The sequence below is a fragment of the Acanthochromis polyacanthus genome, chromosome 17 (genome assembly GCF_021347895.1).
Source record: "Acanthochromis polyacanthus isolate Apoly-LR-REF ecotype Palm Island chromosome 17, KAUST_Apoly_ChrSc, whole genome shotgun sequence".
Lineage (NCBI taxonomy): Eukaryota > Metazoa > Chordata > Actinopteri > Pomacentridae > Acanthochromis > Acanthochromis polyacanthus.
Genome location: NC_067129.1, coordinates 4,976,629 through 5,553,344, shown reverse-complemented (window position 1 = coordinate 5,553,344; position 576,716 = coordinate 4,976,629). Strand labels below are relative to the sequence as shown.

Here is a 576,716-nt window from a genome sequence, read left to right as displayed (position 1 = left end):
TCTGATGACCATATGTGCATAAAATCAATGCACATGTGCTTCTTGTGATATGAATGCTGAAGAAAAAACAACACAGACACATTGTCATGCTAAATATGCTACACGAGGATCAACCCTCTTTTTTTGCAACCAAACTGTCATGTTGCAAACAGTTTCATTTCCATCTGATAGAGGAGTTCATTCACACACAGCACAGTGCTACAGAGTGTGACTCTTCAGCATACACATCAGTTCACATAAGTCAGCTTCCCTATGGACGTGAACATAAACACACGCAGCTTTTTCTAAATGTGCAAGAGTACACAAACACCATCCACTTCCAGAAACCTTTTGTGGGTATGTAAACGCTGTGCTCGCGTAAATATTTAACAGAAAACATACAAATTTTTTAATCCAGGCATTTAAACTGCACTGGTTAGATAAACAGATATAACCAGGACAGTGGCTAAACTTTATGTTAGGAAAAGAAGGCAGATGTGGAGACATAGAGGTCAACAGACTGAGATACTGAGGGATTTTCTTACAGTATTTCATGCAACCTAATAACTCTGTTCTATTTCCATGCTGCAGCTAGCAAGAAATCATCTCTGAGCGGGCACGTCACCTGCCTTTCAGCTTAATTACTGCTGACAGATTCATGGCATCACTCTATTTGCTGCCTTCCATGTAGACACACTCTGATGGCTGCCACGGCCAATTACGGCCATCGTGCTGTGTATAAATCACTGCAGGGGATCTCTTACCTGGCGGGCATCCTTTTATACCGTGGCTGTATGTTCAGAGAGATTACGTGCCATTCACTGAAGGCAGACAAAGCCAAGAGCTTTTGTTTTGGAGCTTTTTATCTCCTATCTAACCCTTTGAGCTCGATGAGCAGCTGGCTGTTGATCAGCCACCGTGAACTGTCTCAGTTTCAGAGTGGAAATAAATCGAACCATTGGCTATTCAGCAAAAAAATAATCTGCAGCTATTTTGATGATTAACTGTTACTAGCTTCTGGTTCCAGCTATACTAATTGAAGGATCTATTGCTTTCTTTGTCTTATTATGACAGTTAACTGGTTATTTGGGGGTTTTAGACAGTTGTTGTTTCACCTTTTTTTTTTGACATTTTAAAGAACAAAAAAATGGGAAATTAGTCAGCAGGTTAGTTGCTAATTGAAATAATCATTTAAAATAATGCAATAAGAAAATAGCAATGGCTGTAATTTAGGATATACATTATGAAATGTGTCTGACCCGACGATGCCCTGTGGTGTCAAATTCCTGCCGCTCTCCTTGTGTGGCGTTTAAGCTTTTGATGGTATCTCATGAGGTAATGTTCCATAACATGTTATCTATTCACTGTGAGTACTGATCTGAGGCTTGGCTTTTAAAAACTGCTCTGCAAATCATCTGTGTACATTATCCCTCATCCAGGTCATCCTAGGAGCTTCTTTTTTTAAAGTTTGTTTTACTATGATTCACCCCTCTTCTTCTATTCTCAACAAGAAGCCTCTGAAGAAGCTTCTTGGATTAGAGCTGAAATGTCTTCAAGAACCAAAAACATATGTTAATTTGTTCTCTACTGAAGCTCTTAGAATTACTGCAAATCATGTTGCAATCGTATCTGTCAGAAAAAAATGCAGCTAGATATTTTCCCCAAATTGTTCAGCCCAAGCACAATGACAAACATTTGATGGTTACAGGTTCTCAAATTGTCATAAAATGAGCTTTTTCTTGGTGTAACCTTGTAGTAAACTAAATATGTTTGTTGTTTTATTTTGAGCTGCTGATGCGTTTGTGTGTGTTTTCTAATTCACTCTTAACTCAGCCAGTCTAAACAAACTAAGTGCACAAACATTTGCTTGGACTTTTACTTACACTAAACAACACAGCAAGTGAATGAAGTAAATTTACATAGTGCATTTGCATTGTTTTCTCTACTCTGAAACAACTGCAGTGAATATTCCCAACCAAGCTGACCAAACCCTGCAAACTGGAAAAATATCACCAAGGAGTTTTGCAAAGGGTCAAATAAAGTTAAATCCATGATTTCTGCTGAACATATGTGCTTAAAATCAGTGCTCACGCGCTTCTCATGACATAAATGTTGAAGATAAAAACACAAGCATGTTGTCACACTTTTAAAAATATGTTATATAAACAGCTGTTCTCTGAGAGTCGACCATGTTTACTTGGCAGCTAGACAGTAGTAGCATCAGGAATCCATAACCAAACTATTCTGTTGGAAATGGTTTCATCTCCAGCTGGTAGAGGAGCTCTCTCACACACATGTACAGGTAAGTTACAAGTTGCCTGCCATTGAGGAGCCGTCATCATCAGGACAGACCGCTCTCACCCCCAATCACCCCCTGTTCACCTCCCTCCTCTCAGGCCGACTGAGAACCGTCCGTACAGCTCAAACGGACTGAGAAGAGACTGAGGCTGGAGTCTATCCTAGCTGACTTAGGGCAAAGGCAGGGGACATTCTGGACAAGTCACCAGTCTATCACAGGGCTACATATACAGACAGACAATTACACTCACACCTACAGACAATTTTGCATGTTTTTGGACTGTGGGAGGAAGCCGGAGTACCTTGAGAAAACCCACACATGCACAGGAGAACATGCAAACTCCACACAGAAAGATCCCAGGCTGGGATGTGAACTTGGGATCTTCCAGCTGCAAGACGACAGTTCTAACCACTGAGACACTGTACAAACCTCGTCTTAATATGTGTCGGTGTCGAGTTGTTCTGAGCCGTTGGTGCATTTTAGGGTGTTTTCTGGTGCATTTTGGGTCTTTCTTCTTTATATAAGTCTTGAAAATGATGAGCAGAATCATCAGTAATGGAAGTGAGACGAACCTGATTCCTCATTAATGCAAACATTTGCACAGTTTACATGAAGGTCACTTAAGCCCTAATAAAAACAAATGCTGTTTTTTAGCCTGTTTGAGGTGAATGAGTCCACTATAATCCAAGCTGGAGGCAGCAGCAGCAGCAGCACACTGAGGCTGGATGTGGAAGGTTCTCCTCCTCCTCCTGACCTGCTGCTCATCATCTCCAGCTGGGTCCAGGACGTCCCCCTGACGTCAACTCAGACAGTCTTTTCTAGAAATCCCCGACACTCCAGCCCCTTCTGGTCCGGTGAGCTGAATGTGGGCTACAGTGTCTACATGTGGACACGTTTTACATTCACAGTACCAACTCTGTTGTAAAACATGGGCTTTACAGCAAATGAGAATAAAGAAAAACGCTTGAGATGCTCGGTCACGAAGTTCGCGCAAAGTTTCAAAAGTTTCCGTTGGAGAAACATTGTAAACCTGCCTGGTTCTGTGTCGCGTTATAATTAAACAAACATGCCTGAAATAAACACAAAGTTTAAGAAAAATAGTCGTTTAGCACCTCTTTTTTGCTGCTGAAGCGTCTCTGGTGTGGAATAAAGACAGAAATAACAACAGAAGCCAGTCGGAGCCGCTGACAACCATCCCAGCATGTTCAGGAGACGCACGGGCTCCTCGGCTCAACACCGATGTAAATAAGGCCTCGTGCGTCCGCCGCTCAGATGTTAGATTTAATGCCAGCTTACCTTTATCCTCACCGGGTCTTCGGAGAACCGTCACACGTCGGTATGTGAACACAAATCCACTTGGCACCCCGAGGTGACGACTAGTACAGAGAGGGGTTGTAGGCGCTGCCACGTACAGAACCTCCTAGAGCTCTGGCCGTAATACGCAGAGTAGAGGCGCAGCGACATTCCTCACTGAACTTTATCGCGTTGCCTTCAAGCTCAACTCGTAAACTGGAGATTCAGTGTTTCAGGATGAATATGCTACTCTTTTTCTAATAAAATACAAAAATTGTGTCCTTCTTCTAATTGTAACAGCAAAAAGGTACAATTCCACAAGTAAATTCTGCTCCTAAAGTTGGGTATGCAGGTTTTTTATTTTGTCATCATCTAACCAGAAATGCAAAAGCAGCAGCTTCAGCATGGGTATTCTGTTTTTTATACTATTAAAAGAAAAGAACTGTGCCTTTTTTTAAAAAGAAATGTATGCATTGGCCCAAAATATAATCAAGCTGCAAATTTTCTTCTGATTCAACGAGAAGTGAAATATGTACAACTGCAGAAGTAAATTCTGTATTTAAAGGCATTATGGAGGATGTTTTTTTTGTTGTTGTTTAATTTGTCTGATTCACATAAAATGAATAGACTGACCTTTAGTGGACTTGTATGTATGGTTTCTAAAAAAATAAAAAATAAAAAATAATAACTGTGGACATGGCAGGACCTGAAAAACATCAGCCAATCAATGCACGCGGACCGAGGCGTTTGGTTTGCTCCCTTTCCTGTCAATCAAAAATCTTCCGGCTCAGGCCTAGTTACGTAGATTACGTACGCCTTGGACTTACGTGTTTTCTGTATGTGTTGCTTTGGTATAGCTTCGCAGTTAGCTGGCGACTTGTTTTGCTCATCTTTTTTTACATAATGGCAGATGAAGATCCAGGGGGACCCAGCCGTAAAAGACAACTTCACGAGTCCTACACAAGTTTCTGGAGGGGGGCGTTTCTTCGTAAATGTTAAAAGGGGGGAGGTTAGAGGGGGGTGAGGGAGAGGTTGTATGTGCGCATGCGCATGCTACGTTCAAAGTCGTAGGAAATTAAATCTCCTCTAATGCCTTTAAAGCTAGTGTAGGCAGTTTTTTTTAGGGGGGAGGCATAATTGGACAGAAGATTAGATTAGATTAGATTAGATTAGATTAGATTAGATTAGATTAGATTAGATTGGATTGGATTGGATTCTGTACTTAAAGCTTGTGTAGGCAGTTTTTTGGGTAGCCAAACATTAGATTACATTACATTAGATCCAAAGCGACGTACATCTGACAGTAGTTACTACACACACAAGGATCTAGTCAGGAGAAAAAAACAACCCTAAGTGCCATAAAACATTTCTTTCTTCAACTGAAGGTGAAATAAATGCAATTGTATAAGTCCTTTCTGTGCTTAAAGCTGGAGTTGGCAGCATTTTTTGGCACAGGAGAAACATTGTTCTTGCATCATTTTTCATCACAGTCTCATTTAACTTCAATGCACTTGGGTTTCCGATGTTAAAGTTTCACGATCCTTTTGCAGAAGAAGGCCACAACAGCATGCATGACCTTCTCATCATTCTGAAAATGGCAAGCTCAAAAGGGAGATTTCACTTTGGGAAACAGACGGAAGTCAGCTTATACACTAAACTGTCTGTTAGCGTATAACAGACAGTTATGTGCTGATTAGAATTTGCTGATTTTGAAGGTGTCTGTTTCATTTTGGTGCCCCTTTGTAACTTGGATTTGGATAACTTGGACAATATAAGTCACAGCAGTGTTCGTCAGTGTAACAAATTCTTTATTTTTCTAATAAAACATACTTAAGTAAGTATAACAGGGTGTTTTTACAATTGTATTTTAGCTTTACCTACGTAAAAGAGTTGGATAGTTGCCAAATTTTGCCACTGAATTCAACATAATTATATTATAAAAAGTTATGAGCAGTTTTAGAGTTATGAGTTGAGAATACCAAGACACTCTAAAATACTTCACAACCCAAGGGTGGTGTATGCTTTTAGGATGCGAAAAATGTTATAAACCTACAAACCATCCAGCAATCTGCAGCTATTAATTCTGTACCTCCAAATGAGAGAAATGAATTTAATGCATGAAAGACTCGATGTAATTCACACCTCATGTACAGTTACATCTATTCCACACACAAATTTCATATTTAAGTTAATATTTGCAGTAGAAAGCCTTGAAAAGATGTAGATGATATTCCTGTTGGAGCCGACAGTTCAGTCTTTTAGGGTGTTTACGGTAATGAAATCCATGCAGTCCGTCACGTTTACAGTTTGGATGTGTGTTTCCAGAGCTTGTTCTCTGGATGAACTGAAGACCATCTGGAGAAATAAAATCTTCTACATGGCTTTTCCATTATCCGCTGTTCTTCAGGTTTCTGTTCTCTGTGTGGATTCAGGCTATCCCTGTTTCTGATGTCCGTGTATTATCTGCAAAAGCGTGCAACGTGAGAAAAAGGTCACTGTAAACAAGATCCAAGACAAAGCCATCAAAACGAGTCTGATTACAAGGCAGCAAAAGCGTTTTCTCTGGTGGTGTAATTTACTGTAACACGTGGAAGGCTGAGGCACATCTTATGAAACACTCCATGTAACTGCATGGGACACTTACATCAGCTCTGCAGTGAAAAAGATTCTGTTTGAGCTGGAAATGTTAGAAAAACACAGTTAAAACTAACTAAAACTTCCTCTGTTTTGATTATCACGTCAGCCAATGAGATATATTAACATTCGTATTAGATTATTCAAGTCTATTGATGCATTTACTTTTTAATTTGACATTGGACACACTCAATTTATTGTATTCTGACTTTGTAGATGTGATGTAGGTCAACACAATATGCATATATTTAAATTCTGATTAGAGTGAATGTAATCCAAAGATTTAAGTTGTAGAAAATATTGTACATGTTGACCTTTTCCTGGGTTTTGAACAGCAGGTGTCACTGTGGGTGAACCAGGCGTTCACTAACCGTGACGTCACTGTTGGTTTCAATGCAGAGAAAATGAAACCCGGATTTAACTACTTCCTAAAAATAAATAAATAAATAAATAAAAATAAAAAATATTGGATTTGGATTTTTTGGAGCCAGTGACGTAAAAAGCGTCATCAAACAGGCTGGACCGGAGAGCAACTAGGGGCAGAACCAGTCTATGGGCGGGCCAGACTGAAGCCAAACTGCTGAAAGCCTCGCCCTAAAAGATCTGTCAATCATTCCAGACAAGACTGTCTATCAAGTATAGCCACGCCCCCTGGCTCTGCCAACTTTAATGATTTTTTTAAAATTCAGTATTGATTTATTTTATATTGCAAGTTTTTGACACTTCCGGGTGGGCTTCATTTTTGGAGCCAGATGCTACGTCCATCTTTATATACAGTCTATGGGGTGAACGCAATAATGCAACCCCAAAACTATTTAATGCAACTGGATAGTATTGACTCAATGGTCTTCACGAAAAGGCAAACTAAAGAATGCTAAAAACTTAAATGCAAAGGGAAAACTATGTTAATCTGACATGGAACTCTGTTTGCCTTCACTTTATATCTCGTTGATGTTCAGTCTTTATATTTTTGGCTTTAAATTGATTATTTAAACTGTAAAATTACCATCATTTTCCTACAGTTCCTGACCCATTTCCCTCAGGGGCTAAATGTTCTTTCTGTTGCACATCATGAGTCACCACTACTCACAAGGAAAGGAATCATTTTTCATTTAATGGAAGAAGAAGACACTGATAACATGCAGTACATGTGCAAATGCATTAGTTAAAGTACACACTTTCATCTAATTCTTGCCTTTATTCAAGCAGTCTTAGTAATACCCTCCAATATATATCCACATCTATACACAAAACTGTAAATTTAAGCTGTTTAAATGTGCTTTTACATTGAAATGCAATAGAGTTACAGGATAGTGACTGCAATCAGTTAAATTCCCCTATTATTTTCTCACATCAGGGAATCACTTTTTATCCTCAGATAAAAACAAGATGACTAGACAAGAAGCAATACTGCTGCACAATCCATAAATGTCCACTAAGTGTCAGCAGCAGTCAGTGGATAAGAAACAAACCTACTGTCAGCTTCTTAAAGCAACACAACTTTGTGTTTTCTTTGCCAATAAAATGACGTAAACTCTCAGTGAGACACAGAAATCCCCTGCAGACCAAATATCATATTGATTTTGACATATTTTACCTTGGTCAGTCCTTCCTTTTTATTGAAATATCTGACTCCTTCTTCCTAACAAATGGCAGGTTTTTCATGTAGTAACATGTGAGATAACATGTTCTAGATGTTAGCTATAGTATTATCTGTCTTTTGTATGAATATGCTGCTGTGGGCATGAGTTGGTAGATGACATTCTAATTTAAAAGAAGTGCAAAAACAATACATTTACAGACTTTTTTATTATGTGTTTTTGTGGAGAAATGTAGTTATTTTACAGATAATTCCCTGAGTCACTGCAGTCAAACACCTCATCGGTGCAATAACTGATACCTCATCCTCCTGTATATAGTCTTCTACATGGTATTTAAAAAAATCTGTATATAATGTTATGTTCAATTTTTGCACTGTCTTTCTTTTTCTTAGTTATTTCTGTACTGCCTTTATATTTTTATACTTTTTCTCTGGAGCTCCTGTAATGGTGAACTTTCCCCACTGTGGGATCAATAAAGTGTATCCTTATCCTTATCCTTATCCTTATGTATAATGTTTGTATTTTCGCAGACTTTTCAAACATTTTTTGAAAATAAACAGTTATTTTCCATAAAATTAGGATATTTTTTTACAGTGAAGAGAAAAAACGAATCTCTAGTACACAAACCTGCTTTTAATTCTTCATACTTTCTTTGATTAAATGAATTGCAGTCGAATTTCACTTCTTTAGCCAAGATGAATTAGTCATATGCTGAGAGAATCACAACCAGTAGACTGACACAATCTTTTGGCAGAGCTTATAAGACGAGAGTTTTGTCAGATTGTTGAGGAATGCCTGGTTCCCAAGATGAGAAAGTGACCCAGAAATTGTTTATATGCCATTTATGTTTCGGTCAACAGGTGTCACTCTTTGCACATCACATATTTCACATTTACAATGATTTTGCACCACACTGAATGTTATTGCTGTCTAATATTATCTATTTTCCCAATTAAACACACATGAAACTGCTTATTGGTTTGTTTCGAGCACATCTGCCGTCATGGCGAGCGATCTTTCCCACGAATCCCACAATAAACCAGAATGAATGAATCGTAAATCTGGTGAGAAGCTGTTGACACGACAGGGCTTCCTTCTCCTTAGCTAAACACTAAGGTATTTTGCTTTCCATGCTGTCACGGCTGAACAATAACTCACAAACCATCAGGTAATTTTCACACCTGAGCTGACGCTTTGTGCTAAAAAACAAAACAAAAGAAGGCTGTGATTTAGTGATTACATGAGGAGAAGTGAATGTTTGGTATGTCAGACATCCGGACGCACAGAAACTCATCAGAGACCAATAAACAAATAGCAAAGGAAGGTTGGGGAATATGTCATCCCTTTTTTTTGTTTTCTTTTTTTGATATATGCTCTTGGAAACCTTGTTGTGTGAAAGTGACGTCAGTGAGCGAAAAATGTTTTCTGTCTCTGTGTGGAATGGGTGCCATCATGTTTCGAGTGTCACATGATGACAAAATGACTACAGAAAACCGGTCATCCACTTCCACCCATTCATTTAGCAGAGGTTAAGGTTTTCCAGATGTTTCGAGTGCGAGCTCATCCTGTACTTGGCCCAGGCTGGTAAGCCGTGCACTGGAGAGGTCACGGGGTGAAAGATGCTCCCTTGTTTTGCAGAGATGATTTAAGGAGGACACACACATGGAGAGACAGTGCTGCACATGTGGATGTAGCTGCTTTGCATGTCTTCCCTCTGCTGCGCCACTATCTGTGACTGAAAGTGAACACACACGAAGCCAGTTTTGGGTTTCAGCCGCTTTAATCAAACCTCATCAGCTGAGTTCAGGGGCCTGACAGTGTCTCCGGCCATTTATTTAACCCTGGTGGGAGCTTAAACAACACTGTAAGACACTGAGAAAACAAGTCAGTGTGTGTGTGTCCGGTCCAATGACGCTACACAGGTAATGAGGCAGAAAAAAGACGTTTAAAGCACAAAGGAGGGATCATGGAGTCGAGCTGGGTGAGACGGAGTGTCACAGTTCCGTTCCTCTGCCCTGTCTGTCTAGTTGTCTGTCTGTCTAGTTGTCTCCCATCCGCTTCTCTACCCTGTCTTTCCCCTGCAGCTCGGTGCCTGAGTGGAGTCTAGCTTCTCCAGCTGACTCCACTCAGGCAATCAACTATCTCCATGGCTCCCGGGCAGCTGACAATCATCATGCTAACGACTCACCTCTACAATAAGTACCGGCTCAGCCTTCCACTCCCTGCCAGAGTATTGAACCTGAAACCACGCAGTTCGGTTTGCTCTCTTGCCTTTGACGTTTTCTGTTTGAGTTCCTGCTTAATTCTGACCTTGTTTTTCTCCTGCCTTCACGCAGCCAGCTGTCCGGGAACCCCTACTCCTGCCTGGAACCCCTACTCCTGCCTGGACCCCCACTCCTGCCTGGAACCCCCCGCTCCTACACCCTGGCTTTCCCCATCCGCCATTATTCATCCCCTCCAATAAATCATTCTACATCTCCTCAGGTCTTGGATGTGTGGCTCTCTGCTCGGGTCCACCAGCTCAGATTCGTGACATGGAGCATTTCTATGAGAGTTTTTTCTGTTCTGTCTTTGTTTCTGTTCTCACTTTTGGTCCTTTAAATCATTAGTAAACTCAAATAAAGCATACATTTTCTTACATGGCACATTTTGTTGTGATATATATACAGTCAGGGAAAAAAAATCATAGGTCACCCTTGTTTTCTTCAATTTCTTGTTCATTTTAACCTGGTACAACTAAAGGTACATTTGTTTGGACAAATATAATGATAACAACAAAAATTGCTCATAAGAGTTTCATTTAAGAGCTGATATCTAGACATTTTCCATGCTTTTCTTGAATATAACCAAAATCACTTGTTACATCAGTTGTTACATCAATAACTGTCATTTTACTGCCAAAAACAGCTTTTAGACATTCCATGTCTTTTCTGTCTGTTTTAGTCACATGATCCACACAGGAGTTAGTACTGATTCATAACCACTGTTTCTGATGACTGCAGCCATGCGTCTCTTCATGCTCTCCATCAGCTTCTGACATTGTTCTGCTGTCACAGCAGCCAATTCCTGTTGCACAAATTCAAACAAATTTGCTTTGTTTTTGGTTTCTGGTTCTCCATTTTGCGTTTGATGATTTTCCGGAGGTTTCAACTGCATTTTGATCTGGTGACTGAGCAGATCAAGGCATGGTTCCAATGTTCTGGTTCTCCATCCAGGCTTTAACTGACCTTGCCGTGTGGTAAGGGGCGTTGTCTTGTTGGAAAATCCAGTCATTGGAGGAAGGAAAGAGTTTTCCAGCTGATGGAAGAAGACTGTTTTCAAGAGTAGCCCCAAACATGACCTGGTTCATTGGCTCTTCACACAGCTGCATTTGCCCTGTTCCACACATACTGAAAAAAACCCAGATGGTCACTAATCCACCCCCATGTTTTACTGCAGGGGCAGACAGTCTGGTTTGTAGCTTATCCAGGCTTCCTCCTAACCAGTAAGTTGGCTGAAGTGGGCATCAACTGAAAACTGGATTCATCCCTGAAGAGAACCTTAGCCCAGTCATCAACATGTGGGGTAGAAAGACGTTTCCTGCTGCTTCCAGCGAGCAGTTTGATAAAACTATGTTGGGCTTGTTTTTTCTTGGTGTAATGAACAGCTCTCTTGGAGATCTTCCATATTTTCGCTCCTTGTCTCTCACTCATGCCAATTTCCAGCAGTGCCAAGATGGCTGCCTTTGTGGTTCACATAATTCTTTTGTTTTCGGCATTATGTGAGAGATGAGAACTCATCGGTTCAAGACTATTTATTCATTCTATCTACCTCCTTCTTTATGTTTGTTTTTATCTCTATAAATGTTTTTTTAATCTTCTTGTATGGTTTTTATCTGTTCTAATTTTTTTTCCTGAAAAGTGACCTTGGTTGTCCAGAAAGGCGTTCACAAATAAAATGTATTATTATTATTATTATTATTATGATTATTAGCTGACTACTTCTGAGTTGTGCTACAGTTTGAATGTCAGCAGGAAACCACTCTAGGCCTTTGCATGCGCAGTGCTGCTTATGACATGAGATGGCCTCTTATATAGCCTGGGAATACAATTAAGCTGAAGCAAGTCGAATTGGACATGAAGTTTGATGTAATCACCCGGTTTTTTTTGTCGTAGTCATTGTATTCTTCAGGTAATACCAGGCATAAAACGAACAAGAAATTGAAGAAAACAAGGGTGGTCTAATAATTTTTTCCATGACTATATGTGTGTGTGTGTGTGTGTGTGTGTGTGTGTGTGTGTGTGTGTGTGTGTGTGTGTGTGTGTGTGTGTGTGTGTGTGTGTGTGTGTGTGTGTGTGTGTGTGTGTGTGTGTAGCTCCAGTGCCAAATAATGAGTCAGGACTGGCTGCAGAACCCCAGGATTGGGTTACATGAGCTGTCTGTCAGCACAGACAAAATGAGCCCCCTCGGGACAGCGGCGACAAAGTGTCGTCTGCACCACACTCATGTCAAATACTATTTGGAGGTAATTTGCAACATTTGTTTTAGGGAGTTAGGAGTCCCAGATGGGTGGCATTCGACACCAGATACCTTCAGAAATCACAGGAATGCACTCCAGACTGAACCTGATCAGCGTGTTATTGACAGCTTTACTGACAGAAACTGAATCCAACCACTTTCTGTTCCCACTTATCATGTTCAGGGTCACAAATGTCTCGCCTGTGTGGAGGTTACACCCAGGACAGGTCACAAGCTATCACAGGCCCGACACAGACAAACAGACAAGCATTCACAACCGCTTTCATCCAGATTTCACCTTTCTGTGTGGAGTTTACACTCAGTCCCAGTATGTGAAAAATGCAAATTAGAACCAGAAGCAGCTTCAAAGTTTGGCTATTAAAAAAAAAAAAAAAAATGCCCCAAAGAAATACACATTAAGGTTCACAGACTAAGCATAAATCTGAAGTAACACTGTTTGTAAATGGTCCGGCATAAACATAGAACATTAGAAACTAGATTGGAAATTAAGCCCAGAAATGTGATGTAACCATAAAATGAATAAACAAACAATAACGGTTGGAAATAGCAACAACAGGAACAACAAAATAAACACCCAAAATAAATACACGTTAACCTTCAGGAATCAAGCATGAAAAAAGTGAAGTAACACTGTTTAAATATGGTCCAGCATAAACATCCCAAATTAGAGAATAATTTGGAAATTAAGCCCAGAAATGTGATGTAACCATAAAAATGAATGACTGAACAACCAGTAACATTCAGAAATAACAGGAAAATTGTAGAAAATCCACAAAAGCTGGGACTGACAGTGATAAGCTGTTGGGAAAGTCGAGGAAGATAACTCAGAAATAAACTTGACAATTCAGAGATAACCCAAAAGTGAAGATACAAACTGATGACTCCCAACTTTATGGGTCCAAACTTTCAGAAAAGCCACAAACCTTAAATCTTGCTGTACATTTACTGTTTCTTCTCTGCGTTTTCTTTCTTCCTTCCTCCCTCCTTTATTGTGTGTGCCGTACAAGCATGTAAGTGCATGTGTGTTTGTGAGTGATTGCGCGGAAGTGCGCGTGTTTGCACACACCTCGTTTGGCTGAAGGCTGCTGTCGCTGAAGCATTATCTAACCATTCAACGTATCAGTGAGTTACTGCTCCACCAATATTGACACAGCTCTTTTTGGTCAAAGAACAGGCAGCTCGAGCAGATGCACAAACAGGTCGCTGGCCTGCTATGGTTGTGAAATACAGAAGGAAGGGCAGGAAGGTGAGAACAGCCTCCGAACCTCCTAAAAAGCATAAAACAGTAACAAGAATATTTGGCACAAACTTGGCTCACATTGTGTTTGTTCAGATGAGTAAAAAGCAGCATTTTTTAGATTGTGTAAGTAGAACAAGTAATGTGTTGTGCTTATTTTAACAATTTAATGTAAGTTGTAAATGTTTTGATGGGTTATGAGATATGAGGTTATATTTTTAACCTTTCACAAAATGAGGGTTGTGATCAATTGTTCTGAGAGTGCATTTTGATTCGTGGAGAGAGGCCACTATTTTGTTTTTCTTCAAACTCTTCATTCTTCACATTTACAGTCAATTATTTTAGAGAAACTGAGAAGTGTTTATGTAAAATATATACGCATGCACGCACATACATTCAAATGTAAATAAGTAATTAATGGTGATAATATTTTTTTAAAGTGAAATACTAATAATAGTAGGAATATAATGCTAATAATGAGAATGAGTTTAAAAGGAAAACAAAAGGAGGGAAAAAGAAGAAAATTAAGGAGAAGTGTGAAAATAAAAACAGATAAATCAAAAATCAATAAAAAATGTAAAGCAATAATAAAAAAGAAGAAAAAAGAAGAAGTTTATATGTATATGTAACATTATAAAAAGAAGGAAAAAGAGAAAAAGTTTATATATTCAGATTCAGAATATATATATACACACACACAAAAACATACATACACACACATGCTCATTTATACAGTCAAATTAATGAGAAAAAAGTATATAAGTAAATAAAAAGTCAACAGAATGTCAATCACAAATGCAGTTAAAAAGTGTATGTGAAGTAAATCTTTTGACCACATATTTCATGCATTAGTGAACTAAATATCTTTAGTTTGATACAATAAGACATATGAAGACATGACATGGGGCTTTAAGAAACTGCGGTTGATATTTTCACATTTTATTTTTAATTTTTTGGGCCATAGAATTAAGAATAATTACAATATTAATCAATATTAAAGAAATTGTTGCAGCCTCAGGTGTTTTTAAAACATAAAATGGAAATGGGTAAAATAGATGACGTCTGCAACTTCAGCTGTCAGAGTTTATTTTCACCTGAAGCACTGCAAACGGAGTTCTCAGTCCAGGATCACTGACGGGGTCGCCTCCACCTATACATCACGTATCATTGATCTGACGACACTGAAACCAACACGCCCCTCTCTCTGCCAGAACTGGCCTCTGAGTTAGTTTATAACACAAACAAGACGGAGCGAGCACAAGAACCTTTGCAAACACGACCTTGGAGGTTGCGTCTCTGGAGAGATTCGCTCCGCAGAGGGCCCTGGTGGTTGTGGACTTCATACCGCACAAGGATTGGAAACCTCCCTCCTGTCTGCTGTTTCAGTAGTTCCCACAGCAATAAAAGATACAAATGAGAAAGGCAGATTAACAGGCGCTGGCTGGCTCAGTCCTTCACTCTCCTTCCTTTACTGGCCGTGATGGCGCTCCATGACCCAGTTGGCTGCGTCGCTTCACTCATGTTTGAGTGTTTTAGCAATGCACCACTAATACATTTATTCAGTTTAATTGGGTTTTTAATTTCCATTCGATATTTTTATTTCATAATATTACAACAGTGAAGTCCTATGAGATCACCTTTTCAGTTCAAGGCTACACAACTGACTCACAGCTTGGCAGTGGAAAAGTGAGGAAGGAGGTCAAATCGTCTTCGCTGTGTTAATTATGAACCCACTAAATCCACAAAAACATCGCTTTGCATGACCTTGGGTTTGTAGCGTTGCTGCTCCCTGTCAAATTACACTGACATCCAGAGCACTTTGTTCTCATTTGGAAAGAGCGGCTGAACGGTAACAGCACAGGGAGGCAGAGAAAAACACACTCCTCCAGACATGTGCTGAAGCAATCAGGGAGCGCATGGAGGATGGCAACCTTTCAAAGAGGAGCTTAGACAGAGCGCAGGAGTTCAGGCCCTCAGGTCTCCTTTGCATTTTGTGCAGAAAACAAACTGATCCCTTCAGGCTCAAAAACCGCATGCATCCCAAAACCCACACTGTTTAAGGAAGCGAGGCCTCAGACAGTGACAGGCAGGCAGAAAGAGAAAAACCCAGTCAGCTGTATTCAACACACTCTGTGCTTATCTCTTCCTCTACATCTGAATCCTTCAAAGCAAAACTGAAATTATTCTGTTTATCTGCAGCTCTCGCTTTTTCCTGGCAAGCGTTTGAAACTTATTCAGACCAGACATGGCGTCACAGACATCAGCAGAACCATCAGGAGTAGCAAGAAAATATCGCAAAAAGGGCAGACTTTCATGCACCTGCGACTGGATGAGGGTTCAGGGTAGAAGGAGCAGAGATTCAATGCAGATTTTACCCCTGTAGAAGGCAGCAATGGGCCCCTCAGTGGTCCAGTTTTAGCTGCTGACAGGTGTCCTTACTATTCCCAGTTTGCATGGGTGTTTTTTGGTTGCAATTAACCTATTTTGGAAAATTTTCTTTGGGAAATAAATCTGACTTGACTGGAGTTGACCTAAATTTGAGAAGTTTCATCTCCACTGGGGACTGGTGCAATGAAAACATGCTGCTACTCTTGGCAGGTGTGGATCCACCACAAAGCCCAGCTGACTCATTTGAGCTGCTGACCATGACTGACAAAACGCTGACAATCGTTATTTAACCAAAAGGAAACAAAGCATGCACACTTTGCATGCAAGGAAAAGGGAAAAGATCATTATAATATGAACTTAACAACGCTGAAAATCCAAAAAAAAAAAAAAAAAAGATCAGATTGGAATATCTTAAACTGAAAATCATCAATCTTTGGCTTAAATTTATCTTTTGTGATGTCAAAATAGGGCTGGGGATAAGTTGAGCTCACAAATACAGAGAATGTGTGCACAACCTATGTAAAATATGTTATAAATGCAGCTACATTTGAATTCCATACAGTAGCAATTGCATTTCACAAATTCAAATCCTCACAGCTTTAACTTCAAACTCCATCCCTGCTGTCTGCTTTGTTGATCCACCGTGAAACTATCAGCGATTATAGATGTGTAAATGTGTCTGTATGCCCTCACTTTCCTATGAAACCCAACGGCCTCTTCTGAGCTATAAATCAGTCAAACCCTAAATCTGTGCCATAAAAAGTTTGTCTCACACAGGGATAAAGCCGATGATGGACCCTGACAGGGGTATGCGGCATAAAGGGGAAGCAACACGCGATAGTCTGGAAGTCATTACGCAAAGGAGGTTAAACTCTCCATCTTTTTTAGTCTCCCTAAAGCCACTGAAGTCCCTGAAGCCCCCAGAAAGGTTGTAAACAGGTTCTAAGAGCATTCTTTGGGCATGTCTCAGAAATGTTCGACTCCCCTCATCCAAACAACACACATCCTGCGGACATGTGAAGAGCACACACTCTTGGGCCTTTAAAGCGGCGCGTCAGCGAAGTGACGGCTGGTAAAAGTGAAAAGATAAGACGGTGGAGTCTGGTTTTCATTGTGTTTGAATGCTTTTGTGTTAAAGACCTTCACGGCTCTTTTCTTTTTGTAATAATCACACAATAATTGCAGCTCAAACACACATTGTTCTGCACGATGAAAGGAACAATTGAGATGGTGATTTTCCCAAAATGGATTTATTCCAAACCCATCTTGTGGTAAACACTTGACTAGACGAACAATGGTTGGAGTTTTGTATTTTTTGGTTTGTTTTTCATGTAAAATGACACTTTCTGAGATTTCTGAATGTGTTTGTGGCGAGTTAATGATGATGCTGTGCAAATTAAACCAAATATTACAAATATTGCAGAATGTATGTACAATTCTCCCTGGTAGAAATAAGTCTATTAGCACTCAAACTGATTTTTTTTTTCCAGTAAATGATTGACTCCAAAGTGAGGACGACATCTTGACTTTGACATTCTTGGCAAAACCTACGTTCGTTCAGCTAATGTTTTAGGTGCAGAGACAGGAAGGCAGGTAAACAAGTTCTCAAGAAATAAAGTGAAACAAAAGCCAGGCTCAGGGTAATTTCCTGAGGGTGTGTGGCTGTAGATGTTTGTGCGAGTAGGTGGGGGTTCGTGTACCATTTGGTCGTCCCTTTCATGTTTCTTTCTCACAACTGCTGTTTGACATTCCTGCTCAGGGCTACACCGAAGTATTTAAAAAGGACGAAGGGAGGAACGGTCGCGAGGTTGGAGATAGAACTGTTTATGCGATCATATTTATACAAACCTTGAGTTTTCATCTTCCAAAACCTCACAAATGCTTTTTTTTGTGGTCTGAATGGGAAAACCAAAACTTCTTATCTAAACAAGAACTCCCTCGGTGGTTTTAATTGCTCTGTTTGTCAGCATGTGTTGTCTCCTTGTTAGTGTGTTTGTGTGGTGAAAGGTGGGTTTTAAAAACAGCTGCTGACCAGTAGCTGTAATTCATCCCATACTGCAGCGCTCTTCGCAAAGCAACAAGGCCGCCTTCTGATTTGGAAGCTGCCCTCTGCTAAACTGTTGACGGTACATGTTTTTAAATCTGAGTTATTTAGGAGTCTGGAGGGAAATGTGTGTACTTTAGCCCGATTTCCACATCAGGACCAAAAAAGGTGAAGCTAGTTACAGACTGTAGCAACACAGAACAACAACTACAAAAAAGGAAATAGTTTTATTTTGAAGTGTAGGGCAAGAATCCAGTCAAAAGTCTACTCTTCTTCAGATTTTTTTTACTGCTTAAAATTAATTTACTGACATACCTTTTTTACAGTTTTAACATTAATTGTGCAAAGGCAAACCAATATACATCTAAATGTAAAATTCATTTGTCTATCAAATTTAATTCAGATCTAATTCTGCAGTTTTCAGTCCTGATCTGTTTGCTGACAGATTACCTAAAAGGTGAAAGATATGGAAGATATGATCACCTTGGCTACCAAACAAACACAAAAATATTTAACTTTCATCCAAAACCAGAAGGGCAAAGAAGGAGTTTCACCTCTCATGTTTATTTCCAAAGATCTCAAGCTTTTAAACTGAATTCAAGGACAGTTTAGATTCAGTTTTACAGGAAAAGACAGCACATGTCTTTATTATTCGAGTTTCATTGATACACAGTGCTTATCTGTGCTCAAAATCTTAATGGCAGAACCTTGAAGGAAGATTTGCGTAAAGTAACTGGACATTGCTGTTATGCCAGTGCCTCAGGGGAAATGCAAACCATGTGTGTGTGTGTGTGTGCGTGAGTGTGCTTGTGTGGACAATAGCTTCTTATTGTAGGCCTGTTTTCTGTGAAAGTCTCTCTCCTCCCCCGTAGTCCTGCTGTTAAGTGTACCATATAATTGCTTGTCTCAGATTCGAGACCGGACTTGTCCAACAACACCCTTGATCCTGATGCCCCGCTTTGTATTGTGTGTGCATTTGGCTAAGTGTTGTGGGCGGTCATGTGTCTCCACAGGTTGAGTTGTACCTGTGTTGTGTTGAAATCTCACAGTAGCTTAAATTGAGAAAAAGTGCTGAGTTCGCTGGGCGGGCCAACGAACTACCGAGTTCACATCAAAAGCATGAACAAATATGGTCATAAAGTGAGAATAAATGATCTTTTCATTTCTCAGGTACAAGGACTCATGTTATTCTGTCGATGACTCATATGTTAGCATCCGCTGGCTGAACGCTGACCCAACCACTCAAAACAGCCCTGATAAGAATTTGCAAATCATAGACAAATAAAGCAAGCAAAACTAGCCCGTATTTGGCTGGATCACACAGTGACACAGTCCGAGAACGCTCTACAGCATTGTTTTCACATTGCAATGAACTCAGAAGGACTTCCAGAACACCTGTTCCACTTGTGAGGCCTCAGAGTCGAAGATAGCAAGGTCTGTTGCTCATTCTTCAAAGCAAAGCAAAGCAAAACAATATGATATCTTTATAAAAAAAAACACAGCACAGAAGTAAATATTTCAGAAACATGGTAATATTATTCAGAATTCATTGTCCGTGTTACAAGCCTAGCAGCTTACAGGCAAACAAGAATCCCTAGAATACAGTACAAAGCTAACGAGGGAAATTCCTGCAACCAACAAAGAAGTTTCCAATTACTTACCACAATTAACATAGAACTGGATCACAGAACATCGAGCTAGTAAAACCCCTTAAGACCCATTTACAACCAGGGATTGTAGTGAAATACAGCTACTGGTAAAAGCCTCATGCAATGACACTTTTACAGTATGGCATTGTAGAAAATGTAAAATGTAAGTACAAATCCTGAATTTTAATCAAAGCTCCAACACATCTACATGACTACATAATACTAGAGATAGAGAAAGAAAACAAATGTTGTTGGTACTGGGGATGGGCAAGCCCTAGATGTAAAGAAGAGAATGAAAGCATTACCATTGCTGGGTTCTGCCTAAGGTACTGCATAGTTTATTGTTCCATTTTAAATGTATTAGAGGAGAATTACAAAGTTCCATATGTAGTTTCCACAGGCTACATCAAAGCAGCTCAAGATTTTATTTCCACTATGCACTTCCTTTGCTTAAACCACACAAAAGAAAATGTACTTGTATTTATTGACATGCTAACTTTCTATCAAAACTCATTCAAATGTTGTGCCAGTGTTTTGTTTTCTTATATCATGTTGTAGCAGTAGATTATTTGATTAATTGCCATCATGCTGTATGTTATATTTCCATTACATGAGTACATAAAGTGCATGTATCAACATTCGAAGTTGTGCCAAATACGGCAAAAACACAGGCATGCGGTGAGAGAGGCAGGCCGGCCAGCTGGCTTCAGTACTGGTGGCCTTCAGCTCACACTGTGGTATTGTACGACTGTAAATACAAACAAAGCGGCGAATGTGCTGAAGTCGGTTGTCAACAACTGGCATGTGCACACGTGGGAAACATTTGTGTGTCTTTCCCAGGTCAGAAACATCCAGCCCAGGACAAAGAAGGCATTGTTGTGCTGTTGATCTGGTGTAATATCCGTGTGTGTCTGTGTGGGCATTTGGTAAAGATTCAGTTAGATCAGAATCAAGATCAGATGATTCCAGAGCCAAACTCAAGGCCTGGAGGATGATTTGCTTTTATTTTGAATATCTTTATCTCAGACGGCAGGGGTTCAGTTCCTGGTATTGATTGGATCTTCTCTCAAATGATTTGTTCCTGAGGCTTCCAGATGGAGCCACGACTGCGTTCAACCATTTGTCGAACAGATAAAATCTGTCTTGAAGATGCCAAGAGTCACCATGTGTGTGGGGAGTTTCTTACCTCGATGCCATATCAGGACAACTGAGCTATATTTAATCACATTTAAAATGGAGCTGGTTGCATAAACAAAGCATTTTACTCTAGTTCAGATCTAACAACCTGCAAATGGAGTGATGATCTGTGGCACGAAGAGGCATATTGTTGTCTGTGTATAATTTACTATGTGTAGAAGCAGATCAAATTAAGAAAAATAAATGTATTTCAGTCAAAGATCCTGTAGAAGGATGCAGTGTCAGTGACATTTATTGTCACAACAAACAGTATGACCTAGTTTTGACCTTATAAATTATGTTTATATCCAACTATTTTACAATATAAGATACATCAATCACTCACAACTTTAACCTCATCTGCCTATTAGTGTTTAGTTCCATCAACGAACCATTGGTCCATGGACACTGGACCTTTAGGGTTGTCCTGTGTTTTCTGGAGCCAGGCGTTTGGCAGTAGATCCTTTGGGTCCTGTGGGTTTGGGCCTTGGCTCATACTTGTTCTGGTGCATTCCAACGATGCTCAATCAGAGATGTGTAAAGAATGGAAGTCGGGTCTACACCCACAGCTCTTGGTCGTGTTCCTTGAGCTGTTCCTGAATAGTTTTTGTGTGTGGGTGGTTTGGTATATGTCATAGTAATGTCTACAATAATACCAAGATTAAAAAACCTTCAGCAGAACCTTGACACTTTAAAAAATGATCAATGTCATACACGTCACCTCTCAGTTGTTTCGAAATTGTCGCTGATCCATGTGCATTTTGAGTGAAATGCAATAACATCTGGATTCCATTTTGTCCCAACATGAGGAAGACATTTTGCTAATTAACATCTGGTTGTTAATATCAGGCAGGAATGCACCAGTAAAATGTTCAGTGAAAATGTATTTCATTTGTGGTCCGCCAGAATATCCAATCTTGCAGTGCTACTGCCCATAGCAACCAAAGTATGATTAAAGTGTTTGTGTTAAGGCTTTGTCTGTGCTTGTTTAAAGTTAGGGAAAGATCATGGGCTAATTTATTTGAGAAATGTCTGCAGTGACTAATAGAAATGTGGTAACTAATATGACAATTAACCCAAACTGCAATTTGTTCCTGACCTTAACAAAAGTACACTATACCTAATTACAGGATGTGAACCTTTGACACAGTGGACTTTATGCATCCATCATCCTACCTTCCCATCCCTGATCACCTCAGCACTTTATGCACTTTGAAAAAAAGTGTTCCTGTGAATATAATAAGGAATGTACTAATAGATCGAAGTAGAAAAAAGGTTGGCTGCATTCAAACCCAACCAACTCCCTCACATAGGCACAGTAAATGTGTAAGATAATGTGCATTGTATTTCCTTTCATGTCTCTGTTTGAGGCATTTTAAATCTTCCATCTATGTGTATTCTGAGTCCTGAGGAATGTTGGGTATCCTAACAACAATTTCACATGGTTCTTTGCACATCTGGATCCTTCATACATGCTTTATTGTAAAGTGAGCATCCTTGAGTCTTCAACCAGCCACTTGATTTACTTCATGTCATGCCAATTTAAATTCCTAATGCCACTCCTGTTGCTGCGTCCAGTGATTGTCCTGAATATGGGACATGGATTGTATAGAAGCGACTATAGCAAAGCCTAAGAACTGCTTTAAAACTCCAGTCACAGCATGAGTTTGGCTCTCTCTGGTATAATGAGGGGGCTTCGTATCAAATTAGGGTTTTTGTTTGTGACACTGGGAGGAAGTCATCTAAAGCTCGTTTAGGTTTCAGTGGATGGTTCGGTTAGAAAAGTTTGATGATTCAATCTGGTGAGCTTAATGAGAAACTCTGTGTAGAAGAAAGTGAAACCTAAAAGGAAAGGGAGTGAGGCAGAAAAATATGGAAGAAGGCTAGCTAAGTAATTAGCTCCTAAAGATGAAATAAAATGAGAGTAGTGAAGGAAAAATGATTCCAAGCGCCACTCAGGTTTGCATTTCTACATTTCAGAGTCTTTGAAATGACACAAAGAAGATTTTTTTCTGCCCTTTCAAAGAGCTTTTCTGCCCCCAGTACAGCTTAACATATAATTTATGGTTAGGTTTAGTCACAAACACAACTTGGTTACGTTTGGGTCAAAGTTATCTTCTGTCAAACCATTGAAACTTTTGATGTCATGCTGACAGTAGTAACCATCTGGCTGGTTAGGAGAAACAAATAGGAAACCAGAAACACCCAGTGGTTTGCTATTTTTGTTTATAGCATGATAAAAAAGTAACTCTTCTTCCTCTTTCTTACTCTAGACAAGAGTCATAACTCTACTGCTGCTGCTAGAGAGCATTAGAAGAGTTGTGGCACTACACGATTATTGTGTAAATTCTTATTCAGTAAATGAATGCATCATGTCTTGCTGAGTAAACTACAAAGACATCTGTGCCTCCAGGCCATAATCCAAACCTGTACACCACTTTGTGCTCTATACTCAACCACAACTGACCTCTAACTGCACTCAAAACCCATATTTTCTATTTTACAAAGCCCCTTTGTGCTTTTATAGTGAATTCAAGCATGGTGCACTCATCATAAGTCACTCACTGTGTTAAATCTAGCTATATAAAATGTAAACAAGTCATCCACCTCTCCAAACAGGAATGCAGTAAGCTACATAATAGCATAGTTTAATACATGCAAACACCGTAAGAGCACATGTGTCCATGTACCACCTACAACCCATATTTATGCTTCTAATGCTTTTATGGCAAGCTTGTGTCTGGAAAATGTTTTTATTTTGCAGTGTTGTGGGAAAAATCTGTTAACCAAAATTAATGAGCTCGTCCAGTTCCTGCTCTTATCGTGTAAGTATAGTTATTTTACAGTTTACAGGTGACCTTACTTGTGACTCCCAATTATGCCCACTGCTTTCAGGAATAATAACGCATAAAAATTGCAGTTGTTTACATTTTACAAGTGTCAGCTGCTGGTAAATTCAACACTAAACAAAATAACCACTTTATAAATCAGCAGCAAACATGGCAACATCCATCCATCCATCCTCTATACACCGCTTTATCCTCATTAGGGTCGCGGGGGGTGCTGGAGCCTATCCCAGCTGACTCGGGCGAAGGCAGGGGACACCCAGGACAGGTCGCCAGTCTGTCACAGGGCTACATACACAGACGAACAATCACACTCGCATTCACACCTACGGACAATTTAGAGTACTCAATTAACCTCAGCATGTTTTTGGACTGTGGGAGGAAGCCGGAGTACCCGGAGAAAACCCACGCATGCTCAGGGAGAACATGCAAACTCCATGCAGAAAGATCCCAGGCCCACCCCAGGAGTCGAACCAGGGATCTTCTTGCTGCAAGGCGAAAGTGCTAACCACTACGCCACTGAGCAGCCCCAACATGGCAACAGTGATATTTTATATAATTTGATATTTTATAGTTTATATATGGGTGATTTGACTAAATTATCTTCTCCTGCTTTCATGTTAACACACATTTACTGAATGTATCATTCTTGTTCCATTGTATCTCATCTTAATGAAAGATCCACTCACATCTGTTTGTTATTCCGACACCAGTAATGCTGCAGCACCACATTAAATATTCATTGCTAGCATCTGTTCAGTGTGTACATGTGTGGTCAGGAAATTTATCCAATCTGATGATGGATAACTGTGTAAAGTAGGACTTCTAATCTATTAACAGTTTAATCTTTTGGTCCATTTTGTTATTTAAGGAGCATCCTGAAACACTTCGGCCACAGTTCTGCAAGTTTATACACAGAAACAACCACCTGGTCACCATTCAGCGGCCAGACTGGAAGATTTAGGGATTAATATTTGAATTTATAGGAATGTCTGAAAGAAGTGGACACACATTCTTCAAGGAAAGGTAAATATTTCCTCTGGTATTAAGTGTTCTTCTCTATTATTTAGAGTTGCGTCGACTTGCCGGTGGTAAGTGTGTAAGTCTGAGGGATTCTGATGAGATAGCTTAGGCCTTATGTTATGAAATCATCTGTTTTTCATTTCTGATTCAGCAATATTGAAGCCACATGAATTAAGCTTCATGACTTCCCTACAACTAGCTGCCTCCCCGTGGGGCGTTCCAGGCCCAGCGGTTTAAGTGGCACCATTGTTTCCAGCCTGTGTCATTACAGAGAACTACCCATTTTCGATGCAGCTACCAAATGTTGAATGAGCTTGAAAACAGAGTAAAGAAAGTTTGTTTGTTTTTTCCAGTTAATGCAGCAAAGCTCTTAACAATCCAATGATTACCTCTAACAAAACAGTGCAAAATCCTTTAAATTATTTCTAAGCTTTAGTCACCTAATGAGATTGCTGCAATAAAATTATAAACGTAGGCTTCACTTTATTTAATTGGCATAAAGTACAGTGAGTTTTGGCCATGTGGAGGTAGCAATAAAAACAAGCATTACACATTAAAGACATTATTAGCTTGGATATTAATTAGTTTTGGGCTACCCGGCAAAATCCAACATTTTTTTTAAAAATTTATTGCTCAGTTTTGGTTTCCACCAGCTCCTAAGGGAAATTTCTAGCTCTTTAGCTGCAAAAAGGCTCCAGTATTAACTTGAGCTACTTGTTAACGGTGTCTGTCTTCTGTCTGGTGTCTGTCAGGCTGTGTACAGAGGGTCTTTAAATGCTTTCTATGATGAAAACAGCTTTATCTTGCTGCTGGAAACGCGTTTGATGAGAAAAAGATTGAGCTGAAAGACTAAAAAGTTGATAAATTGTCTCTATTGGCAATATTTTTATATTAGAGTCTTTTGCAGCTTTAATATTTGTTGCAGGACATTTTTCTTAGGACTTAAAGTTGTTTAATTTTTTATCGCACCAATAGGGCCAATTATGCACTAAATAATATATTTATATGATATGTTCACCAGTAAGGACCTTTGAACCAAAAAGAAATGGTAAAATCTTACGATATTCCATTAAAATGATCTCTCTCAGTAAATTTCCTTTTATTTCATGAGAGTAAGCTCATTGGACATTCCTGGTTACTGTCTGACAGCATTAATAATTATTGGTCTCAGTGTTCAACAACCAAAGACGCTCTAGAATTAAAGTTTGTGCAACAGCTTGGTTGACGTCATTCTCCCAGACAGCGGAGAGAAAACCAGGCAGAAGCAGACAGCTCATGATTACAACACTGCTTATCCTACCTGCTTGCCCTCAGGTTCTTCTAGGCTCCAAAACGCACAATCAGAGAGTCAATAGATTTGCAGTGATTTAAAAGGACTTCTTAGACTCCGCCGAGGGTAGTTCGAATGATGACCAACCGGGGGGAAACAGAGAACAGAGACATGGAAGCTCTCTGTAGTTTGACTCAGATTTATTACGGACACGCTTTGAAGAAGATGTCAGACTGTTGAATCTTCAGTGCAGGCTCCAGTCGACTAAACCTTTCTTGTTCTTTGGTTAGTCATCCTTTGATGTGTACTTGGGTAGCAAGTAGAGGAACCATCTGTAAATACTGTTTTGTGACACCTTTTGAAACAAGATTGTTGGTTTTGTTTACATGTCTGTACAAAGGACGCGTTGGGTCTTTTTTTTAACTCTGACATGTATTTTTGTCAAATATAGAAACAAGAAAGTGAGGAATTTGCAACAACTAATCTTGAAGAACGTGCATATAACGGCATAATTATATGTGGGTCACTATATAATTGAGGATTTTTGAAGTCCATTGGATATATTTTGCATATATTTTAATTAAAAGTAAAAAAAACAAGTGTTTTTAATGTTCATTATGATCATGTCTTTACAAATTCCATAATTACTTATTATGGAAACAATCATTTATTAATAAAAAAATAGTGGATATCACTAAGATGTCAACTAAATAACCGTTCGAATTTAATAACAACCAATTTTTACTTAGCTAAACAGTAATAAAGTGAGCATATTCAAAAATAGTTTTGATTGTGTTCTTTTTATTAAGCTGAGATAATCATGGCAGATATTTCTTTTTTGGCAATATATCAAATTTTATACGGAAAATAACAAATTGTGTCTGAGAAACCACTTTCCACTAAGTTACCCATTATAAAAACACCTCTTAAGGAAGTGTGTTGATTCCAGATCACATGACCTGCTCCACATGATGTCATTTCCTCCTGAAGAAAAGACTGGCAAGACTCCAAGGCTTTCTGACTTAGTAGTGTGTGAGTCAAGTGTGGATTTATGGCATGTCAACAGGTTTACTACAGTATCTTTATAAATAGTAATTGTATGTACACTGACAGTCATTAAAAACTTTGAGACCATATTTTTCAACATAATTTTTATTTTGAAGCCCGAAACTGGATTTTCTTCATATGAATCATTTGTTTAGCATGTTGGCATACAGAAACAAAAATCTAAAGTTTCAAGAATGATTTCAAAATAAAGAATTTCACAAAAGAAAACGGCACCTGCCAAACACAAAGTCACAACAGTCAATACCGAGTATGGCCTCCATTTGCTTCGATGCAGGCAGCAATCCGTCGGCGCATGCTTTGGACCAGGCTTCTGATTGTGGGTTGGGAACAGCCCATACACCTGGATACATCACTGTAGCTCAAAGCGGCCTCCACCATACCCAGTGCCCGGAGACGTTGTTCATGTGATAGACGCGGCATGATGCTGTTCACTGGACTAACAATGGTGGCCTTTTTTTGGGCCTTCATATAGGCCTTCAAAACCCATTCTCAAATTGTGCAGATACTCACTGAGTATTGCTTGGTGTGTATTTGGTTCACTTTTGCAAAGTGACCAACCCATGTGCAATGAATCATGACAAAATGACAACTCATCATTATCTCAACTACCAGGGCACCAGATCATCAGTAAATCCACAATGAATCATTACAACCCCCCTACAAGTAGAATTCTGCCTACATTTCTACCTCAAAGTTTCTATTGACTGTCAGTATATAATCTTTAGAAGAATCTTTCTCTAAAAATACCATGTGGTGTTTGGTTATTGGTCGCCATGATGATTTTAGGCCTGAAAGCAGCAAAAATGTCAACCATGATACCTGACAATTATGTTACAAAAAGTCCAGCAATTATATATTGGCCCATGTAAAGCTTATCTCAAGTTTAATATCTGATGTTGAGTGCCAATCATTCCAGCACAAATCTGACTTTTTATCAGTGAATTTGCTTCTCTGAAAAGTTGTGAGGAGATTTTAGGATTTATGGACTGATCTGACTGTACCTCGGTGACCATATAGGAAAATCATCTGACTCATGTTCTTTCTCTTTTGTTGTTTTGCTCAGTAAAGCAATCACACAGCTTGCATCACCACCATGTGCATTCATTCTCACTTTCTCAACCTGTTCTGTGGCGTCACAGCAGCTAGTTGTAAAAGTTTATACACGAAAATGGCGTCACTCGCGCGACATCAATATACCTGGTGTTGAGTTGGTGTTGGCATCTTTCACAGTAACAGGGAAAAGTCGGGGTCTGATTCACACTGACTCAGATTTTCAGACAGAGCTTCACATGTCTACAGTTGTTTCAAAGACACGTTCCCAGGAATGTCTATGAGATCATCCCCCTCCGCTGTAGAAAAATCGTACTCGAGCTGGGTGACTCACTCGGTAATTGGCTGGGGAAATGAAGGAATCAAGAAATGGGGCAGAGAGGACACTAGAATATCCACTGACAAATGGGAGAGGTCTTTTCTGCCAGTGAGGCATCTAAAACACGGCACAACATCTTTATTTTTGCTCTTTACTGAGGCTTTACAGCTATTTTCTTAAGACCTTGATCAGTGAGTTATTGACTGGCCTTAGTTTAAAGCACATGGTAAGATTATCCTCGAAAAGAACCTAAAGGCAAGCATTTTGAGAGTCCTTGTCTGTATTCTTGTTTCTTTTTTGTCACGCTAGCAGAAAGCTGCAGGCAGTGTTTCTACTTTTATGAAATATCTCAACAACTGTTGGATGGATTGCCATGAAACTTGGTCAGATGGCACCTGAACAGAATAAACTGTTACTTTGACCATCATCAGGTGACGGTTTTACTCTGTTTAGTAACTTGGTTATGACCAGCAACATACCACACATTCACATTCCTGTCATATTCAGCTGTAATTTGGGATTAATGTCAAACATGTTTCAATTGTAGACTAAATGTGTAAGCATGCAACTACATGCTCACAGTTGAGACACGACACTTCATCAGATTTAAGCATTTATTCCAGGATTACATACATTTGTGTTTGGTTTGCAAAGAAACAATGTCAACAAACAACACAGACACTTAAATAAACACAATATGAACACAGAAACAAGCAAACCAACTTAAAATTGGCATGTTATCTCGTTAAAGTACGCCGGCCCGCGGGCGGGCCGTTTTTTTTTATCGGTATACGCTTTTTTTAAATAGAAGGACACTGCAAACACGATTATACAAACACTATACACACATAGAAAGCTGAGATTCTCATGAATCCGCCGGTATAAACCACTTTCAGATGTGATTACCACAGCGGGTAATATAAACACATTTATCCAACAAACAACAAGTCATGTAAACGTGCACAGCTCACCTGTCGACGCAGTTTGGACGCTCGTTTCTGGTCATAAAAGAAGATAATCCACAAAAACCGGCCAGAACCCAAGCTTAGCCATCCAGAGGAAACAATCCAGTATAATACTTTGGCCAAAACATGTCTCGAAATAGGTAAAAAATCCAGAAAACGATCGGCTCCGTGCGCGTGCACGCGGCGCGTGGTGGCGCTGTGCGTTTCATATTCACTGCATCTTTCTATTATAACTTTATCATACACGGTCCTATTTTCTTTGTTCGCGATTCAAAATGGATACTGGAGGCTTCTCGACCGCTTCAAACCGGACTTCAACCAATCAGGTGACTCGTTTCCGCCTACTTCGGCAATATAGCCAACCATGGCCGAGTCTGACAGATATCGATTACATCACTTGATTGACTTGTTTCTCAGCAAATCACGCCGGAGGAAACGTTAGATTGACAGGCCTAGTAGCCAATGAGCTTGCTGAATGGCTTGAATATAAATCCCGCCTCTGCCAGCGGCTTTATATGATATTTCATTCGTGAGCTCCGGGCTCCACCTGCTGTTTCTCTGTATTCCTCTCAATCTGTGTGTGTGATCGACACTGAAGCCTATCTGAAGTGATTTTTTGAGTTCTTTATGAGTTTTTGGAATGAAAATGAAGTGGAAAATTAAGTGAAAATGAATTTATACCATTCTGTAGAGAGTGTGCACAGTGTATAAAGAGTGTATCCAACATTGACAGGGGCGGAGCATATCAGTACAAATACATGTGTGAAACACTCATTTCTTGTAGTATTGCTCTGAAATTTTGACCTGAACTATGTAAGACCCCAGGCTTTTGCAATATTGTGTTTTCAAGCTCTTACAGTGCTGCCACACTGATTTTCAGGTGTTTTATTAGGGAAAAAATGTAGGCGAGAAAAAAATTCATCCTAATTCAGTGTGTGCCAACATGAAATACTCTGTGCCAGTAGCACCTAGAGTAATTCTGACTGCACTGGGTGAAAATTCAGGTTGTCAGCTTTCAAATGAGACCCCAACCATGCATGTACTTCAAACAGTTCAAGAACAGCATTCAATTTACTTTCTGTAAATCTCAGTAGAAATTTCGGGCGGAAATTGCCCAAACAAAACAACTTTTCCTTATTTTTCCAACTTAATCTTTGCAATTGCTCGTGACTGCAGCTTATACAAACTGAACACTTAGAAAACATACTGAGACAAAAGGCCCTGATAAGAACTAATAAATAAAAACAGTGATGACAAATGGCCTTACCTTATGTTCACTGATGGCACAGCAAGAGGTTAAATGTCTGAGAAGGAGGAGCTGAAGAGGAATGAATGAATGACAAGGTCTCAAAATAAAGAAAAAGAAAAATATCACACGTATTCAGCTGCTGATGGGCATTGAGACCACCTTTCCACCTGTGCTCCTGAACAATAAATTGATTTTTGCGTCTCCTTTTCCCCTCACAGCGGCCATGTGAGCGTACCGTCCCCTCCCACTCCACGCAGAGCGGCTGAAGGCGGGCTGTCCTCCCACGTCAGAGGCGGCTTCGTTATTTAAACTTGAATCAAGAGAGGAGGAAAGTTTTCCGAGCCGGGACAGCGTTGCCTAGCAGCTAGGCAGAGGACTCTTCCTTCAGTTTTTTCGCTTGTGTATCGAGGAAGCGCGGACGTTTCCCCCCTCTCGGTCTACCTGTCATCTGTGCGTTTGTCTCTCGCAGTCTTAAATGCCAAACATGTCTCAGACCGTGACGCTTAAGGGACCCTCTCCGTGGGGCTTTCGGCTGGTGGGAGGACGGGATTTCAGCACGCCGTTAACCATCTCCAGGGTAAGGTTTGTTTTTTTATCCATTCATTGACCCGTGCGTAAAAGTCGGAGGAGGCGCTTCAAAGTTTGGCACTTTGGACTTGCGTAAAGAAGGAAAGTTTGGATTGAGTCATTACGGAAATCTGAGTTAATTCATCTTAAACACGAGGTCACACAGGTCTGCTATCCCAAACTGAAATAGCTGCGACTGTATAAACAGGAGCTTTACTGTAAAAGCAGACAGATGGTGCCGTCTAATTTCTGGCAGCTGAATTTGCATTTGATCCACCATCTGTTGCAGGTTTCAGTATCACGAGCAACTTCAGAATAGGCAGGAAAACACAACACTGGGATATTTTTATATATATTTTTGAGTGCTAGAAGATGGATCATCCCAAGAAGTTTTTTTTCTTAAAGATGAATGAATTAATAAAACCTAATGAATAAATAACGTAATTGTGATGTCACATTTGTACCATGTATTAAATATCAAACGCCATATCTGATAGTGGTATTAGAATCTATTATGAGGCTATATGTTTTTATTAATAATTGTTTATGATATTAGTAGTTGTAAATGTTGTGATAGTGGTGGTTCTCACGAAACTTCTTGAACTTCCTTGACCCTCAAAATATGGGTCAAGAGTCAGTGTGCTGGCAGCGGATCTGGCAGTAGCCAATACTTCATCTTGTCCAGGGTAAACACAGCCTGGTCTTTGCTGCAGGGCTTACAGAAGGGACAGAGAGGAGGTGGAGGAGGAGGGGGGAGGCGCTGACATTTGTTTTTCATCAGAGCTCGCCGGTTGCTGCTGAGGGATTCCAGGTGTTGTGCTCAGCTGTATCACCGGCCCCAAACCGACCCTTTAACTACAGGGCTCCAGCACTTCAAACTGGAGGTGTAATTTTTAGATTTACAGCGGCCGATTAACGACTGTGAGACAAGCAGACGAGCCACCGAGGGTCACCTGAAGTGCTCTCTCTGTTGTCCCATCACTAGATGCTGTGATGCAATGAGGTGGCATGCTTCGACTCATGCTGTGGGCGCAGCAGTCTTGACAGATATACGCCTGTGGTTTTATGGTGTCTTCATTCTCGCATTAGCGCGACTCACTTGCTAACTTGGCACCTTTTGACTCTCCAAATCACAGTGAGAGGCATCTGAATTTTACAGCTTTCAAAACTCAGAACATGACATCAGTAAACTCCGCACTCTTGGAAGGATCCAGCTTTCTGTGGGCAGAGCTGTGTGTTTGTGCTTGATCTTCATGTTTTAGTTGGACTCTTTCTGTGCAAGGAGTGGAGATTCTAGCAGAGATCGTGCCCAAAACCAGAATTTATTTGGAAAAGAAGAGCGTCTGTGCAGCTTTCTTGTATATTGTGCAGATTTTGAACTCAAAATCTTACATTGTACAGATCAAATGCACCTCATGCTTTCATGAAGAACACCTAAATCCTTCAATAATTTGCTCAGCATGCAAGTTACAATTTCTCACCAGCTTCATCTGTGCATCTTTGCCTATTAAAAGCATGGCATGCACAGGGAAGTTCTTTTGCATTGTGAAAGTTGCATAACTCAGCGATGATGGCATCAGTAAAAATTGATTAAAGGTTACTTTGTACAGATAGTTACATAGCAAAGATAGCAATAAAAAAGCCAGAGCTCACATGGAAGCACTGCTTGCAGGAGCAAACGGGGGATTTTCTTTGACTAATTCCAAAATCTTGGCTTGAAAATTAGGCAAGGAAGCAGCTGTTGAGATGCAAGCACATTTAGCAAAATGTGTCATGTCAGAGGCATAAGTACACAGTTTTTTTGGCAGCAAGTCTCAGCATTACACTGCCTCTTAAAGGCTAACGTAATGGCTGCTTTCTGCCGAGCAGTTCAATGTCCACTTGACGTCAGCTGCTCTGAAACATCAGCTGACAAGACAAAATGTGTTTTACTGCCTGAACTTGATAACTGTTTATTCTGGGTGTCTGTTAGTCAGATTAATGGCAGTGAATAAATCAAGATCAAATTCAAGAAGATGTGTTGGGGGTGGAAAAAAAGGTAGAAATGTGGGAAAGGAATCCTCTCACTTCAGCTCATGGGAGCTGGTCGAGTTCTGAGTTTGGTGCGTGATGTGATTCATTGCTGCTGATATGCTGGAGTATCTCCTCAGCTCACAATTTATCACATGCTTCTTGCATTCTTGCTGCACAGTGCATGCCCAAGACGGCAATTAGAATGTGTTGAATAGCGACGCAGAAAAAGATACATAGAGCGAGAGGAAGAGTGGATTTGTGAGAGGGTTTCAGAGAAGGATAGTTTATGTCTTACTCACTCCTGAATGCCTCTCTGGGGGTATTTTAGCATCATGTAAGCCTTGCACAAGCCAAAAACTGTCTAAATGGTAGTGGTGTGTCTGCTGGATCTGCAAAGCTGGTCAAGAGAACAAGAGGAGGCTTAGGACGAGACCAAAATGGTAGTTGTTATTGAATTTTATGGGATTTTACACAATCCTTCCAGTAATACCTCTCCTTTGCATGCCTGGAAGATCTCCTCCCCTCCTCTCTCTGCACATATAAAACTGAATGCCATGAAACACCTGCACCCAGAGACAGTGACAGTTGTAAATACCCAAAGACAAGTTGTGATGGCAGCAGCTGGTTCTTTGCTTAAGGTGATAATGTTCCAGGATAAGCCCATTAGTCCCCTGCCAGCGCATTAGGGCTTAAGCTCGTTAATGGTGTGTCTGTTTGACTCTGGAAACATTTGGCCTGATAGTGTGTCTGTATGTTAACTGGCTGCGGGTGAATGAGATGGATTGAGTGGCTGATAAACAGAAACGTATAAAATCGCTGATATAGCTGCAGAAGTATTCAGAGGGAATGTGTTGAATGTGGCAGCTGTGGTATAAGCCGTCTTGTAAATGGATGTCAAACTGACTTCCAGACAGAAGGTGACGCAGGACACTTGTCAGTCCTGCCAACTGGCAAACAGTGGAAGGGGATTCTCAACCGAGCGTTGGGTAAATAATGATTGGAGCAGTGCACACAATCACCGTCCATCCTCTGACACCTTTATGTTCGTTGTGCTGTGCAGAGTCTGCAAGGCCTGAGATGGAAAATGGTCTGTGTCGCTTTCAGACAATTTCGAAATTTGGTTTTGCAGCTTTCCAAACCTCAAGTTGCTGTCTTCAAATAGTCTGAAGTCATCCCACCAACCAGCTGTCCAATATCTGAAGATGTTCTGTTTACAATGAGCTAAAACCCAGAAAAGCAACAAATCTTGACATTTAAAGGGTTTATTTGCTCGTGGAAGATTCAAAATTAAATAGTTTTCTGTCATTTAATGATATAATCTGTTTTTAAGACGGGATCTGCAATTTATTGTTTCATGCACACTAAATTACTCTTGGCAAATCCCAAACACTTGTGTTTCAGCCCCAAACAGAAAGTCTTTTTATGAGCTTCATGAGGATAAAATATTGTCATTGATAGAATAATTGGTGAATTTATTAAATGTAAGAAACTTGCGAAAAAAAGCAGATTCTCATTTTCCAAAACCCAAATCCCAAGTCTTCAGAGAACTTCCCTTTTATTGGTTAACAGAATCAAAAAAAATCTATAGTTTCTGTAATAGAACAGTAAATCAGCACATAATCGTAATTTAAAAACCACAGTTAGCAGAAGCAGTTGATCAACGAATTCTACACGATCAACACCCGAGGGCCAAGTCTTCATAAAGGTCCATTAAGCAACTGTTTATCTGCACCATCTGCAGCTCATTGTGTACAGTGTACATTTAGGAATCTAGTTACATCCACTGTATGGTTTTCTTTTTTGTTTCCATCTGAATGGGATCAAAGTCCAGCCTCTGGCAGAATGATGCATTATGAGAGCAAACCTTAGCTGGTCACTCTCTGTGCTTGTGGTTAATGTTTGTGTGTTTAAGTCTGAGACGCAGAGAGGGAAGTCATATCTATACATCTCTTTTATGCTATACACATTCCACTAATTAATATTTCTTCCTGGTATTTGTGGAATTTGACAGAGCATGGCCTCATATTGTTCCACGATTCCTACGCCGATTTTGCGAGGACGCTGGATTCACAGAACATACATTAAGAGTTTTACTGCATTAGCAGTTCTGCATCCAGTGAACTCGATGTCCTTTGTACCCTTTAATCTCTCCGTCCCTCCTACATACCAGAGACAGGACATGTGACCTAAAGCTACACGGGTTGTTTCTCGGACACCGCTGGTTATAATAGTCGGCTTTAGGCCGCTCTCTGCCTGCTTTTTACTCCTGGCTGGAATTATAGATGTTGCATCTCCACAACAAACTCGGCGAAGGATAACAGATGGTACTCTCTCCAAGAATTTCCTGTTGTCAGAGAAGCTGCAGAGTTTTTGAATCTGTAGAGCAAGCGGGACAATGCAAGTCCTTTAGTTGTTGCTGAGCTTTTCCTGTTCATCTCATGCATAAAAGTGACAATCTGTGTGACAGTTGTGTGAGCAGAGATGAGGAGATGAGCGGTTCTTGTTTTTTAACACCAGAAAACATCCTTAGACAGTGCAGTAATTACAGCTCTGCAGAACCGGCTTCCATATGAAGACCATGAGGAAAACATCAATTTGTTTCGCTTGCGTTCATAAACAGCCTCTCGGTTTGACTCGCAATCTTCTCTGGAATGAGTGTTTTTTTTCATCCATGAGATTTCATGTTCTCAAGCGTCTAATATGGGATTCTTCTCATGTTGAAGCATCACAAGGTGAATAAGACCTACAGAAAGTCCATGGAAGTCACACACCATGTGTAAAAGCCTGTCAGAATTATTACTAATCTCCTTACAAATCTGAATTACAGGCACTGCTTCACACTTACTGATGACTCATACTGATGTGTAGGATCTTGTTCATCCTGGATGTACTTGAACACATTACAGGCTGCAATGAAGCCCAAGTGACTCTCCCATTTCCTCGTGTTCTCATTAAAATCTAAGCCCTCATGTTTAATCATCAGCACGTCGCTTATTGGTCTTGGCAGATTCAGTCTCTTTGTTTGAGTGTGATTAATGCACACCAGTCGGAACCTCACGCCCCAGGCTATGTATTGGCTCTCCAAAGCGTCGCCAAGGTCATAACCATGGTTCCTATCGCAGGTCCAACAAGAAAACAAAGACGTCTGACACGGTGCCAGGGCTTAGTCTGTCTGTTCCTGAGACGTGCGACTCGGCGCTCCCACCCGGCAGAAATAGTCACTGTGGGATTCCTGCATGAGAACATTTAGAAGTGTCGCGTTCTTCTTGCATAAAGCTTAGAAATAATCAAGCTGTAAGTGCTGATTTGGTGATTTGGAAGCCAGGAGACATTTATACAAACAGCTTAGGTTGAGAGTTTTAGGTGTTTAGATGAAACATAACTGCTGTTTTAGGATAATTTAAGCTGCCGTTTATCAGCGAATCAGCTCTGAAACACACAATTTGGTGTCTTGTATGAGCCTGGTCTCTAATTTTAAAATGCAGTCTAAGATGGCAGCTACATACATGTGTGTGTGTGTCCATTCAAGAAAGAGGATAATCTTAAATTCCCTTAATTAAATAGTGCTGACTCATTCTACTGTTGGCATTTCTGCATGATTTTTAAGCGTCCTTACATAACTGTATGTGCAGATCTGAGACTGTTCCCAATCATATGGGTGAATATATCATTGCAGAACTTTTTGTAACATAGATGACAGGTGTCATAGTCAACATTTTTGCTGTTTTCAGGCCTAAAATTAATATGGCCGCCAGTAACCAAACACCACGACATTTTTATAAAAAGTTTCTTCACAAATAATTGAGTAAATAATTGAGTAAAATTGAAATTGAAAGTTATTCATAAAGATATTGTAATAAACCTGTTGACATGCCATAAGTCCACACTTGACTCACACACTACTTTATGTTAAATAACTCAGAAAGCCTTGGAGTCTTGCCAGTCTTTTAGTGATATCCAGTATTTTTTTTTAAAATGAGTGATTGTTTTGTTTTCATAGTAAATAATTATGGAATTTTTAAAGACATGATCATAAAAACCTAAAATACTTTTTTTTTTTTTTTTTACTTTTAATAAAAAAGTTTGCAAGATATATCCCACAGACTTCAAAAGGCCCTCAATTATATAATGACCCGCATGGTTTATGGTTTAGGTCTTGATCTAGATAAATGAGACGGTTTTCAAAAACAATACTGATGTGTCATCATACTTTGCCCTGAGGCCGATGTCATGCTCCAGTGAAAGTGCTCATCCAGCTACAGCACGTAGTGTATCCACATACACAAACAGTCACACGCTTCCATTCGTTTCTTCGCCGGGTTCCCAGCCTCTCTGTTCCTCAGTGAAACCACACTTCAGCACATATTCACCAAGCCTCAGTGTGCCACATGATGACTCTGTGTGACACGAGGCTGTCATTTGCTAACCGCTCTATCTGTTAGCGTTTAACTGTGTCACTGTTTGTGGAGCAGTCCCATATGGAAATGAAGTAACTGTTTAGATTGCCTAATAACCAGTTTCGGGAGTTGTTTTGGCTGCCAGTCTGATGCCTGCACACATTAGGTGACCTTGCCGCTATGAAAAATGTCTTTATCACTGCTTTGACATACGTTATATCAACACATGTCAGAGCAATTGCCTGAGGTCGTAACAGTCTTTAATGGTGATACTTCTGTGTCATGTTCTTCTTAACACAGTGAGCAGTTTGTGTGGAATTAATGAAAAACTGGGTATATCAGCAGTTACAACAACGATATGATAGCTGAATGATGGTTAATAAAGTTATCTTACCCAAGTTATAGAAACTAAACACTAGTAGGTAACAAAAAAATCACTTTTGTTGGGTTTCCTTTAACAAATTACTGACATATCTGCTGGCATTGAAAGTAAAATGAGATCCAAATTCATACCACATGATCCTAAGTTACTAAAGTTGGACAATTTTGTTGAATTATTGACTTCTATCCTCTTCCACAGTGGTCTAGAAACCACTTGTCATTCACAACAACTCTGGTTTCGTTCATAGACTGTATTTGGGTCAGAAAAGAGAAACAAATGCAGAAGTCCCTTAAACCTGCATTCTTTCTAATAGCCAGCAGAGGGCAACTCATCTGGTTGCAATAACAAGTCTGATCGTATGGAAGTCTATGAGAAAATGATCCCACTTCTGCTTTGATTTGTTATCTCAGTTAACATTTTTCTAATCAATTTATGGTCTCGGTTACTATTTTTTAAGACTTTCGGATTACAGCGTGATGTTTATTTTAAAAATTATGGCTATATTTAGAGTTAAATAGATGATAAAGCAGGGTATGTTTTAGGGCGAGGCTACCTTGTGATTAAAAGGCCGCTCACATATCCTCATATCAAATGCTAAGCTCAAAACTGTAGTCCACAAACCACCAGATGACATCAAGGCCACTGCGTTCATCTCATTTATGTACAGTGTAATGACACTTTTTTCTCATTTCGACCAACAAATACAGCAAATGGAACTGGATTGTTTGGCTTTTGTTACTACCAGAGGGTTTCATGTGAGAAAGGAGGTAAGAAATAAAATGCTAAGGGTACACAAATTGCTGTTGTGGTATTTAAAGCTGCTTGCTGAGGCCATAGAGTAAAAAGCTAATTAGAAAATTACATTCATCCTTAAAGCTCTATAGATTTATGCCATGACGTCACACTACATGCTCAGTGTAAATATAGCAGATTATAATTAAGTCTGAGCTGCATAGCTCTGCATCATCCTTACATTTCCTAACAGATGGGAATGTTTGTCCTCCAGTGACGACCTCAGTCATGCCATTGTGGTACTTGGCATACCACTGTGTGCATGTGTGTGTGTGTTTGTGTGTGTGGTTCGTGCACTACTCTACATGACTTGACCCTTAGGTGTTATTACTCAGTCTGTGTGTGTGTTGGGGGAGCATGAACTTTGTTCCGCTATGACACAACCCAGGCACAAAACCGAGACACACACAGACATTCAGAATGCATTCTCACCGGGGAGGTCGTGCTAAATCATGGGGGTAAAGCACAACCTCCAGTTAGTGTCTGTCAACAGATACGCTCCCCACCCCCGGAAAAAGCTTCATTTATGCCTCTTTAAGCGGCTCCATCTTTAATTTATGGAACTTAAATGATACCTGCCGAGTTGTTTATGTGGGATTTCTGCAAGTGCAGCTGATTAATGCAGAGAGTTTCGGAGGCTTCTCCCAGAGACTCGCACACAAAAACAGACACACAAACTCAGGCGTACTCCCCACAGTGACCTCTCAGTTTACCGGAACTGAGTCAGGGACATTGGGGCGGTCAGAGGCTGTAAATTAGGAATTCCACATCTGAACCACACGACTCAGCTATTAGTGCTTCATGGAGCGTGAACTTGTGTTCCTTTGCTCTTAAAGCGCTGTTCCCAGTTAGTGAGGCTGCTTCTCTCGCTTCTCTTTTTGGGTTCCAGACCTTTAACCAGTAATATCTTAATTTAGGTAGAATGAGATTACTAATATGTGTGTGTGTGAAGTAAGGTTTTACTGTTCGAAATGCAATATATCTTAAGATGCAGGGTTGTGGAGGCAGTAGGTCTAAGTGGGTGGCTCAAAAGTGGTAAAGAACTTGGATGATGGGGCAAAGATTAATCACACACTTGTCATGCAAGGGGTTAATTAGCTTTAAAATCATCCTAAATTTTGTGCTCCCTGTGTATTCATAGATACAAATACTCATTTTAGCTCTGAGACTTGTGACAAAGGGTGTGGGGGCGGCATAGCTCAGTGGGTAGAGTGGCCGTCTCGCAACCGGAGGGTTGCAGTTAGATCCCCCAGCCCGTCGTGCTCATATCGAGGTGTCCCTGAGCAAGACACCTAACCCCTAATTGCTCCTAATGGGTCGTGGTTAGCACCTTGCATGGTACCTCCCGCCATCAATGGGTGAATGTGATGTATCATGTAAAGCGCTTTGGATAAAAGCGCTATATAAATACAATCATTTACAAAGTCCTGGAATCTACTTGGTTCAGATTTATTTAAAAAACATTCTTTTTTTTCCTCATTTCTTAAACCTGACAACGATCTATACATTTATGAACAGAAAATGAATCTGCAATTATGATAACTGGGCATTTAGGTCTCTTTTTTTGCTCTAGTTTCAACCTTCAAAATGAGATGAATGATTGAAAATGGAGTGTCTTTCGGTTTGGACCTCTAGTTGGACAAAACGAGCACTTTAAAGACGTCGCTTTGGGTTGTGGGCATTTTTTTCCACCATTCATCATCATTAGAGTTTGTTGAGGAAACCTTTAGCAGATAGTGAAAATGATATTTTCTCACCAACAATGTGGTGCTCGTTTCTGCTCACAAACATCTAGTTGCTATCGCTGGTTATGCTTCTGTTTATGGAAGCTGAGAGACGTAGACCTCAGTTTAGACTTTTTGTTTAGACTGGGAACTAAATATTGTATCATAAATCTGAAACTAAAAGGAACAAGTCCTGCTTTTTAGATGATAGCCAGAGATTATTGCTCAGTATTTCCCCTAAAAACAACTGTGTGACTAAAGAAATGGCCTCCAGCTGCAGAAAGTCTCTTCACTTTTAATGGATGGAAAAATACAGACAACTAATAGTCATAAATGTCATTACTTGATAGTGCACAGAGCACACAAACAAGACCGGAGACATGATGACAGCTGCTCAGATTTTTTGCTTTATTGCTATCAAAGAGTATTTTGCTCCTTAGTTTCCCATGTGACAGCGACTGTTTCCTTTGTGGGGGAAATAATTGGCAGTTTCTTCTTATTCGTATCAGCCAAAACCATAAGATCAGTCAGAGGCAGGCCTGGAAATAGCAGGGACATCCAGGACGTGTGTGCGCAATAATGGAAAATTGATATCGTATGTTGCTTGGTATGTATGTGAAGGTGAAACATACCCCCTGGGACACTCGCCCTCCCCCTTTACTCCTCATCACCTCACCCCTGCTGCCTCCCAGAGGGGCTCAAATGTCCACAGTGTTTCAAGAATGAAAGATCACAGAGAGAAACTTGCTCCGTCTAACCGCTCAAAGGAGGTCTCCCAAATGAAAGCGATGTGGACATGTGTTTTACAAGACCGAAAGAGATCAGACACTAATCAAAAAATTCTTCTGTTTATTGAGCAGATGCTTGCAGATGAACCAAACATTACGCAGATATGGTTGTGAATGTTCAAGGTTCATATGTAGCTCAACTCGTGGGCTAGAACTCGTTCTATAAGGGTTTCGAATGATGTAATTGCTGAGCGATCATAAAATTGCACATTTTTCGTTTTTTAACGGCTTTCAAAAGGCCAGACGTACAATAATGTTTCTGTTCTTTCGAGATATTTCACCACCTCCGAAGCTGAGTGGCCTCCTACTTCCCAGTGTCATTGTTGCTGGCTTTTGAAAGTGTAAACCCAGAGCGCTGCCTAAGGCAACATCGCATAAATCAAAAGAGAGGTGCTTTTGTTGAATTTGGCCTCTGTGTTGACACTCCCACGCTAGTAGCCTTTTTCTTTTTCCTTCTTTTTTTGTCTTTCTTCCACACAGACAGTTTGACACCACTTATAAGAGCTCTTTCTTTTCTTTTCCTGGGTGTGCTTGGATCGGTATGTGTCTGTGTGTGAATGTTACCTTTAGGTCACACCTGGCAGCAAGGCCGCCCAAGGTGACCTGTGTCCGGGTGACACCATCCTGGCGATCAACGGCGACAGCACAGAGCACATGACACACATGGAGGCTCAGAACAGGATCAAAAACTGCACTCAGCAGCTCGCACTCAGCATCACCAGGTATGGAAGCATGATGCCGTCCACTTTAGAGAGATAACAGCTTTGCTAATCAAACCATTTACCTGATGTACATTATGATTACGTTTTCCTGCTAAGTAGACCTGCAACTCATGATTGCTTTCATTGTTTCGTGAACTTCTGAACCCGCTAGCTTTAAAATAAGATTATTTTATGCTAGTTTTTATTTCATTGAGTTGGGTTTGGGCTTCAAGTTGGATAAAACAATCAGTCTGAAGATGCTGCTTTGGGCTGTAGGCATTTTTATTCACCGTTCACCATCATTTTATTGACTGGTTCATTGGCAGAGGCAATATTTACTGGATCAGTTCATTGTGAAAATAATCATTTCTGTCCTAAAATATGGTGCTCTTTTTTTTATCACTTGTTCTGCTTCTGTTTATGCATATTTAGACTTTAAGACCTCAGTTTAGACCTTCTTGTTTAGACTAGGAACTAAATACTGCGTCACTAATCTGCAGCTGAAAGAAGCAACGCCTGCTCTGCGGATGGTATGACAATACCAGAGATTATTGCTCAGCATTTCTCTAAAAACCAATGTGACGAAAGGAATTGCATCCAGCTGCCGGAAATCTCTTCACATTTAATGGATGGAAAAATATTAATAACCAACTAACAGTCGTAAATGTCGTTACTTGATAGTGCACAGAGCACACAAAGAAGACCGGAGACATGATGACAGCTGTTCAGATTTTTGTTTAATTGCTATTTAAGAATATTTTGCCCGTGTGACTGTTTTGCTGTGGAGAAAATAATAGGCAGTTTCTTCTTATCTATGCCTGCAAAACCCACTAGCAAGTTAAAATGGGATGTCATCTGTTAAAAAATGGCAAAATTGCACAATTTTTTCAAGCCAGAAACTGTCAAAACAGACAAAATTGTCAGATTTTTTTACTTTCCAGCTGTCCTTGAGCATGTTAGGAGTGTTGTATCGTTCCATCAGGGAAAATGACCAAATACTTGGCAAAACTGAGAAATTATGACATAAGACTTGAAACAAATTCTAAATATAAGCAGAAAAATGTCTATAACATGCAATATGTCACAATTCTTTTTCAGTTTTGGTAACGCAACTGGACATTTGGAAAATATTGCACATGTTGATTCCAGTTAGATGGATAATGAAGGACATTAAACTTTTGCCTTTTATATGATTTCTTGCATTTTTACTTTTTTATTACACATTAGTTTTGAGTTCCTTCCATGTCTAGTCATGATTGTGCTGTTTCCATTAAAGTGCAGGATTTTATATAGTAGTAGAAATGTTCATTAATTTCTTTATTTACTGAGTAGTTGTTTGGTCTAAAAAAATGGACAAAAACCACAAAATATTCAACTCTAAGAAGCTGTTTTCTGTCTAAATACTTATTATTAATGGTTGAGTGTAACCACAACTAGAAGCTTTCTAAAGTCCTGACCAAGTAGTTTTGGTTGCTTAACTTTAATCACAGATATTGCAAATCAAAAAACGCTGATACTAAACCATCTTTGTCCGTCGCTGTAAAAATGAGGATCAATCATATTTGGACTACGTTGGAAGGCCCTGACACAAACACCCGTTAGTCGCACGGTAAGGCTCAGAATATGTGACATGCCAAACGTTCAGCAAAGTTTCCGTGGAGGATGACCTGATGGGAATTTTAACGTTCGGAATAAGTGGATATCAGGAAATGTTGAGCATTAGTCATTTTCTAATCAGACATCACGGCTTTGACCCTCAGCAGAGGCTGGTTTTTGCCCTGAGGCTCATTAAGTGAATTGAGTTGAAAGACTTGACAGGTTATTTTTTTTATGACTAAGGTCATTTACTGCCTCTCGTCCAGGAACACATATTGTTTCTATTTCTGGTGGGTCTGTTCAGCCTGGCACAGTCGAGTCATGGTGACAGATGACAGGTTTACGGCGGTTTAAATGATCGACTCACTGCTCCCACAGAGCGCCGTCAAAATCAATGAGCCTTGTTCATACAGTGAGTCAGAGAGTGACCTTTTCAAATGGACTTCACAGGTCGATATTGTGCGTTTTAACAGTTCATGAGCTGGAAAATTGTCTTCCAGCCCCTTCAGACCGGTGCACCATTTCAGTATGTGAGGATGTATGATGTGACCTCAAGTGGAGGACAGGAGCAGCGTGTTTCTGTCAACATAGCAGAGCAGAAGTCATCCATCTAAACGGTTAATGACGGAGGGGGGTGGAGGTGGGATGAGGAGCTAAGCAAGGAAAAACTGAAATGTCAGTTGCTTCCCGCATTTCTATTAGATGGTTACTTGGGTTGCCAGAGTGCTGGAAAGTGCAGAGCAAATCTGGCAACCTCTGAATCCCGTCCTCTCAGATGAAGAACGCTGTGTGGTTTCAGGCCTCGGTTACAAGTGAAAACTGCCAACGGGTGTTTCAGCTCTCTCCTTTTAGGGCAGCACAGGCTCTCTCAATTTCTCTCTCTGTCTTACCCTCCTTTAATGATTCGGAGCATGAAGTTGACTAACAGATGCGGTGTGAGTAAGAATCACTCCTGGATTAATACGATATGCCAGATAATACAGAATTCTTACAGGTTTTTCCTCCTTCTCCTGAGCAATATTTATGTTTCATCGTACACTACTGGCAACCCCTCCAACCCCACAAGCCTGAAGTCTGAACCATCCATCCATCCATATATCAAGCTGAGCGCTTGAGCGTTAAGTGGTTTGTCCACATTGGGATTGTAAATTTATTTAGGGATGCATGAAGTAGCAGGAGCTCCTCTACAGCTGCAGGAGCACAAAAAACAGGGCACTCCTACACTTAGCCACTTGCATCCTAATGTTCCCAAGTTCAGCTTAAGTTCCCACTGACGTAGTCGACACTGCTGAACACATTAGAGGATGAAAGAGGTGTGTTTGTGTGATTAAAACGGGTGCTCTTTACAGTGATGGATATGCTGTATAGATGTTCTTTCTTTATCTGCTTGTTTAATCACATTACTGGAGATCTTTTATGGTGACTGACAGATTCAAACCTTAAATGCCACTTTTTTTTTTTTTTTGGTTACACGAAAGTGGAAAATGGAATCTTGATCATTTCAGTTGATATAATGTGGGATTGATTGATGATTGTCTGCAAGATAATGTATACATTACAAAAATAAAATAAAATCCTACAAAAAAAACAGTAATACTCAGGAAGGGTGCCGAGAAAAAGATATTAAAATGGTAGAATACTGCAAACTTCAAAAAAGTTGTGGATTTTTAGCGGATTTAAATGTCGAACGAAATGGAAAAACATATTACCATTTGTAAAAATACAAAATTTCTATGTGATTGTTCTTTAGAGTTTCTTTTTGAGGGTAAATTAATGTGGTTTTTTTTGTAGTTTTGCTAGCTATTATTGTTTATTATTATCATTTTATTTAAAAAAAGGGACCATGTACAATATTTAACATTAATGTTGCCATTTGATGTATTGCACCAGAGTTAGCTTTAAGCTCTTTTCCATCTGCAGTCCCTTGGCAGATCACAATGAAAACATTACAAAATTAAAATGTCACACAAAAGCTGAACTATAAAATACAAGTCAAAATCACTCTTAAAAGCACACAAGTACACACACTCACACACAAATGCAAATTATAAAGACAGTAGTGGTTGCAGTTCTGAGTGTCCTTATGCAGGCTTTTCAGTTTGTTTTTAAAACTTGTAGTATCTGTAATTGGACATAACAGGAAAAATCTGTAAAATAACGGTTAATTATTCTTTTTAAAAAATTCAGTTCAAATTGTACTTCCAATTTTTACATTTCCAGGTTGAGGAGGTTTTCATTATTTGTGTGTGGTGTCCTTGTTTGAGTAAGGCGTTTTTCTCAATAAAAATCTAATTCAGTAACTTTTTAAAACCTCTACTGTAAAGATACATGAAGGTAAAATGGAAAACAGTTACTTGGCTTTAGGTTATATTTAAAACTTTCCTGCCTAACCTCACATGCTTCCAAATAATTCTTCGAAATTACAACCACAACTGAGCCAGCGTCAGTCCTCCTTTATTTTCCATTTAAGCTGATAACATAGCAGTTGGCTGTGGGGTCGTATAACAAGAGGCTGGACAAGGCTTGCTGCTGGAATGTGACCTTTCTGCAATATATTTGCTGAATAATTACAGCATGAACTGCTGCCGGACAGGAGGAGGGAAAGGCATGTCTGAGAGATAGGCATGCACCTTTGGCTCCTGAGCTGAAATGAAGTGGTTGTGAAGAGGAGGGCAGATAGAAGAAGCAGAAGACACCAAACATTGGAAAGAGGAGAAGGTTTATTGGGAATGATGCAGGGAATTATGAGGAAAAGGAAAAAGAAGAACAATGATGAGAGGGAGAGAATAAAAGCGACACGAGGAGGACGTTAAAGCCAAGTAGATTAGCAGGGAATCAGAGAGAGCAAGTGAGAAATCCACATGGGCTCTTCTCTGCCTAGAGTGCTATTTTACAGCCAGCATTTTCTGCTTAGTGCATGGCTGGAAATTCAATTAAACAGACAGTGTGGTAAGGCTAAGCTTTCCTCGCTCACATAGAGGTCATTATTCTGGAATACTCTTTGCGTATTCCCGCTGTGTATAATGAAGAAAAGGGATCAAGGACTATGGCTTTTTAAAACAAAGCTGGCTATAATTTAAGGTAGGGTGTTGATAACACCTATAATATACAGTGCAGCTTTTTTTGTGATTTAAACATTGCCTTCAGTGCCTTAAAACGACCGGTACACTGTAACCTCTTCCCAGGAAAAAGAAGTCATGCAGGATGTCCTGTGTTAATAAACAGCAACAGTCACTATGACATATCGGACAAACAAAATACAACCACCTACGGAATTCCACATTCATCAGCAGGACTAAAGATCACGGTTTTGACTAGCAAGAAATCCACAGAAGGCACGATGCTAAACCAAATATTTGACACATTTCAACCTTGAAGAAGTTTTCCCAGAAATAAGCAGCAAAAAATACACCGCATGGCAGTCTGTTCAAACCCTTTGTTATTATTTATCCTGACGACAGGGATGTCATGTCTACATGTAGAAGATGAGTGTGTGTGTTGTTCACTGAAGGACATGTAAAATATGGGGTTTTAATTTATTGGAGACACTCTTTGGTTGTGGCTTACAGAAATAACTGGATTATTTAATTGCAACCATTGATTCTGTATTAAAAAACCCAATGGGAGTGACTGGAGGAACCCATGCTGACTCACTAGAAAATAATATTTCAGAGGACAGCAGTTCTCAGCCCTCATTAAAAGACTATGCCATAAAATACTCCCAACAGTCACAAGAAACGGGAGACCTGTAATTTGGTGCTGCTGCCGATGGACAAATATATGAGTCTACACGTCTGCTGTGAACCAAAATTACAGTACACTGGATGCATCTGAGCTTGAAGTCTTGTGTAACACAAGAATGTTTCTTTGTAAAGTGTGCGCATTTATAACTTTAACAACCCGCATTTTTCATAATTTCTGCGATGGAGCATTTTAAAGGGGCGCTCAGCGTCAGAGGGGGTTTCTGGTTAGGTGCCCCGGGAAAGTCATGAAAGCTGAATAAGACGTAAAGAGGCATCGTGAAACATGAGCCAGCATCTCCAGTCGTTTGTGTGGATTTTTTTATACTGTCGTTAAAGGAAAAATTCCATGTTTCAATCTGTAAAATCCAGAATTGCTGCTATTTCTTGTCTACCTTTACTACGGGTTTTCCAAAATATCTTTCGATGAACTGATGATAATCTGTCTGTAAAGTTTGATGCAGACATTTGTTTGTCTCTCTAGATTATTTGTGGTAGCTTTGTTGATCCTTTGACTCAAAAAACTTTCATTCCATCGTCCTCAGCTGCAAATATTAGCATGTCAAGACATTAAAAGATGCAGATCTTGGTTTATTTTGTGTTGGCCACATAAAGCCTCCAAAGCTACAGTGCTACTTATTATGGATTCCCCAAGTCTCTGAAACTCAAGTGGAGCAACACTGTTATTCCAAATGCTTTTCTCTCCACGATCTGCAATAACTTCTGTGGTGACCGTGAAGGTATGGCAATGCTTGCCAAAGAACACATGTCCTGGAGATGTTCTCATTTGTTACATTTCTTTGACTTACTGAGACGTTTTAATGAATTTTTAATCCATCTACATTCCACCACTAAAGAAAACTGATGCAGAAATGAAAAATACAGTACAATCTCAATCGACACGTGTTCGCCTGTGTATTTATGGTTTCACGTTCGTACAAATGGAGGTAAGACGAGAGATTGAATGAAGCAGATGGTTGGAGGAGAAAGAACAGTAGAAAAGCTTAGAAAAAGTAAAAGCGAAAGAAGGGAAGACGGAGGGTAAAACAAAAGTGCTCTGAGGTCAACACTTAAACACGGTTTTCCATTTTCCATCAGGCCTCCCCGCTGATGCAGGCCTGTCAACGCTGCTCTGTGAGGTGAAACAACCTCGCTCGTTTCTTTTAGTTCCTGGCATCAGTTTTAAACTGGAGCTGCGTCGTCTCACCGAGGAGGAAAAATGGCTGACACCCGCTCCACATGTCCAAGTTTACTGTAATGTCAGAAAACCTGGACCGACACACGGGGCCCATATTGCACTGTGTCATGTCTGCTTTGCCTGGTCTGTATATCCTCAGACCTAAACAGAGTCTTTGAACACATGAACCAGCTGTGGAGGAAACTTTCTCATTGCTCTTCTATTTTCTCCTGCTTGTTGGGATCTTCATCTCTTACCTCCCTCAGCTCTGACCTCCGTGTACCCTGTTGCTTCCCTCCAAACCTTAAATCCCACTCTACTAATCCACTTTTCTTTTTATATCTCCTCTTCATCTTTTTCTCCTCCGTCCCGTCCATGCCGGCGCCTTCACCTCCCTGCAGTTTCCCTCCTTCTGCCAGAGCTTATTGGAGAAAGTCATGTGGCTGCAGAAGCCTGAGAGACAGATGATGGCGGTTGGGGTGTGTGTGTGTTTCCAGTGCTGGTCGGGCCGTTCGGAAAGAGTCGTGCTGGGGTGGCAAGTTAAATGTGCTGAAAAATGAGTCATGATGCCTACGCTGTGTGTGTTACGCCGTCTTGTTCTTGGATACTAAAAAAAATCTTGTGAAATATGGACACCCTGTTGTCCTTATGTCAATTTTACTTAATGTAGGAAAGAAAATGTAGGATCAGGTTCAGTGTGGGAGGAAAACTGCTGATGGTTGAGAACTTTAAAGGTCACTTCACCCAAATAATACAATGTTAAAAGTAAGAGAAACATGGCAAATGCAGCCTTAGAAATAGGTCATCGTTGGGGCACAGATGGCAGGAGCTTCAGTCATAAAGGCAGTGATTGAAGTGACATCTATGGGAGACGCATCAGTAAATGGGGTTGGAATTTGTGGTCAACGGTGCACATTTGATGATGTTCTCCTCAGGTAACCAACTGTCAAAGCAAGACGTGATTAGATTGTGTCAGCACAAACATTCCATCAACAATCGCACAGAAGGAGCTATTATAGCAGGGTCGCACTGCATAACCCCTTATTAGAAAATAATGAAAGCACATTTGGGAGTTCAGTGGTGCTAAAACCATAGACATTAGTGTAGAAAAGTGGTCAGATGAGTCATTTTGACCATACTCTCAACAAATGAGTGGATGCTTGATGGGATCTGGTGGCTCTGTTCTACGGTTGGAGGCATTTTGCTTCCATTATTTGTTCCCTTTTCAGGAAAAGGTCACTGCAAAATTGTTCTGGTAAGACTTTTCTATGCCAGTGGAAGTGGACTCTTACAGGACAGTGCTTCTATCCATGGGGCACAAGGGTTCACTGAATGGTTTGATGAGCATAAAAATGATATGCTATGGCTTTCACCAGACCTCGACCGAATTTAAAACCTTTGGGAGATTTTGGATCGCTTTATTGGACAGCAGACTCTCCACTACCATCATCAAAACATCAAATTATGTTAATATCTTTTGGAAGAATGGAGTTCCATCCCTCCAGTAGAGTCCAAGAGACTTGCAGCATCAATGCCAATGCTCATTGAAGCTTTTCTGGCAGCACATGGTGGCCCAACACCTTACTGAGACACTTCCCATTGATTTTTCCTGTAATTTGTCAATCAAGTAAGCATGCATATAATTTCAGTTTTGGCATCTCTTGGACTTGGCTACAACTTCAGTTCAATGAGGCTGAATGGAATTTAATTTGCTTTTCAAAACAATGAAAATGGACATATCCAAAACAGCAGCTTTCAGAGTTGTGGTTATGCAGAGTAATCCACAGACCTCGCTATAAAGAGTTTTCATTGGAACTGCTTTATACAGAAGTAATTGAGCATCACAAATGAAACTCTGTTCATCTCCATTTTATTCGTATGGCAGCAGAAAGTTTCAGTGGAAGAACATTAAAGCAAAGCTACAAATGTTTTTCATGTTGTATTTCAATACTTATGTTTTCCTTAAGAGTTTCAAAATAAAAAATAGATGCAACAACAGCAGCGGTTGATTAAAGTAGCAAATGGGTCCAAAAGTTGCTTACTGGTATCACAGAGCTTCCAGACACAAATCATGTTCTTCATCAGTGTCTTTATGGTGTTTTACACTCTGATTACATGAAAGTAAGGTTAGCTATGCAGCAGTTAGGGATAAGGCTGGGATCAGGGCTTTAGGGAATATGTAATGCGTGCAATATGAGTGCATATCCAGCCCAGCAGAGAGAAAAATATAAATCTGATCATCTGCAGAGTCGAACCAAAACAAGAAACAGGGCCGAGGGTTTGGATGGAATCGGAGAAAACTGGCAGAGAAAAGACACAGAGTTAGATCCTTTCGCGGAGGATTTGCCCCTGCTGTCTCGCTTTGACTCGGCGACCCGTGACTCACGGCTGAGGAATTATGAACGAGGCTGCATGGGACCAAAGGAGCACAGGAATTCCAGCTGGGACAAAAACAAAAAAGAAACTTCCAAAGGAACCGACTCTTTTACACGCCCCTCCACTACGAGCAGCGATGCCTCCCCTCATCTCGTCATTCCTCTCACGCTCTCTCAAGGTCTCTTTTTTGTGGTTACAAATGCAACATCAGTGGTGTTTGAGAGGATGTGTTGCTGAAAGAAGGGATTGAGGGTACAGAGGACCGTCTTTCCACTCTTTCCCCCTCTTCCATTGATCTAGTCAGCACCCAGATGTGGATTTTTTCCAAATGACCCTCTGAGGTCTGCTGCTATGACCTCCATAACTGCTCTTTAAAAGGTGATCATCTCCTCTTACTCCCTAAGGAGAAAGCATTTCAACTCTCATGTTGCAAAATAACACAGGAGCAGCTCTGGTAATGTCTGATGTATGAGAGAGCTGAAAGTCGGCCTTCTTTGAATGAGTCTGATAGAGTGAGGCAATGAGGCAAGACTCTTAAGTGAACCTTGACGTGATCAGTGATCACCCACATCTTAATTTGAGGGCGCTTGGTTTTTCTTGTCTCGTGCTCCTCCTTGAAACATGGTGATCCCGTGCAGCCAAAGTAAACTGATCTACCGCTGCTAAAACCAGATCTCCACAATCAGGAAATTAAACCTGGCAGGAGCAGGTCAAGCAAAGGAAAATATGACCAAAGGAAAGAATGGGAGAAATCATTGTGTTGACCTGAGACTTTATTTATTCTGCTCTACTTTCTGTATATGTATATTTCCTTTTGTTTTGTTTTGTTGTGTTTACTTTTAGGTCTTCTTGACATGAACCCATTTTTATTGGTTATTTTGTGTCAAAATTTTATGGGAGATTTTGAGATCTTTCTTTTATTGTTCTGTTTTGCTTACCAAAATGAGATTTTAGGATTGGATCCCCATGTATGGTCTCGTCACTATTTGTCTTTTTGTTGTATTTTCATTAGTTTGAATTCAAGCTTGTTTGACATTGGTGTATACAATTATTATATATGAAGAAACTCGGTGCATCAATTTGCCGCCACAATCTGTCCTGTCTGAGTATTCTGTGGCAATAGTTGGAGTAGGTGGAAGTAAAGGCACTCAATCTGACACTAGATCCTCATAGAAAACGTCTAGTTTCCTATAGCCTTGCAGATCATGGTGATCTCATTATCAGCAAACTTGAAATGGTATTTCCAGGCGGGTTTTACTAGCTGTACTTTATCATTTGACAGACACCGAGGTAGTGGAAAGAATAACTGGGTTGCAGAGACAATCAGCAGGTTAATGAATGTTTAGTGGCAGCAAAATGATGATCATCTTTCCCGTACACCCTTTAGTGATCTCTCACAGATGGAGTCAATGCTGGAAGTGAAACAGAAAATAACAATACAATCTATTGTCCTTGATCAAACTTGTGTGCAACAGACTGTTTCTTTCTGCTATGGTTATTTATGTTTCATTTCAGACACGCCAAAACAGTTTCCAATCTGGCATGAAGTAGATTTGGTCCCTGTTTTTTTTTTCTTTTTTAGCAATATTTAGAGTAAGAGATAACATTCAGTTCAAGGATAAAGCCTACAAACTGAAATAACAGCCAAAAGTTCAGCAGTGGAGCAGTTGTGTTTCAAGTGGAATATTCCATTTCAAATCAGAAAAAGAAAAATTCCTATTTTTCTATTTTTGATTTTAAAGACATAAATGACGCACTTCTTCAGACTGACCATCATTTTAATGAGCGCTAACGTAGCGTAACACTGTAAATCCCAAACTGATCTGTCTCACAGTTTCCACCCACGCCTCTGCCTTCAGAATTGCATTATTATGGATGAACTGGACGGTAAATTCCGTGTTTCTGTCTTGCACTTCTAAAATGTCAATGCAAATGGGCCTCTTCACGCTGAACTTTCAATGGGCTGTTTGTGCGGTAACCATTGCAACCAAACAATCTGAAAACATGAAGGCTGTCTGTAACTGAATGGTGAAGGGGAAGGGAAGAAAAGGGAGGGGGGGTTATCGTCCTACGCAGTAGCTGCTGCTCATCCGCCAGACACTCGGCGCCTCATAAGAGCTTCCTTGATAGCAACACCTCCATGGTTCATATCTGAAGCGTTGCCTCAGCTCAGCCAGCACTGTGCCAGCTGCAGCTCAATGACCTCACTTCTTCAGACATCGGCTTTCCCCTCTGTGGGGTCAACTCATGCATGCAGCCGCGTTTAATAGCTTTCATGTCTGTGTGGATGGAGGTGTGGATGAATGGAGGGTAGGAGGGTGAAGAAAAGCTCACACACACACACACACACACACACACACACACACACACACACACACACACACACACACACACACACACACACACACACACACACACACACACACACACACACACACACACACGTTGCTCTTCTGTATGGTGTCCTGGTGTTACCCTTTTTGAAGCTGGATGCTTTCCCATTTAACAGCCAACGCCGTGGCAACAAAAGCCAGATGAACCAGAGAATTCCCCTTTCCATCTTTTATATGACACTACTCCAGTGTGTAAACTTGAAAGTGAAATAGTAATGCAAGCGAGCATGCCAATGGGAATGAATCATGCTGTTTTATCAGCCTGAGAAATGAGTAGCCGTGGTTTCACCAAAGCCTTTATTTTCTTCCTTTTAAAAAGAGTAAATAAATAATGTGAAACCCTGCCAATGAGTACACAGTAGGATCATTCAGCCGTGCGGTAAATAATGTATTTTATCATTGCAGTGAGTCAATAAGTCATGTATTTTTCTATAGGTACATGCAACTGGAGTCAATTACTGGTGATCTAAACAGGAGGGGGAAAGCCTCCAATATCAGTAATTCAGTTATTACGACTTGAATAATCCGTGACCCAAAATGCAGTTCAAACAGTGGAGTAATGATGTGTTGAGGACTTTATCTTTGTAAAAATGGGAGGAGTACGGAAAGTAGCTTTATCCTATTCCAAACGTGAAACCCGCCAAACGTAGAAATCCACATGCATACGAAGGTAACAGCAGCGTGTGTGATTTTTTTTTTTTTTTTAACTGCAGCACTGTGAGTGTTTTGGCACATAGAGTGGACCTGCACTGCTAATATTAGACAACAGCTTTGGGACATCATTTGAAGCTAAAGTTGACATCTTTCCCAGCTTACAGCAAGTTCAAGAGGATTACAGTGGACAGTGTTTCACTTTTTTCTTTCAGATATTCACATAAAGAAGTAGCTTCGCTTTTGCAGACAGTCTGGAAAAACCTGTCAGAAAAGAAAAATCCATAGTTCTCAGCAGAAATGATGACATGCTTGACTGCTCGGTTGTTGGATGGCATGTGATTTATCTAACTTTCGGTCTCGTTCTCTCATGGGTGTTGTCTTTCAGGTCGGGAACGGGAGAGAGAGTGTGGTCGCCAACAGTTAGTGAAGATGGGAAGACAAGCCCTTACATGGAGCCTGACTCACAGGTAAACACTGTTTACTCTGGATTTCCCTAAGAACAAGCCAAAGTCATTTCTTTAGAAACTCACATAGCATTCTGCCGACATTATTCTACCAACACAAAGTTCCATTAATCAGAATTCAGTCAGGCTGTTCTGGCACAACTGCTCTTAGCATGGTACGCCAACCCATACTTAAGGGGAAGAACTCATCGGTGAAATGTATGCTCTTGTGCCATCTCTTTCTATTGTTCCACCACCCTAAAAGACAAAGTGACTGACGATGGTGTTTCATCAGCACATTTCTCGTGACTGATTTCATTTCAACTCGGTTTAGACTTTACTGCTACGGATTAGTCTTTTGCAACCTACCACATTAGCCACGAGAGAGGCTACATCACATCTGGGGACATAACTTTTAAACTCCAGTTTGCTGGGTGTGAGACTTGAGGCGCTTTGCTCTGTTTATTGGTAAACAGAATCTATGGAAACGGACACAACACTGGATCAGTAATTTGCATGTACACTATCATTCGCATGATTATAAATGAGATAATGCATCCCACTGTGCACTGGAACCCTTTCGAAATAGTATCTTGATTGTTCTCCAAATGCACGAGCTGCCAAAAGGATATTCGAGGCATGATGAACTCTAGCAGATGATCTTTTTCCAAGTTTTTCAGTGCTGGAAGGCTTGCAGGTTTCCAAGCACGGAGAGAATAGGAGGTGTGTTGTGTGTGTGTGTGTGTGTGTGTGTGTGTGTGTGTGTGTGTGTGTGTGTGTGTGTGTGTGTGTGTGTGTGTGTGTGTGTGTGTGTGTGTGTGTGTGTGTGTGTGTGTGTGTGTGTGTGTGTGTGTGTGTGTGTGTGTGTGTGTGTGTGTGTGTGTGTGTGTGTGTGTGTGCGCACATATGCTGTGAGGATGGAGATTGTGTGACTGAAACAGATAGACAATGAGCATATTGTGCCTGAGACATGTGAGAGATGTCCATTTGTCAAGTACTGTGTGGTAAATGTGAGGTCAGGACTGATCTGTGTGTCTTTGAGCCCTCATATCCTTTTCTAAAAGGGTGGCACACAAAGAGCTGAGGGGAAATCTATCCGTCCATTCATCAATGAGAGGCTGACATCTTACAAGAAAGTATTGTTTTGAGCTACAGAACAAAAAGCAAAAGAAGCTTTAGCACTGATAATTTTATATCGTGAATGATGGCAGAGGATCTACGTCATCATTTAGGGTTTGTGAGTATCAGTGCTAACCAGCCAGCCCCAGTCTGTCCAATGCCATGTTTCCCTACCGAGGCTCGATGGGTTGCTGTTGTGTTGGTTCTCGATGTCCTTCATCATCCTCTCCAGTGAATCTCACCCCACGGATGGATCCAACTCCACTGACAACAATAGTCTTTGCTCTGTTCTGTGGGAGATTCGCTGTGAACTGGAGAGCATCTACTACCAGAACCTGAACACAGTGAAGTCTCCCAGCGATGAGATCATCAACTACTGTTGCCAGCTGCTTTGTAAGGCTTTGGAGTTGGAGAGGCAGATGAATGACATGTTCATTGGAGACACTAAGCATCTGAAAGGTGTAGGTTTTTTATAGAAAGAAGAAAAAGAATACCTGTGACTGACCAACATCCTGAACGAAGCATGAAAGCAGCAGAAATATGAATCACCATTTTACATCAGAACTTTGGGAATAGGTTAAATGTGGAGATTTGTGAGTTGACCTCTGGCCTCAAGTCAAAATGACACGTTCTTGAGATCAAATGCATTAAACTAAACATGTGTGGAGAATTGAGGTTCTGCCCCCAAAAACACTGGCCTGAACTCCCATTCAGTGGGATTCATTGGGCATTAATTTGTCCTCAATGCTGCAGTGCCAAAAATCAATTTCCTTGGTAGTAAAATGTCAGAAAATAAATGTTTTAATTTACTAGCTAACCATAAAAACCAGACCAAAATTGTCAATTGTGTCCACATCAAAGGTCAGAATTTTTACAAATGGAAATTTGTTCTTATGTGACGTTTGTCCGGAAAATTACACTTGTTTAAATCTGGAAAAAAAAAATTAAATATATATATATATATATGTATGTATATATATATATATATATATATATATATATATATATATATAATATTTTAAAATAAAGGATTAAAAATGAGGATTGAAATTGGAAAATTGGAAATATTTTTTTGTTAAACTGTTATTTGACTGATTTTTATTGCTAATCTTATGGATAATATCAGAAAATGAGTATTAATTTGTTGATTATGAAAGAAAACTGTCCAAATCTGTAATTAATGTCTACATCAAGACGCTATTTTTACAAAAAATAATTAACACAGTGACACAGCTTAGCTATATTTAAAGAGCAAATATTTATACTTCAGTGGGTTTGTTTGATGTAAGGACATTTTATTCATAATTTTTTAATGTATTTTTTTCTGGTGTCTTTGCTGCTTGTTTTCACGGTGTAGCCTGAAGATGAGCAAGTCTTCATATCGGGCAAATAAGCAAAACTCTGCTGTGGCCTTCATACCACAATCTCTCAGCACCAGCTCAGGTCTTGCTTTGATTAACACAAGGAAATACCAAACCTGAGAGGAACCATCAGCTACAACAGTTTATACAAATACAGACGTGCATGACAGCAGGGCTTTGCATGTGGGTAACGCGAGAGTCTTATGTTCTCTTTTTAAATCTCTTCTCATACCTCCCTGTGTATCACTGTCACATCTTATCCAGTCCTTCCTTTCTCCCTCACTGAAGTCTAAAAATGTTCTCTGGCATCTCATTTAATGAAGTGAACCTGGACAGCTGGAAACCACCAAGTCAGTGCCACTCTAGCGTCACGCTCAGGTGGATTCTTCTGAGGATGAAAGGAGGAAACATCCGCTCCCTGGGGCCACATAAAAAACCAAAGCTCGCTCTTTTCTTTGTTTTCTGATACAGCTTGAACACATAACAATGCCGATTGTTCCTCGGAAACACTGGAAGCGATACATGCACCACGACCTGTCTCCTGTCGACTGAAGTAAACTGTGTGATGTGATGATGTTGGCTCTCGGTTACTCAGTGATTAGCCAGGTTCAGAGTCAAATTGCTGGATCAGGATGACAACACAGCTTGTGATTTTGCTGGCAAAGATGTGAAGCAATGTGTTCTACAGAACTTACCTTCCACTGTGTAACTTGACCTGCAGTTTGAGGATAAATGCTATACACTGTGGCTAGTAGAGCGAGAACTGAAAGCAATGAGGCATACCAGGGAAGAGAATCATTTCTCTGAAACATAACCACACATTTTTATTTGTGTTTTTACCACAGAGATTGACTCGTTAACAAAGAAAATTGCAAAAGGAGCATCAGAAGACATTGTTTTCTTGCAGCCGTGCAACCACTTTAGCACAATAAAGAGTCCACTGACTGCATCCTTCAGGACATTCCGTATTTAACATTTTCCTTTGTGTTCATGACTGCTTGACCAACTGGCAACGTTGGAAATTCCAGTCTCACTTGTGGGAATTTGCTACTGAGTAGGAAGTGACACATGGAAGCTATGAGGTGTTTCCTTTCACCTTGGGAACACGGGAGATTCTCATAAAGTTCGATGAGAAAATGCAGTATTTTTGGACATGCGCTATGTGTGACTGGATACTGCTGGGTGATGTGACCGTTTTTATGGTTTCTTTCACTAGTTTGGGTAAGTCAGTGGAACTGTGTGATGCCTTTCCAAAGAACTGTGCTCATGTCTTGGCAAGGCTATACATAGACTACCGGATGTCATACACAACTTCCTGAAACAGAAATAATTGTGAAAAAGCGAGGTGACAGGGGGATGATGTAATGGTGAGGTGTCACAAATGGAACTGTATAAAATGCATGTGTAGCTGTGGGGGCCAAATTCTGACTTAAGAAGTGCTGCATCGCTCTTGGAAGGCAAATGAGTTGTGATCGGATGCTTCGACAGCTTCCAAATTTCATGCAAAAGAATGAGGTGGACGAGAGCGAAGGGATTGTAAAGAAAAGTGTTGGAACGTTCACAGAGGCAGTAGCTTTTCACTATTTAAGAAACTAGGAAGAAAAACCTTCAACTTTATTGAAATAAGATGCAGCTTTTTTTCCTTTCCATTTGTTGTTTGCTATCTTGAACCTTGAAATCCTTGGCTGCATCAGAGCAGGTTTTTTTAATTATCCTTTCCTAATGAATCTCAAAGTTCTCCATGTGTTTTGTCATGGTCATTTGTATGTTCTTGGACTCTGAAGTGAGACTGCTGCTTATTTTCAGCGTCAAACTCCAAACCCACCTTCACTTTTACTCCAAACTTGAACTGAAGACAACCAGAAGTGACAGCACGGTGTAGTGCCCCACTCAAGTGCGAGAAAATAAATCATAAAGGCAAATTAAAGTATTTCAGTGGATTTATTCGATGTATGGAGAGTGCAGTGACATTTCTGAGTGCACTAGCAGGCACAAAAATCCAAATCCCCCTTTTTTTTTCCAATGAGAAAGACATGTCTCTCGGTCTTGTAAATGATCATCTTACATCTGTATTTCAGCGCTGGGTTGTCAGTCTGACCCGTGGAACAGTTTTATGCGCCCGTAAAGCAATACCATCAGCTACTGATATTTCAGGTTTTCAAAATTCCTTCCCTTAAATTACACAGTGGCAGCTTCAAGTAGGTGGGAATGGCCTCCAGTCAATGTTAGAGTCCAACAGTAATTTTTGGCAAGCGGTATCAGGATGCCATTCATGGCAGCAAGCCTATTATTATAGTGATAGCTATTGTGGCCGAGCACTCTGGCCCCTGTGGAAAGAATGAGGTTTCACAATGCGGAAGCTGAGAGCTCTGGATCACACGTCACTTTGAGGCTTCCAGTCTCGGCCCAGGAGCTGGCAGCTGGAACCGAATTCTCCAAGCAAGCATTAATGGGAGCTGACAGATAGAGTTCTTGCATGACTTACAGACCATAAATTCTTTCTCTGCTTGGAATTGAATTTTACTTTTAAAACAAAAGAGTGTACGTGAATTTGTTTTATGAATGGAACAAGGCAGTCGCTTTCCAATATGTGCCATTAGGGACAATTTGCCTTTTAAAAACACAAGGTAGAGGTCAAAAGTCATAAAACATACATATTTATGCCAAGCAATGATATAAATGAACTATTGCAATCATGCATTTTGCGAAAAAGTAGGTTATCGTTTACAATACAAAGACTCTGTAACAATATGGGGTTATTAACGGTTAGCCAAAACCTGTTTACTAGGCCCATTGCTACTTAATCCCCTGTCAGGAAATCTCAGAGCAGTGAAGCATTGGTGGAAGGCCTTTTTAGCAGGTCATTCACACAGCAGGCCTTTCAGATCACAGACCTGTGACCCCACGTATTTGATTGTTTGTGTTAGCTAATCAGCCAGTAATCCCCAGAAATGTCCAAATCAGTCTCTGGGTTTTCTTAATGGGGCTTTCCCTGCTCCTGCTTGGCAGTCACTCGCTAAAAGTACTCATTGCTAAAGGTCCAAAGAACCTGCACCTGCCCAGACTCACTCAAAATAGAAGATTTAACTGTCTCTCTGGGTTTTTTTTTCTTCCAAGGATAGGATCAAAAGAATGTTTTTGTTATTTTTATCGATTTGTAATCCATTTTTGTTGCTTCTATTCTCCATGATAGCATGGAGAGTGATCCTTAAACAACCCACTCCTACATGTAAAATGAATCGTATTTTTATAGTTTTGGTCGATTTTATTAGTTAAGTAAATCAAACTATTTGGTTTGGGCTTTATGTTGCAGCCTGGATTGAGCAAAAAGACTAAACTTTGAATTTATGAAAAAGTTGGGTTATTAGACAGGCAACCTAAAGCCTTCATCATGGACCAACAGAAATCATCCTGACAATACTCAACTCTGAAGAAATGAAGGGGCGGAAAATCCAAACCTACTGTGTTTTGGTTTTTTTTTGGGCTCCATCTACTTTCATTTAACTGAGAGAAAATATTGACCTCGAAGCAATCTAGCTAGTTTTATCCATTCAACATAATTTAGAGAGAAGCCTTAATATGCCATTTTTACAGCACTGTGAAATGTTGTTTTCACATATCCCTTTTGGGGTCAGAGCACAGGGTCAACCATGGTACAGCACCCCTTGAAGCAGGAAGGGTTTAGGGTCTTGGGTCTTGATCAAGGGCCCAACAGTGGCCACGTTGGCGTTTGATCCTCTGACTGTCTGATCAGGTGCCCAGAAACTTAACTGTTGCGCCATCACTCTCTCATTGTCAGAAGTGGGATTTGAGCCTGGTGCCTTTGACCAGCCTTTGTCCTGACAACTCTGAAGATATACATTTTTCCACTCAGTTTTAAACTGGGGACCTTTTGCATGTTAGGCCAATGTGATAACCACTACACCACAGAAATCCACATTCATGCCTGATAGCAACCAACCCTCACAGCTAAGTTTTTCTATTTGGCTTACTTAAACCAGGTGGAACAAGGCTGCAGCATAAAGTCTAAACCAAATAGTTTTGTTGCCTTAATTGCCCACATTTGATATTAATTTGCTAGTTTCCACGCTGCGTTGCTCTAATTGGCCTCCCCACAACAAATTGAATTTCAACCCACTGGGTGGTTGCAACAATCAGTGTGAAAGTTTTATCAAGATTTAATAGAGAAAACACATCACATTTGCAAACATTTGAACCCAACATTCCTCTCTTTTGTTAATTCCCCCCCTACTTAGCCTCTCTGCTACCTCCTCTCCAACCTGTCTGTCTCTCCTCCCAGCGAGGCACCCAAGGCCAGGCCCAGGGAGCCATAAAGGGCTGGTTTGTGTTTGGTTAGTGGTGCAGAGCGCCATGTGAAAAGCTTAATTTTGAATGTCCAGGGGGATTAAAACCAGGCAGGAGGCAGCAGAGAAGGGTGTGTGTGTGTGTGTGTGTTATCATGAAGTTGTGCATCTGGTGAGACAAACAGAGCTGAGGTCTTGATCCTCAGTTAAAGACGGACATATGATTTCAATTAAGGTCCTCCACCTTTCCCCCCCTCCTCCACCTCATCTGTTTGACCAAACTGTAGTTGTGGACTGAGACATTGGAGCTCAAACTCACCCATTACAGCTCTTATTAATCAGAGTAACTTTTAGTCAGGTTAATTAATGTATGAACTCAGTGCCTCTTGGCTCGAAGCACCTTCGTTAAGCCCCAAATTAACTACATGCAGAGGTAAATGTGCATGCATGAAAACAAAAATTCTCGTTCCTTTCTCGTCTTTCCTCTTTTCTGTCTCTCTTTATGGCTTTCAATTCTCCTGGCCGATCTTCTTGAACCATTAGCCACGCTTGATTACCAATGAAAAACAGGTCAGTGAAATCAGATGGTTGCCTGCATTTATGAGCACACAGCGGTAGACAGTGCTGGTTCTCATAAATAGTTACAGCTATCAGTTCCTTTCCCTCATCTTTCTCCATATTTTAGCTCATTTCCCTCTGAGCCAGAAGGAAAGCAGGCAGGATTTGAGAGAAAATGAAAGTGCAGCAATTCTCAAGAGAGAGCAAGTGGGATTATTTCAACCTTGTTATGTTAAGTTTCTGTTGGAGTTTATTGAAGCTGCTCAAATTCATTTTAAGCACTTTTGATTTATTGGGAAAACAGCCGAAGGTCAGCAGTGGACTTAGGGTGATAAGGCATTCTCATGATTAATGCGGTTGTCCCATTCAGCCAAAATCTCTATTAAAGCTATATGTAGTCCAGTCACAAAAAAAAGAATAAATCTTTTTAATGAGACCGTCGGCTCACAGCTGATTTTTTTGTAATAAAAATAAACCAGGCTGCTATACTGTTAGAGCAACTTCAATGCACTTACAGGTCCTGAATGTTACCAAACTGGCATTTTTATAAGGCGAGCACCAGATGTGCTGCCTTATAAATCTACCATCCACCTGAAGCAAATACCTGTGGAGCAGACGTGTACGGCGAGAGAGGAAAGAGGGCTGTGAGAAAGGAAAGAAAAGAGACAAAAGGAATGGTCGGGGAGGGGGTTCACACCATCTCAGATGAGGGTGAAAATGGGTGACCATGTACTTGCTTCTGACAACAGGGAAATCTACCTAAACAAGACTTTATAAGGACACAGGCATTTATCATTTTTATGAAATGTTGGACTGAACTGGCAGAAAGTTTTATCACAGAATATTTGACCAGTTATTGGTGGATTTGGAAGTTGGAATAGGGATTGCTTAATAGTTTATTTTTTCAGGGCTGATATGGACACTGATTAGTTATCAAGAAGAATGTAAGGCAATATTTGGAACCGATTTGTAGTAAAAATGAAACTCTTGGTGTCTAGATAGAAAGGTAGATAGATCCAGCAGCTCCAGAGCCAAAGCAGTGCATTTTTTTTATTGGAAATCTGTTTTCACAAAAACAGCAATACTGGTTGTCTACAAAATACAGAAAATCAAATCATCTGCCAGGCCGGTAATCCGTAGATCACTAATTTGAACATGCTTCTATTGAGGAAAATTTTACACAATATATTCAACTATGTTCATTTTTATTTTTGTAGACACCATTTTGTTATATTACCAACAAATAAGCAAAGCAAATTATTAGATTATTTTGCCCAGTAGTGTTTAAAATAGTCTAAATTTTCTTTTTTTTCTTTTATTAGCTGCAACATTGAAGTGACACTCACATATTAAGATATCACTTATTTTATATTCTGTCTCTGAAGAACACCTTCTTCTGGTTTAGATAAGTTTGATGCCAATAATTTTACCTAATAAAATCAATCTACAATCAATTGTTGATGCAGCAGAACCGCCGATACCTTTTTTGGTTTCACATATTCTTCTTTTTCTGTCCAAACCTGGTGCCTACAGTACCCACAATGCAACTTAGATTAGAGCACAGACTGTAGCCATGAGCCACTAGCATCAAACAGAAATGATGAACAGGCCACAGAGGTCTGGTAACTTCACTACTCTCTGAATCCACATCCACAGATTTTTTATTTTTATTGGATAAAATTTTCAAAAAAGCCTTGTAGAACTTTCATCACATATGCAGGAGAACTCCTGAAGACCCGTTAGGAAACTTGAACATGTGAAATTAGTAAAGTTCCCCTTTCTGCACCTCAATAGTGCTTAACCTAAAAGATCAGAGGGCTTCTTCCACCACTTCTTTTGCTTTGTTCTTTGGGTTCTTCTTTTTTTCTGTTAAACTGCCTGGTCTGTTTGGCTTTTCTCTTCCCAGAAGTGAAGGCGAAAGGGTGTCATGTGTTGCTCAGATTGCTCATCTGTGACAAATTTGTAATCAGGAAGCTGCACATGTAACTTGTTTACTGCTTCCAGTCCCTTCTCTCTCTCATAAACATATCACTACATATGCTAACGTGTGATTACCTGTCCTTCCCATCTTGTGTTTGTGCAGATTAGCGCAGCAAACGTAATGTCTTCACAGTCGCGTTGCTGCAGGAGCCTGTAACGTAATACACTCTCTGGGATTTTCCTCCACTTGCTTCCTTTTATTCTCAGGCATGAATGAGCTCGCCTGCTGGTGCTACACTTATTGTTCTGATTGTTATCTACAGATATAGCCTTTGTCTCAGTATGAGAAGTGAATAATGAAGGCTAGAAAGACATGTTAGGACAGTGGTTTGTTCTGAAGAGCTTTACCTTTTTAAAGTCTGGGTATTTTCCCCGGAAACTGCAGGATCGAGAATGAATCAAGGAGGTGAAATAAAGGGGCGCTTTAAAGAAAGGAGGCAGCTAAGAATCTCATGTGAACTTAAAATGCATTGGTAAATTACAAAAAATGTCCTTGTTGCATGAAGGAGGGAGGTGTTTTGAGCATCAGAAACTCTCACTACAGCCTCATTTTCAGTTGATCTCTTCCGATACCGTTTACAGAAAAAGTAACGTATCAATGTTATTAATACGACGACTTTAAATCACATTTTGTTTTAATTTTCAACTTGAGTTCCCTGACAATCTCTACAGTCCTCATTTCTTAAAGTAAATCATCCCTCACTGCAAATTCAGAATGTTTCACAAAACGTGGAGGTTGAGGGAAACTTTGATTAAATTCCCATGAAGTCCACCATCTGTGCAAATAGGGCTAAAGATAACGAGTGGAATCTGGTTTGGCCCGTTTGGCTGTGTGGTGGGAATCAGGCTTCAGCGTGTCTGGTTTACTTGGGGAGGGAGCCGCAGAGAGCTGGGTGTTTCTGACATCCTGCCCAAACAGGGTTTGGCTCTCAGGGTGAAGTTGCACTGAGTTCCTCACCCTCCTGCCTCTCTCTCTCTCTCTCTCTGAACTTTCACCATTTATTGCTGTCTGGTAGCATTTTGAATGTTTCTGAATTCATCCATCTTTATTGTGCGAGGTTTCAAGGGAGCGAGTAGGAAGAGGTGGTTTTACATTTCTCGAAAGTCATCCGTCTTAACTTGAGGAGGCAACGCAATGACAGAGCGCTTTTCCAAATTCAAGATGTGGGCTTGTTGGTGAAGAGGAGAGAAGGTCCGGCATGCTGAAAAGTGCTGATTACAAAGACCTCTGTGTGTGTGTGTGTGTGTGTGTGTGTGTGTGGTCCAGGCGAGGGCCGAGGACAGGATGACATCCAGCAGACCCATCTGTTGAAATGACAGGGGTCCTGTCTGGAGAGGCGGTGAAACCTCCACCACCTGTGGCTAAGGCGCTTTAAACTAGCTGAAAACACACAACCACACACACGCATGCACACACATTCATTCCAGTGGCTCGTTGTTACAACAGTCTGACCGTCTCCCATCCTTTGCTGCATTGCCTAACTTGTAAACAAGTCACTCCGTTACAGCTGAAGTGTTTATAGTCTTGAGTTATGATAACGTGCAGCCCTGTTTGGTGATTCAAAACTGCTGGCTATCTCTGAAATTCAAAGCACTGTCAGAGGTGGTGACATCATCCTGAGCGCTGCAATAAAACTTTATCTGTGACATCCAGCCTCTGAGAGAGACAAATCCGTCCGGCGGTGAGCGTTATCGCTGAAGTGGCTCAATGAATTCACTGTGCAAATGCACGAGAGGCCGTTGACCCCAGCACAAAAGCGCTAACCGAGCTTGCAGTGGTGTAACTGTAGGTGTACGTGCATCCGCCCTGCTTCAGTCCTCCTAAACAGCTCCAGCCGAACAGTTTATGTGGCACGAATCTTTCAAAAAGAGAATCATGTAATAATCATTTGCAGCATCCATAAATTCTGCATTTCATGCTAAAAGTAGCCCGAGGGAAAAAGAAAACGTATTTACATCACACAAGTTAGTTTGTTTTGACAGAAACATCTGCAATAAATCGACTGCAAGCTCCTTCTTAATCAGCTTTCATATTAGAGATGAAAAGCAGAAATGAGGTGGAAAAAAGCATTCTTTTCTCACAAACCTCACAGCTGCGAAGCCTCACTCGGGACAGCCGCTCTGAAGAATTGTGGTTTCCTCGTCAGGCCACCACCAGGCTTGTTTTCTCATTCGTGTTCCCAAACATAATGATGCATTCTGTAATAGGTAAATTACCCATTTATCTTCCTAGTTAGATTAGCAATTCTTCCTCTAAATCTCATTTTCAGCCATTAAAATCGGATATTTTCCTGTGTTTACTCGTCCCCTGTTTTTTTCTAAACATGTCCCTATTTTCTTTCTTCCCTCTTTTTTTTTTAGAATTTCCGTCCCATCACCAGCGGATACGGCAGCTACAGCCGTAAGCCTTCATACACCCCTGAACCTCAGTCTCCTCAGCCCTCTCCTCAGCCCACTCCCCAGCCCACTCACCTGAATAATGGACACTCCAGACCCACCAACAACAATGGCCACAGCTATGGCTACGGGAACGGAACCGGCCACGCTCAGTACAACAACCCTGCTGGCCTTTATGCTCAAAATGGCAGCAACGGAGACAGATCTCTGCCGAGCAAGATGGGAGGTCTCAGTCTCAGCGCCACACACAGGTGAGACAATCAGAGCGTTGTACAACAGAAATCCAACTTACAGTTTTAACAGGATAAGTAGATTAGTCTAGAATGGGGCTTATTGTGTTCAAGGTTTCTCTCTCATCCAAAAGCAAATCTGGAGATAATATCACTGTTTATATTGATTACTAGAAAGTCCAGTGAAACAGGACAAATCAAATTTGCAAAATCTAATTTGAGGCTCATCTTTTATGGACTTGACAGCAAAAGAAGCTCTCCTCTACTGTGATCAAAAACAGTTATCTAAAACTGTGGAGGCATATAACTTCTTTTAAATCACTTCTTGAAAGCCACTTTTTTTTACACTCTCTTTAATGTGAAGTTTACTTTTACTTTAATTAGGGTCCGAGCACCAAACCCATGGATTTCAAGACCCTCCTTTCTTCCGTTTTTGAATTTTGAAGGCTTAAAGATACTTGAAAACACATAAAAGTTTGCACCCACATCAAGAATGGCAAAAAAATTGATATTTTATGGAACCTGCATAGCTATGAGAGAAAATGGCTCTATAGCGCCACCCTGGAAAATTCCAAACAGTAACTATGGCCAGTACATGTCATCTACAGCTATTAAATTTGGGACACATATGTAACTCGTCAGGACACACACAAATGTAATTAACAACCATACCTAAAACACAACAGGAAGTCGGCCATTTCAAATTATGTGTCATATTTTAGACGATTTTGGAACAAATTTTTGCACATTTTCAAAAGCTAGAAACTCAAACAGGGCAACCCCTACAGAGCTCAAATTTGACCAGAATGTGCACCAGGTTTGGGAGATCAAAGGTTACCAAAATGCTCCACAAAAGTCTGATGGTGTGGAAATGGCAGCTAGTAGAATTTTGACAATCGCCATGAAATGGGAAATGCTGTGCAACTATCCTGTACGGGCTCCAGTCTGCCTCAAACTTTACATGTGTGATCACAGTCCGGCCCTGATAGCGTACTCAGCTGATATACAGTCACAGTGATAGCGCCACCTGGCAGACATGCTTGAATTCGTTGACCAGCGAGGATGCGAGGACCCAACCAATGCTGCTTGCAGCTTTAATTAGTTTTATTGTTCTATATTATGTCCTGTTTATTTTATATGTTCTCCTTTGTTTTGTTGTAATTGTACCTGCCTCGTTCTTTGTGATGCCATCTTTAATTCTCCATGTTTTTGATTGTTCAATTTTAACACTGTTTCTTTGTTCCTTTGTTTGATGTGCATGCTAATTATTCATTTAACTTACTGTCATTTTCTTTGCTAGCTCTGCCTTGTCTTCTTATGTCTTGCTTGATTTTCTCTCTGTTTGCATGTTTTGACTGTCAAAGCACCTTGTGAACGTTGTTCTTAAGGATTCTATAGATAGAGTGTTGTTATATCAGCCTTTTTCTCAGTTTTCCCAGCCTCTTTGCACACTACTGCAGTGAGTAAATCGCATTAGGAAGTGGCAGTAAGCCTCCAGTGGCTGCCTCTAAAATCCATCAGTCGTCCTATTGTTAAAGCCTCAGCAGGTATAAGATAGACCAGTGGTATATTAGAATAGTTACATATTTGTGTAAATGTGCTGACTGCTATAATAACAGATGCACACACAGAAACACTTTGGATGTGTCCCTACACACCTGCACAGATAGTAGACGTGGACTGGAAAAGCCATTTATTGTTGCACATCCCCTCAAGCGGGCAATAAATGTGTGTGTTTAGTCTCCCGGTGAACATCCTCTCCAGCACTTCCCAGGATGGGACTGTTAATCCTTACAAGGCCCACACACACACACACACACACACACACACACACACACACACACACACACACACACACACACACACACACACACAAACACACACACACACAAACACACACGCACACACACACACACACACACACACACACACACACACACACACACACATACAAGCAAAGACATATTTGAACATCTGTTGCTTGCTGTCACTCACATTTCTTCTACATCTTCCTATCTGACTTTCACTACATCACAGGCTTTTCTTCTCTCACACACACACACACACACACTCATTCTCCTGGAAAGTGAGTCTGGAGACAAACAAGCATTTAAGTGTGTCAGGATTTGCACACATCTGTCAGCAGCCCAGCTCGTCTCCCACAAGCTCCAGTGTTTAAAACGGATCAAATGAAGGGGATCCTTGCTGCAAGGTTTGGGACTGACTTGATGGATGGGTGAACATGCAAAGCTGTTGTGATTAAGACTTCATGCCAGCACATACAGTGTAAAGTATACACCCCGGTGTGTTTCCCCCCTCTGTGTGTCCATCTCTGCTGTTTTAGTGAAAAAAGCAAGCTATGGGATGTGCTTTTGACGTTTAAACATCTGTTTAAAGGAAGAGAAATGCTGTAGTTCTTCTATATTTTGTTTTTTCAGCTGCTTTTCTATCAAATTTTCTTCCTTCAGTAACCCGACCTATAGTCATCTGGTCCTTTTATCTGTTTGTTTAAGATGCTTCAGTTCCTTTCATTCCTCCTTTGGTCGCAACACATCATGACACCAGCTGATAAAAGTGTAACACTAGGAAAAAACACACAAAATTGAGAAGTTTCTTGGTGAAATAGCAATTAAGGTTTTCTTTTGTTGTCTTGACTGACAGAAATGTGTCTTTTTCATCACCTGCCCACTAGTCATCATCAATCAGATCACACTGCAATAAGCTTACACTGAATATTGCTTCCATTTTTCCCCTCAGCCCAGAGCCTCCCATGCACTCCCCTGTGAGCCGTAATGGTTTCGACACACAGTCAGACGTCTACAAGATGCTGCAGGACTACGAGGAGCCCGTCTCTGAACCCAAACAGTCTGGCTCCTTCAAATACCTCCAGGGAATCCTGGAGGCCGAGGATGGAGGTAGGGATTAATGTGTTTATGTGCATGTGTGTGTGTGTGTGTGTGTGTGTGTGATGGAGTGAAAAAACAAAGCGTGAAGGAAGTGCATTTGGAGAGATGACACATTTTACTGCTGTGGTGTCATGTTTTACTGCAGTTGACTTGATTGTTACAGTAGAAATGGCAAATCTAATGCTACAGGGCTGCAACTAGTCGATTAATCTGCCAGTTAAATATTTTTAATAAAAGATAATAGTGAAAAATGACCCACAGGAGTCAAATTTTGTTCAAAACACAAAGAGAGAGTATTTATTACTGTCCAGAATGCTTAAAAACCAGCAGATATTATCATTTTAGAGGGAGAAAGCTGTGAATCTTGAGCATTTTTGCACAAAATGGATGAACTGATTATGAAATGTCGTGTTTCAAGAATTACATTTTTAGTGTAAGAACTTTACGGTGTGAACCCTTAAACTGAGGTGACTTTAAAGATAGATGATTGAGTTTTGAGTACTTCAGTTTATTTTATTTTTTGCGTTATGGAAGCTCCATAGACTGGCATCTGAGACTTAACTACATTTAACTGATTCGCTGTTGTAGCAGCTGTATTTTATGCTTTTTTGGGGGGCTTTTTTATTTACTTTCTTTTCTTTCAAGTCATTTAAAATCAGAATTAGAATCAGAATCAGAATCACTTTATTCATCCCCCGAAGGAAAATTCAGTATTCATTATTTGTGATATTAAATGTTTCAGTAACTTGTTGCCTAAAAAATCCATATTGATATCATCCAAAACTATATTATAGAGAAATATTTTAGATTTATTGCAGCCAAATACATCTTGGACTCTGAGAAACTGAGCATATTTTCTTAATTTTTCTCTTTGCATGCCCCTTTTACTTGCCCTCCTCCTTTACACTCTTAAAAATGGTTTCATTGATGCTTTTCTCACACTCACAAAGATGTTCTGGCATTTCAGTCAAGATATATTTTAGTCTTTTCTTGTGTAAAAGAACATACACATGCATTTTACCGTCATGAAATTATGTATTCGCACTCCTGAACCACTGACATTGTCAAAAGCGTCTTACTTGGCTTTTTTGGATTTTTTATTTTTATTTTTTTGGTGAATGTTCTGAAGAAACATTTTTCACATTTCTTTTTTTCCACCAAAAAATGTTCAAAGATTTCCCAAAAATGTTGAAAATGTGAACATCAGAAGTTTCACTGTGAAAATATATTTTTTCCACATTTTTACATTTTAAAACGGGTCAATTTTGACCCGCAGGACGACACGAGGGTTAAGTAGTTTTATATAAACTGACTAATTATGCAGAGCACTTTATTTTTCAAACATGCATTGCTGCATCTTACCAGAAAGTGCTTGTTTCCTAGTGAACAGGTCAATCTAGACAAGAAAACAGGAAGAAAAGTCCTTTTGCAAACTACCAGCCAAGATTCTATTTATGTTTTCCAGCAGTGACATAATATCGGCTGTTGTGATCCACTTGGCTGCTCCAAGTACACAGCAGGTATAAAGCAAGCATCTGGTTCTGCCCATGTGCAATTATCATGGACTTTTATGCAATATCAAGTTCACTGCATATGTAAACGGTGGAAATTTCTGCGTAAATATTCCCTCTTATGCAGATGAGGCTGGCGATTGGAGCCAAAGGAACATGTTGCTCAGGCTCTGACTGTTCTGAGCTCCTCTGTCTAAGTGGCATAGTTTTCCTTTTATAGAAAAAAACACAGACAGCAAGGTTAGGGGACAGATAGGAGCAGAAAGAAAGAGAGGGAGGGGAGGAAGACAGAAAGAGAGAAAAACAGAGACGAAGGAAGCAGCAGGGAGAGGAGGGGCTTTAAATAGCTTCGGATGAACAGGGGAGGGAAGTTTTGGTAAGACAATTTACTGCAAAAACAACTTCACAGAGGACAATAAAGTGAGAAATATGGTTTTCCTGTCTGCCTCTTGACCGCTCGGCATTCCAGCTTTTGAAGGAGGAGTCATGTGATGCTGACAGCAGCAGAGGAAGGCTAATCTCTGGAACTAAAACCTTCTCTTCAGGTTCTGTGTTTACCAGTAGAGCAGATCTGAAGTTAAGAAAGTGGCAATTACAGGGCGAGGGTTGGTGTGTTTAATGGGAAACAGCATGGACGTAAGAAAAATGGACCTATAATTTTATTCTATTTTATTTTTTTTTATCCTATTCTTCTGTGAATACCCTGTCTATTTTTTGTAACGTCCTGCTGCTCATATGCACCTTAATTGCCCCTCGGGGATAAATAAAGTTTATCTGAATCTGAATCTGAATCGATGACCTGTGAAGGCAACTCTACAATGATTAATGTCTTTCTCAACCTCAGCCACTGACTCCAAGTTGTCCTTGAGGAAAGTCCTTTAACCCCAGATAGAATTACTTGAGTTTTCCCAGCTGTGAATGCAGAAATCTGCAGTGTTTGTCTTTCCAATTGCAATTAAATGCAATACATGAATATTTCCTCATAATCATCTGTAAAATTCTTAATTCTCACTTTAATATGAGAACACAAATCCCTTCCAAAGTTTTACTCTGAAAGGATTCACAGCTCTGATTTTGGTTCATCATCGTTTTGCTAGTGATGATTTATTTGGAGGTTCTATTTATTGCTAATATTTGGTTGCAGTTTGAATAATTTCGTGCAACAAAACCAAAGCTTGTAGCTACGATATTCTCTACATTTAACAAGATTTTTCACATGCAAGTTACACTTTTTTTTTTGCTTAAAATGTATTTGAGTCCTGATATTTACAACCTTTAAAGCAGAAAATAATTAAACATTGTCAACAAAATAAATCAGTGCCACTGCTCTGACACCCAAAACAATAGCAGCATTGAGATATGCTTTATATTACATCTTAGTACAGTTTTTCTATCAAAACTCTGCCTATTTTGGTGGATTTTAGAGGATATATGTGTCTATTTAAAGAAAATCTGATTCATATAATGGAGCCGTCAAATGTAAAAGTCTTAGGTCCTCGTATCACTGATTGTCTTTTCCTGTAGAATATTATTATTATTATTCTTGCTTATCACATCTCCTGCTCTGCGTTTGAAGTGCTGACAGGACAATTCACAGCGCGAGGGAAAATGCAAACGGCTCCTGCAGTGAAGCCTGGAGCTGAGCCAAACCAGACTGTTTCCTTAATTCATCACTTCTTATAACGCTCAAAGCAATAAGAAAGAAAGTAAGAAGGAGCCAAAGAAAGGCACACGAGCTACCGACAGATGAAGGAGGCCGGATGGGGAGAGAATGTAACACTGCTGATGGATCAAAGAGCTTTAAAGGGACCCCTCATGTCCACTGATGGTTGTCTTTCAGTTTGGGGATACTGACGAGTTGACTGACAGGTTAAGCCCTCGATGAAACACACAGATGCCGCAAATTTACACTGGGATCCTTTAAAAAGCTACCTGTGCCTTTTGTTGATGTTTGAAGGTGTCATTCCATCAGTGTGAGAGTGTGAAACCCTGCTGCTGATGTTGCTCGTGTCTTTACCTTCCTTGTTGTTTTCTAATGGCTCCGTAAAGAAGTCAGACAACCGACTGAACATGTTTGACACTCAGGTTCAGGTCAAATCATCCTGCTTTCTGATGCATGCCTTGCTGTCAGGCTTTTAAATCACCACAGTTGGTCCCCTTTTGAAGGCAAAAGCCCCTGCAGAGGCCGTGTTGACTTTCAGGGGCTTTTAAAGTTAAAGCAAACAAGAGTGTCAGTTTACCCAGAATTCCACAGGCTCGACCACGACTGGGGAGCAATGTGGACGGAAGACGGGTGGAGTGACTGTTAAACAGGGCGTCTGAGGTGTTACTACAACAACATTTCACTTTCCTACAGGAGGAGTTTCTTTTTAAAGCAGGCTAAGATAAAAACACAGAAACAAGGATGGGTTAATATGAGGAATAAAGCAAATATGAAATATTTAAAAGAAAATAATCCAATGCTACGCTGAGTGAAAACTATATGTGATTAATTAAAATTTTTAACCTGTTGTATCTAATTTTTTTTTTAAATTCCTTATCTCCAACCAAAGGGAAAGATTGTCTTGATTTAATATGATGGATTTTGCCTTCTGTTAAATGTTAGACCGACAAAGTGAATAGATTAAAGGAAGTCGTATCTATTTTAACAAAATAAGAGTCCATTTTTTCCAGTCATTTATATGTTAACGTCTTCGTCAAATGCTTACAAATAGGCCTTTACACACAATCAGAACTGTTTCTGTTAGTTTTAAAGAAATGCAGAGAAATTAAAATGTTTTATTAAAGAATATGAAGACTTGGAATTTCAATAATGACATTTTGAGAGAAATTTAGTGGCGGGAATACACAGAAGACGGCATGCCGGGGGAATATGTGGGGGAAAGGAAATAAACACGATGTCAGTGACCTTTATAAAACCGCTTCGTTCTCTGGACTCCAGTGTAATTTGTTTAAAGAAATGTCTGAAGTAGGCATAATTTGTTCTGTACATTACATTGCAAAATCTAGTTTCACGCTGTGTACTTTCTCAGAAATTAACTCTGTAAATGAAGGCATCCATCAGCAATCCAGTGTTTAACTAACAAAGTATAACACTAGAAAAGCATAATAATTTCCCCATAATACCTCAGAGTAACTGTCTTCAATGACATCATGATTCGTTTTGCCATAGATTCTGTGAAGCTTTAACAGTGTGTGTGTGTGTGTGTGTGTGTTGATATTAGTGACAGAGTAGGACACACATTGTACTGTGAATGTCACATGAGAATATGTGTGCAAACGGCCGACGTGTCGCTGTTTGTCATATAATTCAACGTGTCAGTCTGCTTCTGGTAATGAAATCTAAAAGGCTTATTTGACTATTTAAAAACCCAGAGTGTCAGTGAGACTAAACAGGCGCTCATTCATGCAGCTTTCTGCACTTATGCCTTACTGTGGTCTGAAAATGTGTATTAGTCAACCTTCCCCTCTGTTAAAAAGTCACAAGAGTCCTGCAAATAAAAGGTTTTCCATTAGAGTTCATTATTGGGTAATAGAGACATTAATCTCTGAAATAACATGCCTAGCTGATGTCAGCTCTTAAACGCACCACGGAGCAGTCAGAGGCTAACTGTTCCTGAAGGGCAGAAAGAGCTTTGAGGCAGGTGCCAAATGTAGAGTAATTATACTGTGGTTAGAATCAGTGATAGGCGGCCCGTTGGCCTCAATAGCCTCTGTTGGCATGTCATCAGTAAAGGAAAGTCACATAGTGCAGTTCCTGGCTGTACTCCACTGATCTTGGAACCACTGGAGGGGCTCCAGATATCCAGTATAAAATATGCTCCTTTCATGTATTCCAGTGGGGCATAACTAAGCACTCGATGGTCTGAGCTGATCGCCCCTAATAAAAAAAAAAAGCCAACCGTGGGAAGCCAGTAACCCGCATTAACCAGCACCATGTTAACAGCCTGTTTCTCATACCGTATGTGTGTTTACATTAACAGTCGTTTGGAAAGTGTCACAACATTATGCTGTATTGCAAAAAAAGGAGGCATTTTACCAGACTTTTAAATTTAACAAAAATTTAAAGAACACGTGTCTAACTGTAATTGGCAGGTCACACTTGTGCTGTTCCCATGTAGCGTATCGGTGCGACGGTTAAATCTGGACTCCGTAAGCGTGGAATGTTTACCCTACCTGGTGTCTTGACAGGTTGACTGATGAATTCCTACGAGGAAATGCCACCACAGAATGTGACACTTGAATGGAGCACACGGGAAGGTGCCAGAGTCTCAGAGAAGTCATAGAGGGTGGAAAGCAATAAGACAAATATGATGTAAAGAAAAGAGAAAGTAGAATTTAACACTGACAGTTTATTTTTTGGCAAAAAAAAACACAAAGAGACCTCTTATTTAGCATGTTCTCATCAAAGAATCTTTGTCAAATTGATGAAAGAAACGTGCTGAACACTGCTGGTCTGTGATGCTTTACAGTTTCTGAAAGCAAAAGCAGAAACCTCTACAAAACAACATTGTGTAGAGAAAAGCAACAGAGACGCTGAGGAAGAGGACAAGTGGCAACATCCTGTTTGTGAAAGCAAGAAGCTTGACAATGATTAATTTGATATTAGCTTTCAGAAACATAAACACGGCAATGATGATTAAGATTTACCAAGAGTTTTCTTAAGCGTGACAGAGCATTGATGTCCTTACTGTAAATAATATGTCAAGCTACCTATTATTAGTGCTGCTGGAAGTGTTTACTACATCATGCTGATGCTAGCTGATGTTGTGCTTGGTTGGAAGGGGGTTTTCATGGCGTTGTCCGGGTATTAGGAAATACTGTTTTTCTGAAATGATTGCTGTTGAGCAGGTGCTCTGCAAGAGTGTTTAGTGCTCTGCATGCTGGACAAAAAATAGAAGAAGCACCTGTCAGTGTGACACGTTACATTTATCACACAGGCTGTCAACACCGGCTATCCTCAATGAGCTGCATGCTTTGATTTGTTCTACTGTTGTGCCAGAAGCAATCAAGCAAAAAGCAAAGAAAAGATGAATAGCAACATGCAAGATAACAGTAGTGGATGCTGCCTAGAAACCACGTTAATTACATGGAACTATATCTCTTATCTAAAGCTCTACCACGCCCTTGTGCAATCAAGTTAACATACAGCCATGGCCATAAGTTTGGACACAGCATGACTTACTATGTCTGTTTTGATGTCTATTACAGAACATAACTAATATTTTTTGACAGCACCAGTTTAATTAGTCAACAAATCAACAAGGGATATAATATTATCAATAAATTCCAACAATTGGAACAACTTTGTTCCCAAAACATAATATTAGAAGAAAATAACAAAAAATGCAGTACTTTCACAACCGAATTTGGTAAGAATAACAAAATGACACCAAACTCTTTTGATGTTTTTTTTAAATATGAAACTTAATATAGTTCTCAGGAGTTGTGTACTGTATTGTAAGTGACAATTTTGTGGTATTTTCTAAGATTCACAAGCGTCATGGTACTTGTGTCCAAACTTATGGCCATGGCTGTACATCTATTGGGAGGGTCAGAAGGAGTAGAAATAGCTCAGTATGGGGCAGAAGCTGATCTATAATGCCTCGTTTGAGGGTAATATGGGAAATAATAATTTTTTTTTGTTTCACTTATAAGAAAACTTGTTCTATTTTTACTCACTATAAGTCAAAGGGAATTTCCTGCAGAGTGCAAACAAACACAAATGCACCCTGATGAACCTGTATGGCTTTTCCCCTTCAGTTGCCAGATCAGCAGTAACTGGAATTTACTGGCCCCAGAACACGTACACACAAACATACCTATAAAAAATGGCTCCACAGACGAGGTGTTCGTGTTGTGTCAGGGCCTCCAACTCTAGGAGCACATTGTACATTTATAGTTTGTATGTTTATTTTCAAGGGCCTCTCAAAAAAGTTTATGGTGCACTTTCCAACGATCCTTTATTTATTTTGTTCTGTTATTCACAGGCGTGTCACCGACAGAGAGGATGAGGAGCTTAAAGTCTCCAGTCAGGTCTCCGATCCCCAAGCTGGGAAGCCCCATTCCCAGCCCCATGTCCGGTCTGCAGAAGCTGCCCCAGTGCACACGCTGCTGTAACGGCATTGTGTGAGTATTTAACACATTCTAGTTTCAGTTGATACAAAGAAGGAAATAACACAAATGAGTAGAGTCATATTAGGGAGAGACTGCTGTACAAAACCTGTAATGCAAAACTTAAAAGCAGGACTTTTTATATATTTATTTTTTAATTTAACACTAAGATATAAGGTTATTTCTTCAGTTAAGGTACCTCAGCATTAAACTCATAACATATGGTTACTCTGCTTTAAGATTACAGTCTATGGAAGATAAAGTAAAGATACAATAAATTTGATCCTGGAGGTGAGAATGATTTGCTGTGAAAACACTTTGGAGGGGCATCTGGAAAGTATGTCCTCACACCTATTTTATCACTCTGCCTGTGATCATAAAGTTTAAGAGGTGAACTACGTGAGGTGAGTCAAGGTTCTCTGAAACAAAGAGGTTAACTCGCACAGGTCGACCTGCACAGGCCTTTCACAAGCGCTCCGAAAACTGATCCCATTTGTCATTTTAATGATTAAACCAAACCATCCTCTGCTCTCTTTCTCATGCATACACACTCCCTAGATATATTCTGACCTGCACACAGGTGCACAACCTCACACATACACACACCTTTTTGCCAAAGTGGCCGTATGCACCGGTAATCCCCCCTCTGTAAAAGCAGCTGCAGGTGAGCAGTGATGTCACTTTGCTTGTTAACAAGAGAGCATTGTGGGAGCATAATAGGCCTGCTATGACCTAAGAGCATTTTACAGCTTTTGCAAACATGTATGGAGCACTGTGTCAGGAGTTTATCCTCCAAGTGCTGTGGTTACATGGAGGAAAACGGTTAAAAAAAGAAGCGGGCTTATGACTGAATGGTCTCTGGCCCGAGTCCCCTGTCCAGAAAGGAAAATCTAATTGAGAACAGTGAATGAACAGTGAACGCCCTGAACTACTGCTGTCACTGTGTGACTGAGTGAACTTCTGCATTCACTGGTGCTGATCAGTAGTCAGCCACCAAATTAAATATGTGTGCATGTGATCTTCCTTCCACCTGAAACTCCTCTCAGCATGAAAACATTGCTGATATATGACATATGATGAGATATACCCACACGCTTACTGATTTGCAATGGAAAGTTCAATAAAAATTAAAACAGTGAGTCAGCCATACGCGATTTATCATCACTTACTTTCCTTGGAAGCATCCTGCTTGACGTTTTGTAATTTGCAATGATGGCATCTCACTGAAACCTGCTGTCTAGGTCCGTCAGCCTTTGAAGGAAATTAGCATTTAACAGTTTGCTTATCGTCACATCATTTTCCACATCACCCGCTTTTGTGCTTCTTGCTAGCACAGCCCTATAATGTTGTCTGTCCTCTTTCTTCCTGCACGCTGCTAATAAAAAGACTTTTAAGGCTCAGAGCCAGGGTTCAGATGAGCACATGCTCAAACGAAACCACAAGAAGAGGAAATAAAAGCCAGTGAACGCTGAACATAATCTGCGCCCTCAGCATTTCTTAACCCTTAGAAACGTCTGTAACAGAGTCCTGTAGCAACATAAGCAGACAGGCACTGTAATAGTTACTGTCTGCTAGAAGTTAGAATAAAAAGTCAGTCCACACAGTACATGGAAGATTTTCAAGTTTAAGGTTAGTTTTGAGTCACAGAGGAGCATTTAGTGTTCTAAGCACTAAATATTTGAAACCAGGGGAGTGCACTGGATATTTGAGTTGGTTAATGCTGTGTCTCTAGCTTGTGAGCAATGCCAAATAAAACTGGGATGAAAGTGGAAAAGCAGCACAAGGAACATGTTGCATATATCATTACAAGACTGACATGCACTCGCATCAAAACATCTGTCTGTTTCATGAATTTCTCTTTCCATTGCTTGGCGTTTTTTTTTTTTTTTGTTCCATTGTCTCCAGGATTTCTACATTTGTTGCATTCATGTCCCATAATATTGAGTCTAACCTTTCTTCCATGTCTCCGTCCAGTGGCACCATTGTGAAGGCCAGGGACAAGCTCTACCATCCCGAGTGCTTCATGTGTGACGACTGCGGCATCAACCTGAAGCAGCGGGGCTACTTCTTTATCGAGGACAATCTGTACTGTGAGACCCACGCTAAGGCTCGTGTCCAACCCCCAGAGGGCTACGATGTCGTCGCCGTGTACCCCAACTCCAAGGTGGAGCTGGTCTGAGATGGAGAGGCCGGCCATACTGTAATATAACTGGGAAACTAAGATGTAGTAGAAATGGGGCTGCTGAGTATCCTCACCTACACTGATCAGGCTCTGTCAAACCGGACTGCTGATCTTGGGTCAGTTTTTACCTTTGGGAGAGTGTGTTATGACATGCGTGTTTCAGTGATCCCAGATCAGTACTTCTGCAATGACGGGCTTCATAAATTCTTTGTATATTGAGCAGATTGGAATATGTTGACAGAAGAAGGCTCAGATCTGATGAATATCTCAAAACTCTAATCCATAAATATGCTCACAGTGTTGCTCAATCCGACCTCCCTCATCTCTCAATCAGTGTGTTTACATGAAATTGTAGATCCAGGAAAGCATGCATATGCACATTCACCACTATGCTGAGTAGTAGCAGAATATTCCAGGAAATAATCAAGAAATGAGACTAAATGAGATGCTGTTTGAAATGATTACACCAGCTATCTGCTCCTCTCACAATCAGTTTACCAGCATAAGGTCTAAGGCCTCACTCAAGCCTTACAAATAACTTCAAGACACTAATGTGTTATGTGCATTATGACAAGAGATTTGGTGTGTTTGCTGTGCAGAGAAGTTGGTTATATTTTCAGATTTATTTTCAATTTAGCTATTTTAACAGCAGTTTCCCACAGAGCATAAAATATCACTCTTTTTCTGACACATCATGTGAGTTATAGTGATATTGTGTTTAATACTTGGTTAAGGGCTGAAGTTAGCAGTTTTACAGTTAAACATTATACTCATGTTGGATGCATCTCTAGTTTACATATATACAGTTTCATTTTCAGACTTTCTATGTTACAGACCTGGGAACAGCTCTCTTTAATTCTCATTATTTCTGTTCATTTTTCAGTTACGTGAAATGATAAGCAAAAAATTCACTATAAGCAGGTTTCTAGCAGGTATATTTGTGGGTATCTGGAATGTATGCCATTTGCTGACTGTGTTACTGGGCTATAACCTGTAGTAAATGCCTCCGTATGCAGCTTTGCAAGCACCGCCTCCCTAGAATGTAAACAAATCCCAGCAGGAGACATCCTCAAAGCACTGTGAGAAACTCTAGAACTCGGTAAGAATCGTCTTACAAGAGTTTCTCACTCATGTGATCACAGCAACCTCAATTTATAAAGACATAATAGCAAGAAATAAGACTTTCATGATTAAGTAACTTGGCTTAATGCAGCATTTTGAACAGCCGTGACACACAGGGGATTGTAGCTAGAGGTGCTTCTGGCTCGTGCACCTGACTGAGCGAGGAATTTCAACTCTCACACAGAAGAATTCTTCCTCATAAAAAAAAAAACAAGAGCACAGAGTTCAGTGAAAACTCTCATGGTTGACTTCAATATGCTCTCCACCTTTCGTGACAGCTGTTAAAAATGGCAGTGTGCATTTCAGGCAGGAGACGCGGCCATAGAAAACTGTTAGAAATGTTTAAAGCGGGACTCCACGGCCTGCAACATGTGGGAGTAATACTGGCTTTGTTTTTTGGACTCACTACACAGATACATTATGGCTCCTCTTTGCAAGAGAGAATAAGACAGAAGTGTGCATAGCTGCATTCCCTTCCTACTATGAATTCAGATTTGTGCTCACAGTTGAGCCCATGAAGCAAATGAAATATATTTCTACATTTCCTCTGAGAGAAGGGGGAGCAGAAAGGGAGGGAGCAAGAAGGGGTGAGGAAGAGAAATGAGGCACGTATTTTCTTTTTTCTTCACAGAAAATCTCTCTGTAAGAAGAAAAAAAGTAGTATGTAGCCATCAGTCTTAGCTTATTGTGAATTGTGGGGAGTGAACTGAGTGGAGAAGAGTGATGTTCTTAATTTTAGAAATATTTCTAACAAAATTGCCTTGGTAGTTTGAAATGAGCTTGAAATTTTTGCAGTGCTGATATCCACCTTTTATTTTCAAGGTATCAACAGTGTTGTGTAGCCGCTGGTGTGCCATCTATCTTAGTGATCTTGTAAATTATGTGAAAATTCTATTGCTACCACATTGACTCTTTGGTATTGTACATATTTGTTTCATTGTGATTGCTCTTAACATACAGTATATAACATGTCACTCACGTGCCTTCGCATACTCTGTGTCTTTAAATGATTTCTTTGACACAAAATCCTGTTCTTGTATTTAACTTATTGTTCTACCAGCACATTTTTTTTTTTGCTCTGGATCTTCTTATTTGCTCCTTTTTATTCTAGGTTCTAAATAAAATGAAAAATGCATTACCATGACACAACTGTTCACATTCTTCGCTCGTCGTAACTGCAGGATTTCCCACAAAAATGTTTGAAAACTCAAGGGACTCGATATGTCTTAGTTTTTACACCCTCGTTCTGACATGCCACTTTCTCCACACCGCACACTTTAAGACCACCAGACTGCAATATGTGTGTCTTGCAACCAAACTCCGCAGACATACAAATCACAGAGGCCTTAAATCTCTTTGTAAAATTGAGCAACAGCATGCCTTGTTTTAGAATAGTTAATCCTAGTTTTTAAAGTGGCTTTCTGAAACACATCTTTCATTGTTGTAAGAGTAGCGACTTCTTAACCATGGAGTCTTGGACAATTTAAATCAGAGTAATTTTAACAACATATTTCACTCCTTATTTATGAGTGTACGTGCAGACAGTAATGGCCCACTGATGAATTGGAGTAGTAAAACTAGACAAAACTAAATGACTAAAGAACGCGGAAGGACTTGGAGAAAAGAGTGCATGTTTTTCCATGCTTGTTCAGGGCAGGGGTGAGCTACAGTAGTGAAAAGACCACTGCATTTTCTTTCTTTGTGCAACAGTTGCTACAGAAACATATTGAATCTAATTGGAACTTGGACTTGAATCGATTTTTCCTGTCATTGTCCAGTTAGTGGTTCCTCTACGTGTCCATGAAATGCTGCAGTTGACAGAAACAGTCAAATCGTCATGTCACGACAATGGCAAGAAGTTGGATGTGTTTGGCAGCAAGTGAATAGTCAGTTCATGAATTTTATGTGTTGGAAGCAGGAAAAAATGAGCAACCATAAGGATCTTAGTGACAAGAGTTGAATTGTGATGGCGAGACAACTGCATCAGAGTGTTCCTGTTATCCAGTGGTTAGAACCTACCAAAAGTGGTCCAAGGAAGACCAACTCTAAAACCAGCAACAGGATCATGGGCGCCCAAGGCTCACTGATGCATGATGTGAGTGAGGACTGAAGTTTGTGGTCCAATCCCACAGAAGAGATGCTTATGGAGTTGCCTTAGCAGCATGCTAATTGTCCATGCTCACCCCTGTTCACCACTGAAAGCAACTACAATGGGAACCTGTGTCAGAACTGAACCATGTGGACGTCTTGGTGCATTTACTTAGTTTTTCTAAGAAAGACACAGCAGCAGAATGCAAAATACTGGCAGAAGACAAGCTGGAAGAGGATGTTGTAGAAAATATTCTGCTGGGAAACCTCACATGGGTGTTACTTTGACATGCTCCACCTGCCTTATCATTGTTGCAGGCTGCATACACCCCTTCATGGAAATGATATTCTGTTATGGTGGTGTTCTCTTTCAGTGCCCTGTCAAACTGCAAAAAAAAAAAAAAAAATGCTCAGGAGTGATTTGAGAAACATGACAAAGAGTTCAAGGTGTTGATTGAACCCTGAAATTCCCCAAAGCTTAGCCCAATTAAACATCTGAGGGATGTGTTGAAACTAGTCCGATCCATGGAGGCGCCAGACTTGAGGACTTAACAGATCATCTGCTAATGTCTTGGTGTTTAACACCACAGGATGCTGACAAAGGTCTTTTGGAATCTGTACCTTGACAAATCACAGCTGATTTGGTGGCGCGAAGACGCCCTACACAATATTAGGAATGTGGTTTAAAGTTTGTGTACATCTGTGCTGACTGATATTCACTAAACCATCATTGTGGCAGGTTTAACGGAGCCGTCACTTTGGCCTATAGACGCTATAATGTCAGAAAACTGGTGTGTCAATTCGTTAACAAGTTATTATTAGCTGTATCTACAAATATGTGTTTGATCTAATCTTGTGTACATGTAAAAGTGCTCTTTAGCCTGTAAATAAGCTTAATTCCAGTCTCAGAAATGGTCAAATAATCACGAGAAAAACAGAATGTAAAATCTAGTTGCAATGCATGAAGCAGGCCAAAAAGAATGAATGAGGTCAAAACCAGAATGGCTAAGGCCACCTCATGTCCCACTAAATGACGTGGCTCCTTCAGCATGAGCTCATTTAAGACAAGTGAGTTACAGGATAAGATAAATGAGGATGAGAAAGTTCAAGGTTTGCGAAAATGAATGAAAGGAAGATGAAAAAATAAACAAAGTGCTTATGTGTGGACCAGCAGCCTCTAAGGAGTTTTGTACATTCAGCATTATTCCCATTTGCTAATGTTTCCCACATGCAATGACAGTCGTATTGTGCTGTCACTCCCATAGCTGATCCTCTAACCTCTGCTTGACTCTGAACATTTACATTTACTCTTGACATGTCCATTTTTTAAAATATAAAGGACCATTTAATTAGCTCAAAATAATTATTTGTGTCTGTGCTAGGGCTTTAGAAACTCACACTGGCATAAGATTCATTGCAGCTAAGTTTACATTTGTGAAAGAAATATGAAAATAACCTCAAATTTGGTGTGGAAGCACTTCACACAGGCTTGACAGACCCACAGGGTGAAGCGTAAGCAAAACAAAGGCAATGTGACATACAGAGGAAGAAAGTGAGTCTCTGCTATGTGGAAAGAATCCTGCTTCTCTCCCATCTATAAACATTTAGTGCACTTTCGAGATAAACACTTCAAGTTGCTCAGAAACAGAGCTCGACTCGCTCTGCAGACAGCAACATCACCTCTTAACCAACTAGTGCAGCGTCCGTCACGCTGCGAGCGCTGACGTTCAACAACCAGGGTCAAATTCTTCCCGTTGACCTCTATGGAAAAATGAAGAGGTTAACCATTTAACTTGTTTTTTCTCATGCACACTGCTCAGAATAAGTTGTAGATAAACCAGATTAGATGTCAGAGCTTTTTCAAATGCAAAAATACTTCTTCTGTCTTTTGCCCCACTTATTGTTGCAATTTTTTTTTGTATTTATCAATGAGTTTGTATCACAATGTTTCACCAGAAAACTATCCTTTATGAAAAACCTGCTTTCAAATCATAGCTACAATAATTCCTTACCTCCTTTGTGTTTAATGACAATACCTGATCTCTTCATTTTGCCATTTTTATCTGAGCCTCTATACCCTCTTTATGAAGCATAGCATTCATTTCAGGCTCCATAAGGCACCAATCTGTTGCCTATGACAGCGAAGATTTGTAGAGTCTTTCTGGCTGAGTGCTTATATCCAGGCTCTACCTGAGTATAAGACACAACAGAGCAGCATTCTAGCCATTCCTTCTCAGATATAAATTGAACACATGTACCATAATTCAAAAACCCATATAAGCAGCACACGAAACCCCAATTTATTACAGTAAAGTTTCTTACAGGGTATAATATGGAGCTCTGTTGGTAGAGTGTTTGGTCATGATGAAGGAGTCAGGAGATAATCCTACGTTTAGCTTTACAATGGCACTGGCAGTTTGGTGTATATTAAAGGACTCGCAGCTCTGTAACTATGTTTCATTCTAATGGCTGTGGTCTAGCTGAAGCAGTAATACAAGCAATTTTGTTTTGATGACCTCACACGTTACAAAAGAATTGCTGTGCATGGAGCGCACACCAGAGCAGGGGGGAAAAATGGTAGGCTGTGAACAATAGACAGTTTCTCCATGTCTGTGTGTGTAGCTCCTCTCAAATATGTGTGTGGCTTTACTAGGCTTGCCTATGTGTCAATAAAGGGTCTTTAAGGTCCCATGTTGTGCCAGTTTTCAGTAAATAATGGCAATTTTACTTGTGTCCAGAATGTGTCTTTGAGTTTTTTGTTCACCATAACTGCGCAGCTTGTACTTTAACCCTCTTCTAAATGGGCTGTTTCAGTCTCTGTAATTCTCACTCTGCATCTACAGATTAAATATATGGACCATACAGGAGCTGACAGACGTGAATGAGTGTGTGGGACTTTCTATCGCCTCTAACATTCTCTCTGAGAGGTCATTTTATATTGTTTTAACTCATGTGTATGCTGAGTTTGTCAGACATTGCTCCACTTATAAAATGAATAGTTTAATGTTGCAGAGCTGCAGCTTAGAAATGATGATATCATGACTGCTGGTTAACGCGTCATAATGGGCTTAATGTGGTATGCTTCAGTCACTGTTTCATACTTGTTTCATTGTCTGACAACAGAAAATATGTGAATGAGTACAGTTGCATTGGGATTTGGCTGTATTGAATGTAAATCACTGCATTGATCCATATCAGGAAATTACTATGAGAACAATATTCCACCAATGGGCAATCAGGATGTTTAAAGCCACAGAATGTAACGCTGTGAGCAGGATTTGAACCTGCGCAGGGAAACCCTATTAGATTTCAAATCCAACACCTTAACCACTCAGCCATCACAGCTCTGAAGTCACTCTGAAGTGAAAACACTTGAGCACTAAGAGCAGGAAAGAAGCAAACAGTGAAACATGGCAGAGTTTAGACCACACTGATAGAATAAAACACAGCAACCCATCCAGTCCTTGTTTCTTGGTTTCATATCAGTTTTCCAGTTTTCACTATTTCTGACTGTCCCTCAACTTTGACATCAACACATAGCTCTCACCTGTGGGTATTTAATGGTAATTTTAGGCATGCTAGCTGCATAATCTGCATTTTCTTTTTAAAGGGTAGACAGTGCCATTGAAAATAAAAGTTAAAATAATCCTCTGACTCTTTAGGTCCCCAGATGCTGGAGGTGCATGGAAACTCTTGAGTTCACTCCTGCAGCTAACAGCAGAACATTTGGTGTGCTTCCCTTGTGTTTGAGGCATTTTAGAAGTATCAGAAGGAGCTCTAATAAGTAGGCTTCAAGGAATCTACTCATTCTGAATGGCTCAACTTGGAAGCAGCAGCAGCAACAGGAATGAATATGCAAATTGTTGGCTTGATGTCTACTGGTTCCTTAACTCCTACTTATTGGCTACCATTGATTTTCCACCTTCAAGAACAGATAGAAAAACCAAAACGTTGGTTTCCACACTGCTATGGAAAAGTTACATGTTGACTCCCTTCGAACATGAAGAGCATTTTACAAACAGAACTCATCCATTACAACATTTACCTTTATTTTTTTTAATTTTCAGACAGTTTTTCCCCCTATTTTACAAATGCAGTGTATTTGTGTAACTTGCAGAAGTTTATTGAAATTAAATTCTGCTACTTTGAATTTAAAACAGAGTTTCCTTATATTTTTTTGTGCACTATTTGCCAAGAAAAAAAAAAAACACACAAGCAGTCTTGTAATTGCTGGAATGTTGCTTAACTTAAACCATGGAGGCAATTCTTATGGAAATGTTACTCAGCTCTTCACAGGCAGATTCCGAGAATAGCTCTTGGCAGAGGTTTCGTGACTCAAGTACAAGTCTGAAAGCGGCTGTGGTTTGTCTTTAGTTATGGATGCACACGTGTGTGTATTTTTGTATTTCTTCAATGAGGACAAAATCCACACACAAGTATAAAAAGGCACAGAGTTTGTGCAGCCCCATGGTTTCTTTGAAAGGATTTGTTGCGTCTATCACTGGAAGCCCCCTGATCATCTTAATGTTTTGGTTGTCCTTGTGAGGGATGAAGCTCGGTTTGAGCTTTGCTTTGCTTTCTCATTAAAAGGGGATTTAGGAAGAGACAGTCACTGCTCTTGAGACACCAACAGGATGACCTCACAGTTGCTCAGCTCTCAGATCAGCAATAAATCCATGCGAGGGGAATCAGAAGGTGGTCCTGAAAAAGTTGGTGAAAACAAAATGGCATTTGCAACTCCTGGGGAGATGTAAAAGTGAACAAAATTAGTGAACTTTCAAGAAATTTCCAGGAGATATGTGGATGCAACTGTGGGACTGAGTGGCGCATACTTTATGCTGTCATCTGCTGTAACCTAAATTGACTTCTCACCCATTTGAGAATGTTTTACCACAGAGCAACCTGCACCAAGCCTCAACTATGTTTACAGACGAGGTTATTTTTCAGTCCCATTTGTTTGTCAGACTTAGCAAGATATCTTAAAATTATGCTGACAGATTTCAATGAGATGTGGTGGAATGTGAGCTCACGAGCCAAATAACAAGTCATCCGCATTCGAACACTTATTTTCTCATGAGCTCACTCAAATAAAAAGCAATTTGCCACACATATTTTATGGATGTCTAACGCTATTTTGGTGCAGATTAAATATATCAGAATATTTATGTCTTTTGTGCAGCCTTGACAGAAGTATGTGTTCCTAAGCTTATCTGACCCCACCCTGAACCTAAACAGCTTACATTGAACTGTGAGCACACATGAAAACAAAACAGAATGACAAGTCCATTATGCCATGAAGAAATATAATGTGCTTGGAAATTGTGTAGACAGCGGGCCATTTGTGTTTCCAGGTTTGGTCCAATTTGATCAGACCGTGACAGAATCCACACTGCTAAAGATGCACAAACGAATGACTTAAGTAACCTGACATTGTCGAAGAGTTACAGAATCGGTCTGTCACAGGATTTATTTTATTTTGCAATCAATATTTATTCACAATGACAAAGCTAAAGACATACGTAACACATATCATATGTAAGGAATAGTGTCTGAGGTCTTTTGTTTACTCTAAGGATTATAAATACCAGGAGTGGCCCCCACCCAATTGCCGAGAAGACCTTGCTACAGTAACTATTGGTCTTCAGACATGTGCAACATATCTCTACCCTCTCAAGTCTGTTTAAATAAAAGTGAATATAAAAACCTAACAGATGGCTCATGTTTTAGAGACATGTCTGCTCTCAACAAAACCTGGCTCTGGATGAGGCAAGTTTAAACTGAAAGTGATGACAGCTTGAAGCAATGGCTTGATTTCTGACATAAACTGCATAACAAGAGCGTTTCTGAAATAAAAGAGGCAATTTCATTTTTGATCAAATGTCAGATATCTGGATCACTTCATGAATCTGATTTTGTGAATGTTTTACTCCTTGTATAACTTAATAAGCGACAACAGTTTATTTCTGAAACCAGAATTGTAAATACCAAAGAATACAACTCAATGGATAATTAGAAATAAAAAATTATGATATGTAAACTCAGTGAAATATATCAATAATCTAAGAAAAATCTGAGTTAGGAGCTTTGTCAACTCATATTTTCAGAATTTTGCAACGAATATTAAAGGTTGTGAAATACTGGCCTGCAGATTTGATGTGGATTTAAACTTTCAGCAGCTTCACAACAGATTGAATGACTCGATTTCCGTAACTTCTGAATCCCTTCTGAGAAAAAACACATTCCCGGTCAGGGCTCTTTATTCATGACATTAAGACTAAGCTAGAGAGATAAGGACAGGAAACAGGAAAACCCAATTAAGATAAATCAATAACAACTAGCCAAGCAAAACAGTAAATGTAAGCAGATGTCATCAACTTGAAAGAAATCTCCTGTCCTGCCCTTTCTTCTCTCCTTGCCTGCCTGTCTTTTCTTTTTACCCATTCTCCTTTATCCTTCCTTTGCTGCTTTTCATTTCTTCCTGTCTTTTAACAGTCTTTTTTAATGACACCCACATTCCCTTTCACTTTTCTTTACATACGTCCCTCTCTCTGTCCCACCCTAACAAGAAGCAGCTACGTGTTTCAGCGGATACCATAGTGACTATATGAAAAGCACTTGGCACTATAATAAAAACTCTGCAAGATACAAGTGCCAGCTCTCTCACACATTCCCTTTTTTTTCTCCTGCTCTCTCCCCTTCGTGTCTTTCATCCTTCCCAGACAGCCTTAACTCAGTGAAAAAGGTCTTTATTTCCCACCAAACAATTCAGTCTGGACCTCCTGAATCAAATGGACTCCAAGTACAATCGTCTGAGGGCTAAGTATAGAGCACGGAGAGTCGTAATTCTATCAGGGAGACAGAGAGAGGTGTGTCCTGGCTGTCTACTGGAGTTATTTGTACTGCTGGCTTTGCCCATGCAGTATGAATCACACAGACACCAGCAGACAGGATGATATCCATCTTTTAACTTCAATAGTTAAAAGTAACAATAAATAGTAAAATCCTGCTTAACTGTTGAGTCGCTTCAGAAACTATTCGTCTAACGATTGGATCAATTCCATCACCATCCTGCAGTGGTGATGCCTTTTTAGTTTCTTTCCAGTCTTCTGAGGCACATAGACGGAGGCAAAAGGTCAGAGCATAAATGCAGCCAGACCCCTGAGACCTTTGGATCATGAATTGGTGTCTTAACCCAACATGCCGCCAAAACAAAAACAGGTTTTTGACTGAGTGAGGCACTGTGGTCGCTTTATGAAAACATACTCATGTCGTGAATGTAACTACTTCTTATTATAGTGCACTTTGGCCTTTCATGCGGTGCACATCCATCTATGTTCTGTTTTTTCTGCACAGCATGAAGCGTACTGGTCTGGCCAAGGTAAGTGTTTGTGAGGCCAGATGAGGCAAGAAAAAAGGACCACTGGTGCAGCTGCTCATTTGGACAGAACAGTTTTATACTAGAAAAACATAGACTCTTATTTTTTTTAGGTTTTCACTAAAGAAGTTCACTGATATGAACAACAGGAGCAGAATTATTACAGTGTTTCTATGTTTATATAATTGGTTAGTTTAGAGAATGGTCTGCCTCCATTAAACTGAATGTATTCTGAACTAGTATTAGTTTCACCAGGCTAGCTAACAAATAGAGGCCTTCATTTGTGCTACACATCAATTCAAGCAATTACACCAATGTGAAATGACTAAGCACATGCTGTAAATGTACATGTTCTCATCCTCGAAGTTGTTCTTTACAATATGTTCTTGGTGTTTTATGCCTAAAGATGCATTCATTGTTTTCACTTAAATCCTGAAAATTTAAAGGTACTCTGGCTAATCCTAGGGTTGTTGTTGAAGTCCACATAAGACAGTCATTGAGGTCTTTGTATGACTGCATAAAACAAGAGGTCTCAATAAGAAATGCACTCATATTTTGCTGCTAAAGAGTCTTAAATCATGTTTTCGGTCAGCTTTGATCTACCTTATTCTACACTAGAGACAAGAGGCTGAGGGAAATATGGCCGTAAAACCTTATTTCTAAAAGAAAGAAGTCAAGAAAACCGCTGAGAACTCCAAAAGCATCTGCTGTCACACACTGAGTTTACACTAATCCATCCCTATGTAAATGACAGGGACAGTGAAATTAAAGTTGTGTTAATATGACTTAATGTTTGATGCATTCACAGATGTTTCTACAGACCGTCTGTATGAAACCATGGAGCTGCGCAACGTCACCAGCAAACATGAGCTCATCTCCATGTTCAGACTCATGACTCAAACTTGCAGCTTAAAATTTGATTTATGTGCATTCAAGAGAGATTTCATGTTGGTCTTCGATTTCAGCACATTAAGTTGAAGTTTGCAGCTGGACCACTCTGGGAATCTGCTTGGAGTGAAGAGCATCTGAGGCTCAGTCTACCATGAAGGCCCAGACTGTGTCACAGAAGCTGCCAAATGCGAAGAAGTAGGACAAATTTGCTTTAAAGTGCTTTCTCATTGCATTGTAACATAAAACAAATACGCAGAGTTGTTTGATTTACCTTACGATAATGAGTCACTGGGTTTTCCAGCAGTCACTGAGTTGCCATTGGGGGTGATACCCTGAGGAGCTGGCAGGCCCCCCAACCAAAAGGAATGTCATTAATATTGATTAGTTTCAGGGTAGAGGTTTAATATTACCTCATCTAAATGTTATTTCAGAGGCCATCCCACACAACCAAGAAAAATATCTCAAAGGAAACACGCCCTAATGTCATAATAATGTTCTCGGGAAAAGTTGCTCACAGCTACCAACGGCTCAGTTAAACTTCAGTGGCAGCCAAATGTGACAATATTGTCAAAACGAGGTGTGATACGAGATAAGATAAAGATGAAAACAACAGGTTAGAGATTAACTAAAAGTTACTGGGCCAAGAGCTCGCATGTAGTGTGGTCAGTACACAATTAAGTTTTATTTTCCTTATCTTTATGTGAAACAGCTTGAAAGAAAAAAAAAAAAAACTCAGAACAAACCTCAGATAAGGACAAAGATTGTAAAAGGCATTACGTAACAAAAAGACTGTGAATGGGAAATGCTACATGTGGGGTAAATGTAGCCTTCTATACAATTTACATGATAGTACTGACAGCATACACGGTACAGTATTCCCATCACAGCGGTGCACTTTCAGCCAGCTATCCTTGGCTATAAAAGTAGGTGAATGGGAGCAAGATCTGCGGTCCAGATGCACAGACTCACTCTGCCGCTGATTGATGCCCTGAATAAGAACACAAAGTCTCAGTGTATTTTTATCTTCACTTCAAAAGGTGATTTATATTTAAAATGCAACAAATTACATCACCAAGAGGAAATTGATATCAATCTTGAACTAATTAGAGTTATTAAATCAAGTACTATCCATTAAAGCAAGGAGATGAGCAGCACTTTCATGTAAAGAGTATATCTACACACTCAGAAACCACAGAAGCCTTTCCTGCATTTCCACATGTACCCAGACTGGTATTCAGCCTGAAAGAGGCCCCTATTCACCGACTGCTGCAGGTGTGCTACTCTATCTCATATTTATACATTTTGTTTTCTCTCAGCCTGCTTCTCTGCCACATGGATGTTCTGTATCTGGTGCTAATCTGAGCCCTGTTCATGACAAAATGTGTGTCTGAAAGAACTGAAAACATTTTTTAAGCTAAACTTTTATTAATAACAGTTACATATGAAATTAAACCAAAACAATGAAGCAAAAAAAAAAAAGGATTTAATGCCAGAAAAGTTCAATATTTTAAACTTACATTGTGGTTTCTGCTATGCTTTTATCCATAGGATCATTGCAAACTGTTCTTAACCATCTTGAATGGACAAAGACTGATTCAAACTTTGGCTTTTTAATCAACCACATAGGCCTTCAGGTGTAGAGTAACAATTGTGACTATATTTTAACAGCCTATAATTCTGAAAAGCTTACAAGACAGATTAAAAAAAATTATACTGCTTAGTGCTAATATGCTGTTCTTGAATGAACCCTTTGAACTCTGTCTGGTGTAACCGTAGAGCTTGAAATTCAAATCTTCGCATCCTATTTTTCACAAGGACTGCAATGCTGTTAATATGAGTGATGTCAAACCACCTAAATATTTTCATACAAACAGCTTTAAATAGAGAAAAGTAGTAAAAAGTAGTAATGTCCAGACAGTGTAAGATACCATTTTGTTTACTAAAAGCCACTAAAATTGGTCCCATTACTGAGAATTAGAGCCTAATTGTTATACCATCGCATTTTTCATCCACAATCATCAAGTCAGGCTTTGCCTCAACTATGTGAGAAAATAAATAACTCATCTTCTGCATCCAAAACCAAGTAATCAGAGCAACAACCTGAGACCCATAATAGGCAGAAAAAATGCTTCAACAGACCCAAAAATGAATGTTGGGATCCTGTAACACAAAAACAAAAGTATCATAGTCGGCATTGTTATGCACAATGTGAGCACACTAAAATTAGATAACACATCATGAAAAAGCCCTGTTAAAATCTGCGGCTGTTGGAGGCAACATCTGAGTGATCATCTCCATCCAACACAGAAATGTAGTTAATTCTAATCACAGACATTCCTATTTAACACCCCCACTGCAAAGTATTATGAGGAAAATCTTTGAAGCCAAAAACCTTTAAATTCTATTCTTGACTTTGGTTCTCCACTTATTTTGGCCAAAATACAAAGCTCACATGAACACCTTTATCTTGAATTAAAGCAGGCAGCTTGCTGCTGAAACTTGTTTTACTCATATTTTAATCTGAGCGGCATTAATCTTTTACTTTTCAAACAAGCACATAAAGTAAATCTAGGGCAAGTGTATCCATGTCAGTGACCTCACCACCAACACTGATGTTAAAGGGTTGAGCCAAGCCAGCATGGTGTCCCATCATGCATCTGACACAGCAGTTGCTCTCATAGACGGAAGCCAATGAGCTGCCTGCCGCCTAAATCAGAGCACTTGTTTGCTTGGCATTTCCATGGTTTCCACGAGCCGGGGCGTAAAACAGGCACGTTTGTGTGCATGAGTGTATGACTGAGTGAGAGTGATAGCGTGAAACAGAACATGTTTTGTGGTTTGTATGTATATCCTCCTACTTTAATGAACATGTTGTGCACACATTAGGGCATGTGCATGTCGGGTTTTCTTGCATGAATGCTTGTATGTGTTTTTGGGCTTGTGCGGCCTTGTTTAAATGACGGTCCAATTTGGCCCAGTGAGCTACATAGCGTCTCATTCCTTTCCCCCATTCAGACCATTTGGGCCATGAATTCATTCACTGGCTCATTACTGCGAAATCCCAAATGACACAATACTTTCCAGCAGGTTCGGCTTGTGCACCAAAGTAGTTCCCTTTTTTGGAAAGTGATCACACTGGATTTATTGTGTTCCATGCTGGCATGAATGCTTACTTGACCAATTTATTCATGTGGCATTCAGGCTGGGTAGTGACCATGAAAAGTTATAGTGGAGCTGTGTAGCAATGAGGCTGGTTGTGTAATCATTTATAAAGTAAATGAGATAATAAAGCAGAGTTTTTGGCAAACTTCAGCAACTGAATTTCAGGATTAATGTCCTTTTATTTCACTCAAGGTCAACTGCATGGCTGTTTTTGTGATTCATTTTATTAAATAAAGCACTTATATTTTCCCTTCAACTGGCTCTTAGCTGGGTGTGTTATTGTGTTTACCTACTTCACTGACCAAGAAGCCTTTGTTGGGAGATAAGAGCCTTCATTGTCTCAGTGGCCCTGAGAATTTGACTGAGATCAAGCCGGCTACTGCTCATTCCAAAAGTGCACAAGGTCACATTAATAACGATGTTCACAGACCCTGACCCTCCGTTATCTTATTTCCAGCTGAGACGAAACCAACAGCTTCTGCGTTTCCAAGTCAAAAACAGGAGAAGTGTTGGGAGAGGTTTGGCCTTTCTGGATTGGTGGAAAGGTTTCTGATAAGGAAGACAGACTGCATGAGGAAACTTTTTGCCACAACCTTGGCACAGGAAGAACACATTGTTGGAAGAGACGTGCAGAAAATATGTGATGGTATCTGCTGACCAATTGCTACACCTTGACCTCTGATGTCATTAATGTGGGGTGGGCCGTCCGGCAGACAGGGCGTGTAGACTGGTTGCCATGAAAACAAAACAACAAAGATGACCATGAGAAGAAACATCTTTTGCCCTAATGCCCTGTGAGGAAGGTGAACCAATGCATCAACTGTTGTTTTTTAACAGCAGCCAGGAAACATTTCTGGCTAACATTTCTCTGTTAGTCATAAAAGACATTTAATAGGCTAAATATACTTGTTTCCAGGACCACCACTGCAGACATGTTATCATGACAGACCTGTGGGAATTACTTTACAATCCTGTTCACCAGGCTTCAGTGCAGTGCCACATCACAGATACAGTTACTGTTCTGTTCTTTGCATGTCTCTGTCTACCATATTATTCAGATGCAGAGGATTTGCAGTTTCCTTAAAAACTGCAACACACATGCACATTAAACTATTTCTATTGTTATTGCAATAAAGGAGTGTGGTTGTTGCTCATATAAAACCTGTGACTGCATACCATGATACAATCAGTGTAGTAACTTTTGTTATTGGCATTGAAAATGGACTGAACATCTGTGAATCGCTTAGTAAGGCATTCTGGGAGTCCAGGTGACCTAAGACTAGACCGGAAAGTAAAAATGTTGTTTTGCAATTGAGAGCAACATTTGCCTGGTGTGTAAGCAGGGTTTTAAAACTGATGAATGAAGCTATGCAGCCAGTAAAATTATGTCTGGTGTGTTTAATATCTGTGGAGAAGAAGGTATCTTTTTTGGGTCATCTTTTTTCTAAGTTTTTGACCTCCAAAATTACAGACAACATAAAAAAAAGTGCTGCTTCACATAACTGGACATATTCTACTAAATCACATGGGCTCTTTTTTGTGTTACTTGAGCCTTTCCTGCGAAGTTTTTGTGGCACAACAAGGTGACTTGCCCTGCTGTTGGAGGCTGCTGCTGTTCCGTGCTCGGTCTAGTATTCTGTTTGAGTGATGTACCAAGTTCACTGTGGATCAAAGCACAAGAGAACTGAAGGAACAGATGAACCAGAAATAATATGTAAACTGTGTTTATAATGATGCATATTATAATAAAGCTGGAACTGCACAGTGAGTCAGTGGTTAGCACTGTCGCCTCGCAGCGAGAAGAGCCCTGGTTCACGCCCTGGCCTGGATTTGGGATCCTTCTGCATGGAGAATGCATGTTCTCTCTGTGCATACGTGGGTTTTCTCCAGGTATTGGAGCTTGTTTGTCTCTGTGTGTAGCCCGATAGACTAGTGACCTGTCCAGGTTGTCCTCTGCCTTTGCCCCAAATCTACGGTGGCCGAGACCCGCCATCGCTGCAAATAAAACAAACGTTGCAAACAAAAACAAACGCTGCTGCAAATAAAAGAAACGCTGCAAATAAAAAGAAACGCCGCTGCAAATAAAAAAAGAAACGCTGCAAATAAAAAGAAACACCGCTGCAAATAAAAGAAACACTGCAAACAAAAAGAAACGCCGCTGCAAATAAAAAAGAAACGCTGCAAATAAAAAGCCACAACGGAAGTAGATTACTGGGGATTATTTTTGCCGATACACCGGTGTGAGAAGAAGAAGAAGAAGAAACAAGAACAGGAGTACGACTTGGAAAACGAACGAGAAAGTAAGTGAAAATGTTAGTGTTTAATGTCACTACGTCTAATTTTTAATGTGTTATCTGGTTAGGCCATGTAGCCCCAGGTTTGAAGGTTTGAAGTTGAACTGGAGGATGCCGGTGTGTTGTTAGCCGTCAGTTGTTTCCACCCGGATGTGTTTTCGTTCCGGACTCATTCATTCTGTCCGCTCGGGCGGACGGGCGCCGGCGGCAAAGAATGGTTCGCCCGGGGCGCAAATCTAGCCATGACCGAATCTGTATGTTTTTCTGGGGTAGACACTGCTTTGGAGTGAGAGCGTGCAGTGGAACATGTTACTGTGTTTTGCTGCATATTGGAGTAAAGTTACCAAACTCGATTGTCCTCTCGTTAGCCGAAGCTAACAACACACCGGCATCCTCCAGTTCAACTTCAAACCTTGGGCTACATGGCCTAACCAGATAACACATTAAAAACTAGAAAAGCACTCGGAGAGCGCAGACCTCCGCCAGGCCATCTGTCTGTCTGTCTGTTTACAGCATAACTCAAAAAGTTATGGATGGATTTTCACCCATTTTTTACAGAATGCCCGGAAGAGCAAAAGTAACAATCGATTAGATTTTGGAGGTGATCCGGATCACCGTCTGGATCCAGAAAAAAAATCCTGGATGCAGGATCCTGGATCTAGATGTTTTTTTTTTTTTCAAAAAAATCCTGGATCCAGACGTGTGGAGGTGTGGATCCAGGTGTGTTGTTAGCTTCGGCTAACGAGAGGACAATCGAGTTTGGTAACTTTACTCCAATATGCAGCAAAACACAGTAACATGTTCCACTGCACGCTCTCACTCCAAAGCAGTGTCTACCCCAGAAAAACACACAGATTCGGTCATGGCTAGATTTGCGCCCCGGGCGAACCATCCTTTGTCGCCGGCGCCCGTCCGCCCGAGCGGACAGAATGAATGAGTCCGGAACGAAAACACATCCGGGTGGAAACAACTGACGGCTAACAACACACCGGCATCCTCCAGTTCAACTTCAAACCTTCAAACCTGGGGCTACATGGCCTAACCAGATAACACATTAAAAATTAGACGTAGTGACATTAAACACTAACATTTTCACTTACTTTCTCGTTCGTTTTCCAAGTCGTACTCCTGTTCTTGTTTCTACTTCTTCTTCTTCTCACACTGGTGTATCGGCAAAAATAATCCCCAGTAATCCACTTTCATTGTGGCTTTTTTATTTGCAGCGTTTCTTTTTTATTTGCAGCGGCGTTTCTTTTTGTTTGCAGTGTTTCTTTTATTTGCAGCGGTGTTTCTTTTTATTTGCAGCGGTGTTTCTTTTTATTTGCAGCGTTTCTTTTTTATTTGCAGCGGTGTTTCTTTTTATTTGCAACGTTTGTTTTATTTGCAGCGATGGCGGGTCTCGACCACCGTACAAATCAGCTGGGAAACTGCATTGTAGAAAGTCACATAAACTACAAAAACACATCTAGCAAAACCACATAATGAGGGAGATAGATATCATACAAAGTACAAGTGCAAAAATAATATACTAAGCAGTCTACTAATATTTCAAGTTCAGTCTTTAGTTAAGCTGAGGCACAATAAAGTGTAGAAACAAAGTTCTTCAGTTTCCCATCAGATTCGTGAATGCGTAATTTTACGACGCATCAACATTAGCGCATGTGCAACAGACATCAGATAACGACAGTTGACATTTGGCGTCCTAGCGCTATGTTTCTGGTAAGGCAAGTAACAGTTGTTGAAGAATGCTGAGTGTAACGGCCGGAATGTGGCTTGTAAACTGTTTTGAAATTCTAATTATGCTGTGCTCCTTGTTGCTGTAAATGTCGATTGCTTGAAGTGAGACTGCTGTAATATGTTGCGGACTAAGTTTAGTGTTGAACTAGTGTAACTAACTAGTTAGCTAGCTAACTAGTTACGTCTCAATACGAACTCTTATAATTTCTAAATTTCACTTATATACTTAGATAACTTCTTTTTTTAGTGTACTATCAATGAAAAGTTTGATACAATACGGAAAGCACAGGTGCAATTAATTAACATTAATTAAAATAGAGGTAGGCCCTTGAAGTGTACCTGGCTGAATTGTCCGTCGTTAACGTTACTGGAAACACCTGTGCAGCCATGCATGTCTTTGGGACAGTGAGGGGAAGCCGAAGCACACGCAGAAAAATCATGTCAACACCAACCAGCCAGCAGGTTCGACCTCAGACAGGTGAGACACTGAATTGGTTTACGTTAAAGGAACCAAATCCACAATGAAAGTTAAGATGTGTATGACTGTCAACCGAATCTAGACTGCATTACATTTCAAAAAAATTGAATGAGTTAATTTTTAGGACGTGTTGCCTTTGCAAAGCTTTCAGATCAGCAGTAGTGTTCCATGGTTCCAGATGCTGTCAATGCAACAAAAAGTATTAATTTATTGTGTTCTCACGGTTAAGAAATCATCCTATATGGTATTTTCATGCTTACAAATCTGTAGTTGCTCTTATATATGCTGTAATTCAGTGTGCCATAATGTCGTCACTGTTTTTCCTGCCAAAGCATTTCTACATGTCTACTCTGTGTTGTTTACACTGTGTAATTGAGACTCAGGACATGGTGTTTTTTGACAGTGAACAAAGAAATCTGCCATGGTTTTTCATAAGAGTGAAATTTAAATAAAAGCTTTTCCCGAGACGGAGTTTCTGAAATCAAGCAGTACCTTATTAAAAAAAGAGGTTCATGCTATTCTGTCATGTTACTCAGTGAATGTGGGTTAGTATATTAATGCTTAGACTGTATTCCACTCTCTCATCTGGCTGTCTGCCAGGCCCATACTGTAAAATCCAGAGCCTGAATGGAGGATAAAAGCTGCAGCTGTGGAATCAGCAGGCAGTCAGACAAAAGTAAATGGAGTCATTCTCCAAATCAAGGCCAACTCACTGGACTGCTGCAATTGTTACCCAATTACTCCCAGGCCACATGTTTTCAAAGCAGGGGTGTCAGGCAGAGGGGGAAGCCCTCCTTCTTTCTCCTGCAGTCACCCCATAAAAAACATTATGGGGGAGAGAGGGAGGGTGGCAGCGAGAGAAAGTTGGAAAAGTCTTAAACGTTCTTCCATATGACCTAAGAATAAAGTCAGTTTCAAATATTGTGGCTGAACGCTGGTATGTATTCTTATGGAAAGATGATGAGCTGAAGATCGTTGTATGCATGGGAATCCCCTCTGGAAACGCATAGTCACAGTGAAGGAGGTGTGAATTAAAGAGACTCAGCCAAGCCTTTCAGTTGATATTGTTTTATGTTTTATTTTACATGAGGATTTAAATACGTTAAAGATTTCAAAATGTAAGTAAAGCACTGTTTGACCAAAATACACTTAAAAAGGTAAAGCTTTGGATTCTAAAAGTACAGATGAATGATGAGATATGCATATGCAGCAGCTCCTGATGAGAAGAGTAATGTGGTTTGTTCTACAGTGCATTGCATGGAATTACTAATGATTTGAGTTAGTAGTAGTTCTAAAGAACTGTGCACAGGATTAACACTCATTAAATTCTTTTAAACCCTCTGTGTTCTCCCCTCATCGTCTTCCTCGCTCCTCAGCTTCTCCTTGAACCCAAAGAGTGACAGACGTGTTCGACTAGGGCGCTCCATGAAAAATAGGATGTCCTCACAGTACAAATGTGGTGAGTTATTTATTTACGGGATAAATAATTGATGACTTGTCATTACCTGACATGACCAGGAAATTGACCAAAGAAGTGATGCAGAGAATTAATTGCAGCTGATTATTTTAATTTCACATAACAGTCAGCAGTTATTCTGAGTCTGAAAATCCAATGTTTAGCAAATGAACGATTCATCTGAATGTATTGAGGACCATGCCATTGTGTCAATCATTAAATAATCATTGAAATACATAATCGGCAAGAATTTATCAGTAGGCTCTGTCATTTCATCGCTCATATATGTGTTTACTTTGACAAAGTGCAAATTAGATGACCACTTACTCTGAAAGAGTTTTTAATGTCCAAAGGCTCATTTGTTGTACATTTTTTACAATGTATGGCCGATTATATGATCTGTAATTTAATACAATCAGGGTGGTTAAAATGTTCTAACAGGATTTGTCTGTGCTCTGCATCAAATACAGATTAAATCAACAGCAATAATACAATGAATAAGTCGTTACTGAAATTGTCTTCATAATGACAGTTTCCTTTCTTCACTGTCTGGCTGCCTGTGTTGGCCTTTGGCTCCATCCTGTGGTCAGAGATGGTTACTGCCATAGTTGCAACTCTGACTTCCTCTGGTAAAATGCTCACTGCTAAACTACAGAACAATTATAATCTAAATGAAAAATGAAAAATAAAATATAACACAAAAACAGTAGATAAGTAAAAATAACCGCTCTTTTTAGTTGTGTTGGAAGCTTACAACAGTGTAGAACAGTTGGGTTTTTTTTGAAGTTACTAAGCCTGTCCTTTAAAATGTCAAGGAAATGATCACCTTTGACTTGAAACCTAATGAGCGTGTGTTAAAACCACAGCTTTTTCCATTCTCAGTGCTGCCACTTCACCCACACTTAATGGTGTGTGTGTCTTATTTTTAACTGCTTAAATGAGGTCAAACAAGCGAAAGAGAAATGGTTTTAGTACCTTCAGGTTGACTGAAATACCTGTGAGGGAGAAGTTGCACATCAAAAGGCTAAGTTGTTCAGACTATAAATGTATGCATGCAGGGTTACGGTTTCTCTCTCACCCTTTATAGCATAAAATTGTACTTTTATTTGTTCAGGATTTGGATTGTGAAATTAGGCAGCTTTGATGGTGGATTATCCATTTTAATGACAATGCTTGCCTCCCCACATGCATCTTTTCTACCAAAACAATTCCACCTGTCACTATTTTTTTTAAAAACACAGAAGCTGCATCCTTTGCTTAGTGCTGCCCAAGATGATTACGATTGGTTTAATGAATTACAAACAAGCCAGAGTGTTTTTTTTTTCTTCCTATAGCAGACTGTTAATGACGTGCAGCCAAACCATTATCTACTACAGAGCGGACTTAGTAACTGCAAGGACATCATGCATACTAAGATTGTCACCACAAGTTAGACTTTTTTTAGTTACATTTTTAACTAATTATCTGTTACAGACCAAAGTTAGGTTCAGCATACTTTGCTTGTTCTAACAGTTGCATTGAAACCTTTAGAGCAGATTAATCATCTTTTTATTCTGTTTGACCTTGGTAGTACTGGATATTTCGTATCAAAAAAGAGAAAATTACTATTATTATTACTTTATTGATTTTAAAAAGACAAAACACTTGTTAAAATTTTAAAAAAAAAATTATTTTCACTCCTACGTATCATAAATTAGCTGACATAAAATCAATCCCACTAAAGCATGGTTGCTTTTGAGAAGCATACGCAAAACTATTACACAGTACAAGTATTCTATTTATTTAACAAAAACATATTCTACTTTGTTTCAAGCTATGAAGCCAATGAGCCATGATAACAAGCCATTTATGTTTTGAGGGAAACAATTATGTTGTATTGGGATTGTCGGTTCTGGTTTTTCTTGTCTTTTGTTTCACTTGAACACTTGTGTAAATTACTTCTGCTTCATCGTTGCCTAAAAAAATATGAAAACAGATGTCATTAGGTGTGATATTCCAGAATAAATCCATTAAAAATAAAAGTCTTTTGAAGCGAGTTTGTATTTGCTTACCCTCAGTAACACTTGTGGGGCTTGTTGTGGGGATTTGTGGTGTTTTTTTAAAAGAAAATATAGCAAGACTCAAAACCAGAAGAACGAAGAGAGCGATAACAGTAGCGATCACAGCCACAGTCACAACTGGAAAGGTTGTAGCAACACCTAGAAAACACAAACATCAAATAACACAAACAATTTCAAAGATACTGTACCAGGATGTCTATTAAATATTTCTTGTTTTGCCTTTGATCAATTTTTAGGTTATGTGACTGAAAATATGTATGTAATCTTAAATAGAATTCTAAGTCTTTAAAGAAAGCAACAACCCTTACCTACAGTAACCCCACAGCTTGACAGGTGAAGAACTGTTTCATCGCTGCTGACATTGTTCCAAACTCTACACATCACGCTTCCTGTCAGCTGCCCGTATAAGCTGATGGTAACATTGAGTTTTTCAGCTGCCCAGCTGTTCAGGGACTGGCAGCAGTCACTGTTTTGTATCAGTAAATGACCATCCAAAGTCATAGTAAATGTTACATTATCTCCCTCGGCGGAACAGCTGACCTGCATCTGTGTTGCTGACAAACACGTCTGAGACAGAGCTGGCTTTGACACTGGACCTGAAAGACATCATACAACACAAAGTAAGTTTTTTTTTTTTAAGATTTAAATATAATTGCAGCATGCAAATCGTCTTATTTTTTTAACTAGGAAAAACAGTTAAGTTTGATTTTTTTTTTTTTTTTTTTTTTTTTTTTTTTTTTTATTGTTAGACCAGAGACTGTAAAAATGCAGCTTTTTTCAAATGACGTGAAACCACAGAACACGAGACACAGACGAGAAAAAAAACACTGGCATGGCTGATGCTGGCATGTCAGTGAGGACCATAGCAGACACCCAAAACTTATTCCTCTGCACCTCAGACTTGCAATGTTCCCCAAAAACTCACCAAATTGCCAAGGTGAGGCGATCTTGTTGAAGAACTAAATGTGTACAAACTTGTAAACTGTGTAACTCTTGAATATTTGATGTAGCCCTTAATGTCACAACGTTGAGACATGACAGTTGCGTAAATTGGTGAAATTATGTTTTGAGGAGAGAAGTCTTCAATACACTGACATCACGATGGTGTGGAGTTTAGCGCTATCACCTCACTGCAAGTAGGCTCTGGGTTAGAACCTGCTCATCGACTGGAGACTTTTTGTGTAAAGTTTTAATGTTGTCCCTGTCCTTGTGTCAGCTGGTACTTCTAAATTGGTTGTAGGTCTGAGCGTAGATATTTATCTCTTTCTGATCGTCCTTCAAGGGGATGGTGAGCTGTGTAGCATGTAATCCATGTCTCACCCACTATCAGCTGGAATACCCTCTAGCTCCCTGCAGCCCTGTATAAGATAAAGCCAATGACTGGATAGATGGATTATATGAAAATAAATCACAGGCGGCTGTCAAATTCCATTGAGAAGAGTTTCTGAAAGGTTTCCAGGTGCCTGCCTGATAACCAAGTAGTTAAAGTGCCTACAGCACGGGCACAAATTTCATCAGCAGTGAGTCCCTGGTTAAATTTCCAGCCAGACCTTTACAGCATATTCCTGTATGCTCTTTCTCCACATTTCACATCACTGTCTAATGCTTTCTAATAAAGGCAAAATGCTAACAAAAAAAAGTCAAATTCAGTGTAGAACACATATGAGGGATTATGAATCCATGTGATGCATTCACGGAGTAATGATTTAAAAATAACTGTTTTTCTATTTATATACAAGTGTTCATTTGATGTTGGGATACTTTGGTTGAGGATTTAGTGAAATTCCAGTCATAATAAATATGCATAGCATGCAAAGATACTGAGCAAAACATTAGCTTGTGTCACTTTTGACCAAAGTTGTACATCAGAGAGTTAGTAGACGGGTGACATTTGTAGGAAGAAGAACATGACCATCGTTGTTTTTTGTTTTTAAAGCAACCTTGCATTACCTACCTCGTATTTCTAGATGAACTTTGACTTTTTTCAGTAACTTTCCATCAGAACTGAATTCTTCCAACTCGTAGTCTCCAGAGTGTATCTTCATGGTGTTAAGTATTTTCAATGTTCCATGTTCATAGGTGAGTTCATAGTCTCCATAGTGCGTCACCTTGCCAAATTTGTCTATTTTTAGAATCCTCTTGTTGCCATCCTTGGTCAACATAAACTCAGTATTGGCTTTATCTGACAGATGGAAAATCAGTGGCTCTCCGACTGCTCCAAAACACTGACGAGGTTCAGAAGAATTTAAAAAATTGCATTCAATTGATCCTAAAAGAAACCAAAAATCTAAATGTTAATGTAAATACAGACTGAAATATAAATCAGAAAAAGAAAACAAAAGAAGAAACAACAATATTGAGTTAATATTTCAACAGTACACCATTCTGTAACACTGAAGTATACCTTTCGCCAGAGCTGTTGTTGCCAGAACTGCAGTGATTATGTAGCTGGCAATCATGATTTCTGTAACACATACATATGTAGACATTTACATAAAATCACATTTTGTTTTTTATGATGAAAACCAGTGGATAGAGAACTGCTTTAGGTTTAGGCTGATGGTTTGGATGAAGCCAGAAAGTCACTGAAATATATTAAAGTTGTTCAATGTGATTAGCAAAATCAGAGAGTTTTAGTAAAGGTAACACATTTCTACCAATCATGAGACCATTAAAAGTGCAGTACAACACTGCAGTGTTTTTCTACACTGTCTGCGTACATAGTTACAAAATCAAATTCATCACTTACCTCAGTCGCAGCGGTGTGATGTTCTCTTGCTATCCGATACTGACCTGTGAATGTTCAGTAGAAGGCTGGTTTATGCTCTTCTTCCTTTTGCTGTCTCATTGTGTGATGAGAATCAAGGAAGCAGCTACTGAGATGTTCCTCTCAACTTGAGAAAGACTGAAGTACAAGGTTCTGCTACTTTTATAGTCACAGACTGAATCTTTAATGATACGCTACTCAGATAAAGGCTGCTGACAAACAATAGTGTATCAGAGTAAAACAATGTCCAGTGACAGACTTTGTGGCTTAAAGTGGATTTATTTTCTTCTGCCCTAGAATTTAGGCACCTGCAAAAATGTATAGATCTGTGTGCACCTTCCAAGGGCCTTTATACAGTCGTGTAAATTACTTTATGTAATTTTCCACATTGTTGCTGTTTGTACATTGGCTTCTTACTCTTGTTATTTTCAAACAAGTTTTCTAAATCCACTGTAAGACTTTAAAATATCCTCAGGAAAACAGAGTACCATAGTACAAATTACTTTTAAACAGATCTGTAGTAATAGTCTAACAGTTTTGCAGAACAATGAAAACTGTAACAGTTGCAGAGTTGTGAAAAAGGTGGTTGTTGTTACTGAGGTGTGAGTTTCAGTTTCTGCATGCAGAAATAAATAATGCACAAAACACACAGGTGTGAGTAGTTGAGTTCAAAGGTGACAAACTGACAATTTTATAACTATTTTGTTTAAATTTTAAGGGGGCCCACTTCCTTTTTAGCACACAAACGGTTTCCCTGGAAAATGCCATTTGAAGGACATTTCACTTTTATGTGGGTGTGCAAAGAGGAGGAAATGGATACTTCCTATTTCTTAACTTAGTGTATGTAGCTTTTTTTTCATTCAATAAAAGCATTTATGCACTTGTAAGAAACCTCTGCACAAAACCAAACTTTCTCACTGACTGCTGATGATACAACAAACCACCCTGCTTCCCCCCCCCCCCCCCCCCCCCCCTTCTCTGTCCCTGACTAATGACGGTACCTAATTTTAAACTTGTTCAGGCCTAGCAGTGTGTCACTGACAAAACTGTTTTGACTTGTCTAGCTGTCTGACGTTACATTCCACTTGGTCTGCATTGAACATTTCAATGTAGCAGACTGGTAACCATCTGATATTTAGAACTGTATTGACTTCACTGAATAAGGAACATCAACTGCAAAGACAATGACGTTTCCCACAGATGAAAAATAATATAAAATTATGACGTGGTGACATTTTACATCCCAAAGCTGAAAGGTCAGGTTCACTGTTGCATCGTAATGTTTTCTGGGCATTATGACAATTTTCTGGCCATTATACGGCATTTTAATTTAAGAACAATAGAGTGACAATGTTTTACATTTGGTTGGATAAAGAATTAATAACACTAAGCTTGAGAGCCACGTTTGAACTGGTAATTGTATAAATCTTCCATGCTGCTGACTTAAAGATGTGTGAAACATTAAAATTTTAAAACTTTGTAGCTTTTTTTTTTTTGTAACATCATCTGTATTTAAAATGTTGTCTACTGTCATGGCTACAACTTTGTGTTTTGTCAGAATCCGCTTTATTGGCATGTATGTCAACACATACAAGGAGTTTGACTTTTTTGTTTCTCTCAATGAGGTTAACACACATCAGTCTTGACTACTTAAAAATTGATGAGCTTTTTGTAAGTAGTTGTAATCCCTACCTGGGTGTTTGACAGAGTATGGATCCATCCAGAGCATCCAGTGAGAATGTTGCTGATGTGGAATTATACAAAACAGGATATGGGATGGACAGAAGGCAGCTAGTGATTTCTTGGATGTGTCGGATGCTATAGACCAAGTGAAAATCAGTATTCACTACAAATACCTGAAACTGTTGCTTTTGAAAGCTGCTCTGTACAATATGAAGAATGAGTTTCATCTCATTTCAAATATGATATTGTTGTCTTGCTGGACTGCAGTGGTGATCAATTCCTGTTAACTTCCCTCAGTCTTTAACATTATAAGATTACATGTAGTTTATTCACAGTCAGAACAACTTCTTCCTTTCTTTGCAAAGAAATTTTTCCTCTCACACCTGTTACAGAAAAGCAGATGGTCTGCTAGTGAGGTATTCTGGTTACAGTTTCATTTAGAGTTTTCCTCTCGGAGATGCACCGAATTCAGTTGAAGACAAATCTTTAAGTGTGTAAAATTGCGTAGATCTCCCTCCATGCCACCAAAACAGCTCTGACACCCAGCTTTGTGAAACTGTTAAGGTAGTTTCAGGTTGTCATTATCACATCCCCTTTAACAAAACATCCTACTTACAATGGACAGTTAGATGATTATTTGAGAAAATAATCATCATCACGCTTTCTTTTCAAACATTAAAGAGCTAAAGATCTTTACTCTAAGAGGAGTCTGACAGGATTTCCTGTCTACTCCAAATGCGCACAGTGTAATTTTTTTTCGCATTTCGTGCAGCCTTTGCATTTGAAAGTGGTCACCATGTTGTTCTTGGATGGTTAACAAGGAAGCTGCATAAAAACTATTAAACATGTTAAGTTTACAGAATCATGAAAATAATTGAATGTTCTTTTTTCCCAATGCATCCTGCAACTAAGCATGAAAATGTGCTAATTATTCACTTAATGTCTTTCTGTGAAGAATAGACAGAGAAGTTTAAACTTCCTGCCACATATCTGCACCACTTAACATTCTCACAGGCTGCAAAGTTAATACAAAATTACCCACGTCTAGCTGTCTGTCAGAAACCACAGCTTTTTTTCATGTTCTGTCATAGCCTTAGCCTTGATATCCTACCTGAAACTCACAGGCCCAAGGAAGACACACTTCATTGCTTCTGTAACCACAGGTCGATGTGCCTTTCACCTTGTAACAAAGCTTGATAAAAACTGTTTAAAGGTACATTAGTGCCACCAGAAATGCCCATCCATTTTAGCCAGCACACAAAGAAGGTTGCTCCTGATCTTTTCTGATAAGCCTGCAATCTTCTGGGATCGACTGCACATATTATTGACAGCAGAGGACAGGTTTCTTCAGTGTTTCTTTTCATGTTTACTTTGAAAAACATGCATCGAAAACCAAAAAATTAAAAATACAATGCCATAAAACCATATGTTCATACAACTTTTTAAATCGTATCAGTATTTTATTTAATATTTCTGTTACTGCCATACCAAGACAGTGTTCTTTCTTTTTCTGTATTTTATATTTGAATAAGGTTCTTGTTTTGGGTTTACTAGTTCATAGCTTGCTTGTGCAGCTACTGCAGAAATGAGTACATACCACAGTTACCGCAGTTAGCATTCACACACTCCTCGTACATCAGCAGTGTTAAAGTGAAGCTTGACTGTTAATTATTGTCTGTGTGGATCGTGGGAAGAAACCAATGTGCCATATATTAGCTATTCATATCCTATTCTAAAACTGTTTGATTTGAATGTAAAATAGGTTTCCCCAATTCAGTGGCCAGGTGTCAGACCAACTGACAGGTTGACAGTTTAGAAAATGTGATAGAAAATTTGTTAGTTTCTTTTTTTCTTTCTTTTTTTAAAATATAAATGCAAACCATAAATACAATAATTTAATTTTCATTTGTTTGTGAATAGACTGACCAGAACATTTACTGAGCAGGGAATTTTACAATACACAAAAAATAAGCTTATCTGTGTTGTCTTTTGGGCACAGCATTCACAGCACAAAATGCATTTTGTACTGTCAGTCAATATCTGTCTACAATGATATCAGAAAGCTAGCAAGAGGCTATACACAGATCAGGCATAACATTATGACCACTGACAGGTGAAATGATTAACGCAGATTATGTCTTCATAGTGGCACCTGCTCATGAGTTTGATATAGTGGGCAATAAATTAACATTTTGTCCTCAAAGTTGATGTGTTGGAAGCAGGAAAAATGGACAAGCATAAGGATTTGTGTGAGTTTGACAAAGGCCAAATTGTGGTGGCTAGATGACTGGATCAGAGCATCTCCAAAACTGCAGCTGTTGTGAGGTGTTCCTGATCCGCAGCGATCATTACCTATCAAAAGTGGTCTAAGGAAGGAATGGTGGTGAACCGGTGAGAGGGTCCTGGTGGGGTCACATGGGAAACGACTGATGCAACAGATGAGCTACTGTTGCTCAGACTGTTGAAGAAGTTAATGCTGGTTCTGATAGAAAGGTGTCAGAACACACAATGCATTGCAGTTTGTTGCATATGAGGCTGCATAGCTGCAGGTGATGATGACCCCTGTGCGCCACTGAAAGCGCCAGCAATGGGCACGTGAACATCAGAAATGGACCACAGAGCAATAGAAGGTGGCATGGTCTGATGAATCACGCTATCTTTTACATCATGTGGAAAGCTGGGTGCATGTGGAACACATAGTTACTTGGGGAACACATGGCACTAGGATGCACTATGGGAAGAAGACAAGCTGACGGAGACAGTCTGATGCTTTGGGCAATGTTCTGCTGGGAAAACGTGGGTCCTGCCATCCATGTGGATGTTATTCTGACACATACCACCGACCTAAGCATTGTTGTAGGCCATGTACATCCTTTAATGGAAACGGTATTCTGTGATGACTGTGGCTTCTTTCAGCAGGATAATGCGCCGAGCCACAGAGTAAATGGTTCAGGAACAGTTTGAGGATCAAAACAAGGCGTTTGAGATGTTAATTTTGCCTCCAAATGCCCCAGATCTCTATCCAATCGAGCATCTGTGGGTTGTGCTGGACAAACAAGTTCAACCCATGGGGGTCCCACCTTGCATCTTCCAGGACTTAAAGGATCTGCTGCTAACATCTTGATGCCAGACACCAGAGCACACCTTCAGAGGTCTAGTGGAGTCCATGCCTCAACAGTTTAGGGCTGTTTTAGGAGTGACAGGATGACCAGCATAATATTAGGCAGGTGGTCACAATGTTATGCCTGATCGGTGTATAACATCGGCTGATTTATTAGTTGAACTCCAGACCTTCTCTGTAATAAATAAGTTATAAATATTTTCAGAAATGATTACACAGCTGGTTTTGCATGCACATCTGATCTTTTTGGCGTTGTGTGTAGATGTATACTGCTACTGTATGTCCTGCCATGGGAAATGTGCTCTGCTGTGCTCTTATGCACTTGTGGTTGTTTGGAGTGGTTGCAGTTTGCTGTTTTGGTATGAGCGTTTGGGTTTTTCCGCAGTTGTTGTTTACACAAGTTTTGAAACACTTTGGTTTAAGATGTGCCAGACAGCACTACAAGTGAGTGCTCTGCAGTTGAGAGCTGTCATTGTTTGACTTTATCTCTTTCTTTGTGCAGTGATACATTTTGTTTTCTGTCGACGTGTTGCTAGCTTTGATATTTGTATAAATGTCATGAAACTGTTGTAAATCACAGCATCTATGGCGGTCCAGTCCTCTTTGTTTCATCCAGTTCTCATCAGTCTGCTGCTTGTCCACATTCTGCTGCCACTTCTCCCTTACACTTCTCTCATTAATGACAGTAATGGCCTCCACTGATGTGACTGGACTGTCACCTCTCCTGAAGCACCAACCTTCAAGCGAAAACAACAGAGAGGATGCAATGTAGAAAAAACAATGAAAAAGATAAATTAGAGCCACAGTGCCTGACATTATAAAAAAACAAGTCAATTTCTGTTATAACAGCAGAGATATTTACCCTTTCCTTGCCTGCTCCACAGGGTCACCCTAGTGATGACATCATCCAAGGGCTGCAATGAGGTCATCCAACCAGGAAGAAAGTCCCAGTTCTGTAGCTTCAGTGGCAAACAGTCAGGTCTTTTCACCTGGAGGATGTTTACTGTTGCAACAGATATAATCACCGTAATGACCGGCACGCCAATCCCAGTCATCACCTTCCAGCCAGCCATGGAGAGACCAAATATGAGGGATGGGAGTAGCAGAAAACAGAGGAGCAGGTACAAGACAGCAAACCAGCGATACCTAAAAATGTGTTTTACATGTGTTGATTAATTTTTCTCTTTTTATTCCTTGTCAGAATATTTAGATTTGCATTGCAATCAGGTACCATCTTGAGATATTATGCAGAAATTATTTTTCACATACCTGGCAGTGCGATTGCCGAGAGCACAGGCCATGCGTATGGGTAAGCGTGTAGCTGGTATGGGATACCACAGCAGGATACCAAGGAGGTTAAAGAAAAAATGACACAAAGCAACCTGAAACGAAAGAGGTGAGGATGAAAGATGCTGGCAAGATGGCGTGACAGACAAAGCTAGAGAAGAGCAAGTACGCATGACAAAGGTACAACAGAAGTCTTTCCCTTGCAGTTAAAGAAGCTTCCTCGCTTTCAGACAGATCTTCAAAGGGCAGCTTGAGGGTCATGGCTGTGTATGCACCTGTGTAGCAGCAGCTAGCTTATCTCCTGGACTAGCTAGGGCTGCTAGTGTAGCTGTAGTTGTGGTTCCAAGATTGGATCCGAGGGTTAAAGGGTAGGCTCGTTCAATACTGATCACACCGATCCCTGAGGGGTCACAGTATAAACGGTAAGTAGTATAGCTCTTATTCTGCGTTCAGTAAAATCCACAAGTTCAAGTTAATTTAGTTGAAATCACCAAACACTTTGAGCTCTATACAAATTAAAACAACCACAAACCAAGGTGAATGTTAAAAGGTCAAAAACAGTACAGCACTTTAAGTCAGAATGGTACTTGTTACTGATTGACCAAAATAAAAAGTCATCCTTCAGGTTGAGCACAAACAAATGGAGCTTTTTTTTCATAAACATGCCTAACTGTGATCTCTTACAGTCCTGTTAATGGTGTACCATGGCAAGCAAGAGTGCAAACACTGAGGTGGTCATTTAACTGCTGAAGTGAACAGCAAAAGAGATGAGAATGCAGATACACACTGGTACAAATAGCTTGTTTCTTATATAATCTTTTTGTAAATTATGTGGTAGCAAACACATTTTGCAAGTACAAACATTTAGCATATTGCAATCTAAAAAAAATCTCTAAGTTCTTAGGTAGGTGTAACTTGCATGATAGTTTTATGGTTTTTGTGTTCTTCTTACCTATGAGTGGAGTGATGGCAGACGTAAAGACAGAACTGCTCTGAACCAAAAAGGTCATGCCTGCTCCCACCAATATAGCCAGATAACCTGCCAGCCAGGTGAAAGGATAGGGGAAGTCTGCAGGGCAACACAGTAAGAAAGAGAGACTTTAATATTTCCAAAATCAGTTATGAAGTGTCTCTGTTTATACTTACTAGATTTAAGCCCACTTAAAAAGTGAGGAATGCGGTTAAATGGGAGTTCAGCTGTGATTCATTTAGCATTTGCACTTATTTTTATATTACCTGTGTTAACTACATTGTTAATAGCATTGGCCACCTGGCCCTTCAGCAGGGAGTTGAGCAGTTTAACCAGAATTATCAGGCAGCTACACAGGACCAACAGAGAACAAGCCAGGAGAATCAGACCTATGGCCAAGTCTGACAAAGAGCAGTCCACAAAGAGATGCCTACCTGAGTCGAAAAACAGACGCATAATGTTTTAATGATAATTATACACAGAGCAAGTAACAGACCAAATGTTACTACCAAGATCTGAAAGAAAGAATTACCACATTTTTTTCAGAACTACTGACAAAGTTGTAACTTATTCATCAGTTTAATTTGAAGTGGAAGTCGATGCTTGATTATTGATGCAGTCAAATTTAGTGATTTAAACACACAAGTAGAAGGAAAAAATGTATGAAAGGAGATGAGTTTTTCGATAGACAGCTGATCACAGACTTAATGACAAACTGACGAAATTGCATACATTTCTGTGTTTGTTCTGAAAGGTTGTGTGTTCCCCAGGATGTATCATTGTCCTGTTAACAATAACAAACAAGTAGACCGAAGCAAAGAGATGAGGAGAACTGCAATAGTTTACTTTATTGAACATTGCTATAAAGTAATTGAAGCATGTATCTAGTTCTACACATATTTGAAATGAGTAATATCTTTTAGCTTGCTAAAATTGTGACTGATGTTTCACCTAAAGTCAGTGAGAAGAAACGTGCATTCACCTACCATTACCATAGCATATACGCACGTGGACAAAATTGTTGGTACCCCTCAGTTAAAGAAGGAAAAACCCACAATTCTCACTGAAATCACTTGAAAGTGATTGCAGTGATTGCCTCAAAAGGTTGTACAACAAAATATTAAGTTATGGGTACCATCATTTTTGTCCAGCCCTATTTCATTAGTTTGTTTTTTTAAATAATTATGTTAATCAACAATTCAAAAGTAATGGCTGTTTTTGATTATTTAATTTTCAATAAATTTTTATTTATTGTTACTTTTGTAAGTTTCAAGTGATTTCAGTGAGAATTGTGGGTTTTTTCCTTCTTTAACTGAGGGGTACCAACAATTTTGTCCACGTGTGTATTGTCTTGTGCGAGTACCTTCAAGGTTGTGGTCTGACACCATTTTTTCACCAAGCTCTTGTTCCTCATGCTTTGATCTCCTGTAGCGATGGCTGTAATGACTGAATGATCCAGCTATACGTAGAAAACAACGTTATGTCATTGTTATTACACTGGAGTAGAGTTACATTTTACTGCTACTAGTTGTCTATAGGAGAGAGGCTACAAATAAGTTTAGTGATGGAAATATTACCTGCCACCTTTTTGCAAAAGATTTTTTTGTTTGGTAGCCAACTTTTTAGTGTAGGCTGAGGTGGCATGTTCTCACCATAAACTGGACCATGTTACATCTTCGTGTCTTTTAATGAGGTGTACACAATGTTTTATGCAATTTTTGTGAAAGTTTTTTTTTTTGAAGGCTACTTGTTAGTTTGTACTTTGTTTTGCTTAAGAGCCCAAGCATTTTCCCTGCAGCTAGTTGCAATTACACTGCTGTAAAATAACAATGGGAAATTAGTTTAATAGTCAATGTAAAATAATGTGGTTTTTTTTCTTCTAAATGAATGATGCAGTGTTTACTAAAGCTAACTAATCATTTTTAGCAATTCAAGAGCTGCAGTGTTATGTGCTGTGGTACCTGTTTTACATGTATCTGCTCCTAACTAAAGGCCAATTCAAACACAATTTAAAAATTCAAAGTTCTCCAGAAATCCTATGCAGTTTCTGCCCACTCGGCACACTTCAGGAATAATCACTGACACAGTACTATTGCCCAGTTTGAGGAGCTGCGATATCCTCTTAAAGTCACAGACCGCTTTTCAGAAACATCCAGGAGAATAGTATAGAGTCAAAGTCTGCGTTTGTCATTGGCAAATTAGATTTGCTTCTGTATGCGTCTTGAATTGTAAAATATGTTTCTTTTGTGCTGAATGAATTTTGCAGCCACAGTACCTGGATAATCATTTTAGTCAGTGGTTCAGTGATGACTTTAAGAAGTTCAGGAGCTTCATCTCCACTACTAAGTTGTAGTGTGTCGACTACAGCCTGTGACAGTCTCCTCAACAGCCCACTAACAGCCTCCAGAGGGAGAAGCACCAAGACAGACAACCAGTTAAAGCAGTCATGGACTGTAGCTCCAGCAAATGCCCTGGAATACAAATAAGTACAATTTATTTTTATTTTTTTAAAAGATAGATAGGATAAACCTATGCAGTACAGATACACACACAGCTGTACCTCTCAAACTCCTCTCTCTCTCCGGCCTGCATTAGAGCAACAATGGTATTAGTGACTGACGTTCCAATGTTGGAGCCCATGATGATAGGAATGGCTGACCGCACGTCCAGTACTATACAGAAAGACATGATTAGACAAAATTTGAGATCTAAAATGGATAACAGAGACATGCGGTGGTCAATGGTGTGTCTTTTTTCTAGTGATGTATAAATATACTATTATTTAAGGTACAGTCTTGTTAATACTTTAACTCACAACCAGAAGAAACCAGGCTGACTATAATGGAGGTGGAGGTGGAGGAACTCTGAACTAAGACTGTCACCAGTATCCCAACCACCAGGCCTGCCACTGGGTTAGACAGGATAGCATTCTTCTGGAAAATGTCCCCTGCTACCCTCCCTGGAAGGAGAAAGGAGGCCAGCCTTAAAAGTTAACATCAAACGTTACATATTACAGTTGAAAATTAAATCAGTCACCTGCTTGTGCTTACCTCCAGCAAGTTGAAAGGCAGAACTTAAAATATCGAGGGAGCACACAAAGAAGTACAGAAGCAGTAAAAGGAGGGGGATTTTGCAGACAGTAGATGCCACCATTCTCACTCGCTGTGGTTTTGACAGAGTTTCCATGGTCAGATCTTGGGCTTTAGTGATGGGTAATTAAAGCGGAAAAAGTACTGGTTAGTACCTCTACCAATGGTACTGGTAGCATTTAAACAGCAGAAGTTCTGTAGCACAATTAGTGGTAATAGCAGTGGTGGAAGTTCTTATATGTAACTTAATAGAGACTACAACTTAAAAAAAATTGAAGCAACAGCTTATGGCAATAATATATTACAATATATGTTAAACTAATACAGGCTGGCAATTGCTATGTATTTATATATAAATCTCAAACTTTGTCTAATTATGTCTGTATAGTGCTGGAGGTTTTTTAACGTACCATGGGTTTTGATGAAATGGTCCCTCTGCTATACCAGTAACCCAGAATGGAAAGAGTTATACTTCCACTTTAAACAAATCTGGACAAAATGTGTGACTCTTGTTTCTGCTAGTAAATATAATATTTATACTTAGTTTATATTTAATTTTTTTAACATACCTTGGGTTTTGATGAAATGGTCCCCTCTGCAGAAAGTCAATGTTTTAAGAAAAAATAAACAAAAACAAAGAAGATTTCTTTGATGAAAAACAAAGATCTACACTATACATTATATGTAATTAAAGCAAAAAACGAGTCACAAAATGAAACATGAGAAAATGAGCAAGAAGGAAGAGCAGAAAAGAACAGGGAGGTGCTACTGTGTGGTGTAGATTAACTACTAGAGTTAAAGTATGGATGACTGGTTAATGGACATCTCAGAACTGTTTCCTCAGGTTTTTCTTCATGTTTTTATTTGTAAGCCATCTACTATTGTCTCACTTTGAAGTTCCCCTGCAAGAATTTCAACTACTATGCAAATAAAAAATGTATGGAAAATCCTTGGGGAATAAGTTAAAGTTTCGAATTTGCTTGCAGGTTTTAATGGAAAAGTATCAAAAGTCAAACTGGTCACAAATCAGCAAGGCCATATCAATGTATTATTAAAAATACAGGCAACTACTTTAGAGACAACAGCTACATCTAGTGGTAGACCATAGCTGCTTTAAGCGATATGAGAAAGAGGTGGTAATGTCTTAAATAACAATGGTTACGACATTAGCACTGCTTTCTCATACTGCATCCCTAAAATGATATACTTTAAATAAATGCCTGTCCTGTCTGCTGACAACCCTATTTAAGGCTTTAACAGATGTCATTTTGAGTTTGGTGCTTTGAGCTTTTATCTGTGCTGAACAACCTGATTGACACACATGTTCAAAATAACACTGAACTAACTGGCTTCCCTAGGTAGTGCTTTTGGATATGTGCCAAAGTCTTTGCTACTGACTACTTTTGAGGTTGGACATGCATTTCTAAAGAGAGTTTTGAATATTGTTTTTAGTTCAACATTTAAAATGCCGCAGAGTGCAAATATTTGCTATAGTAGTTTCCCAGTTGTGCATCACAACTCAACAGCTTTGAGTTTTGAAATTGTGGTCATTCAATGAAACAATCCGAGTTATTTGTCAGAAACAGAGAATAAGAAATGACTGCCAGATGTACTGATGATGAAAATAAGAATTATAAGCTGGAGGCTTTGTGTGTTAATTACACACAAAAGAGCAATATCGTGCAATTTTTTAATTTAATTAAATAATGCCAAATATTAATGTATGAGTAAATATTGTCTGTTGAGGCCCCGTGGGGCTCTGGAACATTGCGGACTTTGCTGAACTGGTAACCAAACCCTCACACAGGTTTTCCTGGGTAGGCAGGTTTAAACAAGCATTATAAGGAAGAAGAGACACGTGTGTTGTGTGGGGCGGGCTAACCTGTAAACAGGTATAGCTTTATAGAGATACGTCTGCAGTAGGAACATCGGAACACCACGGGATACAGTTTTAGGCGTGTAGAACAGGTTACCAAGATAGAAAGGGAATACCTGACTATGAAGGATTATGATACCACTGTTGCTTTCCTGGGTCAGTGGGGACGCTTCCAGCTGATTTTTTTCTTCCTGCTCTGTTCTACCATCGTGCCCAATGGATTAGGTGCTTTCACACTTATTTTCCTGACTGATGTACCAAGTCACCAGTGCCTCGTGTCTGACACCAACATCACAGAAGACTGGCGTAAAAGTATCATCCCCGTAGAGGTGAGTCCCTGCAGGAACTTTTTTTCTGAAAATTTTGAGAAATCACTAACTAACTTTGGGGACTAACTTTCCTTCTTGTAAGGCAAGACTAAGAATCCTGAAATAATATAGTATTTCATTCTGAATTTAATATGATTCTATAGAAGAGCAAAGTACTACATTCTGGTAATAAAATCCACAATTTGGTATGTTTACTGTTTTCTGAATGCCGTGCTGTTCTTGTGGTTTGACTGCATTACAAGATTATCTGTGAAGGTTTAAAACAGTACAGTTTGACATGCAGTTGTCATCTCCTCTGTTCTCAGAGTATTACATTTCTTTAAATAGTATGCTGTAATGGAAATTTTATTATTTGAAGCCTTATTATTCAAAACTGCTTTGATATTTTAAGATACATGAATTTGTTTACTGCTTGACATATATAAATGAGGAAGTAAGATTCCTAAACCTCTTGCTATGTGACAAGTACAGCTGAACCTTTGATACTGTTGAACTGTCTGTGACCTAGCCAAGATGCTCTATCTGTGTTTGTTCCTCAAGACACCCCAAATGGTAAATGTCACCCTCCATTGAACCCATCTCTTGGTATCACTTAACGCTTCCCCATTTTATGCTTACACTTCTGGTTTTCTGACGGTTGATAAACCACAAGAAGTTTCTCACCTAAGGGGGGTGACTGTCTGTACATTCTGAGATTTGCAATGTTTTAGGAAAAAACAACGTCTGTGATCTTCAGATAGGGAACTCTCCATAGGTGTGTATGTGATGCTGAAGGTATAAGAATGGTTGTTCCCCCTCTTGAAGGCGCATTTGCCATTGCTCTGGGTTGAATGCCATCTGTGTTCCTGATGCTTTAAATAAAAAAGACAAAGACACTTCGAGACTCATCAGATTTTATTTTTACATCGATCGATCAAGGCTGAACTTAGAATAGATAGAGATTTTTTCCACAGCAATGCCATCATAAATAATGCAAGGATCAGTATGTTTGCAAATACCTGCTCTAAGCAAAAAAGTACTGGCTCTGTCAACGTCAGGTGGTGAATGGAAAACCAGAGCTGAGCAGTTGCAGCAGATACCGGCTGGATGTGGTCAGAAATCTCTCCGCTCTGGGATACATTCCTGGCAGGGACGTGAACCTCACTGACCTGGAGCAGGAGGGCTGTGTGGACGGGTGGAGCTACAGCAAAGACATTTATCAGTCTACCATCGTGTCTGAGGTATGTCAAATTGTTATTCTGCGTATCTCTTTTCTGTATTTGTATTTAGTTTGTGTTATTGATTGGTTTGTGGTGGTGGTTTTGTACAAGTCTCTGTGCGAACATACTGTCTCTGCCTCAGGATAATGTCCTTTTTTTAATTATATTGCCTCTACAGTTTAGTTAGGGTAGGGCATTACCCTGCAGCATTTTTGGCATGTCTAAAAGTTCATTCAGTACTTGGAACTATCATTAAAATTAAGTCACTAATGACCATACTTGTCGAAGTATGCCCTTCACAAACAAATGGAGGCATTGTTACCCTTTTACTTTAACAGTGGTTTTCTCATCCGTTTTTAACAAAACATACCTAGCTCAAAAGAGAGATTGAGTGTTGTTGTTTTGATGTTAGCATAGGCATTTTGTCTGATGCCTTATAATTGCTTCATTCACTTTGACGAACTTGACGCTCTGTTGGACTGTTTAGGGATGATCTTTCACTACACTGTAACAGACACACCCTGTCTTTTCAATTCAGCCTGCACTGCAGCTCCGGTCTGGCGAGTGTGGGGATTTTGTTTCCATTTTTGCCTAAGAAATCAAAGCGCTCAGTGATGCACCTGAGTCCACAACACAGGCCATCACAATTTGCATGTGTGATTATTGAGCTTCCAGAGTGCACCATGTAAGACATACAGTACAACACAAAAGAAGTCCAGTAAATGTCAAAACATTGCTTTATATTTGTATATAGGTGCTTTAAGCCTAATATTCTGTTGTCAAGTTCCTTTAGCAGTTAAAGGAGAGTTTTATTCATTCATCTCAACATGCCGGTTGCAATGCCTTATGTTAAACACCGTCATACAGACTATGCTGCCCCTAGCACTGTAGGCTAGTTGATAAAGCAGGTATGATGATGATGCATGTAGTATTGGTATATAAGCAAAGAGCTTGCACATCCCAGATGCACTTCAGATAATGTATTAATGTTGAGTGGAGTAACACAGTGTGAGATTTGGTCATTTCAAGAGGCAGTAAAAAGAATAGAGACTTTATTTCGCCTCTTTCTTTAATTGTACTTTATCCAGATATGCCTGAAAACAACCAACATTTGAACAAAACCAGTAGTGGAGTGCACATTGGAAATGCGTTAAATCAGTAACATTAACACAGATATTATTTTGCCCTCATATTTTGTAGTTTAACAGTTCACATTTTGATTTTCAGTTTGACTTGGTGTGCACTGATCAATGGAAGCGGCCGTTCACCACCTTAGTTTTCTTTCTGGGAGTTCTTTTTGGATCAGTCTTCTCAGGACAGCTGTCTGACAGGTACTGAAAACACGCACATGCATGTAGCTTTTTAAAAGATGTTAATTTGGTGCTGACGGCATGATTTTGTACAAAAGTATTCTTTAACAAAAAAAAATGCTAAGCTCTGTACAGTATATGTTAATATGACTCAAGAATGTAAGATATTACTGTTACTTTTTATTGACATGGTAGCTTTATGTGTCAGTTTTTAGCACCAAACATACTGCCTTTTGTGATTTTGTGCCCGTTTCTTGTGCAGATTATGTGATGGGCCTATTTCCCAATGTGAGGTTACTGTTCATAGTTTTGTGCTGCAATTTGGGCCTCACTATACAATGCAATACACAGCAAATCCAGTACATTTAAGAGACAATATTGGCCTTGAATGTAAAGGCTTTGCATATCCACAAGTTTTTGCAGGTTTTGTAACTGATTAGATGCACTTAGGCTGAGGTTATGTGTTTCAACTTTTTAAGAAAACGTCTAATCAATAAAGAAAATTGTGTCAACACTGTGGCAGTGGCAATTCTCAGGGTTTCTGCAGGGAATAAAAAAGCATTAATAGCCATTACATTGATTTTTAAAAATTAAGGCCTTAAATGGTATTACAAATCGCTACATTTTATTCTCAGTGGCATTAAAAATTCTTTTCAAGAAAAATATTTTATAATAATATATAATTAGACTGTGATTCGTCAGATATGTGCATCTGCATAAACATACCGAAGCGTTGCGATAATTGCTCCGGCCAGTCAGGTACAATTGCCAAAAACTACATCTTTGGCAGGTGGAGGAGAACAGGGAAATGGGGAAATGCAAAAATAGCTAGAAAACGTGGAATTCAGAGAATGATTGCAGCCCATGGGTTGTCAGAGGGGGGTTCCGGTTTCAGAAATAGTGAAATGAAGGGACAGTTTTCATATAAAAATCATCTTTTACAAAAAACAGACCTGTGTAATTTGTTGAGTTCACGGTCACGGCATTAAAATTTTTTTACAGTATAGCATTAAAAAGCATTAAATTTGATTTGCTGATTTCTGCAGAAGCCCTGATTCTGCATTTGCTTTTACTACTTAAATGTATATTTGCAAATAATACTTCTTGTGAGTTATTCAGTCATGTAAAATTTTGAATGAGGACTTGTAGCAGAATATTTGTGGCATTGCTACTTTTAATTAAGTGAAGAATTGAAGTACATTTGAATAACATTTGTGAGCCATTTTTATCTAAATCCTTTAAAGTGTAATTTTCGCTTGCTCCTTTTAATGGCTTGTTTTTTTTTTCTGTAGATATGGAAGGAAACCCGTTCTTTTTGCAACCATGGCAGTGCAGACAGTTTTTGTCTTTGTTCAAGCCTTTGCGACTTCGTGGGTTGTGTTCATCGTCTTGCTCTTCTTCAATGGTTTGGCACAGATAAACTATCTATCTGCTTTAGTGCTGGGTACGTCTAAACATTTAATCCTAAAAATACTACCACAATACACATTTACACTCTTTCTTATATATTTAGTAAGTAAAGATAGTGAAAATAACTGTTAAAAGAACTGTACATATCTATTATTTCTTCCTATTTGCAGGTGCTGAGGTTTTGACTGGAAATGAACGTGTCCTTTTCTCATCTTTGGGTTCATGTTTATCCTTTGCCATTGGCTACATGACGCTCCCTCTCTTTGCTTACTTTTTGAGGGACTGGAAATCTCTGCTGTATGCTTTGTCTGTGCCTAGTGTGGTGTTTATCCCCCTCTGGTGGTAGGTTGTACTCACTACAAGACACTTTCTATTGTATCAACATTACCTTAATTTTTTTTGCCTTTCTCCAGGTACTTAGTTCATTTGTCAATATTAAAGATAATCTCAAAACTGAAAGCAGACTTCAATTTTGGAAATGGCATTCATTTCCAAATCTCTACTCTTTAAGCAGTGTTTTATTACCCATTTTACAATTTATAATGCAGTCACATGCTATTTAAAAACCCAGATGACCAGATAACATTTCGTCCTATCTTGTTAGCTTTCAGATCAAACAAATTCTAGCAAATCAAAGACTATATTTCTTTTGCATCTTTTTATCCTCTATCAGGGTTTTTTAAATCCCTTAATATTAAACTTTATAGAATGCTGTTTAATCTGTATTCAAATTATAAGTCATTTTAAGACTTGGTTGATGTTTGGCTCAAACATTTGACAAGAATGCACATTGTGGTCGTTATCCGTCATTGATCTGTTTCCCATGAGAGAGGTGTTACAACCTTCGTTGACTGTCTTTGTTGTTTTGTCTTCTGCGTCCCTCATATCCAGCCTGAACTTTTCTTTCTCTGTGTTGAATAATGAGTTAGGTTCATCCCAGAATCTCCTCGGTGGTTGATCTCTCAAGGAAGAGTGGAGGAAGCTGAGGCCATATTGAGGAAGGCCGCTAAGTGGAATAAAGTTCAAGTTCCAAAGACCATCTTTGAAGATTGCAATGTAAGTTGACTTTTACTTAAATCTTACATGACTAACCAGAAGAGCCCCTGAAAGACACACTTGATCGTATGGGGGTATGGCTGTTCTATACAAATACAAAGTTAAAAAAAAAAAAAATGCAGTGTCCAATTTTATTAATTTTTTTAAAAAGGCACATTAACAAGGGGCAACTTTAAGTTCATATTTGAAAAGGAGCCTCCCTGTAAATTGTGTTCATGCTGATGCTAGCTGTCGACATGCACTGCAAAGCAGTATAATTTTATTTCTAGAGGTGACTGAATTAATGTGTTCACAAAAGCAAGTCCCTGTAGCTTTGTCTGACCATTCACACAAAATGCATTAAGCTAGTCATTTGAATACTAAGAACATACAGATAAACTGAATGCAGTCGACTACCGAGAATGATTAACACGCTCTGCAGTGCATTAATTCATTGCTTTTTAAATTATTATTTGCATTTAACGTCTAAACGGAGTACTGTAAACAATTACACATTTCCAGTTTAGTTCAGTTCCTAGAGGCCAAATAATAATATTGCATTAATTTGTGTCAGTGTTCAGTGATCTTGTCTGGTGTGTCCTCAGATAAAACAGCTGAGCGGTTTGACGCTGAGCAGGGTAAACAACGAAATGTTTGTATTTCAGGGGTTTGTGTAATTTACCCATTAATGGACGATATTGTTTTTTCTACCATGTATATTTTAAGCATAAAAACAACCAAATAATGAGAGCTGGAGTTAAAATGACTAATTTGTATTAATGTCGAAGAAAGGATTTTTGTACTTAAATTTTTTTTTTGTAACAACTTCTACCTTTTAAACTCTACCGGGCTTACGACAAAGGACACAACAAATAGGGAGACGGACGTTTTTGTGTCTTGCAGGTCACCAAGACAAGGACACACTCGAAGGAACAGTACACCGTCTTAGACCTGCTGAGGCTAAGGAGCGTCAGAGCCACAACTCTCATCGTCTGCTTGTTGTCGTGAGTAAACAGCCTTTAATCACTGTAAACTAACAGTTAGACTTTCTAGGTTATTAACACTTACCAAGGTAGCCGAGACGGCTCAACACACAGCAACTTAGAAAACATGCGAGTGATTAAAAAAAAAAACAATTAGATGGAGTGAAGGCCATCAATACATGTCGCATTTAAAGTAAAGAATGTTTAATGAAATAAACACAAGTAAAATTGAGAAATACATTTGTCAAAATGACATCACATATTTAATGTTGCACACAGAAATTTGTAATGTCCAAACATTCCTCCTTGAGTGTTTCAAAATCAGCTTTTTCTTCTCTGTCTAACTCTGGAGTTGTTCTGTGTTTGTCCCTTTTATCAATTCCATAAATGGCATAAATTGTGCAAATGCTGAAAATATCTGTGACTTGTTGCTTGTTCATTGCACCAACACATTGGTTCAATTATCTGCATGTGTTTGCAGTTCCAGTATGTGTCATGAAATGCTATTTTTTAAGAGGTTTTCTACTCAAAATTCAGTTCAAACATTGCTGCCATTTATCTTTGATGTGGCCAGGTTCAGCCTTTGTGTAGGCTACTTTGGCCTGTCCTTCAATGCGGCCCAGCTCCATGGTGACCCCTACATCAGCTGTTTTCTCGCCGCTGTCGTGGAGATTCCAGCCTACATTTCCAGCTGGGTGGCTTTGCGATACTTTCCACGACGGCTTTCTTTAGTAGGTTGCTTCCTGCTTGGAGCAATGCCACTATTCTTTATTCAACTGGTGCCAGAAGGTAAGCAGAAAGTGAAATATGGTAAATGCCTGTTCCTTTTCCTTAAATATACAAAGATTGATGCAAATGTGGTGCCACCAAAGTGGTAGTTCATGTTGTGGAATTCAAAAACACTGTCTAGAGTTGATTTAGTTTTTAGAAAATTAAACATGTCTTTGTAAAAATGTCACAAATGATAGAATGTCTTGGGTGAAGGAATTTTTATGATTATAAAATGAACCTAAAGTAGTTTGATTTCTCTTCAAGTGTTGGCAAGAGAAATATAATTCCTCAGTTCTGGATTATTTCTTCCTGAAGCATCTGTTTTATGGCCTCAATGTTACTAGAGGGGAAGCATGATTCAGATGCACTGATAATACTCTTGTGCACACAAACGCAACAGAGTTGGAGTTTGTGTTGTTTCTGTTCTGTTGTATTAAATGCAAGCGGAATAATAAGAATGTATTGTCCTTTAGATCTACCAAATCTGTCTCTTACTCTGGAGTTGGTGGGCAAATATGCATTTACCACTGGTATCTCCTTGATATTTGCCTACGTCGCAGAGCTGTACCCAACAGTGTTAAGGAACACAGCGACGGGGATATGCATGGCTGTTTCCAGAATGGGAAGTTGCATTTCCCCTTTTGTGTTAAATTTGCGTGAGTGAACTTGTTTGTTAATCACAATGTTCAGACTGTTATACCTGATTTCAAGCACATACCTTAACTTATGTTTACTTTAAATGCACACTTACAAAGGACATTTCTCATCCAAACCTTTCTTCTCCTTTTTAAGGTGTGTACTTTACATTCCTGCCCTATATAATATTGGGAGCTCTGGCTGTGTTGTCTGCCTTTGCCACTCTGTTCCTCTCAGAGAGTTTTAAACAACCTCTACCTGAAACTATCCAACAAGTGGAAGAAAGAGAGAGGTAAACTACTTGAGAAATACACCTTTTTATGTAGTTGCTCAAACCCAATGTGATACATTGACTTTAAATTACTGCAGGAAGTGACATCTTTATTTTACAAAATTGAGCAATCTTAATGTCACCTTCTTTAATAGTGCTGAAGGTTTTCCACGTCACACAAAATGTCAGTAATACGCGTATTTAACTGATGTGCCACAGTGTGCCATAAAATATGTTCAGTTTAGTCCAATACTCCCCCTTCACGGATATTAATTTCATATAGCATTTAGTGTGCCCCGGGGCTGCTCAGTGGCGTAGTGATTAGCACTTTCGCCTTGCAGCAAGAAGATCCCTGGTTCAAATCCCGGTCTGGGCCTGGGATCTTTCTGCATGGAGTTTGCATGTTCTCCCTGAGCATGCGTGGGTTTTCTCCGGGCACTCCGGCTTCCTCCCACAGTCCAAAAACATGCTGAGGTTAATTGAGTACTCTAAATTGTCCGTAGGTGTGAATGCGAGTGTGAGTGTTCGTCTGTATATGTAGCCCTGCGACAGACTGGCGACCTGTCCTGGGTGTCCCCTGCCTTCGCCCGTGTCAGCTGGGATAGGCTCCAGCACCCCCCGCGACCCTAGTGAGGATAAAGCGGTGTATAGAGGATGGATGGATTTAGTGTGCCCCATTAGTTTAATGTTTAAATGAATGACATTAACTTGGCAAATTTTCCATCTTAGTAATTAAGAAAAACAGAATTTAAATGTTAACAGATGTGCAATTTAATTTAATAAGCTGTAAAATTGTGACATTAAATGGTCATGACATCTAATTACTTCACAGAGTAGATAGGATGGTTTTTTAGTCATGCTGGTGTCTGTTACCCGAAAGACATAATTTATCGTAATGATATCTCGGGTACTTTTCATACAACAGATGAAAATATGTTCCTGCATTACAGGCCAGTATAAGAGGTACTGAGGTTACAAGGAGTAAATATTCTGACTAGTTTTTAAGCAAGTAGAGTTTACATATGTAATAAAGATCACCATTTTCTGAAGGGTTTCTGTAAAACCGAATACGTGAACTAGTTGTAAACTATTTTTCCTGGGAATAAAACAACTACACAGATAAAAATACATTTCAGAAATCCCATGATTGATCTATATGAAGTCGGTGATCTGATTAGATGTATGTGTGACTTGCATTATAGATGTGGGGTAAAATCACATTTTTAAATGATCTGTTGGCGTTCTTGAGCTTAACTGACTCGTACTGTGAAGTTTCATCTCTCTCTCTTCTGGCAGGACAAAATACAGTCCAAATACCTCTTATTTTATCCTGGTTTTAACTGCAGTATTCATTTAATGTTAGGCTTTAATCTTAACATATTTACAAGGTATCAAATAACAGTTTGAAAGAAGTTGCTCATCTGTCATACCTGCTGATTTTTTGTAAATAAACATGCTTGCTACCAAGTCAAATCTCTTTAAAGGTTATGTTCACAACATATATATATATATATATATATATATCTGCTGCCCTCAAGTGGTCAAACATTTTATGGCAGGCTCAAGGATTATTTTTGAAGCTTTACTGTTCAGTACAATATTTATTCAAAGTGATGAACATTTACCTCACATCATTAAGGTCCCGAATTTAATCACAGACATTATCCTTTCATTTTCTTGCCTTAGCCCACATTAAAATCTATTCTAGCCATGTTCTAAATGTGACACCAGTGACTTGAGGAAATGTATTTGTTTGTGGTAATTCTGAATTTAATAGTGACCACAAAAAAAAACAATTTTATGCTCTTGCTTCTCCCAATTTGTAAACAGAACACTACAACCACTAACGTTTTTGTTTGCTCGTTTGTCTTGTCTCTTCAAAACAGGATGAAATGTCCATGCAAAAGTAGAAAAAAGACTCCACTATCAGTGAGACAACAGGACAGTCCACTGTGACTAGATAACAACCTCCACAATCATGGAGTTTGAGGCGCCTTGCTGCTTGGTGTGTGAGGGATTTGGGCTGTCTCACTGTCAAATAAAGTTTAAACTCTGGACTTTCCAACACAACTATCTGTCCTTTCTGTGAGGCAAGAGGCTTGTTCAAAATTGACTTGGTGACACGTGTGTGGTTGTCCTGCCCCTCAAATAATGTACACATGGATGGCATAAGGAAGAAGTCCACCAGAAAGAATATCTGTAAGTGACAGCATATGATGCGGTCTTTTATTGCATATTTGTATGCCATAATCTACAGGTGTTCACAGATTATCTGACTTTTGGTAGGTTGCTAAAGTGTATAGAAACTGTCAGGAACAGGGAGGATTACCTACACAGCTGATCTAACTACAAATGACACGAGAGTCCAAACTTCCCCCACCCACCCTTTTTTCCCTTTTATTTTTTTATGGCGGTGCATTTCCAAGCAAAGTGTGTTATCACAATAGCATGTCCCATTCCTCTTTTCTTACCCGTCTGAACCCACATGAAGGCGCACACTCTAGCACTGCAGCTGTCTGTGAAGGTTCAGAGCTCAGACTGGGACTGACCCTGTGATTATCTTTTTCTGCTGGAGGTGAGATGTTGATAGTGCCATTGCTATTGTTTACAATTCTAAATATTTGATTTTTTAAAAAGAAATTTAAGTATTAAATTATTTAAGATACGCCTGTTTTCACTTTTATATCTGAGAGGTTTAATGTAATGTCATTTCAACATTTGCATATCTGTGTTGTTTTACACTGCAAAAGTGAATGTTTTTAAGTGTCCTGCAAGTCTCTCATCAAATAGCCATGTTACAAATGTTCTTATTGCATAAATAAAACATGTTACTCCTTACATAAATATATTTGGATCTCATGTATTGACTCATATTCTGTACACACTATAAATATCTTGGTTTTAATGTAAAAACACAAGAAATGCTCACTAGATGGCTGTTAATAAATGTTTCGGTAGTTAAGCAAAACTTGCAAGGTTGGTGCATTTGTTGGAAGCCTGACATTAAGTTACTGGTCAAAGAATGTCTATCAGCATTTATCTTTTAATCAATAACTGGACAATGACAATAAAAACCTGAATTTGGCATTGAGGACTTTAAACACATGTTGCATTAACGCCCTGCAGAGTTTCTGAAATCTTCTGTGAGCGTCAGACATTTGTTAAGAAATGTAAAACTCCTGCTTAACTCTTGCATCAAAGGTAGACTATTCTGTTTTTTCTTTTTCAGTAGAAAGTATACTTCTACAGGATAAATACTGGAAAGCACGGGTAGTTTTCTGAGACTATGCAGGATTATGACGAAGCCACTGCATTCCTGGGCCACTGGGGACCTTTCCAGCGAAGTGTCTTCTTTCTCCTCAGTGCCAGCATCCTACCAAATGGATTTGGGGCTTTTTCTCTCGTCTTCCTGACTGACGTGCCCAGTCATCATTGCCTGGTTCCTGAGGTTAACTTGACCCAAGAATGGAATGAAGCGATCATCCCGATAAAGGTAATAAAGTTTAGTACTTTGATAAAGGTATGACTTGCCTAATTGTTCCATTGCTTTGTGTTGTTTTGACACATCACCGCACTAAGTCAAGTAAACAATAAATCACAACCTCTCCAAACTCTAATAGACCTACATGTATTCTATACTTTCTCTTGGACCCAGTAATCTAAAGTATTTCCTCAGTATTGCTATGTTTACATGTGCTATGCTGGCTATACACAGTAATTCCCCGCCCCCAGAGGCCACATTGAAAAAGAATGCTTTGCCAACTGTTAATGAATATTTGGTTCAGGTTTGTACGACAGTCAGTGGTACAGGAAACGCATAGGGAAGAATGGTTTGCACTAAATGTTAATAAATGTTGCTCATTCTATGAAATAGTTTATATGAAAATGACTAGAAACTGGCTATTACAAGTGATCCAAGTCATACCTCACAATCTATGTTAAAATACTTCTGGAAACATAAGCTGAAGATTTTAGAATGGCTCCCTGACAGCCGCCTGACTGGACCAATAAGCACGAAGCGTTGAGTCATGATCAAGTAGCACGTGCTTACACAGGTTATAAGGTTTGATATTATAGCTTTAGTGCTTTGATGACCAAATTTGTAGCCACTTCCTGATGGACTGGCACAGTATTATTTGTGTAGCCACGTGTCGGATATATATTTACAATGAACATCACAGTTACCTTATTTAAAGTACATAATTCCATTATATAATTTAGTTTTAACTCATGTCCTTGCACAGCATGGTATCATACACAATACAAGGACAGGTTTGTCCAAAAAGAAATGTTACTATTAACACAAGTAAAGTCTGTGCTGCTGTCACTTTTGAGGTGGTGAATGGGAAACAGGAGCTGAGCCGTTGCAGCAGATACCGGCTGGATGTGGTCAGAAATCTCTCTGCTCAGGGATATATTCCTGGCAGAGATGTCAACCTCACTGACCTGGAGCAGGAGGGCTGTGTGGACGGATGGAGCTACAGCAAAGACATCTACTGGTCTACCATGGTGTCTGAAGTGAGTTGTGTTGATCATAGTTTAAGTTGCAGTGCAGGAGTATCACCAGCAACTTTAGAGTCATCATTGACTAAATAAAGTTAAAGCAATGTCAACTGTCAGATGATCATAATATAGACATGGGATCCCTCTGTTTAATGTCTTTAATTGTCTAATCGTTCATGGTTGGATGTTCCAGTTTGACTTGGTGTGTGACGAGCAGTGGAAGCAGCCATTCACGTCCACAATTTACTTCCTGGGAGTTTTAGCTGGATCCTTCATTTCAGGACAGGTGTCAGACAGGTGATGTTAAAAGAAAGCTTTTACTTTTTTTTTTTTTTTTTTAGTCCTTAATTACCACTGTTTTGTTGCACATTTCTTTGAAACTTTCCCCCATGGTGTCCTTTACTCTACTTTTGCCTAAAAATGTTGCTTGTAATTGATTTAGTTTTTGTTTCTATATTATATACTGTCAATTTTATTTCTCTGACAGCTGTGAAGCATCTGTTCTAGAGTACACAACAGGCATTCATACATATTGGATTACTTTTATTATCATGTCTGAACCCAAGACACATACAGCAGATAAATAATGAATAAAAATCAGTCCTTGTTCTGTGTCCTTTTGCCTGTTCTTCTCTTTTTTTAAAAAAAATTAATAAATTGCTTTAATTTCATTGTTCGACTTTTCACTCTAGATTTGGAAGAAAGCCTGTTCTCTTTGCAACCCTGGCAATTCAAACAATTTTCAGTTTTGTTGGAGTCTTCGCACCATCTTGGACGGTGCTCTCCATCATCCTTTTCATCAGTGGTTTGGGGCAAATCTCCAACTATGTGTCTGCTTTTGTACTAGGTAAATGTGAGCATTTCCTCCAACAGATAATACAACAATTTTATACATTAGTTGGTGATTTTGAATAGAAGACCTCTATCTAATTGTTCTTAGTTGCCTCTGCATTTCTTTTCTCAAAATTATTCTCTGTTTCTGTTCAGGCACTGAAATCTTGGCTGGAAATGTGCGTGTCCTGTTCTCATCTTTGGGTGTATGTATGGGTTTTGCCTTGGGCTACATGATGTTGCCTCTCATTGCTTACTTTTTAAGGGACTGGAAATACCTCCTGGTGGCTTTGTCTGTCCCTGGCATAATATACCTGCCTACCTGGTGGTAGGTTATAATCATTAAAACATTCATTGTAAGGTTACCTTAACTTTTTGCTATGGTTCAAAAACACTGAACCTTTTTTGTGTCCGACAGGTTCATCCCAGAGTCTCCTCGATGGCTGCTCACTCAGGGAAGATCGGAAGAAGCTAAAGCCATATTGAGGCGTGCTGCTAAGAAGAACAAAGTTGAGGTTCCACAGAACCTCTTTGAAGATTACAATTATGCTGGACCAGAAACAGAGACCAAGGTGTGTGAGAAACATAAATATCTCTTTTAGTTTTCTCTGATATTTAACCTTGCTGTCATCACAAAATGTCAATATTACCAAAACTGGGATCACCAAAATCATCAGGGTTTATTCTCTGTGTAGCAACCAACTCACATAGCTGTCCTGCTGCTGAGAATGAGTCTTTTTTTTTTCTTGCAGACTGACAACACACAAACTAAGGAGCGTTACAATGTCTTCTACCTGCTGCGCAGCACCAACATCAGAAACACAACTGTTACTCTGTGCCTGGTGTGGTGAGTATTAATAATGCTAGCGGTTAATCAGTTGGGTTTTCGCCATTACTAGCTGCAGCTAATTTACAGCCGTGATTTCCCCTGACTGGTCAGAGGGCTGGAAATACCCACTGAGTGAAGAGGTCTTCACAGTGTGGGTGTTTTTCTGCTCACTGGTATAATTCAGTCCAATACAACATCACCGCCACACACTACAGCCTCAAAATTACTAGAGAGCTGGCTACAAGGGTCTGGCAGGGGAAGAATTCTTGCTGAAACTGGAACATTGAATCCTTGTTGTGCATTCGGTGAATACAACAGGTGTTATTCGTCACTGGGAAGCAAATGAAGGACTCGTGTCCTTTTCACTGCACTTTCAAGTCCCACTAATTGATCCTAAATCTACCCGCAAGGCTTCTTACGGGTAAGTCAAAAGGAGCAGTTGGAAAGTGTTGGTCAGTAATGCATTACTACACAACACATTACAGTACTATGTTGCTCTGTAGGGTAATGTATTTGCTTTGTGTTTCCAGGTTCACTGTGAGTATTGGCTACTTTGGCCTGTCCCTCAACACGTCCCGACTTCATGCTAACCCATTTTTAAGCTGTTTCATCGCAGCAGCTATAGAGGTGCCGTCCTACATCTCTAGCTGGCTGGCTCTGCGATATCTTCCACGCCAAGTTTCCGTCATTTTCGTTTTGCTCCTTGGAGGAGTGTCACTGTATCTCGTACAAGTGGTGCCTCAAGGTGAGCAGAAAGCATGTCTAAAATAATCAAAATCTGTGGTTTCAAAGGCGCGATGAGCCAGAATAATCTCAAGTAATGGCAACAGAAATTTGTCACACAAAGCACCCCATGATGGACTAGCACTGAATTAGTACATGCTACCGATGACAATTTGTACTTTTGGGCTGATGGTTAAAAGCATGTACATCTCTTCATATTAAATATTTGGTAGCACAAATGTTCTTTAAGACTAGTACGGTAATAAGGAAAAAATAGTTTTAGCGCTTAGTAGCTTCCTTAAGTCAAAACAGGTTGAAAAAGAAAACCCAAACCCTGACATTCATGCAATTAATCTTGTACAGAGAGAATAGTACACAGATGGACTTTTTGTTCCTATTTTGTTCTTAAACAAGCCATTTCTTTTCTTTCAGGTTTATCATCTCTGGCTATTGCTCTGGAGATGCTGGGTAAATATGGTCTTACGGCTTGTACAGCCCTGATGTTTGTCTACACAGCAGAGCTTTACCCCACAGCGCTCAGAAACACCGCAACTGGAGTATGTGCTACTCTGTCAAGAGTGGGAAGCTGTATTGCACCTTTTGTGTTCGAGCTGAGTGAGTAAACTAATACAATAATTACTACCACTGTTCAAATTTAATTTCGCACAACATAAATTTTCGTAAATAAGAATCTGATGTTGAACTCACATGCTGTATCCTACACAGAGACACAAACCCAGACCTCTCTCTCACCAATTTCTCCCTATTCTTGTGCAGGTGTGTACCTTCAGTACCTGCCCTATATTCTACTGGGGACTCTGGCCGTTGTGTCTGCCTTTGCCACTTTCTTCCTACCAGAGAGTTTTGGACGACCTCTGCCTCAAACAATTGAACAGATGCATAAGAGAGAAAGGTGAGATGCTTAGGGAACGCATATATTGTGCCATGCTTGTTTTATGTCAATCTTTAAATGACATGCAAATTAATTGTTGACGCTTTTAAAGTCCTTGTGCAATGATTTCAAACCTTTTTGACTGATGGCTCCTAGAGGCAGTTAAAAATGATTCACTCTTGAATGAAGCATATTATAGCCACTAGTGGAAAGTCTGTTTTTATTCAGTTTTCATGACGTAGATTGAAAATTTAGATGTAGTATTTCATTAACCTAAACGCAGGGGCCAATTCTGCACCGTATGGCATAGTATTGATGCTACTGCTGAGGAAGAAATAAAATGAATTTAATGTCATACAAGTTCAAGAAAAAAAGATATTTAAAAATACAGTAATAACTCTAAATGGGGCAAAAACCCAAAGTGGTTCTCATGGATCCACACTATTCTGGCAAGTCCTGTGCACACTCATGCGTCGAGGAAAGGAAAGGGAGAAAGAACGAAAAGGTATAGTGGATTTGTAAGCGACTAAAATTCTGCCACGCTATTTAAATGCAGTAACTAGCAAAATAGCATAGTTAGAGGCTCCACATTTAAGTCATTTCAGTGAAGTATGTTTGGACAATGAAAGGACTAAATTGTTTAAGATTTATAAAACTTGATTAAGCATTTGTGTGCCAGGTTATGTCTGTATGAACAGTTAAAGTCACCATGGCTGCAAAAAAACATCACATTTTTTTTACTTAAGAGTCCCATTTCTGCTGAAAAACACATAAATGAATTTTTGATGTGAGCTTATTCTGGACAAGAAAATAGCAACATAAACCGCAACAGGTCAATGTATTCCTTTAGTATAACCATAGACTGTTGGCATCCTCATTATAACTCAGAGGATTTAATACTGGCAACAAGTATTTGCAGCGAACAAACCATGATGGTAATACTGAAGATGGTAGAATTAAAAAATACTGTCAGCTTTTGCAGTCATACTCTCTGCGGAACACGAAACCAAATAACATTTCTTTTGTTTTTTTGTCCCAACAGGATGAAGTGCCCATTCATCACTAGAAAAGAACTTTCAAAATCTGTGGTACTTCATGAAAGTCAATTCTGATTGTTTGCAGTATTAGAAGAATCAAAACTTCAATTATTTCTAATTGAAACATATGATTTTGGGAGAAATTAAGTTGTCTTCTTCATTAAGACAGCGACACTGGCACATGTAAAACATTACAAGAAGTGTTTATTAGAAGACCGTTTTCTACATTTCACGTCACTCTATGTGCGTTATTTTGAATCACAAAGATGTATATAAAATATTCACTTGGAACTGTACTGTAAAAAAAATACATATTAAATCTGAAGTAAAAGATGGCAGTGTACCATAAAACTCTAAGCAAAACTAGTCTACTGGTTTTGATTTACCAGGTATAATATTAAAAACTTTCTATGATGTATTGGTATTCTGTTTTTACAAAAGTTGCACTATTTTTATTTTTCACAGTGAACAGTGGATTTATGTAATTATGGTAACAGCAATTGGTGGTGAAGATGTATAATGCGCAGAGAAGGATAGTTACACTCTCTTTTTATTGTATTCTGATGCTCTGGCAGAGAAAATATTGCTCTTATGAGGAGGTATTGCATTTAAAAGCTCCTTGGTCCCATTGAAGTCACATAATTTTGCGTATCCAGTGACAACATAGCAATCCTTTTCATGTGACGTGTTCACTTAACACAGACTCTGTCCAGTTATTTGCTTCAAGTCAGTTTTGACCACTGTTTTTTGTGTGCCAAGTCTTCTTTCAGACGCCTTTTCCTCTTCTTCAGTGTTACTTAGCGCGTAAGGTGTCCTCCGACATCTAAAGAGGAAAAAAAAAACACAGACATTAATGATTCACCAGTCCTTAACTATGCACATGAGAGCCTTTTGACTGGATACATGCAGGTAAAAGTTCAACACTGGCATTGTTACTGCATGACAAAGCAAAAAACTGCAATATAGCAGATTAAATTAAACAGATAAAATGCTCAAACATTTATGTACAACATGCAGTATACTCAGCATGATCAGTTAAATATTTATATTCAAATCATGTGCAGCTTTTTTATTGAACTGTGTGTGTTTATCACCAAAATTGAAGACTGAAAGGTCTGTATTTTTTAAAATCTGTTAAAAGAATAGATTGGCATTTGGACAAATATGCTGGCTTATTTCATGGCAGATGACAATGCTGATACTTCTCACAGGTCTGTTCAGTAAATATTAAGCTACAGCTAACAGCCAGGTAGCTAAGCTTAACGCAGAGACTACAAATGGGCTCTGTGGGAAAATTAGCTGTCGTCTCATAACTTCACTAATTGTTATGGTATTTCTTGTTTGGTGAATCTGTACAAAAACTGACAGAGGTTCACAAAAAATGGGCCCAGTTGTATCAGGAAAACAAAGAGGATATTTCCTAAAACACCAAGCAATCCATCCAAAAATAAACATGTAGTAGTAGTTGAATTAAGCGGCCCTAGTGGATGCTTGAATGTGGAGATATGCCAGAGGAGATGATTGTGCATTTTAGATGACAGAGTAGATAGATAGATTTGCCCTTTGACTGTAGAAGAGAAAAAGTTACTTATTAAACGTGTGAGAAACTTCTCATCATTATAAAGTAATTTGAGAAGGACTGTATTGTAAAAGAAAAAAAAAAGAAGCTAAAGGACAAATGTGTATAAACAGAGGAAGGAGAGCAATAGAACATCTGACAACCATGGAATAAAATGAACACGTGAGAAAAATAATATTTAGCCCAAAAATATCATCCTGTATTTTACCCTGAAATGTGGGGTTGTCTATTTATGTATTCTTAAAACTAGGGGAAAAATACAATAAAAGCAAGAACTGATTCCAAACAGAAATAGTGTAAAACTAAGTAAAGAATTTTAAAAAAAAGGAAAATTTCAATTGGAAGATGAAACAGCCAAAACCCAGTCTGGCATTAAGTTCAAACTAAACCCTAAATGAAAATCAAATACTTGGAAAATATAAACTTAAGAACAATCCCAGTCTAACAGTCACGCTGGTGTCTAGGAAGCATGGTGAGGTGTAGTTTTACCCGGGGAAGTGCTGCATGTGAGTGATGGTGTCAGGCAAAGGCATTCCATAGCTCTCCGGCAGCAGGAGACTCAGCAACCCTGACAGAACTGTAAGGCTTCCCATGAGGATGTAAGGCAGTGAAATGGAATAGCTTCCTGTGGCAACACATCAGAGGAGGGGGAACAGTAAACAGCCTTTCCTACAATGGTGCTTAAGAGCAGTTAAATGCAAAAGGTAGCGAGTCTTTCAAAAAAAATACGTTTGGTGTTGCAGGTGTTGAGTTTTAAATCAGTCCTTTAAATTTTAGAAGACTGTCTGCATTGTGATGGTTAATCTGGCTTGCCATAATGTTTTTGTTGTGCAAGTTGTTTATTTCGTGTTGAGGCTTTTCATGCTCGCTCTTTGGGTTCTCTGGTTTGCTCCCAGACTACAAAAGCAGGTTAGATCAACTAGAAACTCCTTACTGCCGACAAGGATGACTGTCAATGTGCAAATGTGTAAGCCCTGTCACAGAGCAGCTGGTCCTATACAACCCAGGATAAGTAGTTTAGATAATGGATGAACATAAATGCACACTTATTTGGTGTTTTGAGAGGGTAAGAATGTGCCAGAAATTGTGGCTGGATGCTTGGCATGAGTAAGATTAAGATGTTTTTTTTTAATTTGTTCCTTTTTGTTTGTCCCAGCGCTGACCAACACATTGAGATAAGTGCAGCGGCATGGATGCGGTGTACCTCAGAAGAAAATAGAGCATTCTTACTTAAGTAAATGAAGAACGGAGCAGTGATGCTGCCGATTCTGGAGGCCATGGAACACGTGCCTACAGCGGTATTCCTCAGTACAGTCGGATAGACTTCTGCTGTGTAGGCGTACACGATTGCAAATGCCGTCGTTATTGCAAACTTCCCAATCATCTCGAGTGTTATGGCGAAGTAAATCAGATCTACAGGCAATAAAATATGAAGATTAAAGGTCAGGTATTAGTGCAATAAACATTCAAACTGATTCTGCTAACTGTGTTGATGTGAGACTGACAAAAAGTGAGCATCTGAACATAGTAGACATAGAAGAGAATGTCAGAAATTAAGGCTATGTTTGTCCAATCTTAAAAGGTTGTCGTACGTGCTGGTATGAGCTGTATGAGGAGTAGAAACAATCCTCCCGTGAAGAGAGTTGAGAAGAGACTCAGTCGTCTGGAACACCAGCGAAACATAATCCATGACACAATGTAGGCCGGCATCTCTACCAGGGCTGACAGGAAGCAGTTGAAGTACACGTTTCCATGGAGGTTTGATGTGTTCAGGGAAAGAGCGAAGTAGGCAATGGTCACAGTGTTCCTGTGGAATAATTAAAGCATTATTTTGTGCATCATGAAACTTGGTTGCCTGGGCCTGGGATCTTTCTGCATGGAGTTTGCATGTTCTCCCTGTGCATGCGTGGGTTTTCTCCAAGTACTCCAGCTCCCTCCCACAGTCCAAAAATATGCTGAGGTTAATTGATGACTCTAAACTGCCTGTAGGTGCGAATGTGAGTGTGATTGTGTGTCTGTATATGTAGCCCTGCGACAGACTGGTGACCTGTCCAGGGTGTCCCCTGCCTTCGCCCGAGTCAGCTGAGATAGGCTCCAGCACCCCCCGCGACCCTAGTGAGGATAAAGCGGTGTATAGAGAATGGATGGATGGATGGATGAAACTTGGTTGCATCCACACTAGTTTTATCAGTATTTCTTGTCCTGAAAGTATGTGGCTCACTTTACTAGAACAGAGGAACAGATTTTCACACCATGTTGACACTGAAGTAGCTGAATAAAGCTGATCAGACCAGCTTTGCCTGACTTCTCCCAGTAAATCCAAAACTGAACAAACAGTGCAAACATCTGTGGGTCATGGACTGACCTGAGACAGTGATCGGCTGTTGCTAAAGCTTCCTTAATTATGCAAAACTTGAAACCTTTATACAATTTAAAAGGGTAGTTATATAAAAGTTCACAGTCTGTACAGATATCATGAACAGGACAACTAACTACAGACAAAAACTTTTATTTGTACCAGGCTGCAAACGTTCTGCTGTGAAGTTAGCCATTTTAACATTAACATCTCCTGGGACTGACTATGTTATCCATGTTAGAGAACTGAATGTTTGCACTCATCTTTATGCAGACATTTAAGCTGTACTGTCAAAGGGCAAATGTGTTTGTGAGTGTTAATGCACATATATATTCATATTTAGGAAGGTTAACCATTGAAAATCTGGTAAATGTACAACAAAGAGACCAGATCTGGGTAAGAGAATAATTTGCAAGAAGTCTTCACACTACAATGTTGGGATGTCTGTGTAGGTTTAAAACTAGGGCAAAAACATGGTGTACATAAAAATAAGAAGTGATCTGAAACAAATTAAACTTTACAAATTAAACACAGTTTGTGGGGACTGACTCATTTTTGGAGGCAACCTGAAGAGACAGTCTGAGGAAATGCAGTATTTGGCTTCAGTTCTCAGCTCAGGAGGTTGTCAATTATGAGCCTCATAATCACAAGACCAAGGGGAAGGTTGTGCACCCTGCTTCAACTCGTATTTCCACTGCCAACTATACTGAATATAGTGTTGATATAATACAAAACTGCTCAAGGAATTAAAGTTTATGGCACTTGTGCACTGACTTTGTTTTTCAGCCCTGCTGCAGCCAAATAGCAATGTTCAAAAGACCAAGGAATTCACATTTACAGCTCAGCAATCTCAATCTGTTTAGGACTTCTTCACATCACCATTTCTATGATGAGAATCTGATAGCAATGTCTTTATAAGCACTACTTTTTCTCTTAAATAGATAAAGTTTTTAGTAAAGAAGTAAAGAAGGCAGAAATGACAATTTTTACAAAGCAGGTACTTGTATCTTATAAATGTAAAAAGGTGTGATGTATTCTAAATGTGAATATCCCAATATCCCCCCCCCCCCTTTTTTTTTTTTTTTTTTACTGTATAGAGTTTATAGGTTCTTAAACTGGGAAAAAAAGTGGGGAGTTGATCCCGGTGCTCTGATGAACGTAACACCAAATTGAACTGCTTCTCAATCAAACAAAAATCAAGCTCCATCTGTTTTCAGACTCAGCACGGCTGCAGCAGGCTCAGGAATAGTACAGGCATACTGTGCAGTTACGTAAAACCTGATTTTGATCTTAGTTGCAGGCTTCACAGCACCCGACAGGTCATTATTTGTTGTTAGTGAAACGGGCTGACATGTGGTCGAGACGGCGCATGAACAGGCGTGTGTGTATGTATGCGTGTAGCCATGTGCATTCAAGTCTGCATGTGACGTCTAAGGTGTGTGTAGTTTCCAGGGTCACTGTACTGTATTTGGAGGTTAGGAGGGACAGCGGGGACTCACCAGACCAGCCACAGCGTGATCGAGATCCAGCGGATGTTTGGGACACGGAGCAGGTCACAGATGTTGTGGGCCCTCGTCTTCTCAGAGGCAAGTTCTTTCTGTGGGGCAGCAGAGCATGTGGAACAAAAACACATAACAAGCAGAACCATCAGTGTGGAATAAATGGAATTTGAGCAAAGCTAGTGAATGCATAGCCACCTGCTGAGTGAACCCCACGCACGTGTTCATACATACTGTACCCAAACGTGAGGATCGGAATTGAAGGAGGTAAAAGGTCATTGTTGTACGAAAAAAACTGAATGCTGACAGTAATTTAGAACGTTCACCAAAACCACATTTTATAGTGATATTAAGTTGTTTTTCAGTGCCACAATGGCCTTGCTTCCATATATGTAAGATATTTGTGCATCACTTTACCGTAGACAGCTTGTAGCAGATTCTAAATAGAAAACAATTCATCATGTGTTGCTGCCAAAAACAGAAAAAATACAATCCCACGCAACCCACTACATTCGGCTGCCAGTTTGGAGCTTTGAGCAAAAGGTGAAATAAATGTTAACTGTACAAATTAAAATGTTTATATGGCCCTGTGTTTCCTGAATGTGCCTAGCAGCATTTGGGACATGCATGTACAAACAGAGAGCTGAAATGTTTGTGTTGTTCTTCAGCTACTAGCATGCATATCTTTGTGAGTTCTATTGATTGAACAACCAGCACTCCCTGACTAGAGCTGAGAGTTGTTTCTTAAGGAGTACAGTGCAGAACAGCATGCGTCTGCACAGCGTTTAGGTCATGCATGTGACAGCTTGGTTTCTAGAATAAAGTTCACAGGTTGAAAGTCACATGACACAGAGACCAGCTGGATGGAAAAATGAAGAACGAGGGAAACACATTTTCTACTCTGTTCCCTTAAATATGTACTATAGCTGCTTTGTAGACACTAATTATATCTCCTACATTTCCACTGTACAAGCACAAGACCTTATTTTGAGAGACAAACACTATAACTGCGATAAAGAGTATGATGGTTACATTCTAAAAAGCAGATTTTCCATGGACAGTAACTACATTTTTGATACTTCTGCATACAGTTCACAACAAAACTGAGTCCATTCCTGTGCAATATTGTTAACATTAAGTTCTTAAAAACTAAATAATCTTTAAATATTTGTATATTTTGAAAATTAGGGTGTCTGAACCAAACAGTTAAAAAAAAAACTAAGTTAGACTACAAGGCCTCTTTTCTTGTTACTTGGCGATGGTTTTCTGCTTTGAATAACATCCGTGTTGCCAAATCAGAAGCACTCATCAGTCCGTTTTTCAATACAGGGTTGCTGACGAACAACATTGTGCACGTTTTTCAAGAATAGCTAATGCACCTTCTGTATTCTGCTGCAGATGTTCAGTAGTCTACTGATGCTCTTGTTTATAGTCACATCTTTCAAGTCTCTTTGTTTTCTGACCATGTTGCATTAGGTACAACTCGGTATAAAATTGAGAAAGCTTTGTCTTGCTTAGCAGATTGTTGATATTTTGATAACCTTCCTGCAGTTGACCTTCATTGGAACTTTTTTACAGTGGTCACAGATTAACTGTCTTTCATGGCAGTGGTTAGAGGTGTATGAACTGTTGCTGTCCTTGAGTTGTAGTTAACACCTGTATTTTCCATTTATGCAACTAATCGGTTATTAATTAAAAGATCAAATGTCAGTTTAAAAATAATGCAGTTATTCTAAGATGTTACGTTACTGAGTCACTTAGCTTTGTCGTGATATTGCACAGGGATGCACTCAGTTTTGCTAAAGTTCTTGGTTAACATAAATATCATTTGCACAACAATATGACTACCATTCTGAGAAACCAAGAGCTCAGCATTCATTACACATAATTGAATGCGATTTCATTTCGTACTAAAAAAAAACAAAAAACTGGCACACTCGTCCAGAAACAGCGGGAGAACGTGTTGCATAAATCTTGACAGCTTGTCTATCCATTGGCGTCCAGATTAGGCTTAACTCATGTGGAAAACTTAAAAACAGTAAATGATTACATCATTGTGAGCAGTGAACCCTAAAAAAGTCCGTCCTCTTTCACCCTTTGTTGCATTTCATCTCGGATGTGGTTTCACAGAAAACCAAAAACCTGTGTGAGCGGGGAAAATGGATGTTAATGGCCAAAGCATAAGTTAGTTACAGAATAGTGTTTTCTGTAGAAGAGAATGTACTACCTGTGGTTCAACCCTTACTAGTCCATCAGTGATTACCAGAAATGCGTGTTTGAGTAACGTAATAGACGGATGTAACAGCCATTTTCTTTTTGCTTTATTTGTGTAGTGATACTTTTGACTCGACTGTCAGAGCATTTATCGTGTTGATCTTTCAAACTTTGTCAGTAAGTCTATCAGAATTTTGATCTTGCTAGAAAACTGTAACATCATTATTTGCAATCAGGTGTAACTGCACTTATATTTACGTAGGAACTTAAAAGCAAGAAACTCGCCAACAGAGGCAAATTTGCCTCAAATACATAAGCTAAAAGAACAATATGTCAGAAATTTGCACATATTAATCCCACTATGATCAACAAAACCTTCTAAAATGTGTTGGCAGGAAGATCTCACCTGCAAAGGACTAAAGATGACCGGTGGAGCCTCGATCTTGTTCTTCTTAGCAGCAGCTCTGATTATGGCCTCAGCATCTCGTACTCGTCCCCTAGAGAGCAGCCAGCGAGGAGACTCTGGGATGAACCTACCTCATTACACAGCAGAGGAGACAGAGAAACAGGTTCAGTCCACAGGAACACAAGAAAACATTACACATTTTGTTTTACATGGGACGATGCAAAAGTACAGGCCTCTGTGAAAGTAAAACACTATCAGTATGCATTTATATAAAACACAATTCCTTTCTCTAGATTAATTAAATAATGGTTTATTCCAGCTTTATTGAAAACTTCAATTACTTCCAATAACTTTTTGTTTGCCCATCAGTTTAACACCCTAAAATCTTCAGTTTACTGGCAAAAGAAAGAAGAAAACTATCCACATTTAAATGCCCTAACTCTTTCATTTCATTTTTGGCATTTATATGATGAAAATACTGAATAGAAATACTATATTGATCCCCAAAGGGAAATTATGCATTTATTTATCAAATAGCTTTCAATTAATTGACTCAACAAAACTAGTGCACAACAGTCTAGTTAATTTGTAGAAGAACTGCAATTGAGAATTAATAAACATGTTATAAAGCACCTCAGAATGAGCATTAATCAACACACTGCAGGACTCTCTTTTCACTAGAACAGCAAACACACACACACACACTACACAGCTGGCATCATTACAGAAAAGTATCATTAGATCAAAACGTAAAATAAATATGTATGTTTAAAAAAAAGTCAACTAAAGCTGCCACAAATTCACACACAAACACACACCTACCTACCACCAGAGAGGCACAAAGAGCAACACAGACAGGGAGAAGCCTAACGTCAGCTTCCTCCAGTCTCTGATGAAGAAACCCAGCAGCGGCAGAAACATGTAGCCCACACCGAAGAACATGCACATACCGGCAGTGGAGAAAATAGTCCTCATTCGCGGATTCAATAGCTCCGTTCCTTAAAGAAGCAGATTCAAAACAAAAGTTGAATTATGCAGATTTTGTCAATGAAATCAACTTTTTATGTCTAAGAATTGATGAATACAGGTGAATTGTAGTAGCTACCTAAGACAAATGCAGACACATAATAGGAAATCTGTGCCAGACCGACGACAAAGAACAGAGCGCAGAACACTGTCCAGGACAGCGCGAAGACCTGACCGAATGAGAAGACTGCCTGGACCCCCATGGTAAAAAACAACACTATTTTTCTCCCATATCTGAAATGAATATAAAGCACAGGTAAATGAAAAAGTGAGTATGTTGTATAGATGGACAGGTCATTCAAATTAATACCACCATTGTTGTTCCATGGCAGAACATGAGAGGACACCGTGTGGAGGGGGTCAGAGGTCATTTTCTAGTATCGGTAATTTCTCCTTTTCAACTTGCATTGCTTGGAAGTGTTGTTTCACGGTATTGTGTACAACTCTCTTACACCTTTCGTCAGCTTTTATCTTGTCAAAAAAGGAAAAAGACACAGGTGTTTTCTAAGGAGAATAATTTTAAGCTTTCGTCTGTGTTCTGTCTCCAGTTAGTTTGTGGTTCTCATGTATTCATTCATTTAGGCCACAGATACAATCAGCAGTTTCACTAAAAGATAATTAACCAGCATGGTTTTACTCCCCAAGACTGTGCAAATCAGGTGGAGTTCCCCCAAGGTTATGTGGAGTAGTCCTTCATTACTGCTTTTCTTTTAGACACCTCACAAATTTGATCTCTTTCCACTTAAAGCAGAGTGACGCTGTCTACGTTCATTGTGTGATGTAGTTCTTGTTGCCAAGACTTGTTCATGATAATGCTGGGAACTGTGGGTTTTTTTTGGTTGTTGTTACTGATAAATCATTAAGCTTCGAGTTTTGCTTCTAACCTGTCAGAGAGCTGTCCTGTGATGAAGGAACCGGTGAGAACTCCACAGAAGTAGACAGAGGAAGTCAATGGTTTCTTCCAGCTGTCATCACACACCAGGTCCCACTGTACACACACAAACATATATACACACACACACACACACACACACACACACACACATACATATGCGTGAGCTACAGCAAAGATAAAACAAAAAGTGCAGAATTCTTAAGATTTCTCAGCAAGAAAAACAAAACAACACAGATATGAGTCTAAACTTAATGCAAAACACTATATAAAAACAAGAACAACTAGAAAAGCACTCAGAGAGTGCAGACATCCGCCAAGGACAGAGAGGAAAACAGGAAACCCATGCAGTAAAGGATCATGAGCTGGAATCAAACCTGCATCTCTGACACAGTTCTATTTAAGAATCACCTTCTTAACCAGTTGAGCTATCTTGACACTTTGCTCCTATTTGTTGGATGACATACTAACCTATGATGTTTTTGTCATATTTTGGACCACATACTAAACCACATACTACAAAATTCAAAGTGATCCAGAATCCAGGATCCTTTCTGGATTGCCACCAAAATTAAATCAGCTCTTCCTCTTACCATAGTCTACATCCCCTCAAAATTTCATCTGAATCTGTCCAGGCGTTTTTGAGTTATCTTGCTAACAGACAGACAGACAGACAGACACACACACGCTGGGTGTCACATAACCTCCTTGGCGGAGGTAATAATAAATCTGGAATACATCATCACTATTATAATACAATATAGCCTACTGCCTACTGCAAGTTCTCCATGCAACTTTCTACTGAAAGTGACTACAAATATATCATTTTTTATTTTGATTTGGGGAGAAAATACCCCCAATTTTACCTTCAAAACATGCACTTTTAACCCTTCAAACCAGCACACTTTCTCTATGTGATAATACCACACACAGGGTAACTTCATTCTAACTCAGCATGAAGCAGCAGCAGCGTCCACTAAGCTGAGGAACAGGTGGCCACACAGACCTCTGTTACGATGGTGGAGATGTAGTTGCTCCGGTCGTACTCCCATCCATCCAGGCAGCCTTCTTTGGGCACATGAGACAGATTGACATCCACGCCGGGCAGCAAGCCTAACTCCGAGTAACCGAGCATCGCATCAACTTTGTATCTGCTGCACTTGCTCGGCACCAGAGCTCCGTGACTCCGGTCTTCCTCTAGCGGGATGCTGCTGTTCATCCACGCCGCGCTGAGGTTGAGGTGCGCGGGGACGAGGCAGCGGTGCGCCGGTGTGTCGGCGACGAACACGATGGACAGAATGGTGAAGCCGTTGGGGACGGCGGTCAGACAGAGCAGGTAAAATACCTGCTGCTGGAAACGTCCCCATTCGCCCAGGAAGGCAGTTTCGGCGTCGTAGTCGGTCATATCGCCAGGTTGCGTCTCCAACAGCGTCAAAATGTATATAAAAAAAAGTCGGGCAGCGTTAGGAAACACGCAGGGATGACTTTGGTGTGGGCATCTGTGAAGCGGTGGTTTTGTTTCAGCTACAACCCCATCCCACCCACCACCCGCTGTATTAATTTTTGGCTGTGGTTCACACAATTAACCAGCCTTTAAAGGAGCAATCCGTGAGCTAAATGTCTGCTCAGCCAAAACACTGGAAGAAAACCTGCTGTCTGTCCCAAAACCACCCGCTAAGAAATGTCCCATAACAATTAGAAAAAACATGTTATATGATATATTAAGGGTTCATTAAATTAGTGCAGTAAAGCCACACTTTAGAAAGAACAGGATATAATAAGCACAATAAGTTATTGTCCTTATTGTAGCACATTTCTTATATATTTATGTGGCAATAAAGGTCTATTTACTGTTAATCTGGTTATCTATGCACTACAAATTTTCCTTTTAAACACACACTGACAATATTTCACAGTAAATAAATATCCAGTAGTTCTTCCACATTATTCGTTTTGTACATTGCCACACAAGACCTAGATGCACTCTGGACTCTTATCTGCAGTGACAACTGTGACAAATGATCTTTGGTCAAATGTCACAATACAAAGTACTATACTCACCTTGCTTATGACAGCTTAAAGTCTTTCCTCCCAGAAAAACAAACACTTTTGTTGGACCAGAGTCTCTCTACCCCCACATTTATGAGAATACAGTGCCTATAAAAAATATTCATCCCCCTTGGAAGTTTTTCCTTTTTATAGAATTACAACATTGAGTTGTCATCAATTTTATTTGTTTTTGGCAAAACAAAAGGGACAGAAATACTTAAATGCAAAAGTGAAAACAGATTTCTAGAAACCATTGTCAGTTGTTTTTATATTAAACATAAAATAAGTGATTGCCAGAGTACTCCTCCCCTTTAAGGCAGTATTAAGTAGAATTACCTTTGGCTGTGATTACTGTATTGAGCCTGAGTGAATAGGTCTCAGTCAGTCTTGCACATCTGGACACAATTTGATGAAGAATTAGCTCATCCCATGTGATTCTGATAATCAGGTAATGTTTGGATCCATCCCCTTGCGTCACCTCTTGACTCTATCATCTTTACTTATTGATGACTTTCTACCAGTCCCCTTGATTCATTCACCTTTTGTTACCCCTTGTTGATTTATTTAGTCATTGATGAGCACCTGTATGCAAACCAAGCACTGATAGCTTCTGTGTGTACATACTGTCCCTTCCCTCCTACCATAAAAAGTTGCAGTCTGCCAATGTTCTGGGTGGACTTAGAAGGGGAGTCCTTTAGAAGAGTCATAGGTGTCTTTGTGGCCTCTTTCTCTAGTCTCCTTGCTCAGTCACTCAGTTTCTGAGGATGATCAACTCTTGTCAGATTTACATGTGCCATATTCCTTCAATTTCTTAATGGTGGATTTAACTGTCCTCCAAGGAATATTCAGTGACTTCGAAATTTTGTTGATTTATCCCCTGACTTATGCTTTTCAGTAGCATTTTCACAAAGTTCCTCGTAGTATTCTTTTGTTTCACAGCGTAGTTACAGCCCAGAGTACTGATTCGCAAGTGACTGGACCTTCCAGATACAGCTGGCTTTATACCACAATCACTTGAGACACATTCACTGCACCCAGGTGACTTTTAACACCAATTGACTGCTCCTGTGTTGAATTGGATGAGTGTTTTTTCTTTATATAAGGGGTCAATACTTATGCAATCTCTTATTACACCTTTTATTTAATTGACAATACTTTTAAAAAATAGTTTCAGTTTGACATTAAAGACTCTTTTTTGTAAGTTCTTGTCAAAAAAGCCCCCTTTTTTTTTTAACACAACCAAGTGTTGAAAAAGCAATAAAAAAGGGAAAGCTTCCCAGGAGGGTAAATGTTTTTTTTTCTCCAATCAACAATGTACATTTTCTGTCGTAACATTTAACTGTTGCTGAGGAATCTTCCACTTCCAATGATCTGAATACTGAAAATGACTCCAGCACTGCTGCAATACACACTCAGAGAGCTGGAAGGTGACCTAATTCATATCAAGCGTTTGTGTTAAATATAATCAAAACCCTGTTTAACTCTGATACTTCAGCAAACAGGAGTTTCCTGTTTTCCAAAAAGCCAACGATACACACCAGCATTCGTGTGCACACGTAGGTGAGTAGGAGCGGGTGTTTATTATAGACATGGGTGATTCACTAATGACTGACCCTCCAGATGCTGATGTCTTTGTACTACATGCACTTGAGACACATTCACTACACTCCAAATGATCTGTATTGAATTAGGTCACTTTAAAGGATGTGAATATTAACGCAGATACTTATTCTATTTGCTATATTTTTAATTAATTTACATTACTTTGGAAAAAATCTGTTTCCATTTTGACAGGAGGGATTTTTTTTGGTAATCATGATTCAGTGTTAAAAAGCAAAGGAAAACTTCCAAGCAGGGTAAATACTTTGTATAACCACTGTAATTCAGCAATTTGGGAAATAAAGCTTATGTGCTTTGTGGCAGTGAGCAGTAAAATGAGGAGATCGATGCAACACTGTCCAGTAAATAAAGTTGGGCCCAGCAGCTACTTAGTTTAGGTTGGCACAAAGAATGGACAGGTAACCTTGATCCATAATGATCCATAAAATCCTTCTGCCAACACCTCTAAAGCACCCAGAGAACATTAACATGTTACATCTAATCTGTTTAATCTATGAAAAAAGAAAGAAGAAAAACAATGCATCACTTTACAAGTGGGTTACTGTATGTGCCAGACTGTTTCATGACTCGAATCAGCTGCCAAGAAACCAGTAGAAAACTCCAAGCAGTTACAGCCCCCACCCATAGGACAGTGTGGTATATAGCTGCCATAAAATGACAAATTGTCCTTTTAACACTTCTCTTGAACCAAACAGTTGAGCTGTAACATGTTGACTCGTAAGCTTTAAAGTAGAGAAACAAAGCAATAGTTGTTTCTCCGTATTTGTAAATCTTTAATTTAAGACAAGCCATAAAATTCTTATCTTCTTCTAGTCTGGCTTTCAACCAGAACGAAATTTGGAACTGTTCTTTGGTAAAACATCCACACAAAAGAGGCATAAAATGGGGTTTTCCAGATGAGACCCACTTGCTTTTTAAACACAGAGGTTATGCTGTGAAATTTCTACATATTTGCTACAGGTTCGTGTGAGTATCACAGCCGCAGACTGAGTGTTTGCAGCATGCCCTACAATCAACAAGTAGAATAACATCTACCAGTGCTAATCTTATCAACAAACGAGTGATGAATTAAAACCAATCAAAGCCATGATAAAGCATGTTATTCAGGTGTTGTGTTACCACACGGCTGAACACTTTATTGCTCCTTGGCATTGATTTTGCAAGTTGCAAGGGTTGAGATCATGACACTGTGAAGGCCATAGCATATGATTCTCATCATTTTCATACTCATTCAACCAGTCATAGACCCCTTGTGTCCCTTAGATGAAGGCTTGGCCATCCTGGAAAAGACCACTCCTATTAGCATAACAATGTTTCAAAAGAGGACAAGTTTGGATTGATTTGAAGTGACCAGAAGTTACACAAACTGTTAATTTTTATGCAAGTCAAAATGAGCTTGTGTGTAAATCACATCTGTGTGAAACAATAGTTTATTACTTCAAATCATTCCAGTTTCATTCCCATTTTTTTAGAGAATGAGCTGGATCCATCTTAAGTTAAATTGTTGCTTTTTTATTGTAAATTACTATAATCTGAGGCAAAATTTAGATAAGATTTTAATTACAAGACAAAACATTTTTAAATGCACTAAAGTACCACATATATCCAAAATGGTAGCCTTAAATATTTAAATACAGTAAAGGCTGATTGCATCAATGTGCTCCTCTGTCATGTCACAATGAGGTAGATGTTAATGATTTCATCGACTGCTTTCCACTTTTGTTTTGAAATTGAGGGATGTTCTGTTTCACATATGGATTACAAAAGAAATTGTGCAAGCTGATATTGGAGACAGATGTTTTTCATCATCCACAGCTTCAGTCAGAAAAAAAGAAAACCACTTGGAAACAGATGGATAATTTATGCACCATGTTTTTTCAACTATAGTCACATATAGAGGACTTGTCATACAAGTATCCCTATTTTTTCTGGACATTTCTAGAAGAAACAGCATTTCTGCATTGTAAAATGCATGTGAAATGCATCTTTTTGCATAGAATAGCATTCTATCTCTTTCTAGACATGTTTTCTTGCATAAATGTCAGATAAATGTGTCCTCACCGGAGGACTTGTCATGGTGCTGTTGAGCAAGATGCTCTTTGCTAATTGTTGTCAGACTGTCACATGGTTATCATAACTTGGTTAGAATAAATAACTTAAGTTCATGAGGAACCTGATCCAGTAACTAAGTTACCTCAGTATTAAATGAACAGAGGAAATAGAACCTCTTGAGCCAGAATCTGGCAGCCACATCATTTGATTTTGTTGAACATTTTATGCAGAGTTTTCTCATTGGATGTTTTGAGCAGATGAAAGACCAAAGGCGTCTGTGGCTTTAACTTGTCACAAATCCTGAATCCTCATTTTGTGCAAAAATAACATCACAGCCTTGCAAACAGAGAAAAAGCCTTCACATCTATTAGCTAAGTTGAAACATTCCTGATTATCTCCAGTGAAGTTCATGCACAGCTAGAGGGTACCTACACACGTGGACAAAATTGTTGGTACCCCTCAGTTAAAGAAGGAAAAACCCACAATTCTCACTGAAATCACTTGAAACTCACAAAAGTAACAATAAATAAAAATTTATTGAAAATTAAATAATCAAAAACAGCCATTACTTTTGAATTGTTGATTAACATAATTATTTAAAAAAACAAACTAATGAAACAGGCCTGGACAAAAATGATGGTACCTCTATAAAAGATTGAAAACTATTTGACCAGAGTGACATGATTAACTCAGGTGTGTCATTTAATTGACATCACAGGTGTTTCCAAACTCATAATCAGTCAGTCTGCCTATTTAAAGGGAGACAAGTAGTCACCCTGCTGTTTGGTGAAAAGGTGTGTCCCACACTGAACATGGACAACAGAAAGCGAAGGAGAGAATTGTCCCAGGACATCCGAAAAAAAATTATAGACAAACATCTTAAAGGTAAAGGCTATAAGACCATCTCTAAACAGCTTGAAGTTCCTGTGACAGCAGTGGCTCATATTATTCAGAAGTTCAAGACCCACGGGACAGTAGCCAACCTCCCTGGACGTGGCCGCAAGAGGAAAACTGATGACAAATTGAAGAGACGGATCGTTGGAATTGTATCCAAAGAGCCCAGAGCAACCTCCAAAGAAATTAAAGGTGAACTCCAAGGCCAAGGTACATCAGTGTCAGATGGCACCATTCGTCGTTGTTTGAGCCAAAGTGGACTTCATGGGAGACGACCAAGGAGGACACCACTGCTGAAAAAAACTCATAAAAAAGCCAGACTGGAATTTGCAAAAATGCATGTTGACAAGCCACAAAGCTTCTGGGAGAATGTCCTTTGGACAGATGAGACCAAACTGGAGCTTTTTGGTAAGGCACATCAACTCTATGTTCATAGACTCAAAAACCAAGCATACGAAGAAAAGAACACTGTCCCTACGGTGAAACATGGAGGAGGCTCAGTAATGTTTTGGGGCTGCTTTGCTGCATCTGGCACAGGGTGTCTTGAAAGTGTGCAAGGTACGATGAAATCTGAAGACTATCAAGGCATTCTGGAGAGAAATGTGCTGCCTAGTGTCAGAAAGCTTGGTCTCAGTCGCAGGTCATGGGTCTTCCAACAGGACAACCATCCAAAACACACAGCCAAAAACACCCAAGAATGGCTGAGAGAAAAGCGTTGGACTATTCTAAAGTGGCCTTCTATGAGCCCAGATCTGAATCCCATTGAACATATGTGGAAGGAGCTGAAACATGCCATTTGGAGAAGACACCCATCAAACCTGAGACAACTGGAGCTGTTTGCTCATGAGGAGTGGGCCAAAATACCTGTTGACAGCTGCAGAACGCTCATTGACAAATACAGAAATCGTTTAATTGCAGTGATTGCCTCAAAAGGTTGTGCAACAAAATATTAAGTTATGGGTACCATCATTTTTGTCCAGCCCTATTTCATTAGTTTGTTTTTTTAAATAATTATGTTAATCAACAATTCAAAAGTGATGGCTGATTTTGATTATTTAATTTTCAATAAATTTTTATTTATTGTTACTTTTGTGAGTTTCAAGTGATTTCAGTGAGAATTGTGGGTTTTTCCTTCTTTAACTGAGGGGTACCAACAATTTTGTCCACGTGTGTAAATATCCAGGGCACCAGTGAGAGAGACTTCAAAAAGCTTGCTATTTAAACTTTGCTTTCATTTGCAATTCCCAGAAACTCACATCAGTTCACTGTATTTAAATGATAATTGTTGACAGAAGACATGTTTTACTGCTAAAAAGTGCACTTTGATTAGTTTACTTGTGCAGAACCGTGACCTTTTGTACTACACTGTAAAGACTCTGCATCCAAGTTCCCAAATTTTTTTTATGATTCTTCTATTTTGCAACTTACTTGTCTAGCACTTGGAAATGAAAACACATTCATTATGCAAATAAATTATGATTCCAGTGAAGTCTTACCCATTACCCTTTTATTATGAAATGCAGTCAACTGCTGTGGCTGCAGTCCAGAATTGTTACACCACAGAGTATCAGCGTGTGGCCTGGGGAGGAATGCCTGCCTGCACTGACTGTGAAGTAAACAAGAGAAAAATAGATAAGAAATTCAGGAAATATACATGTGATCATTAACATACACAATAAAAGTGCAGGAAATATAGTTATATGGCAGACTTAAAGTGTTGCACTAAAAAACTAAGTCCAGATTTTCGTGAATCAAGCATTTTAGTCGTTTGTTGTTATTTAGTAAAGTAAACAGACACAGAAGATTGTTACATTTTCTGTTTTCTATAAAGGCATGCTGCCTCTACAGTGTGGCTTAAAAATAGTCCAACAGGAGTCTTAATGCTACTTAGCAACATTTAGAGTGCAGGCACGTGGACTTCTTTGGAGTATTTAAAAGTGTGGAATGTTGTTTAGACAAAATACCACTGTACTGCAGGGACAAACTGCACAGTGCATTGTTTAAATCAGACCAAATCACAGAATGAGAGGTCTCTCATTCTTTAGTCTCGAATAAATTTGCTCCCTTGTCTGCCTCTAAAAGAAGAAGGGATCAGTTAGTCTTAGGGAGTTTTCCATAAAAAGTTCTTCCCTCAAAAGGAGGTTTAATACTCTCACAGCAGTGGAAACTGAAGTTTTTTAATTGTGACTCCGTCCCAGCGAGGGACCAGCTCATTCTGCCCCACAGAGAGCTCAACCCTACCACTCCAGTGCTAAGCTGAAGACTTTAAGAGGAACACCACGTCTCGAAGGACATTTTTTTTCTCCCTCAAGAGCAGGGAGGTAGTTTCTATAAAGTATGGGAGACTATGATGAAGACACTGCATTCCTTGGGCAAACTGGTCCTTACTTCTGGACTACATTCTTTCTCCTGAACACAATTTTTGTGTCAACTGGATTCAACGGACTCTACATTGTGTTTGTTGGAGCAGCTCCGAAGCACCACTGCCTCATTCCAGACGTCAACCTCACTGATGAGTGGAGAGATGCCATTATTCCCGTCACGATAGTGGACGATGCGGAGGTTCAGAGCCAGTGCAGCAGATACAAGCTGGATGTGGTCAGAAATCTGTCTACAGAAGGATTGGTACCTGGAAGGGATGTAAACATCACTAACCTGGAGCAGGAGAGATGTTTGGATGGATGGACCTACAGCAAAGATATCTACCAATCCACTATTGTCACTGAGGTCAGTACAGATGTGCGTTTTTTCTATTTGGCAGTTGCATTTCTGACGGCTTTTAGTTGTTTTTTCTTTTTTTTTGGTTGAAATGTGTAATCTCCGTCTTTCATAACTTTCACAGTGGGACCTTGTTTGTGACAACCAGTGGAAAGTTCCTTTTGCATCCTCCACCCTCTTTGTGGGATACCTTGTTGGATCCCTAATCTCAGGCCAGCTTTCTGACAGGTATTTCATCCTTTCATCCTTTTGTTATCCATGAAATTACCTTAAGTGCACTCTGAATGTTTGTATTTGTATCTGTACTTTAGATTCACTGTCATTTTCTGCCATAAACTCCACACTGCATGTCTGCTATTTTGTCTAAAGGGTTCTATCACTCATAAAATGTTGTGTTTTGACAAGGGAGTCGTGCTTTAGTAAGTTATAGATTACTGTAGTAAATGTGACTGGAGGCTTCGGATTAGCTGTTGTCAATGACAACAGCCCCATCTACTGTTCAAACATTTCACATCACACTCTTACATTGAAGATGAGACCTGTGCTGTCACTTGCTTTTGAGTAGGATTTTGTTTCACTTCAGTCCCTTTTTTGTCAAGTGAGCATTGATTGAGTCATTTTTTTTGAGGGTCCTGCAATAAGTTTTTCCTCATCAAAAGAAATAAAAGCATGTCTCCCTCATATTTTCTCAATGCACTACATGTGTGAGTCACTATAAATGACATATATTTCTTTTCCATGGAGGTATGGGAGGAAGAAAGTCGTTTTCATCTCTCTCGGGGCCCAGTGTCTCTCGGTCCTGCTTCAGTCCTTCTCACATTCATGGAGGATGTTCTGCATCATGTTCCTCTTTGTTGGAGCCTCCCAGATTTCCATCTACATCTCTGCATTTGTACTAGGTACAGGGCATTGCAAAATAATGTTTTAGTGCACAGTTTGCACACTTTGATTTGCTTCAGTGTAGTTTTTGCTCGTCGATCGCATTCTCACCATGAAACATTTATTATTCTATCTCTGACAGGCACGGAGGTGTTGAGCAAAACCATGCGAGTGCTCTTCACGACCCTCGGGGCCTTCCTCTTCTATTGCATCGGGTACATGACCTTACCCTGGATTGCATACGGTATCAGAGAATGGAGGACTCTACTCGCCGTTCTGTCAGCAACTTCTGTGGTTTACATCCCTCTGTGGTGGTGTGTTTCCCATCAAATTTCCTGATTTCTGAACTAGACTAGTAGCATGTATGTAATGTTCCCCTTGTCCTCCACTGTTTAACAGCAGACAGCATCAACCTGTTTTGTACTGATTGTGCAGGTTCATCCCAGAGTCTCCTCGATGGCTGATCACTCAGGGAAGAGTAGAAGAGGCAGAGCCCATTGTGAGAGATGCTGCAAGGAGAAATAAAGTGGAAGCTCCAGCTATAATCTTCAAAGAATCTGAGGTGAAGCTCATACTGCACGTTCGCATGAATAATGGTACTGCACATGTATGGACTTTAAATTCTGGAATGCTTTTTATCCTTCAGATCGACAGTGAGTGCCATAATTGATTCTGGGAACAGGAATCTTATCAACTTTTGACATATTTCGTGGCCTGTTTCATTAGTTTGTTTTTTTAAATAATTATGTTAATCAACAATTCAAAAGCAATGGCTGTTTTTGATTATTTAATTTTCAATAAATTTTTATTTATTGTTACTTTTGTGAGTTTCAAGTGATTTCAGTGAGAATTGTGGGTTTTTCCTTCTTTAACTGAGGGGTACCAACAATTTTGTCCACGTGTGTACATGAGATATTCTTTGCCCAAGTGTGTGAAATTCAACCACATCATTCTTCTTCTTTGCCTTGATTTCAGCTGCAAGAAATGTCTCCCAGCAGGACTTACACCATGCTTGATATTTTGAAATCCAAGAACATCAGATGCATCACACTGATGTGCCTCATTTTGTGGTGAGTGCTTGCTTTTTTTTCTGTCACAATTTTCAAACTTTTGTTATTAATGATGATGCAGCTGAGACGACTTAGCCCACTGATTCAAACAGCAAGAAAAATCCAAACTGTAAACTTGTATCCGCTGATCATACAAATATTGAAGATGTGTCCTTGATTCTGGTGCTGTTTCTAAGGATGGCTATAAATATCGGGTATTTTGGATTATCCCTCAACACCTCCAACCTGAGTGGCAACCCCTTCATGAACTGCTTCTTGTCAGCTACTGCTGAAGTTCCTGCTTATGTGGTTTCTACTTGGCTGCTGAAGAAATGTCCCAGGAGGGTACTTCTGTCATCGTTCCTCGTCATCGGAGGAGGAGTTCTTCTGCTCATCCAGTTCATCCCTGACAGTAATGATTGACTTTTTCTAATGTAAAACCCACAAGAAACCTGACTAATACACACAGAAATGTAAATATAATATACATTTGCATACCAGCTACTACAACCTTCCTTGTTTTTTATTCAAATACTTGAAGTAAAACAACTCATAGGGGAAGAACTGCACTCATTCATAGTGTTTTACCGCTGGAGTGTTATTACTACTACTGCATTTTAATATTCTGCTAAAGTTTAAGCCAGTTGAGATAGAGAACATTTAGCCATTCATACTGCTGACAGCAAGTAAACACGTTTTTATGGTCTGGCCAGTTTTCTCTGTAAAATCTTAATTTTCAAAGTAACTTCTAACTTCAGCTGTAAAATGGAAGTACTCAGATAAGGTACCGGTACCTCAAAGTTGTAAAAAGTACATTGCAAATGACTCAGCTGGTAACATGTACAGAGTTAAAGATTGGTAGCTTCACATGTCAAACCGGTGCCTGGACATGCTTTTTCCACAGGGATGGGTCTGTGAATGTGCAAGCTTCATAGCTCAAATAGACAGAAGGTTTGTCTTAGGCAGTTTTAGAAGATGTGAAAGTTGCTGTCTAAGCTGCTGATTGTGCAATTCAGAGCACACTCACATGACGACTGTATAAGTAGCATGTACCTCCTGAATGAAGTAAAGCAGTATTAGTAAAGAAATGATTATTTTACTGCAGCCAAATACAAATACAAACTGATTATTTTAAAATATGTTTGTCAGCACAATGCCTGAAATCAGTTTTCTTCATTTAAACCTGCATCTATGCACATTTTGGCGACATCTAATCTGCTGCGATGCTGAATGGAATTAATATATAAGATCTGTGATTTATTAGAAGCAACATGTGAGTACAACATACCCTTATTCTGAAATAAGCCACACAATAATTCTGTTTATTTTAGTGTATTTTGATGCTAATCCTTTCTAGACTTTTCATGCAGGTAAAATTCCAAATGCAGGATTTATATTTGTCACAGAATATTTTGTATGTATTTCTTTTGCTACTTCGGCCAAACTGCTTACACCAAAGAACATTTATTTGTCTTTTTAAAGAGCATTTTAATTGACTCTGTCTTGCCTCCTCAGCTCTTCAGCATGTCGCTCTGGCACTGGAGATGACTGGGAAGTTTGGCTTCACCATGGCCTTCAGCATCGTCTACATCTACACCGCCGAGATCTACCCCACTGTACTGAGGAACGTTGGCATGGGAATGTGCTCTTCTGCTGCACGCATTGGCAGCATCACAGCTCCTTATGTCATTTATTTAGGTACGTAAACATGGAGTACACTATCCCATTTAGATGTTGCATATTCTCTGCACTTATATCCACAGCCAGGCCAAAAAAAAAAGTCGCTCCCTGATCCACTCATTCACAATGTGAGCCCCATGAATCCTGGCATTGACATCTTGGAATATGCCCGTGCCATCAGTGAAGAAAAACTCCACTGATGGAAAGACCTGGCCATTCAGTGTATTCAGGTAGTCAGCTGACCTCATTCTTTGGGAACATAAAGTTGCTAAATCTGACCAACCCCAGATCATAACCCTAACCCCCACAGGCTTGTCGGCACTAGGCATGATGAGTGCATCACTTCATCTGCCTCTCTTCTTACCCTGATGCGCCCATCACTTTCGGAAAATGACATGACTTCGAAGGGGAATCAAGTACTGTAATTAGTTTTTTTGTCATGGAGTTATGACACCTATTTCAAATGTAGATAATGGCTATGAGCATAGATCACATCATTTGGCCACTAATGCACCACATCTTATGAATGGGCTTCATACTGAGTAAAGCTGGACCACAATTTTGAAATGTCAGATTCATCAGCATTTAGTGCAAAGCAAACAGTGCACCACACGTTGGGAGCAGGGGGCTGTTTGGCAGCAGCAGTTCAGTCCTGATACAGCAGGAAGCCAGAGAAGGTGCTGTACTTCCAAGTGTGACCACAGATGGCACCACAGTGCAGCCTGGTTGCTGGCCGTCTCATGATCAAGGGCTCCATTGTTGACATAAGCCGACACCATTACCTACTCGTTGCACATGAGCTTAATGTAGAGCAGCACACTGACACTGAGCTTCAGAATGTGGAAGATGAAGACATATGTTCCTTTTACAGGGCGTGTCAGTCATGTAGATGTCGTACCACGTCGTACATGACTGACCACATTTGTTCCTCGAAGATGACGGTTCAGCACTATCCTTCCAGGTTTTAATAATGCGTTGGATGTTTCTTAACCTGATTTTAGTAGTTTCATCTCTTTAGTTGTTTTCTTTGCTTGATGCAGGTCAGTAATTTGACCTTTCTGAGACAGATTAACATCCTTTCCTTGACCACAGGATATGTCTACAACATGGTTGTTTAAGAAATGGGAAGCTCCTCACTACATCAGCAAGGGTTAAAGAAGTTGTTGCAGATGAAACATATTCATCACTGCAGTATTTATCCAATGGAAGGCTCTTATTTACATGCTTAGTTAAATCCAGGTGGCGACTTTTCTTTTTGGCCAGGCAGTGTATTAAAGGTATGCAAAATAAAAAGAAGTCTGCATTGCATCGTATTAGTTTTCATCAGTATTCAAGTAAAACTTTCATTTTCTGATGTTTGTTGTTTACAGGTACATATAATAAGGTTTTGCCTTATATTCTAATGGGAAGTCTCACTATTGCCTCCTCTGTGGTTAACTTGTTCCTACCGGAGACCCTCCACAAAGATCTTCCGGAGACAGTTGAGCAAATGCAAGAATGTCAGGGGTAGGTGCAGTTCACCGAGTGACGTGATGAGTAGAATTGCTGCAAGCGTGTTGTCCGTCAGTCACTGGGTTGGTAGGTCCATCCTTGGCCCCTCCACATGCTGAAGCATCCTAAACACTTAACCTGGAGGCTAGCAAGCACCGTGCAGGGCAGGTTGGGTGTGAGAATGAATGAATGAGAAACATGTCAAAGAGTGCTGACATAAAAAAAAAAAAAAGCCATGTGTCATGAGATAAGATAAATGCACCAAGTCAGTCATATGAGAATAGTTTAGAATCCACAGAATTTTTTTGGCAACGCTTTAGATCACTGATAACTGTCTCTTTTGCTGGCCCCATTAAAAGGACAACAAAATGGACTTTAATGTTAATTATCTTTTAACAAAGAGAACTCACATCACAATAGAAGAAGATAAAGTAAAAATACAGGTGAAAGCTGCTATATTTGTGTGTCTATGTGCCATTTTTAACATACTTTTTCTATTACAGGGTGTGCAGTGGAGCCAAAAAGGAGAAACATGTTGAAAACGGAGCTATGGGCAACCTGCCTATACAGCATGAGGCCAAATCTGATGTGCAAACTCTTACGCTTTAGTTTTTTGTAATCTCTTTATATTCAATTTATAACTGTAGGACACTAGTTTACAGAGTTCATATGGTGTAATGCTCATATGATCCCATGTTTAAATATGTTAATTTGTGTTCTATAGCCATGAAAATGTTTGTAATAGGAAGTGTGACATGTGAAGGTGTCAGAAAGTCTAGATTTGGTGTGCCTCTCTATGACATTTAATGTTTCCAGCTGGGGTTAAAGCTTGCAGGAGATAAACCAGGAGGAGCCAGATGTTTCCATCAGGGTATTACATGAACTGTCACTGTTTTGTCTTTGTCGTTTTGTCTACTACCTGTACTGGAACATAGTTGCTGTGACTCAAGCTTGTTAAATAAATAAGTGAATTGAACATTCAAGACAGAACAACCTAGTTGTCCTAGAATACCTGCTCAATTATTGTCCTAATATTGGCTATGAATGCAAAAACTGTTATTTCACTAATATTTTTCTCATAAAGTATGCTTCTGACTGGTACCATATTATACATTTGTGAAGCTCCTCTGGGTGTTAATCGCAGGGAAGAAATCAGGCCCTTAGGGTGAAAAATAAAGGTTTTGCGATTGGTGGAATTCCTGAAAACACCGAATTGCTTTTCAAATTGACACATCATTGAACTAATTTGTATTATTCTATCAAGTTAGGATTGTAGCATTGAAGATCATATATACATATATATACTCTAGCTATGTTATTTCTCAAGTGAAGGCACTTCAAACACCGCTGCACAGATTGGAGCAAAGAAAATGTGGCAAAAATCGACATGAGCTCACCCCTGTTTAAGAATTTTCTACTGAAGTACTGATGTTACTTATTAGCCGCAGATTTTACACATGGTCAACTCAATCAGTATTCACCACTTTAAAAAGAAATCTGTCAGATTGAAGCTGGTTGGGTGTGGGGCTTTCGGTGAACTGAGGCAGAATGACACTTTAATAAATGCTTTCAGTGCTCATTGCTAATTTTATCAGGCTAATTTCCAAGAGTCATAACTCCAACTTTTATCAGCAGAGGTGCGGCTGCTTTGTCTGATGGTGACGGTGAAGCTGTGACTACGTATTTTTCCGACTTCGCTGCTGCCATGGCTCAGTCTGTGGTTACGATAGATATGTCCAGGTGCATTTGTATTTGTTGATTCAACACGTCATCTCTACAGCAGCAAAAAATGATGAAGTGTGCACTATATTAGAAATGATCTAGAGTGAGACCAGAAATTACAAGTCCATAACAAGTTGCACATTTGCTTCCTATACAGTTAATAAGGTTGTCATTACAAGTTTGTGTGCTTCTGAAGTTGCTGGTAAATTTGGGGGACAGGATTACATCATAGTGTCTATTGATTTCTTAGATGACAAATGTTGTAGTCGTGGATATTCAAGTGCCCGGCTTCGGTCCTTACTTTAGCAACATCCATCATGAACCTTGCTCAGAGGCTCTGTGCTGGCACTTCAGTGGTTCTGGGACTTGAAGGTGATGTTTTGTAGTTAATTTAATGGCTGAGAATTTATCATCAGTTAGCAGCTCATAAACCAGTTTTCTAACAGTGGAGATGAAATTATTCTGTTTTAAATCCATAAAGAAGAGCATTTGCGTGCGCAGTAAAAGAGATGATGCCTAAATAGGTCTAAATATTAACAGAAGTTGGAACATGCACATAGCTGCATTTATTATGTTAACAGCAGCATCAGTAAATGATTTCAAGTCTACAAATTACTTATGTTACGTATTACTTTATGGTGTACTGAATTGAACTCCTCATGGGTTGCTCTCTCATAGGACTTTGGTCATCTGTGGTAGTTTATGCAAAAGCACAAATGAGTACCGAAGCAGAAAAGTCACAATCTCTTTATCTCTTTTTTTTTTAACCTTTCGCCACAACTAAAAACTGAGATAGACTTTCTTAAGGTTTGACCCCTGCTTAAAAATCATTAGCTTTGCTTTTTTCAGAATTCCTTGAAAGGGCTTTCTTTGCAGGTACCTGTTATGTCATGTATGTATTTTTTGTTGTTTGCGTTCTAAACCATACAAACTGTGCTCATGCATAAGTGGTGTTTAATGTTTTTTTTTTTTGTCTTTTGTCCCAACACCCCACACCCCACACGGCACACCAACTGTAGCTGTGTAACCTCCCAGATCAGCAGAAGGTGGCATATAAAGTGTGCACTCAGCATTATTCATAGTTCACATGGCCGTAGAGTGGTACAGCACGCTCTCTCTTCAAACCCTCAGTGCTAGTGGAGAATTGCTTTGTCTTTTTCTTATAGATCAAGGACTTTGGTGAGGTCATGGCCACCACAAAAGACAGAGACTATGACACCATCACATCTTTCCTTGGATCCTGGGGACCCTTTCAGAAAAGGATTTTTTTACACTAGCCATCAGCATCATCCCAAACGGACTTTTTGGCGGTTACATAGTCTTCGTAGGTGACACTCCGCCTCATGAATGCTACATCCCTGGAAACTACAGCATTAGTGAGATGTGGAGAAACGTCACAATCCCCTCGGAAACAGTTAATGGTATCACACAACGCAGCTCTTGCTCAAGGCTTAACTTGGAAACTGTCAGGCAATACTCTGAAAATGGACTCATCCCAAACGTGGACGTGAATGTGAGTGAAATTCCCCACGAGGATTGTCTGGACGGGTGGACTTACAGCAAAAATCTCTACCAGTCAACTATTGTTACAGAGGTGAGCAATAACTCACAATAAATAATAATAAATATAATCAGAGTAATAGCTTTATTGTCATCATACATGGGGGCATGACGAAAATATAAGGAGCTTCCACTGGACAGTGCATTGAAACAAGCAAAAAGAAATAATTTATCAACATTAAATAACAATCAAATGTACATAGAAAACAAGACAATATTATAAATGACAACGTGATCAGATATGTACAATATAGGAGGTCGATTAAATGAAATAAAAACCAATAAAATAGAATAAATGCGGTCAGGAAATTGCATGTAAGCAGCATTTGAACCATTAAAAGTGAAGCTGTGGATTCAGGTTTCCAGGTGTTTGTCAGATGGACCATGGGAAAAATCTGTTTCTCAGCCTGTTTGTCCTGCATCAATTATTTTACTTTTAATAATCTTTTTTTTTTTTTTTTACACAAATATATTGCATTTTGTACAGTTTTTGTAGTTAAGTCTAGTTTTCAGGTCACTAAAAGTTCATTTTACTAAAAACACTCATGCACAAGGCAATCTTGTGTTGGTAGTTCTTTTTCTTTTACATCTGAGATATATTCACAAAGAAAGTTCACTGCTGTAACCAAGATGTGCAAAGTTCAAGCTTAAATAACTAAGCAATTGGAAGATGGCAGCACTCCAGTTACAATAGCACTAAGAGCCATCCTCATACCCATCCTCACATTCATGGCCATAAAATTTCTTATTATCATTAACCAAATAGATAAACAGCCACTAAGCATTTTATAAATGAATATGTGGCAAATTTAAACAAAAACTAGATATTACCTAATGATTAGTAACCAGTACATGTCAGCTCTGCAGCAAAACTAACTAAACCAAAGTCATACACACGTGGACAAAATTGTTGGTACCCCTCAGTTAAAGAAGGAAAAACCCACAATTCTCACTGAAATCACTTGAAACTCACAAAAGTAACAATAAATAAAAATTTATTGAAAATTAAATAATCAAAAACAGCCATTACTTCTGAATTGTTGATTAACATAATTATTTAAAAAAACAAACTAATGAAACAGGCCTGGACAAAAATGATGGTACCTCTATAAAAGATTGAAAACTATTTGACCAGAGTGACATGATTAACTCAGGTGTGTCATTTAATTGACATCACAGGTGTTTCCAAACTCATAATCAGTCAGTCTGCCTATTTAAAGGGAGACAAGTAGTCACCCTGCTGTTTGGTGAAAAGGTGTGTACCACACTGAACATGGACAACAGAAAGCGAAGGAGAGAATTGTCCCAGGACATCCGAAAAAAAATTATAGACAAACATCTTAAAGGTAAAGGCTATAAGACCATCTCTAAACAGCTTGAAGTTCCTGTGACAACAGTGGCTCATATTATTCAGAAGTTCAAGACCCACGGGACAGTAGCCAACCTCCCTGGACGTGGCCGCAAGAGGAAAATTGATAACAAATTGAAGAGACGGATCGTTCGAATTGTATCCAAAGAGCCCAGAGCAACCTCCAAAGAAATTAAAGGTGAACTCCAAGGCCAAGGTACATCAGTGTCAGATCGCACCATTCGTCGTTGTTTGAGCCAAAGTGGACTTCATGGGAGACGACCAAGGAGGACACCACTGCTGAAAAAAACTCATAAAAAAGCCAGACTGGAATTTGCAAAAATGCATGTTGACAAGCCACAAAGCTTCTGAGAGAATGTCCTTTGGACAGATGAGACCAAACTGGAGCTTTTGGTAAGGCACATCAACTCTATGTTCATAGACTCAAAAACCAAGCATACGAAGAAAAGAACACTGTCCCTACGGTGAAACATGGAGGAGGCTCAGTAATGTTTTGGGGCTGCTTTGCTGCATCTGGCACAGGGTGTCTTGAAAGTGTGCAAGGTACGATGAAATCTGAAGACTATCAAGGCATTCTGGAGAGAAATGTGCTGCCTAGTGTCAGAAAGCTTGGTCTCAGTCGCAGGTCATGGGTCTTCCAACAGGACAACGATCCAAAACACACAGCCAAAAACACCCAAGAATGGCTGAGAGAAAAGCGTTGGACTATTCTAAAGTGGCCTTCTGTGAGCCCAGATCTGAATCCCATTGAACATATGTGGAAGGAGCTGAAACATGCCATTTGGAGAAGACACCCATCAAACCTGAGACAACTGGAGCTGTTTGCTCATGAGGAGTGGGCCAAAATACCTGTTGACAGCTGCAGAACGCTCATTGACAAATACAGAAATCGTTTAATTGCAGTGATTGCCTCAAAAGGTTGTGCAACAAAATATTAAGTTATGGGTACCATCATTTTTGTCCAGCCCTATTTCATTAGTTTGTTTTTTTAAATAATTATGTTAATCAACAATTCAAAAGTGATGGCTGATTTTGATTATTTAATTTTCAATAAATTTTTATTTATTGTTACTTTTGTGAGTTTCAAGTGATTTCAGTGAGAATTGTGGGTTTTTCCTTCTTTAACTGAGGGGTACCAACAATTTTGTCCACGTGTGTAAATAAAAGCTATGTATTGTAATAATACACATCAGACATGACACTTAAATGACATAACCTTTAAAGTATTTTTTCAACAATACAATACATATTAATATATATTACATTTGCAGATCAATCATCTGCGAATGTAAATATAAAACACTAAGTTTGCATAAGCAGCTGCCTCTTAAATGCTTTAACACCACTTGTCTTTATAACACTAATAACTTTTTCATAAAACTCACAAAACTATTAATATTGGCAGGTGCTTTACAGCTTTTAAACATTTTTCATGCCTTTAGAAGACTTCTACAATTCTACAATTTCATTTAGCAGACGCTTTTGTCCAAAGCGACGTACAACACAAGCAAGAATTCGGACATAAAGAAAAACCTGTAGTAAGTGCAAAAAGTGCTTCAAGTGCGATTGGTCAAAGGTGTTGCCCCCCTTTATTTATTCATTTTTTTACTTTGTCAGCGCTAAATAAGAGCTGGGGCCATTCTTGTAAATGTTTTGTAAGCCAGGAGGAGAGTTTTGAATTTGATTCTGGCTGCAACTGGAAGCCAGTGAAGGGAGATGAACAGGGGAGTGACATGAGCTCTTTTGGGCTGGTTGAAGACCAGACGTGCTGCTGCATTCTGGATCATCTGTAGAGGTTTGACTGTACATGCAGGGAGACCTTCCAGAAGAGAGTTGCAGTAGTCAATGCGTGACATCACAAGAGCCTGAACCAGAAGTTGCGTGGCCTGTTGAGTCAGGAAGGGTCTGATCTTCCTGATGTTGTAAAGGGCATAACGAGAAGATCAAGAAACTGAGGCCTCGTGAACCTTAAAGGTCAGCTGCTCATCAATCATGACACCCAGGTTTCTGGCTGAGTTTGTGGGCACAGGTAGGCTCGAGTGAAGTTGGACACTGATCTGAGGCTGAACAGATGGACAAACTGGAAAGACCATGAGTTCAGTCTTAGGCAGATTCAGCTGAAGGTGCCGTTCCTTCATCCATGTGGAGATATCAGCCAGACATGCTGATATCCGAGCTGAAACTGCTGTGTCGTCAGGTGGAAAAGAGAGGAAAAGCTGAGTGTCGTCAGCATAACAGTGGTAGGAGAAGCCATGGGAGCGGATCACTGCACCAAGTGAGGTGGTATACAGAGAGAAGAGTAAGGGACCAAGCACTGACCCCTGAGGGACCCCAGTTGATAGGTCGTGTGACCTTGGCACCTCCCCTCGCCATGATACTCTGAAGGATCTGCCTGTGAGGTAGGACTTGAACCACAACAGGACAGAACCTGAGATGCCGAGCTCAGAGAGTGTGGAAAGGAGAAAGATGGTTCACGGTGTCAAAGGCAGCAGACAAGTCCAGCAGCAGTAGGACAGAGGACTGACCAGCAGCTCTCGCCAGCCGTAGAGATTCTGTGACTGACAGGAGTGCAGTCTCAGTGGAGTGGTTGCACCTGAAGCCTGACTGAAAAGGGTCAAGTTTGTTGGTTGTTGACTTTCTATTCATTTTACTAGTGCGATACATGGAAACTAAAAGGCTGAAAGTACTCTGGTGTGGTTTGTGATTGGTTGACTTTATTTTCAGAATACATGTATTATGGATTTTTAGTGTGAGTAAATGAGTAAGACTGCATTGGTTTTACAGTGGGACTTGGTGTGCAGGAATGCGTACAAACTTCCGCTGTCCACCTCTATTCAATATGTTGGCGTTCTGGTGGGAGTGCTGATCTCAGGCCAGTTGTCTGACAGGTCTGTACTGTGCACAGCATTGTCTGAACACTTTAACAAACTGTCTGATTATCCCTGTTTGAGTAAAGCTTACCCAACTCTGTTTTTTTATATAGGTATGGACGGAAGCCAGCTCTCTTTCTCATGATGGCTCTTCAGACTGCGGCAATCACAGCGCAGATATTCTCGCCCAGCTGGGAGATCTTTACCTTTATTTTCTTCTTTGTCGGTGCTGGGGGTTTCTCCAACTATACCGTTGCATTTGTGCTGGGTAAGGGTTTCCAGGAACAAATGCAGTATGTGATACTGCGTCTTTGCTGTCTGTCTTTGCTCTGTCCTAACCTCACCTCAACTGGTCAAAGCAGATGGCCGCCTTCCCTGAGCCTGGTTCTGCTGCAGATCTTTTGTTGTTAACCTGCTACAAATCTGCGTGCTCATAAGGAATCTTTGGCTTTTGGGGGGTTTTACATGCATACTTTTGTAGGATTTTTAACTTTTATTTTCAATTAGTCAGGAAATTCTTTAATTTATTTAACTCTTTTACACTTTAGCTCAACAGCTGTTGTTTTAAATGTACTGTATAAATGCTTGACTTGTTTTGACTCTGTATGTTGTGATGAACTGTCGAGTATAAGCGGAAGCATTACGCGTAAGCATTAATTGCTATTGAATAGTTGCATATGATCATAATTGTTGAGGACATTTGGTTGCATATCACTGCCTCTGCAGTGGAAACCGTGAAAGGCGTGTGATCTTATACCAGACAAAAATGTGAAAATAAAGTACCCAGAAAGTTGAGTGTCAAATTAATTTCACAAATGCTTCTTTGACTTACAGGTTCTGAAATTCTAAGCCCAAAAAGCAGAGTGTTTTTCTGCTCCCTTGGAGTTTTCATGGGCTCAGCTGTGGGGTACATGTTGCTGCCTGCATTGGCCTACTTCCTCCGTGACTGGTGGTCGCTGCTGATTCCCATCGCTGCCTCCGGTCTGATCTACATCCCTATGTGGTGGTACGAATATTCAGATGTTGTATATCAACTCCTACAGTGCTTGGTAGTGTTCATGTAAATGGTTTTAACTCTGAAATAAGCTTCGGCGCGGTAAATCTTTGTTCTTCAAGGAGCTTAATGTTTCATTAAGTTCCTTCACTCCCTTAGTTATTATAGAGGAATAACGTCTTGCATCTTTTGGTTCCCTTTTGTTGGATTGTTTCATCCTCTGCATAGAGATTTGCTTGCCTATACTCAAAGCAGGGAGTTAAGCAGGTAGGAAATTGCCAAACCAAACATTTAGTCATCAGCAGTGAAACCTTGTCTTTTATTAAACCAAAGCAGCTTTTGTTCAACACTTCTGACCCAGCAGAAATCTTGGCTTTGTGGGTCCAAGTTTGGTTGACAGTGTAGGTGCTGCTGTAAAGGGTTGGGACAGTAATGAGTGAACAAATAAATGCACTGAAAAGTAATAAGCAAAACAAGTTCAGGAGTTTAGTTCAATGCACATCATCAAGCATTTTTCTGTTCATCTGCAGATATTGCTGTATTCCTGTGTTTGTCTGTGCAGGTTAATCCTGGAGTCTCCCCGCTGGCTGCTCTCTCAGGGTAGAGTGAAGGAGGCTGAGGCCATACTGGTCCATATTGCCAAAATAAATAAAGTAGAGGCTCCAAAAGCCATTTTTACACAAGCTGAGGTATGTTTATTGACACATTGAGGACATTATTTGCAACACATGATCAATCACAGGCTGCATGTTTTTACTGTTTTATTAGTTTAGAATAAAAGCAATCATTTACAGTTTCGACCCTTATCTCTTGAGGTTAGTTATCATGTCAAGTTAACATATTATAGGTGAGTGATTATGCCATATTATGTGTAATCATGGCAACACAAGTATAACAGTGCAGCGGATGTGGCAGAATTTCATTTACGCATTCAGCATTTAATTTCTGCAAACGTTTCCTCTTGTTTTTTCACAGGTTGAAGATTTATCGGCACTGAAAGATAAGAGATACACTATTTTGGTCCTCCTGAAAAGCTGCAACATTTTCAGTCTGACTTTAATCTCTTCGTTTCTGTGGTATATCTGCATTTTTCTTACATAACATACAGTCATAAAACATTAAACCCAAAAGCTGATTAAACAAAATGATGCTCACACATGACACAGTCATTCACTACCCATGCCCAAGTTTGAATAAAAGTGTTGATTATGTAGGATCATTTATGTTGGATCATTTGTGCACTTGGAGCCACATTTGCTATTTTGTTTCCCGTGTATTCATGTCTTGTTCTGCATGTCTTGGCAGGATCACCATCACCTTGAATTACTTTGGTTTAGTCCTCAACACTTCAAACCTGCATGGCAACCCCTACCTGAACTGCTTCTTGTCTGCTGTGGTTGAGGTTCCAGCTTACATAATTGCATTGTTGCTGCTCCAGCGCTGCTCCAGGCACTTCTGCCAGTCTTCCACACTCTTCCTTGCGGGCGTTATGATCCTCTGTGTTCGCCTCATTCCAATAGGTAACACCTGGAGCGCCTAAAACGGGTTGTTCATTAATGGAACTTTACAAATGAGTTACCATCATGATGAATAGAATTTTGCAAGCAACGCCATTTCTACCTGGGGAAGCCACTATCTGTATCCAGATAAGGAAAAATACATGACAATGCAAAGTGTTAACACGTGTGGGATGCAAGATCTGATGATATGTTCTGAGCCACAGTGATAAATCCTGTTTTCACCACACTAGTAAACTGACCATCTATAGAGCTATGCCACTAGCATCACCAGTAAGGCCCGTTAAAGTACGCCGGCCCGCGGGCGAGCCGTTTTTTTATCGGTATACGCTTTTTTTAAAATAGAAGGACACTGCAAACACGATTATACAAACACTATACACACATAGAAAGCTGAGATTCTCATGAATCCGCCGGTATAAACCACTTTCAGATGTGATTACCACAGCGGGTAATATAAACACATTTATCCAACAAACAACAAGTCATGTAAACGTGCACAGCTCACCTGTCGACGCAGTTTGGACGCTCGTTTCTGGTCATAAAAGAAGATAATCCACAAAAACCGGCCAGAACCCAAGCTTAGCCATCCAGAGGAAACAATCCAGTATAATACTTTGGCCAAAACATGTCTCGAAATAGGTAAAAATCCAGAAAACGATCGGCTCCGTGCGCGTGCACGCGGCGCGTGGTGGCGCTGTGCGTTTCATATTCACTGCATCTTTCTATTACAACTTTATCATACACGGTCCTATTCCCTTTGTTCGCGATTCAAAATGGATACTGAACGCTTCTCTACCGCTTCAAACCGGACTTCAACCAATCAGGTGACTCGTTTCCGCCTACTTCGGCGATATAGCCAACCATGGCCGAGTCTGACAGATATCGATTACATCACTTGATTGACTTGTTTCTCAGCAAATCACGCCGGAGGAAACGTTAGATTGACAGGCCTGGTAGCCAATGAGCTTGCTGAATGGCTTGAATATAAATCCCGCCTCTGCCAGCGGCTTTATATGATATTTCATTCGTGAGCTCCGGGCTCCACCTGCTGTTTCTCTGTATTCCTCTCAATCTGTGTGTGTGATCGACACTGAAGCCTATCTGAAGTGATTTTTTGAGTTCTTTATGAGTTTTTGGAATGAAAATAATGTGAAAATGAAGTGAAAATGAAGTGAAAATGAATTTATACCATTCTGTAGAGAGTGTGCACAGTGTATAAAGATTGTATCCAACATTGACAGGGGCGGAGCATATCAGTACAAATACATGTGTGAAACACTCATTTCTTGTAGTATTGCTCTGAAATTTTGACCTGAACTATGTAAGACCCCAGGCTTTTGCAATATTGTGTTTTCAAGCTCTTACAGTGCTGCCACACTGATTTTCAGGTGTTTTATTAGGGAAAAAATGTTGGCGAGAAAAAATTCATCCTAATTCAGTGTGTGCCAACATGAAATACTCTGTGCCAGTAGCACCTAGAGTAATTCTGACTGCACTGGGTGAAAATTCAGGTTGTCAGCTTTCAAATGAGACCCCAACCATGCATGTACTCCAAACAGTTCAAGAACAGCATTCAATTTACTTTCTGTAAATCTCAGTAGAAATTTCGGGCGGAAATTGCCTGGACCTTAAAGGGGTGCTATTCTTCTGAAAATGAATGTTGTGACAATATTAGCATGACCACATGATGTCATTTACATGCTGGAAGACAGATAATGAGAGAAATAATCAATTCAGTTCAGTTTTATTTAGATTGCACCAACTCACAACGTATGTCCCTCTCAACCTGCCGGCCAGCGACAGATGGGTCCCCCCCAAAACAGAGCCGGGTTCTGCTCAAGGTTTCTTCCCATTAAAAGGGAGTTTTTTCTTGTCACTGTTGCCTTAGGCCTTGCTCTGGGGGTTCAGGCATATGGGTTCTGTAGAGTGTCTTGAGACAATTTGAATTGTAATTGGCACAATTTAAATAAAATTGAATTGAGTTGATGTAATCTCAAAGCACTTCATATAGTAAAGTGAGCCATTATGAATTTGAAACAAAGAACAGAGAACCCAGCAATCCAAAGTTGCCTTTGGATTCCTTACGAGCAAACATTTGGAGACGGTGAGAAGGAATAAAAGGAAAAAAAAAAAAACTCTGACAGGACCAGGCTCAGGGAAGGCTGCCATCTGCCTCGACTGGCTGGGGTGAGAGTGAGGATGATGGGGGTGGAGAATAGCAGGAATCAGTCAACACCATGACTGAGTATTTCCACCTTTAAACTGCAGCGTACAAATGTCTCAATAACAGATTCAGACAGCAAAGTAACAAACCTAAGGAACCACCAATCCTGTCAACTTGCAGGGTGGAGCATTCCTTATGATTGTTCTGTGTACAAATCAGTTTTTGGTTTCGACATGAGTTGGAGGTGGCAGAGGGGTGGATGAAAAGAAAGGCAGGGACACCCTAGATCTGCACATTCTGATTTGCATTTAAAACATTTTAAAGCTGAAATTGATTATTTTCATGGGAATTTTTTTTTCGATGCACAGACATGAGTTTTTAAAGGTTTTGTCAAAGCCTGGTGAGAGACTAAATAGACACTATTTAGTATATTTTTAGATGAGGAAAGGTTAAAATCTGATACTTTGAATGCAACTCATTTGATTTCCTTGGCGTGTCCGGTATTGTAAAACCATGTTTTATTTGCCTAGACATTCCAGCTGTGGGTGTGTTTCTTGAGATGGTGGGAAAGTTTGGCATCACGTCAGCGTTCTGTGTGGTGTATGCCGTCACGTCAGAGCTCTTCCCCACCGTTATCAGAAATACGGCGATGGGCTGTTGCTCCATGGCTGCACGAATTGGCACCATCATCTCCCCCTTTATCATTTATCTCGGTAAGTATGTTTAATTTCCTATTTTGAATAATTAGCCAGTACCAGGGAGATGCTTCTGACCCAAACTGGAGCAGTAGAAATTATGTCTGCAGTGTGAAGCAACAATTATAACTACATTAGTAAGTCAAGACAAAATGAATCAGTTAGTTCCTTTAAGTATTTTTAGGCCAAACAATTCATTCTAGTGTCCAAATGTAATAGTTAAAGTCAGCTGCCTTTAACCGCAATTTAATTTCCTGCAAACTTAGTCTACATTTAAGAATAGGAGCATTTTCCATTTTTTAAAGGAATTTCTCAGTAATTTATGATTCCTCTTCTTTTGTCATTACATTCTCCTTTTGCAGGACGCTATTTCAAGCCTCTTCCGTACATTGTGATGGGAGTTCTTGCCCTCTCTGGTGCCGGTTTGTGTTATTTGGTACCAGAAACGTATGGGAAGGCGTTGCCAGAGACCATGTCACAAATGCAGCAGATATGCGGGTAAGTTTAGAGTTAAATTTGTTTATTGGCACTGTTGCTCCTCCAAATTGCTTTATACGGTTTTATACCAAGTAGTGTTTACTTGATCGATGAATTTTGATGCAACTGTTTATGGCTAAATGTCCTCTTGATGTTCAAACAGGAGAAGAGGAAAAAAGGAAAAAGAAGCTGAACACGAAGTGAGCAAGTCGGACAGTTACATTAAAGAAACTAAATTATAGTAACTTTTGGCTTCTGCTTGTCTGTGTTTGAGGGTTTTTTTTGTAATATTTGAAGGAAAATCAGTGGTGGTCTCAGACTGTAATGACACAAGTTGTATAATTTAAGTTTTTATGTTTTTCTGCCCTATTTGTTTTTTTCAAATGTTGTTTTGAAATTTCTGTCTGATCAAAATATTTAACTGAATACACTTTATGCACTGTAACAGAAAAGCATTTTGTTATCTGTACATTGTGTATTTGCACTTTTAGATTTAACTACAATAAATTAAATTTCATGACATAAGTTGTAGTGCTTGATGTTAAAGAACTAATTGAAAACAAGAGAACCATATACACTCAAAAATGTCTTTCGATTAATAATGCAAGTCCCTTTTTTTCCCATGTCCACTGTGAGAGCTATAAATCATCTTATAATATACTCATATTGTTGTATAGTATTTGTAACATATCTCTGGTTGTGCTGAGAGAGGAGAGGTCTGTACTTGAATCAGTATTTGAGGTTAACAAGGTAACTTAAGGTTTCAAGCACTTTTGCCCTCCTTCATCTGATGAACACAGATATGAGAGATAAAGATTCTTAACAGATTGATCGCCAAGGTTCCTTGCTTTATCTTTATCTTTGCCCTGATTGGAGTCAAACACTTTAATAAGCATTTTACATAAGCCTTATTGTGGCAATTTAAAAATATTATGCTTTTATAGAGGTTCTTTACTTCCTCCAAAGACTGGTGCAGCTGAAATGAGATTAAATTTGTCTTACAAGTTATAGAATAGATCAAAGCAACATATTAACTAATTAGAATCCACAACCGCATACAAATATAGTCAAATCTACTAATGCCTTAATGAAATTTGTTTATACAGCTTTGCTTTCAGACTTTGGCTGCAACAGCTAGTCATCTGGTGCTATCACCTCCCTTAATATGTGAATTACCTGATAGGTAGATTCCCCTGGGTTGTGAAAGCTTAGAGAGATTGTGGTTGTTGGGTTTAAAGTGAAGCTAGATAACAAAGAAAAGGTCTTCAGGGAGGAGGAACCAGGCAGGCGGGGACAGTTTTATTGTGGTATACTTGAGAAGGTGCAAAAAAAAACAACCCACAAGCTTACATGAAAGCAAACAAAACCAGATGGTAAAAATGCACAAAGACGTTATCCAGGCAAAGCAAACTAATGTTTTTATGTTCATTGTGATCATGTCTTTACAAATTTCATAATTATTTATTCTGGAAAAAATCACTTAAGAAAAAAATTTAATGCATATCTCTAAAATGTCAACTAAATAACCATTCAAATTGCATAACAACCACCTTCTAATTAGCTAAAGAATAATAAAATTAGCTTATTTGAAAAATGTTTTGATTGTGTTCTTTTTATTAAGTTGAGATAATCATGACAGATATTTCTTTTTGGCAATATATCACATTTTATATGGAAGATAAATTGTATCTGTGTCCGAGAAATCCCTTTCCACTAAGTTACCCATTATAAAAATACCTCTCAAGGAAGTGTGTTAATTCCATATCACATGAACTGCTCCATATGATGTAATTTCCTCCTGAAGAAAAGACTGGCCAGACTCCAAGGCTTTGTGAGTCATTTAATATAAAGTAGTGTGTGAGTCAAGTGTAGATTTATCCCGTCAACAGGTTTAGTACAATAACTTTCAATTTTACGTATTTGTATATATATTTAGAAGAATCTTTCTGTAAAATTGCCATGTTACAGGCGGCAGTGTTGATTTTAGGCCTGAAAACAGCCAAAATGGCAACTATGTTACATTACAAGAAGTCTTGCAGTTACATATTGACCCCAGCAGATATGTGAAGAGCAGAGACAAAGGCTGACTGGGAGCAGAATGGAAGTCTGCTGAAATCAAGTAAGTAAACGTGGTAATGCAGCAGTGAGACACTGGCTTTGTTTCTATTTTCCAAAATCCGTTTCTATGAAAATACAGAGTAATGAAGTAGCTTTATGTTCTTTTTAGAGCCAAACTGATATATTGGTTAGCCTATCGTTGGTTTTGTTATTGACATATATGTTGGCCACTATGGAAACTTCCCACTACATGATGCAGAAAATGAGTTTTGGGGTAATTTAGAAATAGCTGAAAGCAGCTTCGACTCCATTGTTTACAACACTGCAGCACATGTAGCAGAGTAAGCATCACGGCTGAGCAGACAGTGGTGCAGAGTCATTATGAGTTTCTAGCTAGTTTGTGAAATGAATTCCTGGATAACAAACAGGCATGAACTAACCGTGACGTCACCCGTTGGTTTCAACGCCGAGAAAATGAAGCCCGGATTTTGCTACTTCCTGGTCGACGGAAAAAGCGTCATCAAACAGGCCGGACCGGAGAGCAACTCGGGGCAGGACCAGTCAATGGGACTGTCAATCAAGTATAGCCACGCCCCCTGGCTCCGCCAACTTTAACGATTTATTTAAAATTCAGTATTGATTTATTTTAAGATCGGCCACCTGATCTCTCATTTTGACCATGAACACTAACGGGGAAAAAATCCTGAGCTGTAGAAAATCAGTCTATCAAATTTTATTTTTTCCAAAAATGAATTGGGGTCTATGGAGCAAAAGCTTTTTGGAGCCAACCCTAGTGGACGGCGTGATATTACAAGTTTTTGACACTTCCGGGTGAGCTTCAATTTTGGAGCCAGATGCTACATCCATCTTTATATACAGTCTATGATAACAAAGACCACATAGTTCCTTGTCAATATGACATATAAACTATTTCATTCGATAGATCAGCATCATGATTTCTGTTCTGTAAAATCGACTTGGTTCCTGTATCAAATGTTGGTTCTTTGTTCCTGTTTTTATGTGATAATGCTATTCAAGGGCGTCAGTTTGTTTTAAAAAGTGGGGGGGATGAAGACCACAGCACTTTGAGAAAATGTCGAAGAACGGCGGCAAAATGCTACTAGCTGGGCTTGAACTCACAACCACTGTACCAAAGGCAGAGGCTCAACCTGTTGAGCTATCAGTACATGTATAGAGGGGTCTGTGGGCAGCTATAATACTAATTCTCCCGGACCAAAATTTTGCCCCTGCACGCCTCTGGTCGGAGCTTCCACTTGGCACTGGCGCAAATTTAGCATCTGCACGTTTTTTTTAACCTCAGGAAGGTGTGCTGCATGTCTGTGCAACTCTCGGCCGAGTGCGGATGGTGCGTTCAGGAGCGTCGGAATTTTCTATACTACTGAAAATAACTGGGTTTACAACGGCTTACATGTGAAGAATTTGAATGTGTTGGAGACAAAATGACCCCTGACAAAAAGTGGGGGGGACACATCTCCACCGTCCCCCCCTAAACTGACGCCTATGATGCTATTTAACTGCTCAGGTGTGTAAATGACAGAAGACAGACGGATCCTTTCATCTAATTCAAACCTGCACAAATTAGGCTGCCCTCATTGATTGTTATGAGCTGAAGTTGTTTTATTTTGTGTGGCATGTGGATAAAAAAAAAAAATGCATTTTTTTAAAAATTTGCTTTTTATTACTGAAAAGCCTCATTTGGAACTACATATAAGAATTCCTCCAGAGGTTTTTGACAATAAACTTTCTGTTTAGCCCTGGTGGTACAACTGGGATCAAACTGACAATAGCAGATATTAAAAAATAACTCCATTAGTGCTTTTTTTAAAACAAAAAAACAAAACACACACAGCCACGTTTTAGAAACTTTTATTTAAAGCTAAAGCTGCTGTAAGATGCTTTTACTTTGACATATTTTTATTCTGTATTTCATTTTCAAACTGTGTGAGCACACATCTGGGATTGCTGAATCATCAACACTTGCGTTGGTGTGATTATTCGGCGGAAGATATATATACAAAAAAAAATTAGGGGCGTCACCTGTTTCCATGGAAAGTCCACCAGCGCTTCACTTTCATTTCAGGTCTGACTAGAAGCATCAACGTAAAAAAAATAAAAATCTCTACATTTTTTGTTTTGTTTCAATTTTAAAACAAGTCATGTCTAATGTATTATTTTTGTAATTAGGTTTGTGTTTGTGCTGTGCAAGGATGGCAGCTGCAGATAAACACCAGCAGCACCAGCAGCTGTGGAGGGAAGTTACTGGCTATGATTTCATGAGCAGTCCTGGCTCAAGCCAAAGTGAAAGTAAACGCAGACGTTGCAGTCCTGGCTAAAGCCAAAGTGAAAGTAAACGCAGACATTAAGGCAAAGTGTTTGCTTCTTTGTCCAATATGTTGGAACTTTACTGCATTCGTGGATGGATTTCCTTCATCGGAACAACCTCAGTAAGGAATAACCTGATGGAGGCTTAATTTGCGGTGAGTTTTTGGCTTTTTATTCCTGATTGTTTGATTCTTGGTAGACGCTCATCCTGTCGGCCCTGATGGCGATGGTGGTTCCGATTTCTCCTAAAAGGCCTTGATGTGATTCTAAAAAGGCATCACAAAACTTTATTTATCTAATTAACAAAGCCTTTTTTAAAAAAAAAAAATTATAAAACCTTTGTGTTTGTCATCATTGTTGATATGTGTTTGAGGAAAATCCAAAAGTGGAAGTGAGAGAAGCAAAGCATGATTACAGCAGTTGATTTCATTCTTCTTTTTTTTTTTTTTACATTTATTATTCCTAATACTCTATTATCATCTTTAATCCTCTTGTATTGCAGTCATTTTACTATGTATAATGTATTCTAGACTACATTTGTATTCTTTAATGTTATTTTCGTCACACATAGGGTCTATTTTATTCTTTTGCAAAACACACAGTGGCTCATTCTGTTCATTTTTCTGTAATCCAAAATGATTGAAATAGAAATATTTCCTACAAATTGAACGGAATCTTACAGATTATTGATGATCCTACATTTAATCTTGAGTATTTTTGTATATTTTTTTAGTATGTAAGTAACAACAGTGGCCTCATACTGTATCTGTAATTTCACAAAAAAAAAAACTAAAAAAATCCATAGTTACACAATCTGTATAAATGGCGGCTCACTGCATCATTTCTTGTCATTTCCATAAATGTTGTATCACAGATGACAGCTAGGTGTCGCCAAATACCCTGTGGGTAAAATTATTTCTCCTGGGTCAATATAAAATTAAGGGACTTTTGAAGTTCATGGGATATATCTTGCATGCATTTATATTTTTAAAAAAGTTCATTATGATTATGTCTTTACAAATTCCATATTTATTTATTATTGAAGCAATCAATTATTCATTAAAATGTCTGGATATCACTAAAATATCAACTAAATAATCATCCAAAGTAGTGTGTGAATCAAGTGTGGCTTTATCTCATGTCAGCAGGTTTACTACAAGATCCTTATAAATAACTTTCAATTCCAATTTTGCTCAGTTCTGCATATAATATTTAGAAGAATCTTTCTGCAAAAATGCCATGTGGTGTTTGGTTATAGGCCGCCATGTTGATTTCAAACCTGACAAAAGCAAAAAAAAAATAAAAATCAACTGATACCAGTCAACTATGTTACGAGAAGTCACCCAATTATATACTGACCTTTCTAAGTATTCTCTTTTGTTTATTTATTCTTCAAGAATACTTTACCATCTTTTATTGTATCAGGAGGTAGGCCTGTATTGTAACTACACTACACTTAAGTTTCCTCTCCTTTTCCTTTGTGCTTTTCGCAAAGCGCCACTGCAAATCATCTGCTTCCATCTAACCCCATCCTCTGCATCCTCTTTTCTCACACCAGCTAAATTCATGTCCTCTTCTTAATTCAGCATCCTTCTACTGATACAGTACATTCCCTGCCCCTCCTGTACATGTCCAGACCATATAAGTTTGGCCTCTCTGGCTCCAAAACATCTAACATTCGCCGTCCCTCGGATGAACTCATTCCTAATCCTATCCATCCTGGTCAGTTCCAGAGAGAGACTCAACATTTTAATCTCTGCTCCCTCCAGCTCTGCCTCCTTTCTTTTCCTCAGTGTCTGAGTCTCTAAACCATACAACATGGCTGCTCTCACCGTCGTTTTTGTTTTTACACCTGATACTTTTTCCACCCTTTCCAACCTGCTTCTTACTTCCGCTCTTTTCCACACTCTCTATTGAAGCAAACAAGATTTACGACCGGTTGTTTGTGTTGTGGACTCGATTTTGATTGACTTTGATCGGCTTTTGTGCTTTTACCGTGAATATACTAATATTCTATGCTATTTGTAAATTATATTTGCATTTATGCATCTGCTACAAAGGCAGAAAAATACAGCCTGTAAGTGCAACTACATAGATAGACAGAACCGTTATTGTCATGGATGAACAAATGTAGAAGCAACATTTTACTCTTGTAGATGACAGTAGAGCTGATTTGATCTATTTCACATAGCAGTGGTGAAAGAAATATTCAAATCCTTACTCCAGTAAAAGTACCAATACAGTAACGTAAAAATAGTCCCGTACAAGTAAAAGTCGAGCTTAAAAACTTCCACTGAAGTAAAAGTCCTGTTTAAGTAATAAAGTAAAAGTACTGGTTTGGTCCTTCAGACTGATATTTTTCTGCATAACATCATTCTGTTATTAATAATCAATCATCACTGTGTCAGCTGCAGTTTGAACTACTTTATATTCTGTTTCAGACGACAAAGCTGAAGGGGCATGATTGATGGGAGACAAAAGAGAAAAAAGTTCTGCTACAAAAATATGTTTCAGCTTTTTCCCTTCATCTCTGATTTTGGTGATTCATTTGAACATTGTTGTGAGAAGTTCAGAGGGAAACTTCAGTATTTGGTGGAGTTGTTACACAGACTACTGAATTCACTGTTTTTTTTTTTGCAAGACATCAGGAGCTAAAACATTTGGAAAACGCTGGATTAATCTTTAACAATGTGCTGTATTTTACACGCTCTTTTTATTATAAATTGTGTAATATCTCTGTCCCAAAAGTAACTAACGCGGTCAAATAAATCTATTAATGAAATATTGTGACATAAAATGAAGAGATTCAAATACAAATACCTCAAATTTATAGTTAAAGAAATGTACTTTCCTCCACTTTAAAGTAGTTTGTACCATCTACTTAGAGCAACAAAAGATTTAAAATTTTGTTGCTCTGTAAAATTTTTGTTAACTATTGTTTCTATAATAATAAGTGACAACAAAAATATCATGTAATAAGGTACGGAGTTTAGAAATATGCTGGAAGTACCTTGTAATGAAAAATAATAAAGTAAAGTAGCAATGATTTGTACATGAGCACAGTTTCATTTCATTTCATTTCATTTATTCTTTTCCATGGTAATGCGTAAAAAAAATCAACAAATGGATACAATTTATAAAGCACAGAATACGCACATCCCATGTACAAGAACAGGAGTAGGATGAAGAATAAGTCTTTTTAACTTCTACCCCAGTCTTTTTTCCAAACTCAAACAGAAAAACAACCACAACAAAAAAACATCAGATGGCCACAATCAATCTACAGATCAATCACATCATTGTTATTGCTCCTTTGCATACAGTATTTAACGTAGTATTCGCCTGTAATAAATAACACAAACTTAGAGCCATTTACACTCCCAATAACTTCTGTAAAGTAGTCATCTAAGTATTGACTATAGTTACCTCCGCCAAGGAGGTTATGTGACACCTGGCGTTTGTGTGTCTGTCTGTTAGCAAGATAACTCAAAAACGCTTGGGCAGATTCAGATGAAATTTTGAGGGGATGTAGACTATGGTAAGAGGAAGAGCTGATTTAATTTTGGTGGCAATCCGGAAAGGATCCTGGATTCTGTTTTTTTCGTATGTTTTTTAAGTATGTGGTCCAAAATATGACAAAAACATCATAGGTTAGTATGTCGTCCAACAAATTGGAACAAGGTGTCCAGATAGCTTAACTGGTTAAGAAGGTGATTTGTAAACAGAACTGTGTCAGAGACGCAGGTTTGATTCCAGCTCATCATCCTTTACTGCATGAGTTTCCTGTTTTCCACTCTATCCTTGGCGGAGGTCTGCACTCTCTGAGTGCTTTTCTAGTTTGGAATTGCTTTCATTTTAATCGAGTGCTTTCACTGAGGTACATGTTTTACTTCATTGCAATTATTTAATAGCTTGGAGACTAATTTGTGCATTTAGATTAATACAAATAAAAGTAAAAACAAAGCAAACATTTCTTATGTAATATTTATTACTCAAAGGCTTTGCTGAGCCTTGGTTTCCCAGCAGCACGTCGCCCCACCTTTAATAGCTGCAATATTTCTGCTCTGGGAGCGGCACATGGCTGTTTACTTAAAACCTACCATGTAGTACACGTTACGCTGACTGTGACCGCTCTGCTTAATGAGCTTGACACCAACACTTTTTATTATTTTCTTACTGTCATATTGTTAAATAGTATTTCTTTACCCACTATAGTAATTTAACACTGTTAACTCAGCTCTAACATGAGTACTTTTTATACCAAAACATGCTGATACTTGTCAATATTTACTGAAATCATAGCTTATTTTATGTGATTTAGTGATTTAAGTGTTTTTGTGTCATAAATTCTGCAGAAACGGCTTCAACATCAAAACATTAGATTTCATGAATGAATTCAGTTCAATTTTTTTTACATTGTGCTCGTTACAATTCAGATTGTTTCAAGACACTTCACAGAAACCTTAAGCCTTAATTCCTAATGAACACCAGGTGTCACCCTTTGTCAAGATTTAGCCAAACATTGCACCATGAATCACCCGTAGAGGGCGCTAAAGCTCTAAATATGATCAAACTGGACTTGATGCTCCTGCTCTCTTGTCAGCACTTGAAAAAGGAAGTAATGTGTTTCTATTAATGACTGCCTGAGTGCTTAGCTCGTTTGTTTATTGACTTATTTTTGTAATTTGCATGTGCATACATGATCAAACAGGGGACTGGACCACTGCAGTTTAGCTTTGAGATGCCGTTACCTCAAAGGGCCCTGAGCAGACGTCTTACAGTAAAAACAGGAAGTGAGCTGTTTAAACTGGGCCAGTGATACATGAGATACTTTGAACCCAGGCGGCCTTGTTGGGCCTTTATATAACAGAGCTGCAGGGACCTTTGTAACAAAAATGTCCCCATACCATCAGTGAACAAAACCTCTACCCCCAGACACAATCAGACCAGATCACCACAAGATAATCGTGTGCATGTGTCACAGCATACGAAAACTTCAGTCTTGGCATGCCTTTGGTTTGTTTCCCTAGAATCTGTTTTGCAGCCGACTGCTTCCTTTATCTGTTGTAATCAGTGAATGAATGAGAATGCAGCCTGCCACAGATTTCAGTAGACTTCTGGGTTTATTGTTGTATGCGTTAAGTTGTATAAGCAAGTTAGACGAGCACAGCAAGTGTGTTTTTCTTTGGTATTTCAGGTTTGTGACATTAAAAAGGACTGAAAAAGTCCCTTGCTGAACACAACACTATTAAACTGCCATTTTGTGTGAGTTTTTTAAGCCAAAGTTGTGTTATAAATGTCACTTTAACTTTGCAAAACTGTGATGCAAGACATAAGATTTCATCACAGTTGGTTCTCAAAGGATTCACTCTCAGATCCATACCTGTCTGGATTGCACGAGTGAACAACTGCCCACTGTGAATGTGTGGTATTCCCCTAGAAGTACCAACACAAGATGGGCTTAACCACAATGTGGCACGCTATGCGGTTGTTTTTCATGATGTTTACTGATATTGTTGGGTAATGTGTGAACGGATAAAGGTAAGCACAAAGATTTCTACAGTTGAATGACCTGTGCAGAAACAAAACTGATTTTTGCAGTTAGTGTCTCAATACGTAACACATTAAAATTGTAATTGTAAAATATATTGTATATATATATATATATATATATATATATATATATATATATATATTTCTTTTTTTTTTTTAAATTTCACTTGCCTTAACTAAGCAAATAATTGCCTTTCTACTACTACAAGTTGCTGCCATGCCCTTGACCTCTGCTATGAGGAGTCTAAAACAGACACGGGGAATTGTTTGCAAGTATAATTTGATCCAAATCAAAGAGGCAGACAGCCAGCTGTCATCTGACAGCTTCTCTCCTCTGCAGTGTTTTTATTCTGCAACAAGAGAGTCACTCAAAACAAGCTGATTCATATCCCTGAAGAAAACATAGCCCTGACAAGAAAGCCACAGTCATACTTGGTGCATTCCAAAAAGCACCAAAATACTCCAGCATAGCTCATCCAGGAGTGGAAGGGAAAGGACTGTGACAGGCTGGAGAGGTTTCGATTTCCCAACATGAGACAGGGTTTCTAAGAAATGCCTCAGCGTCCTCCCCTGTGAGCAGCACCACCTCCTGGTCAGACGGCAGAACTGCACCGAGGTTTTTCTCTCAAGTCATGTGATTTATAAGAAATCGGGCCTCGAGCTTGGAGCATGTCACACGCCTGAGAAGCAGCTGACTCAGAGGTGGCTTTGTTTTTTTATTGCTTCTGGTGTTTGCCCAGATTTATGGTTCTTATCTGCAGCATGAAAGTTGGCTGCAGTATGTAGAACAGGACACGATGTCTCTCAGATGCATGCACGACCTCAGACCCTCACATGTGGGAGTTTTGGGTCATGGTGGGCGATGTTTTTAAAGTTTATGACGTCTATTAATCACACACTGTAAAAAATACTGTCATTTTTACATATTTTCTTGAAAAGAGAAAGTTTAATATTTATGAAAGCTAAAACCAGTTTTTGGATATGTGCCATGCTAAAAATACATATTAAATGTTACATACAGAAAATGCACTGTAAAAAATATATTTTTACAGTAAAACGAGGGCAGCTGTGGTTGCCTACCGTAAAGTTACAGTAAAATGTTTTCTACATTTATGGTAAATAAATGTATTGCCATTGTTGATTTGACAGTTAGAAAGCATGCTTCATTCCATATTTTACTGTAAACAAAGTTTTAACCTTCAAAAATGTGAAAACTGATATAAAAATACCATCTTTAATAAAATTTGTAAAACTTATTGGATATATTACATAAATATTTCCATTATCAACACAACAGTTAGTGTATTTAACATTTAATATGTGTATTTTTAGCAAAAATTGCGATTATAGCTGTCATAAATATTAAGGTATATGTCCATCATTAACATAAAAGTACATAAATTTGACCGGTAACAACCTGTATTTTTTAAACGAAATAAATGCAAAAACTGCCATGTTACTTGTTATGAATAGTGCAGCATGTTTCCATTATCAGCACAACTGTGAAAAACTGTATTCTTGTCTAGAAATAATGCAAAAAATACAGTACTGATGCCATACATTTTTAATTTAAATATATTTTTCCATTAAATAACTGTACAAGAGTAGGGAAATGTATTTTTACGAGAAAAAATTTTCAAAACGCCTTTTTCTCCTGATTACATTATTTGCAGTGATTCAGTGTTATATAAACAGCATCAAACTGTTTTATTTTAGTGTAATTTTACAGTAGTATTCTGGCAACCACAGCTGCCAGATTTTTATTAATATATTTTAGAAATAGCAATTTTATTTTTACAGTGCACTGGTAAAGTTTCTAAAGGCGTGATTTGTGACTCTTTGTTGGGTCTTTGAATTGTCGCTATCTGCTGCTTTCATCATGCATTTCCTCGTTTTTGTATCTTCGTCATCAGTGATATTGTAGATTTATGCTCCCGTGCAGGAGGGCAGTCATTCCTGATACGCTGACTGATAACGCCACACATGGTCTTTCTTGCACCGCCACTAAAGCGTAGTGATGCAGTATAAAAATCAGTTTACGTAATGATCAATAATGGGGGGATAAAGCAATTTTATTAATGCTAACTGCCATTTCTCCATATTGGTGGCTAGCAACAAGGAAATGCTGTAGTAAATATTTGCAGAAGGCATTTTCAGGTCGTAGGTAGAGATTAGTCGCCACAATCAAACCTCCTGAACCGCAAAGAATCGCATGAATGTCTGCTTTTTGCGAGACACGATTAAAAATCTCCGGTATGCTTTTGAACAACAAGCAGGTCCTGCAGCCTGCATGTTTATCCTAGCCGTTCTTTGTTGTGCCCTAGCTGTTTGCCGTTGTTGTTGCCATGACTGCACAGTCCACTTCATGTGTGGACACACCCACAGCAGATGGCCTTCCAAGACTATTGATAGCTCATCTCAGGTAAATGCGCACAGGCTCTCATGCAAACAAAGGATGTTTATCTCATGGTATTATCTTAATGTCAAACGTTCATTATGAGGTGTGAAAACAGTCTGCAGTTCCGCACATTCAGACTGTATTTGTGTGTTTTAAATAGAGCAGGACTGTACTGTGGCTCGGTATCAAGGATTCTTGACCTCTGCTCATGCTGACTCAGTTTTGTTACCAGGTAAAATTTGATGTCATGAACACTGATACGGCAAATTGGCTCAAACACGCGTCTTGCTTAAAATATTGGGAAAGAAGTGCAGGCCTCATCTAGGTTAATGTTTCCCGTCTGAAAGAACAAAGAATGTGTCAGCTGTTAAAACGACAGCGTGTAGCTCACTCCTGGAGCGATGTTTACAGTGCTGCCGGCTTTGTCTGGGATCTGCTGAGTCAGATAACATTTTGCTTTTTGACACATAGGCCTACATAGAGTGTGATGTATATATTGGTTGTCATGTGTAGAGTTGTTGATAAATTCCATTTAAAACATTACTTAAGAAGGACTCGGGAATGCCGTGAATCATCCAAGACCGGTCACAGGCTGCTGCATTCACACAAAAATTCAACCAAAGCCCTGCCAATCATTTTAACCCTTCTGTTGTCTTCATTTATGGGCACCAAATAATATTGTTTCCTGGTCTGAAAAAAATCCAAAAATTCTGCAAAAAAAATTCCCCAAATTTCTGAAAATTTGCAAAAACTTCAGGAAGAAAATTCCAATAATTCCTTAAGTTTTCCTTGAAATTTTCATTTTTAAAAAATCCACCAAATTTGGCAAGACAATTTGCGTAAATATTTTCCAAAAATGAGTAAAAATCTTCCAAAAAAGTCCTAAAAAATGTCTAAACTGATTACATATGTATCAGTAAAACATATAATATTTTCTTTAAGAACATTCACATAAAAATCAACCAAAATCCAGCGAAATTCGCTGGATTTTGGTTGATTTTTTGTGTGAATGTTCTTTAGAAACATTTTTAACATTTATTTTTTCCACCAAAAAATGTTCTAAGATTTCCTAAAAATGTTGAAAATGTGGACATCAGAAGTTTCACTGTGCATAATATGTATTTTTTTCATCATTTTCATACTTTAAAAGTGTCAATTTTGACCCACTGGACACCATGGGGGTTAATTCACTAGCTTGTAACTTCTTACACCTGTGCAGACCGAATATTTACAGCACTCCTCGGCCTTTGACGCTCTTCAAGGTCACAGGGCAGTAAATGAGAGAAGTGTTTTCGTCATGATTTCTTGAAATTACAGCTGGATGTTTTCCGACGCGGTAATTTTAAAGGCATTAACCAGACTGAAAGACGCTCAACACAAAGGCTGCAATGATTTTGTGTTCAGGTGTCGCATGTAAAACAGCTACTTTACTACAGTACATAATTCCCTCTCACACACTTTATTGCAGGGAAGTAGCTAATTAAATAAGGCACATATGATTACCAGATTACCAATAAAACAAGGGCACCAGTTGTTTAAGCAAATGCTACATGTGTGTGTTTGTGTATCTATGCTTGCATTCACATATTGTTTGCTTGCATAACACACAATGTTGTGCGTTTTTAGCTGAAGGCAGTCGTGGGAAGATGAGTCATTCATCAATAATGAGCTGTGTTTGAGTCACAGCACTATTTGAAGGCAGTTTTATTTTTAACATGCCATTCCTGCTCTTATTCGCTCATTATTGTGTTTAGCGTGCGATTATTACCAACCTTGCTGCCTAATTTGGCCTACATTTGTTTTGCTGCTTGGTGTGGGCACCGTACCAACTTGCATGGCATCCACCCTTCCTCTGTGTGTGTTTGTGTGTAAAACAGAGAGAGAGAGAAACAGAAAGGCTTCTGGTCTTTCCTGTAAACGAGGCAGCTTCAGGTAAGCAAGCAAAGCATCTGAAAAAACAAGCAAACTTGACTGCAAAGAAATCAGAAATATGGCTTTGGTGTTTTCAGTAAGTCATCTGACTTACTCTCTTTCACCCTCCCTCTCCCTGTCTGTGTCTTTTTATTAGTCTCACCCACACTTTTAACATACACCTACTCCTACGCACCCACATGCATACATGAATGCACCTGTGCATCACTGGCTTTTTGGAAAACCGGTAACTCCTGTTTGCTGAAGTATCACAGTTAAATAGGATTTGGTTCTGTTTATCTCAAAGGTTTGCATGAGTTTGGTCACTGTCCAGCTCTCTGAGTGTGTTTTGGAACAGAGGTGAAGTAATTTTCAGATCATTCAGATCATTTTCTTTGCTTAAAAAATAAATAAAAAGGCAGTACCACAGTGAAAACATCCCTCAGTAAATGTACGGTGCTGATAAAAAGTAATCCTTTGAATTATGTTCAGATTAGTTTGGCTTTTTTTCTGTCCAGAGTCCAAAAAATACTTTTTTATATCAAAATGAAAGCACATTTTTACAAAATATTATCAGTTGCTTAAAGCTGTAAAATGAGTGACTGCATAAGTATCGCCCCCTTTCAAAGTATCTCACCTAATTAAACACACACGGTGCTAAAAGTCACACAATGCGTGAAAAGGTGATTATCGGAGTGCAGTGAACGTGCCTCAGTGATCGTAGTTTAAAAGCACCTGTATACAGAAGGAATCACTACTCTCTGCTATAGCTACACCATACACCTTCATTAGAATATTAGTGACAAGCAAAAATAATTTCCAAATCACTGACTGTCCATTGAAGTACGATTCAATCCATCATTAGACGCAAATCTATCACCTGTGACTCCCCTGAGGAGGTACGAGCTTCAGCGACTGAGATGGGAGAGACTATACATACAGCAACCTGGACCTATTTATCATCAATCAAAGGTTTATGTAGAAAGCTGCTGCTATAAAGTCTTCACCAGAAGTCATATTTGATGGCCAAGAGGTCAACTGGAAGCAGATTCTTTGCTGTGGTGAACACAAATGAAGTTTTAGGCCATCAAGTTTGACGCTATGTTTGGGGGACAACAAACACCGAACATCAGTACAAACACACCATCCCTACTGTGAAGCATGGTGGCGGCAGCATCATGATGTGGGGTTGCTTTTCAGTGGCAGATCCTGGAGGGAAAGTAGAGGTAGAGGGTAAATTAATGCAGCGAAGTATGTGGAAATGCAAGGAAATGCTAACGTGGTGCAGTCTCTAATGCAGAAGCATACAGCCAATAGTTTAAAGACAAGAAAGTCAGAGTCTAGACCTCAATCCATTTGAGAATTGGTAGTTGGACATGAAAAAGTCTCAAACTCCCTGAGTGACCTGACAGTTATGCAAACAAGAATGTGGAAAAGTTGCAGTGTCCAGATGTGCAAGGCTGATAAGACCGATCCACTCAGACTCGATGCTTCTACTAAATACTGGCTTCAAGGGGGTGAATACTTTTGCAACCACTTGTATTCAGTTTTGTGCTTTTAATTAACTTTTAATTGGCATTACTGTGCAAGAAAATCTGTTTTCACTTTGTCACAAAAGAGTCTGTTTTCTTCTTCTTCCTTTTTTTTTTGTAAATTCTTGTCTAAAAAAGCCCAAGTACAGTGACCACAATTTAATGTTGAAAACCATAAGAAGAAGAAAAGGAAGTGGGGAAGAATACTTTATATAGGCACTATCTGTTACTCTCAAAATTGCAAACAAAAAGTACAAACCTTAATTACTTAACTGCAACTAACTCGCTAAAGTTCAGCTAATTTACTGGAGTATAGTTAATGTTCCATTAATGTGTAAACAGCGTGTAGCTGTTGTAGTTGGTCCAGGAGGACATTCATTTTTTTAATATACAATCTATAATAACAATCTTTTCAAATATATTCCTTTATTTTAATAATGTATGTTTTGTGTTCAGCTTATGTAGTGGAGTCAACCATAATATTCCTCTTAAGATTCTCCTTCAGTTCAGTGAAGTTAAGTTCAAAGTACACATGTTCAATATTCAACCACTACATTACTTCTAAAGCTTGATATTGTTTAACGTCAACTTCCATGGAGACGTGCAGTGTTTAATTTTTAATAAGCACACGGTCTGAGTGACAAAGCCTCTGCTATGCTCGGCCATTTTGATGAAAGTGTTTATAGATGACGTTTTGTGTTTTCAACAAAGCTCTTTTATCCTTTGTGTCGTTTTAAAGTTTGAAAATGTGGGGAAAAATATATTTTCACAGTGAAACTTCTGATGTCCACATTTTCAACATTTTTAGGAAATCTTTAACATTTTTTGGTGGAAAAAGGAAATGTTAAAAATGTTTGTTAAGAACATTCACAAAAAAAATCAACCAAAATCCAGCGAAATTCACTGGATTTTGGTTGATTTTTATGTGAATGTTCTTAAAGAAAATATTAGAAGTTTTACTGATATATATGTAATCATTTTAGATATTTTCAGGGAAGATTTTTATTCATTTTTTTGAAAATATTTCCAAGAATTTTCTTGCCACATTTGGGGGATTTTTTTAAATAAAAATTTTAAAGGAAACTTTTAATGAATTAGTGGAATTTTCTTTCTGAAATTTTTCAGAAACTTGAGGGATTTTTTTGCTGAATTTTTGGATTTTTTTCAGACCAGGAAACAATATTTTTTGGTGCCCATAAATGAGGACAACAGGAGGGTTAATGAACAGAGAAAGAAGAATTTCTTCTCTTTTTTTTCTTTTTACAACTTGGATCAAAATGCGGTGATGTTTGCCAAGCTGAGTTTGCCTCCTAACAAGCCGCAGCACGAATGCAGCACGTAAGGGGAGCTTCGTTATCTCATCCAGTTGGATCCTCTCTCAGTCTTAACTGACACACATGGTTTGAAAAGTTGTACCTCGCTGTGATCAAATTTGCTTGTTTTGTAACAGGAGTGCAAGTATACTAGTAAAACTTCCAGTGAACTCACCACTTTATACAACGACCATGTGTTGACAAGATGTCGTCATATTAAGAACTTTATTTGTACAGCACCTTTCTTATCATGGGTGTAAAATGTTTTATGTAATATGATAAATACACTGTAAAAAAAAGAATTAAAAAGTACACACTCAAACGCAAAACCAGTTACATGAAATAAAATAAATATATCAACTATATGCTCATGTCAAGGAGAGACAAAACTCTTTTCAAACTGTGTTTTTGTTGGGTTTTTCTCCGGAGTGGCGGGTTCAGGCTGCAGATTCAGGAGAATTTCCAACGTGCACGTTATCAGTGCATCCTTCTGTGACACTCACAAACAAAGCTCGTTTGTGAAGGCTCAGTGGAAAAACTTTATTTATTTTGAATCTTTTGATTCTTTGTAGTTCTGTTAAGTCTGCAAACTTTGTTCAGTTCACAAAAAAGGCAAAAAATTATATCATTCTGGAGCACTTTTTGACAACTTTTTATTTTGAAAAGCCCAAATTAACACATTTAAGTCTATATGATATGAGTTTTGCTTTTTCTATTTAGCTGTCTCACAATTTGCTCACCTGGCCCAGTTAAAATATGATGTTGTAATTGGTTAAAGTTAATTTTAAGGGGTTTGGATGAAGCCATGATGATGCAGCTCATACCTTTTCTGTATTGTGTCGTAATCTGCAACTTCTTCTTGGCAGCAGCCCTGTCATTTCCAGTAAATCAGCAGACTAATATTATCACTGTTCATATCACGCTCTCTCTCACACATACACACACACACACACACACACACACACCTAATCGCTCTCGCGCACTTTCTCCCTTTTTTTTTAATCTCTCCCTGATACGCAAACACTCACATCGGTACTATTAATCCATAAAGTGGTTCAAGCTTTTCAGCTTTTAGTCGTCAAGTCCCTACATGCTGCCAAATTCCATAGTGTGACTGAATATAGTGAAGTTTATTGATGGATGATTAAACTGTCAGTCTCCATCACCTGACATCAGTGAATTTAGTGTTAGACTTAATTAATCTTAAGTATCGATGTGTTTAACTGTTCGTGTTGGCAGGACAGGCAGCGTTACGTAAAGGGTCTGAGTGGAAACAAAAACAATATTCTTAAATATTCTATAGCAGCGTCGCAGCTGAAAATTTTTAGAAAAGGTTCAATAACATGATTGTTTGCCACCTCATATTTTTAAATTTTTATTTGGTCGCCATAGTTTTTTATTACGGAAAAGTAAAAGTTGACTTTATGCTGAATTGCACCAAAAAATGTTAAACTCGATTAAATCCCGTATTAGCTCTAAATTGTGTTGCACTAAAAAATTTAAACTTATCTTCAGATTGAGAAAATGTTATTTCCTCTTTTAAATTTTTCCTCTAATCTCAGATTACATTTGATTCTGTTGCATCACAGCTTTTACCTTGAATGTAAAATCTTATATTTACACTCGAAGTGGTTTAATTTATAAAATTTCTGCCATTGTGAGATGGACTGACCAACATAATCCTTAATGAAAATCAAGAGATGGACTCAAACCGATTCAGTTTTATGATGCTACTGAATTTCCCTCCAAAAACTGGTTTAGCAGGGAAACTCTTTTTGGAAGATTAGGCCAACTGTCAAACCTGGGAGTGAAAGAAATGCAGCTGTGTCACCAAATGTTTCAACTCCTGCGTGCTCTGACACTTTATTCCACCAGATTTTTCCAGAATTTGGGTGAGGACCTGTTTGGCCACACAGCTCTATTGTCTAACAAATTATCAGCAGTATCCCACCTGCGTTTGTACTTGCTCGGTCCTGACAGCATCTGTATGTATGTTTACGCCAACAAGCCTAAACTTACTTGTGCAACAGACCTCTGTTTAATTTAAAATCTAGATTTGCTTATTTTAAACTTGACTTTGCAAAACTGTGGTTAGAGCTAATGTCAGATCAAATGAATCATTAACCCTATTGTATTCCAAATTTTTACCTGATGTTTCTGATCCATGGAGCCCAAAACTGTGTCTGAAATTGTGAAAAGTCTCTACATTCAAGGGTGTTTTTCAGGTGAGATTTAATAAAAACAATCATAGCAGTGAGCCCCTTCATAGTCCAGATAAACAGTCCATAAAGTTTACTGTGGCTCTGGGATATGAATGAATCTGATCCTCCCTGAAGCGTTGAAGCCGTGTGTTTTTCTTCGATGTACAGGCTGGAATTCAGAAGAAAAACATGCATCAGTCATTCACCAACTGCACTGCTTTGCCACACAATACACCACTGAGTGTTTTAGCTTGTGTATTCTTCAGTTTGTATGTCTGGCAGTTTTCTTGGTGACATTTAAAATTAAAGTAAGCTGTAGGCTGCACTTACAGTTGTGCTCATAAGTTTACATACCCTGGCAGAATTTGTAAAATGTGCTCCATTCTTTAATGAAAACATGAATGATCAGAGCAAATACGATTGCATGACAATAAATAGCTTTGTCTGAACACCAGCCCTAAATGAAAGAAAAATGTTTCCATTAACAAACATATTTGCTAAAAAAAATAAATGACAATATTTCACAAATTTGGCCAGGGTATGTAAACTTATGAGCACAACTGTAAGAGCAAAGATATGGCTATTTTGTAGGGGCTGCATGTACCATTGTGAACTCAGCTCAATTCTAACCATTAAATATACTGGTAGGAACAATTTGGTCATTAATTTTTGTCAAGCACTAACTGTGATTTGTTGTTTTTTTTAGTTGGAAAAGCAGCATGGTGGCAAACCACTCATGGAAGTATTTTGAAATCCTCTCAGAAAGTGTGAGCACGAAGACATTGTACATATTTCTCTTTTCAGTGTGACTTCTGTTGAGTTTGTTGTCATTTCCAGTGTCCACCTCTGCATCCATGAGTACGCTGCTAACAGGAACTGTTTCTGCTTACTTTAAATGCGGCCAATTTTTTTTTTTTAAATGTCAACAAAAATAGGCTAAAAATACGAAGCTCAAACTGACGCCCGCTGCAACTAACTGACTCCATGTTCCTGTTTCTATGCATCCCAAATGGCCGCTGGGTTGTGGGGGTAAAGCTTCAGTTTGGTCCTAGTAGGTTCCCAGATCTTGCGTCTAGCTTTAATTAAATGAGCATGGATCCCTGAGATAAGCCCTCCGACTTCATGGCCGACTGCTGCCTTCTGCTTCCTGCCATTGTTTTTAGCTGTGTCAGAATGAGAGTGACAAGGTCTGTCTGAGAAGTGCAGAGCTGCAAAACATCTGCCAATAGAACGTCACGATTCCTCCGAACTGGTCTTCGGATTGTGGATTATGAGCAGTAAATATTATTGATTCATGTCAATGTGATAAAATCATACATGAGAAAGTCATTGAGATTAACTTTGAATGAAAACTGAACCATTTACCTTGAATTTGCTTATTCCTAAAGCTACTTTCATTCTACGTCCCCGTTTTTGCTTGGCTTCGTATCAAATTATACGGAGCAAATGTTTTCCAGATGATAAATCCGAGTGTGAAGGTTAATAGTTTTGGAATGTGTGTGACTATGAGTGTACCCCTGCACTCAGCTTTCAGTATGAGTCAGTATGAAACTAACAAGTCGCTTGCTGAAAATGATTTTTGTTTTGATGCTTCTTAAATCACGAGTAGTAATTAGGTGAGTCACAAATTATTAAGTCGCTGACAGAGGGAGCTGACAAATGTGGCTTAACCAAATCTCCCACTTCGCCCTTAATTATATCTTTCAACGCAAAGTAAAAATCCAGTTGTAAAGCTATAAATCAAGCTGCTGGTTGGAACTATCTGCACGGGTCAGATGTTTCCTGAATGTCCTTCACTTTGACATTTTAATTGCTCCGTACCAGACGTCACCTATTGCTGCTTTTGTGATGCTGCGACTCTGTGCACACAACCTACTCCCAGCATGCATGGCTGCTGCGGGCTTGTTGGTTTGCATCCAGCAGATGTTTACTGCTGACACGACGGCTCTAAACCTGAAGATCCACCTCCTGGGGTTCATTGTCTGGTGTTGTGTTTGGCTCGTGTTTTCATCCCGAGGTTTCACATAACACCCAATTAAACCGGGAACGCTATGCACTGTGTTTGTGGCATGGACAGAAGAGATGTATGCCCATGTTTGTTTAGGCTTTTTCTCTAAATGATGAAGTTGTGTTGGTGAAAAGAGCTCATAGGTACAGTTCAGTGTTCTGTGTAAAATCTATATTTATTGTGTTTCTCTAAACCGACATTAGCTACTTGTTTGATTTTGATGACGAAATTCAATCCAAATACAGAAATAACATGGCTGTCCTCACTTTTATGCTGCAAAAGGCCATCTTTGATGCAATAAATCTCTCAAGGAACAGACCGAAATGCAATAGAATGACTAGGCGAGATAAAAGTCAGTCCACTCCTGGAGCAAAATTACAAGAATATTCATTCAGAACACATTTCATACATTTCTCTATAGTGTCTCTTTTATTATGGCAGGAAGAAGGGGTTTATCTTTGAAGTAGATCTAAATTCAAGCCAGGACAATGGAGCAGGTGTCGCCTCAACCCAGAGGCATCAAATTTGTGCCCATTATATATGAACACGGCGAGAGATTTGCCCACACTTGCCCTGCTTTGCTTTTGTGTTGCACAAACCACTTTGAATCTTCTTTTCATCTTCATTTGTTGACTCCTCCATCCTGCTGTTTAGTGGGGAATCCTGCAATCGGCAGTTTATTCTTTAGACCACCTGCCCCCCATAGGCAAAGTAAAAGATTTTCACAAGATCCCATAAGTCTCGGTAATATTTTAATAGTCCCTAAATGAGAGCGAAACTGCAGTACCATTCAAAAACCGGTCCCTAGCTGTCTGGAACATGCCGAGAGCGTAGGTACTGTTATTACCTTTTTAGCTTGCAATTACGAATTTCCAGTATGTCACTTTAATGGAAGCCATGAGAAACTGTCTTCAAATGTTCAACAAATACATTTATGGGCTCAATGACAAACTTGGAATTTGGTGGTCAAAGGTCAGTCACCTCATTAAGCTCATTTTTGAGCTTAGGTAGTGTCTACATATACGGACCCGTACATACGGCACTTTCCATTTGCCAGACAGATACGGACCCGTACGCGAGTCTCGCGAGTCAAGAAGCTGCTAACCACTGCAAACTGTTTAAAGGTAAGCAAAGGTTAAGGTTAGGGTTAGTGTTAGGGTCAGGTTTAGGGTCCGTACCTGTAGTACCGATGCTATGGGTCCGTACCGCTAGCGTCTACCGGGAGTCACGTGACCAGATCTCGCGTATCTGATTGGCAAATGGCAAGTGCCGTATCCGTAGTCCACAGGCTACGGGTACGGGTCCGTACCTCTAGCAACAACCTTGAGCTTAAGTCAATAATTAAATCGTTAATTATGGCAAAATTTCATATATGTATCTAATAGGGTAAACTGATGAAGGTCAGCCTCACTGTAATGTTTTAGTGTCATGTAATAAAATTTTTATGGCCATCATTCAGCACCATGACTCAGCAAAACTATGACTTGATTGGTTGACGGAGGTACATAACTGCAAGGGTCAATGTATAATTGCGGGACTTTTTGTAACAGTTGACAGGTATCATAGGTGACATTTTTGCTGCTTTCAGGCCACATGGTATTTTTCCAGAAAGATTCTTCTAGATATTATATATAACATTGAGCAAATTTGAAAGTTATTTTATGTGGAGAAGGTATATAAGTTAAGTAAATAAAAGAAAAAAAGCTTTTTAACTAACTATTAAAAGGTTATTTAGGAGGAAGAGAAGGAAAGATTCCATAAAGGAAAGAAAAGAAAAACAGAATCCTCAGGAACTAAAGGTCTCTGCTGTCCCTTCTTCATGCCTTATGTCTTCATGTTGTGTTACCGCTCCTGGTCACGTCATCCTCCATGAAATGCCCTGGAAGCGGAAGTCAGAGATCCGCTCCACGGGTTCCCCACTGATAAGAAAGGGTTGAATATCCGTTTTATTCTTCCTGAAGTCTATAATCAGATCTTTGGTTTTGGTGGTGTTTTGGGATTTTTTTATACTCATGTTCAGGGGCACCGCTTAGATATTTTTAAATTGGAAATCGGAGAAACCTTTGTTGAAACTGCAGAAAAACCCAAGTTAAAAGGTAGTAACAGCTCATAAAATATTAGAAAAAGCCCAGTAAAATCACATGAGGAACTCATGAAATTTTTATTTTTTTTAAAAATGTGAGTAAAACAGTAGAAAAAAGTCCAGTAAAATGGAAAAAGGAAACCGCATAAAAAGCCTAAATTAAACAGACAGAACTCTAAATTATTAAAAGTTAAAAGTCGCAGTTGCATTCAAGTGACTTTCTTTTAGGCCAAAAGTTGTGGAGCTAAATTCAAATTAGCATCTAACTAATCAGGAATGTGTTCGTCCTGAGTCAGAGATCAGACACTTTAGAACTTAATTTTCGTTTATTTCTTAAAAGTACACATCCACTTGTTAAGTATCTACAATCATTAGAGATCCAAGATACCACTGAATAGATGATTAAAACGATATGAAGTCTGTCTCATACAGTACCTGAGACAATTTTAAAACATGTAAACATCAGAATAAATGTACAAACTGTGTAGAATTTCAGAATAAATGACAGTGAACTTCTGTTATAAAGAATAATACAAGCACATACTTTCAGTAATAAGAAAAATGAAAATTTAGAAGCCTATAAGGATTAAAGTCTCTCTGTGTCTTTAATGGCAGTGACTGATATGAGTCCAGACAGTGTGTCATCATTCCAGTGATGCTGAATTTCCTTAATTTCTGGATTGAAACACTTCAGTTAATTGTTGTACAGAAAGTTCCGGGTATTAGGAGGAGAAGAGAGTCAGGAAGTCACACTGAAGAATGCAGTCTCCTCTTCTGTAGAGTTGTGGTTTTCCTCACAATTGACTCTGGTGGAAGTAGGAGATGTTTGTTATCCCAGAGAGCGGCATGTGTGGTCATTTTGTCGCAAACATCTAATGTGCAGATGTTTCATTTGGGTGGAGGATTTAGGTTAGCTGTCTTCTGAAATGGTTTCCCATCAAATTTGCAGTTTTGAGAAAATGGTCTCTGGATTCTCTGTGTGTTGCTTTGGAATGTTCTGCTGCTTAGTCCATTACAGATAATATACATAATGTCCCATAAAATTCATCTTAAAAACTGTAGCAGCAGTTGACAGATCAGTCACTGTGTTCTCTGGACCGAATACAAACAAGAAGCGACCGCAGACGTTAAAGTTGGAGGTTCTCAGTGTGTCAACCTGAATAGAAACCTTAAACCACTACTGTGGTCTGGTTACATATGCATACTTGCTTCACAGAGCACTGTGAGTCACATTCTGCAGTTACAGTGAAACCCAGTGGAAACGCTGCTCTGGCTGTACTGAACATGGACGTGTTTGCTTTGGTTTTCACTCTGAGTAACCCCAAACTCTGCCGACGTGGAACACTGTGTGTGTTGTTTAACCAGATGAATCGTACAATCCTGCACCCTTTGAGGATATTAATTAATCTCTGTTTGAAATGAACGTGTCTTTCCACTAATTAACTAGTCGGCACCTTGCACTAGTTAACTGGTAGCATCGGCACTGGTTACTACCTGAAGCATCTCCTGAACTGGCCTGGGCCAGTTGAACGTGGCAGTGCTGTTTGGATTGTGTGAAGTGGCAATAGAGGAGGTGAATTTGGGACATCAGAGTTTACCGCCTAGCCTCCTGGAGGTGTTGTGGGACTAAATAGGCGAAACTCTGTTGAAGGTAGGTTTCCACCTGATGCAGGGCTGGACTGGGAAAGAAATTCAGGCCGGGAGATTTCCAATCAGTCAGGCCACTTCCACCACCACTGGGGTTGTGTCACGTGGGATAATGCACCAAAATTTTGTTTTTTTTCCTTACAAAAATATGTCTTTTACAGTTATGTTATAGCAATTACAACACTACTAAACAGACAGTAAGTCCATTAAACACAACCATAATGACAGCTCCATACAGTAGGGTGCTCCATAATCTTCACTCCTTCCATTCTCTCGCCTCACTCTCATATCACCGCTCTCAGTGCATGCTTCCCCGTTCTCTATGAAGGGGTGGGCCATAAAGCAACTAACCAATCATGGCACGTTTCTTCTAAAAAGAAACGTGCCACACATCCAATTGGTCACTTTGACCAATCCCTATCCTTCTGATTTAGAGCTCAGAGCACTTGCTTTGTGTGAGTGACAGGAGGGTGGGCGTGTACTCTGTAAGGCTTCTAGCGCTGCTGTCTCTGGCATGTCTGCCAAAAAGCCGATCAACTTTTTTTCATTGGCCTGCCAGTCCGTGGCTGGCCTGTCCAGGCAGGCCAATAAGGAGGCAGGCCACCGGGAAAAGTCCCGCCTCTCCCGATTGCCAGTCCGGGCCTGACCTGATGACCCCCAGAGATGTGTGAGAAATCACTGCTTACTGGTGTGTATAGCGATGGGTCCGGGTTCCTAGGTCCTTCACTGAGTGTGCATCGTTCTGATTTGGAGCACAAGTGTCTTGTGTTTAAATTAATCCAATCAGAGTATGGCAGTTAAAAACTAGAGGAGGGATGCTAAAGAGCTGTGGGGATTCCTCTCTACCAGACAGCCTCAATAGTTTGTATGCTGGATTTGGCAAAGTTCCCCTTAAAGACCCACTGTGACTCAGAGCAGACTGAACTCCAGGTGACACAGTCACAGGTTCTCGGGTGAATCCCCACAAGGCTGTGAGACCTGACCATGTAGCACTGAGGGTCTTAAAGGCCTCTACGCACTGTGCGATTTTCAGCCGTCCCAGATGAAAGATAACAATCGAGAGAGAATTGTGGACGGTTCAAGGACGGCCATTGTTATAGTCTTATGTCTGTATGAAATGATGTACTGATCGTGACACTGATGCAAAACCCAAATAGATGCTTTTTTGGGAGGGATTTCTCTCCAAACACATAAATGTCAGCACGGCAAAAGCTCCGTTCATGTTTGGCTAGTTTCCCTGTGATTGTGGGCGCTCCGTTTATGCTTCGGTTGTTTATTTTTCATGAATGGTGGCACACGCTTTTGACGTTTTATTCTTCCGCATTCACATCAGCTCACATTGTAGGTTGCGATTCAGCTGCGTTTTCATCATACAATCTGCACAGAGCAAAGTTCACGTTGTGCACAAAGATTATTAGATTCATGTCATACAGCATAGCAACTTGTGAACTTACAAGAATGTTAAAATTGCACAGTGTGTAGAGGCCTTAAGGGCCTGTGCAGACCAGCTGACATCTTTAACACCTCTCTCTCACAGGAAGCAATCTTATGCATCTTTCGCTCCTCTGCTATGGTTTCGGTCCCCAAAAAATAAACATAACCACAATGAATGATCTCAGACTTGTGGCCCTCTCATCGACTGCCATGGAGAAGCTGGTTTTAAAACACATAAACTCTGTGGTTCCAGACTCAGTGCCTACCGCTCGAACAGAGCAGCGAACGACTCGGTGGCACTGGTAATTGGACACCTACAACACATACGTCCTGGATTCCAGCTCCGCTTTCAATACTATCAAGCCAAGGAAGCTGTTTGCTAAGCTGGCAGACCTCGGAGAACCAACGCCAACGTGTAACTTGATCTTGGACTTCCTGACAGATAGACCACAGGTGATGAGGATGGGAAAGAGGGTCTCTGCTGAGCTTACAGTGAACACAGGAATCCCACAGGTCTGCTGCTCCAAACTCTTCTCTGTACACACATTACTGTACCTCCACCCAGAACAAGAACAACATCATGCAGTATGCAGATTATACCACCATCTTCGGTCTCTTTAGCGAAGGAGATGAATCGTCATATAGGGACCTGGTTAACAAAACCATCATCTAGGGAGAGGATGGTGTTCTTCTTAACATAGACAAAACCAAAGAAGTCATTCTGTAATTCAGCAGGACATCCCCACTCTGTAGCCTCTCACTATAAAGAGGACCGACATTGCCTGGAAAATCCAGACTGACTTTATTTATGTATTAATATCAATACAAATAAAGGCAGTCTGGCATTGTGATGATAGGAGACGATTTCAAAAAGGAGGGGCTAATGAATGCAGCTTGAACGAGAAAGAACCAATCAGCGTAACACGGATGTGACACACAAACAAATCGACCTTGAAGTCCATGTAGTCCAAACAACAATGGCATGCAGCCGAGAAAGCGTCGCGGTGAATGATTACTGCCGTTTTTGTCACAAAAATCTGCGAATACATGGGGTACTCTCAAGTACAACACTTATTTTTGAAAAGGCTACGCAACAAAAGACTCCTTCCGAACGATTAGCGGTGTTAGGAATAACTGTTAATATTTGTGTTTGGTTACGGGAGGTGCGCAGGTGTTTTATGGGTAATCCAGGCGCTGAAGATGGCGCAGCATTAACTCCCGCCTCCCGTGCTATGATTGGTCGTACCAAACTTTCCCGGGAGGGAAACGCGATTCAATTCGCCCAATGCCAAACTGACTCTCCTGTATCTCCTAACATGGAGATAGGAGATTACATGGAGATTCAGTTTGGATTTTCCAAGCTAGGACTGACAGCAAGAAGTTCCTTGGCCTTCATATCACAGAGAGCCTCAGCTGGGCAAGAAACACAGTGACAGTGATGAAATGAGGAGACTGCGTTTCATCAGGCTGCTGACATCAGCCCCTCACTCTAGCCTATAGAAGGTTTGCTGATAGCATTGTCACCTCCAGTATCACTGTGTAGTTTGGCAACTCCTCCCTGTCTGAGAGGAAATCACTGCAACGACTCTTCAGATCTGTATAGAGAGTCTTTGACTCGGATTTCCATCTGAGCAACATTAACGGCATTTTGAGGAAATCAAATGACATTTAATCTGCTGATTAGAGCCTCGAGCACAGCAGTACAGCAGTTGTACTGTATACTATAGTACAGCAGTTGTATTATAGATATAATCCTGTGCAACTTAACCTTCTCTTCTCTTCTCTTCTCTTCTCTTCTCTTCTCTTCTCTTCTCTTCTCTTCTCTTCTCTTCTCTTCTCTTCTCTTCTCTTCTCTTCTCTTCTCTTCTCTTCTCTTCTGGTTTTATATCTTACTCAGGGCTGCTAATCAGTAAATAAGTGAGGTATGTTGAGGTTTCATGGTAGAAAAAATTCATCTTTATTTGCCATTTTCAGGCTACAGTAGTCCCTCGCCATATCGCGGTTTTCTTTTCATGGTCTCACTGTATCGTGGATCTTTCGGTGTACAGATATACAGTTCTGGGTGCTGATTGGCTCAGCGACCGTAGCGTCAGTCTTCTTTGTCACTCGTGTGTAGCAGCGTTCAGCATCTCGCCTTGTCCGTTTTCACTGTGCAGTGCATTCATCTCATCATCATCAGTACTGCACAGCTAATTCATCATCATCTTCATCATTTAAGTTGTAATATATTCACTGGAGAGTACCCATATACAATTGAATATGTTGTTAAAATTACGTCGGTTTAAAAGTGTAGAAAATATTTAAGAGTATAGGAAGTGTTTATATGAGTATGGGAAAGGTTAGTAACAGCCTGGGAAAGGTTTATAAGAGTGTGGGGCGGGTTTATAAAGCCTTAAAATACATGTAAATATAAAATAAATATGGTCGCTCCTTCACGGATTTTCACCTATCACGGGGGTCTCGAACGTAACCCCTGCAATAGATGAAGGACCACTGAATTTAATAATTTTCATTAGATTTTGTTTTTATACACAACAGAAAAAGAGAAGCCCATAATATTCAACTGAGGCACGAGTCACCGTACTGCTGTGTTTGTGTCATGTTCTATGGAGGCCCTGAAAGGTCACAGTGGGGAATTTTTGTCTTCACTGTTTTTGAAATCCTTCAGTTTTGCTTTCCTTCTGCTCCAAGTGGAACGTTGGTTTATTCCTGCCAGTTACGGGGAGCACACTGCAGATTCTACAGACACAATAGACGATGATGTGATGCTTCACGTGATGCATTTTTTACTCATTACTAATTTTAGAAAGTCCATCTTTGACGGTATCCAGCTGCTGGTTGTGAGCACAACTGCAGCTGCTGCACTTGGCCGTAGCTTGTTAGATGCTTATTGTTCTGCTGCTGTGGTTCAGCCTGTGGTGCTTTGGATGAACCCAGCTGCACTGCGTGTTTGAATCTGTGTTATGTTACACTCAGCCAACTCGGCCACTGCTACACACACAAACACTGCATGTAGTATCAAGTGTCACAGCCAGAATACACGACACACACCCTGGGCAACAATCACAGCTACAGTCCATCTCCGTCTCGGTTACTTATCTTTCCATCTGCTGTGTTTCAGACTTGACCTCGTCTGAGCAGCAACCGCTCAGAGTGCATCAACTCGCACTGTGGTCACATCCAGTGGCAGTCTCTGCATAATGCATGACAGCGTGTCATTGTTAATCCCAGCTTCTCCCAAAGAATCAGAAAGAATGCAAAAGTCATTGTGCTGTAATGCAAAACTAATTGACTCTTGGGGGCCTCTTTATCATTCAGGCAGTAATTACAAGCAGTGGGAAACACTGTTGACTTGTAACTCCGTGTCAGATGCGTGTGATTGGATGTTGGGAATTTCTAACAGGTTTAATTTCTCCCACTTGGTGGACAGAACAGCAAGTGTCAACAAACTGTACATCAAGTGCTGCAAATGTAACATCTGCCAAGATCACACCGTAAAATAAACTATGTAGACTCTGTTTGTATGATGTGACTGCAAGGAATAATCATGCTAGAATCATCAGTTACTTTACTGGGTGCAAGTTCCCAATGCAGAAGAATAGTAATGAAGCAAACACTGTCTCAGGACGAGTCATGGAATTGCATATCCTGAAAAGACTAAAGAAAAAATTTTAAATAATAATGAAAATAAATAAATTTTAAAAGCTGTTAAAACAGCAACAAATATTTGTAAAATAATTATTTAAATACAGTGAAACCATTCAAATACCAAAAAGTAATTTCATTGTTGTTGTAATCCGTAAAAAAAATTACTATTTGTAAAAATATGGATTTTTGATGTGGACATTGTGTACAGTTTTTTAATGTTTTATTTTGTTCTTTTTTTATTTTATTTCATTTGGTTCTGTTTTTTTATATTCAACGTGTGAATTTATGCTTTTTCTGTGATTTTATTACATATCATCTTTAATTTAACAAAACAGGAAAACAGTTTAAAATTATTTACTTGCACTTTTCAGTCATCAGTATTTCCAATTTGTCTTTAAAATAATGGTGAAAATGTGTAAAATTATTATTATTTTACAATTTTACACTCAAACATAAAAGAACAAATTGCTGTTTGTAAAAATGCACATTTTTATGTGGATATTGTTTACAGTTTTTACAGTTAGCATGAAAATGTATGCTTATTTTCTATTATTTCTGTGATGCGTTGTTCAGAAAATTACAAATAAAATTAGCGAAACAGATACGCTCTTTTTCCTCTCGAAGCTTGAATCATGAACAAAGCAAATTTTATTTTGGAAATAATTTCAGATAATCTGTTGTTTCAAGCAAAGACAAAAAGGGTTGTTCTGTGTTTTGAATGAACAGCAGAGTTGGAAGCAGGGAAGTTGAATGTGTAGCAGCAGTAATTCATGTTAGGAACAGCAGTGATATTCAACAAATTCCGTTTGTGTTTTGTCCCTTTGAAAATATTAGGGCAGGTATTTACAAGATGTGTAGTCCCTGCCAACTGGTTCTGTTTCCCAGTAAATATACGTTTACCATATGCCAAGAAAAACATTCTCAGAGAGACACTGAGAGACAGACAGTCAGAGAGACAGACACTCCACAACTGGAAGAGCAGAAAGTTTTCACGCGAAGAGAGATAAAGATGTAATATACATTCCTGCCATCCTGTTTGACGTCAGGTCACACATGAGGAAGCTAACCTCCATGCATGAAATGGTGTTGCATCAAAGATTGTTTTATTGTATGTAATTTTCTTCTTCTAATTCTTTTAAAAATCTTGCTAGATTGAATCACCTCAAACACTAAACAGAAGGGTATAGTTCTGACTTTGGATGTGTAGGAAATCTTCTGCTCTCTTCCTCTTCTGCAAACATAAAGAAAAAGCTATTTTGCTGTTATCAAGTGACTTCCTCTTTACCAAGTTTATTATTTAAGATTTTTGTTGAAAACGTGCAGTTGAAGGCAAGATATTTAGATACTTGAGCATTTCTTTCCAACTTGACGAACTGCCTGTGGTGTTAATAGAAATGTGACACCACAACCTGCATCCCAGCTGCTGTCAGATCCGCTCAACAAAAATACTTTTCTGATTTCTTTCCATGTTAAACCACACTATGATCTCTCTAACCTGAGCCAAGTGCTTTGAGTGTTCTAATATAACCAGAAAAGGAAATGAACCATCTTTTAGTGACTAGTTAGCAGCGACAGTATGACTAAAAAAATTAAGAAATGAGTACCGAATATTTACCAAGTATTGACATTTTTTGCAACCTGTCGGATACAAAAATTAACACATGCTGGATGTCAAACATATTGGCTGTTGCAGATTAGTTTCTATATAAACATAATTTAAAGGCGACGTGTCACAAGATGAGCTGATTCTGACTTGAAAATTGGGAATGATCTCTTGATTGTGTAACCGTGAAGCTTGGAAGTGCAACAATAATAAAATAAAAATCTATAAACTTGGGTTGTGACTTTATCGCATTCATGTCCATTAATTAATTCGAAAAAAATAACGCATTAAAAAAAGTCAAGCATTTAATTACACCGTTCTCACTTCCCTAGCTTCTGGTACACCGGTAACACTGATGCACACTCCAGCCCAGTAGGTGGGTTAGCTGCTACAGTCCTGGTACCGCCAAACAGTGTAGCCATCCCATAATAGACCACTGTTCAAAACACTGAAAGTGCTTGAGTTTACAAAAGTCTTAAAATGTTGAATATAATCACTATAATTGCACTTTGAGTTTGCAGTAATCTGTGAATGTAGTAGACAGATGAAAAATGCAGATAAATATAAATGAAACAAACATTTTTGTTGTTTAAGTTCACGTATGTCTAGTCATCGATTCAGTCGTCAATAAACATTTATTTGACAAAAATGTGATTAATCGCGATTGATTAATTACACCGCCTTGAATTAATTAGATACATTTTTTAATCACATTCCAGCACTACTAAAAACATATAGTATTTATGGTAAATGTATATCGTATATGATGCCAAAATAATCACTTGATGCAAAAGACACAACTTTAAATATAAACAAATGTAAAGTAAAATCAACTCATTGTTACAAACTGACTTTCACTTAAACATACACATTCTGACTGACAAAGCAGCTTTTGTTGCACATTAAGGACCTCATTCCGTATTTAATGCAGGGACTCTTCCGTCAAACACACTGGATATCAGAAATAGTGATTATTCAGGATGACTTTTAAATGAAAATTTTCCCACAATCTATTTGTTAAATACCACATGATGTAATTTTATTTTTTTTAAAAACATGGGGTTTTGACACAACATCCCTGATTGCAGTGCAGGTGGTTTGCAGTTAACAACAGTCAGTCAACGTCACGAGAGAGAAAAACTTAGGGAAATACCAAAACGGCCTGATATTTACCCTGCTGTTTGCTGTGGTATGTGTGTGTGTGTGTGAGAGAGCGAGAGAGAGCGTCAGGGGAAGTGACCTCCCATGTACAATTCTGTCGTTTCACAACTAGTGAAAAAAAACCATCTCCGGCTGATCTTCTGCCTCAGGGGGAAGTTATTGAAATTAGCACAAGTCAGGTGAAATGTTTACGCTCAGCAGGTGGAAAGCAACAAACTTATCTCCCTTTGATTCACCAAGCGCATTATCACGCTCGCACAGATCCCCCTCCCTGCAGCTGCACTCCCTGGCGATTTTTGCATGTTGCTTGATTTCGCCGCCATCTTAACTCATCTCTGTAGGGAAGGACAGTTGGGTGTGATGAGTTTGGCATTCATACTCGCGTCCACACCCTTTTGTTAGGCGGAAGAAGCCTCTGGATAGAAGTAGAGTGAACTTAAAAATGTCTTCTATGCAGTTGTTATGCCATAAATCATTAAAGAAATGTTTATCTGACAAATTGTTTTAGAAAATGGAACCAACATTTATATGATTTTTCCAAATACCCACAGATTTTGAATCTGTATATTACAGATAATTTACTGTTTACATTTTTAATTAGTTTTCTCCTTTATGCTCTGTGTAAACACTGCCTGCAGTTCAACCCAGTTCAGCTAAACACTCACTGATGTTTTGTAATGGGACTGTTGGTTGCAACTGAGTCAGTCACGGCTTTTCAGTTGTGCAAGGAAAGCAGAATACATTCCGTATTAATCCCAAACCTGCTGGCAGGTTTAAAAGGCATGCAATCTTTTAAATTCCATCAAAATTGAGAGCCAGAAACTGTAAAAACAGAAACCCTGGGCTGAACTACAGGCTGTGCAGCACTTTAACTGGTAATTTTCTATTTAGGCAGTTGATATAGTTTCATTCACTGGGCCATGGTACTTCATTGTTGTCAAAAATAACTACTAAAAGCACATCAGTGAGCCACACTGTTTTGCATATTTCTTATTTACATTTACGCTCGCACTGTAGTTTATTTTATGTGCAATCCATAAACACTGGACTGCTGGAATACAGTGAAATAAATGTGTGAATTAACCTTTCCATCTCATATACAGGTGGGAATGAAAGAGGAAAGATGTGGTTTAGGCAGACATAGTTGCCACATTAAGCTTGTATTAATGTGCAGAACCAGCAAAACATCCGCCATTCACCGGCTCTGTCAGTGAAAATAACTGCTGTCTTCTGCTTATAGGTCAGGCTTTAGTTTATTGTATCAACGTTTTGCAATGAAAACATTTCTTGTCAGTTAAAGGAGGCATTTTCTACTTCCTTCTTCCCTGAACGTTGCATGACTGTTTGTGTCGGCGTGGCAGATTTATAGCTTTTCTATACAGCGAAAGGGGTGAAGAAAAGAAAACACTCAACTTTAAGTCTCCACACAAAGGACACCAGTAGTGAATCAGAGGAGCGTCATATTAGAGGAATTAAGGAAATGCATTATTGAGAATTCCCTCCTGACGATTTTCCATGAGCCTCTTCAAGAACACCTATATTTAATTCAGGCAATTTTAAGGGATTTACAGTTCACGAATATTGAGTTTCATGTTGCAGAGACACACACAAACACACAATACACACATACACACAAAGTGAATCACCTCAAGATCAAACTCGGATGCATGTACAGTATATAGTCTCTCTTTTTCTTTCTTTTTTTTAACTTTTTCCTCTGGCATATTCACTTTATTTTTGTTGCTATTTATTTTTAATGGTTGATGTTAACTAAACTAAGCTAAACTTGATATTAGCTCATTGTTCTTCAGCTCTTTTTATCTGGTTTGCTTCACTGGAGTAGAGCTAAATCAGTAAAATTAAACATTGCACTTCTGTGTTAATACACACATTATTTACTCTGTATTTCTAAAAAGGCCTAAGACTAATTTACTGTGTCACTATACAGAAGCTCCTGCTGTTGTTTATTTAAAATTAGGATTCTTTTTTTGCTTTCATGATGGCTCAAATGTGTTATTTCCTTGTTTTCAAAATTCCACAGGAGCTTTATACAGGATGATTGTGTCCTATGTAAAATATGTATTTATTTATGGAAAACAAAAATTAAAAAAGAAGTATTTCAACTGTCACATATTTGATGATAATTCTGAGGAAAAAAACATCCATGCCAAATAAGTTTCAGATAATGTAATAATATGTAGCTATAACCTAGGAAATAGTTGTGCTTTTCCTTTTTTTTTCACATTTCTTGGCTTTAAAAGAAAGCAAGAGAAGACATTTTTTTTCCTTTTATCATGTTTTTTTTTAGTTCTAAAAGAAAATAAAGATAATCAACCATTCGCAGTGAACTTGCTAGATATAAATCTGTACATATACTATAAAAGTACTTATAAGGAGTAAGGGAGGAACAGCTGGACATGTTTTGGAGCAGCAAGTCAGAGTAAAAGGAATATGAAAGATTTGGCTGTATGTTTAGCAGGTTATATATCTCATTGCCTGCCAACTCATGTTCTGTAGATCGACTACAATGCAGGTGCTCGTCGCAAGAACTTAGCCCGAGGGAAAACAGTTGCAACAGACGGGAGGGAGGCAAACAGACAACAACTCTGAGAAACACTGAACAGATTAGAAGCTCCAGAGCCACAAATACCTGCTGAGAGGAAAAAATAAGCGAAAAGAAGACACACAGTTAATGGCATGCACCAGTGACTGTAAATGCATGGAGGAAGAATCAAAGAAAACTCGAGTATAGACGCATCTGAATAGGACTGGCTGGATTAGAAGAGAGAAAGAATTATAAAAGGAAAAATAGCAGAGCGATTAAAAGAAAGTAAGATCTTTGACCTCATACAGTTCATGTAGACGTTAAATGGGTACCAGGATTTTCTCTTTGTGGCTTCTTCTGGTACTAATTTTGCTGCATTAGGCAACTAAATGCCACAATAGCAAGATCTGTTCTCAGATTTGGGTCAATATATAATTGTGGGACTTTTTGGTATCATTGTTGACGCTTTTACTGTTTTCAGGCCTAAAATCAACATGGCCGCCGATAACCAAACACCACATGGCATTTTCACAGAAAGATTCTTCTAAAATATTAAATGTACAATTGAGTAAAATTGAAATTGAAAGTTATTTATAAAGATATTGGTCTAAACCTGCTGACATGCGATAAATCCACTACTTTATATTAAACAACTCAGAAAGCCTTGGGAGTCTAGCCAGTCTTTTCTTCAGGAGGAAATGACATCATGTGGAGCAGGTCATGTGATCTGGAATTAACACACTTCCTTGAGAGGTGTTTTTGTAATGCGTAACTTAGTTGAAAGTGATTTCTCAAACACAGATACAATTTGTTATTTTTGATCTAAAATTTGATATATTACCAAAAAGAAATATCTGTCATGATTATCTCAACTGAATAAAAAGAACGCAATCCAAACTATTTTTCAATAAGCTCATTTTGTTAGCGTTTAGCTCATTAGAAGATGGTTGGGACGGTTATTTAGTTGACATTATAGTGATATCCAGTCATTTTTTATAAATAGGTGATTGTATCCATAATAATTAATTATGGATTTTGTTAATATATGATCATAATGAACATAAAAACATTATTTTTTTATTTTTAATAAAAGTATATGCAAGATATATCCCATGGACAAAAGTCCTTAATTATATATTGACCCCTTTGTTGTTCTTCCATTTCAGTTTTCATAATCAGTTTTTTTTTTTGGACCCATGTTGATCAAAAATTCCAGTGTATTTTTTGCTTGTTGTTTTAAATCTCTGTGCAATCTTCCCAAATCTTGCCAGATTCATCCTTGTTATGCTTCCTTAAATGGGCACATAGTGTAACATGACTCTGTTTTGTGTAATTAACAGTGAAAATGGGAATGCCTTCTTACAAATGCCTCTGCATATGTGAAACTTTGAAAAAAGCAGAAATGTGTTTCATCATAAACTCTTTTTTCCTCTTTATTTTCAAAGGAAAACTATCTGCAGAGGATTAAATGGAGTCCTGGTGCTCTTTGGGAGGAACAAGCGTGCGATGGTTGTCTGTAAAGGAACTACATATGAAACTGAGACAGAGACAGGTTTTGGGAATTCAACAAGTATACTGTACACTCAGCAAAAAATATATATGTATCAACATGTCTGTAGTCTGAATGTATAGTGTTTCACATCTGTTTTTTTTTTTATCCAGTTTGTTCGGTCTCGAGTTCGCCAACCACAGAGGATGAGTTCACACACCACTAGTAATGTATATCTTCATAATATCTTTTTTATTATGTATGAATGTGTCTATCTAACCATTATTGGCAATGTTGTTTTTTTTTACCGTTTCATGTTCACTGTGAACTCATAAACTGAACAAAAGGTGTTTTTTATGAGCAGCTATAATGTCAAATGTTTAACATACAGTAATGTTGCATTAACCTGACTTAGTTAATCATTAATTTGTTCATCACGCCGCTAGTTTGCACCTTGGGGCAAGAATCTCGGAGTTAATATGCAAGTGCAAGCATCTAAGCAAGGACTAACCGTGTTTGTAAGGCAGAATTATTCTAGAAACCTGTAAAACAAGACAATGAGAGATGTCATGTCCTGCTCCTGTGCTTATGTTAAAATATCTGTGTATTTCATAATAAAGTGCATTTATGTTATCTATTGAACTGGTTGGGCGGTTTATTCTTCTTTATGGTGTCATTACTATCAGGTCATTTACACAAGCGTCACAAATATCCTTTTTCAGATATTCAAGTTCAACAGCATTTGTGTGCTTTTTAAATCCGCAATAAGGGCTTTTAAACTGTCCAAATAAGTGTTGTGTTACAATCACTCTGCTTTTTCTGGGTTGTTTTTGTATATTTTTTTGTACAAGCTTGTTTTCAAAGAACAATCCACTTTCAGTACAAAAAATAACTCCTATTGATGATTTGTGGAAGTTATATGTGTGATAGCTTGGGAGAAAATAACAAAAAAATCTACTATACATTTACTGCACTGCAATCCACTGGGGAAAAATACTCTATTTTTGGTTTTGTATCGCAATTTCATAATTGGCAACACAAACTTGACGTATCAGAAGCAAAAGTACTGCCCGTGAGTGGTGAGGATGCAACACTGAGGTCATCCCTTCTGGATTTTTTCTGGGATTTTTTGAGGAACTGTTAGTAACATGGAGAGAGTTTACACAGAAAAAGAAATACTTACAATAAAAATGATTAGAAGAAATCTAAATTGCAAGCCTAACCAAAGCTCGGGTCTTAAGAGGTTAATGAATGAAGCTCCAGCAGCATTTTAGCCCATCGAAGCCAAAGCCAGCCAGTGTGTCAAAATGAAACTGTGAGTCATACAGTCATACATTTTAAAGGCTGAAATGTGGAGCTGCCGGTGATTTCTGGGAGCTGGGAAGAGGGGAGTCTGTGTTCATGTGAAACCCGAGTTTCCCCTAAGGCCAGGGCGTAAAGCAAAACACCGAAAATTCAAAGAACAGTTCTTAAATTAGTGCACGTATTTATCTCATGAAATGCACAATGCATGTCACGTCATGTCCAGAGGTTTCCATCGCCGTCGTGCTGCGAACGGCTGTCTTCCGTAGAAGTTGTTGTGATTCACCTTCATCACACATGCAAATGCTTCTTCATCACAATCACTTTTTTTTTTTTTTTTAATTAGCCATTTATGAGGGAGGGATATTTATTTCTGTTACTGGTAATAACCTCATTAATACAGATAATGATGCAGGTACACGCTTTTCAGTAAATTCACCAAAAATGCGGCATTATAAGAAATGTCTAAACACACTGAATGTGCCATGTAATAGAAGACATGTCTTTACTAGTGTCAAGAACAATATTAGATTCTCTGTGTAATTAAATAGCAGTCTGGCTCACATTGATTACTGTGATTGAATGTGACAGGTTAATATTTCATAGAAAATAATTTACTCTCACACAATAAAGTGCATATAAACAAATAGAGACATTTCTACAAAAAAAAACCCCATGCATGCAGTGGAGTGAGACAACTAAAAACATCAAAATGTTTCTACCTACCCTAAAATTTTACAGGAAATTCTGTGGCTTCCCCTCAAAACACTTCAGCTGCCCTTATTTAACATGGCAAAAAAATGTACCCTGTAAAGTGCATCTACAGAAATCCCAACGCAACAACTCGTTGAGTAAACGACATATTTATTATCACATTTTCCTCCTTAGAGTAAATTAACCAACCTCCCAAAACATGAAAAATTTCAAGAGATAACAGAAAGGAATTTCATCTCTGTGAGAGCAGAGGGCCATTGTGATAGGAGCAAAAGTATGCAGATATATTTATTAAAATAAGTTCCGCTCACCCTTTGCAGTGCTATTTATTACTAATCGTGCTGATTTTTGTCAACATGTGTGGCGGTATGTTGTGCAATGACATTATTTCCTCAAAGTCTGTGGGGATTACAGGGGAACCCCAAGCAGAGAAGAAAACAATGATTGATGCTACTATTCGTGGTGCATCTTGTTTTTAAATAGCCTGTGTAACCTGTGCACTTCAATAGTAGGTGAAATCCTAAATGCATTTTATCCTTTAAAGCTGTTCTTGGATTTAAAGTGATAATTTACTGTATGTCATGATGATTTGAACACAGATAAGTTGATTTTTTTTGCAAGTGTTCTTACGTTTTAGCACTGCTAAGGCCACTTTTATCTTGCTGCCTTATCCTCACCAATAAGAGGCTTAAAAACTCGTAAAATATCACTGACTTGATTACAGCAGATGACTAAAAGACATCCATCTTCATGCATAAATTCAGGAGTCAACATTCAGTCACATTTTTTTAACACATTTCTTTTATTTTTTTAAAAAAAAACACAAACACGAACAACTATGTACAATTTTTACATTTGCTTTGAGCAAAAAGTTTACATCAGCTTTCACCAGAAGTTGAGAGTAAAGATATATTTCTGTCCCTTTAACTGAAGTTCACTCATAACGGAGAGAAAAAAAGGTGATATTATCGTTACACTATGCATTACCTACGAGTCAAATTCTGCACTCACCAAATGCCGTTCCCCCTCTGTTTTAATGGCTATGTGTTATAATGTAAAAATGTAATGATCTGCTGGAGCTCAACAGATTTATATGCTATTACAAGTACAACAAAAAAACAGAACTGTACACTAAAATGCTTTGAACCTGCCAAAAACACAAATAATGAGCAGAATGTGAGCTCCTGTCACACAGCAGTGCACTTCTTCAAAACTTCTTTTCGCAACTTCACATAACAGGATGAGGGAGGGGAGCCGAGCACGCGGCGGGGGGGTGGTGGTGGTGGTGTTGTAGCTTAAGGTGTGGACACCGGAGGGAGGGCGGTGAATGATTCAGCTGAGATGAAGGCTCACATGGAAGGGAAGTTTGTGACCAAGAAGAGCTCTGTCAAAAAAGGTCCACAGTGTCAAAACCACTGTCCTGTCCAGTGCTGGAGTTCTCAGTGCCCGAGAGAGCACTGCTGGCTAAAGCTCCAGAAGTCGTCTGTTGTGTTTAAGAAGTCTGAGCCCAAAGTTGTGTACTGTGGCGTGTCGTCTAGTTCATCGACTGCAAAAAAAAACGAGAGAAAAAAACATTTACTTTTGGTTGCGTGGCAGACACAGACTGTTAATTTCATCTACAGCTGCTTGCAAAACCTAACTACTTGTGGTTAATGTTATACAGGTCGGCTGATGCCAACTGAAAAAAGTATGTTACTTGCAAAAACCCTCACGTAAACATATTTATTTTAGACCTTCTTTACCAACAAGTATGCCTCTGAATGTGCTGATCTACCATCAATTAGCAGCATTTACCTGAAGAAGAGTCACTCCAAAGGCTCCCTGGACTGGTGCATGCTTCATTGTTCAGGAAACCCTTGTAGTCTGGACTGTTTAGCACCCACTGTGATTCATTCTCCAGTTGCTGGCAAATCTGAAAGAGCAACACTGGACTAAGTATGGAGCTTTCACACACCAAACAGTCTTTAACAAACTTTTTTTTTTTTTACTTTTTGGGGGTATTATAACACAAGCCAAGCAGGCAGAGTAAGACAAACATGGGTATTCCTGTCAATGAAAAATGCATGCTAGTAAGAATAGGAAGTCAAAGCTGATGCTCACCTGAATGATTTCGTCGTAGTCCTCTGGAAGATCACAGCGAGGAGAGAGGGAGAGGAAGAGAATGGAATATTAGGAACATGCTTCAGTTCACTTTTATTGTCCTTAAAACAACCAAAATATTAACAAGTGTGAGATATGTGTTGCTGTCTTACCACAGTTGTGCTCAGGCGATACTTCAAATCTGTGGGAGAAGCTCTCAGGGCCGATCTCAACTGACAAAGACCAGTCAGGAACCTCACATGAAGAAACGATGGACGAATCTGCAACAGCAGCGAACAATGACATTAGGTAAGTTAGCATCCTTTAGTGTAACGTCAAGGAGATATTTTTCTAGCTTTAGAAAATCACAACGACAGTGCTTTTTTTGTTTTCGTATGTATCACTATGTTGTCTCTCACCTTGCTGGTCAATCTGCACTGTGCTGTCCACTGTGTTTTCTTGCATGTCTTCTTGTGGTGATGGTGGAGTGGAAGACTGAGTGTCGCTGTAGTCTGTGTCTTCCTCCATCTTCACCATCAAGCTCTGCAGACACAAAACAGACAAAAATTCCGTGAGATTTAGGACATAAAAAGCTAGTTGTATGTCTATTTTCCTGCCAATACATGATCTCGGTCAGTGTCGGTGTCCCAATTTGACTATGTAAAAACAAGCACCACTACAGACAGGACAATATCGTCAGTATTTACCTTCTTCTTCGTCTTTGTTACCCTCGCCTTGCTTCGTTTATCTGTGCAGAGGAGAGAGAAACATTTTTGGTCACTTGCCATCTTAAACAATAGCTGCAATGAGGCTGCAAAACAAACTAAGCAGGCGCTGCACTGCTATGTCAGTTCATGTTTTAAAAAAGCAGCTTGCTCGCTTCCTGTCAGTTGTCTCACCTCTAGATTTCAGCGTCAAAGGCAGCATCCTGAAGACACGCACGGCTTGGTGACCTTTGTTGACACTCTTGTCTTTCACCTCCTCGATGTCAGGCAGGGAGTTCATCGCACAGCGGAAATTGGCTTTCCATGTTTTGGGGTCACAAGTCTGGCCCTCCATGTATTTCCCTGCAGAATGCATTTGCACATCATAGTTTAAAACATTTTTCATCTTTAAAAAAAATGAAAAGCTTGCTTTCCTATGAGAACACTTGACATGCATATTTGCTTCTTGCTCACCTGTGTGGATTGCCCATTTTTTGAAAAGGCATGCATCCTTGTCCAGCTCCCAGCCGTGCCGGGCTGCATGTTTCCAGGGAATAGAAAACATCGTCTTTTCCTGGGGGGAAAAAAAAATATTGAGTTTGAACAAAAGAGGTAGCACGTAGAATGAATTCAAGTAGTGCAAGAGGCTGATATTCAACTCGTATGTTACTGCTTTTTTTTTTTGGGCCAAAATGCAAAAAACAATGCAGACAAAGAACTGATAAATAACTAAAGTTGAGCCTAAACTTCACGTTACAACTAGCTTTTGGTGTCTATTTTCACCTGTTTAAAATTGCCAGGAGTTGTTTGAGTTAAAATGCTGCCACAGTTGCAGAATGTTTAACTGCTAACTGTAGTATTTTTTCCCCATGTTCAACACTAAAACCCAACCCCAACCAGGATTCCAAACAAGCTGCTCTAAGAGCCACAAGCAAATTTTGTGTGAATAACTAAACATCAACAAAAGAGCCATGCAGCCTCGGAAAGATCACTTCCCTCTCTTAGCCCAGAAGTCACCAAATATATTTAAAGATGTCTATCCCTGTGCTCATTGTTTGATTTTCAATCCAATGTGTTGCAGGTGGATGGAAGAAAGCCTCTCACCTTATCCAGCCAGGTCAGACCAGAGATTGTGTTGGACTCGATCATGTTCTCCAGCCATGGCCTCATCCTCATCCTTGTCACAGGCATGTTTTCCTATAAATGTGAAGCAACAGAGATAGGCTTTAGACAAACGAGACATACTGTTTTATGTCATACAGTGGTGAGAACTGCTGCCTTTGCCTTGATTTACTGCTGGCTGCTGGCCGTGCAGGAGGCTGAGCGAGGAGTTCACGGTCAGGGCAAGCAGGGCTGCTTAAAGTACAGCCCCCCTGCTGTATTTTAAGTAGGGGGGCGTTTACGCGTAGGAGTCATCGGTATGTATGGAGGCTGCCAAAAACACCTCTTAACTGAAATTTTATGGCGTTTCATTAATAAAAAGGCTCTCAAAAGCACACGGACCCAACAGGTAGTTAAAAAGTTAGAAAAACCTGCATTTTTCAAAGCAGGACGCATTTGGAGAGCTGTGCGCATGGAGAGAAAAAAATGCGCGCATCTGCATGCAAGTCATGCAAATCGACTTTTACAAAGTCTCTCCATCCCTTATTCAATCGATTCTTGTCAGTAAAGCAGAGGGCAGATGTGCTAGAATTGCTCAAAGTTAAACATTTGTCAGGTTGGAAACAAAGTTTGTGGCGAGAAGTAAAAGAGTTCCAAAATACACTAACAATACAAATATCAGAAAGCTCATGCTCATTCATTATATACTTGAAGTAGAAGTGATAATAAATAAATTTCACTTACAGATTGTTTGCGCTAAGATTCCAGAAGAAAAGGAAAATGCACGGGAATAGTCCGTTTGGTTTAAGTTTGCTCCAGAGAATCTTCTTCTCTCGTCTCTAAGTTATCCTCTTGTACGCCTCTCTCAAACAGAAGTGTGCACTGAGTCCCGGATCTGTCTGCTTTTTATTCTGTCGTGTGGGTATTCCCCGGCTGGGCAGGGAGGCTGTCACTTTAAGACATGTCAACACTCTAAAAAATATCCAACATGCAAGTCTCGTCTTCACCTTGAACCTGAAAATTATGCGTTATTTGATTGTGTATTTGCACATTTTACGCATCACAGTGATATCTTTGTTATGCTTGCTTTGAAAAATATCTATATTTTTAGCTTTTCGTGTTTTGAATTGAAGTAGAAGAGCAGATCGCTGCTGCAGGTAGGAAAATAGATGCTCTTCACGCAGTGTAATAAACACCAAAGTGTTTTGTTTTTTTTACTGAAGCGACTTCTACTGAAAACAGCTGATCATAACATCTGCATATGTGCAGATAATTACCCAAAATGTATTTTGTGCAGATTTAATACAGGATGAAACGTAGAACTTTAGTTGATGGAGTTGATATTTTTTACAGTGTGGTGTACGCATGCGTAGTTCGAGCCTCTCTCTGGAGCGCTTTCTCTCGCTGGAGCAGTTTCCGAGAAATCACGTTGATGAGAGCAAGGAGGAAGTTTAGCAACAGGGGCAGATTGCGACGGCTTGATGCACGTAGACAAGTCATAAAACTGGATGACCTGACCCGTCTGTCACACTCAGGATTATTTTTATGTCATATTTTGTACATATGTTTGCTTGTCTTACAGTGCAGACCTTCATTTTTTTATGCAAATGTAAAAGTATTTGCAAATATCACACATTAAACCCATTATAAGTTCATGCTTTAGTGTTCAGTTTAAAGCCACACAGACTGATGCATAATATAATTTCAAATTTTATGCTGATTGTGCAAAAACCATCTTTATTCAACTATTAACTTGCATGAAAACTATTATCAATAAGTCCCATCCACCTTGCAGGTGCCAAAGTCCGTCCCTCTGGCATGAAAAACATGTGCATGAGACCAGCCCTTTAGTATAAACAGCTACCGGCTCGAGAAGTGGGGCATTTACAAGAAATGATGTAGTAATTTTCGGCGGCCTGTAGGGGCGCTGTGCTCCAGGCTTTTCTCTCTGCTCGGTGCACAGAGGCGGCGGGAAAAGAAGCTTACTATGAGGAAGCAGCAGCAGCAGCTGTGCGCGCTGAGGCTGCAGAGCATTTTACGCATATCAGTCATGTCTGTAGCGACAACTCACCAAGAACTCTGCAGAAGATAAAACTCAAGGAATGCGCACAAGACTGCCATCCGACCACCAGACACCAGCTTCTTGCCCTCTGAGCTGAGCTGAGCCATTCCTCCATACCTGTATATATAGAGAATAGCAATATGTACAGCACTTTTTGCACTAAAAAGTTCTTCTTTCTGTAGTTTCTTTTAATAATTATTCTCTTTGAATATTCCTAGGGTGACACCAACAGCCCAAACCAAATTCCTTGTATGTTGTACTTAGCCGTTAAAGCTGATTCTTATCAAATAAAAATAAAATATAATGGCACGATCAATGGGTAATTTTTTATTTATTTTTATTTTTCGTCATACATCCTGGATTCAGTAATCTCTTTGCAGCGCTTATGAAATCCTATATAGAGTTCGTGTTTTTGGCTGTGATCTCTCACAGCAGGGAGTTTGGGAAACTCCAGCACCCTGCTGTCCATCTAGGGGCTTCCCGTGTGGTGCATTTGCGCGCTCACGCCGGCTGCGCCACTCGGCTCGAGTGCGCGCCCGTCAGGGAGGGAATGGCAGGGAGTTTTCCTGCGGAGTTTTCACCGGTAGTCAGGCTGTGGGGTTTCCCGAGAAAGGTGGAAATCTGGATTTGCACGGGGAAATCATCCCGGTTTTCCGAATTTTTTAATGTTTCTGTCTGAACACCTAATAAAGCTGTCTGGGTGGAGAGACTAAAAGAGGCGACTGACTGAAGTAATGAGGCGTGGGAGTTGTTTCGTTTGGGAAATTCTAAGCATTAAACTCTGCTGGTGAACATTTAGGCACCAATTTGGGCATTTTCTGCATCAGTTTATGGTGAAAAATAAAAGAAAACTAAAATGTCACACACTGAGAAGGTTAAACCTGATAAAGAACCCACCACTAAGAGCAATATGTATTTTGGGTATATATATATATATATATATACGGTATATCTTGAATATAAACATGTGTACACAAGGAGGGCTTAAATGAACTATTTTAGAGGGTAAGTAAAGCATAATGGACTCTTTTGTTTTAACCCTGTAAGACCCGAAATGAGCAACAAAAAATTAATAAATAAAAAATAAAGCAAACAGAATATAATGACATAATAATAAAAAAAAATGATGTTGCATTTTTTGCAACAGTGAGTTTTACAGGGTTAAGACTAAATAAAAAGGGGCATCTTCTTCCATATTAGGGGGCAGATATCCCCTCTATTGAGTGAAGAAGTCCCTGCAGGTGAGTCATTTTGATCAATGCAAACCTGCAAATTATGCATAATATTATCTTTATTTTTCAAAATTTTATGTTAACTTCAGTATTAATGTTAGATGACACATACACACATTAGGTTACATTTAAACAAATCTTGCCACTTTATGTAAAGTTGATGGCCCTCAGACAAATCTTTCTATAACTTCATTATTATTGATCTTTAAATTATTGATATAACTAAGTCAAATTGCTGGGGATTGGCTTTCCTGGGATCTTTCTGTGTGGAGTTTGCATGTTCTCCCTGTGCATGCGTGGCTTTTCTCCGGGCACTCCAGCTTCCTCTCACAGACCAAAAAATATGCTGAGGTTAATTGATGACTCTAAATTGCCTGTATGTGTGAATGTGAGTGTGATTGTTTGTCTGTATATGTAGCCCTGTGACAGACTGGCGACCTGTCCAGGGTGTCCCCTGCCTTCACCAGAGTCAGCTGGGATAAACTCCATCCCCCCGCGACCCTAGTGAGGATAAAGCGGTGTATAGAGAATGGATGGATGGATGGAAATTGCTGGGGATGCTAACTGACAGTAGCAAGGGATTCACTGAGGGTCATATCTTATGTTTTAAAAAATCAGACAAGTATTTGCCCTTTTTTTAGTTCATGATGTTCAAATGAATAGATATTCCTACCTATGGCTTTCATGTAAACAACAAGAATCAGTTCTTATATGTATATTCATATTAAAAAAACCACAGAGGCCTATTATACTGTCAATAAATTCCATTAAAATACTTCATAGCATCTTTTTTGTTTTCCTCATATTAGTAAAAATCATTCCACTGCTGTTTAAAGATGAGCAAGGCAACTATAAACCAAGAAAATAGTAAACTGACTATATCAAGTGGTCCGTAGGGGGATTATGGGACTTCTTATCTAAAGAGGGGAGGGCAGGTTGGTGCCCAAAAATGTTAACAATATTTTTATTGATCTGTTAGTTTTTTCCCTTATTATCTGAATCTCACACATATAAATGAATATTCTGTCTTCTACAGTTTATCTACAGTGACTGATAACTGTTTCCTATTTTCAACCTACACCTCTCCCTCTACATTTTTCACTACCTCACCTAACCCTGAAATACTTCACTCCAACACCACTAACCATCCACACCAAACTACACCTCATTGTTTACACTCTCTCTGACAAATTCCTTTACATTTTACTGTCAGCTCTGTGTACAGTGATAGTGTGTCTGATTATTTAGGCCACCTGCAAGGATAGAACAGTAATTTGAGGCTTTGGCATGAGACAAGCTGCTTGAGCATCCAATCTCTCCCTGGACCATCTGCTTTGACAGCTCACTGACACTGGATCAGGCCAAAGCCCTCCTTCGTTAGCCATGCAATTACAGTACACCGTGACCTCACGCAGGTGGCAGGATGTAAACACTGATTCGTGTGGAGAACAGCAGCATTTTTTGCACAATTGTGTCATATATTAGCTGTTTGTAGCATAGCAGCTTGTTTTCCATCTCTGGCTGCAGGTATTACTGCTGTGTGTGTATGTTTGTCAGTCAAATTTGACTTCACTGCCTCAGGTGATTCTTTTCTTCCTCTTATTTTCTCACACAAGAAGCATTTGTTCAACTCAAATACTCCCAGAAATCACCTGCCGAAGCACCTGCAAGTCTCAGTATAAACGTTGTACTGTGGAAATTATTAGAAAATGTTTCACAAAACTGTCTTTTAAGGTGGTTTTGTTCCATAACTTTGACATTATCAACTACTGTGACTTTGTGGAGATAGTGAAGAGACAGACAGCACAAAGAAATAGGGGATGATTTGGTTGGAATTTGGTTATGGAGAAATAAATGAGGTAGGAGAAGGCAAGATGAATGGGTGACAAACAAAGCAGGTGATGTAGAGCTTAAAGATTCTTATTGTTAACCTTAACAGCATGAAGCTGAATTTTATAAGTACACAGAGTTTAACCCTCAGGTCAAACAGACCTAAGTTCAATCATATTTCATCCAAACAGACCTGCTGGTGCTACGTTTATGTGATTTAGCGCCCCCATCAGCTCAGTCAGTGTACTGTTTTTAGGAGATCACACAACAAGTCATCCTATGTAAGTTTATCCAGAGCCGAGTAGTTTTTATCCAAGATGTTAGAGCTGAGAATTTCAATTTTTGATTCATTAGAGCAAAATAAAGGATCAATGGTGGAGACTGTACACAGATAGTTCAGTAAAAATACTTATTAAGCAACACTTCATGCATTTTATAAGCTAAACCTACTTATTTTATGTGATTTTGCAGAAAATTGTCCCAAAGTCACTGATGCATCAGTGCACAAACAGTATATTACTGTTGTAACAAGTTAAGATGAACTTATTTTGATGTATTTTGTATTAAGTTTAGTTCACCCAGCTTTGATGTCAGGGCACTCCAAGGGCTCAACATGCAAATGTGAGGAGATCAGATGTGATACATGGGAATGACATTAAGAAAAAGTCAAATTCTGTGACACAAATTTGACCTAATTGTTCAGATTTTTCTCTTTTCTTTGCTTTATTTTGCTAAATGGTGAAAAATGTTACCGTTTAGACCTTCATTTAAGCTAAACAATCAGAGGGGTTTTTAGGGGAAATCAATCTCAAGTGGAACCATTAACTACTGAGATCAGTTGTACGTGATGAATTGTACTGATACTTTCATATCAATACAATTCATTTTAAGATGCATATTTTTAAGAGAGTTTGATGACTGACATTACAATAGCTGTGACACGACATTCACATCATCGTGTCTGTGGCTTCTTTGTATTGCAAAACACACTGGAAAGAATTTTTGGAATGATTGCTTACTTCCTTCAGCCAACACAACATTCCTAGACGGGATTTGGAAAGCAGAAGTGAGTAAATAGACGTGAGCACATCACCCCGGTCCTTTACCCTCACCACTGGCTTCCAGTCCAGTCAAGAATTCTTTTTAAATGTTTACTGTTTGTTTTTAAAGCTCTTAACAGTCTTGCTCCACTTTATTTATCTGAGCTTTAAACTTTACAGGACCAAAAAAGAGCTCTGAGGTTGTCCAATCAGCAGCTGCTTGAAGTACCCAGGTCTAAATATGAAGACTGGGGTGAGCGGGCATTCTCTGCAGCTGCAACCGGGCTCTGGAACAAGCTCCCCCCGACATGCACCATCACTCAAGAGTGTGATTGTTTGTCCTGCTGTAAGTTACTGTTTTTAAGTTATTTTCCTTTTTTTTTTTTTTTTTTTTTACTGTGAAGCACTTTGGTCACCCTTTGAGCTGTTGTCAAGGGCTAAACAAATAAACTTTGATTGAGTGATTGATTGATATATTAACCAGTTAGTAAAAACAGAACATTAATTCTTATGTTTTACTAAGTTGTTAAATAGTTCAGTCATTTTTCAAGCAAAACACTTCAAAGCTGCTGTACTTCTAGCTTCTGAAACTGGAAGACTCTGTCTGCTTTTCTGTTGTAAATCTTATTACTCCAGCGTTCAAAAAAAAAAAAAAAAACATCATTCCTTAAAAGTGTGATTGTCATCCAAATGGCCACACTTAAACAGCATTTCTTCCAGATTGCATCAGATTGGCATTTGTAGGTGATGATGCAGTATTTCATCAGCTGTTACTTTCAGCTATGTGAGCATTTTCTGAGTTGCAGTTGTCTCTTGATTGTGTCAGGATGGTGCCTAATGAAGTTAACATTTAGTCTTCCATTTAAAATGATAAACTTCTGATAACATTCCAGCTATTCAGTTTACTAAAACTGTTGTCATCTCATTTCTTTCTCATTTGTAATTTATCTCTGTCCTCACCTTCACCCCATTCTATGACCTCCTGCTGTAATAAAATACTCCGATACAGATTCAGGTTGATTTACACATGTAGGCCTATTAGACTAAATCAAACTTTTTCAAGATATTCAATCTCCAATAAAGTGATGTGATTAAATCTAACATTTAATAAGGACATTGTTTAGATTAGATAAGATTTGAAACTTTTACTGTACATTACGGCAAAATGTGATAAATGATTAAAAGGACGGCAGTAAAAAGAGTTGCCACTTCTTGCAGGGAGTCACTCGGTCTGTCAGGGAGTACTTTATCTTTAATGCTGTAAAAAGCAGCTTTAAAACATATGCAAAGGTAAAGGAACTGAAGGCAGACGGGACTGTTTCTTGCAGATGAAAACAATTTATAAAGATCTTTCATCTCAATCTCTTTGCTTCATACTGTATAGAGTTTGTTCTCCTCATGCCATTCTTATTACCCAATACCTGAAAAATGATGAACTCTCCTCAGCTGCAACCATGACACTGTCATTGTGAGCATGATGGCAAACTTTTTAATGTCACAACTGTAGCTGCAGGCTTTTGATCTTGTTTTAATGAGTTTTTTTTTAATCCACAGTGACAATAAACCACTTATCGTGTAAGAAAATTGCAGTCTGGCCTTGACATATTACATAATCCTCAATTCCTGACCAGCATGTGAAGGGAACTACATATGGGTGACAAATTAAAAGAAAACCCTGAACTTTTGACCCCTGCAGTGATGGGATCCAGCGGCTCAGATATGCTCTGTGGGGAGGCATTTTTCTGGCAGGGTTTGGGTCCATATTCCTGCAAATCAAGTTATTCTGAGAGATCACCTTTATCCTCTGATGACACATTTCTCTCCTAATGGGAGTGGTCTCTTTCAAAATGGCAATAATCCCTTTCAGTGAATGACCTGATGAGTCTGAAAATGATGTGAATCATATTTCATGGCTGCCCGATCTCAACCCAAATGAACATCTTTGGGAGGCTTAAAAATAGCTATTCACCCAGCTCAGGCTCCTCAGGGTTGTAAATGCTCACAGTGTTAAGGAGTCAGGCTAATTCCTGGGTCGGTGGAAGGTGTGGTGCAGGCAAGGAAGAATCTGGCTTTCTAATGAAATCACAATGCGGGAACAGTATTCATCTTTTGATAGGTCAAAATATCTTCCTGAGAACCAAGGGAAAAAAGTATCTTTCAGTTTAACTTTTTTGGGATTTCCTGCCTTTTTAGAACTAAACCACTAACTCACAACTTAGAATTTTACAAGAATATTTTATTTTAGATTATATAACATGCCCACTGAAGTGGACAACAGAGCGATTTTTATGACTCTTCAAAAATAAGAATGCCAATCCATTTTCTTATGAAAATTTAAGAAACTAAATTTAATAACAATAGTGTAAAATTCAAGAGGTTGCATGAAACATAGTTCAACACAACTATTTATTCATTACATTAATCTTGACGCCTGAATTTATTTACAATTAAATACTTTTTTTTTGGTTTTTGCTTTCCAGCTGATGCTAGAATAAGTGGACATTGTTAATTTATTTATTACACATAGAACAGAGATATATTAATGATAACAGATATATGATAATTAGGTCCCACTCCGACCGGTCCTACGAGAAACCTGTGCTTGCAAAAGGTTCCGAGGTACGTATTGAATATGTACAAACCGGTATTGGGGCAATGGATACGGTATCTCGGCTGGAGTTTGAATGACAGCGGTATGTTGCGAATTCGAGGCAATAGACGTGAAGGGGTTAATCACTTTACACAGAAAATACATTCAACATGTTTATTTCCCCATGAACAAATGTGTTTTGGGGCAGAATTATGAATGTGAACAAAGAGCTAGCAAGCTAGTTAGCTAATAGCTAACACCGTTAAATCGTTTCTCATGTCCACTGTGATTGACATTTATAAAAGGGAGATTATTTGTCCAAACAAAAAGTTTAACTGAACTCTGACCCCAATTTAAAAATCCCGTTTTGTTCATAAACAAGAAAATAAATGATTATATTCGGTAAAACAGCAAAAATTATCTTAACGATAGTTGATTTTAACTGTTCTCTTTTCCTGGCAGGTGCGTTTTGCTGCTGTGTCCGTTTGGTGTCAACATGAAAACAAAGTTCCCCTCATGCCTCCCAGTCACACAAGATGTCATCGGAAAGGCCAGGATGTCCTCTACTGAGCACATCAGGATTTAGTAGAGTAGCGCAAATGAGTCAAAAGATAGAGATCAAAACCAAATGTCCAGCACAGAGGACATAAATGAATGGGCCGGTTCTCAGGAGGACATTTCTGTGTCCCATCTCAATAGAGTAGCTGTACTTTAAACTGTCACTGAAATAGGAAATGCTCATTTTAAGATGCATTTTCAGCATGAAATTTTGCACAAAGCTACTTTTGTAATGTCTACCTTTTTCTTTAAAAAATGTCCATTTTGATACCCACATTTTCCCTGTGGTTGTTGTCTTATAACTTACTGATTATAAATTTAAGTGCTTATGATTATAGGTGTGGTTAATGAGAGGAAAGCTAAGTAAAAGTGAAGTTCTGTGACACAAATTTGACTTAATTGTCTAGACATTTCTCTTGTTTTTGCCTCTTAAGGTCTCAACCAGTTATCTACATTAAGCAATCTGAGAAATTTTTGGTGGAAATTATCATTTATTACCATAAAATGAAAATATTCCATTTTGAAATAGTCAATTGTACTTAATTACACCACTGATAAGATGCAAATCATATCTCATGGCTTCCAGATCTCAACCCAGTTAAGCATCTATGGGAGATTTTAAGAATAGCTAGTTTGAAATATTTTATGTTCAGTTTAGTTCACCAAACTCTGATGTCTCTTCCAAAGGTTCACAATATGAATTTAAGTGGTTATGACTCTGAATGTGATTAATGGGGGAAAAAATAAGTAAAAGTGAAGTTTTGTGACATAAATTTGACTTAACTGTCTAGGCTTTTCTCTTGCTTTGCCTCTTAGGGCCTCAAACAGTTATCTAAACGAAACAGTCTGAAAAATTTTGAATGGAAATTAATCTTAAGTGGAACTGTTTACAGCTTAAATCAAAGAAATGTGACAAGAGGCTCCAGATAGATCTTGATCACTGTATTCTTTTGATACATTTCAAGTATTTAATATAAATTTTCATCTAAATCAAAACAAATTAACTAAAGCTCCACACATTGACCCAGCACCTTTATCTAGACACTTTATGCCGTTATCCCCTTTTATTTGTCTGCTGTCTATATATAGAAAGTTAATCTTTATCGACTCCAGCCTCCTATCTGTGGTATAATGCTGCATGTTATGATAATTTATTACAACTTATAGCATGTTGGAACTGCAGAACCAGCTTTTGTCGCCCGTCTGTCTGTTGTGTGCACTTTGATCCGATTGCAAAAATAAATAAACTGGGTAATCAATTTCAGTGACATCAGTTAAGATGCATTCACTCCGCTGGTGTGCTCCTAACAGATCACAGGTAACTCTAACTTTCCTCTCAGTGTCTTGTGTGTTTTCTCTGCTGCAGGATCCAAGAGAAGAAACAGGAAGGTGGCAGATTAGTAGCTACTGGTCCTTATAAGTGACCCATTTAATAAGGTCAGTCACATGATGGCAGCAACACAGGAAGACCGTAAGCATGCTGCTCTCTAATGACTTCTGAAGTAAATAAACTCACACATGAATCATTTTTGCAGGTAAAATTCTCAAAGCTGGAAGCCAGATTGGAGTCATTTGTGATGCATTTACATATAAAGTTGCTTTAAATGCCAATTTTCCATTTTAATTCTTATTTCTCATCCTCTCTGTGCGTTTCTCTGATCATCCTGTCACTCCCTCACACCCTCTGTCTCTTTGTCAGCCTTTCTCAAGGTTACTTTAGTTCACTGGGAGTGTCTTACTGTATCACGTGATCCTGATGCAACGTTACTCTGTGTCAGAGCAGCTGCAGGGATGGCGTGATGTACCAAACCTCTATCTGAAATAAATCAATATTTAACAACAAAAATAAATAAATCCTAAAATACTCAGACACTGTTTGCATTAGAGAGAGAGAGAGTTTAACCTCACGTGTAAATTTGATGGAAAAATGCCCACATTCAACCACTAGGCTGCCATGGATTATGACAGAGAGAATTGTGTGATTATTATACAATAAATATGAGAAATAATTGAGGATGTAGTTTGTGTTTCAGCATCAAGATTAGACATATCATCCCCAATAACCTTGGCGTCGATTGGATCCTCCGTCCGACCTACAAGCCCCTGATATCCAGCAGGGGTGTCTGCCATTGCGCAGCAGCAGCCAACTAGGTGAAGGTGGAAAATCCACCAGGAGGAAGGATGCTGCACTAGTCTGTCGGGGTCTGTTTCTTCTGTCAACACTTCCAGTATTTTCTCTTTCTGCACACTGAAGCCCGCTGGACACCGCCGTCCTTTGCACCAGCTCCCCCACCGTGGTCCGTCTCAGATATATTGTCGCCCCCCCTCCTTAATCTCCCAGATTGTCGGCGACTTGCTGCAGTCGATGCTGCAGTTCTGAGCCGCTCCTGCACCGGGACAGCTGACTCAATGAGAAAGACATGCTCGCATTCGTGTTGGTCTCTGGGTCGCTCTGGATTTTATTAGGTGAGTTTTTCCATTATCTCTTTATTTAAGGTGCGTTTTTTCCCTTTTCCTTTCCTTTTTTTGTTTGGTGATGGTTTGGCGTCGCCGGGCTGGATGTGATGCACCTGTCTGACAGAGGGGCCGAGGCGCATTGTGTGCTTTCCAACTGCCGGCTTTTTCGTTTTGCAAAGGTTGCAGTGTTTCTATTTCCTACATCTCGACGCGTGTTTAATCATGATCAGTTGCCGCATTTGGCGCTTTGCCTGCACCGCGATGACGCCGGTGATATTTTCCATTTTCCTCAGACTACACGTGTAGCTGATTAACTCAGCGCCGCATCTCAGTGTGGCGGCTCCAAACAGAGCATTTTCATTTCTACTCCAGAACTCCGGAAAGGATTATCAGGGGTAACATCGAGGGGATGCTTTCAGGTTCTCCAGGCTGCCTCTGATCAGGTAGGAGCTGGCTGTACAAGCTGCCATGCGGCTGGAACCCATGCGGTCATTCTGGATGATGGCTGGTTGTATTTTGCGTGTCACAGTTTGTGTTTAACGTTGAAATGGAGCCAGTAAAAGCAAGCATCGCTCTCACTGTGAGCCAAATGGGATAAAACGTGAGCATTTAAGGCCGGCCAGTTGCTAAGGTCGTGTGACATTGTGCGTAAACCCGGACGCACGTCATTTAAAAAGCCCTATTAGCTTTGGAACTCTTCCCTCCATCTTTGACGCACAGTGCCCTTCTACCCAAACGAGGCTGCGTAAATGTCCACCTCTTGTGCTTTTATTTCATCCTAAACGTGCCACCAGGCCAAGAAGCCGGTTGTGAAAGTCAGCATTTCGCCTGTAATGTCCTCCGCCATGCCTCAGTGATGGAGGGTGGGAGGATGAGGAGGATGAGGAAGGATGACGCGCTTCGAAATGGCGCAGCTGATTGGACGGAGCTGTCCAGGAGTGAGGGTGCTGAAATCCTGCGGCCTACCGGCAAAACCAGCGAGCACAGCATGCTCCGTTTTAACCGACACCACCCCCACCCCAACCCGGGTTTACGCAGCGATTCCAGGGCCATTCCCAAACGGAAACACTCGTTGACCTCCAGTGCGCCTGATGAGATTTTTTTTTTCAATAAAATATAATCCCTTTAAAGCTGAGTTTTACAGTGAAGATTGGAGGCGTTATAAGGAGGTTTTTTTTTTTTTTTTTTTTTTTTTTTACAACTTGCCATGAAAGTATTTGCAAATCCTCCCTGAATTGTCGTTGGCTGATTGTGTGCCGAGCGAAGATTTACAGCTTAATAGGCCCATCTGAACAGTTTGTTCCTCCTGAGTCTGCGTGGTTGCTCAGTGAAACACATCTTGCAACAGCTGGCATTTTGGCTGGTGCATTAATATTAAAATTTGCAGTTACAGGGTTGCAGGTGTTGCATATTTAATGACCGATCCAGCCAATCAGAAGTAAGCACAAATCTTTTTTTGTGTGCATGTGTGTGTAAAGGGAATGGTTTGGTTAAAAAAATTGCAGTGAAGGGCTCCCATGGGAGGTTTGGTGACACCTCTCACCTGTCATCACATCCCAACACCCTGCTGCTCCTCCCTATAAATAATTCATTTTAATCACCGTCTAGTGTGGAGTCCCTACACAGCGTGTAAACCTATTCTTTTCCTCCCTCAATATTTAATTAAAAGGATGGTGGTGGCTTTACCCCACCCTTTGGCAGGAGGCAACCAATGATCATTGAGTATCTGAGGCAGACACAAGTCTTATGTCCACTAGAGGAATACCAACTTGACTATTAAGTGTGACAATTTGGCTTTTTTTGTCATTAGCAGGATGGAAACGGTAATAAGAGGAAGGATAGATTGTGAAAATATTGAGATCAGAACCCGCAGCTTAAAGACACGCTGCGTGACTGCACAAAATGACAGGATATATGCTGAGGGTTTGGTCTTACCTGCTGGGAAATAAGTGTCTGTGACTGCGCACTTTCACTGAGTGTTAAGAGTAATGAGGCACACCATGACGAATTCCTGTACGGTCACATGAAAGACTGAATGATTTGTGGAAAACTATGTTTTTTCTGGCTTGATTTTGTGATTTGATTTGCGCTGTAATTGTTGCTTTAGTTTAATATTCAACACGAGTGATGAAGCGTTACCACAAGGAGGATGGGTTCAATTTGTAAAACTATTGACATGACAGTTTAAACTCTGCATCAGATTTGCAGCATGACACACATATTAAATTGCAGCCTTTTCCTTAATTGCATCTTCAAAATCAATTAATTGCTCAGCATTAGCTACGTGTCAAGAGAGTTTTTCTGTCAGAGTGGCGAGGTTTAAGACAGACTGGAGGAATATGACACCCTAAAACCTCAGTCCTGGTCAATAATGATCAATAATATTACCCAGTCTGAGTGCTCCCACAGCCACATGGCAGTTTTCCCTGTGAGTGGCTTATTGCTGTGTCAGCATTCAGCGCACACTCTTCCTCATATTGTGGGTTGCCGGGTAATGGCTCGGCCCTGAAGTGCTGAACCAGGTCTCTCACGTGCTCTCGTGGCTTCTGTGTAAAGCACAGTGTTGTTCTTGTTTGGTTTGAGTTCGCAGCGTTGCTTCTTTAGTCCTATTGGTTGAGATTTAGAAGCTTCTTTGATAGTCAAATTCAGACTGGAAGCAGCCTCATTACGTTTGTCTGATTTGTGTAAACGTTCGTTCATTTGCCTGCGTGTGCGTCTACATGTGTGTGTGAGCGTTGTCTGCCACTGTGTCGCTCGATGTGTATCATTTCCATTTAGTGGAGGAGACGATGAGCCTGCATGTTTAGGAGGAGGGAGGGTGAGAGAGTGGCGGAAGGAGGGGTGGAGTGGGTGTGGTGAGAGAGAGTGCAACGTCTGTCGAGCTCAGGGTGGTGTGATACGGAAGCCAGCCAGGCCCAAACCAGGCCAAAACGCATCTCGCTGCCCTCCTCTCTGCTTGCCTCAGCTTAATCTGGCTCGGTGGCAGCGGGAAGGTAATCACTGGTTTGCACAGGGAGATGTGATATCCCTCTGATGCCCCTTGAAACAGCACTCACTCACACACATATGCACACCTACACACAGGCGCACATCACACACACCTCACCGGCTGCCTGGCTTCCTCCGTCCGCCTTTGTAAGTGCCGCTGCCTAGACCACAGCTGCTTTAACCCTTCTGCAATGCATTTACAGCTCAGCTAGTTTTGCAGTTTTTTCAGTTTGTTTGTGTCCTTTTACTTCAACTTCAGCGCTGCATTTTGTAGTTCATATATATATATATATATATATATATATATATATAGATGTGTGTGTTCTATATAACAGCCTCCTACTTCTTTATTCTGCAGTTAGTTTTTTTTATCTTTTAACTGCAAACACTTATGTTGGAGGGGAAATGGCTGTTTCACATGCACAGGATGTTACAGTCTCTGTGCAGTTGTTCCTCAGTGACAGTGACCAGAAAAAAAGTTGTGGTTTTAGTCCAGCAGGGGGGTCTAAGTGGAAGAATGGCAGCGACAGATAAGGATGAGTGGTTAAAAGAAAGGGAGAGTAGGTGCTATGCAAGGATAATCAAGCATTGATGGTTTAAAAATGAAAAAAAATAAGAGCAAAAAAACTAAAGAAATGTAGAATGCACTGATGTAAGCAAAGCTGCAAAACAGCAATTAAAGGATGTAAAGAATAAGAGAACGCTGAGCAGGATGTCTTTAAATAGAGTGCTGTAGTGAGGTTACTACTGGTCAGCTGTCTCTGTGCTAATAGGGTGTAATCTCCCCACGTTGGACTCTAATCATTGGTGATAGCGCTCGGATGGGCCGATGGGGCGGGACTTAAAGATGAAGGGTGCTTGCCTTTCCTCCACTTTAAGCCTCAGAGGTCACAGGAACACTAGCTGGCCCATTCACAAGCACTCATCCCTGCATTGCTCACAGTTGCTGCACTAAAACCTGCTGCTGAGTTCAGTCTTCCTCCTGGTGTGCAGGTGACACGATGAGGAGCTGCTGCTTTGAGTTTCATAGCTAAAACTCCATATTGCCATAGTGTCATTTTCCTCATTTGGTTTAAACAGGTTAAATAAAGTGCTGCTGCCTGGTGACTCCTTCACGTTTATGGTCCTCCGGCCTTTTAAGAGTCCTCTGGGATGCAGCTATTTAGATGCACTTCAGCTGAGTCATTTATGCAATGTATAAAGTCGGTCAGATTCTCCACCCAATAAGCGGTCACTTCTGGAACATTTTTTTATAAGTGGATACAGCTGTGAATTTTCTTTGAGTCAATGCTTTATAACTAGATTAGATCTTTTGGTAGAGATGTTGCACCCCATATGTCAAAGTCCATCAGCTGATAGATTTAGGATCCTCAGATTCCTACATCATAGTTATTTTCATACAAATTCAGCTATAAATGTTCCACTTACTTGTATTTAACCTTTACGATAAAGGCCTCACTCTTCAGGGTAATTCAGACGTCTGTTGGCATGTATGTACAGTTCAAATGTTTATTTCTTTAACCCAGCTGCTCATGCACAGTGTGCGCACTTAGTGTTTTGTAATAGATATGATACAGTGTGTGTTCTGTTCCCTCAGCGCTGTGTTTGACTGTGCACATCTGTCAGGCTTTGCGGTCAAGTGTATGCTCTCCCCACACTGATACTGCTTCAGTTTTTTTTTTAAATAGCATGTTATTCATCAATATTTCCTACACTTTTTCCCGCTCACTATTAATTCTGTTTTATCAGATACATCACTTTAGATTAGATTTCAGTATTAGCTGATACCCATCCCATCGCTCTCAGTTACATTTGAAAACATGACAGGTATGTGAAAGATGGTCTGATTGAATATCCCAAAGGAAATCCCAGGAAATTATCATCAAATAGCATATTATAATGATTTTTTTAAACTAAACAGGAGTTTGCAGATGTGTTTATGTCAGCAGTGAGAAGATCTTTGAAATATAATTACTATAGCATGAAGTGTGTTGTTATAAGTGCAGTACTTTAATGCAAAAATGAACATTACATTCTCAATGAGTTGCATTTGTACAGTTTGAATAAAGAACTTCATTCAAAGTCCAGTTAGTGGCTTTTTTCAGAGGAGCCATGGCTCAGATTTAAGATGTAACCAGATTTAAGATAATTATCTCTTTACAAAACATTATGAACAACCTGAACTTTCTTAAGAAAAATAATTTCAATTTCAGTTCTTTTACATATTATAACGTACAGATGCCAGTGTGTCTACCAAGGCACAAAACATTTAGTCACAGGTATCCGAAACTGAACGATGTTGTATTTTACTTTATGATCAAAACGACAAAAGTCAGACAAAAAAAGGACAAAAAAAACTACAAAAGCAAGACAAATATATAACAAAAATGAGACACAAAATGAGAAAAGCGAGAAACAAAATGAGGAAAGTGACACGAAACAAAACAAAAAAAGAACCAAAAAATTGACAAAAAAGTTACAAAGCGACAAAAAAATGGACAAATGACACAAGCGAGACAAAAATTACAAAAGCGAAAAACAAAACCACGAAAAATTTGACAAAAAAATTACAAAAACTGGACAAAAACACAAGCGAGACAAAAAGGAAACAAAATGACAAAAGAGAGAAACAAAAACATGAGACAAATGACAAAAGTCAGACAAAAAGTGACAAAAACAACAAAAACAAGACAAAGTATTAAAAATGCGAGATATAAAAAACGACAAAATAACAATGAGCGATACAGCATTTGACTTTATGATCAAAACAACTTGTCAATGTCTAGAAATTATTTAAAATTTGTAATTTACAATTTGTAAATTCTAAAACTGTTCTAAACTGTGAGATTACAACTTGTGTGCAGATCAGCATTTTGCGTCCTTGAGCAAAGAGCCATAAATTGGACAGTTTTTCCACTGCAGGTGCTGTGAAGATAACTTTCACTGCTTTTCCTGGTGCGATGTGCTCTTCGCTTTGCATATCAAACAGACGGGTCTTTGAGTTCGCTCGCTGATGAAGGTCATTGTTGTTGCTGATGGGGATGCTGCCGACCTGCTGTTCTTCTGTCCAGCCAGCTGAAGCAACAAGCTTTGTAGAAGGCGACAGGGACGGACTTAAAGACCTGTATGTGCCTATTTGCATGTGTGTGTTTGCGTCCCTGGGGCGCGTTATTGAGGCCACTATGGGACAGAGAGTCGAATACGAAGCCGGGCTTTTGACTATAGTAGAGAACTGACCTTATTTATGCAAAACGTTCATGCAAATATCTGCTCGTAGCCTGATTACACCAATTAAGATGCATTTGATTGTCTTCCATTTGTAGGAAAAGCAATCATTTCAAAATCAAATCTGCTCCTTTGATTTGAAACCCTTCTTGAGTGAGTCAATTTTAACTCTGAGAAACACTTTAAGACATTCGGTTTGTGTCCAGTTTCAGTGGGTGTGATTTTAGATGCGGCCGTAATCATCACCACAGAATTCACCTTGAGCAAAGGATGTGTTACTGTGAACAAAAGGAGACCGTATTTCTTTAATCTGCCACTCTTTTTCACCCTGTTAAGGAATTTTTCCATGTAGAAATACAGTCAACCCCTGAAATAGGACAAAGCCCTGGTGTATAGCAGAGGAAGGCTTCTTAAGGAGGGTTTGTTAGGACCTTTCACTGCCTCCCACCCAACCTTTAAACCTGCACAGTCTCTGCTGTCTGGCATCACTTTACAGCAACACAGTCGATGTTTTAGTGAGTCATCAGAGGTCGATGTTCAGGTCTGTGTGGGACAGGTTCTAAAAATTCTTGTTCTTGTGTTTTTCCTTTCCTCAGATAAGGATATTGTTTTTTCTTTATTAGCAGTCAAACAGCAAAAAAAAAAAGCAGACGAGAGCAGAACAAAGAGAGGCAGAATTATTGACGGGCAGTTGGATGTTTGCATCTCTCCTGGAGGCCAATTAGGTGTCTGGCAGGCTGCGAGTCTCCTGCTGCTGTTGGACTATTTCAGGGCAGGAAGGTTGGAGGGGTTGGAGGATGTCTGTACTTAAGGCATTTCGTTGGTTTTTCTTAACCCTATGGGCTCCACAGGAGAGCCAAGGCCTTCGCAAACAGGTGCTGATAGTGGGCGTCCCAAATCTGATCAGCAGATGTAGCCTCACCTCGGCCCACAGAATTAAATCAAGACGCTGCCTTTAGCGTCACTCTGCAGACGTGAGCAACAAAAAGTGTTGCAAAATGAGATGTAATCCATCTAAGATGACACCTCGTTTTACATGTTTATAGATCTAAGGATCCTCTCGACAGTCTGTTTTCTCTGACATACTGTGCATCAGCTTTTGTCAACTTTAATTTGACTCTGTTGTGTTTGTATCATTTGTAGTATTAGCACACGCTGGGCTCTACATTTAAAGCAGAAGTGCAGCATTAATACTCTGTCAGGTCTTTCCAGTTCACTACTAGCTTTAAATCCTCTTAGTGATGCATAAAAGGACAAGAATGTAACAGAATGTTGCCTGTTCTCATCATTTACTATGAAAATATTTGAATTGAATTGTATTTAAATTCCTCTGTAAAGGACATATGAATATTTAATACATCCTGAAAACACTTTAAGTCCTCAGCACCATCACAATATGGTAAATATGTGCAAAATGGTGTATAAAATGTATTATTGTTCTGTCCCACAAAGTGATTTTACAGTTAGAATTATTAGTTTAAGAAGATAGATAGTTAGAAGATAGTTTTATCTTTAGTCGAGTCCACTTAGTTATAAATATAATGACAAGACTGTAACAGAATTTTGTCTGTTAGAGTCAATTACTACATATTATTTTTATTTAATTTCATTTTAATTATTTCTGGAAGTGAGTAATTAAATTTTAAATTCCTTTTGATACATTTTTTGTGCCCAGCATCATCACAATATGGCGAATGTGTGTGTGAAATCATGTATAGAATAATCCATCCATCCATTCTCTATACACCGCTTTATCCTCACTAGGGTCGCGGGGGGTGCTGGAGTCTATCCCAGCTGACTTGGGCGAAGGCAGGGGACACCCTGGACACCCAGTCTGTCACAGGGCTACATATACAGACACACAATCACACTCACATTCACACCTACAGGCAATTTAGAGTGACCAATTAACCTCAGCATGTTTTTGGACTGTGGGAGGAAGCCGAAGTACCCGGAGAAAACCCACGTATGCACAGGGAGAACATGCAAACTCCATGCAGAAAGATCCCAGGCCCACCCCAGGATTTGAACCGGGGATCTTCGTGCTGCAACGCGAAAGTGCTAACCACTACCCCACTGTGCAGCCCATGTATAGAATAATTCAATTGATAATCAGTTAGCTCTGTATCAAATTATAGATTCCACAAGTGTGTTTTTACAGTTAAAATCATTACTTCTAGCAATACAGCCCTAGTCCTTGAGTCATGCTGCTCTTAGTAATTAATATAATAATGAGATTATAGCAGAATTTTGCCTGTTTCCATCATTTACTACAAAACATTTTAATTAAATCATATTTCAAATTTCTCTGTGAATGACATATGGAAATTTAATGCATTCTCAAAGCATGTTTTGCCCCGAGAATCATCACAATATGGTAAATGTGCAACATAATGTATAAAATGATTTATTATTCTGTTCCACAAGAGTGGTTTACAGTTAAAATCACTACTTTTAGCAATACAGTCCTAGTCTACTACCATTCTGCTACATCCTTGCTCATTTGAGTTGTCTTACTTTTAGTAACTAATTTAATAACGAGATTGTAGCAGAATTTTGTCTATTACAGCTATTAACTACGTTTTTTTGTTATATTCTATTTTACTTTATTCATACATATCATAAATCACGCTCTGTTCCACAAGTATGGATTCCAAAAGAGAGTTTTTGTAATTAAAAGCATTACTTTTAGCAATACAGTGTTATAAAGTAATAAAAAATTCTACTTCACACTATCACAAGATGAATCCACATGAACTGGATGGAGGATCATTTAATTTTAGCCATTTCAATAGTAGTGTTGCTACTGTTATTACTATCACTATATCTGCCCCCCAGGCTCCCTGTTCCATCTCCTCCTCCTCCTCGTTGTCTCCAGATGTACATGCACTGTGTGTGTGTGTGTGTGTGTGTGTGTGTGTGTGTGTGTGTGTGTGTGTGTGTGTGTGTGTGTGTGTGTGTGTGTGTGTGTGTGTGTGTGTGTGTGTGTGCGTGTGTGTGTGTGTGTGTGTGCGCGCGCAGTGATGCTTTTGTAACCAGCCACTCTCTCCCTCTCTCCCTCTGCCTCTCTCTCTCTGCAGCCTCCTCTAATCCAGCCCTCTGCACAGCGGTGTCACTGGGTTATAGAGTCTGTCTATATTTAGAGCTCGTCAGGAGCAGTTTCCCCCACCTCTGCCTCAAACGTCAACTAATCCACCGGGGCTGCAGCCGAGCCATATTTGCCATCGCACGCCCTAAACAGAATCCTTTTTTTCTCCAAATTCTTGCCCAGCTATGCATAAACATTCACAGAGAAAATTTGGACTTTGATTACAAAAATCAATGAAGCATGCGGGTCCATAATTAGACGGGTAAATAAACATGGCGTCTATGAAGGTCGGTCACTTGCAATAGGCTTCAGGATTTATCGCAATACAAACAGCGATGTGGCGGCCGTGGCTTTGAAAGCTTTGTTTCTAATGTCATCTAATGACACTATCACCTCTGTGTGTTGAGCTGTGCTGAGTGGCTGGCTGCTGGTGCTTTGGCATTGATCTTCCTGTCACAGCTGTTTTTAGATACATCAGCTGCACTGTGATGTGGATCAATGCAAAACGCAATGTAGGATGTAAACTGTGGTCAGAGACATGTAGCGTATGACATGGGGAAAATCATTATTCTGTGCAGGCGAGCAGACGTGTGGCTACCAGGAAGCAAAGTTTTATGTTTCCGAATACACTTTTATACACATTTATAGTCCATTATTTTAAAAGAAGCAAACATTCTTCTTAGGTTTAATTTAATCTGTAGAAAAACACATGAAAATGGCACTTCTTCATTTTAAATAGGCCGTTTGACGCTTTATGAGAGTCAGGTGGAGACTCCAGGGTGTTATTTGGCACATAACCCCCCCATGAAATGATGAATTTTTGTTTTTGTGCTTGAACAAATTAAATAAATGAAATATAATGAGTTAATTAGTTCACTTAAGATTAGGCTCCCTCATCCCCACTCTCAGTTCTTAGCCAGAAGATGAGCTAGAGTTAATGTATTTCAAAAAAACAAGTCAAGCTATTACTTTAACTACAGAACTGCAGTTGCATGTTTTTTTTTAGAAATGTAAATATGATAATTTATGTTTTTGGGAGTGTCATGTTCCTCATTTTCCATGTCTGCGCTGTGGTTAAATGTGTACAGATAAACTTAGTGGATGGTTGCTGTTTTTTTTTAGTGGTCACAGCATTGAAACTCCTAAAATGTTAACTTTCTAGGATTGTATAAATCGGATCTAAATAAATGAGGAACTATTTACCAGTTAGAGAACTTTAAAAGTGTTGCTAGACACGTAGCCACGTTATTTATTTTCCCCTCAGTTTCTCATCTCCTGACAAATAAGACTAATCATGTCCCAGCATCTGACAGATATGAGTGGTCTCCATCCTCACCCTTCTCAGAAAGAATGTGACTACATGTATTTTCCAAAATAGCAGATTTCCCCCAAATGATCAAACTTTCATCCACACTAGAAATAAGTTCAACTGAAGTCTATAACACACTGAAAACATACAGATATGCTGTTTTCTTAAATGGGATGGATTGTCTTTGAGGGTGTTTCCATTTTTCTTTCCCCATTTTTCATTTAAACTGCACTTTTTAGATGTTCTAAGAGCAATCAAACTGTCCTCGTCTGTCATTTTTCAGCATAATCCGCTCATTCCAAACACCTGAAGCTGTGCCAGATTTGAAAGTTTCCAGTGTTTTCAATTTGTCACATCTTTAAAGAGATTAACAGACTCCAGCTGCACACAGTGGGCGACTCTGTGCACTTAACAGGGCAAAACGTTTCATTACAGAATTAACTCTGACATTGTAGCTGCTTAAGCATCCTGCCAACAAAGCAGATTGGTTTGGTTTAGAACCGTAATCGAGTGGTTTCTATTACTTACGATGGTGCTCAACATTTCCCAGCACTGGAGCAGCTCTAATATCCCCTCGTCATTACTGTAACAGAAAAAAAAAATGGACAACAGAAAAAGAGGAAACATGTTTCTGGACAGCAAAGTGGAAAATAAAGAGAAGCGGGGAGTCCTGCGGTGTTAAAGTCACAGTACTGCTTTCGGGCGCATCACAGGGATACTGTGGTTTGGTTTTTTTTGTTTTTTTTTGGTTGCAGGTGATGGTTTCTGTCTGAACAGAAAGTGAATTTAGAGCATTCGTGCATAAGTAGTGATTGGAAAAGCAGCATCAGGGAATTCACTGTGAAGGTATTGTGCAACAGACTCCAGTTAAAGAAGGGAAGGTGATGATCAATGTTACAGTATGTAAATGTGTCAGCGCAGCTTTAAGAATGACTGCGGATGATGACCGGGATAGCACCACTGTGTTTCTGTGTGTGGGGGGTTTTGTGGGCGTATCATATAGAAACTGCTCTGGTATTTCTAATGATCACAAAGGTTTAACTTTAAAGTTTGGTCTTTTTTTTTTTAGTTGACTTCTTTGTAATGAAATGAAGCTTTTTGCTGAACTTTAAGCTCATCTGAGATGTTTTAATCTGACTGATGACACATTTGGTGGTGCATTGGGGCACTGCTACTGTTCTGTGTAGGAGGTAATGCTTATTTTTCTTTATGATAGTAACTAAATACTAAATACTAAACAATCCAGCTTGTGTTTTTCAGTCTATTGTGAACTCATGCAAATACCCGACAGATATTAGATGCTACTTCTCTAATAGGAAGTTTTTGTTTGTCTGCACGTTTCTGATTTTTTGGACCTTTTAAATAATACTAAACATTAAACAGGTAAAACTCCCATACAGTAAATTAAGGCCATTGTGTTTTCTATCTACAATTCAAAACTCACATTTAGTGGATTCCTAATGTAAGATATTTCAATTTTGGCTTTTTTGAGGCCTGTATAAATTCATGAAGGATTCATTGTGTTCCTGGCAGTTCAGAGAAGGGTTCTAAACATGATATATACTTTCAAGTTTGGTCAAAAAAGGTGTGAAAGAGTTTGTAATGAAACAGAAAACTTTCAGTAAAGTGTTAAAGAAAAGGCTTCACAGGGTCCTTGAACGCATCACCTCAGTGTTTCAAACTCTGAACTGTGAGCAGAGCATCGCCTTCTCTATTCATAAACGCCTGTCCTGTTTCTTAAAATGGTCCTGCATTCATTTTTGTACATTGTTTTTAAAAAGTCCGGCCTCCTGCTTTCATTCGAGCGCAACTTCACCTGATTCAGCTTCCTTTTTAGTAAAGGGCTTCCTCTCAGAATAACAGGTGAATGAGGAAGTATGCGTTCCCACGGCCTCAGATATTTATACTTACTGGCTTCGCTGTCTGTTGCTGCTTGTGTGTGTGTGGTGGGGAGAGACAGTGTGAGGAGACAGGAAGTGAATCTGATTGGCCGTGAGCTGCAGCAGAGCCACGATGCTATTCGCCTGATCAGGTGGTGCTGTCTCTGACTCATCTGCCAAGGGAGGGAAGGAAACCCTCCAGTCAGCACCGCAGCCAGCCTCCCCCGCCGCTAAATGATGTACCTCATGGTGTGTTTGTGTGTGTGAGAATGAAGCTGCGACCTGATGAGCACGATGTGTGATGTGTGGTGTGTTTTATTTGCCCTCTAGTCCAGCCACTTGTCACTGCCGTGGTGTAGATAATCTACTCTGGGCTTCTTTTACAGTGAGAGTGGGAGTGTGGGGGAAGACCCCTCAGTCGTTCCTTTTTTGAAGTATAAATGATGCGGTGTTGGATTTGAGTGGAGGAGGTCAGGTATTCGTACAACACGTAAAACTTTGGAGGAGGGTTTACAGCTTTATGTGCCTGTGGTAAACGTCTGCATTGAGGCTCACACGTTTACAAAAGCAGAATTAGTAATTAGCTGTCGTTACCACTTCCTGGACAACAGTTTCTTCTCTCTGCCTTCAAATGTCAAAAGTCTGTCACACATATCTGTGCTTTCATGTACCGATTAACCGATTAGCGCTCATTAAAGCCTGACTCATGTGAAGCTGCTTTAACACAAAGGTGTCAAAGTCATTTTACTTCAGTGGCCACATCCAACCCAACTGGATCTCAAGTGACCAGTAAAATCACAGCATAATAGCCTATAAATAACCACAACTCCAAATATTTCTTTTGTTTTAGTGGAAAAAAGAACATTCTGAAAATGTTCATATTTAATGAATTATTCTTGTACAAAACATCATGAACAACCTGAAATTTCTGAAGAAAAGTAAGTTCGATTTCAACAACGTTATGCCTCAGTTTATCGTTTATACATTGCAACTTACAGATCACTAAGTGTCTACATAGACACAAAACATTTAGTCACAGGTATCTGAAAGTGAACGATATAGTATTTTAACTTTATGATTGAAAGGACAAAAGTCAGACAAAAAAATCCCCAAAAACAACAAAATATTACAAAAAAATGAGACCCAAATAACAAAAGCAAGACACAAAATGACAAAAAATGAGAGAAACAATGCGACGCAAAACAAAAAAGAGACAAAGAATTAGACAAAAATATTATGAAGTGACCAAAAAATGGACAAATGACAATAACGAGACAAAAAATGACACAAATGAGATCAAAAATGACAAAAGCAAAAAACAAGACAAGACACAAGCGAGACAAAAAACACAAAACAGCACAAACGATACAGAAAACAATGAATAAGGCAAAACACAAAATGACAAAAATAAGCTGAAAAACACAGGAAACACAAAAGAAGAAACAATCAGATAAAAACATGAGACAAACGACAGAAATCAGACAAGAAACGACACAAACGAGACAAGATCTTACAAAAATGAGACAGGAAATGACAAAAGAACAATGAGCAATCTAGTATTTTACTTCAAAGCAACTTGTCAGGGTCTAGAAAACATTGTAAATTTATAGTTTTACAAATTTACAATTACAAAGTCGTCCCACGGGCCAGTTTGGACCCTGTGGAGGGCCGGTTTTGGCCCACGGGCCGCATGTTCGACACCCCTGCTCTGACATTTGCACATTTTGCTCCTTCTACTTGTAATCACAACTGTAGTTAATAAATTGTCTAAGTGTGCAAATAGAGGAACATGCTGATAACTGACACACTGACATTTTGGCATTGATGGCAGAGACGAAACATCAGCCCACATCTGGAGTAAAGGTGAACACTTAACAGCACACAGGTCATTTTACATCATGCTTTTTCATTATAATTGTGATTTTAATCGCTGCAGTGGTTTTAATATCAAAAAGAAAATCAACACACTGATTCAAGAGCAAAAACACAGGAAGCTGGAACTTTGATAGCATCTTTTTGTTGTTTAGAGTTTGTCTGTGGAAGTGAGAGTTATTTTTCCCCCAACATGTGATTGTGGACAGTTTGTCACATTCCCACATCGTCTATTTTATGCTTATGGCTGCAGACCATTACCAAATGTCACACTGTGGTTTTGTCTGTTTTAATCCCTCTTCTCCTTCTTCTTCTTCTTCTTCTTCTTCTTACTTTCAAGCAAATACATCTGGTGTGGTCATCAGACCAAGAAAAAACTTTAAATCTGCTGCCATAGTTGCAATATACTAATATACGTTTAAATATTATCAGCTTACACAATTAAGTATATTAACAGACAAAAAATTGACTTTTTTCTGATTACTTCTGTTATTCTGTAGCAGTGGTTGAAAAATCTGTTAAGCTATTATAAACCTTCCCTGGAACATCTGATTCAGCTTGATTTGGTATTGAAAGTCACAATTTTTCAGAAAATCTTCACCAGAAGGACTGTTTCATAAATATGCCAGTTTTGTATTTGCTTAGAGACACGTTCAAAAAAACTACAAAATGCAAAATCTGTGTTTGTACAAGTGTGTGTGTACATTAAAAAGGTGTTGTTAGGCAGGTATTCTTTGTTGTTTGTCACCATAAAAGACCAAGTCTCCTTCTTCCTGCAGAGCTGAGTTCCACCCTGATGGAGAAGATGCAGGCCCAGGAGATGATGAGCGGCCTGAGGATACCGGAGATGGACGAGCTCGGCCAGTTCTTCCGCTCCCTGCCCACCTCCACGCTGGTGGGCATTGGCGCTCTGACCGCCGTGCTGGCGTACTGGTTGGCCACCAGACCCCGTCCCATTAAGCCTCCCTGCAGCCTGCTGCACCAGTCCGAGGAGGTGCCGGTAAGACTGGATGTGCTTCATATTCACATCAGGGCTGCTTTCAGAATTCCTGACGTTAGCTCTCAGTCTGATTTGCAGCCGTAGATACAAAACCCACACTGCTGTCCGAGTGTCCGGCTGAATTAAAATCCAGATGATTTCCTCCTTTGATAAAAATGCTGATGCACTCATCTGGCTCACCTTCATTTGTTACTTACAGCAAAAAGCTCCATGAGCAGGAGGCAGAGATTCAGGATTTGTTTTAGAACTATAAATATCAAACCACATGAAGCCTGTTCGAAGTAACTGAAGGGTGGAGCTTGTTAGGGTAATTTTTGCCAGAAGTAAAACGCCATGTGTGCATTAGAGATACATAGTAAAGCATTGATCAAAGATAAGGCAGCGACAGACAGTTTAGAATAGAAAATCCTTTATTAGTCAGTAAGAAAAATGAAGAGAACACATCTATAGATGAAAGACATAAGATATATATACAATATAAATACTAAAAAATATGAAAACAATGCACACACGGATACTAAAAACACAACATTTAAGAATATACACACAAATGAATTGCACATGGGTTTATTGCTCATGACAGTTTGCGAACTGTCATTAAGTGAGTGTGTGGTCTGTTGGGAGAAGACCTGCGTTAACGCTCCTTCACACACCTGGGGTGACGCACTCTCACTAAAGGAGCTGTCCAGGGCCCTCAGAGTGACTGTATGGGGTGAGAGTCCCTGTCCAGCACGGATGTTAGCTCGGCTAGCATCCTCCTTTCTCCCATCACCTGCACTGGATCCAGGGGGCTCCTCAGGACAGAGCCGGCCTTCTTGATCGGCCGATCAAGTTTGCTTTTGTCAGCAGCTGTGATGCTGCTGCCCCACTCCATAGAAGATGGCATAGAAGATGGGGTGGCTGTGGCTCAGGTGGTAGAGCGGGTCGTCCAATGATCGAAGGTTCGATTCCCGCTCTCGCCTAGTCATGTGCTGCATGTCAAAGTTTCCTTGGGCAAGATTCTGAACCCCGAATTGCCTACCAGTGACTGTTCCACTGGTGTATGAATGTATACTGACTGATGTTGCAGGTTGATTAGCAACCTGCACATTAGTGTGTGAATGTGTGTGTGACTGGGTGAATGGGAGCAATTGTTGTAAAAAGCGCTTTGAGTACTCTGATGAGTAGAAAAGCGCTATATAAGAGCAAGTCCATTTGCCATGATGCCACCACAGAGTCCTAAAAAGTTTTCAGGAGTGCCCCCTGCACCCCAAAAGACTGCAGTCTCCTCAGCAGATCGAGTCTGCTCTGACCCTTCCTGTAAAGTGCTGTAGTGTGATCTGATCAGTCCAGTTTATCGTTCAGGTGAACACCCAGGTGCTTGTATGAGTCCACTCTCTCAATGTAAAGACGAGGCTTATAATAGTTCAGTGTCAGGTCTTTTAAGTTGGTTGTCTTGTTACAATGACAACTCACACAATTTTATCAAATGTCAGATTTATATTCTGATTAAAACACTTCTTTGTTCTTTTCTGAAATAAAACCCACAACCCTGACCCCTACCTTCATGAACAATCCCTCTCAAACATGCACACAACTTGTCTTTGTATTTGAGAAATTGACAAATAAACTCACACACTTCTGTCAATAATGTTTTGTGTGTTTAACGAAATTCATAATTTGTACTTGCAGATAATAATACCGTGCTGTGCTTATCCAAAAACTTGTGCTGACTTTATATAAAGCTCACAAGCTGTGAGGTAAACATGCCTCGATTCCACCCTCCAACTGCCATCCCAACCAGAAAGCAAGCACACGCCCTGTTTTTAACCCACACACACCCACCACAGGTCTTTTTGAGGGACAGGTGAGGCAGGCGGCATTTGTAGTGGCAGTGAAACTATACCCTGAGAATGTGTGAAGGAGTGACGCCGCAGTCTGACAAGCTGTGAATAGACGAGTGCAGGTTCAAGCACATACAGCTGTGTGTTGTGAGAGTTTCATAGCATGCCAGAGCTCCTAATCTATTCAACCCGAGTGATTTATTTGCTTCCAGTGTTCTTCGCCTTTATGAGAATGAACTCTAATTACAGAGAGTGCACCAGAAGTGTTCGCAGAGCAGAACAACACACAGCTCTGTTCTCTGTTAGGCATTTGTGAGCTGACAAAAGAGACGGATTATCATTTGGAAAACAAGAAAAACTGTTTTCTCCTTTCCGCCCTTCAGGCTTGAGTGTCTGTGCAACACAGTTGTTATGATAGAGACGAATTTCATCCTTCTGGCTTCTAATATCTGTTATTTTGCGTCTCTCTCTTTGCGTCAGCATGAAGATGGGGGTCGCAGGTCAATGATGGGCGACCCCTCCAAACTGCTGACCCATTACCATGACGACGCCAGGACCATGTATGAGGTCTTCCAGAGAGGCCTTCATATATCTGGTAGGTGGCAGGATACGAGGTGGAAAAAGGTCATTTCAGCAAGTGTTTCTTTCATTCATCCGTAAAATCATTTCTGTCCACCAATAAACATTATTAGCTAACTGATGCTTTCACAGGACCAAACAGAAAAAATCAACATAAAAGACCAGATGTGACTAAAATAATCTTATAAAACTAATTAAATGCCACATTCAAGGTAATATGAAATAATGGTGATTATTGTGTACCCTATCGGTGGATTTTGGATTTTCCCACTAACAATCCATCCGATCCTTGTTAATGTCTCCCTATATCAGTTGAACCAAGAAAAAGATTATTCTTCATTCTTGCAGCAGCACATGGATGATATTATATTTACGTATACTACCAAACAGAGAGAAAATGGAGAATGCGATGTTATTCTGTTGGTATTTCAAACACGACAAAATAATGAACTGAAATGAAAGCAACAATTACGAGTCCCGTTATTCTCAGCCACGGATGCACAATCAAAACCCCCAAAACAGAGCAATCAGCGCCCACAAGAGAAGTGATTGGTAGCAATGTTTTGGCTCTTTTATCTTGATTAAAATGACTCGAATTGACATTTTTAAATTTTACTGCCTGGTGAATTATGAGGCAGAACTCTAGTGTCATGTTTTCACTTTTCAGAGACACTGATGAAGTAGAAAAAGATGTAATTCAGCTGTGGAAAAAAGTAAAATATATAAATGCTAAAATGTGGGTGAGGTGGCATAGTGTATACACCGTGCACTTCTAAGACCAAATACTTGTTGGAGTTATTTAATTTCTTTGTCCTGTCACTGCTAGATGTACAGTAACAGGTTAACGCACACACACTGAGATACTGTACTTTTTTTCTTGTTTTGCACACATGTGGACAGAGACAGCATACAGTTTGACAATTACACGGTCAGACCGGTGGAACCTCCCGTTATAGCTCTGCTGCTGGAGATAAAATGACTCCTGTGGTTGCCAAGGTGATGGCCATCGTTGCTAACGGTAACAGTGTCAAGGCTCACAGCCAAGTAGTTTTAGACTTGGTGACTGACTCACAGTGCGGAGATACAGAGGAGGAAATTATCCAGCGTCACGTTTTGTTCATTATTTACTGGTGTTCCTGCCACGGGGCTCAGGTCTGGTGTTAGAGTCAGCGCTGAGGTATTTTAAAGTGTCTGCTCACCCTAAACTTCATGCTACTGATAAAGCAAATGTGATACAAATAAGGAAATCCTTTTGGCATTAAGCTGGCAGAAGGAAATCTTATGTCAGATTAAGTTAATTGTTATCTAAATGAGAGGAAAGTATAAAACTGACCCTCTTACTGTGTGACAATATGGTAACCCTGCTAATCCCTGTAAAACCCACTACTGCTAAAATAGAACATCAAGTTTAATTTTTTTTCTATATTTGGGTTTTACAGATTATATCAGAATATATTAATTTTTTTAATTATTAGTTTTTATCATTTTTATTTAAATATATACGCACATATTTTTTTCTCATTTTTTCTATATTTGGATTTTAAAGATTATATATATATATATATATATATATATATATATTATTAGTTTTTATTATTTACATATAAATGCATGTATTTTTTATCATTTCATCTTCATTGTGCTCTTAAATAGTCTACAAGAGGGACTGAGGGAGTTGATATTTGAAGATCAGAGGGACTGTCAGACAAAAGCACGGCCTATATATGAAAACATATATAATGTCACGTATTAATCATTGTTCTAAAGGTATGATGAGAATGTTGCAGCACTCACTCAACCAGAAACGCTGCTTGATGACGGACTGCTGCTCAGTGAAAGGAGGACAGTCTTTTGTTTGTGGGATTTTATTTAACGTCAGACTCTTTCACAACTTTTTTAAAGGTACAGACTTGACCCTGAACTTTTTTAAACTCCATCACACGTAACCTTCTGAATGCAAAAACCCACATGCAGGTGTGAAAGCCATGTTATAATATTCAAAACACAAAATTCCACTACATTTTTGGAGTCACAGGAAGAATAATTGTTTTTTTCTACTTTCTGATTGTCCTGAAATTACTCAATAACCAAATCAAGTTTTAAAATCATGATAGTTCAGCAAAGTCACTTTATTTAACATGTCTTAAAGATAAAGTGTATACCCTGATAAGATTATAGAAAAAAATTAAATAAAATAATTTGGTGCTCTTTGGCACAGCTGGAAAGTCACAAAAATTCAGTGGCTTTTTGGCTGAAATGCAGGCAGTGTTTACACAGAGCAAATTAATTAATCAATAATATAGGAAATATCGGAAGGAATTCCGCTCATGTTTTTCTATGATAAATGGCAGGGCTGTGTTGTTTGCACAGAGGTGCAGGACTTTATAATTCAGTGAAAAATGAGCCCACAGCGAGTAAAAATGTGAGTGAAAAGCGCCCAGAAACTGGTTCAGAAACTGTTTCTAATAATTAATAGTGCTTGATCAATAATGTGTTGGCTAACTGAAGAATGTTTGCATCCCAGTTAACAATAGTTTTGTGTCCTCTGTGTGTTGAACAGGTGATGGACCTTGCTTGGGCTCGCGGCTTCCTAACCAGCCTTACAAATGGATGTCCTACAAAGAGGTTAGTGCCACTCAAGGGACGTCTTATCACTCTGTGACCACAACAGTTTCAGCGCTATCTGAGAGCAGGAAAAGCTTTAGAGGACGGGGAACTCTAAAAAGAGATGTCCAGCACATGGAAAGTACCCCAGGCAAAGCTGCACACTGTTTCTAGAGATGGTCTTACAGTTATGAATCATTCAGAGAGCTGTTTACAGCACTGCCACCTTTGCATTTTTTTCAAGGTAAAATTGGTCCACACATCATTTTCTGTAAAGGCAATTCTGTGAAATGGCATTTCCGGCTTCCGAGAAATGTCTTTGTCACTTATCATCTTTGTAGTGACGTTTAATCGGGTCTTTCAGGTATCCTTCAGGTGTAGTTTGAAACCCGTGCACCATGGAGGCTCAGTCTGACTAGCAACCAAGTACGACATCGTCACCAGGCTCCACCGAATACCTGCAATGTGCAAACGCTGCTATAAAAAGAAAACTAAGCTAAAAACCACTCACTGAAATTATAAATTAAAGAACAGACTCCAAACTATAAAGAACTTCTTTGGTAACTGTTTATTCTCTGGATAATATGAAGGATGTCTTGTATTCTGGATTTGCTGGAGGTCTTTACCCTCCTATCCTCCAGCAACAGCGATTGCACATATAAGCTGCATCGGTGCTATTGTTGACTTATTGGCTTCTTCCGAATAAGATTTTTATTCAGTTTGCTTTAAAAAATGTCCCTGAAGGTGCAATTTGAGACAAGAGAATTTACAAAAATATACGTTTTGTTTAGACGCATGACAACAATGTTTAAAACAGAAACGTGACAATGCAAGAAAGAGCTGAAACACAAGGTGGTGTAATGGCAGAAACGGCAAAAACACGCCTTTTTCAAAAAAAAATTGTGTATAGGGAAGACCGACAATCCTGTCCTGGTGGCAGAAGCATACAGTAATTATACAAAAATATGTGTATCCTTTTCTAGAAAGGAGGTTATTATTCAAAGTTGCTTTGACAGGAAAGTAATGAAACAAAATAAAAGTTCATAATATTTCAATAAAAGACAGATAAATAATATGCTACAACATGTTGCATAGACAGAACAGAGTCTTTTCACAGTGATATGTACATTTTCACTTATTTTTAATGTTACGGAGTGGAAAAACTATTGCCTTCCTTGAGAGTTTACCCAGTGATACTGAAACAAAGACACCAGAGAAAATAGAATAAAAAGTAAATAGTAAAAAATACTGAGTTTGTGCTGAATGCAAGGCTAGATGTAGATGGAAAGTCAGAACACAGGTGTCTCTTGGAACATTGTGGTTAGTTTACTGCTTGCTGGATGTGCTCCCTCGGATAACATACAAACGTCAAACAGTGTTTTCAGTGTAAAAAGTCAGTCTTGGCAATGTCTGTTCAGGGCCAAAATCTGCATGTTATTGGTTGATTTCGTCTATAGAACCATGGATGTAAGTATACCAGTGTATCCTAACTGGCACACATGCAGTTGTCAAAGTTCCATCTTCTAGTACTGTTACTTCCGAATATTGTGTGGAAAAGAATTTGTCATTCAGTTCCCGGTGAAGCTAAAAAATAAAAAAAAAACTTCCAAAATCCCTTGAAGCAGTTTCAGGTTGAGACAAACCTATCAGCGCAGGAGGGAACCTGACATGTTTTGGAAAGTCACTGGAGCGGCGGTGGTGGCTGGAGGGAAATTTTATTTAGACAAGGGATGTAGTAAGCTACAGTAGATAACGTGAGGATTACGCCACCCTCAACATTTATCTGTGACATCATGTCATTTTACAAGAGAATCGTAGGCGGGCGGCTTGTTGTTTTTTTTCTTTATTCCGCTATGATTCTTAGATCAGCCAGACAGATCTGGACGTGTTTATAGTTTCACTTAGCGAGACGCCGCCTTTTATAATAACCGATTATTCCACGCTGGAAAAGAAGATGCAAGACGTCCGCTGAAATGTGGAACATGCCAGAGCTATTGTGCAACCTTCTTTGCCGTTCAAACAGAGCAACGTGAATCATGTTTTCGCTGATATATTTGGAATCACGGTAACTTGAGAAATGGGATTGTGGCAATTCAGCAGTTTACGGAGAATGTGATGCATTTCACCAGAAATGAAAACTGTTATGTGTTGGGTTTTATATCTGGTGACAAATGGAGCTCATACTGTAACCAACACCAGCATGGGAGACCCATTTTTGGTCCGAGCACCGAATGATGTGAAGACCCTTTTGAAACCCATGTTTTTTGGTGGGTTTTCGTTCGTTTATGCCCGACAAAACAACAGACCGCAGCTTTTATTCCAAATTATTACCAGAGAAGGTCACTTTATTTCCCTTTACTACTAAATAGTACCAAATAAGCCAAATAAGCTTATGAACACCAAGAAACATCCTACTGTTTAATTCCCATGGAAAAATAACAGTGGAAGGAAGAGACAGACTATGCACTGTTCAAATAGGGCGTAGTATGTTCTCAGTGTTTGTTTGGTTTTGTCCAATCGTCTATCCCATCTTTCCACTCCATAGGTGACAGCCCGGGCGGAGCATCTGGGTTCAGGTCTTCTGCACCAGGGCTGCCAGCCCAACCCCAACCAGTTCATAGGAGTGTTTGCTCAGAACAGACCCGAGGTGATTGCCACTCTATGTCTCAGTGTTTGTCTCTTCACATTTTGTGTTGTTCATCACCGTTTTGCCTGTTAGACTCGGTTTCTCCCAAGTTCTCTGCTTCACTGTGGAATGCTCTTATTGCTGTTTTTTTCTCTCTTCAACAGTAAATATACATTGACTCTCCAATCATTGATTTAAGCCCTAAAACTCACCACTTCTCAGATTTACAAGATTTTTCACCTTCAATATAATCCCTTCCTGTCTTAAAATGACTTGGATAGCTCTACACCATTACTTCATCTAGAATATACAGATCTATGAAGTCCCTACCTCCCACTAGTTGCAGCTTGAGCATACCGGCTCACCTACATCTCTACTCAAACGCCGTAAAATTCCTTTGTTCCACTTGATAACAAGTTGTCTTGCTCAAGTCTTGCACGTTTGAACTGGAAACTAGAGAGGAATAATAAGATGTAACGCCCCACCCTGCACGCTGACCACAATGGTTGCTTAAGTTTGTAAAATATGGAACTAAGGATGTCTGAATCTGTATTTTTCAGACTGAGTAATCATTGCACTGCACTTTCTTGGTGAAAGTGCTCAGGGTCAGCATCGACTGTCTTCCAGCATATAAAAAGCACCATCCAGACATGCTAGCAAGATAAAAAGCATATTTTTTTACTCAATGAGGTCTTTAGAACCAGAAATATCCGCATATGCACAGTCTAAAAGTGTGCATGAAGAAAGGATGAATGAACTCTAACCGCTGAACTTGTGTGTGATTGCAGTGGATCATCTCTGAGCTAGCCTGCTACACCTACTCCATGGTGGTGGTTCCTCTTTATGACACACTAGGTGCAGATGCCATACGGTTCATCATTAACACCGGTAAGAACACACAAAGTAAAAACCGATACAAGCCGCAGCCATGTAAGGAGAATAAGCAGTTCACGTCTTGTGAAAGGAGCAAACCACAAAGCCTGTAGCTAAATATCTGAATTACACTTACAGTTACTGCAGATACAGTATGTGTGTGTGTGTGTGTGTGTTTGCATCAGTGTGACTGACTCAGGCAGCAGCTTTCAGCAGTGGAGCTCCCCTCACTGGTGACTGAGAGCATCTTTTTCATGTAGATGTGCAGTGTTGCTCTGTGGATTCAAATGTGTTTAAAAACTGAAATCATCATGAAAATAGTCAGAGCTGGGCAGTTAACCGTATAGACTTATACAGAACTGAATGCAAGTGTTGGAAAATGAAATGGACTGAACCTTTTACTGAACTGAATATAGTGAAAAATGTCAGAGCAGGAATTCAACTGAATGAATCTTGGAATTGAACCATTTATGCCGGCATTCATAGGAGAAGTTAAGCTGCCCAGCTAGCATTTGTGAACATCAGCGTTTGTCCTTAGTGTGCTTGTGGTGGACTAAAAGGCTAGTTAGTGGTTCTTGTTTAGAAATACTTGTTGAATTCATTGTTAGTTCAGTCAGGGGTGCTACTACACTTTATTTTGGTTAAGGGTTTTTGTTGTAATTACCTTTTATTTTCTTCTAGTAAATTAATATCAACTTCTGGGTAAAATTTGCTTTCGGTAATGTTTTGTTCTCTTATTTCGGTAGCTCCAATTTGTGTTTAACCCCCTCGTTTTTGTATTTTATTGTGAATATACCCCTTTCAAAATAAATTCCAGCCCCTCGCAGCGTTGGTTTTACTTTCTTTTGTCGTCATCCGGTTACCCTGGACAGCCGGGTCGTAACAGTCATAGAAATAGTCACAGCTGGGCGATTAATCGTATAAATTTATACAAAACTGAATGCAAATGAACTTTTTAATTGAACTGAATATAGTGAAAAATGTCAGAGCAGGAAATAGACTGAATGAATTTTTGAATTGAAGACAAGAGTGGATTAAAAAGATCATCTGAATGACTTTGACATGTTAAATTCTCTGTCAGCTCCCTTATCAATCAGAAATCAGACAAGCTTTCACCTGAATTCCCACTCCGCCTTTGTTTTGTTCCTTTTTCGTTCCTTATGTTTATTTGCCGATATTCACACAAGGGTGCGTGGGCTCTTGTGTGCTTCTTTCTCTTCAGCTGACATCTCCACAGTCATCTGCGACAAAGTAGAGAAAGCTCAGGTGCTTTTGGAGAACGTGGAGCGGAAGGAGACCCCCGGCCTGCGAAGAATCATCCTGATGGACGCCTTCGACTCTGCCCTCGTGGAGCACGGCAAGAGCTGTGGCGTCCATGTGCAGGCCATGCAGGAAGTCGAGGTAAGACACACAGGAAAAGCGCATCGGGACGAGTTTGGTTTGGAAGTTAGCTCAGTCCAAAAGATGCAAAATGCTTCAAGTAACACTGTGTAAAGTATGTAAAGTGGTCACAGCTGGGTTGCTCATTTACAGGAGCAACAAAATAATGGTCTGAATTACTTATCTTCTCTCCATGCAGATTAGTAACTAACCCCATCGTCTGCACTTTGACTGTCAGTGCAGCTGCATTTAACTGGACTGTTCCTGCAGTAATGGCTGCCGCGATGATACACTTTTTTAGTCTGGTAGGAGTCAAGAATTTGCAGAAATGGAATCTGTAGCTAGACAAAACAACCTGATTTTTCGACATGACCATGGGCGTGTATAAAGGATGAATAAGATGTTTATCTGCTTATCTCTGGCGCCACAGAATCTAAAACATGTGCCACATCACAAACACGAAGACAGACAGCACTTACTGCAGTTAAATTCACTGCCGTTCGTTGCTTTGCCTTTGCGTAGGAAGCGTGTATTTAGAGTAATTTTACTGCTTTACGGATAATGCGTCTTGGCTTAATCCCAAAAAAAAACAGGCGTGTGAAATCAGACAGTCGCTTTTAAAGGGTAATTTAAGTGAAATGCTTTCTTGGTTGCTTTCTTGAAATAACGACAAAGTGTGCAAGTATGTAATTTGAAAAAATCATTGTTTCAGCACAATGAAAACACGAGCAGCAGGAAGCCAATGCAAACACAATAAAAGTCTTGAGTCTCATGTGCACATCACTATCATGTTTCTGTAATGATCAACCTTCATGGAAGTCATTCAAGCGTGCCAACATCACAGACAGCTGGCTCGTCTTGTTTACCAAGTGCCCGACCTCTGAAAGAAATGAGTTACAGGAAATGCTGCTGAGTTCTAAAATGTGTTTACATTCCATAAGTGTTTGGCTTTTGGTTACCAAGTGATGAGAATTGTAAAAACTCATCTACAATATGGTGTCTTTGGTCTTGAAAAATTCCTGACTGACGCACTTTTCAGCAGAATGTTTAATATTTCATGTTAAAATTTCAATAGAATATAGGAAATCATGCCAAAGTTCTTTGTGATATCATTTTAATTTTTTTTTCGTATGCCGAAGATTACTAGTAATATTTATTTCATGTTGTCTTTTGCAGGCTCTGGGCAGAGAGCACTACAGAAAACCTATAGTAAGTACAACCGATTCCAAATTCTGTTTTATGCTGGATGTACAGTAAAACTATTTGAACCCTGCTAGCAGGCAGGTTCAGCACATGCATGACTGGGCTTTGATAAACTAATCATTGGCTTGTCTAGATGTTTCAAATATTGTTGGATGAATGAGGCAAATTCTGAGGGTTTGTAAAGAAACTGGCAGAAGTTGTCATGACACAGTTGAGCTATATCAGCTAAAATCACTGCACAGCTGTTGTTAGAGCCTTGGCGAAAACGGTAAACTTGCGAAACAGCAATCATATTTATACCGTATGAGCTCTTTCTACAATGCACAATCAATAGTTCTGCCTCTAAAATCCTCCAAGGCTGTTTTAATCAAAATATTCTACCCACTGAATGATTTTCCAGGATTTGAGTAAAAACAAAGATGGCAGGTTGTGAACTCCCTTGATAGAAAGTAGTGGTTTTCTGGGGTTCACATTGCTGTTTTTTATGATAAACAAAGATGATTTCTTTCTGTTTGAGATAAATACAGATTTGATTGATTTCACAGCACATGCAGCTGAAATTATTTACAATCTGTCAAGTGATTTATGTCATAATTTGTAGCTACATATCAGCCCCACCCTCGGGCTACGTAGCATTCAAGCTAATAGATGAGACGTTGACTTGAAATAGTAACTACACTGAATGTATTTGGATGAAAGTGACTTGATGGCATTGTAAATACTCATAAACACTACACAAACTGCTGCTAGAAAGGCACTGAGCCCATGACGGCACAGACAGCTCAACATATACAAACAGCTGTTGAGGAAGCTGCAAGACGTAGAAGTTCATCTCATGACACGTCTTCTGACCTGATGCAATTATGTTTTTTCTCCGCAGCCACCAGCCCCAGATGACCTGTCCATTGTGTGTTTCACCAGTGGAACCACAGGTAATGGTTGTGCGATTTGCATGGATATCATGCATCATTTGTGTTCGGTGCTGCAGAGTCACATGCCAGTCATTCTGGGATGCAGGTGATGCGGCCAGCTGCTGGCAACGCTGTCTGTATCTCTGTGATTTACAGGAAATGGAGTATCATCATTCATAGTTTAATATAAATAAAGAAAATATATGAAATGGTAGGCCAAAAAAAGCCTAAAATGGATTTAAACCTGCTTCCTAGTGCCCCAAACCCCAGCTTCAGTATCGTCTCCCTCACTGACGTCAATCCAAACTATATTTTATACTTATATAACACATACTTCTTCAAAGTGGTAAGGTCACTGACTGCTGTGGGACTTCTTTGTGTATTCACAGGACAAGTTACACCAGTCAGTGGCATTAAAACCACTGACAGGTGAAGTAAATGATGATCTTCTGTTGTTGAACTTAACAGCATTACGTGGATGTTTTCTTTGAGCCCCAGCGTCAGCCGCCTTCCCCAGTAGGGCCACACACCACACCACACCACACCACACCACACTGTAAAAACTGCTCAGGAAGGAACACGATACAAAAGCCAGGGCGTTGATCTGGTCACTTAACTCCCCAAATCCCAACCAGAAGCATTGAAAAAAGTATAAAATAGAGTTAACCAAGGTGTTAAGAGCACACTGAAAACACAGAAACGGGTTTGTTCAACTAAATTAAAATATCAGTCAAAGCACAGTTGGTCGATTTAAGATAATGCTGTATTCTTCATTATAAGGTTGCACAGGACGGACTGCTGATGATACACCTTGGCCTACCAATGAATTTTAATGAAAATTCCCCTTAAGGCCACTGATTGCTTTCTCCTAAATCAGCACAAGTTAAAATGTGCCACATACATTAATATTTCCGTGTGACAAAATGAGTTCATTAGTCTAAAGTAGGGCACATATGGCTGCACAACACAAACATCCACCCTTTGCTTTGTTTTTGATGTTGATCTCATGTGACTCAGTGGAACCGGCATGTCAGTGACACGGTTGAATTCAGGCAGTGTGCCAGTTCAAACTGGGCTCACCCATGCCGAAAATAGAAGCACTCATTGTTGGGTGCTGTCCATTAAACACGCCATTATTAATAACAAAACAAAGTATCAGCTGTTGAAAATAGTTCATATTTAAGCTACTGTCAGCATTTAATATGCACTTTCACAATCACAGGATGGTTTATTGACTAAATACTGTGAATCCAAAGCACTTCATGCTGTAAATGCTTGAAGGCATTGAAGTTCTCTTCACCACCTAAACACGAAAACCTGCCAGTGCGTTTGAAAACCACAAAAAAATCTGCAGAATGAAAGCTTGAAACTGTAAAAACACAAAGAAGCATCAGCTTTTAAACTTTTACTTAATCTTATAAACATCTAAGCTTAAAATCTGGATTTTTTTTATGCAACTTATGGTATTCTAGACTTCTTATTTAACAGTTTGAAATAATCAGATTCTTTAAAAAAAAATGGGAGCCTCTGACTCAGTTGTGACCAACAGTAATATGGTCAAAACAAGGAAAGCACTCAAAGTGCAGTCCTCCACCAAGGCTGCTCAGTTATTGTATGATTTCTGACAGATGTGTTCACTTGTTATCATAGTTACAGTGATGTCGTGGTGCCATCTCACAATGATACAGAAATCTTTAACAAATCCATGGATCCAGACTGTCAAAATCTAATCAGTTGTTCCTTGCCTCATGTCTGACCTTCCCGAAAAATTTTATTAAAATCTGTTGGTCTGTTTTTGAGTAATGTTTTAAGTAATGTTGCAAACGGACAGATGTTCCTTAGCAGAGTAATCAAAGGGCTTTTCGGTTGAACTGCAGGCTGTGTTTGAGCAGATAGGAGAAAAGTATAAATATCTAACATATCTAACACCTGTGGGCACTCGAAAAAACTAATTTTTTTAAGTTAGAATTTCTAGAAATAAGTAATCAGAGAAATTGCACTTTCATTTTTTCTTTTTTAACGATTTAAGATGGTACTTTATTGAGTTCTCTCTACTTCTAGCCATGGTTGGGCTGCTTTGAAAGAGGTGCAGGACTTTATATTGCAGCGATAAAAGATCTCAGAGTGAGCAAAAATGTGACAAAAATAAACACCAGATTCAGAGGGTTAAACTTTTGCTCTCCTAAGAAAGATACTGATAGTGAATTAAAAATCAGTCAGAAATACAATATAGGGCCATTTCTGTGTGTTAATTTAAAAAATACAACAAAGAAATTCACTTTAAAATTCACGTTAGCCATGCTCTAATTGCAGAGATTGATGATGTGTTTATTTGAATGCTCCGCTTCACGGGAGAAATGAGGGCAGGCATTTACTGTAAATGAAATTCCTTCTTATCAAGCAGAAGGATCTGATAGCGAGGCAGTCATTTACTCTTGCCTCATTTCATAAATGTCCACTCTGGATTCCCCAGCGTGTTCTGTCATGTCAGACGGCTACGTTTTCCTGTGGGCGAGAAAGCTCTGATGCGTTTTTTCAGGAGCTCATGGCACAGCAGTAACCACTATGGAAACCAGCAGACAGACATGGAATGGAAAACAGGTCATGTGAGGACCCGCTGGTGTCAGTTTACAAGTGACACCAGCTGCAGCTCTTCCCACACTCAGGGTCTGTTGAGAACGCTGCCCTCCACTGGCAGTGACGGAGACCTGCAGCAGCCTCTCCAACACAAGGCGTCAATTTCCTCAGCTGGCCCTGCGTTTCTCGAGAATTCCCTCCGTCTTTGTTGCGACATGAGTTCAGTCTTGAGCTTCCAAGATTGCTCACAGCTGTGGAGGTCCGATGACATCTCGGAAAGAGGAACGCTTTATTAAAAATGAGCCGTTGCTTCAGCTAAACCACAGTGTGTAAAAATAGTTGGTTGAGCAGGAATGACAACACTGTAACAAAAAAAAAGTTTTTTAGTGTGTGTTATAGGAAATGCCCAAAACACAAGAACCCTGATGCAAGGACTGTTCTGTTTTCCTCAGGGGAAAGTGATTTTTTCGTGACGTATATTTCCATTGTTCCATCCTAGTTTTCCGCTTGAAATAGCAATGACAAAATCTGGAAATTTAAGTGTTTTTTAAATTATATGTTTGTAGGTTTGGGGGCAGAATAACTTGAAAAAAGAGTTAATGGCTCAAAGGTTAATGGCTCATTCATTTAAAATTGTGGCTTTAGGGGAAGATTACAAAAACAAATAGATAAATAAACAAGCAAACAAATAAATAACAGGATTATATATATAAATAAATGATAATAACAATACTAATAATAATAATAATAGTAGTATAATAAGGACATTTTAACAATGCATACACAGTATACCCAACAGTAATATGTAATATGTCACACTTTTAAAATAGTGGTTGCAGATGAAGATTAAAAAATACACACATACATACATACATACATCTAATAATAATAATAATGGCATGATACCACACATACACAGTTCTGGAGATAATTGTTAGACCGCTGTGACCACTGTTTTCTGTCTCTTCTTTTATTTGTTGCTGCCTTCTCTTTTTAAGGCTGTAATGGACGACTGTCTGTTTTGCTTTTTCCACACCGGCCAGCAGCGGTTCTCTCACTGTATCTTTTTGTTAAGCACCAAAAAGATTGTCTATATATCATTTCACAATTCTCCACTTTTATTCACTGTTGAGTCATGATTCAGTTTGGATTACTTATTGACTTTACAGATTGAGCGCAAAATAACGGTGATTTTAAAAACTGTTTTCGGCTCTAGTGTGACTTTAGAAACTTTTACAGCCTCATATTTTTTTAAACAGAAGTAACTGCATTATTGAATTATTCTAAGATTTTCCTCATGTCTTCTGAAAGATTATGTAATTATTGAACCACTATGATAAAAGTCTAACAAGATGATTAATGTTGGAGGCCTGTAAAGTGGACTTTTTAAGAGAGAAAAAAAACATATTTATATATAATATGCAGACTCATCAATCAGTAGCCTGTGCCACTGCTTACAGTATTTGGCATCACTTCTGATTGTGATAGCTAATGCACTGTACATGTGATATTGTGCACTTTTACAGCCAAAAATGCAACAAAAGCTCCTTTGGTAACACAAATCGTACTCGGGTTTCAAGGGTAAATACAAGTGTAGATGAATTTCTGCGGAGCCACGTGTGTTTTTCCAAATCATTCCTTGGGGCTCACCCTTCAATTAGTTTATGCCTCCTGGGGCAGGTGAAGAGAGTTTCAATTGTGTGATGTTGCTGCATGTTTTTTTTCCTGGCTGCTCACACAGGAAACCCAAAAGGAGTCATGCTGACCCATGGGAACGTGGTGGCAGATTTCTCAGGCTTCCTCAAAGTAACAGACGTGAGTTGCCCCCTTTTCTCTGGAAGTCCTTCATACCAAATCCCCCTCTTGTTGTTTAATGTAGGGATCTGTCTTTGTTTGGTTTTCCAACCCCTGCTTATTAAATTCCTGTGTTGTAAGGACATTTTAAAGTCATCTGATTGTCTTTTCCCTCTCTCTGTGTCCTGCAGAAAGTCATTTTCCCCAACCAGGACGATTGCCTCATTTCCTTCCTGCCACTGGCTCACATGTTTGAGAGACTGATCGAGGTAAATGGGCTGAACTGAGATATGGGACCACAGGAATGAGATAGTTGTGTGTTTATGAGTTTCAGGATGTGAGCGGGGGCAGAGGAAGGATCTCTGTAGGAGGATTGACACTGAACGTGGGCGTCAATAATGTGGTTTGTGGGTGGAGAAAAGAGTGGGACGAAAGCCTTAATCCTCCCATTTTTCTTTGTTCGTGGAGTTTCGCTTTCCAACTCCGAGGACGTCATACATGCATTTTACAGCCAGGAGTGAATAAGTTGCATCATGTACTAGTCTATTAAAACACACACACACACACACACACACACACACACACACACACACACACACACACACAGCATGCAGATAAGAGCATCTAATCTTGCATGTACAAAAAAACATCTTTATATAAAGAGTAAATCAAGTTAACCCTCCTGTTGTCCTCATTTACAGGCACCAAAAAATATTGTTTCCTTGTCTGAAAAAAATCCAAAAATTCATCAAAATAATTTCCCAAATTTCTGAAAATTTGCAGAACCTTCAGGAAGAAAATTCCAATAATTCCTTTAAAGTTTTATTTTAAAAAAATCCTACAAATTTGGTAAGAAAATTCTTGTAAATATTTTTCAAAATGAGTAAACATCAACTAAAGAAGTCCTGCAAATATCTAAAGTGATAACATATATATCAGTAAGAACATTTTTAACATTTCTTTTTTGTCTACCAAAAAATTTTCAAAGATTTCCCCAAAATTTTGAAAATGTAGACATCACAAGTTTCCCTGTGATTTTTTTTTCTTTCCACATTTTCAAACTAACACTGGTAAATTCTGACCCGCAGCACAACACGAGTGTTAAAGCGGACACAACATTTACACACACCGCAGAATCCATTCACTCCCACACCTAAATTATGCCTCCTTTGCTGTTCCTCCTCTCATATTTATCTATTGGTGCAGCTGCAGCCTGAAGAGTTACATTTTTGGACAGCAAACTGCTTGTTTTCACTGTGAAAGAGCCTACTGTTGGGCTGAGGGAAAAATGTTCAGTTTCAGTTTTAGTCAGTTTGGATCCAGCTAGCACAGTTACTGTAAGAGAAACACCTCCCTGAATTTCCACCCATCATGCCACATGGATACTTACTCTGTCTTGAGGTTTCAGAAACCCAGTGAAGAATTTAAATACACATGAAATCAGGAATGTCTGGTTGAAATACAGCAGTGTTTTTCTTCATCTTTGACCACTTTACAAAATAGTGCAACGTATTGCATCGCTCCAGAAAGCCAGCAGTCACCTGGTTGAGTGTAAACATAAAACAGGTCCATATTCAGTCACTAAAACCACAATCTTTACCGCTCCGATCTAAACCCTATATAACAGAGGGTAAACATTACATCCCCATGTCTTCGTGACGACAGTTATTTGTCTGACAAACACACGTGTGTGCAGTGAAATCCACGTCAAACAGAATCACCAAAGATTGCATTTCACCTCAACAGCCCTATGTAGTCAGATAAATCTGCAAAGTAAACATCTGCACCGCGGTTAACGTCGCATACAGTGCAGTTGTTGTGGCAAGTCTTCGCTTACTTGTGTTTCTGCTGAGGTTTTTTTTTTTATCCACTGAGGTAGCTTCATGCCAGTAGTAACAATCCAAAGACAAACTGGCATTATGTAGTTACTTACTGTGTATTTGCTGAAGCCAAAGCCTGTCAGTCTAGACTTCTGGGTTATGCTTTGGCTGCTTTTCACCCCAGACAGACATAAAACCAGACATCAAATACTATACAGCTAAAAGTTATGTCGAGTTTGTGTTCCCTTTTTTGTTTGTCTACGTAATTGACCTTAAGCCCTGCTGAAACTTTTAAATGCTCTGTAAAGTCTATGTAGCATTATTAAAATAAGTGGATGGCTGGGTTTATTCAAATAATTTCCTCCGGGGTGAGTAAAGTAGATCTTATCTGAAGTAGATCTTATGCATTTGTGTGCCTCACGTCGCTGTGGTCAAACGAGTCGCATCAGGTTGGACCAGTCTTTGTTTGCATGTAGCGCGCATCAGATTCAGACACAGGAAACCCAACAAGCAGCGCATCAGATCACACAACGGAAGCAGATTCGACAGTCCCGCACAAACACACCACTCTAAATTTGATGCCTGTGACGTCTCAATCAAAAGATAAAACGAGGGTGAGTGTTGGGTTCTGCTGTGTGACTGTGTGAAATCAGAAAAAGGCCACGTGTGCGGCATTTTCACGTAGTTACCCGACAACAAAATATGTGTGCAGAATTAATCCTGACACAGGGAAGGTGGCACAATCTGCAAATGATCTGCGAAGGAGTGTGTGGTTTTTGTGTGTGTGAAAAAGACAAAAATTGCTTTGAAGGTCAGGCGTAGTTCTCACTTTAAACAGATTTCTGCCATCTTACCACCATGATGCAGCAAAATTTGCAAGCTGCACACAAGCACATTGCTCTTCTGATTTGCTGGTTGTTGCTTTTCTGAGTCATAGTTGTTAAAATCTTACCAGCAGCACCACCCTTGTTTCTTCCTTCTGGGGCAGGATGCAGAGTTTGTGAGGAGTAGTGACAGTTTGAGGTTTCACAGATCATTAGTAAATCCTGTCTGACTGATTCACTTCCTCTTCTGCTAACTTGAGTAAGAGATGCCCAAATGAATATCACACAGAGAAATCATGCCTCAGTGTATGCACTAGGGTGCCTTGTTGAAAATAAAGAAAATTCCCACCACCTCTCCTTAACTGGCTGAAACATTTTGGTAGATGTGAGAAAAATAATATCACACATAGAAACAGTGTTTTAATACTCTTTTTTTTTAGCTCCCCATGAGAAAATCGAGTCTTTTCACATTTTTAACATGTCCATATATTGTATTTTTATATGCCAGAAGACATTTCCACCTCAAAACTGCAGCGTACCAATGACTGTCTCAAAAAAAATGGATTCATACTTCTGAGGTTTCATACAAAACAAGGAAAGCTCAGAGAGCACAGTGCTCAGCCAAGGCTGCTGTGTCCTTGTATGATTTCTGACGGATGAAACCTTTAATAAAAAATGACCTTGCACTGAGCACAGGCATGTTTTATGCATGTGTATGTTATGTACGGATACCAAATGGTGTGACCTTAATATGTAGCGGGCGGCAGGAGTTGATAGGACTCAGAAACACCCCCACAGTTTAATCAGTTCTGTCTGTGATTGATTTCCGACGGATAAATCCGCAATGGTCAATATCTAGTAGCAATCATGTGATCATCAGCAGGCAGCTGACGTTGTGTTCATTTGTTGTCATAGCTACAGTGACGTAGTGATGCTATCGCGCAATGATACAGAAATCCTTAGCATGTCCGTGGATCCAGACTATAAGCTGCATCACTGTCAAAATCTAATTCGTTGGTCCTTGTATCATTTCTGACCTTCCCTGAAAATTTCATCAAAATCCGTAAGTCCGTTTTTGAGTAGTGTTGCTAACAGACAAACTGACAGACAGAAAAAAAACAACACCAATCGTCACATAACTAATATAAAGAACCAGTTGGCACCTTGCAGGGAGAGTCTTTCTGTAGCATTATTCTTCCTTAGGAGTAGTTTCGGGTACGGATATATGTGGCTGAATTACTCCAACGTTACAACTTGCTGTTGTGTAGCGTGGAGTAGTTTTATAGCATCTGAGCAGAGTTGTAGGGAAGCTGGTGTGCTTGAGCTGCAGTGAGTAGTGATGAGGAAAGAGGTAGAAAAGAAAACAACGGTGTAGAATAACATTTAAGCCATTTTAATGCAGGACGGGATTATTTTTATTGAAAAAAAATTAAAACTTTGGTAGACAGATGAGTTGTTAGGGCCTAAATCAATGACAGAAGAGGGACTTTAAAGTGTTTCACTTGAGTGTTTCCATTTTACACTAGTTTCATCTTCTATTGATGAGAAATAAATGATGAGAAATCAGTGTAGCATCACTTTGCTTTGTCCTGTTTCCTTCCCATTAATGATGGGGTGACCCCTCAGAGTTACGTTGTGAACCACTAGAGCTGACCTCATTACAAGCTGGGAAGTACTGAGTGAATTTTTGCAGAACAACTACTTCTGTTTTGATTCCTTAAGCACATTCACCTGATAACATTTGTATCTTTACTCATATAGGATTTTATACTACAAACTTTATAAATGTTACTGTACTGATGCTTTCACTTAAGTAAACACAGTGTACATTTTCCATTATTTTTGGTTAACTCTAAAAAAAATACATGTAGATCTTAGAGTGTAAATTCTTCTTATTTTTCTGCCTAAAAATCACTGAAACAGTCAGGCAACTTAAAAACAAAAAACAACCAAAAAAAAAACCCCCACCATCCAGAGCATCACAATTTAAAAACACGACGGAGACGTTGCATGCAAACTGGCAGGTTCCTCTTTTTGTCACATGACTTCAGACTGGTGTGGGAACGAGAATCTTTGACCAACGGTATGATGACAGATTTATAGACTGGTATGTCACATGGTGTGGTTTTCAGAATACACCCACTAATGTTGTGCAAATTTGCTGAGTTTCTCATTAAAGCCCTTTGGATGGTTGTTTTGAAAAGAGCAATTCAAGTGAAGTTCACTTCCAATAATTTTCTGAGTTTCTTGTAATACTATGACTTTGATGTTTTTTTATGACTTCCACATCTAAATGTTACCAAGTATTTAGAGCAGTTCCTATAATAGGCTTATGTCTAAAAACTCCTCTTACAGCACTAAGATTTTTTTCTGCAAAGATACCAGATACTGTAGCTTTAACGGTGTTAAGCTCACTATTTGTGTTCTGTGTGTGTTTGCAGTCTGTGGTGTACTGCCATGGAGGACGGATCGGGTTCTATCAGGGCGACATCCGTCTCCTCCCAGACGACATGAAGGCCCTGCGGCCGACCATTTTCCCCGTGGTGCCTCGACTGCTCAACCGCATGTATGACAAGGTGAGATGAGCAAATACACAGAAGGCTTTCAAAGAGGCCGCGGTTTGCTCGTGCCACTGGAGATGAAGCAGTTAAGCTTCCTCTTATTACTGAGGGTTTCTTAAGAAAAACAGAAAACTGGACGTGATTGAGAAACACAGGTGTAAAATGAAATGTAATTGTTTTCTTTATTAGTCATGCAAAGATCATCTTCAGTGATGTAGCCATGGCTAAGTAAAGTTTCTTCTAAAAAGCAGTTTATGTCAAAAAAAACCTCATAATGATAAGAGAGAGGAGGTTCTTGTGCCTCCTTCCTGAGAATTCAGAGCAGTTTACATGAAATAAATGCACATGCTTTTAACAACTGGATTGAATCAGGACTTCTCCAGTAAAAAAACAAAAAACAAACCTGTTTCATATTTGTCTCCTCTGCAGATTTTCAGCCAGGCGAACACCCCATTGAAGCGTTGGCTTCTCAACTTCGCTGCCAAGAGAAAAGGTGCTGAGGTCAGCAGCGGGATCATTCGTAGTGACAGCATCTGGGACAAAATCTTCTTCAGTAAGATTCAGGTAAGCAGGGTTTCCCTAAATCCCTAAGCGGAATGCACAGCGTCTGTCACTCGTGACATTGTGGACATGTGTTACGACAGCTGTTGTTATCCTACAGCAACAACAACACCGCAACATACACACTCCTGTATACTCAGTGTGTGCAGTCTTTTACCTTTAATACCACCACACTCTGTTGGATTAATTCCTGTATATTTCTAAACCAAGATTCTGAAATGTAAAAGTTAAAGCAAATGACAGATCTCACTACTGCAATCTAGACATTTCTGTAGCTTTAGCGCGGCACCAGGATGTTTTTGACCACATCAGTAACAGCTTTTGTGTATGTGTTGTTTGCCTTTTAAATAAAACACACCTTGCAAGCCTGCAGCCATTTTGTAACATCTGTCAGTATAAATAAGCAGGTGTAGAAGATAAATAGCTATACTTGCCTGCATGTTCCTGTTAGAGCAGCGGTGTCAAACTCATTTTAGTTCAGGTTCCACATTCAGCCCAATTTGATCTCAAGTGGACCGGACCAGTAAAATCACAGCAAAATAACCTATGAATAACAACAACTACAACTTTTTCTTTTGTTTTATTGCAAAAAAGTACATTCTGAAAATGTTTACATTTAAGGAATAATCTTTTTGCAAAAGACAGCTAGAAATTTCTTATGAATAAATTCAATTTCAACAACATTATGCCTCAGTTTATTATTTACACATTACAACTTACAGAGTGTCTACAAATGAACAAAGCATTTAGTCATAGGTATGTATGGTCAAAATGACAAAAGTCAGACTAAAAGAAGACGAAAAACACCAAAAACAAGACAAAATATTACAAAAACGAGACTCAAAATGACAAAAACGAGACACAAAACGACAAAAAAATGAGACAAGCAACATGAAACAAAACAAAAAAGAGAAAAAATTAGACAAAAAAATTCAAAAGTGACAAAAAAATGGAAACAAAATGACAAAAATAAGACAAAAAACACAAACGAGACAAAAAAAAGACGCACAAAATGACAAAAACCAGAAACAAAACGACAAAAACGTGAGGCAAACAACAAAAATCAGATAAAAAACAACAAAAACGAGACAAAATATTATAAAAATGAGATAATCAATGACAAAAGAACAATGAACAATCTCGTATTTGACTTTAGGACGAGAACAACTTGCTGAATAGGAACCTCTGGTGGGCCGGTTTTGGCCAGCGGACCGCATGTTTGACAGCCCTGCTTTAGAGTGTCTTAAGTATTTCTCTACAATATGAAATACTCACGATGGAAATTCTTTTTATTTATTGAGCATTTATGAAGAGTTTTACACTTAAGAACACAGTTAATCAGCTTCATCAGGACTGTCTGGGTGTAATTTGTTTAGATTTCACTCACAGTAACGAAGCAAAGCCGCCAACCGCCAATAAAGTCTGATTACTAAATCCTGAAACTTTCTTTGCTTTCTCACTTTCATACAGAAAATAATGACCCCTGTGTGTTAATCGTGTGTTCCCACCTTGTACAGGCCAGTCTGGGAGGAAGGCTGAGGATGATTATAACAGGAGCGGCTCCTACCTCACCCACCGTCCTGGGATTCCTCAGAGCAGCTCTGGGATGCCAGGTCAGACCCATGGACACATGCTTTTATTTTTTTTGCTTCTAGAATCCTGATTAACTAATAAATTACCTAAGCTGATGTCGAGCTATCACAGCCATCAAATGAAGATAGGAATGAGCTTGTAGTGGTGGACCTGCAGAGAATTATCACTTGAATCTGCAGCTCCGTTTGGCTTTATGAGCTGTATAGTGAGTTTCGGCCACCTGTTTAGCTGTCCGTCCTGCTGTTTTAATGTTTGGATTCGCTCAGCAACCCTCCTGTTGTCTTCATTTACAGGCACCAAAAAATATTGTTTCCTGATCTGAAAATAATCCAAAAAATTAATCAAAAAATTCCCCAAATTTCTGAAAATTTGCAAAACCTTCGGGGAGAAAATTTAAATAATTCCTTAAAAATTTCTCTTAAAAGTCTTATTTAAAAAATGGCAAAAAAATTCTTGTAAATATTTTCAAAAAAATTGTAAAAGTCTTCCAAAAAAACACTAAAAATATCTAAAATGATTACATATATATATATCAGTAAAACTTCTATTTTCTTTAAGAACATTCACATAAAAATCAACCAAAATCCAGCGAATTTCGCTGGATTTTGGTTGATTTTTATGTGAGTGTTCTTAAGAAACATTTTAAACCTTTTTTTTCCCCACCAAAAAATGTTCAAAGATTTCCCAAAAATGTTGAAAATATGGACATTAGAAGTTTCACTTTCACTTTTTTTTTCCCCCCCACATTTTCAAACTTTAAGATGGGTCAGTTTTGACCTGCAGGACAACACAAGGGTTAAAGACCAGTTGGTGAACACAGTGGAGCAGTGGTCAGTTAAATGACCTCAGTTTCAGGGACTGAAATTTGAATTCATCTTCCCAAAGATTCATTCAATCTGTGTACCACCAGAATACAACAATATCAGATACATGTGACAGTAAACTATGCATTGGTGTTCATTTTCCCAACCTTGTCTTGTGTGCAGGTGTACGAGGCGTATGGCCAGACAGAGTGCACAGCTGGCTGCACCTTCACCACACCTGGAGACTGGACCCCAGGTGAGCGTTTATGCGACAGGCCTAGAAAGCTTCGGCTGGACTGACTGCACTTATTCACTCGACTGTAGCCTCAATTTAAAGGTCATGAAGTGATGAAATAAGCCATAATCTTAAGGATGAACAGCTCTTATGCTTCAAGAGTGTTTAACCGAGGTCAGTGAGTTTATACACCTAATAAGTCACTTTTTATTTCTTTGCGCTGTGCTATCAGACTCCCTATCTTTCAAAGCCAAACACTCCCAACTGGGACAGGCCGCTGCAGTGCTGGGGCCAGTGGCACTCATATGATGATGTAACGACTCAGACACTCAAGCTGTATCTGCTCTCCTCCAAGTAAATCATTTATGGATTCAGTCCTGTGGAAATAAAATAGCGCAGGGTGAGGGTGAGGCGGTTGTATCCGGTAGTTTCAGGGAGAAAAACAGAGAGGCCTGGAAGTGTGAGACAGACAGAGAAGAAAGAGCTGTTGGGCCACATTATTAACAGACTTAATGCCCGATTAGGTGATTTCCAACATCAACAAGTGGATAAAAACAGCCAGTAGCTGTCAAAACTGCCTGTATTTGCTCTCTCAGTGTGTTGCATTGTTGTATTACACAATCTCTTGTTGAAGTAATTTCCCATGTGATTTCTATGCACTTGTGTTAGGTATTAGAGACATTTAGCATAAAACAAAAGGAGCAAAGCATTTTTATCACTCTTTTTTTCTTATTCCAGAGCTCAAAGGGCAAATTTAATTTGTGTTTTCTAAGTTCTATGGAGGAAGTTGTATCAGTGGAAGGAATGCTGTTGGACTAATTTGGTATCGTGACAGTTGCACAAATATGGTGCCCTCTTCCTTCCAGTGACAGCTGATTGCACAACATACCCGATGGAAAAAGAAAAACAGTTCCATATTTTTGGCCCACAATCAAATGCACATTAGAGTCCGGCGATGAGTCAGAAACTGTGAAAGTCAGCATTTTGTACGCAGCACTTGTATGTTCTGTTCATGACCAAACATCTGTCATGTTCGCTTTAAAAGAGGAGTTCAATCTGTGTGAAAATCAGCTAATGCTGAACTTACTGACATTTGTGGTTAGACAACATGTTGAAAATGAGCTTTCCCAACTGACTGTAGACATAATAGTGTAGACTTCTTTGAATTTGAATTCCTTAGCGTTGCTTCTTTTTGGTCAAATTACTGAGCAACGGTGCACTCTTACACTGTACACTTCACACTAAAAAAAAAATGACTGAGTGAGTAGAAATTACTCACTTTAAAACATTCTCTGGAAAGTAGAGGCTCTGCTTTTATGTCAGTGCTTTTTGAGACTGAGGATGAATGAAGCGAGCACATGACACATATCGTACATCACGCCATATCATGAGAAACCACAAGGTATCAGTATGTGATGAGTATCTGAATCAGGAGAGCCAGTCATTACAAAGAACTGTGAGAAAATGCTCTCTTAGTGGAATCAAAATATAGTCCTGCATCACCCCCTGCTGCTCACTTCTGATATTTCATGACACATCTGTTTGTCTGTGATAAAATATGATCATTCATTTTATTTTATATAAATAAACAGACATTAAGTTTGGTTTGGCTTTGTGCAAATGCAGACTGTCCCTCCTCTTCACATATTTGTTGAATATGTAATTAAAGCTAAAGTAAGTTGTTTGTTTATGGTGGAGGGGGCATTGGATTGTTAAAATTATGAAAAAAAAGAAAAGAAAAAGTGAGCTGCTGAGTTTCTAATGTCTGCTTTTGTACTGTTTATTAGGCCATGTTGGGGCTCCGCTGCCATGTAACCTCATCAAACTGGTGGATGTTCCTGAGAAGAACTACTTTGCTTCAAAGGGAGAGGGAGAGGTAAGCACAGTGATTTCAAAAGGAAGAAACATACATACTGTATATGTACGTATGTGTGAGTACAGTATGTGGGTCAATTTGTAATTGCAGGACTTTTTGTAATGTAGTTGACATTTTTGCTGTTTTCAGGCCTAAAATCAACACGGCCACCCATAAGCAAACACTACATGACATTTTTACAGAAAGATTCTTCTAAATATTATATATACAGCTGAGTAAAATTGAAATTGAAAGTTATTTATAAAGTTATTGTAGTATACCTGCTGATGTGATAAATCCACACTTGACTCACTCACTACTTTATAATAAATAACTCAGAAAGCCTTGGAGTCTGGCCAGTCTTTTCTTCAGGAGGAGATGACATCATGAGGAGCAGGTCATGTGATCTGGAATTGACGCACTTCCTTGAGAGGTGTTTTTGTAACGGATAACTTAGTTGGTGATGATTTCTCGATACAATTAGTTATTTTCCACATAAAATTTAATACAATGCCAAAAAGAAATATCTGTCACGATTATGTCAATAAAAAGAACACAATCAGAACTATTTTAATAAGTTTATTTTATTATTGTTTAACTAATTAGAAGGTTTGGTTGACATTTTAGTCATTTTTTATTAATAAGTGATTTTTTTCCATAATAAATAATGATGGAATTTGTACAGACATGATCATAATGAACATAAAAAACTTTTTTTTTTAACTTTTTTAAACTAAAAGTGTATGCAAATTATATCCCATGGACTTCAAAAGTCCCTCAATTGTGTACTGATGCATGTGTGTTTTCATGAAGCATTTAAAGTACTGCAACACCGCTATGACTTAAATTTCTTAAAGTGACAGGTAAAAAGAAGGCCAAATATTAGGCAACATTTGACAATTTTGCTGAAGCACTTAGACAGCAGAAATGGGAAAGATGTGGTTTATATAAGATGTAATGTATTACCTTTGTTAGTGTTTCCACAGGATAGAAAGCCTTTATTCTTTTCCTCTAACCTCTACTTATCTAAACTGTCTTCCAGGTTTGTGTGAAGGGACCAAACGTGTTTAAGGGCTACCTTAAAGACCCGGAGAGAACGGCAGAGACGCTGGATGCAGACAGCTGGCTCCACACCGGGGACATCGGCAAATGGTTGCCTGTGAGTACATCCAACATTACATTCTAGCATCTTATTCATACTTTGTGCTTACATGGGAACTTTTCATCCTGTTTATTTCATCCTCTCATCATCACTTCTTCTTCTGTAGAACGGCACGCTGAAGATCATTGACAGGAAAAAGCACATCTTCAAGCTGGCACAGGGTGAATACATTTCCCCCGAGAAGATCGAGAACATCTACATCAGGAGTCAACCTGTGGCGCAGCTCTATGTTCATGGAGATAGCCTGCAGGTGAGGATGCTAACATCACACACACACAGAGCATCTTAAAGTGCTTTACTTGAGTGTTTCCATATTAGACTACTACACTTCATCTTCTGTTGATGAGAAAACAGTGTAGCATAACTTTGCTTTGTCTTCTTTCCTCCCTGTTAATACTGGGGTTATGTTATGAACCACTACAACTGGCCTAATTGCTAAAAGCTGAGAAATACCGAATGAAAACTACCAAACTGTAGTTAAGCTAGCTTCACCAAGAGCAGCTGTAGCTATAAAATGTTGTTCATGCACTGAAGCATGAATCTAATCATGTTGTGCACAATAAGTTACTTACAAGTGTCACTTTTTTGCAGAACAACTACTTTTTCTTTGACTCTTTAAGCACATTTACCTAATAACACCTGTACTTTAGCTCATATAGGACACTAACATCACACACAGAGTATTTTAATCCCTCAGAAATATTAATAGGAGCAGGTTTCTTGCTCAGATTCTTGCTTTTCAGGGCCTTAATGTGATGCATGGCTCCTGAGAGTATGTCTGGCTGTGACTTATGTTGTGTTGATTTTCAAGTTGGATCAAGACCCAATTCTTTAACCTTTCCTCAAATGTCTTGTATGTTTTTTTTCAGTCCTGTTTGGTAGGAATCGTGGTTCCCGACCCTGAGGTTATGCCTGAATGGGCCAAGAAGAAAGGCATGTTGGGTACCTACAAAGACCTGTGTAAAAACACGGTACGTGGCCGAAGAACAGTTGACACTCCTGATAAAATATACTGGAGGTTAGTGAGAAATTTAACTAAAATAATTTGCTTCTTTTGTTTACAGCAATTAAAGAAGGCAATCCTTGAAGATTTGGTGCGTTTGGGCAAAGCCAGTGGCCTCCATTCTTTTGAGCAGGTAGGCAGTTATATGTAAAATATTTCTGCTTTTAAAGTTCTTTGACCTTATGAAGTACATATCAGTAATATCTCCAGTAGGATCTGTTTGATCTTGTCGTAATATGATTATTTACATTACTCCATTATTAAAACAAATCTAGTTAAAAACTGCCAAATAAAAAAAGGGTTATTAACATAGATTCCTGTTTCCTTGGAGGAGCAATGTTTTATCAGATAATTACTATATGAAATACTGTTTATCTGCACTACATTGCACTAATTGGGGATTCTTATCTGTTATTAACCTTACAGGATACTCTTAACAATCTTAGTTTCATTTAACCCTCCTGTTGTCCTCAGTTACAGACACCAAAAAATATTGTTTCTTTGTCTGAAAAAAATCCAAAAATTCAGCAAAAAAATTCTCCAATTTTCAGAAAATTTGAAAAACCTTCAAGAGGAAAATTCCAATAATTCCTTAAAATTTCCCTTAAAAGTTTATTACAAAAATCCCCCAAATGTGGCCAGAAAAATCCTGTAAATATTTTCTTTAAATGAGTGAAAATCTTCTAAAAAACCTAAAAATATCTAAATATCTGTCATATCTTATGACATGTATATCAGTAAAACTTCTAATATTCTCTTAAGAACATTCACATACAATGAGCTGGATTTTGGTTGATTTTTGTGTGAATGTTCTTCAGAAACATTTTTAACATTTCTTTTTTCCATCAAAAAAATGTTCACAGATTTCCTAAAAATGTTGAAAATGTGGACACCAGAAGTTTCACTGTGAAAATAATTTTTCTTTTCCTCCACATTTTCAAACTTTAAAACGGGTCAATTTTGACTCGCAGGACGACACGAGGATTAACAACTTTTCTCTTCCTTCCTTTAAAGGTGAAGAACATTTACATCCACAACGAGATGTTCTCGATTGAAAACGGCCTCCTGACTCCGACGCTAAAGGCCAAGAGACCGGAGCTGAAGGAGTTCTTCAAGGCGAAGATCGATCAGCTCTACAGCAGCATCTCCATGTGAAAGCCGGCGAACCTCATTTCCCTCCAAGCATCCCGACTCTAAGATCTGCTTTGACCAGCGACCTGCAGTGGGACAAAGACGTGTCACCTGAGGCTTAACATGCTTTTGAAAAGCAAACCAAAACTGGCCCAACTGTAGAGGATTTGAAATGCCTAGATAAAAACGAATTAAAGCAAGTAAATGAAATACAATGCACATTGTCATACGTATTTCCTTTTGGTTCGTGCATTTAATCTACTGAAAGCGTGCGTTAAAAGAATAATTATTTAATTTTTGATCTGTAATAACTGAGTCAGTTTTTGCCTTTGTGACCTGAATTTCCATGCCACATTAAAAACAAATCACCAAACATGCAACAAAGTGGTGTATTGCATTCTAGTGTTGTCCAGCAGAGGGCAGCATGGATTTGCCAATACTAAATGCAAAACATTGTCATTGGGTTACATGAGGAGGTGTGAGGAAGCTTTTTCTTTTTTAATATTTTGATGCCAAAATGAAAAGCAGTCAACCGTCCAATCACTTTGAGGGAGTTAATCAAGTGGCTTTTGGGGTTGGGACCAGGAGTGGAGCTTATCAGAGCTTACATGAGCTAATGGCAGCTTTAGCAAACTAAACTGTCCTGTCCTGTGGGCTAGCAAGCTGAAGGAACATGACTACTGACTGTCTGTTGAGCTACATCAGATGCCTGCAAGGTTTAGAGGAGTAATTGCCTTAATCTTGGAATGTGAGACAACAGGATGAATGGATTCTGGAGTGCAATACATGGCATTTTATTCTGACAACACAACAAAGTGCTCATTTTATTGAGAAGAAAATACCTAATGTGATTGTCACTTTTGTACAATTAGGTTGTTTATTTAGCCATTTAATTTTAAAATGCAATACGCCTCTTTTCGTTGATGTATATGCACTGATTTAAATGTGGCTTGGAAAAGGAATTTCACAATAAAAGACTTCATTCAGTTATTTGAGACGAAATATGAAACAACTGTTCTTTTAATATCCGTTTTTCACTTCAATGTCTGTAAATGAGTGCAACAAGAGGACTACTGTACATAGAGGAATGGTTCACGCTTGATTCGTTTTAATTTAGGCATTTGAAATCTTCCGTACATTGCTACCTGCTGTTCATCCAAACAAATCATTTGCTCCGTCCCCAGCGGCGGTAACTCAGCAGCACATGAACACTGAGCAGTCCATTTCTACTTCCCGCCACTCTCTTCTTCTCTCCATCCGTTCAAACCTACGAGCCAAACGCAGCCCGACACTTGTACAAGAGTAACAAAGTCGTACGACAGCAAGTGTGATGTCTTTGTGTATAGTGTAGCTCCAGGAGATGTCTAAATGTGTAATAAAGCTGACACTGTGTAGGACAGTAATGGACTTCATCCCCAGTGGAAAACAGTAGATTTTTCATTCAGTCAGAAAGCTGCATACAGCAGTAAAACACCACTCTGATCTGACACGAGGATTAAAGCTATGTCTGACCCAGATATCACAACATACGTCCTTCTGTTCCAGATCATAATTACTGTAATAAGGTTGAGAGAGTAGTAGCTTTTGCCTTTCAAATGATTGCTGTGCACATTCTTCCACGTAGAGCATCTCAATGTCTGAGCCACATCCGAATCACAGCTCATGTCACGTGTTCACTCGTTCAGGAAGTCATCTCTACATGGCTATGGTCAGAAGTCTAGCATGCATGCTCCCTGTTAATGTAAAGGACTGGCCCAGTGTACCAGCCATCGAGGCTCACACTTTACAGTCGGTACAATCACGACTTTCTTTTCACCCATCTTTGCACAAAGAGTATGTCAGGTAAAAGAAAACTAAAGGAAATAATGCAAAACCAGGGCTCAGGGCAATGCATGCAGTTTGCCCTGCAATGCTGAGACCATTGGCATTTGACTTGAAAAAGACAAGTATTTCTTTTGTGGCCATCAATAGCAGGTTGTATGCAGCTGCCACCAGCCACAGCTGCCAGTGCAGGGCCTTGTCACTGAGGCAGAGCTGATGATGAATTCCACTCACCGAAGGCAAATAGAACGAGCATCGACTTTTAAACAAACCGTTTTTTTTGAAGGGGTTTACACATAGAAGTAATGTATAAGCTTTTTAAGTTACCGTCCCAAAGCATAAACAATGCGGATGTACATAAATGAGGACAGCTAGATGTAAGCATATTTATTAAATCAATGGTTTGAATGGATTTTTTTCTCTCTTTTTGCGTGTAGTGAGATGAATTGTACTTATTTATTTATCTATTCTGCTGTAAAATGGAATCAGCACCATATCCTTGTAATGATTGAGTGCAGCAATAGGGATGAGGGAGGGTGGGGAACAGGACGAGGGCAGTGAAATAAAAGACATTCTGGAATGATTTTAAACGAGTGTCTCATTCCTTTTTTTAAAAATTGTTTGTTTAACCCACGTATTGTCCTGCCGGTCAAAATTGACCCGTTTTAAAGTTTGAAAATATGGGAACAAAATATATTTTCACACTGAAACTTCTGATGTCCACATTTTCAACATTTTGAGGAAATCTTTGAACATTTTTTGGTTTTAAAAAAGAAATGTTAAGAATGTTTCTAAAGAACATTCACAAAAAAATCAACCAAAATCCAGTGAATTTCACTGGATTTTGGTTGATTTTTTTGTGAATGTTCTTAAAGAAAATATTAGAAGTTTTATTGATATTTATGGAATTACTTTAGATATTTTGGGATTTTTTGGAAGATTTTTAATCAAATCATTGTCTGAAACATGACCCACCCCACCTTCCACCCTGTCATTTTTACCTATTTATTGCATTTTACAAGTATCATGTTTGTTTGTTAGTTTTCATGTAAAACCTTTCCTGGAAAAAATCCCTCTGAAATATAGAAGTGGAGTAGAAGAATAAATACACTCAAGTGAAGTCTACCTCAGAGCTGTCCTCGAGTATACTGCAGTACTTGAATAAATACAACCTATCTCCCACCACCTCCACCACTGCAGACCAGAAAGCTAATAATTTTGAGTTTAATGGAATTATTTCTTGTTTTGACATTACAGTAATTTTGATGCTTACTCATCTTGATTTAGCCTCTATTTAGGCAAACCAGCGTCTGTAAACTATTTTGCTGCAGGATGGTTAGTATGTACGAAGCTGACATGACATTATTCCCTTCCTGACCACTTGCCACAGTACATTTAGATTTTAGGCATTTTGAATGTTAAGGATGTGTTCGTCTTTAAATAGCAGTGAAATCCTTCTACTGGTGGGACATCAAAAGATGCACTTTTATGGAACACATTTCCATGAGAGGTGTTTATGTAATGGGTAGCTTAGCTGAAAGTGATTTCTCAGACACAGATTCAATTTACTATTCTCCATATAAAATTTGATATATTGCCAGAAAAGAAACATCTGTCATGACTATCTCAACGTAATAGAACGAACACAAACAAAACAATTTTTGAATAAACTAATTTTATTATTGTTTAGCTAATTATAAGGTGGTCGATATTAAATTCGGAAGGTGGAATTTGTAAAGACATGATCATAATGGACATGAAAAACATTTTTTTCAATTTAATGAAAATGTATGCAAAATATATCCCATGGACTTCAAAAGTCCTTCAATAATATATTGACCCATCGCACAAACTACTAGCTACAGCGCTAAAAAAAAAAAAAAAGGAGAGGAAAAAAAGACAAAAATTAGCCACATCGTGTAACCGAGTGATATTATTGACACAGGTTGTTTTGTTCGCAAAAAAAAAAAAAAAATCGAGGCCAGCGATGTAAAAAAAAAACGTAGCGTGAGTTTTTTTTTTTAATCAGCAGCTTCATTATCTCTGCAGGTGTGTTCGGTTGCTAAGCAGCGCACAATCAAAGGCTTCAGGACAGAAGCCTGTTTGTCACGTCAAATTTGAGTTATCCTCCACTTTCACGCTTTTAATTTGGGCATTTAGCTGGTGCACTGCTGAACTGTAGCGATTTTAAAGTCTGGTCGTCCTCCGAGGAGGAGCTGTGCATCAGTTTATTGGAAATGGGTCGAGGCCGGCGTAGTGTTAGAGTCGGTGGATTAACTAACAAACGAGATACACCCGTGAAACCAGCACTGAGCAGGAGAAACGGTAAGAAATAAACACCCAAAACTCACATTATCTGTAGTGCAACTTCAGTTTTAAGCCTCTGTGCTCGGCAAACATTTGGGATAATTAATTGCCCAATAAACTGTCTGTGTCTTTCATTTTAGCCTCTATATCTGTTAAACTAATATTAATGTAAGCAACTGTTATGCAGAGATTTTTCCAATGGTTATTTATTTTTAACCTAACTTTTAAAGTAAACATGCAGGTAAAACCCTTTTAAGCTCAACTATGCAATAAAGCCAGTAACAGTTGATCCACCTGGACACATGTACCATCACACAGCTTGCACCTATATGCCTGTTATTGTGCTCAATTATTAGTTATGTTTAATTTCTACACATTACTTTGACATTTTAATACTCATTTTTATTGTAAACCCCAACAATTTGCATCTTCATTGTAAATGCCAACATTTTTGCACCTTTATTGTAAATATCAGCATTTTTGCCACCTTATTTATTTGACCAGTACATTCTGCACGTTCATTGCATGGTTTTTGTTTTTGTTTTTTGGACTTTGGTTTCCCTATCTGGATACCCTGAATTTCCCCAAGGGAATGAATATCTATCTATTTAACCACGAGCTGCATCTTTTTTTAAATATTCTCTTCATCCTTGCTTTGAAAACTTTAAGCGACGAGAAGATTTCTACCCAGCAAGCATTATGAAGCAATTCCAGAAGAAGGTGGGACAGATGACACTGTGAAACTAAGCAACCCAGCGTGGGTAAGTGTGCTGACTTATTGCAGGGTTTTCTTATTGTATGGTATTTGGTAACAAACTGTGATGCCTATTAGTATTTTCCTGACATACAAAGCCATGTTTCCCTTTGTGGAAATTCATGATGAAAGCCATGAGGGCAAATATTAAGGAGCATTAATAAAACTGTCGGTGAAGTCATTATATTTCAGTGTGAATATAATTGTATAACTCTGCTGCAATTTCAGTTTTATGTTTTTCTGGCTTTCTGTGCTTATCCTTTACCCACACAGGCCGACGTTCTGCCTCTCCATTGCAAATCTGTGGCGCGCTTGAGCATCCCTGCCTTCACCATGAACCTCAAACGCAATGTTTCCTCGGCCGCTGCATCGGCTACCAAACCATCTCAAGTGTCACAGTCGGGTCACCCACACACTCAGGTGACTGATGATGAAATGCAGAGTAGAGAAGATGAGGAAAGAAGCGTCACATCTCCTAGCATGGAGCCAGACACGACTTTTAACTCTGATGATGATAAGGACTCCTTCGGGTCTTCCAGCAGCCTTCCCTCCCCAGAGATTTTCAGAAAAGAAACCCATGGTGTGTGTGTGTGTGTGTGTGTGTGTGTGCGCGCGTGTTTTTGTATATCCATGTTGAATGTGTTTGTTTTTTGAGATGGAGGACAAACCATTTCTCTCCAATTAAGCTGTTTATTTTCTGAATATCAGTGTCCCAAAGAATCTTGTACAAGGACCTTTTCTGTTTGGAACAGCTTCCCAGAGAAGGATCAAATCAAAAGTGAACACAACATTTTATTCAGTCTAGTATTGTGTGATCGGTCATAGATATAAATGTCTAATTCAAATATTGAAATGTGATTGGCTAAAGGTGGGGATAAACCGTGGTTTAGACTTAGTTCTCCCATTAGTTGGTGCACAGATATGTCCATATCTCTTGGCACACAATTCATCCAATCCCCAGGAGCCGCACCCTGTAAAAAGAACCCTCCTTTTTCCCGCTTTCTACCCGTTAGAATGATTCCATTGTTAGCTGAGATGTGATGCAGCCATCAGTGGTATCTCATAGGGAGGATGCAGGTGTCCCTAGGGAAGATTATTATGCTTTTCTCCCTCAAACAGTTTCACCAGAATGAATTGTTACATTATAAGGAAGTAGGAGTGTGCTGTGTATCAAGGCCAAAACTCTCTTTGTTAGTGTGTGCATGTGTAGAAGAACAAACTTTTTTCCAGCCTGACCTGTCTGTGTCCATCAGAGCTTGGAGTTAGTGCTTAGCTTCATCTCTTCCCTATTAAAGGTCAAGCACAACTCATGGATTCATGTACATTAAATGTTTACTATCAATATTATAACACTCGTATGTAATATCAATTTCAGTGTTAAGTTAGTAGTGTCTTTGTGAGATTAAAAAAAAAAAATCCTAACATCCATAACGTTTTCTTGTCTTATATTGTTGTATCTTGTCTTCACAGTGGAAACACCGACTTTGCAGATTAACAAGAAGCTGCTGGGTCTCCATCTTCACATAAAAAACTCCACCTTGCTGGATGAGAGTCATGCCAAGAGCATCAACATGCATTGTAGCCCCAATCTTTCTACTATCATAGGTAATTCTGTGCAAAAAATCCGACCCACGTGTATACTTTTCATACTGTGACGAATTTCATTTCATTTAACTCGAGAAAAAATGGAAAAAGCAATTTCAGAAAAACTGAGTATGACGTGTTAAGTGCTGGTACGGTCCTGAAACTGTCTCATTACAGTCAAACTTCTGTCTGCAGATACTTCTACGATTCTTGCTGAACAAAACAATGAAATTAGGTGAGTTTTAATTTCCTTTATCATAATATTATGAGTGCTGATACTGTTTGTTTGATGGATATAATGTACGTGAACAAAACTGGTTCAATCACTGTTATTTTTTTCTCTATTATGCCACAGAGAACCTGAACCAGAGGCTAAACCACAAACGGGCTCCTTTAAATCAGGTACGAGGCGACATTTCTTCATCAAGTACATTTGTGCATTAGGCTTCCTTCTAACTGTGTTTACTGCACTAAGATGTTGTTTTCACACTGAATGTAAATTATAAGGAGTCATTTTTCAATTTCTAGACAACATGGTCAGGAAAACCCCAAGAAAAGTAAGAGAGACATCTTGCTATCCGTTTCATTTAATTTAAAATATGACATCAATACTTTTTGTTTCAGTCAAAAGCAAGATGGATTATAGTCTTAATTTTTCCTCCTAGCTCATCAGCAGAAGGCCTATCTTGTGTAAGAAGAAGGTCTCGTTTAAAAGCCCCATCGTCGCAGAGACCAAACGCGTACCAGGCTCTAGATTAACACTTCACAGCACCAGCGAGCTGTTTCAAACGCCCAGCTCGTGTATGCGGATCAAGCATTATGCAGAGGCCTCTACAAGTAAAGAGAGAAGTTATGACAAACAAACAGCGATGCTTAAATGTAGCCCAGAGAAACCAAAGTTCTTTGACTTCCCCAGTGACAGCGATAGGGATGCGTTCTTTCACAAAATGCATGAAAGGTTTGTCAAACTCAGAAGCATTGTTTTATTTCCTCCCATAGCTGCTAAGCACAAATAACCTTCTGTCCTGACATGTAGAAATGTGAGCTTTTCCCTATAATCAGCACTAAAAAGACATATGTGTAATATCCTGTATAAAAGTGAGCTGTGTGTGCTTTGAGAATAGGTTGTAGAGGCTCAATTTGACATGTTTAATTCCTTTTTATGTGTCGTATTAACAGAGAATAATTTAAAAGAACACAGCAGTTATTTATTTGTATTCCTGCTCAATATAAAGTTTGTGAACACAGTGAAGGTAACTGCTTAGTTCCTTTGGTTCTCTACCAAACTACTTTTTATATTACATATATGATTAAGTGTTTATGTTTTGTCAGACTTCACCTATTAGTAAATGAATTAATTCACATACTTGACTGAATATTTCTGTTTAAAACTGCACTTTCAATCTCTCATTTTATTTTACTCTAAGCACTCAGACGCCCTTTGTTTATTTCGTGTAAATACTATCAAAAACTGTTTCATTCAAAATGACCACTAGATGTCAGTGCTGTATTTTGATTGCTGACTTTTCTTTTTGTTGTGCTTCCAGTGAGCGTTTTTCAGTGTTAAAATTATAATACGTGTTGTAATTGTGCTTGTTGTTTGTTTTTTTTATCTGTATTTCTATTTGCTTTTTTGTATATGTGTCATTGTCATCGCTTAAAGGGGTAATTTAAACATAGCGTAACCCAATATGATATTAAAAGGTGGTAAAAAGTTTCAGGTGATTGTTGTCAATATTTGGGTAGCATTTGTGTGAATTCGCACCCTTATGCGAGTCAGAAAATGAACAAAATAAATAAAAATGCAGTAAATGAACTACATGAATTAAGTTTTTTTTCCTCTATTCTTTTTTTAAATTATTTTTTCTTTTAAGTATATCTGATGGTATGCTGCAGTAGCACTTGATGATTTCTGTGAATAAATTTCATGCTGTCACGATTCCCGACAAAACATCAACACAGCGAATCCACTTACCACGTGGTACCGGGCCAAAAATACCAGCCAATCACGTAATTCGTTATAGCAGCAGCGTCGGGCCAGCCAATCAAAAAAATGTAGTGGGTTACCAAGCAGCTCCTGTGACTAATGCCTGTCATATGACTCTGACACCCATGGAGACAGTTACAAGGAACAAGATTTGCTCTTGGATTTGAAAAGAAAAGAGACCGTCTGTACCGAATTAATTTAGGTACAAGATGCCTCCGACTCTCTTCCACAAACTTTTCAACAAGAGAAATGCATTTTCATCGCCGCCCCCGAGATGCAGCAAAGAGGACCCAGCTTTCAGGTAGCTATTTACAGTACGTGTGTGTTTATTTGTGGTTTGTGTGTACGTGATGTGTGCGTTTTTATTACGTTCCCCTGGCAGCATGACAGAGTTTTGGACTGATATATTTTTTTTCTAAACTATGAGCCGCTTCACAAATAAACTGTGTGCATTTTAAAATAATTTTGAAACCAACACGGCAAAGTGCAGCGGGACGTGCTGTGCCTGTTGGTGCGGTTAGCTAACATGCTAATGCTAGCCACTAGACGTTAGCGAGGCTGCTGCTGCACACGCTGCCTTGGTGGGATTCACCTCATTAGCTAGCACTTTCTGGCTAATTTCTCAAGTATGTTCCGTTGGTAATAAGTTAATAATAAACGCTGTCCTCCTTCTCGAAGTGTGGCTAAGAGCGACTAAAGCGTGGCATAGCTTAGAAGTTGCGGAAAGCGGTGTCCTGCTTTCTCCTTTGTCTTCCCCGTGTCCCCCTTTTGTGTTACTTTGGTAACAGCATGCACGGTGGCAAAGAAAAAAAAAAAAAAACTGACGCGACAGTACAGTCACGCTTTTTAATGTGTGTGTCTCTTATCTTGAGCTTGAGCTTCGATAACTTGGAGCAAAGTACATGTGGCTTCCCTCCGTCCTGCCGACGGTACACTCTTCGCTGGAGGAGCACACTGTGTGCTCTGTACAGGAGCACATGTGATCGCTTCTGTCGGCCACTCTATACAGGCTTCTGCCTCCGTATTCACACTAGTATACTCTTGGTGCACGGTGCTGAAATTTTCCGTTGATCACTTTTGTTAAATTGTGTCTTTGCGTTTTATGCAAATACCGCCATATACCTAGCAAAAGAAAGATGTCCTCATTTGGCACTATGAGTTTACACTAGGTGATGGTTAGAACAAATGCAAAGTTAGCATTCCCTTATTTTAGTTCTTACTCTACTGGTTTTATGTGTTACATCCCCTGTAGCATATTACTTCAAATTAATATGTAGAAAAAGTTCAGCAATTTAAAACTTCTTTGATTTCCATCCTTGAAGCTCTCATGCCAGGCCTGTTTCAGTAAAACGCAGCATACAGAAATCCATCCGCTTAATCCTCATGAGGGTTGTGGGGGTGCTGGAGTCTATCCTAGCTGGCTTTGGGGACGCCCTGGACAGGTCACCAGTCTATCATAGGGCTATACAGAGAGACAATCAGTCACACTCGCATTCACACCTACGGGCAATTTAGAATTACCAATTAACGTCAGCAGGTTTTTGGAGTGTGGGAGGAAGCCCCCACATGCACAGGGAGAACATACATACTCCATGCAGAAAGATCCCAGGCCAGGAGTTTAACCAGGGGTCTTCTTGCTGCAAGGCAAATGTGTGAAAAACCAAGCCACTGTGCAGCCCTGCATACAGGCAAAATTTGGATTGCAGTGATCTATTGTGAAGCAGCTACTGCTCAAATGGTGCATCCTTTGCAGGGAGTGCAGATTGTTTCAAAACCGATCAAACTGTAGTGAAGGTAGATGTACTGAGTGCAGAATTGAAGGCCATGCAGCCACAGCATATGTGTAATGTCATTAGACAGTCGTCTGTCATATAAGTACGGATTTATTGAATTAAAGCGAGTTTACATTTAACCTCATTGAGCGAAGAGTCACTGAGCTAGCTTGTAGGTTTATTTTTTCACACATTCTGGGTCAGGGTTATGCCTCCAACCAAGGGGAAAGTGCTCTTTTTATTTTAAATACATTTGCATTGGCATATGATGCCCCCATCCTGTCACCGATGGCAGAGATATCCACCAGTTGACCTGCAGGCTAACCTCCGTGTGGTGCTGCTAGCACTTTGGCCCATGCGTGTGCCAGAGCATGTTCCACTGCCATAAAGGTGCCCTGCACCCAGTGATAGAAATGCTGTGGGAGTGTGTGTGTGTGTGTGTGTGTGTTGAGGGGGCTGGCTGGCATCAATCCTAGAGCAAACAGGCAGGCAGCAGGCGTTTCTGTTAACTCAGTGGTCAGCTGTGGCTCTCATACCTCTGGCATAAGCTCCCCATTCATCAAGCATGAAATGCTCGGGAGAAGACAGAACTGCGAGGAGACGTGGGTGGAGAGGACACTTGGGTGGTAGCAGGAATAGGCTTGAAAGCATCATTATGTTATAAGAGATTCTCAGTGAGAGAGAATTGGTAAACTAGAGTTTGTATATGAGAGGACAAAAACAGCTTTTAGACATTCTAAAAATTCGGGATGGTTTAGGCAGAATGGATCCAGACAGAAGAAAATACTTGGTACATAAGGTGGGCTTAGCAGATATCTGTTAAACCTCTGGGTACTGAGTAGATAAATATTTAAACTGGGAGTATTTGAATAGTCAGGAATGGGGCAAGATGGACAGAGGAGAAGGGAGGATAAGTCATGAGTGAAGTCAACTGACAGAGGAGAACTCAGAGATGATGAGGTTCACAATTGTAAGAATTGCTCCTGATCTACAAGCCTTTGCATTCATGGTGAGAGTAACAGATATGAAAATAACTGGCTGGGTATGGTAGTGCTCTTCATTTACATTGAGACATGAAAGAAACCAGCACGACCTCCTCTGGCATTTTATCCCAGAAAAATGTTTTTCTATTTCAGCGAGAACTTACAGGTTAAGAAAATCAGATGTTTCCAAGAGCTTTGGGTTGATTAAATGAATAGCAATTTAATATAGCATCAGAAAGTTTCAGCTTTCATTTGTGTATATTTGGGATGATCTCAGTAGTTTCTACTTTGTACAACAGACTTCAGTGTACTTCATGTGCTGGAAGTATGTTATATTAATTGAGTGCTTTTTATTTCTTTATTGTTTTTCATTATATTTTCACATCCAAAATGATGTTTTGCTACTAAGTAGCGCACTCCTATACACGTTTTCCTTCATTTAAATAAATATCCAGATACAAATATATGCATCAACCTAAAAAAGTCTTGAAGGAGTATCTGTCAGAGATCTAACTGGTTTGCAGCCCTGTTGCTCTGCATAATGCCTCACCCACCCAGAGCTCTGTCACAGCACATCACTGTGCCCTCCAGAATACCACGGAGGGCAGCAGGTTGGCTGACCCTGGGAGGAAAGCCTAAAAAGCCTCTCCTGTTTCCCTGGCTGTAGCACCTGACCGGGGACGGCATACTGTACATTACACCGAGAGCTTCTGGCTCACCCTGCAGCCTGTCAGAGGCCTGATCGTCAGCCAGTAGCTTTGTCCTCCCCACCCACACTCAGACTGCTTGTCCTGGCAGCCTGCTCAGGAAACTTCCTACTTGACCTGGGCCATACAGCTCAATATAGCATTTGTTCTGAGATACTCAAAGGAGGGAGTGTGTGTGTAAGCAAGCAAAAGTGGCTTTTCAAGTCATTTTGTACAACCTCACAACCTGTATGATAGCAAAGTATTTTCGAAGCATTGAACAGACGGGTAATGCTGATCAACTTGTACTGAATATTGCTATGGAAAACATTTGATTTAACTGTTAAATTCAGTGTAAAGATTAATTAGAACCAGATCTCTGTCTCTTTGTAAGCCAGGTTCTCCTTCCTGCACTGTGTACTTTCATAACTCGGCGTGTCATGTGAGGCTTTCATCAATCTTGGCCTGTCATGTTTGCGGGACTGTCACATTGCTGCGTTCTCAGTCGCTGGCACAAAGTTATGACTTTGATCGAGACGTCTCTGTGTTTAAATGAGGAATACGCATTTTAGCCATTGCAGATGGACTCTTTTATTCTATTGACTTTTCTACTGAGATGGATATAAATAGTTTGTTGCATCCTTTTGCTGTTGAGAAAAGGTTTTGACCCGACAAGTGGCCTCGACATGACAGTTTAAACCCTGGGTCAGACTAGCTTCTTGCCTAAATTCTAAATTGCAGTCTTTGCAATTTTCTCTGTGCATAATGGAGTATCATTTCAGTTGAACAGGAATTAAATTTAAACAGTATCCCCTTTCGTCACTGTCGGTTACTTTTGCATATTTAAAGCCTGTTAGTGTCACAGATTCATCTGTGCACTATAGGTTTATATTGCATGGCTGCTTGCTTCTCGGTCTGTGTCTGTTTGTGTGAATGCTGCAGACCTGCCAAGGTTCTGTAAAGACAGCGGCTGTCATCAGGTTCCTATCAGGGCTATTTTAAGTGGTCACACTCAAGCTTCTGAGAACTGCAGGGTCATGGTAAAGATATAGTTTTATGTGAAAGCTGCACACACATCACACACTCACAGTCACGTTCTGGTGAGTGCTGGTATGTTGGCTTAACATCTAGTTAGGCCTGCATGTCCCCTTAATTTGTCAGGATATCACTTCAAGCACTGTGCAGGGGTTGCAGGACAGTGAGCTCCTCACAATTTGTTATTTAGTTTATGGATGATGACTGGTTGGTTGTTTGGCCTTTCTGTATAATAACAAGCTGGCTTATGGGCCTACCAACACATGACAAATTGTAAGAATTTCAAACTTAGCAAACAAATTGATTGCTAAGTTTGAATTTTTATGCAGCTTTCACAATCCCCAGAATCAAAATAATCAACTCATAAATCTTCTAATTTTCTTAATGATCAATTTACTTTGACAGCTGATGCTGGTACGTTACGACAAAGGAAGAGGACATCACACACAATGCAGAGATACACGGCAACACATACCACAGTTTGGACTGGGTTCTTCCACAAATATAAATATTTGAAGACATTCATTTTCATAATGTGTTCAGTTACACACAGTATACAGTGGAAACTTGTTCTCACCTTCATTCAGCCTTGAGTTGGGTACATTAAACACTGGATTCAGTCCATAGTATACAGACTGTGGTTCCTCAGATAAGTGATTTTTAGCTCCTGCATTTTTCCAGACAAATGCATTAATACATATTGAACTATTTAAAAAATTTAACCAATCATAGTTTAATTGGCATTTGTAAAATTGCATTATTGTCTTTCTTTTTTCTTCCTAATTTCTTGATTTATTCTTGTTTTGTCTTTAACCTAAAAGAAATTAAATTAAAGTTAAGAATATAAATTTTTACATGCGGCTCTGAATATATCCCAAAACCCTTATCGGCACAGAGCAGGCATGATGGCATGGCATTGCATGTTCACAGATAACCAGTAGTGTAAGTTGTTCGTGAAACTCAAACCAAAAAGTTCACTTTGTCACATAACCTAATTGTACTACTTTCAGTCTCTAGTTGAGTGAGAGGAAGAAGCAAATGACGAGAAGGAAGTTTGAGGAGGTGGCTTGACACGAGATTGTCCTGATTGATAGTTTCATTCTTTATTTGAACTATTTCCATCATGTAATACTTTCTGTACCTTTGGTTGTTAAATTTTAATTAAAAAGCTGCACTTCACCTTAAAAGTTAAATTGACCACACGCTCTGATTTCTACATAGCTTCCACCACCCCTGTTCAGCTTGATGATTCGTTCATGTGATTGTACGTCATACAGTCATTACTCTCAGCACTACTATCACTCCCTTCTGTCATGTGCTGCTGATTCACACATGATGACAAAGGAATAATCCATTGTGTACACATGCTATTTCTGAGAAGTGGATGAAGACATGATATGCATAGACACCAATAGACATAATGCCAGAGAGTTTGTTTTCTTCTGCATGAAAACTTGATATTTTTCTTTTTTTTACCTGTAATAATATTTGATTTGGTCTGTTGTTGACATTACTGTGACGCTGAAAGAACACAGATTGATTGCAGATGCTATCAGTACCTACGGCTTTATGAGTAAGTCAGCGAGACAATGTTTGAATGCACCGTTGCTGGGAGTATTGTAGCGTCTGGGCGTTGCAGCATCTTCGTCCAGTCAGTATCATGTGATTGCTGGAATGCAGAAGTCCTCAATGCAACACAACCGGCATAGAAACTGGAAGATATGCAGGTAGTCAGGTGCTTCTGAGCCATGTGGGCCAGCTGCCTCAGGGAAACGCTGTTTACTAGAACTTAGTCACAGCAGAGCAATTATTAGCTTAAGTGCAGTGTTTGAGTTGGTGTGACAAGAGGGTATATATTGTATTTTTTCCTGTAGAGTGGGACTTAACCTGAAAGCTACAACTAACAATTGATTATTCATTATTCTCTGCTGAATATATTTTTAAATCTATTAATTAATCACTTTATGGAGAAAAACACAAAAAACGTTACATTTTTTACAATTTCTCACCTGCAGGAACAACAATCATAAAACCCTCACATCTGTGGACCCAGCAAATGCTGACATGTTTGCTTGTTTTTTTCTTTAACCTTTGTCAAAATAGTTGCCGGTGAATCTCCTGACTTGTTTGCTCTGTTCCGCCTCTCCAGCAGCAGAGGAGTGTTTCCTCTGTTGTGGGTAATTTTCAGCCCGTGTAGTGTTACACAGCTACACTGATTTCTACATAGAAGCGTTCATATTTGTCAGTCAGGCATTCTTTGGTAAATATTAACGCGTCTATGCATGTCTGACAATATATGTGCAGAGGGTGCTGATGCTGGGGTAGAGATATCTAAAATGTGATAATTGCTTTTCAGTGCCACTCCAGTTATGCATTGTTATGTAGCTGTTTTTATTGCACCTGCAACACAATAGGAAAGTTGTGTGACAATACAGAATGACCTATAGCCTGTGATGAGCTCGAGCTCATATGTAGCCTATGTATTAAACATGTGATTCATCAGGCAGTTTGTCAGTGCAAAGGGGCTGAGGTGGTGGCTATATACAGAGCTACTGTGCAGGGGTTGGAATATTGCTGTGCAATGGTCTCTCAAGATGGGTCACCTCTGAAGTCATCACCTACAGAGCAGGCTGCCCTCATGGAAAACTTGCCTTGCTTCATCTCGATTGCTCTTGGTGTGGTTTGTTTGTTAGATGTCACACGCGGGCTCAGTGTCAGCGGTTTTAATTTTAACTCCTGACCTTTGTCATATGTTGCCCCTTCAGTGTTGAATGTCTGTATTCACTGCAATACTATTCCCAGACTCTAAATGCAGTTTCAGCGCTATGCATTGAAATCCTAACTACCCAAAACGTACACAAGACTTCAAGTTGTATGCCATAATGCTTGATGTTTCTCGCTGTAGTAATTCACTTCATTCCTGTAAGGTCTGAAACTGTTCGATGACGGCATTAAACTTGTTGCTGGCTGCCGAAATGGCACAGAAAGATCTTTTAAAAATACAAGCTGCTGGACCTCACAAAATCCTCTGCCACACGCAGCCGGAAGAACGTCACGCAGCTTGGACTGTGGGGATGTTTATGTAACTGTCTTTCTTTCTCTGACCAACACTAGCACGCACACACTCACTCACAGAAACACACATTCACACACACACGCAGACACACACGCATAGATGTTCCAGTGGTGGTGGAGAGAGAGCTAGAGGTCCCTGAGGTCAGCATAGGCTGATTTCTGACTCACTGCAGTCTAGGAAGCTGGTCGGCTTTGCAATGGCCTTTATCGGTGTACACCTTCTCCAGGAGCAGCTATTAATGCTTGTGCCCGAGCGCTGTGCATTTATTCTTCCTTAAGTAATTTTTCTAATTGCTTCAGTGTGTGTGTGTGTGTAGCTCCATTGCTATACACTAGCATACTATTCACACTCCCCAAAATCTACTTCTGTGCTTCTGTGGTAGAAGATCACTCTCTGGACAACCAAATGTTGTAAAGGTGTTGTGAGTACTATTATTAGTTATTGAATTGTATAAGCTTCCTGCAGAAGCTTCTTTTGGAGAAATAAAAAAAGGAACTGCACAAACAATACATCAGCTATACTTGCCAACTCTTGCTAGAATTAGATATTGAAATATTGATGTGTGGCAATATTTTTTAATTGTGGTGTTAAGCTTGGACTGATTAAATTAAGTGGCATAGTGCAAAAACGTATGGCAGATGTCTCCTTACTCCAGAGTTTAGGGTGTTGGAGAGGGAAGTATTTAGCTGCAGTATCAAAATATCTTGGTATTATCACTGCATGATCTATGCAAAAGAATCTTTTTTCTGGGAGGAATTATCTGTGTACTACTGGTATAACTTTTAAAGAAATAATCATTTACTTATCGCCTACTAGGCAAATTATGCAGTGTATAATACTTTGTAAATCTACATGAATATCCATTGAGATTACGCAACTTTTTAGCAAAAAATAAAACGAACAAAAGTTATCACTACGTCTATTACTGGCCTATATGTCACAGCTAGTTTCAGTCCTCCTCTCTGATCTCCTGCTTATTTTACTTCTACTTTACTAAAGTCTTAAAAGGAGAACATCTGAGAAACTTTTACTTATTAGGCTGTGGCATTTAAAAGCTGTTAGTTTTCCTGCTCTGTCTTCTAACACTTCTTTGTTAAGAGGGCGAATTGCGCATTTACATTTTATTGGACAAAGGAAGATTGAAAGCGAGCGAAGACGGAACACAAGGGAGAGAGGAACAAAAAGAGTGGGATTAGGAGACAACACACAAACAAATCCCCACTGTCACTCTCTTATCACAGTGCTTTCTGACTGTCAGCAGTCCAGGCTCGCTGCTGGTGCTGCCTCTGTACTGTCCAGCACACACAGTGTTCCTGCGATCACCTGATAGTCTCATGTTGTTGTGTGAATTTAGTTCACCGCTATTCTTAGACCCTGCTTTGGCTGGGAGAGGAGAGGAGAGACGAAAGGAATAGAGTGAGAGGGAGAGGGCTGGGGAAAGACTGGCAGACTCACAATGATGCCCAGGTAGGACTCGGTAATATTTAACCTGGCTGACGTGCATCCCAGTGAGCGTGCTGTGTTAGTTAAAGGAGGTTTGGGAGCAAGGCTTGCGTTGTTGCTTTATCTTCGGGTTGAGCGTTGGCAACTTTAACACGGCAGCTTGACAGCATGAGCAGTTTGAAGTAGCAAAGGAGTGTTTTTTTTTTTACCGTCAGCCATAGTCGTGACGATCAAGATTGAATCTATCAGTTGCGGTCATGTTACATAATGAGGATTACTGGGTTTGTGGTGAAGCATGCCTTTTGTTTTTGGACAAGAAAAAAGGGCTGTTTTCCGTTTAGCATTATTGAGTTTGATGTAGTTATACCTCAAAGAATTTCTGTTTCTGCTTATCTATCATATCAATCTGAGAACTTTTATTAATCAGGAAAGTGAATCAATCAAATCAGAGTTGATTGAATCCTCTTGCCATTTTTAAATGTTACCAAAACAAAACATTCGTCAGGGATTTTTTTTTTGTGAGCAGTCTATCTAAGGAAATGAATAACTTTTATAGCTGTGAGAGCATTAAAGTCACTTTTGGTTCAGATAATCGAGGTCAAAGCAGTACAAGTATGTAACAGTCATGAAGTCATGTGCTGCTTTTATGAATGACTCCCCTCTCTCCTCTGTCAGCGCTGTGACTGTCACAAGCTCACTGATGGGACACTTCCTCCTTTCCTCTAATTCTGCCTTTCTTTCAGATGCATTTCTGTCTTTGTCAGATGTTTTTGAGTTTGAGTTTTTGGTTTCAGTGACCCTTTCTCTTATTGCTTAAACTTAATTCTGTTTTTTTAATGTTAGCTGCAGTTTTTCTTCTGCATCATGCTTATTTTCTCACTTAGTCTTGGCTTTTTTTGCTTATCATTCCCTCCTTTTCTAATTGTGAGCCCCATCTTTTTTTTTTTAATCTCTCTTTTGGAAATATTTTTCTCTTCGTCTTTGCAGTTGCTTCTAAAAATGTTCCTGCCTGTTCTGCCATTTGTCTTGCTTTCTGCACGGTGTTTATTTCTTATTCCTTCCTTCTCTCATTTTGTCTTTTCTTACTGTTATGTTTAAAAGGAAGGGAGCGCTGAATTTGGTGTCAGATTTTGCAGATCCCATCTGGAATGATCTGTAAACTACACGTCATCTTATTTTTGTAATTGTAGCTCCTGTATGGAATTGGTTCTCCTAACTTCTGAGCAATGCCGTAGTTTGTTCAGTAGGTATTTGAACTCTGGAAAAATTAAATCACTTCTTTGTTGTATCAGTTCACAGTAGTTGAACAATTTGTATTGCAGACGTTGTTTCTTAAGGAACCTTTTTCTAGTGGTGTTGGCCCAGTCATACAGTCTACACAAAAGCTACACACACATCAAAGCAAATTCATAAGTACACCAGCCATGAGAAGTAGCAGTACAGCTGCAAGGAGGCATGTGACAGAGTAAAGCAGCCGCCTGCATAATCTTACGCAAGTCTATGAGCTGAATATCGACCCAGCCCCATACAATGCAATTTGAGCCCATTAAGTAGGCCAGGCAGGTATTACATCACCCATTTAGAACTCAGACTGGGTAAGAGGTTAGGTCTTCCCTCGGACACAAGCCAAAAGGGAAAAAATGAAGATGCTCTGGTTTTTGTCAAGTGATTAAACATTAAATTTCATTAACCAGTGGCAAAGCCCAATAACAACAAAGCAGGCATTCTCTAGCTGAGTAGTAGCAGGCTCTGGAAAAGGATTGCAAAGCCAGACTTGATCACATATGGTAAGGGACTAAATAAATCTGCAGCATGCCACTGTATTGTGTAAGATGCATGGTAAGGCAACCCTTACAGCTCCTCTGTTCGTTTTCACTCACTTGTTGGTAGTTTGCCATCTTCTGTATGTGATTTGTGTTTTAATGTTATAGCAGTGGTAGGCCTCTATGTGAAGCCAGTTTGCAAGTGTTCTCGAAGACACTGCGGTTAGTTAACATGACTAAAGGCAGAGTTGTCGCTTTTATCTGATTCTTCTGTACTTTTTATACAGCACAAAGACTGACCCTACATTTTATGAACATGGACAAACTTAAAGCAGCGTTCCAACATAAGACGGGCATAACTGTGCAACAGCACGCACACAATGAAATGTGGCTGCTTCGGTTGAATGCCCACAAAGTCTAATTTACATTCACATGGTGGTTTTGGTTTGTATTGGTAGGCAGCGCTTTTGGCAGAAATAAAATGAGTTACAGGACCGAATGCCGGAGATGGAGTGTTGATGAGGCCCCCAAAAAGTTACTCATGTATTTCCAGAAGCACCCAATGACTTTGGTTTGACAACTTAACACTAAGCCTGCAGCACATGACTCCCTCTCCCCTGCTGCCCTGCAGGACTGAGGGATTTTACCTTCAAGAATGCTGGTTGTGCTTTGACACCACTGTTTGGTAAACAGTGGCTCACATGCATGGGATTGATACACATAGTCATTCTCTCTCAGACACACAGCCATACATCAACACAGGTATTCCCCGACCTGTCGAGGCACATTGAGCAGCAACTGAAACGCTGCTTTTAAACATGGGCTTCTGTGTGCTATTTTACCGGCAAGTCGAATGGACTTAACTGTTCCTTTTCCATCCCTCCACACCAACCCATTTACTATAAACACTTGTGTTTAGGGACACTCCCTGCTCCCCAATAAAAGGCTATATTTAGGTCCAGCTCTATGTCCATCTGCCTGACCCATCTATCTGTCAGATCAGACAGAAATCCTCGACTGTCAGTCAGTCGTTCCAATCTCCTGTCATCTTTACAGCCCCGTGCTAAATCAACCAGGGGCTCAAGTTTTCCCAAAAGCAAAGGGACTCCCAGAGTTCATTGAAGGCCCGCTAGCACCCACAGTGAGTTGTAAATCTGCCGCAACGCCCTCCACAGCATTACCTGAGATGGGCATCATTAATGAGATGAGCTGAATGAAACCACAGGTTACTTAGCAACAGCCATGGAGCTGAGGCTGCCAGTAAAAACAGCTTAACTGTTACTTAACCGTTGTCCAGCGTCTCCTGCCAGAAGAAGTGTACCGGTATGAAAGTCTATAACTGTTTTGATTATCAGTGTGGCTATGAATCTCAGCTTAATGACTCAAGGTACAATTAATCTGAATTAGGTTCAGGATAGAAATTAAGGTTTATTTCATAATGGGTTTAAGAAATTGTGTTGCTAAAACTGACTACAATAGTCTAGTCTGTAAGAAAGATGCATTTCTTGACTGAAATTTCAAGACATCTGCATTCATATGTAAATTACACAATATCTACACTTTAATTTTCTCCGTGTAATTGAAGAAGTCCGACAAGCGTGACTGTTACTTATGCCACAAATCTAGCAGTGGAAAAGAGTTCATTGACTTAAGGGAAGTATTAATGATGACTCAATCCATACAGTGCAAGTGCAGGCTAGTTACACTGGCTTATGGGCACCTATGTTACTGAATGAATAGAAAGCAGGGAGGAGCTGTGAACCGTCTATGTCAAGCACCAGTGAAATTTTCCGACATTAGTAAAGAGAAAAGTATTGGAAATTTGCTGTGTGAGTGCCCTGAGCGGCTGCTTGTTATCTGGGTACTGTAAATCTGTAGGGGTAAGTGGGTAGTAGATTGTCATGGCACACTTTGTAGCTCCCCACTGGTTGAGGTATGAGATGGATGAATGGCAGCTGTGGCATGGAGTCTGCTGGCTCTGCCGTGCCCGCTGGGATGGGTGACAGCTTAAACGGTGTTTATTACAAGCGTGCGAGTACATTGCATTTATATTTTCCCTCATACAAACAGCTTAGCCAGTTTTCTACTCCTGTGGATGTCTGGCAGAAACTTTGCAGACCGCCATGACTCCAATATGCGACACAAAAAATTCTGTTATTAATTCGGCTTTATAAAAAAGCTGAACAGATTTAGCACATTTCACAAGCTTGTTTTCAGGTGTTGGGGAGCACGTCTGCATATGCAAAAAAAGTTGTATCAAGATTTTTGTGAATGTGCAAAGTTGTATTGCTGCTCCACTTGGCACAGTGTTGTACCTGATTGTTTTGGGAAGTGTTTTTACAGGCTTGTGGCCTCATCACCTCTAAAGTGCAAATTTCTTGTATAAAACACTAATTACAAACTTTCTCGTGCGCAAAATATGTTTCAAGAATGTTTGAATGTTTGTCTCTCTTTGATAAGTGTTGCCCCAGCAGTGCATTTGTACTAACTCCATTATTTTTCCCTCCTTCCCTCCTTTCAACCTCTCATACCCCCATCTGTCTCTTTCTACATCTCTTTGCTCTCTCCGTCTTCGTTTTCTTTCTCTTGATCCCCGTTTCCTCTGTACATCATTCCTTCCATTTAGCTGGCCACTTCCCCAGCTGGAGCCCAGTCAGATCAGGCTGATAGTCTACCAGGACTGCGAGAGGCGCGGCAGAAATGTCCTCTTCGACTCCAATGCCAAAAAACGGGGCACGGAGGAAACCCCCATTACTGTGAGTCACATGTTTGTTTTGTGTATCTCTGTGCTCGTGTCCTGCCCTTTGGAAGCCCATCCTTGGTTTTCTAAATGGTGATGAAAATTAAAGATACTTGTGGTTGCTGGTGTCAGCTGATGCTTCGGTTAGCTGCACACCTATTGAAAGTGAGAAACTTTCAAAAATGTACTTGATAAAGAAATAAGATGTGAAGTTGTATTGCAGAACACGGTTGAATTCCACATCCCTGACCAGCAACTTTCCTGTGCTTCCTCTTGTCTCACCCTGCCTGTTATATTTTATCTTTATTACCTGTGTTCTGTTACAGGTACTATTGTTTATTTTTCATTACCTCAAGCCCAGGTAGTTTTAAAGTCTTGAAGTAAAGGTATAGAAACGATGACCTTATAAAACTCACCAACAGTCAGAATAGATGAGCAGAGAGACAGTCATAGGTACAAACAGAGCGGCAGTCACAAACGTGTGACATGCAGCAAATCATGCGCCCGATTTATAAAGTTCAGGGGCCGCACGTTGCACCTTAACCTTGCAGGCCACCTTACTGACCTGCAGTGAGGGTTCAAGAGTTGAAGGCAGGCAGTACATCTGGTTAGACACTGTGCAAGTCTTTGTGTACCTGCTTTGTGTTTGTGATGAAGACCTATTTGAATGATTTGCTATTATGTAAAATGTCACCAGTGAATGATGGAATTGCTTTCATCATCCCATTTGAGATAGATGCTATTTGATATCAAAAAGTCTTACTGGTTGTCAGGATGTCACACTATCACCAAAACTGGGTCAGTCATGAAAGCTAGTTGAATAAGTGCTTGTTATCTAAAGCTTTAGTTTAAGTGTTTAAGGTCTTGTGACTAGTTACCAAGGCAAGGATCTTCTGAAGGCAAATATTACGTTAACATTCAAACATTATGTCGAATTGGTTGGTTGTTTCTGTGTGCCAGTGAGTGCATGAGACAGGCTGGTCACTTGTCAACACAGCCATTCAGCTGGTGATGATAAAACTGTTTTATTACGGCGAAACAGTCTTTATCAGGCCATGTGCAACAGTAACTTTCAACGTGTCAATTACGCGTTGAGCCAGTTCAGGGTGTGTGACCTCTCCCATAGTGTACCTGCCTGTGGATTTTTCCAGCAGACAGTGACGCACAATCGCCATGCTTTACCTTTTAATTCTGCGTACCATGCTTAATATTTTCATAACGCTGCTATTCGTTCCTGCCTGACCCTGACCGGTTTGTTCTGGTGCTCTTATCTCCAATAATAATAGCCTCAGCTGACAGCCATGTGTAAGCAGCATTCTTTCATCCTCACATGACAGCCGTGTCACTCAATGTCTGTCTTTCTTGTTCTGTCTCTTGTCTGTCTTCATTTTTCTCTTTTTTTTTTTTGTCTCAGCCTCTCTAAATTTTCCTCTCGGTCTGTATTTGTGTGTGCGGTCACCCCCTCTGTCTGTCTCTCTTTAATGTCCTGATTACCATCCTCTGCTTTTCCATCTTAATCTGACTATCTTGGTCTCTCCCATTTGGTCTCTTTTTAAAATCTCTCTACCTTTCTTCAACTCAAACATGCAAAACTGGTCCTAAGTCTCTCCCTACCTGTCTAGATTTGTCTCTACGTCAGCCTTCTTTTTTATTACTCACTACTACAGTCCATTCTTTCCATCTCGTAGTTTACTTTAATTTCCCACGCTACACTTCCCTGTCCCTCCACCTGTCTGTCATTTTCTCTCATCACGCCCCAGGCTTATCTACGTGTTTCACCTGTCTTTTTACTTCCTCTTTGGTCTGTCTCTTTTTCCACTGACCAGGTTTTATTCTGTCTGTCCTCTGTAGTGCTTTGCCTCCTCTCGCCTGTCTGTCCACCAGCCTCTTTATCATGTCGGTAACCTTGCCATCACGAGACACATGCTCACCTGCTCCTGGCGTACTCTGTCACCCTGACTCTGAAATTATGATTGTCAGCACCTGGTCAAACTTATGGATCCACAATAAGAAGAGTTGTAAAGTGTGTGTGTGCGCGGCGTACACAGTGACATTTGTTAAAAGTGAGCTCCTAAAAAAGACGAGATGTAATGCATTGAAAAATACAGATAGAGGGGTCAGTGGTGTGTTTGTGTGCGAGTGCTGCCTTAGCTGATGTCAGTGTTTTTGGTGCATTCTGCTTTGTTTGGGCTTTGCCAGGTACTCTGTGACTTTTATCACATGATGACTGTTTTTGTCAACGCGGAGAAATTTATTTTCGAGAGCTCAACAGATTCAAAATGCAAAGCACGGAGACAACAAAAAGAATGAGGAATAGAGAAACAAGGGCTCGAGCCAGAGACGGACAAGGAGAAATACACCGCATGTGTCAGGAATAAAGAGGAGGAGAAAGAACACAGAGTATGGTTGGGAAAGAAGAGCATGTGAGCAAATAAAGAGCGAGAGAAGAAGACAACATTTAGTCTGGATAGAAGTGGATGTGGTAAAGGAGAGAAAGAAAGCTGCAGGAATTAGAGAAGGATGAAGTTGGAGTGGTGGAGGAGGGGAGGGAGAGAGAGGGAGGGAGGGAATGATTGCAGTGCTGCTCAGTCACGAGTTCTCGAAAGAGTCATATGACAGGCAGTCACATGCTGCTGGACTCTGTGCATACCTCACACTGCACTGCAGCGGACACACACACACACACCCACACACACACACCCATGTGCATGCTCAAACACAGCTCGCTCTCAATCAGGGTGCCTTCATTAGCAGGTCTGTGCTGCTATAGCACAACACTGCAAAACTAACATAAATCAGAGAAAAGAGAAAAATGCACACTGCAAGTTGCATCCAAGTGCTTACAGCTTAATGAGGCAAAAACTCTTTGTTCCCGTCTGCCTGTTGTCCTTCTCTTCTCGTCTCACTCTGTTTTTCTTTCTGCACCTCTCGTTTTCCTCTCTCTCTCTTTCGTCTCTTCTACATTGATAGCAACAGTGGTTTCAAGTGAGCCATTACCAGAGCCTCGCTTTAAAAGCACACACACACACACACACACACACACACACACACACACACACACACACACACACACACACACTCCCTCCCTCCCTTCCCCACCCTCCCAAATGCATTCCTCTTGAATAGGCTGCCAAGTTAAGAAGGCACATGACACAGGCTGATTGAGCTCACATTGCTTTTAGTTAGCTGTTTACACAAGTGCCTCTGGATTGGGTTTCTATGGTTTTTGACCTGCACAGTTTGACTTTATTTACGCTTTTCCATTAGGAAGTTCACTTTGTATGGATCACTGACATTTATTTTGGTGACTTAAATGAAGAAATATTTGTTTTGTCGTTGTTTTTTAACAATCATTTAGTCTCACTGTGTTTTTGTTAGAGGCCTCCTTAACTGAAATTCCCTTACAGTAACATCCACTTGAATTTCTTACGTAATTCTCATGTGTGGGTTGTTCATGAATGGGCACAAACCTTTGAGGAGATGAACATTTGCATGTCTGCCTCTGTCTCGGAGATTTCAGCTAAGGGTTCCTGCTCATTTACAGTAATTATTGCACATTTTTTTGTTGCTGTTGCTGTTTATGATTTCAACCCAAAAACACCTGAACTGCTTTTTAGCTGAAGCTGCTGAATGTACATGCTTAGAAGCAAAAACTCTGTATTCAGTGACTGAAGTTGCTGCTGCTCTGCCTTGGTCTTTTGTCAGTAGTGTTTTTGACTTTGTTGCAGTCCTTAAAGGCTTCAAACCAAACTGTGAAAATTAGTGTTTGTGTGATCAAAAAAAGAGCAATTGTGTGCAGTCTTCAGAGGTAAATAAGCCTGCGTGTGTTGCAGCTAGCTTATAGTGTTCTGTGTTTTGTTTTCACCCAACAGAGCACAGAGGGCCAGGTGAAGATGTTTGGGAAATGCTGCCAGCTCCGTCCTACAGGAGGCAGCAGCAGTTCCCTGGACAGCTCTTCTTCCTGCACCTCGGAAACCAAGGAAACCAAGGAGCAGGGCCTCCGCTTCCCGGTAATATACTAAGACTTGCATGAAAAATTAATTTACTTTCCTGCAGTCAGACGTGTACATCCCCATATCCTCACAGAAAACAGTTGCATTTCTACATGTAAATAGCATATATTTACTTTCAGGTCCATGAAGAGTAATCTTCAGTTCATTGCTTTTAATGAGGGGCAATAATAAAAGATGTCTCTCCTCTGCAGGGTTCGAGGTGTTCGTCTGATGTGGTCATGCTAGGGGAAATGATGTTTGGCTCTGTGGCCATGAGCTACAAAGGCTCCACGCTAAAAATCCACCAGATCAGGTAAGAAAAGACCAGCTGATAATGGCATACAATACAAACACATTCTCTCACTTGCTTCCCTATATAGTGAGGAGATTTACCATGCGTTGCAGAGTTTGGAAAATTGTAATTGGACATTTTATGTGACTCTTGGTACTGGTCTGTGGGATTTTTTTTAAGAAATTGTGGCATATAATATGTCCATGGCATGTGAATAAAGTGTTGCAAGAGAAGAATACAGGTGAAAGAAGAAGTTAAGAATTGATGAGGTAGAAGAGGAGAAATGATGTTGAATGGGAAAGACACAGGAACTGATCACACATGCTAATGATCTTTGTTCCTGCACTCTCTCCGTGATCAGATCACCACCCCAGCTGATGCTGAGTAAAGTCTTCACCGCCAGAACGGGAGGCAGTGTGTACGGCAGTCTCAACACGTAAGCACTGACAAAGCTTATCAACACACATACACACGTCTTGCTCTGATTACTGTGGCCACCTCTTCCTTTAGCCAACAGATGCAGATCTCACCTTCCCCTGTACCGCCCTCCATCTGTCTGTTGTAATCTATATTTCCTGTTTGTACCAGACTCTCTGTAATTAGACATTTTTCATCTATACTCTTGCATGTTATATGTAGAAACAGAAGTCAGCGTGGACAGCAAAGAAAGTGTTACATGATGTACAGCATGTGCAAGATGATCATGTTGTAGGTACATGTACTAAAATCATCAACATAAACCTCGGAATTTTTTATTGCTGGTTTTCTCTTTCATCCTGCACAGGTTACAGGACAGCCTGGAGTTCATTGGACAGGACAGCAACACCTTAAGGCCTGATCCAAACGCCGGACCCAACAGTCTTCTGGGGAACATAGGTAACCATAGCAACTGAGTCCAAACCTTCTTTAGCTGCAAGTGATAGATTCCCAGTTTTCTTTTAGTTTACTTGCAAATGGTAAGTAGAAAGTGGGTGGAATATTTGTTTCTTTCTTTGACTAGAGACACTCGGTGCATGTTCTTTGTTTTTTAAAGGACCTATCGACTGCATATTCAATCTTTCACAGATGAGAATGTTTCAGGAATACTGCAGTGTTTTAGATGTTCTTCGTAGTCCCAGCTTAAGGCCGATGCACCTCGAGTTTCGCCTTTTGTTTAGTTTATTACACAGTTGAAGTACTTAGTTGAAATGGAAGTTGTAGCAGATGTTGCTTCGCACTTCAAGACTCTTTAAAATTCCTGTGTGAATACGAACCATGCTGGGCAGACTCTGCCAACAGTTCTCCTTTTACTGCTTCCCTACGCTAAACTCACCAACAGTTGGAAAACTTTCAAACTGCCCTTAAAGGCGTAAAATCGACTGTCCCATCAAATACACAGCAGCACATACTTGCAGTGATGCATTTGTTGCTTTTGTGAATGTCATGATGACTGTACTTGTCACTTTTGGTGAAACTGCGGTGGCAGTTTTCTTCAATTCAGACTTAGAGTAGGAAATGCTGCAAAGAAGATAATATAAAGAACTGTTGGCAAATTCTATGCTTTTATGCAGTTTCATTGTGTCACGGAAATGCGTAAAGTTGTGCACAATAGAGCTAAAAACTTATAACATTTATTGTTTAGCCATGTCTTCAGTGAGTGATGCCACCTTTCTTGTTTGTCTGTCTGACTGACCGACCTACAGTTGATGGTCGTTATTTCATTTCAGACTAAAAATCTCCTTTAACTAACGAGATGGTCGGACAACTGAAGGCAGCTACCTTTCCTCCTTATTCATTCACTAATCATGGTTCATGTTTTTGTTGTCCTTTTTTCCCCCCTCTTCCTCCTTTTCTTCCTTTCCATGTTTTTGTTTGTGCTGCGCAGGATTTTCCCAACTCTGCAGCCCTCGACGGGCCTTCTCTGAACAGGGCCCTCTGCGCCTCATCAAGAGCGCATCTTTCTTTTCAGGTTGGCGCTTAAAACTGGCCATGGTTGCAGTGTGCCAGTTGCATGCGTGTGTGCAGGCTGTAGTCGGAGTAGTGGTGGCTGTACAGGACATGACTCTCAGTGGCTGCATGCCTGTGTGATGATCCTTGCACTAGAAGCAGTAGTAGTAGTAGTCATAGCATGCAATGAGCACAGCATATCTAAAAACCTGGGTCAGATGCAGAAACAATTCTTTGATGTGGTTTCCATCAGACATGTTAAGTATGATATTCTTCAAAACTAGATAATGCCTTCTTTTAAAGGTTCAGTTGGGCAGGATTCACATTGAGGTGGCCCCGAATAAAAATGCAGTTATCTGCCCTGTTCCAATATAATCTGTCTTTTAATTACAAATTCCGGCTCTTTTAAATTTCGCAGTTGACTTCGACATTATAAACTATCGCTATGTAAATAATAGAAGGATTATCTATGGCCTCAGACTTCTTTTCTCCTTTGTTTTGCCGTTGGCTGTCTGAAATAAGACAACATCTTCTGTCAGCCATAAAGAAACCATAAATATGTCTGTTAGTAGCATCTGACCCAGGCCCACAGGTGTATCAGGTCTGTGGAAATGCATGGGGGTTCACTGGTGTCGGTGGCTGCAGCATTAGTTATCATTTTCTCAGTTTCTTTTCCTTTTTCTCTTAGTTCTCACTCACATCTTTTGACTAACTTCAGTGCTTGTGATAGGCAATGGGCAATGCTTTTAGGCTTTGTGTGCAGTGGATTGTTGTGTTTTTAAGTTTTTCTTTTTTGCCGTATAAACCTTTTAACAAAGGATAATGTATGGACATGCATACTCTTGTAAAGGGACATCCTCTTTCACATCCATACAGTTACTTCTAAACGCCTTGTTCAGTGGCACTTCAGAAGTATTTGTTCAAGGAAAGGAAAATTTAAAAAAAAAAATCATCTTTCTCTGTGGAACTTGCCTCAGCTTGTTGAGGTATTTACACCAGCAATATTTTAGCCACAATTCTACTTCGAAAGTCTTGTGCATAATAAGGTCCCAGCAGTGGGAAAATCTCCAGTATTTACCACTGACAGTGACAGTGACACAAACCAAATACTGGGCTTTACGTTCCTGACAGCGTAGGACGTGTCTGACGCAAACAATTGCAAGACAACTGGACTTCTTTTTTATTTCTCTCATTCAGGAGGCCTCCTCATTTCTTAGTTGTTCTAATTTAGCATCTTGGGTGAGAGGTGAAACATCTTCAAGAACCACAAAAAGAAGTCCAGTTGCCCCTTAGGATCAGCAGTTGCATTCAAACTTGTTACAAAACACTTGAAAACCTCGCCCATGTATCATTAATGTAAAGAAATGGACTGGATTTTCTTCCCATGAGCTCTTTGATCAGTTTGATGTTTTTGAGCAAAAAAAATAAGATTGGACCTGTATGCCAATTTCCCTATTTGTGCTTTTACTGACAAACCAGATAGCTCCTATATGGAGTATTAAAAACAAATACATATTACTTACTCTTGCTTTCACTGGCGATCTACAACAGCAAGTCCAACAGCATACTAATGTGGCACACTCAGCTCAGATTGGTATCGTTTTTCTATATTGTATTACACAGTGCTGTGTGAAAGTTTAAGGTGCTAAGAATAATTATGATAGTAAAAATAATGCCAGAAATAGTTGTATACATCAACTGACTTTCTATCACGTGCAGTAAAAAGAGAATAACCTAAATTTGGTGCACAAATTCTCATACTTCAGTTTAGGATGCTTGGTAGGCAGATAGTTCGAAGCATCTTGGAGGATTTTGGTCGCTTCGGCCCCTTTGTGGAAATCCTAACTCACTCACTGGTGCTGAGATAAAGGATATGTGGGGGCCATGCCATCTGCTACAGGACTCATTGTTAGTCGGGGTGCTGGAGATTTTATTGTTCATAATATCGGCATGTGTGAGGTTGCTGTCATGCTGCTAAATGATTTGGGAACTAATCAGATACCTCCCTGATGCTGCTGCAGCATGAACAAGAATCTAAACTTCTGAAGAGCTTTTACAAACCTGATCAGAAAGCTCCTTTGCCACAAATAGCAGTAGTTATCCCTGCCTCCCTCTTTCACACGAGTAGTAAAACCTCTTTTCTTTGCTGTAGAAAACTGGTGAGAGTTTTCCTTGCACTGTGCTCCCTACCAGCGGTCATGCTTTGGACATGCTTACACTGGCGTCCTTAGTAGCTCTGTCAGTTATGAAATGTTGAAATGGTCAGAAAGCTCAGCATGCCATGGGAACACTCCCACGCACACACAAAAGCACACAGAAACGCTCAGGTGCTTTGCTTATTAATCATCATGTGCTTTCAACTGCCCATTCAAATGCTGCGTTTGCGGTCTCTGCTGTGGGAAGCATTGACATTTTTATTATTTTATTCCAAAGTGTTGACAAGAAGGACATTTGATAACGCACACAAAGGGGCTCCGTGACACCCATGCTATGGCATCTGTTGTAGAAAGACGTATCAAAGCCGTAGCAGCTGTTGCTGATAGTGACAGTGAGTGAGCTGTTGAGCAACAGCCTGTTACAACAGTAGTGCGTTTTGCCCTATTTGTCTTGCTTCCTGTTTTTGGAGTTTCCAAGCAAAGGGTGCACCAACAGCATGGTAATCAATCAGTAACAGCCAAATTTAACAGCAGAGATTAGACCACTTGGGTTTGATGCCCTTTATTGAAGAATTGTTTTAAATACAGCTGCATTAAACAGACAGGTCAGACATTTATTACCTTATCTCTTCTTAAATATCTCCTTGGTCACCTGGTTGCAAATCCCTTATTGAGATTTTTTTTTGCTATAGCTTGGACATGAATGCTAAGAATGCATTCAAAAGCATTGGCCTCTCCGTTGTAGTATAAAGAACTGCAAGCCTTTGACTTAGAGGTGATAGGAGCATCTTCATCTTCTCTGTTTTGCTGGTCACATCAGTCTGGTTCTCACTGGTTGTTTTTTGTTCTCTTTTTTTCTGTTACTCCCCTCATCCTTTCTGTCTTTACCCTCCAACCAAACCTCCTCTCTGTTTCTACCTCCTCTTTTCCTCCAGGCCACAGTCACCCCATGGACATGCCTGGTCGAGGTCTGTACGACGAGAGGGACAGCGGCATCGCCAGGTCAGGTAGGTTAATGAGACTAGGAGCCAAAGCCTGGATTGACCTACACTCAACTCAGCCGAGCTTTGAACTATACTTACATTTATTCTTGTCAAGGAACAAACAACACTGAGAGTATGTTGGGAAATTATTAGATGACTACACCTTCATTTGTGCCACCGTCTTCACCTCAAAGATATCATACATTCCCACCCTTTCTGCATCTTCGATCTCTGACTCTCATTTTGCCCAAAATGTAACTGATGCAGCTAATCTGTGTATTTTTATTTCTCAGGCACTTCCTGTGTAAAAGTCGGTGGCCCGCTTTAACGTCACTGTTCAAGGTCAAGTGCATTAACGGTTACAAAAGCACCGGTAACTTTAACCGGTTGAGCTTAAGTTGCAGCTTTACTAGCGCGGTATGCAGACACACATGCATACAGTTTTATATTCATCAAAATGACTCCCTCTAAAGGCTGGTTGGGATGAGAAATTCAGGGGAAGAAAGCTTTAAAAAAAAAGTCCTCATGCCACTTCTTAAAAGCTTATAGAACTCAGACCTACAACCAGACAGGGAGAAAATGATGCTGGATGGATGAGGGTGTTGGGGTGTTTACACAGCCTCTGGGGTCTGGAAAACCTTGTCCTGTGGAAACTGACCTCTGTCCCCCCGCCTCCGGCTCTGCCCCAGCCCCCCTTCTACAGACATCGCCACGTCCCACTGGCATGACTGGTACGAGAAGAATTGTGCTTTCTGCTCAAACACGGATCACATGCAGAGGATTATATATAGCAGCTCTCAAAACCCGCTACTAGTAAATGAATTTCTAATTTAAGCCGCGTCCTCTCATCTTCTCCACCTCCCCAATGTGGTTTGGCTGGAGAGCTCTTCATCCAACTCTGACATACATCCAAATACATACAAGTCCCTCTGTAACGCACAGTCTCCTTTCGTCTACCTCTTTTATTATCACTCCCCTGCTACGACTCTCCACCGCAGGTTTCTCTTTCACATTCTCATTCGTACACCTCGTCTCTTGTCACCTTTTCTGTCTTTATCTCTTCCGCACACGAGATCACGCACCATCTAAATGGTTCATGTGACCATCGATCAGCGCCTGCTGCCTGGGCTGTAAATAACCTTGTGATCAGGGCTTGTATTCAGTGTGTGTGTGTATTTGTGTGTGTGTGTGTTGGTTGTCATTATCATGCCAAGCCTGGTGTAAAGCCAGGTTGTCCAATTGCAGCATGTGACTGTTAGCAGGCTAGCTGATATTCTCATATTGAAGTTATCCATTAATTAGAGGCCGTATTTAGGGAAAAGGGGAAAGAGGGGTGTGTGTTTGTGTGCTGCATTCGTGTGCCCTTTGTTGAGTTTTTTCCCTTTGTGTCATTAAGAACTCTTATTGTCCTCTCTTCTGTCTAGCTCTGTGTGTGTGGACGATGTGTGGTTGAGAATGTGTAACCCTACGCACTTGTTGTCTGACTCACTCTTGTCCTTTTACTGTTCTGTCACCCACCATTCCCTCCATCTGTTCCCTACTCCCTTCTGTGCTCCTCCTCCTCATTCCTGCTCTCTTGATGTGCCTAACTGTTCTCTTTATTCGTCTTGTTTTAGCTTCTCTGAGCAGCCTGTTGATCACTCCCTTCCCGTCTCCCGGCTCCTCCTTGACCAGCAGCTGTGCGTCCAGCTACCAGCGCCGATGGCTCCGCAGTCAAACCACAAGCCTGGAGAACGGTGTCTTCCCCCGATGGTGAGACAGTTGTGTGTGAACAAAAACACCTGCGCAAAGCCATTTTATGTAGATGAAGCTGCATACCGAAGAAAAGCAAAAACAGAAAATAAACTTGCTCTAATACAAATATAAAGAACATTTACAGGCCTTTTGTTGCACAAAAAAGCGCACAAATACACTAGGGCTTTGTCTGGTGATTATTTTTCATTGTTGTATAATTTGACAGTAGTTTTCTGCATTAATTTATCATTGGAAAATGTCAGAAAATAGTGAAAATGACAATCACTGTCTGCTAAGGCCCAAAATCATCGTTTCTTTTTTTTTTTTTTTTTTTAACTGACTAACCCAGAGATATTTTGTTTGCATGCATAAAAATACGACTCACAAAGCCGAACCATTTAATGTTTGGCTATTTGCTGTGACTTAAAAACTGATTGAATATCAAAATATTTAATTAATGAATTAATTTAGCAGCCAAACCACAAATTCAGTCACACTCATGGAGTGCATGAAATTAAGGTTGGGGGAAAAATGTAGAAGATTCATGAACTTTTCTTCCCACCTTCCCCACAGTCACACTATCTCCCAATCACTAATGCACGCCCTCCCTAATCTTTCTTCCCTTTTCAGGGCCTCCGTCTGGCTCTCGTAAAGTTTATCCTGCGAGGACTTCCTCAGAATCCAGCAGGCAGCTGGGAAAATGACACACACTGCTGCTATGTGCTAATAATTGTGCTCACGAACACAAACACACAGTGCTGTGACTAGACAGGATGCCGTGTTGGCCTGTCACTGTAAACGCAGCTGTCAGCCTCTGAGTGCGCTAATCTTCCAGGCGCGTCTAGTTCAGCAGCCACCAAAGCATCTTGTTTACCAGCTGCAAGAGTAAAAAGAAAAGCTGGGATTAAAAGTATTTTTCTTCCTAACTGTTGAAACAGATAAAATTGTTTAAGTATTTATTGTTATACTGCTGCAAAAGTACAATAAATACACTTGGAATAGGTGACACTTAAGAATATTCTAAAAAGTTATGTGAGGTTTTATATGGGGTGAGATGAACCTTCAGTGATCGTAGTTGGCAGAAACACCAGGATTAATATTTACACGTCAAATTACACCCTGAAGTCTGTCTCTGTTCTGAAGCTGTTTCCCTGTGAACCTTTTCCTGATCAGGTCGGTGGAGGAGAGCTTCAACATGTCTGATGAGAGCGGGGGTCCAAGCCTCGGTGTGACTCGGAAGAAGAAGATCGCCATCGGGGTTATCTTCATGCTGTCCCCAAACCCTGAGGAGAACAGCCGCTTCCAAGATTTCTTTTTCTCCCACTTCCCTCTCTTTGAAAGCCACATGAACAAACTCAAGAGCGCCATCGAACAGGTACATAATGTGTTTTACTGCAATTGTAGACCAACTACATGATGTGGTTTTAGTTTTCTAAGTGTTTTAACATGTTGAAGTTTTTTTTTAATTTAAATGGGGATTGCAATTTTCCTGTATTTATGTTCTTAATCATCTTCTCGACTGACAATATGGAGAGCAGTGGCAGTGACATATGAATAGAAGCAAAATGTAAACCTTATACCCTTTGCTGTTGTAATGAGCAGAGTTGCTGTCAGATTGAGCGGTCAATGATCATACCTTGTATATCTGCGGTTCTGTTTACTGGTGTCTGTTGTTGGCACTGTGGGAGCTCTGGATGACTTCCAGCTTTTACCCTCCATCTTACTTTCTGCCCCTCCCCGTCTTCTCCCTCACAAATTCCTCAGTTTGACAGCTTCGGTGCCAAATATCTAAAAGTGCATGTGTGTTGTGTCATTCTCAAGGCCATGAAGATGAGTCGGCGGTCAGCTGATGCCAGCCAGAGGGCTTTGGCTTACAGCCGAATGGTGGATGGACTGAACGAGTTCAGGTTGGGCAACAGCTCTCATGCACTCACATTGACACGGACAATATTCTTACGTAATTTTTTTTTCAGATTCAGAAACACTGATTCTTTTTTTATTTTTTGAAGACATCTTACAGCATAGTTGACCTTTTAGGAAGTGTGTATGCCTGCAGCAGAGGGGCTCTGCACACTCTATTATTCTCTAACTAAGATTATCCTGCAACTTACCATCAAGTTTCAACCATAAACAGAAAACAACAGCAGCACACTCCCAGTTCATGAAAGCCAACTCTTCGGTATCAGTGCACTGTAGTCAAACACTCATTCTCTCCCCGGGTACATAGCTGAGTCTCCACATCATGGAAACGCAGGAAAAATGTGACATTTAAAATCTGACTCCAGGAAATGGATTTTGCACTTCTATTGTAGATCTTTGCACGATAAAATTAGAAGGAAGAAAAGCATGCTCTGCATTTTGTAGTCGTTAATAATCGCTGCGCATAGTAGGACGTTAGCCCATGGTGTGTGTTTCCTGTTATGAAGAAGATGTAGGTAGGATACCGTACAGAAATAGCTGGTGTGATTGGAAAAAAAGAAGAACACGTAAAGGGGGGAAAAAACCATGACTGTCTGGAACACAATGAGCTGCTATTATGGTGAAGAAAGGAAGTTTGTTTATAATGCCATAAAAGTAAGATTATTACATGCTATAAAAGACAAGGCTAGTGTCAGATCTTTTCAGAAAGAACATAGCAGTTCTGTTTTTTCAAGCAACTTTTCATATTACAGAATTATAACGTTAAAATAGAGTTCGCAGATATTTCAAAAACAAACATTTTATCCATAAGTTTATTACACTTTGTACACCAGTAGCAAAGTCTTAATACTCCATAAAGTAGGTCACTGAGTGCCCATATTTATCCTGTGTTATTTGTGTTGTGGTGCTAACATTTGCTCAGCATTAATGACCTGACAAATATTTTATATGTGCCTTTCATAGTTCGTTAAGCGAGTAGGTTACCAGGATTCCTTCTCTGAAATCAAACGGCCAGTAAACCGATTTTTACTGATAAGATCTGAGATATTTTAAGTTCACTCAGCAATTGTCACACTAAATTAAAATTCCACTTGATTAAATTTTTTACTTTAGCGTTTTGGAGCTTTTTGTTGCTAAAATGGTTACTGAGCAGGGCAAGGCGCTGGGCTTGCATGGGCCACCTATACCAGGCATTTCGTATCTCTGTAGCATGCAAATTTATGTAATTTGAAAGATACTGAAGTGAGATTAAGTGATTCTGTATTTTTTGTTGTTGCTTTTGCACTGTACTTAAATGTCCAAGCAGTCAATAATTAATTCTTACCTTTTTGTGTGAGGATAGTGTGATGCTAACAGTCCTGCTAATTCTCACGTTTGTGCTTTGCTCCTTTAAGTAATTGTTTTCAAAAGAAATACGGGTAATGCAGCTTGCAAGTCCAGTAAAAGATGTTGAAATATGTTGGGTAAAAGAAAGGAGGAACGCCCTGTTTCCTACCTGACTTAAACCAAACCATAGTTACTGCATTGCAAATGCAGCGTATGCTACATTTGAGGTTTTCAAAACTGCTGCTGCTTCGTTGTCAACTCTGTACCACTAGCTTGCCTAAAGTTTTACTTAGACTTACCAGAAGCACCCGTTCCAAGAAGGAAATAGTCTTTATTTGTGATGACAAGAAATATGAAATCATAAATTTGTACAGACTGGACTCCAAAACTGTGTGGGTGAGACATGCCTGTCGGTATTGTATGACTGTTTGATACTAATAAAATGCACACTTATCCAATGTGTGTGTGTGTGTGTGCACATGCCATTCTCCACCATTACTTTCACTGCTGCTCACACACTGGCAGGCAGCTCCCAGTTTGAGGTCCCCTCATTGCTGCAGTCATATGCCTGCTGACAGCCGGCCTCAGCAACCCAACCCTCCTGAGTGGCGACCCGAGCTACCTCAGACACTGGTCACGAGCACCAGAATAGTAAATAATATGCGAGTGCCAGCAGGAGGAATGCTAGTGCCCTGTGCTAACCAAATATCTGTAAAATCTCACCTTCAGACAGCGGCTAAATATAAGGATAGCCACCTTTGCCATTAAGGGGTTTTGACTTCATGGAACATTACAGAAAGAAAGTGGAAGAAATGGCTTTTCTCTATGCCAGTGCAGCTTTGACGTAGTTGAAGGGTGGGCACGCACACCCACCCACCCACACATGCTGGTAAAGATAAGCTGTGCACTTAGCAGAGGCATGTGTACATAAAAGTCACACCGGCCTGTACCGGGGTTATGTTGGGGTTTGCAATTAAGAGTGCAGCCAGGAGTTCTGGGCAAAGCAAAACATTAAAGGGACCAGGCCTTGAAATTAAAATCTCACTTGGGGAAAACATCTTTTTGTAATTTCACTGATTGTTACTGCAATTTGATTTGTGATAGCGTTTTGTAAAGTCAAGCTTCAGTTAGGATTCCCACAAGAGGACCACTTGCCTTTGTAAAAACAGACAGTTTAAACACTGACTCCACCATGGTGCATAATGCAGATTCTAAATTGCAGCCTTTGCTATTTGAAAACTGTTATTTCAAATTTAAAATAGATTTTTTTTTCTTAACCCTGTCACTATTTGACTGCACATGCATGCAAATAAGGTGCACTTATTCTTGTCTAAAGCAACTCGGATTACAGTGTGCACCAAATGTCAGCCACCTGAAACTGGGAAATTTTACATCCTCATTATTGGCTCAGTGTCTGGCATTGCCATCAAGTGAACTGAAACAAAAGCAAAACGGACGAGCCATGTTTGAACAGCACTTGAAATGTACCCTTCACACCTAAATAATAGTCCTTCATCAGAAATAGGGACTAATTTGGTATCAGGATATCCACCTGTTTGCATAGAGTTTCTACTTTTTTAGTAACTAGAATTAGAATATGCCAGTGATCATTACAGTGCAGCTTAACTTGCATTATTTATGAGGCTCGTTAAATTGTCTTATGAAACAGCTCTTAGTAAAGCCCTAAGTCATAAAAGAGGTCAGAAATGTTTGAATGGTTGCCCTCCATAGTGAGCTAATTTAAATCTAGCTCCTCAGCCTGACACAGTGTAATTTCACATCACAGACGCGCCATTTAAAGTTCACCTGAACAGCTGCTGCAGGGAGGCTAAGACTAGATTTCCCCACTTATCTAGCGCTGGCTCACCCTTAGACCTCTGCCCACTGGCAGGATTTCTTTAGATGTATGCACACCAGACACAGCAGGGTCAAGTGGGGCTTAAAAAGGCCACGGATAAGTCAACCTGTTCATAATACAGGAATGAATAAAGTGTTATTAGGTCATTTGATGCTGCAGTGCGATTGACATATCATCTCTGCTGCCCTGCTGACAACCAGATGTAAAGAGAGTCTGAGACATGTAGTGGATGTGCTGAGTTAATTCTGCTTTATCCCACTGGGTCCTGCTGTGATTCATGCTGCACTGTATTTGTTCATGATTTATCATCAATTAGTCAGTTCTTGTCAAAAACTGTGCTGCAATCACTCATTGCAGAAGTTAAATTATGTTTTACTCTAATTTTATCCACGCACCGATTCACTACTGAAGGCTTGTTCTTGTTGTATGATTCACTCCTTCACGAACAATTCCATTAAAGTAAAGATTGTCTTTTCTAAATCTAAAGAAAACATTTAGCTGTTTAGAAATCCTAATTGTTTTTGAAGGACGGTTTGTTAATGGAGATTTGGCATCCTTGTATGATCCCACTGTGAACTCTCAAATGTCACGGTTGATATGAATCTGGAGAGGACAGGTTTAGAGTTACATCACTAAACAGCTCAGACATAAAAGAACCGCTTGCAGCAACTGTATCGCAATGCTGTTACAGACAGCAGTTCTACTTTTTTTGACGATTTCTCCTTATATAGCCGTGTACAAAGAGTACTGGTGTTCCTGTTTTCTTTGGGAAATGCATCATCCAAAAATAGCTTAATAACTCAAATACTGGACTTGTAGTGAAGGTCACTTTCACTGTGTGACACCTGTGTTTTCTCTCAGTATGAAGCTTGCCTGCATCTCTCCAATCGCTGAAATCTTTCTAGGTCAAAGGGGTTGTGAATTTACAGCAGCAGCAGCCTTGTTTGCATCCTGAGAGGTCCTGCAGCTTTCAGTAAGACTAAATCAGGCAATCAACACAACATTTTTATTCCTTATCAGTAGGGACCTGCAAGTCTTGTGACAGATTACCCGGGGTGATAGCACATAGTTAAGTCTATTACAGTTAGCCTGATTATGCTGTTGTGTTAGCTGAAAATTGCAATTTTATTATGGTTTCTGTTTATACATTTGCAGTGCAATAAAAGCAGGCAGATAAAACCGCCTGAAACACCTGATAGTCTAATAAAAACTGACGTCCCTTTTCTTGGTTGTCTGTACAACTTTGCATTTTCAAACCCTGAAGGAAGCAGCTGCTGTTCATAATTCAACCGTGACAAAAAAAATCCTGATTCTCCACATTCCTCAGGCTGCAGAGATTCCCCTCTGCCCCTGTGTCAAAGCTTGGCCTCTGGCCGAGACATGCTCACCAACACGCCCCACGTTCCATGGAAACTCCAGTCCTTCTCAATGGACAAACGCACCAGCTGAGCCACATACAGATAGATATACACACAGGCATACACACACACACACACACACACACTGTATAGACCAAGAGACGAGGTGTGTGTGTGTGTGTGAGTGCACGCAAGGTCGTCGGACTGCTACCAACACACACACGAGGGTCTCCCATGGCCTCAGTGCAGACAGCGAAGCTCTGTGAACTGAGATCTCTTTTGTTTACCCCAAGAGACAATAAAATGTCTGTTCTCTCTCTGTCTGTTTTCTCTTTCCCCTTGTTCCCTTTCATTTGCGCTCTCCCTCTTTCATCCCTCCCTCACCCACCATACCTCATCTCCAGGATGACCATCTGCGACCTCTACACCATGCCCAGGGTGGCTGAGCCCGTCTGGTTGACTATGATGTCTGGAGCGTCGGAGAAGAACCAGCTCTGCGGTCAATTCATGAGGGAGCTCTCCCTGCTGATGGAGCAGACCTCGAAGAACCAGTTGAGTGTCTATTTGTCCTCATACCTGATTATCTGTCAGTCAGCAAATATATACAAATGTCAGGAGTCTAAGGTTGTCCTCCAAAGGAACTCTATCAAATGCATCTTCAAACAACATCACATCAAATAGGACCTCAGTAAATAATGTTTGCAGCAGTTGTGTGGCTACAACAAACTCACCAATAGTAGAAACCAGCCGGTCCACCTGTTTTGATTTTCCCTGAGCTGAAAAGTGTAAAGGAAGCAGGCATGAATTAAGCTCACATACTTCATGGGAAAGAAATGCACAAAAACGTGACACATGCGCTACGCTTTCCACGTCTTTGTTGACTTGTACTTCAGTAGCAAGTTTATCGACAGAGAAACGCATGCAGATTCCCACACACTATTCATTCTGTCTCCCACAAACCCTTTTCTTACCCTTAATAACACACACACTGTGAGCGTTTCACCCTCTTTGCGTTTATTTGTCTGCCTCAAAAGGAGTTGTGAATGAGAAGATCCCTGCCAGTCTCTAATTGCTTATTGTTGCCGTTACAAAGCCACGTCAAACCACTGCTAATTGTACATATATGAATTGGTAGCAAGGCCTTTATTGAACACAGCACCCATATTCAGCACGGTTGATTCAAGTAGCTTTCACCACATTGAAGTTGTTCATTACTGCAAGTTGGCCTCAAATCCGGAAGATATTAAATAATATTTTCAGAAATGAAGCCTCTATCTTCATCAATCTCTCCAGTTTCTATCACAAGTCACTTCTTTTGTCTAAAAAAGGTGATTTACACTTGTGTTTTTAAACAACTCAGTTATTTCATCTTTCTTTATAAGGGGTTAAGAACAGTTCACTTTATTTTGTGTTGACATATAGAAGCCTGCAAAAAAAAGCGATATAGATTTAATTAAACAAGTGCAGAATGAAATAAACCAATATTAAATAAACTGTGAACACAATAATCTACTCTTAGATCTACCAACTGCAGGTACAGGATTGTTTAATGGTGGAATGTAAAATCTTCTAAAGAAATGTTTTGCTTGATAAATGATATTATTTAGTGCTGATGACAAAATGTTTTTATGGTTTCTGGAACAAGCAACAAATAGCTGATAATCCACCACAGCTAACAACAGAGCATTCATGTGACAAGACATCACACTGTTTGATTGGGAAATTTAAAAAGTCTTGTAATTGTTCTTCCTGACGTGTTATTGTAGCATCCATACTAATCCTACGTGCTCCAGTGTAAATCTCTACAGACCCGGGACTTTCTCGCGTTGTCTAAATCCCTGCACGCTCTCTCAATGTACACCGCAAATAGAAACTGTCTCCTAGGCAACCATTTGTGCTTCTTTATCAGCTTCTCAGCTGAAGTCACTGTTTCCACCGCTGCTGGTCAGGATGAGTAAAGCTACTTCTACGTGGCGTCGACTCTTGACTGAAGCATCATGTTTCCCCGGTAACCTTTGGTCTTACTGTATCACATCACGTCTTTTATGAGGCGTCCCGTCTGCATTCCCATGACTGTTGGCTTTGATGAATGCCGCAGTCACAACTGTGCTCGGGCACGTGATTGAACTTGACTTACCATGTCAGAGTTGAGTCATGAGACAGGAAGGGAAGTAGACACTTGTGGTCAGAACTGAGAAGTGAATCATGCTAATACAGTGTGTGTGTGTGTGTGTGTGTGTGTGTGTGTGTGTGTGTGTGTGTGTGTGTGTGTCACTGATGTGTTGTGTGTTGCAAACAATGGATGTGTGTATGTGGTGTCAGGTTCAGCAAGAAAAAGTCTGACCAAAAATTTCCATGTAGTGCGAGCCCATTTGACCTCACCACACATGGGGGAAGACGGAAAATGGAAAACGGAGTCATTTCTGATCCACAGTTAGCAGCCAGGAAGTGGATTTTTGGATTCTCTGCTGACCAACCTGTGTCTGATATTCCAGATTCCTCCCTGCATTGTTGACGGCCATCCTGACCAATCACCTGGCCTGGGTGCCCACCGTCATGCCCAACGGCCAGCCTCCTATCAAGATCTTCCTCGAAAAACACTCCTCCCAAAGCGTTGACATGCTGGCAAAGACGCATCCGTACAACCCGCTCTGGGCGCAGCTAGGTGAGAAAGTCAAACACAGAGTTGGACACACTTCAGCGTTCTGTCACGGCATCATGAAACACCTGTGTCTGGTCTTTGTTTTGACTGGAATATGGTATTGTTAATTATTACCACATGAAGGCATGTTAGGACTGGACTGTCTTCTCTACATGCAGCCTCACTAAGTCTGCTGTTCTGCTCACAGATGTAATGCCTTTCCTGTAGTCAGACTTAAATTGTCTCTGTAGCAGCATTTAGTTTTAAAATAGCAATTGCAGGGAGTAAAAATATGCAGCAGATGTAATAACCCTGCAGCTGCAAGAACAGTAGGATAATCTGGATATCAGTTGGATTCTTCTGTTAAAGCTATCCTGTCAAACTGTCCATGTATATCCTGATTTATGTGAAAGGAGAAGTTGTTTTGCAGCCTGTTGCATTAGTGGAAATCCATTGATATAGTTCTGTGAACTGATATATTATCAGCTGCAGTTGATTTATAGGGACATATAGAAAGTAATATCTCATAAATAAGAGTGGCATCCAGAAGAGTGTCTTGAGGAGTCTACACTTTCACCTTAAGTGACATGAGAAACAATTAGAAAGTGAGTTAAAGGTGACACCTAGTGTTCACAACTGAGAACTGCAGGAGAATAGGACAGTAAGAAAATACAGTAAAGAAATGATGAACAGGAATTGTATCATTAGAAAGTGTAAAGTGGGTTAAACAGCTGTTTAAGCATATTGCGTCAGTTTGGGAAAGTGCAATTTATGATTCCCCCCCCCCCCCCCTCTATCAAGTTAGAAGAATATGATACTTGGGTAAAGGTGTAAAAAATGTATGCTAGCATACATTTCGGATCCAGCACATGTTTAAATAGATCTTTACAGTGCTGGTCCATGTAAAGAACTGATGCTTATAAAGCCCTGTTCACTGATGCTAAGGCTGTTTTGTTTGTTTCTATCATCGTTTGTAGGGGACCTGTATGGAGCCATTGGGTCACCAGTGAGGCTGTCAAGGACGGTGGTGGTTGGCCGCAGACAGGAGCTGGTCCAGAGACTCCTGTATGTCCTCACCTACTTCATCCGCTGCTCTGAGCTGCTGGAGACCCACATGCTGGACAGTGCTGAGGATGAGGCCATCGTCATGCCTGGCTCCCTCATCACTACCTCCCTGAGGAAGGGTGAGGTGGAGGAGTCAGACTATGTTCTGGTTACCGTCCATAAACCCAGCGGAGACTACCTGTCCCAAGGGGCCCACAGCCAGCAGACCGAGGCAGAAGACAGCAGCTACCCATCAGACAACAGCCTCCAGAGCAGTACATACACAGACAATGAGGTGGAGCACAGCACTGGGGACCCACCCAAGGAGGAAGAGGAGGACGAGGAAGACGAGGAGGACAGCGGTGAGAGTCAAGGGTCCAGGAGTAGTGTGCTTCAGACGGGGCACAGCCAGGGCAAAGCTCCTGTTATCAGGACTGCAGACGTAGCTGAACCTGAGGAGCGATGCAAAGAATCCAGCAGTCCTCTGGCAACAGAGGCCCGACTGGAGACGGTGTTAGGTGTTGGCTCGGCCTCCCTCAGGGAGCGGGTCTGTGTGCTGGATACAGAGACCAAGAGTGACCTGAAGCTTATTGTTCCATCCATACCCACAACCCTCGCATCAGGTCCATCCCTAAATCCTGTCTTCACAGGCGCTAAAAACTCTGCAGAGGCTGGGATGAATGCAGCATTGGGGAACCAGTCCAGTAAAGTGCTGGCTCCTCGACCTTTGGGGATCCCTCTAGAAAAGAAGCCCCCTGATAAGAGCCTGGCTGCTGCAGTGCCAGTACCAGTGATACCAGGAAACACCGTGACTGGGCCCATGGCTTTGACTCTATCAGAGGAGGAAGAGCCAACAACGAAAGTGACTTTCCTCATTGGAGACTCCATGTCTCCTGAATCGGACACTGAGAGCCGCAGAAGGAAGGTAGATGAGGACTTCAAAAAGCACAAAAAACACCTCAAGGACAAACATCCGCTTCGCCTGCAGCTGCCGCATCAGCAGCCACAGCAGCTGCAGAGGGGGCCAGATTCAAAGACCAGCAACACAAGTGCATCAGAGGACCAAACCAAACAGACCAAGGGGGCTTCAGCTCTGCAGCGGGTGTCCAGCAAGATGCCCACTTGTAGCCTAAACTGTGTGGACGATTTTGACGAGTGTTTCAGCATGGAGAACCCTGTGGAAACTAGAACTATGGACGATGTGGCCAAACAACAGGGGGCCAGTACCACGCACAGTTTGCACAAAGAAATGCTGGACACTTTGGGCGTTCCCCGACATCGTGAACATCATGACTTGGGGGGTCTCAGCTTTCAGAGTGCTGTCAGGGGTCAGGGTTTGGGTCTGTGTTTAGGTTCAGGTAGTGGAGAGGTGGGGTCCAGCAGGAAGGAAGACACTTTGTTGCAGAGGAGGTGCAGGTGTGGATCTACGGACTCCACCGACACCTGCTGCTCCAGGAGCTGTCCTGCTGAGCAGGACAAGGATCTCGTGTTGACAGTCCCTGTCCCGCAGGACGGAAGCAACAGCAGCAAAGAGGACCAAAAACGCAAGGCAGCGCCTGTCAATGACTGGGAAATCCCACGCAACGAGAGCTCAGACAGCGCACTGGGAGACAGTGAGAGCGAGGAGACGGAGGACTGGCAGGAGGAGGTGCTGGTGCCCTTCCCTGGGTGAGTGGATGATGCATGGACAGACTCGCAGCATTCGTTTCTTGTTTTCAAACTTGAAAAGTAGTGAAGGAATAAATGAGAATAACAATCTGTGCTCATCATTTAAAAACAAACAAAAATATTCTCATGTCATGTTTGATCTGCAGGTCAAAGTTGGTGGAGAACTACTCAAAGCCAAGCATCGCCAATTTTGGCCGGTCTCTCTTTGGAGGTTACTGCCCCACCTATGTGCCAGACTTTGTACTGCATGGGATGCCCAGTGATGAGAAGCTACGGCAGAGCCTCATGACTGAATTAACTCATGCTGTTCAGGTAAACGACCAAAGGCCTGTGCTATAGTGAGCTATGCTTTTTCTTTGCCAAAAACAAATGGAAAATTGTATATACTGTGTAAAACAATAAGTTTGGGCATTTGTTTGTCAGTATATTCAGACATAGAAATACTGGACTCTCTTTTTTTTGTTATTCAAATGCAGTCCTGATCATTTGAGGAATCTTTCTGTTCTTCTATGTGCGTGTTTCACTGAGTTAAATAACCGTCTGTCCTCTGCAGCATCCAGTATTGGATGAGCCCATAGCCGAGGCCGTCTGCATTATAGCAGACACAGACAAGTGGACGGTGCAGGTGGCCAGCAGTCAGAGACGAGCCACAGATGTCAACAAGCTGGGGAAGGAAGTCCTGGTGTCCAGCCTGGTTTCCAGCTTATTGCAGTCCACTCACCAGCTCTACAAACTCAACGTCTCACCCAACTTTGTACGTTACACCTGTCAATATTTCTGCTGTAGTGTCTGTACAGGTTGAATAGGGTTCATAGCTTTTAGTGTCAAGATGCTCTCACTGATCATTTCTCTTTGCAGTAGCCAACATTTAGTTTCGTTTAGCTAACCATGCTCCTTTCTCTTTCCTCCCCATCAGTGTATAATGCATCTCGAGGACCGCCTGCAGGAGATTTACTTCAAGAGTAAGATGCTTGCTGAGTATTTGAAGGGCCAGACGAGAGTCCATGTGAAAGAACTGGGCATGGTGTTAGGGTACGTAGTTAACTTTAACATTTGTTAGAATTAATACAACTTCATGTGGAGTTTTTGATCTCTTGTGGCTCTGTGGAGCTTTTTCAGCCTGTTTAGTTTAGAAACATGGTCACCGTTAAGCAGTACATGCTATGAAAAATATCTATGTAGTTCAGCATTGTAGGATTCTTCCATCAGACCTAAAGAAAGAGGAGTTCTGACAAGAATCTGTATTTTAAATACTCCAATTTGATGCATTGCAGGCCTGTATGGACAGGGTAGAATGTGCAGAACATGCAGAGTATGAAGGTGTAATGTTTCCTTTGTGGAAAATGAAGCATGCATTGTGGGTTCCTCTACTGATACACCATTCACACATGTAGGGCTTGATTAGGCAAACATAAAGCCAGCAGACCAGGCCACACCAAGCACATGACAGTACATAGCAGTAACACATTCTGATAGGCTAATATAAACATTAATACAGAGAATATTAGCTATGCCATTGAGAATGACCCGCACCGGTATATAAAGACACTGAAACAGAGATGCAGATAACAGGTCATGTCCGATTCTTCATGTAGCCCATTAGTGTGTGGCATTTTAAGGGGAATTCACTGTCTACATTAATGTTGGAGTAAAATTTGGTCCACATTCCCACCACAACGATTTGGAATCATTATGTCAGTGCCACAGAAATTAAACTGTCTTTTTGCAGCTGATGTAGGATCAGCAGGTCAGATAGCATTTACATGTCGACTGATTTTCAGTGTAAGCTGCCTTCTTTTTTCTTTGCTTTCCTCCTGACTTTTTTTCTGCCTGTGTTTAGAAAGAAGCAGAAACAGCATGAGTCTATAGACCAAGTATTAGGGAGAACTATAGATAAAATGTGTATGTGTGTGTATTCTTGCTAAAGATGAGACAAACCCTTTGTAATGATTTAAACGTAATTTGTCAGGCAGCACTGTAGCATAAAGGTGAAGTCAGATGTGTTCTGCAGCTCACATTTAGTAGAGAAGATTCACAGTTGAACGAGTGTTTGTGTCCATAAAATAATGTTCATTCTGTCCTTGCAGAATCGAGTCCAGCGATCTCCCCCTGTTAGCTGCAGTGGCCAGTACTCACTCCCCCTACGTGGCCCAGATCCTGCTATGAGACCGTACGAGCAGCTCCCAGACCAGCTGGACCTGAGCGGCGTCACTGTGGCCTCAAAACCGGCCGTCCAGACCTCCCAGAAAACCCCTGACATGGTGTTCCTGACCTGTGTGCCTGGCCTAACGTGGATCTTTGCCCTGAGCCTGAGCAGTGCACGTCTTCACGGACCACAGACGACACTTCAGACCAGTGCTGCTGAATGTGGAGCAGTGCTGCTGTTGCACCACAGGGTGGCGTTAGAGACCACAGACGGAGAGACGGAGAGGCTCCGGATGACTGAAGCGTCCCTGAAACGACCTTCTCCTGTTGTTTGAATGTTTCTTTTAAAACGAGACTCTTTTATTTTTGGACGCAAAAGCCAAAGACTTTATTAATTTTTCCAGGTGAGAATGACATTTTAAGATACCTACAGTATAATAACATTGGATTTTATTTCTTTGACTGCTTTTATTTTTTCTTTCTGTACAATCTTAAACCCAGTCGTACGAAGTGATGGATGTTTAGAGGAGATGGATGGACGTTTTTAGACTTTATTTTGAGGTAAATATCATTGAGAAAGTTATCAATCTCATGCCAATTATGTCATCGTGTTTATCTTCATGTTTTTGTTTACAAGCCAAATTTCCCTGAAATATCTCAACAAAATCCCACCGATTTTTTTGGTTTAACTGCACCTGACTTTAAAGGCAGTTTTTTAATTGAATAATTGACGCTCACCGTGATTTTTAGTTCTACAAAGTGGTTTTGAATTCGCTAAAAGTGGCTTTGACATTCTTATCACAGGTACAGCACTACCTCAGATCTGTGTATGGGCAGGAAAGTAAGACACACATTTACAGCTGCCCCATAGAAAAAGCCCTGAGGTAAACTTTTTAAGATATTTTAATCAGAGGAATGTCAACTGTGCAGACTCGATGCTGTGTTCTTTGAAAAAGGGAAGGCTGTTTTAATTCCTTCGGATGATCGTCACAGGAAAATGGAAGAAAAATGTATTTTTTCGAATGCGATTAAGAAGGGGTCCCTTTATACTGTGGAAAAGCTAAAAAAAAAAACAACAACAACAACACGCATTATCTATTTTACAACCAAAATGCTGAAATATTTTCACACTTTTATAGCTCCGCCACCTTTATACGATGTTTACGGCTTCGTTGTTTGCTGCAAGAGTAGAGGAACACAGTAGGCCTTATAGTGGATATGTATGTATCGGCTAACACTATTTTCAAGCTTGTTTCTATGACGGTTAATACTCACAAAAACACACAAAATACAGAAGTTGTACTTGGACATGTCTTTTTTTTTTTTGGTTTAGTTTTATTGACAGTATAAGCCTTATAAGCAGGGTGCGATTTGCTGAAAACTGCGACATTATTTGTGTTATTAAATCAGTTGACAGCTTTGGGAATTAAATAAGGAAGTCACACACTGTCGGAATAGGACAAGAAATCAGACATATGCTCACATACGGCAGTTATTTAGTAGAATAATTTGACAAATACAAAGTTTTTGGAACTCTTCGATGTTGCTTGGGCTTGTTTTTTGGCTTGTAGGATCTATTCAACCAACAACTGGACAGCGTCTTTCTCTCAGCTCAAATCGCACCCTGAATATAACACAAGTCTTAATGGAGAAGAGGCAGGCTTCCTGAGAGCTCATTTTTTTGCTGTTAAAAATCGATATATACATGCTTGTTACTGTGTTGAAAGCGCGCCGCTATTATCCGCCTACGTTTTGTAAAAGCCAGCCGTTATGTTTAAAAAGGTATGACTTTATATCCGCTTTCTCCCTCTTTGTACATGAATAAATTATTTAGTTGCCCACGGTTAAGCGTAACGGTTCGCGTAAACTGTACATACTCGAGTTTTATTTCCATGTATTTGTACAGAATGTCTTTGAAGAATTGTCTCCTCAGATTATTTTTTTCCCAATTTTATGGGAATGTTGTGCAATAAAGATGCTGATGTTGAGAGATTTTTCCTGTGTCTCTGGGAACGTTTTCTGTCGCGGGAGGAGAAAAAGAATCCTGGAAAAGTTGACCCTCGTGTCGTCCTGCGGGTCAAAATTGACCAGTTTTAAAGTTTGAAAATGTGGGGAAAAATATATATATATTTTCAGAGTGAAACTTCTGATGTCTACATTTTTTTGTGGAAAATTTTTTTAAAAAATGTTTAAGAACATTCACAAAAAATCAACCAAAATCCAGCAAATTTTGCTGGATTTTGGTTGATTTTTTTTGTGAATGTTCTTAAAGAAAATAGAAGTTTTTTATTACGTATGAGTTCACATGTGATCTCTTTAGATGTTTTTAGGATTTTTCTGAAGATTTTTTTACTCATTTTTTTGAAAATATTTACAATTTTTATTTTTTTGCCAAATCTGGGTTTTTTTTTTCAAATAAAACTTAAAGGAAACTTTTAAGGAATTACTGGAATTTTCTTCCTGAAGGTTTTGCAAATTTTCAGAAATTTTGGCAATTTTTTTGCTGAAATGTTGGATTTTTTTTTTCCAGACAAGGAAAGCATATTTTTTGGCGCCTGTAAATGAAGACAACAGGAAGGTTAAAGAGCGGATGTGTGAATGTAAAAAACTGAAAACCAGAGATTTAAGAGCTGGAATTCAGAGTGAAAAAACCTCGAGCAGGATGTACACACAGTGGTATTACCAGAGTGACTATACAGGATGTGACCACATACTTTGGTTTGTACCTGCTTGGAAGAAATTGCATTAAAGCAAACATTACTAACAAGCTTCCCGTGAAACCACAAATCTTTGAGTGCAGCAGCTCCGGCTTTTCATTTCTCCCTATCTCAGATTAGTAGCTGTGGTTTCTTCCCTCTCTCCCCACAAACACTCAGTCCCATGGCTGTAATTATTATGTGTGAGCTGGTTTCAGTTTTTTTTGGTCAAACTCACTGGGAAAGTCTTCCAATTTGCACATTTTTAACTCTATCAGCGGAAGAATCGATCCATTCTAATGCATTTATTGCTATTAAATTTTTAAACAGACTTCAGGGAAGCTATGAATCAATGCTTATTCTGCACGCTTTTTGTTTTGATCGCTGGTGGTTTGACTTCCAGTGATCGCCATCTGGATCGCACATTTCACCCACCTTTGAATTTACCACCCTGAAACTGCTCTGCGACGCCACCCCACCCTCCTCTGGGCGCAGGAGGTAAAAAGAACCGAGCTCACCGCAGTTATGCAATAAAGGAAGGAGTGTCCTGGCTGAGAGCAAACACACTGGCAGCAAGTCGTATGTTTCCTCGCACTGACAGCAACTCTAATTCTCGTTTTCTTCACTGAAATAGCTTCCAAGAGCCCAAATCAGACCCTAGTTTGCTGTAATAGTTCAGGTTTTAATCCTGAAATAATACAGACTGAGAGAAAAGTTGGGTTTTCTACGGAAAACGTGGATTCCTGGAGTGAGGTGTTGCGTTTAAATGCATTACGATAATCGGATTATTCCGCTTTTTCAGCAGTAGCCGTGTTTGGTAGCAGTCTGCCTTCAAAAGTGTCAGAAGTCAGAGGGAGGATCTATGCTGCATTTAATAAAGCTCGGATATTGCATCTTCAAACCCCATAAACCTTTTTTTATGCCGTTAAATCTACACTGTGTGATATTTGAAATAATAAGCAACATATTATTTATCTTATAGGGAAAAACTGCCAAAGCAACAGACAAAATAAAATAAGAATAAAGAGAAAAGAAAAAGGTGAAAGTAAAAAAGAAAGCATGTTGAAGCAAAGGTTTTTATATTCCAAAATCACAAAAAATAATCATCATAATAAAAGAAATTAAGAATGAAGAAAAAGACAATATTTTTAAAGAAAGTATGTCGAAACAAAGGTGATTATACTCCAAAACAACTATTAAAATAAAATAAAATAACAAAGTAATACATTCAGAATAAAGGTGGTATTTTTTTGAAGAAGGTATGTCAAAACAAAGGTGTTTATACTTCAAAATAACATAAAATAAAATAGAGAAATGAATCAATAATAAACAAAAAAGAAAGTATTTTTTTTAAATAATGTGTGTCGAAACAAAGGTGTTTGCAGCCCAAAAAGAAAAAAGAAGAAAAAAGAGAAAGCTCGACACAATTTAGTGTAAAACATCATTTATTCATAAGAAAGTTGATGGAAATATAGTTCATTTTAACTACCTTCTTGTTTTAAAGGTCTCTAATAATGGTGCAAGATTGAGGTAATGTCCAAAATGTGGTTTGATGAAGAAATTTTTGTTATCATTACTTTCAAAAAAGAAATCAAAATGCTTAATTTCTACTCAAAAATATTTTAAAATGCATACACTGATAACAGTTACAAGAATATTCAATAATAAGCATGTTTTCTACGTGTATTTGATGCTACATTTCAAAAGGAACTTCTTTAACTTTCATACCAAGTCAAAATGTGTGCCTAATTAACTTGTCCGTGAAGTGACACGTGCTGTATTGGGAGGGCGTTTTGTCCGACAGCCCGTGAACGCAGCGCTCTCCGGGCAGACAGATGTCGTCAACTCTCTGATCGTCGGTACTGCAGGAGGAGGGATCAAATCTGAACTCCTGGATCTGACGGACCGCTCGCTACCGAGGTGGATATTTCCTTCACCCAAAGATGATCAGGATTCAGGACAACACATCCCACAGACTCATCTTTCTGTCACACTTCGGCGCTTTTTAAACGGGCGACTTTTGCTGAAAGTGAAAGTTTTTTCCCCTTTCCCTCCCTCCTTCTCCTGGAGCTCCCGGTCGGTCCGAGTGGAGTAAACTCCTCCATCCATGCTCGGCTCGGCAGGAACGGAACCGACGGGGATGTGAGCTAGTACAAAGCCCGGATCGGCTACAGAGCAAGCAAGGAGAAACCCACAGAGTCCCGACGGTGGATTTGAGCCGAAGTTATGAAAATGACCGGAGCCGTGGAAACTTCTTTTAAACAGGCTTTGAAGAAGCCGCCCTCGCTGCGGACAGCGGAGGTAAACAAAACCAACGTTTCTTTAATTAGCATCGCCCTGCTAATGTTAGCCAGAAATCAAACATTTGTTAGCAGCAGGAGAACTCCACTGTTCGCTGTCAGAGGGCTCAGATGAGTTGGTTTTACTGCTTTATTCGTACTTTTTCTGGAAAGCCATTTTCCATTTAGTACAAAATGACAGTCTGGTAAACATAATAAAACACATCAAGCTAGTTTTTTTGGTTTAAACTTACTTGTTTTGTAAAAAACACAGCAAGCTAGTTGTTGGAAAGTCTTTGTGGAGCACTTGGCTGAGTGTCCAGAGCAGAAATAACACTCAGATGGAAAAGTTTAGCCTCAAATGTATGAGAGGTTTTTCTGTGGTGCCCAAACTGAGGTGCAGGGACCTTGCTGGGTCCTTCAGACAGCTGTGCATGTGTGAATGTTTTGAATTAGGAGGAATTCAAGGCCAGAAGTGGGGTTTTTTGGTTATGTTTGGCCTTTATATTTATTACTGCACTGCATCCTGGGCTCAGTCTTGCTAAACACAGACAGACAGGCAGGTTAGTAATATTAACATTAAAGGTTAGTGTATACTCTGAGAAAACACGTTTCACAATACTATAAAAACACTTCTAATTTTACAATCTATAGAAATATGAAATGTATTGAAGGTCAATATACAGTATTTACGCATGTCGAGGCACCGTGATTTGAAATGACTTTGACAGGTAGGAAAACAGTTGTCGTAGACTACTTAAGGTGCATGGCAATTGAATTTCCTTTGGGGTTAATTATCTATCTATCTATCTATCTATCTATCTATCTATCTATCTATCTATCTATCTATCTATCTGTCACTTTGGTCCTAATTGGGGATGTCCGATATTGGCTTTTTTCCCAATAACCGATATGCATTGCCAATATTGTCCAGATCTCAATTTCTGATTCCGATATCTACCAATACCAATATATGTGGGCTATTTAACTCATTTTAGGTAACATCACATATCTCCTGCATGGAATTAACACATCATGCCTAATTTTACTGTGATGCCCCATTGGATGCATTCTCAAATGCAACAAGGCTTTCCAAATGTTAACATTGTCTGTGCAAAATAAGAAAACTACTTCAAATTCAGTTATGGAAGAAATGCCATATTTATGGAGGTGAAATATCGGCATTATTTTATCGGTTTTCATAATAGACAAAAAAAAAAAAAAAAGCCGACAGCAACATTGACCCATACTGCATAAAGAAACTGCTGGGCAGAACGGCAAAACGTCAGCAGCAGTTTCTTGCAGATGTTGAGCACCCCAAGTCTCCTCAGACTCTGTCAAAACATACTGTCACAGCTTCCCATCACAGGGTTTATGTCTAAGCCTGGGAGATAGTTTGTGCAAACCTCAGCCTGAATGAAGCCAGTTAAATTTAATCATCGCTGCTTTCCCATCCCTCCTCCTCCTTCTCCTCCCTACATGAAGCTGCAGAAACACAGCTGGCTTGTCATTGCTTTAGTTACGCTCTCCGGCCCCAAAATAGCTCCGGTCCTTCCATGTTCAGCTGCTGCTAATAGTTTTGAAGTGGCAGCACATTTCAAAACACCCATCAAGAATACAGAAAATGTTTCAGCTTTGCATGACGCTTTTGAAAAAGAAGGTCCTTTTTTGCACGGCTCTGATCTTCTTGTTTGTTTGTGGGCGCATGCTGGGTAGAAAGCCTCTTTCACGCCTTCATAGAGGGCTTTTATGCACACTTGAACAACCCATAACAACCATGTTTAGTCCACAAATATATGATACGCGTGATAGCGAGCACAAAATTTTCTTGGGTTCACTGAAGAGCAATCCACGTTTTTACTTCACAGTTTGTAATTTGGCTGTAGGGAAGGGGAACAAGCTGCAGTTGTTCATGATGTTTACAGGTGGGTTGGGTACTTCTTGGAGCTTTTGTCAGTGCTAAAATTCTAAAATGCAAATCAGCGCCTGCGGTCGTAAAACACCCGACATACCTGCAACTAAATCATATCCCTGAGCCAGACGTCAGGGCGTGAACATCTCTATATTTTCAGCTCAAAACCTAGAGAAGCGGGACAAAGCCACGTCGTAGACTGCAACTGTCTGAGCCTGTCGCTTGTGATTTATTTAGCAGACGGACATAAGCAGTGGTTACATTGCTCTCACCAAACCTTAAGTAAGTGACCACCACATACTGACAGATAAAAATCCTTAAACCTCTCCCCAGCGGTTAATCACACCCTCAAACAAACCGTACAGGTTGAAACTGACTCACTGTTTGTCTTGATGTGAACAAAAATACAATCATAAGATGCTGCAGGTTCAGAAATGCTCTCCAAACTTGTGAGAAATGCTGGATATTTCAGCAAACCTTGGGAACTTGACGCATCTTCCTCTAAATCCCAGATGTGAGCAGCTGCGTTCACATCAGTGTTGGCTTTGTTTTCTGCTCTTTGTTTGATGTGCATGTTTGCTCTGTTTTCCCTGAGTTCTACCACACTGCCAGTGATGATATTATGTGGTTTTAAATGAGTCTGGTCCTGTTCACAAGCGTAAAAGTGTGACTTTAGAGACAGATCAGAGTGTTGTCTACCCGCTCGTACCCATTAGGGATGAACTTGTGATTAAGAATATCTGCAGATCTGTTACAGGTTTTAAAGATGCTGCTATGTGGCTGCAGAAGCAGGGTGTTTTTCCTTGCCACTGTCGCCTTTGGGCTTCCTCTGGGGGTCAGGCATATGGGTTCTGTAAAGCGTCTTGAGACAATTTGACTGTAATTGACGCTATATAAATAAAATTGAATTGAATAGAAGTAGTCGGTGGCGTCTCTTTTTTTAGAACAAAGTGTATCAGAAATGAATCTGACAGCGCTGAACTGAAACAGATCTAATTTTGAAGGTTGTAGTCTAGTCAGTTACCTGAAATTTTATTCTCTTTAATGGCCTCTGCTTTGAATTATTCTGCAGCCTGCAAATAATGCGCCCTTTAAAACCAAATCATATTTATTGTGATGAAATACTGCCAACGTGTGCTGGTAAAAGTGCACTTAAGGCAGTATTTTTGATAAACAATGACCAGTTTTGTGGGCATTTTTTTATTGTGCTTGTGAAAATACAAGTCTTTCCTGGTGCAAACATGTCAAACTTTGTCTGGTTTTATTTGATCCCTTGTGTCAAGACAGTAAAAGTATTCACCCAAACAACATTAGTAATCAGTACAGTTTACATGTAAAGTGAACAACCCCTAAGTGCAATTTTTACTCATTTTTAGCCAATTGGCAACAATTTTGCTAAACATTTGATTGTTTCCATCATTTTTCAAGCAAAACTGACATTTTTCGGGTTCCAGAATCTCCTGTGTGAGGATTTGCAGCTGCTCTTCATCACAAATGATAGAAAACTGAATGTCTTTCAGCTATAGACTGTTGATCAGATAAATCAGTCTGAATGAGTCGCGTTGCATTTAAGAAAGTTATTTCTTGTTAGTTTGTTGCTGCTGTGTAATTACTATTATGCTAGGACTGATATAAGGCATCAAGAAAGAATACATTGAAAGCAATATTTCAACAGCATGTGATGGCAGAGAACATGCCATTCACAACCAGGCTTCACTATAACTGAACATGTATAATATAAATAAGGAGTGATCGCTCTCCTGTGTTCATGTTGGATCAGCTGAGATTGATCAGTTGTCTCCTCCAGTGACGTCTACTGTTCTTCTCTGTTTTCTTAATCTTTCGCTGTTCCATCGCTTTTATTGTCCACGAAGGTCCAGATCTCAAAGTATTAGTAATTATTGTGTTCCAGATTCTGTTTCGGAATAATTTGTGGCTGCCTTCTACCTTAGCTGCTAGCTGTTAGCATAGCCTTAGCCACCGTGAGAGGAGCTAATTTCTTGGTTTGTGGCAACTGTTTTTGTTTCTGGTTCAGTTTTTGCTGCTTGAGAGACATTTCTGAGACCACAGGGTGCATCAGACCTGAAGTAGCACATTCAATTTAGCAATAATCAATTCCTACAAATACACATACCGATAATTGGAAAAATGCCAAATATCCGCCCTGATAATTAGCCAAGCCAATATTTGGTCTATCCCTTATTATTCCAAAAACTCTGTTCTTGGAGAAATCAAGTGTAATTTCACAGCTGTGCTTCACTAGAAGTCTCTCGGTTTGAGAGCGTCAGCTGTATTTCCTCGATGCTTCCAGAGGCGCTGTAGGTAGGTCTGTCTCCTGTGCAGATGTTTGGCTCGGTTGCTAATCTCTCCCACCGCGGCTTTAATGCCTCGTCAAACCTTTCCCAGTTTTGTGGCTTTTCTGAACAGCTCTTCCCTCCCTGCCCACCTTTCTCCTTGCCATCCAGAAGACGCCCTGGTGGGAACGGACGACAAATCACGCCGGAGTGATTTATGGCGGTTTTGGCTGCGCCCGCTTCGGATCGGACTTTTATGGGAATTCCAGCCGTCACAAAGCCACAAGTTCCCTAGGGAAGGTGCAAGTTAAGGGAGAGGAAGAGAAACACAGACCCAAGTGGTGGCTTGTTGCCCTCTGAGCGAGCATTTGAGCCGCTATGAGCAGAGCGGAGGAGGAGAAGCAGGCCGGTGTGTGGTCGATGCCGTGTTCTTGGAGCGCTCGCAAAGAAATGTTTCAAAAGAGGCTGCGTGTGTTTCAGCAGATGTTACCAAAGAAAGTGGTTTGCTCAGTGCTGACACAGCACAGGATAATACTGTTTGTGTCTGCTGCCCAGGTTGGCCTTCTTTTTGCTTCTGTCTGCTCACAGGCATCTTAGTTCAGGCGACACATTCAGCCCAGTTTGATCTGAAGTGGACCGCACCAGGGAAATCACAGCATAATTACCTAATGAAAAAAAATCCAAATATTCCCATTTGTTTTAGTGCAAAGAAAAAGTACATTTAAGGAATTATCTTTTTACAAAACATCATGAACAACCTGAAATTTCATAAGAAAAATAAATGAAAATTCAAGAACATTATGCCTCAGTTTATCATTTACACGTTACAACTTACAGATCACAGTTTCCTAGTGACACCTATCTTTTCATTCATTTAACAGATGCTATGTTGTATTGTTTTTAATGAATGAAATAAATAAAATAAAATAAATAACTAAAATATCTTTAACTGAATGGTATAGTATTTTACTTTATGATCAAAACAGCAAAAGTCAGACAAAAAAAGACAAAATACAACAAAAACAAGACAAAATATTACTAAACAAGACACAAAGCAAGAAAAAATGGGCAAACGACACAAGTGAGACACAAAACGACAAACTCAAAATGACAACAAGAAGTTTTACCAAACTTGGACCGCCCGGCGACAAAGATGACCCCTGTGACCTTGAAAATGAGGTCAAGATCACCAAATTCGAACCTGGCCTGTGTCTTATTATGGTACACCTGTGTACCAAATATGGTGAGGCTACATCAATATTTGATCGAGTTATCGCGCGGAAACCAAATTGTTAGAGACAAACAAGCAACCAACCAACCAACCAACCAAGACCATGCAGCTCAAAACAATACCTTCCGGAAAACGCAGTTTTGCCGGGCGGTAAAAACGCAGTTTTGCCTGGTGGTAAAAATGAGACAAAAACACAAGCGAGACAAAAAAAAACCCAGAAAATGATGAAAACGAGAAACAAAATGACAAAAACAAAAAGTCAGACCAAAAACAACAAAAACAAGACAAAATATTACAAAAACAAGGCACAAAATGACAAAAGCGATGAACAATTTATTATTTTACTTTATGATCAAAACAACTTGTCAAGATCTAGAAATAATTTTAAATTTACAGTTTCACAAATTTACAGTCTGCACTTACTGTCGCCTCTCTGTAGTTTTTACACTTTACAAAGTCATCCCATGGGCCGGAGCGAGCCGCATGTTTGACACCCCTGATTTAGAGCAAGAAGACTCTAAATTACTCATGCTAGATGCCTCTTGTTTTCAAAAATGATGCCAAACTTTTCTTCATTTTATCAGTTTAATGTTTCTAATGTATTCATGAAGTTGCTGTCAGCCTTTCACCTGCATACGGGCCTCAAAAGGACTTTCGTTTGCCACCTTGGCACTTATATTATCATTTTTTAGATTATTTTATCCAATTTTTTTATCAAATTTTTTTTTTTTTATTTGACAATTCCTTCATCTTGCATGGCTTCAACTCTTATATCATACATAACACATTTGAAAATGATTGAGGTAAACCAAAATTCGACAAGACACCTGTGTTCCTCTTTTGAAAAAAGTGAAGTCAAACAGTCAAAAGAAAACTTTTCTGAGGTGAGACTGAAATTGAATCTTTCGGTTTCAGGTATTTCACTCTGCTATTGACTGCTGTATGCAAGTCGATGTAGGTCAAAGAGGACTGTGGGAACTGACAAAAGCCAGACCTGTAATTGTGTGTGTGTGTTTCTGTAAAGTATGCACACACAACACTGCATGTGTGTGAAACAATATGTGTGCCGTATTTTTTCATTTATAACTCAGTCTTCTCGTCTTCTCCTTCCTTTATTATTCTCCTCAGCGTTACTTCAGCTGCCGTCAGTGTTGCCCCGGGCATTGTTCTGTTGCTGGTACTGAAAACCTCAATTGCACTTCCACTGTTATTTATTTCAGCGATAAAGACAGCAGGAGGACCTGAGAAGCATGTGGAGGTGACACAGAGCCCCGCCTGATAGCAGTAATTATAAAGACTGCTATTTTCTGTCATGGCATCCGATTGGTCACATATACTTTCCATCTACTTTCCATAACGTACGCGTAGCTGCTGGCTGTGTCATCTGTGTGGTAAACAAGGCTGCCATCCTTCAAATATTTAATTCAGTTCTCACTAGTGTTCTGAAAATGGATTCATACTTACTGGAGTGTGACTGGAGGACAAAACCTTTAAGAGTTCAACTGATGAGTGGTGGGTTTTAAGTGTGCGCCGTGCTCAAATCATGCTTGACTGGGAAGAAATTGGAAGCAGGAAATAAAGAATTATGTCTTATGTAACTGCTAATTAATTAATTAATTTTGTGAGGAAGGTCATCTGTGCTTTTGACCTGCACTGTAAAACTAAGTTGAACGCAGTTGCTGTTTCTGATTTCTCCATGTATTTCATCAGCTTTCCAGAGCCAAATGGTGCCTGTTAAAGTTTCCAGCAAATGGCTTTATTTCTTAATAATGAAAAGTGTCCAAAAAAGTGTTGCAGAAATGAGTTCTCTATAGGCTTTAGGAGCTGTTGTATTAATATCCTGTGAATTTACCCAGCTCCTGTTTTAGCTCCAATCACAGTGAAGACACCTCTTCCTGGGCTGATTTCTCCAACTTCGATGTGTGAATATGTTGCATCCAGACAAGTGTGAGCAAACATACATGTTCACACACAGCCCCAGTGAAAACCAGTTTGACACCAGCGTCATTCTGACACAGGCCTGGGGGATGGTCTTCAAAGTGCGACATAGATTCAGAATTACTTTCTTATCTGAAGGAGACGCAGGACTAAATTGAATCAGTCTGCAATATACTGTTAGCACTACTAAATAATGTGTGTTTGTCTTTGACTGTGGCTTCTTAGTGTTGGCTGTGCTCTAAACAAAGTTGTTGTGGCGTATTTATCAGACATTGTTTCATTTAGAGTTTTCTTTCTTGTTGGGTGTTTCTTCTTTCTCATGGAGTTTGTACAACTTTTGAAGAAGTAGTGACTTTCTCATGTGCAAAAGTCAAACGAATTGAAAGTGTCAGGTCACCCAGAGAGTTCCTTGTTTACTTGTGGCGCTTTTCCACTGGCACCTACTCGGCTCAACTCTACTCGGTTTGTGAGGTTTTCCATTAGGACATAGTACCAGGTTCTATTTTCATACGTACTCAACCAGGGTTCCGAGCAAGGTGAGTCGAGCCGATAATGTGACGTCTGCAGACTGCAGGCCACTGATTGGACAGGGAGTGATGACACACGAGAGCGACTCCTTCACGAAAACCAAACCCGCCATTTAAAAAAAAAAAAAAACTGCCAACAGCGACAGTGCGCATTGCTCTTCATGGAACTTGGCAATCTGACAAAAAGCCAGAGACCGAGCAGCAGATATACCATCGCCTTGATGTCCTTCATTGTTGTGTTGCGTTTGTGTCTCACACAAATGACGATAAGGGACTTCTGGGCCGCCGTGCTATGGTGACTCCACCCACAATGAGGTGGTACTCAATTGTAATGTAAAACCACCTAAACCAAGTAGAGCCGAGTAGGTGCTAGTGGAAAAGCGCCTTTGGTGAGGTCCTTCAGGTACTGAATTTCCTGATTTGTGTAATCACTTGCTTTGGTTGGAGCCTCGGAAACACTTGAGATGGTCCACCGCACCCCAGAGTTCCACGACTCAAGCGGGGAGAATTCAGTATTTGGCATGGCTGGCAGCTGAGCCTCCACGCCAAAGCACTTCATCCATTCCTCTAAGGAGAGTGGTATTGCTTCTTTGGCCTTTTCTAAAACCATTGGTCAAAACTTGAAAGTATCTAACCAAAAGTACATATTGAAATAAGGAAAATCTCAGCAAAAAGGACAAGATTCAGATCAGCAGAACATGAATGCTGTCTGTTCACAACTTACATAGACTGGTGTGGAAAACATAAGTACATTCCATCAATTCACATCTTAGCTTTGACTATTACCCTGAAGTTCTTCTTCTTGATGCATCCCTGGTGGATTTGCCAATGTATTTAGGATAGTTCTGCTGTTGAAAGGTCCACTCCTGGTTGAACTTTTTGAACAGATGGTCTGACCTTGTCTGTGATAGGATGCAGAATTCATAGCTGACTGCCAGCTGTAGTGTTCCTCAGGCTACATCAAACCGAAACATTTCCACTGAAATGTGTCACAGTTGGTTTAAGGTTCTCCTGAAAACCTGTATTTGATCTGTCATTGATACGTCTTTCCAGAACCAAAGTACCTCTTCTCAAGTCTTCATATTGCATCTCTTTGCTTTGGCACCCAGACCTGGACACATCAGTATTTGAAACCCTATGTTGCTAATTTTCCTAGAAGGATTATTACAGATAATTTTGGGATCTTTTTAAATCCCTTATGCATCCACCCTTTTTCCTCCCAGACCTTTTAAGAGCTGGTATGATGACACCACACGATTTAACTTGCATAAAGAACTCCACATCCAAGATGTCAGAGATTAAATAAGACGGACTCCATCCATTCTAACTCCTGACACCCAACCTGGAAGCCTTGATTCTAATTTTAAGGATTTGTAGGTGTGATAAATATAGAGGTGTACTTCTTTACCCATAAGACAGATCTTTTTTTTGTTATTCATATGATGAGGGAGGATCAAGTTCTTGCTTGTTCAATTCAAAGATGACAGTTCCGTGATAAACTATATTTGTTGAGACACGTTTTAAGAGTTATGTCATGTGTTTTTCTGCTGGGACCAAATCCAGGTGGATGAGGTGGATAATTTACAAGGGATGTTTTAGAAGAGGAAATGAACCTTTCAGACTAAAAGCTTCAAATTAATGGTCTTTATAATCCAATACCACATACATTGCTGTGCTCTTGTAGAAACACATTTTCGTGCTCGACTTTGGTGTGTGAAAAACACTGCATAGAATTTCTGGGCACTCGGATGGTGTTCAGCATTAGTTTCTCACCGTGTTGGAGGACCTGTGGTTTAAGCATCTGTTGATGCGAAACTGACTTGGTGACACTTCCTGTCACAGTGGCATACTGTTAATCACATGACAGTTTATAACAGACCTGCTAGACTAACATATGATTAGAGCAGTGGGAGAAAATAAAAAAAATGTGCCTCAAGTGGGAAAATTACAGCCTTTATACTCCACAAAGTGCAAAAGAGTAAAAACAGGCAAGAAGATGGGATGAAAAGGTGAGAAGAAATCCCTGATTAATTAAAAAAAATAGGTTGGAATAGAGCTGATGGATGCGAAAAACAGGGAAAACACAAGGGAGGGATGCTTTTATATTTAAGAAAGCTCCAGTAAAGGTACAGGAGGCTGTTGCCTTATGGAAGAGGTGACAGAGAAGAAGAGGCATGAGGGGAAAGAGAGAGAGAAAGATGCTGGCAGGCAATCAAAAAAGATGTCCTGGAGAGAGAAGGGAGGAGGATATGGATGTTTAAATTGAGAATGCTGGAGAGCCAGCAGGGAAAGAGAGCCACAGCGACATAATCAAAAGTTGGGCTGAAAGAGTGAAATGAGAGCAGGGCAGATGTGTGGATACAGAAAGAAAACTTCAGATGAAACTTTAAAGAGTTGTCAGAAGACAGAAACAATAGAAAGCGGGAGCGAGAGGTCATGCTTTTTTTATGAGGTCAACGAGAGAATTTGGTAGAAGCGAGTAAAAAATGTACAACCTGACACTCCCTGTTTGTGATAGAGCGTCTGTGTGTGCCGTTCTAAAATCAACTTTCTTATTAGAATGCAAACGAGGAAAATACAAAAACTCCTGACTTACAAATGCACCATGATGCCATTCTGATTGCTACAAAACTAAACTTCCGTTTTTATTTAATGCCATGATCCATTTCCTAAACATAATTCACACCTTTAAGCCAGAGCAGTAGTCACACAGGAAAATGAGTCATTTTCATTCTCACAAATGGCAGGTATGAAAGTATTCAGATTATATTGCATCACAGGGCTGAATATGCGTGTGTTGCTACAGGTAGTGGTGACAAAATACACTATGATGCACAAAATCTAGCTGAAGTAATCAATCCACTACTGCCGGACGATGTTGTATTGTGTTGAAGTTAGATTCAACTCTTTGACCGTTAAGCAGAATCCCCACTGTGTGTTGGATTTATACTCCTGCATTCAGTCTATGCAGAGGCCATGTGTATGTGTCGACGCCCTACAGTGTTGTGAGGATTTATTCTTGTGTTTGTGCTGCTTTGCAGTTATGCCACCAAAAGACTTCGTGTTCTGTTTAGTTTCTTCGTGTACCTCCAAAAACGACAAAATTGAAGCAGAGTGAATCATGTCTAAGTTAATAAATGTTGAACAACAGTTACTTTTATTTAGATTGCTGCAGTGCAGAGAAGAGAGAATATGTCAGAACTGAGTCAATATGTGAAATGGTAGAGATATGAAAAGGAGAAAACAGGATATGGCTACATTAACAGAATACTGACTTCTGCATTACATGCCAACAGAAACAGTTACAACCTGTTGGGGCTCGACCAGTGCGTTTGTTTTTAGAGCTAATATCGATTCATTAGGAACCAAAAAAGACCCGTAACTGGAACCTGTACACATTCAATGTTTTTTATTTATTTTGACAGCATATAATACTAGGGGCTGTACAGTGGTTAACACTTTCACTGTGCAGCTAGAAGATCCCCAATTCGCATCCTGTCCTTCCCAGAATCTTTCTGCATGGAGTTTGCGTGTTCTCCCTGTGCATGTGTGGGTTTTCACCGGGTACTCTAGCTACTTCCCACAGTCCAAAAACATGCAGAGGTTAACTGGTGATTCTAAATTGTACGTAGGTGTGAATGCGAGTGTAATTGTTTGTCTGTATGTGTATAGAACTGTGATAGACTGGTGATGTGAACCTGTCGTTAATAACTACATTACTTTAGTAATACTGATCATCACAACTGCATGTGGGCATCTCTTAGCTTATCTGTCAACTGTGTCCTCAGTCACTGTGAAAGTTGCCAGTTTCCTGATTTGTGGTGAGGGTTGTGCTTCTTGTTCAGTCTTTGCAGGTTGTATCTCTGCTAGAGAGACATGTCTGTCAGTTAGAGCAGGTTGCTGGAGTTAATGTTACGTTAGAAAGATTTCTTGGTGCTCTAGATAGTGTTAGCCACAAGCTAAGAGGCCCAGCAAACCTCCTGGTGACCTGTTGAATCCAGTGTGCAAAAGTAGGGCAAAACGGATCTGAATAGACAACTAGAGTCCAGGGCAGAATGTTACTGACCCGAACACACTGTAACCAAGAAAAACACAGATGATTTTTGATGAAGATTTTTTTCAGTTGAATAACAGAAGAATAGTAGAATTTACATGTTTACTGTAAAAAAAAGAAGAAAAACGGACCAAAACTGTAAATAATGTCCACAAGTATGACAGTGAAAATTACATTGTTATACTTTATTTAAATCAGCTCAAAAATCTGCTTATTTTACGTGTAGTTTTATTAGATTTTACTGGTGATTGTGGTCATGCAGTTTTTATGTCCAAATGACCCTTGAAACTGCTGTTATAGCTCTTTCCTTTTATATTTACATAAAGGCCCGGTCTTGTTAGCCTGAAATGACACCGTGGAGGTGTTACTAAGATGAATGCTTAGTGACAAGTCTTGCCTGTTAAGACTTTGCCATTATTTGGGCTGGTTTGTCTCAGGTTTGGTGTTATTTCCTCAGAACTAAGTAGCCCATAAAGACCTCTTGTTGTCAGACTTAACATAACTTCCTTTAATTTCCAGTCATGACACTTTTTACTGGATGTGCGTCTGCTTTAAATCTTGGAAAAGTCCATGGTGACAGCTATGGCTCGATTTAATCTAAAGCTGTCAAATTGCCTTGGACTGCCAACCTGTAGATACTCTATACTAGTGACTATATTTGCCACCCATGTCAGCACATTTGTCAATTTCTGACCCAAAGTGGCAGGTAACTCCAACTCCAAATTGAGTTCATTTTCTCAAGCATGATGTAAATGCATTACAACTTCACACACATCGAATCACTACATGCTCCCACACTCACACACAGGCCAGTAACAACATCAACAAACCTGGATGTGCCAACAAACTGCAGGGATGAGAGAGACTCCGACATTTAATGGATACACAGCAGCCAGGGTGTGAGTGGAAACTGTGGAAGACGCTGTGTTTGTGTGCGTGTTTGTGTTTAAACGGGTGAATAAACACAGCCTTCCCCTGACCCGGCACGCTGAAAGCTCTCCTTGTGGATCCAATAAAGACCCCTCCTAACCGAGCTGAAGGCCTTGTGGACTGGGAGGCAGACAGACACTAAAAAAAAAACTGGTCGTGACTCAAGTTTTTGTGAGCGAGTTCTTGGTTGTCTCTGCTGTATGGTTTGTGGTTGCTGGTTTCCAAGATCTGTGCACCAGTTCCACACTATATATATATGTATATATATGTGTGTGTGTGTATGTATTTATTTCCTGGTGAAGCCTGAGAAACAGCACTGGGGTGATGTGATGCTATTTTAAAAGCACACTGTAATGTATTAACAGGAGCAATTTGCCACATGGTGGATTAAAAAATCCGTGACTTTTTGTGTGCATTTTATGACACGTTAAGCATACATTTCCAATAAATCCTTTTTAAAGCTGACTTTAATGCTCTTTTTGGCAGGACAGGCCAGCAGTATATCAGAAACAGAAGAGGTACTATTGCGTGCATCCCACTTTTTCAGCAGTAACTCTAATTTATTAACTCTCGTGTCGTCCTGTGGGTCAAAATTGACCCGTTTTAAAGTTTGAAAATGTGGAAAAAAAAAAAATCACAGTGAAACTTCTGATGTCCACATTTTAAACATCTTTGGGAAATCTTTGAACATTTTTTGGTGGAAATAAAAGAAATGCTAGGAAAAAATGCTTCTTAAGAACATTCATTAAAAAAATCAACCAAAATCCAGTGAATTTCGATGGATTTTTTTTTTTTTTTTTATGAATGCTCTTAAAGAAAATATTAGAAGTTTTAGTGATATATATGTAATCACTTTTGCTATTTTTAGGATTTTTTTGGAAGATTTTTACTCATTTTTAGAAAATATTTACAAGAATTTTCTTGCCATATTTGTTTTTTTTTAAAAAAAATAAAACTTTGAAGGGAAACTTTTAAGGAATTATTGAAGTTTTCTTCTTGAAGGTTTGTGCAAATTTTCAGAAATTTGGGGGATTTTTTTTTGCTGAATTTTTGGATTTTTTTCAGACAAGGAAACAATATTTTTTGGTGCCTGAAAATGAGGACAACAGGAGGGTTAAAGCAGTAAATCTTGCTCTCGTAAAAATATGGTAATGATCTGAATGTTTCAGATGGACTCAGCTTGGATAACTCATGACTGGATATTTTTTTTTAGATTTAACTTTGTCGTATATTACACAGTGACTTTAAATCACCAGCCTTTAACACATTTGCATTAATTGTCCCAAACTGTAGCTTTGACGTATTTGTCAGTGCAGCGTCCACAAATGTTTGGTCAGCTGTGTTTAGTCAGTTGATCCCTGTAAGAAAGTAATCTGCTTATTGCTTGTGTTTAGTGCCTGTAATCCACTTTTTACTTTAAACATTCAATTATGAGCCTGCGATGAAACAGAACCCCATGTAATGCCTAATAGCTCGGCTTTTCAAAGCTTGTTTTGAAGTCCCTCATTCACACAGCGCTCCACAACAGCAGCCGGGCTTTGTCCCTCTGGGTATTGTTTGAATGTAAACACGTCAGCTTTTCCTGTGGGTACCACCAACCTCGCAGCCCAGGGTTGCCGGTGTGTGTGTGTGTGTTTCCGTGCATGTGCAAACAGAGCTACGTGTCAGTGCTACTGTGTGTGAGTGAGGTGGGAAGTGTAGCTGCATTCCACGCAGGACAGAAGGCGTGAACAGGCAGATATCATCAGCTATGACCTGCCTGGTTTGTGGAGAATGCAGATTGAGGCTACAGAAGGACTCGCCTCGCATAGTTTAGTCAACCAGTGAAAGGTTACCTTGACGTGTTCAACATCAGGTGATCATTTGCTTTCCTCTGACATGAAATACTGTACAACTTGTTTAAAGTGTGCCAGCCAGTTTATTTCAAGATGTCTGGGTTGGAGTAGGAATTCAGACATATAAAATTTTCTAAGGTGGTCTTGAAGTATGCTTTCATGCTATGTTAGCTCAGTGGTTCATGCAGTTTAGCGAGAGTGCAAAACAAACTCTGACTTGCAACTTCCTGTTAGTGTTCCAGTGACCCTGAAGTGATAGCATGAGTAGAAAGTAAGTGATATAAAATTAAACAGATAAGCTTTAAGCAATAAGGAAGAAAAAATGAGGAGCCGTCAACATGTCTATTTGTCTCAGAAATAAGGGCACGTGCTGGTTGAAGATGGTCTCTTTGGGTCTTTTTTATCTGCTAAGGCACTTGCTGGAAGACTTGAAATTAATTTTCAGTTAACCAGCTAGACATTTCTGAGCATTTCAAAGCTACTAGTGATCCTGCATTCTGGACGCTGTACTGTTTTGGTTTTCTTTCTCCCTAAGCAGAAGTAGGCCAAGAGGCAGCCTATGTAAGAACCTGTTGTCACAGCACTCTGGTGCACTTTTATGAGCCTGCAAAACTGGTCTGGAATGTGTGTCAGAAGAGGAAAGCAGGAGCTCCTTCCAGCTGTGTGTTTGTGTTGCTGTGCCGACTGTGCTTCAGCAGCGTCTGGGTCGAGATATGAATGTTTGTCTGCAATGCAATCATTTATTTCAGTTCCAATTTCCAGCTCTGAAGGACGTCGTGTTACGAAAAGACTTTTGATTTCAATTCTGTTATCAGCACTGAAATACAGAGTTATGCTATATATTTCTATTGACAGTGAAATAACCTAATAAATAAAATTCCCATTGCATGTATTTGATGCTATAGATAACAAAATAGTTCTATAATAAGTTATTTTCTTTATCAGTTAATATTCAGGTTATTTTCTCAAAAAACATAAATAATTTGTCCACTTTTTTTGCTTGAAAAAAAGCTTTAAAGAATAAATCGTTAGTTTGAATTTTCTGTTGAATGACTACAGAATGAATTGACAAAGCATTTCAGCTCTAAATATAATAGTGACTTAACCTACACTCCTTTTATGGAAGCGGTTATATTTGGCAAGCTGGTGTCCTGCATCTTCTGGTGCTCGCAAAATTTATGTCACTTATTTTTATGGCCGTTACATTTTTGTAAACCAAATATTTGGCTGCCAGCGACTTCATAAACTTATTATTTTAATGCTTGTAGTTTTGGGAGTCACAGTGATGTTTTTACTGCTCTGTGAGTGGCGAAAATGAGACGTGAGTGCAGGTTAAAAGTGGAATGAGGTTAGACATGGACACCTTTTGCAGAACAGTAGCACATACAAGGTCACAAATAACCTCCTGGCCGGTTTTGCAAGCAGAGCGCCGGCTGATGTCAGCAGCGGTGGGATTCCTTTCTGTAGGTTCGCTGTGCTGGTTTGTAGAAGAACCTTGTAGATGATGTTTTGAAAGGCCTGATATCCTGCTCTGTAGAAAGGATCCCAGTTCAGAAAGGCACTGCCACTCCTACTCCACTGTCAGCCATATAATATCTATTATCCATTATGTTGCTCTGTGTAAAGCACTGTTGTATTTGCATTAAGCTGAGAAGGTAGTTAGCATCTTTGCAGTGACTTCAAGGAAACGTTGCATAATTTTAGGTTGCTCCGATTATGTGGAAATTTGCTTTTCCAAATTGGAATATATTTGGACAGATGCTCCACTTTTTTGATCTTACACATTGTGTTAACTCACAGAACACATTTCAGTCCGCTGCTGGGCCAGAACGGGCAGCTTTCATGCTCGTACTATATAGATTTCGAATCAGTGGAATATGGAGCCACAGATGGCTGGAGGATGCAGACGGTCTGATCAGTGCAACGATGTAGTTCATCACAACAATCTCAAGACTACAGTTTCAGTCACAACATGTAAAATAAGACTGCAATAATATTAAAACAGGCTCACTGCACTTCATAACAGATTGTTGGACAGCAGCAGAGATGGAAATTGGAGCTTGAAACTGCTTGAACTGCAAGATAGCCAGTTTCACTTCAAGTTCAGTCGGCCACCATCAAAGTTCATGAGACAGAAAAGACCCAACTTACATATTTAAAACCACCAAACAACAGGTACCAGATAGGAGCCGTTTCAGTGTTTTGCATACGTGGCTACTTCTTCTTCATCTTGCATTTTTGATCCTTTGGTTTTTGAATACTTCTGTTTGTTGCCACAGCAATAACACATGTTCCCCATGTGAGGCGGGTTCAGTAGAGCCCGGGCAGATTGTTGATTTCAACCGCCCTGCCCTGTAAATCCCTCTGAGACTGGGTAGCCAGGCAGTACAGATACGCAAGGGAACGCAACCTGTGAAAAGAGCTGATGTGCTTTCTTTTTTTAAACTTGTACGTGCTTCTTTGTTTTACCCCATGAATGGGAAGAATATCAAGAATGGGGCAAGGTTAGCGCACGAATTCTGACAGCGAGTTATGCAGCTAGTTGAGATGAGTCAGGGCTTTGAACACTAAAGACCAGTGATAATGGTGTGTGTGTGCATTGTGCATCATTTCCACTGCATGTGTGACCGTCTGGGAGTTGTTGGAGTTGTGCAAAGCAGTTGTACATACTTGTGCAATGATTTTAAAGGTGTGATCAATCCATTCCAATTAAAAGTGACACAGCAGCTATTTTCAGATTTGTTTGATTACATACGCCGTGCATCATTCTGCTGCTTGTTCTCACACTGTCTTTTACAGCTCTGACATACCACAAACTAGCAATGTCTTCTGTGTTTGTGTGAAAGAAAATGACTAGTTAGTGGATTTGTGATGCAGAAAATATTGCAGAAAGACAAACTACTTCATTCTTCATGCCTCTGAGAACGTCATTCTGTCTGATTGATGAGTCAGTAGCAGAAAAAATGTTTTTACTTGGTTTGAATCTCTTTGTTTTTTTAGGGACTTACCTTTCACATGTTTTTCATGGATTTTTGGAAGCCGCATTGTAGTTATTGGCAGAGTTCACAGGTAGAAGGTTATACAAAGACGCACACCTGCTACACATCCTTCCCCACTGTATATATTCATTTTCAGGCTGGGACCGTACCAATGCGGTCTCGCCGAGGGATTCCGTCTCAGTTACTGTTATTCTTGTAAGTTGCCGCACACCATTGGCAACCATGACCTGTTTCTGACCTTGAACTGTAGTGTAAGATCAACTTTTGTGGGAGTTAAATAATCTGTCTTTGTTGGAGGCCCAGAAACCTGGTGTGCGCTACCTCGATAAGCTTCATGTGAAATCTGACTGCTCAGCAAAGTATGCCACCGATTCTTCTTATTCTGCTTCTTTATCCTTCATAATTTCACTCAAATACATCAGACCAGTATGTGAGACATTCGTGATAACATTTGAGATTTTGCATAAAGTCCTTGAATGACTATTTTCTCAATTTCTCTGAGGGGAAAAACACAAGTTTTGTCCGATTGTGGGTCTTTCATGTCAGACTCTTCTGCATGTGTGTGTGTCATGTGCTCTTCTCACTGGGTTTTAATTGAATAAAGATGATGAAATGACTGAGCTATAATATCAAGCAATTTCCAATCAAAATGAATGTTAAACAAACAAATACTTGACTGTTTCTCTCCGGAATATTTGATAAATATTGGAGCCCGACTGTATTGAATTTTTACGAAATTTTCAGCAATAAATTTCACAAACTAGTTAGCTACTTCAAGTGATGACAGCTCTTGACTCTGCGCCACTGTCTGCTCAGCTGTAAGACATACTCTGCTAGGCAACAGATACTAGTAATCTGCTGCCTTGACGGCCACTTTGACAGCTTCCAAAGCATGTTCTGGAGTTTTCGAAAATCCCGTGTAATTCATCAAAGCCTTTACAGATCCCTCAGTTCTGGGGATCAAACAGAGGTAACTTTCTCCCCATTTGTAACTAGCTGAGATTTAGAAATTTTACATCCATTGTCTGGTCACATCCATCTGACACCGACTGGGCACCAGCTGCTCCTTTTGAGCGCGACTGAGTGAGGAGCGCTGACAGAAGCGGTGTTGTGGGAGGCCTGTCGTTTGGCAGATCCCACTGTGGAAACACTGAGTCACTGTCCACATCACAACACAAACCCCAGGCTGCTGACTACTGTCTGCCCTCTCCCCTTTGATTACCATTCCCACCCCCTACCCCAGAGCCCCTCTCCTACCACTGAGCCAAAGCAGGGTTCTACTGTTTCAGCTGCATGTTACACTGCTTTTTAGGCTACCGTTATCAGTCGTCCATGTGTATATTTGGTCTTTTATGTGACCTTTCTATCTCTTCATAATGAGTCCATTTAGTGTAGGAAGCATCTATGATTTTCTGTTTTTCCAGTGTGATGTACCATTAGACAAATTTTGTCATATCGTGTGATGTTTTTTGATGTTCTCCTTTTTTGACGGGCACGCCTCATGCATACTGAGCGCAGTAGCATATTCAAAACAGAGCTCCTCTAATCTACTGCAGGTGGAGCTAACTTTGAAGTTTTGAAGATAAGCCATCATGACACAATGTTTTTATGAAGCCAAAACGAGACACTTGCTACAAGGGCTTGCACTGACAGCATTCCTGTCTGAGAGAGCGGTGCCAAATCCATTTGCCTTCACGTTCTTTACAAGCTTTACAAGAATGAAGCCGGGCTGGATGCGACCTTCTTCCACTTTGTCATCGCTAAGCCTTTGTCTGCACGTTCACACAGTCACCTACTCAGAGTAAAAATTGACTGAACGTGTAGGAATATGTTCCGAATTCTTAGTTGCAGGGAGGTTTTGAGGGATACGTGACAAGAATATTAACTCCTATAAATACAGTATCTGCAAGTTTGTGCAAGGACCTAAATTCCATTTAATGCAAATCCTACGACTTGCGTGGAATTCAGCAGTATGTACCTGGAAGGAGTGCCATTGAGCAACATGAGATTAACCAGAGCGGGAATTCGTGCAATAGTTTGTGAGCTGCGGTACCCTGAGGCGTAAGGGGTTTGACCTACAAAGAGTCATGAGTACAAGTAGATGCTGATGATAAAATGCATGCAAACTTAATGACATGTGGTGTTTTCAAGCAGCGCAAGACAGGAAAGAGAATGCACTCAATTCGACAGTTTCACTCAATCCCATATGTAACTGGACTGGTTGCTCCATTTCATTCAACCTCTGACTCATTTGGCCACTGTACTCGATCACATTTTCAATCCTGTGCAGTAATTAAATTCTAATTTTGTTTCATTCATGTATAAATTCTGTATTTTTTTTCATCCTTACGTTTATATTTTCTGTCTGTCATTAAAAGAAATGACCGAGTCGCATGCTCATTCAATCAGTCATTCTTTGGATCGCTTGTTTTGTTCTTCGGTCAACTACTTTGCTGACAAGTTTGAGAAGAATGTACTCGGCGCACCTCTGGAATGCTGGGAATGTGACAGCTGGATTCCCCAAACTTCCTGCCACACAAACACGACTGTATTGAACAATGAAACACGGTCGCCCGCTCACCCGGAACATTGTGGTGTGTTTTACATCATTTTTTTTTACTGAACGTAGTAACCGAGAGAATGGCTTTTCACTAAATGTTTTACTGCTGCGGTATTTGAAATGACTGAGTGACAATGTTTGTAACAGCAGACAGCGTGCGTATGTGTGTGTTCCTTTAATGTAAGAGGGAGATTAAAAAAGACTAGAAACAAGGGAGACTTTGACAAATGAACCGAGGAAGTTGAAAAGTTGCCTTCATAAAGATTAGTTTTTAATGAAAAACCTGCTTATCACATTTGGAAGCGAGAGAATTGCAGACACATAAGTGGCTTCACTGAAGTACTCTCATATTAGAATTTTTTTTTTTTTTAAATCTGCTCTTGCATGTAGCCTACCCTGTAATATTTTACTCTGCATTACATATCCAATTAGGGATTGCAAATCAGGCAACGATCTGCATGTTTACTCGGACTTTAGCAACCTCGTGAGAAGTTCTTGGGTAACGTCCGCAATTACAATTATCATCACGGCAAGAAGTAAGTAGCAGCAGATTATGCTCAGTGTGACAGCTAATGCTCCTTCCTTGTGTATTATTGCCACTGAGAACAAAATTGAAGTCTTATCAGTGTGGTATATCTGTTTACGGACACAGGTTTAGGAGTTATCTGATTTCTCGGTAATGAGGTTGCTCCCAGTGATGACGTTGCTTAAAGCCTCCCTTCAGTTGTCGATTTAACCCTTACTCCTCTCTGTGTATCAAAGTTGCATAATAATTTTCAGGAAAATGATCCCTTCTTTCCTTAAAATGGCTTAGTTGTACATCTTCACCTTTGCTTCCTCTAAATCCACTCACCTCTCAGCCATTTGGCACTTCATCACTCTGCTCAAACACTGTAAAGCTATGCTTTGCTACATGATTGGAACTTCTAATTTTGGAGAAAATCTGCTATAAATATTTGAACTGGAATCAAATTGTGAAGGGTACTGATCCTGAAAGATGGCAGGGTTGGTTCTTTAGGCGTGTTGCGTATGAAAACTTGGAAGTCTGAATCCAAGTTTTTGAGACTCATTAATGGCTGCCGTGGTTGTGATTGCTTATTTTACTCATGAACAAAAACACCATATGGACATGTTAACAAGGTAAAACCTTGATATTCAATGGAGGGTGTCTTTAAGTTTGTTTGTAACCAAAGCAAAGTTTGGTTTAGTTCTCAACAGAGCACTGTTTACTGTCTAACATTTTAAAAGTGGCTAACTAAGTGCAAGTGTCTCAATTTAAATTGTTGTTTTAAGCCAAGAGGGGCTTTCTCGGTGTTAAATCATGCTTCGACTGAAAGTTTCTAAGGAAGCGGTGTGTGACTCTGTAAAACCCTTTACAGGCTCTGGATCAATCAAAACACAATTGGCACAAATCAAAAGTGACCACTCCATTAGAAGTTTAATACATCAAGCTTTGTTAACTGACAGATAGAAAAGCGGTTTGATCACAGATGTAGAATTTGCTAAATAAAAAAATGCAAAACAGCAAAAGTCGTGCCAAAAAAGAGGGCTGTCCAGCAGCAGTCGAAGAGGATAAGTAGCGACTTTAAACCACTTCTGAGGGTGAGAAACAACATGGGTTATCAATTTTTGCACAAATTTGTGAAGTCCATGCATGTTCAAGTGTATTCTGCTGCTAAAGAGGGCAAGACAAATACCAAATATATAGAAATTCATGGGCATTCCTCCTTAGATTGTTACGATGTGTATTAAAAGTGTGTTGTAAATTAGAAGCAAATGCAGGCTCCTCTCTAGTGCACATTTGGCTCCTCACTAATATAAATTTGGCTGCCTGAGGTTTTGTCCTTTGGGTTTTGCAACTGTACTTGCTGCTGTTTCCTCCTCTGCTGTTTGCTAACCCTCTGACACGGTCGGCCGCTATCACACACTTGTATCAGACGGAATATTAGTCATTCATTCCAATCTTATCAGACATTTACGCAGTTCAGCCCGCAACAGACACATTTACAGTAGTTCAGTGTCTGCAAATGCACATTCACAAGAGCTCTGAGAGAAATGTGGGCCACGTCACTTCACTTCTCCTACAACACTCTGGTTTAATCAGTATTCAGTGTCCCTGCATTAATCCATTTGAGCATGTAATGTCTAATTCATATGCAAATTTGCAAACTGCTTCAAAATACTACTCAAATATCTATAATTGGTTTCTTGGGCTTTACTTGATTACCAAAAATCGGAATAATGTCTAGATTTCCTCTTTTTCAGCTTAATTGTAGCTCTCAGATGGTTGCCAGAAACAGCAGTCAAGAAGATGAAGCTCAATTACCTTTTGTAGGGACTGGGTTTGCATCAAAATGATGATGTGTGGTATCCCTGTGGGGCTCGTATCTGCTGTGAAAAAATGATATTAAAAAATTGAAGCTTGAGCTTGCAGAGGTGCCACAGCAACAGGTGACTTCCGAAAGCTGCGGTTTCAAGCATTTCAGAAACACATATAGATGGAGACACAGGGAATATCCTGCTGATGCTAAGTGTCCACTAGATGCGTTTTTCCCACATGTAAACACGCCGCATCTGAAAGTTGCCCGCCTGGTGGGCATCTATTTAAGGCCAGTAGCCAGTGTTCAACTCCTGTCGATCTTCTTCTGGAACCATCCTGCCTGTCCTTGATTGGACAAACACATCGCCTAGGGAGCTGTCAGCTCCTGGATTTCAAGCCGGACCAACATCCATCCATCCATCCATCCATCCATCCATCCATCCATCCATCCATCCATCCCAGAGTCTATAGCAGGGCTACATATACAGACAAACAATCACACTCGCATTCACATCTACGGGCAATTTAGAGTGATCACTTAACCTCAGCATATTTTTGGACTGTAGGAGGAAACCGGAGAATCCGGAGAAAACCCACGCATGCACAGAGAAAACATGCAATCTCCATGCAGAAAGATCCCAGGAAGGCCAGGACGTGAACCGGGGAACTTCTAGCTGTCAGGCGAAAGTGCTAACCGCCACGCCCGGACCAGCATGGCATTTTTTTTATTACGAAAACAGTTCAGCGAAAAGTATTTCTGCAAGCATTTGAGGAGAGAAATAAGCTGTGCAGTAGCTGAATCTGTCCTTGTCTTAGTTCATGACGACTAGTTTAGATGTTTGATGAAAGTTTGGCGATGCATCAGACCTCTGCACGCTGCATTGAATTTGCTTAAAGTAGAGGTCGAGTATAGTTTATGCAAATGAGCAGTGGCCCACTAAGAGGAGATGCACCGGATTGCAGCTCGAAGCGCACTGCAACCGGACCAGCATGCACTGCGGTGCATTTCACGTAGACAATGAATGGGATGCGGGAAATTTCCGGATCTAGTGGACACGTACCTTAAGACTGAAAACCGCCTAAATTGCAAATTCACGTGAGACTAAATTGATCCACTGCCAAAAAGAAAAAAACAGTCTAACTGCAAAATCCAGACTGATTTTAACCCTTTTCCTCTCATTTACAACAAATAGATATCCCATGAAAGTGTTTTCTCCAGAATCAGAAGTGACTTCCAGTTTGTCGATTTAGACCAGTTCACTGATAAGGATCAGAACAGCCTCAGTGACCTGATTCATACAAAGAAAAATATGGGAGTGTGAGTCAAGAGAGAAGATCAATTGACTCAGCTACTTTGAGCAGACAGAGCAGTTAAGTAGGCATGTAAAAGGAACAGATGGAGACAGATTGATCCCTCCATATGGAAACAACTTCCACACACACATCCACTGAGACTGTTGAAGTGAGGTTCGGCTTCAGGGATGTCAGTGATCACTTACAGTACGTGCATTAACAACAACAACCAAAAAAATGTGATGACCGTGCATGGTGGCATCTGAGATGATGTTCTTTGAAATGTTTATTTCCTGTTTCAGTTGCTTTTAGTTGCATTCAGAGATTTATTCTCATACCGTTGTCTTATGTCTGCTTTGTCAGATCAGCGTGCTAATACAGACCACTAATCAAACCAGGCTGATTTAAAAAAAGCAAAAGAACATTTGCTTCACAGATGAAATGTTTATTTCCGCTGACGTTTGACACAAAACCTAAAAATAGGCTTTGAAAATGACAGCTGCCTTTTAAAATATCAGTTCCTGTTGTTATTGTAGCTATTTTTAAATCGACTATGAACATTTGTTGACGGAAGATGAAGCATGATGACAAGGTTAATAATGTGCTCTCTTCCCCTACCTGATCTCTACTTCGCTCGGTGCTTTGATTTAGGGTTTTTGCTCTATAATTAGAACTATTCTCCTGTCATTCTGCACTTTTTGAAGCACGCAGAAAAGCCAGAGAATCACAGGCTATGTGTTTGATATACTTGCGCCTAGTTTTGCTTCAAATACTTCTAGATATATTATTTTTCCCTGCTGCCTTGATGTAAAGGCTAGATGCACCATGGTGGGATTTCTCTGTCTCTGGCAGTCTGGACTGCATTAGCCTTTTTCATTTTCCTGCTTTTTAAGGCAGAAAATATATGTGTCCAACGGCTGAGAAAGTTTCACGTGCTTAGAGTTGAGTAAGTGAGAGAAAGTTTTTTCCCTCCAACCTCTGCGGCTGAATCTGTGGTGGGTGAGCTCACTGAAATAGAGTTCCGTCTACTCCGTCCGCTGTTCACTGCAAATTGCTTGGGGTTGTGCATGCACAGATAAGACGCCGTGCACTGGGTGGGATTTGTGTACACGTCTGGTGTAACTTAAGCAGTGTTTCGTCTTCTGATGTTGTGTTTGAGGGTGACACAATGTGCTATTTTCCATGCAAATCTATTCAAACTTTATGTGAATGTTGCTCTGCCCACATGTTCATGCACAGGGTTATTTTATTATCATCCTGCAGAGAGTTGCATGTTTTAGTTTAGTGTTTGAACTGAGTATCCAGTTTCTCGACTAGTCTACAACCTAACCACTTACAATCTGCACTAAATCCCTCATCAGCCCCAACAACATAAATGCCAGCTTTTAACTCTCCATTTATAGGAAACCTTTAAAGGATGATTGCTGTTTTTTTTTCATCTAACCAAGAATAATAAAACATACTCACAAGCCTTTTTTTTTGTTAGTTGTGGTTAAATTGTGCTGATGTTTGTCCTGCTCTCTCCAGAAAAACCAAGCATTCCACATTCACCTGGCTTGTACATGACCCCAGGGGCTTCAGAAAGATCATATGAAACGAAAAACCAGACGAAACTGGAATTATTTCCTCAAGTCCCAAAGGCCAGCTAAAGCCAGTGAGCCCAGCTGTGAGACACTTGGCGCTATATGTCTTTGCGGGCCGAAATAGCGGGGAAAGCACAGAGCTGGGCTGCTTGGTTCTGTTTTGATTTATAGTGCTGCAGTGAGAGTGTGAGAAACAGAGCTGCTTGTCTGAACAGATTGGTGAAAGAGATCAGCTATCTGTTCCATATCTTGGCTATCTGCCAGCCCGCCTGTAGCTGTAAGGTCATGGAGATAACAGCTATGTGTAGCCCAAGTTGGATGTCTGCTTCACCTAGTTTAAACTGACTAGTGTAGAAAACCAGAGCCGCAGTATTCTTTTACACGCTTCTCCATGTTCATGTATGCACGTTTCTGATTGTGTGCCTGCCTAAACTTAGCAACCCACCCTCAACCTTTGCCAGCTGAGCTCTGCCTGGCAGGCGCCTGCAGTATCTGAGTTCAGCGCGGTGCTGTTCAGTCTTATACATCTGGCATAAACCTCTCCGACTGCTATGTGGTCTATCGCTGAGGCCAGCAGAGACTGAGAGGAGCTGACAAATGAGCTTAAAACCGCAGGTGATGAAAAGCTGTAAGTGTTAAACTCTCAAAACTTATAGCTGGAATAATCAAGATTAACTATGGAATAATGTCAACAGCCGAGTAATGTGCAATAAAGGTGCAGACTCTTGTCAACCCAGGGAAATGATAGATGAATGCGAAACGAGTTGTTAATGAGAGGGAGCAGGAGGGAGTGGAAAGCACAGTTTGAAAAGAGCGTTTAAGATGTCTTGAAACCCAACAGCTAGTTTGGACATGAGGGATATTGTAATTAGCATAGAAGAAAGTAGTACAACTTCAAAGCATGAGTTGTAGCATCTTTCTGTAAGCATGGAAACTCTTAGGCAGTCATTAAAAACAACAAAATATTATTTTCCCGTGTGCCAAAGTCTAAAAGTGAGGCTGATATTGACGATGGGTTGCATCACTACAGCAACTTTATGTAGGGAGATCGTTTTCATCAATAAAACATCTTTTAAATTGTGTTTTCCTACAATGATGCCTTCAGCAGACAAAAAAAAAATCATTGAATAAACAGTACAGAAAGTAATAACTCCTTCCTGCCTATTGACTTTACCCTGTAAATACAGTTGACTGTACAGTGCAAAGGTACAAACGCTGTACTTGAAACAACTTGGCCACCTGTGAAATGGCATACAATGCAAAAACAACGAAGAAAACTCAACATGTGGAACGCACTCCTCCTCTCACTGTTCACTGCAGACATAAAAGAAACTTCCATGACTGCTTCATTCATTTCAGGAAAAAAATAACACTGCAGCTAAGATTACATAAAGGGTCAGATTTTCCATTTCTGTGTGTGGCAGTGTTTTTGTGCGTATGTGTGTGGCTGTTTGGTTTGGCTGGCGAAGAGATGGCAGCTGGTGTGGTGCTCTCTGAGCCAGACTCACTCTTCAGCCTCTTTTAGCAGGAGTAAAGACGGAGCAGACTCTCCCAATACAAAGTCAGAAATTATGGTACAGTGCTCGCAAAGTGACAATTTGGACTTTTTCGCATAAAGAATCGCTGCTCAGTTGGCATCCCTCCCAAGAGGGAAACGGTGATTCATTTTGAAAAGCCTATTTCTGCTTGCTTCTAAGTAAGTGCCTTCTAAAGAGGAAGTGCTTGTGTTCACGTCTATTTTGGGCTCTTAATCTCCTGGTAGGTATGTTCAGGGCTGTCATTTTCTTGAGCTCCACAAATTTTTCTGGTGATTTGACAAACATGTACTGTAACTGTAGTTGTCCAGCTCATATCCAAGGCTGACTCAAGCACAACTTTCTCTTTTCTGGTCATTACTGACGCCTCTCCGTCCTCTCCGTCCCTCCCACCTTCCGTCCCTCCCGCTGTTTCCATAACCCGCTCCACCACCACCACCACCGCGACTGTCGTCACTGGGCTTTTTATGAACCAAACTCCTCAGTTTTCATAGTGGAGGAAACTCTCCAGGCCTTTCACTGTATTTGTTTTCAGCGTTTTTGCTTAGCAGACATCGTTTACTGTCAGTCCGTGCTTGAAATGATTTGCCCTGCAGATTCACGTGCGCTTCATTCTGCAGATTCACGTTGTGATGGAAGCTTGCAATGGGCCTTTGAAGCTCTTTGTGCGAGCAGTTTTGTAGCCCTTCTCTCTGACCTGGCTTTGTTCCTGAAAGTGGTTTCTTTGTCAAGTAGAAAAGGGGCTGAGCAGTGAGCAAAAAGAGGGGATTTTTCGATTTAATTGCTGCAAGTGTACTTGAAACCTCACACTGATGCTGACAGTGATAAGGCTTTACTGTTCAGTGGGGCGGAGGATTGTCAGCGAGCTCCTGTGTTGTATGGATAATGATCCCATCTGGAGTTATGATAGCAGGAGATAATAGCTGACCTTGTAGGCACTCAGGTTGAAACCATTAGGGGTTTAGGAATATTAACGCTGTATCATGCTTGATGTTAAGCTTTCATTTGAGCCTTTAAATGTCTGGTAAGAAGATTGTGCAGCCATGTATACATTAAACAATGACTTACAGTATATTTTTCCCTGCTTTGTGTAGCATAAATGTGTTGTATTACAGGTTTGTTTAAGATTTTATTTTGCTAATCTAAAATCTGTGTGTCAAAACAAGGGATTGCAGCAAAAGCAAGGTAAATCAGATCATCTAAACCTGAAGGAAATTTCATAAAATGTGCCTCCACACACTAAGGTTTCAGTAAGTCAACATATTGTACCACAGACCAACCAAAGATGTGGACTAACCGATAAAATAACAAATAAAGCACATAAAGCGCACAGGCATTCAATTGTAACTGATATGATGATTGATTTTATTAATTTTCACCATGCAGAGCCAAAAATATCAAAATGTCGTTCCTTTAACCGGATGGCATGTCAAACATGGAGTATTGTTGGTTTTCTGAAATGGAACCGTGCAGTGAAGGCCTTTCAATTGCTTGTCACGACTTTTCTTTAAGAGGTAATTCCCTCTACCCACCAGCACTCTTTAGGTTTATGGTACATTAGAGAGTGCTCACACTGACTGAATCCCCCTCGCATGCAACTTCTGACAGTCTGACACTACTGTTGAGGCCTATTTGCCATCGTTCTGTGCATTGCAGAAAGTGAAATGGAGCGTTTCCATTTATAGAGTACAGCTGACCCGTTTCAAGACACACCAAGTGTTGAGAGTATTGGCAAGTTTGGTGGGATGCTGTAATGTCACTGGTGTTCCAGGGAGTCACTTGGTGTCATATTTTCTGTTTCAAACATGCAGGGCTGTGTTATTTTGGTATATTGCTATAAAAGTATTACATAATCATCAAAAAAGACAGAAAAAAAGCCTGCATTCTAACTCCAAAAGCTGCCTCCTCATCTGAACTAGAGATGTGTGCGCCGTGTTACGAAAACTTGCTTAGAAAACCTATATTTTGAAGATATGATCACCCGTTTAAGGTTTAAAATATTTACTGATGAATTTGACACCACACTGAAGCATCTTTGTCCCTAGCTTAAGCCCTGCTATGCAATATCCCAGTACAATGTTGACACATAGTGCAGAGGAAATAGTAGCCTATGTATTCTAAGTGTTCATGTCTGTTAATGAAGGCAGGATGTTAGCCAAGCTGTTTGTTCATCCAGCTTGAATGGACGCGTTGTGTCATCTGTCTACAATATCCTCTCTGTTAGTGAAAGCCCTGACCGGCATACTGTACATTCTGGCGGAGGCGGGCGTTGGCTGAGGGTTGATTGAGCACTCTACAAAGGCAGGCTCAGCTGGAAACAAGACCCGGTCCCTCCTGAAAAGTCAGGTTTTTGCAAAGATTTAATGAGAGAATGATGAAAGTTTTGAACGTTTTTCTTGCCTGTACAGAGTCACGACTGAATGTTACTGACCTGAGGGTCGTGAAAACATCTGGTTCACGGAGAACAACTCAAAGTATAACCCAAAGACTGAAATTAACAACTACAGCATCCACAGTTGGAGGGTTTTTGCACAACAGTAGCTTTTTTCTTCCTCTTTGTGTCTTCTTTCTCATGTAGGAGTGCCCCCACCTATCATAAATTCTGTGTTATTAGGCTGCTTCTTGATGGGAATGGGAGAAATGCAGTGGGTGGGACAACAACCTCTGTACAGTACTGTAACAACTTGCTTTTGTATGACTGGGCCACGTTTTGTGCTGCCGCAGCTTGTTTATGAATGAGCAACAGACATACTTCACTCAGCCACATGTCAAAACAACAGTATCATGTCAGGGTTAGGGCAGCTGGAAACAAACATGCAAATCGCTTTGCCAATTTAAGATAGTTAGATTCAAAGCAAAATAGTAAGAAAAACAATAAGAAGTAGCGAGAAAAAGAAAAAAAAGTGTTTTGTTGCTCTCTGTTTTCTTTCATCATCCTCTTGCTGTCTGGATTCCTGTAACCCAAATGGTAAATGTAACAAACCCTTGTGAGACAAGTTAAATGTGTTAGTACGGACACAGTCTATTAGGTACTAAAGTGATGTTTCTGCCAGGAGATGGCAGCAGCATCGTAGCTACCTGAGTCACACACACAGTATCTGTGCTTCTACACACACCAGCACAAGCTCAGTGCATCACCGATCAGCTTTGAGCATCGGCTCCATTTGTCTTATTATTAGCTTGAAAGAAACACTTCAGGGAATTAGATTTTTTTTGGATATTTTTGCAGTTTGTTGAAAACTTTGCATCCTCAAAGAGTCAGTATTTTTAGTAACTCTGAGAAACAGCTTTTTTTTTTCTCTTGACTGACATCCAGTTTTTGATTAAGTGCTTTGCTGCAGTGTGCCATAAAACATGGCAACCCAGGGACTCCAGTAACAATTGCACAATAACCCCTTTAATCCCCAGGCTACTTTCTGAAATTTCCACCTGAAAACACATGCATGCAATCAGTAACAACTCTACAACTGTAAAGCCAAAATGAACGACCCTGCAGTCTATGGTTTAGAGATGGTTTATTGTTCAGTTCTCACCTGCCTTATTGGAATAACGATCTTCTTGAATATACCCTAAACTACAATTGGGACTGAAACTTCTACCAAAAAGCAAAGTCCAGTTTAACAATATACACTAATGCAACTCTGACATAATCTAACTGCCTTTCATCCCTAAAAACTGGAATCATTTCAGTGTTTTTATTGTTTGATTCTGTCGATATCAGACGGGTTCAAATGAAATGCTACAGCCTCAGCTGGTGATGAGTTAATGGATGTTTCTCCTGAGACTGCGATGTCCTAATCACAGATGGGGTCATTAGGTCACCACATGAGCCTCTCAGAGGACAGGCCAGAGGTCGGAAGTCACTGAAGAGGGTTGCCTTTCTGTCCTTAGGGAGGAAAGGACAGGGCAGCAGCATTAAATGACACATGGTTTAGAACTAATGACATGAAGGACATGGCTTTGGTAGTTGCACATGAAAACCGAAAGATAATCAATGACTTGGTGCTATGTCAAATGTAATTTTGACACGTGTTCATACGTTAAGGCAAAGCAAATCTTGTTAGAAACTGGACCGATCACTGCTACATGACGAGAAAAGAGGAATTACTGTCTGTGAAGAACAAATTCTGAACTTGAATCCTGTGGATGTTTAACAACCAAAACGAAACTGTGTTTTGGTCAAATTTTATTGCATAGGGTTTTCCTTGTAGGTTCAGGGTTTTGGCACCATTTCATGAAAAATATAGCAATTGCTTCCCTTGTGTAGGCAATCAAAAACCTGACCACAGCCACCACACCCTAAGTTCAAATCCAACCAGCCTATGGACTATATTGAGGGCACAGAGGGAGAATGGCAGTGATCACGTTACCATCCTCTCTCTAGGAGAATACAGAGCAACAAAGCAGAGATCCAATCCTCGGACATCCTGCTTTCTGTCTGTCTGTGCCCATTGATGACCTGCTTTACGCAAATCAATACGTGAAATAGGGACAGTTGGTGTCAGGGGCATGTGCATTTGTAGTAGTAGTAGTTGTAGTAGTGGAATCATCTGTCCAGTGTTCTGGGGTCATGACTAGTAAAGTGGTGCAGCTGTAAACTCACATACACTGATGAGTCATAGCATTAAAACCACTGACAGGTGAAGTGAATAACAATGATTTATCTCATTGCAGTGGCACCTATCAGAAGGTGGAATGTATGCAGCAACTGATCAGCCAGTTCTTACAGGTTGATGTCTTGGACATAGGATAAATGGGCGAGCATGTGGATCTGAGTGACTTTGATACTAACAATGAAATGGCAAGTCTTGTGTTCACTGTGTGCAGTGGTTAGTACCTACGAAAAATAGTCCTTGGAAGAAGAACCAGTGAACCAGCAACAAGGTCATGGGCATAGAAGCTTCACTGATGTGCGTAGGGAGTAAAAGCTGGTCTGTACACTTTAGCACAAATATTTGAAAACTCTAAATGTGGAGAATGACAGAAAGGTCACTGAACATTCAGTACATCGTAGCTTTCGGCATATGGGACGTCGTAGCTGCAGAAAGGTCAGAATGTATATGCTGACCTATGTCATCTGCCAGAAGTGCCTATAATGGCCATGGGAGTGTCAGAACTGGTCCAGGGACCAGTGGAAGAAGGTGACCTGGTCTGATGAATCATTTTCTGTTACATCATGTGTATGGTTGGGTTTGTGTGCGTCGTTTGCCTGGAGAAGAAATGGTTGATTGCTCTTGGCAATGTTCTGCTGGAAAATTCTGACTCCTGGAATTCATGTTGATGTTACTTTGACATGTAGCACCTAACTGTAAATTGTTTGAGATGACACACACCACCTCATTCCAACAGTATTCCCTCATGGCCTCTATTGGCAAATTAAATCCTCGTGGTGCACTGCAAAAAAAAAATCAGGAGTGGTTTTAGATCTTCAAAATTCCTGATCTGATCGAGCATCTTTGGGATGCGCTGGAAAACAAGTCTGACTTTCAGGACCTTTGCTTTGTTGTGCCTGATACCAGCAGACACCTTAAGACCTCTGAAGGTCTATGCTTCAATGTGTCATAGTTGTTTTGACAGCACAAGGGGTACCTGCATAACCTTAAGCAGATGGTTCAGTATGTTTGTATGTTAGTGTATATGAGGTTTCATGTTGAGCTATTTGTGTTGTCTTAAGACTTTTGGGTACCATTTTTGTTCTATATCCCTTTACCACAGATCACTAACCTGGCATACGCGTCATCTTTTAGTTCACAAAAAATGAAGTGTTTCTTTTGTGAGGAAAGTTTGGTGATCCTTTACATTGTTTTTCCTCTTGCTTTTGAAAAATATATGCAAAGATTTTTTGGACTGGTCACACCTCCTGCTTCACTGGAAACTGCAGCGTCCGATACACTGCACAATGACTGGCTTCCAAACTCACAAAATCATGCCATGACTTACACTTACATTTAAAATGTGCACAGAGAAACTTTCCTTTTTCTTCATGGGTGAAAACAGCCTTCTCTCGCAAAATACATTTTTTAGTGGCGGAGGGCTTCAAAGAAATATAGTTTCAGTTGTTGCTGTTTCTTAACTGCTACTGCGGGATATTTCTCTATCATTAGGGTTGGTTCGAGTCCAATTTGGAAATTTACCAAAATGTTCCCAAATTAAGATAAATGTATGTACCACATTATACAGAGAACCACTGCTTAGCAATGTTTTTTTGTTGTGTTGTACCTTTTATGAACCATGCAGTGTATTTAATGTAACCCACAAACTCACTAACTGGGGCTGTCTGGTTTAATCTGAGCCCCCCTCATGCTAGCTAGCGCCTCAGGGCTGTATGCCTTGACATACACACACTTGCTGTACATGCACACATGCTCGCTCAGCAGCACGACAGGAGTGCTTACTGTGGCAGTTTGTTGTGTTCACTAACCCAGTTAACTGTGATTTGAAGTCAATACAGTTCTACTTTCTCACGGCTGTGAATCGGGCTTTTCCATGCCTTGCTCCCCGTCTCACTGCCTCAGGATCGGTAAATGGAGGTTGTGACTCTCCCTGTAAAGCAGCTGGCCAGGTCGAACTCTTTGTCCTCAAGAATTTAACTCATACATGGAGCTAAGGAGGTTTTCCTTCAGGTGATGCCAGGAAATCCAGTGATAGAGTTGTACTTTAAAGCTTGTAGCACATACCGTCATGACCTCCTGAACCAAGCTAGGAAAGATAGTCAACCTGTTTCACACCCCCAGTTGGGCAGGATATCCATAAGAAACTCGAAATGTCCAATCTTTCAGTCACATCTCATAGCCTGTACATAAAGATGAAAAAACCTTTTGTGGCGTAGCACAGGTTTCATTCAGGAGCAATAGTTTTGAAGCTCATTGCTGTAGCTCTAGCCATCACATCGTAGCAGTACCTGACTTATCTAGTCTGACTCACTCGATGTAGGATGCAGTATAAACCTGCTCGCCTCTCTTGTTAAGCCACTTCTCCTTTCCTTTCGCTGTCTTTGTGTTTACAAAATCCTCTTTACTATGGGAAACAACAACCGCAAATTTTAGAGAGCAATTTTCCACACTGAGAATTTCAAATTTTGCTGAGGATTTGGATCGCACAGGAAGGCAGTCCTGCTCTTTTTTTCGGTGGATGATCCATTTTAATGACAGTGCTTGCTTTCTACCAAATGTTCCACCAAAGCAAGTCCACCCATCACTATTTTGAGGGAACACCAAAGTAGCATCCCTTCCTTAGCGCTGCCGAGACGACTAAGACTCCTTTAAAGAAATACAAGCAGGCCAGAGCATTCCCCCCCTACAGCAGAATGATAAGGAGGTGCAGCCAGACCATTATGTACTACAGATCTCCTGTTTTTTTCAAAATAGAAAAGACATGGAAGATGAGTGCTGCTGATACCCAGCTGCCACTCAAAGCAGCCATGCCGGTAATTATTTGTAATGTTTAGCCTCAGTATGATTAAAAAAAATTAGTGAGTTATGTGAAAATTCACCATCCCTGCAGTTTCCATGAACAAGGAAATAAGCTTTAGAGACCAACACTTTTTATGTACAATACTGTTAACATGTTTATTTCTGCTGTAAAGTTGAGCATTACAACATGAGGCTCTGTGAGTTGGTTTTCAAATCAGCCTCTAGTGGCCATTTGCAGAACTGCACTTTAACTTGGGCTTTTTTCTTTTTTCTTTTTAACCCAGGACGTTGCCAATATATTTCTGTAACAAGCAGCAGAGGAAGCAGACACAATAAATGAGTCTGTTAAAATTCTTTTAGACATTATTGGTGCTATGGTGAACTTTGCACTTTTGACTCACAGCTCGAAGATCCCTGGTTTGCGTCCCAGCCTAGGCCTGGGATCTTTCTGTGTGGCGTTTGCATGTTCTCCCTGTGCAAGCGTGGGTTTCCACTGGGTCAGAGAACATGCCCAGGTTATTTGATGATTCTAAATTGTCCGTAGGTATGAATGTGACTTGCTTGTTTGTCTTTATGTGTAGCCCTGTGATAGACTGGCGACCTGTCCAGAGTCCCTGTCTTCACCTAAGTCAGCTGAGAAAGGCTCCAGCACCCCCTGCAACCTTAGTGAGGATTAAGTGGTGTATAGATAATTCATGGATGTTGATGTGGTCGTGGTCAGGTAGCACAACAATATCATAAAAGGTGCATGAAACAAACCAATGAGTCTGGCTTTTACCTGATACCTACCAACTTACCTCTCATCTCTGATGTTTTATCCTCGTCACCCTCCCCCTCTTGTCTTTCTCCACCTGTATTTTCCTTTGTCTGACTACTCTCTGTCACTCCCTCCTTTCCTTTCTTCCCCCACTCTTCCTTTGCTTTACCTTGCCTCTCCTCTTTCTCTTTCACCCAACCCTTCCTTCCTGTGTCAGACTGAGCCAACAACACATCAGGGGTGAGTTGGTCTATTGCATTAAAGGCTCCCCATTCCCCAGTGCTGATCTCTGCTTCCGCTGGCTCCCACTGCTTCACTCAATTTATCAGCACACACATGACATGTTCAAACACGCACGTAGACACACACTCCGGAAGCTACAGTATTCTTTCACAAAACTATGCGCCTTTCCCTTTGGGTTTCTCTCTCTGCTTTATTGATTCTGTTGTGCTGCTACTGCTCTGCTGTAACACCATGCAATTGGGCCCATTTTTCATGGGCTTTTTTTTGCATTCGTTTGTGTACTCTTTCACCAATCTGTAATATCTTTTACAATATCTCAGACAATCCTAATTGCATTTAGAGTCACGGCACAAGTTTGCATCTCTTTACTGTTGATTGCAACCGTATGGAAATAGCATTAAGATATCTCACAGTGTTTGCATCATATAAAAGAAAAAAACCATATCAGATCATATGTCGATCATATACTTAATGTAGTTTTGGGATATCTGTGTGTATCTTCTAGGGGCTTTGCTTTAAGATAAACACCCACAACATGAACGTCAGAGTCCTGTCTGGCTGTCGGTATTTGTATGAAACGCTGAACAAAGACTGAAAGACAAATCCTCAATCTGCTTAAACTGTATGTAAACACAAGCAGCAGTTTAGAGAAGGCAACACACTGCATTAGGATTTCTTCCTCTGGGGCCTTTCTGATTTATTAGTTTCAGATTAACGCATTGTAGCTGCCCGATTTTTTTGTGTGTTCTTGCTAAACTGCAGCTGTGCTTTGGATTTGCTCTTAGGAGAGAGGATTGTCGGGGAAATATGCTTTTTCTCTCAGTTCACAAGTCAGAAGTTTTAAAGAATGGTACAACTTCAAATGCTTTTTAAAAATACTCAAGTGCTTCTTGTAAGCGGATCATTTCAGTCGTACAGGACATTTTAGCATGAATATCTAAGGTGTTGGACCTCCAGATTGGCTGCTCACGGGACAAGAATGGACTGCGCTTTAAAGGAAAAGTGTGACATTTTTGGAAATACACTTGCTTTCCTTCTTTCTGAGAGTTTTGACATGATTGATGCAATGTCTATATGCTAATTACTGCTATCAATTGGCTAACTTAGCTCAGCATACAGACTGGAAACGAGAGGAAACGGCAAAGCAAGGAGCAGCTGGCCTTTGGAAACCCCAGGAACTACTGGTCGCAACCAAGAAATTACCTTTGTAACTTAACCTCTTGTTAAGTAACTTTGTTTTTTCTATGGATTAAATAAGCAAGATACAAAATGTACTGAAATGAATATACAACTTGACAGTCAGATAAACACCTTCCAAACATCAAGACTCTGAAGAAATTCAACTCCTTGTCCACAGGTTTATTGACATTGAAAGAAGGGGGGAACTAAAACAGACAAAAGGCGTAATAAATACCATGCTTGCTTTTAACATGTACAAATATACATTGTAAACATCTGAACAACGGTTGTTTTCAATTGCATACTGACTTACTTCTTGATACTGACAACTTCCTGTCACTCCTGAAGTGCCCTCAGTGAAATACAAAAACAGGCAGTTAGAAAAACATAGAACTTGGTAATATGTTACATTAGCTGTAGCAGAACACAAAGTGATAAATAGTGAGCCTGAGCGGCATTAGTAGGTGGATAACGTTTCGAGCTAATATAGCCGTTTCACACTGTTTTCCTGTCTTTGTGCTAAGCTGTTTTAGCCAGCTCCTTGTGTTAGATTGTGGTGTATATTTACTCGAACAGAAGCGAGGAGGGTTTTAGTTTCTCCTCTAACTTTTGGCGTCAAGGCAAATAAGCGTATTTCCCCAAATGTCAAACTTTTCCCTCAACCTGCTGGATGGATCTGTATCAGAGTATGTATGTATGTACTTAAGCAGCCAGCCGTGCAGACCACCTGTTAAAAGTAGCTGCCTTGTGGCCTCAATAGCCGCTCTGTTAGTTTGATCCTGCAGATGCTTATATGAAGCCGTTGCCTTCACATACACACCCCGTCATCCTCTTAATGTTTTGACAGCTGGTCCTGATGGAGTACTATTTTAAGGCTGTGGGTGGAGATATCTATGAGTGCCTCAGTGCTGTCATGTGTATGTGTAAGTGGCATGCCTGTCTGTCTGATTCGGGGGTGTCGATTTGATAGGCAGCGTTTGGCATCGTCCAAGTGGCTTCTGTCAAATCACAGCACCAGATGTGATTTACGGGGTGCCGAGACGTCCCGCTCACTCTAAACAATGAGCTAATCTTTTAAAAGCTTTAAATACTAGCAGTTGTGATAATATAGTGTACTGTATATCACTTGATTAGACGGCAAAACTTTGATTTTAAGTGACTTTGCAGCACTACAAGTCACCAGAGTGTATGTGCCGTTTCCGTGGTGACATGTTCATTAATCTTGATTTCATTGTTTTGTCTTCCAGGACCTGCATACCATCTACTGCCACCTCTACCACATGGATGTCCTCTCTCACCTGAGGGAACATCAGCTAAGGTGAGTTATTTAAACTCTGGCTTTTTTAAAATTTGACTTGTTGTACTTAAATGAGTTGTACATCACAGTACCAATTTACCAAACCAGCTTTAGAGTAATTTAGAGCCCTAATTTCTGCGTTCATTACTATATGTAGTATACTCTACTGAAACAAATTTTACAAGCTTTTTGCAAATGCCCTTTGTTCTCAATTGTTTGCTATAGGATTCACACATTTTGTAACCGCTTGCTGGTCTCGCTCTCCTGCTTGATCCAGAAGTATGCCACTGGGAGTTAACTTTCTTTGGAATATCTGCAACTAAAATCATCCATCTGAACTAAATCACCACTAATGTTCCTCCTTCAACTTCAAAGCTTATAACCGTCCCTTTCTCAAGAAACTGTCTTAAAAATATGTGGAGAAATATGACAATCTGACAAAACACTATCCACATCACTGGTAAAATGGGAGCTAAACCTATCCATTACTTTTGACGCCAACTTCTGGGGCTACATTTGTGAACAAAAAGTCAATTTTATGTTTAAAAGCGCCAACCTACAGCTCATACGGTGTTCACTACCTGACAGAATTCACGGACCACGTTTAAAATGGGATTTACATCAAGAAACTGTCCATATTCCACAGAAAATATCCTCAGTAGCTATGTTCACACTGCCACTCACCAATTTAACGACTCCAGGAAGACAGCCTCTATCTTCCTGGGCTGGCACATTCACAGTATTCTCCTTCCTGTGATTATCAGTAGTGACATCAACAATGACCAAGAAAAAGAATAGATTAGACATTGTGGTTCTATCACCAACAAAAATGTCCTCATAAGCTGGAAATTAAGAAACACCATGCATACCACACATTAAAAAGACTTACTTGTAGATTACATCCCTATAAAAGATTTAATGATTTCCATCCAAAACACCAGACTACATCTATTTTCCACACACGCTCCAGATCAGCACAACAACAGACAACTAATGTAGCTTTGTTCTTTCCTGGCCAGACTTGTATTTGTCATCCTCAACTGTTTTTATTGTTTTGTTTTCCTCGTTTTGTCCTGTCAGTGTTCTGTATCTTATCTTGCAAAAAATACTCAAAAAAGAGGTTGGCGTTCCTGTTCTGGCTTTATCATTCATAGGATGTTCAGAATGAGCTGCCTTTTAGATATTCATATGTTCATACCAAACGAGTTTGAAGTGTTCTGGGCTGCAGCCAGAATCTGAGTAGCGGGTCACCTTAACACTCTCAGCTGACAGACAGTAATGATGGTGCCTAAAATGGGAGAGCTTGGTGCCTCCTGAGAAAAATAAAGATGGATGTGTGATGAGTTGTAAGAGCCAGAAATGTGTTAGCGATGTTTTTAGAGAGAGAAAGTTAACATCTTCGTCTTTCTGTCACAGGTCAATGTGTACCTCAGCCAGGTATGAGAGACATGAGGCTAACCACGTCCTGTTCTAGTAAGTACAAGTTCTCACACTGTGCAGGAAATGCTCCTGCTGCATTTACTCTCTTTTTTTCACTCTCTTATCTTCACAGAATCCTGAACGTGAGCACATTGTAGCAGTGTAGATCCGGGGTTCACAACCTTTTTGGGTGTGGGAACACGAACTGCTCACGTGCGGTTGGTGAGGGTGAAGGTTAGATCAGACTGAATTTAGATCAAATGCCTTCAGTCAAGGCAATATATAGCAAGAAAAGCACTCAGAGAGCACAGTGCTCTACCAATACTGTTCACTGCCTGACCTTGCGCTGAGCACAGGTGTGTGTGTTATGCATGTACGTTATGGACGGATACTGAATCGCTTGACCTAAATATGTATTGAGCAGAGGGTATTGATGAGACTCAGAAACACTCCCATAATTTAATTAATTGTTCCTTGTATCATTTCCGATGAATCGGCAGTGATCATAGACTGTATATATAGTGGACGTAGCATCTGGCTCCAGAATTGAAGCCAACCCGGAAGTGTCAAAAACTTGCAATATCACGCTGTCCGCTAGGGTTGGCTCCAAAAAGCTTTTTCTCCATAGACCCCAATTCATTTTTGGAAAAAATACAATTTGATAGACTGATGTTCTACAGCTCAGGATTTTTTTTCCCGTTAGTTTTCATGGTCAAAATGAGAGATCAGGTGGCCGATCTTAAAATAAATCAATACTGAATTTTAAATAAATCATTAAAGTTGGTGGAGCCAGGGGGCGTGGCTATACTTGATAGACAGCAACAGAAGCCTCTGCGGTAAAATGTGGGCGGGATACGAGAGTCCTCAGCCAATCCTGCCCCTAGTTGCTCTCCGGTCCAGCCTGTTTGATGACGCTTTTTACATCACTGGCTCCAAAAAATCCAAAACGGCGACCAGGAAGTAGCAAAATCCGAGCTTCATTTTCTCGGCGTTGAAACCAACGGGTGACGTCACGGTTAGTTTATGCCTGGCAGTGATGGACTTGTAGTAGGATTGCAATCATGTGATCGTCAGCAGGCCGCTGATGTAGCGTTCACTTGCCATGGTTACAGTGACGCCGTGCCGCTATCTAAATGGGAAATCCTTAACAAAATCAGACTATGAGCTGCATCACTGCCAAAATCTAATGAGGTGGTCCTTATGTCATTTCTGACCTTCCCTGGAAATTTCATCTTAATCTGTTGGTCCGTTTTTGAGTAATGTTGCTAATAGACTGATTCACGTACACTGATCGTCGCATAATTCTGCCACGTTCCTTGCCGGAGTAAAAATAAAAACAAATTGTCAAAGTAAGTTTAAAAAAAGCTTTCCAGGAATTTATTTTATTTTATCAAAAGTGAAATTATTTTCTTAGCTTGGTGTTTTTCAGACTGCATCTCTGATAATGAATATATCAGATTGGTTCTCGTCTTTGTGGTCCTGTAGCCACAGACGCACTGAGTTCCATTTTTTGAAAATCGTTGACTTAGTATGACAACAATCTATTAAGCAGCTAACACAGAGCAAATAATACCGTTAACACAGTTGCATTCAAACTCCTGATTCCGACGTCATCAGCCCATTAAATTACCTTTTCATTGCAAATTATTTACCTTTTCCACCTTGTTGGTAGGTAACCTCTTGCAGTCATGTGATGAAGTGCATGTAACATCGCAGGTAAACTCGTCACCCTGTAAACGTACAAATTGGAACTTTGTAATGTGGTGTAAATGCAACAGCATGGTATATTTATCATCCAAACCTTGACCAACCTTCACCAAGTGGTTTTGTTGCCTAAATTTGACTGAACAGCAGCTACACAGAGTGAAAAACAATGACATCAAAATAAGACTCCCGTGAAATAATAAAATTATAATTATGGTCAAAGACAAAACTCTCATTGGTTAGAATCTGCTCATTATGAGTGCTAAATCTCAGCTTCATTGCAGTTAAAACGGCCATAATGGAGCTCCATTAAATGGGATGATAACACACCTATTGAGCCTGCTTGAATCTGGAAGGAGGTCCCCACTGGCTCTCATGTCTGGGGATGATCTGCAGCGTTATTGATCATTTAATGGGCTGATAACATCCAAAATGAATGACAGGAAGAAAAGCTAGACGTCTCTCGATACTGTTTGACGCCCCTACACTGACTGTAGCTGTCAGCCCCAAGGACGCTGCTGCTGAACATGTAAATCTTGAAAACTGGGTCACAAATATATAAACTAGCAACTTGAAAAAAACGGCTTTCCTGAGGTCACTGGGAAAGGAACAAAAAGTGTGTTTCTGTCCATGTTTATGTGGCTCATTAATGTGTTCGAATAGTTTTTAGACTGCAGAGTATCCTTGCTGTGGATCCAGTTTTTTGTCAGTAGGATCCTTTATTTAGTTAATTTTGGTCTTTTGATGAGATTTAGTGACAATTACAGTAACAATAATAATCTGCATCTGTGTCACCAACCGTGTATCTTAAAATAGCCAGAAATGGGTTACATTTTCTTTGTAAAACTTGCAAATACTCTGCAAGTATATGATCATTCTGAGCAACATCTCAGTTTGAGTTTATTATTCAGCAAGAGAAAAGCTTATAACTTAAACATGACATATGGCCGACGTTAAATCAACTTCTCTGCTTCTTAAAACCCTCTAGTCTTCTGCTGGAGGTGTTTTTTTCCCCTGCATTTGATGTATTTCTTCCACTTCAGTTTTAAGATACCGTTGTTTGGATGAAAGCACTGATCGCTGATAGCCTGCCTGCTTTCATTTCTGACTTACTGTCTAGGGGTGTGAATAAATGAATACTGGGACGGATGAGGGAGATGGTAAAAAATAAGTCATTTTAGAATCGTATACATCGTTGATTTGGAGGAAAACCAGTCAAGAAGAAGGCGGAGTAGAGGGAGACGAGAGGAATGAGGGATGAACTACAGACTGGTGAAGGAGGTGAGGAATCGGAGGAGAAAGCTGATAACAAGCCGAAAAGGGATGATGAGGGCAGAAAGAGAGGAAGTGGCAGTAAATGAAAAGTCTCAGAGGAGGAGAGACAACAAGAGGCGAATATGCTAAAGAGAAAGAACGAGGAAAAGGGTGGCAATGTCAAGAGGGTGGCGAGATGAGAAATGAACCGAGGGGGGGAATGAGAAAGCGAAGGTAGGAAGAGGGATGAGGGCGGCCGAGATGTGGAGGAAGTGTGAGAGATAGAGGGAGGACAGAGACAGATGAAAGGGTGAGGGAGACGCTCTGCATGCCGTTGATGTATTATCACGCTCACGAGAATCACATTAGACACTCAGAGGTTTAATTTAGCATCAAATAAACACACGCACAATATCTCTCTCCGATACACCCTCCTGCCTCTCTACCAGAGGCGAGTGATAAGTACCTTAAACCAGACTAAAGCGGCTGCCATGTCCAATTAGTCTTCTCTTCCACACAGACTCGCACACAATCGCACTATACAGGCAGCAGATGAAAGCAATCAAGGTCTCTCCAATGAAACCACAGTGATAGTTAATCATGTTGGCCTCACTTAAGCCCAACAATGCAAAAAGAAACTAATCGTTTGTGTCAGTTTTTATCCTAACGTAATTATGTTAGGATTCTGCTCTCCTAAAGCACATTCAACGCTTTAAAAAAAGAAAAAAGCACCTCAAAGAATGGGAATAGCATGAATGCGGATGCGATTAAGGCCGCAGCTAATGGTTATTGTCACGATTGCATCATCAACGGATTCAGAAAATGCCCTTCACAATATCCCAGTGCTCAAGCAATCGTTGTAATAGTCTCTTATTTTGCACTGCTCTGATTGAAGAGCCCTTTTTTATCCAGTATGCACAGAAAAATGAAATTTCTGAGCTTCTGTAAGTCACCCCTATTCTTCAGTCGAGCACAAACCAACCAGCTCCAGTTATCCAAAATTTATCACATTTATCACCTTGTACAGTTTGCACTCGCATTTGTCAGGAAGGACTTTCCCAATATTGGTGATTTGAACCAGCAAATATAAAGGCTTTGAACCTCAATAGATACACCACCACTTCTAGAGTCACTACTTTCATGTAATATTTATTATACAATCTCTCTCGAATACCTGGAGTAAAGGCTACACGAAAATCCTAGCTCTCACGTCAGATCTCAAAACTGTGTAAAGGAAATATTCAGGCTTGTGTTGCAGACAGACTGAAAGAATTCACCGAAACGGAGATGCATTTTGATCATTTTCAGGCCCTCTGGATGCAGGTGAGCTTGATCTCATTAAAGGTTGGGAATTAGATCTTCAAAAGCTGCTCAGAAATAGTCTGTGAATGGACAAATAAAGGGGAAATAAAGAGCCTGTGTTTATCTCAGGAAGCCGCTTTGATTCCTCGCCGTCAGAAAATTTTACATTTACACCTGAGATGTTGTAAGTTTACTGCTTTATTAGACAAAGAAAATGTGTACACTTCCATTTTTCAAAATAGCAGGTGGCATGGTAATTTAGATAAATCCACCCGAGCACGAGGTAAACAAATGCTGAGATGACGTCTGATGCATCATTACAGTTCTGAGAACATTCATTTTTTACCAAGATATGAGAGTCTGCTGGGCGTCTATAAGGCAGAGAGACACGGCCAGCAGTAGAGATGCAGCATTTGATCAGTTTGAACGGTGTGTCGCCATGTTTTAAATATGTATATTTCCCATAGCCTTTGGTCATCTGCGTATGCCAGGCAGCATATATTTAAATATGGAAGAGAAATGGGATCGCTTTCTTGCACTGCATCCATCATTTAAATAGCCTGCCTGTAATTTTGATGCAAATATAGGCCTCTGCTTGAAAAGTTGAGCAGGTTTTATAGGAAGAACACTCCTTCTCTGTATAGAATAGACTGATTATAGTCATTTATTTGATTCTAATTCCACATCAGGTTTGAGTGTTGATGTGCATAGTCATTTATTTCCTGAAAATTAGAATCCTAGTTTAGTAGTTGTGACTAACATCAGCCCATAGACTAGAAATTGTGGGTATATTAAAGTGATTTCTGTTCTCCGCATGATTCAGTTCTTCCCACTGTGGTGCTTTTCCTCATATCCACTCTTCAATCACTCATTTCTCTGTTTTTTCCCCCCCTCTGCAATCTCTGTATTCAAATTCATATCTACAGACAGATACTGTGTTCTCTCCCCTGACTCACCTCTTCATGTATAATTCCATTTTCTCGTGCTGCTGAGTCGAGCATCCAGCTTATTATGAAGTTAATTAGACCGATGCATGGGGTTAATAGATAAAATACATACGGTGTACATGAAATGGCCACATATCTCATGTTTTGGATGTTTTATATTCAGATTAAAGAATTCCCTGTCAGCAGCGGTTGTAATTGGCAGACCAGGTTACGTGACTTCTTCAGCACTTTCTTTTGAGCGTTGCTGCCTCTCTTTAATGGATTCTCTCCACCTTGCAGTGATGGCACATTATGCTATGATTCTATAGTGCTTGACATCCTAAGAATACATTTATGCTAATGCAAAATGCAGCACTTGGGATTCAAAGCTCAAGTGTGCCCTATATTTTCTTTCAGAGATATTGCTCTGCAGTTCTCTTGTCATGACTCCTGCATTTTTCAAAGCCTCGGGAAAAAAATGTCGACCAAGTATAATGGCTTGTATTAAAGTATTCTTTCCAGCCAGTGAAGCTATAAATGTAGAGATTGCCATGATAAATAGAATAGCATTAGGTGCACCAATTGTCTTTGGCTAGTCGGTTCATAAAATAAGCACAAAAAACAAATGTCAGAGAGCAGAACATGCAACAGAAACAGAGCACCATCAAAAAATAACAGTGGAGCTGCAGCAACGACAGCAATATGGCTAAAGTTTTCCAAAAGAACTACATAAACTGTACCTTTGAGAGCCTCCTGAACTTTTGAGAAAAGGCTGAAGCTATTATAAATGGATGCTCTTCACCGCCTCACCTGACTGATGACATGTTATTTATGTCCGATTGTGTTTCCGCTGCAGATTTGTTTTTTAGGTGTGATTTTAGACTCAAATGTGCTGAATTAAAGATATTTTCGCTTAAAAAAATTAAAAACGAACATGTTATTTCTTAAAAAAGCAGCAGCTGTTTGATATGGAAGACATACAGTCATGGAAAAAATGATTAGTCCACCCTTGTTTTCTTCAATTTCTCGTTCATTTTATTGCCTGGTGTTACTAAAGGTATATTACCTGAAGAATACAATGAACACAACAAAAAATGCAGCTGATTCAACAACACTTTATGTCCTATTTGACGTACTTAAACTTTATTATATTCCCAGGCTATATAAAAGGCCATTTCATGTCATAAGCAGCACTGCACATGCGAAGTTCTAGAGCAGTTTCCTGCTGACATTCAAGCCACAGCACAACGCAGAAGTTGTCATCTCTCACATAATGCCTAAAACAAAAGAATTATGTGAAGCCACAAAGGCAGCCATCTTGATACTCCTGTGATTTACCACGTAACTAAAACAGACAGAAAAGAAAACACGGAATGCCTAAAAGCTGTTTTTGGCAGCACAATGTCATAGCTATTGATGTAAGAACTTAACTGTTTTGGTTGTTATCAAAAAAGCATAGAAAATGGCGAGATATCAGCTCTTAAATTAAACTCATATGTACCTTTAGTTGTACCAGGCATGATGAACAAGAAATTGAAGATGGTGTAATATTTTTCCATGACTGTGTGTTGGAGGGGTAAAACCTAAAACAGCAACTGAGAAACCCAAAGCAGCTGGGGAGTTGGATTCAAAACTTGAATTAAAAATGATCCAAATTCATCTCAAAACATAAAAACATCATAGACTAGAAGTTTTACCAAACTTGGACCGCCCGGCGACAAAGATGACCCCTGTGACCTTGAAAATGAGGTCACGATCACCAAATGCGAACTTGACCTGTGTCTTATTGTGGTACACCTGTGTACCAAATATGGTGAGGCTACATCAATATTTTATGGAGTTATCACGCGGAAACCAAAGTGTTACAGACAAACACGCAAGCAAGCAAGACCATGCAGGTGAAAACAATACCTTCCGGCAAACGCAGTTTTGCCGGGCGGTAAAAATGTACAGGTGATTCGTTTTTAGTCACGAAAAGTAACAATAACATTTTTGAACACATCAGAAGGTGAGTTGCGTTTGAGGTACAAGCTGCAGTAATGGACCGTTAACGCGTTCTTTCTGTCTGTTTCAGCCCCGACACCGTCGCTACCTGTTGGTACATCCTACTCTCCGGATCAGTCTTTGTCAAGGAGCACATGTACCTGGCGAGGTGCTGGTATGTACAAACACACACGCAGAAAACACGATAACAGCAGCATGACATCAGGATGAGGTGAAGCAAGGAGGTGTCATTTATTGTGAGAGGAGGTGCGAGCGAGTCGACGTTACACTTGAAGCTATGCTATGTTGGCAGATGGAGCGTGGATATGTATTTATGTGTGTGTTTGTGTGTTCACCTGTAACGTGATAAGAGAGACGGCATGTCACAGAGCTGGAAGGTATGGAAGACAGGTTTTACTGACGTGTCAGGGATTTATGTGTGTCTACAAACACAAAAACACACACTTTTATGGCAGTGTTTTGGTGTGATATATGTCCATGTTCAGCTACACAGAACAAGAGATGTCTGTCTCACATCCTTCAGCAGGAGTTTTTTTGTACTCAAATCGAGGCAAATGTTGTACTAGACCTCAACCTGGTAAGTCTTACATTTTTGTGTAAGGCCTCATCTGTCTACACAGCTGGCTTCGTCACTGTAAACCTCTCATTGAGCACCAGTTTAGTGGTTTAAAACAAAAACATAGAGTACGGGAAGTTTCCTCAGAAAATTGGTCAGTGACCAGCTTTCGTATACACAAATGCTAAACAAAATTGGTATTTTACTATTATCTATACCAGAAGATGCAGTTCAGTGCCACCCAACACAGAATGCAATTTAAAAGCCTGTTATATGCATCATATCATATCACATACATAGATCACATCAGTATATCAGTAGCAGGATTTTACATATAATAAACATCCATTACATTCAAGCCCTTAGCAGACAAGTTCACTCAGTGTTGTTTTGACCCATCAGTGCCAGGTAAATCTGTTTTTCACAGTATAGCACAGCCCATTGTGGAAAAGCCTTGGAAGTGCCAAAGGAGAAGACTCAAACTACATCCATACTGTGCATTCAGTGTAAAGCTACAACCAGCATCCATTAGCCTAGCTTAGCTTAGCATGGAAACCAGATAAGCTTGAAACAGCTTACCTGGCTCTGCTCGAAAGCAATCCATCGGCCACCACATCTAAGGTTTTGTTGTTAACATGCTTTCTTTTGTTTGGTTAATCTGTAGACAGACCAGCCTGTAAAATTTTATGGCTGCCTGTGTTGTTGTGGTTGGGTGCAGTGATGTCATAGACTTTCCTCTGGTTGACTGCCAACATTGTGTTGACACCCAGAGTCCAGGAAGTTACTGCTCTTGGTTAATGTCTTCCTTGTCGGGCAGCAAATGCACAGAAAGCGCTTTTTTTAAAGTAAAAACTTAACGTTCTTTAGCTTTGTAATCATTTTGGAGGGTGTAAGTACGGAGTTTTATGACAGAAAAATGTGTATCTTGTCCAATATATACAAATATGTAAAACGGTAACAAAGCTTTCTAATTTATCAAAGGTGGCTGTATGACTTCAGTGTCAGAAACAGAATTGTGGAATGCTTGCTGATACCATGGATTGAAAGACTCTGTAAGCTGCGCCTAATCTTGACAGTCAAGAGTCTTTGTCTTGTTTGGATGGTGAGGAATTAGCATTGAGATCTGGGTGGAGATTAATCAGGAACATTTTGTGACTTGATAAACGCATATGATAAGAAAATATGAGGCCCTCCTTCCTCTTCAGACATGTCAGAGTGCCAAATGAAACTTAAAATGCCTTTAAACGGACATGCTGCACCTGTTTAAACACTGGAATTGACGGTAATGGGGAAAGCTGTGACAGCAATTGCTCGAGGTCGGCCCTCAGCCCCACATTTACCTTCCCTCTGTTGTTATAGTTGGAATGAAACTGAAGAAACACATGCCAGGAACTGAAAGGAGAGGACAGATACTCTCTGTTCACTAACATCTAAATGAAAGAAGTGATTGACTTTCAGGCAGACAGCTCTAAATGCTAAACAAATTGAGAATGATGACTGAAGTGTGATCTCCAGTGACATTTAAACTCCATCATATACATGCTTTTATATTAGCAGCATTCCTGCCAGTGATGGAATATCTCTCAAAGAAAGCAGCATTTTGAAAGCTGCAACCTAAAAAGGAAAATTTAGTCCAGCAACTTCTCATTCAAAGGTATGGACAAATTTACAGGGAAGTAATGTTGACTTGTTTTCATGTATTTCTCACATTTGTTTGTCAAAAAAAAACAAAACAGGAACTAATAGCAGATTGAATTCTTGTAATAGCCACTTTGTGAATATAACATGACCAAATGTGGTTGATTCGTGTGAGTGGATAAATGTAATGTTAAAGCATGCTTTCATGGGCATTTTAATTTTCTTTTTCACTACTTTCATTATTGATCGATCACTGGTTTAGTTTATAAAATGTTTCTCCTGTGTTTGAAAGTCTTGAAATAGCTTGTTTTGCCTGACCAACAATTGAAAACAGGGAAAAACAGAGAATATTGAAGTTTACTACCACAAAAATACAAACAAAATCATTAAATCCTCATTGGACAAACTGGAAATCAATGAGATTTGGCTTTTTGCTAAAAAAAAAAAAAAAAATCAAAATAGTCGCAGATAATTTTTCTGTTGACTAACTGCTGCCATGGTGTCATGACAAAAAAAGGACACAAAAACGATCAAGTGTGCTACCTACAGTCAACACTTTGAGCAAAGCGATCGAACACTTCCTACTCTTTCTCTTTTAGATGCTTCTGATTAAAGTCTCAGCTCAAGAAGCAGAACTGAAATGAAGTTTTTAAAAGCTATAATACTGCAACTTAGTGCAGTTACTTGTGGTGAAGGCTGGTCACATGTTGAAAGGATCAACAACAACTGTAGCACAAAGCACCAACTGGCCAACAGTAGCCACAAAGAATAGTTGGCCGAGTATCAATAACCTCAGGGCGGCTAGGAGTGTGTGTGTGTGTGTGTGTGTGTGTGTGTCATTCCAGTGTGGGTCAGTTGATAACAGAGCAAAGGGTGGTTGTGGGGGAAGGTTGGTGCCCTGCAAAGGACCGGAGGCTGTGTGTTGGAGTACTAGTAGCAGCAGGGGGCTTGGAAAGGGTCACAGAGGGAGCTAATAGGGGGAGTTGTGTATAGATGTGTGTGTGTGTGTGTTCACGTGTGTGTGCGTGCGTGCGTGTGTGTGATAGGAATGCGGAACCCTGGCAGAGCAGTGGCTGGCCATGTGTTCCTGAGCAGGCTGCCCGCCTGGAGCCCAGAAGCACATCCAGGCAGGAAATGAGCAGACTATACACACACACACACACACACACACACACACACACACACACACACACACACACACACACACACACACACACACACACACACACACACACACACACACACTGACAAACACACACCTCGCGGGAGCCAGCAGACAGACAGAACTGAACAGAGGGAGAACTCACTCCTCCCTTCAGTTAAAGACAAACTAAAAGCCTGACAGTCATCTACTTCTGCTTTCTGGGGAAACTTTTCACTTGTTCACACTCTGGAGTGCAAAACTAAACACTTTTGGATCTAATCCTGGATTTATCTGAATGATGAACTTTCCCCCCTCCTCACTGCGGATAATATGTTGGATGTTATTCCACTCACAAGGAATTCAGAGAAGTGGACCCCCAACATTCCCATTCCTGGTTTGTACTCTTTAAAGTTTCTCCTTCGTGCTTGTTTGCATCTTTCTCTTCGCAGATTCTTTCAGGCTAATTCATTTGAGATTTTTCAAAACTCCCTCTCGCTTTCTTTATTCATTCTTCGAGCGGCATGCTCCATTTCCTGCCTGCCATCATTTAACCAGCTGGATAGCCAGGAACTCCCCACGGCACTGTGGCAGGATAGCTTACCACCGCTGGGGCCCAGAGCTTTGGAAAAAACGCACCACTAACTCAAGTGTTTTGTCGTTCTTCATCGATGCGGATGATCTTAGAGAAAGGCAGAGCTGCTGTGTTTAGCATTGCAAACACTGTGAAATAAGTCTGAGGGTCAAAATGTCTGTGCTGGCAATTTTGAGCTCAGTTTTTAAGGATTTTACTGTGGCAGAAACGCGGGAAAAAGGAAATTTAGATTTTATGAGCACGTGATATGTTACTGAACTCCCTGTGTGTCCTCTATGATATGAAGAATGCAGGGTTAAAAATGCCCATACTCAATCAAATCTTAAAATATGAACAACATACATAGTTTTGTCTATCAACATCTTAACTGCAGATGGTTTTATTTCCTTCCTGTAAGCTCCACAACTTTCACAAAACTGCTCACTTTTATCTGATCTTTTTCAGCTTACTGGGGGACCTTTTTGTGCTACAAGCAAGTAAAGATTACAGAAAGATAATCTGAAGTATTGGGGCAATGGATGTAGGTTCAGTCATGTGCGAATGGTTCTCTCTCTCTAAGCTGTGAAGATGCTTCGACTCAGTTGTTGATGGAGCTGCGCTTTGCTCTGATAAGTTCTGATCATGCTGTTGTTTTTGCAAATGAATGGCAAAGTTTCTGAATGACCCACTACATCATTCCTTGGAGTCTGTCTGGCACTTTATTGTGTGTATGTGTGTGCTGGTGGTCCGTCTGTAGCGAAGACTGCCGGCCAGCTCTCCAGTCTTCTTTAATGCGTGTGAGTCAGAGCGGTCAGTGTTAGCCAACCGAGCACTAAAACTGAGAGCAGGAACAGCCGAGGGAACTGAGAAGTAGCATTGTGTGTGTGTGTGTGTGTGTGTGTGTGTTAGACTGTGGTCTGCGGTCTTCTTTCTTTACTGTTAGTCATCATTACCATGGAAACATGGGTGCCAAATGGGCATGAGGCTCTGTTTGGGTTTGATTTTTGAACGAAACACTCTTAAACTTTCTATTGCCTCAAATTATACACTCAGAGATTCACTACACTGTGCAGTATAACATAACTGGTCAGTCTGGAGGTGGAAAGTTTCGTAGATTTACAGAATTCAGAGCAAGCGGACCATTCATTTGTGGCATGTATTGCTGACCATAAAAAATGCTGACATCTCATTCATTTCAGTTGGGCCAGTCTAGCCATTTAGTGTGGATACCAATGCACGTCATCCTGGTCAAAAAAAGGAAGACAAAAAGCTCAACTGTTGCCTCAAATGCTTCCAAATGGTCAATCCAGTGCAGTCAAGCCATGTTCCAGGAGAGCTACTTTGTAAGGCCGTGTTTCTACTGTTTACCTCACACTATTTGATATAAGAGAAAGAATAGAAATTTTCTGGTGATTTAGCTAGAGGAAGATCTGTAGCAAATTAAACCACCAGTGTGCATCAGAAACTGTTAGAAGTTTTTGTGTTCTTTGTAATAGTTTCATCTTGTTGGTGTATTTTAGATGGTAAATGGTCTGTATTTACATAGCGCTTTACTATACCTGCAAGGTACCCAAAGCGCTTTACATGATACATCACATGCACCCATTCACACACTGATGGCGGAAGCTGCCATGCAAGGCGCTAATCACGACCCACCAGGAGCAATTAGGAGTTAGGTGTCTTGCTCAGGGACACCTCGACATGAGCACGACAGGCCGAGGATCGAACCGGCAACACTCTACCCACTGATCCATGCCACCCCCTATTTTAGCAATCATTTCATGCTCCAAGGTTGCTGGTCTCACCACTGGTATAATTATTCTTTTAAAATCCACATGTATATCGATGAGTGTGAGTCTCAACCCAAATTGGCATTTTAATATTTCTATCAGTTTCATTTCCTTTTCGTCTTTAATCAGCATCTTCCGTTATTAGTGCTACCATTTTGCATTCTTGGGCTGATCGCTGTTTTTTCCAGGCTGTAGACACCACCGGGTGTGTGTGTGTGTGTGTGTGTGTCTGTGTGTGCGTCTGTGTGTGTGTGTGTGTGTGTGTGTGTGTGTGTGTGTCTGTCTGTGTGTGTGGGCTAAGCTTCTATGCCGGCTGTCATGGTTTATTGCCCAGGGCACTGCAGCTGTCACTGGACCGGTGCTGAACCTGTTCTCCCTTCTGCCAACAACTTGTTTCTGCAGAAAAAAAGGGGAGAGAAATCATCACCTGCTGAAATCCAGCTCAGGTTCAGTTCTACAGGCAGATTCACATTCCAAGGAAAGATGATTTATTACAATAAAAATGAATTACCCAATGCTGTGAAAAGAACAGGAGATTATTTAAAATATCTGTCAAAGATAAAATGGTGGCAGACATAATTAAATCAGTCTTCTGACATAATGTGCTGATCCCATATTAACAGCTCGTTCTTCAAGAATACAGCTCTTGAGTTGGTTTCCATGATAACACATTTTACCCAGTAAGACAAACTTCTAGTTTTGAATAATCTGGGGCTGACAGTTGGGTGTGTTTTAGCCTGATTGAATGGTCTGCAGACATTTTTCTGTTCTGTAATTGGCTGAAAGCTTAAAAAATGCTGATTCCTGGGATCCTACAGATTAATGTCATCATCGATCGTAGAATAAAGGAAGTCTGAATGTTATGCAGCTATGTGCAGTGCATGTAGCTAAAAGTCATCCTAGTTCAGTCTCGAGTAGCTCTGAAATTATTCCTCAAGTAATTTGATTACTATAATGCATCGAGGCTAAATTCCTTGTCTAGAGGCATCGTTTAATCCACTTCATTCAACACTACATATGCATGATACACGATCGTTATTTCTGTTGCACAGCATGCTCACTTCTGCTTTTAATACTGTACGTGCATGGCAAGCACGAAATGCAAAATGGAGACACCGATTATGCGATTAACCGCTAGAATAATGGATAGAATTACAAGAAAAACACTGAGAGAGCACAGTACTCTGCCAAGGTTACTCAGTCGTATGATTTCCGACGGATAAGTCCCGAAAAGTCTGCAGAGGTGGATTTATAGTAAGATGGCAATCACGTAAGCATCAGCAGGGAGTTTACATAGCGTTCACTTTCTGTCATAGTTACAGTGATGCCATGCCGCTGTCTCACGATACAGAAATCTGCAACAAATCAGTGGATCCAGACTATAAGCCGCATCACTGCCAAAATCTAATCACTTGGTCCTTGTGTCATTTCTGACCTTCTCTGAAAATTTTATCCAAATGCGTTATTCCGTTTTTGAGTAATGTTGCACACAGATGAACAGATGAACGGACGAACATACGGCGATCGTCACATAACTCACCACATTCTTTGGCAGAGTAATAATCGATAGCTGCACCTCAAGTGTTTATTAAGTGTAAGACGGGTTGAAACCGTCAAACTACCTTTTGTTATAGAGATTAGTTATTTCATTTTTACACCCGTAACTACCGGGGGTAACTGCTGTGTAGCTAACTTTACATTATGGCAAAGCTAATGTTAGAGTGAAGAATTTCGAATCAAAAGTCAATATAGCTGACATATCTGAACTAAAAATTCATAAACGTTGTTGATAATGATGGGAAAATACATGTGCAAAAGTTATGTAAACTGTAATATTTGACAGTTATGCTGACTTTCTGTATTTAAGCAGCTGTTTGCTGTTGATTGGACAGTGTTATGTTTCCTAGTGACCGTTACATTTGTACAGTCTCCAGGACATTTCTCCTGTTTAAAATTCTTCTCTTGACATTGATGAAATCCCTGAAAGCTCATCTCTGCTCATCAAAATTTCAAATTTTTCTCCAAGCAAATAATTCCTTTGTGGTTTGCATTTAACTTTTACTTTGCACAGATGTATGAATTTGCAATTTTGAGATTGTCATCAGTGTGCTGCAGTTCCGGGGCAGAAATGATCAGCCATTGACCTGACTGCTCTTTTTGCTTATGGCATGTCTTGTAGCAAGAGAAAACACCATTTTACACCCTGATTTTCATTGGAGGGATCATTAATGGTGCAGCATGGTTCAGTAAATCACGCATTTGAAAACAACTAGTCGTTACTGTGGATCTACAAGGTGCAGCTCAGTGCAGATCTTCAGAGGATTTTTCTATAGGTCTGCAAGAAATTAGATTTTTTTTATGTTTTGCCTCAGCCTCTTCAAGTTTTCTCATTAAGACAGAACCATGTTTTCATGCACAGTTCACAGCATTTATCGTTCCTGCACACACCAGCACTATGTGGGTCAACTTTCTGTACAGAAGTAAACAAACTTGGAGAATAAACTCTGCTCACTGTGGCTTTGTGTTATGGTCAATATGTTAATCAGCGTGTTTGTTTCATGAGTTCATGTAACTCAAAACCCACTTTTATTTTGTCAGACTTAAGTTTGGCCATCGTGTGGTTGTAGAGGTTTGTCTAGTTTCCTCTGTGAGACAGATTCACACCAGCCGACAACAGAGAAGATATCGCATTTCAGTTCAGTCGGGGCAGCAGCATCATTTGATGGGTACACACATGTGCGCTCACAATCTCAGCTACTCATTTACAGTTGACTCAAGTTTGTTGATTCTTCTGTTTTTGTGGAGTGCAATGGGTCATAGAAAGAGGAAAGAAGATTAAAGAAGAAACGCACACACACGTACACCAGACGCACAGCTCTGAAGTTCTCCTTTATCATGCTCCTTTATCAACAGCAAACTCAGTGTCTCCTCTTTGTTTCACTCAACCTGTCTCACCACACACACACACACACACACACACACACACACACACACACACACACACACACACACACACACACACACACACATGCCACAAACATGGCCAAGAAAACACTTTTTAAACTTGTAGGGACCAAAATGAGGTCCCCACAAGTGACATTGTTTTCGGTTTTCCTACAGTTGTGGGGACATTTGGTCCCCACAAGTATAGCCAGCACCTGAAACTGACCACACACACACACACACACACACACACACACACACACACACACACACACACACACACACACACACACACACACACACACACACACACACACAGAGTGAGGATTCTGGCTTGGCAGGCTTTGTGTGGTGCTGACAGGGACCAGGCGTCTCGCCTCAGTGGAGTGTGGAGAGAGCTGTCAGAGTCGGGCTGACCTCCAGGCTCAGGGTTCTGAGAGAACGCCGAGCCCAGCCGACTGCATTCCTCCCTGGGAACACTTGGGTGTCCGTGCTCTGGTGGGAACTGTAGAGTAGATCATGTCTGAATTTCATTTCTCTGATCAGCCAGTTGAGAATATTTAACCTCTAGATATTCACACTGAAAAAAACAGTAAATATACAATGTAATACATCAATATTCTATCCATCCATCCATCCATCCATCCATCCATCCATCCATCCATCCATCCATCCATCCATCCATCCATCCATCCATCCATCCATCCATCCATCCAATATAAGCAGTAACAAAATTGCAAATACTGGAGAAAAAATATTTTAGCAGATTTTAATACAACAAAAACAAGAAAAATCACATAATTTCACAGTAATTTTCCAAAATACTTATTGTTCATGTAGTCATTTTTTTATTTCCTTCTCCTTTTTTACATTTAACAAGTAGATTAATACTTCTTTTTACTGTTATTTTACTTGGCATTAACTGTATTTTAATAAAATAGGGAAAATCTACAAAAGAAAAGGCAATTATTCCAAAAATTACAGTTGAAATAGTTATAAAACGTTGATGTTTTACAGTACAATCTGTGTATTAAAATAGCTTAGATATAACCTCCTCTAGACAGATGGATCTATAAAGCTCCTCTGTGTCACACAATAGCAAGTTGTAGTATTGGAGAAATTCTTGCTTATCTATGACTGCTTATTTTGCTCATGATATGTCTTCTAAAAAAACCAAACAAATGCTCATTAATCATTTATATTACTCGAAGAGATCTTGAAAGAAACATCACACGTTTGCAAATACCTGCATAACCACATACCACTACATTTCTGTGGTTTGGAACAATTTTAAGAATGTGAATCTTGGTTGACCTGCTGTTAAAACCCATGTGTTGGCAGTCATCTATCTCAGTGAAGCGTCATTGACAGACGACGGTGAGCCTCTGGCAGCTGTAGAAATGCTTTCTGCAGCTGATGCTGGCCTCTGACCTCAGACTAGAGAGGCAAGAAAAGGCTGAATTTCCCGAGAGATGGCCAACAAAGTTTACTAGATCCTTCTACAATTGAAAACAATACAATAAACAAGTTAAAGACAGGAATATTGATGAAATCCTTGCTTCATTTGAAGTTTAAAGCTCCGTCCACCCCAAACTTCTGCTCTTCTCTCTGTCAAGGCTATAAAAGGTATTGAAATGGGAAAAATCAATATAAAAGATAATGGCTTTACTGTCCCTGGATTCACCTGACTGGTGCACTTTATGAAACTTTATGAAGTGTCTAATATTTTGTAGGTTTAGTGAATAATTTAGTTTCCTGCAAAAACCCTGATATAATCCTTTTAGCCTTAATTGTGTTGCAAAAAAAAGAAGCAGGAAGGCTGTATCAGCAGAGATCTTTCACCTCGTTCAGGGGAATCTTGGTCCGAACATGTCGACACACAATGTTTCTGAGTGCACGTGGCGGTAAAGTGTCAAATAAATCCACGCACAGCTAATTTGGGCTGAGTGCAGCTACAATAAGAGAGATTTCCAGCCAGAATGTCTTATTCCAATGGCACCTTCCTCCAACTCCAGCGGCTATAGATTTATTCGTCCTTCAGTGTGACACAGCAGAGCTTTGATTTCACATCCTCGTCACAACCCTTTGCTTTTAACATACTGTGGAAAGCCTTCCTGTCAGTCGAAAAACAGCTCATCCGATTCAGAACCATGTGAAAAAGAGGACTTTCATCATAGCTTCTATCATTAGAACACATTATGAAGACAGACTTTCATCTGAGGCTGATGTGGAGTATTGTCTGTGCCGGTGTGAAGCTGTGATTAAGGAAGTGATGAGATGAAAGTTTGCTGCTTCTTCTCTTTTTTTTTTTTGACCCACCGAAAGCAGAGAAAGAAAGGATGAAAGGGAATGCAGAATGAGACGAGGAGTGAAGAGCAAAAGACAGCAAAGCAGAAAATAAACTACTAAAGGCAGTGGACTCGACATAGGAAAAGGAAGGAAAACAGGAAGGAGAAGATGAATAAATTAAAGTGATTGAAGTGAGCAGGAGGTTAAAAGTGGAGGATCAGGGGGCAACAAAAAGAGCTTTAAGGGAAGGAAATATTTAGAAGGGGCATGGTATGGATAAAACAACAGGAATAAGGGGAAGGATGTTGATGTGGGTCGATGGTGAGGTGAAGGGCAAAAAGAGGAGACGAGACAGAGGGAGGAGAGGAAAAAAGCCTGTAAACCAAAGGGATGCGACCGTGTGAGAGACGGTGTGACAACCTAATCAGAGACGAGATGTGAGAGTGAAAGTTGGCTGTCTCCCAGCTCAGCATGCTTCCATGATTAAAACCAGCCGCCCCCCCCCACCTCCTCCTCCTCTTCCTCCTTCGGCCTGTAGCACTGCTGAGTCGCCACTTTCTTCACGCCAAAGGGAACAAGACATGTTTACAGCTCCGATCTGTTCTCAGGGTTCACCGCACACACTGATTGAGCTGTTCAGACGAAGGTGGGGGGGGGGATTTCTCACACACTCAGACATGTACAGGGGAAAACACAGAGACGTGCATAATTTCTGTATGCATGAACACAGGCGCTCACAGTGGGAGGGGTTTTTGTTCTTCAAAGATGTGTCAAGAAATGGCTCAGCATTCAAATACATTTAAAACACTCAGGTGTGACTTTGACATTTGGCACATCCTTCTTTCTCTTGACGTAGTCCCAGACTAGGACACAAAAACACCAACCATTGCCTTTTACTTGCTTCCAAAATGCCAAAGTTTGCAGCTTTGATTCATCCTATGTGATAAAATAATTAAACGTATTGGTAAATATTTGCTAGTGTTGAATATCTTCTGATTTTGGTCCGTTAATTTGTCAAAACAAATCGAAATTCTGCACATATTTCCTCACTGACCGACTGCTATGGTGGTCTTTGAATTTTATATTATTTCTTCACTTGACTTCAGATTTTGTAGCGCTTTTCCCCAAAACCCTGCCTCTCTCAAATAGCTCCATTTGGGTATAAATCTGCTCCTCTCGTGCACAGAACAGTTTGTCTCCACTCAGATGTTCTGTTGCTGGCACGGATGTCCTGTGCTTCAGTTTGAGTGAATCTCCTCCAGCTCAGACTGCTTCTGATTGCTTGTGAAACGTCGGCTCTTAGATTTGTGCTTTTGCTCCCAGGCTTTTGTAAAACAAGCCTGTCAAAAGCTCCCAACCAAGAATTTCAGGTATGATGTTGACCAGGGAAATCGTTGCTTGCCTGTTTTGTTTCTTCATCCAAATGAAGGACCTCAGGGACCCCTTCAAGTACCCTCTGTACAGTAGGACAGGAGAAAAAAAGAAGGGTAATTTAAAGCAAAACTCCAGAAATCACAGACTTTCACTTTTAAATTCTAATGAAAATAATTGCCACCCCACTCAAGGTTTTCTTTCTGGTCAGTTTGAGTTCTCACATTTCTGAAAGTTACATCAGCTGCACTTCAGCTGTAAACGGCTTTGAAAATATTGCAACGTTAAAGCCAAATATTGTTTTTATGTAGTTTTTTTTGTGTTTTTTTTAAACCGTCACACCAGTTACCCTCAGAGTGAGCTAAGACGTCATCTCCATGTGACGGGAAAAGAAAAGACTCGCCCACATGGTCTCACCGCAACATCAGCTGCTCTCCTCCTGCTCATCAGTGGACGTAATAACCCGTCTGTGAGGCCTCCAGATAGATTTGTGTTGTTCCAAAACTGTTTGCTGGTAACACAGTGCTTGTATTCTGTTGATGGCCAGTCAGATAGTTCTTTTGCATGTGGCAACTCAAAATTTAGGACTTCATTGTGTAAATAGAACGTAGCGTTCAGGCATTCAGGCATTTCCTTATTTGACAGAAGTCCAGGCGTTTTTCCTGTTATGTCTCCCCATTTGATCAACAAAACTGTCCATAATGCCTGAGTAAAAAGTGGTAAATCGAATTGAATTGGTCATTTAATGCCAATTCTAATCCTGTGGTGAAAGCCTCTGCTGCCCAAAGTCCTTCTGTGGAGGAAAACTCTTGGTTTGACGCAAACATTCCCTCTATATTATATTATCATACGTCATTGTTACATGTTGTGCTAAAAGGTCCCAGCAAATCCGTCAAAGGATTTAGATTTTATACTGACCGAAATTGGTTTAACACTGATTGTGTTTTTGCTCTTGTGTTGGGAACCATGAAGGCTTTTTGACCTACATTCTCATTTCTTTCACCATAAATCGCTGATATGAAACTTTACCGCTTTAATACCAATAAAACCGTCTATCGGATACTTTTTGGTGTCTGGTGAAAGCTTACATGTCCTCTTCTAACTGGAACTGATGGATTGTGTGTTTATAAAGATAACAGTGTGTTAAATCACTAAAAGCTGCTTTAAAAATTAAACTCCGCCCTCTCAAGGGCACCTTAGAAATACATTTACAACCGTTGTGAAAAATAAAGCTGCTTTAATACCAAATTTCGTCTTTTAGTACGTTATTTTCCAAATAAATTTTTATAGGAGGTGTTGCTGTTAACATACTTCAGCTGAAACCGAACTTGAGTTTTCAGTTATCATATGGTGTTTTCACCCAGATTTGTAAAACTCAGTGTTTATTTATGACTAATTGCCACAAAGAAATATAGATATCAGTTTCGACAGGTTTGTAAAGCTGCTTGTATTCACGCCTAATTCTGGAATATGAATCTCAATCACTGAACAACATTTATAACTCATGGAAATTACACACTGCTGCAGCTATTTATATGTGAAACTCTGCAGGCATATAGCCGTGATTCTTATTTAACATCACTGATTATCAATGATTTATTTCAGAGCTCGTACTGAAACAGACATTACAAAGTGCTTCACCGTGCAGAACAAAGTGAAAACAGCTTTCACATGGAGGCGATGAGTTGAAAAAGAATAATAGAATTCATCATGGATAAATAGTTAAAAATTAGGTGCATTCATGTGTTTGATTTAAATTTTTTTAACATATAACACACGAAAATAATATCAAAATCAGGAGAATATGCAAAAATGTAAACTAAAATGCCATCGCTCTGTAAATATTTCACTGTCCACTTCATGTTGCCTTCAGTTGTCGGTTGTAAACTTGGAGTACATCTGATCTGAAGTATGTGTGAGCTGAACATTCTTCTTTTAAAGTTTTCATCAGAACCACTTTTTATGGTGTGTATATATTAGATTTATTGCCTGTGTGTGCCCCTCAAACGTCTAATGCTCTAGTGAATTTATATAAATCAGAGAAGAACACCAGTTTGCTTTTGTACGGTTGTCTAAATCATGTTAAAAAAAACATGAAAGTCTTTCCCAAATTCTTACATTTTTAAAGCTTCCAGTATACAGATATTGTTTTAGGATTCTTCACTCTAAACAGATGTTTCTTCTCCTTTAGTTAAATCTGTCTGCATTGTGTTTACATCCTCACTATCTTTCACTCTTTGGCCGTCCTAATGATTTGGATGATTATTATTGTAATTCGTTGCCTGATAATGTGGATGTTCATCTGTGGGTGGGCGAATGTGACTGAATGCATCCGTCTCTGCTGTCACTGTGTGTCTCCTCTCTGCCTTGGGTTTATTCCTGTTTTAACACTTACTTTGTGTGTCTGCGTGTGCTCTGTCCACAGTTTTGGCAAGCAGCTGGGGGCAGACGAGGCTGTGAATGCATCACTTTGGAGCCATCGGAAATGATTGTGGTGAGTAGAGATGCTGCCTGTCTCTCAGAATTACGCTCTGTACGTCTTTGTCTCTCACCCAGGCACCTCCCTTTTATCCTCCCATCACTGGCCTTTGATATTATTCCTGCTTTTCCTGTGTGTATTTGATGTCTGCTTCACCTTGTTTTCCTCTGTACTCTTCTCCCTTTCTTTCATCTCGCTTTCTTTTCGTCTATCCCCATCTCTGTTCTTCCTCTCTGCACCCTCCCCTCTCTTTCTCTATGCATATTGCATAGAGAAAGAGAGGGTTACCATTTACCTTCGACATAAAAGTTATGGATTTTAGCTCCATGCAACTTGGAATTGAAAGTATAATACACAGTACATTTATATAATGTATTGTAAGTAGAATAAACACATTTTTTTCATGTAAAGTACATTTGAAAGGTGACAGTTCTGTTGTGTAATCCTGGCATCAGATTTTCTTTCCGAATGTAAAGAGTAACCGTGCAAAAACCTGGTTAAAAATAGTAAAGAGGAGGTTCCTCCATGCTATATGAGGGGATCATGCAAAGCCGGACACCACTGAGCTGGAGAAGATGCAATATTATTTAAATGTGAGAACAATGGTGCACATTTCCAGTCTCTGCTGAAGGCATTCATAGTGTTGTACCCCGTTTTGTACATGAACTGTGCTGCAAAATAGTCCAAAAGCTTCATGGCTCATACCTAGTTCGCTTTTTCACCTCATCACAGCCGGTCTGTTGTGGCTTGAAGTCGGTAGAAAGTAATAAAACAGATGGACTCCACCTGATGTAACTTCTGATGGATGCTTGCAAAAGGGATTTCTGAAGTTAATAGAAAGTTAACGGACAGTTGTGCTGCTTTGTACTATCGAAAAACGTTGTTGAAGAAGGAATGGTAGTCTTATATTCAGGTCACTACACATTGTCTCAGATTTATAGCAGCAATTTATTCTGTAAAATCAAAACATGTATTTTGTTGTGGCAGAGCCGAACTTCAAGACCCAGCCTTAATCTACTGGTAGCTTCTTTGTAAAAGGATCCTGAAACAAACACTTTATTTATTTCTCAAATTTATTATATTACTAGTAGCTTTTACTGTAGTTTTCACCAGCCAGAACATAAAGCTCAAACCGAGTTCATGACCATGTTTTGCATACGAGAAGTGCTGTGTGTTTCTGTTTGCCTCCACAAGGTTGCAGTGCTCACAAATCTGTGTCTCCCTCATCGTTTCCTCTCTGAAAGTCCTTCCTGCTCTGCTGTCTTCGTTCTCCTCAGTCTCTGAGTCAGAGGGACTAGCAGGATCAGATGGGATGAGACAGGATCAGCTCTCAAGTTTTACACACTAAAAAGCGGCAGGTAGCACCAGTTCCACTGATGCTTTTGTGAATAGGAAATAAAGGAAACACCTTGAACACTTCTGACCTTGTGCTTAAACAGTGAGGTCAAAAAACTGGCATATTTTGAGAAGTTTTTTCAGCAGGTTTTTTCAGGAAACACTCATAAGATTTCTGTCGCTATGACTGAACATAATTACACAACTGTCATTACTGTAGCGCGTGGAAAAGTAACAAAACCTTATCATCTGTAGACAGACTGTCACTCTGTTACTAAAAACTGAAGTGAGATTTTCATGGAAATGAACATCACTTTTCTTCCTAATCACAGTAGTTCTATTTAATGGTGCAGGCAGAAGAAAACCCCCTGGTTTACAGGAATCACGCTTCCACTAAAGCTGACAGAAATAAAATCAGTATCTCTCACTTTAAAAGCTTTTTAAACAGTCAAAGATTTTAAGCACAAAGCTGAGATTTTGGAAATATGCTTTTACACCATAGTACGAGAGCAACATGTTCTGGTTTTATTTGACACATTTCTTCGCAATGGAAACTCTGAGAAGTTACAGTTCCTGACAAAGAAATCCTCTGCCACTCTCAACTGCCATTTAACACTGGTGTTTTCCACATCAGTTAGATACATCTTGGTGGGCTGGTAAGTGAGAGAACCAGGCAACACGCTTCACTCTGTTTCCAGTATTTGTGCTAAGCTAAGTCAGCCAGCACATAAAAATGATAGAGAGTGATGTTAAGCTTTCCATTTAACTCTCTGCAACACAACAAAAGCACATTTCCAAAAATATGTGACAATCCTTCAATATTTGCATGAGCCATGCTATTAAAAATGATTACTTCTGATGATTCTCATTCATATGTTCTACAGAAATGCATCCAATTGGACGCTGTGTTTGTTTGTGTGCAGTCCTTGTTGACTTTAAAGAAAGGAAGGAAGGAAGAAGGGAAGGAAGGGGTGTGTGGTGAGTTACCAGTTAGATAATGGGGCGTTAGTAGCCTACAGGTAAAAGAAGGAATGTTCAGAGCAGAACACAGGCTAGGAAAAGTGAACATTATCACCTTATCAAACAGTGGTCCTTTTAAATCAGATGGAACAAACAAAGATCTGCAGCAACTGAATTTAAGAGCTAAAAGTCCCTCATGCTCATTGCATAACTAGCACATGGAAAAAGGTGTGATGGAAAAAGGAGATTGCTAATAAAGCAACAACTGTGGCACAGAGTCATGTTTTTACTTTCCGAGTTGCCCTTTCGCCGATTTCCCCAGTGTTTCTCTTTATCTCCTCAAACTACTGTCTCATGACGAGACATTTCAGTGCTGGTTTACTGTGTGAATAAACACCATTATGAAGCTGTAGCAGCCTTGAGGCTTCTGTTGCTCCAGTCAGCAACATTCAAGGCTGCAGACTCCATCCCGACAGTTCCAGGGACATAAAACCATAACTTTCCTGTAAATTTCCTGCAATGAAAAGGGATTATAATAGTCAGCAAGGCACTTAATCCTGAACTACCCCAGTGGGTCCATTCAGAGGCTATTGCCGGAGGGAAAGGAGTGATACTGTCGATGCTCCAGGTATGACTGCGTGACAGTGAGATGCTGGGCAAAGACCCAACACGTTCAGTTGTCTCAGTTTCCTGAGGAGCAAAAGATAAAGGCAGTTTGATGAAGAAAAGATGAGTTTGTAGCTGAGGGAATAAAAGTGGTTTGCGTTAAACCAGTAAAATAAAACCACTGTGAGTGTCTGTGTGTGTTCTTGGAACAGTGAGGAGATGTTGGCGTCGGTGGAGGGGGAATGAATCGAGAGGAGTGAGGGTGAGTTAATCAGCTAATCAGAACCTCAAGGAGAACATGAGAAGTTTTTCTGTCTTCACATATGCCAAGTTTTTTTTACATGTTTGTCTGAGAACTTGGAAATGAGACTGTACAGAGGACGTTGTTAATGTCCAAGTATTTCCTCGTCTCGTCCACCTTTAATAGTTTGTAATGTTTCTACAGGCTGCTGCATAGCACTGCGGGCCAGGGTGGGTCTTTGTAGCTTTGGACTAGTAGGAAGTCAACAACAAAGTAAAGTACACTGGGTTGGGGCCGCTCCCCTTTAGACTTTCTTTTGTTGTTGTTCTACACAGGCTTCTTAAGGAGGAAGGTGAATTTAAAGTTTGTAACACATAAAAACATTGTTTAAAGACAAGAGAGTTGACAAAGCATAGCTGCATCTCTGATACAGTTTGTAGCTGTGAATGAGTGTCTAGCACATTTCCAACAGATTCTGCTTTCAAGAGCAGAATGGGATTTTCATTTCTTTATTTTATATGACCTTACTTTGAGTAACAGACATTATTTTGTAATCAATTGATCAGTGGATGTTCGATTAACCCTCTGAACCCCAAGTAGTTTCGTTTTTTTTTTGCTCCTGACATCTTTCTCCACTGTAGGCTCATTTCTGTCTGCAATATAAAGTCCTGCCGCTCTATGGAAAACCACAAACTTGGCTAGAAGTACAGCAAAATACAAACTGTATTTATGCAGTATTACAAAGTTAAAATGTCATAAATCATTAAAAAAGAAAAAAAAATGAATGCCTTTGATTATTTATATTCCAAAAATTGAAAAAACTGGAATCTGTATGTCCAACATTTTCTCAAGGGCCCACAGGTTCTTCCAACATTAAAAAATGGACAGTCTACATACTAAAGATGTTTTCTTCTATCTGCTCTGTGTAAACAGCAGCCTGCAGTTTGGCTCCGGTCAGCTGAAAAGTCCCTGAATTTTTGTCACATGACTGTTGGTTGTAACTGAGTCACTCATGGTTCACTAAAGATCAGATAAGAGATAAAATAAACTTTATTGATCCCTCACAAAGCACAGAACTGTTTAGCACAGAATGACGAGTTTATTTTCATGCCTGTCACACCAACTGGTGGTGTTTTTGAGATTCAGTAGATTTAACAACACCTGAGTTTTGAAAAATAATGATTGAATTGTCTAGTTGTTAATTTCATTTCAGGAGATTCTATTTGTGTTTTGCCTTTCGAAAGCTAAGGAGTGGATTCACTATGAATAAAGTGCTGTTTTTTTTTTTTTATATATGAGTGCCTCATGCAAGCAGATGGCTGTCAGGTATTTTATCTGCAACCTGTCGAGTTAAAACAAAATCCCATTTTTTGCAAGGTAGATAATGTAGTCACCATTCAGCCCATACCTGGTGATTGAAGTCTCTTACTTTTCCTGTTGCATATGTCTTTCTCAGAAAAGCTTTTGTGACACACAGAGCAGTAATTGATCCATGTTCGATTTCAGGCAGTAGCGACTTGTTTGGAATAAATTGTAGAAAAACTGGAAAGCGAGTTTGACTGACAAGACCTGGACAAAGAAAGAAAACGGCGGCTGTGTTTTTATTTATTTCTTTTCTTTGACAAACTGAGGAAATGGAGACCATGGCAGTGGCCACAGTGGTTGACAAGTGATTTCTGGGAAGCACTGTGCAAAAGTGCCACAGAAATGAGTGCTTATTATCAATGATGTCTTCAGCAAAAACACTGGAGAAATTCCTGAACAACGCCAACGCAAACACACACGACCTCGCGTGCACGTACACACTCCCAGATAAATGCATAGAGCACAGGGACCGAGCTTTATCCACACTGCACTGCAGCCAATCAGCTAATTAGGGCCATGGGAATAGTAGAGGGAATGTAATCTGTGGCTTTCGTCATGACTCTGGTCACAGGATGGACAGGAGTGACATTCACGGACTGACAGGGCGGGGCTGCTTTTTAATTGTGTGTTTGGTGGGAATGGAGGGAATTGAAAGCAAGCGAGCAGTGGGAAGGAGGAGGTAATGAAGGAATGAATGACTGAATAGAGCTAGAAAAGTTAGCTGATGCATGCTGGAAGGGGGAAAGCATCAGATAAACAGATAGGAATGTAAACTGAGACATGATGTTCATCATGCACATATTTAAATGCACAGCGGAAACGGGAAATATGGTAATTTCATAGCAGTGACTGTCAGAAACATAACTGGTCATGGGATAAATCGGGGTTATATTCGGTCAAGCCGCCAAAGAGACAAGCACAGTGAGACAAAAAGATAGTTACATGGTCAGAGAGTCGACATGAGCTTGTGCCGCATTTCTAACCTTCCCCCCCCAGAGTTTCTTGTGTATTACCTTCAGGCTCTCCGTCTCATGAGGCCCATTAAAACGAAGCAAGATGACATTTTTTGCTGCGAGAAGGGACACATCGATACCAATACCGGCCCCTTTTACAACTGTTGGTATTTTATCGCTGAACTATCCTTCGCGCAGTTGTTTCGGAGTCAATCACCTCTTAACTACCCACAGTGCAGTAGTTAGTCTGTATATTACAGCAGAACTCCAAGCTTGTTCCTCTGTCTGTTAGCAGCTATCGAGCCCCGTTTGGATTCTGAGGGCACGTCTTCTCTCTCACGGTTTATTTTAAAGCTGTTTTCTGATTGATGTGTGACATTGTCTTAGCTCAGCCTGCTTCGTGATGTTTACCTCAGAGAAATAAAACTCGAGTCTTTTCACAGTTCTTAGGTTTATTGCGTGTTACATTTGGGAATACAGGAAGGCAGAAAACCTGGTCTCATGTGGTCGTTTGTCCTCTACTTTTCTCTCAGCACAAACACAAACACAGTTGTCACGTCTCCCGATCAGTCTTTGTGGTCAGTCACAGGTCTGTATATCTAGGATGCCTGTGAATACACATGACTGAACTCACAATGGTCACTTAGAACAGCACTGTTTGTGGTGTGTATAAACTGTGACATCTTTTCAACCCACGCTAAGCACATCAACACATTGTAGGTTCTAGGGGGTTGAAAAGTTTAAAGACTAAGGAAAATTTTAAAGTGTTTCACGTCCTTCAGAAAAAAATTCCACTTACATGAATGAATGATGAAATTCTGTAACTTCCTTCTCTTCCTCCGTGCCCTTCTTCTTTTTCTGTTAAGCATCCTTCACCCAGCGTCTCTCCTTTGCACATTTCTAACAACAGTCTTGCTTTTTTTAAAAACTATTTAGCTTTAGCTTTGACATACACATTATTTGACAGAGCTTTACACTTACTTTTTACTCTCAATTTAGTTGCCATCAGCAAAAAGAAATGCATTTAAAGTGTTCCCTTTTTTACCAGTTCATACGTGCATATTTCTTACCACATGGTGTGAACAGGAATAAAGGTGTCCATAAATGTTTTTTGTACATTTAACCCATTCTTTTTCATAAGAATGATCTCAGACTTTTCTTAGGGTAGTTCTTCTTTGCTCATATCGTAAACAGTGGTAGATTTTATTGTCATTTACTGCTTGGATTTGCTGCTGCACAGGAGAGAATTTTAAGAGACTTTGTGCTTTTGATTCAGTAGCATTGATCCTTGGACAGAAAAAGCACTGCTGCCAGACAGGCTTTGGCTCCAATCTTTGCAATATTATACCTCAGTGTTTACCAAAGCTTGAGAATTTATTTGCAGTGGTGGATAGGGATGTCCTGATAACAATCTTAAGACCAAGATCAGACGTTTAGCTGATCAGTATCGGCACAAACCTAAATCCAATCCTTTGTTTACATCTGCTGTCAAACTAATGTTGTATATTTAAATCTTTTTTTTGGCAAATGCTGCTTTGTTAATTGTCAAATAACTACTTTAGCATGCAAAGGGAGCCCACTTGAGTTTTATCCTGGGCAAATGAGACAGGAAGTGCATGTGGCTGTTAAATATGCCACTGAAAAAAGGAGCACGATCTTAGAACAACAAATGCACCGGCCAGAGGTCATTATGCTTCATAGAAGACTTTGTCATGGTGCCCCTCTACTAGAAAAACCCTCACAGTGCTCTCTGCTTGCCAACATGGAGCTTCCCACCTCTTCTAATCACTTCAGTTAGAGGCTTCACTGAATGTGGAGATGTTTCCTAAATGCCTCACATGCAGACTTTTTGTTGACACTACAATGTGCTAGTAGAAAATTAGCTTGAAAACAGTGAAATAAGGTGTTCTAATATAAGATTGACCTCAGTTGAAACCACATGGAGACACATATAGATAGACTAGCACTGGTGTGACCACTGAAAATTTTTAGGTGCACTTGCCATATATTTGGTCACATGTGTGCCAAAATAGTCAAAATCTGGGCCCTCATGTAGTGTAGAAAAATAAATCAGTGTATACAAGAGAGGTTACTAATGTGGTACATGAATTATTGGACACTTGGTGTGTTAGTTGCTGCGTTTGATGTGTTAATTTCTAACTAATGAGACAAAAGAATGACAGAAGAGTCAGAAACACCCAGAAAAGGGAAATGATAAGGATGAAGTTCAAGTAGGTTGAGATAAGTCAAAGAGATTTAGAGAAGAGCGGCAGCATGATGAAGCTCAGAAATGTTCAAACACAACACATGGATCCTGTTGATTTCATTCTTCTCTTGGCTTCTCATACAGGCAGACACGCTGACAGAAAGCTTGACAAGCTGTAACGCTGAACAACAGTCAGTGAGAACAGGAGACAGAAACATAGGGGACACTTGTTGAAGGGTGCCAAAGTGTCACATTAATGTCCTGGACAGAGGCAAGGATGGAATGTATTGCGGAAACTAAGCATTTACATGCTGACAAAAAAGTCCCAGATCATCCCTAAACACGGTATGATGAAATGCCAAGTCAGAAGAAGTCAATTTTATCTTTATTCACTATGCAAATAATGCGCATCTTGGCCCCAATATCATATCAAAAGAGGGATAAGTGGACAAATGAAGGGGCAGAAACATCAAAGAATGCTTTTTTAAATACTATTGCAGAAAGGAGAGTTAAATGGCAGTGACTATGTGCAGATTTCGCGCATCATAGTTTGTTTTTAGTTCCGTCTCTGTCTCCATCGAGAGTTGCACAAAGTGTACGAAGTTTTCTCATGTTGCAGCAAGACAGACATTCAGAAAATGAAGTCAGATCTTGATGTTGCAGATTTCTGCAGCCTTTTCCTCATCTCTGCTTGAGGTCAGAGGCTTGAGGCTATATTGGCCAGTGCTTACATAAAACAGCCAAATCTTCAACCGAGCTGTCAGCAGTCAAGTTGCATTGTGGGTGATGGGTTTTGACAAGGAAGAGAAGTTAATGCAATATTTCTATTCCTTCTAGATTGATCAGACGTTCGTGTTGAGTTTTGACAGTTTTATCAAAGCACAGGGAGGGTTAGAGGTGGGGTATTTGGTTGGAAGAGCATTTACTTTTTATTTTTTGCAAAACTGATATTCAAAGTTATATTCATATTCAGCAAAACTAAACAAAAGTCCGTAGAAAATAAAAGTTAAAGCAAGATAAAACAGCAAAACCAGCTGCTTTGCAAAATCAAGGCAAAGCAATCGTATTTTATTTTTTAAATTCCTTAAAAATGTCATCATTACTGACATAATGAGTCTATTGACTTCCTTCACATTATGCAATGGAGAAAGAAAACAAATTCCTCCTTCAACAACAGACCAGCACAAAAAGTCTACGGGGAATGAATTGTATGGCCGGAATCTGTGTGCTGTGCTGTTTTTTTCTGCCTGCTGAGGATATTTGTGTATTTACGGTTTCCTGGAGGAAACTGTGGCCTCAGTGTATGCTCTGTGCGCGTGTCAGACGGCGACGGAGAGCGAACAGGCGAGCATGTGAGTAAGTCTGTCAGTATGCAACGTGTTGAGCAGCTGAACTCCTTCTTGAACTCTCTGGCCCTCAGAAGACGGCAGCGTTCGCCAAATCTAAGACAAAAGAAGACCCCGCGCTCGTTTTTCCGTCCTCGTGGTCGACGCGTTTGTTTGTTCATTTAATTTTGATCCTTTCTTTCTTTTTTAAACTGGATGGTTGCCCCTGAGGATGTAATATCGTGGGATCCCCCAGGATTTTTGTTTCAACATTTTTGGACGCAGCACTTCTATTCATCTTTTGTATCGACGTGTTTCCCTGCTGTTTTTTTCCCCTCCCTTGTGGTATTTCCTGCTTTTATGTGTTGTTCTGGTCCTGTCCTTGAGTCCGGATGAGTGTGCTCCGCTGGCACCGGCTCTCTGCTCTCTGGAAGAACTGGATGTTCAACCAGGAGCCAGCAGAAGAGCAGGGCCAGATCTCCGAAGTTCCAGAGAAAGAAGCAGAACCACAGAAGACTGAAGGAAACACAATCGAGGATCACAACTCGGACCCACAGAATTCTAACGAAATTAAACCGCAAAACTTGGATTATAAGAAGCAGGGATCAGAAATTGACAACCAAAATGTGGAATATACAAATCTGAACACGACTCCTAAGATCCAAAAGTTTGATCTCCTGAAACGCAGCTGCTCTGAGCCATGCTCTCAAGCCTCAGACTGTGTGGATCAGTCTTCCAGCTGCCCCCGTGCACCTGCGGGTTATGGGCGCAAAACCTATCGAAGCTACTACTCTGAGGAAAGTGTCGACTGTGTATTGCAGGTGGATAACGGCAGCGAGGGGGACGACGGCTTCCTGCAGAGAGAGGGATCGCAACGGAGGTCCAGGCGGCGCTTTAGGAGGGTCAACCCGAGGGGAGAGCGGGAACTGATCACAGACGGCCAAGAACCCGCCGGCTACAACACGGTAAGAATCAAACTGTTACTACTAGCTAAAAGCTAATGTAAACCTCTTACAACTTTCATGTTAAATATAAATTGCTCTTTCAGTAATCGCTGGAGCCTAATAAGCCACAATTACACTCTTTGCTTTAAATTTCTTCTACTGAATATGCACAGCTGGATAGGGTTTACATGTTTAATCAGTAAAGTCTTTAAATCATCATAGAATCTAAAGATCTTTAAATGTTATTTTCTGAATCCTGCCGACGTTCTGACTAATTAGTACTTTCAGTCTGAGCAATGGCAGATGATACAAGTTGGAAAGTCTCCTCAGCTTCTTTTAAAATCCTCATAGATTTTCTGTAATGCTTTCTGCAGTCTGCTCAGTCTCATCTGAGGTTTGCTGGGGCTGTAAGATTTAGAATGTGATGAAAAAGATTTCAAAGTTGTGGCGCTGGATATGCTTTTTGACACTTTGTATCAACTGCAGAGTGGTACAGAGCATTTTTGTCAGTGTCACAGAGTAGAGGAACACCTAAAACATTGTGTCGCTTACATTTTTCGTACAATAAAAACAGAACTTTGCTGAGAGAAATGAGCTCAGCGTCTCTGAAGACGTCTTGGTACTGTAGCAGTGTTTTGCATAAGTTTTCTAGATCAGTCAAAGTAAGAAAAGTCGTGAAACTGAATGTGTCTGTCCTCTGTATGAAGTTGAGTTTCCCTCCCTCTGATAGGATCACTGGGGCCAACAGTGTGTCAGTTACAGTTTCAACTAATCACCAGAAGCCACACTTTGACACACACACACACACACACAGTCACAAAGGGCCACACACACACACACACACACTCGCACACAAACTTCAGCACTTAGCTCACATACACACTTTTCCCAGCTCATGCAGAGCTCCCTGGGGCGTTACAAAGGGGCTTAATGGAGAGCTTAAAGTGTCCTCCGTCGACCCTACCTGCCTCTGTAGTCTCTTGGTGATTGTTCCACTTTTTTAAATTACATTTCTAGCCTTCAGCATCGCAAGAATCTCGCCACATTTTATTCTGCGACTGCATTTATTATGGGAAGGCTATCTGCTCTGATGTGCTACAGAAGCACTGCTCCACAGAAGGAGGACAAAAACAAAAGTCGAGGAGGCACTGAGAATTACTGTAGGTCTCTATTAAATTGGAGCAAGATTGGAGAGCAGGAGGAGCTCAAGACAGAATAATTGGCAGAAATGTATTAGTGACACAAGAGATTATTGTGCTATGACGTATTATTCTGTGGTTTGTGTTAAGTGACATGCTCACTTTTCTTCACAGATTTCCTTCTCACCACACACAGACATACAAAGTTTGCATAGTTTCTTATTTTGACTGTATGTTGTCGTTTCTCTTCCCTTTTCATGTTCTACTGGTGTGTCGCATCCTCAGGATTATGTCAACAACCAGGTAAGAGGAAACACTAAATGAGAATGATTGCCTACATATATGCTTATACATTTGTCTTGGAGTATTTCCACATCTTTCAGGATTTTTGTGTTGAAGTGTGTGGCATACATGTGTGTTTTTGTGTGTGCATATTTGTGCCTGAGTGAGTCAGTCCTGGTTTGGGCACCTGTTGTTTAGAAACTTGCAGCGTTTTGGGGGGGGGAAAGCAGGTCGTTCTGAAGCTGCCACACACATGCAGTCTGTCGACTCTGTGGGTGGCAGATAGGAAGGGAGCTGACAAAGGAATAAGCAGATGCATGCTGGGAACAACAACTGACTGCTGAACAGATGGAGGAGGATTTTGTTGAGTTTAGACATTTAAACCTGACAGGACAGATGGTTTTAAAATGACTCTTGATGGTATTCTTGTCAGATTCCCCCTTACGTTTTTAGTCACGTTTTTAGCACATTTGTTTCTTTTTTCTGATTTGTTTTGGACCACTTGTGCTATTTGTGGCACCAATAATCAGTTTCTTTCACAATTTACTTTCCGTGTTTGCAGAGAGAGAGTCATCAAAGCACCACCTTGATTATTCCCCAATATGGAGCTCAGAATCAAATGACTTTTTATCATATAAATCAGACTGTGGTGAGATTTCACATCATTACAATCGAAATTACATACACAGTGTGATTAAAAACTTTAAAAAATATGTGGAATATGTGTGTAAGAAAAAGTTAAAATACACTAAAAATCATAGATGTCTTTTAATGATCCATAAGAATTACTGAACCATGACTTAGAATGTAGAGAGAGATTGAAGTTCAAGTATTGTGTCTGCTGCTGTGCAGATGAAAGTGCATTTGTTCTCCTAAATGGCGTGAAAAATAATTGATTTATTGATCACTTGATCAGTTGTAGACAGTCCTTGTCCCTGTAATTGATGTAATTGATTCACCAGCAAGGCAAAGACGTGACCGAAGCGGTCATAAGATCCTCCACTGTTTAAGTACGAGACGCACCACATGATTTTCCTGCTTTTCTGCTTTTTCATTGCATCTTAGGGTGTTCCCAATTTGTGATGATATAATGGTAATGAGGTAATAAGATAAAACACATGCTATAAATGTACATTATACACACACACACACACACACACATACATACATACATAGACACATTCCAAACAGAACCGTGGCTCTGGCAGTGGATCAGAGGATGTCGTTTAGAGGCCTTATTGAACCATAATAACATCAGTAATCCATTATCGCTGCTCTGTACTGGTGTCTGCTGTCTCTCTCTCTTTCTCTTAATGGCTCGCCTTGGAGTGAATGAAGTTCCTGAAGCTATGAATTGAGAGGAGTCCGAAAAAGGGTTCATGTACAGAAAGCGTAGAAAATGTGGAATTTGTGTTGAACGGAGAATACAGTTTGATACTCTCTTTTCTTTAAAAATCACCGTAATGAGTTGGTTTACTGGCTTCTTTTAAAATTTCCTGAGGCAGAGAAAGACAGTTAGGGGAAGGTTTGTTTCATAAGGTCATTTTTTTTTTTTATTCTGTGTGAGATGGTTGTGACTATCATTGATCCAGAAACCTGAATCCTCAACAGTGGAGACGAGACACAGGAGATAGCGTGCATTCTCTCACTGCTATAACAGACCGCTGGGAATCACTAATGACTCATACCACACGCAGACATGCACGCATGGACACAGACACAGATACACACAGAGAAAGTCTCTTCATTTAGACATCAGATGCCTCGCTGGGTTATTGTCTTTCTCTTCCAAGGAAGATGGATAGAGGAACCCATCACCTCATTTGCCTTGCAGGGGAAGCCTGCTGTAAGGGCTTTTACAGCCAGGCTACTCCGTGGCACCCCAGGATCATTAATTTAACATGAAGCAGGTTCAGCCATCTGCACAGGATAGTTCAGTATGCACAACAGTGGGATAGAGTCGGGAATGAGTGATGTTATGCCGTCTCAGAGGCCCAGGTCGTGCTAAATTCACAGGTTATGAGTGTGAATGTAAACACGCGAGGTTCGTTGAAAAGTTGTGTTTTTTTGTTATGTCTTACTGTGTAAAGCAGTGTTTATTATATCTAACTAGATGCATCTTGGACGTGCTTTTGGAGCATGAAGCAGCATCCTCTCTGCTGTTTTGAAGCAATCGCGCGTCGGTACACATCACACCGGAAACACTGCGTCTTTTGCAAGGTCTGTGGTCGGCTGACTTCCTGTGTCAGAAGGCAAAGCGTCTGACGTCTGCGTTTTTCTTTTTTTTTTTCCTACAGAACACTTTAACTTCAGTTTCATACCTCAGTTTAACCTGGGTCACACGTGAGCAAAGTTTTCATACCTGCATTAATAATGTAAAGCATCCACCACCAGTGAGCGACTATAATGAAATTCCTTAAGGTAGAGGGGGAGGTTGATGAAAACCACTGAAGGCTCTTTACTGTAGTCACGTTCACATATGTTATTGATGTGTGTAGTCACAGAAAGCAACAAATCACAGCCTGAGTTGTTCCTAAACAACAAGCAAATGCTCTACAGCCAGATATCAGTGATTAAATGTGCTTCAAATGTGATTTATTTTGTCTGTTCACACTGTTCACAGCAAGAATTTAAGATCTGAGGAGACCTTAGCCATAAGATTTACAACAGATAATTCACAAAACATCTTTGCATTTGACTGCGTAATTGTCCTTTATCTTGCTGGATCTGAACAATGTATTGAAAAGGCATCATCCTGCTGCTGTAAAGCGTCCATGTGGAAGTTTCAAAATGGCTACAAACGGCTGTAAAGATGAGATAGATTAGTAATATAGCTGCCTGTACGCAAAGCCTGTCACTTCAGCTCAAGGGTAAATTCTCAACTCATAAATCTCCGCATCCTGTTTACGCTGAGATTTTTTTTTTTTTTTTTTGCTGAACATTCTGACCAAAAATCATAATTCGTGTTTCCGCTGCTTTGATGCTTGTTGAGTTTCCACCCCTAAAAGACTAGTTTGATAACTGGTACTGACTGCCAGATGTCAGTAAGGTACAACTTTCAAATACGCAGCCACAACTAAGTGAACACATTACAGCAATATCAGCATAAACTGCACTAAAATGACTTGACATTCAAATTAAATAAAATGCTTTAAGATACAAATATTAATTTGAAAAAATATCTTAAATACAGCAAGGGGAATTCTGCACAAATATCTGTTGTGCAATGGTTTAATTGAGGGGTTAAACAGAATGCTAACGCAACATTGCAGCTCCTACACATGTTTGAATATAATGAACTCCACTTGGGATAATTCTTCCAGTTCTGCCAATCACACCTCTGCTTGGTTCAGGTTGAGTAGGAAAGTTAAAATGCCTGCTTTTCTGTGTATTTGTCATCTGTTATCTATTCAAGCTTGCCCACTGTTTGATAAAGTAATGTCATGATGACTCTGCAGCTTCCACGCTTTTACCCTTCAGCACTTCAGAACAAGAGGGACTCTCAAAATTCATATAATGCCATTTTCTGTTTCAGGATCCATTAACGATGACTTTATCACAGTGACGGTGTCTTTTGTAGTATCATTTTAACTCAATTTGATGAGCTTGTGCTCGTCATGGGGCTACATTACTCAAATTACCCTCGCATCACTGCCTACAATCAGGCTAAATCTACGGTTACGTCCCTCGTGTGGTGGACAAGTCATAGGTGTGACTCATGCCCATGCTTGGTCATAGCACTGTCAACCTGGTGTGAAGACTCGTGCAATAATTTCTGTGTGTCATCTTTCATCCTCCCCTTGGATTTGAAAGTCAACAAGACGAGGCAAGATTCTTCTGCTTAGCGGTTATTTTTATACTATCACACTGGGAGGTTTCCTTCTGCTTATCTGCTCCTTAAGTTGAACAGGCTGGTCAAACAGCGAACATTTCTGGGAAATCTGTGGCGCGCTAGCCTCTGTGGTGTGTTGTTGAAAAAGTCAATTTCCTGTACTGATTGTGTTGGAATTAGCTCAGCGGTTTGGGTCAGTTTTATAGAGTTTTGCTTGGCATCATTGAATGATGAAGTTGTTAACATTCCCATAATATTCCTGGCTTTATTTTCATCGACGTTACCGTGTGTGCGTGCGTGCACGGTTTTGGAAATCTGTGCCGGTAGAGCAGCACATGTGCTAAGCATGTGGCTATTTCTTAGTGTTTGGGTGTGTCTAGGTTTTTAGTTGTGTGTTTTTTTAAGTGCTTCTCGGCAGTGCGTATAAAAGTGTGGCAGACTCATGTATGCCCGTGTTGCTGTTCATTTTGCCTGTACTTGCGCAAAGCATTCTGGGCTGCTTATGTTTTAAAGCCCCCGGCCAGTCCTTTCCTGAGCTCATCTGGTCTCATTCTATCAGAATGCAGGTGGGGCCAGCGAAGCCCCAGGGGCCTCGAGCCAGTACTTCCACCGCTAGACTAAGCAGGGCCCCAGGGAGAGACGGAGAACCAGGGAAAAAGAGAGAGCAAAGAACGAGGAAGGACATAACATCAAAAATCTGTATTTTTTTCACTCAAAATGTAGAAGATCTATAAATATAGCTGCTTCATTTAGTTTAATTTTGTAATCTTTATTGTGGTATTTGATATTTGGGTAAGATAGTGATTGTTTTTAGCTTCACTGATGCAAATTATGTCAAGTAAATTTGGTGAATATTTAATAGATTTAACTTACTGCTGTCAAACGATTAAATTTTTTATCGGATTAATCACAGGGTGCTGTGGATTAATTTCGATTAATCGCGATTCATTTTGATTCTGTATTAATCACGTTTCATTTTACCTCCTTTCCACAAAATCATTAATTAGAGAAATTTAGCTTCAGGGATTTTAAGTCATTCTACATTGCAAATACGCTAATTGCGTTAAAATTTTTAGTCAACTTAGTCGTGGTGATGTATTAATCCGCATTAACGCGTTAATTTTGAGAGCCCTAATTTAATTATATCAAGAGTCCAAGCAATCACACATGTAGCACAAACAGGAGGTTATCTTTTTCAGACCCATCCTCACTGTTGACAAAACTCAAATTGGTTCAAGGGAGGCATGGCTATAGTGGTCAGCAGGCAGGACATGATGCAAAACTTGTTCGTTTTTTTAGTATCAGCAGCTCAGTCTTTTGCCTTGAATTTGTCTGAATCTTGTTGTCTTTCCAGTTTGTCTTTTTGGCGGCGCTGTGTAAATTACCCTTCTCTTTCACTCTCTTTCACGCTCTATGTATTCTTTCAGTTCTGCGGCAGCCGTACAAACTTCTTATCTGCTTAAATTCTCCTGTTAATTACCTGCTCCATTCACACATTGGTTCAATTGCTCATTATACGAACTTTGTACAAGGTAGCTACTGGTGTCAGGTTTGTGTTTTCACACTTTTCACAGTTTTCCTGCTCCTCAAGGTTCAGGGCTGATGTGCATGTGTGAAAACAGCTTCGTTGAACTGTCAAGTAATTACAACAGCAGGGGTGTACAGTTCTTAAAGTGGGTGATGATAATTGACATGAAGAAAAGTAACACTTTTCTGCAAGAACAGGAAAGGCAAGAAGCATCAGATTTATTTTTTTTAATCCTTGTTTACACGTATCTGTCAGTTGGTTCTGTGGTTCCCTTCCTGTGTTGTAATTTTCAATTTGCTCATTAAAACTTCTAAGCTGAAATGCAGGAAATTTGTGAAAAACAACACTGAAATGTTGCAAAAGATACTTTGTACATTTGGCCAAGCTGGTGTCTGAGTAGAGGCAAGATTTAGTGAATAGATTTGAAGCTGTTCCACTGAGAGAGATTGCATTGTTGACCAATGAGGAGATGCAGCTTAACACAAATGCCAAATTTCCACTAGTGTGCATGCGTGTAATAGGCAGATGCTGATCAGCTGTGGAAGTATGGAATAGAGTCCTCCAAGTGGACTAGGAAGTCATCAAATAACAACAACTATGCATCCATTGTAGGCACACCAAGGCTTCAGAACCAGTTCTTGAAGTCCATCAACATCTAATATTTGCATCGCAGTAGTGGATGGAAATGCATTCTATCAATATTAAAACCACTCTTACTGCAAAGAAAAAGGGAAAAATACCTATTGACGTTTAGGTCACTCAATGAGAGGAGACACTTCCGACAACAGAAATGTATTTTTTATTTTGTAGATTTATGACCTCTATCAAATGTCATCTCCCATTATTCCAGCTTTCCTTTCGCTCTCCAATGTATTGTGGAGCAGAGATGTCACAACAATAACCTTTGTAAAGAATCAAAGAGGAAAGGCAAGCGGAGGGAGAGGAGAAGGATATAAGGAAGGAAGAAATGGGAAATGAGAGAATGGAAAGAGTGGTTGACGGTCGAAAAATAATAGAAAAAGAGGTGGAGAAATGAAAAGAAATAACTGACTCTAAGAAAGAGTTGCTGGGAAAGGTATAAAGGAGTGATAAAGAATCAAGGATCTAAAAAACTGGTAAGAATAGCTGGTCAAATCGAGAAAGAGGAGTTGAGGAAGGAGAGAGGAAGGTGAAAAGAGGAATAGAAGATGATGGGGGTTGACAGGTAATGAAAAGAAAAAAGTGGGCGTCTAGCAGAAGGTGGAGTGATAAGATGTGGGGATGGAGGGATGAGGCGGAAAGGTAAAGGTTGTGGGAAGGTCACATGGGGATTTAATGGGAGGACGGGATGAGAGAAAGGCAAGGTCAACAAGGGTTAAGACCGGAGTGTGAAGAAGGGAGGTTGAGGATGACGTAAAGGACAGATGAGTCTATCTGGGGTTAATAGTTGCAAGAAGCACATGATGACTGCAAATAACACCTTATAGAGAGTTCACTGAGTTGCCTCTTTTCGGTTACAAACAAAATGTCAGACTTCATTTTATTTGACTGAACTAAGAAAATTTCTTCCAAAAGAAAAATAAGATTGATGTTGCAAATTTACCTACTTTAGTTTAAATATTAAGGTTTATTATTATTGATTATGCAAATTTACTTCATGAAATTAAATATTATAGTTAAGACACGACAATATGTTTTTTATTCAGATTTGCCTAATTTACCAATTTACATATTTTGGTTAAGACTCCAGAACATTATTCCTTATGTGAATTTACCTGACTAATTAATATACGTATGTAAACAAAACAAAACAAAACATATATAGAAATAAAGCTTTCTATAGCCTCGCAAAGGTCTGTAGTGACATGTATACAAAAAACTTTGACTGTGTCATTGACCTTTTTCCATACTTTTTTTTATTTTTATTGGGATGTATTGCTGTTTGTTTGTGTAATGCGTCATCAGACTAAGCTGAATTGGTTCCCATTTGTACACAAAACAATGTAATTTCTGCCTGTAAAAAGTCTTCAAGAGGGCAAACCTAGGCCTTTTTAAGAACCAGTGGATTACACCCAAAATGCAATGCTTTGAGTTTATTTTAACGCTGGTAAGTCACACATCAGCTACGTCTGTCTACTGCAAAGTAGGGGGAAAAAATGGAGAGAAGCCATTCCTCGTATAACTGTCAACAAGCACAGAAACTAAGCAAAAGAGACCAACGTATTTTTCACCCTAACAGCTGGCAGGGTCGAGTACAGCGATCATGTGCCAATCAATGACTTGTTTACTTCCTCGAATTGTGACTCAGGCTCAAAATACTCGACTCAGTCTTGGACTGATGCCTTCAAACGGCCGACAAACCGCAGACCTCAGTCGCCAAGCAGTGCTTCAGCTCTGCCACTGCACACATTGTCCATGCACAAGGAACATGCACAGGTTTGCAGCAAGGCAGACATGTGAAATGTGGTTTGTTCGAGCTGTATGTGGTTCCTTCTAGAATAATTTTGAATGTGTACGTCTTTTATTTCAGTGTATATGCTTCTCTATGCTAAAGGTGCCTTTTTATGCTGTTTATCTGTTTTTTATGAGTATGAGCATTTCAGTTTAATAACAGGTAGTTTGCAAGCTTAGTTTCTTAATTTTTTTCATTTAAAATTCTTCCTAAAATGGGCTTTTGGAGGCTGCAGACATCCTGTCAGTGCGCATGTGCATGAGTGCATGCGGAGTACAGTACGTTGGGCAGCACAGTGTACCAGTGGGGCACTGTCTGCGGCTGTTGTTGCTGCTAATTTTAGGGATTACATCAGCAGCACTAAGATGACAACCTTGTTGAACTCCCTCTCTATATTCCTCTCTGCTTCTTCTCTCCTCCTCCTTCCAGCACTCCTCCTCCTCCTTCGTACTTCTGTCACTTATCCTCCCATCATAGCTCCTCTCTGCTATTTCCTGCTGTCTAACCTTCATCCTCACTCTGTTTGTGCTTTGATGATGTTTTAGTTTTTCTATGAAATATGCCCACACTACACTGAATTTCATTTAAATTCTGATTAGAAGTAGTTCTTTTTAATCCATTTCCATCCAAAATCCAATCAAAATCTACCCTGTAACTTCCAAATTGTCCTGTTTTAGTGAAGTGACGTGACGGGAATAAATGTTTTGCTCGCTGAAATTAAGCATCCTGAAGAAAACAAAGGCTTTATTCTTCCTCCCTTACCTCTTTTTCACCTTGTAGATTCCCACTGGCAGCTCTTCTCCTTCTTATCACCCCACTCTCCTTCCCTCCTGCTTGTTTAAATTTTTCATCCATGAGTCTCCTCCTCTCACTTAACTTGTTTTTTCTTTTCTCTTGCGTGCTCATCTCTGCCTTGCTGTCTCCTCTCGTATGCTTTCAATTTGTCTTTCTGGTCTTGGTTGTTTCGTACTGTTTGTGATGATGCTGTTCGTCCATTGTGTGCGTCACTTATCACTTCTTTTTTTTTTTTTTTGAAATTGTGGAGAAAACACGTCATCATCTCAATATTTCAAAATGACGTTTTACTGGAGAGCTCAAGGTGGAAACAAAGATGGGTGTCAACGCTTGCAGGAGCGTGGTTCCAGTATTTACTTTGTTTACCTTTGCAGTTATTTTGCAGGATTTTCCCTCCTTTATGTTTTTACACATGAAGCTCCTCTAGACTTGAATCTTTCACAGCCTCTTTCTGCAGAGACCGGTCGGAAAGGGAAGGGCCGATTTAAACGGCAGGAATTCCTGTCTTGTCTGTCAGACAGATACACACACTCACATAAACACATACCAAGCATGCACACGCTCACAAACACATCTGATCAGATGGCAGCGGTCACAGCATTCACCTAGTTGTCTCTTTGTGTGGGATGCATGAACGTTTATTGGCGTCTGAGCACCAAAGGTGTGTAGGACCCTCTTGAAACCCTTGCGTTTATTATTATTATTATTATTCCGAGATTTTTTTCCTGTTTTTGAAACTGAAATTTGACGACCTAAAAATACTCGAACGCATGTGAAACTCTGCACACACATCAGGACCAGCGAAAAATTTGATATTTCAGGGCAGTTGTATAGGTGTGTGCCAAAACGGTTCAATAGCGCCACCTGGAACGTTCAAACATTTACTACAGCCAGTATGTGTCACCTACAGCTATGAAAATTGGTGCTTATACGTACCACATCAAGACGCACGTAAAAGTCTATTACAGCCATGCTCAAAACACAACAGGAAGTCGACAATTTGAATTATATGACATATTTTGGATGATTTTGGGCCAATTTCAAAAGCTGTAAGTTCAAACAGGGTATCCCCGACAGAGCTGAAATCTGGCCAGGATGTACAGCAGACATGAGTGATCAAAAGCTGTCAAAATGCTCCACAGAAGTCTGAGGGCGTAAAAATGGCAGCTGGAAAGTTCAAGAATTTCACCATGAAACAGGAAATGCTCTCTAACTGGTCTGTCCATGCTCAAATCTGCCTCAAACCTTACATGTGTGGTCAGATTACGGCCCTCATCACATCTATAGGCTAAAATACACTCTCAGTTGCAGCGCCACCTGATGGACATGCTTGGATTTTGCGAGGACCCGATCAACGCTGCTTGCAGCTTTAGTTTCTGTATTTTTTCGGATGTGTGTGTGAACAAGACTTGGCATTCTTGGTGTACTTGGCTTCTGTACACTGAAAATGATCAGATTTGAGTAACAGAGGGTAACGCAACAAAGAACAAAAGGTGGTTGAATGAAGGGCTCTGGCAGACAGATGCAAATAGCAAAGATGTGACACCAAAAAGTAATAGGAGGATCTGACAGACAGTAACGACAAAAGGTAAAGAAATTGTGAATAACTGTGGGAAATGGAATGAAGGAGTGACACTAGAAGGTATCTGTATCAAAAGGTGTGTGCTATTTTCCTCATCAATTTATCAGGAAAATAATCAGAAATTCTTTGATAATGAAAGTCATCTTTAGCTGTGGCCTTAGTAGGTTTGTGTAGCACCTCAAACAAGCTGTTTCGTGTCTGTAGGGAAGCTGCCAAACTTTAATCTCACCTCAGTGTTGCAAGAATTGTGTGAGGCACCGGTTTATATCTCCTCTCATTAGTTGCGTTGTAAAAGAGATGCCGTGTCAGACTCTGGGCTGTTTATGGAAGTTACTGAGCGGCCAACAGAGAAATATAACGCTTTAATAACTCGTGCTAGTGTGTGTGCGCTCACAGCTGTGTGTGTTACAGAGCTACAGAGACTTTTGTCAGCTGACTCTTTTTAATTAGCCCAGCAGAGCTGATTGTGAGCAGTTGCCAGTGTCCCACAAAGACACACACAAATAGACACAAAGAATGCAGTTGGCCGTTCTGTGGAACCATGTGAGGGTACAGAAATTAGTGTGTGTGGTCCCCCATGGGGGCAATTGTCTCGGTAGCGTCAGGCTGAATGACAAAAGAGAGACAGGACCCCCTCAGTAATCACTGAGCCATGCCACGCCTCGCCGAGCAACACACACAAAACACACAACCACACACACAGGATGCGATGTGTCTCGTCTTTGCTAACTGCACAACGGTTGCGACTGTCTGACAACTCGCAATTGGACAGGTCACATTTCCTGTCATTCGGCGCCTGCCAGAATTAGTCATAAAAACCAAAAACATTTCCATTTTATGGTCAAAAACACAAGCCCAAGGCAGTTTTTTTTCTATCTCGGTCTCTCTCTCTTTTGCCATGTGCTTTTTTTTTCCTCATCTTTTCTTCTCTGATTATTTCTTTGTCATCATTTGTAGTTCTCGCCTCTTGTCTTTCTGTCTTGTTCACCTGACTTCACCTGACACATGCACACGAAACACACACAGCCTCATACAGACTGTTCCAGGAAGTGTTTCCTGTGTGACGTGTATCCTGCTCCGTGTTTTGCTCTCGGATCCCACGTCGTTATGTTCAGTTACAATAAACAGTCCTGTGAGAAACGTTTTGCAGACAAGTGTGTGTGCATCTTTACTTTTTCAGTTAGACACACGACACGAGACGATTGACTTTTCTGAACTTTTTCTGAACATTTATCAGGTGCTCCTGCAAATGTCTATGTAGATGTCTGTTCGCAAGAAGTGTACAACTACTGTTTTTTATCTTTATTTTGCTTCTCAAATGGAACTTAATCCATGCAAAGGCCTCTAAACCGCCACAATATGAAGATGTGTGGTGATATTATTTATTAGTGAGACATTTACCCCACTCTTTCTTACTTTTGCCCTTGTGTCGCTGTGACTCTTTGTCCTAGGTTGTTGCTTACTGCTAGTTGTTTTCTTTCTACTGCATTACCACATCTTCAGTTGGGCAGGTGCCACAAGATACTTTGATTGAGTTGATTGTGGCAGCTCTTCTGGTAATTGTGTTCTTTACTTTGTTCTGTACTAATAAAGAATAGAGCAAGTGAGGACAGCCTTGTCTGTAGAGTTTAATTTATATATAAGATACTTCAAAACACATACAGGACTAACACAGATCACTACCGGCACGTACAGTTAGCAGGTCGATATTAACATTTAAATCGCAAATGAAATGTCTGTTTTCTAGCTTGCAGCTTTTGTCTTGTGGGATTATTGGGAGTGTCTCAGAATTATAGAGACAGTGTTAATATCTGCCTTATGTTTTCCTTCCTGGATATTTTAGTTCAGTGGTTGTTTTTCTTTTATTGTAGTGTGAGTTTGTGGTGCATGTGGCGTTTTCTGTATTTCTTTTGGTTGTTGTTTTTTTCTCTTTCCATTACAAGAAATGTGAAACTCATCAGCGTGCACCAGAGACTTGTTTTTCTATAGTTACATGCTCAGAGTCCTTAGGAATGCATTAGGCTAACATATTAATATGTATTAATGTGTTCCATCAATTATTGATTAAAAAAAGAGCAAAATGTTGAGAAAGTTTTGGTTTATAGCTTAACAGATGGTTATTAATTAATCAGTATCTCTATTTGTTGCGAATATTTAACTGAAGAAAGACATGTAGCGTCAAGATCTGCTGATCATCTGGAACCGACAAACCCACTGGGGCTTAACTAAAGAAGCTCCAAACTTTGTTATGATTTCTGTGAAGCACTGCAAACGCTGCAGATGTGTGTGTGTGTGCGTTTATTAGGGCTAAGGGCTTGGATGGCAGGGAAAGACGATGATGTAGTGCTGCGCATACTAGTATACGAAAGGGAAAAGACTGCAGCCAGCACACACTAACACACACAGACACACACACATCGCAAGCACGGCTTTTTCTTTCTGAAACGCACTTACTGTACACACTCAGTGACAGACCCTTCCATTAGGCTTGGAGTCTTTAATCCATTCAGTGTTTGGTAATTTCATTCATGTGGAAAGGTGGGGGTTAAGGGGTGTGTGTGTGTGTGTTTGTTTCATGTTTTTAGCCCACTACCACCTTAATTCTATCCATCTGTCTCTCTGCGTCGCTATCTCTTTGTCTATCTCGCCATATATCTGTCTATTTATCTATTTCTATCCCTCTCTTTTTCCCTGCCGTCTCTCTTGTGTACATAGCGGCTCCACTGAAGGCAGGGCTCCATGTGCTTGCGTCCGATTGGCCGCCGAGTAAAAAGATGATGTCATTCCCAGTCGGGAGGTGTGTTTCGCCTCACAGAGGAGGGAGAATCGAGGGTAGGGATCCTGGTTCGTAGCAGCAAGCAGAAAGTGTAAAAATAGGAGCAGGGAGAGAGAATGAGGCGGACACTGAAGATGGACGCGTACTTAGGAAGGAAAAAAGCAGCTAATTTAAGACACAATGAAGGGGAGACGGCGATGGCAAACAGTGGGGATTTTAACTTAGAAAAGGGGGAAGAAAAGCACAAAGTGACGGGGGCTATAGGGATATCAGAAAGGGAGATGGTGAGAAAGATCCTCCCCTCTTTGAAGTGTCTGGCGAGAGGAGAATCAGCCGTTCAAACAGCCAGACAGCTTCCATTGTCTCTGCTTTCAGTTCTTCCCTTCGCGCTCTCATCTTTGTCTCAGCATCAGTAACACTAGAGCATGCATGCTGGATAATGCAGGAGGAATAGAGGAAAAACGAAGGTGGACGGAGGCACCAAAATAAATTAAAACGCTTGATTGGCCCTTTAATTATTTACATGTTTGCGCTGAACCTATTATTTTAGAGGATTTAAGTCATTAGCATGTCTGCAAATCAGGATGCAGGGTTCTTCCAAATGAAGCAAAGCATGCAGCTAAATCGGTTAGGAATTAAATATGCCATAGAAGTCACTTGCTAAAGTGATGTTTTTGGCATTATTTTGACTGAGTTTGATAAATTGCACGATAAAGTTGACATTAGAAATTCTTGACCTGTGTGTTCAGAGTGAAGAGATTTGAATTGTCTCGAAGGAAAAACTGAAAACGTATTCAAAAATTCGACATTATAGTTCAGTTTGGGAGATAAATGCCCCTTTTTTCCCTGAGAAAAAATGAGTATTTATATTCCCGACGTGTCCGCTAATAATTAATGAAGTAAAACAGCCTGAAGATGGAAACTAAAGATCACTGAATCAAGTCATGTTTTTGCCATTAGTTCCTGCTAAGTTTCTGCTTTTATTTGCTCTCATTAAAAGGGCTGTGATTCCCATTAAGTATTGATTGATGATTTGGCAAAAACTTTTAGTTGTCAAGGTTGCAGATTACTGCTGTTTCAGTGAGTAGTCTGGACTGTGTTTTGTGTTGAAAAAGTCAATAAACTTTCACTTTTTAACCACTTTTAGGTCTGTTTCCACCCAGATAGTGTGCATTTTTTTGACTTTTATGTCCCCAAATCAGAACTTGCTGGGATTAGATCAGTGATTGCTAGTTGACAAAGCATACTTTATTGTCAGTCCAACTTTTTCTGATGCTTCAAGTGGAGTAAACCGCACTCAGGATTATTTGTCGGTCCTGTCAGAACCAGGTCTGCTTTAGGTCTTTCACAGCTGCAGACTGTTCAGCCTCATGCCTTTATTACCTCGGGGTTTTACCCAGCTATGTACTGTATTACACTGACTTATCTGTGATTAATGGCTCTTTCTTGTACGTCAAATTCTGTCTCCCGTGTCGCAAATCTTCCAGACGGGGGCTTTGTGGAGGGGGGGAGAACCTATTATCGGCTTGTGCTATTGTGTCGCATGTTCACATTCGGCAAAATACCGCCACTGTCTGTCCTTGTATCTGATAGGGGCTCCGTGATTTATGCTTCCCCCCCTCTTTTTCTCTCTTTTTTTTATAATTTATGCGGCACACTCACAAAGGGGAGGGGTTGCCTCAATTCACTCAGCTTTATGTTACCAGCAGATCAATAGAGATGCTCCCTTTGCTTTCCTCTATCTGTGTCTTTGCCGGTCTCCCTCTCTGTCCATCTCTCTCATCCACATCTGCTCAGCAGCCAATCCATCTAATGCAGTTTCCTCCCGCTCGCTTCATCCATGCCGCCTCCCATCCTCTCTCTCTCTCTTTCCCTGTCTCTCTCTCTCTCTTTCTCGCTGCACAGGTGATGTCATTCTTTTTCAGCTGGATTCTCCTCCCTTCTCCTTCCTCCCTCGCTCTCACTTCTCTCCTCAGTTTCCCATTAGCGGCTGGCTCTCCACCGCGCAGCATCTATCCACGGTAGCTTCTCTCCGAGGGCGGGAGGGGGAGGAGAAGTGCCGGCGAGAGGTGTGAGCGCTAACCAGGGACGAGAGCTTGAAGCTGGGGGTACGGGAGCAGGATCATTGCCCCCCCAGCTACCCCCGATGCCATGAAGCTGCACCGCTGGGTCCACACATGCACCACTGGAGCTTTATAGAGAGATAAAGAGTTCTAAAGAGACAAGAGAAAGGAGTTTGACAGATAGTGAATGAGGAGGAGAGGAAAGCTGCAGGCAAATGATCCAGGATTTTGGGAGGCGAGAGGGGATTGTTTGGATGACTTGAAGCCAGACAAGAGGCTACTTCCCTGGGGGCTGCAGATGCACAGACAAGCCCCTCTTTTTATTCAGCACCGGCCCGTCTATTGAGGAGTGGTACCTTCTTCAAAGAAGTGAATCTCAAAGAAGGCAGAATGGACTCAATGAGTTTCTGCATTGAACTTTTAACAGAAAAATCTGCTTAACTTGCATGTTAAGTTGGATGGATTTATCTTTTATCTCTGACCATGCAACCTCCTCCTCCTTTGGATTTAGTTTGAAACATTCTCTCTTCTTAAAGCTTCTCTGTTGCAGTTCCTTTGAATGCTTCAGCAGAAGAAAGAAACCCTGACATATGAACGGATCTGTGTTGACTGTAAGTCTCCTTCTGCAGTGAAATCTGACAGTCATCCAGCTAATCTTCTCGCCTTTAACCACCAAATCAGCAAAGGATTTCTTTTTTTAAAAAGCACCTTCTGGACAGTTCTCCTCTTGCAGCAAAGAGAGTGGCGTCAGCCCTTGCCCTGCTCTTTCACTTATTTATTTTTTTCTTCATCTCTTGGTGAACGGGGGGAAACTTCCCTTCGCTAGCACCCTCCCTCCTGTGGAAATGGCTTTCCTGGTCCGTTGCTATGCCAACTGCTTGCAGCCGTGGTCCTCCAAAGTAAGCGATGTCGTAATCCCTTTTCTGGCCAGTGCCTCTGGCTTAGGATGCTGCCGCCGCCGCCGCCGCTGTGTGTGTGTGTGTGTGTGTGTGTGTGTGTGTGTGTGTGTGTGTGTGTGTGTGTGTGTGTGTGTGTGTGTGTGTGTGTGTGTGTGTGTGTGTGTGTGTGTGTGTGTGTGTGTGTGTGTGTGTGTGTGTGTGTGTGTGTGTGTGTGTGTGTGTGTGTGTGTGTTACTGAGAGAGGGAGATAGGGTGGGGATGAGAGGAAATGAGCTTGATTCATATGCATATGACCAATATTTATTTTATCTGTTCAGAAAACGTATGCATGCTTTGCTTCTTGCTTTAATTTAAATTTTAGCTGCTGCTGTATACTGAGAAATCCTGATATCCACAGCTGCTGGAACCATGCCAGAGCCTTTTTTTTCAATCCCTACATTGTTTGGGAGGGTTTAAAAACTACAAAAAATCACCAGCCGGGAATCTAAGATGTGTTGCTTGACCAAAAATAAAAATGTTAGGATCTATTTGTTAAAGTGTTTGAAAACCTGCCTCATATATGCCTTCTTTTCCTTTTTTGGCAGATTTTAGCCATTAGAGAGGGTAAACCTGATAGTAGTGTACATATTAAAACCTTGCACATTCGGCCACCGAAGAGCTTTGATGCATTGATGATTTTTTCATTTTTATTTTTTTTCTGGCTTTGCACCAATATTTTATTATTCTCAGCAGCTTCAACAGCAACACTCCTTACTCTCCAGAGAACAAAATGAAGGATTCCAAAAATAATATCTGGGAGCCACATTGGTCTGCTCCTGTAGCTTTGAATTATGTCTTTTAATGTCTATTTTTAAGTTTTTTCCTTTTGTTTGCAGTGTTATATTTAGAAATGAGCAGCAATCGAGGATGAAGATGTGGAAGAGGTTGCACTATTTATAGCGTACAAGTGTATATTTAGTAATATTCGCGGATGAAAGTGATATAATCCAGTGAAATAGTTTTGTCATTATTGCAAAAGCACTGCAGATAAAGTTACAAGCCTCGAAGTCCTGCTCTGTGCAGTAACAGGCAGACGTCCATCTTTCTACATTGTTGTGTTTTTCTTTGTATCTGTTAGTTTATACCTCTAATCCATCTGATCAGTCTAATCTGTCTGCTTCCTCCCAGTAGTCAGCGCTGAGCTGGTAATGATGTAGCTGTGTGTATAATTAACAGTTTGATGTCCTAGTTTTAGTTTCTCAGAATAATCTGCCAGAGTTAGCCTCTGGTGAACTTGTTGATGATGCAAGAAAGGCAACTACAGTGCATGAAATGTCGTTTGCGTCTCTTAGGGCTGCTTGTTTTGTTATTTGGTGGCTTTTAAAAAAATATTAAACCATAATGAGTGAGTGATATAAAGGATGAGGTGAGTGACATCATGCCAGGACCCCTCTGCTGTGACTCATCTAGCAGAATGGCTATCAGATATATCCCTATATGTCTGTCTCTTTGGGAGCATCTGTCTGGGTGCTGGAAGCCCCAGAGATGTTTGTCTTCGTTGTGTAAGTGTGTTATGAGTGTGTGTATGTGTGTGCACGTGCTTTCAGTAGGATAAGTAATAATTAGGTCTCTGGAGATGAAAGGGGATAAAGAAAGAAGACGTTCAATCTAAGACAACACATTAAATCTGTACCACGCGTAGTACAGAACGAACTCTTAAATACATTGTCGCTCATCTTTATTGCCCTCCATCACTTGTGTGATTGAAATTATGCACACAGCTCTGTCTGCTCCACTGGGGATCTGCTAGCACTGCTTTTATGTTTTCATTTCACTTCATAATAGTTCCTCGCAGCAGCTGGTAAACACCATTTATTGGCTGTATTGATATTCAGGAGGCTTATTTTTTTTAAGTGGCCCACTGGGTTAAGTTCTATGACGTTGCACCTTGGACAGTGGACACCCAGATTCTTTTGTTTATTTCTAGAAAATAACTTATTATAGATTTTAGTGTCTGATAGAAATACAGATTTTTATTTTAAAAGATCTGATTACATTGAAATGTTTAAAACTGTTCTTAGAAGTAACAGTTTTTAATACAGGTACCTAAAATTTTATTATTAAAGAAGTTCCATTGAGATATGTTCTGAACTGAGCATTTTACAATTCAAAATTAATGATTATTTTCAGTTAGTCATTTATGTGGGCCTGCTTCAATGTCCAAAATTTGCAAAAAAAAATTGAAATTTCCCCATGTTTTTGTATGGTTTGCCTTGTTCAGTTATCATGCTTAAAGCAACAAAGAATGACTTTACTGTGACATGAGACGAATTATAAGATTAAACCCTGAAAGTTAACTAGGGATTGCTTATTTTTGCTGAAAATTTGCTTCAATTGGAATGATTTCATAGCCAAGTGGTGATGCTGTGTATTATAAAGGTGCACATGCCCTCAGCAGTGAGTTGCAGGTTTGATTCCCAGCTGGGTCATTTGCTGTATGTCATTGTTTGTTGCTTCTGCTTCTCTTCACTGCAATTGCAATAAAGACCCCCCCCCCAAAAAAAAAAAAAAAAAAAAAGATGCAAAGATGTTTTAATGATAAATTGAATATCAAAACCAGTAACCCAACAGTTTCAACATTTCTTTTTACTTACTGAGATAACACACTGATGCACATGTTTTGGCATAAAACTAGTAATGGCTGATTTATTGGTCAGGTTTGATTAATGACTGAACATCACAACTTTTCCCTTTCCAGATCTGATTCCTTCTCAGGTGGTCTTTTTCATTTTTGTGTTTATCTCCTCCTGCTTATTGGCTTAATCAAATATTTATTCATTACCATTCATGCTTTCATTATTGCATTTTTTGCACTTGCCTACCTTGAACTAGTGCATCCGTATGTTATTACCGGCCCATCCACGAGCTGCATGAGCTAATTTATTCTCTGTCTAGAGCTGCTGAGGTTTCATCCAGCGTGGCCTGTTTGAAGTCCGTGCTTAATTGGTCGGCGTCTGTGATGAGCCCACCTTTTCCAAAGGTTAATGAAGTCTCCCTTTTCCTCCCATTAGGCAACTTGTGCTTTGTCTGGAGGTACAGTAGCAATCAAAAACACCGCAGTCTGGGTTGAAGGAAAAAGAAGCATGAGAGTGGTCTGCGAAGGGATTTACATTCTCTGAGAAGGTGTGAACTCATTCACTGGGATCTCAGACAAGATGGAATGGGGAAAGAAGGGATGGAGAGCAATTCTGGAGAGTGATTTGAAGTTTGAGAGACAAAAATGACAGAGAAAAGAGAACAGAGAGAGAGACAGAAAATAAATCAATGTGTATAAGAAAGCCTCTGAAGCAGTGGTTTTATTCCACAAGAGGTTTTCACAATTTTATAATTGACTGAGTCACAGAATAGCAGCCAATTATTTTCTCTAGAAGTCAGTCTCTTTTGATAGTTTTGGCTGCCTGAACCGGCTGAGATTGGTGACATTCTTCATTGCTTTGCGTTGAATAGACCTACCACCAGTCAGAGGTTTAATTTGCCTAAATGCAGTTTTGGTCTAAAAGCAGTTACTGCAGGAGATCTAAGAGACCAAAACATAGTGGGCAGGTTGCAGTTTGATTCAAACGAATCACTTAGCTTTATGTCTCTGCAGGGAATCTGCAACTCCCAACTGGCTTTTACAGCTTTCTCTGCAGCTTGTTTACTACACTGTTGGAGAAGAAATCTCTCGGTTGAACTGCTGCAGAAAGTTAACTGTGCATTTAGCCGTGTAGATACTTCCATGACTTCTACACGGCAGCTCCTAACAAATAGCACGCCATACTTGCTTGCTCTAATTTCTAACGTCAGAGGATAGTTATTGAAATATTGACTGCGTGGCTGGAAATTTGGCATCAGATGACAGGCAGGGAAATGTAGGCCAGTGGAGCTGTTTTGCGGGGCCAGGAGGGTTTCTTTTCTGAGGCACTGAGCCCTTGTGAGGTCTAGATTTATTTACTTCTCCAGTAAACAAGCCAGGACTTTTAACGGGAGGTCTTCTTGGGTACACCCACTTACGAAACCAGTTAGTTGAATTTTTAAGAGGCTTTCAAACGTCTTGCTTACACTTTATTGTTTTATTGTGTTGCGTTTACGGGCGAACTGTCCCTTTAAATCACATCCTGCTCATCCCAGCGGAACACAACCTCAGTGTACGTCCTCCCAACGCTGGAAGACTTGTCAAAATGTTCTGCTGCTGAACTCTCTGACCCTCCCTGCTTCCTACATGGGACTTTTCTGAGCTTCCTCTGTGTCTTTTTGTGCCTCTTGCATGTTCTGTCACGCTTTTCTTTAACTTTATCGCCCTCTTCCTTCCTCTTTTGCCTCTTTCTTTCCTCATTTTCCATCCTTTACCTCTTGTTCACTTCTTATTCTCCCGCTACCTTTCCATCTCTCCATCCCTATCTATTATTGAAGCATCAATAATGGACCCTGTTGTTGTTGTTGTTGCCAGCCTGATGCTGCTGCTGCTGCTTTTGTTGCTGCCCTGCTGAGCTGCATCCTCACTCATCTGCTCCTTCCTGTCTTATAAATCACAGCAACTCCTTCTAAAACCATCTGCATCCTCACAAGTCCAACCTTTGCTCTCTGTGCCTACACCAAATGCCAGACATTACTTATTAACCTTCCAGATGCCTTGCATTTCCTTTTAACTCCTTTCTCTGATGCTTGGAAAGTTAAAATTTTAAAAGTTGCCTTTAAATTGGAGACTTTGCATGATGGTGATACTGAGTGATAGTCCAACTAATTTTGGAGCTTGTTTACTCACACTTGAATTAGCAGTTTTTTCCTCAAAGTTTACAGGAAGATGTGTAATTTTTGAGAATGAAAATGACTTTTTTTGTAAACGAACATTGGTGCAAGAGGTAGGAAGTTGAAAGACGTCAACACAATTCATACATTTCTTTCATGGGCTTTTATTCTTTCTTCCTCTCTTCTTTGACAAAGGCTGTGGAGATAAGTTTTTGCCTGAGAAAACATGAAGTCCCACACATTGCTGATAAAAGGATTTGTGCTCAACACAAGTAAATAACTGCGGTTGAAAGTTATTCTAACAAATCCCCGCCTCCCGGCTTCAGATGTCTTCGGCAGAGTGCATCAGGTACAACTTCAGGCTGACCCAGGCTGCTGCCTTTGCTTCCCTCAGCAATCAATGGGCTTTGCTGAACATTGGCATAATCAGTTTGTGTGGATCCATGCTGTACTGAATAGTAATGGAGCGATGGAGGCATTGGTAGTGGAGTGATGGATTTAGTGCCAGGGCCAGGCAGGGCTGGTCAGACAGATGGACAGGTAGACAGACAAAGTGTCTGGCATATCAAAATAAGCACCATTCATTAAACTTAGTATACCTGAGGAGTTTCATCACGCAAGATACAAATGGTCAAAGTAGTTGGTTTTTAACAAGTAATATAATCTAAAGTGCAGTATATTTGAATGAGTGTAGAGCACAAGAAAAAAAAATCTCAAAACCTCTCTGATTCGCTTCTGTTTGAACAGCTAGATGCTGTATTTGATTTAAGCTGCAGCTACTGGTTTGCCATTCATCATCAGATCAGATAGGATAGATATCCACATTAAACTGCTGAACCTCTATTGAGTGAAATAAGGAGATTAATTATTCTTCAGTACAGTCTATTGACCCTTCTCAGAGCTGTGGTTTCACGCCCAGACAGCAGTCTGAGTCTAATTAGGAGCTGAGCACCTTGAAACTTTACACTTTTTTTCAAGAAGGGACATGTTCTGAGTGATAAGAAGACAACACCTCAAGTATTAAGCAAACCTGTTTCATTTCAGTGAAAAAAGGAAGTGCTTGTTAGAGTTAAATTGTGGGAACAACTGGCAAAAACAGTGACAAGGAAAGCATGGTTGCATCAAGTATATATTGTTTTACAAGGCCTCTCCCATTTTGACCAGTTTTGATCCTTTCAGCAATCATTTTCTGTCTGCTGTGGTGTCTTCGGGTCAAAATATTAACTGAGACTCTACTAATGATGACCTGTGTACATCGCCCGTACAAGGAAACACTACACAAACTTGGAAATGTTTATTTTATGAAGAAGGAGAAATATCTGGAATAAAGTTTTTAGTTTTGCAATAACACATACAATGCAGATTTTTTTTTCCAGTTGCATTTTCCACAAGAAAATGACAAAATACATTTTGAGCTAAACTTGGAAAACCCCTTGTACTGTCATTACTTGAAAGGAACAATAAACTACAGGCTTCTAAATACCAGTGATCCACATAGTGACTATTTCAGACCCAAACAAGATCTGCAACATTCAAGTTAGCTGCTGCAACAAAGAACATGTCAATCCAGTGTGGTTGTGCTAATTGCTGCCTTTGTCGATGTTGCCTTGTCACTGGAAGCTAAAGAGTTAGATCCAAAAAATCCAATCCCGCTGTTTTCAGCATCTCATCGGAAAGTATTTAGTGGATTAAAAATTGACGGAGCCAACAGGTTGCAGCCGGAGTAGCTGTCGATCATAAAATGCACTTTGTACTGTAATCCTCTGCATCATCAGATCAGCGGATGGAAACTGCAGGCACCATTAAAGGAATATTTGATAGTTGCTCGGTGGCTCCCCTGGTACGTGAATATGTTGACAGAAACATTTTTGTGCACTAAGAGGATGACCTTTGGCGGGTGAGGTAATGCTTCTTCACATTGGCCTCGGCAGATTTGCTCTGACCTCAGCCCAGCAGACGGGCTGATGGATGAACTGACAGAATCCACGCAGGGTTCAAGGTAACGAAGCCTTTCAGCTCAGGGAGTTGTGGAGGAGGAGGAGGGAGCGCGAGAGACAGAAAATGTTTGAGTGACAAAGGCAGAAAACGAGACAGAGAATTTGAGCAAGAGACAACAATAGAGAGAGAGAGAGGGCTTTTAGCATGCCGAGGGAGGTCTAGGGTATCATATGCACAGGAAGTAGGGGTGATAAAGATCAATATGGATTGCATTAAGCCAGGCCATGCCCTACTCACCCCCCATAACTCATAAATTACTATTCGGTCCTTCTAAACAAAAACACACATTGTTGCTCAAGTTTTGCTCCTCTTTTCCATGGATACAGAAAGTGCATGTGTGGGTAGCATATTATATTGGGAAGTTATTGGCTTGTGTGCATGCCTGAAAGTGTCATATACACCGTAAGCATAGTACAGATTGCCACATATTCAGAAAGGCTTCATTTTTGTGATTTTTCTTCTGCTGTTTTGCTGCAAGAACTGATTTTTTTGTTTGATAACTTGTCGTTCCAATTCACTTCAGTGCAACCTCAGAGTTCAGATAGGCTTTGTCAATGTGCTGTTGTCTCTTCCTAGTGTTTTGAGAAGTTATTTAGTTCATTCTTCTGCACTGCAGTACATCACAAGTGCTCTATTTAAGTCATTAGATATGTGAATGCACTTCTCATCCTTTGGCATTCAGACTGAATGGGCAGGGAGCAGCGCAGTGCCTCACTCACTGATATAACAGCTGTAAGCATACGCTTTGAAGCGTCTGTTTATTGACAAGGCATGATGGCTCTTTTTACCAACAGCCTTGTACACTTTTACATAATTTCACCCCTGAATTCTGGTCTGTAGGTCGCCCTTTTGGAGCTTTTGCTTATTCAGTTGAAGCACATTGTCGGTGGTCTTTGAAACATGATGAAGTGGCATACCGCAACATTTCACCACAATTCATAACCAGTCATTCATTTTAAAGAAATTCAGACATTAGCCTTGGTTGGATGATCTGTAAAAATGCTTTCAAAAGCCAGTTTTTAAATACGCACATATCTCAAATTTCATCCGAGCACTGCTTGCTGTTATGAAGCAGCTAATAGAGAAAGAGTATTTACTTTCTTAGTAGTTTAACACACCTTTCGGTTCAGGAGAAACGGGGGAAAAACTGTACAACTTGGATGTTTCAGAAGTTACAATGGCATAAAAGGGCCTGTGTTGTGTCCTGAATGGTGTAATTACTGTCCATTAGCGATGATAGGCCGGAATTTTCAAGTGAAAAGCCCACTCAAGCCCTGTGTGCGTTTACATGGCCAAGCTGGTCAACATTACAGGGTAAATGGACTGAAAGTGAGGCTGCTCATGCTGAGGCACTCTGAAGCCTTTGTGCACAAACACACACACATTTATTCATTGTCTTTGCACATATGCATATGACCCCTGAACTTGTTGGTCTCTTGCTTCTCGATGCTGTTTAACAACCACAATTGCACAAGCACACACACACACACACACACACAGGCTGCAGGGGTCAAAAAATAAATTACACGTACAGTACATGTGCACATAAATTACTCACCCTCATTTTATATATGCAGGCTCCACCTACCAGATCTATGTCAGTCATGAGCTCCTACCCCCACACCACTCCACACACACACACACACACACACACACACACACACACACCCTAGTGCTGATATTTCAACCACTCATGGCCCCCACCCCCTCAATTTCACTTGCTCCCATTATCTCGCTGCTATTGATCCACATCCCCTCGTCTGCCTGCACAACCAGAGAGCCTTTACTGGATAATTTTCAAGGGCATTTATAAATACAGGATGGGGTGGATGGGTCACTGCTCTGTGTCTCTTTTGTGTTGTTGGCTGTGTGTGAATTTGTGAGAAAAACAAAGAGAAGGATAGCACAGAGAAGCAGAGCAGAGTGAGGCATGGCTGCGTGGAAACTAATGTGGTAGGGCTGCTATGAGGTCTTTCAGGCAGTTTGGAGATGCAGAAACGCTAAAATCTATTACTGTGTTTGCTAATGAATTGTTCTTTTTTTGCACAGACGCACTCTAAAGTAATAATCAACCTCTAAAGCAGTTCTTGTCGTTGAGGGTTTGTGCACATTTCTAGTTTGCAGGAGTTAGATTTCTGTAACTACAGCCGCACTTGACATTTGCATGTTTCGCTTCTTTTGGTTTTAGTTGAAGCTTGAAGGCTTTATTATGACCTCTTAATATTATTCACAGTTCTTTCCTGAATATTTATTAAACTATTTTAAATACGAATGCACATCTGCAGCCTGTCTCGATGTATTTCACATGGTGATGAATTCATATTATAATGAAAGCTGTTTTCAACCACATTAGCAGCAGTTCATCTAATACCTATCATCTGATTTCCTTTTGTTGTCAAGAGCAGTTTTCGGCAGGTAGAATAATAAAATGTCTGATAAACTCCGGAACTCCGGATTATTTGGAAAAGTTAATATCCTGTCCTGCTCAGGCTTTAGTACCGGTTCGTGTGTTTGGGCTGAGGTAAGTGGGCCAGCAGACTGGAACAGGATCCAACATTAACAAAAACACCACAAGAGAGCCGCGGGGTGGAGCTGCCCCTCCAAACGGCCCCGGGGTCAACCTGTAGGAGTGCCAGGGACGCACTGCATGTGTTTGTGAAGCACTGTGGATTGGGCTTGTGGGGCAGGAAGCATCTGTTAACAGAGGGGAGCCAGGAGGTGCTATGGTGCATGTTTCTGTATGTATCTGTGCACATGTTTGTGTGCGTTTGCGTGCACGTGCATACTTGTGTTCGTTTCGGTAGTAAAGCAAAGTGTCTCGCCTTCCCTCCTGTATCCGGCAGACCCGGCCGTGGCCCACCTTCCTCAGGGGCTCAGACAGAGACGCCTTGTAGCTTCCTGTAGCACGCACAGTCTCGCTAACGGACACGCAAACAGAACAAAATAAAGCTATTGGTGTACATATGAATACACACATTAATGATCTCTCAGTGGCAGGACTTCATCCCAAAAAAGTTTGTTCAGCAACAGATGGGGACAGTAATTCCACCTATTGTTCAGTTGTAAGATGTTATTTCAATCTTGAGCCTGTGAAGTTTCTCCAGCCTGCAGAGCTCATACAGTTTAAAGGACAGCATCAGTGAAGCCGCAGCAGCATCCTCTAAGCCAGTAGATGTGGGTGCCATCATTTCAATTCACACCAGATCAGCCTAGTTAAAGTCACACACAGATCTTTTATGCAGACTTTATTCTGGAACAGAGCAGAAACATAAAGTGGAGTTTCACAGTATGGAGGAAGAAAGGTGAATGAAGGAGAGAGGAGGCAGATGGGAAAGAAAAGGCTGATGTAGCAGAAAAGAAATCCTTTTTTTTTTTAAAGGTGGGTGACATCAGACAATCCAGTGATCATCAATGAGAAAATCTTGTCTTTTCCTGCCAAAAAAACTCATTTCAACTGCATCTTGTGCTGATCAGCTTAACTGTCCTGAGAAGCACACCTCAAACCGTTTCTAATCCACACTGCTTTAAATTCACGCTCCCTCCTCAACATGAAAATTTCCTCATCCAGGAGTAAAGCGAGCGCAGCAGTAGGAGGGCTGTGACAGGTTGAATTTTCCTTTCAGAAACAACCAACTCTTTTGGGCAGCGACTACCATCTGCTACCTGCTGCCATACACACACTCAAAAATATACACACACACACACACACACACACACACACACACACACACACACACACACACACACACACACACACACACACACACACACACATGTTTGTACTTCTATCTTAGTGAGGACATCCATAGGCGTAATGCATTTCCTAGAGCCTTACCCTAACCTTAACCATCACAACTGATTGCCTAACCCTAATCCTTACCCTCACCCTAACCAAACCTCAATTCATACCTGTTCTCTAAAAACAAGTCTTCACCCTCAAACATGGCTGTTTCAAAGTGAGGACCGGCCAAAATGTCCTCACTTTGTAAAAATGTCCTCACTTTGATAGTTAAATGCAGAAAATGGTACTCACCATGTAGCAAGTACAAGAACACACACACACACACACACACACACACACACACACACACACACACACTCCCTTTAGGTGCCAACTGGAAGGAATTTCCACTAAAGCCTGGTTGTAATACTTCTCCGGAGAAGAATACTTGTCTCTGCAGGGGTGCCGACCCATGCTAATTACCTTCTTCGCTGTGTAAGCCGCCAGACGACTGAATGAGTGGTAAAGATTGTGGGGGATGAATGAGCCTGCAGCCAACCTAGAGCCATTACTCACCGAGAAAATCCCGGCTGTTGGAATTTATTCAGGCAAAAGGATGGAGGCAGAAATATCATTTAATGTTATTATTACTTACCCATAACATTATCTAATGTCTCGGTTGTTAGTAGATCAGCAAGTTGTGTCTAAATCTTTTACCAAATTGCACTTATTGGGTAATTTGTTGGCAAAAAAAAAAGGAATTGCAACTTGAATTTTGATTGTAGCAGTCATGATGCATTAGCAGGAATGAAAGCAGTGTTTTGCCCTCCACAACAGTATAAAAAATATTGACTTGTTTAGCATAAAAATTGGGACTTGGACTCTGGAACTGTTTTTTTTTTTTTACCTTATTTACGACTTCACAGTTAAGAATTAAGACTTCCTTGTGATTTGCTAAACAATTCATTGGTCCTGCACTTGTTACCTTTGAAGTGTGTCATTATTTAGTGCTCAACAGAACAATTGGAGCTGATTCAGGATGATGGAAATTTCCATGATCTCCAAATGTTTCATTTTCAAGTGGTCACGCACATCCTCACAAAAACCCCTCACACTCGTATACAAGTCCACTGTCCATTGTTCAAAGGTTAATCCCCGTGTTTGGTAATACATTAATGTGTTCAGGATTTTAGAATCTGTTGATGATTAATCCAATGTGAAATGAGTACAGAGGGCATCACACATGTATAAAACTCTGCTTTCCTCTACGGTGGGTTCCCTCCTGCTTATCTTTCTTCTCTCTTGTGCCTGTGCCTCCTCTTTGTCTCTTTCCTTCATCAGACATCTGGGGCAAAAGTCACAGGCCTTTGGCAGTGCTGGTGTCGTTCAGCATCCCGTCTGTCACAATACTGGCACGGCACCGGGTGGAAACTGCCAACTAATGGCTGTTTATCCGCTGTCGAAACTTGCCAGCCAATGTCCATCAAGGCTAAGAACTTGCCAACCAATGATTGCTGAACCTTGTACCTCACAAACCAGCTCCTGCCAAATCACAGGATGCAGCTTCTTCTCTCAACTCGGATTAAAATGAAATTCAAAGAGTTTTCGAGGTAATTTGTAGCTATGCAGAATTCCCACTTCATTTTGGGGGGAAAAAAGTATTTTTGTCTCTCATGTTGTCCCACTTTTAGGTTCCAACAATCAGTGTTTCATTTCTCTTCCAGTGCTTTTTTTAGCGAAAGACATACTGTGGGGAAAGTACACAAGTTTTTACAACAATAACTGAATGTTTTTGCGGCTTTTTTGTGACGATTGTGCAGCTTAAATGTCAGTTTGTGCACAAGTTATCATGTCAGTCAGACTGAAAACAGGAACCTTGCTAAAAAATATTTTGCCGTCATTTCCTTAAACAGTACATTGTTTCTAATCATATTGAGTTTAAAATGCCTCGTACTCGCTGTAGAAAAGGCAAAGTGCACAGAGGTTGATGGTCTTTTGTGAAACTGATGCAAAACAGAATACTAAAAGCAAAGCAGCAGAGCAAGAGCTCTCTCATTGCATGATAGCAGTTGCACCCAGAAAACTGTGGAGCCTACAATTCCCATAATGCAACCCACTAGCATCTTTTATTTCATACGTTCTTGCCTGGTAAATGCCAACCACTTTTAAGTTTGAAACACTGGTGATATCATATTTATGGTAACATCGTTAGGGTTATTTTCTCAAACTTTCAAAGGCGTTTTCATGTTTCGTCTGGAGCCACTGAAGACATTAGTCCTCATGGTGAGTAAAGTGAGCTAAAAATCAGCAACATACCAATTTGTATCGTAGCAAATGATGTTTGAACAAACAGGAGCACCACACTGACTTCACACTCAACTTACTTTCTAAACAAACTGGTAGGAGTCTTCTCAGTGTATCATCAGGTGCACTCGGTGTTTATTCTCGTTAGACAGACTGTTTATTCCTTTTGCTTTGGAGCTTGCAATGTAATACAAACCATAAAGAAGCGATGCGAAGCAGCACACTTTTAGTTCCGTGTTCATTCCGGTATACAGTGGTCCCTCGTCTATCGCAGGGATTACATTCCAGACCCCCTCGCGATGAATGAAAATCTGCAAAGTAGTGACCATATTTTTTTTTTTTATTATTTATATATATTTTAAGGCTTTATAAGCCCTCCCCACACACCGCAGAGCAACACTATGTGCAGTGATCAGACATCTATGTGAAATGGAGCAGGCCAGATGCTGAATGCTGCTACACATGGGAGACGGAGGATACTGATGCTACGGTCGCTGAGCCAATCAGCACCCAGCACTGTTCGCTATGCATTTTGTTTCGATTAAATATTCTTTTAATATGTCTTAATTATTATTTTTTAGTTATTTTTTTATATTGCTTTCAGTTTTGTAGACTAGAAAATGTCTATTTTACAAAAAAAAAAAAAAAAAAGTTAAAATAATGTAGCGATCGCAGAGCCGGTTGTTGCGCTGCAATGCACCATGGGAGTTTGGGGTGTTGGGGATTTGAATGTCATCATTTTGGTTCATGTTAGTGTTGCAGTGTTAATAGTGTTTGTGTTTTTGTGGTTTAGTCAGCCTAGTTAGTTTGGTGAAGTGTTATGTTATCAGGACAGTGAGTGTGTAGTGTGTTTGATGACTTCCTGCCACATTTTCTCTAATGTTTCTCTCTGTATGTGTCAAAATAAGCGTCTGACAGTTGCAGAGTGCATAAAAGTCAAATGTCCTTTCTCCAGCTTCGTTCTTCGACGCAGCTTGCCACAATAATAAACATGTAAAAATACTTATGCACTGCAAAATCCCGCTATATAGCAAAAAATCTGCAATACTGAATGCAACTGCGACATGGCGAGAGGCCACTGTAATTTTGTTTAAGATTTTTGTTGTAAGCTAAAGCCAACTTTTGAGAAGTATGGCTGGAAGAATCTGAAGCAGTGTCACTGTCAGGAGTTCAGGAAAGTGTGTGCATATGTGTGTGTGTGTGTTAGCTCTTATTTCTGTGTATGCACATGCGGTCTTCTCTGCTTGACAGTATTTCAGTCCTCGTCTCTTCATGCGGTCCCCTGCTAACTCCAGCCACTCTCTCTTTCTCCCACCCTTTCTCTGTTACACGTCTGCCTTTGCAGTTGTCACCTCCAATTTCAACTTCAATTCATTACATGTCCCCTTGCTCCAGCTGGTGCAGACGCTCTCTCACACACATGTAGGCGTGCAAACACACACACAGTCGCACTGTCAGAGATATGGTAGTCTGGACTGAGGTAGAATTGGATTCTTAAGAGAATATTGGAGACTTTTTATCTTCATCTGTTCCCTCATTTTCACTTCATCCTCATTCCACCCCACGCTGTCAGTCCTATCTCTGTTCTATTCGCTCTCTCCTACCTTTGCTTCTCTCTCTCTCTTTCTCTTTCACACACACAGTTCAGTCTCTACCATATTCTGCCTTCCTCGCTGCCGTCCTCTTTCACTCCTCTCTTTTGGCCCACTCTCTCTTTGTCTCTGTTGCTCACATTCACTTCAGGTCTGTCTATTTTCTCCCCATCTCCATCTGTCTTCCTGCACTGTATCTTAATCTAACCGTCTACGGGCTTGCCAGTAATGGAGTGGAGCGTGGCTGTGCGCTGAGCCTGTTCAGTAAGCTCAGTTCTACTGAATGACGCCTGTAGCCGCATGCAGCTTGCATGTAGTAAAATATCTGTGTGTGTAGGTTGATTTTTCTGTAGTTTTCTTTGATGGTGTTGGTGTGGGCTTTCCTTTGCATGAATGTGACTGTATAGTTGTGTGTGTGTGTGTATGACCATGCATTTCCTCTCTGCATGTGTGAGTTTCCTGACACTGTCCACCTCTTACAACATTAGAGTCACCAGTGGCCTCGATTGATCAAAGCTTTTTCGAGTGCCACGGGGCTAAATCTGGAGCTTCAAAATGTGCATGTGTGCGTGTCCCTTTCCAGACATCAGAGCCAGTGTTCTCACCTAGCTGGTCTGATGAGGCTACTTGCAGTCATTTTCCTGCTCCTCGCTCCCTTTGATGCAGAATTTGACGCTGGAGTTTGATCCCACGGTGGAAAAATATATCCAAGAATGAAGAACATCTAAAAAAAAAATAGAAAGAAAGCAGTGAAGGCCAAGAGGGAAAGTGACAGAAACTACATAAGCCTGGAGTAGTGACAGGGGAACTGGAGAGTTGAGTTTGTAATGAAGGGAGTGAACAATCGGATGTAGAGAGACGGAGTTAATAACCGAGGAGGTGAGATAATGCAAAGAAACCGAGCAAGTCAGGGTGCAGAGAAATCCGAAAACCAGCGGAAATCAGATTCAGACATCAAGTTAAGTGTTACATCAAAGGACAGATAACTCACTTGTTCTGCGAGACAGGAGCGGCATTGTTCCTTTTTGCAGGGGTGCACTGCCTCTGCCTGTGATGTGGTTTCTGGTTTAACTATCTGCTGCGAGAGCTAAATCAACACGGTGACAGCTGTTATCAGCGACTGTAGCTGAGGCTCACTGTTTTTATGTGTAATTATGCTCTATATCCATAGTGGGAAAGCCTTTTTATGGAATGGACATCTTTTTTCCCGTGAAGCTTCTGTTTAAAAAGATGGAGCTAGGAAACCCTGACGCATAAACTCGCCACCTCTCATTTTATTGTGAAGTTTTATCCTCCTGATAGTGATCTAGGTAGAACTTACATAATTGCTCCAACATTTAACCGTCACTATGATTTAGCAGCGTCTGCTCATGCAAGTATGTTCAGTATTTTAGCATAAATGGCTGTTAACAGGCTTTGTTCTGTATGCATGCTTTATTTCCATGATGAGAGGTGGTTGCTCAGCTTGGATCTACCGCTCAGGTCAAGGCAGTTTGCCACTGCTGACATCTACAGGCCATCTATGTTAGTGTCAGATACCCCACCAGTGACCTCACCTCCATTACCACGCTGTATGCACCAACCTCTGAGGTTAAGAGCAGCGTAAAGCAGGCAGAAGAAATGTGTTAGCTGCTTGGTTTCTGGGAGAATTAATGACTGAATCAGGACTTTGAACTCAGAACTCGGTGTCTTTGTGTATATTAGGAATCATCATGATCCGCTGCGGTTCTAATTGTGTTTTACAAGAATGAACTAGTAACTTTTTGATGTAGCAACAGCTCTCGTTCAAATGTGGTTTTGGCATCTCTTTGTGCACAAAGTGGCATGTGAATCTACTCATTTCTGCGGCCTCGTTTCTTTTATACGCCCCTCACTCTGCATGCAATTTAGCTAAAGCAGAGATTTAATAGTAATCACTGCTAACACCAACAGTCTTTTTCTATTCTAATGTCATGTTGGTCTCTCTTGGCACTGTCGCCTTTAAATATTCATTCAGCTTTGTTTCCATCATTGTTTGTTGAACCCGCTTTAATTATCATCCTCATCAGGATTCATCAGCCTCATCGCGTTTTCTTTAATTACTTCGCTAAGCCATTTGTCCTCTTGATTCTTCATCTTAATGTATTGTTCTGCTTCATTCTTCTCGGCTTCCTTGTCTGCTTTTGATGTGTATGTTTTAGTGAATCTTTTTTTCGTTGCTCTATCTGTCAATGTAACTAATCCTCTTGGCCTCGGTCTCTGTTGTTGTCTGGATTTCTCTCTGTGTATCAGACATTTAGTGAAGTCTCAGGTGGGACCGAGCAGTTTGATTTTTACATTTTTGATTTAAAACCTGGTGTTTAGCGATTTAGCCCAGTTTGGGATATGCTTTAAACATTTTGACTCTCATGTCAATAGTTTTTTAAATTAATGCCAGCCTCCTTGTATGACAGTAATGCTCCATAATGTATTTTAAATATATTACACACTGAAGCTCATCTTTAAAAAAATTATGTCACACACCAACTCACAATAGCAATATCTGTCAGAAAAGGAAATTGGATATTTTGCCCAAATTGTGCAACCGAAGACTCAGGTGTTTACCGTCATTTAGTCATTAAATACCGGAAAGACGATATTGGGTGCAAAAACTGTTAACCACATTAAAGCAAAACATAATTCAGATTTAGTGTTCACCACACCCTCCTCCCATCCTTATCCTATGTTTTAATGGCGTGGCCCCTTCTGGTACCTCAAACCAACCAATTCCAGACATAGACCAGGCGTCATCCGTTAATGTCTCCAAGGTTTCCCAAAACCACTGAGGCCCCAGAGCCTCCCTCTACACAATGACCTGCAACATAGCAAAGATTAGCCCAGCACTAAAATGCTTTTGGGAAACTCAGCCTCTGGTCTGCGTGTCCAAATGGCCAGTCTGGCCTTTATAGCCCATTTTACCACTGAGGAAATAGGTGAAACAGAGCACTCAGGCCTGCAGCTAGTTAATCTCATTGTTAAAACTGGATGCAATAAGCAAAAGTTTCGAGAAGAAGGAAAGAGAGGATATCACCTTAATATGTTTTGACTTGTATGCTTTGCTTTCAGAGGCTTGGGTAGGTCTCCAGAAAAACAAATGCAGACATAAAGAGGACTTAAAATGCAGAGCTGCACTTTGAATGTTGAGTTTTTCTCCCTGGTGGAGGGAAAATCCTTGTTTGTGTGGTAAACTGCAACGAGCTGTGTGATGTTGTGTAAGTGCTGCCTTAATCACATCTTTGCCTTTGGCCACACAGTCTTTATGACATCTTTGTGAGTGTTTTCATGATCACAGAATTAACAAATGCATCTCAGCACATCATTTAGAGTAAATATAAAGCGGTGAAGTTGCCAAATGATCATCTCCTTAACTCATGTCACAATGAACTGTCCACCCCAGCTGTATTTTCTTTTGGTTTATTATTCATTTATAAGCTGCCAAACTCGGTAGCAGCTTCATGTTTTGACAGCTTCAGGCTTTATTCCTCATAAATTCACACTGTCTTCAGCTGCTGCATCTCACTCACGCTAAATCTTTATTATGATAGATGATAGGTGCACTTTTCTGGAGTCGATCAGACCCTGATTGCTGCTGTGAAATCTTTGATCCGTTTGGCAGCGACACAACATCCTACCGTCGGCTTGATCCTCCCGTGATTGTGCCCGCTCGTTGACGTGATGCAAGTGTACAGCCGAAGGAACCGTGCACATTTATATTTAATCTCCTAACTCTCATCCTTAATGCATGAGGAGAACGGGAGACCCCCCTCGCCCCACCCCAGAACCCCGTGGTTCGGCCTGCTGGGAGAGGAAAAGAGGGGGATTAGTGCGGGATTAAGTCTGTGGTGTGAATAGGAGCCACGAGACCCTCCACAATTATTCACTTCGCCGTCACTCGACTTTTCCCCTCCATCCCTCGCTCTGTAAAACGCTCAGACAAAAACGTCCACTCCCTCTCTCTGTCGTTGCCCTTTTGTTCAGTCCTGGCGCTACTAGGAGACAGAACAAATCTTGATTGAAAACTTTCTTTTAATTGTGGGCTTAAATTTTTTAGTAAGAAGTAAAAGTGCCGCTGTTTTCTGCCGGTGTTGGCTAAATGCACATTGTAGGTATAAATTGCCACAAGTGGCATCAATACACAGTTACAGATCTTTGCAGACATCTCTAAGTTTGTGCATTGGAAGGACAAGTTAATTGTAATGCATTGGTTCTCACCTTTTGATATCTTGCTTGGGTGTATTTCTGTGTTGCGTGAACTTTCCCCCGAGTCTGGTTGAGGTCAGCCGTCTGACACATTCATTTCTGACTCTATGTGGATTCTGGCAAATGTATTAAATGGATATCGGGTGGGAGTTTCATCATCACCGGCCTGATAACTGCTTCATGACACAGAAATCAATAAGTATTTACCTGCAACACTGTAGCAATCACTCTCTGTCCTCTCTGCCGCTTTTTTCTGTCTCTTCTTACTAACAAAGAAACACAGCAACAAAGTGAAGAGTGTTGGTCAACGATAAGCGCCACTGGTGAGAGTGGAGAATTCTTCCTGTGTCTGTGTGTGATTGGGCGTAATTTAGTCAATAAAACCAACAGTCTTGGGTTATGTGTTGTCTGCGGGTCAATATGCGAATCCCACAATGCATTACACCGCCGTCCCTAATAGGAAATGGATTTCACTTAAATGCTCCTTACTCATGACCTAAGCCTCGTGCCAGAGTCATTACTCGTGTGTGAATGTTATAATAGCACACTTTGAAATTAGAATCCTGCTATTTAAGAGTTGCTAATAGCGCTATAAACATGGTAATATTGAGTGACAGGGAGAAGCGCATATTTAAATAGAATACAATGTGTTAATATGGTGTCTAGTGGAGGATAGAGGCCGCAAATGTGTTAAATTCCAAATTTTAGAGTACAATAGTTCACCGAGAAGCACTTAAATTTCCTGTGTATGTGACCACGAGTGCCTTTGAATCTGTAGGGCTACTACGCAAAGACTGACATTTCTGTCAATATCCTCTCTTGGCCAGAGTTTGGTCTGAAAATCTGTGCATTTGTAATGCAACACCCCCTTAACTGCTTTTATTTTACGAGTGTGTGGCGCTTTGCAAATCATAAATAAGCTTTTTTTTTCATTTTTTCAGGGAAAGCGGTCATCCTATACAAAATGAATAAAATCTAAAGCATTATGTTGCTCTAGAGTGTAGGTAAAAGATGTATGTAGGAAGTGTATTTCTTTACTTTACTGGATCCCCTGGGGGTGTTATAAACATTTCTAAATGAAGCAATAATGGAGTCATGAAATAGATTTTCATTTTATGGCAACACACCCAAATTATTCTCAGCATGACTGTATTTATATTAAGAAGCAGTTCAAATTGCCATATGTTGCATGACCTAAACTTAAGAATACAGACACACTCCAACTAGTAACTATAACACTACAGCTACTTCAAGTATTTTCGCGAAATACTAAGATTAGAGAAAACAGAGAAACGTGTTTTCACTCACATCCGCGTCTCACACCAAAATCTATAATAGCTAAATTGTTTTGTTCTCAGAAAAGGTCATAATTTGTGAGATGCCTTTGTTTTTTAAGCGCTATTAAAAACATTACCCATCACCCGAGCAACCTGGAAAACAACTGGAGCTTTGTGGTTAGCATTCGCACGGCCGTATTCTCACTCAAACCATGATCTCTTCCTAATCCTAACCAAGTAGTTCTGTAGCATAAACCAAAGTAAACAGCAACAGAATGCGGCGAGTGAAAACAAAGAAGTCCACAATGACGGAAACGCAACAAAATGCGAAAAAAAATCACAGAAATCAAACCACGGTCTCCTGGGTGAAAGTCCTGTGTTTTGTCAGTCACACCACCATCCTTCCAACCTCCTAATGTGGACTTTGCTGCTCTTTAAAAAAAAAAAAAGAGTCACGTAACTGATGCATGCTACATAAATAGGCATCTTAGTTTTACACCCTTATTAAGAAGAAAATATGGTTTGTACTGTGGAACACCCCTAAAAACCCCAAAAAGTCACTTTAAACAAAAAGACTTTTATAGAAGACCAATAGTTTATGGGAATATAGAAATAATTTATTTGCAACTTTGATGCTTTGCTATTGAGATTAACTTTTTGTGGTTGTGTGTGCAGTGAGTTTTATTGTCTCTTTCTGCATTATATTGGCACATATCTAATACACTGTATTTGTTATTTAAATTTAAAACTATTTTAATGGTAACTTTAAATTGTAAAATAATGTTATTATTTGATCATTTTTTGATCATTTTAAGATGTAAATGACAGAACTGACTCTCCACGCAGATTAATTGCAGTGAATGATTTCAGGCACAATATCCATCCATCCATCCATCCATCCATCCATCCATCCATCCATCCATCCATCCATCCATCCATCCATCCATCCATCCATCCATCCATCCATCCATCCATCCATCCATCCATCCATCCATCCATCCATCCATCCATCCATCCATCCATCCATCCATCCATGAATAAATTGAGTGACCTCCCTTTAATATGCCACAGATTAGGAACATGTCATTGAACTTCCTGAACTCCACCCCTCCATACTGTGTTTCCCTGGGGGTTTGGGTTCTGGGGGGGGTTAAGTGCTGATGAGGTTGTACAGTACAGCAGGACTATAAGAAGAGAGTAGTGAGGGGGCAGTGCCCCCAGACTCAGTGTCTTTAATATTGCATGCTGGCACCGTAGGTCCTAGCAGTCTCAGCTAGCGTCCAGGCTTCAGTTTGGCGTTGTGCGGCTTTGTATGTACGGCTGTTTGTGTGGGTGTTTAAATTGGTGTTTATGTGTGTGTTTGGACGGCTGTCCGATGTGGCGATGGAGGAGGTGTGCTGTCGGTTTGCTCGGTGTCGCAGGAGGACGTCTTCTCTCACTCTGATTCTGCCCCAATCTAAACTGGTAAGACTTGAGATCTGAAGCTCGTCGGGCTTTCTTCTAGAGCAGAGGAGGGACGCCGACTACGATGGTCCACCAGAGAAAGTGAGGAAATTGAGGAGACACCTAGCTGCCCCACTTTATACTAAATCCTATTTTTAACATCCTCATACAGTTTTCAGTGACAGTAGAAATACCTCTTAGCTTTCTGTCATCTGTCCTGTATGAATGTAGCAGTCCTTTTCTCACAGCATTGTAGTGCTGAATCTCCAGTGTTGGCCAGTGAGCTGCTTGTTTAGGCTTGTCCAGTTTTGCGATGGCTTGTGAATCTTTTAGCGTTGCATCTCTGAGTCAGTGCTGACTTCCACTATCCTCTGCTTTACACCAGGTCACAGTTACACTATTTTGCTTGGAGATCTCCTCATAGTAAGATAAAGGCATCATTTTGTTTTTTTTATTCACTTTTCAGTTTTATTACTATCAATGTGTTCTGTATTAGGTAATTCATCTGTGTGCTTGAGTAAAAGGCATTCATAATAACTCTTGTTTTATGATTAGCAAAATTGAATAAAGGGTTGATTAAATGAGTCTAAATTAGTCTGTTAATTAAGCGAGAATAGAGTATGTCAGTAGGACATTTTAGTTTGTCCAACAGCTGATCATGAAAATGTGTTTCTTAACAGCAAGGAGGTGTAAAAAGGTAGGCACATTTTTTGCAGCCACTTACAGTATGTTTAGCGACATGCAGCAAAACCAGCCAAGTTCAAGCAACAAGCACATGTAAATACACATTTAGCCTTAATCACACCTCCTTAAATTGGTGTTAAATTGGACCTAGTAGTATGTTTAAAGCAAGCTGAAAGTTATCTAACAGTAGTTTTGATGTTATGTGTTATTTTAATGAGATTTGTGCGACTATTTTGCATCTCTAAAGCAGTTTTAGAGAGTAAAAATGTACAAGATGTCCTCCTGTCCACGTTTAGATTTACAGTGCAACAGTCCTCTTGTTTTTAAAGGTCACTCGCCTGTTTGACTGACATCTTTGTCTCATTCTGAATCTGGATTGGTGAGTTGTTTGTGCTCTTGGCAATTCAGGTTTTGAAGCGTGTGTGCGATTTTCTGAAATTGTGATAACAGGACAGAAACAAATGGATTTTGTTTGTGCCGATGCTCAAGGTTTGCTTTGTGCAAATTGTCTTCTAATCTCGAGGTAAACAAACTGACCGCTGCAAACAGATTTATTTGGGGTATTTGTTTTGTTTGTTGCTGCTTGATGTATTTGCAGATTTAATTGTTTAAATGGTGTTTCCGTGTGTATGTTTTTGTGCTTATTACAGTGTTTGTTTTGAAGTCTGTGGACGTCTGGGAGGTTTTGCAGCGTTGTGTTTCAGCATGTGTGTACAGTCTGATCATGTCGCCATCATATAAGCTGTCAGCTGTTGTAATAGAGAAGTCAGGTTTTGCTGTTTTTTATTCAAGGCCACTCCAAAAATATAATATCACCAGTTATCACATCAGTCTGCACCTCTAGACCATAAATTCCTGCCATCTGAAGTAGCACTATCCTCTTCAGGTTAATTATCCCGGAGTATAACATGTCAAACGGTGCCAAAGCAGCTTTGGCTTTCAGGCTGATGAAGCAGCTGTTTGAGTGTGTGTGTGTGTGTGTGTGTGTCTGTATGTGTGTGTGCGTGTGTTTGCCTCTGCTGAACTGTGTGCGTTTGCGTCTGTTGAACTCATATCCTCTTTGCTTTTTCTGTTTCTCTTTTTCGGTATCTCCTCTGCTCGCCGTCTGTCTGAACAGCTTCCTGCTGACCTCAATAAGATGCACCTAACAGACCACGCCCACCAGCAGGTGATGCACATGCCTCCCAGCCAATCAGGATGCAGCATCGCCAGCGATTCGGGGAGCAGCAGCCTGTCAGATATTTACCAGGTAGGTGTATCTCCGAGTTTTGGAATCGTTTTCCTTTTTGGTTATCTTCTTTTCTCTCTTCCTACACCAATAGCAAAATAAATGCACCATTTCCTGCTAAGGGAGTTTATCCTAATTAGGGACAACAATAAAATCTTTACTTATTGATCTACAGATCTGTAAAACGTCACATTGATAAAGCTTACCATTAACATGAGGGATTTTTCCTTTCACTTTGCCAGATGCTTTTTTATCCTGTGTTACATGTGATTCATTGTTTAGCACTGATACAATTTAAAATATAAAGAATCCAGACTCTATAAGTGTAATACTTCATCAGTTTTGCTTTTCTCTCCTCTGCCTCCATTAGAACATTAATTACAAATATAACAAAGCCGGTCAGATCCAGTGACAAATGTGTATACTGTCAAACTTCCGGCTCTGCACTGCAACAACATCTGCTCCGTGGCAGAAGTGTTTTACTGATGGTGGATTCTCTTCAGCTTGATGTGCTCCATTTCTGTCTGCCTACCTGTAGCACATCTGTCAACATCAGCCCCACTCTCCCTCCTTGTAATCCCTCTATCTCGCTAATTATTGCGCATCCCGGTGACTCGCCTCCCTGGGAACTTCCTGCTGTGGATTAAAGGTCACATGTAGGAAATGAACCCAACCTTTCCAGCTGCGTCTATACCTGTGCTACATGTATAGGGGTCTGTAGCATTATCAGTGAGTCGGGGTGTATGGGGATCATTTTGCTGGCACGTGTTTGGTCTTTGTAGGTAGAAAATACAGTGAAGAGTGGTAGGAAAATTGAGAAAAGAATGAAATCAAATGTACATCCAGTTGAGCTTGTAGGAATCTGTGTGAGGCACAATTGTGAGTAAATGCCATTGAAATTTTATCATTTCAATTTTTTTTTTAGGATTAGTCAACCTGGGGTCCACGCAAAGCTTTGTCTCCTCTGAGGCTGTGATGTTATTAAATATTAGATTTTCACATTCTAGATAAAACTGACTTACTGCGTCATCACAAGTCTATCTAGAAAACATTTTTAAAACACATTTATTTGGTCTTTCCTCAACAATCTGTTGTTACTTCGATGGCCTCACCACCTTGACCTTCCAAGTTCTGTCCACGCTTTCTTCAGGTCGACTTGCTAGCTCATCCAGATCCATTATTTTTGTGTGCAGTTCGAAAATTACTGACGGAAACAAGATCTGAAAAACTCAAAACTGCCCAAGATTCCATCAGTACCTTAAATAAAAACTCAGGCTGTGCCTCCAGAGTTACCTTCAGTTTAGTTTCAATTGAACAACAAGAAAGAATTTGGCGTGAATGTGTTATTTGTGGTGAAATGTCAGCAAATGACAGCATGAAACCAAGCGAATTACGGCGACATCAGGAAGCAAAGCGCAGCACTGGGGCTGTGGTGCAGCTTAAAGTGGGGCTCCAAGCCAAATCGGTTGGGAACCACTGAGTTAGAATATATTGAAAGACAAAGGTAATATATATGGTTTCTGGGTTTTAACACTGTTTCAGATCTGCCGATGAAGTGCAGGTTCCCAGATCCTGCACCCAAAGCTCTGCATTAGTAAATAAAGGCATTTTAGTTCCATATAGGTCACTGACAGTTCACAGACCCTTATCTGTGGTTAACACCTGCTAGCTCAGCCTATTCATCCCACTCTGCACTACAGCAGGCTTATTTCCTCTCTTTGCTTAAATCCCGAGACAAGGAACTTGAGCCATGGTAGCTGAGAAAGACATGGTGGATGACCATGTTTGACACAGAGCTATGGATCATAGGTGTGGTTTAAAGTAATGTGCTCAGTTCAGGTCACAACGCATCGAAACAAACACAACAGCTTAGTTAATGAAAAGACTGGAAGCCTGTGTGACTTTTTTTTTCTATCTAAATTGTAGAATTGCTTCTCCTTAGGTATGATGTCAGCATTAATTATGAAAAAGCAGCTGGCTGAGAGCACGAAATGTAGTTTCTCGTATTTAAAGGTATCATCGCCACACCAGGAGGTCTTTACTCTCGCTCCTCTAGTGCCTCGCTCACCTTTCTGTGACATTTTCTGGGCGTTCGACAGCTCAAGTGTGCTCTGGAATGAAATGCAGCTCTCGGGTGTCGAGTATCTAAATGGCCGCAAATCAATAACCCATAAAAGCATACATGATAAGCCTGTCACCTAATCATTTTAATCCCCCTGCTCTCCTAATCTCCCCTCTTTACACAGAAAGTTGTAATAAATCCAAGAACCTTTCAGCATTATCTGTCAGCCCCGACTGCACAGCACCGCAGTGATTATTTTGTTGTTCCTCTCCACAGCCTTCTCACCATATCCTGCACATGTTTGTGATAGCAGAAGCTCTTTTTGACACCGGCTTGTTAGCATTGTTAACTTTCATCAGGGGAGCCGGTGAGGTCTGCTCGCTGCACACTAATGAGCTAGTTGAGCGGCCGTGATCTATGGGCACTGCCGGCCACAGAACTAATGAGGGCGTTTGTTTCATTGAGAAACAATGCTGATGTCCTGATTTTTCATTTTTTTAGGTGGTAACTGTGGTACATGTTGTAGCATACAAAATATCTTCACTATTTAGAAAGATTTCCTGAAGCAAAAAAACGTTTTCAACCAAAAATAAATGACTATATAAGGAGAAAGTAAGGTGGAAGTGTATGAAAACACAATTAAGAAACTGTCAAATTACTATCAAGACTAAAAACTTTTCTGATTTAAAAAGCTTGCAGAATACAGATATTTTAACCTCCTTATTTCCTACCCATCGGAGTCTCTGCCACAGCTGCTCCTGCCTCCTCAGCCTGTCTGTTTGCAGATTGATGTAAGTCCGGTCAGCCTGGGTCAGACGTTTAACACTGAGGCCTGATCTTTTCATCCTCAGATTAGGTATTTATCACACGCATCTGATCCCATCCGCTTGTCACTGACCCGGCTCCGTGTTTGTTTACAGCTGTCTTAAAGCGCTGACCCTCCAGTCAGCTGCACTCCTCAGCTGTCAATGCAACAGACTGTTTTTGTTGTGAGTTTCTCTCCCACATATTCTTTATTTCTTTCCTCAGTCCCTCTTCTTGCCTTGACTTAACACTCGCGGGTCACTTGACTCTGTCTCTCCCCAACTTTTCAACTCTTTCCCTCACTCCTCACACTCCTCCCTTCTTTGCTTTGATCTCTCAGCTCCTGTATATCCTACACCTTTTGTACAATCCTGCCTCATTTTTCATTTTTCTTTCTGTTCTCCTGTCACGGGGCCGTAAAATACAGTGTTTCTTGCACATCGGAAGTCCCTCGTCTCTAGGAAATGTCCTCCTGGCCCAAACTTGTCCTGAGACCAGGGGTATTGGACTGAAAGCGCACATCCTGCATTCTAAATGAACTGGGCTCTCAGAAGCACTGGAACATATGTCAGTGACAGTGGGTGAGGGGAAAGAGAGTGAGAATATAGCAAGAAGTTGTTGTCTCAGGACTGCACCACTGTTCTCCCCGACTACATTAATTCCTCCTTATCCTGTAAAAGTTCAAACCGAAGGTCACTTTTCTGCGAGAATTAAACAACCTCCAGCTTCTAATTGGAAATATTGGAGCTATAAAAAGGCCTCTTGGCATTTGTGTTGGGTTTTCATATTAATGGGACTCATTTTCTCCAAGGATCAATAAATCAAACATGAAACAAATGAAGGTATACATTTTTCTATAGAGCTTGCACTTGGCAGAGGAATTTTGCAGGAAAGCTGTTGTTGAGCTGCTTGGTCCCACCCTGTGTTCTGCTTCTTTTGTTTCTGCAGAAAAGTAGCACCACAGGTCGTGTTCTGTCATTTATCTTTTGGTGTGATGAGAAAAAGAACAGAACAGCAAAAAACTAAAGTGAGACTCTTCTTTTTATTTTGGACGGTATTTAGTCTGGCTTCCCTTGTCTCATCTATTTGGCCAAATTAAATGCATCTGGTGCACTGGGAACAAGAAAGGGCTGAGCAGCTGTTGTGTCTTAGAAGTCCTCTAAATAGCTTGTCCAACCTAATTTATGAAAACAAGATTGGACCTGTGCCTGAACTTGGGATGAACTGTAAAACCTATGAAACCCTTTTGTCCCAAATCCCTTCGGAACCCAGGAGCTCGATTGGAGAGTCCATCTTGTAGAGTGTAAGCCAGGAAATTAACTTCTTTCCCACAAGCTACAACACTTAAAACATCTCGACCAAATCATTCCCAGTCTACTCAATCACTACTACCTAAACATTCGCTGCCTACAGGGTAATATCCTTGAGTGAAATGGATACCGGCTTGCTTTTTGAGTTTTAACTTCCTTTATATTACACAGCTGCCCTTCAAGGTGGCATGCTGCCATAGTAACACAAGAGAAAAAGAAGAAGAAGAAAAAAGTGACTAAGGATAAAAATTTTGTCAGCAAAGAAGAAAACTGATAAAAATGCAATAGTTACTCAGAAGTGGGCATTATTTTTGTGTTTTGTGTTTATCACTATCAAAGCTTTTAAACAAAACAACCGCGAAGTGACTACGAAGAGACACGAACACAGATACAAAACCACCAAAGAGATACAAAACTACCACAGAGAGACACAAAACGACTTCAAAAAGAAGGAAAACAACTACAAATAGACATAAAGCAAACAAAAAGAGAGACAAAATGACTACAGACATAAAACAAAAATAAAGAGTAACAAAACGACTACAAAGAGAAACACCACAACTACAAAGAGAAACAAAATGAGTAGAAAGAGACATGAAACCACCACAAAAAGACACAAAAACCACCACAGAGACACAAAACAACTACAAAAAGAAACAAAACAACTACAAAGAGACATGAAACAAACACAAAGAGAAACAAAATGACTACAGAGACATAAAACAAACACAGAGTAACAAAATGACTACAAAGAGAAACACCACAACTACAAAGAAACAAAATGAGTAGAAAGAGACATGAAACCACAACAAAAAGACACAAAAACCACCACAGAGACACAAAACTACAACAAAGAGACACAAAAAATGACTAGAAAGAAGTAGGCATTATTTTTTTGTGTTTATCACTCTCAAAGCTAACAAACCTTTAGATAATGATAGTGATGATGTATTGTCACCTTGATCTTCTGTAAAACAGTTCTATCATCATGTAAATATCAGTTTTTTTGACACTACTACATTACGATAACCACACTCCAATTCTGACAGTTATTCGATCTGGAACAAAAAATACTTTTACAGATAAAATCTGTCATCAGGATCCATATCAATGCTACTTGTAGTCCTTTAAATTACCACCTTGGCACCTGTTCATCCTTACGATAGAAAACCAGAAATACAGTACGACGCCTTTCCTCTTACTTTTTATTTAGTAAGGAAGATAAATGCTGGAGGAGTAATTGAATTCTCTGCCTAAATAAACACATCAATAAAAATTTACTTGGAGAAAAGACAGAAACAGAGGTAAAACCTGATTCTTTTTGCTTTTAGGCCTACCTGCAAAAGCTAACAGATGGCCTGCAGTGCTGCCACTGCCATCGGAGAGCTCCTCTTTTCACCTCTGGGTTGATGGTTCAATTCCCATCTGACCTAAAAGCCCCCATGCCCCTTTAGATCCATAATCTGCCAACCATCTGTCCACCCAGCACAGGGAAAATATGGTGGAATATGAATTATTACCTCTGGATTTAAATATTCGGCTGTTGGCCGGTGTTTTCCGGTCTGGGAGTTGGTGTCAGGGTTTAGCTCAAGGTCACAGGTACAGCTGCTCATCCCAAGGTTATTCTGCATGTTTTATGTGGATGATGCGTCACTGAAAAATGCATGAAATAAAAGCAGAAATTTAATAGACCTATTGAGCCAGAAATGGAATTCAGTCGAAGTTAGCGCACTCTACTGACACACTCAATACTGTTTGTCTCTTATTAGTTGTCGGAAACTGAAGATATAAAGCGCATTAGACTGCAAAGATGATCGCTTTGAACTTGGCTGATTTTATATCAGAATTGCTTTTGTGTCTCTGTCACGTCAAGTTCTTTTCATTTCTCTGTAACTGCACGGAATTTAACACCATTGAACCTCCTTTTTACGTGCTTTGATTCAAATCTTCATGTGTCCTCTTTGCAGTTCTTGAGAACCATCTCGTCTTGGCACATATCAATTCTTCTAATATTAATTTCAAAGTCACAGTATTGCAGGAATCAAAGCTTGACATAGACAGTTTTGAGTTTAACCCGAAGGCAAATTCAGTTAAACCAAAGGTGGTTAAATTTCACAAAGAAGGACGTTTTCATATTTGACAGGTGAATTACTACAATAATTATCTAAACTACTTCCTTCCTTTCTTGTGCTGTTGTTAACCAACCACACTGCTGTTTTGTCTGTCCTCCAGGCCACTGAGAGCGAACTGGGCGATGTGGACCTGTCTGGACTTCCAGAGGCTGCAGTGGACAGCGAGGAAGAGGAGGAGGAAGATGAGGATCTGGAGAGAGCTTCAGACACTCTTCTGGGCCGAGATCTGGTCCGAGAGTGTTTGGAAAAAGATCCAGCCGACCGCAATGACGACGACATCGGTCAGTTTGACTCGATTATTCTTTTAGCCACGTCGTTTAATAACAATATACTCATTTTATAAATTACTTGAAAAGGTCAAATGCCACCACAAGAGCATTTCTGGTTATGTATGTCAAATGAGAAAAAGGGGAGCTTGCAGGAATGTCGTTCTCCTTCTTTGCTTGACCAGTGCTCTCAGTTGCTATTTTTGGACCATGTATCATTCAGTAAGTGCACACAAGGGAGATACACAAACACCCCTCCTTCATAAAGACCCCTCACAGTGGTCTCCAAACATCAGTGCCCTTCAGTGTGTATTTTTAAGCAGGCAATCAGAGAGTCAACCTCATTAGTGGAACCCAGTGGGGTCCTGGAGGAGAAGGTGACCACATCAGAGAGCTGGGAGAAGTTGTAAAGTCCCGGCTCGCTGTGTGCCTGCTGAGTGAATGGCCTTCACCATCACAGACACGGCTCATTCATAGGAAAGACAGAATGTAAAGAGATGCTGAGCGGAGAAGACGTTTATCCCCAGCTTCTCCCTGGCTCACTTGACTTCATTTCTGTGCATTTTTTTTTTTTTACCGCTGCTCTGTCCTTTCCAGACGCTCTGGAAGTATTTTCCAAAACAAAAAGGCAGAGATGTTCTCTCAGAGATGCTAATGGTTTAGACAGATAACTGCCCGAGGCGCCGTGTGGTAAATCTTAACATCGATGAGCTGCTGAAAAGAATACTAAAGCAGAAGCAATCATTTCTGCTCTGTGCAAAATTAGGTTTATTTTTCCCCAGATTTCTTTTTACCTTTGCCCTGTCGATTACCGGATAATTGCATCTTTGAGCGTCTGAAAAGTTTTCAAATAAAACAGCCGTGGAGAACGAAACCGGTCTTTGTTTGAGCTGCTCACAAGCTGCAGGCATACGGGGTTGCATGAGGACAGAGATTTGATTGTGTTACAAGCCAGTATCAATGGATCCGGTGCGTTTGTCAGTTTTCAATGCAGTCGTCATAATATCCATAATAGGATATACCTAATAGGATAGGACCTGATAATTGACTTAGATTTCATTAGTACCTGAGTAAAAACACTGCAGTAGAGAAATATTTGCTATTTTTTCTGTTAAATCAGGTTATTAGTCTAATAGCAAGTGCTTCTTTTTGCACTTATAACTTTACAGAATAAAGCTTTATTCTGCTAAGATTACCAGATTATCACATACTGATTGTTTTCACTCGTTTTAATGAATATGCAACAAATTGAATCTAAATTTAGTAATTCTGTGTTTTTCTCATCTGAGAAACTTCACACTATTTTGTACTTGAAACTGAACCGTCCCTTAAAAGACCACAAGGCTAGAAGTAAGAAAGAAGAGAGGAAATATGGTGATAGCATCTGGGGGGAATGAAAGGCAGCCACCTAACCAGACAGCATAGTGTGCCCGAGGCAACGAGAAACATCGGTAGGAAAGGAGCAGGGTGTGAAAGTTTCTCTGCAATCATAAATCAGGTGGTAGGGATCTTTAAGATATATTATGGTGATGAAAATACATAAAGAGTAGTATCCATAGTGAAGATAAATACAAAGCTTTTGCTCAAAACACTAATGGTTTCTCTCTTTGAACACTAAGACTGGAAATTAGATATTCCAAGATGTTTTGTTTTTGTTTTTCAATCAACAGTCGCCCCTGTGAGCCGTGTGAGTGACATTTGCTTGCAGAAAGGATCATTTAAAAGTCCGTAAATTGTTTTAAAAATGCAGCTGTTGGTCTGTGGGGAGGGAAAAAAAATCAATGTGCATTTTGACTTGCACACCTGAGACACAATGCTCTGGAAACACAAGTCTAATCAATACACACTCTTTGCTTTGTTCTCAAGGCCTTGTGTTGCTTTTCCCTCGTTTTTTCATTTGCCTTCTTCCCTTTGCTCCTTTCTGTTCATGCCAAATAGAGCAACTACTGGAGTTCATGCACCAGCTGCCCGCCTTCGCCAACATGACCATGTCTGTGAGGAGGGACCTGTGCAGCGTCATGGTGTTTGAGGTGGTGGAGCAGGCTGGAACAGTCATACTGCACGACAAACAGGAGGTATGATCCGACTAGGAGCTCACAAGGAAGTCTGTACAGAAAACAGAAAGCCTTTACCAAGTATAAATATATCATGCTGATTTTTCCCTGCATGTCCCATTTAGATTAATCTCTAGCGGAGTAATTATGACTTGCAAAATATGTTTTTATTACGTCTGCTTCATTAACGCGATTACAGTGAAGTCCCTCAACTATTAAATTCGTATTTATCTTCATTCAGTCAGCAAGAAAGATGTGTTTGCAAGCTTGCTGATTCTCAATTGGGTTGTTCTATATAATTACAGTTGAAACATCTTAAATTTGTCTTTTATCGTCATATAAACAGATGATGTAATGTCTTGCAAAACACTAAAATGCGCACAAGAATTTAAGAGTTGGACGATGAATTTGCATATAAAGATACATACACATATGCTGGAGATTTAAAGAGCATATACAGGTGTTTCCTGTGGCACCGACACACACATTCCCAGCTTTTCTTCAGTCTATTCGAAGCTAATTCACAGAGAAACTGGTATGTGCAAAGTCACTGCAGTGCATAAGCCCCGTCAATCACTTGAGCTGCTACACCGCTAATTAATTAAGTTACATGCCTGAGAAACAGGAGCTCTGTCATGGCTGTTTGGTTACACGCAGCAGCATTAGAACCGACAGGGCGATAAATGGCCGTGAACTCCCAGCCCGCTAAGCTCAGGAGGACGAGAGTACACATCAGCAGGACAAAAAGCCGTAAACGCACACGCTTGTGGAAAAGTATACATGAATAGGCAATGTGCATCGGATGTGCGTGTGTGTCTCTGTACTGTCTGTGTGGAGTCGGTTGACGGGCAGCTCTCCTCCACTCCACTGTCTCTCTGTGGATTCACGTTGAAGGTCAAAGAGAAGCACTTGGCCCCTCTCTGAAGTGAACAGGACTTTGCTAAGTGAGTGAGAGGGAAAGGAAAATAGAGAGTCTAAAGTGGTCTAACAGAAGTAAAAAAGTGCGGCAAAGTGCTTCACACGACAGACGAGAAGAGAAAATGGAAGATGAGGACTGTCAGAGTTACAGTGAAGAGTGGAACCAGCAAGATTCTTTCATTGTCCTTTCATTTGAAGAATGAAACACAATCATAAAACCAACTAATCCACTTTTCTCAGGCTGCTGTAGATATTCATGATGTAAATTCAGATAGTATATGCAAGAATGACGTTATATTTACATAAAACTGGCTCTCCAGAACTTTTGTTTGCAGTATATATGTCGCTGAAAACTGGCTCTCCAGAACTTTTGTTTGCAGTATATATGTCGCTGATTACGTTACCTCTCCTGGCTTAATAGCATTATATTATTTCTGAGTAATAAGTGGAGTGACAGGCTGACTGATGGGGAGAGAAAGCGAGAAGCACAGAGGGGAGAATTGGAGATTTGCTAGGTGAGAAACAGCAAGAGAATGAAAAGGCAATGAGGAGGAAATATCAGTTATCGCTGCGAAGGGAGCTCAGGGCTCCTTTACCCTCCCTCCATCCGCTCACACCCGGGATGAATGGCTTGTTATATTATGCCTGCCAGCATTTCCTTTTCTAAAGTCACCACCGGAGACACAATACCTCTTCACCACCGCTCTCATACCTCACACAACACTCATTACGCTCACAATATACTGCACGTCACTTTGTAATATATTGCCATTTTTACATTCGTTCTTGTGCAGCGTTATTGCTCTGTAAATGGAGCAATTTGAAATAAAACTGTGTCAAATGATTGTGAATAATCTTTTCTGCTGAGCCACAGTCGGGCGTATTTTCGTCATGCCCCCATGTATGATGACAATAAAGCTATTCTATTCACATATTTGACATTTGTGTTTGTGTGCCACCTCCAGTTGTAGCTTCTACTCTCAACACTACAGCAGATGTGCCATAAATTGACTTAAAGCATTATGAAAGAAAAGCAAGATGGCTAGTAGTAGGACCTCTGCAGACCAGAAGAGGTTTAACTTTGTGTGTTTGATGATTTTGCTCATCATTTTGTCTTCTCCGTGCATCTGTCTGCAGCTGGATCTCTGGTATGTGATCCTGAATGGAGCAGTGGAGATCAGCCATCCTGAGGGAAGAACGGAGAGTCTTTGTATGGGCAACAGCTTCGGCATCTCACCCTCGCTGGACAAACAGTACATGAACGGGGAAGTTCGCACAAAGGGGGACGACTGCCAGGTAAAGACGGCCGATAAAGACTGAAAAGAAAAGACTCTTTGTTTAGCTGCTCAGTACAAGAGGTTGATGAAGCCTCAGTGTGACAGAAGGATTGTGGAGCAAATTGTTGTTGCAGTTTAGAAAAAGACTGTTGGCATTTGATGAATGACATATTTCCCTTCAAAAGTAGTGTCACTCTTTGCATACACTGACATTTGGCCGACTCCAGCGTCTGTCATGATGCAACTAGGAACTTTATTTTGTAAGACAAAATCTAATCTTGTGTTGCCACTGTTACCAAAACAAATCCACCTTTATTGCTACAAATATTTTTGTAATCACCATTATTTACTGTTTTTGCCTATGCCGATTCATACAGAAGTACATGTATTTTCATTTTAATCTTGCTCTGCTTACTGTGTTCCAGTGTAAAGTGAAGTCTTGTTTTCATTTCTTCCTTTGACATTAGAGCGTTGCAGCCACAACAAAGCAGTCACACATCTGAAATTCCCTTTTACGTTTCCTTCTTTATAAAAGTTGTAATTTTGAAAACTAGAATTGTTTTACTTTTAAAGAAGGTTTAAAGGACAGAATCTTAAGTGGGAAGTCAGTTGTATGTTTAATGTGCATTTTCATTGCCTGGTGCATTTCTCTGATCATTTATAGCCTTGTGCGTTTCTAAAGCAAAGCCAAGACTTAATATAGAGCGGAGATGTGAAAGGTGAAAGAGGCCCCGCAACCCCTGTGTCAACGCTGCCCAGTTCCTCCACTGTGCACATCATTTCCTGCCTTTACATACAGAGGAAGTTGCGGAGGTAGAGTTTGGTGAAGCAAATGCAGAAATTGATGATTTAGTAAAGAGAAGCGCAGCAAGTGACAGCGTTTTAGGGTAGAGCTATGTCTTAGCGGTTTCTGTTCAGCGACACATCATGGGAGGTTTGTTTAGCTCCAGCTGTAGTAAAGGATGCTTCTGCGAAATGGCTGGTTGAGGTGACTTTGGACCGCCACTTAGTGTAGTGAAAGAACAGTGTTGTCAGACATTTCTTTCTTCATCCGTCCGTCCCTCCCATGCCGCTCTCTACCCGCCATCATGCGTCTTCTGTGTTGCTGTTTGAGTACCCGAATTTGGTGCACAGCAATGTCGTGCTCTACTACAAGTTCATCCGCTGTCCTCATGTCATCCTCGATCAGTTCGTCTGCATCGCCCAGGAGGACTACTGGCGCATCCTCAACCATGTGGAGAAGAACACGCACAAGGTGGAGGAGGAAGGGGAGATCGTGATGGTGAAGGAGCACCGTGAGCTTGATCGCAGCGGGACCAGGAAGGGACACATTGTCATCAAGGTTGGTGATTTTAAGTCAGAAAAAGCAGCTGTTAGATTTGAAGAAGCGGAGTCTAGTGAAATTCTTCTAGACTCCCCTTTGACTTTTGTTAAAGGTCAATAAAGAGGCACAATATTAGCACCAAAGTGTGAACTTATTGAGGACAACAAAGTATAGATGCAAGACATTTGAGGTTCAAACACAAAGTCAAGTTAGGCTGGGGTTGTTTTCTGTGAGTAACTCAATACTGAAATACATTTAACCTTGTCCAAGAGCATGTTCTAATCAAGATGAGACTGGGAAAGACCCCCAGAAGGCTTAATGTCCAAGGTTAAAGCTAAGCTAATAAGCATGCCAGAAGCTAATAAGCACGTTTAATCTCATCCTAAGCTTGGGGTTAACACGACTAACTTCTTAAATCAAAGATTCAAGTTTTCCTTAGTTTTTTTCATTATTATCTACTAAATACGCTAAAATGTTTTGAATTGATTTGAGTATTACCTCAGTGTCAACCGACCATTCCCTCAAATACAGTGTCTTGCAAAAACATCAGTGCAGCTGCTCGGTGTTCTTCGTTGATCGTTAAGCACCACCGTTAGCACTATTAGTGTTTTCCGGAGCATTTTCTTGTACGCTACATTGCAGTGCGTTCCAAAGCCTTTTGATCCTTTCCCCCAAATCTCCAGAGGCAGCCAGGTATTGATCGGATAATGGGCCTGAATGATTCTCTTGGCTGCTGCTCCGAGGAAAGCTGTTGGCTCTAAAAACACATCCAGTGGAGATGAGTCAATTCACAAGTGTTAGCATTTCCGCTTCTGTTTTTGGCTTTGTTCTTTTTGTGTCGGACAAAAGTGGATGCCTTTCTAGTTTCTGTTCCCTGTCAAGTGAACCGTTTCCCCCAGAAACCTTCGGCTGTGGTGACATTAACAAACTCGGCGAAACGAGAACAGTAGAGTTTATGCGTGTTCAACGTTTTCCATCTGCTACTTATGCATTAAAATTCCGCTGGACGTAGAAATCCTGAATTCATGCATTTAGTTTCCACGCAAATCACAGCTGTGTGGTAAAACCTTGTATTTGCTCTTGTATAAGACCTGTTGTGTGTGTGTGTGTGTGTGTGTGTTTGTCTGTCTTGGTTACATTGATGGGAGACTGACAGCTCAGTTCAATAGCTTCGTCTTTAGAGTTTATGTCCTTGTCACTTTTATGATTAATGTTGAAATAATTTATTCAAATTGCTGTGTGCTGTTGTGCTTGCTTGCTTGTGTGTGTGTCTTTATAGATTATATGCGCCCTTTCAGCTGTCTTGTGTGTGTGTATAAACGTGTGCAGTATGTGATGTATGCTTTTCTGTGCATATCCTTACGTGTGTGTGTGTATTTTTCACCCTAGGGAACCCCGGAGCGTTTGATCATGCATCTGGTGGAGGAGCCGTCGGTGGTGGACCCCACCTACATCGAGGACTTTCTGCTGACCTACAGGACCTTCCTGTCGAGTCCCATGGAGGTTGGCAAGAAGCTGCTGGAGTGGTTTCAGGTGGACAGCTTCAGGGACACGGTCAGTCTGTGTGTATGTCTGCATGTGAAGCTATCTTTGTGAGGACATTTATCAGGGTTAAAGCTTAGTTTTAGGGTGCAAATTAAAAATATGTTCGGGTAAGGCGTGAGAGTCAGGCTTTTAGTTGTGAGGGTTAAAGCTGGGATAAGTATGAAAGAATATGAAGGTGAAGAGAAATGGAAAAGTTTGGTAAATGTGTACCAAAACGATGTGTATGTGTTGGGTTTAGAGAGAACAAGAAAGGTCAATGAGGCTATTTCACTGAGATGGGAATATTAAGTGACTTAGCTATAAATGCTACAAGGTAGAAAAGCACTGCATTGAGTTAAAACTGCTTATATTAGCTGATGTTATCGTACAGTAAGTGTACAGTTTTAAATTGTGTTTTTTATGCCCGTATCAGCACTCCAGATGATTTGTATTCATGCATGTTGCTGGAAATTTACGTGCCGTGCCGCTCACATGCCGATCAATACAAGTTCAGCTAGCTCAGCTGTCCTTGAGCCTGGTAGTGATTTGTTCATGCCTGACGCTTCCATTGTCCATAACTGCTTTAACCTAAGATTAGTCTTGTCCTGTCAATAGTCTTTATGTGCTTGTCATTCAGGCTTATAATCTTCAGCCCCATTAAATAGGATCTAATCCTGTATAGAACGACCGGAGAGGAAGTCATAGAATGTGTAAAGAGACGAGATGGCGCGAGAAACCAAAAGAAAAGGAGTGTGTTCATTGATTGATGCTCTGTGTTGATGCATCGGTTGCCGCTCTGACCTTTTGTAAAGGTCAGAACAAAGTTCCCACCGCTGTAAATTTGCAGAAATGATTGTTTCCCAAGTGTCTTTTGGTCTGTCTTTTTTCTTCTAATTGTTGTGGTGCAAAATTAGGCAGTCAACTGGTGTTTATAAAGGTTTCCTCTGCAGGCATGCACAAGGTCATTAAATAGCCTCCCTGCTGATTATCATGTGTGACTAGCGAATGTGGAATTTTTATCCCCATAAAAGAAAGACAGAAAGATGAATTATTGACCCTTGAAGGTGCGTTTTACTTGGCAACAGTGACAATATTGAGCAAATTATCTTTGACTGTTTTGACTCTATATTACCGGTACTTCAAAGCACTCATGTTGCAGATCATTTAGCCTTCTAGAGAGTCCTTGAACAAATTACCAGCACCCAAACACCTGCAATGTCATTAAATATGACGTTATAAATACTCTGCAAGAGCTCTCGACAAATTATTTATCAAAGCAGCTCATACTCCAACACTTCAAGGTCCGTGAAGAAATGAAGAGTGGAATTAAATAGTTAGAGGAGCTCTGTATGCTGAATAAAGCTGTTTTTGTGTTTCACAGGTAACCAGAATAGTGCTGCTGTGGGTCAACAACCACTTCAATGACTTTGAGGGTGACCCCGCTATGACACGCTTCCTGGAGGATTTTGAGAAACATCTAGAGGCCACAGTAAGATCAGATAACAATCTGAACTTAGTTTTAACTTAAGGGCAGTTAAGTTCAGTCAGCGTGTTATTCACACACTTCAATTCTCTGTTTTACCTGTTGAATCAATGCAACTGCATGGTTCTTTTAACAGAAAATTGATGTATTTTTTTCTGTTATCTTATTGTCTTGTGCACTTTATTTAGCATTTTATTTTCTGTATTCATCTCAAGGCTACAGGAATGAATTCATTTAGCATATTGCAGATATATATTTTACTGCACTGACGCTGTAATAACTTAGTTATTGGAACTCTAGCAAAGCTTCACACCTGCATTTATCACTGCAAAACACCCAAAAGAGAAACCTAGTCTTTTTTGGTCAGAATTGTAGCTGAGATCAAGCAATTACTCTGCTATTATTTAAGTTCTACATAAAAAAAATATGATTAGCAAGTACATTTTTCATCCCAAACTACATAGCAGACCTTAACAGACACAAACGAAAGGAATACAGGCTCCTCAAGTTCAGAATTTTCTACCGTTTCCTTTCAGAAAATGAAAGGCCATTTGAGGCTGCTGAACATAGCCTGTGCGGCCAAGGCTAAGTGGAGGCAGATCACTCTGCAGAAGGCGTCCAGGGAGTCGCCGCTCTACTTCAGCGTGCAGGGAGGCAGTGAGAGAGGATTCGGCATCTTTGTTGAGTCGGTGGAAGAAGGAAGCAAAGCTGCAGAGGCCGGACTCAAACGGGGAGATCAGGTGAGAAGACATCATGTAGTAAAACAGAGTGGGACCACATGAGACATGGCTGTGTGTGTTTTTATAAGGAATGATGTTGCCATTAGACAGCTAATCTGTGTAAACAATGAGAAATCTTTCATGTTTTTTTTAAATTTACAGTCCCATAGAAAAGCATCTAAACAGTACAAATACCTAAATATTGCTACATTGCTATCCTTTGACGCAGACCTCTAGATTTAACGAGAACCATCAGGGCTCTCTATCCAACCACTTCTCAGATGAATAGGAAATGTCTTGCAAAATATTTGTGATAAGAGCTGCCTCTCATCAACAGTGTGTAATGTGGTAAAAACAGAAGTTAAACATTTAAACATGTATTCTCATGAGTCACCTTCCTGACAGCAGCACACGACTTTTACCACGTTTAAGCTGTGAGGTTTTTGGTTGTAATGTCTCATGATCTGATCCATTCAGTTCAAGGTCAGCACTTTAACATCATGTGACAGTTGTAGTGGAGGACACAAGAACATTTCGCATAGATGTGCAATTCTACACAAGATGTTTAGTCAATGCAGTGTAGCCCACAAATGCATAAATGACAATGACGTTTAGTTATATCTGGGAATATATTAATTTCCACGCTTGTAAATATTATGTCCCACAATTAGCAAAAGAATAAAACAAGCTAATTAGATGACTGAAGATAGTAGCAGTATAGTGATAGTATAGTGAACAAAAACCACAAAGCATCACGTCTATGAAACCCAGTTCTACTTAATTTTCTGGTTATAGCGAGACATTGTGTCGAAAGCATCACAGTTTGCTTTTCAGCAGTAGAGTTTGGTCAGTATGTAGGGAATGGAAAAAGGGACTAGACACAGTAAAGTGAGGTCTTTAAAGATAACCTGAGCTCGCATGACTTCATTCTGGGTTAAAGATGCACCTCTTAGCACGACAAAAAGATGATCACAAACATCAGCTGGGAGTTAAAGCTTAAACTAAAATTATAAACACTGTTCATTAGCACTTAAAGTCTGATGAAGCTTCTGTAAGAAATAATGGGAAAAAAATTCATGTATCGAACAACAGGGATTGTTCTGTTGTATACGTGGTCAAACTGAACTCCTGTTGGATGTATTGGCTGGTTAACCTGCCTGGTTATCACTTTGGAATTACTGCTTTGTTACTGTGTTCATCTTGTTTGCGTTTATTGTCTTTAGTCTACAGTATGTGTGCTTCCTGTTGTCACAGTTCAGATATTTTTGTCTCTATGCTAATTGTGTTGAAGAGAAGAAGCAGTTAGACATTAGATGTCTTGATGTAGGACTGTTTGTTCTTAACGTTCTTGATAAACGCATAGTTAAAAAGATTTTTTTTAAAAAACTCTAGTTTGTGTGGCAGTCTGTGTATCCCCTAAGCAACCTTGTTTTACATTTACGTCTAAGATATTTGATGCTAATCAACTCCTTTCCCATTTATGATCTCAGAATTCTGTACCGCTTTATATCGGAGGCGCCATTTTTAAATAAATATTTTATCTCCTGCAAACAGATTTATCTCCTCTAACAGTGACATGAACTGACAAGCTGCCCAGCAGTCATGCTGAGCTGCACACATCCCTTTTTGTGTCATTAAGACAGGACTGGAACTACGTTGTTCATGCTTTTTATTTGGTAACAGACAATCAAGACTAATATCATGACAGACAGACCAGAACACAACTCATGTGTTTCAGACTTAAGTCAAGGATTATCTAAATCCTGGTGGTTTTGAGTGGAATTCAGTTTTATTTACTCCTGAAAAGTCCTGAGTTGTTTGATCCAGTCTTAATTTTGTCATTTCATCTGTTGTGTTTCAGATCATGGAAATCAATGGTCAGAACTTCGAAAATATCTCCTTCTCCAAAGCTCTTGACATCTTGAGGAACAACACCCACCTTTCCCTCACTGTCAAAACCAACATATTTGGTGAGTGAAGCCAAGAGTCTACACAATAAGTCGCAAAATGCAACAAAAACTACATTTCAGACAGAGGCTAGCCATTCATTTTCTCCTTTCTGCCTCCGTCCGTCTAGTCTTCAAAGAACTCCTCAGCAGGATCGTGCACGAGAAGAAGAACGGCGGCCCCCACATCCCCAAGATCCAGGAGAAAAAAGGCAACCGCTTCTCCATCCCCGACCTTCCTGGAGACATGGAGTTCCCCACGGACCACAAGAGCACCCGGAAAATGAAGGCCAACACTGTGTCTGGAGGACGCAACAAGATCAGGAAGATGCTGGAGAAGACGCGCTTCAGTATACTGCCACCAAAACCATTCAGGTGAGAGGACTTACCTGAACACTGCTGTCTGTACTGCACCCGGCTGTGCTGAAATGAGGACTAAATAGAACAGCACTTCGTTTTAAATAGGCTGTTAAAATTGTGCACATTGAATTGAATATACAGCACTTTTTCAGTAATTAGATATGACATAAAGGACAACTTTCTACCAGCTCCAGCTGAAAAGCACCACAGACTGCTGAGGGCTTTTTAATATTGACAAAAATGATGCTAATTAAATCTGGTAATTAGTCCTAAACACAACATGGCATGAATTGAATGTCAGAAAGATTTACAGCAGGCCTTTATAAGATTAGTGAGCTCAGGTGGATTTACCTCTCAGACCTCCTCTTAGAGAGCAGCTCTAGAACAAGTTGGCTTCCTCTCTGATTGGATCAGTCCGCTGCCATCCCATCAGTTTTTCTTGTGGAAAATATCGGAGGAGTGAGCAGAAATCTAACCTTCTAGCTTTTTGACTGAACCGAGCCACTCTGTGCACCACAGAAAGTGATAGAGGAGCACATTTTGCCCTCCTCTTTCAGCTCGTCTGGCTGGGAAATCGAGCAATTTCAGCCCAGCCATTTATAATGCTTGCCCACATTTACTCCAAAGTGGTGGCTCAGAGTCCATCCCGGTTCAAGCTCTGGTTAGAGAAACCTTGCTGTTAAACTGTGGTAGTCACTTTTGCACTTACTTTTTTTAAACTTGTGGTTCTCTGAGATGCACCGCTCTTTTTACTCGTGCATTTATCTCCAGCTGCCGTAATTTAGATAGGCTCCGGGCAAGTCGCAAAAACATAAAAGGCATCATCGTCATCGTCATGTAACCGTTGTTAAGTGTCATCCATAACCAGCCATTGTACTGGCAGCATCTGGAGCAATTGTGCAGAGGAGGCTCACATTCAATATTCCACCCGTCGCGTGCTGATACAGAGTTGATTTCATTTCATCATTTCATGCCTCTCAAGGCCTCGTTTAACTCCACACTGTGTCGGAGCTGGAGAGAGAGGACACTGTTGTCGCCCTGTTAATTACAGAGCCTACTCGCTCGACGTAAACTCACGCACACGCATCCACAGACGCTATCGCTTTTCTCTCTCTCCACTCTATCGGTTTCCAGCTCGGCTGTGATTACGTCCACAAAGCAGCGCAGTTTGCATGAAAACTGAACGCGCTCGGCCTCATAATGCAACACGCCATCACACGGCTATTGATCCGACTCGGTGCACAGCTTCCAAACAAGGACTTTCATTGTTTTGTGTTTTTATTTTATTATTTTTTTGGCTAGTTGGATCAATTCAAACGAATCTTTGGTTCAAAGGAGTCAGCGACTGATTAAAGGGACTGAAGATGAGACGGCTGATTTGGGTCAATCAGGACTCATCATTAGTGTCTGTCGGGGGATGAAACTCTGAGCTGAGGCACTTTTGTGAAGTTGTATGTGTGTCTGTGTGTGTGAACATGTATGAAAAAGTACAGGCTGTTCCGAAGACAGTGTAATTTTTAGGTCCAAACACATTGGACTTACTGTCTTTTTAAGGACACATTGGCTCTCACACAGATGCACCCTGCGACCACCGTTGCTATGGTGCACCATCTCTCCCAGTACATTTCACTGCTTTTGCTCGTTTTTTAAACATTTTCTAAAATAAATTAAAGCAGATAACCTTGCTTAGCAACTTAAACTGCTTTTCAGTTGCTCTTGTCCAGGTAGCAGGCTTTGAAACCAAACGCCACCGCTGCTGCTTCTCTCTGTTCTTGGCTGACATTGTACTCCACTTCACACCAGGATTTTATATGACAAGGGCACACTGGCAATAAACAAGTTGCTTTTCTGCCAAATTAAGATGTCCAGCTCTGTGTATTTACCTTCATCCTATATCATGCCGCCCATTTGATTTATATTCCACAGATTGGAAAGCAATAGACAGAGGTTTTAGGCTCTACTCTGTTTGTCTCAGAAGTCTAGGTGATTTAGTGAGATGAAGATAAACCCCATAATTCTCCATGTAGCATGATAGCATTTTCATCCTCACTACTTCTTTGTGATACAGCTACATGTGCTAACTCATGGGGTGTATCACAACAGTTAGTGTTATTAAGTGTTTGTGCATACCAGCTTTCACCATCCACGGCATCTACATTTTACTATAAAGTCGCTGCACGGAAGTAAGTATTGTTCAGAAAATTATTTCTGATTCGCTTGAACAGCTGATAGAAAGAACGTTTGTGGACTAGCTGCTCTCCAAAGCTCCAAAATCACTTGTTGTTAGGAAGACGTGGGGAGAAAACCAGGATACAAATACAGTACTCCATCTTAAAGAGCCCATATTATGCTTTTTCTGTTTGTTTTTTCTTTTCCTTTAATGGGCTATATATAAATATTGTATGCATGTAAAGTATGTGCAAGCTAACAAAGCCTTAAGTCCACACAAAGCTCTGCTCCTAGCCTTCCTAAAACAGCTTGTTTGAAGTCCAGGCTTTTTTCCGTTACTTATCTATGTCACAATGGAACACATATGCACAATTTTTTCCTCACCAGCTATTTTTACTCGGGCTCCATCTCTTCACAAAGCCCTAGTACCCCCCATATGGGGTTACAACAGGTAATCAAGTTTCTTTAGGCCAGCTAACCAATCAGAGCGCACCAGGCTTTTCATAAGGGGAACTTAAAATTGACTATTTTAGACCAGAACATTAAAAAGAATTACATATGAGGAAATCGGTTGTTTTTTGAGCATTAAAGCATGTAAAAAATATTCTAGCTGACCGAAAAAATAAAATTGTAAACCTGTAAATGTTCATAATATGGGCTCTTTAACGCAGCATTAATAGTAGAAACTCAAAACTGTAGAGTGGAAATTGGATTTTTCCAGGCAAAACGCCAGTTTACTCATTTCTGGTAAGTGGTTCCCTTCATGTCCATGTTTGGGTTCTCTAATAATCTGATAACTTGTAACCTGGAGTGCAGTGTAATCTGAATGTATGATTCCTGAGATCCAGATTCTGCATCTGTTTCCATTTTATTTCACAAACCAGATTGTTTCAGGTAGACGGTAATGAAAAGATGACTGTTGAACAGTCTAACAATTTTTCAAAACAATAATTGGCAGGTTAATTTGTAAAGAAAATAATTGTCTTTTCCTCTCACTAAGATACAAATAAGTTTTATCTTTGTGTGGAAAAAGAAGGTACAAGCATGTGTTTTTTGCTTGCCTTTATAAAGGTTTTAATTATCTGTTATTGTTGAAACAATAGAGATGTGTTTCTGATGTGTAGTCCTGTTATTTATCCTACCCTCATTCACTTGAATGGTGTTAAAAAATGAGAATAATTCTTGACTCCTGCCACTTTGTGACACTTCTATCTGTCTATGAGTGTATGCTGACAGTATGAAACTGCTCCTGACATTTTTCTGCTTCTTTATTTCAGCAAACCTGTCACTGCGCCTAAACTTTGCCTGTCCTATATCCTGTCCTGTTTGTTTGTATTGTTTTAAGTGTGTGTGTGAAGAAAAAGAGGACTTGCTTTTCATGCACAAGCTTTGTCACACTGCTGCACTGGTGTCGCTGAATCACTTCAACAGAGCTCTGCTGCTTCAGTCTCCCCCCCCCCCCCCCCCCCCCCCTTTTTTTTCACGCTTTTCAATGTCGTCTCTCTCCCCGTTTGTCTCTGCTGCTTCAGGGGCCTGTTTGGGTAAGACCTCTTGCGTAACTCCCCATCCTCCAACCATTTGATTCAGTATCCATCTGCAGACCTGCTACCACACAGCAGGCAGCCTCTCTCACACTCACACACTCACACACACATTCAACTGCATTGCTGACCTTCAGCAACACGACTAGGGGACTACATTTGTAGGTTTCATGCTAATTCCTTTCACACACAAATCCCACTTTTCTGCAAAGTCAACGTGCTCCTCCTCCTCATTTTTCTCATTCAGGCTCTGCAATTAAATTTATGTTCGGCACTTCTTTGTGAACTTACAGTAGGTTGTTCAGCCAAATGCACTCCGCAGGGATGTTGCAGAAAATATCAAGGAGGAGTTAGTTTACTGCAGCAGAGAGAAATGTTTTATTGGCCGCAGATGCTTTTGATTTGTTTAACAGTCAGTGCAAGTGGCATCTGTGTAAATCCGATTAATATTTGTATGCATAAAAATGTAAAAGTTTGCTCTCATGCTTTGTCTTTTTTAATACATTTTTAATACGCGTCTAAAACCAAATTTGTTTGGATGAAAGAATATCAATACTTGTAATTCTGGTTCAGATTACAAAATAGCTCTACATGTTTATTATCATGAGATATTATTAGGTCTCTGCCCTGACCTTCATTGTTCAAAGTGTGAATATCATTACAGTCTGAGTTCACCCAAGAGCTAACAATGTCTTAGTGTAGTCCTTTGAGCCCCAGGCTTTCCTTATCTGTCTCAATTTCACCACTATCTTCTTCCTAAATCTCCCTTTCCTTTCTGTCCCGCCTTTTCACAAAGCTGGGAAATATTTAATCTACCCATTTCCTCTCTTTTTCTTGCCCGTTCCTCATCTACCTGTATCCGTTTTTGCCGTCCTTCCGTCTTTTTCCATCTTTGCTCTCTTTGTTCCATCCCGTCGCTGCGGCACCTATCGGCTGGTGATTCAAAGATTACAGAGGCTTTGCTACAGCAGCACGTAGCTGTGTTAGCGGAAGCCCTGCATTACTGCGCCGTGTTCCAGTACATACTGTACAGACACACAGACCTAGAGGGAAGTTACAATTAGCATGCAGCCAGAACAGATGAACTCCGAGTCTCAGACAGTTTCCGACTCAAATTCAATCTCGCAAGGAATCTGTGTCATATCTATTTAAGATTTTTAAATCATTAAAGCATCGAAGTGCTTATTTTTAATCTGAAACACTTTGAATTCACATACTTCTCCAAGAGTTCTCTTAGATGTTATTGAACATTCAGATGGCCCCGTTTATCATTTGAGGCCGGACAATGGAAAATCAGAATACCTCTCCTGCCTGTCTGTGGGTTTGTTTCCGTATATGGCTGCCATTTCCATCACATTTTTGCTGATCCAGGCAGTGTAATGAGACCGTTAATGTAAAGGTTGATGTTTGCATATCCCCGAGCAGACCTGAGGAGACAGGTAGGAAGGCGCCGGACACACAAAGAAGAGAGCAAAAGGGCCAAACACTCACACACAGTGATGCATTTACGAGCTAAGAGCAGTGACGGGAACCTGCAAATGTACAAATAAAGACACCTGTAACCACAAAGTAAAGAATGTGGATAACATACTCATGACTTATCGCTTACTTTCAAATGTCCTTCTCTGTTCGCAGTGTCTGTGTCCGTGTTAGCTTGTGTAAACCATCGTCTTGTGTGTGTTTGGTGACCATGTGTGTCTCGATCTGTGAATGCTCCTTATCAGTTCCTGCCATTCATGAAATCTCCTCATGGGTGAATTTCAGCAGTGTCACGGCTGCATATTAAAAGACAAATATAATGGTGCTGATATTTTGTGTTGTCATTCTGCAGGAGTAGACATTTTGATTAAATCTCAGTTTTTTCCCCTCTCTGTTATGAGTTGTGATTTTAATATGTTCCCAAGATGAAGGGAAATGCTCTCATTCTAGTACCTGCGCGTAAAACTCATATACCAAAAGGGGATAAAAAGGTTTTTTTTTATATAAATGTCTACTGCTGCAAAAAATAAAAGCCGAAAAGTTAATTTAGGAACATGAGGTTCGTTTTTGATGGAGTTAGTCTGATTTTCTGTATCTCTCTCTCTCTCTCTCTCTCTCTGTCACCCCTTTTTTGTTAAATTAAAATCCTTCCTTTCCCCATATTCAACCTTCACCTCCCTGCTTTTGTCCACACTCGTCCCACTGCTCCTCCCCTGGTTTCCTCTGTAGTGATGGTGGCATGGGTCAGTCTCAGGATGACAGCATCGTGGGCACCAAGCAGTGTCGTCACAGCGTCGCCATCATGCCGATTCCTGGAAACCTCTCATCCAGCAGCCCGGACCTGCTGCAGCCGGCGACCAGCGTCCTCGACTTCTCCAACCCTGCAGGTAAGAATCAAATGTTAACGCAGCGACATCAAGGACCCCTGTGTCGACATAATATTCCACTACCGCTCTTTTTTTGTGGACTTTGGTTTTCAGGATGAGAGCATACTTTATTAGGATTTTTAATAACACACTCCAGATTTTTACAGCTAATTGTTGTGGTTTGTTGAAGTAAATTGCAGATATTAGAAAGTGTCCTCATTAAAAAAGAGGTCAGATCTTAAAAGAAACATGACAGTCAGATGTTAAATAAACCCCTACTTCAATCAAATGTATTTGAAAGAGATGGGAACAGTCACATTATTCCATTCTAAGTGTCCAAACTCAGCTTTCATCTGCTGCAGTTACTGCACAAATTCACCCAATTTCTAGCAATTTTGATATTATTTTTCTGAATGAATTGTCTTTATATGGTGTTTTTGTAGTTGGCTTACAAAAGAACCAGCACCAGTTTTAGACACGAGACAACAACAACTTTAGAATGCTGCTGCTGATTAAATATCAGAAATTGGTAGAAAAGTGTTTTTCCCGATATTTATTTCTCTTTTGGTTGTCTGGGATGTTCGCTAAATTGTTTCCCCACAATTTGTTTGAATAGCCTCCAGCTGTGAGCAGCGTCTCTTTTTTCTCAGTACAACACTGTGACACATTAGTGAAGACACCACGTTCTAAACACCTGCATAGGATAACTGTGGAATTGGATACAGCTACCTTTTTTTTCTTTCCAGCGAGGGATTGTTACTTGCATCTTTCTGTCTTTTGCTTCTGGTTTGTTCACAACCAGTATGAAGTGGTCTCAAAGTTCTACAGTTTTCTAGTAATATATAACATAGTTGTGGTTGCACTGAAGCAGAATTTTGCTTCATTGTTCCAGAGGAGAAGAGTCTTAGGGGACAGTGTGCTAAGACTTTCTTTTTAAAAAATATTTGATGATTTTTTTTTGACATATATGTTGATGAAAAACGAAAACCTCAAATGAGTCTCTTGTTGCAAAACCCGATCCAGATGGTTGTGTTTTTTAAGGACTTTATGTCTCAGGGATGCAATGCTTTCATCGCATCTGTTTGTAGCTGTTGATGACCTCTGTGGCCTCAGTCATCGCTGGATATTTCAGGTTTTTCTGTCACAGTTCAGGGTTTTCTCTCCTGAAGCTGTTTGTCACACTTGACTCGAGACCTCGGCCTCATTGAGCTGTGAAAGCCACTTGTGGAGTGAAGGACTCCGGTGCTCAGCGACTGTACTGAGAGGCGCTGAGCAAACAAACTCTCACCATTGAACATCATTGTGTAAAGCATCCATATGAGGATTGTGGTGTGGGTTTCTTTCTCCTTGAAATTCAGGCAAACTCCTCAAAACGCTTGTGCTGACAAAGGAGCACATTCACTCGCTCAAAGTAAACTCAGGGAGGTTTCCTACATCAGTGAAAACACAACCTGAGGTCTTTTGTTTTTGAAGTGCCACAGAGCTTTTTGCAGAATTGTCCGTCTGACAGGAATTAACCTCCTGGACTATCAGAGTTTTTTAATCCTTTCCTGTCCGACGGGTGTCTGAGCCCATGATTATTTAAACTAACATGAAGTACACACAAATTCCCCGTGGGCTTGTGTGGGTTATTTATGTGTGTGTAGGAAGAAAGATTGAGAGAAGGGAGGGCAAGAAAGGGAAAGGTGAAAGAGAGTGAGAGAGAGAGAGAATCTGGTCCCGATTTATTCCAGCAGCCATTTGTCAGTGAGCTACACACGCTCAGACACACACACATACATGCTCCTGTGCACAAATCCAGTTTGTAGACCTTTACGTCACATGTGGTTGTGTTATCCTACAGTACAAACACACAACTGTGCCACATTAATCATCCACCATTAGCTCAAGTTTCCTTTAGTGCTCTGGCCTCCCATTAGGTTTAATAGTGGGGCACAGAATGGCCTCCTTAAACAAAACCTGCTTCTCCAGATGCTCCGCAGCGCTTGTAATACCCCCCCAAAAGTCCTTATTATAAATACATTAACACAGAGAGCTGAAGTGCAAATGTACCGTCATGTCTCTCCCTTCGCCCATACTGGCCAGCATTAGCATGTATACCGTGTTTGCTCTCTACCTTTAGGTTTTTTTGTACGTCTTTGTCTCGTTGTGCTATTGTTTTGGATCCATTTTATATTTTTAAACGACTCTTGGGTTGTTTTAACGTGTCATATCATGTAAAATCTGACTGTATTGCAAACATTATTCATGAATTTACCGTCATGTTTGACTTTGTGGCATATTTGGTGCTATTTGTCTCATGGATTTTGTTGTGGTGTCACTGTTGTCGCTGCATATATTAGCTATTTGTCTCAATAAAGCTGACGTGGTTGAATAAATGTTTGGAAATATAGTTAAATATAAAGGTATATAGCACCATGTATTGGCTTGAGTGCCACTTAATTAGAAATATCGTTAGAAGTAATTGAAGCTTAACCTGGATAGATTTTTTTTTAAATCTGCTTTGATAAATGCTTTAAATTAACCAATAAAAATAACTTCTGGAACAGTTATTGGATTAATAGATCATTTTTGTCATTTTGACAATTGGATAGTCATTTAAATCATTTCTAAAAAGGGAAAATGCAAACATATCTCTGCTTTGTGTTTTGCTGACGTGACACTTTGCTGCTTCCTTCTGTCTTTTTGCCCTAATGTTTAACTAATTGACTAAAAGCGTAATCAATCAAGTAAAAATCGGAGACTAAACCGAGACAAGTGTGTTCTTCAGTGGCTGCATGCTGCGTATATCTGGTCTCATGTTTCCACAGTGATGTTATGTCTTCTCTGTGGGAAACTATGCCCTCAGATCCTCCCTTTCTTCTGTTTCTCTGTCCTTGTTTCGTTATTCAGCCTCTACCATTTCCCCCAATCCTTCTCTCTCTGTCTCTCTTTCTTCTCGCATCTCCCTCGCTGTGATTTTAAACAGATGTTTTAGCGTCGCTGTGTTGAGTCACACTCTGCTTCTCCGGTTTCCCATGAGCAGATGAAGGCGACAGTAGAAAACTCCGCTGGTCTTCCCTCCTTCTTTCTTCTGTCATGATGTTTCCAACCGCTGTGGCTCTTTGAGCTCCTCCCACACTCTCATTCACTCATTCACTGTGTTTTCTCTTTTTCTTCTCTGCTTGCCAAGCCCTGGGACTGTACTGTAAGTATAAATACTTTCACTGCCACTGTTTGGTTGTGCTTCAGTAAAAGTTCCCCACAGCACTTCCCTGCATCTTGATGTCGTTCTTTAATTCATGAGCTTTTTTTTTTTTTTCCACACTAATCTTTGCATCTCTGCATCCATGAACTGCATCTTTCAGGTTCTGGGCCTTGAAGTGTGTTTATAGATCTTCCACTTGTCGTCTGAATTTGTGGCGATTGAAGACATTTTCGTTGGTTTTCATGCTTCATCTGAGGAGTGCAATAATCTTGTTTGTAAGACTGATTTCTTGTCAGTCAAAAAAAGCGACTCCACTCCAGTCACGAAGACAAAAGTGAACATGAAGTACTGAGGCACAGAATGCGACTTCACTGTGTTTTCTTACTCGTTTGTTGGACAAAACCTGACTCTCATTACACACAGGCTACAGAGACCACACTTGTTTGTAGGATGAATTCATTGTTAGTTTAAGTCCCTTCAGGGGATCTGGTTGTAATAATAAAAGCATTAAAAAAATGCCAGCCTTACACTGTAAGGTACAAGCTTAAGAGCGTGCTCAGGAATTAAATATTTTTTCATTAGATTTCATGCATTAGAGTCCCCTGTCTTCTACTGCAGCCACTGTACTCCGCTGGACCCCCAGCCGTCATACCCAGCTCTCTTCTGCTCTGCTCTGGATGCTTTCACTTGTGATTTATGCCTTCTGACTGTATGATGGAGTGACTGGGAAAAGCTTTGGCAAACAGTAGAAAGGAGGGCGAGGAGGAGGAGGAGGCTTGTGGGAAGTGTGTAGCCTCTCTTAGTGCTGTGTCAGCAAAAAAACCCAAAAAAAAACAACCATGAAGGCTTTTTTTTTCTTGTGTAGAAATCCTGTTTGGACTCAGTCCATCAGTAAATCCTCTGCTGATGGTGAAAATGAGCGATGCTTTATTAAAGATGATAATTGATTGGCTGTTTGGCTGGGTGGGCAGCGATTGTCCTCCTGTGAGCGGGTCAGGTCGCAGCTCGTCCAGAGGATTAAACGTGATTAGGCGCCCCTCCCGGATGTGATAGCCGGCTATTTATCCGAGGGCTTCCCACACTCTCATCACAAATCACAGCTAATGAGACACAAAGCATTTAGCTTCCAGTCAGCCCGCTCTCACCACCCCGCTGCACATAAACAGAGAAGCTCTCTTCTGCTGCAGCAACGTGGAGGGAGGAGAGAAAGCTGCACTTAATATTCTGATGCAGGCTTTGATTAATAGAAAAAAAATACAATGTGCATATCTCCATTTTCAGCATAAAAGTCAGCGATCGTTTGACTGGCATGCAAAGTGTGTGTGTCCTGTGATTGAAATCTAGAAGCTCACAGTCCATAAAGAGGTCATTCATATCAAAGAAAGGCAGCGAGTGTGAAAGCGTCAATATGCTCTCATTCCAAGAACCTGCAGATACAAAATGGGCTGAAGAAAAATCTCGAAGCAGAAAAATACCTTGATGCTTGCTTTTAAATAAAGCAATAGAAGCCTATAAATGTGCTTTCACAGTACAGAAATAATATTAAATGCCATGTAAAGTTAGAGAAAATATATTCTAAAGCGGTCTAAAAGAAAATCCATCAATACTTTCTTGTCAAAATGCCATATGTTAATTACACTTGCAAAGATGACACTGAAAGCAGCAGCAGAATGTGCCCCTCTATGCCCACATCCCACCACCTCCACAACATGCAGCTCCTTAAACAAACAGCGGTGATTGATTTCCTGCATTGGCTCAAACAATATTGTTATTGGTTTTGCCTTGGGCAATTTGTTTCTGCTTATTGTGCTGCTGCTGTAATGATGATAATGAAGGTGCTCACACTTGAAGTCCCACACAGTCGCAGACAGATCAGAGATCCGTGTTGTAAAAGGGTGAAGGTAATGACTCTGTGTCTTCATCCGTTTCTCTTTGATGAACATGAAGCAGCGGGGTTGCTTGTGTGCATTTGCATCAACATGATTTGAACAAAGTCATCGGCCAGATGCACATTTTATCTTTTCTAGACGCCGCATTCTCTTCATGATCTGACTCCATTTGCAGCCTCTGTGGCCACATGTGATCAAACGAAGCGACACAGAACATGTGAACGCATGCACACACATTACTGCTCTATGACAGCTTAATTTGCTGGTCCAACTCTCTCTCCACTTGCCACTGAGCGCCGTTCGTAAGTCATTCTTTTAAAGCTCCTGGGCTGCCTGTGGCTAATGGGCCGTACCCTCTTCCTTACTCAAACACTGGGATCTTTAATGCAGTGTTTCGCTCCATTATTTAACACACATCACACCATGCAGGTCGCGTGCAGATGCTCAGGCATCAGGAGCCCCACGAATCTGTAGTCACTGCTATCATTCAAGCTTTTATTTTGGCTTAAATTAAGAAACAATACGGCATTACACCTTTGAAATGTCATTGGGTTAGTGGCCTTTTTTGTTGGCTTAATATTAGGTGTTCCTCGAGGTCATCTGTTGAACTTTTAGCTCAAAATTATATATTATGCGATTCTACAAACAAATCTACCAACAGAAGACATGAGTTAAAGTAGAGACGATGCCAGATAAATGTGTGGCTTTCCAAGTTGAATGATGAGCTGATTGCTGTGCTCTGCAGTCATTCCAGGTGTAGCAGCATCATGCCTGCATGCATGCATGATTTCCCCTGTCCTTTCTGGGTGTATATGTTCTTGTTTGTCTGTTATCTTTTACTTTAAGGTTTTAACTACAAGGCTGTAGTGTTCATGTTTACCGTGATATGTGAGGGACCTGTGTGTGCCTGTATGTGTCCCCAGTGTCATAACAATAGTTGTTTTTGATGCATGGTGTAAGAATAACTGCAGTTTGTGTGTTTTTATGTGTGTGTATGTTGCAGTTAGATGAGAAATATTGCAGAAATCCATAAAAAAATCTGCTTTAAAATGAGCGCGTTTTGGTTGAATAAGATGATTTAGAAATGTCCAGGATAAATGCAAAATGTTGAATACATTGAATTGTTATTTTAAGTTCAGTTTTAGTTAACACCAGAAACTGTTGTGTCTTTGTCCGTTTGGTTTTATGCCAGAGAAGTTTTGGCAGGAAAGAAAGTCATGTCAGCAAATCTGTTCACAGTGCAGGCTCTAAGTCTTGTCAACCGAAAATTTAATTAAACTTCATTACACTGCTTTAAAACTACTGTATTACTCTGCCATAGACTTTATTGCATTTAGCTTCCTCATAGTGTTGCCATCGTCTCATCCAGTACTAATTAGTCACTGATCGTTCCCTTATTTCCTTTTAATTCCACTCCCAGATATCCCAGACCAGGTTATTCGGGTGTTCAAGGCCGACCAGCAGAGCTGCTACATCATCATCAGTAAGGACACTACTGCCAAGGATGTCGTCGCCCACACTGTCAATGAGTTCGGTCTCATCGCAGCGCCTGAAACCTACTCCCTGTGCGAAGTATCTGTCAGCCCGGAGGGAGTCATAAAGCAGCGCCGCCTTCCCGACCAGCTCTCCAAACTGGCTGATCGGATTCAGCTCAACGGCAGGTAAGAAGCAGCGATGGTCTAATGTCTGGGGTTAAACGTTTCTCCAAAGTGAGCCCAAATTGTTGCAGACTTGAGAGTGTTTCTGTGTTTAAATCACACACGACAACAAATAAGAACACTTTAATAAACACGATATTTTATGGGCAGGGAAGCACACTGGTCATGGAAAAAGGCATGGTTTTCTACTTAGATCTGATCCACAGTGGGGAATCTTGGACCAGAAAGCAGCTGGAAGTGGAACAGAGAAGTTGAGGATTTATATAAACCTATGTCATGTTGAAGGCTTGAATGACTAAACCAAAGCCATGGGGTTGGACTCGAAGCCCATAACCATGAGACATGACGGGGTTTTCCTCCTCTTTTTAAGAGTATTTCGGAGTTGTTTCAAATTACAGAAGTTCTCACAGCCCTCAGTGATTTATACAACTACTGAAAGTTTTATTCTCTAAATAGATTTACAGCCCTGCACTGAACAAGAATTCCATCTAGTAAGACATCTTTGTCAAATTATTCCTAACATAACAGCTTCAAACTTCATAGCATCCGCTTGAGTCGAGCTCTACTAGAAAGTCGGTCATGTACTGTACGTATATAATGATTGAATTCTTCTAAAGCAGTGTTTTTTTGGTCCTGAGGATACAGGTTCTGAGATGTAGTTAATTCGCCTCACATTTCCTGGCAGCACGGCTTGAATGAAACCCAGCAGGAGTCCGTTTGCTGAGGAACAGAAGTCAGAACCGCTGTCCTAGTTCAGTGGAATGATGAATTAAGTGGTGTTACAACTTGAAAGAGCTGGAAAACAGTTTTAGTTGCTTCTCTGAGCTGAAAACTAGCTGCAGTTTGTGCTGTTAAAAACCCAAACCAGCAGTTTACAGGGAGTTGCATGTAATGTTGGTTAAGTGCTGCAGTGATTTGTTAAATTCACAATAAGGTGAGGATACAGTGAGAAAGTTTTAACGTTACTTAGACATTGTCTGATGCCGTGCTTTCTTTGTCTCCTGTTTTTGGTTTTTTTTTTAAATCTTACCTCCTCTTCTTGATGCTAGACACATTCCCTTTCAAGATGAAAGTTAGTAGGACACGAAGGATAATTTGACTGCGACCATAAAGTCTGCCTCAGAATGACTCCTCCATCAGTTTTTCACAGCCTTCCCCCTTCTCTCTCTCTTTCCTCGTCTCCTTTGGTCCCTCGTCGGTGCCCTCCCAACTAGGTTAGCATGAATTTTTCATCCTCTGTCAGGGGCGGAGGCCTCTGCAGACTGCACGGCTCGCCTGGAATTATTCATACACACACACTCAAATGCACACACAGGCACAAGATATAGATACAATCACCTGCTTATACACAGGCATGCTAGAAATACTGCATTTACTCAATCACGTACACAAACTGAGCCAGGAAGCACGCACAGGAATTCTGAGTAAATCTCAACCATCTGTCACACATATTCAGAAGCGTACATTTTGAAGATGTAAACAAGCAGCATTTCTACATTTATTTCTTTGCTTTCCTCCAGTATTTTTGCATGTATACATATACCATGTGCACTGTCAGCAGAATGCACACGCCCACTGTGTCACTGTATTCAGCTCAGTTCCCACTAGTTGTGTCTGTCAGGAGCAGTAGGTAAATAAATGTCTTCCTGGCTTCTCTGCCTCTGTATCTCGCCTCCTCCATCTCTTCCGCTCAGCAGCTGGTGATTGACAGGAGGTCTAGGAGGGGGCAGGCCGAGCCAATAGAAAGCCGTGTTCGCTCTGCCAAAATACATATAGATGCAGCGAGGGGATCCTGAGCTCTGCACACGTTGATACACACTCCCACACACCGCCGACGGCCATTTACAATGGCTCGGTTCCATCCACTTCACCTCGCCTGGTTCCGTTTAGCACCACTTTGTCCATCATTAATTCAGACTCCTCTCTTCCCAAGTCTCCTTCTCTCGTATCTTATCCCATTTCCTCACATCTCTTCCTCTTTTGTTTCCTTGTCGTCTTCATTTCTTCTCTCAGGTTGTTGTTTCTCCTCTTCCTATCTCTTAACTCTAGCATCACTTTGTCTTGTCTCCTCTCATCACCACTCTTGTTTTCTCTTCTCCTCTTTCTCATCCCATCGTATTTTCATCACCTCTTCTTCCAACTTCCCTGTTCTCTCCCCTTGTTTGCTCAGATTCTTCCTCGTTTATCACCTCCCGTACTTTTTCAGCCTCTACAGGTTTCTAGAAAATCCCGAAAAACTCTTATGTTTAAATAAATTCGTAAAAAAAAAGCCTTTCAAGTTTACATTCTGCTGAGAAATGTTCCAGTCTCTTCCTGAATGTCTCATGTAACTCCATCTCCTTCACCTTGCAGCCTGCCGGTGCTCTTCTGTCCACCTTTTCAGGCAGAATAATAGAGTGCATTTCAGAGTTGCATCCGTGCCAACACTTTACCCCTGAGGGTTGCCCACGCTTAACCTATAGTGCTCAGAGGTTCTGCATTCCTGGATGACCACTACACGGCTCCATTAGAGTGGAAGTGGGGGGGTTAGATTTATGAACACAGAGGTGCACAATGAAGTAAGAGAGATGGTCTGTTGCTAGAACAGCAGAACACTTGTGGAGATACACCTTAAAGAGATACGCTCTTCTGTCTTCCTACTCAGACGCCTGTCATCTTCCTTCCCTCTCTCCTTCTTTACTGCAAAGTAAAATACAACCATAATCTGTCAACCCCATCCGTATCAGAGTATTTTTGCCTTTCCCTCAAACTAATCTTAAGTTGGAGACAGAAAATGTGCCCATTTAAAATGAAATGTGACTGAGCGGAACATTCAAGAGATTTAATGTGTGCACAAAGATACAGCGGGATGAAGAAACTGGATCTTGTCCACCCACTTGTCTGCCTCTGCAGCTCTTATTAAAGCATCTGAGGATACTGCAGATCTAGTACCTGCTGTGCTAAAAATACATGGAGATGATATCACTTCTAAAGTCTTTTACGCTCTCCATGTCCTGCACTCTGTGTAATTATTGTCACTTATTTTCTCTGTGAGTTTTTAGACTCAAAGGCTTCGAGACAACAATCCCTCTCCTCTGTTTTTTTCCAGTTACTAATGAGGTTTCTGTCTTTTCAAAATTGGTCAATTGGCTACAGAAATCTGGGACTGTAAGAGACTATTAGCAGTATAATGTTTTTAGGGAATAATAATGCTCCAGCTTTCACATCTTGTCCACTCTCCATCCGTTCATCCTCCCTGTAGGTACTACCTGAAAAACAACATGGAGACGGAGACGTTGTGTTCGGATGAGGACGCCCAGGACCTCCTCAGAGAGAGTCAGATCTCGCTGCTGCAGCTCAGCACCATGGAGGTCGCTGCCCAGCTCTCCATGAGAGACTTTGAACTCTTCAGGAACATCGAGTCCACAGAGTACGCAGCTTAAGTCAACATATTCTTATGATCCTAATCACTTTAATAACTCTACAAGCAAGCTCACCGAGGAAAACATGAGCAAATATAGCTGCTAGTGGTATATTGAGCATCACAAGATCATATTTTCTCAGCTAACAAATTCTACTTCACGTCATTTTTGCAGGTACGTGGATGACTTGTTCAAGCTGGACTCCTCTATAGGAAGCGGCAACCTGAAGCAGTTTGAGGAGGTGATAAACCAGGAGACCTTCTGGGTGGCCACAGAGATCCTGAAGGAGCCCAACGCCCTGAAAAGGATGAAGACCATCAAACACTTCATCAAAATCGCACTGCACTGCAGAGAGTGCAAGAACTTCAACTCCATGTTCGCTATTATCAGGTGAGCTTTTTTTTTGTTGTTGTAGCATTTCTGTCTCAGCTGGAGCATAGTGGTCGTATCAAAGACAGGGTTTTTATTCTGTGATGACAACAAGCATTTACTCCATCTCCACTGGCAGCGTTTGTGCCAAATGAGCTTTGGCGGCTTGTCTCCTTTTACCACATCCTCAGGAGAGCCAGCCTCACCTCCTCCCCTCTCCCTCCCTCACCCCCTCCTCCCTGTTTATTGAATCAACCGCACAGAGACTGCGTCTGCAGCCTTTAAAACAAGAGTCCCATAGTTACGCTTATTGTTTGTTGCCATCGCCGAATCCCTCTGGCCTCTGTGGTTTGGCTCTCGATGGATGTTAGTCTGAGCCGAGGATGTTAGCATGGCCCTGTTCTCAAGGATAAAAGCCACATGAGGGGATGCGAGTCAGTGCTGCTTCATGTGTTTTAAGGATGAACTCGGTGAAAGGATTGCTTTTGAATGCACTCTTCATGTGTAAGCATGTTTGCATTTGCACAGGCAGTTGTGAGCGTGTGTGTAATCATCCCGTGTTGTTGTTACCTCAGGATCAGATAAACATGTGTTTACAATGGAGTTTTTAATTTCCTCCAGGGCCCATGAGGGTCTGAGACCTCAGAGCAGCTGCACAATTTTCCCGTTTGATCATCTGTAAAGTTCTTTTCCATGAACACATTGCTTTCTTTGTATTTGTTCCATTTTTTTAAATATAAATCCTTATTTTCAAAGAAGTGTCTTTCAGTATTAGGAAAATTAAATGAAGAAGATGAGTTCCAAGTCTTGCATGAAGTAAAGAACACAACAAAAAAACTAACTCATGCTAATATTTCATGAGAATGAATGCTTTTATACTTCCATACAAAAATATAAATAGATTATTGCTATACTGTTTTAAAAAATAAGCAAATATAAGACATATCGCAACTGGAGAGATAAACACTTCTTGTTTTTGTGAACAGTAACATAATCCTGATGACTGTAATATTTCAAAAACAGCGCGTTATGCTCCTTTTCCTCGCCTGGATGCTGCGTTTTGCGTTGCAGTGTGTGCTGTCCAATCCACAGGATGAATCACAAGTTTATTTTCTGCAATATTTCTGCAGCATAAATCCAAGTATCAGTCCAAGAAGATTTAGTGCTGCAAGGATTTTCTCTGTAGATGTAATATATATATATTGATTAATTGACATGGTTGCAGCTTCTTCTCTTTTTCTTCATCTACCAACAATAATTGCTAGCCTTGCTCTTGCACAGCAGTGAGCCCTGTGCACTTGTTATGTCAGACGGCACTCGTGTCCGATTCCAATCTGGACTTGTAGTTTCAGGAGCCCAGCAGTATGTTGATCCTCTGTTTGTGGCTGTAAAAGGCAGAAGTGTCTGACCTCTGCGTCCCTTTACACTCCTACTCGCGGCAGGATGTCTTGGCGCATATGGCTCTCTGATGCATAACCTGCCTGGTGACAGGAGCATGGCTGGTGCTGTGCCTGTGTGTGAGAAAATAGTACAAAGAGAACGTGATAGAGATGCTGGGTGGAGGAATGAGGGGACAATAGGTAAAATTTACAAAAAGTTACAAAGCTGAGTTTCTTTTTAGTGACTGACCCACATCATCAGTTACTACAAAGGGAAAAAAAATGAATTTGGAAATCCAAAAATATACCTACCAGCAGCAGAGCTGGTTTTTAAATGAGCAAAGTGAGAATTCCAGTCATAATCAATGAATGTCCGAATGAGTCTGCTCAGAGGTGACATTACCTCAAGAGGTTTTCTGCTCTGGAAAATGGGGACTTAGTTAGCTCAGAAAGGCTTTGAATGGGATGCAGGTATTAAAAACACCAACTAAACCTCTCGTCCTTTGTCCTCTGTCCTTGTTTTTCTTCACCGCTTCTTCATTTTCTTCCCCCTCTCTTCTTCCCACCGTAACCTATTTATCTCTGTCTCTTCTCTCCGCCCTCCTTGCGCCTCCTTCCTCTCTCACACAGCGGGCTGAACTTGGCGCCGGTGGCTCGACTGCGGAGCTCGTGGGAGAAATTGCCCAGTAAGTACGAGAAGCTGTTTGGGGACCTGCAGGACGTCTTCGACCCGTCCAGGAACATGGCCAAGTACCGCAACGTGCTGAGCAGCCAGAGCATGCAGCCACCCATCATCCCGCTGTTCCCGGTGGTCAAGAAGGACCTCACCTTCTTACACGAAGGTAGAAGAGTTAGCAGCGAGCATGCAGCTTCTTTTTTTTCAAATCACTCACATGTTGTCCTTTAGGTGTTGAAAGAGGCTGAAATACTGAAGCTATTTCTTGAGTCTGACATGTCACTCTGTCCACTTCAATGTCCCTACTTCCTCTGTGTTGTGCAGAGGATTAATTTCAGGCTCACTCAGGAGGTTTACTTCTGCTAAAGGCTTCCCCATCTTGCCCTTTTAACAGACCACATTGAGTCAGGTCAAAACTACCCAAACAGGACTTCTTCTCATCTTTAAAACAGTGCATACGGCCGTGTTAGGATTGAAACTACAAACTTCCCTAATTGTGCAAGTTACAAGAATTCTCAAATTGCCCAGTGTGACTAAATATGAAAGAACGAGTACTTTGATCTCCTGGTAGAATGACAAGAAAGAAACCAGAATAAGGACATTTTCACTTTGAAGATTTGATGGGAATTGCATTTTGGAGAAAATAAATAAGCTACAACATCAAATAATCTTAATTACAGCGCTGACAGCCGACACTTTGATTATGTGGTTCTACTTTGTCTTTCCAGGCAACGACTCCAGTGTCGATGGTCTTGTGAACTTTGAGAAGCTGAGGATGATCGCCAAGGAGATCAGACACGTGGTGCGAATGACTTCAGCCAACATGGATCCCGCTCTAATGTTCAGACAGAGGTTGGTTGTTGTGATACCACAACTTCAATTAACTGTTTCTTCTCCTTATTTGCTATTTTTGTTTTAACTCAGTGCTGCTGTTAGAGCTAGTTTGACAGGTATGGGTCACCTAAAGCTATTTTAGTCAGCGGTAAAGAACTGAAAGGCAGAATGTGCCAACTAATAAGGGATTATGCTGTTTCAATTAATGTTGTGGTTTGTTTTTGGTAGTAAAATGAGACAATCAATATATTTATTAGTGAAATACCATGATATTGTAATTGTGGTTTGGAAATCATGACAGGAAACAGAGACCAGTTAATTAGCATAGTGTGATGATAAGCCGTGTAGTAAAGTTATACAAAATCAACACCTTTCTTAAAGTTTGTAGTTCTTTGAAACTGGCTCTTCCTGTTTCCCATCAGCCTGACTGCAGGCAGCCTTACTGACACTTCTTGGAAAATGAATGCATAACCAACTAGATTTTAAGATTAAAAAGACGACAAATGTTGGCAAAAAGGGAACCACAACACCATACCTCCACCGGCCAACCTGGATCCTTCACCTGCAGGATCAGGCACGCACTCAAGGTCTGGTTCAGTCAATTCTCATTCACTTCCTCGTCCAGTTCATGGCTCTCTCCCGGTGTTTGGATTGCATTCCTGCCCTGGAATGTAACCACACGGGGACACAAGACATGGATTGACTGGAACTGAAGGTAGAATTGATGCCAGCTGCAGTGTGTAGTTCGTATCACTCAGTTTGTGTTTGTTGATCACAGTCTGTCACTGCTGTGGTGCATGACTGCCCCCTGCAGACACTCCCATCACACTACAAATCAGAGAAGATGCTCATAAGAAGACTTCATATTCTAGAGAGAAACATTGTATCATATGACAAATGTTTGTGCATCACACACTCATTATTGCTGTAATGAATGTGGATCCACAAATCCAGAACACACACTCTTCAGGTTGATATGGGGAGATGTCCTATGTCTGGTGTCCTCCCATCTCCAGTCATTTTCTGTTTGTTTGTGGTGGCATGACCTCTACATAGTCTTGTCTCCACCTCCTGCTCCCTGACCCTTGAACTTGTCTCTGAGTCACGCTTCAATCTTCACGCCTCTTGCTTGCAGGAAGAAGAGGTGGAAGAGTTTAGGGTAAGTTTGTCCTGGTTACCGGTTTCATCCTGTTTCGGTCTGGACCAGCAGAAATTCAGTACACCCTGCATCCCCACCGCCACAAACCATGCATGACCCCCCCCCCCCCTCCCCTTTACTTTATCTGAGTGTACATGTGCATCTGCCTGTGCTTCTGTGTGATTAACCCTTCCATTTGCAGTGGCCATTCACATGAACCATACTGAAGTTCATCATTGACCCATTCATTGTCTGCCGTGTTCATGAGTTCTATGTTTGAGTCATATAGTAGCTTGAAAAAATAAACACATTCACATCATGACTTTGAAGGTTGACTAACCTTTTCAATAGCTGGCATTTTCCATAAGTGCAGGTTTAAAATACAAGTATGCAGCTGCAATAGGAGAAAATGTCACTTTTTTTCTCAGGTGAAGGATAAAACTGTGACAAAACTTTACAGCATGTGGCTGCATATAATGCCAAAATCCCCCCAATGTAATATATGTAAGGTAAAAGTGAAAATTCTTTGGCAAAACAATATCACCCCGAGGTCTGTTTAAATTGTTTCTGGAACTTATATCATGATCTTCACAAGCAGATGAAGTTTTATTCTTTATTTGCTATTAAATTCTGTATATTATCGCTCAAATTTGCACATTTTTGAGGACTTTTTGCCCAAGTTGGATTCAAAGTTGAGGTCAAAAATTCATTCTTAAGCTCAAAAGCAGCAGTTTAGTATCACACAGGATCTTCATCAAGAGCTGCTAAATGGATTTTGAACCCTTTAAGCCAACAAGGACAGCAATTCCAAACAGCGCTCAGAATAAACTGAAATTTTAACATACACAGTTCCGTGGTGAAAGAGCAAACTCTATCTGCTGTTGAAAATCATGAACTATGAGTGAAAACTTCAGAAAAGCCACTAAATGGACCTGCAGGTGGACTGATTTGCTAATTTCCAAAATAAACATGTACTTTGAGCCTCCGCTGAAACCCTCATCCAGCTGCCAAGTAAAGGTCCAAATAAAACCAACAGTATTTGTAGATACTATTTGACTCAGGTTTGGTGTTTGCTCATATCTGCATCCTGCCATAATATTCCCCATATCGAAAAATGTGCATCTTTTGTTTCCTAACCCTTTTTGCCTCCATCTGACAGAATGTTCTGCTCTGTACTGTGATAGCATGGCACACCAGGGAGTGCTGCCTCCCTCCCAGTTGCATGGTCCTGTTTTTTAAAAAATGCTCTGCTCCAATACAAAGACAGATGTGCAGATCTTATAGTAGAAGCAGCATTTGATGAGAAAGTATTCCTGCCTGTTTTTATTGGTGACTTTACTGATCATTATTTACCATTCTTCCTTTTTGTTTTCTGCCTTTACGCTTCGACGTGCATTTCCACCCTTCCTCCTTTATCTTCTCCTTTTTCCTCCCTTTATTCTCTTGATTTCATCCTCTTCAATCTTGATCTTCTCTCCATCAATCAATACCATTAACAATGCCTATCACCTCTTTACATTCTTTACACATCTCACTTCCTCCCCTGCCTCATTTTCTTTAATCTCCTCCTCCTCTGTGCCTTCATTATTCTTCTACCTTTCCTCCCTTCCTCTTCCTCCCTCTCTCACCCCCTCATCAGGTCTTTAAGTCAAGGCAGCACCAACTCCAACATGCTGGACGTGCAGGGTGGAGCCCATAAGAAGCGAGTGCGTCGCAGCTCGCTTCTCAACGCCAAGAAGCTGTATGAAGACGCTCAGATGGCCAGAAAGGTGAAGCAGTATCTTTCTAACCTCACGGTGGAGACGGATGAGGAGAAACACCAGATCATGTCCCTGCAGTGTGAGCCGGCTTACAACACCCGTGAGTAACACAGATGCTGAGTCGATTTCACAGACTTTACATGTTTTGTGACTCAAGTCAGCGCCTTTGGTTGTTACCTGGTAAACCCAAGAGCATCACTGCACAAATCGAAAAACAAATAAGCCTAAAATTATGAGATGTTAACAAAATGAAATTCAAAAGTATTTCACTGAATGAAAATTGATGTGACGTTTGTATTGTTAGCTTCTACTGCCACCTAGTGTGTTTGCAAATGCCATGCAGAAAATAACAGGATTGAATTAATCAACCTGTTCATTGATCCTGCTCCATCATCCACAGTCTCTGTGGAATAGAACGCGTGTCATGGCGTTTACGAATCAACAAATGATAAAATTAGACGAATAAGATGTGCGAATCAAATTTAAGAGCAAACAATGATAAGATTGGAAGACCTACCGTGTCAACTGAAGTTATGAAAACACTAAATAATTCTGTGGAAAGCAGCAACCCAGCAGAAGCCCATGGAGCCCATATAAGGCATAAGACAGGAAGTTCATGGCCTCTCTTCGTCTGCACTGATAAGTTGAAACCTAGGTCACGCTGAGCCAAGCAGAAATAATGCAAAGCAAGCAGAAATAAAAAAGAGGAGGTCTGACTTTTGATACAGTTACATCATATATTATTATAATGGCTCTTAAAACGATGGGTTATGGCCTTCCAGAACGGAAGAAAGCGTTTAGGAGAAGTAATACAATGTAACATTTTGTGCAGTCAGTTAAAATGTCAAGATTTTGCATGTTTGTTCTTACAGCTTCTGTGTTGAATAAACATTATTCACATCAGTCTCTGCAGACTGCTGAAAGACTCTTTCTTGAAAATTTTTTGAAGACTCTAACTTTAAATAGTTGAACTGATCAGGAATTGAACATTCTGTTTAAAATTTCACATCACCTTTTTTTGTCTGCCGTTTTGTCATTTTAGTGTCTAAGAACTTGAGTGAGAGGCGATCCACTAAGTCAGACATGTCTCCAGTGTCGCTGCGGTCAGCTCTACCGACGGGAAAAACACAAAACAGGGTGTCACAAGTCCTTCAGGTCCAGGTCCCACTGAACCCTCTACGAAAGAAGAGCACTGCCAAGGACATCGGCACGCCTAGTGAGTGCCCCACGATTATATTTTACTCCTTAATGCTATTTATATTCAGAATTTCTTTACAGTTTTTCGATTTTCTATTTGCGGTTTGCATCTTTTTATCGATTATCATTGACCAAGAGTTAAGCAATAGTTAAGTGGTAATTAGCTGCATTGATATTTAATTTTACAGTCAGAGAGGCACTTCATTCAGGTTAAGTGCTCATAAAACCTTCCATAATCCATAATTAGTAACAGTTCAGCTCAGCAGGATAAAATAAAATAAGATCACAAGGTACAAAAAAAATCTTGATAATCATACATAATTAAATTTCATATGTGCTGTAATAGAGTATGTAATTAAGAGAAATATTGTACAATAAAAAATAGCAGATGAAACACATTAGAGCTGAATATTAAAATAAAGGGGTGACATTAATTAAACAGTCTTAAGTGCTTTAAAAGACAATTATATGTTGTAGTGTAATTCAACAGAGTTTAATGTAGTCAAATTTATGTTAAAATCGGCTGAAATTAGAAAATTTGTAACTCAGGTTATTGTAGATGCAATTACTGGCAAACTAAGTGAACATTGACACTTTTTTTTTTAAATGGTGGACCACCTGCTGGAGAAAATGTATAACCAAACATGCCAGAATGTACTTTTACCGTTTATAAAGCACAGAAAGACAACAGAAAACAGTGGCTATACATAAAAAAGCATAAGAAATGTATTGTCATGTATTTGTACATCATGAATAAGTCGTTGAAACGGGTTCAGTTATTCATCCAGGTGGTTCGGAGGGTAAGAGACAGGTTAGAGACCGTAGGTAAGCAATCACAGGAGAGGCATTTAAGACTAATTAAACGCCATTTTCCATTTCTGTCTTATTACAAATGTGTAACCAACTTCCATTTGAACTTTACTAACTGTAATTTTTCTTTTTTCCCGCAGACTCTAACTCTCCCCAGGTGGTGAAGAAGCCTCCAGTGAACTCATCAGAGGAGTGGAGCAGCAAGAGACCATCTGATGACACCGTCTCCACCATCTCCTCCCTTCACTCCAGCCCCACGGTGTCGCCTCAGGGCTCCCCACGCAAAGGTCTGCAACGGAAACTTTTCACCCTGTGCCACCCTGTTTTGTTTTGGTTTTTTATCCACTTGGTGAAACGGTTTCCTCCAGGCTAAAGATAATGTCACTGAGTTACACAGAAACTATCTCTGGCATGAATACGCATAAATGTAAAGTCTTATAGTCATTTTTTTATTAATAATGTTTTAATATCTGTTTTTTAAAGTTGTTATTTGTTCTTGTGGGTTTCTTTCTTTCAGTGGGAGGCGTGGCAAAGTCCCACAACTCCAGCCAGATGAACTTGTCAGGATCTTCGTCGTCTCTGACCAGCGACGCCAGCACAAAGGCCGTCAGCCTGCGCAGCTACGGCATAGGTGGGGCTCTACTACACAAGAGGATCCTGCTGATGACCAGGCAGCACAGCCGAGACAGTAGCAGGGAGAGAGAGACAGTGCAGGAGGAAGAGGAGGAGGAGGAAGGAAGTGAAAAGGGAAAAGAGGAGATGATGCAGGAGGCAGTTCAGGGAGGCTTGTTTCATTCAGAGCAAAGGAGAGGAAGATCCAGGCGGCAGAACAACCAGACAGAAAAACAGAAAATGTTCCTGAAAATTAGAGCAGGAAGCCCAGCACACACAGGGCATCCCACGATCCACAGTGGATCTCCTCCCAGCCTACCAGTGTTGGGACTCGTGGCTTTATCGCCTGTTTCCCAGCCCAGATTAATGAGACCCAAACCTCCAGAGTCCCCCATCAGGACGAGGCTGATGTCACCCTTCAGGATCCTGAGGGAGAGGAGTCAGTCCAGGGAGAGGCCAGGGGCAGTCAGGTCGCATGTGAAGAATGAGGAAGAAGCAGGAGAGTTTGAAACTTCCTCGATTCAGGAAGAGTCAGAGCAGAGAGCCCGGAGGTCGGTCAGCCCAAACCCTTTCCTTTGGCTGTGCAGAGACAAACGCAGCAGGAGGAAGACTGTCTGACACAAATCACTGAGGCAGTTATTCGAAAAACAATGAAGCGAAGAAAGCATTTAAGAGAGACTTCATGTTGTTGACTAATCACATTTATTGAGAAACCGCTGCACACGTAGCTCCTTAAAGTGACGACACATTTCAATGTTGAGATGAAGGAGCCACCATGAAATCCAACATGAGCCACAGAAATGTGACGCTTAAGAGTTTCCCCAGTGAATATTTGAAGATAATGCAGCACAGATAAAAAAAAAAATCTGAGGCAGCAGCAACAGATGGAGCTGTTTCAACGTGTTCTCTGAGTTCTCTTAATGTTTATTCAGTTGCCAACATAAAGCTGTAAAAGTTTCAATGTCCCTGAACAGCCAAACGTCAAAGCAGGAGTTATTTTCACTTCAACTTCAAATGCATTCTCACAAAAAAATGACAGATGTTTTCAGTCGTTTATTTTGGAGGTTTTGGTGTGTGACTGTTCTGTTGCATGCAGCATTAAATCACCATGTTCAGTTAGCTTCCCTGCAGTCAGATTTGGTTGTGCTGGTTTTTGTTGTATAAAGTTTAAAGTGGGACCCCAGTAGTATCTTTCTCGGTAATTTCCACACAGTTCAGTCTGTTTAGATGTTCGACTTCACATTGTGCAAGTTTTCAGAAGGCTACAGCCTCACACATTTATACTGTATATGATCACTGACAGTCATGTGGGTGACATGGAGACTGTTTTTGAGTAGAAATTGATTAACAAAATCATTCAGGGTTATTGAAAAATGACAGATGAAGAAGTACAACAATCATAACTGCCATAAGAGTAAAATTATCTACATTCATCTACACTGCTGCTCTTTTCCTTATCTCTTTTTACCTTTTTTCCCATATTTGCATGTTTCCTCTGACTTTCCATCCTTCACATTTAACTTCCTCATTATTATAAATAGCCAACATTTCACTTCACTATCTAAAATCTTCCTCCCTCCAGGTTATGCCCTCCTGCCAGCTGGTAAAGCAGACAACCTGTCGGACTCCAGCCACAGCGAGATCTCCTCCCGCTCCAGTATCTGTTCGGTGGACTCGGTGCCGGCTCCGGGCCTTGAGGAACGATGTAATAGCAGCAACAGGACCTGTACTACTACTGCCTCTATTACTTCTATGACTACTGCTACCACGGCTGCTGCGGTTGCTGAGAGCACGGCAGCGATGAATGCACATTTAAATGCTGATTACAGCCAGCCCAGCACAAGGTAATTAGCTTCAGTTCATCTAATCTCTTTGGTAAAGCTAATTAATTAAGGTCAAAAAGAGGTGGAGGTTTTTTTTTGTGAGTGAGTGTACAAATACACTTCTAAACTCACACAAACACTTTCCACTTTTTACTCTGTTTGGACGCCTGTCAGCTCATATCCTGCCCCTAACTTTGCTACAAGTTATTAGAGTCATACAGTAGAGGAATCTCACACTGGTTCCAGATTGAGAGCTCAAAAGCATTCTCTGCTAGTGGTCCAGATACTTGACAGCATTGTTTTTTTTCTCATCAATGTCTCAGGCCTTGAACCACCGAGCTGCACGATTTCATAATTATCAGAAACCTCCCCAAAAGGCACCACACATCCCCCGTCTGCTACCTTTTGCTGCTTCTCTCCCAGCTGGATTCCAATTACGTCCTTTCCTCATTAAAACTCGGAGCACAGGAAGTCGTAAAACGCAGCAGGTTTTTATTATCATCCCACATTTACTGCCGTCCTCTCTCCTCCTTTTTCTCCGTTAACAACGTATCGCTTTTCACGCAGGCGGCTTTTTAATCTGGCTGAGTAAACAGCAGCGGTTTTTTTATTGTGTGCTGTTTGTTTATTGTTCCTCCATGATCTGGCCATTCTGTCTCATAAAGAGGAGACTTTAAAATATCGCCGGACGCAATAACCTCCCCGATATTATATTACCTCGGCATCCTCGCTGTGTGACTCCGCACTGTTTTATGAAATATGGCTCCGTTTCATTGAGTGGCTTGTTTGTCCAGTAAAACTGCGTCAGTGAGTCAAACCGCTGCTTTAAAAAAAAGCGGCTGAGGAGGAAAACTCTTTCTTTCTAACTCAGGTGTGGTGATCTATCGAGCACTCTGTCGGCTTTTTGATTTGTGATTTTGTAGAAAGCATGTGTACAGATGAGTCATGGATGGCTGAGCTTTTCAAAGGAGCAATATTTCATAGGTGGAACAACAAAAACATGAAAAATCCTGTTTGCATTTGTCTTCTCTTGTTAGTGTTTTGTCGTCTGACCCGTATGTCCTCCAGCCAGCAGTGTTTTATCGTTACTCGACCACCTCTTTTGCCTTCTTCTCCCTCTTTCCTCTCATCACTGTCAGTTCATTTCAGCTTCATCTCCACCTTTACAACCAATCAGCAGTTTCATATAAACTTATGCCAAACATTTTTCACTTGCTCTCACTTTGTTTCTTTCGCTACACTTTATACATGTACTGTATATACACTTTTTTTGTAGCTATTTTCATAGCTATTTTCGTGAGTATGTTTACCCACTTGTCATGCGTCAGACAGCGCCCAAAATCGTCTCTGTACATCTGGATGTGTGATGCTTGCATTGGAGAGCAGAACAACTGTACTGGAAAGTGAGAAAAACTCTTGTGCATTGTCCCATCCCACCACCTGCTGTAATCATCAGATGAGTCAGTCAGTTTGTAAATTAAACGGCACTGGAAAACACACGCTGCCATCCCAGTAACTTGTTAATAAAAGCCTTTTTTCTAATAAAATCTAGAAAACATGAAAGTCTTTAAAAAAAGATAATGTGAGTTTTCTAGATGGAAATATATATGTACATTGAAATATAAATTACATATAATAATTTAACGGAAGGAAACTTACACAAAAGTCATGAGTAGAGGTAACAACTCTGAAAGTATGAGAACACTGTGAACATGTATTAAAATGTGTGACCTTGGATAATTGCTCCACCATGGAACGAAGCAGAGTTATGTGACAGTCGGGGTATGTTTATCTGTTTATTTGTGTGCAACATTACTCAAAAACGGACTAACGGATTTGGATGAAATTTTCAAGGAAGGTCAGAAACGACACAAAGACCAAGTGATTAGATTTTGGCAGTGATGCGGCTTATAGTCTGGATCCACGGATTTGGTGAAGATTTCTGTATCATAGCGGCATGACGTCACTGTAACCATGACAACAAGTGAACCGCTGACGATCACATGATTGCGATCCTACTACAAATCCACCGCTGCAGACTTATCAGTCGGAAATGATACAAGGAACAACTGATTAAATTGTGGGGGGGTTTCTGAGTCTCATCCATTCCCTCTGCCCACTACATATTTAGGTCATGCCATTCTGTATCCGTGCGTAACATACACATGCAAAACACATGCCTGTGCTCAGCACCAGGCTGCATTCTATGTTGTTGTGATTTCTGATCATCAATAACTAATAAAAATAAGCTGTATTTGTGACCATGCCATATGAACAGCCTTGGTGGAGGACTGCTCTCTGAGTGCTTTTCTTCTTAATTAATTTAAAGTATTAGATTGCATTGTTCAAGCAGCTCAGCAGCAATGAATAAGATGGTATTCAGGAGTGTGTTTTTGTCTTTTTAATGCAAGAAGCTGCAGTTCCCTCAACATCTCTGATAAAAACAGGTTCGCTTCTGGCTGCCTGTTTCCTCCATCTGATCAAAGGAACAGATGATGAAGCTGCAGTTCCTGCTGTCAGACTTTGATTTCAGTGTGTACATCATTGTTGCAGTGTTTTTTCATGTTACTGACATTTTTCTTTACCATAACTCAAATTTATAACATCTTCACACTTGATCCATGCAGGCAAAGATCGGATTCATGGATCCTGCTTTCATGCTAAATTTATATTCCAGGTTTCATGTCACTAGTTAAAGTTTTATCCAAGTGTCTGACACCCAGATATGATTATTCTAATGTTCTCTGTAAACCTGATCATCACAAAGATGGTTTTATTCAGCATAAAAGCTCATCTTCTGTTCCATTTTTTCCCCAGTAATTTTTCATCGTCTGCTCGAGGACACACAGCTCGAGCCTCCACCTTCACCTCCTCCGTATCGACCGAGGAGCTGACCCCGGACCACACCTCTCTGGACTCGGTGGTCGACAGCGGCCGTGGCAGCTGGACGTCCTGCTCCTCCAACTCCCACGACTCCTTCCAGAGCCTCCCCCCCTCCTCCTGCCGGCCCTGGGACCACGGCATCCATGGCCACCCGCTCGCCCTCCAGCACGCACACCTGGGCGGCTTCAAGCACACGCAGCTGACCAGGCCCATAGCCGAGGTCGAGGCGGCCGGCCCGGTGTGGGCCAACGAGGACGGCTGCAAGCAGCACTCCAGAGACTCCAGCTCAGATCTGTCCAATCAGTCGCGGCAGAGCTGGGCGTCGTCCAGCTCGCTGTCGGACACCTATGAGGGGAATTACAGCACGATAAAGCGGCGAAACACCTCGGAGCACCCTTCCTCGCCGGCCAACGAGGAAGGAGGGCAAAGCACAGACCCTGCCTACAAAACGGTGACATCAAGCACAGAGAAGGGCCTGATAGGTGAGGGGTCAGGTTGAGAGTTTGATTCCCTGTAAACACAGCTTGACAGCAGTCCAGGCCAACTCTGTTGCTGCGTATCTGAGTGTCTGTAGAAGCAGTTGCAGTAGAAATAAGCTTTTCCATTCTAGTATTTGTTTGATAAGCTACACAGAGTTTCTTGAGTCATGCAGGAAGACATCAGCTTTTGCTTAAACTCTCTTGATGCTGACTATTAAGAGAGATGGCTGTCTATATTTTGTAGTGAAGTTCAGTCTGCTGCTGTTTTAGGGGAACTACTTCAGCTTTTTGTTGCTCGATTTAACATTTTTCTCCAGTGAACAGCTTTCAAATGCTGCACTTTGGCATTCCTTAGGTCAGCCACAGTGTAAATAAGTCTTCTGGATCTGCTGCTGTAGTTTTATGATAACCTGTAAGAATTAGCAGCTTGACAGCTTTAGAAGAAAAACAAAACTATGAAGAGTTACAGAGGAGGAGTTCAGAAGGTGTCACATTCACTGCCAATGCGTTTAATTAGTCGATTTGTAGATGAACAGAAGATTAATTGACAATAATTTTGATAATCGATTAATCGTTTTAGTCAGTCGCTCTTCACATGTCACACCAAATGTGAAAATTTGCACTTATATTAGAGTAAATCTTTATCTTTTGGACTGTTACAATGAGCATTTTTCACAGTTTTTCACTGAAGAAGCAAACGATTAATCGATTGATCCAGTAAATAAGTGACAGGTTGATTGATAATTATTAGCTCTAGCTCTGTGTTTCTGCTGCAGCCATCCATCTCATTTGTTGTATGTTTTTCTTTTAATTTTCGACACGTTTTGGTGCATGTATAGTTGTCTGTTGTGTTAGTGAAACACCACATTGATTTGATTTTTACATTATTTTTCTTTTTGTTTCTTCCCCCTCCCACACACACACACACCTCCTTTCCTGGTAACTTCCTTATCCCTCCTTATCACTCCTCATCCGTCACTCCCCTCTTTCTTTACTCCATCCCTCCTTTCTTTTTGATCTTCACCACCATCCAGTGTACTGTGTCACCTCCCCCGCCAAGGATGAGCGTTACCGAGCTCCCCCTCCCACCCCTCCAGGCTACCAGGGTCTGGCTCTGGGGGATCTCGGCCTCACAGACGGAGTAGTAGGTGGGCCAGGAGGTCTCCTCCCGAGGCCCCCGCACCTCAAACCTCCGGACTACAGCGTGGCCCTGCAGAGGAGCAAACTCCTGCAGAGCCCCGGAGCGGCTGGCGGTCTGGCCGAGGCTCGGAGGCTCGCCGGCGCCCTTCACCTCCAGCACCAAGACGCCCGGACTGCCGGCTCCACGCAGGGCCACTCCAGACCGCCCAGCATCTGCCTCCCACCACAGGACCTGGCTGATAGTGAGGATGGTACGTCCCTGCTGGATGGTAGCGGTATAAAAACAAACTGTTGGTTCTCTTACTGACAACAAGTCTCTGCTAAATCACTTCATTCGTATTTTATTCATATGGCAGTGAGTGGGATGCATTATGGAAGCCGTGTGAAAACACATGATGTCCACAAACTTACAAAAATGTCAAGACAGACAGTCAAGCACAATCTGATTAATTTTGTACATCTCAGTTTAAAACCAGTGGACTTGAAGTGAACTGTACTACCTGAAAATGGTCACCTTACCTCTTTTGAGTTCATACATTACATCCGTGGTTTTTGTTACACAAAGACAGCGTTAGAAACATGAGGACAACTTGTAAATCTGATTCAGGACGAACAACAATAATTGGATTTTAGGAATCTGCAGGTCTTTAGAAGTCTTAAGAAGCACTGAATTAGTTTCTTTCTGTCATGCGACGTGTCACCCCGAGCACTAGTAGGAAGCCTGCAGCACGTCAGCAGGACAAAGATGTCAGTTTTGAACTAGATTTTTCAGCTGAATATCTCCAGAACTGTGTATCATGAGGCAGTATTATTTCTGCTTTTGTTTTTGTAATGACTGGACTGTTGGAGCTTCAGATGTTTCTCGCTCTCGACATTTGGCGTCTGCTCATCCATTGCTCTAAACACATGACAGAGGGTGAGAGGGGAGGATTTTTCAGGGGTTTCATAAATGGCAATGAGACTTCAGCCTGACTCGGTGTAGATGTAACAAATGTGAAATAGAGCAGAAGTGTTTTTGGCCTTTCACAGGTTTTGATTTATGAAAGGCCTTTTGCTTACTGTGTAGTACTGTTAGTCGCTCTGAAATGCTCTTTTTAGATCTCATTGCAGCCATCAGTATTAAAGGATGAGGCTGTTTTATCAGTTTATTGTGCACTATTCAACCCTTTCTTAACTCAAACAGTTTCTGGGTATTTGTTGCTTCTGTGACTTTTTTATTACTCGCTGTGAGCTCAGTTGTGATGGAAGTATAAAACCTTCCACCTCTTTAGAAACAGTAAAGTCATGGCTACCAATAGAGAGAACTCAGAAATGTTTTTTGTGCAGTTTAGGAAAAGTTAAGAGACCTAGAATCAACATGAACAACATTCTCCTAGATGTTACTGATACGTTGGTGTTTGTTTTTCATTTCTTGCCATATTTCTCTGATTTCTGCTCTGTGTAAACACATCCTGCAGTTCAGCCAAAAAGTCCCCACATTTTTTTTTGGCTTCTTCATTCTTCTTTGCATCTTCAAAGTCTAAAGAAGTCTAAAATCCACTTTGTGATTTACTGTTTTGAAAACTTTCCTCTCTTTCGTTTGCAGATGAACAAGTGTCAGCGGTGTAAAGGCAGCGGCGTCGCACACACACTCGTTCTCACACACGGACCAAGTCGTGTTGATCAGGCTTCTGACTGGACTAGCAGCCTGTCGTCATCACATGTCACAGCACATTTTTCTCTAAGCCCCGCCCACAGTCCCGTGTGACGCCCCTGAACCTGACCGACGGGTCAGGTGACCTCTCGCCGCCTCCCAGGACTCACTCCGTCAGCTGTTTTTAAATCCATTTCACCAGACAGAGAAGAAAAAACAGAAAGATTTAGATACTTTTTGAAAAACTCCTGAACAGGTGGTGCGATGGAATCATACCGCAGCAGACGCACGGCGAAAAAATTCATAAAAAAGCAGAAGGAAAGAGTGACAATGATGATGCCTCGTGAGAAGTCGTCATTGGAAACAGACCACCACGTACCTCCATTTTTTGCGCTTTGAGCTCTCTTGTCTAAAGGCGTTGAATATTGTTTTTACAGTTTAAGATGTTGTACAGTGGTTCTTTTCCTGCTTTTATTTTTTTGTAAAGTGATTTTTCTCCCTCTTTTCAGTTGCATCTCTGAGCTTTGCAAAGTTTTCCTGTGAGAATTGTGAGGAGGAGCAGACAAAGGGACACAAAGTTGCAGTCGCGAGTGCTTGTGGGGGATTTTTTATTTGTTACTGTTGTTTTATTTTAATGTTTGCTTAAAAGAAGATGAATGTAGATGAACAAGAAAACCTTTTTTTTTTTTTGAGGTCTTTGCAAACCTCTGTTGAACCCTGGCACTGATAAATTTGCTCAAACACCACAAACTAAACCACATGCACACAAACAAACACCCACAATACTCACGTTTGACTGGACTGGAGGTCAGAAAAGCCCTCAGGAGCCACTAAAGAGCCCTTTTGCCATATTTTCCACTTCCTGTAGGTGGTGGAAAAAAAGAGAAATTACACTCTGGTAGCAACGGAAAGCACGCCTGTTTGTGTTTAGCACTTATTGTACTTTGCTGAGCTTCATAGAAAAAATGACAAACAGCATCTCTCAGGCAGTTTTGGGTGTCTCCTTGTTGCGCTCTTCACCCCCACCACCACCACCCGCCTCTCTTATTGCTCGTTCGGTCTGACGTGAGGTACTTTAGCGGCATGCTGCCTCCTGGATGTTCTATAAAACCTGTATTGTAACTTGTTTTTAATGAGCTGAAGAACAAATGCCTTGCTGCTGCTTCCCGTAGAGTTAAAACGCGTGTTGTTATTTTATTGCAGCAGCTATAATAAAACGATAAATTAGCACTGTGTGGCGACACAGTGTGCATGCACACACACACACACAAAACACACAGCGGAATCTTAGCTAGTGTGTAAAGACAAAGGACAGTGTTTACACAGACGCTTACACATTTTGTTTACAGTGTTTATTAGACTAGTTGTCTATGGAATTACAAGCTGAAATGGTAAAAAAAAAAAAAAAAAAGTACATCGCTCCAGGTTCAGTTGACCTTGTAAATTTGTTTATAAATGCAGCAGGAGCTCCGCAGATACAGCATAAGCTTGGACCCTGTGCTCACGGTGGACATCCCTCATCTCGGCTTCTTATTTAAAGAGCAACAAAACAAGTCTGCAGATGATGTGTTTTAGCGCCTGGCTCGCCTCTCCATTCCATGTTCATAGTATATTTTGTAGAATATTTAAAGGATGTGCTTGGAAAAAAACAACTTGTTTATTTGTAATGAAAGCGGACGCAAATTTGTACATTCGGACGGGGGGAAAAAACATGTTTTCCATTCGTGTTTATCTGCAGTTCGGCAGGGGTGTAACTGGAATTAGACGCTCTTCTCCTTCTGCTGTCGGTCTCGCGCTCTGTGACGCTTCTTTTGTTTTGTTTTTGCCACACAAAGACTTGAAATGATTGATGCTAATATATACATGGCATATATATGAATTTTTACATATATATTTTTGTTGTTTCTTTGCCATAAATTAATGTTAACTGATCATGTATAGATGAGAGAAGAGAGTCCTCTATAAAGGCTATTTTTGAATATTTTGTTATAAGAAATAATCCGAGGTTGTGATCGCCCTGCTTCTGTTTTTGGGGCAGGAGTCTTTAACGGAGTTTCTGTTCGTTCTTGTCAGTGTTCATGACATATTTTCTCCCCTCACTCTCTGTTGTTGGTGCCATTTCTGCTCTTTGAGTGTAATTGCTGCTGTGTTTTGGGATATGGCGGTGTGTGTGTGGAATTATTTGTGAGGCTGGATCAACGTAGTTTTAAAAAAAATAATCCTGTTTTCAGTCTGGGGATGCAGCAGATGAAGAAAGGCTCAGAAGTCATTTTCAAGAAAAAGCCCTTCTAAGTTTGCAGTTTTGCTTTGATTGCTTCCGCCTGCAGAAAGGTGGGCCCCTCGCGAGTCTCCTGCCGCCGCTTTCGTGGCACAAGGCGAGTTCATTCAAACAGCGGGGATGATTGAAAGGATTTTTTTTTTGATGCTATTATGTCCCCGTCTGTTTGAGCTGAACACAACGAGCTCCGATGCCGAATACATCGTAGTCGCTCTCTCAGCAGGATTTTAAACTTCCAACCTTTCCTGCACATCTCATAGATTTCATTCTACATTCATGAATCTCCACTGTGAGCCCTCACTTCTTTTAAAAACAGTCTCAATAATAGAAACTTTGAATCAGACTGAGTGTCAGAAACTGACAGTTCGTCCTTTTTTTTTTTGCACAACTGTACTCCTCAAATTCATAACCACAATTCAGTATTAATGATTATTTTTTCTTTAGCAGCATATGCTACTTCCAATGTTTTTCCCCAGATGATATGAATAGTCAGGAGTTTAATGAGAAATTAGAAGAAGAAGCTCTATATTTTGACCTGCTTGTTGAGTTTTTTTTTACCATGAACTTCCTAACTCTCTGCGCATGTTGATCTTTCTAAAGAGTTCAGGAGTTTGTTTTATTCCTTGCAAAATGCAGAGTTTATTTTTTATTTTTTTGCATTTTGTTTTACTTTCCTTCAGGGCTAAATTTCACTCAGTAGCTCACCCCCTTCTCTTCTCCTCCTCTACATACAGAAGGCATGTTTTCCCACAGGCTCTTGGCGCTGTGAGCACGACATGTCAGCGTTTCAATTTACATAAAACTGGAGAAGATAAGCGTCACCTTCCTTCACCTGAAAACGTCCCGAAGTCCCGTCTGTCTGACTGTAGTTTAGCCCCTCTCCTCCCTCCCTCCCTCCCTCCCTCCCTCCTCCTCGTCTCCTGCCGTGTTATCTGGAATGCAATAAGAGAGATGTGAATGTGTTTTATGTAGACATCTTTTGGCATTACAGCAGAAATGCACAACAATAAGCTTAAATGTGGTGAGTGAGCTGCACAATCTGTACAAAGAGGTATTAACTTGGTCTGTGGCTTAAAGTTTGCTTTCGTCTCACACTTATAGCTGTTGTAACTTATGTCTTTTAGAAAGACAACATGATTTTGCTTGTACGCTTTTTATGTATTTTTTACGAGTGATTGTAAATAGTTGTTATATTTTTGTTTAAGAGAATGTTTAAAAAGGAAAAAAATACCTTTTATTTCTCTGAGTCTACTGATGATGAATTTGGACGATGAATAAACAAGCAAAGGAAAAAGAATCAAGTGTCTTTATTTACTTTTAGTGTTTTTATTGAAGAATACTGAACAGTTTTACCTTCAGGCTGCTAAAAACAATTCAGTCTTTTTAAGACATTTTAATGCATAAATGTCACGTATAAAGTCTAATTCTGGTATTTCTAATGTGTACCTGTTTGTCATATATACCCTAAAAATGTGGAAAAATTTTTAAAAAATCCAAAATTTCCCATTAAGGCTAAGGAACAGATTGTGTTCTGAGAGCCTAAAACCACGCTAATGCTTCTACAATGGTGTCCTTAGACACAGCGGTGACTGGAGCTAAATGCTAACATCAGACGATCAGTTAGCTTTGTGACATTCACTAATTAGGTCGGGCAGATGGCAATGTCATTAGTGTTGCAGGTATTTGGCTATAAATCAAACCATTGGACACATTTAAATTGAAACCACACAATGAGACTAAAGAAGAAGAAGTTTTGGGATCATCAGTGAAATTAGTTTTGAACTTGAAGCAACCTTGAATATCTATGGATCTCGTTGTGGCAATTAGCTACATAGTTTTCACTCAAAACGCATGTCAACTGCATGGTAGCTAGATGAAAAGTCAGTGGGGTGGACCATGCCTGTCAGATTTTATGACAGTGCATCCACAGTAGCTGTTCGTGAAGACGCTACCCTGATTGTTTTTCTTTGTTGCCATTTCATCAAGACAAATGTTGCTGTAGTTGTAATTTGTGGCTACGTTCCACTTCCTCACACTCCTTTCATCTTGACAAAAGAGAAGGAACCTCCTTGTGCTGTTCAGACGTCTAACTCGCTGTCTCTCCACCTTCTGCTGTGTTCAGCATTACATCAGATGTGATCAGAGCTGGGGAGCATCACACTGTGTTCAAGGTCAGGCTCCTTTTATTAGTCATTAAAGGTTTACTGTCGCACAGAGGGGCGTGATGGTTGACCTCTATGTGTGTGTGTGTGTCTATACATCACTGGCAGCAATGTACTGTAATATGCGAGACGTTTCGGCACATTTTCAGAGAGTAAACTGGAAACCAGGTCTATGAACCCCATTTGAAGCATGTGAGGTCAACTGTCAATGTCAGCAGGTTGTTCAAGCTAAAATTGTGAAGTTCTCAATAGCATGTCGCCCTCGTGTTTGCTTATCAATCTTGACTAGCACGACCAATACTGGATTTTATAGGGCTAATGGCTAAATATCGATTTCTAGAGTCAAAAATTCAGGTTTTTATAATAATAATTAACAATACGTTCATATTTTAGAGTTATATTGAGTATGGAAATGAAGGGATCTATGTTCACTAACTTTCTAGGAATGGGTTTCACAAACTGATTAGTAACTTAAAATGAAGACACCGCTTGACTCCGCACCACCGTCTGCTCAGCGCTAATGCATGCTCTGCTACATGTGCTGCAGACAGTGCTGAGAGTAATAAGTAGGAGCATGCACTGATAGACAAACTGTTACACACCATTTCTAAATTACCCCAGGCATATATTACTGTACTATAATATTTCCAAAAAAGATTTCCTGTTATTGCATGTCGTTGATATGTGCACACATACTGATATATTACTGACAGGTCAATGTTGGTTGTAATATCAGACAACCAGTATGTTGATCAGGCGCTACTTTCGACTCACAAAAGCTATTTACTAAAGGTAGAAATTCAGAAGCAAGATGAGTTTCCTGGTCCAGAAAAACATCCTCGTTATTCTGAATAATCCACAGAAGGCCATGTTAGTGATTACTGTATGGAGAATGTTGTAAAAATGCATAAAATAACACCAGCAACATCCTTTAATCCAACCATATAACCGTATGTAACCACACAGGACAATAGAAGAACCAGAAAATAATCAGTTTAGATGTACAGCAGTTTTGATAACAAAGTTACAGATTGCTTTATAGTAAGAAGAATGAATAAGAGATAGAAATAAACGCACAAATACCCTCAGTAATCAATGGTGGGCTTACCCTTAGCGACAAAGTTGGACAAAGTCTAACTGATTCAAGAGACACTGGATAAACTTTTGCTCAATGGGACTTCGACTCCATCTGAACTGCATCTTTGTTCTTCTTCTGTGATAAAGTTGGAATGATGTCTAATGGAGACGGGTCAGGATGGAGGGGGAGAGGCATGTTAACCAGCATGTTCAAAGAGCTGGCCTCTCCACTTCAGACAGAATATTCCACAACGATGAGGGAAGTGAAAGTTCAGCTCCGAGTGGGATTCGGCTGGAAACGAGAGTCGGTGAAATTACACGCAGCTTCAATTATACATCACAAAGGGCGAAAGAGCCCCACTGGATGGCAGGGGAGGAAATGTGGAAAAACGGGGTTGCTCTGGTGTAATATGTGCAGCCTGCATGCACACGTGTGTGTGTGTGTGTGTGTGTGTGTGTGTGTGTGTGTGTGTGTGTGTGTGTGAGTGAGTGTGTGTCACACCTCTCCTCTGTTTTGACTTTGAAGTTGTGACTTTGTCAGGAGCAGAAGCCGAGAGCAGGAGGTGGGAAACGGAAACGGTACCACCTGAGGGTTGTACGCACACACAGGGGGCTGGCTTTTAGCATACTCCCGTCTAAATGAAAATTTGTGAAGCAAAACAGTTTGGAAACATATTCTGTCACCGGTATAGTCTTAGCGCTGCCCTTGAGCGCATGTATATGTGAGTGTACTCTCACATACATAAATGAAAAATAAGTTGGTTTTCCATGTGTGCCATTAACCTTTCATGTCCTGTTTTCTTTATGATCGTGTAAATAAGTTCTACCACTACTTCCAACTTGTTTTTTATGTGTATCTTGAGGACACCTTAAGCACTGTTCCATGGGCTGTCATAAAGTTTGAGAGTTTGCAAGAGATGAAAATAAAAGATTGATGGCCAAAATCAAACAGCTTTAACTGACCTGTGCCTAAAAACAAAAGTAAAAATAATGTGTTGAATAAATTTCCTTCACCATAAGACATCCACAATGCTGATTTTAATATTTGCAAGGTTGCATTGTTTACATCCACAGCTGTCTTCTCCTTTATTGGGTTTTGTTGATGTATCCCTACTCTCCACATCATACATTTCATGTTTCCACAGTGGCATAGAGCTAGAGCTAGTAGACAATTAGCTTAGTTTAGCATAAAGACTAATAGCTAGGGCTGCCAACTTGTGACCAGACCTTAGAGTGACATTTGGTTTGTGTGGGATGCTGACAGGGGGGTGTGGGGGTCCTCCCCCAGAAAATTTTGAAAATTATTGATCCTATTTCCTGCATTCTGGTGTAATTTAAGAGCATTTAACCTGTTAAACCCTTATTATAGAGATAACAAACATTGGGCTTACAAAAAAATCTGAAAAAAACAGAGCAAGAGCAGGCAGTACTGAAAATGGTTCTTCATGTAAAATATAGATGGAAGTTCTGTGGCTGGATGTGCACAACACATTTCAGTATTTTCCATAAATATCTGCATAATTGAAATAACCCCAGCACTTTGTAACATTTGGCTTGGAGGATTCTAATGCACTCAACAGCTTCAAGTTGACCACATCAGCCAACAATAAAAAGTGCTGAAGCAAAAATAAAAAATATCTTCATAACTTAAATGATCCATTCACTGAACAGAATTACAGACACTAAACTCTCTATTAAATGTCAAAACAATCCATGTGACTGTAAAAACTCATCAGCTTTACAAACTCTAAACTCTCCACTAGGATCCAAAATAAGTTGGACTTCTACATGAGAGCTTTAATTATTCTTCATCTACTTCCTGAAAAGTTTGGTTAATAAATAAGACAAAAACTAATATTTTCAGCTGAACTAAAGACAGACTTTGTAATTTTTCTGCTCACATGTTGTGTTGTTGTAAACTGAGACAGCTGGTCGTAATATTTTTTGAGCAACACACCATGCTATGACGTTTTTACAGTGAAGGTTCTACTATGGAACCAGTTTGACATGTTCAGGTGTTCTATGTGTGAAAACTCAGAGATTTCAGGTATCAGAAGGTGATTTTCAACTTTCTTTGTTAACTTTCTGCTTCAACTTTAAACTATATTTCCTTCACTAAGCCAGCCATCTGGACTTCCAGTAAGCTGTGTTCCCATTGGCTGTCCAGGTGGCTGCTTGGTGTTATCAGGAACACCTGAGCAGCTCACTGTCTTCCTGCTTTATGTCTGCAGTCAAACATTTCCTCTGCTTGTCTTCACTGAACTGTGTTTGGCTCTGTTGCTTTAGTTTGTTCTTTAGGTGTTGGCTTGCAGCTTCCAGCAGTAAAATCCTCTTTAATGTGTTTCTTGGTGTGTTTTAGGGCTTTGTACTGGATAGTAGTCTTGGTAAATGTGGTTCTTTAGCCACAGTTAGCACATGGTGCTAATGTGTGCAGTGATTAGTGGATTTGGTGCAGCTGAGTTGTGTCTTTATCTTGACTGTAGTGAGTCTTTAGAGGTTTTTGTTCAGACACATTCTGTATTCTTGTTTGTGATCCAAGGTTGGTTGTCCAGAAGGTAAGAGTTCCTGTCCTGATTTTCTGTTTAAAGAGCTTCTCTGGTAGGCTGCAGGAGACTTTAGCTTTTGGGTTGTGCTAGTTTGGCTTTTGTACGGTTTCATTTGGACGACTATCTTGAGGCCCCTCCATGTGGTTTAGTGAGGTTTTCTGGAACAGTTCTACAAAGCAACCTGCAGCAGAAGAGACTTTGAGAGTTTTTAGGAAGTTCTGGAGACCAGACTTGAGAGCAGCACAAACAGTTGTCAGCAGTTTGAGCAGGAGAAGGTGAGCTTCAGAGTAGAAATGAGAAGGAAACCTTCTTGACCCGTGTGGTGAGGTCCTGTACCAAGAGTTTGAGCAGGTTGTGAAGAGTCTGTAGTTCTTTGGTCTGAAAGCACCAGAAGAGTCGACTCATTAAAGGAGAAAACAGGAGATATTGTTGGTTCTTCTGTCACTCTGCAGTTTCCTTAGACTGAATATCAAGTTTCTATTTTAACTGATTTACTGTGTGAACCAAGAAGACTTCAATAAACCCCCTTCATCTCCTGGACACAACACATTTTATTACCATGTTTAATCTTTTTTTTTTTTTTTTTTTTTTAAATATGTCTGAGTTTTAATCATAGTTTTAGCAGTTTTTTTTTCTATTTGCTTGTGTAGTTTTGTCATCTGTGTGAAAGGTGCTTCTTCTATACTTCTACAGAAGTATTTTTATTGTGATTTAAGGGTTTGTTTCAATTTTAAGGTTGGGGTTAAAATTTTGACAAAAAGATTAAAGAAATAAACTACATTAAAAAAAAGCAATTAAATCGATGGAAAAACATTTAATACAATAAAACATTAAATACAATTAAATTATGTGAAACTAACAAAATACTTAATTAGATAATTAAACAAGATACAAAATATGTAATTATAAAATTAAACAATTTTTACACCAAAATATTAAACATTAAAAATGAAATATTTTAGGTAATTAAACATCTAAAAAATACAGTTAAACAAGAATATTAAATGTTTAAAAAAATACAAAGTAATTAGATTATTAAACTTTTAAAAAGACAAAACATTAAATTAAAAAAATAAATGTTTAATCAGAAAATTAAATCTTAAAGACAATAAAACTTGAAATAGGAATTAAACAGAAAATACAATGAAGCATTTAAAGAGAAAATTAAACATTAAAAGGTGGTAAAACATTTAAAAAGAAAAACAAAGATTTAATCTAAAAAATAAACATTGGGAAAAAAAAGGAAATTTTTCAAACAAACCAATAAAACATTTGAAAAAAACAATTAAACACTGAAAAGACAAAACATTTCAAAATCAAATCAGACATTAGAAAAGAATAAAAGGTGAGAAAAGAGTAAAACTAAACATTGAAGAAGAATCAAACTAAAGACAAAACATTTGAAAAGACACCAGTTAGACTTTAAAGATCAAATTTAACAGAAGAGACGATAAAACGATCAAAAAGAGCAAAAACAGATAAAGCTCTTAAAGCGTTTTCTGGTCTGAAATGAAAACAAGTTGTTTCTTCAAACATTCTCTCTTTCTATGTACTTGGTTTGATTGTGGACAGATTTACTCAGAACTCATTTCAGAAAACTGCTTTCCAGATAAAGTCTAATAGTAGTTGAAGGCATCGATCAAACTAATGTTACCTTCTGATACCTTCTGGCATTTTGGCTATGGGAATTGTACCTGCTTTTCTGATGGCCCTGACACGCCCATCAGCAAGACATCTTCGTCAACAAAGGAAAAAGTGGACATCGAGTGTGGGTTTTCCAAGACAAATGGACCACTTCCTGTTTGTTCACCGAGGTGAATGACAGACCTGTGTGTATGCAAGCAAGGAATTTAATCTTCGGCGCCACTATGAGACTCGGCATGGCGAAAAATACAACACCTTGCAAGGTGCATTGTGTATTTTCTGACACAGCCAAACTGCTAGCTATGGCAAACTGCTTTGACTTAATATTAAGAAGTAATTGTTGACTGCACAGAGTAGGGGTTACAGAATAATGACACATCAGTGTTTAAATTAGTTCCCCTCTTCCATTTTTCTCACACCAGATAGTTGACAAATCTGACAACAAGGACCCGAACCTCAAAGGAACATCTCAAACATCTTGTAGATCTTTGGTTGCTGGAAGGTCCTGTCCAGAAAGCGTTGGTGAGTAAATAACTTAACTATCTGAGCACCGTAGGAAACATTATAGAACGGTTTTCACTACCTCTCTACTCTTTGAACATTGTCACATTTTGGAATTTTGCACTCTACAACCTTGTGCACTTGTATTTGTTAGTGGACAACATGACTTTTACACATTATCCACTTTGTCCGTCTGAGGTCAGTCAGTGATCAACAGCCGTCTGAGCAGAGGTGACGAACAACAGAGTCATCACCAAAGTTCATCTTCTTGTTCTTCACCTGTTCTGCCCAGGGTTACCAACAGTCACTGAAGTCATTTTTCATGAAACCTGTACTTCAGAGTCACATTCAATGTTGCAATGACCCATATAGACCATAATTCCTGCTCTTTTCTTTTAATTCTATTTCATTAAAACACTTATATTCTGATTAATATACAGCTTCTCCTCTTGGTCACTTGTGAGATCTCGACTTGAAAATCTCCACACGTTTATTTTAAAAATAAAAATGAAGCTTCTCTTGTTAATTTGTTAGCAGGGTTGTTAGCGAGTCAGGCCTCGTACTAATCAGACATGTTCAGTCATATTCAGCGGTTGCAACATGTGAAAATCGGTAGCAAAACATGTAAGTGAAAATGTTTCTTGTGTGTCCTGGTTAGTCCCCAGTCATTTTCACAGATCATAAAACTATTATTTGGATTTGAATAGAAAGGAGAGCGGCCTTTAGCAGAGATGTTAAAAGCATGCAAATGTGCATCACAGCACTGACTTTCTTTACTTTTTTGGCAACTCTCCTCGACTCCCAAGTCTGCCTCGGTGGACTGTTTGAGGGGCATTAAGTCACATGTTGAGGTGACACTCTCCAGGGTTGCTCTGGCCATTTGTCACCAGTCCTCAAGGCTTCCTGTAGCTTGTTAAAGGGCTGAGGTCAGCGTCCTTGCATCTCGCCATCCTCAACAATGTCAGCAGTGCACCTCAGATAAATGACCTGACAAGCCCGTCGAATGTAACCCAATGTTTAAAAGGCCGCAAGTAATCCTTCAAACTCCTTTTTTCTTTCCTTATCCACTTTACCTTTTTATGACATTTAGGTGTCAGTGTGACACTGTTGAATCCAACCGAAGAGATTAGATTTATGTGCTTTCATTTGCCAGAATTGTTCACCCTTGACACTCCCAGCAGTTTTCCCAGCAACATGCGGCGTGTTAATTATTCCGAGGCTGCCGTTGTATTCAGTTCACGTATCTGAAACTATAACAGTGACTGACTTAACACTCAGTCTGTTCAGCTCCTCTTCTTTAAAACTTATCAATCTTTTCAGCACATAACAGAGCAATTTAAAACATATAACTATCAGATATATGGTCAGTAAAGATCAAGAGATAGATGGATTAAAAAAGCCCATTTTAAAGTTAACTTAGTCCTGTTTTTTAGATGCTTGTATCAGTTTCTTTCTGTCAGAGAAAATATATGTAAGGTCATTAAAAACAGGCAAAACCTTAGAACACATATCAGCCAAGTCATTATACTTTGACACAACAAGAGGAGCTGCTAAATATTTTATTTCAGTACGCAAGTTACTCTGAAATTGCAACACTTCAAGCACTATTGTCTAATCATCCTCTCAAATACAATTTACTCCTCTTCCTCCCTGTTTGAACCCATAAAGAAGTAAATTGAAACGACAAATCTGACTCCAACAAGAATTTCCTGTGCTGCTGTTCCACTGACAGCCATGAGGGGGCAGTGCTGCATTATAGGAAACTACCATCAGTAAAAGCTCAACCTCTGCATCCACACTGCCTCCAGACTTTAGGCGAGATTTGTGAAAGAAGACTATTTAAGCAGCATATCCCCCCCCAAGAGGCTGGTCATCCTATTAAGGTGCAAATTACCAACACATTGTCTGTTTTGGGACGCTGTAATCCCGGCTTTGCGGAGATGATGATTATGTCATTCTCAAACTGTCTTTGCCCTCCATGCAGAAGTCTCATCCTGTAACTGTTGGATGCTAAAGGGGTCCGTTACTCATCTATACTGAGGTTTAATTGTTGTTTTCACTTCACGGTTTTGTGTGTGTGGAGATCTGCATTAACTTAATCGTGAGTTTTTTGTTGTGTACGTGCAAATTAGTACTATAAAATATGCAGTTTGAGTGTGTCTGAGTGCATGTGTGTGCACCAGAGAATGGGGGAGAGATCATTAGAGAGTGTAATCTGTCCTCCCCAAAGGCAGAAGAAGCAGTTGCAGCTCCAGTTAAGTGCCTCATCATCATTATCAAATCTATGTATTTATCTATCAGCCTAGCAAGGCGGGTAAACTTTACTCTTCGTTCTCTTCTGTATCGAAAACCGGCAAGGTCACATTTATGACTGTGCCCATTCCTGTCACCCTCCCATCCAGCATCATTACCACAGAACAAGAGGTAAGCCGCAGTGCACGTCCTCTCTTGTCCTTTTAAAGCAAGTCTGGCACAAGATCACTCCAAGAATATGTGTGTGTGTGCGACAGGGAGAGAGTAAGCAAGTGTTTGTGTGTGACTCTGAGCTTCACAAGAGTGTGTACAGCGCATATACTGTATACAGAGAGTACAGAAAGTTTTCAGTGCCTTTCAAGTTTTTCCACATTTTCTTTCAAACTGATCTTAAAATGGATTTTTTTTTTTACACTCAATGCTCCGCTATGACACAGCAAAACCAGATTTTTGGAGTGTTTTGTAACTGTATTCACACTAAGACTGAAATATCCCATTTACATAACTATTAAGACCCTTCACTTAAGCATCTTTGGCAGCAACGGCAGCCTCTTGGGAATGATCCTATGAGCTTGGGACTGTTTTTGGAAGTTTTTTCAATTCTTCTTGGCAGAATGGTTGAAAATCTGTCAGATTGGATTGGGAATCATTTGCAGGTCTCTATATAGATGTTCTGTTAGAGTATGAATGGTATGAATATATGAATTCAAACATCTGTTTTTGTTTCGTCATTTTGGAGAATTATGTGACGAGGGGAAAAAATATAACTGAATCCATTTTAAAGTGAGTCTGAAACAGCAAAATGTGGGAAATTTGAAAGGATTCCCACCAGCGCTGATACTGATTCAGTTTATCTGTTAAGTTTCTGTGTGAGTGGATATAATTAGTGTGTATGTTTGTGTTTGATTGTTCCGTCCAAATGCTTGACCTTCTCATCTGAACCATTTGGCCCGACTCATTATTGGAAAGTGGCATCTAGCTGCTTTACTCTGTCAGCCATGACTGCTCCTCCTGCATCAGTTGCCCACATGCACAAACTTTTACACATCTGATGCTTTTGCCCCTTTATAGGAAGAAAGGTTAGAGCTGTGTGAGGAGATAATCACTGATTTGTGTATCTGTTTGTGTGGTCGAGGAAGGAAGAACTAGTGGGAGGTTATAGTAGTGAATAAGGCTGAACTCAGGTTGTACAGAACTAATTTGTGGGACGAGCTGAGCCACAAGGAAGACAATTTTAAAGCCAATCCAAATGGCCACACTTGAACTTTGGGTGCTAGATATATATAAAGAAACAAAATATATTGTTTAAATGTGCTTAAAGATCTTTCTGAAGCTGTTTTACCATCCAGAGACCACTTCTGTAGAAGCATAATGAACCCTTTAGTCAGGCAAATTAGAAAATGTGTCTTTTTCTTTATATTTTGGTAATTTCCATGGGTTTGGCACCCCCAAAAAGTCAGATTTCAAGTAGATACTTCTCTGTAAAAGTGAAATCAAAGAAGATTTTGAAGAAGACAAAGGGTTCCTGTCAGATTCACCTGTTTTCTTCAGGTGTTTGAATGTGGACAGAGATCAAAAATGACTGGAAATCTGCATTATAATGTCAATACCTGCAGGTTTCGTGCATCAGTTGGCCTAACGTGAACATAGTTTAAAGACTGGAATATGCTTCTCCAAACTGTATTAATTTTATTTATCTGTTATTACTAACTTTATCATTACTTCTAGCCTCGTCTTCATGGTTTTATAATGTTTATTCTTATATTCCAGTTGTTCCATTTCCTTACTTGGATGTGACATTTTTGCTTCTTTTAATTCTTTTATCTGATGTTTCAGTATTGATTTATTTTGTAAACCTTTTGCCATGTTTAACTCTATTTCTCCACTTTTTCTCCTTCTGTTTGGACAGATTGGTCTTCAACTGTTCAACCGTCTTCCTGAGTATCCTTCTTCCTTTAAAAGGTACTGTACAAAGTGATTTTTATTAAGATTTTTGTGGGGTTTTTTTTCTGTTTTTAAGCCACCATCTGATCCTAGCTGCACCAACTAGCCAGAATCCCACGAGACACTGTGTGAATCAGCCATATATGCTTTACTGTGATGGAAAGAGTAAGTTAAAGTCCTGCTACTTTAAAGAAATTGTAAAATTACCTGTAAAAACCTGCTTTAGTGACAGTTAAAAGTCGATGCGTTTAAATTTATTGTAAGTAAATGTTACTGTGATTTATCAGTTACTCATAAAACCTCTTCCTGCATAGATCGCTGAAGACTTTTACATGTATCTTTGTAGAAATAAAGTTATAGAGACAGGTAGAGCGAAGGAGCAGCGGTTGGAGACGGAAAAAGTGAGAATGAGAGAAGGAACAGAGACGAGAGATGAAGAGAGACTGAGAGGGTGTCAGAGAGAAAATCTAAATACCCCCCACTGAGGAAACCGGGGAAAGCCGCAGAGAAATGGATGAGAGAGGTGATGGGGGGTACTTAGTGGGAGGCCACTCCTTTGAACTAGATCAGGAGAGAGAAAGAGAAAGAGAGAAGGGAAGGGTGGAGGCATCTCAGAGTAGATAGAAGAAAGATGGAGAAATCACAACAGAGTTAGGGACATGAGGGAGAGAGAAAGTGGGGAGAGATTGTTTTCTGAAAGGAAGGAGGTGCTTGTGCAACTCCAGCAAAATGAGAGGAGAGGGAGAGGGAGAGGGAGAGGGAGAGGGAGAGGGAGAGGGAGAGGAGAGGGAGAGGGAGAGGGAGAGGGAGAGGGAGAGGGAGAGGGAGAGGGAGAGGGAGAGGAGAGGAGAGGAGAGGAGAGGAGAGGCTGAAGGTCCAACCTCCTCCGGTGCCTCTGAGCTGAAGCCAGGTCTTTGATCCTGCACTTCATTTAACTCCACCGTAGGAGACCCTCCCAGTCTGATGCACAGGATTAAAGGCCCATTCCAGAGTTTATTTGACATATAAATTATTATTCGCACAGATTGACAAGGACTTGAGACTGACCTGCATTTTTTTCCCCCCACAGCTTGAGCTTGTGCCACCTTACTTCAGAATGCAGCAGCACCATGCCGGTGTTGTGCCAAAAAGTGACTGAAAAAATGATTCTTATATCTCTGCAGCATTGTTTTACCTGCGAGTGGAGAGTAGTGAAGGTAAATGGAGAGAGGCTGGAGTTGAAACAAGCAAGAGGGACGAGATAGGATTGGATTTGTGTGGCAGAAAAAAGAAGTGAAGGACAGAAGGGAGGAGATGGGACGTTGAAGGCTGAACTCAAGTTGCACACACCGAGAACTAGCTTGCGTGACAAGTTTTGTGACCAAGGAAAACAATTTTAAAGCTCATCCAATTGGTTACATTTAAAGTTCACGTCTTAGAGGTATAGAGAGAAACATGAAATATGCGTTCAGAGATGTTTCTGAAGCTGTTTTACTATCCAGCAACCACTTCTGTTGAAGCACAGTGTGCCAAAAAATTATTCTTATGTCTCTGCATTATTTTACTTGTTCTGTACCCTTGATTATAACTACTTCAGCTGTTTTTATCATTTGGCATTTCTACTTGCCAAAAAATTTGCCCCATATTGACTTAAATGTTATTAATGCACGGAAATGACTTGATTTAATTTCTGTGAATTTCATTTTGGCTTCAAGAGATCATTTATTTTATAAAGCTGTGATATTACACATACACTATTGCATATAATCATCTTAAAAGTCAAACATGATCATGATAGAATCTGCAAACATTTCTTTGGTCACAATTATTTGATTAGCGGAAACACTGCATTTTCACAAAGATGGAGCTTTGATATGACAAAAGACAGAAAGTTTAGTGTATTTGCATGTTGTGACTGTTGTGACAGCGGTGTGTGTATATAATCTAGGCAATAGAGCTTTATCAAGAAGCGCGTCATCATTTTTTTGACAGATGATCACTTTTTGGCACAACACCGGCAGCTGAGCGACATCCACAGGAGAGGATTCAATACACTGCTGTTGTCTGCCATCTCACTTTTTCTTACTCGCGACTGCCATAAATTGGAAAAATGGACACAAATTGTACTTTTTTCTCTACAATTTTCCTCTCACTCTTATATGATATGCTCATTATGTCTTTTGACTTGTACCTTCATGCGCACAAAGCGAGGTAGTTCCATTAGCAGCGTAAAGAGGAAGGAAAATGTTTCATCAACCATCTGCCAGCTCCAGGAAGTAGCTCAGATAGTTATTAAGAGTCAGTCTTGAAAGCCACAAATTTCAGCTCAAAATGAAGAAAATCACTGTCAATTATATGAAATTACTGCATGCTCCATACAGTAGATTACAGTACCCTATACTACAGAGAAGAACTGTCATTTAAAGGCCCTGAAATGATTTGATATAAGGTTTGCGTCATACAAGTGGATAGTTTTCTTCAGTAATGTTGGAGCAGTTTTGATTATTTTACCTACTTTGTTGGAAAAAGTAGGTGTTTCTGCAAACTAGTGAAAATTTAGCAACAGTTGAATCAAAATCTGACCACATTTGTGAGGTTTTATCTGCCATAAATCCGATCTAATCACAGCAACATACTCCTGATTGAAGCACTTTCTGGAGCGAGCTTTAAAGTTTCAAAGGGACAGAACAGCTGATGCACATAAATAACAAAGAATACAAAGAAAAAGATGCTACATACAAAAGGTCATAGAGAGGGAGGAGATGTGATAAATGGTGATAACACTACGCTTTTTCACACAGTTTCTCCTGGAAAACAGTACAGTCGGCTGTTCAAACGACAAGGAACAGAAATAGATGTGTCAAGCATGAACAAGAGAGCTTGAAAGCGAAGTTCAAAATGTATTGAATTTCTTTTCCTCCATGCAGCTGGCCATACATCATGTGAACATCAGAATCCATAGGAAGACGGCTTCAGACACCTCAGCCCTCATCTGCGCTGCTATTAGAGACTTCTAAAGACTCTGCAGCAGATAGCTGTATATATGTCATGGCAACGTGCCATCAGCACTATCATCCATGGTTATGACGGGTCACACGGTGCAAACACAGTCCAGTGGCTTCACAGCTTCCCTGGCTCTGGAGAAACATGCAAAATCTAGCGTTTTTTTCTCTGCAGCGTCAGGCAGCTCGGCCACTTCTTTGAAGTCAGCAAATTGATTCTTGAGCTGTCCTGCAAAAAAAGAAAAAAAAAAAACCCCATCAAGGATGTCAAAACATACCTTAGCTTTAAAGCAAATTCTGCTCTCCTGAATTGGCCCATCCTATGTGTCCTCTCTGAAAAAAATCCCTCTTTCTGGCTCTCATTCACCTCAGTAAACTCTGTGGCTGCACTAAACTCTTCTGCAGTATCTGAGCTTGTAAATGAATCTCAAATTCCCTGATTCCCCGAGTTTCATATAGATTTTTAGCTGAAGAGGCCGTGTCATTATAGCAAATTGAATAAAATGACAGCACAGAATTCAGAATAAATGCTCATCCTATTTCTCGTCCAGCATGTCAGTGGCTCTGCATAATAAGGCGATACACACTGTTTAATGCACAAACACAGCTTTAAACTACTACACAGCACACACTGACATTAGATTCTAATTGTTTCTACAGCAGGGGATTATTTTCTTTTGGTTACACTGACAGTAAGTGACCAGACATCAAAAGCTTTGCTGTTATGAGACTGACATCAAGGTTCTTGATGAGCACATTTACCCTCTGGCTCTGCCATTGAAAAATTCCTTTTTTTTTTCTGTAAATGCTCAGGACTTAGTAGTCATAATTATAGCATTATATTTTTGCTAGGTGCAGCTGAAAAGCCTAAAAATCTAGAGATCTCCCTCTGCTTCTATATTATTCAACACTTGTTTACTTCTTGTCTCCATGTTCCAGGAAAACCATGCAGACTAAAACAATCTAGTAAATTAGTGATAATAAATGGCGTCTTCTTGTGTCACAGTGGATATTAGAGGTTTTTTTATATACTGAACTGTTTCTTTATTCTTTTCTCATCTTGTATTGTGTAAATAATTAACATGCTGGCCACCCAAGACTTTACACGGGAAAAAAATGCTCCTCTCAAAACATGAAAAAAAATGATTTTAAGGAACTTTGGCCTTGAAATAAGTGAAGAAAATCTGCCAATAGCACAAGTGAAAAATGGCTTGGTGAGATTTCTTAAGGCGATCCAACCTTATAACATCTTGCACCAAAATCCGCCTGTTCAACTCCAACGTCAAATCAGTCCTTCTGTATGGAGCAGAGACGTGGAGAACAACAAAGACCACCATCAAGAGAGTTCAGACCTTCATCAATTCATGCCTGCGAAGAATTCTAAAGATCCACTGGCCAAATACCATCAGTAATGCCGATCTCTGGGAAAGAACCAACCAAGTGCCAGCAGAAGAAGAGATCAGGAGAAGAAGATGGCGATGGATAGGCAATACCCTGAGGAAACCATCAACAAACATCACACGCCAGGCCTTGACCTGGAATCCTCAGGGGAAGAGAAAGAGAGGCCGACCAAAGAACACCTGGAGAAGAGACCTGGAGGCGGACGCCAAGCAGACCGGCTGCACCTGGGGAGAGTTGGAGCGAATCGCCCAGGACCGTGGACGCTGGCAGACTGTTGTGAATGGCCTATGCCCCTCTAGGGGATCAAGGCCTAAGTAAGTAAGGAGATTTCTTGAAATAAGATACGATATTTAGACTATTGAGATCTTAAAATTAGCTGGGAAAACTGATTTTAACCTATATTTTGCCAGAATTGTCAAGCTTAGGTGTCTTAACATAAGCCAGATATGCTTAAAAAATAGCAATTTTTCCACTCAAAAATACATTTTTGCTTTCATGTAACCTCCTAATTTGAGATGTATGAAACCTATTTTGAGTTTTCTTGTAAAACACAACTCAAAAGTTAATTTCAAGATTGTTTGACTTACCAAAATATTTAAGATGCATTGTCTTAAAACAAGTCTCTCCATCTTACTGAAATGTCACTTGTTCAGTGAATTTATCTTTATCAAGTGGGATGAGATATTTTGACTCAAAATAAGACAAACAGACTTGGTAAGATTTTGAGTTTTTGCAGTGTATATGGATGTGTACCTGCTTTACTAAAACATGTTTAATTATGAAATAAAGTTAAATAACCTGACATTGCATTCCTTTGAAGGTTGACCAAATTGCAGTTACAGTTAGCAGTCGATTTAAGAGTAACTTAGCTTAGCATAAAGAATGGAAATGGGGGGGAATAGTTATCCGGTGTCTCTCTGGGGGCTACACTTATTTCCAGGCAACTTTATGGAGATGACAGAGGGAGCTATGAGGAGATATAAAGCATTCCTGGTCCCTGGAAGTAACAATAGACTATGGAAATGTTATGATTGGAGCATTTCTATGTCTTAGATAAACTTAAAATTCAGAACACTTGCACAAAACCTAGACTTGCCATTGACCAGGTTATGTTTTAGTCAAAAAAAGGGAGAAGTTCCATGTCTTTTCTTAAACACTTTTCCTTGACGTCAGTGGAAAATGTCATGAGAAAGATGTGAAGGAGAACTCATCAGGGCACAAGGACAATTGCACTTACACTAAGCTACATAATCATTAATGTGGGTTTTGTGTGGATGGTGCGATGAATTGCTGCTGTATAGAACCGTTCGGCAGTATTATCTGCTTTCTTTTGGTAAAGGATCATCCAGTTTATCATTTTCTGAAGGACATAAGAAAGGAATCAGTGAAACACCTCTGCTTTGCTTTTAAAAAAATCCATCCAACTCTTATCATGGCTGCTGCTGAGATACTTCCGGGTCATTTCACCCATTTGGGATCCTTTCTGAGTGCAAAAGACTATTCGAATGCAACCCGAGTCATTAACAGGGAAATATGGCTCCCATCAGAGGGAATATTAAGTAGCGGAGAGCTTAGCCGAGTTCAGTTCGAGGATGGCCTTCGGATAACGGTTTGTGAATCTGGTGGTGAGGGATTTTATAGCGTCTTGCAGAGGGCAGCAGGGCAAACAGGTGGTGACCAGCGTGAGACGGGTCTTTAAGGATGTTACAAACTCTGTAGAGGCAGCTACAACTGAAGATGTCCTCCAGTGAAGGAAGCAGGGAGCTGAGGATCTTCTGAGCTGTGTTAATCACTGACTGTTGGACGCTCTGCCTGCCACTGAACAGCTGCCAAACCACACCGAGACGCACGCTTTCAGTGGAGCACCAGAAGAAGGACGCCAGCAGCTTCTCCGGAAGCAGAGTCGCTGTTGTGGCCTTTTGACTATCGCAGTGGAGGTAATAGACAAGGAGAGGTCCAGGGCAGTGTGGGTTCATTGGAGTTTGAAGCTGGGAACTCTTTCTATACTGTTCGGTTCGTCGTACTTCCTCCTGAAGTCTATGATCAGCTCTTTTGTCCCTACAGGTTGTATCATCCCTCCATGAGATCAGACAAGTCTTAAGCGGGTAATGTAAATAAATTGGAATTAAATAAATGCGAGGCCACCTGTTCACATATTACCAATATTATATTTTTAGGAGATTTAAAATTAAGTTTCAATACTTTTTTTTAAATCCTTGTGTCATCCTGCAGGTCAAATTGGCCTGTTCTAAACTTTGAAAATGTGGGGCGAAAAAAATACATTTTCACCGTGAAAGTTCTTATGTCCACATTTTCAACATTTTTGGGGAAATCTTTGAACAATTTTTGGTGGAAAAAAGAAATGTTAAAAATGCTTCTTAAGAACATTCACATAAAAATAAACCAAAATCAGCGAATTTTGCTGGATTTTGGTTTATTTTTATGTGAATGTTCTTAAGAACATATTAGAAGTTTTACTGATATATATGTAATCACTTTAGACATTTTTAGATTTTTTTTGGAAGACTTTTACTCATTTTTTGAAAATATTTACCAGAATTTTCTTGCCAAATTTGGGGGATTTTTTAAAGTAAAACTTTTAAGGAATTATTGGAATTTCATTCCTGAAGGTTTTGCAAATTTTCAGAAATTTTTGGATTTTTTTGCTGAATTTTTGGATTTTTTTAGACAAGAAAACAATATTTTTTGATACATGTAAATGAAGACAGCAGGAGGGTTAAAAGCTTGAAATATTCGAGTGACCTGCAAGAGTCTACATTTATGCATGAAGAATTTAGCTATTATCACAATGCCTACTACAGATCTTAGTTTTAAATGAAAAAGATGTAAAGGAGAATGTAGAAACTATCCATACATGACTTCTGCATTATCATTTTGTTTCAGTAATGCGTGCTAAAAGATAGGACTTTATGATAGCTTCATTTTTAGTCATAATTCAATTTGCCCATAATTTAGAGACTATTTGATCTACATGTCTGGTATTGCAGATTCTGAATAAATGGCATGATGGCAAATAACAGTGAAAATTCCAGGCTTTTATCTTTAACAGCCTCTGAGAAAATATGGTTCAAACACAGTCTTAAATTTCATTGTGTGAAAAAATCGGCGGGTCAACAAGAAATCTTAAAAATGTATCATGATATATAAATTTAAAATGTCACAGATAGAATATTAAATATTCATAGTTTATTATAAAGAAACAGCAAATCAGAGCTGATCTAGCAGAAGGCCCCTGATGGTATGATATGGAACAATGCACATCTAGTGGTCGGGAGGTGTGTTTACTGCACTTTTATTGTATTTGGTTATGTTTGGAAAGGCTAACTATAAGATTTAAATACATAACAGGAAAAATAATAATAGTGAAATGTTAAATATATAGATATATATAAATACAGAGTGCATTACACTATTTTTATTTAAACCGTTCAGCAGTGCTGGTAGAAACACAAACAGAACAAAATACCTGAACTGGTCCTTTAAGCTGTTGAGGCTCCGCCCCCTTTGCACAGGTGTTCTGAGCAGCTATTAATTAACTCTGAAGTAGTTGTCGCTACTGTCGGTAATTTGAGGCTTAAATAATACAGAAAAGAACACAGCAAAGATAAACTACAGTAGATAAATAAGTGAAGTCATTCACCAAAGCCTGTTTTTTTGTCCAGAATAACGTTCTGTTTGCCGGACGCAAGGAAAACTGAAATACAGACTCTTAAATAGCGCATTATTATCGGCATGACGGTCATGTAAACTCCATGCTTTGGGACAACAACCGTCTGCTGGAAATAACATGATGGGATTCTAACACCACTTTAAAAGGTGTTTCCAGAACACGTGAAGGTAGCTGAAGTCTTCAAGGAGTAAACTACTGTAAGTGCATCCTGCTTATGTATAAATACAAACGTTACCATGAGTTGGCTTCATAATTAAGCTGCTTTCTCGTTTAATGCTCTGGCTTTTTGTATCTGCTGGTTTTTATGAGCTTTGGGTTTGCATTTCTGTCTGTCTTTAATCACTTTACTTGAACTTTGGCTGATGTTTTGCATGTTTGTTGTCATTGTATTGATTCATATTTTAGTGAACTTAGGTGTGCACTTTTAGGTTAATATTTATATTTGAATTAATTTTCAGAGAAAAAAAAAGTTTAGCATGTGTGTGTTGCACAGGGCTGGGTGATACAGCTGAAAGACTTATTACTAATTAAGCACAATGGAATGTTTCACATTAGTCTGTTAAGTATTTACAACTCTTAGTTACCTAAAATGATTTAAGTAAAGATCAGATTTATTTATTTTTGTTTCACTGTAACCATTTTTTTTCTTAAGCAGGGCACTCAGATGATAACTTTAGTGTTAACACAGCAATGAAAAACACTCAGTAATAGATAAATGTACACACATGATTTATAATAAATAGTTTAAAATTAAGGAATGAACAATTTTCTTATTTATATTGATAAATTATCCGTCTCCGGTACATATGTCTGTTGTTTTATCACTCAACCTTAGTGCTAATAAGTAGGGTGAAATATTTAGACTTAAGGTCCTGATGAGGAATGATGTTCCAGTCTGAAGAATCTGTAATGAAAGTAGATTTAGAGTTTCTGATATGGCAAAGAAAAATTTTATAGGTTGAACGAGCCAGTCGAATAGGAGTTTTGTGTTTACTGAATAGAATAGCTTTATTGTCATCATGCATGGCGAAAATATAAGTAACTGCCACTGGATGGTGCATTGATTACAGGGTAAATGAAATACCAACAACAATAACACAATCAAGGCTATACTCAGAATTACATTATATGCAAAGGAGGCAAAATGTATACAATACAGTGTGGGAGGTAAATGACATCAAACTCTAACACAAATCTTTGCTGAAATTCCTTTGCTTATATTTTACATGTGTTTAACTAAAAGAGAAGTTTATCCTTCATTATGTGTAATCAGTCAGGTGGTGCTGTGGGTGGGACATTGCTTTATAATCGCTGCAGATAGAGTGGCAGTAGTGAATTTTTACATTAATTAAATTTATTGAGAAAGGCTTAAACAGAATAACGCACCAGTAATTGGAAAAATGCTGCACATTGTACCTGTCAGCCCCTGATATCCACTTCTTTATTTTAGAGATTATACCTAAAATTCCTGCAATAGTTGGGAAAAACCGCATTGTGACTAATGTTCAACTCTGACATAGTACTTAGATAATAACTGGGTTCATGCCCACTAATGAAGTTTTGACAAGTACATTTATTAAAGGCATTAGAGGAGATTTAATTTCCTACGACTTTGAACGTAGCATGTGCACATACAACCTCTCCCTCACCCCCCTCTAACCTCCCCCCTCTTAACATTTACGAAGAAACGCCCCCCTCCAGAAACTTGCGTAGGACTCGTGAAGTTGTCTTTTACGGCTGGGTCCCCCTGGATCTTTATCTGCATTATGTAAAAAAAAAAGATGAGCAAAACAAGTCGCCAGCTAACTACGAAGCTATACCAAAGCAACACATACAGAAAACACGTAAGTCCAAGGCGTACGTAATCTACGTAACTAGGCCTGAGCCGGAAGATTTTTGATTGACAGGAAAGGGAGCAAACCAAACGCCTCGGTCCGAGCGCATTGATTGGCTGATGTTTTTCAGGTCCTGACATGTCCACAGTTATTTTTTTATTTATTTTTATTCTTTCAGAGACCATACATACAAGTCCACTAAAGGTCAGTATATTCATTTTATGTGAATCAGACAAATTAAACAAAAAAACATTCATGCCTTTAAGGCTGTGCTGTGATTGGCCGCTGCTCTTGCATGTGATGAGAATATTTCCTTCATAGTGTTTAAGAACCCGTTTTTCATTGTCATGTACTTATTTTTCAAAAAAAAATTGTTCATTAGTATGGCTGACCAAAAATATTTTTATAGTAGCTTGTTCTCCTCCCTGCTGTCTCTCTTTCTCTCTTGGCACTCCTTTCATTACAACATTTGGCCAGTTTACCAGAAGTTGTAGTAATACATAGAGTGGAATTTCTGTCACAGTGAATAGAAATTAGGGGATGTGACCCATGCATATTGTAGTTAACAATCAAAAGTTCACTTGTTTGTTTAAATTCAAAAGGAGGTGCTGACATCTTAACATTTAGAGACCACTGCACTCTTATTTGATCTTTTTTTTTTGAGAAAGCCGAGGCCCCAGTTTGGTAAAAATATGTCACGACGTAATTGTTTTTCTAAGCTTTTCTGTCACCGTCTTTTCTCCTCTTTGTGAATCCACAAGGTTCACTCATCTGTTGCTGCTTGACCCGAAAAGGCAAGTTATCTCATAAAAAATTGCCAAAATTACACCATTTATCAGAGACGGAAACAGTAAAAACAGAAGTTGTAGTGTTTTTGTTTTTTTTTAACCTTTTCAGTAGACATTAAAGTTGTCATCTAGGACATGTGGTTCTGCTGAGAAAAGTAACCACATCTGAGATTAAATAGTGATACTTTGTCATAGCTGTTTTGTTCTGCAAAGTTCTTTATAAAAAATCACCAAAACTAAAGTGTCTGTATTAACTACATTCTGTCAAAAAAAAAAAAAAAAATTCAAATTTGTAAGTAAGGATTTTTATACCGGTTTCTGCTTTTAACTAAAAATAATAATCTTTTGTCATAGATGTTACCCCTCTGAACTTCCACCAGCAGGTTTGTAAACTATATTATCTTTTAAAGAAAAGCACCAAAAGGACACCATTTATCAGCTAAGAACTGTATGAACAGAAAAAATTATTAGAGTCTGGACTTTCCAACGTTCTTTGAACTACTCACCTGTGACCTGCAGTTCCATCAAAAGTAACTAAATCTAAGCTAAAAATAGTGAAATCGTCCTCTCGGCTGCTTCTCTGTTCCCTTCTCATTCCCTTCAAGGCTAAATAAATGTTATGATATGAGTGTGACTTCGGATTGATGAATGACTACAGTGCCCAGAGGCAACTATTTCAACTTACAAGCCTGTTTGTGTTTTTAATTTAGCTTTCATATCGTTTAGAAAGAGACACCCCCCTCATATGTACACACACTCGCACACACACGGCGACATTTGTTCAACCTTGGATTCATCATTAGTTTTCACCACCACTCTGCTTTGACTGGACCTCCTAGAAATACACAATGACTCTAATGCATGCGGGTGTGTGCATATCTAACTTAATTTGCCTCAAACACGCTGCCCCCACTGGGAAAGAATAATGTTTTCAACCAAACCAGGCCTGCGCTGTTGAAATGCAGAGTGCCTCTCTAGCATCCAGAGGAGGGAATAATATGTCTTCTCTGATTAGCAGGGCGACCGTGACATCTTCAGCATGCCGCCGATACGATAACCACCCGTGTGCAAAATGTGTCTGTTTTTATTTATGCCGAAGTTTCCATCCGTTTGCGAAACTGCACTTCCTACAACACATGCCATATGCACTTGTGTGTGTAGCAGTCAATCAGCTGTCGGTTAGTGTGCTCTGGCTGTGGGTCCAGATTTCAGTTGTGATTGATGCTGCTGAGTAAACACTGTCTCAGAACCCCCCGCCAAAATGGATTGACCGTTGTCTCCATGCTGTTTCCTCCTCATCTGCTTCATCCGTTCCTTCCTCTTCATGTCTCATGTTTGACTCTTTTCTGTCTGAAACCATAATCTTTGTTGAGAAAAGGCAGAAATCGTAATTAGATTCAGAGGGCGGTGGCTGTTCATGTACAGACTTGTCACTGTGAGATGGCTCAGGTGGCGGCATTGAAAACCGCTATGATGGAGTGATTAACTCCCTCTCCTTTGTTTCTGAATCCACCAGTCTGCCAAGGAAAATTAGTTTACACGAGAAGTGATTTGTCAGATGCAACATCCTGTGTTTGCTGATTTGTTGATTTTGTAAATTGAATCTTGAATCATTGGGCTTTGAAGTTTTGGGCCCTTGGAAGCTTGCAATGTGCATTATACAAGCATTTTATGAACTAAACAGTCAAGTGAATAACCCAAATAACCTTAACTGCAGTACTACTCTGCTCATGATGATATATGTCATGATACGTGGTATTCATGCAGCAGAGGAAATGTTTTTTTGTATTTTCATGTCTAGCAAAACTCACTGTTTAGTTCATATCACTGTCATCTTCTTGCTACATGCCACATTCATTAGAACACACAGCTGCATAGTATCTTAATACAACTCTGCGTTGAGATTCAGGAAATTCCTCCCTGTGAAGGTGTGTTTTCAGTGCCGTTTGTTTGTAGAAGCAAAAAAATTCCAGACAGGTTCAGAACACTTTCCTTAAAATTGTGAGATAAGACATTGGTGTTTTAGTGACTTTACTTAGTCACTTTAAATATTAACAGCAATGAAACTGTAATCCACCCTGTGATGCTGCACTTAATTTATAATTCACACGTGTGCCAAACTCTGGTTGGGGATTTGTGCTGATTAAATAGTCTGTTATAGAATGTGCATTTGTCATCGTGCATGCAGCCTGTTGCAGTCGCTCCTTCTCTTTTTTTCTACTTTTAGCTCCTCATTCAACATATTGTTTGACTCTTTATTGTAAGAAATTTCCCCTTGGGGATTAGTAAAGTGTTTCTATTTCTAAATCTGAGTCTGATTCATTGCACCACTACTGGCTTTGGATATGAGATCATTTGAGGTTTCTCTGGTGAGTCTTGCATCCTGGGTTGTCCTCAGTGACCTCTGATAAAACTACACTTTCTCTGAATTGCTAGATTTGTCTTGCAGCCAGATAAACACAGCGCACACACAGACTTAAAGATAAGATACATGATGCATAAAAAAATGATGAAATGTTTGATAAAAAATAATGTACATCCAGTTAACTGTCTACCGTAAAACCTGGAATACACCCAGTCAGCGGTTGGTTCAGACGCCATCACCATCATCATCCACCAGTTTAATACATCACCCATGTCATCAGCTGACTCATCCTGAGCATTCATTGCATTAGAGATAATAGAATTTGGTTGATGTTTTTGATCCAGATTAATGCTGCTGTCATTTACCGTGACAGCTACGTGCATCCCAGAAGTTTTGCGACTAACTTTCATTCAAGCCTGATAAATAAGTCAATGAGAGAGCTGATGATATTCATTTATTTTCATAACATTCAGCCCTCATTTGCTAAAGAGTCAGAAATGATGAGACCGGTAACTGTGATCAGAGCCTGTGATGAGAACATCAGGATGCAAGGGCAAAAACGCAGTGGGATTGGGTGATCTGTTAAGGGCCTAATGTTCTTGCAAACAGGAGTTGGTGACGGTCATGTGCACCTCTGATAGCTTTTTCTTTCACTTTTCGTCAGTGTTTTCGTGCTTGTATGCGAGGCCTTCGAAGGGCAAGTAGAGGTGAGTGATCGCCTCGTGCTGCTCTGTTTAATCGGACGGAGACTGTACGCCTGTGGCTGGGAAAGATCTGTCCTCACAGCTCATCAATGACCCATGTACAGCATTCAGCTATTTGGAGTCATTATAGGGCAACAGTCATTTCCCTTCAGGGATACAATAGCTCAAGCAATAGCCCAAGCCCACAATTTTCTGTAATCTGACTTCTGATTGAGAGGTTGGGTGATCCAGTTTCTTCTAGATGTTTTCCATCCCTTTGCTATTTTTTTGTCTATGCCAATGGCTGTCTATACCTTCTGCTCAGACTGTGGAGGAGCATATTTTTGAAACAGGTGTGAGATCATTTCGATGAGTTTTGGCCATCGTAATTTCAAAAATATGTTTGGAATATAGATTTTACATTTGCTTCGTTTGTTTTATCGAAAAATATCTCCCTTTAAGAAATTAAACTAAGCATTCTACAAGCCCTCTTCTCTGTGATTGCTGCCAAAATTAAATAGAAAATCAATCAGACAGCACTTCATTCGCTAATCAATTGAAAGAAAAGCCTTTCCTCATTCCCTCTCTTCACTGTTGAGGCTTTTGCTGCTTTTCTTTTTTGCATATTTTATATTAGGCTTTATATTAATTGTAGGTCTCTCACAGTCCAATTACAATGAATCAACAAATAATCAGTTAATGTATCTTAATGCAATCATCGTCAGTTTAATTTATAACATAAATAATGCTCAGTTGCAGCCCTAGAAGTCAACACCTTTGACTCAGGGAACTTTGGATATTTAATTCACAGAATAATTCAACCAGAAAACATGCCATAGATTGATTTTCAATAAAAACAATGAATAAATATGCCTCACAGTGAGATAGTATTTGTGACATGATGCAGTAATGGCAGTCTTGTAAATGCTGGGTCATGGTAACACCACCAAGGGTTACTGGGACAGTTGAACAGAACGGAGTCATCATTAATGTTATTAGTAGCAGCTACACTTTCTCCGTGACAAGTCAAAATGACCTGCTCATGATTATAATCTCAGGAAAACTATTTTCAACACATGACGCAGACACTTTTTGCAGTCTTCCATGGATGAATTTCTTGTCCTCATTGAGAAGGTTCTGTTGTCCATATAAACTATGTATCCTCTGGCCTACTGCTGAGGTGACCGTTTCTTTGTTTGATGGCTTTGACCTCTTCCAAGTTAATACTGTGATAATTTTTGTGCAGTTCATTATGAATAGGCTGAAAGACACAAAGCATTTTTTATTTCTAAGAAAAAGCTCAGGTTTAAAAGGAATGGCTTGCTAATTAAAATGCAAAATCACTTTGTTAGATTTAATTTAGTGATCATCCTGTGGGGTTTTGCATGCAGATCTTTGTTTGCAGCAGACGTAAGATACCACAGAGGTTCAGTTATAGGTTTATAAAAACCTGAATTTGGGTAATGTGTGTGTGCACGCACGTACATGTGTATTCCTTTCTCTTCCAGTTATGAGAGGTGCTGTGTGACAGAGCTGGAGTGCTCATTACCTGCTAAATTACCCAGGATCCTGTGGGAGGCCTGCTCTGTCTGTGCTACTATAATAACAGAGCGGTGGAGCCCAGACTGCAGAATCTGAAGTGCTGGATGACTGGTCTGGACCTTGCAACCGACTCTGGACCTACGAAGGGTCAACTCATTTTTTTTTTAGCTGGTTTTTACTACACAAAGAGAACTAATATCCTGAACATTTGCAGTTAAAATGAAAATTATGGTGTCAAAATATTTGAAATATCACAAAACTGAAACTGAAAATTTTGTTGAAAATCTTAGTTGTTTTTTTTTTTTTAAAGCTCAGCTTAATTTAATTAGAACTTTTCAAGTGTAATCGATCAGATAGTGCTGTGGGAAAGACATTACTGAAAACCACGGATAAAGAGAGGCTGCTGCATAGGAGCTAGAGTGGCGTATTTTAAAATTAATTTGTTTTAACAAGAAGACGTTAAGAATCCCCTTGCAGCTAGAAGGTTCCCGGTTTGCATCCAGGCCTCCCTGGGATCTTTCTGCATGGAGTTTGCATGTTCTTTCTGTACATGCATGAGTTTTCTCCAGGTGCTCTGGTTTCCTCCCACAGTCTAGAAACATGTTCAGGTTAATTGGTAACTCTAAATTGACTGTAGGTATGAAGGTCAGTGTGATTGTTTGTCCCTATATGTAGCCCTGTGATAGACTGGTGACCTGTCCAGGGTGTCTCCTGCCTTCACTCTAAGTCAGCTGGGGTAGACTCCAGCCCCCTACGACCCCGATGAGGATTAAGCAGTGTATAGATTATGGATGGATGGAAAATAAGAATCCGTTATTAGCTAATAGCAAACGGTTACCCCAGTAGTTGAACGAATGCTGAATACTGGATGAGAAAATTTGCCACATTGATAATCGAATGACCCCAAGTATCTACCATATGGTGTTAACATATTTTTTGTCATCTGCTTTTTGAGGTTCAGTCATTTTTAACAGTTTATTTATCTGAGTATCATCTAAATCAAAACAAACATTGTGCTTCAGAAACACCCTGCTTTAGATTCTTGACTTGACTTTCCTCACTACAAACATAATTTCCCGTCGACCACAGGGCAACTTAAGGACTAACTTTGCTCAAGGGCACTTCGGCATTAGCCTACAAATATTTCCCAACCCTGCTATGGATCTACAGTCTGTTTTCTCACCTTCGGCTCTGTGATCTTGCCGCTCCAGTCAATCCTCTTTTGGTTCAAGTCTCCTTCACTTGCTCTTGTTATTGTAATAGTTTTTATCAAAGTGTTTTTCTCCAGCTCGTAAACCTGACATTTGTGAACTGTGGGATCAAAGCTAGATCCTCCTACACTCCCACTGTTTGAATTGCCAGACAGTAACTGACCTTAACCCCCAGAGTATTAAGGCTGAGCTCCTCAGGGTTTAACTTTACTTCAGCTGACCTACATCAGATTAATAACCTCGACTGTACTTCTTAAAGGGCTATATATATGCAGGTGCTCAGCTCATTTATCCGTCTTCTTTTTGCATGGGATCTTGGGTTGAATATTTCAGTGAAAGTTTATTGAAGCTGTGATTGAAATGCAGAAATACCGTGCTTTTCTGTGGAGCATAAGACCTCACTAGTTAAAGTGACTTCTCTGCACTTTAGCGGCTTTCTTGTCTGCTGCTGGAAGGTCTTACGTGACATTTCTGAGAAATCAATATTTTTGTTTGTGTGTGACATTTGCAAGAAGTTCATAATTTGGTATGGCTGCAGATTTAATGGTTTTGATCAGAGTGTACCAGAGAAGGTTGAACCAGTGATCCAGACTGCAGAAATCTCCAGATGACATGTGCTGATTACACACCGTGTGTAGATGTGTTTCTGCTCGCTTCCAAGAAATCTTTGCAGTCTTTTAAGATAGAGTCATGAAGCAAATACTAGAATGCTCATGGGGCTGTGGAAAAGGAAATTAATCCATGACCTTGAGTTGGAAAGGTTGAGGCATTGTCAGGCTTGCGGTGTATTGCAAGGACCTGACAGTCTTGTTATAAATGAATCACAGAGGTATTTACCCCTACACCGAATCTTATATAAGCACGTTCTACATTGGGAGAGGCCTTTATTAGAAACCTAGATTGAATGTTGGAGTGGAATGGTGGGTGGAAGCAGGTGTGATCTGATGAAGGGGTCATTTGTTACCTCTATCTTAGTCATTTTAGTCACATTAGACCACTGATCCTTCTGGCAAGAAGTAGCATGTATTACATAGATGGGTACATTATATTTGAAAGTAATTTTCCTACCTTCCTGGTAAGCACAAGATTCCATTTCAGCAAGGAAATCTTTTTAACTTGAGACCTACATTTAGCTTGAAACAGTGAAAATACGATTATGGTTAAGTGAGAAAACCAGGGCATTGAAAATCCAAAGGGGATACTGTTGGAACCATGTTAATAGCTTTTGAATTTAGGTATGAAGAAGTGGTGAAGCAGTGTTTTGAGTCAGATTTTTAGAATATGAAATATGATAAGCCGATTTATCTACCTTTGATCTAGTCATCCAAACGAGATAGAAGTTAGTGACTTACCTGTGATTTACCTGATGTAACGTAAATGATGCTTCTCCTGGATTCTGCACCACTGGTAGACTGGTAGTCTTTAATGAGGTGATGGAAATGTCTGCTGGTGCTCAGATGGGATTTACAGTTTAACAGTTACATCACATGCCATGAAAGGATCTCGAATCTTGTGTTTGATTTTCTCCAGGAGAAGTTAACAGGAGTTTATACCATAACAAATTATGTTTCAGTTTTTTTGGACAGCCCGTATCTCCATGTGTGGGTCTGCAACTCCCCACCAAACCGCTAGTAGAAGAAAGAATTATGTTCAATTCGATCAGTCACTGTAGACACAACTTCGCAATATCCCATTAACTGTTTGTCCTGATCTTGAGAACTTTAGTTGATTTGTTGTACAAGATAGAGCATTGATTATTTATCTGGGGATAAAGGACCTAAATAGTCTGAATTAAGCTTTTTTGAATGACCAGGACTCTTCTGTTGTCTTTGATCAACTGATAGTACCTGCCATTTAAAAACAAATTTGTGTGTTTACTGGCAACAATAGTGACAATGGGAGCTGCAAGCCTACCTACAACTCATACTGAGATGATTCACATTTTACGATTTTCTAAAACAATGTAAACCTCATGTTTAGTAGAATAACTTCTCTGTACCTTTCTTCCAAGCTTACGCAGTACTTGGCTCTCACTATCAAAAAAAGTCTTGGATGTGTTTGAGTCCAGAAGCTGATTTTCCAATCTTCATTATGAAAGTTAATCAAAATGTTTTGAATAATTAAAATGAATTATGCCTTTCAAGACATATCAGTTTAAGTAGTTCACAAATATCTCCCGGCATAATTTGATTGCCAACGTACTTCCTAGCACGGAGAAAACACACAGCAGGGTTTCAACTTTCCCAGACTCCCCCTAATCAAATTTTAACTGGCGCACTATGAATTGTGCCAGACAGAATAGACTGCCAGTAATTCTGACTCAGAGAAGGAGGTCCTTTGCAACTGAAACGTGCATGCATCTTGAAGGCAAAATAGAATTACATCTGTGTGTTTGTCTCAAGAGTAGAAGATTATTTTGTGCACCTGCTTTTCATGAGGAAACGTTGCATCGTAATACTCCTTGACCTTCATAGAAAAATATCAGTTCACATCACAAATTAGATTGTTGGAGGTGCTGTCCGTCGAATTCACCGCTGCTTTGATTAATGACTTCATGGTGTGTGCAGGTGGTCAGGTCAGCCTGAGCTGCTCGGGGTTGCAGCACCTTAACTCTGCCAATTAGGACAAAGTGAGTGAGGCTTTAGAAAAGGAAACCGGCGGTTTAAAAAGGGGGCAAGATCATCTTAGAGAGGATGTGAAAGATGCAGGAAAGGCTGAGCAGTGTTGGTTGGGTAACACATTAATGAGCAAAAGGTATCATGACTGAACAGAACTTGCACTTTTCTTGACCCTTGCATGTTGGTGGTTGCCACGAGGGTCTTCTCTATCTTAACTCGGAAACATTTTTTTAGTAAACTGAAGCTGAAAAGGGTGAGACATCCCTCACACAAACATACCCACACACTATCACCGCCACAGTATCACAGTCCACTGCCCCATGCAGTGCCTACGCAGCCGGTACCACCTGCATTATTATGACTGTCACTGCCAAAGTAAGGGGATGCAGGCCCCGGCCAAATGGCAGTCAGTGTGACAGAGACAGAGGGAGGCCCTGCTGAACTAGAAAGACCAAGTTCACAGTGGGGTTGTGAAAATTACTTTTTGGCAACAGTTGTGAAAAACTTCAGTCTCTTTACTGTTGAAGGAACAGTTCTCCCTCGATGGAAATGTTGTCACTCAGACAGATGTCTTTGAATGGAACAGTCAGATTGAAAGTTACAGTCCCAGCTTTTAAAAAAGGAGCACTGTAAATACAACAAGTTACCATATAATCTACTGTACATTGTGGAAAGTGATTGATGTGTGAATGCTAACTTAGCTAAGAGCGTTGTATCCCAAGCAATGAAATTTTATGTAGTTCCGAATTAGAAATCATAGTTGATAGATAATGTGGTGTCTGTGAAAGCACTTTATCCAAATGATTCTTTGTTGTACAGAAAATAGTCATACACATTTTAAAAGTTCTTCTTAAAAAAAAAATTAATTGAAGTAGTCATTGCCAGACTTTGCAGGAGCTTTTCCAAACACAGTGGCAAGTTCTAAATTCTCCAGCTATCCTATGTTGTGTCCACAACTGTGCTCAACACCTCAGTAATATTCACTGACACGGTGCTACATCTCAATCTGTAGGTAGCTGCAGTATCCTGTAAAAATTGCACCGTGTGTTTCTCTGTGTTCAACATGAGAGGCAGTATGACGGTCTGTGCAGACTGGCATGGACCAATGTGGTGAAAATGGTCCTCTTCTAAATTCTGTAATTCATTGGATATGGAAAGTATGTGCTTACTGTTATAATAGTTGTGGCAAGGGTTCAGAATAGGTTGGTATTTGTGTTTTTATTTACTGCATTAGATTTAAAAAAAAAAAAAAAAAAAAGACTGATGCCGCCCTTGGGCTGCAGGGTGGCTCGATGGTTAGCACCGTCGCCTCACAGCCAGAAGATCATTGGGTTGCATCCCGGCCCTGGGATCTCTCTGCATGGAGTTTGCATGCTCTCTCTGTGCAGTGTGAGTTTTCACCGCTTCCTCCCACAGTCCAAAAACATGCTGTGGTTAACTGGTGATTCTAAATTGCCCGTAGGTATGAAAGTGAGTGTGCTTGGTTGTCTGTCTCTCTCTGTGTGGTCCTGTGATAGACTGACATCCTGTCCAGAGTGTCCCCTGCCTTCGCCTTGAGTCCGCTGGGGTAGACTCCAGCCCCCCACGACCCTAATGAGGATTAAGTGGTGTATAGATAATGGATGGATGGATCATGCCTCCCTGATGGCATTATGTGATGGATAACAATGTAAACATCTGAAGTACCTACACTTTTGCACAGTATTGTGCTTTAAATTTATAGCTTGACAAACAGTAGTGTTTTAGTTAATCTAGCATCCAGAGCCAGTTAATTATGCATTTAATATTAATGATTTAGTAGATAACTGGTGTATTGCAATAATCCAGTGAGGTACAAATGCTGTCGCTACTGTTTGTTTAGTCACCAGCCGTATATTTACTGAATGTGATTTCTCTGCTACTTTTGCTATTGCAGAGTATACCGGTTAGCTGATGCTAGTTAATGCTGCCCACAAGCAACAAACATAGATGAAACATAATGGAGGAAACAGATGAAACTTATGAAACAATTACATATATGCATCTTAAAGTGTATGTAAGTTACTATCTAATGGTCTTCTGTGTAACAGAAGAGCAGAAATCTCACAACAAGAAGAACGAATGAGGATGTGAGTGACCTCAGTCTCTTCTCCAACACCTCAGTGGTGCTAAAACTGTCACTTTGTTTTCGGCCTGGCAGGTGAACACAGCTGTTCAACTGGCAGACTGCTGTCATCACACACAGGTGGGGAAGCGAGAGGGAGGGACAAGAGAAGAGACGGGAGAAAAGTGTTGAGAAAGAAAAGAGAGTGGAATAGGAAAACGGAGTGGTAAACTGATGAGAAGGACTGAGAAATAAAGAAAGAGGTCAACTTCTGTGAAATGAAACACAAGACGAGGGGAGAGGTGTTAAGAGACGTAACCAAAGGATGGAGATGGCAAAAAACAAGCGCTGAAAGAACAGTACGGAGAAGAGTAAAAATGAAACAAGTGGGAAGAAAAAAGGAAATATGATGATGGAAAAAGTAATGCATTTGTTTAATTAATAGAGACTTGACCTGATCATGATGACAAATAAAACTGCAAGGCTTTTGCCAAGATTTATGGAGTTTTCTTTCTGACAAAATACCTAAAACTGGATTTGCCCAATTTGCATTTTATCTTGCCAAAGGTTTGTGTGTAAATTCAGTTGGCTAATGAAATAAAACAGCAAAGACAGAACAGCTGGTGGGACGCACAGAGAGAGAAAGCAGGGATACTGATAGACAATAACAGAGCTGTCTTCACTTTGACTTTGGCTTCGTCAACCACCTGCCGAGTTCTCTGTTCACGTACTGCATGTGGCTCCGTCTGTTTGATTTTTAAGAATGATTTTCTTCTGCCTGTCTCTGTCACCACCTCTGTCTTTCTTGCTTACGCACATAAACTCACTCAGGCTCTTTTATCACACGGATATTCTCCCTCACGCACATTCCCGGCTTTCTTCCCTGCTATTCATCTCGGTGACATTTTTCGCCGACACCGGAGCACAAGACACACCTGAGACCTCCGCTCCGTTGTGATATTCATACTTCATCTCAGTGGGGCTTCGAGGGCACAGATCTTTGTAACTGTGTGCGCCGCAAAGAATGATACAGAGGTAGAGGTCATGTTTACGGAGGTGAAGTGTACAGGCCAGCTCATTAACCACAACTGGAATACAACACAGAGGAGTAACCTAGTGCAATGAGAGGTCACGGATTTCATCTAAACAAAGCAGAAATGTTCGTTAATATACATCCAGGGACACAGAGAAGCTTAATTATTTAGGCAAGTTGTAGTGTGGAAGGAAGGAAGAGGAATTCATAGCGGTCCCTTAATAAATACATTTACCTAGTTTAAGGCTTTTGTCCAAGCTGCTGATTTATGTTGCCTGCTTCAAAGCCCAAATATTTAGTGTAACAGTGGAAATTCATTAGTTTCAAGTGACTCAGAGATAACATCATAGATTGCATCATTATGTCCTCTTAATTTTATCAGACAAAGAATGGAAATCATCTCATTCTCCTCTTGTATAGCTCGTGCCCTCACATCAAATTTAGATGTTATCGCCATATATATAGAAATATATGACTGAGCAGACAACCTGCTGTGAAGATATTTTCAGCTTGCCTCTTGCTTTTAAACTGCTATAACTGAATTTGGTGTTGGACCCCAGCTGATTTCTGGAATTTAACAAGGCCAGCTTAAGTGGCAGGTAACAAGGGAAGAGAATAGCAAACAACACATCTTATAACTTGCAATGAACAGCAACTGTAGGTAACAAGCTGTGGTTTCTGCAGTATGAAGGCAGACTGCCTGTGCCATTGTGGCACAGTGTTGGGCTTTAACTAGATGTTGTGCTTGTGTGGCTATGACTGGATGACAGTAGACTGAAATCTCTAATCTACACTGTTACCAAGTGACACCATCATCCATTCATTTCTGAGTCTAAATGTGTTTAGGATGCAGTAGCAAATGCATGAGTCAAATATTTTTTCTTCCAAGTCCTGCTGAGCAATACCCAAACACTCCTACTACATCAGAGAGTTGCATCTTTCCTTGGTTTTCTCTCCAAATAGTCTTCCCTTGAATACCTCCAGAAGGAGGCAGCCAGGAGCTATCCTCAGTGTTTACTCAAATGTGTCTGCTTCCTTCTCGGTAAAAAGAGTGGTGGCTTGATATCAAGGTTCTCCCAAATCACTGAGCTCACTCATTCCATTTCATTGAATGAGACCAGCCACCCTGCGGAGAAATATAATCTTGGCCACTTGTCTGTGAAATCATTCTTACAGTCACTGCCAAAAGCTTGTGACCATACGTGAGCGGGTTCAGTGATGATTGACCAGTAAATTGCAGCCAGGGCTCCTAACCAGCAGTCAGTAGTGGGATATTTTTTCATCATCATTGAGCCTTATTCACATGGGTATAACTGCAACCATCTCTGACTGTTTTCTTGATATGACGTATTTATATATTTCACTCTCTTGTCTGCCTCAGGCTGACATCTGCATGAATTTTATGAGCAAGGCCAAGATTAGCCTGTGTTTTCTCCCCAAACCTGCTAAAATATATTGAGATTCTCATTAAATGCTTGTTAATCAGATGACTACATTTTTACTTTAATTGGATTCTCTGAATGTATAATGTTCTCTACATAAATTTCAAGGTTTAACTGATGTAATAAGACCTGTAGTTGAAGCTCTCTGCCAGCTCTGGTTACTCACTAAGAAATAGGCTCAGGAGTTGGGACTGTTTTTCTCCATTAGCTGTGCATCAATAGCACTTCCAATGCATGCCAGAGCTAATAAGTGACCAGCTGGTGCTTAGAAACCGAGCGCCTGAAGCCTTGTCAGGAAGCCTGCAGTCACAGTCTAGTCCCCGCTACAAAACAAATTTCTGGTGACAGCATGACATACGCTTAAAACAGAGAGTACCATGGCACACCACTTCTGTCCTCTCTATTAATTAGCAGTAGGTGTGTCAGCGCCAGAAAAATAGAGTGTTGACAAAGAGAGTGGCCACCTGCACCTGATTAGTTTTTCATGGAGGTAAGGAGAAGTGTCAAGCATGAGCCAGCATTCCTCCTAACATTTCTGTTTCTGCACAGCGCTATACTTAATGAAGTTGCAGTAAAATGCAACCCCTCACTCCTTTTTTAATTAAACTCCATGTAAAGCAGTAAAAAAATATGTCTTCTCAGCTAGTCTCTCCACAGAACACGATTATTAACATAGACTGCATATTAAATTAAGAGTAAAAATACTTTAAACCTGCATTCTTCCCAATGGTCAGCTTGGGGGACTTCTGTTTTTGCAAAAACATGTCCGATTGTATAAAAGTCTGACAAAATCACTCCATTCCTCTCCTGATTTGTTACCTGAATAAACATTTTCCCGATGAGTTTATGGTCTCAATCGCTGGTTTAAAGTCTCTGTCAGTACAGCTTGGTGTTCACCTTGAATTTTCCGGTTCCATTCAGAATACAACATTATAAATTATAGGGCAGGGCTACCTTGACGAGTCACTATTGTATTGGTATTGTATTGGTTTGTTCTTTGTCTTGTTGCAAAAGAGCAAGATGGTGAAAGTCAAATGCCAAACTTGAGTCATCAAAACAGTAGTTCATAAACCAGTGGAATCACAATAGGTTGAAAGAAAAAAACCAATTATATAAAATTATGTTTCAAAATCATAAAAAAATAAGAAGTAAGTGACAGGGCCATGTCTGCTGAAAGCGATGATTATCAGCTTTTACTCAAGCCTAAATCAAATCAAATTCAAAGGGAAATTCATTTATGTAACATGAAAACATCAGTCTATTATTAAACTAGTCAAAATAAATAGAATAAAATACTGCAAAGGGCAAAACAGGATAACAACTTGTACTATTCATTTCTAAATTGATTTAGAATTTATATTTGAATTTGAAAACATCATCTTGAAGGTTTCCTTGAAAATATCAATACGGAGGACCATATGACTGGATGATGAAGGCTGTTACTGCAAAAACACAATCGCTTTTATCCACCAGCTTCGACCAGGGAGCAGTTAACAGCAGCTGCTCTGAGGGTCTAAGATGCCTTGAGGTGGAGTCACGGCAGAGAAGTTCTGAAATGTACCCAGGAGCCAGCTGAACCCATGCATGGCTTTACAAACAAATGAAAGAACCTTAAAATCCATTATGTTATTTTAGGGATTTGACTGCCAATGTAATTCTTTATGTTTTTTTTATTTATTTTTTGGTACCGGTTAAAACCCTTGCAGCAGTTGCAGATGAGACGGATAGGAGTGGGCAATACCCAGGTACAATAATCTGACCTTGAGGAGATTAATGGTGACAGACTTCATGTCATTGAGACAGAGGATGGATTTTAGTTTCGCAACATTCCTCAGCTGAAAGTAGCATCTTTTCACTGCATAATTATTAAAAAAATGGCCACTTCAGATATACAGTAGGTGTTGGTGACGATCATCAGCTCTCCATCAATGTGGCTCAAAAAAAAAAAAAAAAACCCTCTACCTCCTCTTCATGTTGTTATTCTTAAATAAGGAGGCCGAGCTGCAGTTGGTGTAGCAACTTGTGATCAAAACTGCTTACGCTGATGCACTCTAGTTAACCACGCCCGACGGGTACGTCAGCAGGGTTATTGCATTTGGTGTGTGTGTGTGTGTGTGTGTGTGTGTGTGTGTGTGTGTGTGTGTGTGTGTGTGTGTGTGTGTGTGTGTGTGTGTGTGTGTGTGTGTGTGTGTGTGTGTACTTGTACTTGTTTCTGCTATACCGGTGGGGACTTTGACCTGACTATTTGCTATAAAGGTGGGGACTTGTCTTACGGTGGGGACCTAAAATGAGGTCCCCACGGGTGGCAACACCGTTTTCTTGGCCATATTGTTGTTAATAAAAAATGTAAAAGTGCAAAAACGTTTGTTTAGGGTTAGGCATTGATTTGGTGATGGTTAAGGTTAGGGTTAGGAGTTAGATATGAATAGGAGTCAATGGTAAGTCCCCACCGGTATAGAAAAACAAACGTGTGTGTGTGTGTGTGTGTGTGTGTGTGTGTGTGGCTATGTCCGGTCCGATATCTCTGCAACCGCTGAAGTCAGGATAATCAAACTTGGCACTGAAGATCAGTCTAAGGTCCCCTGCTCAGTTGTGGAGTTACAGGTCAGCAGATCAAGTAGGGAGGGAGATGCGTACGATGATCAAAATTGATACATATTGCATCAGTTGTATAGGAAGGACAGGGTTTTCGCCAGCAGAGGGCGTGGTTCTGCCCTCTACTGAGGGCTCATCTAGTTTTTCTAAGCGGTACAAGAAGTGGTCATGCAGAGTGAGACTTCAGTGGATCATCAAGTCATTATTTCTGCTCTGACCAAAAACAAACAAACAAAAAAAACAATCACATAACTGATGAACAACAGTTTAGCTTCACAATTTACTGCTACAAAGTTGGGAATATTTTCTCAGCAATTATTTTCTGAACTGTTTTACGTAGTACAGAAATACTTTACACAGAGAATGTAGTCAATACATCACAACCACCCATTATTGATACTGTACAATTTGGCTAACAAGTCATTGATATTATGTTTGTCATAGAAGAACATATTTTTTAAGCGGCTGGTTCTAGATAATGAGCCTGCGAATACTCGTGGCATGTTTGTACCATAAATGTGCATATTTCATGTTAATCAAGATAATGAAAACATAAGTAATGTTTATGAAAAAAAACTGCTTTGAAATGCTCCATTCTAATGGCTTCATTTTTCACGTGTAGGGTTGTTATTGGTGTTAGATTACCATCACAAGTTCTCTCCATCATAATGTGTGCCCAGCCAGCTGTGAGGGGAAATGCTGAACATTGTTTTCTCTGCAACGTGCTCATAATTATAACTAGGCTTTCCCAGCACAGTTCTGGGAGCTGTAAGGCCACGTTCACACCTAATGTCAGATTCCTGAGATGTAAGTGCAACATCGTCTGGCAAAAAAGCTTGACGTGGTTCAAGTTTTGCTGCAGTGTAACGCAATGTAATCTAGCCAGACTCTGCTGTAGACAATCAAATCTATGCAAAATGAATTCACTAGTATCCTTAAAACAAATATGCCCCCAGCGATGCTGTCGCTTGCATTGTTATGAATCTGGGCTTTCTTTGGTCTAAATCCTCGCTAAGGCCACAGTTATTTCTCCTGCCAACCTCCTGTTGTCTCATAGTGTGCTGTATGATGACTGTGTCAAATTTGTATCAATAAAGTAGCTAGATTTTAGTATGATGTGGTCGATATATCTGTGATTTTTTTTCCTGTTGCCCTCAGCAGATGGTGGAGATTAATCTGTGAAAGTGGCCCAATTTTTTGTATGAAGTAAATGTACCAGTTAGCAAAGTGTGATACCACATTCTTGTATATTAAAATACAAATATGGTGGAAGGCAAGGCAAGCAAAGGCAGATTTATTTGTATAGCACATTTTATACACAAGGACAACTCAATGTGCTTTACATTAAAACATTGGGAACATTCAGACAGGCATAAAAGAGAACTATTAAAATGACAAATGTGATAAAACATAGACAAGAAAAGGAAAATTAGAAATGTATGAAAAAATAAAATTAAAATTCGCATTTAAAACAAGTTAAAATAAGCTATAGTAGAAAAGATAAGCTACAGCTATAGTGCTTCCAATGTGCTCCAATGCAACATAAAATGAGATTTCAAAGGGATCTAGGAGTATTATTCTGTTTATGCCTAACAGTTGACTTATACTATTCAGTTGGTTGTGATTCGTTTTGCACTGTGTGCTTTCAGCAAGCTCTGTTGGTCAAATGAATTTTAAGGTGCAACACATCACAAAGGGTCATTTGTTGTCAAAACTATGTAGACTTTTTAAAAGAACCACCATTCACAGCACTGTAATCCACCGAATTTCCTGCTTTTGAGCCCAAACCGTCCTGACCCCACCTTTCTGACCCCAGATGATATCCTAGAGAGTGCTGCTGGAAGTGCTTTGGCTTTTTTTTACTTTACCCCAAAATACCAGCTTCAGAATCTCACACTAATGAAAGTCCCTTCTTATCTGTCCTCATGAATTTTAATACAGACACACAGATTACATTTCTGTAGATACGGCAAAGCCAGAGGAAAGAAATTGGCAAGATTCAGATTGTTTGCATTCGAAAGAACGCTTATTGTTTTCTATGAATATATCAGCAAGCCCAAGGATGGATAAAGCAAAATGAAACTGCTCCTCTAAAACCGAATAAGTGAAAATGTTGAATCTCACAATACATCTTTTGTACATCATAAATCGACTTTCAAACTTTTATCTTTTGATTTTGGGATAATGAATTTATGGCTGGTGTTTTAGTTGTCTACTGAAGCAGAGGATTTTGTGATTACTGCTTCCAGTAGGAGGATTATCTCGTGATCTTGATTAAGACAAAAACAAATCATTCTGCAGGCGACCTCCTTCTGATGTTTATATAAACTATTGTCATGCCTATTAAGCTGTCCTATTGAGTTGTATCTTTTCATGCATATCTGCTGCTTTCTCTGTGTAGTGTGGACACCACATATAGTTGACCATAATGTCCTTCAGCAGCAACAACTGCAGGTTTTCCCACATCGTCATACTGCATCAAACGGTCTTTGTTGCTGATGGGAGGATGCCTATTTGTCTTGTTTAATATCCCCAGAAGATCAAATGCTCTGAATTTCTCCCGTTTTTAGTGTCAATGCCAGGAGGTCACCTTGTCCTTGAAGATGAAAACAAGTTGCACTTAGCCACCAAGCTGCGGTGTAGTGTGTCGGGAGATGCTTTGCTCTACATTTGGAAACCAGCTCAGGGACCAGTGAGAGCATCTTTACGAACACAACCATATATGACAGGGGAAATGACTGCCAATCTGCACACCACACACACACACACACTTGTTTTGTGTTTTGTGCAAACGTGGAAAGACATAAAACCACCTTCTGGCCCTCTCATCTGTTCCCAGCTGGCTTTTTCCCAGTCCATCTATAACACAGAAAATAAAGCTATTTTGTGACTTTGTTTCAACTTGTGGCAATTTCTTCAATTGCCGACGCTCAATTACTGACCCCTGAGAGAAAAGCACGGAAGATTGCAAAGAAAGGCAGCGACCCCCTCCGTCTCAGTGGAGGTTCAACTCATTTTCGACAGTTTCACCCCCTTTGGTGCAATGGCGTTCTCTGGAAAGGCCCATATGCCACAATGGGTGTGTGATGACACGATTTGCCACACGAGTATATGTGTGTGTGTGTGTGTGTGTGTTGTGTGCCACCTCTGCTGCTCAGAACACCATTTAGATTACTTTCACCTCATCAGCCCACATACACTTGGTTAAGACCTTTGGGACTTGCTCTCATGAGGATAGATGTTTTTACTGCACCACACGTACATGCCTCAGTGTGTATCTGTGTGTTGTGTCTGCGTGGTGGGAGGAGGAGGAGAAAACATGAAGAAAGAGGGGGAAAAAAGGATGCTGGAGGTGAGGAGGAGAGGAATACAGGAGACTCCATAAACACAGAAAATTGTGTGTGGGCATCTGGAGTTGCTATTTTGTCTCACAAAGAAGCAGCTTCTCAGTATTCTGGTCTTAAATTGAATATGCATGACAAATAAACTGCAGCTACAGCATCAACAAATAAGCATGTTGAGAACTACTAGTTAAATAATTCTTGTCCTTAAAAGATGACAACAAAAGAAAACGGAGTTATCCGAGAAAAGCAGAATCTAAATCGAAGGTCTCCCTTGATAAATTCAGTTAACGCTCATGCTGTCCTGCGGGTCAAAATTGAGCCGTTTTAAAAGTTTGAAAATGTGGGGAACAAATAAATTTTTACAGTGAAGCTTCTGGTGTCAACATTTTCAACATTTTTGGGAAATCTTTGAACATTTGTTGGTGGGAATAAAGAAATGTTAAAAATGTTTCTTATGAACATTTACAAAAAAAAATCAACCAAAATCCAGCGAATTTTGCTGGATTTTGTTTGATTTTTTTTCCATGAATGTTCCTCAAGAAAATGTCAGACGTTTTACTGATATATAGGTAATAACTTTAAATATTTTTAGGGGTTTTTTTTGGAAGATTTTTACTCATTTTTTGAAAATATTTACAAGAATTTTCTTAACAAATCTGGGGGATTTTTTTTAAAATAATACTTTTAAAGAATTATTGGAATTTTCTTCTTGAAGGTTTTGCAAATTTTCTGAAATTTGGGGAATATTTTTGCTGAATTTTTGGATTTTTTTCAGACAAAGAAACAATATTTTTTGGTCACCGTAAATGACGATAGTAGGAGGGTTAAATGATGCTGTTTTTTTGTCTTTTTTTGTATTCCTCACAATGCTGCTACTCTGTATCTCGTGTTACAGATGCTGTTATTGGTATTGCTATCTATGCACTCCCAATAAATAATCAGATGGCTTTGTAATGGATTTCGTCACTCACAGCATCACTCTGTTGACCTGAAACTTTACGTGTAAAGTCAGGAATGGGACGGGCTTTAAAGAGTGTGATGTATGTGTGGAAAAGCCAATAACTTAAATTGTGTTCGTTTTGCCAAGAACTTCCAAAGTGCCTTTCTTTGAAACTCAGAGTGGTTCTGCCATCCATAAATCACTTTCTTATCAGAGCAAAAACCCAAATACTCACAACTTATCACAAAGTTTAACTGTCAGATAAAGCCTTATGCGTAATTAGTTATTTGATCTTTCTTTACAAATGTCCCATTCCCAGATGGGGCTGGAGCCGAAATGATGGGAAGATAGTTAATCTGCAACTTTGTAATGTTTTCAGTCAACTTAATGTTTGATAGATAAACATTTAAAAGTGATTTGCTACTTGTTTGCCATCCATTACAGTAAACTGAACGTTTTTGAGTTTGGGGTTCAAAGATGACATCTTGCTGAACAATTAGTAGTTTAATCTGTGACAAAATAGTTGTTGCTGCAGGCCAAGACAGTACGACAGCATCCTCGGGATACAACAGAATTCTTACCGTTACCTCTGCGCTTTATTCCAAGATTTAGAACTTAACAACGCAAGTGCACATGTCAAATAATTTATATTGACTGCAGTTAAAGGCAAATTCAAAGCACCTCTCTGTTTTATCCCCAAAGGAGTTAGAAACAAGCCTGAATTAAACTCATTTATTCCAACACATGCCTCAGGGGCACTGTGAAAAAGAAAATAATGATTTTTTTTTTTAAAAATGTCCCATTTTCCCAATATTTAGTCAGTCTGTATGCTTGAAGAATCATATCTCTCAGCCAATTATTACTGCATCATGGGAAATGCCAGCGCACCCATCACTGTCACAGTTTAGTGTATGTGAATATCCTATATTGAGTCAGGAAATACAAAGCAGAGGCAAATGGGGACGTGCATCAGTATGAAGCTTGACTGCAGCATCACAGTTTCACACGCATAAACTTCCGTCTGAGCGCCAGTCCTCCAAGGTCGCAGGCAAAGCAATTCGGTGCTGTCAATCATATCGCATCCATTGAATAAAAGTAATATTTTCTGTGGTGGGCTCATGCTGCTCTCACCTCCAAATGACACTGAGCCCCTTGGTGGCTGCCCACAGGAAGCACAGAAGAGACGGCTGACTGTTAGATGTATGAGACGTTTGCAGCATTTACGCGTATTGCTGCCTCACTTCACCTCATTATGTGTACTGGCTCAATGTCCTAATTTCAGCCGGCAGGAGGTGGGGGGAATGGAGATGGAGGCGGATGGGTCAAGAGACGGGCTGACAGGCTGAACACCAGTCACTGAGTTAGAAACACAGACTGTCTTGTTTATGTGCAATCTTGTTATTTCCAGCAAGCATTTGATGGTTTGCAATAAGCAGGGGATCCCTAATGACCTTTTCCCTGCTTTCCACTTAGCTGCTGCATTTACATATGTACAGAAATGCATCAAGTTAAAACGCTTTCACATTCATCGAGCATTTGCCGTTCGTCTGGTCCATTTGTGAAGGATCAAGGAAAAATGGATTGCGCTTGTTATTAGAACTCATTAAATTCATTTTCCTCATGAGCATTTGATTTTTATGGATGATCTAAATGAAACGGATGCTGACCCTGGTAGCAGCCTCGTGAACCAGTGAACCACTTAGTGTTTTGTTTATATAAGTAGATGGATGCGTTCACTGTATTTAAATGAGATTTTGAATGTATTCATTGGCCACTTGAATTTTTCATTGCTGGTAAATCAACAGCATGCACAATCACATGATTCTTGTTTGGTTGCATGGAGTATTGCCTACTACAGCTACGTGTGGAGCTGGGGGGGATTGTGCAGGATATATAATAGACAAAGCACTATGCAGCACATCACTGTGAAGATGCTGTATGTTCTTCATATTATTATCTGGTAAAAAATGAAACATACGCCTATGTACATGCCTTTATGGTGTGCAGTAATCCAAGAGAAAACAATCATTGCACAGAATATTTATGTCAAAATCCATTGAAATGACACTGTGAGTCATTTTCGCATCACTTGCAAGGAGAACAGCCAAAGTCAGAGACGATTTACTGTAGCTCGTCGTATCAGATGATGCAGCAGGATGTGCGCCATCTTTCATACTACAAACAGAGTTTCACATACACAGCGTCCTACCGTATTGTTGCTTCCTGCAATCCCAACACTGCACATTGCATGTTTTATAATTCTCAGAATTGAAAGCCCAGGAATTATCTTCCTGTCTGTAAAAAATAAGTCTGTCCTCGAGCTCTCTTGTGCTCTCACTTCTTTGACAACAACTCAATACAGATGACAGCAGAGATCTGACACACTGCCTGAGTTATTGTAATGCTGCCGAATGATTTTACACCATCCTTTCAACTTGCGAGTCAGTCACAGCCATTTGTTGGGGCCGGTTTCTTTCAGGAAAGCTTAGGTTCCATTACTCAATCCTTCCCTGCCTCCCTGCTCGTGTCTCTTTTATCTGCCCCTTTGTCTAGCCCACGGGAATCTACGACTGCAGCCACTCTCATTAAGCTCACAACCATCAAGATAAGACTCGGTTACTCTGAGCTTGTGCATTGGCATCTAGGATCAATGCTGAGGTAAGGGAGGGATTGTCTAATAGCCTTATGTGCATGCAGCTGGCAGGAGAGAGTGTGGATGAGGAAAATGAACAAACCAGCTTCCCAGGCCTAGACCAGAACACGCTGTCTGGTCTCCCATCCTAGATAATGACTCAGTTGCATACGTGTTTCCTCTGCTCAAGTTTCCTCGGAGATTTGAAAGGATTTACTTCAAGCAAGACTAGACCTTTAGAGATGTAACAATATCTCAAGTTATCTCTGAGTTTGTTCTTGCAATGCAAACTATCTTTTGTTAGACTATATATGTACAACATAATGTCTGTGAGGCCAGATCCAGCTGTGCATGTTGTAAAGTAATGAAGTCATTGTTAAAAGCACGATGAAAAATTTATATAAAATCTAAATACTGCAGAATATATACAAGAAGAGAGCACAGAAACAACTTTAGTTAGTCCCATGAATTTAATTTGACATCTCCTTTTAGTTATCTAGCATTAATTATGGAACAAATGTGAAACTATTATCACTAAATTAAATAATTTATCACTAAATAATCATTTAATGTAAATAAAACATTTGTTCAGTTTAGGTTTTCTTATGTTTTTTGCTTTTATTTATACATTACTCTGCAATTAAAAGCTGATTTAATATGATGATTAACAGCGATAGTAGGAAATTATCTGCACTTTTAAATGAAAATCAACCAGACAGTCATTTCTGCTGCACATTGTCTAATACTATAGATAGGACAGTGACTTTTTGGTCAATCCTCCCGGAGGTTTAAATTTTAATTGAAACACTGCTGACTGAGTATTATTCATTCAGGGGTCAGTGTCATTCTTCTGAATTTGGTATTTTCAGTAATGCTGTGTGGGAACAAGGCTTCAGTAACAGTTAATTGCCTTCAACCGAGATGCGTGATTACCAAGCTAATTGTTTTCCCCACTCTGCCAGTAGACACACTGGAAGATAAATGTAGACAGAGTGTCTTCCATTAGTCTGTTTGCTGGTTCAAAAGCAAGTTTACAAACCATGGAATTTTTTTTTTTTAGTTCAGACATGATCTCCATATCCTCCAAACACATAAATATGCCTTGGTACTAATGAGACGTTTTTATTATTTTATTTATTCGGCTGGCCTTTAGGGTAGCTTAGCTAAGCATACAGGTAAAAGCCAGAAAATTAGAATATTTTCATAAACTTGATTTATTTCCGTAATTGCGAACAAAAGGTATAACTTTTACATTATATGTAATCATTGCACGCAGACTGATGCACTTCAAATGTTTATTTATTTAATTTTGATGATCATAGGTGGCAACAAATGAAAATCCGACATTCCGTGGGTCAGAAAATTAGAATATTACCTGAGGCCAATACAAAAACAGGATTTGTAGAAATGTTGGCCAACTGAAAAGTATGAACGTGAAAAATATGAGCATGTACAGTACTCAATACTTGGTTGGAGCTCCTTTTGCCTCAATGACTGCATTAATGCGGCGTGGCATGGAGTCGATCAGTTTCTGGCACTGCTCAGGTGTTATGAGAGCCCAGGTTGCTTTGATAGTGGCCTTCAGCTCTTCTGCATTTTTGGGTCTGGCATTCTGCATCTTCCTCTTAACAATACCCCACAGATTTTCGATGGGGCTAAGGTCGGGCGAGTTGGCTGGCCAATTGAGTACAGAAATATCATGGTCCTTAAACCAGGCACTGGTAGATTTGGCACTGTGTGCAGGCGCCAAGTCCTGTTGGAACATAAAATCCCCACCTCCATAAAGCAGGTCAGCAGCAGGAAGCATGAAGTGCTCTAAAACTTGCTGGTAGACGGCTGCGTTGACCTTGGATCTCAGGAAACAGAGTGGACCGACACCAGCAGATGACATGGCACCCCAAACCATCACTGATGGTGGAAACTTCACACTAGACTTCAGGCAACGTGGATCCTGTGCCTCTCCTGTCCTCCTCCAGACTCTGGGACCTCGATTTCTAAAGGCAATGCAAAATTTGCTTTCATCAGAAAACATAACTTTGGACCACTCAGCTGCAGTCCAGCTCTTTTTTTCCTTAGCCCAGGTGAGACGCTTTGCGCGCTGTTTCTTGTTCAAAAGAGGCTTGACACGAGGTATGCGGCAGTTGAAACCCATGTCTTTCATGCGTCTCTTGGTGGTGGATTTTGAAGCACTGACTCCTGCAGCAGTCCAGTCCTTGTGAATCTCCCCCACATTTTTGAATGGGTTTTTTTTCACAATCTTCACCAGGGCGCGGTGATCCCTGTCGCTTGTACACTTTTTCCTACCACAGTTTTTCCTACCCTTTGCCTCTCCATTAATGTGTTTGGACACAGAGCTTTGAGAACAGCCAACCTTTTCAGCAATAACCTTTTGAGTCTTGCCCTCCTTGTGCAATGTGTCAATGGTTGCCTTTTGGACAGCTGTCAAATCTGAAGTCTTCCCCATGTTTGTGTAAGCTTCAGAACTGGACTGAGAGACCATTTAAAGCCCTTTGCAGGTGTTTTGAGTTAATCAGCTGGTTAGTGGGTGGCACCAGGTGTCTTCAAACTTGACCCATTTCACAATATTCTAATTTTCTGACCCACGGAATGTCGGATTTTCATTTGTTGCCACCTATGATCATCAAAATTAAATAAATAAACATTTGAAGTGCATCAGTCTGCGTGCAATGATTACATATAATGTAAAAGTTATACCTTTTGTTCGCAATTACGGAAATAAATCAAGTTTTTGAAAATATTCTAATTTTCTGGCTTTTACCTGTACATGCTCACTCTCCTAATAGGTGAAGGAAATTAGAGAAACATACAAAGTGGAGAGCCAGTGTTTTGAGGTTTAAACTCAGAGAGAGAAAGTGAGTGAGCAAACTGAACTGAAACTCCATTTGCTCTGTGTTTAACTATGATTATGGATAAACACAGATGAAGCTCTCAGCAACACGGTGACGTCACACAGATTTCATGCTGAATGCTGAAAGATGATGATGATTACATGATGAGGAGAAACTCAGCACTGACTACGCCAAGTTCAAGGTTTTTTACCACATATGTGACACTTGCGCTCTTTTTAGATAGTACATTAAATTCTGTCAAGAAACATGTACAACATCCTTGAATATTAATTAATTCTCACTTGGGAAATATTTAACTTTTAAACCGTTTAAATACAGATGCACAAATGTGACTGATTATCCAGATACAGCGATGATTTAAGGTTCATCTGAGTTGATCATGGTGACATTTCGGCTCCAATGAAATCTTAAATAATGAAGCAGCGTGTTCTGGTTGTCTCTATTATGCTATCCTAATAGACGGATCTCACTCTCACGTCTCATAACAGACTAATTTTCTCCTTCTCTCATAAAGCTGTTTCTCTCAATATCCCTGTTCATGCAGTGAACATAAATGGGATATCAGAAATATGTAAATGAGGCCGCGCTTTGGGGAGCATGAAAGATGTATAAGTCTGGTGTCCAAAATGCTTGCCTGTCCATTAGCTTTTGTCTGCTCTTTCTGCATTAAACTCATGCTGCTTTGATGTCTACATCATCACATCGGCTCAATTGAGGGGATGAACTGAAAGTTGTCTTGTAAAGCAGGCTAATGTGTGAGTGGAGTGGAGATCTTCTTTTGCTTCAGAACTTACATGCTACGGGTGTTTGTCAAGGTCCAAAAAGGATTAATTGTGAAGACACCAGTATATAAGACTCATTTTGACTTTTATGTAGGGTTTCTCTCTTACAACTAATATGTAGTTTGTGTGACAGGCTGCCATGGCAAGAATCTTGACAGAATCTCTAGCGTTTCATTTTAGCGTTAGAGGATTCACGTAGCCTGTCTGAAGCACTGCAGTGACACGTCATGTCGACTTTCAGCATGGAAACACTTTTCTGCGTGAGATATGCGGGTCTCAGCAGAAATAGACATTGGAAAATTCTATCGATAAGCATGTCGGCTTCGAGATGCAGGAGATTTTATTTGTCACATGCTCATACAGTACAAGCAAAGACCCGCAAAGTGACTGTTCAATAAGGGGATGTAATAACAACACAGGATAAATAACAAAAATGGAGTAAGTGATCAATAATAGTGAATAAAGAGATTGCGACCCTAAAGTGCAGAGTTGTAATGAACATCATCTCCAGCAACATGACATAACTGACACCTTCCGCTGTAGTTTCAGTGTTTAGAAATGATAGATGTTTTTTTTATTTTTTGTTGCAAATTTAGGAACTGTATGCTATCAAAGAAGAATGTGGAGGCTACATGTGTTCCACATAGTCATAGCAGAAATCCAGTGTTGGCTATAATCATATGATGCTAGTAAATTAACAGGTTTATAGTGAGGGGTTGTATTTTTCAGGTCTGCTCTCTCTTCCTTTCTCTTTCTATCTTGCTCTAAATGAGTGTAAGCTAAATATGAATTAAACAGGTAATGAAGTCAAATCAAATATTCTATTATTGATGGTCATTATCAAAAACAAACTGGGTGCAGAAAGACAGGATTAGCAATTCCAGGTAGTCGTCAAGCAGTGTGGCACAAGGCTTAATGTCACCGCATACTACTCCAGCAACCAATGATACTTTCATTCTTACATTGAATGTAGAAGTTGATCAGTTAAGCTTTAAATTCAGTGGGATAGTGATGTGTAGAAACTCTCCTGTTCATTCAACCACACTGCAAATGATGGATTTAAACAGGCAATAATAGACCAAAAAACTTAATTTTAAAATTTGAGTCAAGTTTTCAAATATGTATAGGGTGGAACTACAAATAATAAAAGTAACATTTTAAAATGTTACATTCCAATATGTAACTTTTCATTCAACGGAAACATCACAAAGTAAACAAAAAAAAAAAAGAAAAGCTTGTATAAAGCAAAGCCTTGGAAATGTCAGCAAATTAAAAGATCCAATCAGCAATGGATTGAGTTATATATCTTTATTAAATGAGCACAACATACAACAATAACATTATACTGGATGACACAATTCTTTGTTATTGTTAACAAGGACAGTGCTTTCTGCTTTGTGTCAGTCCCACATGTCCTTCTTTAAATACAAAAAATAATTAAACTACCTATTTTTAAAGATTCACTTCTGCAATAGGAGCCAGTGGCTTTGTTGCTGTGAGCCACGGACAAGCCGACAAAGTTGGAAAGTTTTGAGTTAACTGCCTGTGTTTTGACTTTTGAGTCTTTAAAAAAAAATAAAAAAATCAAATAGGCTGCTAACAGTTATGTAAGTTTTTGTCAGCTTTATCCTTTAGAAATCAATCTGCAGAGAAAAACACAGCCTAATTTGGGCATACAGACAAGGTTTTTGACTCAAAAGATGCCAGTAGGCTAGAACAAGAGGGCCACCTAGTTTATCAGCCAAGTGACATTTTAGTAGACATCCAAAAATATGATATTGTTACGACGAGTTAAGGCTGTGAAGTCTGGCAGAGTCTCAGGAACTCTCACTCCTGGATTCTCATTATTAGTTTTGGTGTTACTTTTCTACTTTCATGTTCTCTCACACAAAAATAATTAATCTCCCGGTGATGTTCCAGGTATCCAAGTATGGCAAGGGGTTAACAGAGCAAAATACGTGTTGATGGATGTGAGAATTTTTGAAAGTTCTGCGTGAGTTTATTCGAGGTCATAAACAACCAGGGGAAAGCTTGGCCGTGGGGTGGATTCAGGCAACAAAAAGGGCTCTATTCAAACAGAATCTCGGCTTCATTTAATTTTTTTTTTTCCTTTTACTATGATTTTCACTAAGGCAGAAGGAAAGAACTGCTGTTTTTTTATATTACTCTCCGCATTTGCAGGTTTCACAGCAGGGTTAATGATGTTGAATAAACCAGTGAAGAAGTGCAAAGAAAAAGATGAGTTCAAAACATCTCTCACAAACTATCGCGTCTCAGAGGAATCGGTGCAAAGCTCGACTCCCTGACCAGATCTCCCCCACACACAATGGCAATTACAGGGTCCTTATGGGACCACAAGGTGAAAGCAACAACACTCCTGGCTCATCAGAAAATAGGAGGGAGGCATGAGTGAAACAGGACCCTGTGATTATTTAGGTTCCCAAGCTGTTAGTGCGATGGCTTTTTAATCGTTGCTAATGGAGTTCCCGCTAACATAAGCACCCAGTGGGAGTTTAGAGCGTGACTTTGGCCTTCTCCTCCCCCCGGTTCTCTCAATACATCTATCACCTCATGGTATCTAACCTCACGTCCTTCATTTTTTTCTTCTCTTGTCCTCTTTTTTTCCCTTTCTCCATTTGCTTTTTTCCCTCCTTGGACAGCAATTATGTACTGGAAAAGGAGTGGCTGTTATTTTTAATGTCGCACTAGCTCTCTCGCCTTTTAAAAGCAAACATAAACACAATATTGCACTCAGCAGCAGCCAGACTCACCCCAGGGCAATGTATTAGCTGCTGAAGTGGCTATTTAGAGTGAAAGTAAATGAGTCAAGGGATGACAGTGAGCTAAATATTTTTGAGTTTGCAACAACCAAGGACACTCCGCTCCCCTACCTCAAGCCTTTAACTTATGCTTTTTTAAAATATGAATAGAAAGTCATACAGGAGGAGATTTTTTTTCTCCATAATCAGTTTTTTTTTATGATATCTAACTTTTAATCCTGGGCCTCTCTCTTCTTCCTGAGTCTGCCATACTGAAGGGCATCCTGCTGTGGCAGTGTTTCCTTGCCCTCCCTCCTTCTCTTTCTCTCTCCTTCTTTCTGCCTCTCATCCAGTCTCTCCACCTTTCCACCTGCTGGTGTTGACTGTAAGTCGAAGCAGATAGGAGATTTGAAAGGCCTGCGTGTTGGAAAAGTGCACTGCAATGCGTGCAGCCCCACCCACACTCAAACCTCCCCTGCTGTGTTCCAAGTTGAGCCGTCATACAGGCTGTATATGAATAAAACCAGGTGGGGAGCAGAGAAGATACACTGTCAGGAGAAATATGAAAGCATCAAGGTAAAGCGTCTGTTCTTGAATGGGGTAGGGAAAAATGGAAGAAAAGCAACTTAACACATGCGTTTCTGCCACAAAAGGAAATAATGTTGGATTTGTTTTTTTGTGGAGAATACTTGCTTCACAGCTTCACCTGGCCCAAACTTGGTTGGTGGAGTTTTACTGAGGAAGTGTTTGACTTGTACTTTCTATACGTGTCACCATGCATTGTGGAAGGCGTGAAAATGTACCACTGCTCTTTGACAGAGCTCAGTCAAAGGCATAGGCTGTTTCCTAAACACTTCAATCATTTTTATTACTCTCAAAGTAGATCCTGAATGTTTGGGGGCAACCTGGTCTAGATTTGTTTGTAAGATGTTTAAAAAGCAGTTATATTTTTATAATGCATGTCTGGAAACTTTTCCAATGACAAAGCACTCGTGATTATCTTTTGAACCACAAATTGGCGTGATTCTGCATTTAAAAGCTATGAGAAATATTATTTGATCTATGCTTCATGATTCACAACACCCTGCTCAACTGGAGACTATTTATTATAAAAGCTGACAACAGAGTCTGCAGATATATTAATTATTGAAATTTCTGTGCAGACACGACAAAGGTAATCATTTAAAAACAGTCTTCCTCTTCCGTAGTTTTCCCATGAGAGCAGTGGCAGTAATTTTAGAATTGGACCTAATTAAACGAATCCTTATCAAAAAGGATTATGTATTACTGTAAAAAAAAAAAATACTGGCTGGTATTTCACACACAGATTTTTACATGCTTGAGTAACTCACTGTCCTCCAACACAAATCGTGTTTATCCCTCCAGTACAGATCCTCAGCTAATGAGCACTGGAGCTGTTCTGGAAGCTCATAATGACCCAACACCACACTGTATGTTGGTTTTTCCTTTAATTTGTCACCCATCTGTATAGAGTATATGAACACTGTAAAAATGATGGTCTACAAAACTGATGTGTTAGTATATCTGTGTACTAATTACTACACTGTCAAGCAGCAAATACTTTTTGCGTTTTTTTCAAAATGCAGCAGTCATGCTTTAAGGTAAAAATATAAAACCTCAATAGACACTGAACAAGATGACTCTCCAAGTGTTTTCCAGTCACAGTTAACTAGTAAGAATGGCATCTGTAGCCTCTGCATAAATAAACATGTTTTTACCAGCAGAAAAGCAAATACGGCATGCATACACTCTTAAAGGTGACTTTATTGCAAATGCTCTCCATCTAACCTCCACTCTGCCACCAACTTAGCACTCTCAGCACTCCCCTTTCAAATGCCTCATTGGACCGTCCTCCCTCAGCGCCACATGCTCCGCTGTATGTCCGACCACTGCCCTGAGTCCACGTGTGATTATTTGCACTTCCCCCAAACCACTATTATGTCCCTATTTGCCATTTTTTTGTCCACCCTGAACATGTGCCAGTCTGTGTGCACCTGGAGAGTTGCGACAGCTCTATCACTCAATGCCCTTATTTTTATTTTTATTTTTCTGATGGCTTGAATCTTTTGATGGCCAGGCACTAAGCTGGCAGGAAAAGTGGGGAATTGTGGTCAGGGTTTTGAGGCATCCCGCAGGGATTTTTGTCTAAAAATGGTCCAGTATGTTGTGTCTCATAGTGAGGCTGATGGTGGAATTTAGGATAAACCTTTTTTTTCCCCCTCAGTTTAACTTAAATCAGCTATAACAAAATAATTTTTTTTAGTCATTTGGGGGCTGCTGTTTTAGGGGTTTTGCACAGTGGTGACGGATGCACAGTTTTATCCTCCAGGCAGATATAAGCATTTTGCTGATGAATTTAACATCTGGGGTGCGTCGTCCCCCGTGTAAATGATCATCCTATTATGGAGGAGGGGTTTGGTGTCCGGGGACCCTGGGTGTTGTTATTTTGTCAGGGGCAATAGCTCCTGGTAAATTCTCCCAATGCAAATCGGTCCCAAATGACCGATTCAAGGACTGTCATGGGGAGGATGCATCTCACTGGAGAAACTAAACCCTCCCTTCTGGAACCAGATTAGGGAAGAGAGCTGGTGTGTGGCTGAGTCTGTATCGACAAGGCCAGGTTGGGCTCGAACTCCAAAAACAATGCAATGCTCCCTCAGCGTTGATGCACCACCTGCAAAAATATGCTTGTGGACCCAGAGCATTTCCATGGAGTACAGCTCATCAGTTGGATCTGGGATGTTAGAATAGAGCCAGTTTCTCATAAAAATTAGGCTTTTGTTTCCTTTTTCCACTGTAAGAGAGAGAACATTTTAAATTTGTAATTGCTAGACAATAACCAGGTGTACAAAGTAGCAAAGTGGATTTTTTACCCAAACTGATTGATTTCACTGCTAGCTGGACTCTCTTTCCATTCTGTTAGTTTCTGGTTTGATATTGTCTTATTCAAAGACATATTGGGCTTCCCTACGTCACTGGATGTTGAGAAATTTGACAGAAAATAGGCAGCTGGTACAGAACCTACTGGTTTTCTTCATATTGTTGTTTGTTACATCTTATTTCATTCAGTGCACTGGCTTGAAATATGTAGCTTCAGATATGTTTTTCATGCTGTGTCTTATTTCCATCTGACCAGTCACCCACTGCATGAGAAACCCTGAACAAAGCACTTCCAGCCAGAGCTTACATGTATTTTTCATTGCATTGCTACTGGTGTTTAACCCGCAGCACTTTTGTGTTCCGGGGAAGCTGTTTTTTTAATGATTGTGGGATCAACTGGGAATGCAAAATGACAGCGGTGGGAGGATGTCATTGAAACGGGTTCAATGCCGTATTCCAATTTCTCTTTTCTGTCCCGGCCATTAACGGTTGCCACGCCACCCGTTATTACCCCCAGCAGAACTTTGGAAATTTCACAGCCTAATTCAAGGTATATGAGATTATCTATTTTAATAATCCGATCAAATGTCTCATGGCAGCTCTATTGAATATCCTCAAGGAATCTACTTGATATGTGCTCAGAGTCCATATCTGTTACATCATCTTGACTGCTGTACCGAGATATTAGAAATCCATACACTCAGAATATGATGTATGACTCCGTGGCTGTGGAACTGACTGTGGCTTTTGGTGTGCTGCAGTATGTTTTAGTTTCTAAGAGAGGAAAAAGGCAGGAAAAAATAAAGGCAAACAAATTGTAGAAGAATTTGCACATTCAGTATAGTGGAAAAGGTCAGAGCCATAAGGCAGCTTAAGAGAGAGACTATTACTCCTAATGACATCAGATGGCTTGCCTTTGTGGGTCGTATACGGATGTTAAACGACTCAGATGGCTGTGAAATGGCATGGCTTAGGGGAATTTGGCCAAATTTCAAACATGTCACCAAACTCTACCAGCTGGAGGAGAATTTCTCATGGTTTGTTGTTTTTATTGCAGTAAATTAATCTGCTAAGAACACATGGCTCCAAGGGCCGTATATGGTTAGAAGTAGGTGCAGATAAAACACCAAATCCATATCTCAGACTGCACTAATGTGCCAATGGCAGTTAGGATTGACTCTTTTTTTAATTCTGAAAAAGCATCTGGTCCATCTGTAAACTGGGAAGATGTTATTTCCCAGTTATAGAGTTTGAAAAGACATTATCAATCTGGTTGAATAACAGTAAATAATGATAAACAGATACAGATGTCTCAAGATGTTTATTTGTGTATTTTCTGCCCTGATATCTAAAATGTACTGTTGCTTTAATCAGTCATGCATCCATAGAGACACTTGATTTCAATTTAAAGTTGGTTTTATAGTATTTGTGCAATTCATGACTTGCATTTTTTTAAAGAAGTGTGAAAGTAATGAAAAATCAGTATAGTATTATTTAATACGATAGGCACATAGAAATAGGAGTTAAAAATAAAAGACAAGGCTTTTGCTATTCTCTTTTCACTACACTTGTAATCCTGACATCATCCTCCGCCAAGCTTCTGTATCCCTCAGTACTCTGGTCTCTATTAGCATGGAGCTCTGCATTTGAATCCTTTTGGAAACTTTTGTGTGTAGCTGTAAAACCGACCGAACCAACTGCAACACTTGGCAAGCTTTGATTACAAGAACGTGATAGAGGAAAGGAGAAATTGGGAATAGGATAGCCCGGCGGTTAATGTAGGGAAGTGAGATCAAGATTATGAGTGAGTAAGAATCTATTTTGTTCCTGACAGTGAACACATGCATGTCTTTGTACGTCGAATTTTGGGCTAGAATCTGCAGGGTTAACGCTCTTGTCTCTCGTCTCTTTAATGGTGATGGCACACCTGAAAATGTAGAAAATTCAGCTCTGCAAACCTTCAAACAGGAAATAAAGCACTACTACCAGAATATACAGGCTTCCAAACTGCTCAAACTGGGACACAGGCTTGTATATGTTGTCAGAAAATATGATCATTTTGACCACATGGACATCTTTCACATATTTGAACAGTTAAATGTGTGTTAGTGTAAATTTTAAATACATTTTCAAATGTGCCAGATGTGAGTGTGTGTGTGCAGTGTGTAAAATAGTGGACTACTTTCCTGTTTTACTGCCCATCCCAAGACAGACATTTGCGGAGGCCGTCCAATAACTGCTGCATATGCCATCCTAATCTGTTTCCCCTGCTGTGCCAGGTGTGCAGGCAGCAGGCACTTCTGCAAGGACACCCAACTATGTGTAAAGTCTGCACTCAAGGCAAAGCTGCGGGACAGTAGTGGCATAAATCATCTTGTAATTATGTCGTAAACAGAGACAGAACAATAAAACTTTGTTTTGATGTGTGCTGCAACAGAGTGGGTGGCCTAATCTTGGACAAAACGATTCCTACTGGGCAATTGGCTTCCTTCTCAACATTACATTTTGTCGCTGCTGCTGGAAGTGATTGAACGCTGGTAGTGTTTGTTGCCATGTGACAGATTGGTCCACAGGACCCTCGATCAGCTGTCCACACTGACTAACCATCTGGTGTATAAGAGACTGTTACTGTTTAGACAGTCACTCATGATTTAAGAAAAAAATATGTGACAGCTGGATGTTTGGGCTTACAGTTTTTAAAATCTTAATTTGACCGAAAAACCAAAAGTCAAAAGCTGCTTTGGTCATTGTGTGTGCATACTTCATTAAGCAGCACGTCAGTCCCCGTCACAGTCCTTTAATTAGGGCTGCCAGCAACAGCTGTTTTTCTGTCAGTTACTCAAGATTAGTCAGTGAATCTAAATGGTTCATTTTCCTCTAAAAACCAGAACCAGCTCTTCATTTAAGTTCATGTTATTTTGACAAACTGTCATTTTTATTGCACATTAAAGTTTAAACTGTAGGGTTTAACTTAAAACATGAAAAAAAACATTTAAAAGAGGGCTTATTATTTAGGTTAGTAATGAACCAATTTTTGCCATAGTGGGAAGTTGTTGACTTTGTTGATGGCTTTGAATTGAATATACAGCCAAATTTCCAGCACCACCATTGCTTTCAACTTGTGTATGATGACTTTCAAGTCACAAAATCAGGATTTTAGCAGTGCAGAGCAGCAACTTGAGTAACAGGCCTCTTAATGAGCTGCGTTTCAGTCACTATTCAATATTTATCCCTTTGTCTGACAACAAAAAAAAAGACATTTGTTATGGTGAATTGAAGTGGAAAAAAGAAAAGGTTAAAAATATTGATGTTGGCAAAGTTTTAGCTCGGACATCATTGATTATGCCAACTAATCACGGCTGTATCCCTAATATTGCATATATACCAAAAGCAGGTTCATATTATCTTTCCGATATAATGCAGATCCACACGGTGCTGATAAACCTGGCAAACATTCAAATTAATGAAGCAGTTTATGGCAGTAGAGAACCTCTTATTAAGGAATAAGTAAATAATGCCTGCCTACAGATTTGCCTGGATTGTTTCTTTTATTGTTTTGTGTGGGACTTTACAGTGTACTGTATAATATCTGTGGGAGGAGTGAGTCTGTTGAGATAAGATTTACAACAAGATCTTTTCTGGAGCCTCTCATTATCTCTAGCGTTAACAAAATACTGAGGTTCATATGCAGCTTGGAACCGACACAACTGCTTTGGAGGTGTGTATTTATAAAATGTCATTTAAAATCACATAAAACTGATTTTCTTTTTGTGGACATTACAGGTATACCAGCACTGCTCATTTTCACACGCTACAACAATAAGAAAGTGCAAACAAATCATTTGAACTACACCACGTTTTATAAAGCTGATGATGTTCATAAAAACAGGAATTCTCTAGATTTCTGTCCTGCAGATCAGTTTGGGGCATCCTCAACACTATCTTTGCTCTTTTTATTGCTTCTTTTTGGTTTTCTGCTTCCAAAAGTGTCACTGTGCAATAGTGTGTGCTGAATCCAAAACTTTAAAATGTAGTTTAATGTATTGCCTAGCAAGTGTCTAGAAATTGAAACTTCTTCCTGATTGTCTGAAGATGAAGTTCACCTTAGTTTGCCTCTCCCTTCCTGTGCTTTCAATCTGTAAGAAGTCTATCTCTATCAAAATCCTCTCATTCTGTTATATTGGACTGCATTTCCAATCTACCTGTGCATATTACCCTTTTCCTTTATCCTTTAAAGTGGGTATATATTCAGAGAAGTCCATTGAGAGTGTTGAGGAGTAATCTATAATTCAGTGGAACACCAGATATGGCTATCTTCAGACTTCTTGGAGAAACCAATCATCCTTTCTTTATGTCTGCTTTCTGTCAGCGGAGGCCATCTTGTTTGAGCTTCTTCCACGCTGACCTGTTGTCATATCTCTCTTTGCACTGAGGGAGATGGCGCTGAGAAAAGGCAGAAAATGTGTTCTGTACAAACCTGATAGATCGCCACATGTGTGTCTGTGTTTATTTGCGGTTCAGAAACACTTTGGGGCTTTTTTTTTTTTTTTTTTGCTGATTATCTCTCCAAGATTGTGTCTCTTTATTTTGCCGTCACGGCTTCTGATGTTGCCAAAGAGCTTCCTGGTGTGAACGCTGTGAAAGCTGTGCTGTTGTGTTCCTCAGGTTACCTGACACGTCTGTAACAAATGGCCTCCCTCCTCTATGAGATAATGCTTTTAGTTTGATCTGGTCAAGGCTGAGTCTTTGGACGACATGTTGCAGACACAGAAAAATGCATTTGCAAACAAACGCACTTAAAAAACACTGCTTGTTTTGTCGACTGCACAGTGTGATGCTTATTGCCCATTGAATCCCTGTCCTTTACGCATTAACCCTTAGCTTCCAGTTTTAGTAAGACTGAGCCTCTCTTATATGGATATTTTATTTCCATTTTGGGGTCACTGAACTGCATGATGACAGCCCTACGTACGTCATTTGTCCTACACAGTTACACTGATGATCTCACACTTATCAAATGGAGAGTATTTTTACAATTTCCTGTTGCTTTTTTCTCATTGCTTGAAATAAGGTGGATAAATCTGCAATTTGATGTAGGCAGAGTAGCGTATACTCACTACAAGCCAAAGTGGCCTCTTTCTTAGTTGCCACGGTTAATTTAATAGGCTAACAGTTACAAAAATATCGAATTAAATTACTGGTTGCTGTCTTGTAAACGTTACAGATGCTTCTGTAAACAGCATGATGTAATGAATAACTAGGGTGGTAGCATTTAATCATGTAAACAGACATATGAACAACCAGATTTCTTTGAGCTCCATGTAAATGTCATATACCGGATATCTGATGTTCATAAGGAGCCTTGATGATAATGTTGAATGACTCTCATGGTTAGTATCATGTTTCTACCCCTGCTGACATTGGCTTTTGATTGTATATCTCCAAACAAGCCTGGTGTGATGAAAACTTATTTAATCTTTTTTGAATATTAATATACAGTGATATAACATTTAATTTAATAAATATGTGAAAACATTAATTTTAGACTAAAAGGCTGTGATATTTGTGTTAATTGTTTTATTAATGTCTCTCTTGAAGTGACATCTAATTCATATTAATGAAACGACAAAGTTGAGCGTTTACAAACCGTAGTCACTTGAACCTGAGAGCTGAGGTCCATTTTCTGGAGATGTGAAGCCCAGAAACAAATCCCCAATTACACTTTGTCTAATAAGGTGATTCAGAGACTTTCTCCCCTTCTTCGAGTTACTGGAGGGAAGCTAATGGGCTCCATGCAAATTAGAGCTGGCATTTGGTTTTTCTCGGTAGACCTGAAAGGTGAGGTGAGGGGGTCAAGAGGAGGGACGGCCATTATCGTGACTCATATGAAGGCCACATCCATATCCATGTTCTTCACAGCGCTAGCGTGGAGGGTGGGGAGAGAAATTGGAGCACAGAGGGGTCAGGTCAGAGGAATTGCAGAAGGGAAGAAATTGAAAGTAACGACTTGCAGAGAAGATGAGGAGAAATTAGAAAGAGTTAGAAGGAAAATGAGAGAGAAAAGGGCATAAAGATGAGATGGAGCAAAGAGGAAGGAAGGCGAGGCATTGGTCTGTCCTTGCTATTAGTCACTCCGTCACAGCTCCCTGGCTTTATGGAGAGCTTCCTGTCATGGTGCTGCTTTTTAATTGACATTAAAATGCACTGACCAGTATGTCAGAGCTCCCCCCTTTCCTTTTCTTTATACCCTCACTCCTCCTTTTACTCTCTATCTCTTTAACTCTCCATGCTTGACTGACGTAGGTTGTCATTTACATACCGTGTGGCGTGACAGAAATGGCATCCGTACCTCACATCTCACCAGCAGCTGTGACGGCCAGCAGTTCCTCCCCGTCAAAACGATTTCGCTTGTAAAACCTTGTTTTGTATTCCGTATCTGTACAAGCACCACCTTCTGTGTGTCAGTGTCATATTTCATGGCCTTGTCATGTGTAAAAGAAAAAAATTGCTTCTTGCCAAGACAAAAAAAAACAAAAAAAACAAATGCAGCCTTCCCATAGGAATGTGGCTCCCACGGGTGCAGCTGAGCTCTGAGATGTTATGAAGGGGAGGAGATGGAGACTAATACCTTTGAGGTCAAAGGAATGAAGATCTATGTAGCAGAAAGTGTGCGCTGTTAAGGTGGAGGTAGAGCCTGGCACAGAAGATGGGGGCTTATTGTTTAGAAATATACGATAATAGATCCTAAAAGTTGTTTAAAGCAGTGACATCCACGATCCATTCTTCATCTGTCGAGAAGCCTCAGTTATTTATTTATTTTCAGTGCATTTATTTGCAACATAGTGCAACATATTTCAGTCGCACAGATATCTGTGCCAGCTCTGTGATCCGTGCCATCTGAATCTGACGCGCAGAAAAATCTTACCGAATACGACAGGCATAAATTAATTTCCAATTAATTCCCAAAAACTTCACTGAATTAGAAGACATGGCAGCTGGATGCCATCGAAAACAGACCCGATCCAGCGCGCATTAAAGCTGAACAGAAACAGTAGTAGTACAGGTCAATATATTTAATAGATTTTTTTCAGCACTTTTTTCAGTTCACATGTTCCATCTGAAATCAAAAGCAATGCCAGAAAAACCCTTTTCAGACGTAATAGAATTTGCCCATGGCCCGGCTCGAGTCACAGATCAGCTCCCAGTGACGAGAACAAAGCAGGCGCACAGACCTTTAATGTTTTATCTTTTCTTTTCCCGTGCTCTTTCTGTTGGCTCACAATTCTTCGTGAAGCATGTTTAGTAGTTTGAGCAGTTTGAGCAGAGAACAGGCTCACCTCAGCATTTCACCCCCTGTTCATTTCTGCTCCACTTCCTCAGATCAATGAAATGATAGACTGTAGAGAGTTCCTGTCTTGGAAGAAAAAAAAAGATTCTGTTCTTATGTGAGTCAATTAATGTGTCCTAATTCATGCGTGTCTTTTTGTGTAGCCTGAATGTGCTTTAAGCTTTAGTGTTTAAGCGTGTGAGTGTGAGTTAACCCAGTGTGCAAGTTGTGTTGGCGTGCACAAAGCGTGATTATGTGTTTGTGTACACTCAGGGCAGTGAGAAGGCACATGGATTAGTGAGAAGTTTGTAGAGGTCAGTTAGTGCGCAGACTTTATGGGTGGCTACTAATGGAGGGAGAAAGCAAGAAAAAGATGGATGGAGGGAAGGACAGAAGGAGACAGATGGGCTATTAGAGTCAGATAAAAGAGGAGAGATGGATAAATATGAAGTAATAGAGAGCAAGATGACACACGAACGGAGAGGGTGGGGGCATGGAGTGTGCGGACATCACACTGTGCAGCCGGCGTGCCAAAGCCATTTCAAGGACACGCTGCTCCTCCTGGTCCTCCTCTCAGATGTTTCTGAAACCAAAGTTCAGGGGTTCACGTCCTTCAAGACCACTGCCCCACTCTGCTCCACTTCATTGCATTGCCTACTGTTGATGACTGGAGTGAACTATAGCCCCTTTCTCAATCCATCAACAAACCCGGGCTTCTGCAAGAGCACACACAGAAACCCCCACATAACCTGAAGCCCCTACATGTACTGCTACACAAAAACGGGGTACACAGACCTACATGTGCTGCCGTCTGAGCCAGAACACGGAGACAGATTCTGCCAATTAGTTCCCCATGCTCCTAATGATGATAATAATGGCCGTGGCTGAACATTAATTAAGAATAAGTTCTATGCAGCTGTGCCCTGCAACACACACGAGCCTGAGATGATGGATGCCTCAGAAAGGGTTTAGTATTATCAAAAAATTAAAAAAAAAAAGACTCAGAGTGAGATGACCTTGAAGCTAGGTTGTACTTTTTTGTAAAGATTTCTTTAAAATACTGGTACAACATTTCATCTGCTCCTTTCAGTGAAGTTTTTTTTTTTTTTAAAGAATTTTCTGATCTTTTTTAATCATCTAAAACAGGGAATGTGTGGTGAGTGTAGCAGTTTAGAGATTACTATGTTTCACTGACTTATTACACATTGATTCATCAGGGAACATCTCTGCACTCCTTCATATACGTGTTACTGCAGCTACCAGATGGTGCTTCAGGATTTTTTCTTTACACAGACCATTTATGACTTAACATTCCTACACAACTAACCTGTAGTCTCATTTACATTTTTGAAAGAAACACGACTTTGTTTTGAAATAAACTGATTTTTTTTCTTTTTACCAACAAATTTGTGGAAAGGTTCCCAGTTTAATACATTCAAAAAGGCTGCTTAAGGATATAGGAGGGAAAGACTTTTACCAGCAGACTGAGGTTTACATCTGTTGTTGAAACATTGTTCTCAAAGTTAAATTTCGTTTCAGCTTGTGTTTACTTTTGGTTTTCGTTTGCTCTTTGGCTGTGTGGTTACGCTTCACAAAATATCACACTTTATTTATCAGTTTTACAAGTACATGTTTGAAGCCAGTAGTAAGTTTAAGTGGAAAAAGTTTGGTCAGGTTTTGGAAAATATCAAAGTTTGGGTTAAAATTTAACCCTTTCACTACATGTTCAAAGCTTTTCCTCCATTTTCTGTGATATCAGGGTGACTAGTCCCATCCAGTCTAGTTATTGTTGGTTAAAAAGCAAAATAAATGGAAATAAAAATAACGAAATGTCACAGATGTGTCGATTTGAAATGTGCTGATATGTCAGAACTAATGTAGTCCAGCAGAAAATAGGTTTTCCCGTGAAGCGTAGTTGAAAATGCAGTTTAGTTGTACACTGTAAAATGTGTATCTGAGCTGTAGTTGAAGCAAAGTTCTGCTCTGTTTGAAACTCCTTTATCTTTCAGCTTTGGTAATGACAGTTTATTCTGTGGATTCTGTGGATTCTATCACCTTAAAATTGTATTTTATACTTTTAAACTGCCATTCTAATTTTAGTGAAACCAAATTAGGTTTAGGTTAGGAAACATTTGGTTCATTGCTCTTTTGGCCTTGTGCACTTGATTTCCGTGTTTCTCAAAATCTGGACTACCGAGTGAGAAAATGAAAGAACCATAAGTCCAATGTCAAAATCACGTTTTACATTTTATTCACTTTATTTTTATTTTACAGTTGTGGCTGAGCATTTAAGCTGTTCATTTGAGGGGAATCAAATGATTTAATGTACGTCTGTCTTTAAACCAGTGGCATATTGTTGCTTGTTACTTAGAACACAATACAACTTAATTAAACTTTAGACTTAATTCAGTGTACAAAAACATCACTTTGTGTAGACAGGGTTGTCACAGCAGATGTGTTTAATAGCAGCTTTGATTTTTAAATGCTAAAATCATGTATCTGCAATCAGTAAATCCTGTTGTTGGTCTGCTTTGCTACTACAACACTCCTGAGTTAAAGTGCCAGTAGAGCGGTAACAGCTGAGTTCATCAACCTCTGAATAATTGACACTAAATTGACTATTGCCTGAAATGTAAGCACCTTATGGTTAGCCTGAATAGTTCCCAGCTTCCAGATATGCTGACTGCTATTGGAGATGGCAGACAGTGATACGGACTGCTTTTTCAGTCACAGAGCAGAGAGGAAAACCTGCTGCAGCTTCCACGGTTATGTTTATTACACTTGTAAATGGTTTCTTTTAGTCAGTCATGATGGTATTCAGATCCATATAAATGCAAGGTTTGCATATTATGCTCAATCTACTGTAGTGCTGAAATGGTTTGTTTATGAATAATAAAAAAAGATCATTTAAAGGGAATTACTAGTAAATAAAATGCCTGACATTTATAGATTCAAGCTTCCCTAAAATAATATCACCTCATGTTCAAATAAGCTGTTGGATTTTTTGGGGTGGTAAAGTGGGAATTGTATCTTTTTATGTCTGACATTTATTAGACTAAATGATTGATTTATTGGAATTATGAATTCCTCAGTATGTCTCGTCTGTTGTTCTGTTTGACGTTAATGACGTTATTATTGCAAAATCCCTTGAACACCTTTATAGTGGTGCTTTCTGCTTACTCTAATGAGCCTGTTTTAAAGATTACAGTGTTCAGTTCTCTGCTTTCTTCTTCATTTTCTTTGGTAATTTCCTTCCATCTTATAGCAGGACCTGGCCCATGCATGTAACTGCTTCAGATTATACTGCTGGTGATTTTACAGTAATTTTACATAATGTCTTCAGTGCTTCTGTAATGATTCATTATGTGAATGCAGTTAAATTCTAGTGCACTCTTGCTGCTTTTCCTCTAGTTGTGGTTTAGTTTGACCACCTTTAGACCCCATCAGACTTTCAGCTCCAGTTCTGGACTTGATGTGAATTTGACAAAACTGATCTTGACTACAGCTCTGTCAGGACTCTGTGCTGTTCCTTTGGGGGACTGCAGACTGATTTTATCGTGCCGCAGAAACTGTGTTTTGTTGATGTCAGCGTATCATTGAGTTTGTGTCTGTGCCACTCCATGGGTTACGCAAACACACACATACACTTTGACAAGTGCGTTGTTTTAAGGTTTGAGCACCCATCCTTACAAAAGCAGTAATCTGTGACATTTTCACATAAATTAATTCCTGTTTTGTCGCCCTCTGTCACATATTGATAAAACACAGTGGTGATTGAACCTATAGACTGCTTTGCTAAGGTTTTAACATTTGCTATTCTAAATATCAGCCATGGCTTTTGTCTCAGGAAATATCTTTTGGCCCACAGAAGTGATGTATTTTATGCTTCTGGAATCACACTGTGCACGAGTGCCCAATTTGTCCCTTTACTTTTCAATCAAAACATAAAACATTAATCTTTCCTTCCATCCTTTAGCTTGAGCTGCTTTCCCTTGAGGGTTGTGGGAAGGCTGCAGCCAATTTCAGCTGACATTAGGTGAGAGGTGGGGTGCACCTTGGACAGGCTGCCAATCAATCACAGCGCTGACACACGGAGACGTTTACATCTACAGCCAGTTTAGTGCTGCCGGTTAGCCTTGCCTGCATGTCGTTGGATATTTAAAATACACACACTTTAATTCACAGAATGTGTGATTATTCTTGCAATGTGAAGGATAAACTCACTAACAACAAGAAGTTTTACCAAACTTGGACCGCCTGGCGAGGTCATCTGTATGTCATGGCGGAAACCACATTTACAAAGATGACCCCTGTGACCTTGAAAATTAGGTCAAGGTCACCAAATGCGAACTTGACCTGTATCTTATTATGGTACACCTGTGTACCAAATATGGTGAGGCTACATCAATATTTTATCGAGTTATCGCACGGAAACCAAAGTGTTACAGACAAACAAGCAAGCAAGACCATGCAGCTCAAAACAATACCTTCCGGAAAACGACGTTTTTTCCGGGTGGTAACAATGTGTGTCCTCACTGCTGAAGTTTTCATCTTAATTTACTTGCCACAAATGGAGCATGAAAGTAGTATAATGCAGCCCATTTAAAGGGAGCCACTCATGTACAGAATGTATAATGCAATGTAATGTAGGGTAATCAAACTCCACTGTCTTGAAAAGTGGACAGCAGAAAACCTTTTGGCTTCGCTTCTCTCACCTCCTTTTCTTTGCCTTTTCATATCTTTAGCACCTCTTTCCACATCTCTGATTGATTGTCACCTCTCCTCCTTTCCATTCTCATCTGTATTTCATTTCTCTCATTTTGCCCTCAAAGGTGCCTCCTGTATCATCCTCCAGTATTTTTTCTCTTGAAAGCAGCAACATCAAAGAAGATGTTGCTGCTTGTTCGTGCTCGCCTTTCCTGGCATCTGAATTACCCTTTAAAAGGTCATAAAGGACCTTGTTAACTGGCAAATGAGAATTTTGCTGAGCTAAACAAAGACGGTACCTTCAGGAGATAAATTTAGGTCTGAAATGAAGATGTGCTTTTGTGTAACTTACATAATGCATTCTTCACACGCACAGAACATTACAGGAATGCTGCATTCCCTCATGTATGTTTACTGTTGAAAATAATATTACCCTAAAGAGAGGAAAATAAAATGTACTGGATGACTAATATAAATGCAGCATGGCTCAAAAACAGTATATGGAGTAGTAAGTGATGTACAGAGCAGAGTGAAAAAGTTTTCGAGGCTGTAAATGAGACAAAAATCAACAAGAATGAGACCGAAAATGACAAAGATGAGACAAATCGACCACAAGAGAGACACAGAACTGTCACAAAGCGACACGGAGCAACACAAATGAGACACAGAACTGAAAAAGGAGAACAAACTGTCTCGTCAAGTCTGTAGAGGCACTTTGAAAAATGTTGGACATGTTGATTCCAGTTATTTTTTCAGTTTTTTTTTTAAAACAAGTGACATTTGGGTCTTTTTTTCTGATTCGTGCCATTCTAAGCTGTGTCACACTGCAAAGAAGACAGTTCTCAGTTGTCTTTCCTTCTTCATCGTTTTTATTGATTATATTTCCACAATTTGTGTTCATTGTTTTCACATTAGAGCTGAATTAAGTTACTGCTGATGTAACTCAATAGAAACTTTAAGCAGTGATGGCTGGCGGGAAGGCCACCGTGCCAGAGGGAAAAAAAGTTCTGCTTTTTGGAGTTGGGATTCTAACCAACTGTTTACTATGACAGAATAGTCTATTTTGTCAAATCCAACAATAAGTGAAAAAGTGTAGAAACAGAGTCACACATTTGCAAGGTGGGGCTTTTTTGTGTCTGCTTTGAATGCTGTAGCTGTCCCTTGAACTGTTGCTGCTTTAAGCCTTTAATATTTCCTACTTGTGTTAGTGATGCTGCTTAGTATTTAAAGCACTCAGTGAACAAAACACAGGATGTCTTTTATTGTGAAGAAGTCACAGGAAATGTGATGTGCAACCAACTGTGCCAAAAATACACACTATAAAATATAAAGATTCTGACGGGAAAAAAAACCTGTGAAAATCTGGTAACAAGGTTTCCAGTTTTTTTAAAAAGTAAAAATGAAAGATTTTCTAATATGTAAATACTACAAAACAGTGTAATTTTATGGTCACAAATTGTAGCAGAACAAATATTTCTAAAATATTCTGATTTTCTTTGGACACTATCGTTTGGCCTAATTTTTGTTCAGTTTTACATTTACAGGCAACATGTAAATTATTACTTTCTCTGGGGTTTTACTTATGATCTGTACATTTACAGAAAATATTCAAAAAATTACAGGCAAAACTGTTAAAAGAAAACATTAAATGTTAATTTCTGACATTGTATCTGTGACACAAGTCACGTTTAGAAAGTGATCGGTTCTGTTTAAAGAGTAATAGAAAAATAAAAAGTGGCCACAGTTGCAATTCAAACCTTCTTGACAAGTTAACCATTAATACACTTCACTCCGTAAATCTTTTTACAGAAACAATTCGACTTTTTTAACAGCACTCTTAACAAATGCGCCACTTCTCTTATATTTCTGGCAAACAGCATCAATACCAATATAATACAGACTTGCAGGACCTGTGTCTGACTGGGAATGACAATAAAACAGGAGCTGACCATCTTCTGGAGCAACATTTCTACTTATATTTTATATTCTTATTATATTTTAAGAGATTTCGGAGAAAATAAAAGTTGAGAAATTTGCAGCACACCTTCATTGGAAAGTAAACTCCAAGTGGACTTTCATTCTCGTTCCTTAGATTTGTCCCTTTCCTTTATTTTGCAGTGTATCATGCCCTCTTTTTTTCCCATTATTCTCTTCTTTTTTCTCTCCTCTTCACCCCCCTGGAGGTACCATTGTCAACACATACAATTATAGCCAGAAGAGGTGCTACTTGATAATGAGTCTTGCTGGCCTCTTCCTGCCATCCTTGCCCCACTTCGCCTAACATTATTTTCACCTTTACTTCTACCTTCTATTATCTCTCCTTCCTTGTGATGTGTGCTGTAGGTGATGCAGGTAGTCAGAATAATGTTGTCTGTGTTTTATGTTTACTTCACACAAAGTTGAGTGAACTATAAGAGCTGGGTTTGGGAAATCCCAAACTGTACACCATTCATTTTGCAATTACTTTTGTCACAAAGCATGCTGCCAGATTTACATTTAAAAAAAAAAAAAAGTTGTTAGCATTTAACAAGCAGATTGGAGTTCTCACATCGAGGAAAGACTTCCATGTGCTAATTGGCCTCAGTGGAAATTCTCGTTAGCAGCTAGACTTTAGTATTCACAGTGTAGAAAGTGAGAATGAACACAACTATAGACGGTGTCCTCAGAGCTGCTGTCACTCACCCTTTACTTGTATTGACCATCAACAGTTGCGAAGATCATATCGTCGCCAGATGGCAAACAGGATTTCATTCAGATCTGAAAGATTAATTGATTTATAATTGAAACTGTGATGTCAAACTGCAAATCAAAAAAGCAGCAATTTAACATGTCATGCATTGCATCTTGCCTATGGTTTACGAGTCGTGTCCGTGGATTTACAAATTCATGCCATGTTTTAAATCTATTATACAGTGAATATTGACCTGAAAATTATATCACAAGTCAAATTGCAATATCTGTCAGAAAAATCTAAATTAGATGTTTTTCCCCAAATGATTAAGCCCTAATCTCACCCTGCACACGCAAAAAGATTTTTCCTAGTCTTTGTAAGCTAATTGAACAGTGTGTCGATCTTTTGAGCTGCAATTGTGACGCTGAACTAAAGATCATGCTTGGTTATGATGCTTTCTAGCCAAGTGGCCATTTCCCTTTTCTTTTTCTCAACAAAAATGCACTATTGCAAACAAAAAGATATACAGCATAGTAAATTCTGCCTAATAGTATATCAGCTTGTATGTCTTTATTTCATTTTTTTTCTGATATGCAGGGAGATTATAGTCTTTAGAATGCCATTTCGTCATTATTGAATATTAAAAGGTCAAGTCAAGTGGGATACGTTGCACATGGATTTAGACAATTCAGCTGATTCTGCTTTTAAAGGAGTGTACGATAAAATAGTGTAAGGCAAGAGATACTATGTTGCAGAAGTCTTAGGCTTTTTTTGGTTCTTTTTTAAATACTTGATGCAGAAGAACTGACAGGTTAACAGGATTAATGTATAATTTTATGAAATTCTTTTTGGAACATTAGCTAAAAGCTGCTAAATCGTGTATTTGGTAGATATGATGCAACATTAGCATTTGCTTGCAGCTGTGAAGTCCAGTGTCTGCTGTTCTCTTGTCTCTGGTTTGAGTTCCTCTAACTCCTTAGAAAAGACTCTTTTGCCTCCAAATGTTTGAGGTACTTTGTCAGCTACTTGATAACTTTGTCATTTGAAGCTAAGCTTGTCAGTGGGATGTTTTTGAATCATGAGTAGTACGTAGTGATGAAAGTGGTAACGGTGCCTCAAAACAATGAGCTAAAAGGCCTCAAAACCTCAGTAAAGCTGCAAAGGGGTGACAGTTCTGATGGTTATTTATAAGAAAAACTAATGATTAGTAGAGCTTTCAGATCAGGATAAGTTTTACTTTGTCTTTGCTCTGTATGGAGAATCTGTAATCGATCCTGTCATTGGATGTGGAAGCCAACGCTCTTGTCTGACGTTCACTTCCCTGAACCTCTCCACTGCAGCGTTTGAAACTTTATCAAACTACAACCTTTCTCTAGATTGATCTCCACAAAAAAATGTTTTTTTGAGGAATGATTTCTCCCCCACAGTTTTTGCATAATATTTGCATTTTAAGACCATGCTCATCGTTTCACAAAATATTATGAGACAGACCAGGCTATCCAGTCACAGTGAAACCACATGGGAGTAATTGCTCACACAACCATAAACTTAATGGAGGTGTGCTGCAAAGGGATAAAATAATCACATTTTCTTTCATGTAAATGAAATCTTCAAACCGGTAAATAGCAACTCCCGTGGGAGGACAGTGAAATGTTCTGTGGTGGAGGAAACAGACACCCAGAAGAGCACAACTAATAGGCAGAACAAAGTTGTGTCGTACACCACCCACAGGTTTTCATTCAGACTATATTATTTTTAAGCCATGTGTGATAAAACTCTTGAAAGCACTTTTCTGGTGCCCTGGGATTTAAAGACAATGAGAAAGATATAGAAAGAATCCAGCTTCATCCTTTAAAGCGTTCACTGTAATGAAGTCGAGTTGTTTTACTTTATAGAGAAGTTAGAAATAAAATTAGATGAGACGGAAACAGTCAATCAAAACAGAAGACTCGAAGTAAACAATCATAAACATTTAGTTGTTTGAAGATTCAAAACAAGTATTTAGAAATGGCTCATAAGACAGGATTAATCATGGCAACGGATGCATCGAACCTGTTTGCGGACACTTACAAAAATGTGTTAACATGATTTCAGTAATGAAAGAAAATGTGAAATTTAGAGGTGGAGCTTTCATTTGATCTGAGATGTCGGTGCTGAGGACGCTGATTAAACTGCTGCCAATCTATTCAGTGCTAAAAAAAAAAGAAGAAGAAGAAAAGCATACTTCACTGCACAAATATTAAAAATCACTTCATCAGTAAATCACTTGAATCACAGCAGGACTTGATTGAGACTTTTAACATGTTAACAAGAGGGGCTTAATCATACCCCAATTTAAATGTAAACAATTGTTTTCATGGTGCAGAGCAGATAAGAGAATTATTATGTTGTTTTTGAAATTATTTTCCAGCAACCTACCTGATGTTTTAGTGGCACACATGTTTTTTGTTTGTGTTCTTATGCAGCATTTTGAGGATATTATTGACACAAAAAATGTCAAAATTGAGCAATAAATAATGACGAATGGAGGCTGTGAAATCACTGAATTATTTTCCTACTGCAACAGGTACACCACAGCCTGCTGTGTATGTGGTCACATCGTTCCTCATATCGGACACAAAAACACATTGGGCTCATGTGGATGTTTCTGAAAGGCTTACTGTGACTCACAGACTGGGTTGTAGCACTGTATCATTGTAATTATTGCTGAGGTGTATCGAACGCAGTGGGTAAATATATCACAGGATTTCTAGAGAAATTAGGAATTCGTCTGTTTGGGCTTCATCTATAGAGAGCATGTGCAGAGATCCTGCATTGTTCAGTTGCGATTTCTTAAAATACAGCCCTTTGGATAAATTCTAAAGGTGTGAATAATAAAGAATCTTTTGGCATGTTCGCTCTTCTGAACAAATGCATTTATTTTAAGAAACCTTTGTTTTCCAGGCGCATGTGCAGATTGTCCCCGTGGGAACACATTTTGGACTTTATGGCGACTTTTGTGAATGATGAAATTTATGCCATGGAAACCATGAGTTGGGCTTAAATAAGTACTTCAGAATGGCCTAAAGTTCTTTGGGCAAGTAAACCGCCAAATGCAAAATCTCTGTCTAGCCAGCCGCTGTTTTAGTTTGTTTAGATTTAACTCTGCTTGTCCTTTCTCTTTCAACATCATAATGAAATAGTTGAAATGGTCTTACTGAGTTGACCCAAATTTGCAATGGCTCCCGACTGAGAGAATTACTGCTTTTCAATAAATCCATGGACGCATATTTTTTTCATTTTATTTTGATCACAGTTATATTGTGTATTCAGCCTAAAAATAATGAGATAAGATTTTTGGCCCGGCTATAGCATATCCCTAAATATCCTCGCAGCTTACAGTAAATATGATGTGTTTCTGTCTTCTTAAGGCTCTCAAAAGGGTTTAGCGTTAATCCAGATGGTATCTTCCATGGATGATACAATAGCGGTTTATACCACTGAGGGATTGGATTCGTTATATGATGCTCTTTATCATAATACAGCAAATAAAATGATAAAATTATCCTTAATCCCTTGTCAGTTCCTCTGGATAGTCAAAATGATTTTCTTTTATGGGATCCTTTTTGCCGTATAACAAAACAAGCTGCAGACCGGCAGGAGGAAATTCTTTCTGTATAATCCTCTGACACACACCGACCTACACAGTCACACACACTTCAGCATCTTTCTGTCTGAGTTTTGTCCTGGAAGCAGACGCAAACACACATTTAAGCATATACGCACACAGTCATCATGACTTTCTAACCGAGGCAGTCCTGCAGGTATTCCCTATCTGTAGATAAGGGTGAGCAGTTGTGTGCTGACCAAGCAGACCCCTACAGCCTGCAGCCCACAGAGAGAAAATGTTTAGTCCGCTGACCTCACATACAGTACGTCGCCGAGTGGCCAGTATCTGAGTAAGCACAGACGGGACGGTGTGTTTGTGTGCGTCTGAGTGGGTGTAGCGATCTGTATGGTCACCGTAAAGGGAATGCTGAGCAGGAAATACAGAGCGGCTACTTGTGTGAGCAAGAAAATGTATCTGTTTGCAGTTATGTGTGCTTTAAATTGTGTGTGTGTGTGTGTGTGTGTTGGTGCTGTGTAACAGCGGTAGCAGTTTTGCAAACAAGGGTTTTGACCGCCCTAGAAGAACAAAGAGGGTGACATTTTAGATTAGGCTAAGTGAAGGAGAATTTTAGTGGAAATAAATCTTAAAGTTTCATCCATTAAAATGTCTCAATCTGTAGAAGCAAAGTTCCACTTAGTGTAACGTGACGTCTGTCATTAAATGCGTTGTATTAATAGCTTTTGTTTTTGCATTTGGCTTGTGCCAAGTAGAAGTGCAGGTAGGAATCCACCTCAGTTAAATTTGGCCACCCTTCCCTTCCTGTGCAGTGATAAACTGCTCCCAGTGCTTCTGTAACATTTGGAGCACTCCTTGAAAATTTGTCACACGTCAAGCAGCATCTATGAAGCAGGCTGGATTACCACCGCAACACATTTCAACTTGAATTTCCTTTTCTGAGAGGAGGAATAAATTGCCATGGATATGGATGGAGACTCCCCCGAGTCTTCAGACTCTGTTTTCTCCACAAAGGATGTGTTTACCGGATTCAGTAGTTCCTCAAAGTGCTCTTTCCACTGCTCAACAATGTCCAAAGTATGGGTCAGCAGTTCTCCACCCCTACTGTAAACAGCCTGAGTAAAGCCCTTCCTCCCCTTCCTGAGGCATCAAACGATTTGCCAGAACTTCCTCAAGGCCTACCAAAAGTCTTTCTCCGTAGCCTCTCTGAACTCCTCCCACACCCAAATTTTAGCTTCCACCAGTGCCACAGCTGCTATGCAGCCCTTTTGGCCAACCGCTGTCCCTGCTCTTCCACTGAACACGACTAGTTGATCTCTGGTGTGTTGTGAAGATCCTCAACATGACGCTTGGGTCATTTACACTGAATTTATTGTTTGTCACTGCCTAAGTTTGAGGTCCATGTTGAAATCCCAAATGTACACCTGTCAGTGGTCAGAACAGGATGTCCAGTGATTGTTCTAAACAGAACAGAAGTGCTGTGAAATGTGCATCACTGCACAAGAGAACTGGGTAAAAGGATGATGGCCAAATTCCAACATGGCATAGGTTTAATAGGTGAAGTCTCTCAACATCATGACTTCACCTTATACACTTTCTAACTTTCTTCTTAAGTATATAGCATTAATTTTCAGATAACATTTTAAACAATAAATAACATCTGACCTATACTTTTTTTTTTTAAAAAGTGCCTATTTGAAAGTCTAGACTAGAAAAAAACAATCCAGAAAAAAGGCAGCGAGGAACTTACAGTGGGCAAAGTTCTCACTGAACAGCTGATATATGAATAAAAATAATAAGAAGACATAAAATACGATCCAAAATACAGAGAAACCAGAAAAATGAATCTACTTCTACAACGTCAGAGAAAATATCAGAAATTTATCTCTGGCTTTTTGTTCAGAGATGATCTAATTGTATTATTATGTTGAGATATCAAACATTAAATGAAGAGTTAATTCAACGTACCTAATCCTTATCCTCCTCATTTCTCTGAGAGGTTGGATTGTATTCATTATGACTTCACGATGAAATGAGCTCAGTAAGGAGCATTTGTTTGCAAGTCAAGCTTAAATCTCTGTGAAATTATTGCTATCTTTTACTGTTATTATCTATCGGTGTCCTGTCAAATATGTCCAAAAACACATAAAAGTGTTGTGAAAATTTATGTTTTCTGTGGATTTATTTGAGCGAGAAGACCCTGTACAAAGAAGTGAAAGATCATCTCAACCTTGCTTTCTTTGCATCATCTTGACTCAGACGGTCTGTCCGTGTAAAAGTTGGATAAAGAGTAAAAGTGCGGCGGGAAAAGTTAAAGCAGGGTGAGACAGAAACTAGAAAATCTAGTGCTGGGTTAAAAATTCTTCTCAAGATTTAAATTAATGATCAATAACTGATTTGCTTTCGGATGGAGATTGTGTGTTTTAAACATGAGGGACTCCAAAGGGACCATGAGGCAACAGGGTGTAACTGCTGCAGTGAGCACGTGTGATTTTTTTTTTTTCATTTGTCTGTAGTGTAGAAACTCCCCCTATTGAACAGACCTCACACACCAGCTCGACAAATGTTCAAGTTGACACATTTGGTCAGCTCGGTATGTTCGGCAGGACGTGCATTTTTCACTGTATTTTAAGTATTCTCTTCAGTTTCATGTTCTTCGCTGTCAATATTTATATTTTACTTTCTGACATCTAAAACCATGATCACAAGCAGCGTTTCATTTCTTGATTTCCATCCGCAAATAAACTGAAAGAGATTCAGAAGCAAGGAACAATCTTCAGGTTGTGCAGCTCCAATGCTGTCGTTTTTAAAGCCAGAAGTGAGCGATCAGTGCTTTAATATAAAATTTAAAGGTGCAAAATGTGTGATAATAGGAAAAGTGATAAATTTTAGATCTGATAATATTGCAGGCTGATAATAAGTCAAAACTTAATTACAGGACTAAGAAAAATGGGCACAGAATGAACTCTGTCCATTTGCATGATGTGGATCAGGGTTTATTTAATACCTGCAGCCTACTAGCCAATCTGCACGGACCAACCTGCAATAAATGCATTATCCAAACACCTGAACAATTCCTGTAAAACCCCCTGCTACAGGACACATTAATAGTAACTGTGACATTTATGATTCTACTATTTTTTTTAATACAGTTCTCTTCCTTCTCTTCCTACTGCATTTGTCTGTTTAGAGCTGTGTAGTAAAGTACCTACTTTGTATAAACACATTGAGAGTTTATTCAGGGATGTTTTTGATGTTTCTCACAATATATTGCGATTTTCATGATGTTAAATCTCGATCTTGGACCTTCATGCTTGTGGAGCAAGGTGGACTGCTAATCAATCGCACATGGTGTTTCTGTAAGTTATTTTTAATTTCGCCAGAGCTGTGCTTTTCACTCAACCCACACATGCATGTTTTGTTGTCTATTGAGCTTCCCTGAACTCCAGTCAACCCACACATCATTAAAGATGAAGTTATATGTAGAACTCGCTTTATGTAACTTTGATAAAGTTGTATGTGTCATGCAGTATTTTCTGACTACCGCATTCACTGAATTATTCTAAATTATTCTAACACTCCTGGGAAGAAGACCATGACAAGTAGGACTTAGAATACTTGCAGGTTTATTGTACACTACGCAGAAAGTACAAAACCAAGCTGGTCTGGAGAGAAACTCACTTCTAAATTCTGCCAGACATACACCATAGGCCACCCACTGTGTGATAATCACCTGAGTCTCCTCACATGTCAGGAGCTGCACCACCACATTATGTCACCAGCCGCGCAGGTTTTTGTTACTTCCAAGCACCCGACAATCTCTGTTGAACTTCTCATGACCCGAACAATGTAGCCTCACACAGTGTCTTCTGATGCAGTGGAGCTTACTAAACAATCTTACCAAAGATGCCTTGGACAGTTCACACATGGATCTTCCTCATATATTATAATTTTCAATTATTTGTCATCATTACTTTAAACTCATGTGATTCTGTATTCCTGTATTAAACATATGCAAAGATGGTCATAGATTTGGTCATATTTTTCTGACGTATGTGGCAAGTTATATAAAGATAAAGTTACATATCTGGTAAGTTATATGTAGCAGAAGTGACCCAAGCCGAGTTGCATTTTATTAAAGCTGATTTTTTTGGTATTGAGTTGTTGAGGAGGTGTGTAACATCAGTTCAGCCACTTTGTATTGGTTTTTGAGCCAAAGCAGAGGACAGCGAGTGCAGCATCGACTGTGTTCACCTTTAGGTTTCTTAAAGCAGCGCCGCTCAGCTCTGTTCTAAGGTCTGTGTCCATGAAGCATCTGACTTCAAGTCAAGATATCTGGGGTGTTTACACTGGTGGATTACTGTCTGGAACAAATTAATTAGGCAGTGATGCTGCACAAATATCTCCGTTTTAAATAGTTGTAGGTTAATTTGATTAATTCCTTACACAAGTTCAAGCAACAATTAATCATTTGATATTAAAAAGTGGCATAAAGAGACATCTTCTGTATTCTGCATCCTCAGACAGCCAGAGTTTAGGTCAGAATCAGCATCGGCGACAAAAGTTGGATTGGTACACTTCTGTAAACACCAGAGTTTGACTTTTAGAGGACTTTGTCAGGTAGATGTTAAAGAAAGAGTTTCATTTTAATTTAAAGGGAAATAGATAAAGATTTCTTGCTTTCTCCTAGCACAAAATAACGGTCTCAACCCTAAACCTCAAAACCTCCCTCTGTAGGGGGTTGATGGTGTTTATGATCGATACCAATCACTGAGCAAATACTTGATAGGAGCTGGAACAGCTGGGGGTCTGTACCAGAGGCAACTATGCTTTTCTAATCCAAGCCACTTTCTGTAGGGCAGCAGAGGTTATGTGTTCCATAGAGCTTATTTATTACTTGACGACTGAGGGTGGAATCAAAGATGTTGGCTCTGAAGAATGAATGTTTTAGTTACGCAGAAGTCCATTACTGAAAGAGTGAGAAGGGATAACAGATGCCAGCTCTAGTCTGATTCAGATTTTCTTCCTCCCTTTTATTCCCAACTCCTCTTTCTTTGTCTCATACCTCCATCTTTGCCTCTACTCCATCTAAAATACTGTTTCTGGGGCTGACTTTGTCCTCACAAATGCTGTGGAGGCAGGAGAAAGGGCTGGAGCGCTGCGGGGTGTGAGCAGAAGATTGCCCAATACATCATAAACCCCATCATAGGGTTGACCCATTAAATAGGCTGTTATTAGGTTTTCTAGGTTGTGTGTTTGCAGGGGGCATAGCATCTGTGTTTGATCTATCATTTTTATCTAATGCATCTGCTGACTGGGTGAGTGTTTTCAGAACTAGCTGGGTTAAATCAAACTTGACCCAGAACAGTGGGAGACTCCGCATCAGAACTCCTCACATTGTACTATTTTCCTGGATGTCAAAAGAAGTTCTGGCTCTGGAAACGAACGGCTTGTTAAACAAGAACCCATCAGCGTTTGTTTATTGTATCCTGTGGACTTTCCCTGGATGTGAGGGAGGAAAAAGATGCATCGACTCACAGCCAGTCTGCTCCGTACGCTGTGTGGCGACGCTGTAAGCACCAGAAGCATGGCTCTACAAAGTCCTGCACGGTCACGTGTCTGCTTGTCTGACAGACTCACACCAAACTCTACCTGCTACCTACAACAGTGGCAGTTTGGGGTACTTTTGCAGTCTATACTTTATGTGAATAGTTGCACCAGCTATGCATTTTTATGCATGTATGATTACATACACTGCATTCAGGAGTTTTGTTTTGTTGGAGTTTCTTGTACATCTGTTCTTTTATATACTGTATATTTGTATGCATGCAGATGTGAGCTACAGAAGGCAATTTAAAGAAAAAATTTTTTAACAATTATTTGGACAGAATTAGTAAGTAAAAATAATAACCACTTTAGATAATCTGCTGTGTCATTGAATAATTTAAAAGACAAACATTGCTGTTCTTTCTTTGTAATATAGTGTAAATCAAATATTCTAATGTTTCACTGTCGGTCAGACTAAAAAAACTGAGAGCTCCATTGTAAGATCTTTCAAAATCTTTTAAATTTTTTTGCAGTTTTCAGGCATTTTGTAGGTAATTTAATCAGCTTTCAGATGAACTACAAAGTAGAAGTTGGGTTTAAAAGAACTTCCACCTGGAAGCAGAGATTTAATTTCCTGATGCACCCAAATTTTTCCTCTGCACAAAGACTGTTTGTACCATTTACAGACACTAAGCTCCTCTTCAAACAATTTGTGCTATTCTGCACTATTAGTGCAAAACTGTTTACAAGTTAAAAAGGAGGAATAGGGAAAAATAATGGGGAGAAAACATAAACAAGTTTATGTGCCTTCTAATGAAGTGCATAAAAGAAATGGTCACTACAACTACACCATGATTCTAGGGTATTTATCTATTTTATACTTGTATTTCTGAAGAAAACTCTCGTTTCTAACTATCTATTAACTGTTACACACAAATAATGACCCTTATGCAATTACAGGCATCTCCGTGTTAAAGTGTTTTCACTGTTTCTCACACCCCAGCCGATTGATACTGTAAATGTTTAAAACTTCCACTGAACTTGTCGCAGACTAGGCCTTCAAACCTCCAAAGCAGAAAAGAGAGGAAAACTGGATTTTTTGCCTGGGGTTGAGGAGGTGGAAGGTGTGTGGCAGCACTTTCAACACACATGTAATAGAAAGTGGGACTTCTACGGTGGCTGTGTGTGTCCATGTACATCTGAGCTTGAATGTGTGTAACGAAATTGTGAAGCGGGAGATTGACTTCACTCCCAGAACTGCAGAGCGAAGCATCATGGTAGATTGGCTACGGATCCTTGGTTCCCGGCCTCAGCCCTGGCTCTCTATCCCTTCCTCTGTCTGCCCATCTACCTTGATGTTGCCTGGAGATGCCTAAAGAGCCTCGAGTCGTCCCAAATGGAAAACAATGACAGTTGGCTGAAAGGACAACTTAGTGCCCACACAAAATGGGAGAAATGGAGCAGCAAGTCAAGAGAGGGAGAACAAATTTTGAGAGATGAATGTGCCGTGAATGGATGACAGAGGAGGGAGTCTGCTCTTTGAGATGATGCAATGTGGGAAGAGAGAAATGTTTTGTTCAAACTGTTTCAAAGTTGGAGAAACCTACAGCGGAATCCCTGCACGTTCAATTTCACTAACTACACCACTCTATTTTTCTGCTATAGATGATAAAGATGCTCTGGCTTGATTGAATTTCTTTAAACCAATCACAGTCATCGTAAGTGGGGCTAAGCTAATGATGCAGATAAATGTTCTGTAAAAATGGTGACAACTGGAATTGTTGCGGTGGAATGTTTGCATGCAGTGAACTTACTGTGTGTTTTTTGGGGCTGACTCAGAGTATTTTGACATGAAGGCTTTACAGCTGAGGTGTGCTATGAGCTGGTGCTGTCGCCCTCATGAGCAGTGCTAATCCACTGTGCTGGAGAAGATTGTGCGTTGTGGTCCGACTCTGCCATCATCAATGTAAGATCTTCGTGAAAAACAAATGCATCTCTGGACAGAAATAAATGCTGCGACATTGCAGAAGCTTCAGTGAATGAGTGCTGTACTCAAAGCCAGAGGTGGTCCAACAAAATATTAAATTGTGCAACGTTATAAAAAGGTAGTTGCTAGAGGTACGGACCCGTACTTTCCATTTGCCAATCAGATACGCGAGATCTGGTCACGTGACTCCCGGTAGACGCTGGAGGTACGGACCCTTAGCATCGGTACTACAGGTACAGACCCTAAACCTGACCCTAACACTAACCCTAACCTTAACCTTTGCTTACCTTTCAACAGTTTGCAGTGGTTAGCAGCTTCTTGACTCGCGAGACTCGCATACGGGTCCGTATCTGTCTGGCAAATGGAAAGTGCCGTATCCATAGCCCACAGGCTACGGGTACGGGTCCGGGTCCGTATCTGTAGACACTACCTTATAAAAACCACCTTGTCACATACTGAGGACACAGCAGCAAGTGGAGCCAGATCAGTGCTGATATCTGCACAGAAGAACTTAAGGAACACTAAATAAACCAAAAATAATAATGTCTGCCTCAAGTTGTTAGCGAAATATGAATAATTGTAATTCCTATTGCATAATGTTGAATATGTGTTTCAATAATGGATAAATTGTTGAATTATCTAAATATAGGTCAGTTGCAGCTCTGGACTTACAAAGCAGTTGCAGTGACACAAACACCGAGAGACAACTGTCCAATACTGGCCTTTTGGGAGTAGGTACAAGATGCTGGCCAGTATATGGTTGGTCACAGATCTAAGAAACGGCTGAATATAACAATGTTGGTGAAACACTAATTGCTATGGAAGTGTGGCAGCTTGGTTTGCTATAAAAACTGTGCTGAATGAAAACTATCTGTTGGAAGAATGACAAGAGTGAAGTTTTCTCGGCAGTGAAGTTTTCATAACTTTTGCCTGTTGTAGGGATGAGTTAAAGTGGTTAGCTTCAAGCATCAAAGTAGAAAAAGCCCAAATGACGTTTACCGCAGTTTAACGTAACTGGCACGGTCCCAGTCTGGGTGAAGTTTTTAAGTCCCTCAAAATGCCACCAGACCTTCTGCATCTAATGTCACCCTAAACTAGGCTCAAATCTCCCTCGTCTTTCTCCCAACTCTCCATCCATCTGTCTCTATTCTGCCTTCATCCTCTGGATCATGGGGTTGTGCAGCCATATGTACCCTTCAGATAATTGGTGTCAGTGTCTCTTGATGTAATATGAATGGATGGCATTGTGTCTGGGGGATACAAAGCACCCTGGGAGCCCGTGAAACGACGCACAGTAAAAGCGAGAGAGAGGTGGCGCAGAGTGAAAAATCAAAGCGCAAAGCTGGGAAAAGTAAGAAAGAGAATAAGTAGGGTGTTCGCGATAGAGGGAGGGAGGAAAACAAAGGCAGTGCAATAGTGGGAAGCATGTCTGCAAGTAAGACGGCAGGAGAAAATTTGAGGGAGCGGGAAGAAGATGAAGGGAATTCATCTTGTACATGAGGCTTTTAAGTGGCCTCTCAAACCACTTGAGATCTCTTGATATCTTGTTTGTCTGACTGTCAATCATTGTCACTATAGCATACAGCTATTCATTGCAGGATGGTGACAACCTACACATGCTACTGACAGGTCCATTAAGCCTGACATGTGGACAGCCAGTAATAAATCCAAAGCATGCTTTACCTGCTATGTTCTGTACTATTGAAAATGTCAAATACTACTACTATTAACATGCACCAATATTACTGGAACATGGACAATATTAAACAGGTGGTTTTAATATTGTATATATTACCTATTCCATATATTATGTGTGGCAGAGGCTGAAGGTGAAATAATCAGTTTACAATTGAAAGAGGATATACTTTTCTTAGATAGTCTCCAGCTGTGAAATTAACCCTTCAAAGTGCATGTGCTCCATATGGGACACCAATTTCTCCACCAAAGTTGAAATGAAAAACAAGAATTATAATAATAATTTGAGTTTTAAGAGAACAGTTTATTCAAAATATCAGTAGAAAGAAATAGCTTTTCAATGATGCCAGTTGTATAACCTCGGACAAAAATTGCACGGATCTCTTCTATCACTTTATCTTTTTTTATTTTCAGAGCATATTTTCGGTCAGGATCAGGCTACTGTGCACATACATGCACTCCTACACATATATGAGCATTTAGAACATACAAGAAAGAAACACTAGCAATGTGGAATCATAATCTCTTAACTAACACCATGCCATAGAGGGTTAATTAGGAAAACAGACTGAGAATTGAGGATAGAATTGTAATTGATATGATTTAGGATTTTTATACAAGCTCAGCTGTCAATGAAATCACTGCACATTTTAAACTGCACATAAAGGCTTCTTTATGGTGTTTTATTTAGCATGCTGTTATTGACATGTCATTTTTCATTAAAAATAGATTCCATTTATGTCTGTCATCTATTTCTGTTCAAAGCATTTGTGTTTATATCCTTTCACAAGTCAGTAGTGGGTGAGCAGTGGATTAGAACTGCTCTGTGTTCGCATGAGGGCGACAGGTAAACACAGGATTTATAGAACAAAATGTGCCATACAGCACCGACCAGGTTATATTCTGCACAAACACCTCCAGGGATGTGCAGGAAACTGTGGTGATTTGGGGATGTTCTCAAGGCAGGATACGAAGGAAGAATGACAAATATACATGTTTGTCCATCATCTTGGCAGCGTTTTTCATTTTTAAACCTGTGAAGTATCAGAGTAATACATGCACAAGCATAAAATGCTCATTATTAGGCCATTTAAAGGGTAGAATATTATCTACACTGTGTTTTACTCCAGTCAGCAGGAGGAGCTGCAGCCCTCTTATCAACACCCTGCACCACAATAATGTGCAGAGATTGTGAAACAACCACACATTCAGTTATATTCAGCATGTATGAAATCAATTCCCTTCAGTTTTGCAGGTGCAGCTTGCAGCATGCAGGCCCTAAATTAAAATGCACAGACACATACGAACAGCACAGGCCAACAGAGACATAATAATAACTTAAATCCTCTGCTTTGATTTGCTCTGTTGTTGCTGGCTTGAAAATGTTTCTTACTTTGCAGCAGATTTTGGGATGGTGAAGTTAATTTTTAGAGAAATACTGTAGACCGTTGCTTAGTGGGCATTGATCATTTTTTCCATCTGGTTTTTGCAGCATTAGAAATTCAGGCTTTTCTGCTCAATCTAAAAAAAAAAATTTGGCATTCGTTTTTAATTTAATATCTTTTCTTCTATTTTAAAATGCACCATTTCAGTTAGTTTTTTCTGTTGTATTTTTATTTTTCACCGGCCTGTCCTGCGATTTTTTTTCCTCTCACCTCTTCCTCAGCTTTCATTGATTGGATAGAAAATAAATAAACAAATAAGCCTTTCGTATTATCATCTCCATCACCTTGAGAATACTTCTACCTGCAATAAGAAAAAAAAATACCCACGGCAAATCAATAGTTCCATTATGAAATGTTTATTCTAGCATGCCTGACCGTCTCCAAGGTGCCGAGGAGAAAAGTTTTACTTGCACACCTTTGAGGGGCAAAGTGGGAAGAAATATAGAGAGATGGATGGAGAGATGAAGGGAATAGATCACAAGATGAGCAGAGGAGTGAGAGAACTGACGAGAGAGAAAGAAATATGGATAGAAAGAAGCCTCCCTGTGGACTGGCTGCTTGTTTTCACTTCAAGTTTGTCTTGATCTTTGTACTCGACAGGGGCAGAAACATTCGCTGGCTGTGTTCTCGCTCTGGAGTTTGTTTGCAGCTCCTGATTTTCAGGCTGGTCCACAGTTTCGAGTTTCAGCTGCAGTTTGAAATCCCCATGCTGCTTTTGAGGAGACTGAGTTAGACACTGTTACAGGGATGCAGGATTCTTTTGAATGACAAGTGTAAAATTAATTTAGAAAGTCACTAATCATTTGATAAGAGGAGATAACAGCTGTCATCACTGCAGCAAATAGCTGATCAGTGGGCGAAACACCTGCAGACTTGAGAGCAGAAATGACTCGATTTATTCATTAGCTGACTGACAGAAAAATTAATTGCCAGCTATTTTAGTAGTCAAATTATCATCAAATGTCACTATAAAAGCAAAAATAAATAAATGCCTGTGTGTGTGTTTTTTTAGTTTTCTATGTCAGTAGATTTAACAGCTTTTGGTTAGAAACTGTTGACCAATTAAATCAAACTAAAAATGAGATTTGGAACAGTAGAGGACATTAAACAGATCAAGCAATTAATCTAAAAGATAACTGACATATTCTCTGATCATGATGATAATTGTTAGATGATTCTTTTGGACCACATGTGATACAGAAGTATTCAAGATACAGATGTTATGACTTGAGAAGTGATTCAATTGTGGATTTTTGAAAAGAGTTTACATGTGTTGGTGTTGGGAAATAGGGAGTTAGCTTCTCAGGTTACGTTAGTCCATGCTAGCTAATGATGACGCAGATAAACTGTTTTGACTCAAGTAAAACACGACAGGTATGTGTTGGCCTTTAGTTCGGCTCAAGTTACTGATATGGAGTAAAATCGAATCCCCTTTTTGCTAACATAGTAATTTATTGACAAGCCCATGTTATGCTTTTTTTCCCCCCACATCTTTAGGGTTTTACATAGATTTACATCCTTACAGAATCCACAAGAATCTCACAGAAAACACCTGTATGAAACACCTTGTTTGAAGTCCAGACTTTTCCTCCATTACTTATTTACATCACTGTGTAACACATTCGCATAACACCTGCCTAGCGCCTAGATTGGCACCCCCTGAGCAACTTCTCAGCAGTCCAACATGGTTTTCTCACTAGTGACGCTTCTGTTAGAGCAACAGCTCTACAGTCAGACATCTGGTATTATGATATCGAACCAACTAACAGCCCCACTTGCAGCATGCCAGTTGACCAATCAGAGAAAACTGTGTTCTTCAGGAGAGAGGGCCTAACAAAGACTGGAGCTAAATTGAAGCATTTCAGAACATGTGAAAAAAGATAGATAATTAGTTTTCTGAATGTTAAAATGTGCAAGCTTATTCTTATAGATGCTGGCAGTATAATTATAGACCTGTAAATGTGCATGATATAGGCTCTTTAATGTAAGGCATGTCTCTATGGTTTGTCTGAAACTCTGAGTGATGTACAGTATTCTTCAGCAGATATGTTTGTTCAATTGTCATGTTAGAAAGGTTGAGATTGAAAGTTATTCTTGGCTTTGTAAATGGCATTTGACAGATTAGTCTTAACAATCATATTCACTGAGGATGATCATGTTATAGGGTTTAAAGCTTCGAAACAACATCGACAAGAAGTCCTGAAAGTGCCTAGAAAAAAATGAGATTTTAATATTTATAGCTGCATGACAACTGTACAAACTCAATTTGAGGAAAATTCTATGATCCATTTGAAAGCTGTCAAAATCAAGAATGAACTGTTAGTCTCAGCTACTAGCATCGCTACCAGCACAGGTGTAGACATGCATTAGTCATTGGCTTAGGGGGACATGGAGCTTGAGGCTGAACTTCGACTTGCCCTCAGAACTTGAATAGGCTGGCCCAGCAGGCATCCCTGATATCTGATTTGTACAGAGCCGATCCTGACCTTCTTGGAACATGAAGTGAAATTCTACTAAGAGGCCCTCTTATCTGACCTGTGAGCCATGTAAACCATTTGCCGTTGCCACACAGTCACACCTAATGTCCCAGCAGTCCAAGTACAATCCTTTCTCCTTGAAAACATGGGTTCCATCTGTCAGTGTATGAATAAGCAGATAATGCTTTAATTAATTTTATCGGACTCTTTAGGCCCATTCCAAGTGGCTTCCCTTTTATACGTTTTTAAATGAGAAAAATATATTATTTTTACCACAGCTTGCCTGAATACTTGATTATTATTGTTCACCCAATATGTGCATCCATATTGCTCAGAAATTCCTTCCAGAGTTTTAACTAAGCTTTGACTGAAAGATTAGATAAGAATTTTCTCATTTTAAAATGATGTTCATGTTCAGATAATAAGTGGATTGGGCTCCACAGACATTGTTTCATTTTGTGCATTCACAGATTAATGCATGTTCTTCTGTGACACCGTTATGCTTTCTGAGCTACGGTTTATAAACACCATTGCCCGCTGGCATTTATCAAACTTAATAAACAGTTGTATTTCATTCTCACTTTTTGTCAGGCACAGAGTCACAGAACAGCCATGGATTTGTGGTCTTACTTCACTCTCAAACTCCAAATTATAACAAACTCCTGGTCTTTCTAAATGCGGGACAATAAATACAGCACAGTTACCTTCAAAATGGTGTTTCAACAGCAGGCAGAGGAAGAAAAGTGTTTCAGGATTTGAGTAGTAGCTTCAGATTACTGAAGAGTTGAAGTTTATCCAAAGATTTTTCCCAATGACATTTAAACAAGAACCCTTTTTGCTTGTCCCCCAACCCTCAGCTTAGAGATCTGAAAACAATTACTCATCCATATGAAATCATGTGAGATCACTAAACATGTATCATAGAATTTGTGCATGATTAGTTTAGCCTTCTTGAATTACATAGCAACAAACCACAACTATAGCTGCACAGTTTGTTTTACATGAGGTGCGATTACATACCGAGACTGGTTGGTCAGTACTGAAACTGCAAATGTTCAAAACAGGATTTTAGAGAATGTTGCACATGTGGCAGGAGTGCTGGGAGCTGGTTATCACTGCACAAGGTGACTGTTTTGAAGGAGATGGCAGCCAAATTCAAATTATGTGTGTTTTTGCCTTTTATAGGTGATCACATTTTTTATACTATATGAGATGTGCCTGTAAAGCGATACATACTATTTATTAGGGATGCACCAAATGGTGCATCGATGCATCGTCTGAGCATGACACGTCATCAAAAGCGGAAGTGAGTGCACAATGCAACAGAAATCACCGTCCGACTGGAGCACGGAACACGGACGGACGTCTGCGCTGCATCGTGCTTATATTATGTATGCACGATGCAGCGCGGACATCTGTGATCTATCGTAAACGCGGATGTCGGCGTTTACTATACAGCTGTATCTAAACGCGTACATCGGCGCTGCATCGTGCATACATAATATAAGCACGATGCAGCGCAGACGTCCGTCCGTGTTCCGCGCTCCAGTCGGACGGTGATTTCTGTTGCATTGCGTGCTCACTTCCGCTTTTGATGACGTGTCTTGCTCAGACGATGCATCGATGCATCATTTGGTGCATCCCTACTATTTATGCTTTTAATACGGTATTGTCCGTTAAAACAAGAACTTAGAAAATCTATATGGTTACCTTTGTAGATTATTCTCTATTATAAATACATTTAGAAAGCTGCTGTGGCTCAGTTGGAGTGTGTTGTCCACTAATCGCCCTGCTGTTGGTTCAGTCCTCCACATGTCAAGTGTTCTTGGGCAAGACACTGAAGCTGAGTATCACTGAGATAGAAAAATGCTATTTAAATGCAGACCATTTACCATTTAGAAATAAGCAATATAATGATACAAGTTTATTCAATAATTATGAAGAATAAACTTTTCTTTCATGAGAGTATGCACAGTCAGCTCAATCCTCTAATTCACTCCCTTGTTTCCTCAGCTAGACAAAAAGAGACCGCAAACTGCTCATGTTCGGCCTTTATTAATCCAATGTGACATTTTGAAAAACAAGGTTTTAGTGAAAAGCTGGATTACTTTCTTATTGTTGAGCTGCCTTGTAGTTTTTTTTTTTTTCTGTTGGCTACAGCTCCTTCTTCCTTGCATTCAGAGAACCCCCCCTGGACTAAACTATGCGCACGGGGAGAGAGCATTAACATTTATATGGAAACACGAGGCCGTTGTTTGACGTACGATAAATGGAGTATTTCCCTAACTCTGCTTCAGATGGAACAATGGGGACGGAGCTCGGCAAAACATGGTCCATCGGCACACGGCAGCCCTGCCTAACAGCTACATACATCAACACAATTGCCTTTATTAGTCTGTCTCTTAGAATTCATTGTTGGGTTGTTTGTATGTTTGAGTTGGCTTGAGGGGCTGAGGATGTGTAGATGAGTGTTGTGGTGGGTGTGATGACGGAGGTGGGGTGGGAGTGGGAGGGTATATGTCAAGCCTGCTTAAGAGGCTCAAAGTTGATGGCAGCAACAATTTCAAAGTCCCACACATGATAAATACAATATGAGAGGAACGTGAGTGGGAACAAACACAA

General features: G+C 40.0%; 11 protein-coding genes, 3 long non-coding RNA genes, 1 other non-coding gene and 1 pseudogene across 29 annotated transcripts in view; 11 read left to right on the top strand and 5 right to left on the bottom strand.

Moving 5' to 3' along the window:
• Positions 1-3,711, bottom strand: part of p4ha2 (procollagen-proline, 2-oxoglutarate 4-dioxygenase (proline 4-hydroxylase), alpha polypeptide 2) — a 64,528-nt gene extending 60,817 nt beyond the window's left edge. For all 3 annotated transcript variants that reach the window (XM_051937508.1, XM_051937506.1, XM_051937507.1), the window contains exon 1: positions 3,575-3,711. The gene's annotated coding sequence lies outside the window, so the exon portion shown is untranslated. The remainder of the gene's footprint in view (positions 1-3,574) is intronic.
• A 27,227-nt stretch (positions 3,712-30,938) lies between these two features.
• pdlim4 (PDZ and LIM domain 4) lies at positions 30,939-80,349 on the top strand. Its single transcript, XM_022205967.2, has 7 exons — positions 30,939-31,185; positions 41,842-41,993; positions 54,294-54,375; positions 66,035-66,321; positions 69,058-69,215; positions 76,708-76,846; positions 78,806-80,349. Exons 1-7 carry the CDS (start codon positions 31,084-31,086, stop codon positions 79,008-79,010), a joined length of 1,125 nt encoding a protein of 374 aa, XP_022061659.2. The 5' UTR covers positions 30,939-31,083; the 3' UTR covers positions 79,011-80,349.
• Positions 80,350-85,486: 5,137 nt separating this feature from the next.
• trnas-uga (transfer RNA serine (anticodon UGA)) lies at positions 85,487-85,568 on the bottom strand. The gene has a single exon. It is a non-coding gene; the product is annotated as a tRNA-Ser (tRNA).
• A 24,394-nt stretch (positions 85,569-109,962) lies between these two features.
• Positions 109,963-114,690, bottom strand: LOC110959199 (sodium-dependent phosphate transport protein 2A-like). The gene is made up of 12 exons (XM_022205980.2): positions 114,555-114,690; positions 114,320-114,463; positions 114,065-114,176; positions 113,780-113,975; positions 112,868-112,963; positions 112,237-112,288; positions 111,771-111,938; positions 111,487-111,603; positions 110,810-110,934; positions 110,517-110,629; positions 110,121-110,393; positions 109,963-109,984 (listed from the first exon to the last, which is right to left on the bottom strand). Exons 1-12 carry the CDS (start codon positions 114,688-114,690, stop codon positions 109,963-109,965), a joined length of 1,554 nt encoding a protein of 517 aa, XP_022061672.2.
• A 1,827-nt stretch (positions 114,691-116,517) lies between these two features.
• Positions 116,518-126,408, top strand: LOC110959193 (solute carrier family 22 member 5-like). The gene is made up of 11 exons (XM_022205971.2): positions 116,518-116,798; positions 117,836-118,018; positions 119,225-119,328; positions 120,600-120,751; positions 120,888-121,059; positions 121,647-121,773; positions 122,656-122,756; positions 123,310-123,524; positions 123,980-124,162; positions 124,299-124,434; positions 126,300-126,408. The coding sequence occupies exons 1-11, from the start codon at positions 116,592-116,594 to the stop codon at positions 126,367-126,369; spliced, it is 1,650 nt and encodes a 549-aa protein (XP_022061663.2). The 5' UTR covers positions 116,518-116,591; the 3' UTR covers positions 126,370-126,408.
• A 466-nt stretch (positions 126,409-126,874) lies between these two features.
• LOC110959191 (solute carrier family 22 member 5-like) lies at positions 126,875-133,652 on the top strand. 2 transcript variants are annotated; one of them, XM_022205969.2, is made up of 12 exons: positions 126,875-126,988; positions 127,643-127,906; positions 128,749-128,931; positions 129,110-129,213; positions 129,609-129,763; positions 129,904-130,075; positions 130,166-130,319; positions 130,500-130,594; positions 131,107-131,321; positions 131,732-131,914; positions 132,077-132,212; positions 133,234-133,652. In XM_022205969.2, exons 2-12 carry the CDS (start codon positions 127,700-127,702, stop codon positions 133,301-133,303), a joined length of 1,674 nt encoding a protein of 557 aa, XP_022061661.2. In that variant the 5' UTR covers positions 126,875-126,988; positions 127,643-127,699; the 3' UTR covers positions 133,304-133,652. The 2 variants fall into 2 exon arrangements, with proteins under 2 accessions (XP_022061661.2, XP_051793595.1); XM_051937635.1 differs by having other exon boundaries at positions 126,884-126,988; positions 127,646-127,906.
• slc22a21 (solute carrier family 22 member 21) lies at positions 133,416-144,698 on the bottom strand. The gene is made up of 10 exons (XM_022205968.2): positions 144,207-144,698; positions 143,193-143,296; positions 142,388-142,542; positions 142,109-142,280; positions 141,283-141,409; positions 138,663-138,760; positions 136,400-136,614; positions 136,038-136,220; positions 135,297-135,432; positions 133,416-134,051 (listed from the first exon to the last, which is right to left on the bottom strand). Exons 1-10 carry the CDS (start codon positions 144,603-144,605, stop codon positions 133,922-133,924), a joined length of 1,719 nt encoding a protein of 572 aa, XP_022061660.1. The 5' UTR covers positions 144,606-144,698; the 3' UTR covers positions 133,416-133,921.
• A 7,262-nt stretch (positions 144,699-151,960) lies between these two features.
• On the top strand, positions 151,961-158,615 carry slc22a5 (solute carrier family 22 member 5). Its single transcript, XM_022205972.2, has 10 exons — positions 151,961-152,542; positions 152,658-152,761; positions 153,278-153,432; positions 153,555-153,726; positions 153,848-153,974; positions 154,388-154,482; positions 154,659-154,873; positions 155,977-156,159; positions 157,512-157,647; positions 158,136-158,615. The coding sequence occupies exons 1-10, from the start codon at positions 152,153-152,155 to the stop codon at positions 158,239-158,241; spliced, it is 1,683 nt and encodes a 560-aa protein (XP_022061664.2). The 5' UTR covers positions 151,961-152,152; the 3' UTR covers positions 158,242-158,615.
• A 129-nt stretch (positions 158,616-158,744) lies between these two features.
• On the top strand, positions 158,745-171,398 carry LOC110959195 (solute carrier family 22 member 4-like; annotated as a pseudogene).
• A 3,821-nt stretch (positions 171,399-175,219) lies between these two features.
• Positions 175,220-208,572, top strand: LOC127530560 (uncharacterized). Of its 2 annotated transcripts, XR_007937133.1 has the most exons (3): positions 175,351-175,559; positions 207,887-207,993; positions 208,104-208,572. It is a non-coding gene; the product is annotated as an uncharacterized LOC127530560 (long non-coding RNA). The 2 variants fall into 2 exon arrangements; XR_007937132.1 differs by having other exon boundaries at positions 175,220-175,559; positions 207,887-208,572.
• Positions 208,573-210,724: 2,152 nt separating this feature from the next.
• Positions 210,725-214,735, bottom strand: irf1b (interferon regulatory factor 1b). 2 transcript variants are annotated; one of them, XM_022205975.2, is made up of 10 exons: positions 214,575-214,730; positions 213,834-213,926; positions 213,204-213,303; positions 212,925-213,092; positions 212,733-212,773; positions 212,445-212,568; positions 212,199-212,306; positions 212,047-212,069; positions 211,741-211,858; positions 210,725-211,492 (listed from the first exon to the last, which is right to left on the bottom strand). In XM_022205975.2, exons 2-10 carry the CDS (start codon positions 213,918-213,920, stop codon positions 211,386-211,388), a joined length of 876 nt encoding a protein of 291 aa, XP_022061667.1. In that variant the 5' UTR covers positions 213,921-213,926; positions 214,575-214,730; the 3' UTR covers positions 210,725-211,385. The 2 variants fall into 2 exon arrangements, with proteins under 2 accessions (XP_022061667.1, XP_051793805.1); XM_051937845.1 differs by lacking the exon at positions 211,741-211,858 and having other exon boundaries at positions 214,575-214,735.
• A 10,461-nt stretch (positions 214,736-225,196) lies between these two features.
• Positions 225,197-273,825, top strand: acsl6 (acyl-CoA synthetase long chain family member 6). Of its 2 annotated transcripts, none has more exons than XM_022205976.2 (21): positions 225,197-225,608; positions 240,741-240,961; positions 243,265-243,379; positions 245,924-245,988; positions 248,513-248,614; positions 249,382-249,481; positions 250,689-250,867; positions 252,023-252,055; positions 252,930-252,981; positions 257,279-257,352; positions 257,523-257,600; positions 262,417-262,551; positions 262,966-263,100; positions 264,615-264,710; positions 265,677-265,749; positions 267,516-267,604; positions 268,626-268,742; positions 268,852-268,995; positions 269,615-269,716; positions 269,810-269,881; positions 270,763-273,825. In XM_022205976.2, exons 1-21 carry the CDS (start codon positions 225,563-225,565, stop codon positions 270,901-270,903), a joined length of 2,169 nt encoding a protein of 722 aa, XP_022061668.1. In that variant the 5' UTR covers positions 225,197-225,562; the 3' UTR covers positions 270,904-273,825. The 2 variants fall into 2 exon arrangements, with proteins under 2 accessions (XP_022061668.1, XP_051793381.1); XM_051937421.1 differs by lacking the exon at positions 225,197-225,608 and adding an exon at positions 225,913-226,042.
• A 957-nt stretch (positions 273,826-274,782) lies between these two features.
• LOC127530600 (uncharacterized) lies at positions 274,783-276,335 on the top strand. The gene is made up of 3 exons (XR_007937246.1): positions 274,783-275,025; positions 275,677-275,768; positions 276,035-276,335. It is a non-coding gene; the product is annotated as an uncharacterized LOC127530600 (long non-coding RNA).
• Positions 276,336-277,238: 903 nt separating this feature from the next.
• LOC127530547 (uncharacterized) lies at positions 277,239-279,166 on the top strand. Its single transcript, XR_007937125.1, has 5 exons — positions 277,239-277,366; positions 277,541-277,580; positions 277,701-277,747; positions 277,874-277,902; positions 278,011-279,166. It is a non-coding gene; the product is annotated as an uncharacterized LOC127530547 (long non-coding RNA).
• Positions 279,167-279,428: 262 nt separating this feature from the next.
• Positions 279,429-319,868, top strand: fnip1 (folliculin interacting protein 1). Of its 3 annotated transcripts, none has more exons than XM_051937184.1 (18): positions 279,429-279,633; positions 292,717-292,846; positions 296,703-296,840; positions 297,035-297,135; positions 297,476-297,550; positions 297,899-297,990; positions 298,979-299,062; positions 302,132-302,203; positions 303,796-303,931; positions 305,087-305,288; positions 305,735-305,820; positions 310,780-310,926; positions 312,871-313,040; positions 313,994-315,728; positions 315,875-316,040; positions 316,282-316,482; positions 316,645-316,760; positions 317,816-319,868. In XM_051937184.1, exons 1-18 carry the CDS (start codon positions 279,542-279,544, stop codon positions 317,892-317,894), a joined length of 3,822 nt encoding a protein of 1,273 aa, XP_051793144.1. In that variant the 5' UTR covers positions 279,429-279,541; the 3' UTR covers positions 317,895-319,868. The 3 variants fall into 3 exon arrangements, with proteins under 3 accessions (XP_051793144.1, XP_051793146.1, XP_051793145.1); XM_051937185.1 differs by lacking the exon at positions 279,429-279,633 and adding an exon at positions 288,143-288,351; XM_051937186.1 differs by lacking the exon at positions 298,979-299,062.
• A 2,556-nt stretch (positions 319,869-322,424) lies between these two features.
• rapgef6 (Rap guanine nucleotide exchange factor (GEF) 6) lies at positions 322,425-489,308 on the top strand. Of its 7 annotated transcripts, XM_051937182.1 has the most exons (33): positions 322,425-322,870; positions 360,698-360,768; positions 362,164-362,220; positions 369,427-369,510; positions 384,084-384,152; positions 393,950-394,093; positions 395,497-395,514; positions 434,521-434,652; positions 441,040-441,220; positions 443,144-443,280; positions 445,315-445,473; positions 446,644-446,796; positions 448,168-448,332; positions 449,684-449,791; positions 450,322-450,525; positions 452,366-452,474; positions 452,582-452,825; positions 458,729-458,886; positions 462,038-462,052; positions 465,362-465,602; positions 468,841-469,008; positions 469,175-469,390; positions 471,379-471,590; positions 472,153-472,276; positions 473,394-473,417; positions 475,036-475,256; positions 476,199-476,372; positions 477,304-477,450; positions 477,681-477,794; positions 479,358-479,619; positions 482,416-482,963; positions 483,995-484,351; positions 485,686-489,308. In XM_051937182.1, exons 5-33 carry the CDS (start codon positions 384,144-384,146, stop codon positions 485,706-485,708), a joined length of 4,767 nt encoding a protein of 1,588 aa, XP_051793142.1. In that variant the 5' UTR covers positions 322,425-322,870; positions 360,698-360,768; positions 362,164-362,220; positions 369,427-369,510; positions 384,084-384,143; the 3' UTR covers positions 485,709-489,308. The 7 variants fall into 7 exon arrangements, with proteins under 7 accessions (XP_051793142.1, XP_051793141.1, XP_022066371.1 ...); XM_051937181.1 differs by lacking the exons at positions 322,425-322,870; positions 360,698-360,768; positions 362,164-362,220; positions 369,427-369,510 and adding an exon at positions 372,955-373,088; XM_022210679.2 differs by lacking the exons at positions 322,425-322,870; positions 360,698-360,768; positions 362,164-362,220; positions 369,427-369,510; positions 384,084-384,152 and having other exon boundaries at positions 393,117-394,093.
• The last annotated feature ends 87,408 nt before the right edge of the window (positions 489,309-576,716 follow it).

Bases quoted from the DNA above. Each gene is read 5' to 3' on its own strand.
- pdlim4 (XM_022205967.2), top strand. From the start codon at position 31,084: ATGCCAAACATGTCTCAGACCGTGACGCTTAAGGGACCCTCTCCGTGG. The intron at 41,994-54,293 runs GTATGGAAGCAT...GTTGTCTTTCAG, and splicing joins CTCGCACTCAGCATCACCAG to GTCGGGAACGGGAGAGAGAG. The intron at 66,322-69,057 runs GTGAGACAATCA...TTTTCCCCTCAG, and splicing joins AGTCTCAGCGCCACACACAG to CCCAGAGCCTCCCATGCACT.
- LOC110959199 (XM_022205980.2), bottom strand. From the start codon at position 114,690: ATGGAAACTCTGTCAAAACCACAGCGAGTGAGAATGGTGGCATCTACT. The intron at 112,289-112,867 runs GTACTCGCACAA...TATTGTTAACAG, and splicing joins GTCAGACCACAACCTTGAAG to GACAATGATACATCCTGGGG. The intron at 111,604-111,770 runs GTAATATAAAAA...GTTGCCCTGCAG, and splicing joins TAACAATGTAGTTAACACAG to ACTTCCCCTATCCTTTCACC.
- LOC110959193 (XM_022205971.2), top strand. From the start codon at position 116,592: ATGAAGGATTATGATACCACTGTTGCTTTCCTGGGTCAGTGGGGACGC. The intron at 121,060-121,646 runs GTAGGTTGTACT...ATAATGAGTTAG, and splicing joins GTGTTTATCCCCCTCTGGTG to GTTCATCCCAGAATCTCCTC. The intron at 124,435-126,299 runs GTAAACTACTTG...TCTTCAAAACAG, and splicing joins CAAGTGGAAGAAAGAGAGAG to GATGAAATGTCCATGCAAAA.
- LOC110959191 (XM_022205969.2), top strand. From the start codon at position 127,700: ATGCAGGATTATGACGAAGCCACTGCATTCCTGGGCCACTGGGGACCT. The intron at 129,214-129,608 runs GTGATGTTAAAA...TTTTCACTCTAG, and splicing joins TCAGGACAGGTGTCAGACAG to ATTTGGAAGAAAGCCTGTTC. The intron at 130,595-131,106 runs GTGAGTATTAAT...TTGTGTTTCCAG, and splicing joins GTTACTCTGTGCCTGGTGTG to GTTCACTGTGAGTATTGGCT.
- slc22a21 (XM_022205968.2), bottom strand. From the start codon at position 144,605: ATGACCGACTACGACGCCGAAACTGCCTTCCTGGGCGAATGGGGACGT. The intron at 142,543-143,192 runs GTTAGAAGCAAA...TATTCATTTCAG, and splicing joins ACAGGACAGCTCTCTGACAG to ATATGGGAGAAAAATAGTGT. The intron at 138,761-141,282 runs GTGAGATCTTCC...GCTGCCCCACAG, and splicing joins TCATCTTTAGTCCTTTGCAG to AAAGAACTTGCCTCTGAGAA.
- slc22a5 (XM_022205972.2), top strand. From the start codon at position 152,153: ATGGGAGACTATGATGAAGACACTGCATTCCTTGGGCAAACTGGTCCT. The intron at 153,727-153,847 runs GTGTGTTTCCCA...CTGATTGTGCAG, and splicing joins GTTTACATCCCTCTGTGGTG to GTTCATCCCAGAGTCTCCTC. The intron at 156,160-157,511 runs GTACGTAAACAT...TGTTGTTTACAG, and splicing joins TCCTTATGTCATTTATTTAG to GTACATATAATAAGGTTTTG.
- irf1b (XM_022205975.2), bottom strand. From the start codon at position 213,920: ATGCCTGTGACAAGGATGAGGATGAGGCCATGGCTGGAGAACATGATC. The intron at 212,070-212,198 runs GTAAGACAGCAA...GTGATCTTCCAG, and splicing joins ATCGCCTGAGCACAACTGTG to AGGACTACGACGAAATCATT. The intron at 211,859-212,046 runs GTGAGCATCAGC...TTGCTCTTTCAG, and splicing joins ACTACGACGAAATCATTCAG to ATTTGCCAGCAACTGGAGAA.
- acsl6 (XM_022205976.2), top strand. From the start codon at position 225,563: ATGCTCGCATTCGTGTTGGTCTCTGGGTCGCTCTGGATTTTATTAG. The intron at 225,609-240,740 runs GTGAGTTTTTCC...TTCTTCCTGCAG, and splicing joins GTCGCTCTGGATTTTATTAG to AGCTGAGTTCCACCCTGATG. The intron at 249,482-250,688 runs GTAAGAACACAC...CTTTCTCTTCAG, and splicing joins ACGGTTCATCATTAACACCG to CTGACATCTCCACAGTCATC.
- fnip1 (XM_051937184.1), top strand. From the start codon at position 279,542: ATGCCTCCGACTCTCTTCCACAAACTTTTCAACAAGAGAAATGCATTT. The intron at 279,634-292,716 runs GTAGCTATTTAC...CCTTCCATTTAG, and splicing joins AAAGAGGACCCAGCTTTCAG to CTGGCCACTTCCCCAGCTGG. The intron at 316,761-317,815 runs GTACGTAGTTAA...CTGTCCTTGCAG, and splicing joins GAACTGGGCATGGTGTTAGG to AATCGAGTCCAGCGATCTCC.
- rapgef6 (XM_022210679.2), top strand. From the start codon at position 393,521: ATGAGTGTGCTCCGCTGGCACCGGCTCTCTGCTCTCTGGAAGAACTGG. The intron at 449,792-450,321 runs GTAAGATCAGAT...GTTTCCTTTCAG, and splicing joins AGAAACATCTAGAGGCCACA to AAAATGAAAGGCCATTTGAG. The intron at 473,418-475,035 runs GTAAGTTTGTCC...CCCCCTCATCAG, and splicing joins AAGAGGTGGAAGAGTTTAGG to GTCTTTAAGTCAAGGCAGCA.